At 41.6% G+C, this 477,869-nt stretch overlaps 3 protein-coding genes across 3 annotated transcripts; 1 reads left to right on the plus strand and 2 right to left on the minus strand.

The window, feature by feature from the left end:
• The first annotated feature begins 23,725 nt into the window (after positions 1-23,725).
• CBR4 (carbonyl reductase 4) lies at positions 23,726-39,241 on the plus strand. Its single transcript, XM_036240410.1, has 5 exons — positions 23,726-24,023; positions 26,267-26,387; positions 27,079-27,215; positions 29,404-29,538; positions 38,914-39,241. Exons 1-5 carry the CDS (start codon positions 23,882-23,884, stop codon positions 39,090-39,092), a joined length of 714 nt encoding a protein of 237 aa, XP_036096303.1. The 5' UTR covers positions 23,726-23,881; the 3' UTR covers positions 39,093-39,241.
• Positions 39,242-58,219: 18,978 nt separating this feature from the next.
• Positions 58,220-435,486, minus strand: PALLD (palladin, cytoskeletal associated protein). The gene is made up of 20 exons (XM_036241570.1): positions 434,597-435,486; positions 282,580-282,758; positions 270,759-270,825; positions 269,199-269,304; positions 266,844-266,918; positions 262,409-262,550; positions 261,844-261,867; positions 248,246-248,365; positions 245,747-246,089; positions 95,499-96,173; positions 86,166-86,301; positions 83,011-83,109; positions 80,888-81,109; positions 77,193-77,342; positions 67,241-67,335; positions 65,357-65,489; positions 62,757-62,964; positions 60,271-60,436; positions 59,624-59,757; positions 58,220-58,499 (listed from the first exon to the last, which is right to left on the minus strand). Exons 1-20 carry the CDS (start codon positions 435,484-435,486, stop codon positions 58,327-58,329), a joined length of 4,137 nt encoding a protein of 1,378 aa, XP_036097463.1. The 3' UTR covers positions 58,220-58,326.
• LOC118616156 (zinc finger protein 706-like) lies at positions 198,996-199,211 on the minus strand. The gene has a single exon (XM_036241571.1). It carries the CDS (start codon positions 199,209-199,211, stop codon positions 198,996-198,998), a length of 216 nt encoding a protein of 71 aa, XP_036097464.1.
• Positions 435,487-477,869: the final 42,383 nt, after the last annotated feature.

Below are 477,869 nucleotides of genomic sequence, written 5' to 3' on the forward strand. Positions count from 1 at the left end.
CGACATGAGACGATGACACTTCTTAATAAACTCCAGGGACAGTGATGTGACTTGTCACTGGTTCAGCCGGAAGCAGCAGGAAAATGTCACGGTTGCTACAGTGACCACTCAGAAGTTGTGTTCCATAGATCTGGACGATCAGCTTCTGGAAATTCTACCCTGGGATGAAGACACACTGTGTGTCAGCTGTGTGTTCGTGAAAACCTCATTATTGTGGGCTGTGATTCAGGTGTCAGCCGTTGTTCTCGTGCACGAAACAAGCGCGATGACCCGCATTTCCTGCCTCCCTGGAGCGGAGAGACCTCCTGGGTCCTTCAGAAAACTTCAGCGTCAGCTCTCGTAACACTTCACACCGACTCAAAGACTACCTTTGCATTTCTGCTCCATCTCTGTCTACTTCTTTCCTTTTTACATCTTGAGTTTTGTTCTTCCCGAGACAGGAAATGTTCTGAGGAAAAAACTCACTTCTTATGTTTTGCTTTCCCCATGACAGCTAATGCATTTCCTGACCCACACATGACATCTTGACTGATTTTTGTGTTTTGCTTTGCTTAATACCATGGTTATTGCACATGGTCTTGGAGTCACAGTTGCACTTATCACCATTTGGAGACTGTGTGCCATTCGATTGCTCTTAATTAGGAATACAAAAGTATTTGGAACACAACAGGATGGAGGATAAGAAATCTGGATTTTGTGTGGTTATGAGATATTTTAAATAGGGACGTAAGTGTACATGTACACATGAACATAACATGCAGAATTGTATTTTGTCATATCTGCTGACATCTCGCAAAGACCGTCTACAGCAGAATGTGTCAGAAAGGTAGAGCTGGTGGCAACCAAGGGCGGCTTCTTCGCACCTTGTTCCTTTGCGAGGTGGAAGGAGCAGAGTCCAGCACCCAAGACAACGACCGAAGCCCCTGGTCACGCTTCACCACTTATGAGCTGTGTGTCTGGAGCAAGTGACACGAACTCAAGGAGCCTCACTTTCCCTGTGCATAAAATGGGGATGTGACATTGTCCTTTCCAAGGCTGTTGTGCATATTAAATCAAAGGAATGCGCACACAAAGGACCTGGCACCCAGTTTAAGATAAAGGAAATAAGTATCAGAAGAAGAAGAAAAACAATAAAAACTTTTTATTTTTAGAATGCTTTAAAAAAATTTTTTTTTCCTTTATTGATTTTAGAGAGAGAGGAAGTGAGAGGAAGAGAGAGATAGAAACATCGATGAGAGAGAACATCAATTGGTCGCCTCCTGCATGCCCTCCACTGGGGATCGGGCCCACCACCTGAGCATGTGTCCTGATTGGAACTGGCGACCTCTTGGTGCATGGGTCAACTCTCAACCCTGAGCCAAACCACCGGACTAGAATGCTTTTTAAATGGGAAATGGGAAGAATGATATAACATCAGGCTCTAAATAGTGATCATTACACCACGGTTCTCAGTGCGTATGCCCAGAGTTCCCATTGAAATACATAAAGATTAATAATTCTGAGTGGTGGAATTGTGCTAAGTGCTTTGTACAGGATCAACTCATCTTCTGCTTGCAAATAATCTGATATGAATATTATTTGCCCCATTTTGCTTATAAAGAAATTTTAACCCACAGAATTAATAACTTATTCAAGAGCTTATGGTATAGCCAGGATCAAACACAGATCATCTAACTCTAGTTCAACAGCTTGCTGTATTGCCCATCACATATTTGTTTATAGAGTCTTGCCTAGAATAGCAAACTAAGTCTTTGTTTTGACTGAAAAGTATTCATGTTTTAGTGTGTCACTAATTTTTTTACTATGTTTAAAAAAATTTTTACACCAATTTTAGAAAGAGGAATGGGGGCGGGGGAGAGAAACATTGATGAGAGAGAAACATTGATCAGCTGCCTCCTGCACGCCCTCTACTGGAGATAGAGCCTGCAACCCAGGCATGTACCCTGACTGGGAATCAAACCAATGACCTCTTGGTGCATGGGCCACCGCTCAATTCACTGAGCCACAGGGGCCTGGCTAGTTTGTCACTTTCTAAACAAATTGTTTTCAACTGACTTATCTGTGCCTGTTCAGCAAAAGGGAAAACGGATACTTTTCATAATTTTTATTAAGGATCATTAACTTTATAATAATTTCTTTTCAATTACTATAGTTTAGGGATTAGCCTTATAAATTAGCCACACAAGTTAATATGTCATTTCTTTAAAATAAGAAAATGAATTCCCCGTTTTTTCTACCTATAAGATATGCAGGGATCCATAAATATTTGCTTCCTAACTTCCTAACTTAAGCAAGTTTTGATACTACTTTCCAGAGGGAACCGATTCTTACTGCTTATATTATTGGCACCTGTTCAGTTAAAAAAAATTCATATACCACAGCGTTTTTATCCACTCATCTATTACTATGCAGCTGTAAGAAAGAAAGATCTCTCATCCTTTGAGATGACATAGAGGGACCTGGAGAGTATTATCCTAAGTGAAACAAGCCAAGCAGAGAAAGACAAATATCACATGAGCTCACTTATTTGTGGAATATAATGAACTAAACAAACTGATGAACAAAACTGATCCTGAGACAAAGAAGGAGGGTACAGACTGACAAACCTCAGAAGAGGGGGTCTTGGGGGGGAATAGATAAACCACAGAACTTATATGCATAACCAATAGACATAGACAACAAAGCTTGGGATGGGGTGGGGGGATGGGGAGGAGGGTGTCAATGGGGGAAAAAGGAGAAACATCTGTAACAAAAACAAATTAATAAAAATAATTTTAAAAAAATTCATATACCTCTCCTCAGATATCTCCACTCTTTCTCCATTTCTTTACATGTTACATGTGTTCTGGGGCCCACTATTACATACTTGAAACAAAACATTGACAGATTTCATGGGGCATTGAGCTCAGCTAGTTTTTAAAAATAAAATTCAGGACAGTATTCTGTTAAGGACAGTAAATGTACATTTTGCATTTAATACAAGTACTTGTCTTTGCAAAGCTCACCGAGGAGTATGACCTTGTATAGGTATATCTGACCTAGCCCATGTCTCCAGTAATAGCAGCCGCTCTGAACCCCTGTGGCAGGGATGTTTGGCTATGGTTGCACCTTAAATCCTTGAGCTGCTGACTCACAGCATCCCTCTTAATTCATCATCTGGTAATGACCAATCAAATCCCCTGTTTTGAACAGAGTTTAGCTACTTGAGCTGAAGAGTCTTATGGGGGTAGAGGGGCAATTGTCAATGACATGCATGTTGATGAGTAAATAGAGAAAGTGACTCTGCAGGAAGAAGTAGGACTTTGGAACAGAGGAGAGCAGAGAAGGGGAGGTCTTGTGGCCTCAGAACAAGGGCACAGAGAGATGTGTTGCTGTGGCTTCCCAATGACCACTTCCAATTTTCTTGGGGCCCCAGCTTCCTGTTGATACCAAGTTCTATACAGCAGTTCCTGGGGACTGGAATTCCTTCAGTGGGCCTCTCTTCTTTGCAACTGGAAAAATCTCAGCTATAGTTACAACTACCGTAAGACTGTTTCCAGATCTGGCTTCCTGTGTGTGGTACCCTTTCAGGGCTCCTGCAGGCTCAGAGGGAGACGCTGTAGTGCACTGGCTAAGACGCCAGCTCTGTAGCTAGACGGCCAGGGTAGAAGCCCCAGGTCTGCCCTTCCAGGCTGTGTGATCTTGGACAGCTTAACTTCTCTGTGCTTTTGTTGCCTTGTTTGCAAACTCAAGAATACTAACATTTTTCTACATTATAGTTTGTTGTGAGGATTAAACACATGTAAATGGTGTACTTGGTATGTAGTACTCAAGTATCCAATGAGCAATAGCTGTTATCTCAGTAAAGCCTTGCTTTTACACATACACTCACACAAATACACATATGTGTACATATATACACATAATGTACACATGCCCATAATATAATAAACATACCTATAACATGAGTATATATTTTGTTTGTATGTATGTGTATTCACGTACATAGATGTAGGTATGCACACACCCCTCACTACCTGGCCCGAGTCCGAAGCTCTGTGCTCTCATAGCATTTTGTCCACATTTATATTCCAGCCTTCATCACACTGCATTATAAATTACTCATGTACTGTTTCTTTCACTACATGTGTGTTCCTGGGATGTGTCTGGTATTGGGGATGTTCCTGAACTCACAGTAGATTTATGTTCATAAATAGATGGATGCTAGGTGATGCTTCACTAGTAGCGTGTCATCTCCTTAACACTTGGCTCTCTGTTCAATTCATTTGTCCCTAGGCGACGTAATGCTTCATACTGTTCTATATTTTACCACTCAGGGGGAATGAATTTCAAAGTCCTCCCTGAAAGTAAGCTTCGGCAAGAGAATAGGAGAGAGACCTCAGGAGTCTGGGTGTCTGTGCGCTGTGGACAAGTGCAGAGGGGGCGATTCATGATCTTCACACTTTGTCCTGAAATGGTTCTCACGGCATTTCTGTTCCCGACTCACCGCACACGATCGGCAGTGCGTGATGTTATCCAGCGGTGCTTGCGGCTTGTTGTCGTGGAGAAGAAAGCAAACAGTCACAATTATTAGTCTGTGGGGCTGCTGTAACAAAATCCTACAGTCTGGGTTAGTTAAATAACACTTATTTTCTCATAGTTGTGGAGGCCCGAAAGTCCAAGATCAAGATGGCCTGTACCTGGGGAGCTCTTTCCCCCGGCTGACAGGCGACTGCCTTCTCGCTGGGCCCTCACAGCCTTTCTGCTGTGAGCTCACGAAGGAAGAGAAAAAGAGAGACAGCTCTCTGGTAGCTCTTCCTCTTATAAGGACACCAGTCCTAGGGGATTCAGGGCCTCACCCTACTGTATGTAGACTGAATGCTTGTGGTGCCCAATTCATGTGCTGAAATCCTAACCCCTAGTGTGATGGTATTAGACAGTGGGCTGGGGGAGGTAGGAGGGCACAGGGCAGAGCACGTGTGAATGGGATTGGTGTTCACATCAGAGGCTCAGAGAGCTCCTGTGCCCTTCTGCAGGGAGGGGCTATGGCGAGAAGACGCTGCCTGTGAACCAGGAGGAGCATCCTCACCAGCCACCCACTCTGCCGTGACTTGGTCTTGGCTTCCCAGTCTCCAGGGCTGTGGGGAATACATTTGTTGTTAATAAGCCATCCAACCTCTGGCATGTTGTTCTAGAAACCAAAATGGACCAAGGCAGCTCTTATGACCTCATTGAACCAGAATTACCTCTGAAAGGCTCTATTCCAAATGCCGTCACATTGAGGGTTAGGGCTCCAATATATGAATCTGGGAGGACACAGTTCAGTCCATACACATGAATCCCAACTGGAGAACTACCTTAAGTAAAAGTGTTGGTGTGTCTGATAGGCCCAAGTTTTCCACTGTGCATAAATATATAATAAAAACCCAAGCTGAGGGATCGGTCTCTGTAGCCTGTAGATAAGGAACCGAAAGCAGTGATCATTAAGAGATCCCCACAGTCACATATGTTTGATCTAGAAATGCAGACGCCCTTACATTTCAGTTCAGTTTCCAATATTAAAACCACACAGTGTAGATTCTGGCTTTCCCAGGGGAACTTGAAAAGTCAGGATGTGCAGAGCCCTAGTGCAGTCAAGGGTGCCCGTCGGGGTCTGTGGAGGAGGTGAGATGTCTCAGAGCAACACCAGGGCCTCTCATGCAGATCTGTCTGTGTGGGGAGGGCCAGGGCCAGGATGGGAAAGGTTCCCTTTTGTCTGGGAAGCACAGCAGGTGAACTGAGAGCCAGGGGAGCCAGTACAGCCAGAAAGCAGAGCAGGGAAGGTGCTGAAGAAACAAAGAGGTGAAAATAGAATGGTGGGAGGATGGGGTCAGAGGACCGAGGCCAGCGTCAGGACTAATCTTGGAAACATCGAGTTCTCGTATGTGGGGCTTGGCAGACATATTACACAGAGGGCTTGATCTTAAATATCCAGAGCTCGACTTACACCACTAGAAAAATCTTGGCAGATGAAAAAAGGAGTTTCATGAAATTTCAGGAATTATACTCTTTCACGACACTTCTGATGAAATGTCCAAGCTAGGAGATCTCATTTAGGAGTAATACTAACCCTACTTTGACTGATGATCTTTTTTTTTAATTTTTATTATTTCTTTATTTTTTATTTTTTATTTTTTTTATCCTCACCCGAGGACATTTTTCCATTTTTTGTTCAGATAGAGTGGGTGGAAGAGAGAGAGAGAGAGAAACATCGAAGTGAAAGGGACACATCGAGTGACTGCCACCCACACAACCCAACGAGGGCCGGGGACAAACTGCAACCAAGGTACATGCCCTTAGCAGGAACTGAACCTGGGTCTCTCTGGACCACACGCCAACACTCTAACCACTGAGCCAAACCAGCCAGGGCGACTGATGATCTTCTTCATCATTAAGAGTAAATTTTTAAATTAGGATTTTTATTCTTTATGTATAAATTATGCTATCTTCCAGCTAACCTTGTACCATATTAATAGGTAGTATCTGGAGTTATTCTTTGTAATATTTCTCAGTTATTATTCATTTAATTTATGAATGTTACATCCTCAAGCCTTCTCTGACCTCAGACTTCACACAGGATCAAAGTCCCCCGTCAAGCCCTGTCCCTGCAGCCTGTACCTCTCCTTTATAGGCCTTCTCACTATTGCAATTAAATAGGAATTGCATGATTAATTGTTTAATGTCTTTCTTCCTTGCCAAATTATTTCCCCAATGAAAACAGGAACCAGATCTATTTTAATAATAGCCATATCCAACACTGTTTCTTGCCCATAGCACTACATTTTTTGTAGATGAGTTATTTCATTCACTCATTGATTCATCCATTAGCTAATGTTTTTAGTATTCACAAGCCCTAGGAACTGAGCTATAAACAAGGAAGCAAAATGTGCCTGCATTCAGAGAGATCATAATTTAGTACAGAAAGTTCTTAACCATTATAGGTGCAAGATCTCCTTGGGAACGCGATGAAAGAAGTGGTCCCTCTCCCCAGAAACTACTCATTTAAATGAATGTGAGCCCTGGCCAGTTTGGTTCAGTGGTTAGAGTATTGGCCAAAAGACCAATGAGTTGTGGGTTCGATTCCTGTCAAGTGCACGTACCTTGGTCGCAGTTCATTCTGGACCTTGGTTCGGGTTGTGCAGGAGGCAACTAGTCGATGCGTCTCTCTCACGTCGATGTTTCTCTCTCTCTCCCTCCCTTACTCTATCTCGGGTAAGGATTAAAAAAAAAATAAAAATGAATGTGAGGAATTTGTGTTTAGCTTGCCGTTCACAGATCCCTGGAGGTCTATTCACTATCCTCCTACAATTCCTTGAATTCTGAGGTCAGGATCCCTTCATGAAAGGCAGACCTGAAAACACACAAGGTAAGGGGAGGGCAGAGGAGGGCTTCAGCAGGGCCTGCTGGGGGTCAGAAAGGGCTTCCACGGGAAGAAGTGTGACTTCACCAGGAGAAGGGAGAGCACTAGAGGTTAAGAAGACAGGGTTTGTTGGAAAAGCATGGAGGCGTAAAAGAACATGTCACTTCAGGGGACTGCAAGCACCTTGCATAGACGAGAAGGTGTGATTGGGAAGAAATTCGGTGGGAGGGGGTAGGGACAAGTTGTAGGGAAAGGATACTGGAGAGGTAAGTAGATCAGGAAGGACTTTGCTTTATCATGGGCTTGATGGTTTTTAATTTATTAGTGTAGGGTGACATTCAGGGAGTGAAGGGATCAGCTCTGTGTTTTAGAAGGAGCCCTCTGGTGGTGGTGTTGAGGACTGACTGGAGTCTGCAGACCAGCTGTACTAGGCATTTCGGCCCCAAGGCCTGAACAAAGGTTGGACCGTGGGATTTAAGGAGAGGGATATCAGGAAGGAGAACCAGCAGAGCTCTCTGGGTGGATGTGGAGTGTGTGAGAGAGGGCAGGAATAAATTGCATGTTTGTGCCTTAGGCAAAAGAGTGCACGACGGTGGTAGGTTCAGAGGGTCTCCTTGGGCAGCCTCTTTGGCGTGAGTCCCAATTCAACAAAACGGAAGTGCCCACGGACACTTTCTTTCAAAATGCAATGAGCTTTGGTAAATGCTGAAACCTACATTCCTTACAACTTAGATTACGCAGTCGATTGGAATGAGGAATGTCAAGAAAATCAACACAGCTTTGGAATCACAGAAGGTGTTTTGGTGCAGTCACACGGAGGCAGCGTTCTGGTCGTTTTTCTTGCAGTGAGAGCAGGGGCTGTATTGAGCAGCAAGGTGGCCACATGTGGTCTGGGTACTGCGGGTACTCATTTCTGACAAGTTAGCTTTCCTCTAGATTAGGATTCTTGGGGATTATACAACTTAATTTATGACAAAAATATCTGTGAAAGGTATGACCAATTTACCGTTAGCTGCACTTTCAAACTTCATGTACTGGAATAGTGGCTTTCAATTAATTTTAAATAGGCACTTTATTGAGATATAATACAGATGCCCTAAAATTAACCCTTTTAAAGTGTACAATGTTTTCAATTCAAGTAATTAAAAAGTTTTTTTTTTTAATTTATTGATTTGAGAGGGGAAGTGGGGGTGGGGGGTGGGAGAGAGAGAGACAGAGACAGAGAGACAGAGAGACATCAATTTGTTGTTCCAGTTATTTATGCATGCATTGGTTGATCTTTGTATGTGCCCTGACTGGGAATCTTACCTACAACCTAGGCCTATTGGGATGACGATCTAACTCACTAAGATACCCGGCCAGGGCCCCAATTAATTTTTTGTATTTTAAACTATTGTTTTCTCCAAAATTCCTTTTGCAATTAAATGGAATTCCTTTTGTAAAAAGAGAAAAAAAAATACTACAGAGTATATGTATATTGAAAAATGTGGCTAATTGTTCTTATACATAAAGAATACTCTCAGGTGTCTCTGATAATTGGAGTTAAGACAGAATAGTCTTACGTGGATTTAAATGAAAGAAAGTAGAAAATGTTATCACAGGAGTGACCTGTGCAGTGGACAGGGAAGCCTGAAGGTGGCCGTCCTGATGCTCTCGGTGGCCACGGGGCAGCGCAGACCCGGTGTAATTTGCAGCCTGTCAGCTCACCGTCAAGGGGTCAGGGTGACCCTCTCCCGCCGGAACACCTGGCTGATGGTGATCATGTTATGACAAGGCAGCAGTGGTGTTGTATTGAGGGGAATCATACATTAATAGCCTTGGGGTCTACACCGAAGTAAGTGTTGAAAAAAGAACGCCCAACGCAACCATTACTGTAGATACACAGTGCGGAAAAGGGGAAGGTTTTGAGAGGTCTGAATGTCACCTCACATTGTGTGTTAATGATCTTTGAGGTCATTGGGATATATCTAACAAACCAGGCCTTTGCTGAAATAACAAGTGTAGGTAAAATACAATCCTTTTCCTTGATCGACAGAACTGTCCACAAAGATTGACCCTCTCTGGTTTGCCCAGCGATACTGGTGCCAGGACTACAACTGGCCTTTAGGCTGACGCACATATTGCTCATTTGTCTAAAACAGATTTTTCTTTCCAAGGTTGCATATGAGTGGATAGCGAGAGAGAGGGGCTTAGAGAAGTTTGGTCCAACCCACCCTGATAGCACTGCTAGACTATTAGTTCTTAAATGCAGCTTTTATCTTGTAACTTTTGGGGTTAAAGTGCTTCCCTATTTAATGCCTGCATCTGCCTTTAAAGTCTGCTATAACCCAGCACCATCCCCACCTTCCCATAATCAGGTTTATTTGCTCAATGTTTCAGATATACAGAGACATTCTTATATCTGAATGTTTGCTTATATTGTTTAACTCTCTATTGTATTCATTTTTAATTAGGTCTGTTTGATGTGTTGTCCTCTGCTTTCAGAAATAGATGCTATAAAATATTCTTATATAATACTGATTTTCATGACAGCAAAGTCCACTATAATGCTTAATGAGTCCTTTGTGAGGATCTATGAGAAGGAAATTTCTTTCAGATTTCTCCCTGCAGAAGTGTATTTGTTTGTTATAGATACAATTACTTGTAACTATTCCTGTTTCTTTAGTTGGTTTGACCACTAGGAAACTTGGAATCACATATTCATCTGTTCTTTAGTACTAACTATATTCTTATGGCTTACGCTGTATAATTTTTCCACTGACTTCGTGTTACTGTTCTGGCCTTGGGGTAGGGTTGTCCCTACCTTTTAAAGTCCTTTACTCATGAAATTTTTAGAGACAACACACACATTTATTAATCTAACACCTTCCATGGCTCAGGAGTCTGGGCACTGTGTAGCTGAATCCTCTACATATGTCTCATAGCCTTGAAGTTGAGGTGTTGGCTAATGCTGCCATTTTTTATCTGAGGCTCAGGGTTTTCTTCCCTGCTTGCTGGTTATTGGTAGAATTTACCTCCTTGCCCTTGTAGGACTGAGGTCCTTATTTTCTTGCAGGTTTTTAGCTGGGGCTTGTTCTCAGACTCAGCGGTCGCGCTCAGTTAGCAGTGCACAGCATACACCACAGGAACACATCTTGTGCCCGAGTCCCTGAGTCCAGTCATCCCTCAGATGTCTTTGGCTTCTTCCTTCATCTGCCCCCAGCCAGAGGAAACACTCTGCTGTTAATGGTTTTGCCAGATTAGATTAGGTCTACCCAGGTAATCTACATATTTTAAAGTTAATTGAATTGGGATTTAATTATATCTTTCAGTTCTTTTCACAGTTGTTTCTAGTAAGTGTTTGATTGCCTAGCTGGTGTGGGAAGGGAAAACCTTGGGCTGTGCAGTCGTGACAGACCAGGAGGGTCTCAGTGCACAGCCGTGGGGCAATCTCCAAGACACGTTATCCCAAAACAAAGTATTGAGCCCTGGCTGGTTAGGCTGAGCGGTTAGAGCATCGGCTTGCAGTCCAGAGAGACCTGGGTTTGGTTCCCGCTAAGGGCACGTACCTCAGTTGCAGTTTGTCCCCGGCCCTCGTTGGATTGAGCGGGTGACAGCCACCCAATGTGTCCCTTTCACATCGATGTTTCTCTCTCTCTCTCCCTCCCACTCTATCTGAACAAAATATGGAAAAATGTCCTCGGAGGGGATTAAAAAATAAAATAAAATAAAATAAAATAAAATAAAACAAAGTATTAAACAATATTTAAAGCGTACAACAGTTTGTATAAGAAAGAGGATTCCAAAATGGCAGCGGAGTGAATGGAAGCTACACAGACCATCTCCCAGGACCAAACTGGAATTACCACTAAAATAAAGACAAATAGTCAGGAAAAAGCAACAGAAAAGCAGCTTGCGATGACCCTATAACCAGAAACACTGACTCGATCCTGGTAGGACTGCAGAGGCCTGAGGGAGGGCTGGGAGCCCATGGTTGGCAGTGCCCTTGGCTTTGAGTGGCACCCTCGGGTTAAACTCCCAAGCGGCTCCACAGCGCAGAGCCAGGACAGACGCTGAAATAGCCACAGCCACTCACCATGGGCTCCAGCAGAGGGAGGGCAGATTGGACTGAAGCTGTGTGGGGACACTCGGGATTTGGAGGGCGCTCAGAGCTTTTGCTGAGTTTTGGCCACACAGGACAGTGGTCATATTGCTCCTTCCCAGGACTCTGGGGAGAGGTGGTGGCCCCACCCTCGGAGATTCAACCCCAAAATGGACCATTAAAATGCAAATTGAGGCCCATTAACAACCAGCGTCTGCCCCACCCTCAGTAAATCCCCTTATGCTGAGCACCTGAGGGAGTTTTTCATTCAATTGAGAAGCCAAGGCTCTTCAAGTAACTGCTACTGATAGCCTCCAGGCAAAAAGCTAGAGGATAACTGAACCATTCCTGGGCTATCAACTCTAACCAGGAAAGTAAGACTTGACAGTGGTGTTTAACATGGGCCCTCCCTCGCTCATCCAAACCCAGGAGAGGGAGCCACAAACAGCAGAACACCAACACCCACAGAGAAAATTTGGCAGGCTCCAAAGCCCACTGTGATAGCCAAAATGGTGAAACACAGAAACAAATGCCAAATGAAAGAACAAGAGACCTCTACCAGAGATGAGATAAATGAGGAGCAATTAAGCAAGTTAACAGAACTAGAATTCAGAGCCATGATCTTGAGGAAGCTCAACAGCATGAGTAAGGACAGCAACACCATGAGTAAAAACATACAAATGTTGAAAGTCAACCAATTGGAAATTAAAAACCACCAAGAAAAAATGAAGAATGACATATCAAAAATAAAGAACACATTAGAAAGTCTAAAAGCAGAGTAGAGGAAGCTGAGGACTGGATCAGTGATTAGAAGACAGGGTAGAAAAAAATCAACCAATCAGAAAACCAAAAGGAAAAAAACAATTAAAAAACAGGAAGACAGCTTAAGAGAACTGTGGGACAATTGGAAACGTAATAACATTCGCATCATAGGAGTCCCTGAAGAAGAAGAAATGAGCAAGGGTTAGAGAATATATTTAAAGAAATAGTGACAGAAAACTTTCCTAATTTGGTGAAGGAAGAAGGCATTCAAGTTCAAGAAGCACAGAGAGCCCCAAGTAAGAAGAACACAAACAGGCCCACACCAAGACACATAGTAATTAAAATGCCAATAATTAAAGACAAAGAGAGAATTCTAAAAGCAGCAAGAGATAAGCAACAGGTTACCTACAAAGGAACCCCATAAGATTCTCAGCTGACTTCTCAACAGAAACCCTACAAGCCAGAAGGGAATGGCACAAAGTAATCAACATCATGAAAAATAAGGATCTGAATCCAAAACTACTCTACTCAGCAAGGCTATCATTCAAAATAGAAGGTCAAATAAAGAGCTTCCCAGACAGAAAAAGGCTAAGGGAATACATTAGCACCAAACCAGCACTGCAAGAAATGTTCAAAGGACTGCTATAATTAGTAGAAGAAAGGAAGAAAAATATAACCACACTATACAAAAATGGCAATAAATAAGTGCATATCAATAATCACCTTAAATGTAAATGGATTGAATGCTCCCATAAAAAGACACAGAGTAGCTGATTGGATAAGAAAGCATGACTCATCTATATGTTGTTTACAAGAGACCCACCTCACAACAAAAGACTCACATAGGTTGAAAGTGAAGGAATGGAAACAAATCTTCCAAGAAAACAGAAAACAAAAAAAAAAGCTGGGGTAGCAATACTCATATCTTATAAAATAGATTTCAAAATGAAGGTCATAACTAGAGACAAAGAAGGCCACTACATAATATTGAAAGGATCTATCCAACAGGAAGATACAACCTTGATAAACATATATGCACCCAATATAGGAGCACCAACAGATATTAAAAATCTTCTAGAGGACTTCCAAGGAGAAATCGATAGCAATACAATCAAAGCAGGGAACTTCAACACCCTGCTGACATCACTAGATAGATACTAGACAAAAAATTAGCAAGGAAACAGAGACTCTAAAGGAAGCACTAGACCAAATGGATTTAATAGATATCTACAGAGAATTACACCCCAAAACTACAGAATTCACATTCTTCTCAAGTGCACATGGGACATTCTCAAAGATAGACCACATGATAGGACACTAAGTCTCTACAAGTTCAAGAAGATTGAAATCATATCAAGCATCATCTCACATCACAATGACGTGAAACTAGAAATCAGTTGCAACAAGAACATGCAAAGACATTTCAACACATGGAGGCTAAATAGCATGTTATTAAACAATGAATGGGTTACCGAGGAGATCAAGGAAGAAATTAAAAACTTTCTGGAAACCAATGAAAATGAAGACACAACAACACAAAATCTATGGGATGTAGCGAAAGCAGTTCTGAGAGGGAAATTCATAGCACTACAGGCCTACCTCAAGAAACAAGAAAAATCTCTAATAGACTATCTAACCTCACAACTTAAAGAACTAGAAAGCAAACAAAAAGAAAACCCCAGAGCAAGTAGAAGAAAGGAAATAGTAAAGATCAGAACAGAAATAAATGACATAGAGACCAAAAAAACAATTCAAAGGATCAATGAAACAAAGAACTGGTTCTTTCAAAAGATAAACAAGATTATGGACCCTTAGCTAGACTCACCAAGAAACAAAGAGAGAGAACCCAAATACACAAAATCATAAATGAAAGAGGAGAAGTAACAACTGACACCACAGAAATACAAAAGATCATCAACAACTACTCTGAACAATTATATGGCAACAAATTCGACAATCTAAGTGAAATGGACAAATTTCTAGAAACACACAGTTTCCCAAAACTGGACTGGGAAGAGACAGAAAACTTGAACAGACCAATAGCAACTAAGGAAATTGAATCAAGACTCTCCCAGCAAACAAAAGCCCAGGTCTGGATGGCTTCATGGGGGAGTTTTACCAAATATTCAAAAATGAACTAACACCCATTCTCCTCAAACTATTTCAAAAAATTCAACTAGAAGGAAGACTTCCAAACACGTTCTATGAGGCCAGCATAATTCTAATTCCAAAACCAGAAAAAGACACTACGAAGAAAGAAAACTACAGGCCAATATCCCTGGTGAACATAGACGCCAAAATCCTGAACAAAATACTTGCAAATTGAATCCAGCAATACATCAAACAAATTATTCACCATGACCAAGTGGGATTCATCCCAGGGATGCAAGGCTGGTACAATATTCGCATATCAATAAATGTGATACACCACATAAATAAAATGAAGAACAAAAACCACATGATCATATCAATAGATGCTGAAAAAGCATTGGACAAAATCCAGCATCCATTTCTGATAAAAACGCTCAGCAATGTGGGAATAGAGGGATCGTATCTCGACATAATAAAGACCATATATGAAAGACCTACAGCCAACATCATACTCAATGGGCAGAAACTAAAACATTTCCTTAAGAAAAGGAATAAGAGAGGGACACCCACTTTTGTCACTCTTATTTAACACAGTACGGGAAGTCTTAGCCACAGCAATCAGACATGAAGTAAAAATAATAGGGATCCAAATTGGAAAGGAGGAAGTGAAACTGTCATTATTTGCAGATGAAATGATATTATACATAGAAAATCCTAAAGACTCCATCAAAAATCTACTAGACTTAATAAATGAATTTGGCAAAGTAGCAGGATACAAAATTAATGTCAAGAAATCAACGGCATTCTTATACACCAAGGATGAACTCACAGAAAGAGAAAGTGAAAAAATAATCCCATTCACATCCTGGCAAAAAAAATTAAGATACCTAGGAATAAACTTAACCAAAGAAGTAAAGGACCTATTTGCAGAAAACTACAGAACATTGAAAAAAAAATAGAGGAAGATATAAAAAAGTGGAAGCATATACCTTGTTCATGGATTGGAAGAATTATCATCATTAAAATGTCCATATTACCCAAAGCAATCTATAGATTCAATGCAATCTCCATCAAAATACCAAAGACATATTTCACAGAACTAGAACTGCTGTGTCCTCTTCCAACCATATTGTCCGACAACGTCCGGATATGGAGAGGAAAGGTTCAAGGAATGCATCTTCTAGGAAGAGGATGTAGCATGGGGGTGGGATTAATTGGTATTACAGGAATTATAATACTGAATTGTTATTTCAATTTACTATATGACTAACCTGGGAATAGCAAACAAGAGATCTGAAATCATGCCTCTTTAATTAAATTCTGAAGAAACTCCAGCTTCCCCTGAAACAGTCACCACTGCATGTCCAGACTGTCTTAATAATATACTAATTCAATTAGGTAAAAATTCGCCTCTGAAAGTCCCTAATAAATAATTCATGGATGAATTATGACAGGTTGGACTAATGAAGGCACCTTATACTCTGTGGCTCCTCCCCAGATAGAAAGAGTATTTCTAGAAAATAAAAGAAAATTGTATCAACCCCTACCCACTGCTCAAGGGTTTCCTTATATAGCTTATTGGATAAAAGGAAAAACTATGGTACCCACCTAGAGGGGCTAGAAGTATGCAAAGGATTCCTGACCCTCCCTTGCCCTTTACAGGAGTATATAATGAAGATAGAATAAGAATAGTTAACAAAGACGGACTACATGTTCCTTATGCAAGCTTACCTTCATGGAACGTTTGGCATGCCAAGGTCCCCCTTGGTGCTTACGCATGAAGGAACAATAGAAATCTCAATTATTGCAATTGAATAGGTTTTATAAGAAATGCTGTCCTGAGTTACTTAGGAAAGTAAATAAAAAACTAGCTGATCTAAAAACCCAGAAGTAGATCTTAAATAAAGGTCAACTATTCACCTCAGACAAAGGGCCTATAGAGAACTCTGTCTCACCTTATAGGTTACTCTATTCCCTTCTTTGATAGTATCTATAAACACAGAAAGTTATAAATTAATTCTGATGAAAATGAAACTAATATTCTGGTACTATGGAATGAAACTTCCTGCGTCTATAACCAAAAATGTTAATCTCATGCCAAAAAAGAAAGTATATAAACACATAGAAACTTGCAATAAATCGGAACAGTGTCACACTGCCTGAGTCGTGTAGTCATCTGTCTCCCAGCGCCGACGCCTGACTCACCTTTGGGACCCCCTGGATCCTGCTGCAGCTGAACTGCGGCATAGAACAAACACTTCAAAAGTTCATATGGACCCAAAAAAGACCCCGAATAGCCACAGCAATCTTGAAAAAGAAGAACAAATAGGTGGGATCACAATACCAGATATCAGGTTATACTACAAAGCTATTGTAATCAAAACAGCACAAGAACAGAGATATTGACCAGTGGAACAGAACATAGAACCCAGAAATGGACCCAAGACATTATGCTCAATTAATATTTGACAAAGGTGGCAAGGTCATACAGTGGAGTAAAGACAGTCTTTAATAAATGGTGTTGAGAAAATTGGACAGCTACATGCAAAAAAATGGAACTAGACGATCAACTTACACCATACACAAAAATAAACTCAAAATGGATAAAAGACTTAAATGTGACCTGTGAATTCATAAAAACCCCAGAAGAAAATGTAGGCCACAAAATTTTGGACATCATACGCAGCAGAATTTTCACTGATACATCACATAAGGCAACAGAAACAAAGGAAAACATGAACACAGGGACTACATCAAACTCAAAAGCTTCTGTACAGCAAAAGAAATAACCATCAAAATGTAAAGGCAACCCACTGTATGGGAGAACATCATTGCCAATGATACATCAGATAAGGGGTTAATTTCCAAAATATATAGAGTGCTCATACAACTCAACAAAAGGAAGACAAGGAACCCAATTAAAAAATGGGCAGAGGAGCTGAATAGACACCTCTCCAAATAGGACATACAAATGGCCAAGAGACATATGAAGAAATGCTCAACATCACTAATCATCAGAGAGATGCAAATTAAAACAACAATGAGGTATCACCTCACACATGTCAGAATGACCGCCATCAACAAATCATCAAACAACAAGTGTTGGTGAGGGTGTGGAGAAAAGGGGACTCTAGTGCACTGCTGGAGGGAATGCAGACTGGTGCAGCCACTATGGAAAACACTATGGTGTTACCTCAAAAAATTAAAAATTGAACTTCCATTTGACCCAGTGATCCCACTTCTAGGAATATAGCCTAAGAAGCCTGAAACACCAATCAGAAAGAATATATGTACCCCCATGTTCATAGCAGCACTATTTACAATAGCTAAGATCTGGAAACAGCCCAAGTGTCCATCAGTAGATGAATGGATAAAAAAGCTGTGGTACATATACACAATGGAGTACTATGCAGCTGTAAGAAAGAAAGATCTCTTATCCTTTGAGACTACATGGAGGGACCTGGAAAATATTATCCTAAGCGAAACAAGTGAAGCAGAAAAAGGCAAATATCACATGATCTTACTTATTTGTAGAATATAATGATCATAACAGTCTGAGGAATAGAATAGACCCAGAGACGTGGAAGTAGGGTACAGACTGACAACCCTCAGAAAAGGGGGTAGTGGGGGAGGGAAGAGATAAACCATAGAACTTATATGCATCTACACATAACCAATGGACATGGACATCAAAGCTGGGGACGGGGTGGAGGGGATGGAGAGGAGGGTGTCAATGGGGTAAAAAAGGAGAAACATCTGCAGCAAAAATAAAAAATAAAATATGTGTATATATATATAAAAGAAGAGTGTGAAACAGGAAAGAACTATGTATTTTCTAATTTTAAAAAAAATTTTCACCCCAGGATATTTTTCCATTGATTTTTTTAGAAAGAGTGAGAGAGAGGGAGGGAGAGCAAGAGAGAAACATCAGTGTGAGCGAGAGAGACATCTTTTGGTTGCCTCCCGCACAACCCTGATTAAGGCCAGAGATCGAACCTGCAGCTGAGGTCCATGGCCTTGAATGGGAATCGAATCAGAAAGTCTTTAGTCCTTTGGCTGATGCTCTAACCATCCAGTCAAACTGGCCAGGGCACATTTTCTCATAATGGAAGGATTAATACAAAATAAACAAAATTGGCAATTTATAGGGGTAGGTAGAAAAGAGGAAACAAGGGCAAGGATGAAAGCTATACTTTCTGAATGTACCTGTTTAGTGGTTTATACTTAAGAACCTTGTAAATGTTTTATATACAGTGATACCTCGGTTCTCGAACATAATTCGTTCCAGGAGGACGGTCCAGAATCAAATTGTTCGAGAACCGAAGCAATGAAATAGGAAATAATGGAAACTGGATTAATTCGTTCCAAGCCCCAGAAAATGCCTATTTACTGGCCTAATTTGTATATAATATGTAGAAAAACATAAGTCTCAACAAGAAATAAAAGTGTACAGTATGTCTAAGGGTTAAATTCAGTGTAAAGCGTGACTCTCTCCACAAAGCGTGACTCTCTGCACTCACACTGATGACGCGAGCAAGGCGCGCTGGGCCGAATGAACGCCATTCGGCATAACTCGGCTCATCTCGGAAGTTCGAGTTCCAAATATTTGTTCGGATTCCAAGACAAAAGTTTCTCGAATCTCCTGGTCGAATACCGATTTGGTCGAAATCCGAGGCGTTCGAGAACCGAGGTATCACTGTAATTCAAAGACAAAATTGAATAAATGATAAAAATAAGGCAATGTTCAAAATTTGAAAAGAAGCTGGTATCAAGTTTGTGGTGTAACTCCTTAGAGGAGAAACATTTAAAGTGCTTTTAAGCCCTGGCTCGTTTTCTCAGCGGTTAGAGAGTTAGCCTGCGGTCCAGAGAGACCCAGGTTCGGTTCCCGTTAGGAGCACGTACCTCGGTTGCAGTTTGTCCCTGGCCCTGGTTGGGTCGTGCGGGTGGCAGCATTTTGATGTGTCCCTTTCACATTGATGTTTCTCTCTCTCCCTCTCTCTTCCTCTCTCTCCCTCCCACTCTATCGAACAAAAAAAAATTTCTATCCTCAGGTGAGGATAAAAAAAATAATAATAAAGTGCTTTTAAATCACAGTATTTAAATGACAGTATTAGTATAGATACTTTAGGGATAAAACCCAATCCCATTAAAGAAACCTTCAACTGCCTTCAGTATTCTTGTTGTCAATGTTAATATTTATATTTCTGGGTTTTTCTCCACCTCCCAATTTTTAAAATTGTGGTAAAATACACATAACATAAAAATTACTGTCCCACCCTTTTTAAAGTGTACAACTCAATAGTATTAAGTACATTGATATTGTTAGCAATCATCACCACCATCCCTCTGCAGAACTCTTTTCATCTTGCAAAACTGAAACATCATACCCATTAAACAATAACTCTCCATTTCTCTTTCCCCATCCTCTCCTTTCTCTGTGATTTTGACTAGTCTAAGTATCTCATATAAGTGGAATTGTAGAGTATTTATCCTTCTTGTGACTGGTTTATTTCATTTAGCATGGTGTCCTCAAGGTTCATTCATGTTGTCGCATATTTCAGAAGTCCCTTTCTTCTTAAGACTGAATAATATCTGTGTGTGTGTGTATGTGTGTGTGTGTGTGTGTGTGACATTTTCATTTTGCTCATCCATCATCCCTGGATGGTTATGTGGGTTACTTCTGTTGATGGCATGGGGAAAGGCATCAGGTGTTAGCCCTGTGGGGTCTGACTAGACCTGGGTTCAGCAACCTCCGTATTTGAGTTCTGGCTAGGAAAGAATTCAAAGCCAAGACTCAAACTATAAGAGAACATTTATTTAGAAAATTACAGAGGTAGAAGAAGTAATTTGTAGAATAAATGGGCTTAGGAAATAAGTTATAAAGGCAAAGGAAAGGTCCTTGGAGCTTAGAAGTGAGGAATGTGAAGGTGACTTCTCTTGAGGAAGGGGAAGGTGTGGGTGCACTCTTGGGAGAGAGCAAGCTGGGTCCTTTGTCAATGCCAAGGAGCTGGGTTTTATCGCTGCTCACTTTTTTTTTTTTTTTTATCTTCACCTGAGGACATTTTTCCATTTTTTGTTCAGATAGAGTGGGAGGGAGAGAGAGGAAGAGAAAGAGAGAAACGTCAACGTGAAAGAGACACATTGAGTGGCTGCCACCCACACGACCAACCAGGGCCCTGGACAAACTGCAACTGAAGTACGTGCCCTTAGGGGGAACCGAATCTGGGTCTCTCTGGACAGCAGGCTGACGCTCTAACTGCTGAGCCAAACTGGCCAGGGCTGGAGCTGGGTTTTAAGGGTGGAGATTTTAGGGGAGGTCCCAGGGGAAGATCTTAATATAATATTAATCAGCTTTCTAGGTGAGTCCCTTTAGGGTTGTACTCTCCACAGATTGATTGGTCAGGGTCAGTGCAGGGGGGTCATTATTTAATGCAGCTGGTACTGAGGTCAGCTTAGCATTGCTTCTCTGGGTTTGCTGCTTTTTTGGGCCTGGAGCTGAATACAACTGAGGCCTAAATGTTATCTCTGTGGAGGAAAGGTCACCCTGGGGATGAGGTCCCACCCTATAATTGTCCATTGGTAGGCATCCAGGACTTTTCACTCTGGTGACCTTCTGTACCTGGCCCATTGTCCTCACTCTGCTCATGTCTAACTGCCTACCACACACACTTCCAGGATTTAGCTAATGTGAATAATGCTGCTATGAACATGGGTCTACAAATGTCACTTTGAGACCTTGCTTTAAATTCTTTTTTATTTATTTATTTTTGTTAAAACTTCTTTTGAGTATATAACCCAAAATGGAATTGCTGGATTATATGATAGCTCTATTTTTATTATTTTGAGGAACCACCATACTGTTTTCCAAAGCAACAGTTTACAGTCCCAACAACAGTGCTCAAGAGTTCCAATTTCTCCACATCCTCACCAACACTTCTTTTCTTTCTTTCTTTTTTTTTTTATCCTCACCTGAGGACATTTCTCCATTTTTGTTCAGATAGACTGGGGGGAGAGAGAGAGAGAGAGAAACATTAGCGCGAAAGGGACACATGAGTGGCTGCCTCCTGCACAACCTGACCAGGGCCAGGGTGAATCGCAACTGAGGTATGTGCCTTTGACTGGAATCGAACCCATGACTCATTGGTCCGAGGGCCGAAGCTCCAACTGCTGAACCATACCGGCCCAGGGCTATTTTCTTTTTTTTTTTTTTTTTTTTTTTAGTCCTCACCCGAGGACATTTTTTTTTTTTGATATTTTGTTCAGATAGAGTGGGAGGGAGAGAGAGAGAGAGAAACATCGATGTGAAAGGGACACATCGAGTGGCTGCCACCCACACGACCCAACCAGGGCCGCGGACAAACTGCAACCAAGGTACATGCCCTTAGCGGGAACCGAACCCGGGTCTCTCCGGACCGCAGGCCGACGCTCTAACCGCTGAGCCAAACTGGCCAGGGCCTATTTTCTTTTTAATAGTAGCCATCCAATTGGCATGGGGTTTTGCAAGTCATTTCTAATACCTTTTAGATCCAGGTGGAATAAAAATAATATTTAAAAAGAATTCTTACTTTGCTCAGTTTTTTCCTCTTCCCCTCCTTTTATTCTGCACCCAGCCCTCAATCCTCTTCTTTTTCTCTGATTTTTTGTGTTAATAAATTTTTTATGATTTTGGACTACTTACTAGTGTTTCATGTGTATTTAGTCCCGTTGTCCCAGTTTTTTTTTTTTTTTTTTTTTTTTTTAGTAATAGGGACTATGGTTTACCCTTTCCTTAATATCATCTCTAATGAAATTATATCAAGAAACGCTTCTCCTTTACAGTCTAATGGTAACAAACACTCAATTTTTAGCTTATTAATTCTGGGAGCAGTCATCACTTATCTTTAGAATTGCAGGAACCTATTTTTGTTTGGATCCTGCAAGAGCATTCAATCATTCAGACATTTCTTGAGCTCCTATTATATGGTATTCTTTTTTTTTTTTTTTATTTTTATTTTTTTATCCTCACCTGAGGATATTTTTCCATTTTTTGTACAGATAGAGAGGGAGGGAGAGAGAGGAAGGGAGAGAGAGCGAAACATCGACGTGAAGGGACACATCGAGTGGCTGTCACCCGCACGACCAACCAGGGCCGGGGACAAACTGCAACCGAAGTACGTGCCCTTAGCGGGAACCGAACCTGGGTCTCTCCGGACCGCAGGCGGACGCTCTAACCGCTGAGCCAAACCGGCCAGGGCTATATGGTATTCTTAACAGGGCCTGTCTCTGCAACACACTTTAAGATGAATGGTAATGCCCAGCTGGGGTGAGGCCCATTTCTGTGGCAACTTGGGGGACAGGACAGGTAGAACAGGTTTTAGTATGAGTTTAATACTCATGTCTTCTGTACTGGCCTGCTCCTATCACTTTGTCCTGATTAAATAAACCAAAGGCCAACTATGAAGCTTTCAGAGGCAAACTGAGGAAGTACCAGTTGGCCTAGTACTCCTCTAAATGAATTTGTCCTCTAAACGAATTTGTTAGTTTTTAGAACTTAGAAAATAAAATGAATAGCAGGATAGATAGGTGCTGACCCAGTTCACTCAGTTCACCCAGTTCCCTTTCGCCTCAGCTCCCTCCCACCTCCGTTCCCTCCCACTTATCCCTAACTGCCTCCGCTTCTGTACTTGCTTGCTCTTCCCCAAGGCCAACAAGAAGTGCCCGCTGCAGAAGTTTGTAAGGAACCTCCTATAAAATAAAAAATCAGCTGACAGTCGGGGCTGATCTTAGAGAACTGGGGATCAGTCCCTGGCCGGCTTAGCTCTCTATTTGGCTTTAATATGGCTCTGGTGGTCTCTCGGTTCTCTCCGCCACAACACTTCAACAGGTAAGGAGTCTAGTCCCCAGCCAAAGACCAACCCTGGTTGAAAGGAAGACACTGGAACCCTGAGTAGTGTACAGTTGACCCTTGAACAACACTGGGGTAAGGGGTTAGGGGCATCCATAGCCTCTACCCCAATTGAAGAACCACTTATAACTGTGTATTTTCTGGGTTCTATGGCGATCAATTTGTCTTGGTTTGATGGGGCTGTCCTGATTTTATATCGAAAAGTCCAGTGTCTTAATAACCCCGTTACTTCCAGGCAAACCGGAGTGGTTGGTCAGCAGAGTGCTAACTTTGACCCTCCCAGGTCTCCAGGTGTATGGAGTAATCTCTCGCTGAGCAGCACGCCGGCCTCTTCCCCTCCTGCATCGAGACTACAATCCCCAGCATGCAGTGCGGCCCCTTCGCGGCCTGTCCTTGGCCTCGCCGTCTCGCAGGGCGTCCTCTTTGGACGCGGCCCTGGGAGGCCCTGCGCGCTGACGTAGGCGCGCTGACGCCGACGGGCTGACGCCTCCTTCTTAGAGCCTCTGCCCTGCCTCCCGTGTGGCCGGAGTGCGGCGGCGGGCGGAGGCGCAGGGCGTGCATTCTCACGCGGCGCTTGGACTTTTTCTTTTCTTTTTTTTTTGAGCGGCGGTGGTCTAAAAACTGTAAATCTGGAAAGGGGCCGGTACTCCTCGCCTTCCTTCCTCCTGTGACTACCTAGTCTAAGATGGACAAAGTCTGTGCTGTTTTTGGAGGCTCCCGGGGCATTGGCAGGGCAGTAGCACAGTTGATGGCCCAGAAAGGCTACCGACTGGCCATCATCGCCAGAAATCTGGAAGTGGCCAAAGCCGCCGCCGCTGACCTCGGCGGTAGGTATCCAGCTGAAGTTCAGTTGTGTGGCCGCGGTCCCAGCGCCTTGAAGCTCCTTGTTTGTAAAAGGAGCAGGTCTGGCCCGTGAGGCAGGGCCGAGGTTGAGCGAGTTCAGCTGCCCACGTGCAGGAGCCCTCGTCCCGAGCTGTGACAGCGGCGTGTGCAGGGACCGCCCCGCGGCCTCCTGGTTCCCGCGCGGCGCCCCCTGCCGCCGGCCGCCGGCCGCCGGCCGCCGCGGGCTGAACGCCTGGGCTGTTCTTGGAGACTCAGCAGCCTTGTGGGGCCTGTGATTGAGCACCCACCTCGCCCGTGCCAGCCTGGAGGAGCTGCCTGTGGCGTCGGGAAGGAGCGAGCCACACAACAGTTCACTTTGTGTGTAGGGCAAAGGGCAGGGTTAGGCAGAAAGGGGTTGAGGCAGGAAAGGCTGGCTTCAGTTTTGCTGAGGGCTGTTCCCGCCTGTGTGTGGATGCGCAAAACTGTTTCATAGAGACTTGAGTACCAGCCAGTTTTGAGATGTGCCTGGCTTACTTTAATATCTCCGTAAGCACTTAATTCGTTATTAAATTCTTTTGGTGACTTTCAGAGGTTGGCAGTTGAAATTTGTACTGTCAAATTCCTTTTAACTGCATATAAACCTCTTTTTTTTTTTTTTTTCTGTAATGGTTAGTAACTTGTTTTGCAAATTTAAACTGCTTGATTGTAGGGAGAAATAGGATGTTTGGAAGATATTAAGATGATGTGTACTTAATTGCTAGGCTGGACAGATGCACCTCATTTATAATCAGAGAGGCACTGGGGGAAAATAGAGGCCTGGTGGTTGTAACCTTTAAAATAACATTACTTATTGGTTCATCCTGATTGGTTGCATGGGTTAGGAGAATATTCGGCTTTCTAAGAGAACAAAGACAAAGTTATAGATCAGAGAGAATTTCAGTGAATGCTTTTTGCTGCTCATATTCCTGGCCATTATGTTACTTTGACAAAGGGGCGAAACGTGGTGGTCCTTGTGGAGTCACCCCAAGTTTCAGTGTTTGCTGCACCAGATGAAAAGTGTTGGGCTTTCAAGGGTTGTTGTGGACCCAACAGCTCTTCAGATGAGAGACTAGAGTGGGAAACAAGATGCTTTTGGGCGTTTCATTTCTTTGAATTGTGTTCCATGAGTGGTTTACACTTAAAGTGTGACTTCCCAATGATTAACTGATTTTAAAGGCTTGAGGGAGTACTTTTAGTGTTAACTGGTAGGCAAGGTCAGAAAATAAGCAATTAAAAAAAATCTACATTTTACAGTGTTAAATGGTATATTCTTAAATAGAGAAAGCTCTTTGAAGTGTTTTTTTTTTTTTTTCATTCAATCTAAACATTTAAAAAAAGAACATTAAAAAGATAACAGTTGCTTTTAGTACAGAGTTTTTTTTCATGGTTTATAGATATAGCGTTTTTTACAGCTACCTGTTTTGTTTTATCACTCCTAATGGTCAGGCTTGAATGATAGGCATAATGATAATAATAATATTTGTGCCATAGTGAAAAAGAAAAAAGAAATCCAAGGGTTTATTCTCAGGGAAGGACCAGGAAAACATGGACAAACAAATCTAACAGAACTAGACACAGATTTCAAAAAAGAAATATGGAACCCAGAAGACTGGTGGATTGAGTAGACGGGGTCAGTGTCAAAGCTGTAAGCATCGCTACAGAATTTTCCAAAGCATTATGAACACAAAAAATGCCTTGATTAAAACAAGTTTTAAGATTTACATTCTATATATCACTTTATTTCTCCTTGTTTTCCACCTGCCTTCATCCCAGTTTCATTAGACTGGACTCTATGAGAGCAGGAACCTATGACATCTTTTATCTCTAGGTTCTAGATTAGCACTGGCCTGCCTCATAGTAGATGCTTAACAAATGTATACTAAATAATTTTTTTGTTTTATCCTCACCCGAGGACATTTTTCCATTTTTTGTTCAGATAGAGTGGGAGGGAGAGGAGGGAGGAGAGAGAGAGAGAGAGAGAGAGAAACATCGACGTGAAGGACAAATCGAGTGGCTGCTACCTGCACGACCAACCAGGGCCGGGGACAAACTGCAACCGAGGCACACGCCCTTAGTGGGAACCGAACCCGGGTCTCTCTGGACCGCAGGCCGACACTCTAACCGCTGAGCCAAACCGGTCAGGGCGTATACTAAATAATTTTAAGTCCCAATTACAATTTTGTAAGTAATTATAATATTTGTTGTGTAGGTGGTCATCTGGCATTTAGCTGTGACGTTGCCAAAGAACATGATGTTCAAAAAACATTTGAAGAGCTGGAGAAAAATTTAGGTCCTGTGAACTTCTTGGTAAATGCAGCTGGGATTAGCAGGTTGGTCCCCAATTTAAGTAAATTTCTAATGTGTCATTTTTCCCTTACTATGTCTTTGATTAGTATGAGTTAATATAATAATTAACTTATTTTATTTTTAATTGGAATAAAAACTGTATTTTAAAATTTGGTCTCTCAATCCATATACTGTTTTCTTTTGAGATAATACAATAAGGATACAATTTGGTCAGTTTTAAAATTGTGATCAACGTTCATGTTGAGTTCTAGAGCTTTTCCAGCACTTCAGAAGGCTCCCAGTTTCTTCCCAGTTAATAATTCCTTACAGGTCACCGCTCTTCGGACTTCTGTCAAAATATACAAATTTTGTCAGTTCATGCACTTAACATTAATGGAATCACAGAGGGTTATTATTATTTTTTTCTTTATGATGGGTTTAGGAAAGAATATTTAGAAAAATATATTAATTACTTTGCCAAACAAGGAAGGCTTAGCATGGCAGTTGCTCAGTTACTCCAAGCTATTTTGGCGACATGGCACCACTTTTCACAGTTAGGAATATTTGCCACTCTGCCTGAGAGGGTATCAAACCAGGTTTAAAATGGGACTTTCTAGGTATTCTAGCTCAGCTACGAAGACCTTATTATACTCTGCTTTCAGTAAAAATGTTATTTATTGCTTGGCACTTTTTTTTTTATACCGTTTTAAATTACATCTTTTTATTTTATTTTAGGGATAGCCTTTTAGTAAGAACAAAAACTGAAGATATGATATCTCAGCTTCATACTAACCTTTTGGGTTCCATGCTGACCTGCAAAGCTGCCATGAAAACTATGATTCAACAACAGAGAGGGTCTATTGTTAATGTAGGTGAGTCTTCACCTTTGTGAATTTATAATTATCTTTTAGTACCATAAAAATATTTAATCGACTAGATTGGAATTTGTTCAGGGGTGAAACTTGGATGAAATGTGTCATTATCTGGAAAAAGGATTTGATTAACTGATTAATGGGTAAAACAGGAATCAAAAATTCACATCCTTTGCTGGTCAAGTAGGTGTTAAATGAATTGACACCACCAAGTATTAGAAAAATGACATCACAAGCCGTGTGATAAGTGACAAAGATGCCCAACTTTGGTGTCCAGAGGCCATTGGAATGGCAGGAGCAACCCCTGCTCGGATCCAGTGGAATGTTGCTGTGCCCAGATGTGGGCCCAGCTTTGCCAGCCATTTTGATTTTTAAGAGAAATTGGACATCTTGATTTTTTAATGTGAAACCTAGTTTTTAAAATATGGGGAAGGAATTGAAAAAATCTAAATATTAGGGACTAAAAATGATGTCTAGAGCAGCTGCCTGGGTCACTGATAAATCTAGTACAGAGGTTAAGAGGAAGCTTTCTTAAGAGAGTGACTTTTCCAGTTTTTTAGCATAGATATAAGCAACCTGTTGCCTTCAGTTCATCTGACTCATGGGCCAGTAGACCTTAAAATGCAAAATGACTTAAACTTGTATTTCAATTGGTAATTTGAAAATAGCAGCATACCATCTGCCTTTTAATTTTAGGTGGTAATACCTTAAAAAGCCACCAAAGGAGGGGGGGTGCTTCTTCACTGAGGTAAATAAATGAGCCTATTCTTAATATATGAAATGGGTTTCCAAGCCACAATGTAGGGTTTTTCTGTTTTGAAAATGAGAAGAGAGGAGAATAATGTGCTATTCAGCATTAGAACATTTTCGATATTTACCCTTAAAAATAAGAGATCAGTTTTCTTATAAAATATTTACTAGTAAATGAGTCGATCTTTGCTTTCTAGTGCAGCCAGGTAATGATATTAGGTTCCCATAAGCTGCTGGTATACTGGCCTGTATATATCACCTGATAAGAAGGCGGGTGTTTGTTTAACTCTAAAATAGCTCCTTTTCAGATATATTTACAAAATCCCTCCTCATTCCCTTGTATACATGCGAAACTTTAGAATTGTGCTAAACGTAAATAAAATAGATAATAAAAAATAAATTAAGAGAATCTTATTATAGAAAGGACTATTTTAAACTTCTAGAAATTTTACAGTGTTTCAGAAGTTACCACTTTTGACCAGAAGAACAGTAGTATGTGACTTGAAGCAAAGATTCCTTTGGCCTTTCTTCCATGCCTATATTTTTCTCTCCTTTTTGTGTTTCTCCATACTCCTCTGTCTGTCTTCATTTCCTCTGTTTGATATCTCTTTTTCTCTCTTCACCGTTCTCGTCCTTTGTCATTACTATATAATGTAGATAAAATATTTTAATATTGAACTTGTTGGTTATAATATAAAAAGTATTTGGAATAGTTTCTAAAATAAAATTACTCTTTCAAAAATTTTATGACATTGTTAATTTTATGTCATAAGTACAGATCACCGGTGTAGAAAATTACTTGTTTGCATGAATTTATTTGAATACAGTTAATATTTGAATTATAAGTTATTCTTTCATATTTATGTAAATGAGGCCACCTAGGAATCTTTAGTAGGCAGTGCAAGTTATACTACATCACGGAATGTCACTGAATTGCAGTTTTACAAAAGTTTGTAATTGAAGCTTTTAGATGGACAGTAATTCCAATTCCAATTTAGTGAGATTTAACTTCAGATGAACTATTTCTTAGGTGGAAATGAATGCTTTTTTATGTCTGTGTTGTAGAATCATAAAATTAATGTGGCATTATCTGAGTTTTTCTGGTTTTCACCTCTTCCTACCGGAAGCCTTTATAACACTATAGAATTTTGATCATGTGACCAGTTCAGAGATGAGAGTGGGGTTCCTTCACTTAATGGATCAATTCTCAAACCCCATTTGGCATTTGAGGTTTCAAATAATCATCTTTCAAATCCTGTTTTCTGTGTATCTGGAGCAGATTCAGACTCTCACCACTAAAATGACCGTGGTTAGAATTCCTAATTTTAGCAAAGGAGAAGGTAAAAAGATTTGTACGTTTTTGTTGAGTATAAGTTATCTGCATGTTCAATAACTCCATGAAACTGGTGTGAATTTGCTTTCATTTGTTTTTTTCTAGGAAGTATTATTGGTTTAAAAGGCAACGCTGGCCAGTCCGTGTACAGTGCCAGTAAAGGAGGATTGGTTGGATTTTCACGTGCTCTTGCTAAGGAAGTAGCAAGGAGGAAAATTAGAGTAAACGTAGTTGCACCAGGTCAGTGAAAACTTCTTTTTTCTTTAAACATGATTCATGTGTGTTGATGGCTTTATGCAATCATTGCAAGGCTTGTTCTTGTGTCTACATTGTTAGGCACACACTTCTCAGAGTCCTGGCATGGGAACGTGGAGTCTGCACTGTCACTAAACTCTTGACTAGCGAATTGCAGGAGGTCTGACTGTGTCCTGACAGGACACACATGGCCACACTGCCAGGCAGTGCACCATCCTCGAGGAGGAGGCCAAGAGGAATGGCAGGCTGTTTTGTTTGCATAAAGCACGTTGTGTTTTTCACTGAAGGATTACTCCCAAACTAAAATACAAGGGAAACTGCTCATTTAAAAATCAGTTATAAATATAAAATATAAGAATTTTAAGTATGTGTGTTTGTGTGTGTGTGAACACAGTACATCTTTATTTTTTACATATCTGAATAGCTGTATAATACAGTATGCTTTTAATAATGTACAATCCAGAAGATATAACACCCAACTGCCTAGGTGATACTGGCTTATTTCACAAGCATCCATGTGCACAAACTGACATACTAATTACTCCAGAAAGTCAGTATTTGTACAGAAAAAGAATTGCCAGAGGTCATATAATGTTTCTTTTCCAAATAGTCAAGATGCCTTTCCCTGGACTTCACTGTACCCCAGAGAGCTATCCAGGGTTTGTGTTAGAAATTCAACACAAAGAGAAATTTGAAGGAAAAAAAGATATTTACACAGACTCAGGAGGAAGAAAGATCTTTTCAAAAGTCACTACAAAGTAGTAAGATGTTGTTAGTGGTTTTAGCAGTAGGTGTCCAGTAATGATGAGTGGAAGCTCACTGGTGATGTTATGGGGGAGGAAGGTGGTTGTGCGTCGTAACAGAGAGGAGCACACTTCTACTCTGGCACCAACAAGTTCCGTGACATGTGCAGCAGGCACTGCTTAGAGGAACTGAGGCTTCTAAAATCAGACACATGGGTGTGGCCATCAGTGAAGGTGGCTGAACAGGTGGCTGTTGAATGAGTTTTCAAACTAGTAGAAGTCAGAGTGGGAAACTTATAATGGAGCTGCCTTTCTGTAGGGAATCTATTGGGAACACTTGTGTTCTTGTGAACATGTAGGAAAAATGAAGCCAACAGAGAGGCATTTCACTTGTAAGACGAAGCAAGTGTGATTTGAGCTAAGTACACAGAAGTCGGAGAGCCTTTGACAAGTCAAGAGGAACCTTTTTGTGCACCTGTTCCTGTTTCTATGCTGACTTTGGGTATTCTGCATTACGTGAAAATACTGATGGATTAAATGGGACATAAAGCCAATTATCTTGGTCTGTTAATAACTGGCCATTGGAAAATATTAAAACATAATGACCAGAATTATAGTTTATTTTGCTACAGGCTAAAAAAAGTCTTCAATGTTTTCATTTATAGAGAAGGGAGCCTAATTGACCTCTGAATTGGTACTAATGGATTGACATCTGGGTAGAATAATTACAAAATGATTGTGAAAAGAATCAAGTAATGAACTGGTGGCTACAAAAACAATTCCCTGTACCTTATATTTTCTTTAAAATCTTTACTTTAAACTTTGAATTATAACAAAAATATGAGGTGGAAAGGACCTTGTAGACAATTTATTCCAGTCCTTTTTGCAGTTTAGAAGACTGGGACTGGAGACAGTGACCCCCAGAGGGGTATGTCAGGACTCTTCCTGAACGCTTTGTCTTCGCATTTCCAGCTGGGGTGAGCCTGACAGTGATGGCCACTCCGCTTTCCTGTGTATCGTTAGGAGCTTTCTAGGTCTTTTTGTCCTTTTGTTAATATGGCCTGTCTTAAATATCTGGAATTACCCAATTTTGTAACTTTTACATCTGTATTATTTGCCTTTTACCAAGTTCTTTAGCTAATAAAATTGCCTGGGGTAGTTAAGAGGGTAAGAAAAGTGCTAAAACTTAAATCTACCATTGTCACGCATTAGACGGAGAGATAGAAATTTTGATTAGGTCTTTACTCACCTTTTGAATAAAATGAGTGTTTTCATATACCTCTGCTGGTTGGCCATGGAATTTTGTGGTGTTTTACTATAGGTATTTAAGACTTGATTATCTATATTAAGGAAAGACATTTGTTTAGTTTATTGGTTGTTTGTAAGAAAGAGTAGGCGAAGTAGGCTTTTGCCACCTTTTCATTGGAAGTCACTGATGGCTGCCGCTTGCACACTAGAGTTGGCGTTTTATTTGGCACTGCTGTGGAGCCAGCAGGGATGAGGGGATGGTGAAATGTACTGATAGTCCTTCTGCTGTATAAGGTGCCTTCATCCCAATTCCTTGTTTCGTCACAGAGCCTAGCTAAATTCAAGCATTCCTAACCCATGAACATTTGATAGACTTGTTTAGACACAGTACTTCCTTCTAAAAAATTAAAGAAAAGGGTAATCCAAAAGCTGCACTGTCATGGAAGTGTTGTTAACTCATAATAAATCATTCAGTAGACTGACGTACTGGAGTGTCTCCTATATGCAAAGACTGTGTTAGGTTCCCAAATTATAAAAATGAATAAGATACTTCTGCCACAAGTAGCTAAGTACAGAGGGAAAAACAGACATATAAACAAATAATTACAATGGCATGTGATGAATATAAAGATACATATGTGATGCTATGGGAACACTGAAGAATGAATGCTTAATTTTGTTAGAGTGAATTAGTTGTCAAGGCAACAGGCTGAATCGTGTGAATCCAGTTTATATACAAAGGGAAGTTTTATGAGTGTTATGGAAGTGTGTTTGTATGTATAACTTTTTCTATAGATGTTTCCAGTGCAAATTATACTACCCATAAAAACCTGTCACTAAAAATGTGGTTGTTTAATAAGGTGACCTTGATTACATTTTGTTGGCTATACATATTTAGTAGGTTTCATAGTATGAATAGGTTGTATTGGGCAGAAGTGAAGTGTAAGTTGAAATAGTGGAATTAATTGATTCTATGTTTTATTTATTCACTTTGTTTTCTATAGTAATTATAATAAGATTCTTTACCAGATCTTTTTTTAATTATTATTTTTTATTAATTTTAGAGAGAGAGGAAGGGAGAGAGAGAGAGAAACATCAATGAGAGGGAATGTCGATTGGCCTCCTCCTGCATGCCCCTGACTCAGATCTTTTAATAGACATGACAAATATCAGAATTAACAAATATGTTTCTTTTTAAGTCAGTTTTCCTGGTCACCTTCAAATGGAGTTTCCAGGAAAGATAATAATTAAAAAGTAAGTCATAGCAGGAAAAGCAAGGGACAGTATCACTGCCTGATATCATCATCATTATTATTGTTATATTAAATTCTCACATGAGGTTATGTATGTATTGATTTTATTTATTTTTAAATTTGTTTTGATTGATTTTAGAGAGAGAGGAAGGTCGAGGGAGAAATAGAAACAGCGATGATACACATTGATTGACTGCTCCCGCACGCCCCCTCCCAGGGATCCAACCTGAAACCAGGGCATGTGCCCTGACCAGGAATCGAGTAGCGACCTCTTGGTGCATGGGATGACACTCAACCAGCTGAGCCACACTGGCCGTGGCTGTATGTATTGATTATGGCTAGAGTAAGCTGGGGTTAGGGGGAGAGAGAAAGAAACATCAATGTGAGAGAAAATCATCTCGGTTGCCTCTTGCATGCTCCTGACCAGCGATTGAACTTGCAACCTAGGTATGTGCCCTGACTGGGAATCAAACATGTTCGGGTCGATGCTCCAAGAAACGAGTCACAGCAACCAGAGCCACTGCCAAATGTTATTGGTTTTTAAAATATTCCTAACCTAAGGGTATATTTTTATTGATTTTTAGAGAGCAAAGGAGATTGAGAAGGAGAAAAAGAGATACAGGAAGAGATACATTCATGTGAAAGAGAAACACTGATCTGCTGTATGTGCCCTGACTGAGAATTGATCCCACAACTCTTGGGTGTACAGGACCACACTCCAACCAGCTGATTCACCGGGCCAGGGCTATTGATTTTTTGAAAGATCAGTTAGTTGTTAAGCTTTGATATATAAACTTTAAATATAAAATAAATTACTCATTATAGTTAAATCTTACTGATTGGAAAATATTGAATTTGAGAAACAGTAGTTGATAAATTGAAACTATAATGGGTACATTGCTTAAAAGTGTGTTTTAAATAGATAATACAAATGTACAAAATTCAGAATTACCAAAAGACCTAGAGGGAGAGGTGAGTCTTCTCTCTTCTGGTTGTCTAGTTCCTTTCCTCAAAGCAACACACTATTAACTGGTATCTTCTTTTTTTCATATACAAGCCAATAAATTGTGTGTTTTTCTTTTTTTTGTAAGAAAACACAAATTGAGTCATGCTGTTCACAAGTTCTGTCCCTTGCTATATTTACAGACCCATATATCTTGGAGTTGATTCCATATAGCACTGCTTCACTTTTTAAATAACAGCTTTGTGGAAATATAATTCACATAACATACAATCCACCCCTTTAACGTGTACAATTCAGTGGTATCAGGGTAGTCACATATTTGTTCTGTTATCACCAGAATACATTTTGGAACATTTTCATCATCCCAGAAGAAACCCTGAGCCCTTAGCATTTACTCCCCATTTCTCTCCAATGTCCCCAGCTTCTAGCAACCAGTAATCTTTCTGTTTCTATAGATTTCCCTCTTCTGGACAGTTCATATAAATGAAATAATATAAATTGTGGTCTTGTGACTGCTGTGTCATTTTTTTTTCTTCATTGATTTTAGAGAGCTAGAGGAAGGGAGAGAGAGAGAGACAGAAACATCGATGAGAGAGAACATTGATTGGCCACCTCCTTTCTGCCCCCCCACTGGGGATTTGATTTTTTTGTTTGTTTGTTTTTTGTATCTAATGTTTGGAGATGCACATCTTTTCTTTTCTTTTTATTATTTATTTATTTTTAAAATATGGTCTAATTGATTTTATTATTTTTTATCCTCACCCCAAGGACATTTTTTTTTTTTTTGCATTTATCTTCAGACAGAGTGGGAGGGAGAGAGGGAGGAAGAGAGAGAGAAACATCAATGTGAGAGAGAGACATTGAGTGGTTGCCACCCACACGACCCTAACCAGGGCTGGGGACAAACCACAACCAAGGTATGTGCCCTTAGCGGGAACTGAACCTGGGACTCTCTGGTCTGTGGGCCGACGCGCCAACTGCAGAGGCAAACTGGCCAGGGCTATTTACTTATTTTTATTTTACTTTATTTTTTCCCCCCAATTTTTATTAATTTATTTTTGTTACAAATGTTTCTCCTTTTCCCCTCCTAGACCCCCTCCTCACCATCCTGCCCCCCCCCCCCCCCGCATTGTTGTCTATGTCATTTGGTTATACATACATGCATATAAGTTCTTTGGTTCATCTCATCCATTCCCCCCGCCCCCCTACTCTGAGTTTTGTCAGTCTGAACCATACTCCTTTCTATGTCTCTTGGTCTATTTCGTTCATCAGCCTACCTTGTTCATTATTTTCCACAAATACGTGAGATCATGTGGTATTTGTCTTTCTCTGATTGGTTTATTTTGCTTCGCATAATACTCTGGAGGTCTCTCCATGTTGTCTCAAAAGATAAGAGATCTTTCTTTCTTATAGCTGCACAGTATTCCACTCACTGGGGAGTTGGCCCACAACCTGGGCATGTACCTTGACCGGGTATTGAACCAGTGACCTCTTGGTGCACCGGTTGATGCTCAACCACCGAGCCACACCAGCCGAGCTGCTTTGTCATTTTTCATAGCTAGTTAACAGATAGACTGACTAACCTCAGGGGGTTGGGGTAGGAGGAGTGGGAAGAGATAAACCAAAGAACTTACATGCATGTATACACAACCAGTGGACACAGACATTAGGTCGGGGAAAGTCGGAGTGTTGTGGGAGCAGGAAGGAGGGGGTCAGTGGGGGAAAAAAAGGAGCACATTTGTAATACTTTCAACAATAAAAAAAAATAGTTTTTGTTTTATGTGTGTACCGTGATTTATTTAACCCGTTGCCTCTTGATGGGCACTTGGGTTGTGTCTGATCTTTTGCGATTACCACTAATAATGCCGTGACAGTACTTGTATATACTTTATTTTGCACATGTGCAAGTACATGAGTGTGATCCTGGGGATAACAAGGCTCAGAGGGTATATGCATTTTACATTTTGACAAGTAATATAGCATTGCATATATTTGTTAGGGTGCCTTAAGTGTTTTGCCCCCTCTCTGCTTTTTTTAAGTTAAAGAGCTTTTATGTTAACTACTTGGAGAAAATCTTATTGACAAATGCTTGCATAAACTTGGCAGCTACTCAAGACAGGTATTGTTCTAAGTGCTCTTATGGGCTTTTTGTTATGGAGTTGATTTTTGCACACTGCTTCCTTCGACATTTTTGCAAACATAATATTAAGACAGTTCTAGTTAAAATCTTGGTCTAGTTTTTGTGTCAACAGTCTTGTTTCTTCTGCCTTAAAAAAGTGTCTGGGATTATTTTAATTCTTTCTAGGTCCTAGAGACTTATATCAGAGAGTGGACTTCTGAACTATTAGATATATCAAGTAGTGCACATCCCACAATTGTTAATACTGTTGACAGGCTAATATCCTGTTGTCTTATTAAAACATACAGTCTCTGCTATATACCAAAATGTTCAGCACTAAAGCAGTGATCAAACAATATAGAATGAGATGCTATTCATTCATATTATAGCTAGCAGAAATGGATAAAAGAAATAAATTTCCTTTAGACTGTCAAAAATAAATTCTCATTGGACAGGAATCACACATTTGCTTTTATGAGCAGGAGTATCCCTGTTTCGAAAGTGTTCTTATTTTATAAAAAGCAGTAATGTGGGTGTCATTGTATACTGAATGAAAGTAGAAGTATCCTTGTTCCAAGTTGGTTGGAGTGCATGTCATTTCAGCGATCTGTTTACTGGTTTAAGGAGTGATAGCTTTGTAGGCAGCTGGAAACCTACCTGGGCAACAGGTGATCAGTAAGAACACCATTGTTGGAGAGTGGCACCTACTGGTAGTTTGTAATTTTCATAGCCCAGGCGTTTTAAATATACATGTGGTAAAATGAGGAGGGGAGCCTGTTTCTGGGACGTTACACGTAAAGTGAAAAAATGACGTGGAAGAGAGTCTTGTGGGGCTCAGGAGTGGGAGCTCCAACTCAGAAGCGATATGAACATGGAAATGGGTGTGTGGAATGTTTAAGAACAACTGACATCTCTGCTCAGGTCTTCTATAGAATCCAAAGGACTGTTGATATGCAGTGCCCTGTGAATATGTTTACAGTTGAGGATTATGTGGTTCATGTGCTATAGCATAAAATGACATTAGAGACTAGCTTCACATTTTTATTTGATTTGTGATAAATTAGGGGAAGATAATATGAGTTGTATAAAGCTCCAGATAGATTTTTAGGGCAGTAAAACCATTCTTTATTACACTGTAACAGTGGATACATGACATTATGATTTGTCAAAACATAGAATGTACAACCCAAAGGATGACTCCTAATGTGAACTATGGACTTGACTTGATAATAATGTATCCATATTGATTCATCATAAGTACATACTAAGGCAAGATGTCAGGGAAAACCAGGGATGGGGAGAGGTGCAGTGTGATAAGGGTTTATAAAGGAACACTCTACTTTCTGCTTTATTTTTCTATAAACCTAAAGCTGGTTTAAAAAATGTTAAGTCTTAAAAAAAAGTTGCAAATAACTGGGTCTTTGGACATGTTCTTGCTGTCCATATCAAACATAATCAAAGAGAAAATACCAGTATTCGTGACTTCATCCCTTTCCTTTCAACTTGGCCTCTGCCGACTACTTTGTTTTCAGCTTTAGTGTAGTTTAGCGATGGCTAGCTGCTGTCCCATAAGGTTTGTCATTCCAACTACAGGTTTGGATAGAGGCTGTGGCTTGGTAACCCTAGTGAAACAATACCCTTATTTTCCAAGCTTGAGCAGTGGAGGAGAATCTTCATGCGAGGCATGTGCCTGAACACCGTGACCCTAGTTCTGGTCTTGTAATCATTGCTGAACTCAGAGGGCACCTTTCTCCCTTGTTTACGAGCCAGTTTGGAAACTATTCCTTTTTTTTTTTTTTTAATTTTTTTATCCTCACCCCAGGACATTTTTGCATTTATCTTCAGATAGAACAGGAGGGAGAGAAGGGGGAAGAGAGAGAAATATCGATGTGAGAGAGACACATCGACTGGTTGCCACCCACACAACCCCAACTGGGGCTGGGGACAAACTGCAACAGAGGTGCGTGCCTGGGAACCGAACCTGGGACGCTCTGGTCCGCGGGCCGACACGCTAATCGCCGAGCCAAACCGGCCAGGGCTGGAAACTGTATTCTTGAGATTGCACATTAAATCTTTACTTCTCATATCATGTCTAACTCATAATCCATTTATTGTCACCTATACTGTTGTAATTATTGTTCATTTTATGAGGAGTGCTTATTTCCTTTTTTTTTGAAGCTTAAATTATTGAATAGTGAATACTGATTATATAAAGTATATTACTGGTAATATGTATTTGTCTCAGACTAATCACAAGATTTTATGAATAAATCTATAGTCCCTCTGGCATATATCTATAATACGAATCATTCAAGATTAGTTGCTTAATGTATTACGTAGACTTTATACTACAGAACTTTGTACTTTAGAACATATTCTCTGCAAGCGTTACTGCATTCACTGGTGCCATGTTAAATTTTACATTTCTGTGTGTACTTGTATCAGCCTTGGATATAACCCTAAGATATTTTTGTTATATGAATATTGGAAATACTGATCTTTCTAATCAGCTGCCCTAGTTATAGCCAGTGGAACTAATTTTTGTCTAATGCCAGATTGGTTCATGTGACCACCTTTGTGATACCTTCCTTCTCTCTACCCTACCTTCTCCCCCTCTACCCCACTCAAGTGAAAATTAATCAGTTCTGTAGTACTTCGTGTCTACCTGTATAAGGATATTCACTAGACTTTCTTATGTTATAATTAGGGGTGCAAGCAGTTATTTCCTCCTTTAATTTTAGGTTCCCCAAGGAATAGAGTTTTTATTCATGTTTACATGTACCCACTTACATTGTGCTATGAGTTGGGCCAAATATTTGGGAATCACATATTTTAATGTTCAATAAATGTCCATTGAGTTAAATCAAATAAAAATGTAGACTGGTGCTTGAATGCTAGCAAAACTTCGTAGTATTTCCTAAACAGGGTTATTGGTAATCTCAAAATTTCTGGAGCAATATTTTTTATTTGAAATTGAGCCAATATTGTAGTGTCTACCCTTTTCTACTAAATAAACAAACATTTTTCTTTTAGGATTTGTTCATACAGATATGACGAAAGACTTGAAAGAAGAAAACTTAAAGAAAAATATTCCTCTTGGGAGATTTGGAGACCCTATTGATGTGGCACACGCGGTTGTGTTTCTCTTAGAATCACCGTATATTACAGGGCATGTTCTGGTGGTGGATGGGGGGTTACAGCTCACGATGTAGCTTACAGATCTCAGTTGTAGTGGTGATTGGAATCAAGGACACACTTTGTTGATTAGACAGTCATATCTACATGGGTGACATTTGCTCATCAAACCTATTCATGCTACTAATGTTGATTTCTGTCTTTATATGTATGTATCCGAAAAGAACAATGTTTGACTAATTGTATTTTCTAAATGGAATGTACCTTATAGACTAGTGATTTTAGTATCTAGACATTTTTCAAGTACTATAAATAGGTATTACCAAAATTTATGTATTTGTCTCAAAAGTGGAAAAAATTATAAAGTTTAATTTTCATGTTATTATATGAGGCTGAATTCTCTAGGAGTTAACCTTGTGGACCATTGCCAGAATAAGATTGTTACCTGGCGTTGGTTAGTTGTCAACACTTTGGCAACCCTGCTAAAGGTAAACACTATTTTTTTTCATATGCCTCGGATAATCAGTTTTTATACAGGTTGAAGAAAACAGTATCAGTTTGATACAGACATGAATTTAGAATCATTTTATTATTTTTTCAGTGGCATTACCCCTGACTGAGTTGCTGGGCAAAATAGCCAACAAACATAAGTGTGGTACAGTTGATCCATTCTATAGAAATTTTCATTGATGGGGAGCATTAACCCTTATCTTAAGGTTTAATATCTGCTAAATTGGTCTCATCAATTTAGGAAATGAAAATGTTTCATTTTTAATAAAACAGAACACTCAGTAGTATCACAAGCTACTTAAAAATAGTATAAACATAATGACACGTTAAAAATTAAGAGTTTTGAATATTACTCTTACCTAAAATTAATTAGTAGTAAAATCTTATTTACTTATTTACATCATTATCATAAATGATAAATATACAGTAACAAGAGATTAGATGTCTTTACAAGGAAAAATACCATTAGTCTTAAAATATTTGCCTGAGAATAGAGGTAAAGATAAAAACTGACTGTAAAATATCAGGCAACATTTTGCATTGAACTATTTTGTGGGGAATAGTGTGATATTTTAATGTCACTGGATTCATGTTGATTTTTATTAAAAGTGTTTTAAATATTTACTACATCTTAAAAAGTAATCTTTTTACAGTTTTATTGGAGCTGAACATTATATAAAAACAGATTTGATTTTACATTGAAAGTGCAAAAGCATGAATAGGATATGCTACATAAATGCAAAGTAAAAAAAAGAAACAAAATATAATAATAAAGGCAAATCTATGTTTTAAATTAAGATTGCTGATTTCTTTCTTTTCCAATTTTTATTAATTTATTTTTGTTACAGGTGTTTCTCCCTCCCCCCCCCCCCGACACCCTCCTCTCCATCCTGTTCCCCCATGCCTCCAGTATTGTTGTCTATGTCCATTGGTTATGTATACATGCATATAAATTCTTTGGTTCATCTCATCCATCCCCTCCACCCCCCTACTCTGAGGTTTGTCAGTCTGAACCGTACTCCTTTCTATGTCTCTGGGTCTATTTCGTTCATCAGTCCACCTTATTCATTATATTCCACAAGAGATCATGTGGTATTTGTCTTTCTCTGATTGGCTTATTTCGCTTAAAGATTGCTGATTTTTTAAAATTACTTTAGAATTTATTTTGAAATAGCCTTCTCTACATACAGGAGTCTAGTTAAGATGTGAGAAGTCAGTTAGTTATGAATAAAATTAATGCAGGCATGGTGATTTACAGAATTTCCCAGGCGTTAACAATTCCAGGCATATTGGAGGAAATACAACATTAAAGATGGTTTCAAGTGTAGTAGCTGAGGCTTCTAAGCTAGGAGAGTTTATGCAGACCGAGAGGCCATTTTTCTAATGCTGTCTCACCTGCAGGCCTTTGGCTACCTGCACTTCTTCATTTTGACATCCTCTCAGGCTTGAGTGCCCTTCTCTGGACACCTTGTGTTCTGAAATGATCAGTGAGGCTGCTTTGACTGGTGATTAGGAAGAGCACAATGTATTTCATGGAACTGATGACACTAAGATGTAGGTTACAGATAAGTTCACACTTTATATATGTACACTTTAAGAAACATAACGCTTTTAAATATTCCACCCTGTCCCCAGCCCATATCAAGCTGCTGGTGTAATATGGGGAGAAATCTTGAAAATGGTCAAATAAGCTTTCACTGTTCCATTCCAGGTGACTTTTGCACTCACTTCCACTAACCTGGTAGAATTTGCAATTTAATACTTGCTGAAATAAGTTGCAGTTGCTTATGTTCAGAGGTTCAAGAACTTCAATGAATTCTTAACAATAAGAAGTTAAGTGAATTCTTTTTTTTTATCCTCACCCGAGGACATTTTTTTCTATTTATTTTTTTTGTTCAGATAGAGTGGGAGGGAGAGAGAGGAAGAGAGAGAGAGAAACATCGACGTGGCTGCCACATTGAGTGGCTGCCACCTGCACAACCCAACCAGGGCTGGGGGCAAACTGTATTTGAGGTACGTGCCCTTAGCGGGAACCAAACCTGGGTCTTTCTGGACCGCAGGAAAAGTCTCTAATTGCTGAGCCAAACTAGCCAGGGCTGAGTGTTTTTTGTTTTTTATTTTAGAGAGAGGAAGGGAGAGGGAGAGGGAGGGACAGAAACATTGATGAGAGAGAACATCGATTGGCTGGCACCTGCATACCCCGCACTGGGGATTGGGCCCACAACCTGGGCATGTGCCCTGACCGGGAATCGAACCAGTGAGCTCTTGGTGCATGGGTTGATGCTCAACCACTGAGACATACCAGCTGGGCCCTTAGACGTGTGCTTAATAAGAAACTTGCCCCTTAGTCCATAGCTATGAAGATGAGCAATAGTCCTCTTTCACAGAAAGATTTGGAACTTGATCTATTGCTTCTTGCTGTGTCCTGCCAGTTTTATTTGTTAAGAAATTTTTCTTCGTTAGTTACCATGGGACCCATGAGCTTCAGCTGTGCTGGCCACTAGAGCCAGAGATCTAGAGCCATTTGTTGTTTGGTAGCCGCAAAAATTAGGGATGCATATTGGGGTACAAGCTCCTTTTTGAGATACTTGGGAGCTTGGGTGAGGCAGAGGAAGATAACTCCTGCATGTTATAGCACTACGTTGCTGAGACTTCATTTGTGATGGATTAGAATGGTGTATTGATAGAAGGGAATGTATTGGTTAGCACAGGATCTCAAAATTTCATGACATGTGGGGCAAATAAGAATATGGGGGCTGTGGAATGGTTGTTTGTTACTGAGTGCCACTGATAGTTTGAAAAAAAGAAGTTCAGGTCAGCCAGTTAGCAACTTAGGATACAGTGTTACAGTCAGTGCATGCTTTAAAAACATCATCATCTTTTTGTATTAGGCAGTAGACAGGATGGAAGATGAGGCCTAGGACTTGATAGTGAGAGTATAAGAGCTACAATGAAAGCTGAGTTCTCAGCCTTGGCAAGTCTTCTGTGGTAAAGGACCCTGATAGGGAAGGAGTGGAACCTGAGACCTGGGATGGAGCCTTTGGGCAGATGCACTCAAGAATGCTGAGCTTTAGAATTCCCCTTAATCCTCTGGGTCAGTAGGAATGGCCTCTTTGCCCTTGCAGAAACTTCAACTACAACAGACTCCTTGCAAGACAGTACTTGCTTCCTCAGGCTCTACTTCTATCTTCTATTCTGGATGTAAGACCAAACCCTAGGGTCAAGTCTCATCATAAGCTGAACCTGGGGAAGTAATGATTCTGTTAAGGAAGGAGAGGGTTCATTGAAGGTGCAACAGGATCTGGCGAATATGAACTGACAGGAGTATGTTTTATGAATAGATCTTGAAGATGCTGGATGGTGGAGGGAGAGTTGGGGGAATAGAATATAAGGCTATATAAAGGAGATTTGTTGATGTGGGAGCTCTTCTATAATTCAGGATTTAGCATCCTGATAAGGCCCCTGGAATGAGTCCTGATCTACATTATGGATCCTGGAAGCTTGAAAGCAATGAAGGCCTGCGTTAAGTGAGGTGTAGATGCCAGCACAGTCTTGGCAAAGTGTTAACAAAGTGATCGGAAGGCTGAGATAGACATGTAAAACTAGATCTGTACCTGAGTGTATTGTATAAGATCTACAACTCCTCCAAATGAATATTTCCCTGGGAAGGAACAGAATTCTGTTGTCATGAGACAATAAAGGAATGCACTAGTGAGAGGGGCACAGACATCGCTGAGAAGTTGGCTGGTGGCTGTCCTCTGAAGGTTAAGGTAGAGGATGTTTTTGTGGAAATGAGTTCCCAGGGATCAGTGGAGATGGTAAAATTCTGGCCATTTGCTTAACTGTCAGTAGGCGGTAGGACAGAAAGACCATAATGGACAGCAAGGTCAGAGAGACTTGAAAGGATCTGTAGTAATGGTTGATAGACTTTGGTTTTCCCAGAGGTAATACAGATGGACAGAGAGCAAGGGTCTGGCTTCATATATACAGTTGACATTTGAACAACATGGGGTTGAACATGTGAGTATAACTTTTGACTCCCTGAAACTTAGCTACAGTCTTTTGATATCTATAGGGGATTGGTTTCAGGACCTTCTGCAGAAACCAAAATCTACGGATGCCCAAGTCTCTTACATGAAATGATGTAGAACAATGTGTATGATCGGCCCTCTGCATCTGCGGATTCCCATCCACGAATCAAAAATACTCTTTTCCATCTGTGGTTGGTTAAATCTGTAAATGCAAAACCCAGGGATATGGAGGGCTGACCGTGTATGCATTTATTGAAAAAATATGTGTATAAGTTCATCTGTGCAGTTCAGGCCCTTGTAGTTCAAAGGTCATCTGTATAATCAAAAAGGTCAAGAGCAGATGAGCAGAAGACAGTGTCACTTAGCTCCATGAATGTATTTTCTATGGCTTAGCAAACTTAGCATATTAAAACAACACCTATTTATTATCTTACAGTCCTGTAGGTCAACGACTGGGTGTAGCATGGCCCAGTTGTTTCCACTGAGTCTCACAAAATCAGATTCCATGTGTTGGCAGAGCCGTGTCTGTTTCTGGAGGTCCTGGGAATAAATTCATTTCCAAGCTCATTTAAGTTGTTGGCTAAATTCAGTTAATTGTGGTTATAGGACTGACTTCTTCTTTCCCTTGGTAGATGTCAGATGTGGCCCAGTCTTTGCTTCTAGAAGCTGCCTGTATTCTTTTTCATTTGTCCATGCGCAACATGGAAGCTGAGTCCTCATGCTTTGAACCTCTCCAATTTCCCTTTCTGTTGTTTCTCTCTGACTGCAGCCAAAAAATAATTTATCTGCTTCTAAGGGCTCCTGTGGTTAGATTTGCTCAACCCAGATAACCTAGGATAATTTCCCTATTTTAAGGTTATAACTTAATTATGTCTGTACAATCCCATGAGCTGTGTTAAGCACCATTTATGAGATCCAAGGATTAAGGCACAGACATCGTTGGTGGGTGGGCATTCTGTCTACCACAATGGAAAATCAACCCTCCACTTAGTTCCCAGATCTGGACTAGTTCTCAGGCACAGAATTCATCAGTGATAGGAGAAGTTGTGTCCCCTTCATGAAGAACTCAGCAATAATATAGCACATATACAGAGAGCAATTTCTTGTTCTTTCTGAAAGGAATCTCATGACTTGCTCAACTAATAGTATACCGGAGAGAGGGATCTAACCATATTATTTAAGGACTAGTGGGAACAGAGTTAAGCTAACATTGTTACGAGGGGACCCAAGAAACCATGATGGCTCCCGTGTGAAAATGGGACACATTGTGGCCAGGTGATAAGTGGTGTCTTGGCCCAAGTCTTTTTCACAGCTGGAACCACTCACTCTGGTAATTTTCCCAGTTCCTGAATGCATAATCAGCATGGATATGCTTAGTGATTAGCAGAAGTATCACACTGGTTCATTGACCTACAGAGAAAGAGCCATTGTGGTAGAAAAGGACAAGAGAAAATTACCGAAAGTTCCATACAGATCAGAAGCAATACTATATCCTAGTAGAATGGTAGAGATTAATGTCAGTGTCAAAGGACTAATGGTTGAGTGGTAGTGATTCTTACCATATCCCAATTTAATTGAGATTGCCCCTGAAAAGAACTGATATTCTACGGTAGTTGATGGTGAACTGTTCCACGCATTTAACCATGAAATTTCCTGACCACACCTGCTGTTTCAGACATCTTTACTAGATCAGATCAGCACAGCCTGTGGTACTTCATATGCAGCTGTTGACATGGAGAATGACTTCTTTCAGTGACAATCATAAAGGAGGATCAGAAACAGTTTATATTTACTTGAGATGGACAAAAGGACACATTTATGTTCATGCCCTAGGGCCGTGTCAACTTTACTGCCCTCTGCCACTATGTGTATCGTTCAAAGGGACCTTGATTGTCTGGACAGTCAGCAAAACGTGATTCATTATATTAATGATACCTTTGGAAATACCCTACACTTTCTTACCTCTTTGTATTTTGATCACATCTGTCTGGTGCAAAACCATAAATCTACATGATTTGAGTTTTGGCTTTCTCTGTGCTTGTACCAGAACAGGTAAAGGCTGTGTTAGTCATATAGAGGGGCAGATTGGTTTTATGCTAAATTCATGACTGCCAGCCTCAAATAGTGACTTATTTTCTCTGTAGAGTTTGAGGAATTTTAGGGAGAGGGACTTTGGGATTTGAGGAGAGTGGAGGAGTTTTGAGTTTGTCTTTATGGACAGTGAGAACAGTGAGTCCCTGGAGGGAGGTGGCATAATCAGCAGATAGTGTTGAGGGCCATCCTTGAAGATTAGCTACAACAGTCGAGGCATATGTATTCAATGATTATGCTTTTGCCCATTCTCATTTTTAGAGATTTTCTGGAGTTAATAATTGTTTTGTTTTATAGTTTAAAATGTTTAATTTAAAAAATGTATCCATCAAGATTCTATTCCCCCCTTTTCTTCAACAGAACCGTAAAACTCTCAATACCATGATGGCCTGTCAGTTTTTGTTTGTTTGAGATACCTTTCCTGATAGCCACTCCCCGCCCTCACGCATTCCAGCTGCTTCAATCTAGATGGAATATTTGTTAGTGTTCAGCACATATTTCAAAGTAGGTCTTTCTTTTACCACCATCCTAGAAATTTCTTTTGGCTTATTTTTGTCTTGGATGACATATTTCCTAGGTAGCAGAAATGGCTGGTTTTTCACCAAAGTTCATTTCCTTCTCTCATAATAATAGAATCCTCTATTTTTAGTTTGACACAGGGACTTCTACCATAAAAATGACATTTCCCAGACTGCCTTGCAGCGAGGTGTGGGCATGTGATTAAGTTCTGAACAATGAAATATAAGTTTAAGTGTCTGATTCACTCTTACTGTAGTGCTTAACACAGTGCTTGACCCAGGTGCACCATAAATAGTGTTTGACTTACTAAATCAGTGTGCTTCCTCAGTCTTGGAGCCCCTGCATCTCTTGATGGAGAGTTTTTCCTGCTTATAGCTGATGTCCATTTTCTTGATAATAGTGGACTCTGTGTGATTGCTATGGTGGCTGGGTTGTTTTGATATATGAAAAGTATTAGGTACTATTCTGTGACATTTTTAGCACTGTGTACACCAAAAAGGTCATGTAAGAGAGAAGGTCCTCTGGCTTGCTATGGGAAAAAGATCTTGTATTGGCTTAGTCTTTACCTGTCTCCATTGGCTTGTGTGTTTAAATTAGGGTCTCTGTTTTTTTTTTTTTTTTTTTTAAATATCTCTTTGCCTTGTCCTGTGCCTGGCACCATGACATAAGGAAATTGATTGATTTGGACAAAACTGAATTGTTTGGGTAACGATTATATTAGATGGAAATTGGGAATTTTACCAATGTTTAAGGTAAATTATTTCCTGGAAGAAAAGGCAAATTAAAGATTAATAAAAACTCCACAAATATTAATATCGATGAATGTTTTTCTGGAGAGTGAAATAAAGTGTTCAAATCAACTACTTTAAAAATCATGAATGACAACAAAAAACTTTAGAAAAGGGCTACAATAAAGTTGAGGTTAAAAGAGTTTGAGAGAATGTACATACACTCAGACCCTTGATTGCTTCAGCAGCCTAAATCCAATAGCCTAAATGGACTGATGATGGAACAAGCCAGGGGAATGCGCTGAAAGGCGCTGATGGCCAGAAGAGTGTGCTGTGACGCCCGAGACGCTGTCTCCACCAAAGTGTGCACGTCTGCTTGCGTAGGCCTGTCCTTGTTTTGCATCTTGGCAACGCAGTGGACTCTGGAGAAATTTTTACCGAATTAAAACAAAAACTAAAGCAGTTGGACTTTGATATAATATACTGTAATGTCTTTATGACATTTTAGAAATTCCCTTCTTCCACCAAATACATTGTTCAAAGAAGAAAGGGAAAGTTCTGGTATGCAGTAAACAATAGAAAAAAAGGGAAAATTTTATTTACAACAATGTCAAAAGACACAGGCTATTTAGGAATAAATTTAACAAAATATAAGATCTTTATGTTGAAAACTACAGAATATTGATGGCTGAGAGAAATTAAAGCTCTAAATGAATACAGAAGTTTATTGTGTTTGTGCATTGAAAGACTCAGTATTAAGATGTTAGTCTTCTTAAATTGAGCCATATATAGATTCTGTACAATCCCAATAAAAATTTCAGCAGATTTTTCCTTTTTAAAATTTATTTTTATTGTCCTGGCCAGTTTGGCTCAGGGGTTAGCACGTCGGCCCATGTACCAAAGAGTTGTGGGTTTGATTCCATTCAAGGGCACGTACCTTGGTTGTGGTTCGGTCCATGGCCTTGGTCAGGGTTGTGTGGGAGGCAACCAGTCGATGTGTTCCTCTCACATCAATGTTTCTCTCACTCTCTCACTCTCTCTCTCTTTCTCTCCCTCCCTCCTTCTCTCTCCTTCTCCTCCCTTCCTCTCCCTCCCTCCCACTCTATCTGAAGATAAATGGAAAAAAATATCCTTGGATGGGGATTAAAAAAAATTAAATAAACTTATCTTTATAGTTGAAAGTACTGCAGATGTTCCTCCTTTTTTCCCCACCATTGACACCTTCCTCCCCCCTCCTGCCACCCTCCTGACTTCACCGCACTGTTTTCTGTGTCCACTGGTTATGCATATAAGTTCTTTGGTTTATCTCTTCCTGTCCCCATCCCCCTTGCCTCGGAGGTTTGTCATTCTGTTTTCTACTTCCATGTCTCTGGATATAATTTGTTCATTATATTCTACAAATAAGTGACATCATGTGATAATTGTCTTTCTCTGACTGGCTTATTTCACTTAGCATAATAAATACTTTCCAGGTCCCTCCATGTCATCCCAAAGGGTAAGAGGTCTTTCTTTCTTACAGCTGCACAGTATTCCATTGTGTAAATGTACCACAGCTTTTTTTTTTTTTTTTTTTATCCATTTTTGAACTTGTAGAGACTTAGTTTGTGTCCTGTGTCCTGACATGTGGTCTATCTTTGAAAATGTTCCATATGCACTTGAGAAAAATGTATATACTGTAGCTTTGGGGTGAAGTGTTCTGTAAATAATAATTAAATCCATCTGATCTAGTGCATACTTTAGGGTCTCTGTTAATTTTTGTCTAGAAGATCTATCCACTGGTGTCAGTAGGGTGTTAAAGTCCCCTACTATGATTGTATTAAAATCTCTCTCTCCCTTAAACTCCTCCAGAAGTTTTAAAATATATTTTGGTGCTCCTATGTTGGGTGCATATATATTTACCAGGGTTATAGCCTCTTGTGGATTGAGCTCTTTAATATTATGTAGTAGCCCTTCTTTGTCTCCTTGTATGGCCTTCCTTTGGAAGTCTTTTATATCAACTATGAGTATTGCTACCCTAGCTTTTCTGTTGCTGCTGTTTCCATTTGCATGGAAAAAAAATTTTTTTCATCCCTTTGCTTTTATTTTATCTTTTTTTTAAAAAAAAATTTTTTTCTTTATTGATTTTTGAGAGAGAAGAATGGAAAGGGAGAGAGAGATAGAAACATCGATGAGAGAATATCAATTGGATGCCTCCTGCATGCCCCCCACTGGGGATTGGGCCCACAGCCTGGGCATGTGTCCTGACTGGGAATGGAACTGGTGACCTCTTGGTGCATGGGTTGATGCTCAACCACTGAACCACACTAGCTGAACTTGTGTGAGTCTTTTGTTCTGAGATGGGTCTTTTGTAGATAGCAGATGGGTCTTTTGTAGACAGCATATATATGGGTCATGGTTTCTTAGCCATTAAGCTACCTTATGTCTTTTGATTGGATCATTTAAGCCATTTATATTTAAGGTTATTATTGGTAAGTACTTATTTGTTGCCATTTATATTCTTTATACCTGTCTCTCTCTCTGTCTCTCTCTGTCTTTCTCTCTCTGTCTCTCTGTCTCTCTCTCTCTTCCTCTTCCTCTTACAGCAGTTCTTTTAGCATTTATTGTAGTGCTGGTTTGGTGGCAGTCAACTCCTTTAACCATTTTTTTTTTTTTTCCGTCTGTGAAGCTCTTTATTTCACCTTTAATTTTGATTGATAGCCTTGCTGGATAGAGTATTCTTGGATTCATTCTCTTGCCTTTCATTACTTTGTATACTTCATACCACTTTCTTCTGGCCTGCAGTGTTTCTATTGAGAAATCAGCTGACAGTCTAATGGGAGCTCCCTTGTAGGTAACTTTCTGTCTCTTTCTTGATGCCTTTAATGTTTGCCATTTTAATTATGATGTGTCTAGGTGTGGGTCTTTTGGGGTTCATCTTAATTTGGACTCTGTCTTTCCTGAACTTGAGTGACTTTTTACTTCACCAGGTTAGGGAAGTTTTCTGTCATTATTTCTTCAAACAGGTTCTGTATTCCTTACTCTGATTTTTCTCCTTCTGATACTCCTATGATGTGGATGTCATTACATTTTAGATTGTCCCAAAGCTCCCTTAAACTATCCTCCTGCTTTTTAATATTTTTTGTTTTGTTAATCCTCACCTGAGGATATTTTTCCATTGATTTTTTTTTTAGAGAGAGTGGAAGGGAGAGAGAGAGGGAGTAACATCAATGTGAGAGAGACACATTGATGGTTGCCCCCCATATGACCCCAACTGTGGCTGGAAATCAAACCTACAACCCAGGCATATGCCCTTGACTGGAATTTAACTCACGACTCATTGGTCCTCAGGCCGACACTCTAACCACTGAGCCAAACTAGCCAGGGCGGGTTGTCTTCTCTTTATGGCTAAAGAGTATTCGACATACATACCTACACACACACAGTCACACACCACATTTTCTTGATCCATTCATCAGTGAACACTTAGGTGGCTTCCATGTCTTGTCTATTGTAAATAATGCACCAAAGAACATGAGGTTGCATTTATCTTTCCAAGGTAGTGTTTTCTTTTTGTTTGGATAAATATCCAGAAGTGCAATTGCTGGATCATATGTTCTATTTTTTTATTATTTGAGGAACCTCCATACTGTTCAGATGACATTCCCACCAATAGTAAACCAGGGTTTCTTTTCTCCATATCCTGTCCAACACTAGTTATCTCATCTTTTTGATAATAGTCATTCTAACAGGTATGAGATACTTCATTGTGGTTTGATTTGCATTCACCTGATGATTAATGAAAATGAGCACATTTTCATGTACCTGTTGGCCATCTGTATGACTTTTTTGGGAAAAGGTCTGTTCAGATTCTCTGCCAATTTTTTAATTGGATTTTTCCTATTGAAGTAAAGGAAATTTTTATGTATTTTGGATATTAATCCTTATTGCCTTTTCATTTTGTTGATGGTTTTCTTTGCTGTGCAAAAGCTTTTTAGTTTTATGTAGCGATAGTTGTTATTTTTGTTTGTGTTGCTTTTAGTGTCAGATCCAAAAAAGCATTGCTAAAATTTATGTCAAGGGGCTTACTTTTTATATTTTTTTGTAAAAGTGTTATGGATTCAGATCTTATGTTTATGTCTTTAATGTAATTTGAGTTAATTTTTGTGTATGGTAGTTTCATTTCTTTGTATGTGGCTGTCCAGTTTTTCCAGCACCATTAAAGAAACTGTCCATTCCCTATCGCATATTTTTGGCTTCATTTCTTAAATGGAGCACATATGCACGGGTTTATGTCTGGGCTCTCTGTTGTGTTCTATTGATCTATGTGTCTATTTTTATGCTGTATTACAGTTTTGATTACTGTAGCTTTGTTATATAGGTTGAAATCAGAAAGTATGATGCTTTTTGCTTTGTTCTTCTTTTGCAGGATTGCTTTGGCTATCTGGGTCTTGTGATTGCATTCACATTTTACGATTGTTTGCTCTATTTTTGTGAGAAATGCCACTGGAATTAGATTGCTTTGGGTAGTACGGAAATTTTAACAGTGTTAATTCTTCCAATCTATTAGAAAAATGAAATATCTTTCTGTTTACTTGTGTCATCTTCAATTTTTTTCACTGGTGTCTGACAGTTTTCTTTTACCTTTTCCCTTAAATTTACTTTTAGGTATTTTATTCTTTGGTGCAATTGTAAATGGGATTGTTTTCTTAATTTCTCTTTCCAATATTTTGTTATTAGTGTATAGAAAATCAACCAATTTTTGTATATTGATTTTGTATCTTGACACTTCACTAATTCTAATAGTTTTGTGGTGGAGCCTTTAGGGTTTTATACATATAATATCACATCATCTGCAAATACTGACAGTTTTACTTCATCCTTTGTAAAGTGGGTGCATTTTATGTTTTTTCTTGTTTAATTGTTCTGAGAAGAAAAGTGGTGGGAGTGGGCATGTTTTTGTGTTCCTGATCTTAAAGGAAAAGCTTATTAGCATTTTGCTGTTGAGTATGATGTTAGCTGTGGACTTGTAGTATATTGGTCTTCATTATGTTGAGATATGTTCCCTCTATATTCACTTTGTTGAGAGTTTTCTTATCGTAAATGGATGTTGAATTTTGTCAAAAGCTTTATCCACATCTGTTGATAGGATTTTTATCTTTCATTTTGTTAACATGCTATAGTCCATTGATATGTGGATATTGAATCATCCTTGCATTCCTGAAATAAATTTCACTGGATTGTGGTATACGATCCTTTTAATGTATTATTAAATTTGATTTGCTAATATTTTGTTGATGATTTTTGCATCTGTGTTCATCAAGGATATTGGCTTGTAATTTTCTTGTGGTGTTCTTGTCTGGTTTGAGTATCAGGATAATGTTGGCTTTGTGAAGTGGGTTTGGAAGTGTTCCTCATCTTTTATTTTTTGAAAAAGATTGAAAAGGATTGGTATTAATTTTTTTTTTAAGTGTTTGATAGACTTCACTGTGAAGTCTTCTGGTTCTGAACTTTTTTTTTGTTGGGAAGTATTTGATGACTGATTTAATCTCATTACTAGTAATTGGTCTGTTCAGATTTTCTGTTTCATGATTCAATCTTGGTAGATTGTATGTTTCTAAGAATTTATCCATTTCTTTAAGTTATTCAGTTTGTTGACATATAATTGTTCATAGTAGTGTTATGATCCTCTGTATTTTTGTTATCAGTTTTAATATCTCTTTTATTTCTGATCTCATTTCCCTCTTGGTTTAGCTAAAGTTTTCTTTATTTTGTTTATCTTTTTAAAAAACATTTCTTCATTTTATTGATTCTTTCCATGGTCTTTTATTTTAATTTTTTTATTCTCACCCGAGGACATTTTTTCATTTTTTTGTTCAGGTAGAGTGGGAGGGAGAGAGAGGAACAGAGGGAGAGAGAGAGAGAGAGAAACATCGGCGTAAAAGGGACACATCGAGTGGCTGCCACCCACACGACCAACTAGGGCTGGGGACAAACTGCAACCAAGGCACGCGCCCTTGGTGGGAACCGAACCCTGGTCTCTCGGGACTGCAGGCTGATGCTCTAACTGCTGAGCCAAACCGGCCAGGGCTTTCCATGGTCTTTTAAATCTCTATTTCATTTATTTCTGCTCTGATCTTTGTTATTTCCTTCTTTTAACTAATTTTGGTCTTTGTTCTTCTTTATCTAGTTCCTTGAGGTATAAGGTGAAGTATTGGAAATTTTGTTTGTTTCTTGATGCAAATTGCCTCTTAGAACTGCCTTTGTTGCCTCTAGTAAGTTTTGGTATGTTGTATTTCCATTTTCATTTGTCTGAAGGTATTCTTTTCCTTTTTGGTTCCTTCTTTGACACATTGGTTGTTCAGTAGCATGTTGTTGAATCTCCACATATTTGGCTTTCTCCAGTTTTCTTGTAATTGATTTGTATTTTCATGTTATTGTGATCAGAAAGATGCTTGATATGACTTTACTGTTCTTACATTTATTATGACTTGTTTAGTGGCCTAACATATGAGCCACCCTGGAGAATGTTTTCTGTGTGCTTGAGAAGAATGTATATTTTGTTGCTTTTGGATGGAATGTTCACTGAATGTCTGTTAAGTCCATCTGATCTAACCTGTAGTTTAAGGCAATTGTTTATTTATTAATTTTTTGTGTGGATGATCTAGTCATTGCTGAAAGTAGGGTATTAAAGTTCCCTATTATTGTATTGCTGTATATTTCTGCCTTTAGGTTTATTACTATTTGCTTTCATAGTCGCGAACATAAATATTTTAAAATGTTACATTTGTTGTTGGAGTGACTCCTTTATAATCATATAATGACGTTCTTTGTCTTATTACAGTCTCTGTATTAAAGTTTATTTTGTCTGATATAAGTATAGCTATCCTAGTCTTTTTTGGTTTCTATTTGCATGAAATATATCTGTATTTTATCCTTTCATGTTCAGTTTTTGTGTCCTTACATCTAAGTGAGTCTCAGAGACAGCATTTTCTTTTTATTTTAATATTAAAAAAATTTTTTTTTCCTTTATTGATTTTAGAGAGGAAGGAAGAGGGAGAGAGAGAGACAGAAACATCGATGAGAGAGAACATGTGCCCTGACCAGGAATCGAACCAGCGACCTCTTGGTGCATGGGTTGATGCTCAGTGAGCCACACTGAGTTTTCCTTGAAACTCAGATGTTTCTATTAGGTAAATACCTCTCTTAGTCTTGAAAGAGTGGTCTCATGTAGGAGATGAACCTTATTGTTTAACCCTGTCCAGGCTGTTGATCGTCTCTCAAACCGTTGTAATTGCCCAAAGAGCCTACTTTATTCTTAGTGGCTCCTAGTAGTTGTGGGTATGCCAAGACCTGCCAGTGTCCCAATGGATAGGACCTCAGTCAGCACCTAGATTCAGGCTGATTGGAAGCAGAGTCTCAGGCAGCAGTTTTTTAAAGTATGGGAATATGCCTCTTTCCCAGGAATACTGGGAGGAGAGTGTTTGTCCCTTCCTTCCATCCTGAGCTTTGGGGTTATAGCCAGTTAAGTTGTTGTTTATGGTCGTCTAGTTGAACCTGTGAACACAAGCCCACTGGCCAATAGGGCTAGACTATCAAGGGATGTGTCCTCTGGGCAGCAGCCACAAAAACTGGGGTGCCAGGTGTGTACATAAGCTTCTTTAAAGGAGACACAGGTACCCTTGGGCTGGGCAGGGTGAGAGTACCGAGATGGCACCTGCTGGCCTCCCCATTCTGAAGAGGATGTGTCAGCCCCTGGATGTGTGTGAATTAGAAACCTGTCCCTTAGGCCACAGCTAGGACGACCAGCTAATTGTACTCTTTCACAGAAGGATTGGGATGCTTCAGTCTGCTGAGTGTATGCTGTGCCCTGGGGTGGGGGCTAGTTTGTCAAGAACTGTTTCTCACCTGACTGAAGTGTCTTAGTTGGTGCTATGCCGTCCCATTCACCAAGAGGTCGCCGGTTTGATTCCCAGTCAGGGCACATGCCTGGGTTGCAGGCTTGATCCCCAGTGGGGGTGTGCAGGAGGCAGCTGATTGATGTTTCACTCCCGTTCCAGTCCCACACTTAAGCCCTGCTGGACACCAGAGCCAGGCAATCAAGACTGGGGGGTCTTCTGGGCGGCTGCCTCAGACGTGTGCACGAACTCCTTTTCTGGAGATGCCAGTGGCCCTGGCATAAGGCAGCAGAGGGTGAAGAGAGCACCTGCCCCCTGAGGTCTCTGGAGGTGATGCTAGCTGGCCTTTAGGTGTTCACTAGATGCCCAGCCTTCAGGCTGGCCCTTTAAGATATGCCAGGCCTCTTTCCTAGAACGACTGGCACTTTTCAATCAGCTGTCTCTGCTGGGCCCCAGGGTGGGTGAGTCTGTGGGTGCGAGCCCTTTAACTGTTTCTCAGATTGCTGTAGCCTTGTGGGTCTCATGCATGCAAGCCCCTTGGAATTTGAAGTGAGATGTTTGGGGGGGCACCTCTTTCATTTGCAGGTCTTAACAGTTGGGGTGCTTGATGTGGGGTTTAAACCTTTTCACTCCTCAGGGAGAAGCTTCGGGTTGAGTCCCCTCCCAATTGTGAGTGGCTCTGCCAAGGGGGAGAGGGGCAAGATTGTGTCTCTGCCTCTCCTTTCTGTTTCAGTGCATTTCTTTCTCATTCGCCCAGTGTATAGGAGCCGCTCAGCTAGATTTGGGTGCCTTTCAGAAAATTGTTCTGTAGGTAGTTGTAGATTTGGTATGTCATCCTCCTCCTATGTTGCCGTCTCGAACCTAGAATGCTGTGTATTGAATCTCTAAGGAGGGGATAATGGTATATGGTCAGAGAATACTTGCACCTGGGCCTTCACATGAACTGATATTTCCACGCATACCGACGTAAACTGATATGGTTTTCAGACTCTAAGAGGGCCCACTATCCCCACTTCCTGGTGTACACACACCTCTCAGCTGTGCACTCACACACATTGCTTTGAAGTGATTTTGCCGACATAATTACATCCCAGATCCAGTGATTTGTAAGAGGGATTGTCTGAGTGGGCTTGACCTGATCAGGTGACCCCTTAAAAGGGATTGGGCCCCTGTTGCCAAGAGACTCAGAGAGTGAGAGGGGCCTGTCTCAAGGGAGATCCTCATTGCTGATTTAGGAGATGACAGGGAGTACAGGTGGCCTGGAGGGTTGGGTGGGCCCTAGCTGACAGACTAACTGAGACTGTCCCACAGCTACAGGGAACTGCATTCTGTCATAACGGCTGCAGCTTGGAAGAGGATCTTGAGCTCTAGATGAGCACGCAGTTTAGTGGACACATAGATTTTAGCCTGTAAGAACCCGAGCAGAGAATCCAGCCCTGTCGTGCCTGAACTTCTGACCTACAGATCGGTGAGCTAAGACGTGAGTACTGTTTTAAGCCTCTGTTTGTACTAATTTATTACAGCAGCAATAAAAAATGAAAACTGAATATTTTGCTTCACAAAATTGCAACTGTTATTTGTTAAATATTTATTGATGTTAAATCCACATTACACCAGCACAACAATCCAAAGTAGTAGGATAGTACTATTTTTTTTTTTTTTATAAATACAACATAAAAAGGTGGCAGAATAATGCTACTTAATCCCAAGCCCAGCAAATTAGCAAGAAGTCACATTCAGAAAAATTTGGCAAGGAAGATATGACATAAGTCATAATACTACAATATCGGTAGGTCCATGAGGGACTTTGCATGGTATCTTCAGTTCTATATTAGTAATGCACGTGAGTGTGGTCAAAGAAACCTGTACCACTGCATAGAACATTCTCCACCCAGTGCTCAAGCCGGTTAATCATTTAAAACCTGGTTGGTGTTCTCACAGAGAAGTAGAAAGCTGTACATGTGAAGCAGTAATATGAAATACATGGGGTGGTACACAGATATAAAATTACTTTAAAAATACTATGTATTGAATTGAGTAACTGAGCTAAGAGAGTTCAACATCTTAATTATAAATAATGAAAAGATATACGTGATTTGCATAAGGAATACAGTGTTTTCTTTTCATGGCAAAGTACCATAAGCCTCAGTTTTATATTAGGCCAAATTGTTTTTTCTTCTTTTTAACGTTTATTGGCTCCGACTTAAAACCATCAAGTCTGGTCAGAATCAACTCAGTCTAGCTGATGCAGAATCATATGCATTTAAAAATTAGTCTTTGCTGAGATGCCTTCACAAACTACTCAGAACCCCGCACCTTCTTAAAGCACGGTTTTATGGGAGCGGGGTTGTGACCTGATTTTCTATTCGCTTTTTGGTGCCACTGAAAAAAATACATTATGGCCCAAACCTGTTTTTGTCTCTCCTACGTCTCCATTTCCCTCAAGTAGACAAGACGCTACAGGCAGTGTCTCCTTTACGCCAGTCTTGCAGTCTCAGTCCATTTTCAACTTGCTCCAAACAGCCCAAGTCTTTAGCTGCCACACTCACGTCAGACGCACGGAAATTTCACAGCACATGTGCCCCGACTTCCAGCTGACCCTAGCTCCCCTGCCTTGTGATGGCAGTGTCTCTCACCTACATGTTAGAATAATTGTCAAGAAAACCAAAGAAAAGCCTGGCCTTTAACATGTCTCCCGCCCCTTCTACTTCCATAACTGAATACACTGTAGTAGGTATGGTAGCCTTTTCCTCCGTTCTTCTCCCTACTTCTTTCAAGCCTGTGATTCCTCAAATTCTATGTGCCTTGGTCATTTGGGTGCTCGGATGCTTTCCCTGGAATGGACTGTAATAGATTTCTGCTCTATTCAGAATACTTTATATTATTTATATTTAAATTAGCCTTTTAATATGGTTTGTAAATAAGCTTTCTACCTAGGTAGCATGAAAAGAAAATAAAACACATAAAGAAAAAAAGGTCAAGAACTAAGGTATTACTCTTATTAGAAAACACTTGATAGTATTAAAATTTAAGGCAAGTAATTCCTTCCTTATGACTTAGTATAAAACAATTTGCAAAGACAAGGCGTTAACTTGGATTTCTTTCCTCTTCCTTTCCGTCCCTACATATTGCACGTGGTTCACCGGAGCTGTGTGAGCACACTGCCGCTTCAGCATCGTGTAGTCCTACTCAGGGCGCAGTCGCCTCCTGTGAAGCTGTCCACACCATCACGCTGCGCAGCACCTAACGCTCGTGTTCAAAGACTTTTGATAATACGAATTGTGGTTACCTTTGGACAGTTGGTTTCCTTTAGCATTTTGGCATTTCAGACCACTTTAATCACAGCAATTCAAAAGGTTTTTCTGTGCAATGTGTACATTTCTATCAGTATCACCTATTTCAACTCTAAGTTTGGTATATCAAGTAAGAAAAATATTATTATTATTTTTTTATTTCTTATAGTCAAAGGTACGTTTTTGCCTGTTACATAGTGTGACAAAGGCACATGCTGGTCAAGGCAAGGCTGTTTCAGTGTTTCAGCTTTAACAAGAATGTTGGTTACAGGTCCTCACTCTCCACTAAGCCGGCATTCAGTGTCAGGTGAGATGGGTTGGCTTCAGGTTGGAAGGCTGCTTTGATGTCTAGTCCCTGGTCCGAAAGTGCTGCATAGCGACTGGCTGAGGGGCGTACTTTTTTTGGCTTGGTGCTCTGTGGCTGCTGATGCCACTGGGCTAGAAAAAAAAAAAAAAAAAAAAAGATCTGTTAACCAAGATTACTGGAAAGCCCTTAGATGTTTCAAGTAAACACTTAATGTCTTTGACATATACCAGGCATGTGTTCTTTATGAAACACTGAACACATCCATGGTAGAAATCCTAAAATCTAAGGATAGTTTTACGTTTTACTGAGATGTTGCAGATTTATTGTCTATACAGGGTATTGAGATTATAAGAGCTAGATAATAAAGACAGAGGTTGTTTATCTTTATTTCAAAGTCAGTATTTGCTACAGCACAGAGAAATCCTTTGAAATAGTCTGAGTTTCCTAATTCACCTCTCCTTTTAAAAAAATTTTTCAGAGTTCATACTGTATAAATGCCACAATAATTAGAGTAGTTTGGTATTCTGGATGGGTCTTTTAACACTAAATAGAAAGGAGCTGGGCAGTAGGGAAGGTTGAGGTCACTCATTGTTTGAAAAACCTCATGAAGTTATTTCTTACTCAAGAAGAGATAAATTCCTAATTTTTTCTAGTGTTTTTCTCTACATCAATAGATCACATAATGCTACTGTACTAGTTTGTAAATTCAATAAAAATGATTTTCTTTAAATTTAGGATGCATGTACACAAATACACAAACAATCACAAACCTATTGTTCAGCTGCTTAAGCTATATTAATGAGAAAAGCACTAAGCCACAAAAGTATGCATTCCAGGATCAATGGTACACACATTTAGAGTGCAGTAAGACACTGTGATAGGATTATACTACAAAGAAATGTTTGAAAAGGGAGTCATTTGCAAAACACCGTAACAAGAATAATGTGAAAACCGTGGTTATGCCTTTGCCTACTGTTAACGCCTAAGGAAGCCACACTGACTAGCCAACATGCATATTTTGCTAATGATGCAAAGATCCTGCATGATACTTGGGTATTTGTTCTCCTGGTGTAGTTCACTATTAATGCTGAGAAACTACAAATAGAAAGAGAAAGAGCAATATGAATTTTTTTTTTGCAGAACAAAAGCACTACAGTTGTTTATAAGATTAAATAACAGTAATGTGATTTGCTGTCCAGATGTCTGATTTTTCCTAATGTAATGAATAAATGCAATAAGATGAAGTGGCACTCACTGTAAACGTCCAGCCTGGCAGTACAGGACACAATCCCTGCTTCATTCTTGGCTGACACTGTGTACCACCCGGCGTCTTCTTTTGTGGCTCCCTGAATGAGCAGGCAGATGTAGCCATGATTATCCTGGTGCATGCTGGAGAGAAAGATAAAGCCATTAGGGTTCTAAATTTTTAAAAAGTGGCTTTGGACACGAAGCATCATTTTTAATTAGATCATTAGAAACAGAATAGTGCGAGTAGGTGATAATAGGGTCATACTTATTCTGGAGAGGCTGCTAGCCCCATTAAAGTTAATGGGGGAGAAGCGTAGACGTCAAGGGGTCGAATAAATCTGTGCACTTAATTTGTAGTTAAGGCTCTGCCTTTACCAAACCACTGAATAGTTTCTCTATCACTATTGCAGCAAATGAATTCATCTTTTCTTTTAGATACAAAGATAAACACACAAAATCACCGTAAGATTAAGTTAAAAATGTGCTTCATCACATGCTATTATAATGTCTTTTCTAAAAGCTTAATCACACATTGGGTGAAGAGTGATTTGTCTTTGATGTCATCAGTAGCATGACTCTTAACACAGATTTATGTGCTATATAAACCGTGTTTTCTGTGTGTCACTAGGATTCAGTTACGTCGTGTACTCCCACCTCACTCGGTCAGTGCTGTGAGTGAGTGATTCATTTTCTTTCTTCCAAAATATCTGAGGCGGCGGCACTCCCGAAACACGGCATTCCAGTCGCACGGGGTACCCATCAGCAACACCGGTGTTTTGCAGCTTCTCGATAAACACGGGGGGTTTGTGTGCTTCTTTAGCTAAGAGAGTAAGACAAGAATTATCGCTCTATCAGTGATAGACAAAAGGAGCACTACAAAGAATTCAGAAGCTTTTTGAAACATTGCTTAAACAGATTTTATTTTCTGATACTATTTGTCACGTCAGGTGGTACGATGCTAGTCCTCTCTCCAAATTATTCTTTCACCAAGAAAGGTTACTATGCTTCATTCCACTCGTTTGTTTCCTCAATTAATTCAAGTCTGACAGGCCCACAGAGTCCACTAGCCATCTGCTCCACAGAATGCTTGTCTGACAGACTGTGTGAGTCTCCCAAGTCATTGCTGGCATCTGGGACAGCCTCACTACTAATTATGTTACCCTGCAGGCACAGCCTTTACCAACCACTGCCCCCTAGTGACGCCGAGGAGGACGTGTTCCTGGGAACTGATCTACTTCGATTTCTCTCCCTGCTATCGGAAATGTTTGCTGCAATCAGCGAGAAAGACCATACGATTCAAAAGAGGAAAAAATAAGGAGAAGGCAGCTTGATCTAAATTTGGCAGATTTAAATAGTTACCTATAAATTACAGATTCCGGTTTACATTCTTTGAAATGCTATGAAAAGACAACTTTATTATCTTGAAGGAAGGAAGCCATAGAAAAGGATAATGTCATCAGTCTGAAAAAGTCAGAGCTGATGGTTAATGACACTCTAATACATCACCATACAATGGGATATTGTTTTCTTGGATCTGAGGTGGAAACAATCTCAGGGAATAAGGTTTAGTTATTTTCTTCTGCGCTACCAATAAAGAAATTTGAGGAAGCGTGTCTTTCTCCACCCCTCCCTGTCCTCTGGAGTGAGACATAGCGGAGCAAAGCAGGCGGCGCGGAGACCTGAAGGCGGTAACTGTTCTACCTGAAACTGTCAACTGCCCAAGAGTGTCTAAGGCTTCGAATTATGTAGAGGGTTGTGTTTCTATTGGACTTTACATGGTTACTTGACCTAGGCTATTTTGGGGAAAGTAGTAGTAGTATTTTTTTCCTGGATCTTAATTTTGAAAAGAAAAAGTGTCTGTGTCACAGCACCTCTCCAGGAAGAGCGGCAGCGGCCACCGTGATGCCCTGCTATGCAGAGCCTCACGGATTTAATCCTTGTAAAACACGAGGCACCACGGTCCCCATTTCTCACGTGGGGAAACGAAGTTCCGGAAATGTTATTTGCCGAAGGACACAGCCAGTAAACGAGAGCTGGGACTGGAACTGAGATCTGACATCAAAGACTTTGCTTCTAACGGAGACGTCTCTTAGACCTCAAGTGTCAGTCCTGAGGACAGATGGCACATTCAGGAGAAAACCAAGGGGTTTTAGTCTGATGAGGAACAGTTAGAGGAAAGAATGCAGTCAGTCCTAGTGTTGTAGTAAGACTGAATACTGTACACAGAATGGTAAAGCAGAGCATGGCTACACAGCACCACGGTCCACGTGTGCAGTGCTGCCCCCTTCTTCAAGGAGCTCAGAGGCCTGCGTGTTTGGAAGAGCACTGGGCGTCAACAGACTGGCCCTCAGCTGACTGATGGGACCCTGGGCAAGTCACTCAATCTCTCTAGTTTCCACATCTCTGAAATCAGGAAGAAAATTTGCTCTAGTTATCTCATAGGGCTGTTCCGAGGACTAACTGAGATCGTGGGTATGAGGCGCTTTGCAAATAGAGGTAGTATGAGAAATAAACATTTCATTTCTTTTTTTAAGAGAACAGATATCAGAATCTGTACTTATGTTCAACTCCTAAGGATACTGTAATCCTTTCCATGAATATACTGTCCTTATCTAACTGTAAGACTTCACATAACAATGCTTTTACAAAGTTCACCTAACAGTATAATCAATTAAAAAGCAAATCTGAGTTTAATTTCATTGTGACATGGGGGTAATGGAAGGGTAAAATTTTGTATTCCGAAATCTGTGTACATTACATTGCTTTAGAAGCTAGGTATGTCTGCAGGACTCCATGCATAAGCAGATTCTTATACATCGAGTTTCCTTGGAGCCCATGCTGCTCCTGCCCTTCCCTATGGAGCACCGAGGACAAACACAGGCAGGATGACCCAGAAAAGCCAGACCCTTTTCTGTCTCGGCCAGGCTAGTGGGAGAAAGGGAAGGTACATAATGGCTACGCTGAAGAGAAATTAAAGTTTCTGATTTGCTAAGCCTTATAACATGTCCTAATTGGCTATTCTGATGATACAATCTATTTTTTCAGCAGTTTATTTTCCACATTGGTTACTGATGGAGGATTAGTTCACATTTCTAAATCTGACGGTCCTTCCTGGAGACAGGGTTCGTGGCTGAGCCCACCTGCAACCACCAGCTCCAGGCTGAAGGAGTTCTGCCCCGCGCGGTTGGTGGCGGTGCACGTGTAGATGCCGGCGTCCCGTGACGTGACTGGCTCTATGATCAGAGAGTGCACCCCGTTCTCACGCACCAGCATCTTGTGAGCACTGTCGGGGCGGACTGGCTTTCCATCTAGTTGCCAGCTAAGATCTGGGGTTGGCAACCCACTGACCTAAACCGGAAAGAAAATACATTTAAATTTCTCTAATATTAATGAAATCAGTAGCTAAGAAACCAGCATAAATTCATCCTTTGGTTGCACAAAAGATAGCTTTTAGTATCAATTCAGGTTACTCTTTTGCTTAAAACTTTTCAGTGGCTTCCTAAGCACTCTAGGGCTCACTTTTAAATATTTCTTACAGAGCAGCCTAGAGAAAAATGAAATGAGGATTAAGAAAACTTCTGTCATCATCTTACCTCACCAAGGCTTATAAAGATTACTGGGATGATGTCAGCACAGGGCCCTGAGCTCTTTGAAAAAAAGGTGTCCAACCATAATAACCATAACAAATACTCAGCTGGCATGTGCACACTGTGAAGCTTCTCATCAGAGAGTTGCCATAGCTATGGAGGCTTTAGTTAATGCATCCATCAGTAAGTAGGGCCATTACTGTTATTTGATAATCCTTGAAACTAACAAGAACAATATGAAATTACCCAGAAAGCCATATCAAAAATTAGCATCACAATGGAAACATCATACAGTCTTTAGACCATGACGGTTGTGGTGACCAGGGATCAGACAAAAGCACATTTAATTGCTAATAACAAGTTGTGCAGCGAAGGGTGGGGATGGCTGCCATCTGTCAGCTCTCTAGAGCTTCGCCTCTGATTCTGAATGGGGGGAAGCATCAATAAGGAAGGCCTTTGCACCCACCCCCCCTTTACTAGTGGGAAATTACATACAGAAAGATGTCACTTGGACTGCAAAACAATTTTTTTGAAGACTCAGCTCTGCCAAAATCAGCCAGAGAACTCATAAATTCCATTCCTGCTGCGTGATACTCATTCATACTACCTAAAATATGCCTCCCCCTCACGTGCCACAAAGGTCTGGAGAAGCTAAAGGAAATATATTGAGGAAATTTAAATTACTGGTTAAAAGGATGAAGAGATTTGGGAAGCAAACAGCAGTAGTTAGGCAGCATGGCTTCTGAGAGGGTCAAGCTCTGTGTTCTCCCATCTGTCCACATGCCCTGCTTTAGGTCACTGGAAGGAGAATGCAGAAGGAGGACTGGATACTTCTGCCAGGTTCCAGGCCTTCCCCAAGTTTAGAAATAGAGTGGCACTGCTCGTTCCCACTGGACTGGGCTACGGCCCAGACAAGCAGGACCACGTACCGCTGAGGCCACGGGATGTTTAGTAGGAGAGATGCCTGAAGCACCGTGCACCTCGCCCACCTAATTCACAGTGCACCTGTGCAGTGGACAGCCTTCTTCACTTGAAGGCAAAGGGAAATGTCTGATTCTACTACCCCTTTTCTTACCCCAGCCTTCCTGGTTGCATAAGTAAAGAAAGGCTGATCTCAGGGATGTATGGTCATTATAGTCAGGTCATAATTTAAATAGATCTTTCTATACTTTTTGTAAAAACAAATAATGCCTGAATCCCTTAAACCTTACAGGGTGGGGCAAAAGTAGATTTACAGTTGTGAGTGCATGAAAAGATTTATTCTTGTATTATTATTATTTTCCACACGAGTAACTAAAACCTACTTTTGTCTCACCCTGTATATTTGTGTTTTGCAATCCCAAAGACAACCAGCAGAGGGAGCCCAAATTTTTAAAAACCTTACACATATTTAAGAGCTAACTTTTAAATTTAAGATCAGTAAGTAATGGGGCAAGCAAACAATCAAAAAGGTTTTCAGAGCAGTGGTGTTTAAACATTTTTAGACTTAAGCTCTTTTGAGAAATTAATGAAAGCTGTATCACACACAGACTTTATATGAATTTCAGTATTCACACATGCAATGAAACCTGACCTCCCCGAGTTGAGACGCCCTACTGTAAAATGGGTGAAAGAAAGCTGTCACTCTCGCTTCTTAGAAATAGAAAATGGGAGGAACAGAAGTCAGTAGATACATGCATATAAAATTTGTACGCATAAACAGTGAGGCTCAAGTAATTAATGATTAGGACATATGACTGATTAATACATTTATTACTTCAACAAAATGAAAAAAGGGGGGGGGGATCAAACTTCCCAGTGACTTTCTGGAGTGTGGTACATAAGGTTCTAAGTAACGAACATATTTATTTTTATTTTTATTTATTTTTATTTTTGGTACGTGCCCCTAGTGGTAACCGAACCCGGGACTCTCTGGTCCACAGGTCGATGCTCCAACCGCTGAGCCAAACCGGCCAGGGCATAACGAACATATTTAATAAACATTTATAAGTAAAGGAAAAAAACAGTGTATAAACATCTCATATATTTCACTTGAGTTTTTTCCCTTCTCTGAAGCTGGAACACATGCTAAAGGTGTCTACTTTATATCATTTCCCCAAAAGAAGCTAAAGAGAATTGGCAACGAGGGAGAAGGGAGACAACGATACTCTTACTTTGCAATCCATTCTGCAGAGTTTTCCTTCTTGAACAGTCAGATTTCCAGGAGCCTGCAAAAAGTGAGGTCTGAAGAACCGCTCCTGAATTGGTTCATTTTCATCGGCACTGTCCCTTGATCTAGAACGAGGCCTTAGAACAGGAGAGACGACAGACAGTAGTTATTTCTAGGCTCTTAGTCACCTTTTTTTTTAAGTAATACATGGGGTAATAATATAATACCCTGGCTTCTCTTTTCTACCCCCAAGGTTTACATATAAAAAAGTTAGCAAAGCAAAATCTTGTTTCCTTTGGAAGTTTATTAATTTAGCAGTTTGCTAATAGCACATCTTAAGTAATTCTGCTCCCCTAATCTTTAAAGGTAGTATAAATCATAAAAGGGGAGATGGGAGAAAATAGGGTACTCTATATTCATGGTTTTTTTTCCTAAATAAATATTTTTAAAGCTGTATGATAAATAGCAGTGGTTGCTCATTTATTTATTACCAAGTCTTTTTGAACAGAAATTACTATTAATGTAGTAATGGAAAAATTATTATTTTATAAAAATTTAATATCTTTCTAATCAAAATTCCTTTCCATACTAACCAGGGAAACAAATGGCATTTTAAGGCAGATTTTCTTTTACATTGGATATCCATGTACCTACAGATACACTTTCAAAGCACGAGCAGGGAAGACTTAAGGAAAGAGCAAGACGTTGAATGCACGTCCTGCCTGTGATCATTAGAAAAGTTAGAGTGGAACAAACGGAAGATTGGTACAGTAGGCTAATGACCATCAGCTTTTTAATATACTGTACTTTCTACAAGTACAGATCTAATTTTTGAACAAAATGCTTTTGTAGGAGACGTGGCAAAGTTTAAAATATTGAAGTCCATATGAAAAGAAGAAGAAAACAACACCAGAGAATGGATGTGCTACTAAATGTGTGTGTTTACAGCCACAGATGTGGGCCTAGAATCCTATGAACAGATGTTGCCACAAAGAAGTCGGAATTACATTTGCACATGCTTAGGTGCCAGAACCGTCTTCCAGATGCGGAGCAAAGTGCTCTGCGGGTCCGATCCCAGGGGCAGTACAGTCACACCAGTTTTTGGGTGCATACCCTGTTCTTCCTAGTGTCTTCTGTGAGCCGAACATAGTACTTGTTCTCTTCACCAAAGGTGTTTGCACCTGTGGCCTCTATTTTACTGTCAGGACTATTTGCTCTGTCTGTAAAATATCTAAATAGTAACCCAAGATGACAGGCTGGCTGACATACCATTTTCTTTTCTAAGTGCAGATGTGTTACTAAGAATATCCTTTTCCCATCCCTGCCCATCATTATTCCATCGGTATCCTTGCATAAACTCAGGGCGACTAGGAATGGGAAGCATACTCCATTGTTAGCAGATCATTGGTTGAGCATATAAAATATGAAAAATCTTACCTATAAGATGATGGTCTAAAATAAACTGTTTTGAACTAAGTAACTGAAAAATCAAGCTAGCTGATTTTAAGAAACCTAGTGGCAGTAGTTTATAATGGTCAATCCATACAGCTCTTGCTTTTGAACATTGGTGTAGCATTTACTAGTATTTTCGTTAATGTGCCTGCCATTTATTTAAAGGTGCTGAGTTTTGATTTCTTCACGTATAAAGTGGGCCCTATTTAACAAGTTAGTGATGGTGTGTCTGAGCAGGCTTAGCACACTTCAGTAAACGTTTGCTCCCTTCCCCTTTCTGAACTGCAAAGGAGCCAGGCGCTGTATATACTTTAAGGTTGTGTTCACATTCTCTCTTCGGACTGTGCTGACACTTCTGGTCACCATGACTCTAAGAGTGTTGAACTTACAGTAATAAAATAATAGTAGCACTTATGGAAAGGAACGTCTGTAGTACCTTCTGGCATGCGGAAGGCCTGAGGGGGAGCGGGGACTGCGACCTCTTTGGTTGACAGCCTGTACCATTAGCCGTCCAGTACAACTGATGCGGCCCTGTCAGAGACATGGGAAAGGAAATCATTGGTTCTGCAAAATAACTAACCGTTAAACACTTGATCCTCCTATTCTCCGTAAGACATTATCATCAAATCAATGTGCCAGCTTAGCAGTGACATCAACCCCTCTCGGAAATGTACTCTCCCTGAGTTAAATAAACTTTACTGTTTTATCTGGGATGGAATTTAAAATGACAGCCTCCCTGAATTAATTGTAATCTGCTAAGGTCTCCCTAACACACGAAGCTGAGTTGTAAAATACAGCAGCAGGACATTACTTTTCCGATGATTCCATTTTCATGGTCAAATAGCTACTGGTTATAGCTCATTTTGAAATCAAACTAGATGATTTTAGTTTTCCGTTAGATCTTTTCAGTAATATATTTATTCAGTGTTAGTAGTGACACTTCCCAAAACCATTTGTTACAAGAGATGCCGGCATGACAAAGTGAGCACTACGAGGTAAGTGCACACAGGGTGCCAAGGACACAGAGCGAGCACACGACACCGTGTGCACGAACCAGACATCTTGGAGATGTCATGACCCGAAGCAGTCAAGTACCTGCAATACGTGAATTATATGTAGGGGCCTATCTACTGAAAGCTACATTTTACCTCTGAAATTTGACAACTGAAAATTTGGTAAGTGCTGCATGTGGACAGACCAGAGCAATATTTACAAGACCCAGATGACACGAACAAATCACCCCTTGTTACTTTGGCTTTTTGTCGGAGCCCCTTTCTGAATTTCCCCTGCACTATACAAGCAGAGTGGCAAAATAGATGGTTTTCTCCTCCACTTTCTCCTCTCATCTCCCCGGAGAATGAACAGATGTACCTCTAAATTCTGACAATGGCTGAAAGGGAACAGCAAGGAAGGAAAAATGAGAAGCAGATTCATTATCTATCAGACTTAGGGGATTCTAGCTCAAGATTGAAGAGCGGCCCCCATGTGCCTTTATAGTCAAAATAAAATTTACCACTGACTCGCATTTTCATTCCACGTTGCCAGTATAGACAGATAGCAGAAGCAAGAGGTGTTCTGTATGGTCTGATGAACTGCTTTCTGAGCTCCACCTGTGAGTGGGCCGGGATGGGGGAAGGGCATGATGGAGGGAACAGGAGAAAACCCCACTGCAGGACTCAGTGGGGGCAGGGATCCAGCTAGTGGGGCTCGCCAGATCTCCCCAGGGCCTGGCCTTCCCGAGGGCCGTGACCGTTCAGAAAAAGCAAGGACACAGGAATGTAATGCAGACAGGAGAAGAATTAGGAATTACCAACGAGAAAGAAGTGGTCATAAGAAACTCTTAAGTAGTTTTTGTACCATTAGATATGTAAGTTCCTCTAGCATTCACAGTAGGTGCTGTCGAGGTCACAGTTCAAACACTGTCATTCCTGAAAATTTCCAAAAAGTCATGCAGTGTAACATTATGAAGGGGAATTATTTCTAACTTAGATTAACTGTAGCTCAAGTTCAGGCCACATCATATAGATTCTTGTATGCTGAGTTCTTGGCAGACAGTTGTGATTCCCTAAGCTAGCTTGAAATCTGAAATTAACTTCATCTAACTCTTCCAAATGTATACCGCTACAGAAAACCTGGTGACTTGCTTAGAAGACACCCATTATAAATCACCTGTCTGACACATCCTGATAGATACTTTAACAAGTGAACACGTAAGAGCCATGATTCTTTTTTTTATTTAATCCTCACCCAAGGACATTTTTGCATTTATCTTCAGATAGAGCAGGAGGAAGAGAGAGAGAGAGAGAGAGAAAGAGAGAGAGAAACATTGATGTGAGAGAGACACATCAACTGGTTGCCACCCACATGACCCCAACTGGGGCCGGGTCCAAGCTGCAACCAAGGTGCGTGCCCTTAGCAGGAACTGAACCCAGGTCTCTCTGGGCCAAGGGCCATTGCTATAACTGCTGAGCCAAACTGGCCAGGGCGCCATGATTCTTTTTGGAGCTTGAGGACAAGACAGTGTATGTTTTTTTTGTTGTTGTTTTTTTGTTTTTTTTTATCCTCACCCAAGGACATTTTTCCATTTTTTGTACAGATAGAGTGGGAGGGAGAGAGAGGAAGAGACAGAGAGAGAGAAACATCGACGTGAAGGGACACATCGAGCGGCTGCCACCGCACAACCAACCAGGGCCGGGGACAAACTGCAACCGAAGTACGTGCCCTTAGCGGGAACCGAACCCGGGTCTCTCCGGACCACAGGCCGATGCTCTAACCGCTGAGCCAAACCGGCCAGGGCTATGTTTTGTTTTTTTATCAAATACCTTAAACTGTACTGACATATGGGATGTGGCTTCCTTATTATTTTTTGTTTCAACAAATAATTTTAATTTGGATAGGTTAAAATAGATTTCTATAATCTGGATAGACTTTTTTCCCTTGTGGTTTAAAATCCAGAGGATCCACAAGGGAAGTTAATATTAACTAATATTTATGTAGTTAGAAAAAAAATCCTCTAATCTGGATTTGAGTCTAGTCTTGACTTTCCTAAAATTGTGGACAGATCCCTGAATTTATTCAAGCTTTGTTTCTTCTTCTGTAAAAACTGGGGTCTGGCTCATAAGAATCGTGTAAAAATTAATGATATAACCTAAGATGATACTGTAAATATGAAATGGTACAGTAGTCCCTCCCTTGTCCATGGGGCATACATTCCAAGACCCCCAATGGATCCCTGAAACCTTGGATAGTATTAAACTCTGTACGTTATGTTTTTCATATATGTGTGTGTGTGTGTGTGTGTATATATATTTATACATATATACACACATACACACACACCTATGATAAAGTTTAATTTATAAATTAGGACTAGTAAGAGATGAACAATAATAACTAGTAACAAAATAACAGTTATAACAATATACTGTAATAAAGTTATATGAATGTGGTTTCTCAAAATGTGCTGTCTGTACAGTGTGAATACGCTGGACAGGGACGATTCATGTCCCAGCGGGACAAGTGGGACATCACACTACTCAGTGCACGATTTAAAGCTTATGAATTGTTTCTTTCTAGAATTTTCCATTTAATATTTTTTGGACCACAGTTAACTGCAATTATTCAAAGTAAAACTGTGGATAAGGGGGACTAGAGTATCCGATGTCATTAAATTCACCATTGTTGGTACTGTGTCATTGGGTCTGAGACAGACATTATTTGTTCACCGACAAGGTGATTTTTAGGGGCCCCAGCAGCCTGGCTGACTCCAGTCTAATTTTCCAAGTGGATATACTTGGCTTAAGGTATGTTTACCTCCTTTTTAAAAATCCTTTCAAATACCTCTTTTAAGCAATGGCTCCCCTGCCCCTCAGTGCTCCTAATGCTGGGGTGAGCCCCAGGCACTTTTGTGTGACACGCCCGAGCTCTGTTTTCAGGCTGGGTTTGTAAACCAGTTCCGTCCTTTACAGCTGAGGGACTTCAGGCAGGTCGCTCGACTAAACTGCCTAAGTTTCCTTATCTGTGAAACAGAACCGTAGTTAAATCCCTCGTGTGTTCTTATGAAGATTAAATGAGTTAATAGTTGTACAATACTTGGTACTGTGTTTTGCATATACTCAGTGCTCAAAATGTTAAATTATTACAGCACTGAATATAGATGTAATAACAACAACCAGATGGATATGAAGCATCCTTCAGAAGTGGTTTGTTAAAAACAATTTTTTCTCCATGTAATGGAGTTCTTTCCCTCCCTCCCTCCCTCCTCTCCTCTTTCTTATTAGGATGTAATTTACTCCAAAGGGAAAACAAAAATACAAAATACTCTAGCACAGGAGGCAGAATATGTAGAGCGCATATGAAGCTTTTTAACTTTAGCTGGTGCTTGAAAGGTGTCAAGCACACAGGTGTACTCAAGGTGTGTGTTTGTGTGAGGGCTGCATGTGAGGTGTAAGATGAAAGGTAGCCTACCCCACTCTAACCTTCTGAGGATGCTTAGGATAAGCTCTGCCTCCTCTCCTGTCTTCAAAAAAAAGGGTAAACAGGTTGGCATACTACTATAAACATTACACATTTCTACAATGTTTTCAAGATTTTCACTGCTACTTCTTAGAACCGTATGCACAAATACTGCCAAAGATATTTCCTTAACTTCCCAAATTTAAGAAAAAGGAATGTTACCATTTGTCACCTTTTTTTTTTTTTAATCCTCACCCAAGGCCATTTTTTCCATTTTTTGTTCAGATAGAGTGGGAGGGGGGGAGAGAGAGAGAGAGAGAGAGAGAGAGAGAGAGAGAGGGGAACATCGACATGAAAGGGACACATCGAGTGGTTGCCACCTGCACGACCCAACCAGGGCTGGGGACAAACTGTAACCGAGGTACATGCCCTTAGCGGGAACCGAACCCGGGTCTCTCTGGACCTCAGGCCGATGCTCTAACCGCTGAGCCAAACCGGCCAGGGCCATTTGTCACCTTATAATTCCTACATCATTCTTCACTTCTGAACACAAAGGGGGAAAGGTAGAGTCTTTGGGGTCAGAATTATTAATTTGATAATAACAGCATTGGTTAACTTTAGGGTGGTCCCAAAGTAGGTTTATAGTTGTGAGCATGAGAAACATACACAGAGATTATTCTTGTGTTATTATTTATTAATCACTGAATTATTTCCATATGAACAACTGTAAACCTACTTCTGTCCCTGTATATTACCAATGAGTAAATGACCAGGAACATGTAAAAAGCATTTTAATTTGAAAAGAAAACCCAGAATTCAGTGAAAAGATGTCTCCAGTGTGCAGGTTTTTAAGTCTGAACGTCATACGAGGGAGAGCATGCAATATTAGCATTAAACAATTTTAATCAAACTCATGTGCCAGTTAACGCTAGTAATCATCATAATTATCAGGCTCTGGTGCACATTAATGCTGTTGGATTTGCTGTTAACGTTCTCATTTCTTTCTGCATCATTATTAACACATGAAGTAATAATGGAAGTGAATGTTTAAAGTGAAGCTTGAAATGAGTAAAGCAACCCTGTAATGCTAAACAAAACACAATCAACAAGCTATCTTTTTAAATTTAACTCAGCTGTGTTACTTTTCTATTCCAAACAAATCCAGAGTTTAAAGCTATAGTACAATAAGTTTGAATTCTTAAAGTGACTCTGTATTAAACTTCCCCTTGTAAAGATGATTTGATGCCCCAGGCAAGGCCAATTATTTATATAATATGGAAATAACATTTATATTCCCTAGATTATGAAATGTAACTTGTGGCACACAGATCTTCATAAAAGCTTGCCACTTGTATACATAATGCAATTTGAGGAAACATCAAACTGCAAAACAGCCATTCCCAAATCCAAGTGCAATACAGAGTAACTTAGCAACGCAACAAAACAAAGTAAAACATTCGTGTTTTGATTTAGTTGTATCCTAAAGGCAGGATTAGAGTCTGAAGTCAGTTGTGTCTGTGACCCTCATTTTGGCATCATGTTCGCTGCAACGCTATGCAGTCGCCTTATTTCACTCAACCGTGTGACTGCCTCGCTTTTTCAGGAATTGCCTGCGCAGCACACTGAGCCCCGCGGCCCCCACTGTGTGCTCTGTCCCAAGGAGAACTGGATGTAGTCAGCACTACCTAATGTATGTCCTATTCCCCAGAAGATTAACCCAGGTGGAAAAGTATTCCGAACTCGAGTGTTTTCCTCTTTCTTTGGTTCTCACCCTTTCTCTCTTGGCTGCTTTCTGTAATTATTTCCCACTGCTCAGGGAAGCGCTGCTGTCTGTGTCTCATTACTGAGCCAGTTTGCACAGCCTTTCCTCTCCCCTGTGGTCACATCATGTAGACTACAGTGCACCAGAAAAAAGAGGTGTCCTTGTCTCCCTTTCAAACCCAAATACTTTAAAAATGTGAACACTTAAGTACAGGGCGTCAAGGAAGTAGGGAGTCAACTTCAGGTTTTTGTTGACTATGTATCTTGAAAATGTTCGTTTTTACTTTTGAAATTTTTTTCAGTGCCTACTATGTCATGCTTCTTTTAAATCATGTTTTAGTTCACGAATTTTAAGAATGGCAAAATAGTATACAATAACAGGTGTTAAAAAGTTGAGACTATGACACTGTTACACATTTCTATTATGGTATTCCTGAGGCAACAAATGATAACTCGTGCCAAGGGTTAGTAGAAAATGGTCTGCCACAGGTCATGGTTTAAATGCCACTTTTCTGATGGGCAGTGAAGTCCAACCCTGTTTCTAGGTGACGACGCACAAAAGCTTCAGCTGGTATAATGGACATACATACCTGCTACGGGAGACCCTGAGATACGAAAGGAGTTTTACTCTTGAAATTAAAGTCAACCAGGCAACATGCTCAGAGACTTGAAACAGTGACTGACTACAACCAAGTGCTATAATTATAAAATTCTCTCAATTTTAGGCCTAAATGCCCACTTTTAAGATTCCTAGTTTCCCCTCCTATGCCTGCCTTTGGTCCTGTGGGTGGAGGAGATGTTAGCTCCGCCCCCTTCATTACAGTAATGGGCGGATCCACTAACCTGGAGGCATGGGAGTTCTAGGCACTAGGAACTGCTCTGGTTACTGTGACCCTGCGTCCTCGGAGTCCCTAGCTCCCTCAGAGCAGTCCTGTCACTATTCGCTTAATCACAGGTGAAATGGAGTCTCCTGTGAGAAGGGGGCTTGAGGCACCTGATGGAAACAGGCCCACTTCTTATCTTTCTGTCTTCTCCTGAGAGGGGAGTAGAGTCCAAGAACCAGAGAGGGTTAACGTGGGGCTTCTCCCCGGATTTGGCAAAGAGGTCACTGGGCCGGTGGGGAACGAGGGCAGTGACACGCTCTGGGGCCTCCTCTTGGCCTGAGCGTGCGGGGCGCAGAGCAGCTGCCCAGCTTCATGTGTGGCTGTCAGCTGCGCGGTGGGCGGGGCCTGCGCGCCCGCCCCGCCCCGCCCCCCAAGGCCCACAGCTGTGGCACAGCCGCGTCACCCTTTCCCACCCGGGTGTGAAAAGGAAAAGCCAGGAGCTCGGAAGACCACACACCAGCAACATTTTGGGTAGACATTCCATCCCAAACTGACTTGCTTACTGTGTCTCAGTCCTGTGGGAGCCGGGAACGGAACTGCCCCTTTCCATCCCAGTTCCACAGGCGTCTGCCGACTCCTTGGGCTGCTATTCTAAGACGGGGTCATTAGGGTCTTTGAATTAAAATAATGACAATAACTAGCATTTGCTGAAAGCACAGTATGTGCCAGGTACATGGAGTATTTTACATGTATTATTTAAACCCATAGCATCATTAGCATTTCACAGAAGAGGAGCAGCACAGAGAGGCTAAGTGGCCTGCTACAGACCAGTGGGTCAGGAGTGGCACTTGCAGCTGAGGTCTGCCGGCACCGGAGCCCACGCTCTTACCCCGAACGACGCTGTCCAGTGCTGTCAGCACCGCGCGGCGTTCTGGTCGTATCCCTTCCTCTTTTTCTGTTTACAAGGGGGATCTTCAGCGCCCCCTCTGATCTAATTGAATAGTTTCAATGCTCAGAGACCTCCAACCCTGCACACTGCAACCTGTGCGGTGAGACCTTCCCCTTCAGAACTCTTCTACATGTAAAAATTCATTAGTACAATCTGAAGACTAGAAGCAGACTCACAATCATAGTTTTACATTTTTGTTCTATAAAACGGCTTACTCCAGTAACAGCTTCAAACAGTTCCCAGGGAAAAATGCCTCAAAGTCAATAGCAGGATCCTGGTACTGCGTTTAAGGGACCCAGTTAATTATGTTTCCCTAACATATCCCCGCCTTTCTAGGGGAAAGAGGAATAAGGAACCCAACAGGAAGAAAAATTCACATTTTGTTGAGTTCTTCACTTTTAAAGAGGCAGAGAACCGAAAACACAGTAAGAAAAAGCAAGTTGAATGTTTGCTCCCTCACACACACAAATAAACATTAAAATGTAACTTTTTAGTAAAAGTTGTGATTTTGACTGTTTTTCAAGGTGATGGTCATGTATTCTTTGATTAAAAAACTAGAATCTCAAGAAAATGTGTTAATGTGGAAACTATCCGTTGACATGGAAGAGTTTGAGGTTCATTCTAATCTTAACATTACTGCAGAAATATCTTTATATAAAAATGTAATGGTAGGATAGGAAGAAATCTGAACAAACAAAAGTTTTAAATTTTGCTAAAATTATTTGTATCACCTTCTTACACTAAATATTTCCTTCAAAAGAAAAATGAAATGATATAAGTAGATCAGAGATTTTAAAAAAATGACTTCAGGACAACTTTCATTAGCTACATAATTAAAATTGTTCATTTAACTTCCTTTAAAAAAAAAAAAGAAAGCATGTTATTTATATGACTTCCGCAGACTTTGTGAAATTATCCTGACACATCGAGCTCTGAAGGTACAAAATCACTTCTTGCTCTTTTTTGTGTCCCCTGTACTGAGCATAGCAACTAAAATATATAAGATATGTGATAAAAAAGAATTTGCAGTTTGGAATGGTAACATGAACCAGGTAGCTGCCTATTAAATTCTAAGTAGTCAATTGATTTGTTAACTCTATCTAAGGGCAAAAACAAGAGAAAACATTTGGATGGAAACAAACAAAAAATCCTGAATACTACATAGTAGTCCCCTCCTTATCTGCAGGGGATCCATCCCAAGACCCCCAGTGGATGCCAGAAGCTATGGTTAATACTGAGTGCTATGTATACTGTTTTCCCTCATGCACACCTGTGATAAAGTTCAATTTATAAATTAGGCACAATAAGCAGTTAGCAACAATAACTAATAATAAAATAGAACAATGATAACAATAGTATAATAAAAGTTATGTGAATGTGATCTCTCTCTCAAAATACCTTCCTGTACTGTATGTATGAACAGCTTGGCTATGCTGGATAAGGGAAGATTCAGGACCGGGCAGGACAGCGCAAGATGTCAGCATGCTACTCAGAATGGCGTGAAATTTAAAACTTATGAATTGTTTATTTCTGGAATTTTCCATTTAATATTTTTGGACTGTAGTTGGCCACTTGTAACAGAAACCATGGAAAGCAAACCTGCAGATCAGAGGGGACTACTGTATATAGGCAATATCAGAATTAGAATGGACACTTACACACAACTCATCCTTTTCTCTTTGTTTACTTCATAACTTAATTTTATCTGAAATGATATTTTAAAAATTTATTTATTTTGTTTACTGACTTATTTTCTGTCTCAGACGTTGTCTTTTCCACCACTTTAACCCCATTACCTATGACGTAGGTGCACATATTAGGCTCTCAATAATATTGGTGGAAAGAATGCATGCCTGGACCAGAATTGCTCATATAGGAAAACTCTAGTGGAATAAATAAATGCACATAAAAAATTTTTTTCTATCCCCCAAAGCTGAGATAGATGTAGAAATTGAAAAAATAGTTTCAAGACAAAGAGGTACGACTCCAGCTTTTAATTACACAGTTCCTTTGTTCAAATATATGCTGTAAGCACCAGACAGATGACCTCTGAACCGCATGGTGGTTGGGGATGCTGAGCCCTGCAGTTAAAAAACCTGCATACAACCTTTGACTCCCCCAAAACTAATAGCCTCCTGTTGACTGGAAGTCTTAGGGATAACATAGTCAATTAACACATATTTTGTATGTTATCTGTATTGTATACTGCATTCTTACAATATAGTTAAGCTAGAGAAAAGAAAATGATAAGGAAGAGAAAATACATTTACAGTATTTACTGAAAAAAAAAAAAAAAGCAAAATAAAACACATCCATGTATAAGTGGACCTGTGCAGTCCACACCTGTGTTAAGGGTCGGCTGTACACAGAACTGAATCAAGACCTATACCCTTCTTTACCTGAGGGTTTGCAGCCATAATCGTGTAATTCCCATCATCGTCTAGTGTGGAGGCCGCGGTGTGGAGAGAGCATGTCCCGTCAAGATCTCTTTGAATGATGTAGTGATCATTCTTGGGAGAGATCTGCTTTCCATCTTTAAACCAATAGATCTGTGAAAGGAAACAAGATTAAAAATTGAGGATGTGTGTCGTACTACCCTGTTTGGGGGAAGTGATAAATAATAACTGTAGTCTGCAGAGCTGAAATGTTAACCAGAACATCTGAATAGGCAGCTGAGTTTTGAGTGAAAAAGGTAGATAACAAGCAAATTTAATTCTGTTTTAGTTTTTAAAAATTATGTATCTTTTACTTTCTCAATACCTACTTACATACTTATTTTTAGTCATATGTTATTTATATAGAGAGATCTATACTGAATGTTGACAGTGATTATTTTTCTTTTGACTTCTTTCTAATGTCAAATGTACTCAATTAAAATATATTACTTGTAAAGTGAAGGTAAAAAGGTTAGAGAACAAAAAACAGACCCAAATTTGAATCATTCCACTGCACCATTAGACAAATACAACGGGGGGTGAGGCCACAGTGAGGGGTGGTGGCTGGATATCTACTGCTTTAATTCTGGGTCAGGAGCATATGACCAGAGGTTGAAAGTTTGCCAGCTCTTCCCATCACGTTAAAGAAAACACACTCGTATTTAAATGTAATCATTCTCAAATAATATTTTAACTTGGGTTGATAGTAAAAAAATAATAATAATAATCCTGGTGAAATTAAAGTTTTCAAATGATCAAATGATCTCTTCTATAGATCCACCTTCTCTCACCTTTAGATAAAATCACTGGTCAATGGATCGCTCATAATTCAGTTATTATTTTTTAGTTAGTTTCTGAACTACACAGGGGAAAGTTAGGGCCATCATCATGAATCACAGTGCCAGCAGCCCTGGAGTGATTGAGATGCTGAATTAATGTCCACACCTACGCACCTCCAGACTTACCGTTAGAGAAGACAGTAAATCACCCCATTTTTAAGCCACAAGTTCTTGGTTGTCTGTTTTATTCCTTGCAACTAAAAGCATTCCTGACTGAGTCCCAAGAGAAGAAACCTCCTTTAAACCTCAGTTTTTAAAATGAACTTTTTCCTTAATATGAGTCAACATGCTAGTTGAGACCAACCACACTGGCATTCAAATTCAACTCCCTGTCAAAGACTTTGAATCTGAAAAACCTTTTTGAAACATCCATTTCCCAGGTAGGAAAAGGCCGGAAACATATGGAATTAAATAAGTGCATGAATAATTAGGGTCTGACTGCTGTAACTTTCCCAACCTCTATTTTTCAATTAGCTCCAAATCTATAGAAATTATGTTTTTTAGTTTCCAGAACCTAAAAATGAATCAACTAGATGAATAACTCTTAGTTCTAAAAAATCAAATTATATAAAGCATGATACTTCATAATTACACTCTCCTTAGTGGTTTCATGATTGCTGATGGAACAGAGAAGCTGTGATTAGTCTCCAATTACTTCCTTTTGCACTTTGCTGCTATGCCAGTTTTTCAGAATCACTTCTCTCCTTCAAGCATATATTTTTTTACCTCCATTATACTTGGAATACAACTTTCAAATGAAATTTAAGAAATAGTTCCAAAATTTTACCAAGACTGCTAATGGGAAAGGGGAGGAGAAGGTACAAGAAATGGAAACAGAGTGAATTAGAAATTTGTTTCAGTTTTCTCATGTCTCAGAACAAGCATGTCAAGGGCATAACAACTTTTTTTAAACATGAGCTTAAAAAGGATGTATTTTTAAAAACATAATGAATGTTCAATACTTTAATAATCTTAATGTAATTTATATATCGTGCAGAAAAAACAATTCTTCAATAAATCAGGGACGGAAGAAAAAGAATGGCAACGAGGGAAGGAGGGAAGACAAGGAAGGAAGGATGAGGGAGAACATCTCTAATGAAAAGTTCTAAAAAAAAATTAAGCCTCTTAAAGCTGTGAAACATTTAAATTTGTATCAGAAAACATATAGTGATGTTACAGACAACAACCCATCTTCAAGTTGAAGATAATATCCTTTAAGAATAGGAATCAATCTTAGAACTACCATCAGTGATCTTAAGAATTGAATAAAGTTTTAAAATAATATGGAATCCTTTTGTAAATATTTTGGAAATTCAAGATACAATTTCTTGTTTAATGTCATTCATAAGCTGCAAATTTTTGTTTTAATTCATGTATTTGGTGTTATGTTTGTGAATACACAGCAATTATCGAAATTATGCCAAGAATATAGTAAAGTTTTCTCTAATAACAGTTTTTTTTTTTAAGTCTCATTTAAATAGGGGATGGATTTGGGTTTGACAATTTAAGGTGTTTTTTTCCCCCATGTTTCTCTGACTGTGGGGTTGGGATTTGGTTTTAGGGGAAACTGTGGTGGTAAAATTTACCTTATTGAGAAAACAAAACAAGATGTACAGACACTGACACACAGAAGTTTCAGGTATTGTCCTATCACTTTCCTCCTCCCATCCGACTGATTCTCATTTCAGCTCGTGTGTTCTTCATTTCTGTGTGCTTATTTTGCAACTGTGCCTTGTCTTTGGTACTGTCCTGTTCTTTCTTAAACTTTCCGTTCCTTTAAAAATTGCTTCAGTCATTTTGAAGTTATTTTATAGTCTCAAGATTGTTCCACACTGTGTAATTGACTTCTGTTTCCCTATTTCTTATTTATTTCCTCATATGGGTTTGTAAGTTTTCACTGGGAACTCATTTTTCCTCCCTCCTACCCTGTAGAAATCTGATAGCCCCCAAATTGTGACAGTGTCCTATGGGTCAAAATAATTTTTGCTTGCTTCTACCCCAAACCTAAAGATTTGAATCCTCCTGGACTCCGTTTCCTGTTAATTTCTCAGCCTTATCATGTGATAGTGTGAATTTGAAGTTTTTCTTTTTTTTAATTCTTTTCTCTCAAGCTAGGGGGAAATGTAATCCTGTTATCCTTTGATGGGCTACTAAGCAGTTATTCTAGTCTCCTTTTAGAGAGGGCAACTTTGTATCTGCATTTCTATGTATCTGTAGGGAGAGGTCCCAGCTAGGTCAGCCCAGTCCTCCTGAGCACCAGATGTTCCTTTGATTCTCCTTTTGCAACAGTGTTCCCATCTCCCCCTTTTGTAAATATAGGATGTTTTGGTTTTGGAGATGAAAGATCTGAAGTTTTTATAATTAGCAGTAAGCTTACTTTTCCATATACTTTTGCATATGGAACAGTGCATGGGGTTCATGTGCAAGCCACTCACCAGCTCTCTACCTTGGGAAAGTTAATTAGCCTCGATGAGCTCAGGTCAGTTGTTTGCAGTTTGGGAGTAACAGTGATGACATCACATGAGTAAATGATGGAGGTGTATGAAAAGCTCCTTGTCAATTATCCAGTTATTTCTGTTCTACTCTACTCTACTCTACTCTACTCTATTCTATTCCTATTCTTCAAACCCAGACTACACCCTTATTTATTTCCAATGCCTCCTGAAGTCAGCCCTCAACTTACAGTACTTCAGATATTTTACATCAAGGGTATTGAGTAGGGTGGTCTGTATCTCTTTTCCCTACCACACATGCTGTATTTTGGAAGCTAAACTCTCCCTCAGGATATATGGCTCTTAAAAAGCCGTGTTTTCAACTCACCTTTGGCTTTGGATTCCCACTCACTCTGCACGTGAAAGTTACAGGCATTCCCTCAAAGATCTTGTAGTGTTTCAGCTTCATCTCAAAGAATGGTGCCGCTCCGTTTTCCCCAGGCACGTCCCCGTACTGAATGTCATCACCCGACTCATCCACGGGAGACCTTTCCAGCCTGTACTCGATTTCACTGATGAGTCTCTGTTCACAGCTGGAGACTTTGTATTCCTGTATCAAACAGAGCAACAGCCTGTTATCCACCCCAGCCCCTCGTGGTACAGTGTGTCATGAGTCTCGTCCCCTCTCGCATAGGCACGCAGGCCCTCAGAAGACAATGATACTGTTACCACAAGGCCTACAATCAAGTCTGAGCCCACCTCAGTTCCACATGAAATGGAAAACATCTGGAGGTAAGTATGTATGATATTTCAAATTATCTTCATCCAAAAAACTATGAAGATTAATTTCTCTTTTCTTTTGGTGGGCAGGGAGAAAGGCAATGGCTGTGTTTCCCTAAACTGTTCATAAAAATAAAGCATGCCAGAACACTGATTTCTCCCCAGGTGGAAGCTGATGTGGGGGTACACTTCCCCAGAGGGGCAGCGGCAGTGCTTGGCCAGCGCCGGCTTCTGCAGAGCACCTGCTCAAACATCATGGAAGAGATGGCACCACGATTTTCTTTCACCTAGAACAGTCCTTAGCCACATAGCCTATGGACTCCTCCTCAGCTCTGCAGCTACTGGGAACTAGTTTCCACCTTCTTTAAAAGAAAAATAGGAGTGACAGTCCAATCAAAATGTTGGTTAAAAAAGCCAAAGCAAAGCAGAGCCCCCGTCATCAGGCCATGGTGACCGAGGTGGACTCTACAGGCGCTGGCTTACCAAGTAAATGAAGACAAGGCAGCCCAGGAGAAGATATTTTTACTCAATATTAAATAAAAGAATTGTCTTAACTGGTTGTCTCTGAAAGAAGTCACTCAGCCTTTAAAAAAACAGTTTGTTGGCTTGAGAGAGAAAAGTGCAAAAAATACAGGTTGTTTTGTTCTAATTCCTATCAAATGAATCAGTTTAATAATTAGCACTTTTTTCCTAGAGAGAGATAACAATGAGAAACTTTTCACAATTTAAAGTTCAGAGTATCTACTAATGACAATCGAATTCAAGTTTGTAATAAATGACAAGAAAAATCACACTGCAGTAATTTTGTTCATCTGATGTTAAATGAAAACAGACACTGTATTAAGACATAGCATTTAGAGTTCATACATGGCAGTAGACGAGAAAGAGCATCAGAAAGTAGATACAGTGAAAGACTGGAAAGAGAAGAAAGGTGAAAAGCTTAACCTTTTGACCATCCAGAGGACTCCCTACAGAAGCATGAGGAGACCCAATTTCCTGTAATGGCAGAAAAAAAGAAGTGAAGACTAATAATAGAAGTAAGAATCTAGCAAGATTTCTACTTTAGTGAGATTTTTGCAGAAGTTGTATTTAACATAAAAACTTTCAGATCTTTTTCTCAATAGAACAAGAGTTTATTTGACCCTTTACATTCATTTCCTTTAATATGGAGACTACATCTGGAAACAGAAGCAGCGTGGATTAAAAAAGGCTTCCATCAAATCCACAAAGTGACTTTTTTGATGGTAGCAGGAGAACAAGAATAGCATTTTAGGCATTCTGTTGACTAGTGATTTATAGCTATATAAGTGAAGGAAAATAAAGACAGTTTCTCTGTACATAAATATTTTACTTTGACTCGATATTAAAAATGTAATTAGAAATAGTCACTAGTTACTTTCAACAATTTCAGGGAAAATAGTTACTCCACACAAAACTATTTTATATGAAAGCACAGGACAGGAAAAACAGAGTTATTGAAAGGAGAATAAACTGATCAATACGAAGGTAAAAAGAACAGATTTCACTGACTGACTGAAATAATTCTATCCATCATTTAACACAATGTCTGACACACAGTAAGTGCTCAATAAATATAAATCAAATAATGCTTTTCCTTGACCTGCCCCGTACTTGCCACAGAATTGATCCCAAGACTAGTGTCCCTAAAGCGTATGGGGAGAGGAGACATATAGCTGTTATTTTTCTAAGAAGTCCAGAGGAACAGGGTACCTGGTTAGCCGTTTCCTCCTCTGGCTCCTGAATGTTAAAGACAGTTGCACTGTCAGCACCGAGTAGTCGGCGAGCCATTCTTTCTTCATACGTTAACCTCTAAACAGAGTAAATCACACAAAAAAACACAAAATTAGGAAAATCACAGTTGTATACTGCTTCATGAAAAAGAATGAAAACCCCCAAACAAACGAGTTTTGCCGTTTCTGTGACCCTCTCTCCACCTTTAGACACCGGCACGTAAAAGGCGTCTGTTTCTCGCCTTTGCTTCAGTGCCCTGCCTTTCTCCTCCCCTCCTGGTCCTAACACCCGAGTCAGGGAGATGGGGTAACCAATCTCGAGAGCCACCAACTGATAGAACACTAATTCAGGACGAGTACAATAAGCAACAAGGCAGAAACCACACAGAAAATGTGTGTCGTGAACTTGTCCTTAACAATAAACTTTTAGACTAGCTGGCAGTGATGGTCTCCTTTGCTTTGGCGGGGTGGGCGGAGGGGCGGTCTCACCTCCAAGAGCATTTTTCTAGGTTGCTGTGTAACATCAGTGACTGCAGGCGGCTAGAATAATCCACAAGAATGACTGCACAGGGCTGTTAGCAAAAGGACTGTGAAGGACACTTTCTGATGCTAATGCCCACAATTCATGATTCTCCTGAGGAAAACTGCTTGCCTAGCAAGCAAAGAAAGCGGTCATGTTTTTGCATCTAGCAACCAGTGCTTCTGCATTTGGCCAAAACCATTTCTGCTGGGCCGTCCTGGTACAAAAGCAATGCCAGCATTTTCTGCCTACTGGGCTGATCCTGCTCTTGAGTGTTGGCCCTAAAGTGCCTCAGAAGTAGAGGTCTGGGATGAAATCTGAGAGAGCCAGGGGCATTTCACAAACAGCTATTAGACTGAAAATAGAGAATAATTACTAAGGATCTCAAAAAAGAGAACAGAAATTATTTTAGATAAACTTCCAAACTTCTGAATATGGATACAAATTCTATTGGAAACTCTCTAATCAAAAAAATATGTTGGGTAAATTTATAATTTCCAGTAATTGCTGGTTCCAGTCCCAGCTGAAACCGGGAATAGAAGTCAGTCAAGTGCCAAATGACAAAAAGCCCTGAAGTTCAGATGATTTCATTTAGTAAAGAAGGGGAAGAGGACAAGAGGTGGAAGTAGGCGTTTGGTGCATGGGATGTCTCGGTCTAGTATGCTATTATTTAAATTAATTTTTATCATGTTTCTTTAAAAAAAAATCAATGAATTTAATTTTCCAAGAGAGTTTTTAAGGCTCCCTTAAAAGCCTTCCTAATGTTTTCACGGAGAACTGTATCCACATTAGAGGGGAAACTGGAGTAATTTCCACTCTGTTTCTCATAAGCAGAATATCAATTTGATATCGAGTCCTTCAGCAGAACACGCCTGCACCATTAGAAGCCGAATTTACTTCACAGTTTTGTTCCTAAGCACTATGCCATGTGCATATACACAAGCCCTGTCTTTGGAAGCCAAAAAGAAATAACAGAATAACATGTAACATGAGGAAAAAGTTGTCTGAGGGTCCCAGTTTCTAAAAGGGGAAACCTTACTTTTCTTGTCCTTTCAAACTCTCCAATGTGGAAATTTATGGAACTTACTGTGAATGTCATTCACTGTGAATTATATATATAAATACACACACACATGTATACTTACAAAAAACATATAACAAATAAATGAAAATACTACATACATAATATATATATATAGTATTCTATAATAGCATATAGAAGTCTTACTTTAACCAAAAGAATTTTAGTCCATAAGGAATATTTAAGCAAACAATCAAAGAGGAAAAAAGAAGCAAAAAACTGGAGAGATGCCATTCCTTACCTGGCCTGAAAAAAGTTCCTGTAAGTACTTGTTTTAATCTTTCAAAGGCTTCAGTTGACAGAGCCAGAGAAAACACCCAGAGCATGTACATGTACACACGCAATCACTTACTTCAGGGAGGAAACATGTCCCCTTTGTGGAAACCTGCTGTTCTCGGTGAGAGGAACAGCTAACACATGGTCTCGTTAGAATGTCAGTCTTCTGGAACTCAGATGGAGGATGCCCGAATAGTTAAAATCAGCATCCCGTACCCCCCGTCTATTCCCCACCTTTCCAATCAAACGTGGACTGTTCTCACATTTTTATTTTATCAATACTTGATAATTAAAATTCCTAGAAAATGTAATTAGCATAGAGAGCTTCTGCTCTGAAAAAGGTGTCCGAGAGGGAGGTTTATACAGAGGCCCTTTCCTCTTGTACCTAAGAGCCAAGCAGATTTCCCTGGTGCGAACTCCATAATAAAGCCACACAACGGCTCCTTTCCTTTGCCCGGGAAACCTTATTTGCTAGACTTGCTCTTCCTGTCCCCATAAAACATTCTGATGTGATAAGTGATAAGAAAAGGGTCAGTAAAAAACAAAAGAGCCCAAACAACTGATGAGGAAATATGTAAGTCCAGTGGAGAAAACACCATAAATCTATCTATCTATCTATCTATCTATCTATCTATCTATCTATCTATCTATATTTATTTTTTTAACCAGACCTCTGTATCTACTGTACAATCCCATGGCCTTCAAACATCATTATTTTTCCCCTGAGTTGAGCTGTCTTGCTCTACAAACCAGAGGGAGATTGTCAGACCAGCCTTACCCCTCGGGTTGCTGAATCAGTGTCTAGTGACCGTCCAGGAGGAGAGGGCTGGTCACTCCCTCAGCCAGGATGCCCGGGTGCGAGCAGCACACTCTCCCTGTGGTGCTTGAGCTCCCCCTCACTGCTTTGGGGGAACGCAAACCGCTCCAGAGCACACCTCCCTCCCTCCCCACCCCCACCCCCCAGCAATGTGTTCCTTTTTCTTTTAACCTTACAGCTCTGCATTTGTTCTACCCCAGACCTTCAAACCAGCCCTTCCTTTATCTCCAACTTGCTATCTTGACTCCAAGAGTAGTTTCTGGATTAACAGAAGGAAGCCATTTCACTCTCTCCCTTTTCCCCAGATTCAAGTCATACTACTAAGAGAGCCGTTGAGGTTCAACGGTAATCCAGGGAAATCTGTGGCCAGATCAGCCCCGGGGCGCAGGGGAGAGCCGCGTGGGGCTGACAGGGCAGCGGAGGCCCCAGACCTCGCAGTACCGGCTGGCCGTTGTTCAGGAGGTCCTCCTTGAAGCGCAGCTTCCTCTCCAGGTCTTGGATGACAGCATCCTTGGTGCCCTGGATCTCCTCGTCAGAGGCTATCCTAGCGGTTCGGTTGGCCTTCTTTGGAAAACCCCTGAGGACAGAAGCACAGGAGGGGCAGTGTTGTCAGGCAGATGCATCCAGGTCCATGTTCAGGTCCAACAAAGAGCGCACAGTCTGCCTGTCTCTCCCCTCTCTTTTTCTTTTTTTATGCTACATCTATTCCAACTAATTATGGAAAGAACCCCGAAAGCTGGATTCACTGTTCAGGGAACACTAACTGGGACCAGTCCTCAGAGGAGGTTCAGAGACCTTAGGGGCACGCGCCTCAGGGCTGAGACAAAAGCCACGGACAGGGAGGGCCTGCGTTTCAGCTCCCGGAAGGCGGAAGCATGATGTGATTTGTAATCAGACCTCGGCTTACAATCGGGCTCTGCCTTGTGTTCGTTTTGTGACTGAGACAGTTTCTTAACGTTTCTGATGAACGGGAGTAAAAACATATACCACATCTGACTGCTGAGAGGATTTGAAAGAGAACATATTTCTTTTATCCTTTTATAAATCCAATCGTCCTGATCCTCCTTAGGGAATTGACTCAACAACAGCACTGAGCCCACCCTAAGTGAGTGTTTTGTTACCATCCCTCTGGCCTACCTAGATTGGGAGGGGGAGGGGCCTGTTACAGGGCGGGGCCTGTTGCACACTGGAGGACCTGGAAGGTCTGCAGGTCCTGCAGTGCTGGGTGCCTCCCGAGGCCCCTAGAGAGCCTGGGGTCCGAAGGCAGGTGACCTTCCCAAGGTCGGAGCAGAGCCCGGAGCCACGCGGGCCAGGCCCCTGGTACTAGGTGCTGCAGTAGCAGAATCCACTTTTGTTGGTTCCGTAAGCAATTTGTTTCCTATTTCTCTTCCTTTTTGCTCACAAGCAGTGGGTAAAGATTAGGGAGAAATGGAATGAATACCTGTCCCATCGCCTCCTGGGGTCCTGCTCCTAGTCTTCCCAACGGCCACCTTTTCTCCTGTCTACTCCCCCTTGTTTCCTGCTGAACTACCTCTGATTTTGGGGGGTGTTTATCCTTCAGTGTGCTTGGAAAAGAGGATCCCCGTCTCTCTCCAAACCCAGGGGGTGAAGCTAAGTCAGTCTGAGTGGTCTCCACCCCTTGGACATGATGAGCCAGAGGCTGTGACTGAGCCCTGGCCCATGAGACTGGGGAGGGAGGTAGGAGGGTGCGGGGGCGGGGCTCCGCTCAACATCGGTTTCCACCCACAGGAAGGCTGTCTCCTTTCAGGGCTCCCACCGTGTCCAAGTGTCGCGCCCCACCTGCTGCAGCGCCATGGCCGTGAGGGGAGCCTGCGGCGTGCCAGTGATGGCAGCTCGGGAGGAGCCTGGGCCCCTGGCTGTTTGGGGGACACTGTGTTAACCTACCATGGAGCTGCCACTCCCGCTTGTCACGTAAAATGAACCTTATGCATTTAATCTGGTGCCTGAGTCTTCTGTTACCTATAATGGAAAAACCCTAACTGATAGCTTTTCCAGGTCCTTCTTTTGTAGTCATTTGCCCCTGAAGTTCAAACAGGATGATGTTAGACATTGGCTTAAAAAAAAAAAACTACAATAAAATATGGTAATATCCTGTTAGTAATGTCAAAGTGGTTAGTCAAACTTTAAATTGTATCCGGGGAATGGATCTTGATTTTTAAGGAGATGGAACATATTAATAGCAAAGGCCATAGGAATTATGATTTATAACTTCAATTTTTAGTACCATGCAAACCTTTAACAAAAAATGCACACAGTTTGCCAACTTTCCTAAGCCTGGAGCCTCTCTCCCTCACTCTTTCTCAGGACAACTCACCAGCCCTCAGGCTTCGGATTAATGTCTCCCTGGAAAGGAGGACCCTGACTAAGTCGGCCTCATTAGCTGTTGTACCATGTTTTCTTCATAACCCTTATCACACGTTAGCATTCCATGTTCTGTTTAATTGTCTCCCTCTCTCCGAGCCTCGTGTTAATCACGGGGCTTGTCAAATAGCATTCCTAAAGTGAGTGAGTGGATGTTCCTGTCCACCTCCACGTCTGACCTCTCTCTACGTTCCCTCCTCAGGCAAGAAAACCTGTGCCAGAGCCATGGGAAATCAAACCACATGTAACCAGGCAGGCTCAGAACAAGTAAAGAAATCACCCAGCTTTGGAAATAAAGTTCTTCGTTGCTCTTGACTGCAGCCCTGCATCTGAGACCTGGAAGAGCTGGGCTGAAGTCACCGAGAGGTAGCATTAGAGACAGCTAGCTCATCGCACGTCCCCGTTATTACTCTGCACCTGACAGCGTAAACCAGACACACAGCTATGTGATGGTGAGCGGCCTCGGACGGCAGGAGGCCTTCCTGTCTGCAGGCGGATGCCCAGAGCTGTCTCTGCACAGGTGAGAGTGAGAAGGGCAAGCAGGCAACTGCCAAGGGCAGGACAGACCATCCGAATGAGAGAGGCAGGGAACTGTGTTTTTAAGAAAACAGCCGCAAGTTCTCTCAAACAAGCAGACACCTGTCTATTTACTACTGAATAAGTCCTGTTGCTTAAAAAGCATTTCTCAGTACACTTGCCTCTTTCAGGGGACCCAAGGACAACTGCTCTGGGACACGACACGCAGAGGACACTCACTTCGGTATGGGCTCCCGCCACCCAGGCATAATTTCAGAGTAAGATCGAAACTGCTCCCTGATCCAAATAAAAATCCCCATCATTCTGTTTCTTTTAACAAGCAATTCCCTAAACGTGTGATGAGCACCAGCTCCAGAAGGCCATCTACTCCATCCGTTTCCCCCTATTTTTTAAGACATTATTGCCCTTGACTTACAGAAATTTAAGATACACGTATTCTCTCGATTCTGAACAATTAACACTGAAATGAAAAACAATCAATTGAGAGATTTTTAAATGTCTAATAACCACTGCACAAATATTTCCTGAGCATGTAGCTTGAGTACGGTCTCAACACTATTCTAAGTGATGTGGAGAAGACAGCCAAGTCCTAAAGGACGGTCCTTGATCACAAGAGGTTAATAGTCAAGGTGGAGACTAAATGAAGGAGCAAACTCTGCGGTGGCAATTCTAGGTGCAGCGAGTAAGGAAGCAGCAGGAAGAACGCTGGCCACAGAGGAAGTGCCCGAGATCCTGAAGGATGAGGAGGATGGAGACACGCGGGGGTGGGGTGGGTTCAGGGTCAGCATGACTAAAGGCACACAGGCCAGGATCTCTGTTTGCCACTTAAACGCTGTGTGGCTTGGCCTAGTTACCTAACGGCTGTGCGCCTCAGTTTCCTTCTCCGTGAACTGTGAAATGCAGGTACGAGTAGCATGTGTCTCACAGCATTGGTGGGAAACTGCAGGAGGTGATGTACAGCTGACTTAGGCTAACAGACCCTCCAGCCGGGAAGCGAGTGCCGGAGACCAGACTGCCCAGGGAAACGGAACAAAGGGGGGAAGGATGTCAAGAGATGCCAAGAACTCTGGACCAGAGTTTCCAAAAATGTGGAAATGACCTTTTCTGTTGGACTTTTTAGTGCTCAACTCTGTTCTGGGAATACAATGTTGAACAAAACTAAGTTACTATGCTTAAAAGTATATTCTATGGGAGGGAGGGAGGGAGGGAAGGGCAGGCACGTCAGGAGGTGGGCAGTGTGGACGACGGGAGTGTGAGGAGATGACCACCTGGACAGTGCAGCTGGCACAGGTCTGAGAGCTGCCACAGCCACCGAGGCCCCGCAGGCAGGAGGGCAGCAGTGCGAGGCCTGTGGGGAGAACTGGGCAGTGCAAAGGCCCTGCGGCCAGGAGGAGCCTGGCGCGGCCAACAGGGCCTTGCGAGCCTTGAGGAAAGAGGTACAGGAGGTGCAGGTTCCAGTATTTCTCACTTGTTTTAATATGGAGACTTTTCTTTTTTTTAGAGAGTATTGCATCTGGACTAACGTAATTCACAAAATGCTTTACGAAATTGTGCTAAAAAACTGAGTATAGAGTTAGGAGGTTAGTATATATGGTCTAGGTTAGACACCAAAATGGAGTATTTGGAAGGGGGGGGGGGGCAGGAAAGAAAACTAGTCCTAAGTTTTTGAGGCAAAGTTTTGGTAAATGGGTTTTTCTATCAAACTAATTCTGTGTTAGAGTTTAATATAAAACAGCTGTGGTTTGTTCCCCCAAATGGCACAAAACAACTCCTTAAGAAATCAAGAGTGGCGACTAAGAGATGATTTGTACAATTAAAAAAAAAAAAAAAAAAAGCGCCCTGGCCAGTTTGGCTCAGCGGTTAGAGGGTCCGCCTGCGGTCCGGAGAGACCCGGGTTCGGTTCCCGCTAAGGGCATGTACCTCGGTTGCAGTTTGTCCCCGGCCCTAGTTGGTCGTGCGGGTGGCAGCCACTCGATGTGTCCCTTTCACATCGATGTTTCCCTCTCTCTCTCTTCCTCTCTCTCCCTCCCACTCTGTACAAAAAATGGAAAAATGTCCTCGGGTGAGGATAAAAAAAAAAAAAAAAAAAAGCGTATTCAGAGTCAACTGTTACCCAGACCAGCACCCTTCACAAAACCCGCACTCAGACGCAGCCCGCAGCCAGCAAGCACTCCGGCCAAGCCCCGCACCAGCCCAGCTGTGCAGAGAGCAGCTGTTGTGCTCTGCGTCAGCAGTGCGTCCCTTACGGCTAAAATAGCACTCACGTGGCGGCAGGGCGGGGCTCTCGAGCATCTGGGAGGTAAAATCTTCCAGATTCAACCATCACCAAATCCCAGCAGGGCCCCCCCACCCTCATTTCTTCCCTTGGCTACTGAATAATCTTAAGAGCTTCTTCCCCTTGATGTACTATTTTAGGTCAAGTCAGTCAGTATATTTCAGAAACTTAAATCTCCAGAGTATAACACTGATTTAAGAGGTCATGAGCCTGTCTAGCAACTAGAGAAAAATTTTAACTACTAATAGTCCTCTCATAGTCAGTGATATCTCATGGTAGCAAAATTCCACAAAAGTCCAGAGTGAGCAAAATCATCAACATGTTTGCATTTCGTTATTCCTCATATTCAAAATGTAATATGTGAATCAGTATATAAAAGAGCCCAGGATACACAAACTGAGTTTTGTATATCAAAAGCCAACGCTGTTCGAGTACAGTGAGTACCTGACGTTCAGACTTAAGGAAAACAGATCACTTTATATTAATGTTAACTTCTCTTCACATTACCTTTTGGGTTCTCTGCAGAGTAAGCAAAGAGCCGTCGGGGACTGAACAGGTCTCATTCTGGGCTGCTCCTGGGCAGACGTCTCAACAGAGTTGTCACTGGTCACAGTCACAGCAGACCACAGACCCCGAGACCTCTCTACTGATCTGCAGGGAAATATTTGCCCAGGATTGGATGCCACTTTGTGTAGAATCTTCTAAGACGCAGGACCCCAAGCCCTTCAGGCCTCTGCCTCTAACAGGGAAGACAAGGCCCCCGCCCGCCTGTTTCCTGCAGGAACCACGAGATAACGTTTGCAAAGTCCAGTGCAGCTTTTGTCTCTTCTGTTAGTTACTGTCTAACCGCTGTCTCGACTTGAAAGCTGTCTGAAGTACCTCTGAATTTCTGTAAAAACTTTCCCCAAGCCACAGGCCATTTGTTTCGTTGGTCTGCGGCAGTTTTCTTCAATTAGGAAATACCACACATCGGATTTATTAGAGATAAACCAGGGCAAGTGATTAGAGCTAATGAATACCCTCGCTGCATAAACTTATTCCAGAATCTGGGAAATCCCTTCACCACTTGTGCTTCCCACCTTGAATGATGACAGTGTCCCCACCTACCTGTTTCTTATCAGTCAGGGAGAGAGTGGCACAATGAGATACTATCTATAAACCGCTGAGTGCCTACAGAACAAAAGGGCTCATTAACACATCTGCATAAAGGCTCTAACTGAGACATGCTTTCACTTTGACAAACATGGGGTAACATTGCACACCAAAGCCCTACTTCTATGAGAGAGGCAATGAAGGGTAGACAACACTGTAGCACTTTGACTGATTCCAAGAATGTCAAGGTGGGTGAAAAAACACAGTGCCTCAGGTTCTCGGGGAAGGATCCATGCGCTTCACCCAGAGCTTGGTGCCGCTGCTCAGACACTGGCAGACAGGACTGCAGCACCGTCTTCAGGTGGCATCCCCACACCCTCTGGATCCCACCATCTCAGGGCTGATACACCGGGCGGTGGAGAGGGTGGGGTTACGGCAGTGGACGCTGTAAACCTATCAGCAGTTGTGAGGGGAGCAGAACACATTCATTTTATACACGTGCAAACAGATTTCTTTCTAAGGCACGTTCTCCTTGTGGCCTCCATTTGAAAGATTTAGTCACCTTAACATTTGCGTCTGTCAGCAGCTTTGAGAAGGGCGGTATTTTCTCTGCTAGTGACCCCAGTAACCTTGGGGAAGAATGCAGAAGTCTGAAGAAAGAAAGGCTCAAGAGGAAGGCCACGTGCCGAGGTCGTCAGACTGCAATCAACCAGCAACTGGGTTCTGCTGCTTCCAGGCTGCCGACGCCATCTGTCTTTCGACCGTGGTTTATCACGGGATCCACGGCCCTCACTCCCTGCCTTGACCTCTGCTACCCAGACGTTTGAGAAACAGAACCTTATCTCCACAGACTATTTAGAAAGTTAGTAAATAGCCACCCTATTCTTTAACAGGAACAATGCAGAACACGCAGACAGACTAAAACGGCTAGTATGCAACTGATGATTAAGAAAACAGATATCTGAAATTTGTACTTAAGATTTTGGTAAAACAAGGCAGGCAAAAAAAAAAAAATCAAATGTAATTCTATTTCATGGAGTCCTGTGTAATCAGCCTGTTTCCTGGAGCTTGACACATGGCAGAACCGTCCAATTAGAGAAATAACACACATGAAATTGAATTTGCTGTCATAATGAGCGCAAGTAAAAAAATGAAATATAAAGGAAAGTAATTGAAAAGATTCCTTTGGCAGGTCCTCCAAGTTCTCAGATGCCAATTCGTCACAGCAGCCCTGAAAGGGACACTCAGTCTTCGGCAGATTATGTGGATTGTTATGGATAAATAGCTACCTTTTTTTGTTTTTAATTCAGAATGCAAGCGAGGGATCCCACCATTATGCCAGAGGAAAAAATGTTCTAAAAGTCCCATGTATCAAACCCAAAGAAAGGATTCAAGAATGTGATTTAGCAATGAAAACTTCTTGAAGACAAAGGACAACCATATCGCGATGGCTGGTTAAGCTCGCACAGAGCCACAGATCCGCTGGCTGGGTCGCCACGTATCTTTGGTGTCACAGCAACTAACCGTCTTTGGGGAGAGTTTTGTATAGCCACAAAATCAGCATGACTTCTCCATTAACTTTAAAGAAATGGCAAGGGCTACTGGATTCTTGTGGTAACAACTGTAAAATATTTTGACTCCATGAAATGAGTAATTGTGATACATGCCGATAAGAAGCAAGTGCTGCCATTACTTGAAGTAAACTCTTAAAATTGTTTATCTTCTTAAGAGAATTTCAAAGTCTGAGAACAGACTAATCCACTGTTTCTACTTAGGATGATAAAAGGCATGACCACCCAATGACTTGGACAGACTAATCTTTGATCAAGTCCTATATGAGGAACAGTAAGTTATTTACACAGTACTTATCTTCTTAGGAAGCAAGATTTGGTACCATTTCCTAGGAAGAGAAGATAAAGTGTCATGTAACAAACTCCCACTTTTTGAAACTAACAGTTAGTGTCTTTGTATCAAGATAATACTTCATTTCCTAGCAGCCAAATAAAACCTCAGAGAAGCAGGGGAGAGAGAGAGAAAGGTTTTCTCGGGCTATCTGACTGACTCCACTGTCAACAGAAGCCCATTACCACATCATTACTATACAGACCCCTCCTTTATTCCCCTCGTGTGTATTCATCTGACTGAACTTTTTCCAGTAACGACTTGAGAAGAAGCCAGATTTCAAACTTAGAATTTATGTAATCACATGTAGAAGGTCCCTAACCAAACAAGACATTGCCGACCTGAAGCTCCTTGACATACACGTCGAAGTTAAACACAGCAATGCTCCTCATTCTCAGGCAGCGTCAGCGCGCCCCAGAATGGACAACTCTGTATCGAGGAAGAGAACCTGCATTCTCAGGTCTTCTCATTTGTATTCTTCAGTAGGGTTTCCTTCTTTTCTCTCTGAACAATATTGGGATTCTGGCAAACCCTGAAGTAGGATTTCGACAGGAAGAGGTGAGATAGGGGAACTGGCTTCACCTCTGCTAGCACGTCCCGATCGCTGAGCTCATTAGTAACATAAGCGTGAGCGAGCTTTTACACAACCTACTCTTCAACCAGACATGCCGACCACCTGCACGATGTTTCTCTGGAAGGCTTTACTGTATTTTTGTGGGTGTCACCATATTTATCCTCATAGATTTTCTATTTAAAGATTTCAGAGGGCCTCACATCATCACTATGATACAAGGAAAGACAGGTATTAGATAATATGCAAATAAAGAGACAGAGGATCCCTGTCAGCTCCCAAGAGATCACTGTTGACTGGGGACAGACTGGCTCCACCCTTTCCACTAGATTGCTTGATCCCTCACCTATCGCACAGACAGCATAAAGATATTTACATGTCCCGCCCCCTCCCAGTCAATCACTACATAAGTGCAAAGGCTTCTTAATTCTGTTAATTTAGATAGTTCAAAAAATATTAAGTGTATACTTCATAACCAAGCTTCTACACCTCTGCTGTAATATTGATCTGAAATATTCATGTGCATAGTTTAGTGGTGTGAACATGGATTTGGAGTCAGAGAGGCATGGGTGGCTTCACATCTCAGGTTGGTGGCTAAGTGACCCTGGGCAAACTGACACTGGAATCCTCGGTTGAAGGTGAGGAAATCCTCTCTTAGAGGTGTCAAAGGAGAGAACGTAAGTGAATTGCACGGTGCTCCAGTAAATGGTAGCTGATGCCACATCATCAGATTTCAGAGCATGGCTTAGACTTTAGCTAGTTCCCCAGAGGACCTCTTACTTAAGGCAGAGGAGAGTGTTGATCTCAGCAACAGGAAGGTGGCTATGCAAGAACACCTTGGTAAAGTTGCTGGTGAAATTTTAAATAATTTAAAAATTGGATGAAGGTAGTATGTGAACACGTTACCATGGTTCCCCTGGAGCTGCAGGTCAATGAGCGCACTTTGATGGGTCATGGGGAAGGGGCAAGACCCCTTGGGGGGAGCGGGTGTGGGAGGGCGTGCGGAGTCACTTACACCGGGGTGACGCCCTTGGGCAGGCCCAGGGCGTTGACAGCGACAGGCGGCGGCTGCGAGGGCAGCAGGGCGCTGAGGAAGGCTGCCGGCGTCTGGCTGTGGCCGAAGCGGGCAGCGGGGGAGGCGCAGTGGGAAGCCGGGGCTGAGCTCGGGAGCGGCGGTGGCGGCGGCGGCAGCGGGAACACGTCGGGCACCGGAAAGGCCGTGGTGGGGCTGAAGACCGGGGGCGGTGGCGGCGGGGGCGACGGCGAAGACGGACACCACGGGGCCTCGGCCTCGGGGCCAAAGGGCTGCCCGAAGGGGGGCGCGGGCGCGCGGCCGAAATGCTTCGGGGTTGGGGACATGGGAGAGGGGAGGCTGGAGGAGCTGGGGCTGGAGGCCGGCGTGCCATGGCTGGACGTGGGGCCCAGGTTCTGCGCGGCGATGAACTGCTTGGGGCGCGCGTAGTTGAAGGAGCCGGAGGACTGCATGGCGGGGGCGGCGCGGGAGGCGAGCGCGCTCATGGGCTCCAGGGCCGCGGGCGCGCAGGCCGCGAGCTCGGGGAAGGCGGGCGGCGGCGGCGGGAAGGGCGGCGAGGGCGGCGCGCTGCACGGGGCGCTGGTCGAGGGGTGCCGCACGCTGGCCTCCTGCTCCAGCCGGATTTGGTTCTGCAGCTGCTGGATTTTCAGAGGGTCCCTGGGAAGACAGAAAAGTGACACTTTCAGAGAGGGAACTTCTTGGAAGGAACGTTCATTTGGTGCAGTGAGGTGCGGTGCCTGCCAACTGCACCCGGTACCCAGTGAGTGAGGCACAAGTCCTAGCCTGGCGTGCGCTGCCCGTAGTTAATTCTGGACGAAGAGCTAGATCAAGCCAGTGTGATCTCTGAGCTCCATGTCTATCGAAGTTCTACCTGACGACTCAAACCGGTTCACAAATCGCCATGGAAATTGTCTGGCTTCCAGGAGCCACGTTTCCTTTTCAGAGAACCAGAAGTATTAGAAAAACTTTTGACGTGCGTCTCAGTCTTCTCATTTGTAGCCAATTTTTGGTCAAAGAATTCTATCAGAATGAGAACATTAAACGAGAAAAAACACGGGATCTAAGTTGTTTTTGGCAGATATGGGTTAGTCCAGTTCGCCTACTCACTGCTGTCAACTCTGCCTTACAGCAACACCACAGGCTGCTTTTGGGGGTGGGGTCTACTCTTATGTCTGAAACTGTTCCCGAAAAACATGCAACAGTTACTACACCTGAAATTTTAGTAGTAGTCTGAAATGCCATTTTTTAAAATACAGACTTTAATAAATATTGACACTGGTAAGAAATACCTAAAACACATGCAAACAATATTGATCGTTAACATGTAGGTGTTCAATAAGCAATGACAAATGATTGATTTTACAATAATGCAGTTTTAATTCCCCAAGTACTTTCCACCGAGAAGAGATTGAATTTTAATTTTTGAATTAAAATTTTAAATTAAATTGCTTTTTGAACTTTTAATGTTAACGATTAGCTAAAATCTTACTCTATTATCCTCTGAAGATTTCCCTCTTAACTAAATTTTACATCCAAGATGCTTTCCATTATTCACTGCGATAGTGACCAACAGCTGTCAAAACAAACTTCAGCAGAAGGTGGCACTATAACAAGCAGATAAAACAGGACAGAGTCCATGAACAGGCAAAGCTATGCTCCCAACTGCAAACCTTTCACAAATTTCTTATTTTATGGATTTATTTTTTAGAGAGAGAGGGAGAGAGAGAGAGAAGAAGGGAGAAGGAGAGAGAAACAGTGATGTGAGAGCGAAACATCAAGATAGGCTGCCTCCTGCACACCCCATACCAGGGATGGAGCGCACAACCCAGGCATGTGCCCTGAGTGGGACTTGAACCCACAGCCTTTCAGTGCACAGGACCCACTGAACCACACTGGCCAGGGCCCAACTTTAAACCTTTTAAAACTAAAAAACAAACAAACAAACAAAAAAACACAACCACCGCAAAATCTTTATCCATGAGTATTTAATCTTCAAAATAAAGTTTTTAGCAATTCAAAGCAATAACAGGAATGGAAGCTGCTGGTAAAGGTAAAAACAAGATTTGGATCTGTCATCAAGTATCATTAGCTGTGGGAACATCAGCAAACAAGTTTTATATTCCTCCCTGTGTCTTCGCTTTGCTTCTGCAATTATCCAGTCAAGTAATACACTTAAATCCATGAAAAGACAGAGCAAGGAACACTTTTTGGGGAACTGAAAAGTATAAAGAGAAGATGGTTCCAAACGAATGCTTAATCTGTGCAGAGCATCCAAGGTTCCAGCACCAAAGAACTCTGTGGGTCCCATGGAACTTGCTCTTAGCATTTTAAAAGCATCCATGGCACTGCTGGAATTCACCAGGACACCGAAGTCCAGATGTCTGTGTGGTTGGGGTAGACTGTCCAGCACATGTGCTTCTGTGCTTAGAACTGACCCAGGAATAGAACTCATAAAAACCACCCACCCGCTCTGAAACCCATCATCCAGCGCTCTTGTTCCGATTCCCCAAATGCTCCTTTCTCATCTCCCTGCCTTCACCATCTCCTTCCTATTTCCTAGCTAAAGCAATATGCATTCTATTCCTGGAATGTTCATCATCAGCATTCACCTCTGTGTGCACCTGGGCTGGGAGTGGACTGTGTGGTCCCCCCACCAAAGCCACCGCACCCCTACTCTGGGCCAGCCTGGGTTTACAACAGCCAGCGTCTCAGCTGCATTTTAAAGTATTTTAAGCTTGGTCTGGCATTAGCAAATAGTTGTGTAATGGCTCTGGTGGGGCTGCTACACACATCATATCATACCTTGTATGTGGGGTAAGGAGTCCTCTACCCAGGGACTAGGGAGTGGCTCCTGCGAAGCCAGTCTTCAAAGAAGCCAGAGCGGGAAAGCCCAGACCACCACTACACTGGTTCTAACTTTATGGGGTTCAGCCCACTCATTCGGGCATTAAAATGAACCACTGAGTCTGCTAACCCAAGTGGGCTCAAAGCTGCTGAGATGCTACTTTTAGTCATAAGTGACAATTCAAGAAGGGATTAACGTAGCATTTCACAAGAAAGGACAGGCATTCCAGTGTTTTGGCTACTAGCGTGCACTGCAATGGGCATCCACGCTCTCCCCTTTTGCACTGGGTTAGGGACACGATACTAGGGAATCGAAGGGGTGGGGGAAGAGAGAATCAAACAGTTATTTTGAATCTTCAAGTGTCTGACTTGGTTCCTGTGCAAATCATCATTTAAAAAATCCTCGAATCCAATGGGTCTGACACCTGGATTCTGAGATGATGAGATGCACAATTCTAAGCCGTTTTCTCAGTCCTCATGTTTTCGGTCAAGTTGATTTTACTGAGCCAAAAAGGCAAAGGGAATGAAAGGTACCAGAAAGTGAAGGTTTCCTATGGCCTTGGGAAATTACTGAAAAGTTATTTATTATAAAAATTCATCACTTTTATGGTTTCCCCATTTTTTTCTGCTGCCCTTTTCTCTGAAAATGAAATAAAATGAAACGGAACTGCACCTCTTGGAAATACTGGGAAAAGGTGGAAATTTTAGTTTAAGAGTTCTAGACAACTCTGGTTGCGACTATACTTTGAGTGTCATAGTTTCAAGCCTTCAGTTTCGCATACCTACTCCATCAAAACCCACCCAGCTGTTTTTTTTTTTTTTAAAAAACCTCACCTGAGGAGATTTGCCCATTTATTTTCAGACATTGCGGGAGGAAGGAAAGGAGGGAGGGAGGGGGGGAGAGAGAGAGAGAGAAAGACAGGGGAAAACATTGATGTGAGAAAGACACATGGATTGGTTGCCTCCAGCACAACCCTATGCAGGGCCCAGACTGAACTGCAACCAAGGTACATGCTCTTGACTGGAATCGAACCCGTGACTCTGGTTTGCAGGCCTATGTTCCAACTGCTGAGCCAAAGTGGCCAGGGTTCCCACCCAGCTTTTCTTCCCTCTCCTACCACACCCCAAATTCAAAAAGGACTAAGAAATTCCCCATTCTTACCCCTCCTTCCATTGTAAAGGTTTCAATACTTAAGGAAATGAGATGCCTCCTTTTTTTTTGGTCATGTACCTGTCACAGTCCCTTGACAAATGGGAAAGGAATTTAAGTAACTTGCTTAAGGTCACAGAGCAAGTTACCTGCCTGAGCCAGGAGACCAGTCCGTCCCTGGCTCCTTTCCCTACACACCAAACGTGTCCACATAAAAGAACCTTGACCTAGTACTAGACTGTGGTGGGGAGCGGTCGCTTCATAAGTTATATAAATGTCTAACCACTGTGCTGAACACCTGAAATGATATAATATTGAATGTCAACTGTAATTGGAAAGACAAGTTTTACAGAGAAGTAAAAAAAAACCCTGAGCTTCAAGATGATTTTTAAAAAAATCTATGGTCGTCTTTCCTTCCTAAGGATTTAACTCTTAGGCCTCCTTGTAGCCATAGCAACCAGGGCCTTTAGGTCTGAGTCACCAGTCGAGGTTTTAAATATTTACATATTTAAGAATATCTGACTTCAAAGTTGAGTCTTTTTAGGGTGAAGTGGGGCAACTGTAAGAGGATCTTGGCAGCTCAGGAAGGGAATAGGTCAATACGAACTCAATGGATTCTCCTCCTACATTACAGAAACTCAAGATGCCCTTTCCCCCCCAACAACGGTGTAGACACAGATTTTAACAAGAACAGTTTATGGACAGTCAGATGGGGCAAAGACTCATGTTTGACAGAGAGACCTAGACCTGACTCACTTTCCATCACTCATCTCTCCTGCCCCCAGACTAAAGCAGCCTCGGAGAAAGGAGCAGCCAAGCGGCCGTGCGATACAGGAGAAAAAGGCTGGACTCGCCCTTGGAAGGCACTGGCTGGGAACAGGACTCCGCCAGCTCCTACCTGTGCGGTGGTCGTCTGGGGCCCTGGGGCATAGTAGGAGCTCAATAAACGTTCCACAGCAAAAGAGAACAACCCATCCATCCTGGTTATTTCACAAAAAGGAGGTTTAAACAATGGAGATCATGTTCTACTTACTGCAGGGAATTTTCCTCTTCGTCCGTCTAGCTGCAAGGCACTGGCAAGGGCAACACCAGTGGCCCACGGGGCGTGGGGAACCAGAGGTGAGGGCGAGGTGGCCGGCCTGCCTCCGCTCCTCATCCTCTGCTCCCTCGGCCACAGCGGGGGTGGGAGTCAAGGGACAGCACTGATCATGCTCCTGACACTGGACTGACTCATTTACAGTCAGTGGGGGAGGGGGTGTAAAGATCCCCATTTTTAAATTCCCCATAGGTTAGTGAGGTCAAGTAACCTGTCTAAGGGCAGAGCTGGTCAGCTCCAAAGCCTCATGCCGCAGCGTTCTCTCCAAAGTGCTCAGGAAAGAAAAAAGGTTTATAAGAATGTTAGTCATGGTGACTACATATCATTTTTCCCCCCTTTGGGGAACTGCTACCCACGCTCAAAATAAAGGATGTGAAAGTCAACTTCTGGAAAACCACTTTTATGTAAATTGGGAATTCCCAGGGTGTCTCTGGAGCAATGTCTGGATGGCAAGAAGTAATTTATCCCCTGCTCATACAAAGAAGATGGAGTATGCATAATAGTCTGGAGAAGCTCTTGGGGTCACAAAGTTGAAACACATTCGTGCGTTCGGAGTAAATATGCTGTTGGCTTATCTGTCCTCTCACTTGTTAACCGTGAGAGCCGGAGGCCATTCATGACGGAGAGCTGCCATGCCGCAGGGCCTGCCCGTGGGCTCCTGGGCCCTGCCCTGTGAGCGCCCTGAAGGCAGCGCCCCCCCCCCCCCCCAGCACCCTCGCGGCAGGAAATACGCAGACACGTCCCTGGCAACCACAACCCCGTCCCTGGCAACCACAACCGCATGCTGATTTCTGGCTGCAGTTTCTACACCCTGCTGCGCGCACCAGGCAGGGCCCGCGGGGCAGTCCTGCAGCAGAGGGAATTTTAAGAATTTTCAAATGAAGGTAATTAAGTGAATGAGGGGATACATTGCTGTGGGTTCCTGTGACATATTCCTCTCTGACGGGTTAGCGGAGGATCTTATTAGTATGAGAGAGTTCAGTATTAATTCTGAGAACTTATAAAATAGAATATGAAACTCCCATAAGGGCCTCAGTTCAGGGTGTACTCACTGAAGTTCCATCTACGACCTGATTATATTCGTACTTCAACTGTCTCGTTCTATTACTCGTGCTTCCGTTTATGCCTTGGTCATAGAAACGAGGTCCACTCGGGGAGCGTCAATGCCTAACGACTGTGTTGGTTTAGCACTAAGTTATTATTGCCCCTCAGGAAAATGTATAGAAACCACAATCTTGAGAACAATTATTTACGCAATAAAAATAGGTGATATAAGCCAAATGAGAATGTATTACATTGGGTTTAGTGGAGGTTGTAAGTGTAAAAATATGCATTTAAATACATTCCCCATAGGGTTGGTGGCAAGGGCCGCAGCAGACTTGGATTTTCTACAAAGTACCACAAACACGAGAAGGTTCAAATCAAATGAAAATCGACCACTCCGGGAATGTGTGCTTAACATGTATTGCAAAATGATGTAGGTTTCTATATTAAAGACCATTTCTTTGATCTTGAGTTCCTCCTGAGCCTCTTGTACATCACGCTGACTCTAGACAGAGCCAGGACTGAGCGTGGTTAATTACACAGGAGGGTTCAAGGAAGAAGGGACTGAGCACACAACTTGAATCTCTCTTCGAAAAGCTCGTCTCTTCCACTTAGAGTAAGAACTGCGCTTGGCTCTGCTACAGAGGAACAGTAGCTCTTTATGTCTTGATACATAAAGTTAATCTCTATTTGAAGCCATTCTATGTACCATGAGAAACCGAGGGAGCTGCTGACCAGTTCATAATCCTCCTGGGAAAGTCCCCGGAGTATCAAAAGATGGCCGTGTCCCACGGAGCACATGGAATAAGGACGGAGAGTTTGGGAGATGGTGTTCTGACAGAGGTCAGTACCAGCCCGAGTGGTTCGGCGGGACTTGAACCCTGCGGCCCGCTTGCCCGATGCAGAGTCTTGTGGAGGCTGCAGAGGTCCAGTTCTCCACGGCTCAGTGGTCACCGGCTCTGTGAGGGAGGCAGGACGTCGTCCAAAGCATGCACAGCCCCCCCCCCCCAAGAAAGGGATGTGTATCCCAACATAAATCATAAGTGATAAGGGACAGGCCTTGCTGGTGTTTACAGTCTTGATAAGCCCGATGGAGCCCAACGATGTGGAGCTTGAGCATTTATTTCAACCGTGGCCTTTTCTGGGGGAGGAATGTGAGGTCAGGTTCGAAAAGCATCCACTCCACATCATAGTTAAATGCCTTAAATAACTGTCATTTCTGTTGCCACATAGGCCAGGGAAAGCAGCAGGAAGCTATTAGCTGCTGATTCTTACATAAACTATGCTAATTTAATGGACACGAAAAGGAGTTACAATGGACTATTCCCAACTGATACTGTTTGGTATTAATTCTTAACATAGAGTATATTTTTAAAGAAAAGTCTGTTCTCCAACCTTTTCTGTCAATGCTTGAAGCCAAATCAGTGACCTCATCTCTAAGTGGGACACAAAAGGAAAACCACCTGAGAGAGATGTTAAGGTCTTTTTTTTTAAACATTTTAAAAAATATGTTTTTATTAATTTTTTTAGAGAGAGAGGAAGAGAGAGAGAGATGGAAACATTGATGTGAAAAACACTGATCGCCTGCCCCCTCCCTGCATGACCCCTACTGGGGATTGAGCCCATAACCGGGCATGTGCCTGACCGGGAATTGAACAGGGACCTCTCAGTCCATGGGACACCCTTAGTCCACTGAGCCACACTGGCCGAGCCAAAAGCTGTTTTTCTTAATTTTTGGACAGAATTGACCTACAAGTATATCTGTTTTAAGAAAAGGAAAAAAATGCAACTAATGTTAACCAATTAGGTAATAATTATTCATAGTATAAAATTATTCTCCCCAACCCCCACCCCGTCAACAGGTATCCTTTTTATAAGATTTACTGTGGGGTTATTTTAGTTTGCCTCTAATGCCTTTAAAATCTATTTTTGTTAACCAAAAAAAACCCGATGTATTTATTTCTCAAAAACGGCTGGAACAGATGTGCAAACAGCATTAGCCTGAAGTCGGAACATGCATATGAACACACAGCACACTTGGACGGGGCTAGTGGTTTACAGGCTCCTTTGCCATCAGTTTCTTTATGCGGTTGAAAAGTTACTGGGCGAAAGAATAAGGGTCATAATATCTAAACGTTTATTAGGACCTTACAGACACGACATTATAAATTCTTACTTTAACGTGGAGAGACTGGACCCCAGGGAGGAGAGCGAATTACCCAAAGTCATAAATAGTTAGTGGCAAAGCGAAGCTCAGCAATGAGAACGTTTCTCCAGTCTGGTTGACTCTGGGTTCTCACTTGTAAATAACTGTGGCTTCATCTGTGCAAGATATCTGTGTTCCCTTAGGAAAACGCGCTGTGTGACCCAGAGTGTCACCTGGCTGAGGGCACAGCGATTGCTTTACTTTACCGGAATCTGGGGATCTTAATAAAATTCAGCAGTATTTATGGATCATCTCACAGGTGAACAGAGAGGGAGATACTGAAGATGAAATGTTTGAAAGGGGTAGAGAAGTGAAAGAATTGCTATTTTATTCTTTCGGTAAAATAAAGCCATTTGGTGAAAAGGTATAGAATTCAGCCATCAGGTGAGTAGGTTGTTTTGAAATATATGACACTTTGCTCTTAGTAATAATTCATTCTTACAAATACAAAGTATGCACCCTTGTTTCAGAGATATTCAATCCAGCAAACATAAACTAAAATGGAAATGACACATAGGACAGGACAAGACTCTCAATGATAAAGTGGAAATGTGGTGAAACATTAACCAAATGAATCTCTAAACTATGCAAATTATGTATTTCATTATAAGACTGAAAGTTGAGTATTTGTCAACTTTCATCCCCCCCCCCCCCCATAATTCTTTAAAATCTCAGAGAAACGTTATGCTTAAGACCTTAGGTTCCTCGCCTGGCTGGTGTGGCTCAGTGGGTTCAGCATCGTCCCATGGACTGAGGTCCCAGTTTGATTCCTGGTCAGGACACAAGCCTGGGTTGTGGGCTCGATCTCCAGTAGGGGGCGTGCAGGAGGCAGAACGATCGATTTTTCTCTCACATTAATATTTCTATCTCTCCCTTCCTCTCTCTCTCTAAAAAAAAATCAATAAAAACATAGTTTTAAAAAAATTAAAAAGTAAAACAGCTTTTGGGCTCCGTGTGTCTCAGAACAGTTCCCATGGGAATTGGGTTGGATGTGGTTCTGCTTAATGTCCCCCCTTAAAGAAACACGCAAACTATTTCAGGGGCCCAGCTGCCCCTGTTCGGTTAATAGGCCGTTCCCCTCTTCCCACCACAAAACTTTTTTTGTCCTTTGGCCTGATTTTATGAACCTTCTAAAAATCAGTTGAAGGTATTTTGTTCAACACAAAGATAGGGTTAGCTGTGCTCCGGGCCTGTGATGCGGGGTCCCCGCCCTCTGTCCTCATTCCCGCTGTCTGGCAGTGTGAGCTCCCAGCCCTCTTCCCTGAAGGCTTCTCCCTCCACCACGAACACTACCACTCATGGCCTCCCTCTTGGACATTGTGCCTCGTTTCCCTCACAGTCCTCGGCCAGCTCCCTCTAGACATCCCACCAAGATCTAAACTTTCTCCACCTTCTCTTGGTACAAGGAGTCCAAGCATCACTCTGACTCCCTGACCTCTATCTCTAACCCAGACCTCAGCCTTGACTTCTATTAGGTAAATTCTTTTACCTATTCCCATGGAGCACAGACACGCGACTCCAGCTGAAACAGCCTGTCTAGAACAGAGTCCCTCTCATCCAATGCCTCCCCCAAAAATGTCTGGTATGTGACGATTCCCAGTATTTGCCAAGACAGCCCTAACCTTCTCATCTCCAACGACGACTCTATCTCCCCTTTTCCGTTCCTCCAAGTGAGTCTCATTGTGCCCCAAACTCAGCGGGTTTTCCTTCCTCCTGGTCTCTTTTCATCCGCTCCCCTCTTTTGGAATCCCCACCCCCACCGATCTCTCTCCATCCACTGAGGCGTCTTGATCCTACAGCGTCCCTTTCCAACGTTCATCTCTTCTCAAAGCCCTTCCCAACGACACCTAGCAACTCCTTCTCCCTCCAGACCGCTCCAGCCCACAGGCTGATCTGGCCTGTCAGGGGTTGGCAGGGACTTTAGCACACTCCCGGCCAGGTCCCCCGAGCCAGGCTTGTGTTCTGTGTGGCCTCCTGATGACTCCCAGTGCGCTTCGCACACAGATGTCACTACACACCTGTGAAGAGATTGCCAGGCGTCCTTCTGTATGGAACGTGGGAAACAATCAGCTCTGTTAGAATAACGAGTCCTTGTATTTCTGACTTTTCAGTATCCAAAATACGACACTCCCACCCCCCCGCGAGCTGTCTGTGAACCTGGTAGCACAGTTCCTAATTTGGCAGCCACGGGGCCCTCCATCATGTTCCAGGCAGCTTGTCCTGTACCGGAGCCCATTTTCCGTTTTATCTGGTTATCAGTCAAAAATGCCCCAAGTTTATGTTTACCTTGAGGAAAAGAGCCCCGGGATATTTTCAGTACTAGCTGAGAACGTTAGTCACCCCCAGGCGATTCTCTGCTTTTGGGGGGGGCCCTTCTTCCCACACTGCCCTGTGCCACAGCCTGGCTCCTGCGGTGACAAGGCGGGTCCCTGTGTGTCCATTGTGTGGCAGGTCAGAGACACCCACAGCGTGTTACTAACGAGGCGGCACTGGACGCTGGGGCCGGGCTGGGACCGGAGGCATTGATGTCTGCCTGGACCTTGACATTGAAGCCTGGACTGGTTCCAGTTGTGAAAATACTGCCAAGGGGTCTCAACTGCTGGTGGGAGGTTACAGAAGGTGGAGGTGGAGGTCACCCTTTACTGCGGGAGGGGAATGAGGGCCCTGGTGGGCATAAAGGTAGTGACTCACTCAGTGGTAATGGAGCACTGAATGAGTTCCTTCTTGAAATCACTGTTGCCTGAAACTCCGAGAGGAGCAGACAACTGTTTTTATTATCTATTTAATTCTTCCCTTCACCTGGGAAAAGGATTCCTCCCTTTGTATAATATCTACGTCTACCTGACTCCTTGTGGGTCTGCCAATCACCACTCCCCAACCCTCGGTCACAGGGTGAGAAGAGACCCGAGGACCAGCTGACCCAGGACCGGGGCTTCGGCAAACCCTGCGAGGATACATACGGGGGGGGGGGGGGGGTGCGAAAGCTGGTTTACAGTTGTTCTTAGCGAAAAAGGCTGCCAGGTATGGCCATTCCAGTAGCGTTATTAACCGAGTTTCTCCACCTCACAACTGCAAAGCGACTGTTGCCCCGCTCTGCACGCAGGCCCGGCCCGGCCAGTCAGGGTTTGTCACAGCAAAGACAACAGGGAAACGTGTCTCTCTGTCCTCTGACGGCCAAGTGCAAGGATGAAACCCCCAGAGCTGCTGGCTGCCACGCAAGGAAGAGCGTACAGAAAGGAAACCAACACGTAAAAACTGAAGCCACGTGGAGAGAGAGCAGAGAAGACCTGAGAGGCACCCGAAGCGGAGGCACTGTCTCAGCACCTGATCCGGGTTCAACCCTCAGACCCGCTGGTCTCTGAATTCCCGGCACAGAACAGCTGCTTTCTCCCTCCCCGCCACATCTTCTCTTCTCTTTCTTCAGTTAGTTCCAGTGCTCTCCAACACTTGTAAAAAAGTGGCCTTGGAGACAACCCAGCCGATTTCCTTATTTTATAGACACAGAAGGAAAAAAAGAAACAAACAAAACAGAGAGAGATTAAGTCACTGGACAAAATTATCATCTTGTCAGTACAAAGGCCTGCAAGAACATCTTGCTGGTAAGAATAACATTAAAAATGAACAGCACTATCTGAACTTGAGGGCTCACTGAATGGGTGAATACACAGACTGTTCACAAAGTTGTGAAAGAAGCCATCGGAAAGACTACGCACAGTTAAGAGTATTTCTCTCTGCAGAGTGAGACTACATGAGGTAGAGGAAGTCTTACTTTTGTAGTTTACAGTCGCCTGCACTTGCAGTTTGAGTATTTTTTAACCTTGTGCATAGGAAAAAAAAAAAAGGTTAAAATAGATAAAATTCTTAAAACATATGCAATTCCAGAAGCTTACATTTTAAAGAAAGTCACAACATCAAGGAAGATATGGCCCCTCTGTCTTAGACAGCAGCTCAGTGTCCCGGACCCAAGCACAACCACTCCCCGTGTTGAAGTGGTCAGGGGAGGTTCTCTTCCAAAGAATGGGATCAGCCGTGACTATTCCCACTGCCACTACCAGCACCAACTGCATCCTTGGTGCTGCTGCTAATGGGAATAGCCAGCTAGCTGTTCCTGAGCACGTGCTATGTATCAAACCCCCTTACACATGCTTCATCTACAGTAACTCATTTAATCTTTACGAAAGCACTAAGAGATAGGCCTCTTTTATTATCTCCATTTTACAGATGAGGAAACAGAGGCACAAAGAGATACTGTTTCACAAGGTGACACAGCTGGAAGCAGCGTGGGTGGGATTTACACCGAGGAGGTCTGGCTCATGACTGTCGTATGTTATGGGACCTCTACCTGGGGCTGCCCGGCCTGTCTAGTACTTCCATGGGCACTGTCCTGTCTTCAGCCACAGAGGACCTTTCTTTTCTTTTTTATTTTCTATTCTTTTTTCTTCATTGATTTTAGAGAGAGAGGAAGGGAGAGGGAGAGGGAGAGAGAGAGACATCGATGAGAGAGAACATCGATTGGTTACCTCCTGCATGCCCCCCACTGGGAACGTGGCCCACAAGCTGGGCATGTGCCCTGACCGGGAATCCAACCGGTGACCATTTGGGGCATGGGTCGACATTCAACCACTGGGCCACACCGGCCGGGCCACAGAGGACCTGTCTAATGCTGCTCCCACCCAAGACTAGCCGCAGCTCTGCCACTCCTGTCCCCAGTGTTTTTTTGCTCCTGTTACGTGGACACTGCAGGGAGCTCAACACAGCTACATACAGAAGCAACCGGCCATGTCCTGACGGTATTTCCTGACGGTCTAGTTTTAGGTAGGTCACATTTATGATCCATATACATAAGGTTCACAAACTTATATTTACTAGAGAAACTATAAGAATATACAAAGTAACTTGAAGGGGTTTGTTTTGAAACTAAGAAATTAAATCTTCCCCCAGAATTTCTGATTTCAGTATTTGCATCATCAACCAGCATACATGATATTGAGAGACTGTGACACGCTTGGTCTCTGCTAAGTAAACATTATCTTGTTACGGCCACGGAGGGCCAAAAATGCAGTGTAGGGACAGGAAGATGAGACTAACTGGTAGAGACTCGCAGTGCATATCCTGCAAGTTAAAAGTGAATCCAAATTTCTGAGAAGATTCAAGGGGCATGTCACATAACAGCAGTAAGTACCACCACGGAGCTCCTTGGCACAGAATTCCCACATGCTTATTGTTCTGCCCTTCACTCTCCTCTTTGACCAAGATGCTCATTATAGAAAAAAACAACAACAAAGAAATAAGAGAAGAACAATGTCCTGAGCAATTGGAACCAAACTCTTAAAAATGGTTCTGTTTCCAGAATCACAGAACAGCCCTTTTTAGCATCTTTTGCTCTTTTGCCAATGGGTTTCTAAGTGCTGTCCCTGGCATGAGGGACTATGCCACCAATTATTTGTGTGGCTTGGACTAAGAGAAGCCCAAGTCTCTTCATATCTGTGAAACAGAAAGTTGGACTCTTTTTAAATAGTCCCTTTAAATGTTCTCAAGTTCTGCCAAGCTATAAAATCCACTATCCAGTCTTCCAGTATCGGACAGCTGAACATCATTCATTTATGTCACTCCATCTCTTGAGAGGCTTCATCACCTAAATATACTGGAATTAAAAAAAAAAAATGCATCTTCCACATGCTGATGAACAACACTGATTTATAAAGGTGACTATTTAGACTTCTAAACAACATTTCTGAATAAATAAAAAGCTGCCAATAACAGTTTCTACATATTTCATTCTTGCGAGGGTAAATGATGAAAGGAATGCACACTGGGACCTGGGCACTCAGAGTAATTTATTTTCTCTTCAAGGTCGACCAGTGCTGGTTTAATGTGCACGGCCAAGATATACAGCCAAGGGTTCCACAGTGCGGAGGTGGGCCTCTCCTCGCCCGATCACAGGGCTACAATTCTAACCTCCCGTCCAAAGAGGGAAAAAGTTCTTGAAAAAAACTCAAAAATGCATTTTGGCAAGCTCAAGAGACGTAGCTTAGCAGCATGAATTAGGAGACTTGTGAGCATGAAAAAAGAACTGTACATTTTAAATGGCTTTGACCCTTCTTAGCTTTTGACCAACTGACTCGGACATTCCTTGGAGGCCAGAGGATGAGACGGGCGCAGGAACGAGAGTGCTGACCTTTCCTCCCAGGAGGCAGACTTGACCCTCGCAGCACTAGATGAAGTCCATCCAAATGTGTCTTGGGAAGAACTGTAATAAATGAGGTTCCCTCCCCGAGAAATGACTAAAACCACTAAAATAATTCTTAGATAAAACCACCCCGTTATTTAAAGGTAATTACTCTTAAGAAAAAACAAATTGAGAGAAATTTATCACAGCTACATGAAGTTTCCAACGTGGTTATATATGACTGCGTATTGTCAACTCATTTATCTGGCACTTGGTCAAAGGCAGTCTTTCATAATATGGTATTTATGACCATCTCCAATATGATAAAAACTGTGTAACATCTTGAAATGTCTTTTGAACGAACAATGTACAGATGTCATAGGGCTTATTTTACTGTATTTTATTAAGCTTTTCCAAACTATGTAAATATTGAAGTTCGTTCATTCTGGGTTTTATGATTATACTGTCAGATTTGTATACATGAGGAGGTCCTTCATTTAGGGAGGATCTGGTTGTTCTTTTAAAAATACAAAACAAGTAACAGTATCGACACCTGGATAAGACTTTTAAAAATACAAACACATCATGGAAAAAGCCACTGGCGTGGGTCTCGTCTCTGTGACGATGTGACAGGTTCGTGAAACGCACAGGCGGAAGCACCTGGGTCACACCGTCCAGCAGAGTAATAGGAAGGTTTGCCAAGAGCCACACAGGAGACCGGCCACAGAGCTTCAGTTAGTAACCAGGTGTCTGCGCTCTTAGCCCTCCAATGAAGACGTCAAGGTACGAACTTCTTGTACTGAAAGGCTTTCACTAACAGCTAAACCAAACAGTCATTGCTAAGAGGACAGATAAACATTCCAAAGCCCCCAGGGAAGACACACCAGTCAGTCCCAACAGGGTGCTTCTCGCTGCAGAGTGAGAGTCTCTGCTCAGGAATGATGTAGCGCTGACTGTCCAACAGGGACTTGTCCCCAGAACAGCCACGTCATTCGTGTGCGTGGACGTGTGCGTCCATCCATATGAACGACTCAGCATAATGCATATTTCAAGTTTAAATATGATGAAATTATTGTCTAAGGATATTAGCACTGAGTAAAAATAACAGAGTGTATTTAACTACACTTGGATTCCTAACTTGACCTTTGAGGTGTGCTGTATCTTGATTGTGTCCACCGGTAAAGAAGCGTGTCAGTAATCCCAGAGGCACAAGCAAGTCACACCGTGGAACCAATATTAATAAGTATCATTGTTCTTAATGCCTTCTGAATAAGAAAGGATTGCTATAAGAGTTGCAAGTATAGAGACACCAAAGTTATGAATATACTACTGACTTTCTTTTTCTTGCTGTGGGACATTTGTCGATCTCTAAAATACATCATCAGGGTAAATTAAAGATTCACAGAATTTTAAAAACATGTCAGAAGGCATTAAAATCATTTGTGGTATATGTTAATGACTTAATAAACTTTTTTTTTTTTCAAGAGCATCATGCTATCAGCTTTAAAGATTATTTCTATGCCATATGGGTAGGACATTAGGACACGGAAGGAGAGGGGCACTGTATCCTTCACTGTGTTTCCACACGGAGGGAGTTGTAGGAGAGGAGCCCTCCTGGCCTGCACCCTCCCTCCCCGCTTGGTGGATCTGGGCATGCTCAGATCAGCCCTTCCCTTCTGCTTGCTATGGTCTGTGGCTTGCATCTTTGGGGGTGGGGTCTGTACAGTACTGCCTGTGGCTGCTGAACTCAAAAGTGAAGTATTAGCAAACTTATTTGGCTCAGCAACACATCTTCTTTCTCCTCCATTTCTCCCCAGTAGATATCTGAGGCTTAAATCTCTCTCTCTCCTCTGTTTATCACTCAAATGGTCCTAAACTTGAGTAGGACGAATGGACAGCTCTCCTCAAATATACAATATTCATGCATTTTAATGGTCTGAAAGAACCTCACATAGTAGTGCATCTTCAAGCCAACAGTCACTCACTCATGATGTATCTGGAGAAGCTAGCCTCAACTCTGGTGGAGGGCAGAGAAGGTGGGGGTGGCCTTAGGTTGACTCAATGCAACAAAACCAAAGCATTTAATAGACCCACTTCCTCTGGGAAGGCAATTTGTGGACCATCTATTGTAGCTCAACTTGTGCCTTTGGAGGCAGGGTCTCATTCCTTACCCAGGGATACAGAAGAGTTCCTCCCTATCATCTCCCCCTAAGGAGTTCTGGTAAATGCAGAGTTATCTCTACCCTTTCATTTCCAGTATCCCTACCCTCTCCTGTGGATAGGAGATTTACCTTCATACTCCTTTCACTCAGCTGACCTAAATACTTAGTTCAAATTTATACTGTCAAATGGCATAGAACATTTTTAGTTTCTTACCCTGTAATACTATCATAGTTTTGATTATGAAAAGGGTTGAAAAAACAAGGCATCAACGTAACCTTTTGACAAACAGAATTTAACTTGTTTGGCTTAGAGAATTAAAGAACATGATAGTTCTTCAAAATCATTGTAGGAGTCATAACAAACCTTTTAATAAAAAAACTGAACTCATAATTATAATCAGTATAAATAGTGAATAAGTATAAATCAGTATAAATCAATATAAATAGTGAATAGAAATGTCTACTATTCACTATTTCTTTTTATCTCTTCTGAAATTAAATTCTATTTCTAAAAGTGCACATAATAAAAAATGCAAAACAAAAATACTATCAGATTTCCATAAGCCAAAAATTGTACCTCAACCCACAATTCACATTTTATTTACTCGTAGGAACCTTCGACAAAAATAGGAACCTGAAACTATAAAATTTCAAGGAGAAAACATAGGAAAATCTTCGTGACTATAAGTTAGGCAAAGATTTCTTAGCTAAGACACCAAATGTGTGATCCATAAAAGAAAAAATTGATAAATTGAACTTCATTAAAATTACAAACATCTGCCCTTTAAAAGGAAAAAGACACAAAAAGGATACCTTGAAAAGTATGTTTTCATCTCCTACTTTCTTCCTCCCAATCCAATTTCCCTCCCCAGCATCACTCAGTACTATTACCATTTCTGGGGTTTCCTACCAAGCTAACCCATACATGGTAAACCGAGACATACTACATGGGTTGGCAAAAATAGGTTTACAGTTGTGAATACAGAAGAGTTTATTCTTGTATTATTATTATATTGTCTATATGAACTGTAAACCCACTTTTGCCAACCCCATATATGACAGTTCTATTGCTCTTTATACCAAAGCTTTAAACACAAAGCTTTCGCCCTGGCCGGTTTGGCTCAGCGGTTAGAGCGTCGGCCTGCGGTCCAGAGAGACCCGGGTTCGGTTCCCGCTATGGGCATGTACCTCGGTTGCAGTTTGTCCCCGGCCCTGGTCGGTTGTGCGGGTGGCAGCCACTCGATGTGTTCCTTTCACATCGATGTTTCTCTCTCTCTCTCTCTGTTCCTCTCCCTCCCACTCTACCTGAACAAAAAATGGAAAAATGTCCTCGGGTGAGGATAAATAAATAAACACAAAGCTTTCCTATTCAATACGTTTATGAGATAATTCAGTATAGTCCTACACTGCTGACAGCATTCACTGGTCACAGACATCATCGAGACCAAATTCTTTGGAAGCAATTAGCTTTTTAATTTACTTAAGCAAATATGAAAAAAAAAAAAAAAAGGAAAATATTTTAATTTGTTAGCCTCAGTTAAAACAAACAAAAATCTTTCCTAAGTTATCAGTCTCACTGTGCATTTTTTAGGCCATGCTTCATATTTTAGCTATGATGGCTGTTGCACCCTGGGGAAGAGATGTCATCCGGATCTCGGCACCAAAATATTATTTGAAGTACATAGAAACCAGGTTCTCCAGTTGCTTCTATGTCATTGGGTATTGGTGTATTTAAATAATGAAATTCTCTTCTAAAGAAAAACAAGAATCTCTTTTGTCATTTTGATAATGAGAGGAAGTATTTGCCTGAGGCTGAAATGGAAACATTTTTCACACTCCACAGCCCCCATTCACTTCCTAAATGACTCATTTGATACGTAAGTGAGCAAGAAGAATACTCCTGTTTCGCTCCACCTCATTATCCTGCTTTATTTCCTCACGGCATTTATCATTGAAATTATTACATTTCTGTATCTGCTTTTATACTTGCTGCCTGAATGCCCAGCCCTCGGCCCCACCCCACCCCACCCCGCCCCGCCCAGCTTTGGGGGGTGAGCTCCCTAAGGGAGGGGCTTTCCTCTGCCGTGGCCAGTGGCTGTGGCTGAAGACCCAGAGTGGCCCAGCGCAGCAGAACTTCACAGACCCTTCTCCGCTGGATGAACGATGTTTCTACTACTGGGATTGGCTCTCTTTCCTGCTAGGTGGTTTATCAACGCAGCAGCAGTTTCCAGATGTGACAAGATGGAGCTGACATTTAGAATAGTTTGCGTGGTTTCTGCTACACTGGTTTGGAGCATGAAGGTTGGTATACACCTAACTTGATATCCTGTAGACCTGTGCCACGCACACTTGGCGGCCGCCACCCACCAGTGGCTGCTGAGTCCCCGAAAGGAGGCTGCCCCCAACTCAGGTGCGCTCTGAGCCTGAAACACACACCAGTTTTTGAAGGTTTAGTTCAAAAGGAGGGTATAAAATGATGTCATTCATTACGTTTCATTACTTGCATGTTAAAACTATTTTTAAAATACTGGGTTAAATAAAATCTATTAATTAAAATTAATTTCAATTATTTCCTTTTCCTTTTTAAAAATCCTCAGCCAAGGATATTTTTTCCACTTATCTTCACATGGGGTGGGGGGGGGGCGGAGAGAGAGAGAAACATTGATGTGAGAGCGATACATTGATTGGCTGCCCCCCTCCCCCTCCCACAATCCCGACCAGGGCCAGGGATCAAGCTGAGGTACATGCCTTTGACTGGAACTGAACCCAGACTCTTTGGTCTGTGGACTGACAGTCTAACCGCTGAGCCAAACCAGCCAGGGCTCATTTTCTTTTTTAATGTGACTGTTGGGAAATTAAAATTGCACACTGTGGCCGGCATTTTTGAGTCGCATTATATTTCCACTAGACAGAGCTCCCAGAGGCCTGGTTGATTCAAAGAGTCCCCTCACTTCTCACAGGGTCCCTGTCTTCTCTGTTAGCCACCCCCAGGGCCTCGTGAACTGGATCACATCACACAGAGCCGGAGGATCTTGGGACTTGGCGTCTGGACAGTGGTGATGGATTGTCCAGGATGGTGGCGAAAAGTTCTCCTCCATTTTCTTCCTTATTTGCTGACTTCCAGCAGGTAGTGTCAGAAACTACTCTATGATTGTGTTTCTCAAACTGCTTCACTCTCCTGAGACAGTCACACATGGTAGGCCTGCTGGGACACCCTCAGCGTGCTCAGGGCGGCGGACTAGAGCACCCCATCACCCGGCACAGCCCTCCCCTGCTGGCCATACAAGGAGACTCCATCTCCTTAGAGAGCCTTCACCTGTTAAGATCACACTACAGCCCGGCCGGTGTGGCTCAGGGGGTGAGTGTTGACTCATGCACCAAGAGTTCACTAGTTTGATTCCCGGTCAGGGCACATGCCCAGGTTGTGGGCCCGATCCCCAGTGGGGGACATGCAGGAGGCGGCTGATCGATGTTCTTGCTCATCGATGTTTCTCTCTCTCTCCCTTTCCCTTCCTCTCTCTCTCAAATCAATAAAGAAAAAAAAGTTTTTTTTTAACTCACACTACAAGGCCAAGGTTACATAGGAAAGTTGGTCCAACTGCAGTGAGCATGGATGCCAGTCAGTCACGGGGAGAAGCTGGGAGGTGAAAGGCGTCAAGGAGCAGGCTCTGGGTCGCGGGGAGTGTGGACTCTCTCCCTGGAAACCTCAGGAGCTTTGGATCATGGGTCAGAGCAACACAAAACGGATGCAACATGTCAACAAAAGAGGGACGGACCAAGTCACAGAGCTGAGGTTCTCCATTTCAACAAGCATACAAACTTGATTTTTCTCTCCAGTTCCTACAAGTGCTTGAATGAAAGTCTTGATGAAAAGAACAAAAACGACAGTCTACTTGATCTTAAGGTGCACAGGCTGTTACTGTATTTAGCGTGCGTTGAGGGGATGGGAGAGCATCTAGGATGAAAATGCCAGAGGGCGGGTAGAGCAGGGCTCTCCAGCCGTACACGGACGAGTGTATAACTTAAAAAAATGCCTCCTGGTGTTCCTAACTCAGTCTGGCTAAATGCTGTTGGCAGTCCTCGTGCTCTGTGGCACACGTCCCCCTGGAATTCAGCGAATATAAATTAAGCAAACAGAAGGAAACGGGCCCCCTCCATGGACATTACATCATTCTTCCTTATTAGGAAAACTTCTTCAAATGTTGACATTCTGCTCTAAATAATTGGAGTTTAATTCTCAATGAGCAACTCTAGACAGGGAGCTGCTGTAATCAGAAGGGCTGAGGTACGTCGGGAGAGATGGGGGTGGCATATAGGCTCCTTTAAAAAAAAAATTTTTTCTGTATTGATTTTAGAGAGAGAGGAAGGGAGGGGGAGAGAGATAGATAGAAACATTGATGAGAGAGAACATCAATTGGCCGCCTTCTGCATGCCCCTCAATGGGGATCAGGCCCACAACCTGGACATGTGTCCTGACCAGGAATCGAACCAGCGAACCCTTGGTGCATGGGATGACGATCAACCACTGAGCTATACCGGCTGGGCATTAGGCTCCTTTTAACAATGATATTTTAATTCCCTAAACAGTAGTAGCATTATGGAAAGATGAAGAAGATACATTTAAGCCCAGCTGGTGTGGCTCAGTGGACTGAGAGTGGTCCCATGGTCTGAGAGTCCTGGTTTGATTCCTGGTCAGGGCACATGCCTGGGGAGCTTGCAGGAGGCACCTGATAGATTTTTTTTTCTTACATCAATGTTTCTATCTCTCTAAAAAAAATAAATAAAAACATATTTATTTAAAAAAAAGAAGATACATTCAGTGTTTCCTGTTGATGGTACCTTTAAGAAAGCACATTTAATGTTCCTCAAATTCTTGCTTTCTGTATATGTTTTCATATATGCCCGTGTTACAGTGAACAGACACAGGAGAAATAAGCACTTCTTAGATTCTTGATTTGTCACAGTTGCAATCAATGTTGGTTCTAACCAATGACTTTTGCATCTGATTGATCTTAAGATGATGTAGAAGTTAATAAGCTAAAAAAGACTTCCTCGCTCTCCCCTAAACATTCCTCAATGTGATGTTTAATTTGTTAGACAACTTTGGGCCATCGTTTTTGCTCTGGGGTATTACCATATTAACATGTCAATCTGGCGGCAAAAGCCAAAAGAAGCTGAACTACACAACTAAAAGCTTTTGCACAGCAAAGGAAACCATCGACGAAAGGAGAAGGCACCCTACCAAATGGGAGGAAATCTTTTCAAATCATATGTCAGATAAGGGGTTAATAACCCAAATATATTTAAAATGCATACAACTCAATTACAAAAGAAAAAAACAATCTGATTTTTAAAATGGGCAGAAGAATAGACATTTTCCAAGAAAGACATACAGATGGCCAACAGGTAAATTGAAAATGTGCTCAGCATCACTAATCATCAGGGAAATGTACATCAAGACCACAATGAGATATCCCCTCATGCCTGTCAGAAAGGCTGTCATCAAGAAGACAAGAAATAAGTGTCAATGAAGACGGGGAGGAGGAAAGGGAACCCTTGTGCACTGTTGGTGGTGCAGGCACTATGGAAAACAGTATGGAAGTTTCTCAAAAAATTAAAAACAGAACTACCTTATGATTCAGCAATTCTACCTCTGAGTATTTATCTGAAGAAAATGAAAAGATACATGCACCCACATGTTCATTGCAGCATTATTTACAATCACCAAGACATGGACACCTGTGGACGAATGCAGAGAGAAAATGTGGTGTGTGTCTACACACATACACGATGGAATATTGTTCAGCAACAAAAACGAATGAAATATGGCCATTGGTACAACATGGATGACCTTTGAAGGCATCATGCTAAGAGAAATAAGTCAGAAAGAGAAAGATAAATACATACGATCTCACTTATATATGGGATCTAAAAAAAAACCCAAACTCATAAAAAACAAAGAACTGATTGGTGGTGGTCAGAGGTGGGAGTAGGAAGAAGGGGAAATGGGGGAAGAGGGTCAAAAGGTATAAACTTCCAGTTACGAGATAAGTAAGACCTAGGGATATAGTGTACAGCATGATGGCTATAGTTAACAATACTGTACTGTATATTTGAAAGTTGCTAAGAGAGTAAATCTTAAAAGTTGTCATCACAATAAGAAAACTGTGACTATGTGAGGTGATGGATGTCGATGAAACTTACTGTGGTAATCACTTTGATATACATTATATACACATATACACAATCATTATATTGTACACCTTAAACTAATACAAAGTTGTGTCAATTATATCTCAATAACATTGGAAAAAATAAAGTCATTCTTAAAGTGTTTCGGAATACACTTGTTTGAAAAAACAAAACAACACATTAATCCAGACTTCTTGAGAGGAAAGGTAAGATTTATGAAGTAAACATGTATGTGTAAAATAAAAATCAATCACAGCAAACCTCTTCATTAAACAATTACTTTTCCACGAATATAAATAGGGTTATTCATCAGTGTGCTGATTCTACCTAGTATTCTACCCCTTTTTCATCTTGACATAGGACTGTTTTCATGTGAAATAAGAGTTGCAAAACATGTTCTAAGTCTAGAACCCACAAGGGTGCAAGTATTGGCGAGGCTAATACTACCTTCTGGTTTATAAACAAACAATCATGGGACGCAATGAGTTGTGTGGGTAACGAGCTAATGCAAAGATGCAGCCTTCATACACAGTGGGCTACTTTGGACAGGCAGTAAATAAGAAACCGATCACTTATTCCTCATTTTCTGCTTTGGTTCACTAACAAAATCGGAATAATCACATGTTCATGGAAATGTGGAGGGTGAGGACTGGCTATCGGGGGAGGCCGTGGAGAGAAGGAAGCCTGGCCTGGAAAATAAGGGAGAACGGTCCTGACAGTTCCAAGTTTATACTTCTAAATCTCGCCTACTACCGAACCCTTTTCTTCCAACTTTTTTTTTTTCTTTCAGAGAGAAGAAAACCAACCACACAGGACTCTCTTGTACTCAGGACAATTTAAATTGGATGTCAGCTGGTGTGGCTCGGTGGTTGAGTGTCGACCCATGCACCAAGAGGTCGCTGGTTCGATTCCTGGGCAGGGCACATGCCCAGGTTGTGGGCCGGATCCCCAGTGGGGGGCATGCAGGAGGTGGCCAATCGATGTTCTTTCTCATCATTATTTTTATCTCTCTCCCTCTCCCTTTTTTTCTCTCTAAAAATCAACAAAGATAGATAGATAGATAGATAGATAGATAGATAGATAGATAGATAGGATGGTCCTCATTATTTCCATAACGGGCCCAGCACCAGCACATGGAGAAAGACCATTTAAGAACTCAAATTGCTTTCCAGTCTAATAGGCCCTTCAATTTTCGGGGAATTTTACCCACATTCTGAGTCTGGATTCAAGGTCACAGTGTACCTCACAGGAGTGCACACTCTGAAGGCAGACAGCTGTGTAAACTACTGGGTGAGGATCCTTGAGTCTTGAGCTTCCTGAGCCTGTTCCTCATCCTTAAATGGGGTTGTGACCGCAGCTACCTCACTGGCTGTGAAGATGAATTGAGTTCTTACGTCTGATGTGTGAAGTCAGCAAAGCCTGAGCAAACCTTCAATGTGAGCAACTATATTCGGGATGACCGCGATATAGTGTCCAAATGTGGACCCTTTTGTCTGGAACATATAGTCATCCATTCATATTACATAACATCATGGTCACATAATGTAGAGACAAACTGATTTACAAAATTAACAAGATCTGTGCCTCAGTGGGCACTACAGAGAATGGGATTAGATGGTATAAGGCCTTAATTAAAAAAAAAAATCGCTAACTGCAACTTGAAGTGTTCATCTTAAAATAGACCTAACAGTTATGCTAATCACCCATTTGTTGAACTTAGAACATTCCTTTTCAACATGATCCCAAATATACTATAAAGTTTAGTTTAAATCATTTCGGCAGTGTTTTCCTTCTTCCTCGCAGCCTCTTTTCCACAGACCTCAGGGAATCTGGAGGCAGGTCAGGAGAGCATCACTGAACGGAGAGGTAACCAACAGTGCAGCTGGTCCACCCGGGCAGGAGAGCATCACTGAATGGAGAGGTAACCAACAGTGCAGCTGGTCCACCCGGGCAGGAGAGCATCACTGAATGGAGAGGTAACCAACAGTGCAGCTGGTCCACCAGGTAGGAGAGCATCACTGAATGGAGAGGTAACCAACAGTGCAGCTGGTCCACCCGGGCAGGAGAGCATCACTGAATGGAGAGGTAACCAACAGTGCAGCTGGTCCACCCGGGCAGGAGAGCATCACTGAGCGGAGAGGTAACCAACAGTGCAGCTGGTCCACCCGGGCAGGAGAGCATCACTGAACGGAGAGGTAACCAACACTGCAGCTGGTCCACCCGGGCAGGAGAGCATCACTGAATGGAGAGGTAACCAACAGTACAGCTGGTCCACCCGGGCAGGAGAGCATCACTGAATGGAGAGGTAACCAACCGTGCAGCTGGTCCACCCGGGCAGGAGAGCATCACCTAATGGAGAGGTAACCAACAGTGCAGCTGGTCCACCGGGAACCCAGCTGTGCTCAGCACAGACGGACACAACCACGTCTCCACAAGCAGCTACCTGGCTGCTTCCCTCTGAGCCGGGAGCTGTCCCTCTGTACACTGTCATTATAGAAACGGAGAAAACACATCTGTGAAAAATGAGCTTTAGTGGAAAAAATTCAGCTGGCATTCTCTTTTCCTCTCTGTCGTCCTCTTAAATAGCATCTTATGTAAGTTCTTTACTATATATAGTCGAGAATGGGGTGCTCCTTCGACCTGTGCAGAGGCTGCCGGACTTGGGCCATTTCCTACCACCTCACGCCGAAGGCAGCCGTCCCTGAGGGACGGCAGGAGCAGCGGGGTCCAGGGATCCCGGCTCCCTCAGACTCTGACGCTGCTGGGCTGCTGTCCCCTCTTTTTGGATCTTCAGCCTCTCCACCTACAAAACTGGCACAGAGCCTATTTCTGACCTAACTCATTGGGGGTGCCTGTGGAACCTCAGAGAACATCTGGGAAACATTTTTTTGGCTTAGTCAACACTGTGTATTGTCCATCCAAAATTTATGCAAGAGCTACGATGCTAACATTGAACAGGCTAAAGGTCCTAGACGATCCTCCCGTCCCTGCCCAGCAAGATGGCTGAGCATTCACTGTCTGTTTTCCCCACTAGCAGCAATCTCTAAGGGCAGGGCCCGTATCTGCTCTATTCCCCAACATATTACCTATGTTTAGCACACAGTCCATGAGTGGATGGATGAATCAATGAATCAGAAGAGGCCGTAGTAGCTAACATTTATTGAATACCAGTGCCAGACACCGTCCTGTTTTACATATATTCTCTCTCCCTCTTGTATATGTGTATATAAGTTCTCTCCAGTGCCTACCAGCTGCGTGATCTCTGATCATCTTTCTGTACCTCAGTTTTGTCATCTGTGTAATGGAATAATAACAGAACCTATGTAAGAGGTCTGTTATAAAGATGAAATGAGAACAGTGCTTGGCACAGAGGTGTGCTCTGCTATTTGCTGTTACATCCCTCTCTTCCTCCTTAGTGAATGGCAGCTTCACTGATACAGTTTCATGAGTCAGAGACACAGGTGTCGTCCCTGCATGTCCCTCACCTGTCCCCACATGGTGTTTTATTCATGCAGCCCAGAGATTTTTTCCAAACTGCACATCTAATCTTGTGACTCTCACTTATCAGCCAACAGCTTCCGTTTGCCCTTGGAATACATTCCAAATTCCTTCCCTTGCCCCACCACGACTGGCCCTCGGCCCCTGTCACTACCTCCCCGCCTGGGTCTCTGTCAGCCCTACTCTCAGTGTGATGGATGCCTCCTGCCTTAACACCTACCCCACCCCCATTCAGCCTTCAGATGTCACTTTAAGCATCACTTCCTGGGGACGGACACCTTTTTCATGCCTCCAAAGTGGCTAAGGTCCTTCAGTTTCCTGTCCTCAGAGGTCTGGGCACATTTTGTTCATGCATTTGCCATACGAGCACTCTCTTTAAGTCGTTTATCTAGTCTGAGGTCTCACCTACCCAGACCCGTGGGGGCTCCTTCCAGCCTCGGAGAACGAGAGCCTGGAGGCAGAGTGACACCAGGAAGAAACGAGCACAGGCCGTCGGGGGTACACGTCTCCTGGGGTGGCTTTTTCTGTCTTCGTCCATATTGTAAATTAACCTGTACACTTCTAAGGTCTATATTGCTATTGAAAAAATTATCTCTGCACAGGTATGGGAAACGCTGGCGATTATGCAGCATAAAACAAAAAGTTACTGCCCTGGCCGGTTTGGCTCAGCAGTTAGAGCGTCAGCCTGCGGTCCACAGAGACCTGGGTTCGGTTCCCGCTAAGGGCATGTACCTTGGCTGCAGTTTGTCCCTGGCCCTGGTTGGGTCGTGTGGGTGGCGGCCACTCGATGTGTCCCTTTCACATCGATGCTTCTCTCTCTTCCTCTCTCTCCTTCCCTCTCTATCTGAGTGAAAAATGGAAAAATGTCCTCGGGTGAGGATAAACAAACAAACAAAAAAAGTTACTATGTGAGATGCTCATATCATAAGTTCTCTTAGATGCTGTTATCTCATCTCTCGTTTCCCGGCCACCAACCGCCGTGGCTCTTCGAGCAACATGGTCTATTCTTTTTCCCCCCAAAGACTAGATTTATGAAAATTGATTTTATTAATCCCCAAAAGTAAATTTGGCCTTTTTTTTTTTTTTGGTAAAGTTAACAGTGAATGAACAATTACTATCACCAACAATAATCAAGGCAGGAAAAAAAGGCAATGCCACCTCCGAGTCTTATTTTCCACTTAACTGTCTACTCACGAGTCAAACACAACTGTTCTAAATACAGTTTGTAGATTTCTTGATATCTACAGCCAGAAAACATGACAGGGAATGAGAAGGAGGGGCCACTTCATTCATTCATCAATCCACAAAACGGAATTCATCAAATTGTCATGGCTCAAGGACAAATTGCATGCCCTTGCAAAATAACCAAAATTCAAGCTTAAAGAGCAAGTACACATGCTTGTATCTACTACTGACTTTGGGGATGCTCTTTTTTTTTTTTTCCTTTCTCATTCTGCCTCTTGCCCAGAGAGCTCACTGCTAGGAATCTAGTAATGAACAGACAGACACGGCGCTTGCTTTCACGGAGCCCCAGGAAGCCAGCCAGTGCTATGTGGCCGAAAACACAAAGAACTAAGAGAGTTTCGTTGCAGTAAAGCAATGGAATTCATATCTCTGGGTCTAGTCTGTATTGCTTCACGCTACAATGTAACATGTTTAGCGCTAACTTGGTGCAGCACTGCATGTCAGATGCACAGAGCATTGGGGCGCCCAGTCAGAGGGCATTGGGGCGGTGGTGGGGGTTGGGGGGCACTCTGTCCTTGGCCTCTCCATTTCTCCAGACTTGCCAGGCAGCTTCTATATGTCAAACTCCCTCAGGAGGGCAGGTGATTTCCAAATCAACCCCACTGTTGGCAAGAGCTAAACTCTGGTGAAAAAGCTGGCTTGCATGTCAGCAGAGCTTAATGGACCTCCCATTCTCTGTCCTTGACAGCAAGTGGTTGCCTCCGCTTTCCAGAGACCTGACCCATTTCCAGGGGATGTGACACGTGGTGGGTCGGCTCAACATGAGTATTTTGCTGGAAGTCGCCTACTACTTAGGGTTTCCATGAATATCACTTATGTGTTTATCCAGTGGGGGTGTAAGAGTCATCAGAGTTGTTGTTGTTTAACTTCTATCATTAATAGTTTTTTTTTTTTTAATCAATTACTCACTAGAGTGCTAAGGTAGAAGTCTTTCAACACAAAAAGATTTGAAATGAACTAAAAAACATTCCTGAAAGATTGGATGGCTCTCCTATTAACTTGCCAAATAAAGTGTTGTCCTGCCTCTTCCTTCTGTCTTACATATGTAGGTCACTTCTAATGCATTGGGAGTATGAGGGAAAGACATGTTCCGGAGATGGAGAAAGGCTTGCGGTCTCCCAAGGAGAGCAGGGAGGGAGGTGTGACTGGGACAAAGGGAGGAGAGGGTGTGGGAACTGAGACCAAGACCAGAGACTGTAGGAAATGGTGCACAGGCTGGCCTGGCAACGTGGCCCCACCGGCCTCTGCCTCAGTGATGCTCGGGCCAGATTCGTTCCTTCAGCAAATTCTTCTTGCCTGCCCACAGTCTATACCAGGTACTGTGATAGGATCTGGGGACAGTCATGCTAAGCCAGAGTTGGAAGTGCATGTTTTGTCCAACAGTTGGCTACTTCTGAGCTGGACCCAGGAGAGCACGTTACTACTGACAGAATTAGAAAGTATATCATTAGAAATCAGTAAGTGGAAAAGGACTAGATTTTCTGCGCTTTACAAGCAGGTTTGGAATGTGAAGAACTGTCATCTTTTGAAGGACTTTTAGGAGGGAGTTTAATACTGTACACCTAGATACATCATATTAAAACAAACCATCTTATAGCCAGAGCAATATTTTCCTCTTCTCTTTTGAATTCTGGGTGGGAGTGGGGGCTGGGAGGGGGTGGGGGTGGACACTTGTTCCCTCCGGAGGCAGGTTTCCTCAGGGAGGCTTCTCACTCAGGAGGCAGGACAGGCTACCCCCCACGCAGGTTCTGGCCCATCACTTACATTTCAGGAACGAGGCAAATTAAGTTTCCTGGCTCTATACGCAGACAAAACGTGTTCTCTGCGGTCAGATCCTTTAAGGTCTTAGTATTTTTCAAGTCTGAGGGAGGATTAAGGGAGCTGATTGCAATTTACAATTAAACAAATACATCCAACAACTGGTCAGGAGTTTTATTCGTTATATTTTATGACACCAAATTTTATCTAATTCATGCATATGTGTACATAATAAAGGAGAATATACTTCTGGATCTCCTTTTTGGTGGGGGTGTGGGGTGAGCAGAGGGAGTGGAGCTGGGGTTGGATTAGCACTATTCTCTTACTCCGCACAGTGCGGTGAGGTCAGCCACACGTGGTCTGAATCTCCACACTGCCGGCTACTTCATCTCTCCAGGCTTCAGTGTTTTCTTCTTCAAAAATGGGCAAATGGTACCTACCAATGAGATTTCTAAAGCTGAAGTGAGGTCCTGCACGTAGAAGCACAATGTCGAACCTGGCTTTCGAGAAATTGCGGTTTCCTTTCCCTTTGACATTGATGAACTAGGAACACTCAATGTGGTGTGTGCTGAAATCCTTCCTCAGGTCTCAGAATCTAGTAAAGAATTCAATTCCGACTCTTAAAAGCAGCCACCAAGTTCGCTCCAGGTTTGCCAACGAATTCATTGTTCCTACAAAAATTGCCACATGCCAAAATATACAGTCTCTTCCTTTCTCCTTCCCCTCCACAAGGAAAGTCCGCCAGAGCATGAGAGAGATCACCTGAAAAATGTACACCTCTTCCCCTCTGGAGTTCACACAATGAAGAAAATCTGATCTGGCTTCTTGAAAAGCAAACAACAGCAAAACATCCCAAGCACTTAACATAACCCGGAGTCTTCAAAAGAAACGCTTGCACAATGAGCATGTAGAGGTCTGGGACCCATTACAGCTCTGTTCTCCAGGGGTGGCTTATCTCATCTTCAGATGCTATCAGTTTCCAAGGAGAGATAAAGACGAAAGTCAACTGGTGTACCCGGTCGGAATGCGAACCGCTCAAGAATGTTGCAATACATGAGGACTAATTTATGTCTAGATGTGAGTGGCTCTCCTGCTGAGGATTAAATCAATATATTCTGCCTTAAGGAAAAATGCTCATACCCTTCAGGGAGTGTTGCGAAATAACCTCTCCCACCCTATTGAGTGTGATGAGTACTCTTATTATGTTGCATTTTAGGGGGGAGCTCACTTTTGTCTGCAGTGAACTCAGAAGCAATCACCCTACCAAACAGGGTGGACAGTGAAGGTCTTGAAATTCTTTCTTTCTTTCCTGAAATCACAGCTCCAAGGAGCTTCTGACATTGATCAAGTCCAAAAATGAAATACACAGATTCCTAAAGCTGAATCTTCTCATTACTTGGCAACTGGACTAGGATGTGGACTAATTATTCAGGGTGAGTGACTCTTTCAACTATTTATAGCACAGAGTGCAAGTACATTCTGCATCCGAGGCTTGCATTCTACCAGTTTTTATCTCTCAGAACCCAGAATAGTTTTAAGTTTGACCGCTGTCCTGACTTTCTGTTTTCAGTCTTGTTCCCTTTCCTATACTGAGCGTATTTACAGTTTCTTCAAATTATTCTACAGTCAGTGATGGTGTGAGAAGCCTTCTTTTAAGGCGGGGGGTAAAAAAAAAAAAAAGAGAGAATAAGAAAAAAAAGCACAAGAAAATAATTCCAAGTAGAACCGTGCCCAAATTGCATGGCCTCCTTGAGGGGTTGAAAGGCAGTGAAGAATGGTTCTTGCTCAATAGCTCTGGTTTCCAGTCCCAGACCACAAAGATGAGGAATACAGTCAATCTCTAGCTTACACAAATTTTCACTTTAATTTTTAGTCTTAGAACCCATCAAGGATAAGCCCGAAGACAAAACAAGGTGGCGGGCTCCTGTTGGCATGAGTGACCCCGAAAGTGGGAAGCCCCCTTTGGGCTCCATCCACTTTCACTTTGCCAGGAGGGGGCAGAGGCCTCTACTTTGTTTTCTCTGTCACAGGCCGAGGGGCCCCTCTCCAGTCCCTGGGCCCCTCTCCAGTCCCTGGGCCCCTCTGGGCTCCTTCTCCTCACATCTCAAACGAGTAGCTGAGGTTAAGCCCTAACTCTATAAAATTCTGAGTAGCTGTTATCGGGAAACAAAAACAATCCCGAAGAACACTGATTGGGGAACAGGAGAGCAGAGTTCACAGTCAGCTCTCCTGCTGTTCACCGGCTGGTAATATTCCCGGGACTTGGTCTCTTCCTAATCTTTTTTTTTTCTCTAAAGGAGTAAGTATTCACTGTGGGCAACTGAAGTATAAGAAAGTTAAAGTTCTAAGATAGTAAAGGAAAAGTGAACGTTGTTCCCCATAACCACCCATCTTCATGTATTCCCCACTATCCAGGAAAACCACTGTTGAGGTTTTAGAGCTATCTTTCTAGAACCTTTACTGTGCAAATATAAACATTGACAACACACATAGGTTTGGGTTTTGGTTCACACAAACTCGATCGACTATATGCATTTCCCCTCTGTGGTGTTTAAAAATCTTCCCCCACACGTCATGATATTCTTCCGTGTTGGCACAGTTCTATTCTGTGCCTTTTGATGGCCTCGTGATATTCCATAGTACAGATATACCATTCTTTTTTTTTTCCTCACCCGAGGACGTTTTTCCATTTTTTGTACAGATAGAGCAGGAGGGAGAGAGAGGAAGAGAGAGAGAGAGAGCGAGACATCGATGTGAAAGGGACACATCGAGTGGTTGCCACCCGCACGACCAACCAGGGCCGGGGACAAACCGCAACCGAGGTACATGCCCTTAGCGGTAACCGAACCCGGGTCTCTTCGGACCGCAGGCCAACGCTCCAACCGCTGAGCCGAACTGGCCAGGGCCAGATATACCATTCTTTTCTTTTTTAAATATGTTTTTGTTTTTTAGAGAGAGAGGGGAAGGGAGAGATAGTAGAAACATCAATCAGCTGCCTCCTGCATGCCCCCCACTAGGGATCGAGCCTGCAACCTAGACACGTGCCTTAACCGGTAATCGAACCAGGACCTCTCAGTCCATAGGACGATGCTCATTCCACTGAGCCACACCGGCCAGGCAGATATACCTTTCTTTTTTTTCTTTTTTTTATTGACTTTTAGAGGGAGAGGAAGAGAGAGGGAGAGACAGAAACATTGATGATAGAGAACATCAATTGGCCGCCTCCCGCATACCCTCACTGGACTCAGGCCCACAACCCGGGCATGTGTCCTGACCAGGAATCGAACCGGCGACCTCCTGATGCATGGGTCGACACTCAACCACTGAGCCACACCAGCTGGGCAACATACCATTCTTTGTTAATGAGAGTCATGAAGTACAAATAGTGTAGCAAAGAAGATCCTTTATACAACTTGCATCCTTGTTTTGAATTTTCTGTGGGAAAAATTTCTAGACATTGTTGGGTCAAACTGCTGTCAAAAAGATGTTATGACTATCTGGAAAAGGAGGACAGAATGGGCAATCCATTTCCAATCTTTTTGCAACTGACCTTTCAGTTCAATTCAATTAAGCAGCTTTTGAAACCAGGATGGAAGATGGGGCATCTTTCAAATCCAGTTTCCTTTTGGCTAGTCCAGTAATTTCAAGCTTGTTCTTCATTGATGTGATAAAACTATGTTTTGCTTTGGTCTCAGTAGTCAAATTAACATTTTTTCTTGGAAATATTGCTAGCCATAATGACACTACAGTGAACCCTCAAACAACATGGGTTTGAAGTGTGCGGGTCCACTTATATACAAGCGAACTCTAATATATGCAATAAATGTATTTTCCTTAAGAGTTTCTTAATAACATTTCTTTCTCTTGCTTTATTGTAAGAATACAGTATATGATATATATAACATATAAAATACGTTAACTGGCTGTTTATGTTATTGGTAAGGCCTCCAGTCAACAGCGGGCTATCAGTAAATTCTTAGGGAATCAAAAGTTATATATATATAGATTTTTGACTGTGTAGGGGGGCAGCACCCCTAACTCCTACACTGTTCAATAGTCGACTGTACCGCTTATTTCTAGAAGTAGGTAAGAAATGAATGTCTTGGAATTGATGTATCATTACTTTAAACATTTTCTTTATTTATTGATTTGAGAGTGGGAGAGAAACAATGATTTGCCACTCCATCCACTCATGTATTCAGGGGTTGATTCTTGTATATGCCCTGACTGGGGATCAAATCCACAACTTTGGCGTAGCTGGATGATGCTCCAACCAACTGAGCTACCCAGCCATGGTAGTATATCATTACTTTCAAATCTCACTTATTTAAGGGACAACAGATTCTTTTACAGCAGTGGTCCTCAACCTTTACTGAACCTCAGAATTATCTGGAGAGCTTCAAAGAGCACAGATTGCTGAGTCCCCCCTCAGAGTTTCGAACTCAGTAGGTCTGGGATGGGGCCCAAGAATTTTAATTTCTAATATCCCAGGTGATGTTGATAGTACTGATATGAGGACCATGCTTTTTTAGAAGCACTGCTTTCCAGAGTGCTCTTTAGTTATTGGGCACAAACTTGCAATTAGAGAACCACCATCTTACTCTGGTTAGACTGTAATTTACATGAGTTTGAATGATAATCAGTCACCTTAATTACTGTAATATATCTTTGCTCTGTTATACTCTGTATACCATGGCATACAGGCTCTTTATTTTATTTTTATTCCTCACCTGAGGATATTTTTCTATTTATTATTAGATAAAGTGGGAGGGAGGGAGAGAGAAAGAGACAGAGAAACATCGATGTGATAGAGCCACATTGACTGGTTGCTCCCCGCACGACCTGACCAAGGCCGGGGATGAACTGAAACTGAGGTATGTGCCCTTGACTGGAATCAAACTCTCGACTCATTGGTCTGCGGGCTGACATTCTAACCGCTGAGCCAAACCGGCCAGGGCATACAGGTTCTTTAAAAGGTCACTTGTAAGCAGCAAGCTGCAAAATTCCACGTGGATTATTCCTGGTGACCTCTTATGCACCATACCTACTCTCCCCCACATAGGTGTTTAAAATTCGTGTAAGACAATTGCAAAATAATTCCACCTTTTTCTCACCTTGCAAAGGAAACTCTTTGTTGATCAGGTGTTACTGGTATTGAAACTGATGTCTTATATGTTATTTATGGCCTTACGTGTATGATAATCACCAGGTGCCCATAGCTGCTCCAATTACACATATCAGACAAATTTAGCTCTCAGTTACCCAAGTTATAAAAGCAGACGTGAAAATGAATGACACGCAAACTGGACCCTGCACCTTGACTGTGTGTGCTGGACCTACAGAGCACTTCCAACACATTTTCTATTCTAGATCTCGAAGAATGAAACCAGGAAAATGTGGTGGATGTAAACTGAACAAGTGTACAAGACAACATTTACAGAAACGTGACAGGAGAGTGCATTCTGTTGGCAAGGAGGAGGAAGGTAGGTTACAGAGCACGAGACAGCCAGATCTGTCAGGATACATTGCCTAACTAGAGACTTTTTTTTACCAATCAGTTGTGACACCTGGTTCATGGAGCGTGTGAAGAGTTGAAGTCATAGTGTTGTGAATTAGTCATTGAATTCATGTTAGAAGAGAGAATTGAGTAATGAAATGACCACAGGTGATCACTAAGACAAATAAAGGAAGAGGAGCAAAAACAGTGATTCTGGAACAACTATTTGCTCTCAGACCAGAGGAAGAGGGAGCCTCGTGTGCTCAGATCACATGAATTTGAAATGTGTGATACCGCTGAGGGTTTTTCACTAACAATCAAGAAGGGGGCTTGTTAAACAAATCCGTGGTATAAAGATCAGCAGGACTGCTTAATTAATACAGGGTCTCTCAAGTCCTCTGGGAGCACACGTGACATTAATGTTTATTTCCTTCCCACCAACACTTTCTTCGTCTTTACTATTCGAGTTCTCTGTATGAATACATCTTTTTAAACAAATTTTATGAGTTTGGAGTTTAATGGGTAATCAAAATCAGATGATGTTATGGAAAGAACAAAGGTGTCAATAAGAAGTCATAAATAGGTCCTAAGATGCCTTGTTAAAGCATCTGGAAAGATTCCTCTCAACAGAGATTGAATCTATGAACAAGGCATAGGCATATCAATCACACAGAGATTGATTTTAAAATACAGAATCTTATATGGACAGATACAAAATATTCTGATCAATTTATGAATGTATCCCTTCACAGAAAAAGCTATCTGCATGTTTTCCATGACTCTTAGGGTGTGACAACCAGCAAGGCCTGTCACAGTCTGGTAACGCCCTCCTCACCTCCCTCCATGCGAGCTCAGTCACGCAAGCTGCCCACCATCCTCTAGACACACAACCCCTTCACCTCTGGGCCTTTGGACACGCAGCCGAACTGCCTTCTCCACCCAGCTTCAACCTTTATTAAACTTCTCCACTGTCAGGCCTTGGCTCTCTCCTGAAGCTTCCTGGACACCCCCACTGCCCACCCAGCAGAGCTGGTCACCCCATCCTCTGAGGTCTTTGTGTCCACCTCACCTGCAGCCTCAATCCATCCATTCTGCTGTGGGGCTCTCTCCTTCCCCAGCCCATATGAGGGCCTGGCCAACCTCTTACTCACTCAGGGAAACCCGGAGCCTAGCACACACTGCATAAGCATTTGCAGAGTAAATGAATGATAGTTGATTTGTTTGCTAGCTTCTTTTAAAAAAAATATTTTTATTGATTTTTTTGAGAGAGAGAGAAACATGGATGTGAGAGAGAAATATTGATCTGCTGCCTCCTGCACGCCCTCTACTGGGGATCGAGCCCCCAACCTGGGCATGTGCCCTGACCAGGAATCAAACTGGGACCTCTCAGTCCATGGGATGATGCTCAATCCACTGGGCCACGCCAGTCAGGCTTTTTGCTAGCTTCTTAAAGCATATGGAAAGGTTTTCAAGTGTGTCCTATTCCAACAGTAACTTTTTAATATTTGGACTCTGTCCTCTATTTATGAGGAAGTTGGCAAGAAGACATGTTGTGGGATACTGTAGTTCAATTTCCTGTTGCACAACTTTTTTTCACCTCATATATTTTAATACATCTTAGATAAAATTAGATTTCCATGGGTTAAAGAATACCACGGAGATCACAAAGTCTTGTGCACGGAGGGTGTATGGGTTTGAGCAGAGGCTGGAACTTAGAAAAGCTTGGCCTGAGCTCCGTGTGGCCTGACCTCTCTCAGAAATGCCTGAACTTCTCAACGTTCATTTTTTCTTTCTGGAAAACAGATACGCATATAATTTTTAAAAGGCTAAACAATGATCTCACGGGACTGTTGCAAGAATTAACAAAGAATGTATATAAAAACACTGAAAATGAACAGTACTGAAGAAACAACGCAATTCATTTGGACTTGAGTGTAAAGAAAGATCAATCACTAGCCACCTTTCTGTCCAGACAGAGTCAATCACGATTGTTAATTTTTAAAGGTGATCTAGTCATTGTTTGCTGGAGGAATTGTGGCCTAAGACAAACAAAACGGAAGCACAGCTCTTTGTCCAAGTTCTTAGATTTGCACAATCAGATACATTTCTTTCCTCCTGGAGAAAAATTCACAGTGAATCCACTCATAAACCCCGCTTTGATGGGTGGGAGAGCACACCTACATTGCCCTTCTCTAGTCTGCTAAAACACAAGCATTGCTGATCCCTTCTTCACTTTCACAGAAGATCTTGGGAAAGAAAGGAAGCTGTAGTTATTCTTGAGGCAATATGAGAGGTGCCCATATTTTGGCAAGGTGTGGTCAATTTGGCAGGTAAGTTCAATTTCCGTAACATTGCTTCCAGCCCAGGAAATGTCTCAGGTGGCCTGGCGAGGATAGGCTGCTGCCAGTTTTTCGGGTATGGGCTTGCTACCCGTGGATGACATCATTTGATTGAATTCTTTCCTCTGCTTGCCCCACAGAAGCCTCTGCATTCAATTAGTCTCCATTTTTCTGAAATACCTCATGTGAGTCCAAAAGCCTAATATGGAAGGCGTCGAATACACGGGATGAACCTCCTTGGCTATAAAAATAGCAAAAGCATTTACTAATGCGCACTACAAAACCACTCTACAATGGGAAGACTTTCTGATTACAGCATGACTGTTATCTGCACTAATGGGCTATAACTATGACCAGAGCATTATGTCAACAGAACCCTCATGGCACATAAATATGATATTCAATGTGTTTATGCCGAGGTCTAAGAACTGAGATCACTGAAAATCAAATGTAAACTGAAAATATTCTTTTCAAACTGTGTAAACTTTCCCTCTCACTAGAGCTAAACAGAGAAGATAAACTCCTGACCAGGTGGAACCTGTGGTTTTTGCAAGCTGAACTTTTTCCTGTTACCCTAGCCTTGGGGATCACACCAATTCATTCATTATCCCACGTTTCCCAAATTAGAGTATGTCCAAAAGGTACTGTCTCCTGAATGACAAACTAGCATAAAGCATTCCAAACGGTTTGCAGGGAAGTTGTTCACTTTTGCGACACGGCCCACTCATGGTGCACCTTACTGCACTTGGAATTCCTCCTGCCAAAGCCGCGGGAGTCATGCTTAGAAGCTAGAGCTAATTACACGCCACTGTGTATTTCCCTGGTCTATGTATACTCTGATACATGCACAACTACACATTTGTTTAACCACCCTATCAGCATTTCGGGGGGGGGGGGTGGTTAACAGGTACTTGAGACTTTTGTGAAACTTTATTTCTCATATAGTTTTACCGATTATGCACAGACTTATAATGTGAACAAGAATGTGGCACTTAGACTAGATGTCTGAGATACATCTTTCTATTTCTCCGAGACTAGGGAATCATATCCCATAAGGCCATCAACTTAAGTGTTTCAACCGAACACTCCACGCGAGCGTGAGAAGAGGAACAGCAAAGTAGGTGGGAACAGAGGGGCTGCCTTTTATTTCCCTTCCCACAGGGCGCGGCCTCTTCATTTCAGAAACCAACAGAGACCTGGGGGTAAGATGGGTCGTGGGAGAGCCTGAGCGCTCACTAGCAGCCCATCCAGGAGACAGACCTAGGGTGGCAGCCATTTCTTCAGCTAGTTCAGAAAATAAAAGGCAGCAGAAAGCACGCCTGGAAGTCACGGATGCATCTCTAAACTCAAGGTGTCTACACCATTAACTCAAGAGATCTACATCAACATGCAAATGTCTGGGTTGCCAAGGAAAACACCAGGTATATGTTAACCTGCCAGAAGATGACCCATAGGTTCAGTCAGATCCTGTGATTTCATAATACCTCAACCTTTAATCTGACTGCGAAGAGCGAGGATGCTGCCAGTCTTCCCCTGATTCATAATTTTAGTTGAATGACTGTTGCCAATAAAACAGATTTTATTTATTTATGTAATTAATTTAGGTTTAGCCTCACCAGAGGACATTTTCTAATTGATTTTTTTTTTTTTTTTTAGATAGAGTGTAAGGCAAGGAGGGCAAGGAGGGAGAGGGAGCGAGAGAGAAACACTGATATGACAGAAACACATTGATTGGCCGCCTCCTGCATGACCCCAACCGGGGATCAAATCTGAAACCCAGAAATGTGCCCTTGACTGGGAATCAAACCTGAGACCCTTCGGTCTACAGGCCGATGCTCTAACTGCTGAGCCAGACCAGCCAGGGCTAAAATGGATTTTTTAATGGAAGTTGCAGAGGAGATACTGTATTTGAAACCAGACCTAAAGCACAATGATGAAGGATGGACTGATTATCTCAAAGTCAGAAGAGAATCCCAAAGCCATTATGTAAAAGAACCATACCCAAGATTCAGTTTGCTTTAAGATATTCAGTCTTCACCATATTCTTTGCTAATTGTTCAAATGACTTAATATTAATAGCGTAGCTGGATTACTCTGAATGCTACAGAGTTATTTTGTTTATGTAAACCAATAATTGTTTTACTACATAGGCTGTGAGATCATGTACTATCAATGTGATTTTGAAATATATCCTAATTATAGATGTAAGAACAATACAGTAAAATGAAACAACTATAAAAGCCACAGTAACATGGAGCAAATATTTAAGAGTCCAATTTGATTACCCTTCTCTTTCATTTTCAGATTTTTTTTTGGCTTAATAAGTAGACAATCAAAATGACAGGGTTAGAAAGAAAATAAACACACAGCAAGACTGAGCTCCAAGCCGACTGTAGAAGCCACATGGCTTGCCCAGGAGCTACTGACATTACAGATACACACACACCCACTCACACACTCACATACACACAAGGAATAGACCCAGAGCAGCCCAAGCCCCTGCAACACAGCGACAGTCCCTCAGCTGCTAGCCCAGGGCCAGCGTAGCTCCCTAGGTAATCTAACCAGAATCTTTCATGGGGATTACTTTCTCAAGTGAACTGGAATTTGGGATTTTAAACATTTAGCATTTACCCTTAAAAACTTCCCTCCTGAACTTGTAATCAGTGTGCTCAGTCTGACTGCCAGATTTGCCATCTGTGCTCGGGCCTTCAGAAAACTCTGCAGGGCCCTCGTTGCACATTTTCAAGTGGTAATCTCACCCTGCAGCTCAGAGAGGGTGCTGTAGGGGCTGAAAAGAAAAACACAGTTGGAATCAGGAGATCCAAGTCGTACAATAACTGCCCTTTTGGAAAGTCACAACTGCTCTCCACTAGGTTTTTAAAATCTGTGTAGCAGAGTTAAGGACCCCTGCCTGACCCACCTCCCCTATGGGGATGCAGCCAGGGTCCTGGTAATTTTAAATAAGTAAGACTCGGCCTTCATAAATAGCATCAGATCTCACATGTCTCAACTTTGATATACCTGTGATGGGCCTAGATTTAGACTTTTCTCAATCTCTAAATATAAAATAATTCCAAGTAACTTTTCAGATGCTATCATTTCTTTGTGCCCCGAAGCAAGGAAGTTGACCCCTGTGGGGAAAGAATCTGGCAGCTTCACACATCTGGTGGCTTCCCTGAGCATCTATCACTCTGCTGAGCGGTTCTGGGAAAGCAGAAGACAAACTGATATTAAATGGAATAATTCTGTATGTTTGCAAACTGACAACTCCTGCTGGTTGTGTATGAAGAAGGGCCAAGGAATGCTCGGGCTTGGCCAGCTGCCGTCCTATCCCTAGATGATGTTTCTGCCTTTGAGAGAGATTTGTAAATTGTTTTGTACCACTCTCTCTTGCTAATAAAAGCTTTGGAGAGGCGAGGTCCAACTCCTTATCTACTGTCCCTGGGTATCTTGCAGTCACTTGCCTGGACAGATTTATGATTGCTGGTGTGGACAGTATGTGCTTGAACATTCGGTTACATAACACATGGTGTGACATGTGAGAAAAATATGGAATACATTTGGACGTATTTTGTCTCTTAATAAGAGCCTAAAATAGATGTTTTTAAAAAGCCATGTCACCTTTCATATAAATACAGCCATTTATAGTTATGAAGACACATAAAAAATGAGGCTCTACCAAGAAAATCCACCAATTTTTCCAACTCCAGTCTGAATTAGTTCAGTTGTGGTTTTACTGGGATATGCTTTACTTCCATATTGTCATTGGGTAGGTTTTGCAAGACTGTAGCTTAGTCAAATGAGAAGGTCTTTACTCCACTGAACATCACCTTTTGTCACTTTCTGCTCTCTCTGGGGGCAAAGTGATCTTCTCCCAAGGCTTTAACTACCAGCGATGTTGATAATTCCAAAATCACTGTCTTTCACTTTGATCTCCTCCCAGAATACCAGACTTAGACTTCCAATTGCCTCCTGGACACCTCCACTTGGTATGTTAAAACCAATCACGCTTTGCCTTCAGGGCACCTCCACCTCCTGTCTGGACCTCCACAAATGACAGCACTATCCGCCCAGCCTGGCAGAATCCGGAGAGTAATACTCGATGCGTCCCCTACCCTCCTCACCCTTCACACGCCATCAACCCCAAGTGCAGTTAGTTCTGTCTTCTAACCAGCCACGAAATCCAACCACTTCCTTTGGTCCCTTTGCCACTAACTTAGTTGATACCATTAAATATCTGTTTCCTGCATTATTCTAACCACCCCAATTGGTTTCCCACCAGGAGTGACAAAGTAGAAACAAAAGATATCTAAATCGTCTTCAACAAAGGCATAATCTGGTAGGAATGAGGTTTGATTTAGGTAGTCTTTGGAGAGTAACACAAAAGAGCATACAATTAAGAGTTGTTTCACTGTCTAAAATTCAATCTTAATATTAGAGAGATGAGATTAACTCTGAAATGACAAGCAATAGAATAAATTGGTATTCAGGTGCTGTTTTAGAGAGTGTTAAGTGTCAGAACATTTCAGAGTAGGGAGGGATTAATGTCATGATTAGGAGAAAAAATTTTAAATGACATTTCTGCACAAATGTGTACAACGTTTATTATAGTGGTCACGCAGCAAACACTAATCATATCTCTAAGTGCTGGGCTTTGCTCCATATAAGTGACAAAAAAAGACAGTAAGACAGTCCCTTTCTCAAGAGGTAAACGAGATTATAGAATTCTGAGGTCCAATACACTGTGGATTTTGAGTCAGAGTTCAACCTTAGGCAGACGCGGAGTGTACATAACACGAGCTAAATTCACGTGTCTCCTCTTCCAGGTGATTATTTCACACCTTCTCTCTCCTCAAAGGTCCTTCACACACTCACTCTCAGCGGATGACCCCCTCCTCTTCCGATTTCACCGAGAACATAGAAACAAGCGGTGGAGAACTTCCACGAGCTCCCGCTGCCCCTCCCTCCGCTCCCTGCATGCGGGCACCAGGCGCTGCCCTTTCCAGGACTCGGGCACTGCCTACCTCTGTGCTCCTTGCAAAGGCTGAGCACCCAGCCCTCTCAGGGGTGTTTCTCCCCATCTTTCCTGACCTCCGGTAGACAAGATCAAGCCCTCCCTCTGTTGTAAGTAGCTCCCCAGTCCTTGGTCGAGTACTGACAGGGACTGATGAACATGCCGTCGAGTACGTGGTGTAACAAAATACAATGGTTTGCTGCGGGAAACAACGGTGTCCGCATGCACGCACGTGCTCCTTCTGTCCACGCATAGCCACTCTTAGCCTGGTTTTCTACCTCACCGAATCGCAGCTTTCACCTCTAACCTGGCCTGTTCCTAATCCTCCTCTCTGGCTCTTTTTCCCCATAGTACATAATTCCATCTGAAGCACTGGATGTCAAGACTTTTATTTCCAGGTTGTCTCCTACCACTGGACTAGAAGCTCCATGAAGGCAAGGAGTTGTGCAGATTTGTCTGTCTAGGTCACTGCTTTATTCCTGAGTCCTAGCCATACCCAGGACAGAGGACTTGCCCGACATTTGCTGTATGAATGAAGCCCCAGCCTGGCCATGTCTGATCTGTGTGACTGACTCTGGGCTGATCACTCACCATCTCAGAATCTCACTTGCCTCCTTGTTAAGATGGGGGCGCTGACAGGACTTACTACGTGGGATTGTGGAGAGGGTTCACTGACAAAGGGTGTAAAACACTAGGTACATTTTCTGGTATAAAGTAAGTGTTCAACAAGTGGTGTTTATTAGATGGTTATGTATAATGTAATAATTATACACATGCACCCAAGTTTCCCTGAAGTCTGTCCACTCCCCAATAGGTACTTGTTCGGGCATTTTGTGGACTGGCATCAGAAAGGAAGATAAAATGCCTGTAAATTTGCTTTCCTTCTATTAGTAAAGATACCATTTTTTTTTTTATCCTCACCTGAGGACATTTTTTTCCATTTTTTGTTCAGATAGAGTGAGAGGGAGAGAGAGAGAGAGAGAGAGAGAGAGAAACATCAACGTGAAAGAGACACATCGAGTGGTTGCCACCCACACGACCCAATCAGGGCCGGGGACAAACTGCAACCGAGGTACGTGCCCTTAGCGGGTACTGAACCCGGGTCTCTCCGGACCGCAGGCCAACGCTCTAACTGCTGAGAAAAACTGGCCAGGGCTAAAGATGCCATTTAAAACCTAATCCTGACTTGAAAAAAAAGAACATACAACTAAGTAGTGCTGATGTCTAAGTCCAGGTTCTATAGCAAAAATTACGTTTATAAGAAAATGACAACCGACATTATAGCCCCATCGACAGGCTTCCCAAACAGGTCCCACGGCTGACGGACAACGGGGTCAAACACTGTCCTATTTCCCGTGTCCTTTTCCCTCTCTTCTCTGTAGCACCTGGGTGGGGTCTCTGTTAGCATAAGGGGAGTATGAGAGGAAATGTATCTCTGTGTACCTTTATTTTCCCTTCAGGGTTTAAATGGAAAAAGAGAAGGTGGGGTCCTTTTTGCCATTGTTGCTGGGATTAAAAACCATTAAAAAAAAAATCAAGTTGGAGCTCTGAGTGCATTTTCCCACAAAAAAACATGTTATATATAGAGGCTCAATTTTAAGGTACTATTAATAAAACAGAAGACTCAGCTTCGATTTCTGGGCTGAGCTGGGAAACTGACCATGAAGCGTGCCACAGTTTCAAGGAGAAAGTGTGTTCAGAGTTCCCAGCAACCAATTTACAAGTCCACATTCAGAATGCAACCCACCTGACAGCTAAGGGCTGCTTTCTAATTCTCAGTAAGTTTGACAATTTCTCAAAGGCGTCGCAAATGTCTCACAAAGGGGGATCAAGCTTCAGACTTACAGATGGTAGGCCAGTGGTGTGTCCTTTCTGTGTGATCAGAGTCCCTGATCCCAGTTCTATGACACCAGAAATGTGAGGAGCCTACCTCAGAGTATTTGGTGAGAACTCGGGGTGGTCAAGACTGCAACACACCCAGCAGAGTCCGGTCAGTGACAGCTATTTAACAAAGGTGAGTGAGACGTCTCTTCCTCTATTGGTAAAACTTCAGTGTCTATTCTTTTTACTTGGTTTTGTGTGTCTTCCTATGAATCTATTTTTAACACTTCTATATGGAAAAAACATTGCAAAGTTTTGCCAATAGAAACCAGAAAACGGTCATTTGCTTATTTCTTCTGGCTGACACACCTTGTCTGCAAATGGCAGCTTCTCCCTCAGGAGGAAATCTTTTCCATCAAATAAGCCTTTCCGCCTTCCAGAAAGAAGTCCATGCCAAACTGTGCAAATCACCCTCTTAGCTTACCATAGTGGTGGAGCTTTGGCAGTGGGGCCAGTGGGACACTCAGAATGGACATTAACTAACCACCCCACATCTTCGGTTTGTTTCCTTGTAGTCATTATCCAAAATACACAAGAGAGGCTCACCTAACTGGAATGGCTTATGTTAGCAATCACGGTTAACCCTAAAGCACTTAACCAATAAAGCAATTAAGATTTACTGCTCAGGAAGAGATCTGTGCCTTTAATAGTCAGTGGGGTTGGGCAGAAAGCTGTACATACCACTGGTTTCAGAATGGTGTTTCTCCTCCCCCGCCATCTCAGCCTTTCCTTACTTCCACTTTATCTCCATGCCTTTCTTACAAGAATGGGATACTGTGTTCCACTCATAAGTCTCCTTGAATGAAACCTTTCTCACCTACCATCTCTAATTCTGTATTTGTTGACAAAATCTTATACAGAGCATCCCTGTTAAAAAAAAAAATCTCTTGTATTAGTGTAAACTCTCAGAGATTTCCTAGGGCCAAAAACCTGGGACACAGAACTGGGCAGAACCCAGTGCCTTCGTTTTATTATGATTCTGGACAAAATTCTTATTTTCCCTACACCTTTCTTTAAAATCTGATAGAGTTCCATTTCTTGTTCTGTGTCTCAATATTATTAGAATGAACTAATAAGTATAATGTAGTGGGAACACTTTCAAAGAAGAGTTTAGGGCTCTTTTAACATATTCCTAATTTTTAAAGTGTATACAGTATTTAGCATCTACCCCCCTCTCCCCATTTAATTGAAGGAGAGAATTATTTTGTAAGATAATAAATACTAGGTAATTTCAGAACTATAGCAAACTTGGATTACCCAATATTTATCTGGATCTTCTGAAATAAATGCTGAAAGAGTACAATACATTTCAAAATGAAATTGTTTATGTGGAAATATACACAAAAAGAAAGACAACACCTTACATACATTTTTACAGTTCTCAATAATTGTGAAAGTAATCTGGAAAGCAGGGGGTGGGGTGGAACCAACAGTTGTTTTGACAAGTAATAACTGAATGAATGAATAACTTCCTCTTGAAATAATGACTTTAGCACCTTGAGCAGTGTAGACTTCTTGATAATTTCCAGGAAATGCAGTATAATTCAGTACTATTCAGTTGTTTCAAATATAGTAGAATATAAGATTTACTATAGTCTAGGGAAAGTATATTTTCGGGGGGAAAAAGCAACAATTCTCAAAAATAGTACATGTACTATAACTGTTCTACAGTAAAGTTTTAAACATCAACCGTAACGCCACGTGGTAAGCTGTAGTTACTTTTTATTCTATCTTAAAAAGCTTGAGAAATCAACTAAAAACTAGAGCCCACAGGATATACTGAAGCATACCAGGGCTACTCTAACTAGGACAGCTATGTGTTGTTTACAAAGTCAATGCCCTCACCTGGTTCAGCCTGAGCATTCAGCGATTACACCAGTTAAAGCAGGTGTATCACACCAGCTATCAAAATTCTATGATTCATAGATTTCAACACTCATAAAAAAATAAAGCTACATTATTTTCAGCCACCTGCCCATGACCTTCTTTCAGAGCATCAAGTTTTCACATAGCCAAAGAGATGGTTAGGATGTTGGTATATTTTGTTATTCACTGCAAACGTCTAGTTTCCTATTAATAGTGTAGGCACTGGGAAACCCATCCCAGTGCTTACTCTAAAGACAAAAAAAAGTAGAATATGTATTAAATATACTTTATCTTATATAGAATAAATGGAATAAGTAAAAAATAAAGCTTAGGAATTAGTTGAAAAATCTGTTGATTACATTGCTCTTGCCTATTCATCAAACATTGTTCAAGGATGTACTAACCACTTAACTTCCTCTCTTCAGGTATAATTCTTCCAATCACTCTAAGCCACAGGAGTTATACTTCAAACTATCTTGGGTATCAATCCATATAAACAGATTAGGAGCAAAAATTCCCTCAAACCACTTTTCACTGAATCAAAGTCTGCCAGGTCTTGAGAAAAAGAACATCCTCTTTCCTTGGTGTGAAAAAGCTGAGGCCTTTGTACCGAGGGCGAAGCAACCAAGCCAAACTCCCTGGACAGTTGACTGACCAGTTTTTCCTTAGTGGCAGTTATTGGGACAGTTCTGACAGGAGTCTTCATCACACAAAACAAGAAAATCTCATTAAAGACAAAACTTAGCAGTTTCTAGAGTTGGTAAGATCGTTGCTGAGCCTGCAGGATTGGAGTTGGGTAGGACTGGTGGTGAGGGTAGCCTTTCAAAGGCTGGTTACCCAGCAATGTACTATTCCACGCATCAGAAACGTGGGCCCGTCTGTTTCTGCCTTTCTCATGCTAGTTCTCTGTGGCTGCAAATCAAAATTTAGATCCAGCTAGCGCGGGACTCCTAAAGATTCTTGGGTCTGACGAATGCACAGCGGACCTGGTGTTTCGCCTGCTGCCTGCAGACCAGCAACAGGGCTTGACTAGTCCAGGCCTGCTAAAGCAAGACGAGGCTCTGTAGGGTGGGGAAGTGGGGAGGATGCCTGCCCAGGGAGACCTGCTGTGCTGCCCCTTCCCCTCCTGGGCTCCCCTCCTGGGCGTCCGCCCTCACTCCGGGCTCAAGTGACTTAACCCTCGGTTCTGGGGTCTTGGACCACTCACTATTAGAAACAGATACGCCCCCAAATGTTAAATAAGGCAAATGAGAGAAGCCTCCCAGCCTGCGAGGTGGAGGGGTTGGGGGTGGCGCTTCCTTCAGGGGCTGGGTCAGCGCCCCCCACCACCACCCCTGCGCTCCAGGTTTGAGAACACACAGCATCCTAGCGAGGGAGGGCCTGCCCAACTGTTCAGTTGGCCACTACCGCTGCAGCCACAGCCACGTCCCTGCCCTACCCGCCCGGAGCCGGAGCCGCAGCTAACAAAGCTGCACACCCCGGCAGAGGCGGGGCTGCGGGCTCACAGCACCAGCAAGCCTGGAACACGCACCTACTGTGCGCAGGCCGCTGCCCCCGGCCTGGAAGAGTCCAAGTTACACACACACTTTCTGTGAATGGCACCAAAGTGGGTGAACTCTTCCTAAAGAAAGGAGGATGGGGTTGGAGAGGGGCGAGTGTGCAGCTCCAGAAGGATGGATGGATCCCTCCTCTCCCACCAGCCGCCAGGGAATGATATCATCCCCCCCCCCCCCAGTCTCTGCCAGCCTCCCGTTCTCTGCCCTCCCAAACTAGGTCTGACTCCTCTATGAGAGGGGCCACGATTAAGGGAGGAACGGCTCAGGAAAGTTAGAAGAGCGGGAAGGGTCACTCGGGAAGCAAAGCATCCCAGTCCCGACGCTGTTATAATGCAAACTTCCCATCTGGAGCTCAGCTTTCGGTGGTGCCAGCACAGATCAGACGGGAGGAGGGAGGGAGCTCTGCGAGGGGACCATCAGCGGGTGGAAACTCTGCTTTTACAAGTTTCTCGGCCTCCCGCTCCCACACCCCCCCTTCCCCTTTGGAGCCCTACCACCCCCAACTCTCTGACCACCCACACCCTCCACTCCCTTTAATTCATCCTTTCTACCAGCCAAGGGGCCGACTCCCCAAGCCTACCTCCGGTCTCAGGGCCTCGCCCCGTAGCTCTCTAATCCCGGTCCAGTGCAGCCTCTGAGGGCTGAGGCACCGGGCAGGTACCGGGCTATATACCGCCGTGACTCAGTGAGTCTCTGAAAAGCCTTTGCCTGCGGTCTTTCAAAATAAGAGTCTCAGTCCCGGCCTCAGAGGCCAGCAGGAGCTGGAGAAAAGGAGGCGTGGCTCAGCCTGGGGAAGCGGCCCCCAGCTTAGCGCAGGCTTCCCCGCCCCCTCCTTCCAACCACGGCCCTCCCTTTGCATCTTTCTGGTCTCAAGCCCCTTCCTGGGCAGCCAAGTGATGAATTAAGCTTTCCCGCAACTTGGAAAAATTGGTAACAGGAAAGCATTTAACTTTTAACTTCTTTTTCTAGACCAATAGAGATGTTGGCTGCATGTTAGGATGAGTTGTGATTGTTTTTTTTCCCTCTACAGACTAAAAAGTAGTGTGCAATAAATCTGACTCCAGGGCAGCATGGAGGGCAAAATGAAAGCTTCCAAAGGAATGGAAGCAGTTCTGAAGGAATGACAGGCGGGCGGGGCGGGGCGGGGCGGGTGGGGCAGTGGGGTGGGGAGGGGCAGAGTGAAGTGGGGAGGGTCAGCTCCTGGGCGCTGCTCACCTGGGTGCTGAGGATTTGCTGGTATCATGTAGAATGACTGTGCAGCATTTAAATGGAAAAGCACCAATAATCATTTGGTACACTTTTGTTTTCTAAAGAAAGAGAAAAGATAATTTCTAGATTTCCATTAATTAGTTTAATCTGTGTATCAATGAGTAACTGCATTCAGGAGCCCTTAGGGTAAGAAGTGTAGCATTCTGATTTAGCAACTTCTTAGGAACGCTGTCCTTGTCCCCATTCTGCTGTCATAAACTACTAGAGGCTCTGAGTCACTTGTTTTGACTTACTATTGTGGGGATTTCTATACAAGTGTTTTAAAGGAAGAAATGGACTCATTGATTCCAAAATTAGATTCCTATGTAAAATTTGTAAATTATGTGGGTTTAACTCTAAATCTAGATCAGCAACCTTTTCCTTTCACACACTCAGTGAAGGACACTCCTCGCTTTGTGTATAATCCTCCAGGGGTTGGCTTAGTGCACTATCAGTTACTCCTTGACAACGGGGACCAAATCTCTTTTACACACGATAAACTGTCAATAAAATGAATGAATGAATGAATGAATGCTAATACCTAACATTTATTGAACACCCATTTTTGTGCCATGCCCTTTCTGCACAATTGTCACCAAGTAAATGCCAATAAATGCCAACTAGATTTGAATAGCTAGTGGACTATGTTTAAATGGTCTAGTAATTTTATCCCTACCATCATCGTTAATGTCAGACAGTAGAGTTTCTAGGTTCACAGCCTGACCCTCTCTTTCTGAAACAGATTTTTAGCTTAAAATAATGTCTGTAAAATATTCAAACAATAACTCAAAAGTTGCCTTCCCTCTGTAATTCTATACTGAGAGATAAACATTGTTAACACTAACAGTACATTCTTCCAGACTTTTGTATATGTATTTAAACACATATTTAAAACATAGATGAGATCATTATTTACCTATGATTCTGTAACCTACTTTTTAAAATTTAACCTACAATATATAATAGCCAGGCATAATACAAGGCATTATCATCTTTTCAATTTTTGAGATGGTGACAGGTAAAAAACTCAGTACTTCACTGTTTAACTTTGCTGACCTTTGCATTTTTAGTTGTCTCATTCCTGTAAATGACCGTTAGGGCCACAGAAAGGCAGCTCTTGGTGCATCACAGGCTTTTCTCACAGACCGCAGTGTAACACTGAAGAAAGAGTCCTAAAAACAGAGATACCATACAGCCCGGCAATTCCATGTCGGGTATTTATCCAAAGGAAACGAGAACACTAACTTGAAAAGATCTACGCACCTCTATGTTCACTCAGTATTATGTACAATAGTCAAGATATGAAGCAACTTAGGTGTCCATCAACAGATGAATGCATAAAGAAGATGGGATACACATACACAATGGAATATTATGCAACAATAAAAATGAATGAAATCTTGCCATTTGTGACAACATAGATGGATCGAGAGGGTATTATACTAAGTGAAATGAGTCAGGCGGAAAAAGACAAATACCATGTGGTTTCATTTATATGTGGAATCTAAAAATAAAATGAATGAAGAAAACAAAAACAGACTCATAGAAACAGACACCAAAGGGATGGTTACCAGAAGGGAGGGGTTGGGAGAGGGGTGAAAAGGTGAAGAGGAATACAGTCAACAATATTGTGATAAGTGTATATGGTGACAGATGGCCACTAGAATTAGTGGGGTGATCACATTTTAAGGTATAAAAATGTTGAATCACTATATTGTACACCTGAAACAAATATAACCAATATAATATTGTATACCAACAATATTTACATAAAAATAAATTTTAATAAAATAAAATGAGTTAGGACTTAGTGGTCGGTGCCATTAACTGTGGAACTCTGGAGTTTTCTTATTTCCACAACAATGAAATTAATTTAAAAAATAATCTAACAAATTTTAAGATTACAGCTCTTAAATTGTGTGGTTTGATCCTTTAGAAGTCCATTGTCAACATAAGCACAGAAGAAATAAACAGATACGCATGAGTTACAACCACACCAAGTATTCACATACCATGGGGGTGTGTCTAGGATGGAAGAGACTGGGAGAGTTATTGAACTGCCAGAAAACATATCCCATTCTTTTACTCTCAAGAGACAGCAAAGAGAGCATGATGACTCATTAGATCTGCCATCTCTGCCTTATTCCTACCATAGCAGCCCATAAAGAAACATTCATGTGGACCAGTTTTCATTTCTCAGAGCTCAAATCCAGGAGGACTTACGGAACTGGTGCAAAACACTAATATTATAATGCTTTAAACTTTTAAAGATGTATGCATGAAACATGGGAGGCATGGATTCCTCTTAGCTACCACTTTGGCAAGTCCAGAATTGTGAAGATTCTTATCAGTAGAAGCACTGATAGGAATTTCTGCCAAGCTTAAAAAAGAACACTCCATCCTTCTGTGCACATTGCAGGCTCTGATCAAGAACCTTCTCTGCAGACCGCTCTTTCTTCCTTCTCCCTCAGCTCAGAGTTCTGAGGCTTTGAGGTAGACGAGAGGGGTAGTGAACACACATGCCAGGGGCTGTGCTCATGGGGTCTCTCTGGCCTCATGTAACGTGTCTGACAGAGGAAGTTCTGTTTCAGAATTTCCTCCTCTAGCTTCACCATTACATGCTTAATCTTTAGTTTCATATGTACCGATTTAATTTGAGATGAAGCCATTTGCTCAATTTTCTAGTTTAGGGAGGACTGTGTAATGGGTGAAAGTAATCCTTCAAATCATTCCTTTATTTTTTCTTTTCATATTCTCTCACAAATGAAAAGAGTGAAACACAGGTGGTTAAAAATGAAAACAACAGCCCTGGCCAGTTTGGCTCAGCAGTTGAGTGTCAGCCTGCAGGCCAGAGAGTCCCAGGTTTGGTTCCTGCTAGGGGCACGTACCACCAAAAAAAAAAAAAAAGACAACTAAAAACAAATGGTATTCATTGAACAGACATAGATACACAGCACCTATCTCACCACAGGTGATACTGTTTTATAAAGGGCACAGTGTTAGCAAATCAAATCAATGTCTTCTCACCAGATGTCCATTAGAAAAGCTAACATCACAAGTACACATCGCTGAATTACGCTTTTCTAATGTATAAACTAAATCCAAAATCTATTTAGTTCACTCTTTTTATTTACACGTAGTAGTAAGAGGCATCTTCCTTAAAATAATATTTTAATGAAAATTACCAAAAACGTGTGATTTTCTTAGAAGATTCTTGGCTTCTGGGTTTGCACATTCTCTGTTAGGGGCCATTGTTATATATTTTCTCAGAGTGATCTGTGGTGCATACAACAGATGTTCTAATCTCAATTCAGTATAAGAGTCTACTTCTACTCACTTCTGGTGCTCTGATATTTCTTTTAAAAAACTTGTTGATTGCCCTGGGTGGTTTGACTCAGCGGTTAGAGTGTCGGCCTGGGGTCCAGAGAGATCCAGGTTCGGTTCCTGCTAAGGAGGACACGTAACTTGGTTGCAGTTTGTCCTCGACGCTGGTTGGGTCGTGTGGGTGGCAGCCACTCGATGTGTCCCTTTCACATTGATGTTTCTCTCTCTCCCTCCCACTCTATATGAACAAAAAATGAAAAAAATGTCCTCGGGTGAGGATAAAAAAACAAAACAAAAACCTGTTGATTTACTTCTTGTTATATTTTTAACAGGTATGAAATCTTGGTTGAATGGCTGCGATATTACATTTGCAAGGGCACTCAACCATATTCAACAAATAAGAACGAGACTTGAAAAATAGTAATTATAGATTCTACCTGAAAAGGGATCCAACTAAAATTATTTTGGGCAAAATGTTTCTGAGAATACAATGTTTAAAATCAGATTTTCCTCATTGTATTTAATGAGCACTTAAAAAAAAAAAATCTTGAACCACTTTGAATTGGACTCTTTGTAATTAATTGCAGCATTTTATATGGGACATTTGTTTCTATAGCAACAACTACCAAATTATTATAACAAAAGAGAGACATCTTTGAAAGTAAAAATGTGGGTTTCTCATGAGACTAAGCCTGTACATTATTTGATCATGAATACAGACTATTCAGGGAGGAGGGACAGGGCAAATCTCCAAGGACAATTTATACTTTCAACACAAAAACAAATTAATGTATTCCACTGGCCAAGGTAACTTTCTGGCTCTGGTCTGTACATAACTTTTTATTACGAAAAAGATAAGGGGAAAAGAAAATGGAACTGTTTGTATTTGTGTAAATGTGACAAAAACCCAGATGACATAAAATACTATACAGATGGGAACATGACAAGCAGAAGGTCCGCAGTTGTGGGATGTAAAGAACAATCATGAAAATGTAAACAAAAGAATAGACTGAGTTCATGAGAGCAAGTAAGCCCTGAACCTCTGTGATAAGTCCACAGGAACCAGAGAGTCAGCTAGCAGGGGCCTGGAGAGAGAATGTAGGAGAGTATCCTGCAAGGGGCCGGGGCTCTGGAGCAAGACAGACGGGGGTCCATCGAAGGCTGTTTCTGTGACCTTACACGCACAGAGTTTTTGTTTTCTTATCTGTGAAATGGAGGTTTACCTTGGACTGCTGCTGAGAAGATAAAGCCAGAGGCTGCCTGCGCTGTGCCTAACACACTGGTATGTAGCAGGCGGGGGTTAGTTTTCCTCCCCCTTTAATGTGTCCATTTATATACTTATAGTATCATAGGATTTTTTTTTTTTTTTAATAACACACAGTATTTAGTTAGGAATAGAGTAAAAACTAATCATCTGAACTTTACTCTGTGCTGACACTGCCGATCGCCCCACTTGCTTTCTCCCATCTTATCTGACTCTACAAGCCATTGGGAAGTATGGCTGTTACCATCATGCCCCCTTCACGGAGGAAGACAGTGGGCACAGAGAGGTTTGGTAACTTGCCCAAGGATACAGAGCTGTTAAATGGAGGGGCAATAACATTAATGGTTAACTCCAGAACCCAAACTTCAGGGGTTATAAATTTGGAGTAAAAAGTATATATATACAATGGAATACTACTCAGCCATGAGAAAAGATGAAATACTGCTATTTGTGACAACACAGATGGATGTTGAGAATATCATGCTAAGCAAAATGAGTTAGTTGGTCAGAAAAGGTTAAGAACCATATGATTTCATACATATGTGGGCTATAAAACAAAGTAACAAATGAACAAAGAAGAAAAACAATCAAAAGCACATAGACACAGACAACAGTATGGTGGTAACCAAAGAGGAGGGGGGGGGAGGTACTAAAGGGCAAAGGGGGTCAAATATATGGTGACAGAAGATTTGACTTTGGGTGATGGGCACACAATGCAATACACAGATGATGTATCATAGAAAAGTACACTTAAAACCTATATAATTTTATTAACTAATGTCACCCCAATGAATTTAATTGAAAAAATACAAATTTATGGAAAGTCCATTAACAATCTCAGGATACTAACATCTCTATCAGTAAATCGGTAACTTATAATTGCAAAGTTTTAGTGTGCACAAAAATGTCTGCCTGACCTGAAACAGTTAAGGTAGCTTCTAAACATGCCCTGCTTCACCCACAGAAGAATCTGACTCATTGTTAAGTATTCTTTTCCAAATCAAATGAGTTATGCTGGCTCTGATGGAATCATCCACAGATTCCATGTGGATTACTGAAAAGTCATAGCTACGAGTAGAAATTTGCCTTTTTATGTGACTCTCCATAGTAAATGGTGAAATACTGTTATGAGCTGACTGGTTAGTTAAACCTTGCCCTGCATAAGAAAAACCTTAAGCAGTGGCTTAGAGTGACTGCTAATGGACTAATATGACATAATCAGTTTAGGATCACACATCTTTACATTTATATTAATTCTAATGGCAACTTACGAAGTTATGGGTGAGATGATACAGAACTTCCTTGGCTGATTCTCTTAATACTACTACCTTTGGGGATACCATAACAAGGAATGTTGAATACTTCATATAGGTTCATTTGGACGCTTCCAAAGCACACAGATCAGCTATCATTTCATTGTTGCTCCCAGAAAAACAGGAAGTAAAACTACCTCAGTAATAATGCTGCTATGGCTGTTGTAATACCTTTCTCAGAAGGATGATATACATGCCAGGAAATCATGGACTCCCAACAGCATATAGATAGGAAACTATGTTGGTGGGAAGGAGGGACTCAGGCCTATTTTCCCTAAATCTGAAACCTCCCTCTACCAAATCCTTCACATCCTAAACTTGAGCATTCATTCCTTGGAATTAATAAATGAAGCCTCTGGTTCAAATTAATGAGATTATGTTATCTGAAGTACTTGGTTTTTCGCATCAGGGAACTACATAGAGGTTTGCTGGGGTGCTGCGGTTAAAGGTTTTCTACCAAAGATATCCAACTACAAAGAGAACTGTTGAGATTATTTTACAGTATATGCCTTTGACACAATAAAATATGCAAGCTTAGACTCTGGTATGGAGAAGGAAGAAAAGAGAGAGAATATGAGGAAGTCTTATATTCCAATTAAATTTTCTTTAAAAACAGAAATTTAATGATGCATTTTACATTGCAAAATTCCCTGGATATAGATCTTAAGACTCATAAGCTGAAATATTTGGTAACAGTAGTTAAAGGGATTAATTTATGTGATATATAGTTTATATGATTGACAGTTAAAACAACTGACTTAATAATATTGATACTGCCTGTTATAGGCCCATTAAAGAGTTTATTATGTCGCTACTGATACAATGAAGTACTAGATTTCAAGAGAAAAAAATTAGGATGTTTACCTAAGAGTCCATTAGATGTAAAAAATATTCCCATTTTCCAAATAATTGAGATTATTCTGATATCAGTATAATATAATTATCTCTTTGTTTTTAGTTATCTTAGAAAGAGGTAACTAATCTTGAGGTAATTTGATCACTTTATGGGAAATCAAGAGACTGTTCAAATTAAACTTTGGTTCAATCTGTTACATTCAAAGAAACTAGTAGCCTATACATGTTTTCAAATGACCATATCCTTTATAATATGCAATGAACTGTGGCACATGAACAGAGTTCAAAGAGAGAAGACTACACTGAGGGAAACCAGGTTTAAGCACTAATTTTAAACGTGTAATTTTTGGGCAAAGTTGACAGAAAGATTCAGAAAGTAAAGTTTTCAATGGAAGGAAAAAAAGAAAGGCAACAATCATAAATAAAGACTGCCTCCTTAAAACCAAGCCCTCTGCAAATCACCATCCCGATTTTTACAAACGCCCCATTACAGATTGATTTACTAGCAACGGGTGCATACACGCTTCAGCCCATTGCTGCATTGAGTTCATTAGCGTATAGGCGGTAACACCATTGTTCCATCATCACTGTAGGTGGAACAAGTTAAGCTTGACATAACTTTGGTGTCATTGTTCCCGTTTGTTTGCCCACTGTATGACACGTCACAGAACCTGGTGTCCCAGCGATGGATAAACTGGTCTGACCAAAACTATCCTCTCCAGCTGACTCCATTTTCCAGAACAAAGGCACAGTCTTTCAGCATCACCGAGAAATTCATTTTGGATTTGGTCACCTGCCACGTGGTCGTCATGCTATGGCCAAAAGACCTTACATGAGCAGCCCTACAGAGCGCCAGCTTTTACAATGTAATTTCTGTGCAAAGTGGAAGAAGTAAGATTTAGAAAGTCAAGTTTTCAACCCTGCTGGGCTTGCTGGCTGAGGGGCACCCCTGGCTTTTCTAGGCCAAGTTGTGTTGCTTCAGGAGAAAGGGATCCTTGAGCCACCTGTTGCTCAGAGAGACGCATCAAGGAAAATAGAAACAAGAAGTTAAAGGGGGCTCGCAATGTGCAGTGTAACAACAAGGGTAAAGGGATGAGGCCAGTGTCATGGTAGGCAGGGCCATCCACCAGACAGAGGGACAGAGCTGCCACCCACAACACTCTCGAAAGCCCAGGGAAATTCTACATTTTAAATGTTTTTATGCTCAGAAAGAAGAAAAATGAATATAATCGAATATTATAATGATAACTCTATAATAATAAATATAGTTTGGGTTTTATTCATATTCATTCCAACACAGTTGTAAAATAAAATTGTTTTTGTTGTTGCTGTTGTTAATCGTCACCCAGGGGTATTTTTCCATCAATTTTTAGACAGAGTGCAAGGAAGGGAAGGAGGGAGAGAGAGAGAGAGAGAGAGAGAAACATTCATGTGAAAGATACAATCGATCTCCCAAATAACCCCAACCAGGGCCTGGGATCAAACCTGCAAGCCAGGTACATGCCCTTGACTGAGAGTTGAACCTGTGACCCTTCTGTCCACAGGCCACCACTCTAACTGCTGAGCCAAACTGACCAGGGCTAATTTTGTGTGTGTGTGAAGAAAGGGACCCAGGAAGACAAAAGTGCCTGGCACCCAGGGCAGTCATAACAGCCCTAAGCTTAGGTAGCTGACGCCTGCCTGAACTCCTGACACCGTCCTCTCATTAGATACAAAGACAAGCTTTACCATGTAGCCTGTATTCACAGTTGTTTACGGTGTGAACCCAAATCTGTAGGTGTCACCAGCTTTTTAAATGAAGAAAACCCAGTCTCCTATCCTCAAGCTCTTTATCATTTAAGCGAGGAGTCAACATCAGCTGTTAACAACAGGTGCTTTGCAGTTGTTCATTCATTTGGACCTTTCTTTTACGAGTTAATTACTCATAACTCCCCTGTGAACTAACTGCACATCTGGGAAAATAAAACTGCCCACTGAAAGTGAATTACTGGGGCGTAGGTGAAGCACAATGGTTAATTCATTTAGATACCCTTAAAAGGCTTAACAAAAATCCCTGAAGCACTCAGAAGTTGGGCTTCTTCGTGTCTGAAGAATGAGTTAGCGCCAGGGTGAAGGCTGCAATGTGGGAATACGGGATTCCAATGCAGAACGCAGCTCCCGAAACTTCCCTGGTCACCCACTCTCATTCAGACACCACCTCTCCCTGGGCGTCTGCTGATCCTGGAGTCCTTCAGCCTCAGCTGTCAAATGCTCTACCTTGCCCTTTTAAAATTCCTAAAGAGTTCTTTTTCAATTTCAACTTGTTCACGGGGAGGAGAACACTTTTGCTATGTGGTAAAACAATTCCTAAGCTTGGTTCATTGTTATCACATACCTATTGCATACTGACTTTTCTAGCTTTTTAAAAGTATGATGGACAAATAAAAATTGTCTATATTTAAGGTGTACACTGAGTATTGATATAAGCACAACTTGTGTAATTATTACCACAACCAAGTTAATTAACATATCCATAACTTGATACAGTTACCATTTGTGTGTGAGTGTGTGTGTGTGTGTGTGTGTGGTGTGAGAACACTGAAGATATACTCTCTTAGTTGAAGTATACCAGACTTGAAATATATAAAAGATCTTATCAGGTTCGGAGTCCTCTTGGAAATGACGTCTTTTGGCAAAAGTCCCTTAATCTCATGGTCTCCTCATCTGTTCAGTGGAGGGGGTTACACGGCATGATCACTAAGGTTCTCTTCAGCTAGATGGTCTGGAACCAGACCGAAGGTTACCCACCCTGACCTGGGTGGAGGACTTGAATAGCAACTCTTCAGATAGGTGTTGGGCTATTGCACAGAACAATAGTCTTCAGTGATAATCCACTGAAATGTGAGAAAGAACACTAAAACCTCTCTTTATCTTATCCTTTAGATTGTTCTATCTTTGGGTATATTTTATAATACATGCAATAATACATATGTATTTTACACATACATACATGGGTATATATACATATATATACACACTCACATACGTCCATACACATATATACACAGAATATTTTACCAAAGGGGATACATGACCAAGAAAACTTAGTATCCCTTTGTTTTAAGATACAAACACATACATAATCAGCTCAATTCACCAGATGTTGTCTGGCCAAGGGTTTGCCGCAGGATTTTTATTTCTAGTTTCCCTTTTAGCACTATTTGGCTCATGGACATATAGCTGCAAATACCCAAATTTAATTTAAGATGAAGCAATCTGATCCATTTTCCACTAGTTTGGGAAAAGGGATGAAATGACGAAAGGTAATTCCTTCCAATTATTCTTTTATATGGAGATTCCACTTAATACCCTAGATAGTTGAAGACTTGAAAGCCACAGCAGACAGAGGCTGCCCGCCTGGACCTCCACCCCCATCCCGTGAGTTAGAGTCGATCACGGTGGGTCTAGCTTTATGTCTGCTATGTCTGGAGCTTGGATGCCATGGACCAGCACAGCATTTGACCTGCCAAATCTTTTTTCCTATTGATGTGGCAGAACCCATAATCCAAGGAAACAGAGATATTCATTACTCAAGAATTTTAACTGAGATCTACACAATACAAAAGAATGGTATCATCAGAGTCCTTCACTGATATCATATATATTTCAAAGTGTTTATGTCTGCCTCCAATTTTTATTTGTGCAACTCATTTTGGAGCCATGTCTGTGTGATCATTCTCATATTCGAACCGACAAAACTGTCACTTGGATACTTGGCTCAGATACGTTGAAGCCTATTATTTTTTCCTCAAAAAAGAAAAGGAAGTTCTTTCTCCTACCTGTCAATACTTTCAAGAGCATTGTCATCTACCTGTGATACTTTAGGTGCCTCCCCACCAGCTTTCACTACACATCTATGAATAGTACGGTTTCATATTTAAGAGCTCCTGCTTCGGGTCCGAACTCCAATGTTGTCACTTGCTGGGTGTGTGTTTTTAGGCAATGTATTTAACTTCTCTGAGCCTCAGTTTCCTCCTGTGTAAAATGGAAACAATTATAGTCCACACCTCACAGGGCTGCTGTGAAGATTAAGTGAGATGTAAGTGATCCGGCTCAGTGCACATGGTATTGCTGCCAATAAGAACAGCAATCTCCATTGTTATCACTGACAAACGTGGCCACGAGGCGCCACTGAAGAGTCTGTATTCTAAATAAATAACCAGATGAAGCAAACTGGTAAGGTATCACCTGGACTAAGTCAATAATATGGTACGGCTCTTTAAACTCTTTGTGTCTTTGTTTCTCCGCTTTTTGACACCTAGGTATGTAAATAATTTGTGCACTAAGTTTCGAATAACTTTAATGGAATAATTCAAATGAGCTGATTTATGCAATGTGCTTTCTAAGTCCTCGGAAGGCTTTATAACTGCTTTCGGCAGCAGAGGGATCATCAGAACGGAATCACGGAAAGATTGAACGGACGGTTCTCGCTGAGGGCTGAGGTTAGGACTCGGCTCTGGACAGCGAGGCTTGTGACCAGGTGCTGGTGGCGCTCGGAGGAGGAGTCCCGGGGTGGTGCTCGCTGTCTTCTCCTCTTGCAGGTGGGGCGGTGCTGCTGAACCTTCCTCACATGAATCAGAGCTGGAAAGACCACGCAGAAAGAGTCTGGAAGTCTCTTCGCTTGCAGCTTGTCTTTCTCTGAGAACGACAGCTAGCTTTGCCATTACGCAGACAACTGACGGATCAGTTCAGGAAAGCAGTTCTCTAACTCATGAAGTCGGCCACAGTACCGTTAACCATCAAACGCTACATTTGCTGTAGAAACTCAGAAGCCTCGATTCTTTCTTACTCCAGACACTGCCTCTTAGTTTTCTCATGTCTTTCAAAAAGGTGTTTCTTATGAAAACATAAAATAACAATGGCACCAAAAATGTATCCATGTTCATAATACAGGAACACTATTAATTTCTCCGTGTTCTTTTCCAGTCTTCAAAGTGTAATGTGTGTAATTTTGCAAGCTAACTCTCAGAATCATGGTATTATTTATCATTTATGGTTTTGCCTGCATAGTCTTAATCATCCCTAGTTTTTTTTTTTCCTTCCATTTTTTTGTTCAGATAGAGTGGGAGGGAGAGAGAGGAAGGAGAGAGAGAAACATGGACGTGAAAGGGACACATCGAGTGGCTGCCACCCGCACACCCAACCAGGGCCGGGGACAAACTGCAACCGAGGTACATGCCCTTAGCGGTAACCGAACCCGGGTCTCTCGGGACCACAGGCCGATGCTCTAACTGCTGAGCCAATCTGGATCAGGCTCACTCCTAGTTTTAATGGCTGCATAATATTCTATTAATTGAGACAAGAGAATTAACAGTCTGTGTTCTTTGGCTTTTAGGTGTCTTTCTTTCTTTTGAAATTGTACAAAATGCTACAGGCTTAAACATCTTCAGGCTTAAACACCCGCCCCCCTCTTTTGAATTATTTCCTCAGGGCAAACAAATACTGTAAAGTATGACTTCAGGATCAAATACTATTTATATAACTTTTGATATTTATTGCGAAATTGCTTTCTCTAAAAAAACTCAAGTTTTTGTTAGTGATGATAAACATTTTCTCATAAGGTTAACAGCTTCCTGAAGAGGGTGGTACCATTGGCTTATTAAATAGGGCTTAGATCTAAAATTAAGGGGGCTACTGTTTTTATTGATTTTAGAGAGTGAAGGGGGGAGGGAGAGAGAGAGAAAGAAATACTGATTTGTTGTTCTACTTGTTTATGCATTCATTGGTTGATTCTTGTATGTGACCTGACCAGGGATCCAATCCATAATCTTAGCATATCGGGACAATGCTTTAACCAACTGAGTTACCAGACTAGGGCCAAGGGGGCAATTATTTTTGAAACAAGAAGATACTGCATTCTGAGATCCCCTCAATGCAATGGTCCATCTTTGCACTGTGACGTTCCCTTTTCATGCTCTCCAGTGCGCTCTGTGTTCAAACTCCATTTACATTAACGTTCTCGCAGTTTCTGCTTCGAGTATGGGCTATCCAATCGTGTACATGGGGTAGGAACAGAAGAGGAGGCCCATTCACTTGCCTGCCTTAATGTTGCCAGCAATTTAAAGTTACTGAGGGTTTAAAAAATTCTGACCCAGGATAAATGCCTATCTGTCAACATAAATAAAATGATTTCTTGGTTAATAGCAATAATTTCTGTATGAAGGTTTTGTGGCTGACAAAAAGCTGTATCTAACCATGTTTAGGAGTATCCAGAAATTCTTTTTTCCAAACCTTGTCCTCCTCCACCCATACTACAAAAAGTATCAAAATAAAATCAAGGTTAATGAATAGTATTGCTAACCAATGTTATTGACCACTTCAGAGAGTTTGGGAGATGAGATTGAGAAGAATAAAGTAGGCACTGTGAGTTTCTTTGTGTAATTTGCCTCCTTTGACATCTTTTTTAGGAACTACCAACATATTTAATTAGACAATATGTCTAGTGGACATTTAACTAATTTGTTAAGACTAAGCTTTTCCTTATAGGATACAATTATAATTCAAAGTTCAAGGCATGTCTGAAAACGCGATTTAAGATATTTTTGTGGCTCCTTGGAAACTTTCATCATCTTTGGCTAAAAGTTTCATAAATTATACATAAAAGGAATGCTGCGGTTCTTCTAATGTACAACTTGCATTTTTCCATGTTTAACAAGAGAATGCTTATTATTTCAGCTGTTCAAAGAGTTTCTAAACATCTCTTCAGACACATGTCTACAGAAAGCCAACAGAAAGGGAGAGAGACAGTTTGTATTTCTCACCCCTGCTCAAAGCCCAGAGAAACTCTTTTCCCTATATATTTGGTGTTAGCAAGTGAAACAAAAATCCTTTGACATTTTTCTTTGCTTATTTTTACTCTCCCAGATGGGCTCGGATCTCGGACACACTTCTATTCTGAAATCCTTCAACGCTGACTTCCTTATTTGGTTGCTGGAAGTGTTCTTTGTCTTGTTCAAACATTCTGCTAAGCTTGCAGCCTCTTTTCCCCCCCACCCCTTGCCCAGTGCTCCTCCTTCCACACACACACACACACACACACACACACACACACGCTGGCTCCAGCAGGTCACTCTGACTCAGCCTTCTCTGTTGTTCACTTGCCAATCACCCATTAGTTATGCCCATTTAAGGAGTACCTTTTGGAAATCAGAAGGAGCAGAGAGCTTACAGCCCTTTGGAAAGACTGCTCTGTTGCATACACTCGAAGCCACTGCAAAGCAAGCATCTCACACAAGGGCCCTCCTCATGTGGCAGGCTATGTATTTAAAAACAAACAAACAAAAACCCTCAAAAACAAAAACACGCCAGGCTGCCTCATTTGTGGTCACCTCGCTCCTCAGTGTTCTGGCACCTCAATTTGGCTGACAGAGTGGCTTCATGTTGTTTCCGATGTCCCCCTATCTGTGGTACATGCCAGAATTCTCCCATCTAATATGTTAAGAAAAATGTAACATAGGTCCAAATGGATCCGCCAATCACACAAAGAGCGCTGGGTCACTAAGTGAAGAACACACTCCTTGCAGTGATGTTCACTTGCTCTCTGGAGCCGAGAACTGCCAGGCACTCGAGTGCAGAAGGGTATTTTCTGGCTCCTCTGCTCAGAAGTGTGTGGAGAAAGCCAGCTCTCTGCATTCCCTATTTAAGAAAGAAGCAGCGAGGCCCCATCCAATAAAACAGCAGTTTCCTTACATATAAACAACTGAGAAATTCCTCGGGCACGCACATCGCCTTTGGGTTCCTGGAACAAAGCGGATGGTGGTATTTATTATGTCAAATAAACACATCATCCACACTCCAGAGGGAACCCTGAAACAATAAGCTGAACAAAGCAGTTTTCAAGGTTTTAATCCTTTTGCAATTAGCTCTTGTCTAACTCGACTGAGAAATTAGGAACGACCTCTTTTCCCAGACGTGCCCTTCCTCGCGCAATAGCCACAGTGTGTTCCCAACACTTGCTCTGCAACTGAACCAGGGCTCGTTTCCAAAGGTAAGTAATGTACACATACAGGATATCCTCTCACTTCACATTATTTCTCATTGTCCACTGAAAATACTCTGGACGCTCCTTGGTTCATGGTGCTGACTGTGGAAGCCCTGTGACGGGTCAGTCGTTGGACTGGATGCTGCAACCAACCCTTCTAGTTGTTGCTCTGATGATTACAAGGAGCACATCAACTTCTACAGAAGGCACATTTTCTCCCCTCCTTGTTGCCATTTCAGTCAGTTTTGCTTATTTGTGTTCACCATGGTGACCAATGTGAAAAATAGCATTCGGCTTACTGAATTCCCAAAGTGTATTGCCCTCTTCCATTTAGTATGGTTTTAGGCTGGCTTGGATGAATTCTTTTTTTTTTTTTTCCCATTGATTTTAGAGAGAGAGGAAGGGAGAGGGAAAATGAGATAGAAACATCGATGAGAGAGAACACTGATTGGCTTCCTCCCACATGCCCCGCACTGGGGATCAGCCCCACAACCTGGGCATGTGCCCTGACCGGGAATTGAACCAGTGACATCTTGGTACATGGGTTGACGCTCAACCACTGAGCCACACCAGCTGGGTAGCTTGGATGAATTCTTGTTGGTAAAAGTCCTAAATCCACCCTGGCTGGTTTTGCTTAGTGGTTAGAACATTGGCTTGCGGACCAGAGAGTCCCAGGTTCTGTTCCCTCTAAGGGCGTATACCTTGGTTGCAGTTTGTCCCCGGCCTCGGTTGGGGTTGTGTGGGTGGCAACCAGTGGATGTGTCTCTCTCACATCGATGTTTCTCTCTCTCCCCCTCCCTCTCTCCCTCATGCTCTATCTGAAGATGAATGCAAAAATGTTCTCAGGTGAGGACAAAAAAAAAAAAAAAAATTAAGAAGTCCTAAATCTTTCTTGGATATAGGTAGGGTATAAATGACAAACATTTTGATCATTTTGTCATATAAATGTCAAATACTTTTGATCATTTCCATTGGTGGACCCCTTAAGGAATCTAGATGCCTTATAACACAGCTTGTGAGTTCAAACTTGTTCAGCTTTTAGAGCCCGTGGGAGTTGTGGCACCACTGTATTTAATTCTGTCACAGGAATACCAAGCAATGCTGCTAGAAACAAAGGGATGTGGTGTGCCTGCAGGTACTGAAGTGCAGTCACAAGCACATGCCCAGGAAATAGAAACCTGTGAAAGTCTGCTCCTGAGTTTTTCACAGAGATGTTTGCATTTGCACATTCATCTTGTGAGCGAGAAGTGCTGACGGTCACTAAAAGACCTAAAAATTCACTGTTTTATGGGAGAAAAAATTAAAATTGAGAAAATTCTACCATGATTTGGGAAAGTCATGCCTGTCCACGTTCAGCCCAGGGTTCTGGGAAGCATCATGGGGGACCACTGGCATTAAGAGACCAGCCCAAGACGGGGCTTGGAGACCTGCTTTCTCCTTGTTTTGTTGCCAAGCAGAGGAGTCAGTTTGGAGGATGTCATTGCATTCCTATGAACCTTCCTTTCCACATCTCTGAAATGCAGACATCACTTCAAATCAGAATTCCCAATGTGGACAGCATTCAATATTCCCAAAAAACCTAGCAGAAATTGTGTATTTGCTTGAGAGAGACCATATAGGCTATTATTATTATTATTATTATTTTTTCATCCTCACCTGAGGACATTTCTTCATTTTTTGCACAGATAGAGTGGGAGGGAGAGAGAGAAAAAGAGAGAGAGAGAGAGAGAGAAACATCGATGTGAAAGGGACACATTGAGTGGCTGCCACCCGCACGACCAACCAGGGCCGGGGACAAACTGCAACCGAGGTACATGCCCTTAGCGGGAACCGAACCTGGGTCTCTCCGGACCGCAGGCAGACGCTCTAACCGCTGAGCCAAACTGGCCAGGGCTGGCTATTATTTTTTTTAATGTTGACCCCCATTGCTCCTGCTATGCTGGTAGACAAATTTGGTGCATGAGTTGAGAGGATTTGAAATTTTAGTGAAAAAAAATCAGGAACTACTTCATAAAAATAATTTCACCACTAAACTCCTAAGCTCTTAGAAGGAGAAACATTATTGGTTCTTATATTTTTGGTTTGTGGCCTTCATGCCGGTGATTCCCAAATCCGGCTAGAAATTTAGGCTAAGAGACCCAACCTTTTTCTTAGTGTTCTTGGGATCATGTACTTCCTGAGACTGGTTTGAAACTTCTCAAAAATGCTGACAACACCTCTTATTGACAGACTCGAAATGCCTTTCTTTGTTATTGCTTCATCCCACACTCTCCCTACAGAAATCAGAGTTGACTTTAGCTGGGTACATCCAAGGCCTCTCATCTCAACCCCAGGCTCAGGGACACCACAAGGGATGCTGGGGGCTCCCCAGTGGTGTGGAGCTCAGGGATGGGGGAGAAGGTTTCTGATGCACGCACACATTCTTTGATCGTAACAATAGCTTTTAAAAGCTGAAAGAATGACTTATTTTATATTTAGGGAAGTCAAAATACTATACACATCAAGTCTACTGTTTAAAATATATCTGATTATATTGTTATTATTATTTTTTTTTCATTTTAAATAGACTGCAACCACTTTGCTCTGAAGCAGGGAAGGATTCTCAGAACAAGTCCTTCTTTTACCTCCCCTGTGTACCTAGGAAAGTGTTGGTTGCCTGATGTAGTAGGGACAGCTCTCCCTGGAAGTGAGAAGACAAACTAAGTTCTACGAGTCCCATGAAATTAATAATATTCCCATCGCATCAGTCTTTCCTAGCTCCCCAGGCTTGACTCCGTACTTGGAGCTATAATTATTTGAAGAAGAAAATGCATCATTTGGACCTTCAAACATGAAGCAGGAGATTCCAACTTATTTTCAAAATAATTACCTTTTTTAAAAGAAAGAGAACACACTAAAGAGCTCCAGGGACGATGACCATCTCAGCACTAGCGTTCCAACCATCTCTCTGCCTTTGAGGCGGTCCGTCCCCACTAGCCCAGGATCCCTTCCGAGAGCCTGGCATTCCCGCTGGTCAGGGCGTGTGTGTGTGTGTGTGTGTGTGTGTGTGTGAGGGTTGGGAATCAGCGCAGTTTGCAGGCCTTGGTCTAATTTCCACACCCATATTTATATTCCAGGTTTTGATGGGGAAAGAGGAAAATGGTTGCCATATGCTTTCCCACATTTGTTTCAAATGCAAAAAGAAACACCCACATCCTCTTCATTATATAACTGTAAGCCAATGAGCATAAATTGAATGCTGACCACTCAGATTTGACTCTGAACCTAAATACTCATTGTGAATTGAACATGCGCATAACATAATGTCTTCTCATTACTACTAGAAAGAGCTGCAGAACTCTCCCCTGAAATGGAAAATCTTTGCAAACCAGCAGGCAGGAGACAGGCTGCACCTGAAATTATTCCCAGCAGTGTGATGGAAATGTATTTTCCTTGACATCTGCCATGACTCAGATTGCCATCCTGGACACTTCCTTGCTGGAATGTCTGTCCAACTCTGTTCCATAGGCGCAGCCCTCCTGGTCTGTCTAGGCAGGTCAGATTCTGTGATTAACCAGAAGAGACCCAAGGGAGACATTTTTATGCACTTCAGTGCCCTGAAAGACGAAGTTAAGTGAACCACCTTTGTGAAATGGCAAACCAAGGGCAGGGATTCTTAGCAAGTCCTGGATGCCCTTTACTAATGGTCTGTGCTGACATTTCTAAGCAGGTGAGGTTTGGACAGAGTCAGGAGGAATTTTTGCTTGGCTCTTTAATTGGCTTCAGGCTACAGTTTGAGGTTAGTTTTGTTCTCTGACCCCAAGTCTAGCCTTTGTCTTACTAATCTAATAGAACAAGAGGAGTTTTATAGAGTAATTTATTGACATCTTTCTCGTCTGTCATCATAACCACTCTTGTGCTCTTCCCTCTCTATTATTAAAATACACTTTCCCACTCTTTGATGTCTGCTTGTCTCATAAACTTCCCGAGACAGCTCTACAGCAACTACCGTTCTTCTCCCATTCAACAGACCTTCAGCAAGCAGAGTCAGGAAGGACTCTTCCCTCCATCCGATATTTCTGAGTGGTTTTTATACTTTCATTACACACCTCTAACACTCAAGGCTGTACATATCCTTTTCTCCTTGAAGCCTTAACAGTGCAAATTTCCTGTTTCTCCTCAATTCAATAAACATTTTTGGAATACCTACTGGTTAAAAAATTCTTCCCTGTTTACTGATGACAAAGGTAGATCAAGATATGTATCTTCCCGTCCAAGTTGAGGCAATTCCACTGCCAAACAGATCATTGCTACTCCAGGAGAGAAGGAAAAGGGAATGTGTTGAACACAACATGGGTGCTAGGGAAGTACTGGGAGAAGATCAAGAAGACACGAACGGCAAACTCAGAAAATATGATTGGGATGTCACATTACTTTTCATATTAGCTGAATCACAAATCCAGGCAATTCTATCTTTTGCAGTGTAGGGGTACAAAATTGCCTCTTTAAAAGTCACTGTGCTCTGGCCAGTGTGGCTCAGTTGTTTGGAGCATCACCTTGTACACCCACAGGTCGAAGGTTCAATTCCAGGTCAGGGCACATGCCCAGGGTGTAGGTTCTATCCCTGGTCAGGGTGCATATGTCTCTCTCTATAGCTCCCTTCCTCTCTCCCTAAAATCAATAAAAACATGTCCTCAGATGAGGATTAAAAAAAAAAAAAGATTCACTGTAATAAATGTTGCTCTCTCCCATTATCCTCAAGCCACTCAATTTCTTCCTATCTCTCAACACCTATTTTATCTAAGATAGCTCCGTCATCTGACCTGTGATCACTCAAGTTTCCTGTCCTCAACTTCTGACTTTGGAGGAAAAATACTAACCAAGCCTCATGTGTGTTCAGGACCCCAGGCCTCCCAGCATCCTCCAGGGCCCACATCCAACTATCACACTTCTGCTTTCTTAAATTTTCAATCCTCAAATCTCTTCCTCTTGTCAGTGGGCTCCTCACAAATTTCTCTTATCCTAAGACCATCCTCCAGGGACCTTTCTTGGTCACTGAGGCACCATTTTTTTCTCTTTCATCACCACGTGTTTTAAAAGCTTTTTTTCTCTTTCATCACCACATGTTTTAATACATCATCTCTTGATGCATTCCTTTTCTGTTTCCCTCTCAACCTCTTCTAGTCTTGCTTCTTCCCCTGGCATTGAACTCAGACTGGCCTCAGGCGGTCCTCGGTGGTCACTGAAGCACTAAATCCAGTAGCCTCTTCCTCCAGCCTCCCTGTTTCATCTTCAGCCACCTGAAGAGCAAACCCTGCCTTCCTCAGAGGCTGACCTCCCTTGTATGCCTTATCTTACAGTGTTCCTCCTCTCCTTTTGTCTACTTCTTCCACCACTCCTACTCAGGATTGTTTACTGGTTTCACTTTCTGCTGTGTCTGACCCTTAAATGTAGGCATTTCTCATGTCTGCCTTCAGCCCTCCTCTCTTCTACAAACTCTCATGGGGGTATTTCTCCCAGTCCATGGCTTACATCATTCTGTCTAGGTGGATGACTAAAATGTGCGGTTAGTCTCAACTTCTCTTCTGAGTTCCAGAAACATCTTTCCAACCACATATTAGATATGTCCACCAGGATGCCCACCAGCACCTTGAACATAGATCCAAAATTGAATTTATCATCCCCTTGTTTGGACTCCAAGTGTCTTGGTTCAGATCCCCAATATCTGTCATCTGCACTATTATAATCCTCTCTGAACTCATCTCTCCGATACGTCCTCTACAGAGCTAGGTTCCTAAAATACAGACCTTATTTTTGAACATCTGTTTCATATAATAGGGCTGCCTAGGTTTCTTGATCTTTCACTGAAATTAATAAAGAAATGCATGATAAATGACAAAAATCATTTTCTTCAGACACTGAAACACTGTCAAGAAGGTTTTTATTTTTAATCCTCACCTAAGGATATTTTTCTATTTCAGATAGAGTAAGAGAGAGAGAGGGAGAGAAACATCACCGTGAGAGGGACACATCGACTGGTTGCCTCCCGAGCAACCCCGACCAGGGCCAGGGACCAAACCACAACCGAGGTGTGTGTACTTTTCTTTGAAACTTATTTTTATTGTTGAATGTATTACAGATGTCCCTCTTTTTTCCTCTATCGACTCCCTGCTCCCTGCTCCCACCCCACTCCTCCCTTTCCCCACTATTGTCTGTGTCCATTGGTAATGCAGATAAGTACTTTATTTATCTCTTTCTGCTCTCCGCCCCACCCCTTCCCTTTGAGGTTTGTCAGTCTAACAACCAATTTGTACTTCTTAATCCCTTCACCTTTTTCACCCATTCCCCTGCCTGGCAACCAGCAAAATGTTCTCTGTATCTATGAGTCTGTTTCTGTTCTGCTTGTTCATTTTTATAGAGCCAATTATTGATAGATATGTATTTATTGCCATTTTATGGTTCATATATATTTTTTTATCCTCACCCGAGGACATTTTTCCATTTTTTGTTCAGATAGAGTGGGAGGGAGAGAGAGAGAGAGAAACATTGACGTGAAAGGGACACAGCGAGTGGTTGCCACCTGCACGACCCGTCCAGGGCAGGGGACAAACTGCATCCGAGGTACGTGCCCCTAGTGGGATTATTGTTCATATTTTTAATCTTCTTTTTCTTCAAGAAGACCCATCAACATTTCATATAATACTGGTTTGGTGGTAATGAACGCCTTTAGCTTTTTCCTGTCTGGGAAACTCTTTATATGTCCATCGATTCTAAATGATAGCTTTGCAGAATAGAGTAATCTTGGTTGTAGGTTCTTCTTTTCACCACTCTGAATATTTCTTGCCACTCCCTTCTGGCCTGCAAAGTTTCTGTTGAGAAATCAGCTGCCAGTCATATGGGAGCTTCCTTGTAGGTAAAGAGCTGCTTTTCTATTTTATTTATTTATTTTTATCCTCACTTGAGGACATCTTTCCATTTTTTTGTTCAGATAGAGTGGGAGGGAGAGAGAGGAAGAGAGAAAGAGGGAGAGAAACATCAATGTGAAAGGGACACATTGAGTGGTTGCCATTCGCATGACCCAACCAGGGGCCGGGGACAAACCGCAACCGAGGTCCGTGCCCTTAGCAGTAACCGAACCCGGGTCTACTCTGGACCGCAGGCCAACGCTCTAACCGCTGAGCCAAACTGGCCAGGGCAAGAGCTGCTTTTCTTTGCTGTTCTTAAGATTCTCTCTTTGTCTTTAACCTTTTGCATTTTGATTATGATGTGTCTTGGTGTGGGCTTCATGGGGTTTCATCTTGTTTGGGACTCTCTGTGCTTCCTAGACTTGTATGGCTCTTTCCTTCACCAAGTTAGGGAAGTTCTCTGTCATTATTTTTTCAAATAGGTTTTCAATTTCTTGCTCTCTCTCTTCTCCTTCTGGCACGCCCATGATGCAAATGTTTGTATGCTTGGAAGTTGTCCAAGAGGCTCCTTACACTATCCTCATTTTTTTAATTCCTTTTTCTTTTTGCTGTTTTGATTGGGTATATTTTGCTTCCTTATATTCCAAATCGATGGTTTGCTTCTTGACTTTATCTACTCTACTATTGATTCTCTGTAAATTATTCATTTTAGTTAGTGCTTCCTTTATTTCTAACTGGTCCTTTTTTATGCTTTTGAGGCCTTCACTAAGTTCAATGAGCATCCTTATAAGTAGTATTTTGAACTCTGCATCTGTTAGATTGCATATCTCCATTTCATGTAGTTCTTTTCCTGGAGTTTTGTTCTGTTCTTTCATTTGGGACACATTTCTTTGTCTCCTCATTTTGGCTGCCTCCCTGTTTATTTCTATGTATTAGGTAGAGTTGCTAAGTCTCCTAGGCTTCGTAGGGTGGCCTATTGTTGTAGGTGTCCTGCAGCGTCCAGTGGCACAGCCTCCCTGATCACTCCAGCTGTGCCCTCGAGGTGTACCCCTTGTGTGGACTGTCCATCCTTCTGTTGTAATTAAGTCTTGACCGCTGTTGGCACATCAGTGGGAGGGATTTACTTAGGCTGATCAACTGCAAGGACTGGCTGTGCCCACTAGCCACTGGCCTCTGACTACCTTGGATGATCAGTAGTGTAGGGGCCCACCACACAGAGCAAGATTTACTTCAGCAGGGTTCTGGTACCCACTCACTCCACTCATTGAGTGTGTCACTTGTGGAGGTGGTTGGGTGGTGAGGTTTCGATATGTTCTGAAGCTGTCCACCGGGTGTGCTGGCTCTGGGGTCAGATCAGTCACTGCCTGTGTTCTACCCGGGGCCACCAGGCATAAGCTACAAAGTGATCTGCTGATGGCTGCTTCTTGTGCTGGGCTTGGAGGTGCCCAGGAAAAGCCAAGTTGTGAACCACTTAGTGAGAGGCATGGAGCTCACTGAGGCCAGATGCTGTCTTTTTTGAGAGAATTTAGGAAAATCTGAAACAGGAGCCAAGACAGGCCATTCCTATGGTAAAGCCACTGGAACAACTTGGGTGGGCCTGAAAGTTGGGTGGGGCGGGGCCTCAGGGAATCAACAGAGCAGGGCAAACAGTGTGAGCCCGGATTCTGGAGTCCCAGATATGGTGGCCATCTGCCTCCCTGTGGGGGAAGGGCTCACCAAAGGAACGCGGCCTCTGCCAGCAGGTATGTCTGGGAGAAAGCTGCCCCTCCAGCCCTCATCCTGATCCCAAACAATTCAGTTCTTCTCCCTGTGTCTCTGGTGCTTTCAAGCTGCCTCCCCAGTGACGAAGCCTGGAGGGAGCAAGTCCGAGTTAAGCACATGTGCGGGCCCTTTAAGAGGAACTGCTGGGGCTCCCGCAGCCTCCCTCAGCCTCAGTTCCCGCTGGTTTTTCCAGCCAGAGTGATGGGGACTTTTCTTCCTGGCACTGGAACCCTGAACTGGGGGCCTGGTGTGGGATGGGGACCCCTCACTCCTCAGGGAGGACCTCCCCAGTCAAGGTGTTCCTCTTTATTCTTATCCGCCACACGTGGGTGTGGGACCGGCCGTCCGCCTCTGCCCCTCCCACCAGTCTCGATGTAGCGGCTTCTTTAATTCCGTAGTTGTGCTGTAGTTTAGTTGTAATTTTGATGTGGTTGTGGGAGGAGGCGATACCGTGTTACCTACGCCGCCATCCTGACTGGAAGTTGCCTTGCCCTTGCCTGGAATCGAACTCACGACTCTTTGGTCCTCGAGCCGATGCTCCAGACGCTGAGCCAGACCAGCGAGGGCATCTTACTTTTTTGAATTCCTCCAATCTAACTGCTGCTTGATAAAAATTATCCATGTTAAATGACCAGTTCTCTCAGTTAGGGAAGAGACCATCTACATCAAACTTTTACTCAACCAGGAGCACACAATGAGTGAACAGCAGCCTGATTTTGTATTTAAAAATGACAGGCAACTGGATCTCAAAGGACTTCACCATTACTATTTATTGAGGATTTATTATGTAGTGTTGGACAAACACAACGAAACAAACAAATATGATAAATGAGATAAAGTCCCTGCCTTCAACGTCTCACATTCCGATAGGAAAACAGACAAACTATGACCTGGAATTCTAAGGTGCCAAATGCTGTAACTTAACCAGGAGGTGAAATAGATAGGCCAAAGCGACCTCTGTAAAAGGGGGAGCAGAGGGAGGCTTCCCAGTTCACAAAGGTCTCCATTGAGCTACCCTAAAAAGGAAGAGTAAGCTGGTGTTTAGGGGGTGTGGGCAAGGTCATTTCAACTTTGGGAAAAACTATGTACAGTGGCATGGATTTCTGCAACAGTCTTGCATGCTTAGAACAGTGAAAACCAGTTGGGACATAACCCTAAAGGAAATTCAGGCAAGTTTAAACATTGGACTGGTCTAAGAGAAGGAGAGAGGGCACCAGTCCTAAAATGGGAGAAAAGAAATTCCCTAAATATTTTTATTTTTCCTACTCTCACTTGGATGTTTCCTTCCAAATGGTACCCAAGCTTAGCCTTTCTCTCCCTTAACACAAAGCTTTCCCCAAATCTCACACTCCTTAGGAGAAAAGTTACTTACTACACACCCTATTAGAGAGAGCGTAGGGACCAGGCAAGGCTTGTGGACCTACAACCCTAACCTAAATGCACAGCAGAGGGGATCTGGCCTCCCACCTCAAATGGTTGGTTCATGTTCTCACTCTGGAAACTCTTAAGCTAAAATGAAAAAACTCCTAGCCTTTTTCCTTCACAGAGAAAAATCTACATCTACTCACATGTATTCTGAATACATAACCCTTGTGATGAAAAGAACAATTTCTTTTAAAACACTGACAAAGATTTGATGTTGTGGAACGTACATTCATATTTACCTAAAAGCAAAACTGATTTATATGCGTATTTAATAGGAGGGCAGGTGTGTGGGCATATGCCCCTGAAAGGAGATTTGTGACTGCGGAGCTGTTGCTGCCCAGGACCTACACCAGTAAATTAAAGTGGGGACACTTGGTCCTATGGCTCTGCCCCCGCACCTCGTTGTCCCCATAAACCAGGAGCGTCACATGTGACCAGGGCCGTGAAGTCTCACAATGAGAGGGGACTCCGATCACTCCTGCAGAATTTGTTTAAGCTGCTACACAGTAAAAGATAACAGTCTTGAAAATCTGAAGATTGCCCTGGAAAACCTCTATTTGTAGACCTCAGGCTAGAAGCTGGATATTACCAGGTAGGTGATAAACCAACTGGTTTTTGGTTCTACCAACTTTTGGACAAATATGCGGGGAAACATCCAGGGTTTCATTACTGAGTTGTAGTGTCCATGTTAGTTTCTGAGTGAATACATTTCCGGTTTGCTTCACAAAGAAAGAACACGCTTTTTTTTTTTTTTTTTTTACTTTTATAAAATAAATTTGCGAGGATACATTTTCTAGCTGGTGGTATTTTGGGCAATCCTTTGAAGAGCAATGTGTATGCGATGAACAGACACCGTTGCCACACAGTGAGTGATCAGCGAACAATCCGACTCACAACTGGGAAAGTGATCTACTGTAAATGCAAAGGAAAAAAGATGACAGCGCGTGACCAGCACAGACCTGCCTGAGCAGCATTCCTGAGTCCTTCAGCCACAGGAAAAACAACTCTAAACAAGCAGCCCTAAGTCCCACGCAGGGTGAAAACCGGTGTCCGCAGACAGCAGAGGCTGGGCCAGGCCTCTCACCAAGCCAAGGTTAGTGGGGTGCTCTAACATCTCGGGCCCAGAAGCTGTTCTTTAACATCCAACACACCCCCCCCCCCCAAGTCATGGCCACAGTGAGAGATCCAAAAAGAAAATTGAAAAAATTCCTGGAACATTTTTCAAGTGGCGTGAAGTTCGTATTTCCGGGTGGGCTAGAAAGCAGTCTCATAGGGTAGGTAGATTCTTTTTATAGACCCTTACTGTTGGGCAGTTCTTGTTGCTTTGTGTCCCTGGAGCAATTAACTCTTGCATGTGAGACCTTGTGGTATTTATGGCACAGATAGGGGAAGCAGCAGCTTCCCCACTGTTAGAGAACCCCTCCCTGGTAGATAAACCCTACTGTTGTAGGCTATCCACACATCCTAGATGGTGAAGGGACAGAGGAATAAAGGCATTGCGCTGAGGCCGCCAGCTGCTAGTCAGAAAAATCCACGCCTTCTTCTTCATGGGCAGAGACCTCGATTTCTCTCCCCAATTCCTTTACAAACAGAACTCAACAAGCCAACAAGAAGAAGGCAGGCAACCAGGCTGCCCCTGCCCTCACTTGAGGGACCAGGCTTCGTTTGCTCGGATGGGCCTGTTCGCTGGTGGTGTTCACGTGGGGCGGCAGGAGCGGGTTTGTCAGGACAGCCAGCAGCGCCTGGGCACTGGGCGCTGAGAAGAAGAAGAAAGGAGAGGTTTTCGAGCCCTTTATTCCTCTCCTGGGGGTGCAAATGCTTAGTGTGGCCTTCTTCATCTGGGATACTTGGAGGCAGCTCTCTCTCTCCTTCTTTTAAGTAATTCTTTTTTTGTTGTTGTTCAGATAGAGTGGGAGGGAGGGAGAGTGGGAGGGAGGGAGGGAGGGAGAGAGAGAGAAACATCGACGTGAAAGGGACACATCGAGTGGCTGCCGCCCACACGACCATCCAGGGCCAGGGACAAACTGCAACTGAGGTACATGCCCTTAGTGGGAACTGAACCCGGATCTCTCTGGACCGCAGGCCGATGCTCTAACCGCTGAGCCAAACTGGCCAGGGCTAATTCTTTAAAAAATATTCCTATCTGCATGTCTTTTTTTAAAAAAAAACATTTACAGCTTAACACAGGTATAAAGCAAACGTTCGTGTAACCCCTGCCCAGGTGAAAACAGGACAGGACAGGCACCGCACAAGGACCCAGTGTGCGCCTACCCTGTTAGCCCTCGGCCCCCACGGACACAATCCTGACTGTGCGACCCTCTTCACACTGGATTTTCTTCATAGCTGCTCCATGTGCGCATCTCTGTACACTACACTTTGTCCTTCTCATGTTCAGCTCTATTGATGTGGAATATAATGTATACGTTCTTTGTCTTGCTTCTCTTGACCCTCATTATGACCTTTATTATGTAAGATTTAGCCACGTTGTTTTTGTCTAGCTATAGTTCATTTATTTTACTTGCTAAATACTATTTAATTGAATGACTCTACCACAATTTCCTTATGTGTTTTACTGTTGATGAACTTTGGGGGATGTTTCTAGTGTTCGGCTATTATGAACAGGGCTGGCATGTGCATCCTGGTACATGCCCCTCGGGGCACTGAGGAATATACTTAAGGACGGAATTGCCAGGTCACAGGGTTTGTGTAACATTGAGTTTATTAAATGATGCCAAACTCTTTTCCAGTTTGGTTTTTACCAATTTACATTCCCACCGGCAGTATATGAAACAGCCTTGCCAGAACTTGGTATTGTCAGACTTTTAAATTTTTTTGCCAGTCGGGTGGGAGTATGATGTCTTTTTGTTGTTTTAATTCATAGTTTCTTTATTACTAATGAGGCTAAAGATCGTTTCATGTTTATTGCCAATGTGAATTCCCCTCTTTGTTGAAGTGGCTGTTCAAATATTTCAACTGTTTTTAAATTGCCTGACTGCCTTTTTCTTACTGATTTGTAGGAGTTCTTTATTTTGCAGTCTATATATTCTGGTAGAGGCCCAGTGTTCTTTATATGAGTTGAAAATATTTTCCACTCCATGGTTTGTCCTTTTATACTCTTTATAGTGTCTTTTGATGATCAAGAGTTTTTATTTTAATATATCTGAAATTTATCAAACTTTTCCTTTCATGTCTTGTTAGATCCATCTGAAATGAAGTTTTGTATATGGTGCAAAGAAGAAATTCATTTCAAATATAGAAGCATTGGAGTTAGCAGGTATTATTTATAAAAGGAGGAACTTTTAAAGCAAATGTCTTCTATTTCCCTCCTTTACTGCAGATATGTAGCCTGCCTCTGATAAGGACAACTCAAGGTCAATCTATTAATTCTCTTGAAAAGCTAGAATCTGTCCGTGTCATGGGCCTCCTGTAAGGAACGTCCCCACAGGTCCTCTCTCTGAGTGCATGAACGCACACTCATGCACGTCCTATAAAAATGCTTGTAAATTCATGGACACTTTTTTGGAAAGATGCAAGTGCCCTGGGGAAAAATAACAATGTTTAAGATAAATTAACAATGTTACCAGAGTAATTTAGGGGGACAATAGTATCAGATATACCAAAATTTATTTACATATATTCTTTCAGGAATCCATCTATCAAACAGAGGTGCTGATTTTCAATGATTTCACATGTGCTTTTTCCACAGACACAAAATATTAATTACTTCAGTACGGGACTGCATTGCATTAAAATATGTGCAATACTCTTTTAAGCAACAGGATGCGAATTCCAAACACTATTTTCAAATTCATCATCTAAATAAAAGACAGGGTAGCACAAGTGATAAGGAATTTGAGTGCAAGTTCAAGGTGAGCAGGAATTGTATGAGTTAAAGGATTTGTGTCACAGAAATTATTTTGAACAGGCTTTGGTTATCTTTCAATCCATTGACTACCATGGATTAAGTCAAGGACAAGAGTTTTCTCTTCTTCCTTCTACATTTTCTGCTGAACAATTGAGCTATATAAGGAACTATGGGTTCTCTCACCCTTTAACAAATGAGCCAGCTTATTTCAAGTCTGATGAGCACGGGATAGCAGTGAGTTACTTGAAGTATGATAGTTGTAGCAAATAAGTCAGAATTATATGTTTTTTAGAAGTTTAAAACATTTTAGGAGATATTTGCTATGTGTAATTTAGTAGCATAAAATCTATCTATCTATCTATCTATCTATCTATCCTACCTACTTACTATGGTCCCATTTAAAAATATGCATATTTATGCACTTACAAAGTTAATAGTGAATACCTCTATAGAGGTTGGTTGCAGGACATTTATAATTTCCTCTTTGTACTTTTCAGTTTCTGCAAATCTACATATATATTCTATGTATCGGTAGATAATATAGTAGGAGCAACATGAACACTTCAACAAATTTCCTAGTTCTAGTCAGAAGAAGCTTTTGTTTTAAGAATTAATGAAGTGAATGAATTTTACTGTAGTTTGGCAATTCAGAAAATAGCACTGCACACTTGTAAGTTCTAAACCAACTTAAAAAAAGAAAGAAAGAAAACCTTGATTTTTAAGCTTTTATTCCTTTAACTATAATTTAAATTTCTTCTAATGGCATTTCTATTCACAGCAGTTTACTGTATAGTAGTAGCCTTACCTTTTACATGGGGTGAAGGTGACGCTAGGGGACCACTTAACTAAGTAAAAGGATCCCTGTCTAGGGAAGCACACATTTGGAAGTTTACTACAAAAAATCTATTCATAATAGGAAATATTCTGGAGCACACCCCACATTGCCTTAAATTACAAATGCCTGACTTTTGACTCTAATAGGGTAGTGATGAAGTAGGTGATTGGCAACCTTTCCATCAAGATACTGTGGGCTTGTTTGTGTACAACTCTTATTTTGACACCCTTAACAAAGTGTCATTGCCACTGATTTAATGACATTGAGCTCAAAAACAGCCAGATTGGGATCAGAAGGAAGTTGCCTGTCTACCTCACTATGTTGAAAATTCCACAAGAGATCTACTGAATGTGTGATTACTGTATAGAGAAAATGGGCTCCTTAGTTAAGAGAGGGTGTGAAGGTCAGGGGAGAGGGGCTTAAAGACAGCTCCCAGGAAGACAACAAAACAATCTGATTACGACTAAATCTGGAATTTGACTGTGTGTTCAGCTGTTCATTTGGTGTCCAATTTTTTAAATTAACTTTTTCCCCCCTTGGGAGTTAACTCGAGTAGTTTTGCCTCGCTATGGAAACTAGAAATTCTACCTGTATCACGACCTCTTCTCCCAAGCTGCTCTTCAAAGCAAAGCTGGAAGTACAAATTTGAAATACCAATCCAATTCTCACAAATCTAGTTTCTTTTCCTTAAAGTGCCCGCTCTTTTCCAAAGTGCTGAAAATGTTCTTGGTAATGAAGTTATCCCAAAGTAACATTAATTCAGGATGATCTGATAAACCCCTTTATTAGGAATTCAACAACTTCCTGGAAAGGATGATGATGAATAGACAGATGAGGAGCTCTGTTTATCCTGTTAGAATGTTTGCGTGGCCTAAATATACAAAAAGTTTGGGTGAGTCACAAAACTATTGCTACAAAGTATTTGTAAAGAAGGTTAGAAGTCAAAGACAGGATTAGTGTGGACAAGCATTTTAAAACAAGCATATATACTCATTCAGAAATATCTGAAAGTCATTTGATTTCTTTTTTCTTTCCCCATCTGACTTTGTCTTTTTCAAGTTATGTAATTTTTCAGAGAGATAAAAATGTTCATAATCTGCCCGGCCAGTGTTGCTCAGTGGTTAATCATTGACCCATGCACCAAGAGGTCGCTGGTTCAGTTCCCAGTCAGGGCATGTGCCCAGGTTGTGGGCCCGATCCCCAGTATGGGGCATGCAGGAGGCAGCCAACTGATGTTCTCTCTCATTGATGTTTCTATCTCTCTCTCCTTCTCCCTTCCTCTCTAAAATCAATAAAGAAAAAAAATTTTTTAAAAAATGTTTATAATCTTCAGATTTGAATAGGTCAAAAATCACAAGCAAACTGACATCTCTACTACAGTTAGTTACATTTTTGTAAGGTCAGTGAAGACAATTGAAACTTATTTTACTGAGTTTCCTGGAAAGTAAAGTTTGTTTCTTGAGCAATGGCCTGTAACTTTGCAGAATAGGCCAGGTATTTATCATTAAGTCCAGGTTAACGGTGTTCACTAGAGAAGGCTCATGCAGAACAAAATGTACTTTGCTCTCTGGTGCCCAGCTTCACATGACCTTGAATTATGAGACAGGGAAAGTAAGGTGTGTTTTCTATCACACATTCACTAGGACTATCCAAAGGGGAGTGGGCGTCACCTCGCCTCAACTTGGTCAAAATGCAATTTTATGGGAAATTCTGTGATCTCATTCCCGGCATATGAATATTTTGAAACTTCTTTTCAAGTAGCAAATAGTATTGAATTAAAAAACATATACAGGAGATCTGCCATTTACAAACTTATCAGCCACCAGTGGTTTTCATCTTGCAGATGAAATCTCCTCATTCCAGAAATATTTGCTGAGCAGAGCCTACAGTTCAGGCCCTGGGCCTGATGAGTCCTTGATAAGTTGATAACTCTTTTTTTTTTTAAATTTTTTAAAATGTGTTTTTATCGATTTTTCAGAGAAAGAGATAAAAACATCGATGTGAGCAACATCGATCGGCTGCCTCCTGCACAGCCCCCACTGGGGATTGAGCCTGAAACCCTGGCATGTGCCATGATGAGAAATTGAATGGGGACCTCTTAGTCCAGGGGACAACACTCAATCCACTGAGCCACAATGATAACTTGATAACTCTTAATAGTGCAAATCGTGTATGCAAAAGCAGCAGATCCAATTAACACTTTAAAAAATTACCACAGGACAAGTAAAACAGCCAAACTGAATGTAGGGCATTAGTCGACATTGACTGATGTTCTCTTTTGCTGGGCCCTGCTAAAATTCCATCAGGAATCTCATCGATATGAGAGAGACACATCAGGTGGCTGCCACCCATACAACCCCAACCGAGGTCGGGGACAAACTGCAACCGAGGTACACGCCCTTAGTAGGAACCGAACCCAGGCCTCTCTGGTCCGCGGGCTGATGTCCTAACCGCTGAGTCAAACTGGCCAGGGCCACACTTTTTTTTTTTTTTTAACTGTAACCAATAATTAATGCATATTTAATCATTATATATAAATGCATATTTAATCACTATATATATATATATACTATGTATATATACACATATACGTATGTATAAAACATTTATTCATTTAAAAACAACCATTTCACAAAACAACTGTTTTGAGAAATGCATTCTCAAATTTATATCCTTTACTCTTTGCTTTCCCTTAAACACGGCCACTTGAGAACATTCCATTGACTTCACAGCAGTAGTTATAAAAGCAATGCCACAGACCATACTTCTCAAACTGTGGTAAACCTACAGCGACTACAGGAGACCAGAAGAAACTACTACTGCTAATAATAATGGCAGCGCACATTTGTTGAGCTAATAATAATGGCAGCGCACATTTGTTGTACTATATGCCGAACACTGGGTTAAGTGCCTTCACATTTATTACGGGATGTTAAATGGTACACCTTTCAGCCGCAGTCAGAACTCACAGGCCCTGGACAATAAAACGTGCCAAATAGATGCCCCACACCCTGAAAAAAAGTACTTAGCCACCATGCCAAGAGACCAAAAGACAGTCATCGAGGACATATCCAGAGACTGCAAAATCGTCTGCCGCAGGGAGGGTCAGGAACCTATGAGTGCCCCTCAGGCCAAGTGGGCCCTGGGAGGGAGCCTGCCTGGGTCACTGTGAAAGGAACTCCCCTCCAGAGGACGGTCTGAGTGAAGGAACCGAACTGGGAAGGCAGCTGGGTGGAGTGCACCTCTGGAAGCCCAGGCTGAGACTTGGAGAAGAGGGGACACCCACATCTAGAGGAGCCACAGCAGCGAGACAGTTGGGAAGGAGGTGAGGGAGGAGAGTTGGAGAGAGGAGGTCCACCCTGCTGTGGCTCCCTGCAGACCCCACGCAGGCCCAGGCCCTCCCTGGGATGGTGTAAGGGTTGGTGTAGCACTGAGCCTGAGTGCGAGCCAGGCAGGATTTTAATGACTACAGTGAGAATGCTTTAGTTTCTGATGAGAAAACTTCTGTCTTAAGCTGCTAAAAAGCTAGGGGATCTTCTGGGATTCCATCCAGTGCCGGGAAAGAACAGAACACCAGAGCCAGAGTTTACAGATGAGGGAGGGCAAGGTTGGCTCTGTCCGGGCTGCACGGAACCTCATTGCGTTCTTGAACACATTATATCTTAATCCTCCCAACTCCATGACATAAGTACTCTGCTACCCACTTTTATGAATGGACGAGCTTATGCTCAGAGAGAGATGAAGCCATCGCTAGCCACACTAGTGAGTGGCAGAGCCAGGATTCAAATTGCGGCATCTTATTTCAATACTGCAGACTCTTCCGACACCTTGATGGGGGTGGGTGGGAAGGAGTGGGAGGGAAAGTTAAGTAATTTAGTATATGGTTAGAGCACTGTTCTCCATTCCACGTATTCATTAAAAAATTTTTTTGTTCTTTATTGATTTTAGAGAGAGAAGGGAGAGATGGAAACATCGATAAGAGAGAACATCAATTGGCCGCCTCTTGCATGCCCCCTACTGGGGATTTGGCCCACAATCTGGGCATGTGCCCTGACCAGGAATCAAACTGGTGACCTCTTGGTACATGGGTCGGGTCGATGCTCAACCACTGAGCCACATTGGCCGGGCTGTATTCCTTCTTTTGACTTATAAATTATATATATTTCTGCACTAATATGTACTTTTAAAAGTATGCCTTCAGTATACATTTTAAAATAGTACATTAAATATATATGTTTTTCTGCTGGATACACACACTTGACACACTCAAACACAGATATATTTCGGAGAATTCTTTGATTGTGGTAGAGCACTTTGGACTCTGTCCCGAGAGTTTCTGGGCTATGAGGTCTCACCCCCTCTTCTGTTTGGGTTACTTTTGTGGCACAAGTTGATGATGGGAAGATTTGAGCTGAAGGACAAGGAAGGCTTCTTGGAGTGGAGAGGACGGGGTGGCCTTTGAGGGTACCAGAATGCTGGATGGTGAGGGGAAGCAGCAGAACCATGAGCGCATTTCCGAAGTGCGGGAGGGGCTGTTGGCTCCAGACACATTTCTTTCACTTAGCAACATTCCTTGGTTAGTCCTAATAGTTTTCCTCAACTCATTACGTATCATGTAAAATTACTCTGATGATTTTTATTAAGCAACCTGTTCTGAAGAAACGTTAATTCTATTTTTTGTTATTGTTAATATCCTCACCTGAGTATATATTTTTTCCATTGATTTTTAGAGAGAGTGGAAGGCGAGGGGGGAGAGAGAGGAACAGCAATGTGAGAGCGACACATCGACTGGTTGCCGCCCGCCACACGTGCCCCAAATGGGGCCTGGGATTGAACCTGTAGCCAAGGTACGTGCCCTTGACCAGGAATCGAACCTGTGATCCTTTGGTGCACGGGCTGATGCTGTAACCACTGTGCAACACTGGCCAGGGTGAAACTTTTATTCTAAAACAGTAGTGTGGTAACTTTGGGGAGTCAGGTCCTAAGTGGGTGTCTCTGTTCTGTGATGTGATATGAGGTGTGACAAGGAAGCCAAGAGCATGAAAACCTCCGCAGGTATCCTAACCCACTCCCATTTACCTTAATAGACACCAGTCATGCCCAGACCCGAATCTCTGCTGGAGTACAGTGGCCTCATATTCTGTGAAAGTGTATACAAAATTGTATCTATATGCAAATGTGCATTTGTAGATGTAAAAGTCCATGGTTTTCATCAAATATCTGAAGGTTTCTTGATCCTCAAAAATAAGAATTACTGCACTTGAATAGTTCCACCTTTAAAACAGAACTCATCTTGGAAAGCAAAGGACAAATTCTGTTTTTACGCTTAGCCAGGAGCTACCCATCAATAAGATACTTAAATATAATTTAAATTTACATATTTAAAAAATCAGGCCTCCGCCCTGGCCAGTTTGGCTCAGCAGTAAGAGCATCGGCCTGTGGTCCCGAGAGACCTGGGTTCGGTTCCTGCTAAGGGCGTGTACCTTGGTTGCAGTTTGTCCCCAGCCCTGGTTAGTTGTACGGGTGGCAGCCACTCGATGTGTTCCTTTCACGTCGATGTTTCTCTCTCTTTCTCTCTTTTTCTCTCTCTCTCCCTCCCGCCCTCCCTCTTCCTCCCTCCCTCCCTCCCTCCCACTCTGCCTGAACAAAAAAATGGAAAAATGTCCTCTGGTGAGGATTAAAAAAAAAAAAATCAGGCCTCCTCAGGAAAGATAGTATTTTCACTTCATGGAAACTAATGCATGTTACATAACAATTTAAAAATTATACAAGTTGAATTTTAAAACCCCCAAAAGGAAAATAAAGAAACAGGGTTCCTATTGCTCTGCATCCTTGCCAACATTTGGTGTTGTCAGTGTTTCAGATTTTGGCCATTCTAATAGGTCTGTAGTGGTATTTTGTTGTTTAACTTTTGCAAACAATGACCTATGATGTTAAGCATCTTTTCATATGTTTATCTGCCACCTGTATATCTTGTTTGGTGAAGTAATCAAGCCTTTTTATTTTCTGTGTTTCTGACATCGAGGGCCTTGCTGACCCTGGAGAGACCGCCCCTCCCAGAGTTAGCCAGGTAACTCCTACAGTCAGTAAATGAGCATGACTTTTTAATTTTATTTTTTTTAGACAGAGAGGAAGGGAGAGGGAGAGAGAGATAGAAACACTGATGAGAGAGAACACAGATTGGCCTCCTCCTGCATGCCCCCCACTGGGGATTTGGCCCACAACCTGGGCATGTGCCCTGACCAGGAATCGAACCAGTGACCTCTTGGTACATGGGTCAACACTCAACCACTGAGCCACACCAGCTGGGCAATGAGCGTGACTTTTACATGAAAACTAACCAATCCAGAGCCACATCACCACCACCTCCTCTATGGGGCTCTCACATTTAGGCTGTCAGTCCCCTGTCCTGATTACCCCAGAGCCAGGCAGCAGAAAACGGGAGCAGACCCTGGGCCCAGGGCCTGATGGGATTATTCAGACTAGCCAATACCAAGCCTGCTTACCTTGCCTTGCCTGATCCTTCTCATGGGAACCACAGTCAAGACCCTGACCCCCGTTTCCCCCTCGCTCCCTCTGCCTCCTGGCCAGCCCCGTGCTTTCCCTGGGGGCCCTGTATGCATGTCCCTCCTCCTGGGATCTGTGCGTAACAAACTCTTTTCAGTAGTAGCCGTCTCCTCATCTGTTGGCTTCACCACACCTCAATGATAATGACACCCACGTTTTAAAAAAGAAGGTGGATCTTTACTTCGTAATTCTTTTTTTTTTTTTTTTTCATCCTCACCTGAGGACATTTTTTTGCATTTATCTTCAGATAGAGTGGGAGGGAGAGAGGGGGGAAGAGAGAGACAGAAACATTCATGTGAGAAAAACACATTGAGTGGCTGCCACCCACACGACCCCAACCGGGGCCGGGGACAAACTGCAACCGAGGTACGTGCCCTTAGCGGGAACCAAACCTGGGTCTCTCTGGTCCACAGGCCGACACTCTAACTGCTGAGCCAAACCGGCCGGGGCCATAATTATTTCTTAAACTGAATATATATATTCACTATACATTTTTTGCGGACATCATTTTTTTCACGTTAAAAAAAAAAATAAGACAAATTTTCTACTTAAAAAAGTAATGTTGCATTTGAGCACAAAGAAGGTAGAATAGTAATTGTTATAGTTCAATGTCATTGTAAGGAAAATTCCTTGCAATTTAGGAATTTGGAAAATTCCTGGGTTGTGATTTCTTCTTTGGGTTGCTACTTAAACAAAGAGGAGGAATTAGGTGATTTCACTATCTATCTATAGGAATGAGCAATAGTGGCTTTTGAAAGTCACTGAGATTTTTGGGATTGTTTGCCACACAGCAAAACCCAGTGAAAGCTAGCTACCTAAGCCAGGGCAGTTACAGTTTAACATTACCGAACATAGTTTAAATAAAGTTATACACCTTTCTGTTGTTCCTGCAAATCTCAAATCTCATTTACAATCATTTAAAATTAATATTTAACCAAATGTATACACATACATAAATGTGGGAATAGATTGATTTGGCCCTTTGATGCCTGCTTTTTGGACCAAGTGCAAAGAAATACTGAAATTCTCAAAAGCTTATTAGAAAGCTTAGAACAATAAAAAGTAGTTAACTATCAATAAACATCTGAATTCTTAATAAATGAAGAGAAAAATTGTGAGAAATGCCTCCTTATACACCAGCGTTCTCATCAATTAAGTTAGACCAGCTCTGTCCAAGAGAACTTTCGGCGATGTTGTAAATGTCCCATAGCTGCACCACCTGATATGGTTGCCATTAGCCACGTGGGACTATTTGGTACTTGACATGTGGTTAAGAGTGATTGAGGAATTGAATTTTTTTTTTTTTTTTTATCCTCACCCGAGGACATTTTTCCATTTTTTGTACAGATAGAGTGGGAGGGAGAGAGAGGAAGAGAGAGAGAGAGAAACATCGATGCGAAAGGGACACATCGAGTGGCTGCCACCCACATGACCAACCAGGGCCGGGGACAAACTGCAACCGAGGTACATGCCCTTAGCGGAAACCGAACCCGGGTCTCTCTGGACCGCAGGCGAACGCTCTAACTGCTGAGCCAAACCGGCCAGGGCGGAATTGAATTTTTAATTCAATTTAAATTTAAATAGTCGCATGTGGTTATTGGCTCCTGTATTAGCACAAGTTTTGACAGTTTCACCAATTTACTTACATTACCCGGTCCCTCTTGAAAAAATTCTAAATTTTAAGGTAACTTCTATAGGACTTCTGGAGAAACTGCAAGTATTATAAATCAAGGCTGCAGCTAGTCTCTCTTGACTTCTTGGACTCAAGAGGAACACATAAAAGATGATCCAACAGAAAAGCTGAACCATGAAAAATATTCTAGCCATTTAAAGTCCTGGAATTCCTACCATGCAGCACAATATCTAGCTCATCGTAGGCTCTTAATAAATATTTGTGAAAAAATTGAATGAATAAGTTCATGAATGAACTGGCAGGCAATTTATTTTACTCTCTGACTGGAGAAAAGAAAACCATGTGGTTTTTTAATTTAGAAACATTATATTTCATTATCTTAAAAAATGAGTTTAATGGGATACACATTTGGATGGATGGATGGAAATAAAGCTAGCTAGCTAGATAGCCTGATAGATAATTAGTTTAATGTATGAGCTTTGGGACCCTATTAAAGGTTGCAACACAATGCTTTCCATGTTCTCAACCGGTACGTTGTTTTTTCCTGCTTCAGGAGAAGATAGCAGATTTCATATTATAATTCTAAAGCTACACAAGTTCTTTATTAAAGCCTTCAAAGGCAAATGAAAACCACGTCAATATCACTACTCAGAGATAAGCGATTATAATTTTGTTGTCTAGCCATGTAGTCTTTTTACCTTTTTTGCTGACTATGCATATGTGCATGCAATAGTCAAAAATTAAAACTGGACTGTACTTTATAGTATAATCTGTTTTTCAAATGTTCCAATATTGGTGAATATATTGCTGTGCCAATCAGTATGCTCCTACCGTACTATTTTAATGGCTACACAGTATTCCATTGTCCAAAATATTCATGTGAATCACGATCCAGTCTCTCCCACTCCAGGCAGTTTTCTGTGTGGCTTTCTGAAACTACTTCAAAACTCTGTCTAGTCAAACTGGTTTTAAAATTAGACATAAATCTTTACAATGTATTAGAATTGACTCCACCCCTCTCCCTAAATCTTTCAGTCAGGGTCCCTCTCCCTTTGAGATGAAAGGACTTCATATTTGAGACTGAAATTGTTCCCAGAGTCTCCTCCCTACCAGTAAGGGGAGGGAGAATGTTCTCAGACCCACAGCTGTCAGATCTCCCCAGCTACAGGTGGGATTCGGGAACGAGGAGGGAAACGGGCTCATCCCTAAAGTAAATACGGGAATTTTCCAGAAGACTCCTGCAGAATTTCCAAGGAGTTACTGCTTCCCAGAGTATGGGAGCCTCCAGATCAAAGAGTAAATGTTCAAATTCCTCACTAGAGTTCAGGGCTCATTGTTTTGGCCCAACACTGAAAGTCTTTGAGTGCATCAGCATAAAAAATAAATTTGCACTGGATTTACTCGGTGTGTAATCCAAACATATTTGCAGAGAAGATAAGGGTCTGGTGATGCACAGTCTGTTCTAGCCAAGTCACCAACTTGGAACCAGAGGCAGAAGTGAGAACCGTGGTTCGCTTTCATCTCTTGGACGAGGTTCCTTGCACGGCACATTCGCACGCAGAGTTAGCATCTGAAAGCGGACAGTACTCCCCTTGTTAAAACGGAATCCCACTGGCTGGCTAATTGACTCACAAGTAAGCTAACTAATGCCATACTAACAGCTTAAATGAAAATTAATGAAACACAGCCAGGGCTCCATTATGTGTCACTTTGTGACAACCTTTCTTTAATATATTAAAAAAAAAAAAAAAAGAAGGGAGAAAAGAGCTGGGGCTTTATAAAAAGGAAAATGTCTGGGCCATCATCCTGGGCTGGAACGCGCCCACAGCCAGAAGCATTTGTCAGCCCAGCCTCCCTGCCAAGTCCCAGGGAAGCCGCTGCTGCAAGGCAGGCAGGAAATCCCACAGGTATCCCATGACCGGACTGCCCAGGGCTCAGAAGGCAGCATTGTTTGCAGCTCTGCAGGGTCTGCTCAAGATGGGAAAAATCTGTTCACCCAGACTACTGTGCATTCACAACTTCACACTTGACGCGCCCTCACGGCCACGGGAGGCAGGGAATCCCTGCAGCCTCGGCCCCCTCCCCCAGTTTGGGTTGATAGCAGCATTTTATTTCTTCCGAATAGACTGAGGCGTGTGTCAAGTTCAAGACTCAATGCCCTGATGTTTCCCTTGACCCAGTTCCTGCCTCTCAACACTTAGGTGGTGTCCGTGGCCGCCGTCCAGATGGTTCCCCAGCCTCCACCTTCAGCCCCAGCTGGAGCAGCCCTCTGCCTTCAGGCTGTCACCACTTGTGTGTTTTCATGAGTACCTTTTTTTTTTTTATCCTTTCCCAAGAACATTTTTCCATTCCTCTTCAGATAGAGAGGAAGAGAGAAAGAGAGAGAAACATTGACGTGAAAGGGACACATCGAGTGGCTGCCTCCTGCAAGACCCCAACCAGGGCCAGGACAAACTGCAACCAAAGTACGTGCCTTAGTGGGAATCAAACCCAAGACTCATTGGTCCGCGGGCTGATGCTCTAACCGCTGAGCCAAACCGGCCAGGGCTCATGAGTAGCTTTTAATGACCTGTGCAAAGTCATGCCTCATTTTGTGCCATGAAATAATTCTCCTGCTTGGCTGCCTAACATCTTCAGGGACGCTGGACGCCGGAACCTGTGAGTTAGCGTTTATATCCATTCCTCATTTACTTAAAGCTCACGAAGGCTCAAGGGACAACCACGGATGCCCCTGGAGGAGTCTGGCCATTGACCTCCCAGTAGCGGACACCGCCGATTCCTGACTATGCAACGTGATCAAACGCTTCTGGAAAATTGCTGTCCTCAGTCTTACATCATCTTATCACATCTTCTCAGTCAGTCTACCTCCACCTCCAGCATGTCTTCACCTCACAGGTAGTTACATAACATTTACGCATGTCAGAGCTGTTATAGGTATTTTACAAATAGTAACTTTTTAAGTCTTCATGACAGTCCTATAAGGAAACTGCTGTTACTGTCCTGGTCTTATGGAGGAAGGATAATAGAGGCAACACGGACACCTTGCCCTGACTAGACTGATCACGTTGCTTTACTTTAAATATTAGTTTTTTTTTTCTTGAACATATAGTCTTTGTTCATGCTCCTCCTGGTCTCATCACTTCTCGCCCAAACTGTTCTTCTCCCTCTCTCCCCACTTTACCAATACGTGCTGGTCTCCAGGGCTCATGAGAGCCACACCTGCCTATGAAGACCTAGTTGTCCAGTTCACCTCAGTCCTTTTCTTCTTTGAAAGTCTCCCCTGCTTACTCTCTGTGCGATGTCTGAGCTGCTTGCAAAACCTCTGAACTGTCCTATTTCCGAGCTATACTAGAAGCCCCTGGAGGTCAGTGGTCAGCAAGATATTATTTTATCGTCCTCTAAGGCTAAGTAAAAATATAGCTGGTACTCAGGAATTATTATTTAAGTAAACAAAAATGAGAAGTATTGCTATTATTCAAGAATATAGAAGAATAAAAATTACCTAAAGGTGTCTTTTGCTTTTTGCAGCTACAATGACAATACACTCTTCTCTGTTCAATGAGAACAGCATGTTATATATATATTTTGAGTAGAAATGCTGTTTTCATTAGACCGGGGTCAATAAACTATGACTTGTGGTCCAAACCTGTCCCAGTACCAGTTTTTGTAGATAAAGATTTATAGAACAAAATCATGCACACTTGTTTATGTACTGTCTATTGCTGCTTTCAATCACAAGGACAGAGTTTAGTATTTGCCATGGATTGATTTTCTTGACAGTACCTCTACACTTCTCAAGTTAAGTGCCTACCTATAGCTTGGGATCAAAATCAGAGTAAACTTAACTTGTTCTGTATCACAACACAGTTGTGCGTGCACACAACACGAGTGGCCAAGGTAGTGTGCATTGACAAGTTTTTTAATAAACATTCTCTTGAACCTCAATGTCCTACTGAAACTCACACCTTTGCATGTTTTATACAGTTGTACAAAAACACTGAGTCTCAGGGACTGTTAGTCTGCTTGTTGTTACCCAGATTTTCCATGCCGATGGAGGCAAGACGAGACCTGGGTAATAAAATTAGACCATCCCCAAGCATTTACACCTGGTTTTGGAAGGCAGGCAGAGACAGTATTTAGCTCTAATGGGTGGTTTAGTTTGTTTGTTTTGTTTTTTTAATCAAAGCAATGTCAGGGAGAGCAGGCCTTCTCGTTAATCATAAACCATAATGCAGTCAGTTGCTGAATTAAAATCACACATTTTCAATATAGTGATGGAACAACTTTAAGTCTGTACTTGAACTTGTTTAGGTTCAGCTTCACGCTTGGCTTCTGGGAACCACAGTTGGAGCCCGAATTGTCTGCCCCCATGCGCCTCATTTCTGACTCCCTCTCCTAGGAACCTGCCTAGTAACCAGCCCAGTCCTCCTCCGACGGGGTGATCCTCATAGTCCTCAGCGGTCTGTCTGAGGACAGCCTGGTGTCTGGGACTCCACCCTGCTGACAGGTCTCCTCCATGTTGACAGCGGCTCACCGCCCTCAAAGCTCCAAACAGCATTTGCTCCCAGACTTCCTGTCATCATGTCGCCACAGCGTGCTGTGCGGGGCCTTTGCCTTTGCCCCCACACCATGTGGTGATTACCCCAGCGACTGCACAGCCATGCCGACCACCTGCCATAGTAACAGCCCCGGGTGGGCGGGTTCTCCACCGGCCGTTCCCGTCCACCCTGCCCCTGCACTTAACTGGGCTGTGCCAAGGGTTGCCTGGTTCTGGAAATGAAGGAAGGATGACAATTCTAAACACTCACGAAGTCAAGTATCACATTGCCCAGCAATCACAAACCTGCCCTGTGTAAAGCCAAGTGCTTTTCCTAATCTGACTTCACACCAAGGTTACGAAAGGCCCGAGGACAAGCTGCCTGTCTGCTCAGAATCACACTGACCGACTTTGTCCTCACAAGACTGAAACCAGTCAGCCAGGATCAGGGGCTCTTTCTCCCAGTTAAGTGAGTATCAGCATGTTAGCATTTAAAAAAAAAATATTTTTATTGATTTTTTAGAGAGAGGGGGAAAGAGAGAGAAGCATCCATTGGCTGCCTACTGGGGATTGAGCCCGAAATCCAAAATATGAGCATGTGTCCTGACTGGGAATTGAACCAGGACCTCTCAGTCCATGGGATGATGCTCAATCCACTGAACCACACTGGCTGGCCCAGTATATTAGCATTTTATTATTTTAATTTTAATTTTTTTTATCTTCAGTAGAGTGGGAGGGAGAGAGAGAAACATCGACATGAGAGAGACACATTAATTGCTTGCCTCCCACACGATCCCGACCAGGGCTGGGGATGAACCGCAACCGAGGTACGTGTCCTTGACTGGAATCGAACCCGCGACTCTTTGGTGTGTGGTCCGACGCTCTTAACTGCTGAGCAAAACCAGCCAGGGCCAGTATGTTAGCATTTTAAAGATGTTCATTTAATGTTGTCAAATGCAGACTCTTGTCTGTGGCTCTTTTTAAATAATATATACATATAGTGTACACACATATGCATGTATATGTGTGCATGTTACGTATGTCATCTTTGACACTAGCCTGTGGCCCCTTCTCACAGCTAACCACTAGGTTTGCCCATGGACAATACTTTTAGAATAACTGGCTACAGAAAGGGAGGAGGAAGAGGGAGGAAATATTTTGTGTGAAGGGAAAACTCCCAGAGCTATAAAACAGAATAATTATATTATGAGTAATACAAATCTCAAGAAATAGAAAAATATTTATTTAGTCTCTTATATTCTATAAAGGTAAGTGAAGAGCAGGAAAGGTGGACAAACTACAGTCGTCAGAGAGCAGGACTGTATCTGTCAGGGACTTCGGGCCAGTGGACCTCAGTGTGCCGGGGGAGCATGAACAGGTCCTGCGCTGTGCAGAGGGTGGGGGGATATTCTGACAGATCGACTAACAAAAGTATATTAAGAACTTACAGTATACTAGAAATGAAGAAAAGAAGGAATAGCAAAATCTATACCAAAATAAGGAATTATAGAAGAGCCCTGGCCGGGTTGGCTCAGCAGTTAGAGCATCAGCCTGCAGACCAAAGAGTCATGGGTTCGATTCTTGATCAAGGGCACGTACCTTGGTTACAGATTTGATCCCTGGCCCCTGTCGGGGTTCATGTGGGAGGCAACCAATCGATGTATCTCTCTCTCCCCCATCATTCTCCCTAAAATCAATGGAAAAATATCCTCAGGTGAAGAGGAACAAAAGTAAATGAATGAATGAATGAATGAATGAATGAATGAATTCAATTCAATTCTGGGGCACACCAAAAAATACAGTAATAATGTTTTTCTTTTATTGATTTTTTTTTAGAGAGAAGAAGGGACATAGAAATGTCGGTGAGAGAGAACATCGATGGGCTGCCTCCTGCATGCCCCCCACTGGGGATCGGGCCCACAACCTGGGCATGTGTCCTGACCGAGAATCGAACCGGCGATCTCTTGGTGCATGAGTCGATGCTCAACCACTAAGCCACACCGGCTGGGCTATAGTAATAATTTTTTAAAAAAGAATTGTAGAAGAAATTTGAAGAGGACGTGATGATAAAGGTGTTAGGAGAGATAACAAATCTACGCAGAACCAAGCCATTACATACACTTAGAATATTCTGGGGAACTGGCTGGAGTCAGGCACTCGACTAAGGAAGCTGCAGCAGCTGTCACACAATTGCGGGCTCTACTAAGTGGGTAGGAAGTAGAAACATATCACAGAGTAGAGAGAGTTTTACTATGTGGTGCATTAAAGCCAAATAAATCACAAAAATGAAAAGAGAATTAAATCCAGTAGTATGTGTGCGTGGTTATTCCAGAATCTATTAGCGAGGTGAAAGGGAGTATATATCCGATGTGCGAGACAACATTCCACTATCCATGGAAAAAAATGTTTTCTCCCCAACATACTTTATATCAGAGTCTGAAATTAACAGTTCCTTTCAGGAGACACTTCAAATTCGTAATGCAGGATACAAAAAGTGAAAAACAATAGCTATAGGATTCTTTTATTTCCATTCAATAAAAAAAGGTAATTTGGCGATAAGGACTACACTTCAATAAATGTACTGCCCCACCCAAACGAATAACCAGCAGGTAATTTAGGGAGGGAAGCTATATTCTGACGCCTGGGGCTTAAATCTTTTAGATCAATGAGAATCTCACATGATCCTCCTTTTTCATGTTGAATCCTATTGCAATCTCACTAGCATTGATCACATGAATGATTAACAATTCAATATCGACATATTCTTAGAAAGAGTTAAAAGCCAGTCTGCTTGGGTTCAAATGCTGGCTTCTTTTTTACTAGCTGTGTGACCTTAGACAAGTTGTTCAGTCTCTCTGGGCTCAGTTTTCTCACCCGAAAGATGAAGCTAATAATGGTATCATTGTTACAGTGAGTGAGAAGTAATGAGTGAGGAGCAAATGAGCTGATCTTTTTCAGGTATGGAGAACAATGTCTGAAACATAATCAATACCATGTAAAGGTTTAATGTGTAAATATTCATTGAGCCCAGACTGCCCTAAAAGGATTCAGCAATAGCTAAATAAATCATAGTTATGAGCTACATAAGCAAAGATTCGAGCTTACGCCTCTACTGATTTTTAAAATTTATATTCCAGGTCCCATAAATGGGCCAAATACATTGAATGCAGTGATAATATAAGGCACTTCATCTGTCTTAAACCATGAACATATGAACAGCTTGGACCACTTACGTAGAGATTAGGGTGTTCTTTTGCAGATGGCTGGGGGAGGTATGTCTGCCCAAGTGTTCAGCCTCCCACTGTCTTCCGGTACTAAGACTCTGAGTTAGAAACAAAAAGATCCTACTAATCATTCTTTTAAAAAGCAGCAATTGGAACATTAGAAGACTTCTCTACAGGAAAAACAAAAAAAACCCACACACGCACAAAAAAAAACACAGGAAAGATAAGAGGAAGGAAGAGTTCTCTTGACTTTGGCTTCCATCCTCACTTCCTTTTCCTTGTTGCTCCTTCACTGTGTCCTCCCCCAGACACATGAAATTCATCATGAGGAAGGAGAGTGGACACCAAAGGACGGTCTGAGGTGGCGGGGAGTCCGGTACCCACTCCTCTGAGTTCTTTGGGGCTGATTAGAAAATAATCTGAGATTATAATAAACAGTTGGCAGGGGTGTTTTCTTCTCCCCAGGCCAGCGGGCTCCCTGAATTACTGCAGGACTGGTGATTCAAAGAGCAGGCTGGGCCCCTAGAAGTGAGCGCTAAGCAGACCGTGTGAGTGGGCCAGGGGCTGAGAGGCCCAGGCAGTGCCAAGTGCCCTGTGTACTAACCTAAGGCCTGAGCCTGTGTGATGAGACACTGTTCTCCAAGGAAATAAATGACTGCTCACCTTGGATAGGAGGAGGTGTTTTCCGAATACACCAAGAGGAGAAAAGAGCATGTTCTTGGATTAATAACCTCAACTGTCTTGCTTTTCTTATCTGTGAACTGGGGTTGGGGTGGCCTTGAGGATCCCCCCCCCCCCCCGGTCTCTGTGACCACTGACATTCTCTGTATCTATGCATAAAACCCACTGGAACCCAGTGGGTCTGTCTCCTTGGTTTCACTTTCCAACGTCTATTGTCACACAGGCGTCTTGTCATCACTCACCCCTTCCTTCTTAAATCTACAAGCCTTGAGTTCGGTTCTCTTACCATCAGAATGGAAGAGATGCTGAAATACACTGATCTCTGTTGATATGCTAATGAAGGAGGCCAGAGATTATCCCTCTGGTCCAAGATAGCAGTTCTGTTTTTCCTGAACCCTGAGTTGGGGCAGCGACTCTACTTCAGTCCACGGCAGCAGGAAGGCTGTGCGGAGGCTGGTATCTGGAGCGATACTGTCATGGAGCAGCGCTGCGGTGCTCTCCCCACACTGCGACAGTCCTACTCCTGCCCGAGTGTCCACCCTCCCTGGCCCCTGGGCCTGTCTCTTCCCCTGCCTACTATTTTCCTAGTAAATGTTGTGAGATGCAGAGATTGTGCGTGTGTGTGCATGTGTGTGTGTGTGTCCCTCCTTGATTTTCAATGCTCCTCAGCCACAGGCATATAAATATTTAAAATGGAGGAAAAGCCTGGCCGGTGTGGCTCAGTGGTTGAGCATCAACCCATGCACCAAGAGGTCGCCGGTTCAATTCCTGGTCTGGGCACATGCCCAGGTTGTGGGCCAGATCCCCAGTGTGGGGCATGTAGGAGGCAGCCAATCGATATTCTCTCTTGCCGATGTTTCTGTCTCTCTCTCTCTTCCTTCCTCACTGTCTAAAAGTCAATGAATAAAAAATAAAATAAAATGGTGGAAAAGTGATTACTTATGGTCATTAAGTAGGCTGTGGCTGGCTTAGCGGAAGTTTAGTGCACAAAGAGAAATCAAAGATGCCAGAATGGGAGCCCAAATTATCAGTGTAACTGGAATATTTAAAACAAAGAAACTGAGCAAAATTTTAGCTAATCAAATACAATCATATAGATAGAAAGGAAAATACATCATTTTGAAGTGGGTGGTTCAACATTTGAAAAATCAATGTAACTCACCATATTTTAGAAAACTGTATGATCATCACAATAGAGACCCAAAAAAGCATTTTACAAAATTCAACATCCTAATAAAAATTCTCAGTCAGCTAGAGATAAGAGGAAACTTCCTCAACCTGGTAAAGGGTTTCTCTGACAAAACCGCAGCTCACATCACACGGAACAGTGAAAGACTGAATGCCTTCCCTTCAACATCAGGACCAGAGAGAGAAAATCTGCTCTCTCACCTCTATTCACCGTTCTGCTGAAGGCTCCGCCATTGCAATGTGGTAATAAAAGAAACAGCAGGCACCTAGCTCAGAAAGGAGAAATAAAACTGTGTGTATTTGCAAACAACGCTGTAGGTAGTAAATTAGACGGAATTTACAAAAAGAGCTGCTGGAATATAATAAGTAAGTTTCGCAAGGTCGCGGATGACAGGATCAATATACAAAAATCAACGGCATTTCTATACACCAGGAATGAACAATCAGAAACTGAAATTTCAAAACTCATTTACAAGGGCATAAAAGCACAAACCACTTAGGAATAAACCTAACAAAAGATGTGCAGGACCCGTACACAGAAAACTACCAGCAAAGCTCTGGGAAATTAAAGACCAAGTGAGTGAAGAGATACTCTGTTCATGAGTCAGAAGATGAAATACTTTGAAGACGTCAGTTCTCAAACTGACCTATAGATTCAACACAATCTCAATTTAAATCCCACCAGGATTTTTGATAGAAATTGACAATCTGATTCTAAAATTCAGATAATGCAAAGGATCTAAAATAGCCAAAACAACTGTGAAACAGAATAAAAGTGAATGGCCAATAAGGTCTGATTTCAGATGTAATATAAAGCTACAGTAGTCAAAACATTTTAGTACTGGTGTAAAGACAGACAAATAGACTAACAGGATAAAGTGTCCAAAAACAGACCCACATACTTATGGACAGCCAGTTTTTGACAAAGTTACAAAGGCAACTTAGTGGACAAAGAATAACTTTTAAAAAACTAATGCTGGAACCCCTGGATATTCGTACACAACACAAACACTTCAATCTGTATATCTCACAGCATACACAGAAATTAATTCAAAATAGATCATCAGTCTAAAGCCATAACATAAAACTATAATATATATGCCTGCAAGAAAACATAGGGGGAAAAAAATCTTTCCGGGCTTAGATTAGGCAAGAATTTCTTAAGTATAATATCAAAGGCGTGATCCATAAAAGATCATTTTGACTTTGTCAAAATTAAAAATGTCAGTCGTCACTGTTGAGAGAATTAAAAGACAATCCACAGGCAAGGAGAAAATATTTGCAAAGCACATATCTGAAAAAGGCCTTGTATCCAGAATGTATAAATAATGTAACAAACTCAGTAATAAGAAATATGAAGACAATACAATTAAAAATAGGCAAAAGATTTGCGCAGCTACTTTACTATGGAAGACATACAAATGGCAAGTAAGCACATGAAAATGCTCTAATCACTGGTCATCGGGGAAATGCAAAGTAAAACCACAATGAAATACCAGTACACACCTATTAAAACAGTTAAAATGAAGAAAACTGACAATACTAAATACAGGCTAGGATGTGAAAGAACTGAACTCTCATATACTGACAGTGGGAAAGTAAAATGATATACTATTTTGGAAAACAATTTGGTAGTTTTTTAAAAAGTTGAACATGCACCTAGCATATAGGCTAGGGGTTCTACTCCTAGGTTTTTATCCGAGAGGAAAGCATAAGTCTTCCAAATACTTGTACAGAAGAAGCTTTAACAATAAAAATTAGAAACAATTTAAATATCTATCAACAATTGAATGCATAAACAAACTGTGATGTATATCACATCTATAGCTATACATATATAGTATATTATGTATAGGTATATTATACACATCACATATGTGCGTGTGTGTGTGTATGGAATGGAATCTTATTTATCAACTGAGAGAAATGAACTATATACATGCAAAGCAACATGGATGAATTTTAAAATAATTATGCTGACTGAAAGCAGACAGACAAGAAAAAGAGTACATACTGTATGACTCCACGTAAATAAATCTCTAGAAAACGCAGATGAATGTACAGTGACAGGAAGAAGATCAGGGGTTACACAGTCGGATCAGGTGGCAGGAGGAGGGGATTACCAAGAGGTAGGAAGAAACTTCTTTGAAGAATGATAGACACATCTGCTCTCTTGATTGTAGTCATGATCCCAAGGGTATATACATATGTCGAAACTTATCAAATTGTACCCATTAAATATGTGCTACTTACTCTATGTCAATTAAACCTAAAAAATGTTTTAAAATTACCAAAATAAAAAAAAAAAATCTGCCAGGATGTCAATACTATAAGTTAAAATAAGGCAACAACTTTGCGGAATGGCAGGGAATCAGGGTGATCATGTGGAAGGAGCTCCTTGGGCAGGTGGCAAAGCTCTATCTGTTCACTTGGGTGGTGATACCTGGTGCTTGCTTTACATTCTTTCATTAGACCCGAATCCATTATGTAGACAAATTATATAATAAACTCTATTTTATAATTATTAAGCCATATGTTGGTTTTGTGTGGTTTCCTATGTCTGTGTTTTATTTTACAGTAAAAAGATTTTTTGAATAGTTAAAAAAAAAAAAAAAGGTAAGAAAATAGTAGCCTGAGAGGAAGAGACACACAAAATGTGACTCAGCTTATGATAGGCACATTTCCAACTCTATTCCCAGGGCTGTACAATACGGAGGAAAAGGAAATTGAAATGATACGTACTTAAATTGAAAATGAAGTTAACTAGACTTGTTACAGGGCTGGAGCATTTAATGGACATTTCCTAAATGTGAGAGGGGAAGCTAACTAAATGCTATCTGAAGTTGGGTGTGTACCTGTGACCTTTAGGACCTGAGTGGGAGACAGGCAGTGGGTGGGTGGGGAGCAGGGTGGGGCTCAGCAGATGCCATTGAAAGGAAGAAACGGGCATTAATAAGAAAGAAAGGCAAGGGGCACAAGATCAGCAGGTCGTGGCTTGTCCTCGATGAAATTCGTTCTGGGGCAGTCTCTGGCGGTGGTTTCCAGCCCCAGCTCTAGGATCAGCCTACGTGGTTTCATACGTTATTCTGCAGACACGTAGACATGTACTTGTCTGTCGTCTGCCTCAGTTTCCTCATTTTAAGGTAGTGACTGACAATGGTGTGAAACGCTGTGGGAATTAAATGAGACAATGGCTGACATGCAGTAAGCATGTTACCTATTATTATGATCTCGTTTTAAATTTTAGAAACTACTAAGATTTTAGTAGTTAACTAAAGGAGCATGATTTTAAAAAGACAAAATCGAATCTGCTTGTATGCCAGCCTATTTCTGGGGCTTGGCGTGATAAGAACTTGCTGGAAGCTCCTGCCAGGACACCTATTCAGGGTATGTTTGCATCTGGGGCTTCTTCAGACACTGGCACTTTGACCACAGTGGACAGGGCCAGGTTTTCGCACCACGTGTGGTTTTAGAAACAGTTCTTCACTTCAAGGCAACAGTTTCCGGTCCTTGGATCGTAAACAAAACTAATTTTATTTGTTACTGTTATTTTCAAATGATCCTCTTGTACTCGAATTCTTAGGAGAATGTCAGAGAGAGAGAGAGACAGACAGACAGCACGGAGCCCTCTGAGATGGGATGCCTTATTTTAAACAACAACTGTTAAGGAATAGGAAACGAATATAATACTGTATAAACACTGTAATTGAAATAAAAAGATTACTTAAAAAAATAAAAATAACAGCAGAGATAAGAGGAAAACTGGAAGAGGGAGAAGATGGCAAACGTCCTTCTGTGGAATCACTGGGGCGCTAGCCCGGCCGCGCCGCGCCGCGCTGTGCTAGGGGCCTGGGTTCTGCAGCCCGACGGCCTCGACGGCCTCACTGTCAGTCACTGGCTCAGTCTGGAACCCTGAGTGAGCTATTGCTCCTCTGCATTTCTGTTTCCCTATCAGTGAAGTGGGGATAAAAATAGGGCTGCCTCACAGGGCTTTGGGGAGGGTGGCAGGTTCCGCACACATTAAGTACCATTAATAATATTGTCCCAGTCCGGCCCGTGTGGCTCAGCGGTTGGGCGTTGACCCATGCACCAAGAGGTCGCCAGTTCAATTCCCGGTCAGGGCACATGCCCAGGTTGTGGGCCCAACCCCCAGTGGAGGGGATGCAGGAGGTGACCAGTCGATGTTCTCTCTCATCGATGATTCTGTTTCTCTCTCCCTCTCCCTTCCTCTCTAAGTCAATAAAGAAAAATAAATAAATAATATCGTCCCAAAGAAGAGAATCTGTGTGTCAACCAACCCAAACTGATAGACTATGCCTGTGTTAATATGTCTACTATCAGCACAATGACTTGATTATCAATGGGAAATGTTTATTTTACACAAATATATACTGCTCTCCTTCCCCCCCCCCCCAGTGGACACTAGGAACTGGCTGACAAGTCACAGCCAAGGATCGCCTTCTCTACCGGCAGAAGCCACCCAAGCCACAACCAAGGGCAGTTGGTAGAGGGAAGGAGGGTAGCCCTGACGGAACCAGATGGTAGAGGAACCAGATGGTAGAGAAACCAGCTGGGTGTGTTTGGAGGATGGTGACTGAGAACTAGTGTGTGCAGAGGAAGGAACTATGCCAGTGGAAAGGACTGGATTGCGCCGTACCCATTCACTGTTTACAGGAGGCTCAGAGCTGGGCTGGCGATCTTTGGAGAAGGAAGCGATATTTGTCGCGTGTGAATGTCCAGTGCATGCCTTCTATTTCTCCCAGGGGGAGACAGCATTGAGCAACGACCAGGCAAGCAGGACCACACAGTAGCACGACTTGTTGTTTCTTTCAGGCTATGAGCAAATGTAAGTGTTTGATGTTCAGGAAAAGAGAGTCTAGTGCATTATGTTCTAATGAGGCCTATAAAATGTCATAAGTGCCATGCTTTGAATATTGGGCTTGAATACCTCTGCAGTAAGGGGTAGTTACCAATTTTGTTTTTATAGTATTTAATGTACTTACGTCTAGGGAATCATACAAATGCATGCCAAAGGGATATGCTTATCACGCATTTCAAATGCAACAAAATGAGCATGTTTGAGGTAAGAATTCTGAGACCTTTGCAGGAATATCTATTTGCATTATTTGTTTCAGAGACCCAGTGTTGATTTGTAGGAACTTGTTAATTGGTTCCTGAAGCTATGGTTATATCTGAGTTTGTAGAGAATGGGGTTTCCATAGAACTTTGGAAATGTTCACGAAAAGTCAGGGAGAACCACTTGATTTGGGAAATAGCAGAAAGATCCGCTTCAATGGAAACAGAAGGCAGACAAGTTGAGAAAAAACACAGTGTTCTGTGAGAACCAGAGATGCTTCCTTGTCACAGGAAGATGAGAAGCCCAGCTGAGCACTCTGGCTCTCCGAGTCAGCCAGGAGGCACTGTCTCCGAACTTGTCACATCAGCAGGCTGCGTGGAGAGCTGCTGGGGTGCACAGCTCAATGATGACTGATTGTGAACCTCCTACAGCCCAGCACTGGTTTCAGAGCTGGGGAGGGCACGTAAAAAGCATAGGACAAGGCCCCTGCCTGAAGGGATACAGACTTCTTTGTTCTAACTGGCCACTGCACCTTTGAAATTGTACCAAATCCTTGCACTAAGCTTGTGGGTAATGTGAATCTGAATATTACCAGAATGGGCTTCATTTAAAATACCCAGTGCAGGAGTATATGTTGAATACACACAGTGTTAGAAAGAACCAAGGTGATCTGTTTGCCAGTGTGTTCATTTTTCTCTTTCCCTGGTCATCCTTGCCCTTCACCTGTGACCCCTCTTCCCTGACCCCCCCCCCTTTGCCTCCCACAGAGACAGTGCCTTTTAACTTCAAATAAAGCCAGAGCCCAGTGCAGATGCCTGCCTGTGCCTCCCATGGACGCTGCCGAAAGCTTTGCACAAAGAAGGGGATTTGTGCAGGGCCTCATTGGGGAGAGATGAAACATTTTAATAGCAGCGTTTATGTTCTCAGCCTGTAGATAACTAAAAACCAGCAAGAATTTACATGAAGCCTCGAAATGAAGAATATCGCCCGCCCGACGGGAACACAAGTCTCATCCCCTTGGCCCTCTGGCCTGCTCAACATTGTTGCCTTTCTCCAGTTTGCCTTGCTCTCCTGGAGATTTCTGTCACCACAGAAGGAGACCCGACGCGACGTCTGGCCAAGTTCTGCAGGTTTAGTATTCTCGGGAAAAGCAGACTTAAAAGGCTTCCTCTCTGAGTTCCCCAGGCTCCTCAGACAGTCTGGAGCAGAGGCGGCCCGGGACGGTGACAGAGGAGGACTGGAGCAGGCAGGGGGAGTTCAACAGGGCAGCGGCGACTGGAGCAGGCAGGGGGAGTTCAACAGGGCAGCGGCGACCACTGGATGGTGGGCGGCGCCTTTGAAACAGCCAGGCCCTGGCGCGCCCAGACCGGGGGAGGGTCCCCAGACTCCAGGCTCAATCTTGCCTTCTGGGTCTTGGCCTTGGAGGGATTCAAGCCTTCTACTCCCAATCCGTTCTCTCCAGAAAGGTGGGAGCTTACACAAACAGAGCAGATCTTCCAACGCCCGCCCGGGTAAGGGCAGTTTTAAGCCACGTCTCTGGATGCGTGCTCGCGGGCACAGGCGCAGGCACACTCCTCCGAGATGAAGTATGCTTGAAAATCGGATTTATGTGAGCGAGGAGAACAGCTCATTTTACATAACTGACTGGGTTAAAATAGACGTTCTTCACTGGAAAAGTCACCAATACTCACTCAAACAAAACACAGACCCTTCAAATTAGCTGCCTTGGCTGCACTCATTTTTATATTAATTTACCCTGTGCTCTCCAAGAACTGAGTAAATGTTACGCTTTCCTAATAAGAACAATTTTAATAAACGGACTGTACCTATGTCAATTATGAACACACAACAGTGTCACATTTTAAGAAACATGTTTGAAATCTGGTGTCTTCGGTCTATTAAATAGATGTCTTTTTCTCCTACTCTTTTTTTTCAAAATCTAACTACTACTTTATTAAATGAGTTATTTTACACAATATGAACATCAATATAATTACAATTGTAAAAATATTTTTTATAACAAGGATGGACTGATTTTCAGATTTCCAAATTAGAGTCAACTGTACATTTATACGGAATTGTCTTTGCATGAGGCCCAAACGGGAATAGCATGAAAATGAGTGTTTTTCTAGCCCCTTTATTTTTGCTGATCAACAGTGTGTTAGAAAAGCAGCTGCAGGCTTGTTACCTAGGGTCTGAGACAGTAGAAGAGTCAAAAGTGTCATGAATTCGCCTGTAAACAATTTTACGCCTGAACATCAGCCAATTCTGGAGGAAGTGGAGTCAGGATGCTTGCTCTCCAAGTGCTGCTTGAAGGTCTCGGGGTCTGGCATTTGCGTCCTACAGACAGTGCAGGAATATATTAAGGCAGCTTTGGCAGCAGCCTTTTGGTCATGGCCTTGTTTCTTCTTTTGTCCAGCTTGCTTTTTGGCATTTTTCTGCCGAGACTGAATCTTCTGCTGTCCGCGAGCCATATCCTGGCTGCGCAGCGCGAAGCGGTTGAGGGAGGTGTCCCGAGGCAGTCGAGATGGGAGCGCACACAGCAGCGCGTCGGTCTCCTCCACCCACCCTCATTCTCCTACTCTTGACCTTGACCTTTATTCTAATATCCAATCTGCCACATCTTTGAGCAAAGTGTCCCTGGAGCTATCACAGATTGAAGAGTTTTCTTAGTTTTTTCTTCTTTTGACGCAGTTTCAGATGCTACAGTTTGGACAAAGTAAGTTTGTCTACTGATATTTTTTGCCAGGACAGGGCGTGATCACAGCCAGGAACATCCAACAAGAATCACCCCCCCTTATCCACAGGGGATATGTTCCGAGACCCTCAGTAAATGCCTGATACCACAGATAGTACCAAACTCTATATATGTTTTTTCCTAGACATACATACCTATGATAAAAGTTAATTAAAAATCAGGCACAGTAAGATTAAACAATAGCCAACAACTAAGAAGAATTGTAATAATATGCTGTAATGAAGTTATAAAATGTGGTCTTTGTCTGCTCATGTCTCCACCCACAGGCTGAAGGCCTTTTCCATCTTAACTAAGCTCTTATCATGCACCGCGGACGTAACTTTTGCAGTTTGAGATGCAACAGCAGAACTATCACACATTTATTTTTCCTTTTTCACAATTTCAAGGACAGAAGATTCATTTTTACCATAGATTTGGCAACCTCAGAACATGATTTTTTTCTTTCCTGATTAAGCTGAGGACTTGCGCCTTTTCACCCAAAGGGAGCACTACGACTTCTCGCTGGCGTATCTGTATGCCAGCATCACTACTCTGGCACTCTGGGGCCATCATGAAGTAAAATAAGGGTGACTTGAACACAAGCACTGCACACAAAACCACGCCAGTGGGTCTGATAACTGAGATGGCCACTAAGTGACTAACAGGCGGGGAGATGATACAGGGTAAACCCTGGACAATGGTTTGATCCACATCAGGGGTAGGACGGAGTAGGGCAGTGTGAGATTTCATCACGCTGTTCAGAAGGACGTGCAATTTAAAACCTGTCAATTCTTTTTTTTTTTTTTTAATCCTCACCCAAGGATATTTTTCCTTTTATCTTCAGATAGAGTGTGAGGGAAGGAGGGGGAGAGAGAGAGAGAAACATCCATGTGAGAGAGACACATCGACTGGCTGCTTCCTGCACGACCCTGACCAGGGCCAGGGACCAAACCACAACCGAGGCATGTGCCCTTGACCATAATCAAACCTGCGACTCTTTGGTGGATGGGCCGATGCTCTAACCGCTAAGTCAAACCGGCCAGGGCAAAACTTGTAAATTCTTTATATCTGGACTTTTCCATTTAATATTTTCGGACTGGAGTTTCCCATGGGTAACTGAAACTGCAGTCAGTGAACCATGGATACGGTGCGGGGTAGGGGCTACTGGATGTGCTCTCATGTGGTGCAAAGAGCTACGTCAAAGATCAACGGAGATACATATAAGGGGACGGTGAGTCCTCATGGAATGGAGGTGGGACAGGAAATCAGGCAAACTTCATGGAGGAGGTAATATTTGAGCTGTGTCTTGGAGGATGCATAGGAGTTTTCCAAAAGGAGAAATAGGGAAGATGGAAGATTCTAGGAGATTACAACATGTGTGAAAGTCTGAACCACATTGGGTATGGTAACTGCTGGGCAATAGTGGAAGATCAGCCTGGAAAGATGGGTTGTTGAAGGGTGAAAATCGGTCTTGGACTAAGGTCTTCTGCTGCGGGTATGGGGATATTCAGAAGCAGAGTGATACGATCAAATCAGGACGAGGGGTGATACAAACGTCAGCACACGAGGAGAACCATAAACACTGATACTTTTGTAGAAAATAATTTATATGAATTAACGTAAGAAAAGTTAAAAATCTTATCTCCAGGTACTGCCATTTTGAGGCTTTTTTAAAAAAACATTACTGGGAGTATATATTACTTGTATAATAAAAAGGGGAAGACCATTAAATGTGTATGTAAAGAATTGGGGAGGATGCCCTGCCCGGTTTGGCTCAGCGGTTGAGCGTCAGCCCGCGGACCAGAGAGTCCCAGGTTCGGTTCCCCCTAAGGGCACGTACCTTGGTTGCAGTTTGCCTCGGCCCCGGTTGGGTCGTGTGGGTGGCAACCACTCGATGTGTCTCTCTCACATCGATGTTTCTCTCTCTCTCTTCCTCCAGTTCTATCTGAAGATAAATGAAAAAATGTCCTCAGGTGAGAATAAAAAACAAACAAAGAAACAAAAAAAGAGAAAAGACTGAAGAGCAATTCAAGTGGAAAGAACCCAGTGGCTCTGTCTGATCAGAAGCACAGTCTGTGCTAAGGGACAGCTGTGGTGGCAGAAACACCGGAAGCAAATGCAAACTGAACTAAAAGCAGCACAGGACCTCGACGAAGCACACATGAGAGGGTTGTTACAGTCCCAATACTGCCCATGTCCAAAGTATAACATCCAGTTCTGGGGGCCACGGTGTGAAGCGCTGAGTTGCGTTAGTCACAAAGAGGATTGTCAGAGTGAGGAGCGTGTCTGAAAGCCAAGCCCACAGAGAAGATTCATGGTATCTTAAGATGTTTGCCCTGCAGAAGGGATGACTTAGGGGGTCATTGTATCCACCTTCAAATACCTGATGATCTGCCACATCAATGAGAGCTAAGATTTATCCTCTATAGTTCTCAAAGTAAGAACTAATACCAACGGCTGCAAGTTACGGGTAGGGCAGTTTTGGCTGGACACGGGAAAAACACGTTTAAATCATAATGTCATGCTAGAAGTGAAGATATATCCAACTGAGATCATATCCAACAACCTCGTAGTTGACAAAAGGGACTCATTTTCAGGCACAGTGACTTATCCCCAAAACCCTTCCGTTGGTTGGTGGGAGAACAGGACCAAACCAATTCTCATGCCTCCTGGTCCAAGGCTCTCTTCCCCCAGCCCCCTCCCAGCATGCAGCTCCCAGCCACTACCAGTGCCCAGCAACGACCCGGCTTGCTCAAGGAGTGGGTCCCGGTCTCTGGATGTGTCGAAGCACAGGCTGGATGACCACCTGTCAAGGGTGCCTTGGGGGAATGTCTGTGATGGGCAGGACATTGGAATGGATCATCTCTCAGACTGCTTTCAAGTCTATGCTGCTACCATTTGAATTCTGGAAATAACCTGAGGATTAGGCTGTGTTAAATAGAGCTCTAATACCAGTAAAGAGAAGACTAGGAATATAGGAATAGTGGCTGGGATATAAAGAAGGTGGAGGAAACGTCTTAGTAGTTTCCCAGTTTCTTAACAGAACCCATCATGGTTACTATCAATATTATTACAGTGATACATCACTCCCACACCTTACATTGGGCAGGAGCCAGGGGTGTGCTGGGTGGGGAGAAAATTGCCTTTTTGCTTTAGTCCCTACCCTGCCAACTAGACACTGTGATATTCCTACAGAAAGGGGTTGAGTCCACACGGGTGTGCCCTGAGAGGTGGCAGAATGCCACCTGGAAATCATCACAGAGCAGATTATAAAAACACTCAAAGCATTTTCATTCATTTTGGCCTGTGCCAAGAAAAGACTCACCCTCGTCTCCTCCTCACCCTCACCCACCACACTTAAAAAAAAAAAAAAATCCACACACCCATTAGTAATTCAGCCATTTACTTGGCTCACAATCATAGGAAAAAGGGCTGAATTGCTTACCTCACTAGGTGCCTATCCAGATCCTGAATCTACATTTAAAAGAATGTACTGCACAGGATTTCCCTCATTACCAGTGAACTGTAGACGACACATTCATTAATTAAAAGCTATTTTCTGGCTCCTGGTATGTCTGTTCTTTGGGAAAGAGATTAAGATCTGTGGTGCAGGGTCAATTGACCTACAAAACCGGAACCCACTTTTGCAATGTAAACTAGCTCTAAACTTAATGTCCACAGACATGTGACCGGATAATTCTGAGATAAAATTGTTAAACTGGCGCTACTGTGATATGGTATCTTCACTGGGAGGTCATCTATGCCCTTGAGTAACTATTCTTACTTGCTTTACCTTGAGCTCTACCTGGATGAAATTCCGGATACAGGCCTATCCTTGCGCCCCTTTTCCCTGTTTAAACGTCCTAATCTCATGTCCTCCGGGCTATGGCCTAAAGTCTCTGAAGTGCCTCGGGGCTATTTAAATCCACTATCCCCTCTATCGTGATCATCATCATCATTTAAAAAAGTTATTTTATTTTTCAATTACAGGTGACATCCAATAGTATCATATAATGTCAGGTGGATATCACCAGTGGTTAGACAACCATATACTTTATGAAGTGATCCTCCTGATAATTCTAGCACCCGCCTGGTACCATACGTAGTTAGTACAATATTATTATGCTCCCTATGCAGTTCTTTTTTTTTTTTTTTTTTTAATTTTTTTTTTTTTTATCCTCATCCGAGGACATTTTTCCATTTTTTGTACAGACAGAGTGGGAGGGAGAAAGAGGAAGAGAGAGAGAGGGAAACATCGATGTGAAAGGGACATATCGAGTGGCTGCCACCCGCACGACCAACCAGGGCCGGGGACAAACTGCAACCGAGGTACATGCTCTTAGCGGGAACGAACCCGGGTCTCTCCGGACTGCAGGCGGACGCTCTAACCACTGGGCCAAACCGGCCAGGGCTCCCTATGCAGTTCTTTATATCCATGTGACTATTCTGTAGCTGCCACTGACGATTTTCTTTTTAATTTTTTTCCTTTATTGATTTTAGAGAGAGAGGAAGTGAGAAGGAGAGAGAGATAGAAACATCGATGAGAGAAAACATTGGTTGGCCGCCTCCTGCATGCTCTCCACTGGGGATTGGGCCCACAACCTGGGCATGTGCCTTGACCAGGAGTCAAACTGGCGACCTCTTGGTGCATGGGTCGATGCTCAACCACTGAGCCACACCGGCCGGACACCACTGACTATTTTCAGTCAAACACTGTGCTGTGTGTTTTACATACAACATCTCATTTACCCATCACTCTTTTCATTCTCATTTTTTCAGATGATTAAAATTATTTACCCAAGTCCAAGCTATTAAGTGCTGGAGGTGGAGCTCAAACAAGCTCTTTCTGACTCCCAAGCCTGTTCACCACCACCCTCCAATGGAGGACCAGGAGGGAGGCCTGCCTGCTGTGAAGAAAGGCCTTCTCTCCCATCACATCGGAAATGGCATATTGGACAGTGTAGGAACCCCTGTTCCACGTGAGAAAACGTTACCAGGGGCGACAGTGAGGCTTGATATGAAGTAAACGCTGAGCCTGCTCCGACCGAGAGGGAGGCAAAGAGAAGACGCGGCAGGGGTGGGATACATAGACGCTGGAGGACAGGAGAAATGTGGGGACCCAAAAGGCAAGTCAGACAGAAGGAAAATTTGGTTAGAGATGGTGGAGCTTGATTCAGGCCACATGGGATAGTCTGAGAAGCCTGGGAGGAATCTTTTTGCCTGATACATGGAGGTCAGTTAGAAAGGGCTGGGGTGGGGGTGTAGCGGGGTAAACGTTCTGAGGGGGATATTTTGATCCAGAGAAAGAAATTATACAACGTTCCTAAGGGCTGAGGTACAGAGAGGGGTTTCTAGCCTAGAGAACATGTATTTATAAAATACATTTTATACTAAATATCATGTGTAATACAGAAATACATTACCTACAGGAAAACAATTGAAATAACTGGTCTGATATTAAATCATGTTTTCTAGGTCAAAAACAAGAGTCAGTCACTCACTCTATTAATTCATTCATAGACTCAGGGTGGGGCAAACGTAGGTTTACAGTTGTTCATATGGAAAATAATACAATAATTCATAATAATACAAGAAAGAACTCTGTTTTGGTACTCACAACTGTAAATTGACGTTTGCCCCACCCTGTATTTATTGAGCACTCATTATTTACAAAGTGTTATATTTATAAGATGATACATAGTAAATATAGTCCTTAAAGGAAAACTTTGTGGTATCTCTTTCTTTAGCCCAATAGGACTGCGCTCACTAACGTCTGTGAGAATATGAAAGAATGCCTTGAATGTGGATTTGGGACAGAGCTCTGCGGCCCTGGTCATTCTTCAGGGAGAGGGAGAGACAAAGATCTGTGAGAGGCCTGATCACCCCTGACCTGAAGGAGGCTCAGTTGAGTTCATTTCTCTTCTGCTCTGGATTTCGGTATCTGGCGCTGACTGTAAATCCTCGCCCGGGCTATAACAGCTCCGTGCACCAGCGTGCAGCCCATTCTCTGTCCCAGAGCAGTCCTGGTGGTCTTGACTCAGAGAACAGGGCCTGTCCCCGCTGCCACCCGTGTGGCCCCAGGGGAGGACCTCGCTTCCCTCCAGGGAAACAAGGCCTTCAGCTCATCTCCTGGTCTGTTCTCTGTCAGCATGTGACTGGACTTCAAAAAAAAAAAAAAGCCTATCATCTATTTCACACTCAAAGCTTCAGATGCAGTGCGGCCTGAATGAGTGAGATGCACTTCAGATCTTACTTTGCCCCTCCCTCCATGTGTGACCTGAAGCTGCGCAATGACTATCAACCTGTTCCCTCCAAAGTGAGAAGGGTCCTTGAGAGACTCAAATAACAAAAAAATAGAGGAAACCAATTAGTGTACCAGGCACGTAAAGGGTACTCTGTAACGTCTGAAGAGTGGGTCTAAATTCCAAGAATATACATTGAAATAATTAATTTTACCTATGAAAACAATGTAATAGTGGATTTCAAGTTCTGCGATTAAATATATATCTACGTTTTTGTGTCAAGAGTGACATTTTTATATTTTAAGTTCAATAATGTGTAAGTGCTTAATAAATATTAGTGATGTTGTGATACTATTTTATTTTGTTAATCCTCACCTGAGGATATTTTTTCCATTGAGTTTTTCAGAGAGAGTAGAAAGGAGGGAGGGAGGGGGTGCTGGGGAGAGAGACAAAGGTCAATGTGAGAGAGACACACCAATTGGTTGCCTCCCACATGCACCCTGACTGGGACTGATGATTGAACTCGCAACCCAGATACATGCCCTTGACTGGGAATTGAACCCAAGACCTTTCAGTGTGGTTCAGTAGTTAAAGCAGTATCTGACTCTCTAACTGCTAAGCCACACTGGCTAGCGTGGGAAGCAATTTTAAATAATTTGTATGTACATTTATTAATTCTCAAGTTATGTCACAATGTTTATAATTATTATGAAATGAATTTTTCTTTTTTAATCCTCACCCAAGGACATTTTTCGATATTCTGTTCAGATAGAGTGGGAGGGAGAGAGAGAGAGAAACATCGACATGAAAGGGACATATCGAGTGGTTGCCACCTGCACAACCCAACCAGGGCTGGGGACAAACTGCAACCGAGGTACATGCCCTTAGCAGGAACCGAACCCGGGTCTCTCTGGACTGCAGGCCGTCGCTCTAACTGCTGAGCCAAACTAGGCAGGCTGAAATGAATTTTTAATGAGTCTTTAAAATGAAACTCAACTTTTCTGTCCCAAGAAACAAAAATCGTAGCGAAATAATGTGTTTAAGGACTGGAACAGAAGAAGAGCATTACAAAGGAATAACACCTATGCGTGGTTCATTAAGCAAGAACACCTGGAACTTGAACCCTTTGCAGGTCCAGGGTGATGGGAGAAACATGAAGAACCTCTGCTGACACCAGGACGGCTTCCAACTACCTCACGTGAAAGGTGCGGCCTCTCAGGCTATTTTTCATGTACGTCAAGTGGATACGATTTTAACTAGATAAGCAATCTCCACGTTTTATATGAGGATAAAGCAGAGACTCAGGAGTGTCCCTACAGAGGAGCCCAGGAACCCAGGGGGACTCATTGATGAAATTTCCAGTTGGACAAATGCTGTTGCCTGAACGCCAAAGACAAAGTCTTTGGAAAGTGTTGTGGGAAAAACATGCTATGAAAATATGTGTCCTAAAATTTTTCCACATGAAAAAGCAAAAGCATGTCTTCCTACCCAGCAGTGTTCTGATGTAGAAGTGCCTCAGGAATGAGAGGGAAGAACCTCGGGGAGGTAGGTCTAGGTGCAAGCTTAGCTTCTGTGAACCCTTGGACTTCCAATTCGCTCTTTGGATAAAAGAAGGACCCAAAATAAAAATGCATCAGATAGTATTCTAAACATTTCGTGGCACATTTTTCCTCCTTGGTATTTCCCACTAAGCTTAAGCCACACTTCTCAGGAAGGACAAAACTCAATGGATTCAACAAACCCAAAATAATCATTACTCAATTCTGACTTTCGAAATAGATCTTTAAAATTAAAGAAAAAACAACAGGTGTGAGTGCTCAGGATTTCAATGTTAAGAACCAGGGCATCCGAAGGAGAAAACATCAGTCTTTTCTTGGTCTCCCACAGCTGAGCATGAATATTCAGATCTAATCTTGGGACACTGAGGCCAAAGAATTTTCCAACATGCTCCTGAGTAAGGCAGACGTTAGACCTGGTGTAAGGGGCCGAGTTTCTCCACAGTGGGAAGTAGTAAAAATCCCTCCTGGCTGGGGGAATAGTTTTCTGAAGAAATTTAGAGGGGATGAGACTATGTTTAATTGGCTGTTTATGTCCATTTTCAGGTGCTCAGTACCCACTACTCCCCAGGATTCATGAAGGTAGCGAAGAGGAGGGGATGAAAGAGGTGGGAACCTCAGATAGGTGGAGGGGGAATCCGAAATCAGAAAGGCCCCATGCAGCAATTTCATACTTGGATGTAGGTTGCAGATCTTGAAGCCAAAAGGAGGAAGTCGCAGTAGAGCAGCAAAGGGCATTGGCGAGTGCAGCCCTCCGCGGGGTCCCCAGTGCCCAGAGCCGGAGCACAGCCGAGGGAGAGGCAGGTGTCCAGCTGCTCTGGTGGACATGAGATGAGGAGACCACAGATTGGGAAGATCCTGGAGTCAGGATGAGGAAGGCGAAGTATGTGCAGAGTTTGGGGCTAGAAGGCAGAGGAGGTTTGCGACAGGGACAGAGGCTGACTACCAGAGAGAACAGGCAGAGGGAAACGTCATCTCCATGGAAACCAGGTTAGACCAGAAGCCTGTTACCCTGCAGCTACAACGGCACATGGCCCTCCTCTGGTTAGTTTCCCACTGCCACGCAGGAGGAAGGAAAGGGTGGATGGGTGGGGTCCTTCGGGACTGAGTACCCTAGAGAGGCTGAGTTCGTCTGGAAAAGCCTACTGTTTAAAACAGGAAGTGACTCAGTACCTTGAATAGGTCGACCTCCCTTTCCAGCAACTACAGCAAGTTTAGTTGATTCCTTATAAATAAAGGTGCTTTTATGCACATAAAAGGTTGTGAATTTTAAAATCCTACTCTCTATGAGTACCTAGTGGATTACTGAACTGGAGAACTGGAGAAAGGATAAGATTGGTGGGGTCAATAACACAACATACATTGTTTTTTATACTTTTAATCTAAGAAATGCATTTGCACAGCCCTAGCCTGCTGAACTGCAGTCTAGCATTTATTTATTTATTTTTTGGTGAGAGAAACTAGGGATTTAAACTATGCACAAGGAGGGCATGTGGGAGGAAAAAAAAAACCCATTTAAAACCTTTTAAATTTACTGTTCGTGGTTACAAGTTTCCTTAGGAGACATAATATTTTTTTTTCTCTCGTCTAAAAAAATAATTTGGACTAACCTCAAAAAGGCTAGGTTTAATGTTTCTCAGACTGTTTCCAAGCAGACTAAAATACCAACAACTTCATATCCACAGGGAGAGGTTTCTGGTTCACCAAGTTTGCATGATTCATGCTGAAGAGCTTACATGCCTGAGATGCATGATGTGACTTCTGAATGCAATGTATGCAACACACAGACGTGAGCGGGGGCTCTTTACAAAGCCTGCCTGACCCAGGGTCACTGCTGAGAAAGTGGGGTCACTGAAAGGAAGACAAGACCAAGAGAACAGGTAATATTTCACATTCATTTTTGATCTGCATGGGAAAAGCATTCTGGTAGCAGCTTCAGAAATTCGAGTTAGATCCACGTCTGAGCCAACAACAGTTTCAGATGCTTATTCAAACCCTCTCCCAAGCAACAGTTCTGAAGCCTAAAAATATGAGTTGAAAGAATGTTTTAAATGGTCCACATGACTAAGTTAAGTGAAAAGGCTTTATGGATTCTAAAGGCGATGGTAAGATCAGGTACTATTGGTATTGTTCTTATTTCCACATTTAATCATCACTGCCATCAGCAGCTACAACAGGCCAGAAGTCACACACCTAATGTTGGGGTCCACCTGCCATAGGAAAATGAGGTCTAATTACGCTTAGATATAGATCTGTCTTGAGACTTCCTCCTATCAAAGAAAGATCACAATACTTATCTGAATAGCAATAATGGCTGCAAGTAAAATAATGACTGTAACTTGTTCTCATAACAAAAGTTTCAAATGATGTCTTAAAGTTTCTATTATTATTCCACATCATCAAATGGGCATGTGATGCAAATGATGCTAACAGGACCCCCAGCCAATGATGACACCATCATATCTAGACCATGAGCAACACAGTCGATGATTCTTCTGACAGATTGGTCTTTCTGTTTCTACCCCAAGATAGTTCTTGGACTTGGAAAAAATACACTGGAGTTCAAAAGTCATCCAAAACCTGTCTCCTTGCAGATAAGAAATCAGAGGAAATCGACATTGCCTGCTAGGCATTACATTATTTGTATGACTTCACCGGGTCTACTTTCTTACCTCAACACAGCTCACTCAAGTTTTTGCTTCCACCAGTCCATGGACACTTCTCTTGCTGAAGTCAGCCAGGACCTCCATCTTGCCAAACCCAGAAGATAATTCTCAGTCCTCATTGTTTTTTTAAGACCACTCAGCAGCATGGACAGAACTGAGCTCTCATTTCTTCTTGAAACACTTTCCTCATCTGACACCCCATTCTCCTGGGTGTCCTCTACCTGGCTGGTGTTTCCTCTCATCCCCTTCCAGACCTCTCAGTGTTGGAGTGCTTCAAGGTCCAATCCCTGGACCTCCTTTCCATTTCCATTCACTTGCTCAAGAGACAACCGAATGTCTCATGGCCTTAATACTATCGCTTTGGTGGTATCTCTCAAGTTTACAGATCTAGTTCAACACCTTTGTGATTTGTATCCCCAACTGCCTACTTGACATGACCAAGAAGAAATCTATAATAAACCTCACACTTAATGTGGCCAAAACAGAAATCTTAATTGCCTTCTATTTTCCACAATGTTCCTCTCTTTCTGTTCACCATCCACAAATACCGCCTTTCACCCAGTTCTCAGACCCAAACCCAGGACTCATCCTTGATTTTCTTTGTTTTCCATCCCAAATATTATCCATCAGAAAGTCCTATCATGTATATCCTCAATCTCTATCACTTCTTATGCCCTCTACAAATCACCATCACCCTCACAAACCACCATACTTTTTTGCCCAAACTACAATCTACCGAGTGGTCTTGCTCTTCTTCCTTCCTACGTCCAGCCTACTCTCCATGCAGCTGCTGGAGAGATATTTTAAAAATTAAATTTGATCATGCAACTCCTTGCTTAAAATTTTGCTGTCATTTCCCATCATACTTTGAATGAACACCAAGTTCCTTATCCTGGCCTATAAGTTTTCTGTTTATTTCTCCAATTTCGTCTTTCATCTCTCTCCCTTTCCCATCATGCAGGACCCACTCAGATCACCTTTCCCTAATCTCTCTTACTCTAAGCTCCCACACATCAAGGTTCTTTGCATGCCAGGGCTTTTAAACTTGATCTTTCTTTGCTGCAAATGTTTTTCCTCCAGATCTTTGCATGGTTTACTCTTTTCATACCACTCAAGTCTTTGCTCGAATTTCACTCCCTGACCCTCTATCTAAAATAAATTTTTCTTTCTCAATGTCATTCTCTCTCTATGCCTTTATCCTGTTTTGTTTTTGTTTTTCTCTTCATTTTCTTTTATTATAGACAATGGTTCCAAAATGATTGTAAAATTCTGAGATTTAAATTTTTAAAAATTTATTGGAATGACGTTGGTTAATAAAATTATATAGGACTGAATGGGAGATGATATTTGCACACAACACCTCCAATAAGGGGTTATATCCAAAACATAAAGAACTCATACAACTCAACAACAATAACAACAAAAAACAACCCAAAACATATAAAGAACTCATACAACTCAACAACAACAACAAAAAACAACCCAAAACATATAAGAACTCATACAACTCAACAATAACAACTAAAAACAACCCAAAACATATAAAGAACTCATACAAATCAACAACCCAAAACAACCCAATTAAAACATGGGCAGAGGATCTGAACAGACACTTCTTCCAAGAAGACATACAAATGGCCAACAGATATATGAAAAGACGCTAAACTTCACTAGCTATTAGCGAAATGCACATCAAAACTATAACGATATACCACCTCATATGTTAGAATTTTTTTTCCATAATACACATCAATATTAAAAACTATAGTGTTTGGTATTTGTTTATCTATCGACTGTCTCTCAGATTAAAATGTAAGCTTCGTGAGGGCAGAGTGTTTGTCTTGTTCACTGTTCTATCTTTTCCTAGAGGAGTGCTTAGCACCTTTGAGCAAGGAGTCCTGCACAAGAGACACCCGACGAGCATTTGTACAGTGTATGCTCAATGAAGGTCGAATGACTGACAGCAAACCTTAAATAGAATGATGGGAATGAGACAGGGAGGTGAGAATAAAACATTTTACTCTGAGATACTCTGTGATATTTTGATTGAATCCTTATTTTTTTTATTCCATCTAAAGTCATACAATTGATTTTCTTCAGACTGTTCCCATATAAAAATCATCACCGTGTAATAAGCTGAAGAAGCACCAGAATGGAAAATAATAGTCAGCATAATTTAACAGTTAGCAATATTTGTAAAACCACAATTATGATCTTATCTCAGATTTGTTCTGGAAGTCAGCAATAGTAATGTTACTTCATAGCACTGAAGAATTTGCATTCAGATCAACCCATTTGAATGACCATAAATACCATCATTACCTTAGGCTTATGAAATAAACCATATGACCAAAAAAGGTAAACTAAAAGGTATACTCATATGTAATAACTTTAACTAAATAAGGATGACTAAAACTTGAAAAACACAGACTGGAACAGCACTGATAATTTGCCAAAAAAAACCCAAAAATGTTAGTAGTGGACAAGGCTCCTCAAATATCGATTAGCAGTGATTTCTTACAGGTCTTAGCATGCATCTCAGTTTCCTCTAAACAACAAAGGAAGACACTGGTGCGTGCTTCTTACATTTCTACAAGGACAATTACTGTAGGCTCCAAACATTCACGAGGGACAGAATTCTCTTAAAAAACAACAAAAAGCTTTGGACTTTTTAATCCTAAAGTTTCTGACCTTTTCTCTCTTTTAAAGTATTTGTATGCGGGGGGAGAGGGGAGGCTCGGGAAGAGATAAACCAAAGAACTTATATGCATATATGCATAACCGATGGACACAGACAACAATACTGTGAAGGGAACGGGGGGGGGGGAGTGGGGAGGAGGGTGTCCATGGGGGGAAAAAAGAAACATCTGTTCATCTGTTAACAAAAATAAATTAATAAATATGTAAAATTTTTTAAAAATAAAATAAAATTTAGATTATAAAAAATAAAATTTGTGTATTCTTTACTAGTGTATATATTATATAATATGTATTTGTTGTATAACATATTGCCCCAAAACTTATTGGCTTAAAACAACAATAAGTGGTGGTTAAATGTCTTCCAAGGATAAGTGATGAGATATTTTTCATTTCAACTGAGAATTTTCAAAACTTTCTCTTATTTGCGCAGTTTTCCCATAGTTGCCTAAATATACTATTAATATATTTTAGGGGTTTTATCCCCCAATGAAAGTTTTAATCACAAATCTAGGCTGCTTCCTCTTTCTCCTTCTCCACTTCCTTTTCTTCTCACTCTAACTTTTTGTAACTATTTACACTTTAAGTCTTAAAAAGACATTAGATACTGGAAGCAATAGCAACCAGTATACACTGGGAATTTAAGTAAATTTGGTGGTCACTAAAAACTACTTATGGAGGTCACCAGTAGATATAAAGGGCAAAAAAATTATCATCATATTTTCAAAGCATATAAATGCTTATGCTAACATATTTATGGAATACTTTTCAGGGATCATTTGAAAATGTCTAAAGAGGTCTATCATGTGAATACAGAAAATAAAAACACAGAGAAGGACTATCTCACCTCATCTCAGCACAGAACTGTGTCACAGAATCCCGAAAGGTCTACACTCAGAATCATCTCAGTACTCATACCCTCGCATGTGCACTTGGCCACAAAACCCTCCTCATTCTGGGGAAAGGCACAGTAACATCTGCCTTTTTATTAAGGAAGTTATGAGAACTGATTAGATTATTGCAAGAAATTGAAATAACTCCAGCATGGTACTCAAGCAATCGACTTCTGAGTTTGGACCTGACCTTGTGACCTCCCACACTGGGCAAGGCTGCAGGACAAGGCAGGGGGACTTAGTGCTGAACAGCGTGCTGATCCCTCCAACATTCCAGCCTGACTCACCGGAAGCGGCTGGTAATGTTCTGTGTAATCCTCGGAACACTGTTTGGGAAAATTTGCTTATTTCATCTCTGCCAGTTCTGTGAACATGACCAGACTTCCCATGCTACCGATGAACAGAGTTCCCATGTCCTGTCACTCCACCCTCCCCTTTCTCTACTGTTATAACCACTAAAATCAACAGCAAAGATGGAGACTATTTATCAATAACAGTAGGAATGAAACAGTGTCTATTCAGTCTACGTTTGACAGCAGATGACCAGCTGCTTGAATGCACACGATACGTGGTGCAGGCTCTCCGTCCAGAGTGAGCTGCGATTCCAGAGCCCTTGTCCCTGTGGGGACTGTGGGGATTGTCAAGAAATTCTAGTGCTTCCACCCTGACATTAATAATGGCTCGATATTTATTTATGCAATGGGTAAATTAAGAGAAGCGAGGTTTAGAGACGAGAAGTATCGTGCCCAAAGCCACACACAGTCATCAGCTGAAGAAGCCAGGGATGGAGCTCAGGGGATTTCAAAGTGGCTACTACATGATATTATTCCCCTACTGTGATCATTTACCCAGAATCAATTTCAGTAAGTCAAAACACCTAAAATTAATGAATTGATTTTATAATCCAACACACCTTAATACTTGCATATATTATGCTGCCTGAGTGGCTCCAAAGACATAAAATATGATCTCATTACTGTAACATCTATTTGTTGAGTTTCCCTTACATCCAGTTACTGACTAAGGCTTTAAGGATATAGGAAAGAATGACGCAGGTCTGTATGCGAGAGAGATAAATCGCCTACCCAAATAACTGTACAGTGCAGTAATACCATAGGGATTAAAAGGTGAGAGAGCTCCAGGCAGGAGCATCGGGAGGGGCTTTGTGGAGAGAAGATGCGTGATAGGTACAGGAGGCTGGGGAACAGAGTGCTTACCTCAAAGCCAGCTAAGTTGGATAATTTTTCTAACCTATGAATTTTTCTTCTTGTTAGAAAGTAAATGGATCTTTGACTCAACTTGCTAAGATTACAGTGAGTTACTAGATTCTTTTTCTTGAAAAACATACCTTTTCAACTGTGCTTCATTTTAAATGAAAAAGTACACGAAATAAGTTGTGGTCGCCCTGGCTGGTTTGGCTCAGTGGTTAGAGCGTTGGACCATGTACCAATGAGTCCTGGGTTCGATTTCGGTCAAGGGCACGTACCTCGGTTGTGGTTCGCCCTGGCCCTGGTTGGGGTCGTGCAGGAGGCAGCTAATCGATGTGTCTTTCTCACATCGATGTTTCTCTCCCTCCCTCCCTTCCTCCCTCCCTCTCTCTCTCTTTCCTCTATCAAGATAAACAGAAAAATGTCCTCGGGTGAGGATTAAAAAAAAAGAGTTGTGGTCAATTTTGTTAAAAAAAAAAAAGATAATTTAAAAAATAGATAGATAGATAGATAATTTCAACATGTGCTGGACGGTATATACCCTAAGGTAAACTGCATGTCACGCACCCCTGACCTTGACTGCAGGCAGAACCTATTGTCTGTAACCAACAGAATATGGAAAAATGAGAGAAAGTCACTTGCTTGATTAATGTCCTCCCTCAATGTCTAGGCCTTTGCTGAGAGTTAAACATGCTTTTAGACAGAGATAAAAAAGGACCTTCAAACCAAAGTAAAACATCCTTCCCCAAAGCCTCACTCACCCTTAGGGTAGTGTCCGGCCACGTCCTTGCCCAGGGGCCTCTGTAGCAACAACTTCTCTGCCCATGTGCCTGGCAGGTTAGAGTGGAACCCCAAGGCTACCATGCAGTCAGGCAGGAGAAAGCTCAGGATCCAAAAGATAAACACAGAGCAATAACAGCTCTCTGGTGGTAAGTACCCGTTGTGTGCCTTTATCTATACTCTGAGGCAACTTGATCCAAAATCTGTTTCACTTCTGGTCTTTCCTCCAGTCTCTATCAGATGACTCTGCTAGCCCGGGCTCTTTATGGGCGGTCCCAGCTGTAAACTGCTCTCTCTGGAGGCACCCCTAACCTGAGCATGTTGACCTGGTCATGCCGATTTCTCAGGGACATGTCCAATGCCTCTCTTTAGATGCCACTCCGACACCCTCCTCCCGAACGGCCTCTCGGCCACTGAACGAGTCTCTCAACCTCTTACGACCGTTTTCCTCTTCTCGGCAGGAACTTTAAAATCCTTAATATGTTCATACTGTTTGATCTCTTTATATACCGACTTACTTCTTCCTTATGTTTTCCACAGACTATTTTTTGAGAGTAGTTTTAGGTTCACAGCAAAATTGAGCAGAAGGTACTGGGATTTCCCTGCCTCCACACATGCAAAGCCTCCCCATCATCAAACATCCCCCACCAAAGTGCTACTTTTTTTTTTTTTTTTAAATGATGAAGCTGCATTAACACATTCTTATCACCCAGAGGCCACAGTTCACATTAGAACATTCTATGGCTTTGGTGAAATGTATAATGACATGTATCCAACATTAGTATGATATCAAACACCGTAGCTTCTCTGTCCGAAAAATCCTGTTTATTCACTGTTCCCTTCTCCAACACGCCCTGGCCACCACTAATCTGCCTTTTCCAGAATGTCCCCGAGTTGGAACCATGCATATGCAGCCTTTTCAGACTGGCTTTTTTCACACAGTAATATACACGTATGTCTCCTCCACATCATTTCATGACTTGATCGTTCATTTCTTTTTAGCCTTGAATAATACTGCATTATCTGGATATATTACAGTTTACTCATTGTGGGAGTTAATCTCTAAGCCACTGAAAATAGTAACTTTCACAAGAGCCATAGGTTCATAATATTTTTCTGCCTTGGGAAAAGAGCTGCTAGACTACTCATAAACTGACTGGAAATGGAGAAAGGTTTGTTATTTGTTCACGCAAATATTTATGGCGTGCTAAGCATGGTGCTAACGCTAGAGAAAGGTGAATGAACAGAGAGCTGCCTTTGCCCCCAAAGCTTCCTATTTTGTGTCACAGGGGTTTTCTTTCTCAGGTTTTATGGTCAATGCTAGAGTTCCAAATCCTGACGCAGGAAAGAGTTTGATTAGGGTAATCTGATAATCCTGGCAGGCTTTTTAGCCTTCACATATGCATACTTTATACTTAAAGGGTGAAGAAAGAAAAAAAAAGGAAATGCTGTCAGAGTAGGAAACTTGATCCAAGCTGGTGAAAGAGGAGAGAAAAGCGATGAAAACTGGGACCTTTTATGGGCCAGAATGAGGTCGGCGCACAAATCGGATTTTCTTTTGGATTTTTCCTAAATTTATGTATTTATGATAGGGCAAAACTTAATGAAGCCATCTGTGGAATCAGACTCAACGTTCCTGAGCACATACAGCAGCAAAGAGAAGTTACTTTGGAAAAGTTTCATTCCACCCTCCGCTTCGCGCCTGTACCCAGAACTTAGCAGTTCCCCAAAGGTAACCAGTTTCTTGGGATCGCTCAGATCATCTGTAAAACACCAGCAGTTCTCCCTTGGATAATGCCTTTACTACCCAAATAATCACTTGGAATTGTGTAAGTACGATGTATTCAATGATAAAAGTTCACTGTGAAAGTGTCAGGACGAGAAAGGAATGAAAATAGTTAAGTGGAAAAGAACTCTTTAATACACACTTCTTAACACATTAGAAAATGTGTTTCTAAAAGAACATTATTCAAATATAAATACAGAAACATCATCTAAAAAAACATTTAGGTTATTATATTGTCCCAAGTCTCTAAGTGTTATATCTTTTTAATTTTATTTTCTAATTTTTATTTTTTATCCTCACCCTGCACTTATCTTCAGATAGAGCAGGAGGGAGAGAGGGATAAAGAGAGAGAGAAACATCGACGTGAGAGAGACACATCAACTGGCTGCCAATCACACGACCGGAACTGGGACGGGGACAACTGCAACCAAGGTACGTGCCCTTAGTGGGAACTGAACCCGGGTCTCTCTGGTCTGCGGGCTGATGCTCTAACCACTGAGATAACTGGCCAGGGCTCTTTTTTTTTTTTTTTTTTAAAGAATGCATCATTATTTGCCCATTGTCTCTAGTCTCTAAATTAATGATATTGTCGCTGTTTGCACATTAACTAATGAGGTACCAAATGTGGTATTGACAATATATTCGATACCAATTCAAAACAAATTCAAAATATTCAAAAGAAATGTTGCACCAGACAACTTGGGTTCTGGGCCCTGGCTCTGATGGTGATGATAGATGATAAAATAGTTGCTATCACTTTTTGGTCACTTACTGAGTACCAGACATTATGCTAAGTACTTTCCATGAGTTTTCTATAATGTGATCATCTCAACAGTCCCAATAAGTGCTATTACTGTATCGTTTTATAGATGATAAGACTAAAGCTTAAAGAGGGTGAATGTCTTATTGAAGGTCATGGACAGAATAATGAAGCAGAATCAGGATTCATGCTGAGGCCTGACCCCGAAGTATCTGTTGTTCTCCTTACCACCACTAGATCACATCTGCCAAGTCACTTACGTTCTGTGGTGTCAACTTGTCTCCTACAGAAATGGAGGGGCTGGAACAAGTGATGTCTGAGGTTCCCCTTGGCTTTAAAATTTTATGAGTCTGCCTGGCTGGTGTGGCTCAGTGGATTGAACGTCATCCCATGGACTGAGAGGTCCCAGTTCAATTCCCAGTCAGGGCACATGCCGGGGCTGCAGGCTGGATCCCCAGTAGGGGGCGTGCAGGAGGCAGCCGATGGATGCTTCTCTCTCACATCAATGTTTCTATCTCTCTCTCCCTCCCCCCTCTCTAAAACAATCAATAAAAACATATTTAAAATTAAAAATAAATAAAATTTTATGAGTCCTTTGCTCCATGATTGGAAAGACCATGAGATTGGAGTTCTGTTTTTCCCAACACCTTCTCTTGGCTCTGCTGTGTTCTGTTCGACACCCTGGAGAAATCAGGGGAGTCCGTCTGTAACCTTAAGACTGCGACAGGCTGCTGTGCTGGTGCCCTGCAGACTGACCAAGGTACAGAGGAAAGCGAACTGACTGTAACAGGGGTGCTTGCATCTCACTGGTCCATGTTCCCAAACAAGCTGACCCAATGCAGTAAACGAAAGGACCAGAAGGAGGGCCTCCAGGAGTCATTCCTCAGCAGCATCCCCTTCCTGGACGTGCGGGATGCTGGAGACACTGCTCTTACCTGTGAGGTTAGTCTTTCTCTTCGGTTTCCTGGCAAGGGAGCTGCGGGTCGTCAGGAAACAGTCTACGACTGAAGTGACTGCCTCGGAGTGTGGTCCTCTGAGTTGAGAGCTTTCGCGGCGGAGAGGCCTTCCCTGGCTCTGATATCGGGATGCTCTCCCCTCCCCCAGGCCCCCGCACCAGGGAGAGCAAAGGCTGAGAACCCCACGGAGCTTCCAGAGTTATTTTTTCCTCTGGGATTCCCCTCTATCTGGAGCAAAGACTTCTCAGACAAAGGAAGCAAGTTCCCATATGTTACAATTTGGAAATTTCCAAATTTCCCCCAATTTATGCTATGTTTATTTTGGATGATCCAGGAGATGTGTCCACAGATAAATGAAAGTCTCCTGAAGGGTGTTTTGAAAAAATTGCAAAACTCAATCACAGTGAAAGTCAAACTGCCAGCAAGCTTTTATTTTTAGGCTCCGTGCCAGACCTGAACAAACAAAACAAGCAGAGAATAAACAAGAACAGCAAGTTAAAAGGTCCAGTCAGCAACCTCATTCAGACTCTATCTACAACAGAGATTGGGGTGACCAGCTCCAAAGTTCTAAGTTGATCTTTAAGGTACTTACAGACCTAAAATCATGGCACTGCTCATTACAAACAGAACCAATGCTCTATCATTACAAGTTGAGTGTAATTCTAAGTGAAAGAATGCCTTTTCATAGGACTGCCCAATGATAGGATAAGAAACATCATCATCAAAGCCTTTACCTAACAAAGGAGACAAGAGCATACACTGGAGTGAACACAGTCTTGTCAATAAATGGTGGTGGGAAAATAGGACAGGCACATGCCAAAAAAATGAAACTAGACCACCGACTTACATCATCCACAAGAATAAACACAAAATGGGTAACAGCCTTAAATGTAAGTCCCGATACCATTAAAATCCTAGAAGAAAGCAAAGGCAGTAAAATTTCAGACATCTCTTCCGGCAATATTTTTGCTGAGGTGTCTCCCAGGACAAGGGAAACAAAGGGAAAAAAAAACAAAAACAAAAACAAAACAAATGGGACTACACAAGCTAAAAAGTTTCTGCACAGCAAAAGAAACCAGCAACAAAATGAAAAGAGAACCCACAGTATGGGAGAACATATTTGCCAATGATACATCCAATAATATATAAAGAACATTCCATAATATATAAAGAACTTATATGACTTGACACCAGGAAGATAAACGATCCAATTGAAAAATGGGCAAAGGACCTGAATAGACAATTCTCCAGAGGTCAGGACATACAGCCAGCCAATAGACACATGAAAAAATGCTCAAGGTCACTAATCATCAGAGAGATGCAAATTAAAATACAACAAAGTATCACTTCACACTTGCCAGACTGGCTACCATGAATAAATCAACAAACACCAAGTGCTGGTCAGGATGTGGAGAAAAGGGAACCCTTGTGCACTGTTGGTGGGAATGCAGACTGGTGCAGCCACTGTGGAAAACACTATGGAATTTCCTCCAAAAATAAGAAACAGAACTGCCTTTTGATCCAGTGATCCCACTTTTGAGAACATATCCTAAGAATCCCAAAACACCAATCAGAAAGAATATATGCACCCCTATGTCCATGGCAGTGTTATTTACAATAGCAAAGATCTGGAAACAGCCAAAGCACCCATCAGTAGATGAGTGGATAAAAGCTCTGGGACATTTACACGATGGAATACTACATGGCTATAAAAAAAGAGAAGGCACTCTTACCCTTTGCAATAGCATGGATGGACCTGGAGAGTATTATGCTAAAGTGAAATAAGTCAGTCAGAGAAAGACAAATACCATATGATCTCACTAATATGTGGAATCTAATGAACAAAATAAACTGATGAGCAGAATGTAACCATAAGCATTGATACAGGAAACAGACTGGAGGGTGGCAAAAGGGAGGGGGGTAGGGTGACTGGATAAAGAAGGTGAAGGGATTAGCTAAAGAACATATATGCATATTTAATGCACACAGACAATAGTGTGGTGAAGTCCCAAGGGTGGGGGTGAGTGGATGTGGACAAAGTGGGTGGGGTGGGGGGCATCTGAAATAATGTCAGCATTAAAAATTTTTAATAAAAATAAAGTCTGTACCCCAAATCTATAATGTCCCCATTTAAATTTTTTAAAAATGCATTTGAACTAAATTCAGTATCTTTCCTAGAACTGTGCTTGTTGCTAGGGATTTTTTAAAAAAAAGATCAATACCTCCAAAGATATGGTGTCCCCCAGAACACGATAGCCTAGTGATGTAATCAAGCATCCAAATGGATAAACTCCACTCAGTCTGACAATGAATGCAATCCATCTATTCAACCCACAGATATTTACTGGGTGGTTATGACATGTCAGACACTGCGGGTAGGGGTCTGGGCAAGGTGAATCACAAGACAGGCACAGCCTGGTGTCAGAGAACCCATAATCTGTGGGGAGACAACCCTTACAGGGTAATTATAGGAGGGTTATCCCAGGGAAAGTCCTCAGGGGAAGACCCGGAGGGCAGCCTAATCTAGCCTGCGTCTGCTGGAAGGCGGAGCGCGGGGTTCTCATGGAAGGGCTGGCCGGGCAGACGGAGAGAGCAGGTGAGCAGGCTGGAGTCCAGAGAGGGAACGTGAGTCACTGAACACAGAAAGAAGCTCATGAATCGTCAAGGCAATTTTTATAGTTTAACCGAACTCCAACTACATGCAATAAATTACTTAAATTGTTTTCTCATATGTAGTGCTAAACAGGGGCAGTATAACCACAAATCACAGCTTATGACTAACATATGCTGGGTTATCATAATGAATTAATATGACTACACTAAAAGCAAATAAACCAGCCATTTCGGTTTTCCTGTGCACCCTACTAGATCTTTTGAAATAATGAAAAATTCAAAAACTCCAATTATCGGTTTTCTTAAACCATAGTTAGGAAACACTGTCCTGCCTTGGACCTTCTAGGCAAATGAATTATTTATCAGATACGAAGAGAACATCTTGCCTGGCTGGTGTGGCTCAGTGGCTGAGCACTGACCCATGCACCAAGAGGTTGCTGGATTAATTCCTGGGCAGGACACATGCCCAGGTTGTGGGCCGGATCCCCAGTGGGGGGCATGCAGGAGGCAGCCAATCAATGTTCTCTCTCATTGATGCTTCTATCTCTCTCTCCCTCTCCCTTACGTTCTCTCTAAAATCAGTAAAGAAAAATATTAAAAAAAGAAAACATCTTAATACCACCTTGATACTCTAAACAAACCTGGCTTTCATACAGTCTTCTCCTCCCAGTGACTTCTTTTGAATATATCTTTTCCTTCTCCAGGACAGATTTGGCCTCAATATTGAGCCAGCAGTCAGACAGCTGGTCAGACAGGTAAGGTTACCTTCTATGAGGGTTAAGCAAAAGCAGGAGCTGGGAGACTGGAACCAGCCTGGGTCAGATAAGGAAGACAGATGTGTTCAAGAGAAATTGGGTGGAGAACCCCAGAAGGATGGAGAACCAGCAATGATCGCCACGCTGAAGCAGAGAAGCCACGATCTCCACGTTTATAAAGCAGTTAACTAAGCCCATTAATTCCCCTGAGTAGAGAGATCAGCTCTAGCACCATCCCCATTGCTTTCTTAGAAACCACATGGAGCAGCTGATCACGTCAGCCCGCTGGGCAACAGAGCAAAGGCAGCTGATTGCCAGCGTATGTCCACTTGGGAGAGCCAGAAATCCAGCAGGCTTTCTCTAGTGAAGCCAGGACACGTTGAATCGCAGCCACTCGCCTTCATGTCCTGATCTTGGGGCACTGGGCTTTTGTGCGCTCTGCCAAACAGAAACAAAGTCAGCTGTTCATTCAGTCTGGCTCTCTCCACTGCCTCCGCTCCACAACGTTCCTGTTTGCCCTCCAACACTTGCCCAATGGGAGCTTCCTAGGACCACTGAACCTCAGCAAAAGAGGCACGCACATTCCAGGTTTTTATAGGCTCTATGGCTTTTTTTCTCTTTCTCAAGAAAATTATTCTTATCAAAAACATCACACACACACACACACACACACGAAGGGATCTGTCTCAGAACTTGACTTCCTCACTAGCTCAGAAGGCAGAAACCTCAAATCATAGAGATGAAGACAAACAAGAATAGTTTTCTGAACTGTCACTATTCTCTTTCAAATCTCTTCCATTTTTGGTATCTTAGAACTACGAGAGCGCACCAGCTGGACGCGAGCGCTCCACCACCCAGAGTTTGAGCTGGTTGTACAGAAATGAGCCGTACAGAGGAGGGGATCTCGAAGCCAATGGAAAAATTTTTAACTTGGGATGAAGTTAATCAAGCCCATATTACACTTAACATTCTTCTCTATTAAATAAAGGTCACTTCCTTCAAGATACTATTTTGAGCAAATATGATTTTTGCAATTCTGCAAGACTGAAGTTAATTAAACAGAATAGCAAAATGGAAAACAGATGTCACAGAAAGTTTTGAAAAGATTTTAATGACATTCAGCCTGTTTTCTTAAACTCATTTATAGTTGCTATCATTGTCTGTGCTGAAGTTCATGAATCGTTGGAATGGGAGGATTTATATCCATTTCATATAACTGGCAGTTGAAAGCTATTCAAAGAGCAGTACAGTTGGGGGAGTTTTGCAGAATTTTTTTTTTCCCTTCCCCTCCACAACTTGACCAGCTCTTTTGGCTTAAACTCTTGAACTCTTTTAAATGAACATTTTCCATCTTTCAAAAGAACTTCCCCCACCACTAGTTCTGACTCCGGCTCCGCATGGTAGTCTCACGCTCAATTATCCTAAAAGCACCTGCCAGGTTGACTACAAAACTTAATACCTGTCAATTCCAGCTCAGAAAAGAAAGGTCATAGTATGAAATTTGGGGAGATAAAAGTCACCATTAACTCAAGTATAGACATTCACAATTAGACTTTGAGTGTATTTTTTATAAAAAATATGCTTTCCAAAAGTCAAAATTATAAAATTAGACTGAAGAGGTGACATAGGTTTACTTTTTAAAAAGTGCATTCACAAAGGGAAAATGTAGAGCTGTAAGAGTGACCAAATAAAGGTTATAGAGAGTCTTGTCACGATTCTTCTAATTTTTCAATAAAATAGCTTTTAGAATGTTTCCCAGAGTTTGAGACCATCTGATGATTACTGAGATATGTCCCCAGCAGCATTACAGAATTTACAAGTAGTTTTTATACAGTAAGCTCAACCAACTTTTGAAAATGTCACGTACCATTTTTTTTTTTCTGGTAATTAAGAGGAAGCAATGAATTATTATGCTGTCTGTTGTTTATATAAGCATCCTCATGCAACCTCCTCATTAAGAGTTGTTTTAAACTGAAACAATGATTTCAGCTAAATCAGGGAAGTGATGACATAAATAAATGCCACAAGTCTGAAGCCAAGGGACAAGGAAAGAATTCTAACGACAGCAGCAATGCAGTAGCTCTGAAACAGAAATGCACACCGTAGGAGGTGCACTTGTCATGGCAACGGCTTGCTTCTGGTGATGCCTTTAATGTGTACCGTGGGGAGACCATACTGGTGCTTCTCTATTGATTAGCATCAAAATGGGCCATTTTCCCTGCCTGGACTTTGTGCTTGAACATCTTCTACTTGTTTTCTAAGACAGTTTTAAAATTTAAACTCTTTGTTCAGAAACTATTATAATTATTAATGTTGTCATTTGCAATCTGTAATAGTCTAAGTATTATACATGCACATATGAAAGTAAAATGATGAAACCTGAAGGATTTGATTTGCTATTTGCCGGAGTAGGTGTGAACATGAGGTTAAGAAGGATTAACATGGGGAGAAACTGGAGGCAGAGAGATCAGTTTAGATGTTGTGGGACCTCTTGGAAATCAGATGTCCGGGCCTACAACAGAGCGGGGGCAGCAGGAATGGCAAGGTAGGAAGAACTCATATCAAAAAAAATTTTTTTCAATGTTTTTTGATTTTTTTTAGAGAGAGAGAGAGAAACATAGATGACAGAGAACATCGATTGGCTGTTTCCTGCATGCCGCCCACTGGGGATTGGGCCCACAACCTTGGCATGTGCCCTGACCGGGAATTGAACTAGTGACCTCTTGGTGCATGGGTCGATGCTCAACCACTGAGCCACACCGGCTGGGTGGGAGAACTCATATTAAAGAAACAAAATTAAAATGACCAAACATGTGGACTGTTCCTGATACTTCCACATACAAGTTTCATGTCCATACGCTGTCTCCCACAGAGGCCCCCTCCGTCCTCTTGCATTCTTGAAGTGTCCAACGCCCCCACCCATGGTCATGTCATTGTTCTAAGTGGGTGTCTTTTGAGAATGAGATCTTAGTTACAGAAAATGGTTCTGGAAGCATAATTGATTCCAAACCCTGACTAATAACAAATTTTAAGTTCTCCTTTTTTTTCCAAATCAGTTTTCTGGCCCCCAATCAATGAAAACTACAAGGTGAAATGACCTTGAAAGTTGAGGCACAGGACAAAGGTAATGCGGTTTAAAAGCAGAAAAGAGTGGTCAGATTCCTTCCGGGCTTGGAATTCACTAACGCTACCCTCCAAGTCGACTTACAGTCCAGGAAATGCATTGGGCAACAGATGAGCCGCACAGCTGCTGCTGCCTCCAGCTGGCGTGCGGTGCGTGTCCTGCTCGGCCTGAAAAACGCTGCCACAGCATCTCAGGAAGCCCTGCTGTCCTTCCTCTCTGAAGCGAGACTGCCCAGCTCCCAAAGGGCTGTGCTCCTGGGAAGGCTCAGGAGGATGCACTGAATTATCCCTTCTTTCTCTGACATGGTCTTGGTCTGTTTCATGACCACAAGGTCCCTGCCCACACAGGGAACAAAGAGGATCTTTGCAAAGCTGGGTATAAACCTCGGGATTGACGAAACTGTCCACGTGAGTGGGAAGAACCAGAATCCCACTAATGTAGAAAAGAGTTCAGGGAAAACAAAGCAGTGGGCTTTCGTTTTACTGCAGGGCACCTTGTTAACAAAAAACAGTGTCTCAGGAGACAAACGGGCATCTGCCATTTACGTGTGGGATCCATTAAGTAAAGTGAATGCGCCGCCCACGGAGAATGTCTTTTCCAAACTCCATGCTGCTCGCACAGCCAACGATTTTCTCCTAATTTGCCTTAATCTTGCCAGAGTGTTCTCTTTAGTTTCTCACCCTACAGATGTCTCCTCCATCTGGCACTCGAAAATATTGTGACTTGCGTACAAATTTTAAAAAAGGAGGACCCCCAAGTATGTTTCTTTTTTTCCTTTTTAAAATTTGTTTTCTTTATTGATTTTAGAAAGAGAGGAAGGGAGAGATAGAAACGTCGACAAGAGAGAACATCAATTGGAAGTCCCACTGGGGATCAGGCCCACAACCTGGGCATGTGCTGTGACCAGGAATCGAACCAGCAACCTCTTGGTGCATGGGTCGATGCTCAACCATTGAACTAACTGGCCAGGTGTATTTTTTTTTAAATTTTTTTTAGAGAAAGGGGGAGGGAGAGAGAGACAGAAACACTGATGTGAGAGAGACAGATCAATCAGCTGCCTCCTGCACGCCCCCTACTGGGGATGGAGCTGGCAACCCAGGCATGTGCCCTGACCAGGAATTGAACCGGGACCTCTCAGTCCATGGGACAACGTTCAATCCACTAAGTCACACCACCCAGGCAACCCCCAAGTATGTTTTATATCAACAATTTTTGAGTTCTCTTGGAGGTTTGAGCATCTTGTTAATTAGCCTCCATTCCACTATTGTGAGGACTATTGATAAGCACACCAATATTTTAGCCCCACTCATTTTACAGGTCAGATGAAGTCTGGGTGTTTACAAGAGAAAGAAACAAAAACTGACTGGCATTCTATTTCACATGAATAAAATCTCATACAGCCACAACTACAAACATGGGCATCATTTTTCACATTCTAGTTGTGCACTAAAAGGTACCTAAAGTTGTCCTTTTTTTTTTCAAATCTTCACCCAAGGATATGTTTTTGTGGATTTTTTTTTGAGAGAGAGAGAGGAAGGGAGAGTGTGAGAGAGAGAAACATCAGTTGGTTGACTTCCTTATGCGCCTTGACCAGGGATGGAACCCAAAATCTACATATGTGCCTTGACTGGGAATTGAACCTGCAACCTTTTGGTATACAGGAGGACACTTCAACCAACTCAGTCACCTGGCCGGGGTCTAGAGTTGCCTTTTGAAAACATTAAGTTTTAGAAGAATGAACACAAATCCTCTTCACTCTGTGGTACACAATCAGATAAAGAGCCTCCTTTTCAGTCTTTGAACATTTCCCACTTCATGTTAGTCTCCATTCACCTCCCCCCACTGCTATTTCTTCCAATGGTCTGCTGTTCTCTCCCTGTCTCTTCATCACAACTGTCAGCACATTTTTGACACTGAGGTCACTAGTAATTGAAAGAATGAACTTGAAGGCCAACCTTTGTGAATGTTTTTAAACATGCTGGGGCAGATGATATTCTACTGTTTTTTAACTTCCTAACACCCATCCTGTTCTATCTAAGTTGAATTCTAATTTTTTTTTTCTTTTCCTTTTTCAGATAATGGATGGAGATGCTTTAAATATGGGGCTCTCTGCAAGCCCCAGGAATGTTACGACTGGTTTCAGACAGTCATGTGACCCCACTCCCTCCTGCCAGATACTCACTTTTCCATCCTTTCTTGGAACTAAAAATGGACCCAAGACACAGTTGTGGTCAGTGATACTTAAGGCGAAGTCTGCTGGAAAGGATTTTCTTCAGAATAAAGTAAACAGAGCCTCACCAAACATTGCCTCTGCCCTATCCTTCCTGTTCTGGAGACTGGGGTGAAGACTTGGTATTTGAGTGGCTAAAGTCCTCTTATAACCATGGAGGAAAGGTCAAGAGACTATAAATGCACCCTGACATCTCTGAGCTCCTGAAACAGGCCTGGGCTGCCAATACACATATACGTGTGTGTGTGTGTGTGCGCGCGCGCGTGTGGACTAAGTATGTATATATATCAAAACTAAGGGGTGTATTTATTAAGGTAAATAATTTGTACTCACAAAATGATGCCATTTTTAAGAAAGGAAAAAAAAAAAAATTGAGACCATGAATGGAGTCAAAATAAAATGTGATTAGAGGCAGACTAATCTGTTCATAGCAGAGCTCATTCCATGGATACCACATCATTAGAGAGATTCTGGGTCTTTCTCTATCTTCCTTGGTAAAGTTTGGGTTAATCCATGGAATATCAATAAAATGTCTAGCTATTAGTAACTTTACTTTGCACATAGTGGTGACAAAAGTGATTTGCGGATGTGGGAGGGAGAGGAACAGGGAAGAAGAGTCAGAGTCAAAACTGATGCACCGACTTCCCTCTTTTCCAGAGACACTTTCAGAAACCAGCAAGGACAGACCTAAAGCTAAAATCTACTGTTCCCATCCAAAAAACAAAAACCGAAACAGAACAAACAAACAAAGAACACCCTTCACATGGTTTTCACTGACATGATTCTTGATGGGATACACAACGAAGCAGCTACTCGAAGAACACAGCAACAGCATGCAATTAAAATTAAAGGAAGAGAGAGAGAGAGTTCTTCAGTTAGAGAAAAGGAATTTTACAGTAAGAATGGGTTTTTGGCCTCCACCCCTAATCTCTTTCTGACACCCCGATTCTGCTCACAATATAATAGAAATAAAAGCATGAGATGAAGAAAAGAGACAGACATGGTTAACCTAACAATGCATTTTAATTGGACTCTAATAGGTAGTTAATATGAGTAAGAGTGAGGTCTTCTTTCTTACAGCTGTTCTCACAGGAAAGTGAAGCACCTCTTCTAAATACCCCCCTTTCTTCTCATCCGCAGCCTGGGGGGTAACCTGTCTGGGGGGAGTACCAAATGAAGGGACAGAATGACCACCAGAACCCTGGAGAGAGCAGGGAGCATGGACAGGAGGGAGGGGAGGGGAGGAGGGCGTCCCGGAAGCCTTTAGGGAATGGATGGTTTGTCTATTAATGAGAAGGGTACACAATTGCTTTGACCCATCTTTTGAACTCAGTGGGGTATGCTCATTGTGTAGGAGTAGGATAGTGTTTTCCCTGGCCTCAATGTTCCCTGACTTAAACAACAGTTCCCAGAGGCCCTGCGTTGTTCTGCACTCCCATGATGTTGACTGGTCCCCCGGCAAACAGGAGTGGAGGAATGATTCGCTTTCTCCAAGAAAAGGCGACTAGATTTGTCCATTCGGGTTGTTCTCAGCTTATCCCAAACAATACATATTCAATTTATGCTGAATATAATGCTTTCCACCTTCTCTAGATCGTCTCTAGATTTGTTTTTTAAATGATTTACCACTTGGCACTGACTCTAAGTCCATCAATAACATGATCCTGGGAGAGGAAAAGAGAAAGTGGAAACGTCAGGAGAATTGCCCAGAAAAGTGTCAGCAGTTCTTTGGAAACTCTGTGTACACATGACCTTATGGAACAGAGAATTCTCCAATGCCAGAGACTTGGATGGAAGGCCTAAGCATGTTTTCACTTTGCACCTTTCCTTGTCACAGGAAGAGATGTCTCTAAGCCCTGGGGAATTTAAAAACATATCCCTAGTGATATCTCAGTTGGTTATTAAAACAAAATACTTTGTCAGTTTTCTTTTTTTTTTAAGCATAAAATGAGACAAGCAAGTATGAATTTTCAGCCTTTAGCGTCAGTGTGTAATATGTCTCCAAAATGCTCCTTCCATGCGTCTGTTAACAGGTTTCTGCATGACCACACATAGAAGCTTGCACAAAAGAACAGTTTGTCTAACAACGTTTTGTAACCTGATGTCTTTAGCCCACCATCAGCACTACCCCCATTTCTGACACTCAGCTCACTCAAGTTCACACGTGTAATTTTCAGGGACAACAGGGCCATTTGAATGAAAACAAAACCTTCTTCCAGTTGGTCAGTGATTTTCTATGAATATGTATATTTTCCTTACCACCTGTGTTAAGGTAAGAGTAAGGGGAAAGGAGAATAACATGGGACAAATTTGCTTGTAGTGTTGTTTGGCAAGTTGCTTATTTCAGAGCCTTTCTCTAGCGGGTAGTCGAACCCCGAAGGGCGCATTGTTAAGTTCTCTTAATAATAACAAAAGCAATGACAGGCAGTATCAGTGGAGTACTTCTGAGGTTTGCTCTGCACTAGCACATTATTTCATGTGACCTCATCCTGTGACATAGGGACTGCCATAATTCCCTTTTAGTGAAGCAGCAGCGGAGACTAGGGGCACCGAGAAGCTCATCCAAGCGCACATAGCTTGGGGTGGTAGCGACGGTATCTTTGTCCTACCCTGCTCTCTGGGCCTGGAGAGAATCTTCCTTTCGAAACAAGCTCCAAAGTCACAAATTGGTATTTACTTAAACATGATGGATTGAAAGGATGCATTTAGTTGTTCCCTTAAATCCTTAAAAAAGAAATAGAGACTGAACGAGTGAAAAACTGTACATTCGTTAGAATGAAAGGTGAATGGGTGAGTTTCACTGACAGCAGGGGAGGAGGGTGGGAACCCAGGTGCCTACAGAAGGTGCAGCCAACAAGAAGAAAGTTAATCTGAGCAACTGAAAACTTGACCCCTAGAATCCTCTGAACTTGGGGGAGAGGGATGAGGCCGACTAGGAGAGGACTGGTTGAAAAGGCTGTAGGTCAGCCAGCTCCACTCCCTAACCCCTTGAGAGCGAGTCCACCATCCCTCCCTCACCTCAAAGACGCAGGAAGCTTCTACTGTGCAGATGTACAGCCAGTGCAGTTTCAGATTCAGGAACACGTGGAAGGTGCAAGATGAAAGGCTGAAAGTGGGGATAAGAAACTCAGTGAATGTATCTACTAAAGGATGAAAGCCAGCCTCTTCCTCCTGATCAGCTCCCAGATGCTGTCTGCCAAGCATGGGTCAGCCCATCCACCCTTCCTCAAGAAAGGAGATTGGTTATCTTTCCCTGTGGAGAAACCGATTCATCGGAATAAAGGCCTGAGATACTGGCACTTGGAGGTCCTTGTTTATCACAGGGAGACCCACTAGCTGACATATCCCAATCAGTCACACAGTTTTCAGGCAACTTGTCAGTGCCAGGGGTCATGAGACTTTTAAGAAAATCTTCAAACATGAATTTGAGCCCAAATAAATACACAGCAAAAAAGGAACTTGAAAGAATAGGGAAAATGCAGAGAGAGGGGAAACAAAGCTCAATTAGAACAATAAGAACCCCCCTCAAAAAAAAAACAACAAAAAAACTCAACACCCTCCAATGATTAATATCTGTAAAGAGATAAAAGATGGGATTGCATTCATGATACAGACTAGAACGCCATAACAATTGTAGGGAATGAGAAAGAAGCCTTGGGGGGAAAATATGGTAACAGAAATAAACTCAGCAGAATGTTTGGAAGACAAAGGTGAAGGGGTCTGCAGAAAGCTCAACAAAAATTGGCAAGGAAAAGAAATCAGAACGTCAGGGAGGAGTGGTAACATCACAAATTTCAGAAACTGAGAAAATGGAGAAGAAATAAAAAAATAATGTAAGACATTTTCCAGAATGTACACTCAAGAGTTTTTTTTTAAATTTTTTTTCCTTTATTGATTTTAGAGAGAGAGGAAGGAAGAGGAAGAGAGGGATAGAAACATCGATGAGAGAGAACATCAATTGGCTGCCTCCTGCATGCTCCCCACTGGGGATTGGGCCCACAACCTGGGCATGTGCCTTGGCTGGGAATCGAATCGGTGACCTGATGGTGCATGGGTAGACGCTCAACCACTGAGCCACACCGGCCGGACTGCCCAAGAGTTTTTAAATAGAAAGAGGCCACGAACTATCCATCCTATCCAATGTCTGGAAATATTACATATCATGAAATCTCAGAACACTGGGGATGAAGAAAATATTCTACATATTTTCAGAATGAAAAGAAAACTAGGTCCTATGTGAAGGACCAGAAAGCAGATAGGCATTGGCGTCCTCTACAATAACACTAGAAACTAGAAGAATCTGAAGCAATTCCTTCAACATTCTTACAGGTCTGTAATTCCGAATACAGCCAACTGTCGCTTCGGTGTGCGGACAGAATACAGACGTTTGTCAGTCCAGCAGGGTCTGAAACAGTCTGTCCTGCACTCTGTCTGAAAGCTGCTAGAGGGCACGCTTCTGGCAAATGAGAGGATCAAACAAAAAAGCAAACACACGGCATTTCAAAATCAGGAGGACCAGACTAGGAAAAGGATGCAAAGCACATCCAGGAGGATGGAGAAGGCCCAGGGAAACATCTGTGCGTCAGGCCGGGCCAGCAGCTAGCTGAGGATGGAGCCGAGGACGGGGACCCAGGGAGGGAGGTCTCCTGCAAGGCGGGGGTGCGGCTTTCCCAGCAGGGAAATGTCATGAGAAGAACAATGTCTAAAAAAATGATGAAGATGCTGACCAGCTGCACTGATGGCCCCAGTGAGACCCGACGAGGGTACATATACAGAGTTCAGTGGAGCAAAAACCCATGACTGGATACATAGGGGTCAATGCACCATAGCATCATTTTCTAACTAGCCCATTAATTAATACTTGTACAAAGTCTCTGAAATAATTTTTTGTGTTACTTAAGTAATTCCTTATATTCTTTTTTTTTTTTTTTTTTTTTTAATCCTCACCCAACGATACTTTTATATTTATCTTCAGACAGAGTTGGGAGGGGAGAAACATCGATGAGAGAGAGACACATTAATTGCTGCCTCCCACACGACCCCAACTAGGGCCAGGGACAAACCGCAACTGAGGTATGTGCCCTTGGCCAGAATCGAACCCGGGACTCCTTGGTCTGTGGGCCGATGCTCTAACTATTGAGTCAAACTGGCCAGGCCTCTTTATCTTTTCTGAAATGTATTTTTATTGTTGAAAGTATTACAGTTGTCTCCCTTTTTTCTCCTATCGAACCCTCCTCCCCACTCTGACCCCCTCCAGCCTTCTCCGCACTACTGTGTGTCTGTTGGTTATGCATATACATACATATGCATATATGTTCTTTGGTTTATCTCTTCCCACAATTCCTTATTTTAAAATGCCATGTGAATGTGAAACACATCTAGGTTACATAAACAGCAATAAAACTTTCTGGAGGAGAAAATGTCCATTATGTCTACTTACTCTAAGTGCAGGGTGACAAGGACTATTTCTATTTGAATAAACACTCAACCCATTACTTGCCTTGGTCAGGTGTGGAGTGCCCAGCGCAGAGTGGAGGCTCTTGGCTTATGATCGTATAAAGTGGTTTTTCAGTTTCTGCAAATTCCATAATAATCCTGTTTCACTTTTCAACACTATAATGAAGTACATGCTAAATTCAACATGAACCCAGAAGTAGTCTGTTTCCAAGAATAAGAATTGTTGATACTTACAAACTGTATGTGAAAACAGACCAAGGGGAAAATTTGACATCAGGAGGGAAAAAAATGACCTATTGATCTGGGATTTATGTCTAAAAGATTGCTCATAATCAAGTGGAATGCATGTAGCAAGAAAAGTATGATTCTTTCTCATAGCCTGTGAAAAGAACTTACTCTACACTGCTCAGTGTGTTCAATTCAGACTGATAAGGATATGGGGGAGAGAGATGAATTAGGAATTTTAATGTACCCCTCTCTAGACATCCACAAAGTTGGTATAACTTGTCACTTTTCAGAGGTCAAGAGCTTACGAAAATGGTAATATGAAGGGCCAACCTCCTTCCCCGCCCCACGGCCCACAGGCAGCCTTGTGGGATGGCTCCCAATAGCACACCACGCTGACAGGTGTCTTCGATCCCTCCTGGCTGGCATGCCCCTAGCATCCTCCTCTTTCTGCCCAAATCCAGGTTTATATGCTTGGGCCTGAGATGGATCCAGGCCGAGGTCTGCCCTGCCTTTCATCTACTCCAAGATACTTGCGTAGGAGGAGGGAGCTGATTAGATGAAGCGGCAGAGTCAAGCCCAAGTGTGGTGCAGCTGGTGTCCCCCTCTGTCCTGACCACAAGGACCAAGGGCACAGACAACATTCAAAACACGCCTCTTCCTCATTCCATTTCACTTCTAATTTTAGTAAGAATTCCTGTTTCTCTTGATTGCTTGCTTCTCACACCAAGAGCAAACAACAGAACTTCACTTCACAAAGGCAGTTTTTGGTTCCTCGCCGTAAAGCAGAATCACGAAATGCACAAGGGGATAAGCGCTCCTCTGCGCAAATCAGCTTTGCAAGGACGTCCAGGAGCCATCTAACAGCTTTGAGAAACCTCTCTCTGCCGATTTTTAGTAAAAATAAAAAAGTCTTTATTATATTTCTTTCCCGTAAGGCAGCTGTTTAGTATCAGAGCGTCTGAGTAATGACAAAACCAAATATAATTCTGCTTTTCAAGGTAGAGCGACTAGAGCCAACACGAAGTGAAGTTTGCTGCGATCCTGGAGAGCTTCCTCCCGGACGATCCGCTCCTGGATGTGTCAGACTGCGTCGGGCTGGGACATAAACAAACGTGGACATTTCCCCTCGGATGCAGAGCATGTCCTCTGCAAAAAGCAAATGCTCTGAAGAAAAGGAGGGCAGCAGACATGAAAACAACCAGCTGGAGCAAGAAATTTAACCCCCTGGCTAAACCTCCTTGGAGGTCCAAGCTACAAAGTCTATTTTAGAAACTACAGTGAACAAGAGACATTTTTACTTTGCTCTGTATTGCACTGCGGCCGTCTTTTATATGGCTGGTTTTTTTTGCTACAGAAGACATTGTGGCACATAATGATACATCCTTGAAACCAGATGGCATATGAATTACTTCAACAATAACAACAACAACAACAAACAAGGACGAGGAAATATTTGTGATCTTTCCAGAAATCTTTCACAACCTTCAACCTTCACATTTAATGGCAGAAACTAGAAAAGCAGCAAGTTGGAAATTATAGCTGAGGCATGTAATTACCTATATGTGACCTATTTAGAAACTCCTTTGAGGAAAAAGAACACCAGATAGCTGCACCTCCCCCTTTTGGTTCCTGACATACAGAGTGAAGTGAAAATATTTGGATAGTATTTTAGTGCTTCATTGGTTTCACTAGCTTCATTTCAGGAGGCTCACAGCCGGAGTCCCTCACATGCTACCTATGGTGGACACATACATCATTACATTTAAATTTAAAAAAAAAAAAAGAGAGAGAGAAACACCTAAGGAAATGGAACAGGGCACAGAGCAAATGCATTTTCAAGGTTTCTGAATAGAGATGGGCACAGTGGCGAATTCTAGCAAACACAGAGAGAATGCAGATATAGAAGTTAAGTAATTGTACATATTTTCTAAGGCACTGTCTCTGAGCATCATCAGAAAACCTTAACAATCAATGTGTATTTTCACAACAGCCTCGATAAACAGAGGAGCCAGTATTATCCTAGAACGAACCAGAGGCCAGAAGACATGACACTGGTGTACAGCAAAGTTTGAGGTTCTGATTGCAATGAATTTATAATTTCCTTTTGAATGAGGAGCCAAGTTTGTGTGCTCAAATTTACACGTGAATTTATCTGGCCATGGAAATGAAAATCTACATAGTTTCATAAAACCTGCATATTTTACTGAATTAACATGCACATTATTCTTTTTTTTTAATCCTCACCTGAGGACATTTTTGCATTTATCTTCAGATAGAGTGAGAGGGACAGAGGGAGGAAGAGAGAGAGAGAAACATCGATGTGAAAGAGACACATCAAGTGGCCACCACCCACACGACCCCAGCCAGGGCCGGGGACAAAATGCAACCAAGGTATGTGCCCTTAGCAGGAACTAAACCTGGGACTCTCCAGTCTGCGGAACAATGCTCTAACCGCTGAGCAAACCCAGCCAGGGCATGTGCATTATTCTTAAAACAAAATGATAGAATATCTAATTCCTTACCACATATGGAAAAGATTTTCAAAAAAATGAAAAAATGACATCGACTCCAGCGTAATCCACAAGGTTTCTAATGACAACTTCAGTCAAGTAAGGAAACTGTCATTCTTAGGTTTGTTGAGGAAATGAACAGTCTTCTCTTTGCACATGTAATAGAAACCAACTAAAATAAACCTCCGTGTTACAAATGTTCTCACCATTAGGTGATTTATTAGTTTGAATGGAAAACTTACACATCCACAGAAGAAAACAAATCAATGGTAGAAAATTGGCAACCTAATGCATTGCCACCTGCAGTAGACAGAAATATACTCTCTAGTAGGAAAAGTTGTAGACATGAAACAAAAGTCAATATATATAGACTACAGAGTCATTAGTTGTGAAGAATTGTTTCAAAATATACAAGTAGAGAAATAGCCTTGTTCAGTAAAAACCCAACTCAAGGTCTTACTTCAATAAAGGAGGTTAGTAACTACAAAATGGATCACTGTGCTGAAATATAACTAAACTAAAGAGGGAGCTAAAAAAAAGTATGAGTTATACTGGAAATGGCTCTATCGGCTTCCAACCATGAATAATCTTAGTGGCTCTTCATGAAATGACAGCAAATGGTCCCCAGGATGGTATTGTTGTTCTCTCATCTTATCTCCTCAGATGCAAACCTCTCCCCTACACCTTTCCTCCTGGTCTTCCTTCACCAGTTGTCCTGTAGAGTCCCTTTTCTAGACCCCTTTGATTGTGCCCCTTTTCTAGACCCCTTTGATTGTGCCCCTTTTCTAGACCCCTTTGATTGTGCCCCTTTTCTAGACCCCTTTGATTGTGCCCCTTTTCTAGACCCCTTTGATTGTGCCCTTTTCTAGACCCCTTTGATTGTGTCCCCTTTCTAGATCCCTTTCATTGTCCGTGGGATTCCTTAACCGTTTCTAATCAGTATTCCCGCTTCCCCAAATTATTTCATTGGAAGTGCTTTTGTCCTTAACTGAATTATGATTTTCCTTGATGAAGTTACTAGCCCATCATGATCTTCTCTGAGCAAGGATGGTTCTGCATGGTCTTTGCTTCCCAAAGCTGCTCTTAGAGCACTTTTGCCATCATCACTCAATGCCTGCTTCTGTTTGAAGGCTGTGTGCTTCACCTATAATCACCCTCTCTTCCCTGCCCGTCACCAATAACCTTGGTATTTCCTCATGTTTCTCAGTGACTTTATAGCATTTTGTTTCCTCCCTTCAACCTTGGCCATCATCCATGTTAATGTTCTACATTTTGACTTCATGGTTCCATGACCAATTCCTCTATGCCTGTGACCTTAGCTTCCACTTTGTCCGATCAAACAGACATCTCAAATTCCTTGATTACTTGGAGAGAGTTCTTTTTCTTTCTTTATTGATGTTAGAGAGGAAGGGAGAGGAAGAGAAAGCTAGAAACATTGATGAGAGAGAACATGGATTGGCCGCCTCCTGCACGCTCCTCACGAGGGATTTGGCCCACCGCCTGGGCATGTGCCCTGACCAGGAATCAAACTGGTGACCTCTTGGTGCAGGGGTCAACTCTCAACCACTGAGCCATGCTGGCTGGACGGAGTTCTTTCTTTAGAACCTTCAGAGTCCTCACTTTGATCACCTACTGTTTCCTGTTGGTATTTTTCTATCTCACACTCCTTTTGAGTCATTCACATTGTGTAATTTCCATTTTCTTCATCCCTTCCATTTCTAGAGTCCTATCTCTTTTGCCTTCAGACCTGATTCTGGCTTAATCTGCTTCCCTCTCTGACCCTGCACACGGCTTGTTGATTCCAGTGATACTTCTCATGATCAACAAACTGAATATTACAGAAACCTCATCTTACCAGTACCACCCACTATATGTGCCCTTTGTTTCTCTCTCTGGAGTGTGATTGTGGCTGAAATCAAGTCATGAAACCGAGCTCATTCACTGAATCGGAGAGGAGTTTTTACTAATTTCAAATGGGTTCTCACCATTGCTAGGAAATACACAATTCCTTTCTTGGTATTTCTTATACGTTCTCGTCAGCCCTTTCCACTCTTAACCAATCTCAGTTACCACAACTCTCCTTCCTCCCAAGGTGGACGCTTTCCTCACATAAGTCACAGGTAATAATGTTCATTAAATCAGATTTGATTTTCCTTCACCATATATTTTCTCCTTCACCACTGTTTCTGAGGGAAAATCTTCATCCTTTGTGTGGAAGGCCTTGTATGGATTACACATTAAATATTGGTCTTATAAATATCTAGCTTATGTTTGGCTTTACAATAAAAAAATTACCTTACCTATATCACTTTTATCCTAACACTTGAGATGTGAAAGTGAAGGAATGAGAGTTTTGGTTGGTGGGGATGGTGGGGTGTTAAAAGAGAGAATTTGTGGAGAAACAAAGTCATTTTGGAGTAGAGAGCCTTTTTCTGGGGAGGGCTTTCTAGCATGGGTTCTAGAAACCCAGATGGATCCTGAAGCCACTGGCTTCCAGGATAAGCAAGAGCTCCGAGAGAGGAGAGAGCATTCAGTACCAGAACATTCTGCTTCCAACTGTGTTCAAACTGAGCTTGGTCACTTATTCTTAGCAAGGAGCACCCATCATGAAGAGTAAAATGGGCTGAGCTTCTAAGGAGGAAGGTGGATGAAAGAGAGACGATACAAAGTAGTTATTTATTTTAAAACAATACCTTGTGATTATAAAAGTGAGAAGCATTATTGTTGAAAGTTAAAAAATGAGGACTAGAGAGCAAGAAAATATAACCTGTTCAAAATTCTACCACTCAGAGAACCACAGGTAACATTTTGGTATATATTTTCTTCTAAATGTATAATAGTCATTTTAGTTGGTTCAGGTCTTTTATTGATTTTTTTTCAAAATTATTAAGCTGCATATATCATTTGGTATCTAGTATTTTTTGCTTAATGCTACATTGTTAATATTTTGACATTATCTTCGTAGCATTACCTTGGAGCCTATTGTTCAAATGTGGCTCCATCTTATCTGAGCTGAGCCCCTCCTCCCTTCACAATAAAAGGTTCCACTCAGCAGAGACTACTTTTTCCAACTTACTTTATAATCACCAAAGGAACTCTCATGCTTATTTAGGCCAAATGAGATGGAAATGTCGAAGAAATACTTAGTCATCCATGTATACTTCCATAGAAAGCACTAAATATTTGAGATGCACCTTAGGGATGGTTGAGTGTTGCTTTGAATGTGCACAGGTATCTGAAGTATTTCCAACTATACTTGAGACACCAAAGAAGTCTATTAACTATAAAGATAAGAGTTTGACTTTCTTCTGGAAATGTAAAGAAAACATTATATGCACCAAGAGACTAGCCTAGTGAAGCACTATTGTCCTTATAACCCAGAATGTGACACCATGACAGAGCCAATATCTACATGAAAAAAAAAAAAATCATGACATCAACATGCTACTACTCCTTAATTAACAGTTTCATACTTCAGGAAGTTCCTTGATTGGACTTTCCATTTCAGGGAGGGGTTGTTTTCAAAGTGATCCAAAACCTACACTGTTATTGCAAAATCACCATCGTATTATGGTTACGAAGAGTCCACATCCACACAGCAGGTGCTTCAGAATGAAGATCACAATTGTGCCCACATTCCTTACCATTCCCCGACGTGTTTAGTGAGTGAGTTTCTGTGTGTCATTTTATAATAACAGGTTTTTAAAAATGACTTTTTGTCCTAATATTATTTTGAAGGCCCCCTCTGGTTCCACGGTTTGCACTTTCCCTGCTGCTAAATTGCTCCGTTATTTGACTAGGGGCAGCAGATAACAAAAGTCATTCAACCAGGAATGGGAGCTGGTGCCTCTGTTTTCTGAATCAAAAGCAAGAATGGCTTATCTGGCAAATATTAAGTTGGGAAGACAAGGGAATTGGATTGTGCTGAATCTAGTTTAGGAAATGGTCATTCTTCTACAAAATCTGTGTGATGCTAAAAGATGTGTAGAATTTTTTGTGTCTATTCTTGCCAAAATGATCTAGAGGTCACTGGACTATAAATTACTCAAAGAGAATGCTTTTGTCTTTTTCATCTTCGTGGCTTCAGTACCCAGCATTACCCAACACTTTGTAGATGCTCTACTTAATAGTGAGGGAATAAAAAGTGTGCTAGCTTTTTAAATACAGTTATGTACATTTAAGGACCTCTTCATGTTTGCTTAATGATGGCATCTCTTTGACCTTTGTTGTTTATTTTGCCCCAATTTGTTTTGCTTATCATCTTTTTGCCTTGTGTGTTGTGTATATGTGTGTTTAAATCTACAAGGTAAGGTTTACACTAGAACAGAACCCAGGAAACCATTTGTATTCTAATGTCAAACAGCAATACAGTGAAATCACGAACCCCAACTAGTAGAGGTTAAAGGACGGAAAAATGTTCAGCTCTCTAAGTTACACTGACCAAGCCGCACAGTGGAGCTGGCGCAGCCGTCCAACATAAACAGGACAGGAAGGGAGTTGCACAGAAGCTCTCAGCCCTTCATCAAAAGTCTGGCATCTGAGGGGGGTGTTAACATGTCAAGTACACACACCTTGAAATCGTTTGATTGTACTGTGGCCAACTGACACTGCAAGTACGTACTAGAGAGTGAAAACATCCTCCTAGACTTCCAAATGTCTCATTTTCTCCGTAATGTTTGAAAGCAAGATGTTAATCAAACGAGAACAGAGGAGAAATGAGGAAGGAGTTGAAAGAGTTCCCAAATTAACTTGGTTGGACAAACTTCTCTACTGTAATTCTATCCCATGGGATTCTTTCCTTTTCCCCCCCGTTTTTTTTTAAGTTAAATGTATTGGGGTGACATTGGTTAATGGGATCATGTAAGTTTCAGGTGTAGATTTCTATCCTATCAGATCTGTGCATAGCACTGTGTGCCCACCACCCAAAGTCAAATCTTCTTCCATTACCATATGTTAGGCCCCCTTCACCCCACCATGGATTCTTATTTAATTCTTTCATATTCCTTTTGTTGACAAGATAAACAGTGTCCGTCTTAAAGGTGTTGCAACATGGGAAAACCCTGGGATTGGTGGGGGACATCGAGGTTCGAAGTTGAGCAGAACAAATGGGGCTGCTCTACATGTGGGAGACCTTTCGCTTCCTCCTCCTCCATCTGTTCTTGCTTCCCTCATTCAAACTTGCTTTGCGCATTACTTTTGTCAGCTCCTGACCTCGGTCCTGGTGAAAGAACAGTGAAAAAACCAGTCAAGGTTCCTGCTCTCAAAACCTTGTATTATAACTGTGGGGAGAAAACAAGACGCAACAGATAAGCAGGGAGGTAAGAAACTGGGGAATGATGACGTGCTGTGCGGTAATTGAAGAGGCTGACTTATCGGAGAACAGCTGGGTGGCTGCTCCAGATTGGGTGGTCAGGGAAGGTGGTGGCGTTAAGCTGAGAGATGAAAGCAAGGAGGAGGCAGCCATTCATAGCAGAACATTCCAGGGAGTAGAACATTCCAGGCAAAGGGACAACTTGTGTTTAAATGTGTCCAGGGGCGTGGAGGAAACCATCAAGAACTTCCAAATACAGCAAGCCTGGCCCAGCCAAGTCACTGATAAAGAGAGGGACACGGGCTGCTGCTTCCTTCTCTTCTGTCTCTTAAACACATCAGCTCTCACTCCTGCACGTGCAGGGCAAGGACATTTCCCTGATTGCACACAAAGAATCACTAGTGTGTGTACTCTTGTTTATTATTAGATGTAGTTTTACTTTGTCAGTCCAGGGCTGGACTGAGGTGATACGTAAAATCCCTAATACCTTAGTTTAGAGGAATTTTAAAAAGCAGGGGTTTTGTTTCCTATTCACACACCAAGCCCTAAGTGAACCATCAGGCATGCTTTGTAGAGTGGGAGGCAAGCAGACTTACTTGGCGCACTCCGGACAGGAAAACAATGTAACAAATAGTTTATAAGTGAGGTGTATGTTTGTTCCTTTATATTTTTCTTTGATAAGAAATCTGAGTTAGGTACCTGTTGCTTCTCTTCTCTGTACTGTGCTAGAAGAGACCGTCAGTCACATAAAGAACTCTTCCAGCTCAGGGGTGTGGCTCAGTGGTTGAGCATCGACCCATTAACCAAGAGGTCACCGGTTCAATTCCTGGTCAGGGCGCATGCCCAGGTTATGGATCCAATCGCCAGTGGGGGGCATGCAGGAGGTGGCCAATCGATGTTCTCTCTCACTGATGTGTTTTTTTCTCTCTCTCTCTCCCTCTCCCTTCCTCTCTCTCTAAAATCAATAAAGAAAAAATATTTTTCTTAAAGAACTCTTCCGTATGCAGTTTTCCCCGTGTCCTATCTAAGTGCACTTCTGGTCCCACAGCAAGCGGTAGGCTTTCCACAAACCCACCGCACAGGGCACTGGCACTTGTCAAATGGCCCACGAGTCATGTTTAACTGACACTCGAGGGACAGTGTCAGGGAAAAGACACCTGGAGATGCACTAACTGGAGCAGATGCTTCCATGTCACTGAGCTGGGAACACCCTCAGGACAGGTACGTCAGACCCAGCTGGAGTCTGGGAGGGTCACCAGGGTAGGTGAGGCTTCTGCTGGATAATGAGGTCAGGGCTGGGCCTTGTTAGAGAAAAGAATTCATGACATTACTATCTTTCCATCTCAGTCGTCTTTTTTTTTTTTTTTCTTCCCATGATTAGTATTGGAGCTATTGGAGAGAAAAAACTCAAATAGATTATATTTCTGAAAATGATCTTTTTTTTTAAATAGAAACCTGACAAATCAAACACCATTTTCAGGTTAACTTATTGCGAGAGTAATTATTTTAATTTCTATTATTTGCCCCCTCATAACTGTTTTCTATTTGTTTGATTACAAATGATTCAGATGAATAAAATGTCATAAACTCCTAAGATATAAACCTCTCCATTTATGAAGGAAAATAAAATCATAGGCTAATGAGAAAAGATTAGAGCAATCATAGTTTTTCACTGCTAACTATCAGAGGCAAAATCTCATTCCCCCCCAATGTATGAAAAGAAATAAAAAGACACGTGAAAAAATTTTACTTGGCAGTTACCTGTAGTCATTAATTACCAAAAACTCAGATGCCACTTTAAGTGATTGGCAGATGTCACTAAACAACATTCCTCTATCAATGGATACACCTTTTTAAAATTTTTAATCCTCATCCAAGGATACTTTTCAATTTATCTTCAGATAGAGTGGCAGGGAGGGAGGAAGGGAGAGAGAGAGGGAGGGAGGCAGGGAGGGAGGGAGGGGGAGGGGGAGAAAGAGAGAGAGAGAGAGAGAGAGAGAGAGAGAGAGAGAGACATCGATGTGAGAGAGACACACCAACTGGCTGCCTCCTGCAGGACCCCGACCAGGGCCAGGGATGAACTGCAACCAAACTACGTGCCCTTGACTGGAATTGAACCTGCAACTTACTGGTCCATTGGGCTGATGCTCTAACCGCTGAGCCAAACTGGCCAGGACTCAATAGATACAATTTTTAAAACCATGAGCAAATCTTTTCAGAGAAGACCTTGATAATAGAGAAAGGAGCGGAAGACCTCAGACCAAAGCAATCAAGTCAGCTACCCCAAGGGGTGGCTTGGAAGAGGAGAAGCAGCGAGAGTGTTAACCTTTTCTTTAATTACTTCGGTATTGTTTCAATTGTCCCATCAAGATGCATTTACTTTGTAATGAAAACAAAAGCCAATACAGTATTACACTTCATAAGAAAATTTAAAAAGTAGTATATATTTTAAAGTGTCATTACGCAGGATTTTCTACCTAGTAAATGCCAGACATAAAACATGAAAATTGCTAAGTGATACTCTAGGGATATACATAAACCTTTAAAGAATGGAGAAAAGAAAGTGGTAAAACCGGCACAAGTAAATGCTGTTTCTACCAGGTTTTGTGTTTAGGTGCTTGCCTCTCCCTAAATTCCATCACGAAGGGAAGAGTAAGTAACCCCTTTATACGCACCTTAAACTCGGACATCTGCTTTTCCTGTATCTTATTTTATATTGAAATGATGACTAATAAGCAAATCATGATGTCACTCTACAAACTTGTGCTTCAGCCTCAACTCCTCCTCTGAATAACCACAGCATTGTTTTGTCTGTTTCGCAGACATGCCCCCCGCCCCCATCACGCACGCTAACCTCGCCATAAAGCTGAGCTAAGAGCTGAGGAGTTGTTGAAACTCCTGAGATAAGGGCTGAAATGCCTGTTAACAGCTCCTGGATTGCTCTCCTGTGATTTACATCTAATTTATGACAGCCATTACGGTGGATACAGGTCACTTCATCAAGAGCTCAGTCAAGTCCTGGTCATTAAACAACATTCACCCTTCTTCCCCAGGAGAGCAGGTCCCTGATTTCATTAAAAGCCCTGCAAATACATATTCAACATGCAAAGATATCAGGCATCCGCCGTGGCAATTAATTTTATGGGCTGAACCTACAAGAGTGTAAATCTCTTCTAAAGCTGGCACTTTGGACCTCATTTGACCCGTTCAGCGTCTGTCTCAGTGGAGTCAGAGCATAGGTATTAGATGCTCACCTGGCATCTTGCACACGGCTGTATCCAAACCTAGTAGCCGCTCTGCCTCAAAACCGAACCTGGACAGCGTACAGAACTAAGTGTAGAGCCGTCATAGATAGTTTTTTGAAACTGCAACACAAGACTGTCTAGAAGTTTATTTTTATAAACTTTATAAACCCATGTGTTAGCTTAAGGTGTTCATTTGGCTGATGTAGTTCATTAGTCGAATGACGTTCATGAAATCACTTGGTAAGTAGTAAAGTGACGCACGAATATATAAGCGATCCTAACAAACGAGCTGCTGACAGAGGAAAGAGTCAACTGTTCGGTACCAGAGAAACAAATGACTCCTATCCCAAAGTCATCCTTCCTGCCGCAAATCAAACACATCAGACATCATGGGGAAAGCAAAGGGGCTTTCCTAGACCCCAGCGCACTCGTTCTCAAGGAAACGCGACCTCGTAGAGTATGTATACATGTCATACGACTCTGACATTTCCACTGACCTCCATCAGGGCAGTAATTCAAGGTCTGTTATGCTACGATAGAACCTTTTTGAGTTAATTGATTTCTGCCTCTCTCTGACACTGTAATGGCTCCATTCATAACAACTCTCTGCTGCACAGTGCCAATGGAAACAGCTCAGGCAAGGTTTATCATCCTAAGAAAATAGTGGGAATCAAATATGAGGCGGGTATTCATGGAAATAGGCAGCTCCATGGAATTCCAAAGCCAAGAGGGTCATGTTGTGAAGGGCGCGCGTCTTCCTGACCAGCCTGGTTACCTCTGGTTTCTTCCCCTCCCCAGGTTCTGGCCAATGAATTCCCATCCTCAGCTCTCGGTCTTCCCGTGCTTCTCTAGATCAGATTTCCTGACCGATTCCTACATTGAAAACATTTGGAAATGCTTTCACTCGAGAGCTCCGAGCGGGCCCCCTTGCCCATCACTTCTGGGGAGCGGCTGTACCCTCGCTGACGCCACACCGAGCACAGATATTTTCACAGCTGAAACCAGTTATAGCTTTTAGCAAACGGCAGAGGTAACCAAGTTTCTCATTTACCTTCTTTTATTTTGAGGTAGCTTTCATATTTTTAAAGGTCCCCCCCACCCCAGTCGACGGCAAAGTCACACCGGCCAGGGACAGCTTGCTTGCAGAAGGGGCAGTGTGCCACCCAGCTGAGTCCAGGCACAAAGCTCTCACTGACCAGAGGGTCAACCTAGCCGGGGTATGGAAAGTATTGTAGAACCATGCAGAAATACTCACAGTTTCGGTTTGGCAAGCAGAGGCGGAGGCTCCTTGGTGGGTGAAAGCAAGACAGCTGGTGCTGGAGGAGATTTACTGCCGTTAGCTTTGCCGTTAATCAGCCCGTTTACTCCGTGGCTGGGGTGCACCCCGTTCGTCTCCCTCTCAGCGGAACTGAACTGCACTGGAAGGGCTGCCATGCCACGTCCTAGCTCTGGGCTCTTCACCTGCTGGATCTCAGCTGATTTCTTTGAAGCCAACTCACAGGGACTTGTCTCCAGGATCGGAGGGGGAGGTGGGAAGTGCTGGAAGTGATCATTGTTGGATTCACCCATGGAGTCGTAGCTACAGTTTTCGGTGTTGGCTGAAAGGGGAAGGGGAAAGAGAGAGAAAAAAGAATCAGATGCTACCAATTCAACAGCCGTTTTCGCACTGTCCCGGATCGCCCACCTTGTACCCTGTAGTTACAGAAGAGGTTGTCACATCTGACGCAGGAGCAGAGCCAGCTGGAGGGCTCGGTTCTTCCAAGCGTGTTTGGGTGACTGCTACGTGTTTCATTTCCTGAATGGGCCCACAAGTGGGGAAACCAGCTACCTATTCATTAACAAACTTCAAGCTCGAGCTAAAGATAGAACCTAGTTTAAAAATGACAACACAAGCAGCATCAGCTCATAATGCTTTGTCCTCTCACGTTTCAGCCACGATCCGACTGGACATCCTATCTGAGCTCTACTGATAGTAGCTCATGCCCTAAAGGATTTATGGGATAAGCAATATTCATTCTATTTAAAGCTAAGTGAAGCTTTGAGTCTAAGGGAGATGTCTTATGATCTCATAGAATATTTTTCCTAATTCAGATGATTGTCACAGCTGTAACTCAGCACAACTTTTTATTTTTTCTTTCTCTGAATAAAATGAATGCATCCTGAGGTAAGATCATGTCTTCTTTGGATTCCTCACTTTGCCCAGAGCCCAGCAGAGCTCCTGGAATGTACTCAATGTACTGAGTTGAACGGATAGCTTAAAAGTATTTGTTTATTATGTTTGGCGCGTAGATTTACCCCAGGAAAAAAAAATGCCAATTTCTTGTCTTGAGGACAGTCCTCAAGCCGACTCAGAAGAGAAGTCCTGGGCCCCTCCCCACTCTGCACCTCCATTATGCACATTTACATCTTTCATGCAATCAACTGTTTTCCAGTAAGGTGAACCTTTACATTTCTTTCTTTTCTTTCTTTTTACCTCTCTCCCTCTTGGATGCTTTACTGCATCTTTTAAATTTTTATTTATTGATTTTAGAGAGAGAGAGAGAGAGAGCAAGAGGAAGGGAGAGAGAGAAACATCGGTTTGTTGTTCCACTAATTATTGTATTCACTGGTTGCTTCTTGTATATGCCCTGACTGGGGTTCAAACCCACAACCCTGGCATATCAGGGTGACACTCCAACCAACTGAGGTACCACCCGTCCAGGGCATCAAGTGCCTTTATTTTAAAGATGATGCTCAACTGTAATGGACAGACTTGGGTGCCAAAACTCAGGGCAGAAGAGGAATTTCAGGCACTTTAGGGAAGTGGTCTGGAGGCACATCAGCTCTGCTGAGCATCCAGTTTTTTCTGAAGATGAAAACAGCACCAGTTCCCACGCTAAGCTCCCTAACCCAGCCTTGGTTGTGCCTCTGCTGCCCCCTAGCACCAAGTTCACGCTCTTCCAAAGAAACCCAAGTGCAATGGGATGATGGCTCGCTGCAGGTCCATCTCACCCAGCCAACAACCCCACTTACTGATTCCCTATTATGTGGACTGTGTGTCAGGCATGGTCAAAGAGATAGTCAACTGCTGGAAAACAAGTAGCAGAGATGGGGTAATAAAAATAAACTACGGTATAGTGAATCTATATAGCAGAAAAGAGAAACCTAAAATTAAAAGGAAAAGCTGTCTCATGTTGCCTTTGCTAGTGGTAAATTCCTGAGTTTAATCAATATCCAGATATTCTGAATACTGGTGCTAATGGTATATTGCTTTCGTTTTTCATATCGCAGTTATATTTCACTATCAGTGAAATACCATTTCTCCGAATTCTGTTAGGTTTATCTTGTACTACTTTTTCAGAAGTTTCAGTCATGGTTGAACACTGATTTGTTTACATGAGTATCTCCTCTCCTGTGTTGGTGCTGCTGAAAATCCCTGGTCAACTTCGGATGTGAGCGTGATTCTGGGTGAGCGTGAGGCTGGCAAGAAGCCAGCTCCATCATTTCCAAGATTGAGACTGCAGGATTTACTAAACTAGCCCCCTCCTGTGAGTTCAGTTGCTACATTAACATTATCTTTTCGTTTTTCCTGTCTACTTTCTCTCCCCCGCCTCCAAAGCCTTTCATTTGCTGATGACACACAGACCGTGAGGATAAATCCTGGAGTGGCATCCCGTATTCCTAATGGCTGAGCTCTCCTCCTGGGACAGTTCTTTCCACTGTGGCCGACCAAGAGTGCCGGGGAGCAGGCCCACCTTTCTAACTCCCCACATACCTGAGGTGACGACCAGCTGCGCAGTGCTGGCTACTGATCCGTAACTATTCCTTGCCGAGCAGGTAAAGATCCCTGCATCTTCGGGGAAAGTCTCAGCAATGACGAGGGTACAGATCTCCTCTGGAAGGGAAGAAGAGGACAGAATACACGTCATCAGAGCGACACCAAGAAGTCACTCTGCAGACAGACCCCCTGCCTCTCTTAAACAAGCAAATTAGATAATGATCACCGAAGAATTGCTTTACAATGAACTCTCTTTACAATTAATTTAGCAGTTTAGCCTGGAGGCAAAAGCTTCGGGAGTCCGACCCATTCTTTGTGACTTGGGACCAGATCAGCTTTGGTTTCCTCATCTATAAAATGGGGGGAATGTATACCCGATGGGATAGTTGCTAAGATGGAATGAGATCTTTGCAAAGTGTGTGCGTCTGCATGTCACGTGCGAAGTGCTCAGGAGAAGCTCCATTGTCTCCCTGCGCAGTCGGCTGTACGTAGAAGCTCCTACTACAGTGCAGCTGACTCTTCCCTCTGCTCAACCGCAAAGCAATTAATGGGGGAAATCAAGCTTCTCTGACGTGATGACAAAGGAGGGAGAAAAAAGAACATACCGTGTGAATGTCTGACCTGCAGACAACTATTCTGGAAGCTACTGTTATGCAGCATGAAAAGCCCAGACTCTGGGATCCGCTGCCACGGCTGGAATGAGAGTCCTGCCACACATCTTGGCTTTGTGACTTTGGTCAACTTCCTCAACGGCCAATGTTCTTATGTGTAAAATGGAGACAATAATAGAACCTACCTTGTAGGGTTTGCACTAGTCATGACTCCTAATGTGAACCATCCCAGGGTCACTGTGAGGGATGATGACGATGACAGTGATAACAGCTAACAGCTATGTGGCCCTTATTAGGCACTAGGTCCTGTTAGCAACTCTAAATGTAGATGAATTTGGCTTTAATTCCCATGTCAACCTTATGAGTTACGTTTACTATTAGCCCATGTTATAGATTGGAAACTAAAGCACAATTAGGATAATTGATTTGCCCAACGTCACACAGCTAACGAGTGGTAAAATCAGAGTTTGAACCAAGTGAACCTCCAGACTCCACACTCCTAAGAGCTCCATCTATCTGTTCCTGCGATATGACCTGTGCACTGTGCTTACAACACTGCCTGGACATAGAAGATGCTCTGTGGCCAGTAAATGTGAGCTGTTACCATTAAAAAGCTAGACCTAGATTTTATTAACTATTTTTAAATTGAATAATTGTCTATATTGTACCAGCAAAATAAAGATGATTATGTCGGTACATGTCCTCACTTACTATCATCTCTAGGGGGAGACTTGAAGTGAAAAAAAAATAACAAAACCGATTTTATCAGAAGCTAATTGATATAAACAACAGTTAGGTTCCTCTAGCATGTTTCTAGTGACAAGAATATCACCAAACTTCTGAATAAAGACCCAAAACACTTCTAATATTAATATGTGAGCTATACATGCATTTAAGAAAGATAAGAAAGATTAAAAAAACAACTAAGATCATTATTTTCCAATCTGCTTATTCCAATTTGGGGTCATGGGTGGCCAGAGCCTCTCCCAGCAACTCAGGGACCCAGACAGCATCCCACCCTGGACAGGACGCCCTTCATCACATGGACACGCATGCACACACTCACCCAGACTGAGACAATATAGACCTGCCAATTCATGTCCCATGTACATCTTTGGGATGTGGGAGAAAGCCAGAGACCCCGGGAAAAACCCACAAGACAATAACATTGTTATATGAAGTATACTCTACTATTTTGTATTATACTTTAATTTTAAAATAATGGTGGTTACCATCCACTTTCATGGTTCATGATCAGCAGTTAAACAACTGCCCTATAGGACCTAGCATAGTCCCTGGTTCAATAAATATCAGTGAATCTAGGTATTTGGCATATTAAGAAAAGGGTTTTTCCAAAACGTTTGAAAACACTAATTCATAAAGAGATCTGTATCCCTATGTTCACTCTGACACTGTATAGCTGAGATACAGAAACAACTTAAGTGTCCACTGACGAATGGATAAAGAAGATGTGGTACATATATAAAATGGAATACTACTCAGCCATAAGAAACATAAAATACTACCATTTGCAACATCATAAATCTTGAGAATATTATACTAAGTGAAATAAATAAGACAGAAAAAACAAAAACCATATGATTTCACTCATATGTGGAACATAAAACAAAAAGTAACAAGTGAACTAATAAAACAAACAAGAAGAAACAGATACAGAAAACAGAATGGTGGTTACGAGAGAGGAAGAGGAGGGAGGGAGGGAGGGGAGTGGTGGGAAGGGGGATGGGATTGGTTAAGGGGGTCAAACATATGGTAACAGAAGGAATCTAGACTTTGGGTGTTGAGCCTGCAATAGATATACAGATTTTGAGTTAAAATACTGTACCCCTGAAATTTTTATAATGTTATTAACCAATGTTACCTTAATACATTTAATTTTTAACAGAGAAAGAAAAGGGTTTTCAGGTGAAGGTTTGACAGGTACTGATACATTTAAAATACACAATTTTTATTTGATTTAAAGGTCACTAAATAGAAGGAAAACAATAGAATGAGGTAACCTTGTGTGTGTGCGTGTTTTTGTTTGTTTGTGTACTGTACACAGTTCTTGGTTTTCCAATTAAAGAAAAAGATAAAAAGTGTGAAAATAGCCCTGGCCAGTTTGGCTCAGCGGCTAGAGCATTGGCCTGTGGCCTGGAGAGACCCGGGTTCAGTTCCCGCTAAGGGCATGTACCTCGGTTGCAGTTTGTCCCAGGCCCTGGTTGGGTCGTGCAGGTGGCAGCCACTCGATGTGTCCCTTTCATGTCGATGTTTCTCTTTCTCGCTCTCTATTCCTCTCTCTCCCTCCCACTCTATCTGAACAAAGAGCAAAAAAAAAAAAAATGTCCTCGGGTGAGGATTAAAAAAAAAAGTGTGGAGATAATTCAAGTTGGAGTTTAACATAAGATTCAGCATTTGGAAAGTGAGATGAATCTGAAAAGTTACAAGGGAGTGGGAATTTTTAAGTGGAATATGCAGGGTTACAGAATGAGTTAAAAGTGCATTAGCCAGAGAAGGGTACATAAAACGTAGACCAGTGCTGTAAGGGATTTGAGAGACTGACTAGCCCAAATCCCTCATTTCTACAGGGGAGGGCCAACGGACCCTTGCAAGGTCTTGGCTAATTAACCTCAAAGCCAAAATGCTGAACCCGGCACCCTGCTCCCACAGTACGCTCTGTTTCCTAGTCTAGAACACAAGAAAGCCAGTGTCAAATGAGGTGACGAAAGATTTAGGGTGGAAAACAAGGAATTTCCTGAATCTGAACATTTTATCCTCACTATCCACCAAGTTCAGTAGAAATGCATCTGTGCAAGGAGGTGACGGGCTGTGTGTCGTCTAAGATATTAGACACGTCGGGATAGGATATAGGGCGTGATGATATCAGAAGAAATGAACAGCCCAATGTTATTAGATTTGGGGGTGGAACCCTCCCCTACTCCCCGGTCTCTGAAGATGGGCCTCAGGCAGATGTGGGTCACCTTGGTTTCCTCTTAGCAGATGCTGCCAGGAGCCAGGAAGCCTTCCCAGCTCTCAGCAGCCACAGCCTCCAGCCCACACCACCCGCCTGCCCAGGGCTTGGTGCCCTCAGGGAAGGTCTTTCCTCAACTATTTACATCTCAAAAGGCAGAGTTTCTAGAGACTTGTAGCAAAATGTCCACTGCCATTTCAGTGCCTGGAAATGCTTTAATTGTGAAGACAGACAGATTTCTGCATCTGGAAACCTGCGTTTAAACACAAGATGAAATCCTCAGGGATAATATAAAGCGGGTTTGGAGTGATGATCTTGACAGCTCCTTACGTTTTCTACGATTTCGCAATTTTTTTTTTAAGTTACGCTGTTTTAAGAAAACCTAAGATTGTATATATAATTCCCCTTCTCATCCGGAGGACCCCGTTGAGATTGAAATTTTATCATTGTCTCCATTTGTCTGGGACTTTGAAGATACATTAAAAACCCTTAATGCAGCCATAAAGCGCTCAGTGAGCAGGCCTGTTACCTGCTAGGTTCCATCTGTGCCTCTCGCCTTGTGTTGTTCTGAGCTCTGGCCACCCCCCCACGAAGCCTCCTCCCAAAGTACCTAGGGCTCACCTCCTCAGCCTCACCTTTCCACCTAACCACTACTTTCTCCGAGATTCCTTTTTTGGTTAGACCTGGCCAGATCCACCCAAGGTGGCCAAGCGTCCTTGGAGACATCTATCACAGAACCACGAAGTCATTTACTGTGGAATGGTTGACTCCTTGACTAGACAGCCTCTGTGAGAGCAGGAAGCATCTGTTTTGTTCCTGGCTGTCCCCTCTGCGTCTCTGGGACAGCAGGCTCTCCGTAAATGTTTTTGAATAATGTATGGATGAAGTTTAGATTGAGGGAGGAAACAAATCGGAGTAAACACTTGCTTTACAAGAATGTGTTTTCGAAAGAAATCCTCAACTGATTTTCCTGAAAGCTTCGTGATTCAGGTGTGACTGAACAAAATTCACTTCGCACGCGTTTTGCATGAAATAAGGTACATGCAAGTGTGGCGTTAATGACCAACTGAATAGCTAGAGAAGGCTCCCAGCTTACAGGACAAAATAAGAAAAAGTAAAAGAGCTTTGGGACGCTCTTTTTGTGATCTTCACGCATTGTTATGTCTCAGTGATTTTTTTTTTTTAATCCTCACCCAAGGACATTTTTGCATTCATCTTCAGATAGAGAGAGAAGGAGAGAGGGAGGAAGAGAGAGAAACATCGAAACATTGAGGTGAGAGAGACACATCAACAGGCTGCCACCCACATGACCCCAACAGGGGCTGAGGACAAACTGCATCCGAGGTATGTGTCCTTAACAGGAACCGAACCCGGGTCTCTCTGGACCGTAGGCCGATGCTCTAACCGTTGGGCCAAACCAGCCAGAGCTATCTTAGTGATTTTTACCAGGTAACATTTTAATCCAACTTCTCAAAGCTTGTTTAGCTTTTCTTCTCTTGGAAAATGTCTTCAAAACGTGACAATAGGCTCACATTTTGTTGATAGAAAGAAGCATCATAGCTTGTATGGTTCTGACATTATGGACATGAAGAAAGCCAGGAGGAAATGAGATGAGCCAGGTTGTAATATTGAATTTTCATCTGGTAGCATCTTACTTAGACAAAGACGTTTAACACATCTGTGAAATACATTTTGGGGAGGAATGGAAATCAGGAAATGACTGCTTATGTCAAATAAAGGGAGAGAGAGGCTTACTTATTTGTACTATAAATAAACTGCTTCCAATTTAAATTTAAAATTATTAATGATGATAATTATGATCCATTTTAATTCAATTTTCCTAAGTGAAAGACTTTTATTTGAGGCCATATAATAAATTACTAAATTGGAAATGATTGTTGCTGGTGATAAACTGTTTAATAGTTACTTAAAAATTACTTAATCACATCAATATCTCCCAGAAGTCAACCCTGAATTTCATTTAAGTCCTTGGACATACTGAACACTTGGTTAAATGCAAACAAAACCATTTTGCTTGCAGAAAACTCATAAAAAATGAGGCAGCAAGAATATTGCTAGTTCCCTTGGATAATAAAGGGACATTTTCATAAATCCCTTCCTTCACAGTTTTACTTTTTTGGGAGTGGGGGCTGGCAGATTCGGGTCCTGCCTAACTAAAGAGAAAGCCAGCTTTTACCTTCAAATGAAGTGGTTTGGCTAACACAACCAACATCAAAGAACTCTGAGATAAAACCAACAAGATGAAATTCAGTGTGATTAAATGTAAGGCTTATATAAATATAAAGGATTTTTAAAAAACTGTGAACTGTATCATATATAGAGAAGTACATTTAAAACGTACTGTTTAAGCCCTGGCCGATTTGGCAGAGCAGTTAGAGCGTCGGCCCGCGGACCAGAGTCCCGGGTTCGGTTCCCACTAAGGGCACGTATCTCGGTTGCAGTTTGTCCCCGGCCCCAGTTGGGGTAGTGTGGGTGGCAACCACTTGATATGTCTCCCTTATGTCGATGTTTCTCTCTCTCTTCCTCCCGCTAAAAAAACAAAAAAGAAAAGAAAGAAATTTTAAAAAAATGTACTGTTTAAGGAATAGCCACAAAATGAACCCTTGTGGACTCATCAGGTCTAAGAAATAAAATATTACCAATACTTTAGAAATTTCCTGTGTGCCTCCTTGAGTGCATTTTCCTTCTCTCTCTCTCTTTTAATCCTCACTCAGGGGGAGAGAGAGAGAGAGAGGGAGGGAGGGAGAAAGGAGGGAGGGAGGGGGAGAGAAAGAGGGAGAGAGGGAGGGAGAGAGAGAGACATCAGTGTGAGAAAATCAATCAGTTGCACCCCAACTGGGGGGGGGGGCAAACCCACAACCTAGGTTTGTGCCTTGACCAGGAATCAAACCTGCAACCTTTAGGCTTATGGGACAATGCTCCAACCAACTCAGCCACCCTGGCCAGGGCCCTTCTTCCTTTGAGATCATCACTCTTTTGATTTTCTTCATGTGCTAACCACATATGTATATATCCTTCAAGAATGTGTTAGTTTTTAAAAAATTGAGTAATAAGCACAAATCTTGTTGTATAAAGAAAATGCAAACTTCTCCTGTTAGAAAAAAGCACTCAGTAACAATCTGGGGGCATAAACTAGCTTCAGCTTCCCTGTGAGTTTACAGAAGCCCCCACAGAGGTGCTCCCTGGGCAAGGTCATGAGTGAGTCCTGGGACATCTGGTGGGGCTAAGTGTGGGCAGGATTTGGAGTTGGTGTCTCCATGTTTTGTTTTTAAGTTCAACATGGCCAACTTCCAGATCTCAGCACCAGATCAAATCAGAACACTTGTGTTGCTGGGTGGAATGAGTGTTCGCAGCTGGTCCGGGAGGCAGCGCTTGGAGAGGAAGGTGGGCCAAGCAGAGGCAAGAATTTGGGTCAGGCTTACCACCTGACCCTTCTGTCACCAGGGCAAAACATGGAGCAGTGGCAAAGAGCTCTGAGTAGTGGAAGCCTCCGTGTATCTGTCTCTTTTTTTGTTTTGTTTTTAATTTTTTTCCTTTATTGATTTTAGAGAGAGGAAGTAAGAGAGAGAGAGAGAGAAACATTGATGAGAGAAAACATCGATTAGCTGCCTTCTATATGCCCCCCACTGGGGATTGGGCCCACAACCTGGGCATGTGCCCTGACCGGGAATCGAATTGGTGACCTCTTGGTGCATGGGTCGATGCTCAACCACTAAGCCTCACCAGCCAGCCCATGTCTCTATCTCTTGAGTCATACTGATCCAATCTGGACTTGTCCCCCAACCCTGACATATAGTTATCGTCTTCTTGGGGGTTCCCTTAGTCTCTCACCTGTACTTGAGTTCTTCCTATACCCACACCTTGCTCTTTCTGGATGAATTCTATTGTTGTTGTGAAGCACATCATGGTGGACAAAAATATTTGAAACGTTGCAAGATTGAAAAACCTTGAGTACATCTTCATACTGAATTAATGATTTGGCTGGGTATAGAATTCTTAGAGATTATTTTACTTTGAAATTTTGAAGGCTTAATTGTCTCTGTGTGACAAGTATTACTGCTGAGAAGTCCTAAGTCATTTTGACCTTAAGTTTTTTACATGACTTGATGTTTATCCCTGGACACTGGTACAATCGTCTCCTTGTCCTAGGTAATCTGAATTTCACAACAATGCACACTGCTGTGTATTGATTTTCATACATCCTGCACTCAGTGGGTCCTTTCAATCTGGAAGCTGGTATCCTTTAGTTTGGGGAATTTAAAATTCAAAACATTATTTCTTTGACAATCTCTCCCCCTGCTTTGTTCTCTCCTCCTGGAATCTCAATTATGTATGTCTGGTCTACCTGGCAGTTTCTCTAGTGTCTCTACCGTTCTCACCTCTCTTGTATCGCTTCTCTTGGTCTTTTTGGTTTACTTTGTGGGACATGTCCCTCATGTTTTATTTCTGCTACCAACTTTTTCATTCCAGGAACTTTTTGTTTTCCAAACGTTCTTCTCTCCCTCCTCCCTCTTTATAGCTTTTTATTTTTACTTCTTGGATGCACAGGTTTTCTTGTCTCTCTGAGGAAAGTGTTAGTTTGTTTTTACATTTTCTTCTCTTTGTGAATCTGTATTCTCCAAGTTACTTTTTTTTTTTTTATCCTCATTCGAGGACATTTTTCCATTTTTTGTACAGACAGAGTGGGAGGGAGAGAAAGGAAGAGAAAGAGAGGGAAACATCGATGTGAAAGGGACACATCGAGTGGCTGCCACCCGCACGACCAACCAGGGCCGGGGACAAACTGCAACCGAGGTACATGCCCTTAGCAGGAACCGAACCTGGGTCTCTCCGGACCGCAGGTGGATGCTCTAACCGCTGAGCCAAACCGGCCAGGGCTCCAAGTTGCTTTTTAGGGAAGTGGCTTATTTTCTTCTGTATCATCTACAATAGAGATTTCTCAGGATGTCTTTCATCTTTTCTGATCTGAGATGGTTGTGAGTTGCTTAGAAGCTCTGAGTACGAGAGAGAGAGAGAGAGAGAGAGCAAGAGAGAGAGAGAGAGAGAGAGAGGTGTGGATGTGCTTTGGTCTCCCATTAGCATAATCTAGATGGCCTCTTTGCTGGAGAAACTCCCATACCATTATGTATATATTTTTTTCCTCTTGGGGTGTTCAGATTGCCCAGCAAAGAGTCCCCAGTCTCTGCCAGGAGAGGAGAGCTCACAGGCCAGCCAGCATCCTTGAGGGGCATACAGGAAGAAGACTAGAAAGAGCATTCGGCATTTAAAATTCTAAGAGTCTCTCAATTTTCTTTTTGGTACACACACAAATGGCCCTTTCTTGTCTCTTCCCAGAGATCTAACAAGATTTCTCGGTTCATGGAATGCTAAATGTCTCGGTAATTGTCTTAGGTGCTCCCAAGCAAAAGATATACCTAATCGCTGCATTTATTAAGTAGTTATCTCCAAAGAAGTTAAGTACTTAGGTCTTAAAACGTTACTATTTGAAAAAAAAGTACACATAAATGGAGAAAAACGGATTATAATTTTATTCCTAAATAACCACAATTACGTTCTAACGTATGCACGCATCTGTTGGATTCTACACAACCCTCCTCGGAGTCAGAACGAGCACAGCCAGCCTCATTTCATGATCCACACTGATTTCCACGTGGTACTTCCTCTTTACCACATACACACACAAAAACTCAGTTTCACAAAGATGTGATGTCACAGAAAAGAATGTAGAGTGATCTCATGTCGAAACTCTGAACTACTTCAAGCTAGTAGTTATTGTCTATCAGGTGTTGAGTATCACGGGCTCGCATGAGATATTTCAAACATTACAGCACCTCCATGCTTCAGCGAGGCGTCCCAGGGCACTGTGCCACAGTTTGGGAACCAGGGTTTCTATACAGCCCACTTCTGTCTAACTCACCATCTTCACCTGGGTGTGAATTATGCTTTTCCATTATGTACAATCTACTGGAATCTCCACAGACATCCTCACCACTGCCCTCCTGCAACTCAGAACCTTAGTACGTTTAACAAAGTGTAATTTACTTCACATCCTGAATCACAGACTCAAAACATGGACTTCGCTCAAGAGCCAGGATGATGGGGGGCATTGGTGAGCGGAGATTCATACTGAAAATAAGAGACACCATGCTTTCAGATGTATAATTCCCCAACCAGTAAGACACTTTTTTGTATTTTCAATTTGCATGCTATTAGACATTGCTATAAAAGTAACTCAGTATAGTCTGTGGTTGTTTTCAGACAGCTGAGTAAGGGCCTGAGTATTAACAGCTGTCAAATGAGACGTCTGTTCTCTCAGCTCACCCCGTCTCCCCAGACTAGTCTTTGAAGGATCCAATCAGTGAAAAGTCAGAATGTCAGAGAAGCCCAGAGCAGGTAATACGACAAACGGATGTTGGTCTTCAGTAAGGTGACTAGCCATTAATTCACAAAACAGTCTGAAAAGACTGTGGTGCAAGCTGACTTCTGTCTAGACAGAGAAGGGGGGTGTAAAACATATCAGACAGATGCAGCACAGTAGTGACAAGAAAAACCTGTTTCAGTTGCACAAATGCATCGGGAGGGAATTTTCTAGTTCCTTCTTTATCTAAATAGCGAATCCCTAGTGGGGCTCCAACTAGGTACTAGTGAATTTCAATTTTATTTCTAGAGCTTTTAAACATCTTACACATAAATAAGACATGGGAGGAGAATGAAGAGAAGAAAAAAGATAAAGAGAAAGGGAGGGAAACGTAGAAAGAGAGGGAGGGGAGGAGGGGGGAGAGGGCACGAGAGGGGGAAGGAGACGGGGAAAGAGAGAGAGAGGTTGACTGAACACCGGCCAGTGAGCAGAGAGCAAGCGTGAATATGTCAGAAGAAGGGAAGAGAGGGTAATAAAATCCAAATGCTTAAATATGTTCCTGAATTTCAAAGGCTATTCATGTTTTAGCATTTGGAAAACATCACTGAGCTAGTCCTATAAAATTTATCTCTTGCCTCAGATGTATTGTAGTCATGTCTGTTTTTCTCCTTTCCACGTAACAGTGGCTAAAAAAACAACTATCAGGGAAGCCAGTTCCTACATATATTTTATGTAGTTGAACAGTTCACTGGTCTACTGGATATAACAGTCAATTAGGTCATGTAAGGAAAGCCAACACTGCCATATATATTTTGTTTTTCCCCTGACAATGCCAATGGTCAACTTCAAGGTCAATGTAAGGAACACATCTGGCTCCTAGTAAAAGGGTCAGAATCATACCTAGGTTTGTCAGGCATGCCAAAACACTGTTTAAATACAAATACGCTTCCACGGTTGCTTGACCTGAAGTTCTTCCTCATGACAAGTCACATCAAGAGCTGCTGGAACAGTTGATCACGTGCTTAACGTTTTTGTTGTTGTTTAAAAAATATGATCATGGATTTAACGCTACATGGCAGTCCAGGTTTTGTGAAACAAGCATTTTCATGCTTGATGAAAGAGAGAAAGGAGTAGTTCTAACCGTGTGTGGTAAATGCAGCTGTGGCGGAATTATCTAAGATCAGGGGGAAGGAATTGACTTTTGTTTTTAATAGCTCAGATATATATATAAATTTCTTGTATTGATAGATTTGCTTAAAACATTTCTCTACCAAGAAGCATTTGTTTTCAGCAAATGCTATTATTGTGGTTGGACTGGAGGAGTCTGTTTTCTTAAATGCTTTCATGTCTAACAAAAGGCAAAAGAAAAATAAGAGAACTCCATGGACATGGGGAGGAGAAACTGTTTTGTACATTCCTAGGATAGGCGGTTTATTTATTTTTTAAAAATATGTTTTTATTGATTTTACAGAGAGAGGAAGGGAGAGAGAGAGAAAGACATTGATGACAGAGGAACATTGATCCGCTGCCGCCTGCACGCCCCCGCTGGGAATCAAGCCTGCAACCCAGGCATGTGCCCTGACCAGGAATTGAACGGGTGACCTCTTGGTGCATGGGAGGATGCTCAACCACCGAGCCACACCGGCCAGGTACGGTATGTGGTTAAAAGGAAGGTCTTCCATAGCTTTTTTCACGATTTTGCCACGTTTAACCAGATGGCATTTCAGTAAGTTCTAGAGGTCATATTATTCCAGAAAGCTACTGAGGCCTGATTTTATTAAATAATTAATGATCAAAACTATATTCTAGAAGCAAAACAGCAAACCCTAAATGAAACGGGAGGGAAGGAGGCATGAGGATGGGACAACAGGGTGGAGGAGGGGATGGCAGGAGACGCCTCTGCTCTCCCTTCTCACCCAAACGTAACCCTTCCTAGCCCGCATATTGAGTGCTTTCTACCTGCAAACATGTACACACTCAAAAACAAAACTATGCAGTTTCCAACAAGTGTTCTGAATTTTTGGATAATGGTTTGCTTATGATTCTGAATACAGATCATGGGAGACTTTTCATAAATCGTCACCATCTCTGCAAGTGAGGACACTGGGTAACAACATGATGAAAAAGTCGCATGAATTCATTCAGAATCCAAAATTGCAACATCAAAAGCAGTCTTAATCTGTTCCAGTAGTCAAGTTTTTATAAGTTTGGGCCCAAGATTTTAGTTTTATTTGTACATAAAGCATCAGAAGACATAAATTGCTCCACAGACTTGCTTAAACTTTCTTGCAGATAAATAAGATATTTGGTGCCTACTTATCTATCTATCTTATCTTATCTATCTATCTATCTATCTATCTATCTATCTATCTATCTATCTATCTGGTCTCTCTCAAATAGTAAGTGCAAAAGATATGCCCTAACTCGCTATAGGATTTCTGTGTTAGCTCATGCAGTAGATTGAGTCTCAGAAGTTCTATGTATCAGGGAACCAGCTTTATGCCATCTTATACAAAGATTCACTGCAGACAAAACAAAGCTGTGTATATCCATGGTTTGGAAAGTGACTACAGTATTTGATGTGGTGACTGACACATTAAGCAGGGAGACATGCTCTAGTTGACAAGAAGGCACCAGATCAATTCCAGCTGTTCCCTAAGGATGTACTCAGCATCCCTTAAACTCTGGATCCTACCAGGATCATGCTCGGCTTCCAATAACCCAATGCTCAGAAGTGAGAGGTTCAGGACTGAGCACAGTAATCTGAGCTGCTGTAACCCACCGAAAACCTTCACGTCCTCAAAGAAGGGACAGAGTCAGGCCAAGGCCCCAGAGGGACACACGGCTGGAAGGATCTGCTTGAGGCCAAAGTAGAGGCACAGATTTGATTGCCTACCCTTTGGCAAGACGTAAAAGCAGTGACTGTGCTGGTGAGAAAAATACCAGAGAAAGTGGTCCCAAGGAAGATATACCTAGACAAACACTTTGGTTCCCTTTACAAACATCACTTTAGTCCATGAGGAGTCAAAATATGTGTAACAAGTCTGAGGCAAGAGAGAAGTTGAACCCAATGCTTCTGGGTAACCTAACCCTCGAAGGAGGTCAAACGACCCGGTAATTAAGGGCAAGATGACTTTCTTCATGCTTGTAGGACAATAAAATTTTATGGCTCAGGGCACATCAATGAGAAATGCCTGGCAGTCAGCATTGCTTCTATCTTGGGTCTGCTCTCCTGTGAGACACATTTTGACGCTGGGGAGTCTGGCTGTTAGTGGGTTTTGGTCAGCAGAAATATGCGGCAGACGGTTCTCGTCTACTGGAATTTTAGGAGGATGTTTTTTCATCATTAGCTCAGTTGGCTTTCAGAGTATAAAAGACTATATTTTCAAAAGCTTAAGTCCCTGAGCTTGACCTTCTTGTCTGAATGGAACTTAATGTTTTACTAATAAAGAAGTTGATGTAAAATGCAGTGTACAGACCCCAGTTTTGATAAAGAAGAGATTGTCTTTAAGGGGGTTTCACATTTCCAGGGAACTGCAAAAACATTGTTCTGCTTATGGCTTTGAAACAGAAACAAAGAGCTATTGAAACTCCAAAGATACATTACCAAAGGAAAAAAGCAAAAGCTTCTTACCAGGTTCAGCTGTAGACCTAGGTTCTGTTCGCCACATGAGGAGAAAAGCAAATAAGAACGTGGTATTAGAATAGGGTTCCATTAACGATAAGCCTCCCTATCTTTCCCTATTACCTTGTCTAGGGCACGTCTGCCAAAATGTCATAGACTAACTCCATAGCACCAAAGCAATCAAGTGACAGGTTGACTTACATTTCTGCAAACACAAAAACCCAAATTCCAGTAACAGCTTATGGTAGGGAGTTATTCAAACTGCAGTTCATAGAAGGTCTTATAAAAGGTTGTAAGCCTCTTAAAATCATTTGCACAACTTTGAGTTCAAATGTACATATCTTTTTTTTTTTTTCCTGAAGAAATAACATATAACATTCATTGGAATTTCAAAGGGGTCTGCCAGCGAGCACCCCACTGTAATCTACTGGGCCCCTCCCACGTGCAGAGTATCCTGTCTCTCTCTCTTTGAAAACAGAAATTGGTCCATCCAAATGACTGCACCCTTGTTGCTTTTTCTGACGCCTGAGAGAAGACAAGGGTTGGATTTGGGAGAGTGGGCACCTCTCCTTACTTTTCTGGAGAATCCGGAAGTCGGGCGAGTCCTGGATTTCGCTCCCTTGTCGGAACCACTTGACCTGCAGTGGGGGTGCCCCTCGCACCCGGCACTCCAGCACCACCACCTGGCCTTCAGACGCCGCTATGTTTTGCAGTTCCTGAAATTCGAGAAAAACACTGCCCATCAGACTCGGGTGTCTTCTTATACAATCTCACAACAGAGAATAAACTTTCTAAATTTCAGAGAGGAAAAAAATGCAAAACTTGCATCATAAAAGAATGATCACTGACTCAGATGAGGATAAACACCTTTAGACCCATTCATCATCCACTTTTCATAATCTCCACACACCGAATGAGCATGGTTTACCACGGGGCCTGCAGAAATGTCGGGCGCGTTTGCACATTTATGGACTCTGGTACTTACAGAATTTTACGGTAACAACTGTTACCTTCCTTTATCTACATTCAAGAGTAAGCTGGTAGAATGCATACTTCTTAAAACAATCATATACCATATGAATGTATTTTCCTATGAAAACCAGACATATGTTTTTGTTTCCCCATGCTCCATCACCTCTGCCCAACTATTTCCCTCTGTTGGATTTATTAAGATGAGGGGTTTTGGTATTTTTCTCATTTTGACATTCAGAGTAAAATTTTTTAAAATGCAGCTGTTTTCTCCTCTTGACCTTCATTTCCTCCTGGTTTGTTTTTACCCTTGCTACCCCCCCACCCACTCCAACTCCAGACCAATAAACTTTTACAGTCCAACAGATCAGAAATTAATTTGGCCTCATAGATACAAAGAGGTACAGCTTTTATATACTCGTTATTAAATATCAAAAGATTACTATTTTCCTTACATATGTCCCTTCTCTACCTTCCTTCTCCAGGATTACTTAGCAACGGGGCTTACATTTTTGACCATTTAAACTTCTGACTATGGAACATGGCTCTGATAGGGTCTGTAGAACCCTTAAAACAATATAAATATGATAAAGTAATTCACCTATACATAAACCAAAAGCGAACAAATTCACATTAAGAAGTATTTTTTTCCCTCTGTTTTGGTTCTGTTTTGTTTTTAAATTATCTGAAAACACAACCAATCATGTTCTGGGAAAAACATATCCTGTAGCAAATGACCTTCGGTGCTAACGCGCTATGGAAATTCTAGAAGTCATGCTGTTGGCAAAAGAACGGAAAAAGTCTAATGTGGAGTCTGCGAAGGCATTTGATAAGAATTCTGGTGGTTAAGAATGTCTTCAAGTGAAAATATTAAGATTATTAACGATTTCTGATTGCATTCTTTCTCCCCCCCTGCTTTTTAATTGTAGAAAATTCCTGGTTTTAAATAGACTGTTTCTGTCTGATTGAGTCCAGAAAGAGCTGAGTGGGTCATAGCAGGAAAGTGTCGCTCATGGGGCTCAGCTTGTGTGGATTAATTATTACACGCCTCCGGGCTTGTCCAGGAAGCCATTCACGGTAGATTACAAGCGGTACACAAATATTTTTCATGTGTGAGCTTACGGACACCAGAGGAGACTGATTTATTCCTAGGGCTGTGTGTTTTGCTCGAACACTAGAAAGCCGGAGACGTAGGAAACAGTAGACGCCAAGGACCTTAAGCAGTCAAAACTCCATCGTTATTCCAAGATTACAATTTGGCTCCTCCTGGAGCAAACGTTTTTATCTTGGCAAAAGCCCCAGCTAAACACAGTTAGCCATTAGAACTAGCAGGAACACAAGGAGGAGCCCCGAAGGAGACAGAGCCAACCTTTAGAAGTTGCGCTTGGCAATCTGGGCCATCCATGCAGGGTAGCATTTGGGTCCTGAGTGTTTCAGGGTCCATAGAGGGCATCTCCGGACATACATCCAGTCCATATGAAACCGATTCCTTAGAAAGGTCTAACTATTTGGATGGATGGCCTCATGTGTGTTCCTACTACTCAGTCCCACAGACCACACATGTCCTGCGGCTCCAGCTGAGCCTGGTGACCGGCAGGCAGAGGTGCTGGCTGGGAAACCGGGCAGCTTCTCAGAGCCATAGGAGAAAAGAGACGGAGGCACACCTGGGACTGGCAAAGCCCACCTGCATCCACTGTCAACCATCATGCCCAAGAGAAAGGCCAAAGAGACGCTAAGGTCAACAAAGCAAAGGCTCGCTTGAGTTAGAGAGATGGGCAGATTTATGTGCTAAACCTGTGTCTCCAGCAACCACAGCCCAGGCCCACAGGGACCCTGCAAAGCAGGGAGATGAACGGAACAACGGGGAAGGGAAAAGGAGTAAGAGGAAAGGGAAGAAAAACAGATACCAACAAGGAGGGAAGCAGCAGCCCGGGAGCAGATGCCGCAGTCCAGACACAGGAAGCGGACTCCCTGGACATGCCCGGTGAGGTGCGCTGAGCTTCTCTGTATATCACTCTACAGTTCTAGATTTTTAAAAAATCAATCTTGATACGAATGTAGAATTTTGTTCTTTTCTTTTCATTAAGCTAACGTAGAATGCTGCACAGTTCTCCTTTGGGAGAGAGGGAAACGCCACTAATTCAATGTCTGTGTCTAGCGGCTGGACGGCACAAAACGTGAGTTTGTGTCTAGTGTCTGAGGATTTCTCCCAGTGTCCAGGAGGGATGCTGTGACAGAAGCCCTGTGGGGGAGGAAAGCTAAATCTTTTTTGTTTTAATCCCCAACCCAGGATATTTTTCTATTTATCTTTAGAGAGAGACAGAGAGAGAGAGATGTGAGACAGACACATCCACTGGCTGCCTCCCACATGACCCCAACCAGGGCCAGGGACAGAACCACAACCGAGGTACTTGCCCTTGACCGGAATCGAACCCGCGACCCCCCGGTCCACGGGCCAACGCTCCCTCCGCTGAGCCAACCCGGCCAGGGCAGGAAAACGAAATCTTACCATCTCTTTTCTTCTCCTGAGGACAACCAGCATGAACTTTATTTGCTTAAACCAAAAAGTGCATTGGGCCCTGACACCCCCACAATCCACCGTGTCCCAGGCAATAATACATCAGGGAACACGGACTTTCTGGTGAAGGTCTCGTAAAGCTGCTTGTGAAAAGCTCTTAAAACTACATATAAACGTGAATGTCCACCCCTCTGCAAACGTCTCCTGTTCTGAGGATCAAAGGATGCCTTCCCTGGCTGTTTACAGCGACACTGGTTAAAATCTTTAATAAAACTGGATACAGTCTGGCTTTAAAGAAAAAAATCATTCCCTACGCAAAGAAAAGTGAAATGCCCTTCTCTACTGCCTCGCAGAAGTTTTATAGATTTGCTTGTCCCATTTGTCTTTAGTTGACTTGGAATTGAGCTTTGTGAAAAGCATGAGGTAGAAATCGAATTTAATAGTGTTCGCCTCTGCTGAAGAATTCATTCTTTACCCAGTGGTCTGCCCGTTTCTGGAGGAGCCGGAGTGGGCTCTATTCTGACTACTGGTCAATTCATCTAGCCTCGGGCCAGCTCCATCCTTCCTAATACTACACATTAGGAGATCTCGATGTCCCAGGACAAATCCCACCCCTTCCCTAACACCACCTTATTGCTCTTCTTCAGGAGTGCCTTGGCTATTCTTAGCCATTTTTTCTTCCACCGAACTTTTTTTTTTTTTTTTTTTTTTTTTATCCTCACCCGAACAGAGAGAGAGGAGAGAAACATCGATGTGAAGGGACACATCGAGTGGCTGCCACCCGCACGACCAACCAGGGCCGGGGACAAACTGCAACCGAGGTACGTGCCCTTAGCGGGAACCGAACCCGGGTCTCTCCAGACCGCAGGCCGACGCTCTAACCGCTGAGCCAAACCGGCCAGGGCTCTTCCACCGAACTTTTACAATCAAATTGCCAAATTCAGTATTAAACAAACATATATAAGAAACCCACTGGAATTTTAGCTAGATTTACATGAAATGTATAGATTAACCTGAGAGCCATGAATTCTTTACAGTCTACCAGTCCATAGGCATGGTATTCCTCTCCACTTAAGGTGGGGGGAGAGGGAGAAGAAATGCCACATGGAACCATTTCTGAGTTGAACAGGTGTCCAACGAAATGAATGTCACTGAGCTCGGCAGTACAAAACACCAACTTAGAACAACTTGAAAATCTGTTTTTTTAATTTCTATAAAGCTTGCTGGTTGTCCCAAGAAATATCCTAGACAGAATTTTGTCTTATTTTTTCGGCCTTGGTTTTCCCACTCTACTCTGACCTCTGTCAGGCCACTGACCATGCCCACATTTCTTGACCCCTTCACGAGAATGTAGTCACGCAGCCCTTGTTCAATAAATATCTGCTGAGTCCCAAAGGTGACCATGACCATCAGTCTACTGATCTGTTCCTTTTCCTTTTCCAAGATGGCTCCACGAAGCCACATGTGAGTGGAATCGAAGCCCCAAAGCGAATGCAGGGAACGAGACTTGCAGATGTCAGACCTTTGTGAACACAGGAGGAAAGGAGGCAGAAGTGGTTCCATCGGGTCTGCAGAGATACGAGGTTGGACTGTGAACCTGCGAAAGCAGAGACACACGGATGAAATCCTCACCATATAAATTGCTGAGACGACGGGCTAAAGAAACGGCTCGTTATTGAGGCCGCTCCACATGAATGAAACGAGTGAACGAAAGTCTCTCCATATATCATTTTGCTGATCTACTGTCCCAGCACAGACACTGCCTGCTTCCTCACTGCACATCTGTTCCTCTCCTCTATTCGAGAGGATATTCAAGGCAGAAGTCCCCTGCTTCCTCGGGGATCCATGAACCTTTAAATGCTACGGCCAAAAGGATTTGTGTGTGTGGGACTTCCACAGGGGTCTTTTTAAAAGCTCTCACAGACATTCTGTTTCATTTTTTAAAATATAGTCTGGATTCATTGACTAAAAAGCACAGGTTACTGGCCGTGGAAGGTAAATGATTAAACAGCTACCTATCTTACGTTTAACTCGTATTCTTTTTGATACTGATAGAGATGGCAGGAAATAAAGAAAATGAAATATGTTCTTTTTCTTGATGTGCAGAAGACCAAGGTGCATACACCCTTACTGAATGGTACTCATCTATGGAAAAACAAAAGGATTTCAGAGTAGTGAATAAAAAATATTTCTTTGTGTACAGTCATGTATTTTCAAACACTCTGGATTTATTCACTTCACTGTAAGAGATTACTTAGTTTTTTTAACCTGAGATGATGGTGATCTGATATTATATGTCCAAATATGCCACAGGACATCACTGAGAATGTTGGCAGAGATGCCAGGATGGTGGTAATGAGCCTATTCATTATCCTTGTAAGACTTTACATTCAGGAGACCTGGGCCTCACTTCTCACTGTCTTTTTATGTCCAAAGAATCTATGAACACTTATATAGTATTTAGTCTGTGCCAGGCACTGTTCTAAGTGTTACAGAAAGGTTATATTACTTGTTCAAGTACGACTCCAGGGCGTTAACCTTTATGTCACCTTGCCTACAATAAAGCAATGGAGTTCCTTTGAGCACTTCCTTCTCCCAACTGTACGGTGAGATCTATTGCCTTCCATTCAGTGTTCCTGTAAAATTTAAACCATTTTAAAACAACGCTTACATTACTAGGATATTTACATATTTAGATGCATGTGTGCCTTTCTGCTTTTAGGCTTCTGTGTTACACCTTAATACAGTTTATGCCATTCGAGAAGTGTTTCATGTGTACATTTCCTGTTTCCCATGCGCAGTTTATAAACTGTGTGGGAATGGAGCTGGTGATATGTATTTTCTTTCAGTGTGAAATTCCTAGCACAGTGGTAAGCATTGATTAAATACTCATCAATACTTAAATATTAAACATAAAAAAATAATCCACTGATTTAATCAGAAATAATTCTATACATTCCACCCTAGTTTAGGGGTTCAAAGGAAATACCTATTTATATGCCACCTCCAAGGAACTTACACTGACCGGTTCTTTTCAAGTTTATGAACTCAAATGTCTTTTCTCTACTGTCTGCATATTCTTCATATCACAGAGTATATGTAATTACTAAAATATCTGTGAGTGCTCAACAGATCGAGGGCACGGTATGCTCACAAAACAACCTTAACATACGAGTAAGGAAGGAGTTTGCAGCTCCAGGATGTGGGAGAAGCCTTTTGTGAGCATTGTAAAGATACTCATCACAGCACAAAGGCAAAGTAACATATATTTGATTTAGAGGCATTTAGATTTTAATATGACTTTAAAAAAGTGCACGTTGTTTGTGTTTGCAAAGTAAACGCACTACAAATTGTTTCCAGTGGTTAGTATCATAGATCTTTCTTGAATAAAGCAGTCTTACAATGAAATAAAAGCAAGGTAAAAATGCATGAAGTCAAGGAATTTGAATTTTTTTCTTATTACTTGTTTAGGGCTTAGAGGGTGAGGCTACTTTTGTTGGTATGTAGATCTCTCTTGTATCTCATTTGTTTAAATGAGATAATAAATTTACCTAATGGAAGACAGCACATCTGTGGGGGAACAATCAAACAGTCTCGATAAAACAGATACCATTCCATCAGATTATTGGCAGTTAAAGAGGAAAGGTCCCAATGAAAATGCAGATGTTGACTGACCGGCGCTGTGGCTTTGAATCAAGATTATTTTTAGTAGATTAAAAGGAAGAACTTTACCTACCATTATTCTTTTCTCCCAGTTGTATTTCCACTCAGAAACAATTTCGAGGTGTAGACTAGTAAAATTCAAGCTATATTAAATACACCAAGAAGTTTGCGAATGACTGCCACTGCTTGTGCATCTGGTCCGGGGCACACTTACCTGTTGAACAGGGACAGATAGTGGCTGAATCACAGCTGTGGTCACTCCTGTCTTTGGAGATGATGATCCTATTGTCAGGGAAACGGAAGTTGTTTTCTTCTGAGCTCTGCAAAATAGGGAGGCAAGTGTTCAATCTGAATTGTTTTTAAAGCAGGAATTATTCTTTAAAACACTTGCACAGAATAGCCCCGTTCCTTTTGTGTACATAATCCACTGTACGTGTTAAGGGCTTCAGAAACGGGAACAGTTAGAGTAGCTGCATCCAGTGTAAGCACGGACTGAACCTTATAGACATTACCAACATAAACACACGGAGAAAAGGAAAGTAGCCATTATCAGCAAACCTGAGGCACCGAACATGAGAATCCTAAGAGAAAGGAAAACACTTAGAGAAAGTCGAATCTTTAGCAGTTAGAAAGATATTTAAAATCTTTAGGGTTAGGCTCCTATATTTAATTCAAAGTTTGGGTTGTCTATTTTAAGTCTAGCAGCTGTTCTCTGTTCATGTTCTAATTTTGTGAAGTTGAGAGTGTATTGAAATTTTTGTCTTTTCTTAGTGCATAAAATTTAGTGAGGTGTAGACAAAAGTTAAGAAGAACTGATTTTGCCTGGCCGGTGTGGCTCAGTGCTTGAATGTCAACCCCACGCACTGAGGTCGCTGGTTCCATTCCTGGTCAGGGCACATGCCCAGGTTGTGGTCCCAATTCCCAGTGGGGGGCATGCAGGAGGCGGCCAATCAATGTTCTCTCTCATCAATGTTTCTATCTCTCCCTCTCCCTAAAAAAATCAATAAAGAAAAAATATTTTAAAAAAAGAGAACTGATTTCTAGACCCAGTTTTGTTAGGTCACTGGCAGTGGAATCCCAAGAGAGTCATGTAGCTTCACTGAACTCGATGTCCTTGTCTAAACGAGAGGTGGTCGAATACATACATGATCTTATTAAGGTCCCTTTAGCATTAACATTTGATGACTATTTGATGCTGAATGGATATAACTGTTATGTATATACTAGCAGATCAAAAGGATTTGTTAACACAATCTTGATATTCATAGAGTGCTCTACAAAATTCTGGCATATTTTGATTTTTTGCAAAATAATTAAGATATTAACACTTTACTAATAATCAATATGTCTTTGTAGGAAGAACTGAATTTTGAGATTTTCATGATAAGATCTAACTAGAAACGGCCTTGATCCAAATGGAAACACATTGCTGGCCTAATAAGATATTTCCCCATTTATATAAATACATGGATCCCCGATTATTTTTAGTAGTGACTTAATACATTTTCTCTCAACATGACTGTTTTTTTCATAAATTTATAAAACTGGTCAGTTGTCTTTGAACCTAACATGATGTATTTTGGCATTTCGACGATGAAATGCAGACTTTGAAGTTCAAATTCACAAGTCAAAAATGATGCTCAAAGTTCAAATATTTGATCTTTGATTGACATCAGTGGACCTTTTCCATGAAAACACAACACGGAGGGCTTCCTAACCCAACACTTCTGCCAACACTCGACGCTATAACCCCGAGGAGGGTGAGGGCACTTACTGCGGCATAGCTCCAGGTTTCGATACGAAAGCTAGACTTTCACTGTCAGAATCGGTTGAACTGGCACCTAAGGGTGAAAAATAATAAAGTTAAGATGCAAGCAGTACCTATAATTGCTTCAAAGAGTAATGTTCTTTATTTTAAATAATAACACAGAGAGTCTAATTTTGAAATAGAGAATGTTTCAGACCATTTTTACTTGCACTGTGTCTTTAGAAAATCATTACAAAAAAGAACTGCCCTGGCAGTCTTGGCTCGGTGGTTAGAACATTGGGCTTTGGACAGAAGGGTCACAAATTTGATTCTGGTCAAGGGACTTGATTCATATCTGGGTTGCAGGTTCAATCCATGGCCCTGGTGTTGGGCGGGAGGCAACCAATCAATGTGTCTCTCTCATATCGATGTTTCTTTCTCTCCCTCCCTCCCTTCCATTCTATCTAAAAATCAATGAAAAAAATACCCTCAGTTGAGGATAAAAAATAAATAAAATCATTAAAAAAAAAAAAAAAAAAACTACTATGAAAAGCTTTCTTCAAATCACATATTTGTAATGTCAAATTTATTATTAATTTCATTTTTATCACTTTGGCCATCACAAACCATGCTTGTAAATGGCTTATGAACCATAAAATAAATTTGAATGTGTCTGTGGGCAAAAAATTCATGGTTTTGAACTTGAACCCTTTCCCAGGAGATTTCATGGGGTGGGGTATCACCGTCTTCAGTCCTCATTAATCAGGAAATGCTGACTCCAGGATAAACTAGAGCATGGCGGTGGCTTCATTCTCCAATAAAAAGGTCTCTGATTTGGGGTCATGCTTTCCCAAATTCATTTGTTTCATTACTGTTTTTGAATTAAGAATCAGACTTTTAGTCAAAATGCATACTGTACTTACATTTAATGTGCATGTTGTTTGTGAAGAGAGATTTTAGGTGACATTTAAAATCAGTGTGACGGTTAGAAGTATATTCTTGATATTTCCTTTATATAACTTGAGTTATTTAAATGATCTATTTTTAAATGTTTAATATAAAAGCATACTTATAAAAAAGTAACCAAATAGAACAAAATTGTGCGACATTGTAATAAAGACCAGTCTGGTGTGTGTTTTTCAGCTAAATTTAATGTATCAACATACATATATTTAAGTACCTATTTATACAAATGGAATCACACTAGACGTACTCCTTGCACTTAGTTGTTTTGCCTATCAATACATTTAAAATAGATACATTTACTTAATTCTCTTGGATGGCTGCCTAAGTGTTCCTTTCCAGGACTATAATACGTTTTTACAGCCTTTTATGGATGTTGAAACAATCATGTTTAGGTAACTCTGCTGGAATGTTTGCTGTCCCTTTCTATTTATTTCTATAGCCACCACCTGGAGGAGGCTTTCTTCACTAGTTCCTGGACTACCACAGTAGGATCTTAAATCATCTTCCCATCTCTCTCTTTCCCAAATTTGCCTTCAACCCACGTCAGATTAATGTTCCTGTCTTCCGGAACCTCCTGGACTTCCACATCACATAACCCCAATCCAGAGTGAACATTCTCCCTGCTGTCTATCTCGACGGGTAAGGAAAACACAATGGTGAAGAAAACACACACACACCCCTACCTCTTCAGAGATTATATTCTCTTCATGATAGACAAGGAAAGTAAACACATGGCGTGGTGGTGAGTGAAATGAAACGGCAAAGAGCAGGGTGGGGCATTGGGGGCAGTGGGAATGCAGTGGGGTGCACCGTGAAGTAGGGTGGCGAGGAAGAATCCCCAAGATCCTTTATTTATTTAAATTTATTTATTTATTTAAAAAAAACATTTTTTTAAGTCCTCACCTGAGGATATTTTTCTATTTATCTTCAGATAGAGTGGGAGGGACAGAGAAACATCGATGTGTGAGGGACACATTGACTGGCTGCCTCTAGCCTGACCCTGACCAGGCCGGGGTCGAACCACAACTGAGGTACGTGCCCTTGACTGGAATCAAACTCATGATTCTCTGGTCTGCAGGCCGACACTCTAACTGCTGAGCCAAACCGGCCAGGGCCAAGATGAGGACTTGAAATAAATGAACATCCAACGTTGGTAAGGGCTTTTCCTTCTTGGTCTTTTCCTGTGACTGTACCTTTATCTATATTATTCATTCTTATAGGAAACTCCTACCCAGTCTGTACTTTTAAGATCGGCCCCTTCGTTTTTCTGTGCTCTGTCTTCTCTGAACTTCCAGTGTTCTTGTTTATATTACATCACTTACAACATCACATCGGCTGGAAAATTTTAAGTTCGTTGAGAACTGAAGTGGTTTTAGGAAGGGAACTACCAATTTTTTGGGTACTAACTATTTGCCTGGCAGTCTGCTAGAAACCTTATAGCATTTAATTACGACCTCACTACGAGGTAAGTTATATCCAATTACAGATCAGAGAACTGAGGAACCAAGAGGTTAGGTCATTTGCATACGACCTCATCCCTAGGAAACAGCCTTGCCTGTTCCATCTGACCCCCTGTGCTGTGTGCGTCCATCTTCCTCCGACGCCCAGCTTCATGCCTTGGACTTCTGATGGGATGAATGAATGGGACCAAGGAACTGCAGCCTTGTTTGGGGACAGGCAGTAGACTATGCAACTAGAGAGGAGCAGCATCTTGTGGGGGTGGCCATGGGGGGAGGCACGTCTAGAAACATGGGGTGGAACACCAGGGCTAAAGTGTCCGGACTTTACATCTAGGCACTGGGTGGTGACTGGGAAAATTAACTGTGTGGGGTGAACTGAGAAAGGATGGGGGCAAAGCAGAGAAAAACAAACAACCACCCATCTAAAATAGGTGACAGACGAGGAGAAAGTTTGAACTGTGATGAGGAGGTCGAAGCAGCTGAACAGGGAAACAGAAAAACCCGTAGACTCAGGTATCAGAAAGTCACGGGAACCTGAGAGAGATCAGTTTCGCTGGAATCATGAGTGTTATGCAGAGAGCCAGCAAAACCCCCGTGGGAGTCGTCACAGACATTCTCAACGTGGCTTGAAACTGGGGAGAGAAATAGCTCCTTTTCAGACAATTCCAAACATTCAAATCATTTCTTAAAATCCCCTCTGATTACCTCTACTTAGAAAGACCTTCTTATTTTCCTCCTTCGGCTGATTCTCAGAGGAAAGGAAAGGACCGAAAGGTTGGTGTCCCCAGAGAATACCTTCTCTCATTTTCGCACACCTGTCCAACCTTTGTGAAATCTCAATGTCACCTTCTGTCTCAGGTGTCGGAGCAGCTCTCGCAGATGGGAGCAGATCAAATCTCCTCATCTGTGCCAAAGAGTTCCCTTCCTTCCCCGAGGGCAACCCTCTCCTTTTTTGTCTCCTCCCTTGAGCCATCTGCTCTGCACCTGCTGATCAGGAAACCCCACTCCTGATTCAGGTTAACGTTTGCCTCTGTATTGACCAAACCATCACATTCCGTGTTTCATGTAGGCTCCGACCTGAAGGAAGCCCACGTCCCAGCCCTTTCAGTTACTATGTATCTGTGCTCCAATGTGAGGTGTTTCCGTTCTGCCTCCCACACAGAGTGAAGGAGTCAAATGCCCACGGTCTCCGCTCTCCCCTAGGGGTCAAGAGTGGGTGAGTGTCACAGAACACGAGCCTCCTGTCTTGACTTTAAAAGGTGCTCCCTTTCCATTTTTAAAACTTACCCATTTTAGTACTTCCTTGAAGAAAAAAACAAACAAAAAACATAAAATGCACCATAGCAAAAATTAAAGAGAAATATCATTTGAAATACCACCACCCAGGTACTTTGGAGCACATCCGTCTAAAGTGTATGCCTCTGTACACATAAAAATAATAAAATGTATTTTTAAAAGATGACAATGCTATCATACTGCTCAATTTATCCCCCCTACTTAATAAATATGTCAATAAATAAATATGTACTTTTATAATTTTCTAGTGGCTGCTTCAAACTCATTTGTGTGGATTTACCATAATTTTATTTTCTACTATTAATGAATATGAGAACATTTTTAAATGTCTCACCAGAAAGGTGTATAAAATAGCAATATATCAAAATGCTCATTTCCTGATACTCATGAAATCACTGTTTTAATAATCTTTATTTTTGTCAATCTGATATCATCTATGATTTTTTTAAAAGCTGTCATTTCTGAGGAAAAGCAAATTAGATGTAAATCATACAGCTTCAACTTCAGGAAATAAGAAGTCTTCATAAAAGCAGATATCAACCATTAAAAAGTTATATATATATACACGTGTATGTGTGCATATTTCAACCCTGAGTGACTTTAGTAAATCTTGTCATGAAGTTCACCCTTTTGTGCTTTGGTTTCAAAATTTAAGGACTAAATATACTCCGTCCCCACTACTCACTTTTTGCCCCCCTTCTTTTTCAGGTGCTATAATTACAAGCACAGCAATAATCATTCAGATCACATTAGTGCAAATTCTGTGGCCACTGCTCTCCAGCCACATGACCTCATGCAAGTTACTTAGCCACTTAGTTCCTCAATAATTTTTTTTAACAAAAATAGGCTAAATTTTAAAAACAAGGCACAAAAGAGTATACAGAGTAAAAGGCACACACATAGAACACTGGATAGTGGAACTACACATGATTTTTATATTTTCTTTCTATGTTTTAGGTATTTAAAAATAAAAATGTACTTCTGTTTGTTTGGTATTAGTAATGATAGCTCCCGCTATGTGCCAGGCATGGCTCTAGGCAATTAACTCATTCAGTCCTCACAACAATCTAATTGTGTCCACGCACAGATGGAGAAACTGAGTTCAGAGCCGCTGAATGACAGTTCAAGTGCTGGAACTAAGCTGTGGAGAAAATATTGTGAAAAAACGACCAAAACTGGGCTTAGACTCCTTCAGCTCCTCTTAACATTGTCAAAAGCCAGCAGGAGAAACCTGATATTCAGAGAGGCTTTTTCTCACTGGGATCAACAGAAACAGCTATTATAACATGTTAGCATGAGTCAAAATGTCACGTAAAAGGGGCACGTTTTATTTGATTATTCGAAGTGAATTTATAAGTAAATATCAAACACAATCTGCCAACATGCATCAAGCTTGTGTATTCCTGCCCCCTCCCTATCTTTTCAATGCCCTGCCCTCCTCTCTGGCAGACTCGGAGGGTACCTCCCTCATCATCTTGCACCCGTGTGGGCCAGGTTCTGTTCCCTTTCTCCTTTGCAAAGACTTTGTTCTCTATCTTATTCTCCCTCCATTTTGCAAGATTCATGTTTTCTTTCTGTGGAATTCTTTTTATTAGCCTATAAACATACTCTATTAATTCTGGTATGAAAACAAACAAACCAACTGCAAAAAAAAAAAAAAAAAAAAATTCTTTCTTATCCAACAATTCCACATCTGGGTATTTATCCAAAGGAAACAAAAACACTAACTCAAAAAGATATCTGCATCTCTATGTTCATTGCAGCCTTATTTACAATAGCCAAGATAGGGAAACAACCTAAGTGTTTATCGATGGATGGATGGATGGATAAGAAAACACACAAACGCGCGCGCGCACACACACACACACACACACACACACACACAGAGGAGTCTTATTCAGCCATAAAAAGAAGAAAATTCTGAAATTTGCCACCAAATGGATAAAACTGGAGAGCATTATGCTAAGTGAAATAAGACAGAGAAATGTAAACACCATAGGATGTCACTTATATGTGGAATCCTAAAAAAAAACAAAAACACAAACCCAAACCCAAACTCATAGAGAGAACAGATTGGTGGTTGCCAGAGGTGGGGGTTTAGAGAGGTAGGGAAATGGTTAAAAGGGGTCAGAATGTACAAACTTCCAGTTATAAGTAAGTTTTGGATATGTAATGTAGAGCATGACAACTATAGTTAATAATGCTGTACACTATGTATTTGAAAGTTGCTAGTAGAGTAGATCTCAAAAGCTCTCAACACAAGAAGAAACATTTAGAACTAAGTATGATAATGAATGTTAACTAGACTTACTGTGGTGATCACTTTGCAATATACACATATAACAAATCATTAGACTGCAAACCTGAAACTATTATTATTTGTCAATTATATCTCTATTTTAAAAATCTTTTGACCACATACTTTTTTGCAAATAAAGGCCCATATGTCTGTTGGTGTTTGGACAAAATGTCCCCAATACAATTTATTAAATATTGTTTTTTAAAATGATTTTTAGAGAGAGAGGGAAAGTGAGAGGGAGAGAGAGAAACATCGATGAGAGATACATCAACTGGCCTCCTCCTGCCTGCCCCCACACTGGGGATCAGGCCCACAATTTGGTCATGTGCCCTGACCAGGAATCATACCAGCGACCTCTTGATGCATGGGTTGATGCTCAACCACTGAGCCACACCAGCTGGGCACAATCTATTACCTATTATAATCTTCTCCTTCCATATTTTGCTAACTTTTTGCAACTCATTGAACCAATCCTTGGTCCTCTCCAGGTTGCCTAAATCCTGCTTGTTAAACACACAGTTGCTAAACCCAACGGTTTCCTTTTGTCCTCAACTGACTGGACCTTCAGCAGGAGTGGACAAAGCTGGCAACACTCTCCTTCCTAAAATACCATCTCACACCTCCCCACACTCTGCCTGGTTTCTCCCCCACCCCCGGGCTCTTCCTGCTTACTCTCCTTCCCCAGCATCTTCCCCTCTCAGAACTTCCACAGGTAGGAAGGGCTCTCCAGGTTCAGACCTGGTTCCCTTTCTCTCCCCTAGCTCCTGATCGGTCTGTCCAATAACCTGTCCAGTCCGATAACTAGAGTCACCATTCACATCCTGATGCTCCCAAATGTTTTACTCACCCTGTGCGCTAAACTAGACTCGTAAGTTTAATTCCTGACGGAGCATATCCGCTTGGCGACCTAAATAGGAGTTTCAAACTTAGCATGTTCAAAGCAGAACACTTCCTCCCCTCTGCCCCAGCCCCACTCCTCCCATTTGCCCCAGTTCAGAGATGGGCGACATGGTCCGCACAGATGGTGAAGCTGAAATCCCTGGAGGTACCCACTGCCTTGCATCCCCTCACCCAGCCCACCGCATGGCTTCCGGAGTCTGCCTCCGATTTCGTAACTCAAATCTGACATCCCCAACTTCCTTTACACCATCTCCTCCCCAGGCAGCATCATTTCTCCTTGGTGCTGCTGTCAGAGGCTTCTAACTGGTCTCCCATTATAAGCCAAAGCGATAGTTTAAAAATACAGGGTGGGGCAAAAGTAGGTTTACAGTTGTTTGTATGGCAAAAATTACAATAATTAATAAATGATACAAGAATAAACTGTCTCATGCTCCCACAACTGTACACCTACTTTTGTCCCACCCTGTATAAATCAGCTAACATGACTTTTCAGTTTAAACCCTCCATGATTTGTGATGTTGTTCAGAATAAGGCCCATACTGCTAACAGTGACCAGAAGGCCTCGTGTCCCACATGGATTGGCCACTGCCCAACCCTCCCAGCTGCCTCTTCTCGCTCATGCTCCAGCTGCCCTGGACCTTCTTCTGCTCCTTGCACACATCTGGTCTCCCCCCTTGCACACATCTGGTCTCCCCCCTTGCACACATCTGGTCTCCCCCCTCCCCAGGTCCCGTGCCCTCTGTGTGGAGCCCTCTGTCTTCCTACTGGTTTCTTCTCGGGGTTCTGGTCTTAGATCAAATGTCATCTCTTCAGATTCTTTATGAGTTTACTGCATTATTCTCACTTCTATTCTGGAGTGTCAGTGAGGTGGGAACACAGGCCTCTCCTATTCGCCGGTCTGCCTGCGGTTTCTGCATCACGGCCTGCCTCACAGTAATTCCTCAGGCAACAGCCTAGACCAGCGGTTCTCAACCTGGGGGTCGCCACCCCTTTGGAGGTCGAACAACCCTTTCACAGGGGTCGCCTAAGACCATCGGAAAACACATATTTCCGATGGCGATTCATAACAGTAGCAAAATTACAGTTATGAAGTAGCAACGAAAATAATTTTATGGTTGGGGATCCCCACAACATGAGGAGCTGTATTAAAAGGTTGTGGCATGAGGAAGGTCGAGAACCATTGCTCTAGACAGTGCTCAGCGTGCCCTGAAAACATGCTTTGCTCAGGTCCCAAGCCCTGTGACTAGTGTGAGGTGGCAGCTGCTCAGTAATGAGTTCATCGGCATTTTATTCTGCAGTGGTTAAGGCTGATTCAGGAGTCAGACAGCCCGGTTTTGAATTCTTCAAAAAATTTTTTGTTAATCCTCACCTGAGGATATTTTTCCATTAATTTAGATAGAGCGGAAGGGAAGGAGGTAAGGGATTGAGGGAGAAACATCGATGTGAGAGAGACACATGGACTGGTTGCCTCCTGCACACTCCCAACGGGGGCAGCTGCTCTAACTGCTGACCAAACCAGCCAGAGCAGGTTCTGAATTCTTTTTTTTTCTTTTTTTATCCTCACCCGAGGATATTTTTCCATTTTTTGTACAGATAGAGTGGGAGGGAGAGAGAGGAAGGGAGAGAGAGAGAGAAACATCGACGTGAAGGGACACATCAAGTGGCTGCTACCCACACGACCAACCAGGGCCGGGGACAAACTGCAACCGAAGTACGTGCCCTTAGCGGGAACCGAACCCGGGTCTCTCCGGACCGCAGGCCGACACTCTAACCGCTGAGCCAAACTGGCCAGGGCGGTTCTGAATTCTTGAACCCCACATGTGTGGTGTGTTCAAGTGTGTGTGTGTGTGTGTGTGTGTGTGTGTGTGTGTGTGAGAGAGAGATATCTTGGGCACTACTTGGCTTCTATAAGCTTTGATTTCCTCAACCATAAAATGGGGATAACTTTTGTAAAGATTAGATTAGATCATTTATATAAAAAGGAAGGGCTTGGTTCCTAGTTAACACAAAATAAACGTTAGCTACTGTTCTGAAGCTGTAATGTCTTTTGTATCTAAACCTTGATGCGCGAGACTGAAACAGACAGTTTCCAACTAGTAGGCTGTTGGACTGTTAGGGAAGGCTTTGTTTGGATGTTTCAAATTCTTCAGGAAACTTGCTCCTCTCTGACAGGCCCGCAGTGACTACAGGCTGAGGATTAACAACATGCTGCAGCAAACCAGTCAACAGCGGTATGGCTGAGTCTCATTTCACGTTGGGTAATATACAAAAATGACTCACTTTCAGTCATAATAGCCTAAGAATGTATCTAAAGTTCTTGTTTTCAGGTATAAAAATATACTGAAATCTCACAGGCTCTCTCTTTTTTAAAAAAATTATTATTCATATTTCACAAGACCTGTGAGCTAGTTTTTTGTATTAGGCATTGGACACTCAATCATAATGGCTTTTTATTCTAACTCTGTCCAGCTTCCTCATTCATCCTCCTCTTCACACACAGCCTGTCTGAAGGCACAGATACAGTGGCGGGTTGGCTGAGTCAGTCTGCTGTTCTCATGTGGAAAACTGTGCATCGGGAAAAACCCACTGTCTTTGTCAAAGTCCAGGGCATGAGATATACAGGGCACAGCCCTCCAGGTGCATTTTGCCCACGCTGGGCTGTTCATCCTGAAGATTTCAAAGGCAGAAGAGGGCTGGTGGTTCAGAAGCTTCTGTGCGGAAGAACTACATTTAATTAAATAACGTTAAAAACCATGTTGTGAATGTTTTGGGTCTACCAGCATTAGATACTGAAACTGGTTTCCGAGGTAGAGACATTTTCCTTTTTTCGTATGAAAAGTAAGTATATCATCTATCTATCTATCTATCTATCTATCTATCTATCTATCTATCTAGATATATTGCAGTTATATTGCAGTTAATCTTTTAAGTTCATTTGTAACCATATAGCACTTTATATATTTTTAGTATATCACTTATTATAATAACACATCATTTTATATTGTTGTTTTTAAAATTTTAATGTGTCCATCTCTGCTGTTCGATATCAGGAACTGTGTCTTAGTCATATTTGTACCTACACTGTCTTGCACATAGTAGGGCCTTAAAAAATGCCAGCTGAATTGAGTTGATAGGCCATGACCTAAACGAATGTGGCTTCATTTGTCATCTGTAGCAAAGGAGCAATACACACTAACGTTCACCCCATTTCTAGCAGCACTGAAAGCAAATAGAGCACCTAAGTTTAAGGTGCTCTATCTGAACTTGGATTTGGGAGACACATCTGATCATCATTAACAAACAGGTTTTTAATGGAAGTTTCAGTATTCTTTATTATATTCTAAAATACTTCAAGAAGTTTGCTCCACAGCCTGCCATGACTAATACTTACCGCTAACTTATGAAATGTTAAAAACTTTTGTCATTCTTTCTCTATTACTTAAGCACTTTGATATGTGTATGGCACAGTGGTTAAGAATATGGGCCCTGGGGAGAGACTGCGTGGGTTTAAATCTTTGTGTAACTTTGAATGAGCCCCTCTAACTCTCTGGGTCTCAGTTTACTCATTTGTAAGAAGGGAATACCAGTAATACCCCATAGGCTTAGAGTGAAGTTTAAGGGGTTAGGTATATATATTGTGTGTGCATTTATAAGTCTCATGTAAGTATTAGTTGCTGCTATACACAGAACGTTTGCTTTTATTGACAGGACAAGGTCCCTCAAGGAGCTCACAGGTGTCTGCTTTCAAAGATGATGCAAAGAAACCTTTTATCAGAAGAAAAGAAACACTTTTAGTGAGGGGTAACAGTTACTTCTAAAATTACACGGCCAGATCTTGAAGGAGCTAAAAATGATGGCTCACATCCTGCTGCCTTCTCCTTTAAATAATGGAGAAATATGGCGGTATTAAACAGTTAAAAGTAGTAAAAAGATAAAGAATAAGGTAGTGGAGACCGCAGGAATTTTAATTTTCTTTCTATATTTTAACTACTATTTTGAAAAGCAACCAATTAATAAGGTGCATATTGATATATGGATATAGGGACAATATAAAACTGCAGTGCTTAAAACATTTCCAACTTAAATTATTGGCATCGATCAAAATGCAACAATAATGTAAAACAATATACTTTGATATCAAGTTTTCTAATTCTCCACAAGCTGAGTCTTGTCAAAGAAGAACTGATAGAAACAGAAATACACTACTCTCTGCCTACCCCTCTTTAATCCTTAGCAGGAATAACAGGGTCTTAAAAGAGGAAATATTCTAGAATTTAATCAAAACGAGAATACTTAAAAATATTCACTTATGCCCTGGCCGGTTTGGCTCAGTGGTTAGAACATTGGCCTGCGGTCCAGAGAGACCCGGGTTTGGTTCCCGCTAAGGGCATGTACCTCCGTTGTGGTTTGTCCCCGGCCCTGGTTGGTCATGTGGGTGGCAGCCACTCGATGTGTCCCTTTCAGGTCGATGTTTCTCTCTTTCTCTCTCTCTTCCACTCCCTCCCACTCTGTCTGAACAAAAAAATGGAAAAATGTCCTCGGGTGAGGATAAAAAAAAAAATTCACTTATTTTCATGATTTCCTGAATAATTTAGAGTTTAACTATGGTTGATAGATACAGTATTTCAATAGATTTCCATTCTTTTTTTTCACTGGAGAAACCAAAAATAAATTGGGTCCATTACATTTTAAATAAATTTAAGTTACTGTAGCTGAAATGTTTCAAATGAAAAGAAACAAATGTTGACATCAGACACGGGTTGAAGCATGCCTAAGTGTCAGAACTGTTGGATGTATTTACAAGGTTTTCAGGAGAAGTAAGTTTTGAACACCAATGTGCTGTTTGTATTGGAAAAGCATCTTCACAACAAAAGCCTACTGAAGCTGTTAGAGCATTCACATGCCTGGACCACTCATCTCCCCTTACCTTCAATGAACACCTCGGCGGACGTTGTTTCGGAGCCGCTGCAGTTCGTAGCCAGGCAGGTATAGCGACCTGTGTCGTCCTCAAAGGCTTCTGCTATGACCAGGGTGTGGAGGTCCCCACCCTCACAGTGGATCTGAATATCGGGAGTGTTGCGTAGCTCCTTCCCCTCACAGAACCATCTGCAGGCCAAATGGAGGTCAAAGGAGAGAAAGAAAGGAAATGGTGACGCTTAAAATAATAAAGCAAAAGTGAAAGACTGGATGCTCTGTAATCATCAGATGCTTATTTGATCAGAAAAGATCTGTGTCAATATCACTGACCAAAAATGTTAGACCATGAAATTAATGACTAGACAATTCCCACAGGTTTTGTTTGCAAAGCATCTTGTCCATTTTATCAACCTGGACAAGAGTGACATCGTCCAACTTGGAAAGACCATTCCCATTACAAAAGCAAAGGAACAGAAATTCAAAGTCTTATAAAATGTTTTATAATAAATGACTTACATTTATTACAGTTTTATCTATTATTCTTATCTAAAGAAAAATATGAAAGTCATATAAACGTTATGCTCAAAATATCCAATGTATCAAGGGAAACTAATCATCGCGTTAAAAAAAATCAGAGGCAGCAATATTTTTGTTGACCCTAAGACTTCTGATCAGCTGAGCAATAACAGAATTAATGCCTTCCACATTTCCGATATTTACAAAACTTGCTAGCAGACCACTTGGCTTCCACAACCAGAGACATGGAGCAGTTGTAATTCATTCTTGCTGGTCAGCATTTTCCTTTCCCAAACAACCAGGACCTTGGTGTGGGAGGCTGCAAGCTGCCAGACTATTTTAACACCGGCTCTCCCTCACACTCTTTCCTTTATTCCCTCAGCACCTCAAACTCTCAACAGCAGTTTTACAAAAACGATGAAGCTCCCCCAACCTTCTCCCCGCCCCCACCCCTGCCCAAACGTGATTTATTTTTAGAGAAATATGCAGGAATGTGCCACTTCCAACGAAAAGGATAGAAGTCTGTGGGACTGCCTTGTCCGTTGAGCTCTTAATTAGCACTTGGAGATTTTCTCTGAGTCTAATCTTCTGGAAAATTCTTTGGACCTGATACCCTTTTGCGAAAATATGGCTCTGAAGACTCACTCTTTCTGTATTTAGATAGCGTAATATAGGTATCTGTCTGCATTTACTCTGAAAATAATGTTAAAAAAACAAATCTGTTTGCTAATACTCAGGAGCATTACTCCAGAAACGGTATTTAAAAATAAATAGGGGATACTCACAAAAGAACAGATATGACTTGGGGAATTAAAATACCTTTCCAAAACACACACACACTCACACACACACACACACACACACACACACACACACCCTAACCGATAGAGCACCCTATACAATGCAATGCATGTTACTTTTGAGGCAACTAAGAAGAGCAGTATTTCTTGCTTCTGGAGTATTTTGTGGCTTCCTTTGTTTTCATGAAGTCTTGGAGAACATTCCAGCCTGGAGACATGTTTCCTTCTCTTCTGTTCTCTTTCCAGGTCATAGTCCACATCCTCACCCATGAGAACTATGGCTTAAATTTTAAGTGACCTCAAATCTTTTCATTGATCTCTTCATCTCCAGTAAGTTATAGATCCTTTGAATATCCTTATCAGATTAAAGTACTTCCAACTCTTCCCCACAGACATCATTACCTAAACTCCAGATCTGTATTGAGACATTCCATATAACTTGGCCCTGATTTCATGTCCATTCGTTTTCCTATACTAATCCTCTGTTTCTGTCAAATATTTGCACAGACTTATTGTTCCTGACACAGCCCTCATGTACTACTCGCTTATTTCCTCCTCCTCGGAATTCTCTCCTTACATCCTACACTAATCCCATCCAAGGGCTACTCCTCCTTGCAGCCTGTGAAAGGCTCCTCAGCAGATTAAATGCAACCCAACACCTGCTTGCTGGGCATCTTCTGTGTGGAAGGCATTGCATTACATCCTACAGGTGATGGAAGGAGGCCTGGTAAACTCGGAAACTAGTGGAGGAGTTTGTCTCTATTGTCAATTAGCAATATTTTAATCTCTCGTAAAAAAGATAAAAACTGCCCTGGCCAGTTTGGCTCAATGGTTGGAGTGTTGGTCTGCAGAGAGTCACAGGTTCAATTCTGGTCAAGGGCACAAACCTCGGTTGCAGTTCGATCCCTGGCCCTGGTCGGGGTCGTTTGGGAGGCAACCAGTTAATGTCTCTCTCTTACATTGATGTTTCTTTTTCTCTCTCCCACTCCCCACCCTCCACTCTATCTGAAGATGGATGGAAAAATATCCTTGGATGAGAATTTAAAAAAAGAGAGAGATACAAACTATTAGAGGAAAAAGGAAGCATGGAAAAATGTAATAAAGGTTTTGAAAAGAGAAAGATCAGTTGCTTTGGTTACACGAGCTTCATAGGGAAACCTCAGCCGACTCCCCACGAGAGTGCATAGCTTGACCTCTAACTCACAGCTCAGCAAACTTACAGCCGCAGGCCCACTGCCTGTTTCTGTATGGCCCATGAGCTAATACGTGTCTTTTATATTTTTAATTGTTTGAAAAAATTTCAAAAAGAATAATATTCTGTGACATGGCAAGTTTGAATTTCATGATCTATAAATTTTTTTGAAACACAGCCACACTCATTCATTTACGTATCGTGCATCACGGTGACAAAGCCGAGGAGTTGCAGAAGACGGCATGGCCCATGCATCCTCAAATATTCATCCTATGGACTTTATAGAAAATGTTGGCCCACTCTGCCCTAACTTCTTACTTCTGAAAGTATGATCCTTGGACCAGCATCGTCAGCATCATTTGGGAGCTTGTTAGAAATGCGGAATCTTGACCCTCACCCCAAATCTACTGGATCAGTGCAGAGCCCCTGGTAATAAATGTGCACATACAAGTTAAAAAGTTCTGGTCTATTATGTTTGCATCACATGAACTTGCTTCACAGAGACCTGGCTATCCACGTAAGTTATTCACTTCTGTAACACAGTGACCGTATTTTATGTGTTTTGTACCTCCAGTCCCTTGCACATAAGTGCACGGAAACCTGAGTTCTGTTTGTTTGTTTATCCCACCTCTCTACTTAAAAAAACAAACAAAAACAAATGTAGAATTATTCATTTGACCACTGATGATATATTACTTCAGGATATCTTCTGTGTTGTTTCTCTACACCATTACCTGAGGTCTACTGCATTTATGCCTTATTTTTCCATCTAAAAAATTGACTCCTGCATTGCAGAAAAATGCATTTTTAAACTTTTTAAAAAATTGATCCATAGTGTATTGCATGTAGTTGATGCTTTATAAATACTGTCTGCTACTCATTACTTTAGAATATGCTTTCCATGAATAAACAAATGGTGAAGGATTTGTATGCCACTAGATTAGGAAGATGCAACATATATCAGTCCTTAATGCTCACAATTCATATTTTCTTATCAAAGGTCCTGAGAAGTCCTGCAGAAAATAATTTAACATGGTCTAATCTAGCACTTACCTATTTGACCATGATATTCTTACGCAGTTAACATCTACTAACATCCCATGAGTAGTTGTAGAATGCTTTTCTAGCATATTTATCCCATGGAAACTGTAGTTTTTAAAGAATAAGTTAAGATCAATTATAACCTAAGCACTGATGAGAGTGTAACGCTGAAGAAAATAATCAGTAAGCACAATAAAATACTTGAAATATATTTTAATACTGGCAGAAAGATTAAGGAACAAATGCATTTTTGCAACAGTCCAACACATCTGTTTAGTCTCCTGAAATGGGTCATTGTGTCTTCAGCCTCGCACAGGGTGAAATGGTTAGTGCTTACACACTTCCAGGCTGACAGTTTTTTGCCTTTTAAACACTCATGCCTTTTGTTCTCCAACTTGGTGAATAAAATTTAAAAAGCATCTCAGATTGTAACACATAGAAATCACGCATAGAGAAGACTAAATTTGTCCACATCAGGCGGTAAGTATAATAATTAACATGACTGATTATACTGCTTTGACACTGCAGGGAAAGTCAGGTTGTCACTGATGTAAGTACCTGTCAAGTGACCAGTTTTATGTTGTTCAACTCTGGTAAGACAGGGTGTAACTCAAGAGGAGGATGAAAAAAAAAATCCCTGCAAATATTTAGATGGTAGACTCCCTTTTGCAACAAAAAGGGCAGCATGGTTCCTGGCTAACATTCAGATAAATGTGTGTTTAATTTATGATTGGAGCTATTTGTACATTGGAGCTAGTAATGACCTAGCGAAGGGGCCCTTCCCAGGAACGGCCGATTCTTAGCTACAGTAAATGACTCTCCCTCAAGCACTCCTTTCATTTGAAAACTAAGCAAACCAGAGCCACATCACCACCCCCTCCTCTATGGGGCTGTCACACGCAGGGCCATCAATCCCCTGTCCTATCCCCCCAGAGCCAGGTAGCAATGGGAGATGGCCCTGTGCCCCAGAGGCTGCTGAAGTCATTCAGACTAGCCAATCCTGAATCTGCTTGCGCTGCTTCATCCATTCCTTCCCATGGAAACCACAACAAAGGCTCCTTTTTGCCCATGTTTCAGTCTGCTCCCTCTGCCTCCGGACCAGCTCTGAAGCCTCCGTGTGAGCCCCCACCCTTACCCCCACCTCTATCAGTGTAGCAAGCTCCCTACTCTTGGGAACTGCGAGCAACAATCTTTCAATGCAGTTATCTCCTGATCTGCTGGCCTCATCATACCTGAACAGCAATTAAAACCTACATTAAACATTTTTAATTCAATGTACTGAGGTGACAATGGTTAAATGATGTAGGTTTCAAGTGTGCAATTCTATACTACATCATCTGCATACCGCATTACGTTCCTACCCAAAGTCAAATTTCTGTCACCATATATCCGACCCCCTTAACCTTCACAACCTCTCCCCCTCCCCCTCCCCTCTGGTAACCACCATACTGTGTCTGGGCTGTTTGTGTGTCTTTGTTCATTTGCTGCCTTCAGTTTCATACCCCACATACTAGTGAAATTCATGGTTCTTGTCTTTGCCCATATGATTTCTTTTGCTTAGCATGCTATTCTCAAGATCTGTCACCCTGCACAAAAATGAACTCAAAACTACTTTTAAAACATTGAACTAATCAGAGGAGAGGAAGCTTACAAACAAAGAAAGGACTGACCAGATAAATAACTAAAACCATAACTATCAGAGTTGTCTGCCTTTAGATGTTTTTGGAAAGAAGTTTATCTGCTCTCACCTACTCAAACTAAAGTGCACTTAAAAAGCGTGAGATGAAACTCTAAATCTATTTAATGCACATATCAAAGAGAAAATCAGCCTTGTGCCCTGTTTATGTAGCAAATCAAAAACAAAGCACCTTCTTATCTAATCTAAGAGAATCCTAGAATTTTGAAGTTTTGGTACCAAAAGGTAGAAGGATGAGATGTGCTACAATCCTATTTGTTTTGTTAAGTTTCTTAAAGGTCATCATTCTGTTCGTTTCCTGGCAGAGGACTCAAAATACTTAATATTCTTGAAAGACGACTTCAAACTCAGACCTGCTGATTAAATTCTGACCTATTTTTTCCTCAATTCGTGTTGCTAGTGCACCTTTAGGAAAAGCAGTACTGATGTGACAAGCTATAATGTAAAGCCCACAAAACAGGACCAAGTACAGGTGTGGTAAACGCGCTGCACAGGTAGTGGCCCCTTTCCTACCTTGGTGGTGGACATCACTACCTGATCTGAATGTTTTTCCTGGCGAGACAGGAGGTCTCAGAATCCCCAGCATGGCTGTTTAAGCAGGCTACAAAGTAAGTGAAGTTGAAGTCTGCAATGAAACACATTTGCCATTCCCGACTTTGTCATTTTCTAGAAAACACCTTTTATCTTTCCTCCATATCCTGAAAGTTGTTTCTACTAATTATGAGATTATGAGGTAAGAGTGGAAGAGAGGGTTTGGTTGGGCAGCGTGTGGAAGCATGTCATGTGGCTAAGTGAGTCTCCTTAGGTAAAATTCCACTTGAAGACACACCTGGACTGGTTTTTTTTTTTTCATTCCATTTGTAATACCTGGAAGCCATTGATTTAGTGGATAGGACACTGGGTGGCATTTTGGAAAGTCAAAATCCATTTTATTAAATGTCCATTCTGTACCTCTGATACATTTCAACTTCAAACATACTTCTCTTTTGCTACTATAAAATGATTAAAATTTATAAGTATAATCTCACAGAATGAGGAGATGACACAAAATCTGGGAACAATTATAGTTCTTAAGGACTGATATAAATTCAAATGAAGGGAAAGAGAATTAATATTTATCAGATGCCTATCATATGCTACACACCTTGTAAATATGGCCTTATTTTATTTCTCAACAGCCTTGTAGTTTTCATTATATTTTTAGATAGAGGCAGCTTGCATTTATCTATAGAAATGAAAAAGAAGAATGTGGACAATTCAATCCAGATAATCTTCAAAAATGTCACCTCACTTTAAATATCACTTCACTTGCTGCTTCACTTTTCATCAGACTTTTTACTATGGAGATGAACAAGTTTTAACAAAGTTGAATGATTCTTCCTCTCTACTCTCTGGTGGAGCTACTGAGCAGCTACGTAATGGCAACACGGCAAGGAGCTGAGAGAAAAACCTTAAAAATTAGTGTGTGTGGTAAACCCCTATTCTAAAGTATTAAGAGTTAGACTGGTTGTCAGACTTCAAGGCTATAAACAGGGTATGAACATAATCCTGCATTAATTGAGAAATAAAAAGTAAAAGTGTTAGGAGATGTAGTTATACTCATTCATTTAAGCAATTTAACATTTATTTATCCATCCAGGGGCTATTGTACTTCAATTCCAATCCAAAGAACTGACTGGAGGTACAGATGTCAGCTAGACCGGGTTTCTTACTTCATGAGACTACTGGTAGGGGGTAGACAGAGATGAAAACTGAATTACAGACATGAAGAAATGCTGAATGAACTTCACCTACAGAACTTAGGTTCTTCCATCACACAGAAGTATATACTGCTCAAAAAACTTTTTAAAAATTGGTTACTGCTTTATACTTACAGGTTAAGTTTGCTTTGGATAAAATACTTAGGTTAAAATAAATTTATGAGATAGGGAATAATGTAGATGGACTTCATGAGTCTTGAATTTTTGTTTCCAATTTACAAAGGGTTCTAACACACAGAGAGAAACATTATAGTATTTAAAGTTCTGTAAGATGGCACATTTTGTTTTATTATTCTATGCTGGGATATTAAAATCAGCATTGTTTTAATATACATTTCCACTTAAGGCATAATGCCTTGTTTTCCTCTCAGGATTTTTCAAACATTCCGGTCTAAAAATGAGATGGTGGCAAAAATTCAAGGATCCTATTATGGCACCAAGAGGATGTGGTAGGACTGAAATTCAAGACGGTGTTTTACATAGAAAAGGTCAATTCAGGGTGTGGTAAAAGGAGTCTTACAGTTATCCATAGGAAAAACAATACAATGATTAATCAATAATAATACTGCAAAAACAAACTCTGAGTTTTGCATACTCACCAATCTACTTTTGCCCCACCTTGTATTTAATTGTTTGTATTCTCCATTTCAAGGGGAGGTTCAACGTAACCTCTGACTGTCGGAGGAGAGTGGCTATATTGACGTCTGAGATCAAGAGGGCAGAAGGAGCACTAAAATCAGGGGGATCCCAGCTGCTTCTGAGCAGGTGGCTGCCTTTGAAAGTCACCAATCGGGAAAACAACATGGAGTCTCCTCAATAAATTAAAAATGGAATTGCCATTTGACCCAGTGAGCCCACTTCTAGGAATATACCATAAGAAGTCGGAAACATCAATTAGAAAGAATATACGCATCTGTGTTTATAGCAACACTATTTACAATAGCTAAGATCTGGAAACAGCCCAAGTGTCCATCAGTAAATGAGTGGATAAAAAAGCTGTGGTATATTTACACAATGGAATACTATGCAGCTGTAATAAAGAAAGCTCTCTTACTCTTTGAGATGACATGGAGGGACCTGGAGAGTATTATGCTAAGTGAAATAAGCCAGTCAGGGAAAGACAAGTACCACGTGATCTCACTTATTTGGGGAACCTGATGAACAAAACAGATACAGAGACATGGAAGTAGGGAACAGATTGACAAACCTCAGAGGGAAGGGAGGTGCGGGGGGCAGGAAGAGATAAACCAAAGAACTTATATGTACATATGAATAACCAATGGACACAGACAACAATACTATAAGGATAGGAGGTGGGAGCAGGGAGGAGGGTATCAATGGGGGAAAGAGGAGAGACATCTGTAACAAAAATAATTACTTAATTTAAAAAAAAGGCAGGAAAAAAATCACCCATTGTCTCCATTCTTGGGTTCTGTAAGAAAAATTTCCTTCTTGACGTGGCCTTCCTTTTTTCTTCTCTCCTGATTCTGGCCACCAGCAGCAGGGCTCAGAACTGTGTACAGGAATTGGGATATACATCTGGGAGAGCTCAGAACACTGCGGTTCTCTGAGATAGGGCAATGTTGTTTATTTTTATGACAACACACTCACGGCTTAAACGAGAGGAACTAACTAATCCACCGGCAAAGTATAATATATACCATCCAGTGTACTATGCTAATAGTTTATGTTTTAAAAAATCACATATGGCATCACTTGGCTTACTAGTTGACTACTAATATCTATTCTGATTCTACCACTTAAAAGGAAATACAGATTTTATGACTGACAGTTTCTTTTGGTATCTTTATTTTTTGGAACCGCAACTATGCATCACGGAAATTCTCTGTGCCCTGCATTTTAAACATGTGGCTTTTACAATGAACAAATCTGACTTAGAGACGTTATAAAAGCTTCATCAATGAATCTTGGCTGATCGTCTCCAACTCTGCTAAGAAAACGGTAAATCTTAGGAGTCACTTCATAGAAACAATGAGGTGCTTTAAAATAAAAACCTTTAGAAACAGTTGAGTTTTTATTTTCTCCTATAAGTCAGTTTCCTTATGCTCAGGGGCAAACAAAATGAAGCTGAAAGAGGTCTGTCTATTTTTGCTCCACAACTCCACTGATTTGTACTTCCTATGAAAAATTCATCTTCAAAAGGATGTCAATGATTGCAGGATGGCAAATTTAGCCTGCAGCTGCCCCTTCTCCCAAAGTACAAGCAGCCACATGGTCTCGCGGACGTGCACGCTTGATGAAAACGAAAGGAACCAGTTTCTTTAATGTTATTATAACAAAAATAAAGGGTGTGTGCGTGGGGGGAACCCCAGAGACATCAATGGTTCCGCTGCGGTTATATTTTCCAGGTGTTCCTTTCTCCCAAAGGAATGGCAGTGCTCTGCCGTGAACGAAGAACCACCAAAACAAAACTGGCAACTTAAGCCCAAGATGAATTTTGTTTATACCTAACTCAAAGTCAGGCCATCTGTAAGGATCGCATTTCATACATCCGCAATTAAACACCAATTAATTTTCACGGGGCGTTTTTTGTCTTGTCACCAAAGATTTCTTAATTTTTTACATATGTTCCTATTAACCACGAGACACACCATGTTTATTCTGTCATGTGGATTAATAGGCAGACCAGAGTGAAATTAGTCCTTGTCTAAATTTACTATGGCTATAATTTCATGACTGCTTAGCCCAAAGACCAAGAGCTAAATTCGTGTGGGCGACAGATGTACTTTAACCTTGTGGTCCAAAAGAGACCAATAAATAGATGGACTTCCTGAAATTCAAAGCCCAGGAAATGATAAAATAGATTTTAATCCCAAACAAGACTCATGTCTAGCAATTCTTTCCTCTAAGAATCAGTTTATCTCCTAAGAAAGAATAATAAAACAGAAGGGAAGATTGAGATAAAACTAAACATCAAAAATGATTTTATCTTGTTTTATTGAGAGCATGAGAAGTAGCTTTATGTCTGGACCCTATGCGCATGAGGTATTTACTCATGATCCCTAAAAAACAACTATAAAAACAGACAACAGAAATCTACATTATTGGGGCTGCCAGACGCCGTTAAACCCTTGGATTGCTCCTAATATTTTCCGTATTAGTGATGCAGGAAGGAGGATCTATAGCCGAGAGTCAGCAGTCCAGGGTCCTGGTTTTGCCTGATCCATAGACCAGCTAAGCTGAATGGGATCCCGTCATTCTGTCTTCTGAGGCTTGTGTTTCCCTCTTTGAGTAGTTTGAGGAATGAACCAGACAAACCAGTGTCATTTCATATGTGTCACAAGAAAGGAGTTCTACAGCAAGTTGACACATACCAACGAAAAAGGGTTCTGTGGCCAGTTAGGTTTATAGGCACTGGGTTAGACAAAATTAAACATCTGTCTTTACTGTACAACTTTTTAGAAGTTTGTGAACTTCCAAGAGAGAACAACAGTAGGCAGCCTTCTCCATCTTACCTGACCACGGATGTTTTGAGAATCATGTTGAAGGATTAGTGTTCTGTGGAATCTCGTTTGGAAAACACTGGGTTGAATTATATCACTGATATCCCATCTGATTCGACAATAGTAACATTTCATACATTTTACAACTACCTCTTCCAGTGTTCACAACTGGCATCAGTGATAGGACAAAGCCCTGGTGCCCACTTGCCCCAAATTGGGTTTCAGAGTCCTTCCCAGATGATGCTCTGGGCAGCCAATGTCAGCTGGTTAGAGCTGGCTCCTGGGCTGAGACATATTCACCATGCTTATGTTTAAATGTCATTTTCTTAGACAGGAATCAATGAGAAATGCTAATTGCTATTATCTCGTCTATCCTTCACTGTTGACTGAAGAATTTTTTGGGTGGGGGGGAAGCTACAGTTTTGCCATGGCACATGAATTTACTGATTTTTAAAAAAACACATGTTTTTATTGATTTTTTTGTTTTGAGAGAGAGAGAGAGAGAAACATTGATGTGAGAGAGAAACACAGATCTGCTACCTCCTGCACGCCCCCTACTGGGGATCGGGTCCACAACCGGGGAATTGAACTGGGACCTTTCAGTCCATGGGGTGACATTCAATCCACTGTGCCACACTGACCAGGTAAATTTACTGGTTTTTAAAAATTTCTTTTAAATGTAAAATTTTAAATTCCTTTAATATCTTAAAAATGTCTTTTGGAAAATGCTCTGGATGACCATATATTATATGGCCCATATATTCTGTGTCCAAGTCAGGACATTTCTGAGAGTGAAACAGGCTACCACTAAGAATTCTGGGAATTAACGGGGACTGCTCCAGGCACACCAGGAGGTGTAGTCGTCCTACGTATACTTCACCGCAGAGAGCAACTTGAAATCATGATTTTGGTTTTACTGGACATTTTCTGCAAATGTAATTCATTCCCATGAGTAGGCAAAAGTAAATTTCACAGTATAGGAGGAGAAAAAAGGGTTCCCAACCCTCCTGTCACTCATTCACAAATTCTCAAGTTACACCTGTTAGTTAAAAAAAAGACATTCAGCCTCACCAATCGTCTAGGCAAACACATAAACAAGTCAGCATGACCTGACAAGTCACACTTCAAAGTTACCTGCACTGTGAAAACGTGTGCCGAGTGTTTCCAAGCCTTCAAAGCGTCGAGGGGAAAGAACGGATTATACAGAGAGCCTGGGAGTGAGAACCCGCGGACATAAAACAGCTAGAGGTGCGCATTCAGCTGTTTCGTTGCTACATTTAGGGCAGGTAATTATTAGCCACTGTTGTAACTTGGATTACATTCCAAAGGGGATAAAATGGGAGATGTTTTATTAGACGATGTTGTCAGTCTTCTATGCTTTTGGAACTTGTCCACTGAAATACCATAATTACCTCAGAATTATGAAACCCAAAACAACCACAACCCAAGTAGGGCATGGGGCAACAGGTCCTCTTGGTATCGTCAAGTCTACAGAGTTAGACGTGAAACAGGTCGCGTGTGGACTCCTAGAAAGTCCAGTAGTTATTTCCTTGCATTGGACAAGCAACTACACGGAATACAACTTTTTGCTCCGCGGAACATCCTTCCCCAAAATCAATGAAAAGGAGATTTCATCTGTATTTTTCCCCAGTTTATTAGTCAGTCCCTCAATTTCTCACCTTCATCGAGGAGATGCAATAGAATGAGGATAGAGAAGGAGGAAGAATACCTCTTAGTGGAAAAGGTGAAACTTTAGAAATCAGAGGGCTTTGCATTTCTACCTCTCATCTCATCTCCAAAGGCACCTTCAGCTAGCACTGGGCTGGTTGCAGCCCCTGCAGTGGAGATGAACTCAGCTGCTCCAGGCAAGGAGGGCAGCATCGCTTCTTTTAATTTTTATTCCTTACCCGAGTATATTTTTCTATTTACCATCAGATTGAGTGGGAGAGAAAGACAGGGAGAGAGAAACATCGATGTGATAGCCTCCCGCATGACCCTGGGGACGGACCGCAATTGAGGTATGTACCCTTGACCAGAATCGAACCTGTGACTCACTGGTCCGCAGGCCGACGCTCTAACCACTGAGCAAAACCAGCCAGGGCAGCATCTGCCTCTCAAAGCTGGTAGATTCTCTGACCCAGGCTTAGGGAGGGCTCAGTGGCCTCCTCGTACCGTGTTCTGGCTCTTGTCTTGTATAATGATGAGCGCCATTAGATCAAATGTGGTCACTGTGATCTCTGAGCAACTCCAAGACAAAAATAAAAAACAGAGCGTGAATGGAAGCAAAGTTAAACTGTAAACCCAGCTAACTCATGTCAAAGCCACCCCCTTCCTCGAATGCATTTCCCTTGTTTTTATTTTGTGTTCCTTCTAGAAGTCTACCTTTAGAGGTCAGCTTCCCAAGGAGAGCTATAATAAAAGAAGTAGCCACTAAGGTGGGGGGCAGACTCCTTTCACTAGACAATGAAAAGTGAGGTGCAGAAGGAATTATATTGTTAGTAAGTAGCTCTCAGGGGCCCTGCACCAACTATCCTATCAACTTAATAGCGGATGCCTTTGTCAAGAATGTTGAGCAATATTTTATACACACACACACACACACACCCCAGCACAACACGTACCTACATACACACAGACCTGGATTTACCATCTGACATGCTCCTTGAATCAAGTTCCTGAAAGAGTCTCAAACATTCTGCAAGTGCTACTTTGCAAATACCTTTCTGATTCCAGCCACAAAAGGTAAGTCTCTAAATAGTACCTGTCCTCTTCCTCCCAACAATTTGGATCAAATACATACTTTTGAACTGTAGAAAAGTGAGCCATTTCCCAAGAAAGCTGCCTCTACTGCTTCCCTTCAGATCTTGGGTGTGTGAAGTGCTGCGGCTGGAGTGGGGAGGGGCCTCAGGTGTGTGAGCAAGAGCAGGAAGTCAGGGCTAATTATACCTTGTCATATTTGGCAATCTGAATAACAAATAAAATGGCATGTCTCATTTCAGTTGGTTTTTCAGAGCAAATTACCTCAGGCTGATATTTCAGTGCAATGGACTGGATTTTTTTCTTTAACTGTTACAATTAATGGTACGATTAGATACAGACTTAAATCTTTTTCTTGGCAAAGTAGGGATTTTCATGATGAAAAAGTTCTCCTTTTTGATGACAATCATGGCACCTACCACCTGGCTACATGCCATCATTCCATATAGCCTGTATGCTCCATGATCACACAAGACCCACTTTAAAAATTTGGCTTCAGAGGCTCATACAAACTTTGCAAAAGTCAAAACAAAACAAAAAATCCTCTAGAACTATTATATGGTGCAGGTCCTAGGGGCAAAGGCTCTAGTATATGCAATTTACTAGATTCAGGAAGTTATAAGTTCCTTTTTTGCATAAATAGAAATATGTGGGTGTTTTTTTGTTGTTGTTGTTGTTTGTTTGTTTTTTGTTTTTTGGTTTAGGTATGTGCCCCTAGCTGGAACCAAACCCAGGACTCTCTGGTCCGCAGGCCAATGCTCCAACTGCTGAGCCAAACTAGCTAGGGTAGTGGGTATTTTTATATCTAAAAATGTCACTGAGGTTAATGGCTACATATGTCTCCTGAGCAGGAAAAGGAAATATAGTCAAAGTGTGTCTTGTGCAGCAGGATTCGAATTCTGAGCCCAGTATGTGTATATCAGGACATCTAGTACACATCAGCTCTGCCTCAGCCACATCTCTCTGGAGCTCCTAAGATTTGCTTGTGACAAGGAAGAGTGCCACAGTTCACCCGATCCTCTCAAATCTGTGTACCCTGTGAGAAAGCCTTCCACCACCCCCTTATCATTCTGGCAATTCATGGATGTTGAAGAAATAAAAAATTACCCAGTGCTAGAAAAAGGTGAAGGGATCCATGCCATCTGTAAATGCTATCTCACACTCATCAAACTCTCTCAATTGGGGGGGGGGGGCAAGAATGATCATAGTCTCCCTCCATATTTAATGTTCCATTGGCCCACAGTTTTTCCAGGTTATAACCTGGGCTTAAAACTATTTGTCTGGGTACTATGTCAGGTCAATTCTGAAGGATCTTCTCTGAGGTTTCTTATGGCTAAAATTAGTCCATATGCCCAAAGATGAAATAGACTGGGATGAGGTACTGAGTTCCTTGTCACTAGATATACTGAAGATGGAGGAACACTGGCAGAGATTTGGCAGACAGAATTCAAGAACTAGATGGTTGAGAGACGGCAGGTCTGGTGCTATAATCTTTGTTTTAGTAAACAACTGACACCGAATGCCTGGTGTTCTGAACACTAAAGAATGGCATAACCCTCTTAATTATGACTCATTCACTAGATTAGCCTAATTCAATCAAGACAACTCTTGAGATTTCCAGGGGCTTTGTAATCAGGATAGTTTATTGGGGATGCATTCGTTGTTAAATGAAGCTTATATTCAGCACACAAAAAAGGCTATAAAGTTTCTATGTTTGCAAACAGTTCGCACTACAAAATATACCTTTGAAAATATTTCATAGTGTATTCAAAAACTTGGGTCAATATGGGATAGAGTATTTCCTCTAGAAGAAAAGCACTCTAAATTTACTATTAACTTGCTTTGTACTAAAATTTCCAATTTTTCTTTGCTGAGGTTCATGTTTTTGTCTTATTCAGGAAGGCAGCACCTCTCTGGCTGTGAACATGCTTGTGTGATGACGCTACCGGCTGAAATTCAAATCTAATGAGGTGTAATTTGATTTTTTCAAAAGCACATTTCAGAGCTCTGAAAAGATTTTTTAAGTTTGTATCATTTAACTAAAGAATATTTTTATGAAAATGACTTTACACATGTATTTTGACCGTTTTCTGAATTCCCTACCCTTTCCCTAATTTTTTATTTCCCTCCTTATTTTTCAATATTTTTTCTTGGAGGAGAATTACATACCACCTAAAGAGTAAAAGGAAAGTCACGACTCTTGCTTGGGATGGGCTTACCAATAAAAGCACCTGTTGGGACAAAGATGCCCTTGTCTCCCCAGAGGGAGCTCCCTGCCACCGCCAGGCAGTGTCAGTGTCCACAGACTACCTCGGCTCCTTCGACTTTTCAGCCCTCAGAGCCAAGCCTCGGGAGAAGGTTCTGGCCTTCCACCTTCTGTGCGTGTTTCATCTGCTTCTACCCCACCTGGTATTGTGTAACCCAGTGTTGAGGGGGGGAAAAACAACTAATGGATGCTTGGCTGGGTGGCTCAGTTGTTAGGGTGTCACCCAAGTTTCAGACTTGATTCTGGGTCAGGGCACATACCCAGGTTTTGGGTTCGATCCCCTGTCGTGGTGTATATGGAAGGCAACTGATCGATGATTCTCTCTCTTCCTTCTCCTCTCTCTAAAAATCAATCAATCAATCAATCAATCAACCAACCAATCAACAGATCCTTGGGTGAGGATAAAAAAAATAAAAAAATAAAAAGAAAGTTTTTCTCAGTGGTTAGAGCATCAGCCCAAGGACCAATGAGTCGCGGGTTCGATTCTGGTCAAGGGCACGTGCCTCAGTTGCGGTTCAGTCCCCGGCCCTGGTGGGGTCAGGCAGGAGGCAACCAGTCGATGTGGCTCTATCACATTAATGTTTCTCTCTGTTTCTGTCTCTCTCTGCCCCTCCCTCCCACTCTATCTGATGATAAATAGAAAAATATCCTTGAGTGAGGAATAAAAAAAAAAAAAAGAAACTAATGGAAAACCAGCCCTTTAGCTAATTGTAAAGAATCACTATTTTTAGCTATTCATTTTTGTTCAAAAGTAACTCTCCTGAATAAGATGCAAAATGGATATATAGATATCTATCCATATATATTATATACATATATACACATATACATATATGTGTGTGTGTGTGTGTGTGTGTGTGTGTGTATAATGCAGACATTATAATCTTTTTTTTTAATCCTCACCCAAGGATATTTTTACATTTATCTTCAGACAGAATGGGAGGGAGGGAGGAGGCGAGGAGGGAGGGAGGGGAGGGGAGGGAGAGAGAGAGAGAGAAACATTGATGTGAGAGAGACACAGCCCCAGTTGGGGCTGGGGACTAACTGCAACCAAGGTACATGCCCTTGACCAGAATCGAACTCCTGACTCATTGGTCCTCAGGCCCATGCTCTAACCGCTGAGCCAAACTGGCCAGGGCAGATATCATAATCTTGACCTCACATTTTAAAGATTTGTCCTCATGTCACTGGGAGAAAGAGTACACATTTCTCCCTCTTTCCCCACCTCTTCTTCTGTAAAATATCGTTATGATTTCTAAGTGACTAAAAATTAAAGTACTTAATAGCTCTAAAATGCTGGTAAGGTCAAAACGAGGCTTCCTGGCCAGTGGATAAGGAGTTAACCTTCGACATTACAAAGAAAATGTTAAATCTGTTGCCAGGTCATTTACTGCGATGTTAAAAGCTGTAAGAGTGAGTTTACTCAACACTCTGAGGCCTAATAATGTAATTGTAACTAGTATACGGAGGAGATGGAACAGTCTTCTAACACTATTTTAGAAGTGATTTACTGATCCCTGCACAATCATTTTTCAGCGATTCATATAACTAGAATTTATAGATTTATTCCTAACTTCAGGAAAAATTGACTTCACTCCTGTACCCTTTGCCTCCTCACATTAATCCTGAAATTGCAATTACCCAAGTTAAATCAGGATCTTGAAAAGGCATTCCCGCCACCCTCTTGGGGGACAGGTTCTGACTTTGCAAAGTTTGGATTGTATCGCTTCATCTTTAGAAAACCATTTGTTTAAGCATACTTTCATTATTAGCAAATACTATCATTAGAATGTACGTACTTTCCATGAAGGAGGAAAGAGATTCAGAGTGCACTGTGTACTCTGCAGTATTAGTACACACATTTGACATGCCTGAGGTATACAGGCTTTTTAGCTGGGTGGCTGCGGGGTAGGTGCAGGACTCTCCCAACTGGGAGCTGTATAAACATCTAAAAGGACAACAAAAACACTTAAAATATAAGCCAACAGTCCCACCCACATATTGAACCTTGTTGTAACTAAGTTGGAAATACGAATCAGTGTAACCTCTTCAGAAAAGAGTTTGGCAACACTAACGTGTAGCATACACATGCATTTGACCCAGCGGTTTCATTTCTAGGAAGTTACACTTCCATGTGTCCACCTAGGGCACAGAGACACATGACACCTATGTACGAGGACGCTGGTGTTAGCAGTTTTTAAAAAAAGTAATAGGAAAACACTCATCTTGCCCTAACTGTCCATCAAGGAGGAAATGGTAATTTAATCATGGTATCCAATAATTACGGAAATACTATGCAGCCTTTAAAAATAAAGTTAAGTAAAGCTGTCAAAAGTATATTATCCAGTAAAACCACAACAGTATAGAATGGAACAGTAGACTTCTGGAGGGTTATACGAGAAACCTGTCACTTTTAAGTTACTGGAGAGGAGGGGCTGGCGTTGGGGAAAAGATAGAGAATTTTCACGTTGGAGCATGCTGTATAATTTTTTTTTTTTTAACCACAAGCCAATGTTACTTCATACGTGTTAAACTTCTTAAAATGTACAAAGATGAACCCTAAAGAAAAACATGATAATAATAGCAAACCCATTCTATGTAGCATTTTAAAAGATGAAAAGAAACATGGTTTTTAGGGCAATAATGTTCTATGAAAAGACGCTTGAATTATTATTTCATTATTCATTAACTACTTTCAACCCACATTTGATTCGTAACTCATAAGGTCATTAGAAGGATTACAAAAGCCAAGGGAGGAGTCCATTGTAGGGGCACACGAACCAACTCAGAAAAGTATGCGACTTTGGATGTATGCAACTAAGTATCAGTCTTCTACTATCCCCACCGAGAGCCCCTCACTAGACCTGTTGTCAATGAATGGGTCTGTAATGTCTGTCTTCCTTCTTGCACCTATCTATGAAGCTTCCCACTGCCGGGAGGGCCCCTGTATACTTTCCAAAGTCATGGTCACAATAAGAATGAATTGGACTCGATTAAAGAAAACAAATATCAGCATAGTGTCTTATACACTTAAGTATTTCATCCTAAAACTAGATCTACTGATGCAAAGAGATGCTTAAAAAAAAAAAAAAAAAAATCACACCAGCCAGGGATGATCTCATTTTGCTTCAGGTAGTGGGTGAAAAATATCACAGTGTACCATAAATGAGGACCTGCAGAATGTGACGTGTTAGGGTTGGATTCTGTTGTGCTTCCTTAACAACTGAGCAACAGCTTACAGAAAATTACTGGCTCCGCTGAGTCCACGTCCCAAGAACAGAATGGCTTTTAACCATGAAGGGATTCCTGCACAGTTCAGAGGGATCTGAGCTCTATCCTCCGAACATCCTTTGGGTTGGATCTTGAAAATCTTGCTGAGAGAAGAGAGAAGCTAATTAAGAAGCCAAATGATCCCCGCTGGTGTGGCTCAGTGGATTGAGTGTCATCCCATGGACAGAGAGGTCCCAGTTTGATTTCTGGTCAGGGCACATGCCCGGGTTGTGGGCTCGATCCCCAGTAGGGGGTGTGCAGGAGGCAGCTGATCAATGTTTCTCTTTCACATAGATGTTTCTACCTCTCTCTCTCTCAAAAAAAAAAAAAAAAAAAATCAATTAAAAAAATTAAAAAATAAAAGCAGCAGCCAAATGACGACTTCGCTATGTAGGAGAAGACGACAATGTACCCACTCACATAGCTTTTACACCAGTGGGGGTGAGAGCGGGGAGGGAAATAATGAGCAGTTTCACTACCACGTAAATAAAACCACTTCAGATAGGGCAACACCATAAAGGACTGAAACACAGTATGAACGGTCGGAGTTCCATCAAACAGGACCCTCGTGGAAGAGGAGGTCATTTCATGCTATGAGAATACCGTGTGTGTGTGTGTGTGTGTGTGTGTGTGTGTTTAACCAAGATAGTGTAAGAATAAAGATAGCGGCAAGTAAAAAGAGCCTGAAAACAGATGCTTGATGCAAAAGTATTCATGCCCAGAATTTCTAAAAATGAGCATCCTATCACCTACCCCCAAAGAGGCTCCTTTTTCTTCCTAGATTTATTATGACTAACTAGCAAATGTCTCACCTTCCAGGCAAATAGAATGTACACTTTTTTTCCCCCTGAGAACATGCTCTCCTATTAATTTATACCCACAAGGACCGAAACATTTTTCATTTATGACTTAATACAGAATTCAAGTCTATCTCTACAGTGAAATGGCCCATTTTCTCCCTCCATTATGTCATAGATTTCTAATTCTTCTCTCCCGAGCTATAAAACAGCTGTTGCTAATACATATGGACAGATTTCAATATTGGGGCTACTATTTATTACATTATAAGCATTTCTCTACTAGCTATTGTAAACTGTTCAGCATTCTCCTTTGTCGAATCATTGAAACTGTTCGGCACTCTCCTTTGAAACATTGAAACTGTTCGGCATTCTCCTTTGAAACATTGAAACTGTTCGGCATTCTCCTTTGTCTGAAATGCTGGGAGGATTCTGGTCACTATGGGGAGCAGAAGAAAAGCAGCCTGTGGGGTGCTGGGTAAGCCTGCCTGTGGTACTCCCTGGAGCATGTCTGTTTTTCATAGCCAGCAGACAAACCAAAATGCAGGAGAGAGTTCATGTCAAATCCCCTTCAGAAGCTGTCAACAACCCCAAGGGAATGAATGACCTTAGGGGACTAGAAAAGGGGCAGGAAAAATAAAAGAGAAAAAAAAAATGTAGCCTTGTTCTAAGTATGCGATTCGGACAAATGAGGAAAACAAGAAATTCCTTTCTTATAAAATATGGATTAAATACATGGGCGTTCTTGAAGTTGAGGGGTGGCCACATGGAGAGGGCTCTGACAACCTGCCTAGGCTCTTTCCCAACTACATTTGAGGGCCACCCCTGCTCAAGGCGTCGTCTCGCACACAGGCTCAGTCCTCCTGGGATCGACTGTTACGATTTGTCTTCCTAGCAGCCTTCGAAACATCACTTTTATTTCTGTAAATGTTTTAGTAACTAATCCTGAACTCTGAAGGGGAAAAAAAGCAAAAATGAGAAAAATATATTCCATTGTAATAAATGTTCCAGAGACTCGATTTCTCATGGCAGTGAACACCGTCAGCCAAGCTTCCTGAAGAACCTCGCAGAGTTCACCAGACCCTTCCGACATCTTCTGTGTCAGAGAAAATATTTTCGTTCTGACCTCGGCCTTTCTCAGGACTTCCAGGTTGAAAGGGCTACTGATGTCTTCAATTCTTTTCATATTTGATGATTAGAGTAGCACTCTGGAAGCTGGTTGAAGAAAGAAAGGCAAGACAGGGAGAGAGATCGTGCTTTTTCTTTCGAGTGGTGAACTTTTCACTTCTGTTTTTTTTCCCCCAAATTAGTTTTGCTATGCAAATTGAGAGCACAGACTATGTTTTCAGAATGGCTTATGCATAAGTATTATGTGCTATGAGCATAAATACCTTAATGTTTTTAGAATGAAATCCTCTCAGATTTATACCAATCTGTGTTGAAATTATCTGTATTTTTACATTGTATTGTTACCAGAAAAGTATAAATAAGGGCTCCATGTCATAAAGTGCTATGTTTTTAATGATGAGAGTTACACAGCTATTATCTTTACCTCTGAGGCTTTATAATGTAAGACATTGCAGCGAACGTACTACTTATTTTGCGACAAAGAGAAGTAGACCGTTGCCATAATCATTGCTTGGAGCCGTGGAAATTCATCTTATGCCACTGATATCAAGGGGGAACCAGAGGCCTTCAGCTACATGGTGGCGGTGGGCCAGACCTTGATTCATTCTTGGAAGCCTCATATACACCGTTTCACAAGTGATACCTGGAGACCACTTTACGTATATTTCATTTTGGTGTTAGGATTGTTCTGGAGAGAAGAATGTTTCAGGGGTGGGTGGTAAAGTTGTAAACAGGGACTGATGGACTGCTATCTTCAAAATTACACAGCCGTGCGCTCTCCACACACTTGTCGAAACTTGGCAGCAGAGCCCTGGGTTGGCTGGAGCAGGGTCCTTGCTGTGGAAGCAGGTGGCCCTGCGTCTGGTACCAAAGAGAATTCACCGCCAGAGTTCTGCTGGGTGGGCTCTAACTTAGAGTACCACCTCCCAGTCTCCTGAAGGGAGCCCCTGGCACTGCCACCCAGGAGGAAGAGGGGCAGGCACAGCACGTGGCTTGGGACCCCGGCCCTTCTTCTCCTGAAGTCTGTGTGGGGAAGGGGAGCTGCCTGCAGTGGGGAAGAGGTGGCCACGGCCCAGGATCTGCTTAGGTGGATCTGCATGTTGCCGTCCTGTGAACAGCAGCCAGCAGACCACTTTGCCACCTGGTGATGAAGTTGGCTTCCTGCCCCTATTTCTTTTAGAATAGCAAACAGCATCCAAGGCTTAGCATCCCTGTGAGGTCGTCTCCTAGTTTTTAATAATTCCTTGTATTTATTTAGTGCCTTTTTCCTCTCCCAAGAGCTAACTATAAGAGTTTTCCATATGTTACTTCAATAATCCTCATTACAGCCCCGTGCCTGGGCTGGTTCGCGAACCGGGCTAACGAAGCCAAGGTCAGCACTCCGGCTCTCACGAGCCCCCTGTGAGCAGCCCCACTTGCACCGAGAAAATCTGCTTCAAGGTCTCACTCTGCACAGCTCACCCTAACCAGTTATGTCAAAAAGCTTACAAGAGGCCACCGTGATAACAGGTGGTCATAATCATCATAATGGCAGCTCGCATTTAATGAGCGCTCACTCTGTGCAGGTATTTTCTAAGTGCTGAGCATATAGATTAACTGATTCGGCTCTCCCCAAACTCCGAGAGAGAACAGTGTCAGAGCCATGGTCAAGAGGAGGAAACTGAGGCCCAAGGAGGTTAGGGTCACACAGGAAAAGGCGGAGCTGGGATTTCAATCCCATCGATTCACTTCAAGGAATCAAACTCTTTTTTTTCTCTCTCTCTCTCTTTTTTTTTTTATCCTCATCCGAGGACATTTTTCCATTTTTTGTACAGACAGAGTGGGAGGGAGAGAGAGGAAGAGAGGGAAACATCGACGTGAAAGGGACACATCGAGTGGCTGCCACCCGCACAACCGACCAGGGCCGGGGACAAACTGCAACCGAGGTACGTGCCCTTAGCGGGAACCGAACCCGGGTCTCTCTGGACCACAGGCGGACGCTCTAACCGCTGAGCCAAACCGGCCAGGGCAGGAATCAAACTCTTAACTACTATTCAACACTGCCCCCCACCCCCACCCCCTCGAAGCTGCACTGTGAATGGCAGACCTCAGGAACAAATTCTGTATCACATCTGGGTATCGAGCGCAACGTACTAATATGGAGTAAGGTGTGCAGAGTTGACCAGGGGGCGCAGTTAACATGTAAAGGGCGCTGCTCACAACGCAGGTCAGGCGCTGTGCTCCACCCGCATCAGCTTCGCCTCATCTCATCCTCACGGCAGCATCTGGAGGCAGGTGCCATTGCCTCCATGTCACCGCTCAGGATGCCGCGGGTCAGGGGGGTGGTAAATGGAATACTGGGATTTAGCCTGAGAGCCAGAATGAGGAAAGAAATCTGTTTCTAGTGGATATGCTCTTTCCATGAAATTCCGGAGACACTCCCAACTTAGTTAAGGGAAATATAATATACGTGAAAAAGAAACAGAGGTTTCCAAGGAGGTGAAGAGCCGTCGTACTATGATCGAGCGTGTCCAGGATTAGAAGCACATTTTTGGACTTCCATTGCTGTGTCCTCTTTCCTACAACCATCACATGGCTATTTCTCTTCGCCCTAGTCACATTTCATAGTCCAAGAGAAAATAAACACCTGTGTCCACAGGGACACTGATGGGTGATGGGAGAGAACAGGAGGTTCCTCATGGTGAAAATGGGGCTACTGGAATCCACACGATTTGTTCACTGGGAGAATTCAGTGATACAGCCTATCTAAACCATTCGGACAAAGTAGATGCTCAAGAAATGTAGAAAAGACATTAACATCCAAAGAGCTCCTGTCTGTCATTTGAAACAAATGGGAGTAATTACTTAACCACCCCCCTCTCTGAATGCACCAAATGGTTTTGAAAGAATGGCCTCCAGAAAGCATGGTCTCTGGCATCAGACACATTTAGGGTAGAGCCCTGTCTCTGTCATTCCCTTCACGAACTTGGGCCTCTCCGAGTATCAGTTTCCCAATCTGGAAAATGGGTATACTAATGGTCCCTAGGTCATGAGATTACCTAGATTAAAGGAGAAAATGAATATACAGCAGCTCTCAGTCAGAGTTAATTGTTATTATCCAATTGAAGATCTTCATGGGAAACCAAAATGTAGAATTCTGCTTATATTTCCCAGTTTTTATGACATCACCCATGATCCATAAATGAAGTTCACTTGTGTGTCACTCTGTGGCTTCAGACATTCTTAACCACAGTCTGCTTTCCTAACAGCATTCATTTGTGAGGGGAAACTTTGCTTCTGCAGCAGGTAGGGTTTCACCGTGCGCTGGCAGGGTGTGTTGGGTGCCTTGATTAATGGCCCAGCAGATATTCCTATTGGTAGTAATAACTAGCACATGTATATTGGGGATCATACACAGCATACTGTGCACTCATATTTGATAAACAGCAGCAAGACGTTAAGCAGGGATGGTTTGGCTAGCTGGCTGTGATAACTGTTAACACTACAGATGCCAGCTTCTGCATTGCAAATGCACTGCCGCTTAAGCATCAAAACCCAAAGGAAGGAAAGAAAGCCCCAAACTGTTTCCTGCGTATGATCCTCAAGTCAGACTACACGCAACTTGGATATGCATTCCACCCGAAAGCAATACTTCCACTGTGGTTAGCAAACCAGACTGCTTTTCTTGTTCAGTTTAACTTGACCTAATTAAAGATAGGGCGTAGAATCTTGACATAATGCTCTGAGATCCTTTAACAAGTCATTTAACATTAGTATTATTCCATAACTTGCCAAGTTATAACATAAAAGATAAGTGCTTATTTCAGCCAAACCTAAGCTTTCTTGTATGGACAATATTTTAAGGCTTGCACCAACAGGGCTCCAAACATCCCTTTCCCTCCAGCCCCAAATACTCTGCTGTCTTCTCAAAAAGCTCTCACATCTGCTAAAGATAAGGCAAGGTATACATCTGACAATCACTCAGGAGGCTTACGCTGGGAAATTTCTCTTCAGGGTGTCACAAGATAGCAGAAGCCAAAGTAGGGGGGTGGGGGGGGGACCATGCTGTCTTCACATTGTGTTATTTGCTGTCAAAGTATGTTATTGTTTTCTGTCCCTACTATCACAATCTGGATATGCTTCTTAAGAAGCAATCTGGATATGCTTCTCAAGCCTGTTGTAGAATATGCCTACACTTGAAAAAAACGTATAAAAGAGGCAGTGAGTGGAACAGGTCTACTCAGACTGGGAGTCCAATTGGGAACCATGTAAATTTTCAGCCACTCAATTAGTCTGCTTTGACTCCAGAAACTATTTTCTTCAGGACTCGATAAAACATGCATAAAGAAACCTAGCCAGAGACCTCTCGCATATCTGATGAACCTGGGGACATAAGTGACTTCCATGTGGAAGGGCTGTGTTTTTAATTCTGTGAACACAATCTCTAAGGGCCCCGAGACTAGGCAATCGGCACCATGCAGTAACTCTCCCGGGTGAGCTTCTTATCCATGAAAGTCTAACACGACTCACGGGAAGGAGCCTGCAAGGTGCCTGTACATTGTGGGCGCCCACTCTATGTTGATGGCACTGCGCATTCTCTGGTCACTTCTAGGTCTACTGGAGTGGACAGGTCTTCCCGTTTCAGCCGTGAGCTTTGTTGAGTGGTTCACGTTGTGATTCACAATGTGTCTCTTTGAGGGGCTGGCTGTGAACCTTTCCCTCGGAGAAGCTGATGTGCGATACCCAGCTGCAGTGCATGTGGTTCGAGGGTTTCCCAGATAAAGACCTCCTGGAGAGGCACCAGATTCCCTCTCCTTCATGGTGCAGGTCCATTATATGATCACATCTGGAAAGGCCGGAGGGAGACGGGCCTTTGATCTGGAGCTAGAGCGATCAAATCAGGGTCCCGAGCTTATCCAAGAGCTGAGGGGGGAGCCGAGAGAGAGTCCTCGAGAGAAGGGAGTCACACAGGTTGGCGAGATGAAGAGGCCCACGGCAGGACTGAGCCAGGGCTGGGTGGCGGGTTCTGGGAGCCACGGCGATGGGCCCAGGATAAGTGGGGAGCCTTCTTGAACAACTGTGTGGATTAGGGGTCTGTGGGTGGTTTTTGTGTGCCAGCCTGGTCATGGGGAAAGGCAGACCTGCTGCATCGAGAGAGTCTGTTCTAGAATGGACAGTGTACGAGAGGGTTTCTTCGAGTAAAATCTGCCGACACCTCAGAACCCTCTGAGGTGCTTGTTAAAATTCAGGTTCCAGGGCTCCACTCAGGCTTCATGAATCGATACAACTTGGAGCCAAGGCCCTGGCATCTATGTTTTGATAAGCACCACTCCTATCACCCGCCCCCCATGGATTTTTAGAAATTCTATGGTTTTAAAACCACTGAAATAGGATCAAGCACAAGGAATTTAAAGACAGAAAACTTCAGTTCTCTTCTTGGCTATGTAATCTTGGCAGTCACTTGACCTCACTGAACCTCCGTTTCTTCATCTGTAAAATGGGAATAACGTATTTTTTCATAAGAGTTGGTTAAGTTGATGAAGACCAAAATGGTGTGTAAATACATCTGTTTTGTAATTATCACATTTCTGAGCAAAAGTGAAATCTTGGAGATTACTGCCATTAGACCTATGACAGATCTGGGCTTGGTTAGTTATCTCAGAACTGCTCAGTGTTATAGCTCTTAGCGACGTGCCTCCTGGAAGGTTCCCCAAGGGTCTCTTGCTTTATCCAGCACTTACAACCCAGCCTGCTGGTCAGTTTGAGTGCCAGCACTGGGAGCTGGGCTGCTTGCTCTTCAGATCCTGGAGGCACGAGGCAGAAGGAATTTGAGAGGCCAAAAGTCTCAGAGGTCTGCTCCTCTACAGGTGAATTCCAGGGACTTTTAATGTGCTAAGCTACTTGGGACAGAAGCCGGGTTAAGAATTAAGAAGAGGAAGAATGGGATTAGAGTCCCAAGTGAGTGGATGAATTGGAGAAGTAGTCAAGAACAAAAAACAGCTCAATAGAAAACGTGCTGGATGATACATGGAGGAAATGATCACTATCACAAACATGGGCTAAGCAATGTCTAGCCAAATGAGGATAATAAGCTGAACGCAATCCAGTGAGGTCCGGCGGTCACTGACAACATGACTGTGAAAGCTGGCTGCCCGGACTGAATGAAGCACACGCCGCCTGAAGAACTGTGAGCTAATTGTCACTTTATCATACCTTTATGAGACGTCTTTGTCCAGCTCTGGACTTCACAGTTTGAGAGGCACGGAGTCCTTGGACATAGCTCAACGACAGAAATAAAGATGATGAAATTGTTGGAGAACAAAAAGTATGAGAAAAAGCAAAAAAATCTGGCATTATTTAACCTAGAGAGAGGGAGCACGCGTACTAAGGGGAGACTTAACTCTTCCAGTCCGTGAATTCGAGTTGAGCGTGGCCAATTTCTGTTTGTATTTTGTTGAGGGGTAAATAGGCTTAAGTTCAGTAACAGGGATGTATGTTACAGAAAGAAAAATATTTTTGGGGGGTGATGAATATTAAGAGCTTAAACAGGTGCTGGTGACAAGAGAAAGACTCCTTTCCAAACACTGGCTAAGGGGCCACACCAGACTGAGGGATGTGAATGTGACAAAATGCTGATTTAAACTATTTTGAAAGTTGGAAGGAAAGACAACACTGACTGAATTTGGCATCAGCCCCAGTTCTGGCCCAGAGCTGTGATTTGGGGCAGGCAATTAACTTCTCTGGTCCTTTGTTTCTGCATCTTTATTTATTTTTTTTCTTAATCCTCACCCAAGGATATTTTCCCATTGAGTTTTTTTTTTTTTTTATCCTCACCCGAGGATATTTTTCCATTTTTTGTACAGACAGAGTGGGAGGGAGAGAGAGGAAGGGAGAGAGAGTGAGAAACATCGACGTGAAGGGACACATCGAGTGGCTGCCACCCGCACGACCAACCAGGGCCGGGGACAAACTGCAACCGAAGTACGTGCCCTTAGCGGGAACCGAACCCGGATCTCTCCGGACCGCAGGCCGACGCTCTAACCGCTGAGCCAAACTGGCCAGGGCTCCCATTGAGTTTTAGAGAGGGAGGGACGGAGAGGAAGGGAGAGGGAAAGAGGAGGAGGAGGGAAAGAGAGAAATATCAATGTGAGTGAGAGAGAGACACACATCGACTGGTTGCCTCCTGCACCACCCTGACCAAGTCTATGCCCTTGACCAGAATCGAACCCACAACCCAAACTGTTCAGGGCAGTTTCTGCATCTTTAAAATATCAGGCCAGAAGAACTCCAAGGTCTTTCTCAGCTCTAAAAAGCGACCTTCTGTAAAGTTCAAGAGTAATAAGGTTTTGGTATTTAACATGTTCCAGTTTTCCTTCCAATAAAGCATCAACAGTAAATGTGCTGGTGGGGGGAGGCAGCATTTGATCTGGGCTTCATGGGCTGACGCCACGGGGTCGGCTGGAACAAACTGCCGAGGGCTCTTCCCCTTGTGGGGCGTTAACCTGGTTCTGAGAAGTGGAGGAAAATGCAGGACCTTCCCAAGAAAGGAGGTGCCCGGAGAGAAGGGGAGGGTGAGGGGCGCTCAACCAGGAATGAGGACAGCAAAAGGAGAGAAGACTGTGGGGTGTGAAGCAGTACAAAGTGACGAAGATGGAGCCTTAGCTAAAGACCCAGCCAGCCTAGGACCTGGTCTAGACTCAGCGGCCCAGGAGGCCACTCAAGGGACCGCCAGGTGATTACTGCAACAGCAAACCAAGAGGATGGATCTGTATTCAGGTCGGAGAGGCCCCAATTCTCAGAGACCTAAAGATCCGGAAGCACACGGGCTTTGAAGGGAGACAGACTTGGTTTCCACTCTGCCTCAGCTACGCATCACCCACATGATTCTGGGCAAGATGCTTATCTGTGGTAGACACAGTCCCAGATAGTAAAATGGGGACAACTGATCTACCTCATAATATTTTTATGAGGATTAAACGTGATTATGTGCCCGACAATAATAAGTACATACATAAATACTGTTGCAATTCTGATTTGGTCCTGGGAATGGAATTAAGGCAGAATAAAAAGAAACTTCCACGACCTCGTGGTTTACAGAAATGGCCCCAAACTGGACAATGATGACTACTAATGATCCAAACTAAGTTTTCAAAACATGTTCACCTACGTCCCTCCGTCTGATCCACAGGAATATTGAACTTTGACGTCGGTATTATTATTGCCCCATTTCAAAGATGAGAAACTGAGGATTAGAGGGGAAAGTGCCTTGTCTAACATCAGTCAGTAAGCTGCAGAGCTGCAGTAGTGACTTAAGTGTTCTGGTGTCAGTCATTGCTTTTCCCCTAACGTCTATGTCATGGGAGAGAAGCAGGAAGAACTTGGGAGGTGGACTGGCATTTTAAGATCAGAACCAAGTTATCTGAATAACATGAAGCTGAACCTGTACTTTGGTCTGGCTGCTGGTAACTGTCCACAAACAGTCCCTTGACCTTGAAAGGTTGCTAGACCCTAAGCCTCTCCCCTCAACCCTAGGGTGCCGCCAGCCCCAATACAAGTGAAGGCAGAACGAGATTGGCAAGGCTGTCTGTTTGTCACACTTACTGAAGGAAGAGGATTCTTCTGTTTGTGTCTTTAAATAGAACCATTACCACTGATGTGCAGTCGTCACTCTCTCCAGGAGCCCTTAATAGACATTAAGATTGTTACTGAGTCACTTAGCTCTTTCTTCTCACAGCCAAGTAACCATCTCTCTGATCTCACAGAATTCCTTTCCAACCAGCAAAGCACGCCAGTGACTCTCCTCTCCTACTTGAGATATCGATCCCAGGACCAGACCCTCACTTCTGGGGAGGCAAGGTTCACGGCTTCTGAGCCTAGAGAATGGATCTCGCTGCCAAACACTGACACCCTAGCGTCGCTTTCCTTTCTTACCCCAGCATGCGCTCAGACACTCTCCGGGACCCTTTCCTGCTCTGGAATTATTTAAAAATTTTAAAGGGCTGACATTTTCTTTTCAAAATAGTTTACACAGAGTCCTGCTAGAAGCAAGGAATATGACTAAGTAATTTCTTAAAGACCCTTCCAGCCAGTGATTCATCAGACACAGACTTTTAAACTGGAATGGACAGATATATTTTAGGCCAAATGTCTCATTTTTGCAAAGAAGGAGAGTGAAGTCCATAGAGGCGAAGAGTCATGGAGACTGCTTGCTACAGTGGAAAGAACATGGGATATGAAGTTAGAAGTTCTGGGCCAAACTCAACCAGCCACATGCTGAGTGACCTTGCGCAAGTCATTAACCTCCAGAGCTTCGGTTTTCATACGTAAAATGCAAATAATACCACGGACTCTACCTGCTTCCTAGTGTGTTTCTGGGGCTGATATGACATTCTATTTATGAAAGACAAGGCAAAATGTAACAGTTTATCAACATGGACTATTAAGTAGCTTGTTCAAAGTCACCCTGTGGCAAAACCAGAATCTCCAATTCCAGTGTAATTCAATTTCCATCCTACAATGCTGCCTTCTTGACCTGTTTCCAATTCTATAGTTATAAGATTTTTCTCATGAGCCACCACACTAATTTGATCTCCACATGCTTTCTTGTAAAGCCCTGGATATACACAGACTCACACTGTGGGACTCCAGATGGACTCAGATGGATTAGAGAACAGCGACTTTGAGGACTTGCGAGGGATCTCTCAAGCAGCCTTCCATTACATCACGGTTATGGCCCTCAGACTCTGGATTGATAGCTTCCGAGGGACTGGGTACACTCATGAGCTAGCTCTCCCTGTAGCTTCTCTAGCCAGTTTCATAATGCCAACTGGATACTGGAGGTGGCTATTTGATAGCTTGTAACGGAATATTAGTCTACAGCATATACGCTGAAGATTGAAATAGGATGACAGTGAGCCACAGACTAAAGTGATAATAGGTAGTTGAAGTTCATGCTGGACAGAGATGCGGGAACATATTTAGTGGTAATAGGTGGTTTACTGTGCCAATTTGTGGTAGTCCACATAGGAGAGGCAGGAGATGGCAGCTTAGTCTCACAGATGTAGTGTGGGCCCGAGGGACCACTCATGGAAGGGGTCGTTGGGCTCTGAGCCCCACCATCAGCATATATATATTTTTAATCCTCACCCGAGGATGTTTTTATGTTTATCTTCAGACGGAGTGGGTGGTGGGGGGTGGGAGAGACAGAGGAGTCATCAATGTGAGAGAGACACATCGATTGGTTGCCACCCACACGACCCCAACCAGGGCTGGGGACGAACTGCAACAGAGGTACATGCCCTTGGCTGGAATTAAACCAGGGACTCCCTGGTTCACAGGACGACGCTCTAACTGCTGAGCCAAGCCAGCCAGGGCTCCATCAGTATTAATGCATTGGAAAAGATCGACCATGTTTCATCAGGCCTCATTGTTAATCATGGTATAACAGTCCTCAGGGGGTTGACCAAAATCATCGCTCCATTCATTACGAGACGTCATGCACTGCCATACTGATATTCTGTGACCCTCTGGTACAATGGGATATCTCTTTCATAACTGATGCCTCCCCAAGTTTGGCTTGGGGTAGCCTCCTTTCAGTTACTGGAGAGAGCTGTCTCTTCTCTGACCTTGTTCTTTGGCCCTTGAAGAGCACAACAGAGAAATCCTACTTTCCCCTGTTTTCTTAAGCATAAAAAATGTTTCAAATTTCAGAACTAATGGTGAGGTCAAGCCTACCATAAATAGAGAATATAGCTGTTCTCTCTGAGCAATAAAAAAGAAATAAAGGGGAGGGGGGAACACTGTGAGCCACTTCAGCCAACAATTTCCATGTTAAAAAAAAAAAAGTTCAAGTTGGAGCCATGTGGTCTCAATAAAGTAGTAAAATATATTTTCTTTACCCTACACTTCATGTGCCCATAACCTTCCTTTTAAATCATCGCTCACCAGCCCCAAATCACTGACCGCAAATCACTTGGTGGCTTTGGTCTCCGGGCAATGGAATGTGCTGGAGTAGACGGGGAGTCGCTACCAAGAGCGCTCGGAGGGAGCTTCCACAGGCGCACAGACCCCAGCAAAGCCCTGGAAGGGTTCCGCACCGAGATAGCACATGACATCATAGCTCAATCATTCAGGAAAAAACTGCAATGGCTGCAGAATAGCACAACATGCCACAAACCACAGTGGGCAGATAAAGCCGAAGAACAGCTTTTCTTATGAAAACATTCGTGAATACCACAGGCAGCTGGCAGAGACATGTTTAATTACATTTACAGAAACCCATTGTATCCGTCAGACCCACCATCTTTGGAGGTGACCGGCAAATGGCGAGGTCCGTGAAGCCCACCTTGGACACAGGAGAGCCAGGACAGCTCGAAGTTTATGTCATTGCATTTCATAATGTGGGCTAGGATGAGATTTGACCCAGCTGTAAAATCATTTGACAGGCTTTGAGAGGATTTCCAAGTGAACCAGACCTCCATGAGCAACCTATCTTTAAATTTATAGCTGGAGATTAAGTGCAGCTGAAGGTGTGAGAAGTCAATTATTCAATTCGTGATTAATTTAAGAGGCACCGAGCTTGTCCCGGACATAAACAAAGCTCATGCGACTGCCATCTGCCATCACATCAGAGGACCTGCTCTTGTATTTTGCAAGTGCCAAGTGAACTTGTGTTTATTTTGTTAAAAGAACTGTTCAAAGAGTTCAGTGTATACATTTAGAAGGGATGGTAAGTGTACAGGGGGTGCCTTCAGGCTCCTCAGAGAAACAAACTTCAACATGCATTGGTAAAGTATGATCCAAGCTCAAGGGGAAAAACTGTCCAAATCAAAATGCTATCTTAAAGAATACTTAAGCACCAGTTGACAATGCTTTCTACAGTGGAAGTGTGAAAGGAGAGTCTGTAGAATCTTCTTTGAGACAACAAGGATATGCCTGAAAAGCCCAGTGGACTCTTCTAATTTTAGCCCCAGCAAAAGATCATTGCTGCTAATTCCATTCTGTGGTTTTATCTGAGCGAAGGGAGATTTTCTATAGAAAAAAAACAAAAAACAGCAAAACCACACAACAAACAACAAATGAAAAACCTGTGGTGATCACAAGGAGGTCTCATCCCTAAAGGAACAATGAAAAATTACATAGTCGCTAGAGACACTAATGTCTAGTAGCTATAATCTTTTTCAGAAACATGTTATTTTATAGCCTGGTAATGTATCTGGCAATAATCTTTTTCATCAGACACCCCAGGATAACTTTCCATTTCAGTTGGGGTGAGGAGAAAGCTCAAATGCATGCTCACAATATCTTCATGTAACCTCTAAAGCAATGGTCAGAAGAAATGCAAGACTCTTGGGTTACTGGAAATAACCTGTTTGCCATTATGTGGGCAATTATAAGCTGGGACTTGCTTTTTTAAATTGCTGGGTTCAGCAGAGATTTCCCATGGATTTATCAGCAACAGAAATAAACAAGCATTCCTCTGGCTCCACTTGGAAGTGTGAGAAGGACTACTGAAAGTCTTTTTCATCAAGTGGACAGGAACTCAACTTAACCTACGGGGATGTCAAAGTACATTCCAGTACCCTGATGATTTTCTTCCTCATCAGAAAGTTGAAAACAAACTTCAGCTCCCTTCTCAGGCAGTCCTCCCCCTTGGCCCTTGCCACACACCATATAACCCCTCTGGCTTCAACAACAACCCATCTGCTGTCAAGAGAGAGGTGACCAGCATCCAGGAGGAGCTCAGGTATCAGGGTCTTTATGCTCGTTGTGCAGGTAATAGGGGAAACTCTCTCTTTAAAATTCCTGCTGGTCACCTCCGTATTGGTGAATTTCAAGAACTGAATCTTCATAAAAACAGTAACAGTATGCTTTCCACAAAAACTAATGGAGACTGTCAGTTCTTCAGTTTAGACTTCCCATGGTATAGGCGAGTCATCAGGAATGCATTTTCCCCCATTGTATTCTGCCTGCCACTTGTTCCCTGAGAACTGTAGCCAACTGAATGCGAACAAGACAGGGACCCCATCCAAAGGGTTTCAGGAGAACAAGAGAATAAGAAAGGAGCAATTGAATGTCAGACAAGGGACTGCAGTCAAGTAAAACCCCACAAAACAAACAAAACACACACACACACAAACAACTTTCAGGCGCTGAGGAGCAACAGGTGTGAAAACACCCTAAACCCTCATGGGGACAATCACCAAAGCCGGCCATTAAAGGGTTTCCAGCTAAAGTTCATTCAGCAACTGGGCAGCAATTAGGCTGTCAGAGGCGGCTTGCCCTCTGCAAGTTTCCTTGGACTGCAACGGGACGGAGCAGATGACAAAGACATTAGAAAGAGTACAGACCAACGTGGTGCAAACCGCTCCAGCATATAAACGCCCGAAAGAGAAGCTTCTCTCAAAGTGCCTTTTTTTTTAAATGGGGGGAAAAAAAAGGGGGGGGATTCAACCTCATGCCTCTCTCCCCTCCCCCACCCCAACTCTAACAACAGAGAAGTCGCGCGGAGCAGGACCCACCACCCCCGCCCGCGAAGAGCGGTCCGAGGAAGGATCAGGAAAATCGTGGCTGCAGACGGTCTTCTCAGCCCACAACCCGTAACACCCAGAACACATCGTTTCACAGGACTGCCTGCCTGCCACTGCCCAGGAACGCTGCAAAGCATTATTTCCTGCACCGCTATATACATCTAATGCTCTCACTCACCGGCTGAGCAGGAAGCACCCTCGGCCCCTAAAGCAGCTCTTCTCGGGGGTCTTTCAGATCTCAGCTAGTCCCAGCTTGCAACCTCCGAGCTCTGAATTCGGTCTAGTTTGCAGAATACCGCAGGAAAGATGACCCGGCAGCCGAGCGGCCGAAAGTCCACCCCTCGCGGGCTGCGATGGGGACTCCTCGCGTCCTGGGCTCCCGGGAACCTCCTGGCGGCCAGGCGGCGCTGGGCAGGCTCGGCGGAGGCGGCCCGACCGCGGCCGCTACGAGTGCGCCGCGTCTCGCCAGGGGCCGCGTGTGCACTGGGGTGTCCGCGAGGGAGCTGCTGGGGAGGGGGAGAGGGTGTGTCCTGGGGAGGAATGCTGCTAACTTCCAGAAATAACACTGAGAGGGGACGCGGGGAGCTCCACCTCCCCTCACTCTAAGCCCTTATCACACTTAGAAAGGCTTTTGCTTTGGGGAATTGCAGTCACCCGGGGAGCAGGTAATGAGCAAGTTCCACCCACACTTTCCAAAGCCCGGTCAGCTGTGATTTGAAGCCTTTCTTCAAGACCTCTGTTCACTTAGTCAGCCGTTGTGGCTAGTAGTGAATTTGTATGTTATAAAAGAAATAAAATTCCATCTTGATCTCCCTTATATACCCTTACAAGCAGGGGTATCTTTTCATTACACTCTCCATCTACATTACTTCTTGTGAATTAACTTGCGTCCCTGATGCTACCTTACCGCAAAGCTATAAATTAATTGCTGCCTTACACATGAAGCCCCAGGAAAAGGAATGCCAAGCATAAATCTGGTTTTTGTCCTTTTTTCTATTTTTTATTTTATTTTTATGTTGAACAAGTTTGCCATTAATCAAGTCTTTCCACCAACATCTAGGAACAGACCCAAGATTGCGACTCATTGAGAGATGAACATGTGCGTGTCTCTTGTCCTACAGTCTTTCTTCGCAGCATTATGTCATAGTGACTCAGTAACCACACAGAGATTATGGAGAAACAACATGAGAAACAAAACCACCATTTCACAAAGACTTACCTACTTGCTGACTATAACCAATTAGAAAACAGGAGCTAATTTTTAAGCATTTTAAAAGATTATTTCACACTTTCCATTGTTCTCTGTCTTTGAGTCACAGAATGGCTTGCTATTGGTCAGCCTGGGAAATAGAAACCTGGGATTGAATTTGGAAATTTAAGGAAGAGACTCATAAGGGACCCAGTGAGGCTGTTAATTTTAGTGTAGCGTGATGCATTCTTGAAGTACATCAGAAAACATATCAGAAAGTGTGTTCCAGAAACAGAATTATGTCGAGGGTCCAAAATAGAGAGTGTAAAAATTTTTCATGAAATGTTGAGTTTGCTATATATCTTTAGTTTTTTTAAAAAATTTTTATCCTGAAGTGGTTGATCATGAAATATTGAATATTTTTTTTGTTACCCCCCTTCTTTGGGGGGGAGTCAATGTAAAGTTAGTAAGGATTGGTTTGGTTTTTAAACGGAAAATATGTTGAGTTTGGCAGGTGCAGTCTCTTCTTGTATGCCATTAGGTCCTTTTATTTTGTAACTCGGCACTTCATTTGTACAGTTTTACTAAACTCACTGAATGAGAGTCAAGTACTTTTGTTCATCTGAAAGGCATCGCTGTAAAGCAGGGTGGTCTTGTTAGGTGGGCCTCTCTAAGGTACATTTCAGATGCTAACCACCTGTCTCATCTCCAGGAAGGTGTGTTACAATAGTCTTTCCTCTGAATTAACAGAAACATTATGTTGATGAAAATGCCCTGGCAAAAGCGGAAGGAAAAACTGGGGCCGGGGTTAAGTATGTGGGGGTCATTATGAGCACAGAAACCTGAGTAGCCCCTTCAATGGCCTTTGCTAAAACGGTGAACATTTTTGAAGTCTGAAATTTAGTTGAGACATTCAACATATCGAAGATGACACTCCCGTCGGTGGTCCTGTTTCTGTGCAGATGAGACTAAAGGGAAAAATGAAGTTTCTTCAGTCTTTCAACATTATCTCCACAGGAGGTGACCTTTTGTGTGGCAGCTATTAGGGTCTCCAAATGTTCCTAGAAACTCTGCCTTTTGTTTGTATGCCCTGCTCATTTGCTTGTGCTCCAGATGAGAACTATCCCCATGCTGAATGTTCCGTACAGTTTCTTGGGTCAGAGGGAGTGGTGACAATATGTGTGATGGATGGAGCACTTGGCTCAGAGGGTGGGGAGGGGAGCTTGTTGAATATGCAGATTTTCTGGGTCCTACTCAGAACTACTGAGTTAGGATCTTTTTGTCTGAGGATCCTAATGACAGCAGCTTGTGTGTGTGAGTGTATATAATTGAAATTGAATGTTGTTTTTTTTTTATCCTCACCCGAGGACATTTTCCCATTTTTTTGTTCAGGTAGAGTGGGAGGGAGAGAGGGGAACAGGGAGAGAGAGAAACATCGACGTGAAAGGGACACATCGAGTGGCTGCCACCCGCACAACCCACCAGGGCCGGGGACAAACTGCAACCAAGGTACATGCCCTTAGCAGGAACCGAACCCGGGTCTCTCAGGACCGCAGGCCGACGCTCTAACCGCTGAGCCAAACCGGCCAGGGTGAAATTGAATGTTTTGAGTAAGCAATACATTCACAGAGTTTAAATAGAGGTATATGTACACTAGAATCCCCTCCTACCGCTGCTTCCCATAGGGCTAGCCCACACATCTCCTCCCAGGTAACCGCTGATTAATATTCATATGTTTTCTATAGATTTCCAGGTTACTTTATATACATATGAATACAAATTCTCACTCTTCTCTCTCTTTCTTTCTTCTTTTTGTGAATTGTCACCTGAGTATATTTTTCCACTGATTTTTTTTTTTTAAATGGAGTTGAAGGGAGCAGGACAGGAGAGAGAGAGAGAGAGGGAGAGAGAGAGAGAGAGATGTGAGAGAGACACATGGATTGGTTGCCTCCCACATCTCCCACATGACCCTGACCAGGCAGGCTGGGGATCCAACCTGCAACCCAGGTATGTGCCCTTGACCAGGAATCAAATTCATGATCCTTGGGTCCATGGGCTGACACTCTAACTCAGTGGTTTTCAACCTTCCTAATGACACGACCCTTTAATACAGTTCCTCATGTTGTGGTGACCTCCAACCATAAAATAATTTTTGTTGCTACTTCATAACTGTAATTTTGCTACTGTTATGTCTTAGGTGATCCCTGTGAAAGGCTTGTTCGACCCCCAAATGGGTCATGACCCACAGGTTGAGAACCACTGCTATTGAGCCAAACCAACAAGGGCATCCTTCTTTATTTCGTAAAAATACTATACACAGAACTGTATACATTTCCTTGGATAAATGTACCACAATTTATTTAATCAGAATCCCACTGATAGATATTTGAGTTCTTTCCAATATTTTGCTATTCATGTTACAAAATTCCACATACAACATTTTACACTTATGTAAGTATATCTGTGGCATTAATTCCACAGTGAGATTCCTGGATTCTGCATTTCTAATTATGAGAGATATAGCCAAATTGCCCTTCAAAGGGCTAATCCCACTAACAATGTTGACTAATGGTTGCTTCCCTATCACCTTGCCAACAGTGTGCAATCAAGTTTTTGGGTGTTTGCCAATCTGATAGGTGAAAAATGATGTCTCAAGATAGTCTGACTTGCATTTCTCTGATATTGAGTGAGGTGGAGCAACGTTTTTATATGTTTAAGAGTCTATTTCCTTTGTTGTGGCTATTCTATTTATATACTTTCCCCATATTCTACTGGGTTCTTGGCCTTTTTTTTTTTTTCCCCAGTTTCTTGAAACCCTCTCTATGTATTAATAAAATTATCCCTTTGTGTCATGAGCTACAGGTTGTTTTTTCATTTTCTTATTTGGCTTTTAACTGAGCTTATGGTATTTTGTGGGTGTGCAAAAGTTTCTGACTTGTGTGTAGTCAGAAAAGGTATGTAGAAATGCCTTTCCTATACCATATGCTCTTGTGATTTTTTTTTCATTTAATTATTTGGTCCATTTGCATTTTGTCCTTATTTAATTTTTTAGGTATTAAGGTATGGATCCTGCTTTATTTTGTTCCAATTAATGATCCAGTTGCCCTAACACTTAAAAAACAAGTATTTTAAAAATAATTAAAAACTTTAAAAATCATGTAAAAAATACATAACAGCCCTGGCCGGTTTGACTCAGCGGTTAGAGCGTCGGCCTGTGGTCCAGAGAGACCCGGGTTCGGTTCCCGCTAAGGGCACGTACCTTGGTTGCAGTTTGTCCCCGGCCCTGGTCGGTCGTGCGGGTGGCAGCCACTCGATGTGTTCCTTTCACGTCGATGTTTCTCTCTCTCTCTCTGTTCCTCTCTCTCCCTCCCACTCTACCTGAACAAAAAAAAATGGAAAAATGTCCTCGGGTGAGGATAAAAAAAAAAAAAAATACATAACATACAATTTATCGTCAAGGTTCATCCATGTTATGGCACCTGACAGAATTTTCTTCTAATTCTCCATTGTATGTATATACCACATTTTCTCCATCCTTCCAACTGTGGATGGACATGTGAATCTCTTACACCTTTTGCCTATTGTGAATAATGCTGCTGTGAAAATGGATGAGCAAATATCTATTTGAGATCCTACTTTAAAGTCTTTTGGATATATACCCCAAAGTGGTGTTGATGCATTATATGATATCCATTTTTTATTTTTTGAGGAACCGCTGTACTGTTTTCTATAACAGCTGTACCATTTTACACCCCACCAATAGTATACATGGATTCTAATTTCTGCACATCCTTGCCAACACTTGTTATTTTCTGGGTTTTTGTTTGTTTGCTTTTTGTTTTTTTGTTAGTGGCTATCCCAATGGGTATGAGGTAATAGTCCACTGTAGTTTTAATTTGAATTTCTCTAATGATTAATGATGTTGAACATCTTTTCATATGCTCGTCATGAATATCATCTTTGGAGAAATGTCTGTTTAAGCCCTTTGCCCATTTTTTAATTGGGTTATTGTTGTTGAGTTGTAAGAATTATGTATATATTATGGAATTAACCCCTTAACAGATACATGATTTGCAAATACTTTTCCCAATTCCCTAGGCTGGTTTTTTACTCTGGATTTTGGTGCACAGATGTTTTTCAAGTTTTCTGTAGTCCCACTTGTCTATTTCTGCTTCTGCTGCCTGTACTTTGCCACACTACCACTGCATAATAGTCGCCTTTTTTTGTTGTTTTTGTTTTTGTTTTTTTTTATCCTCACCCGAGGATATTTTTCCATTTTTTGTACAGATAGAGTGGGAGGGAGAGAGAGGAAGGAGAGAGAGAGAGAAACATCGACGTGAAGGGACACATCGAGTGGCTGCCACCTGCACAACCAACCAGGGCCGGGGACAAACTGCAACCGAGGTACATGCCCTTAGCGGGAACCGAACCCGGGTCTCTCCAGACCGCAGGACGACGCTCTAACCGCTGAGCCAAACCGGCCAGGGCTAGTCGCCTTTTATCTACTATTTTGAGATGCCATTTTTAACATGTATTAAATTCCTGTATGTAGCTGGGTCTATTTCTGGACATTTACTTCTGTTTCCTTGGTTGATCTCTTAGTTCAAGTGCCACTAAACACTGTTCTAATTATTGAAGCTTTTAATTTTAATAACTTGTGGGCCTCATTCTCTCGTTGCTCTTCTCTGAATTTCCTGTTTTTCCTTATGAACATCAGAGTAAATGAACGATAATAACAATCGAAATCCCTATTACTATTTTTTAAAATTAGAATTAAATTTAGATAATTAGCATAGAGAAAATCAACATTTTTATGTTGCCAAGTTTTTCTAGCCAAGGAAAAGGTACATCTTTTCATTTGTTCACATCTTTTATGTGTTTTTCTTCATCAGTGTCTTGCACATTTATTGTTGTCTTTATTCTGAGCTAATTTATCTTTGTATTGCTGTTGTAAACAGGGTCTATTATCTCATCAGATCTTCTTACTGGATATAACCAACTAATTACAGTGCATTCATTTTGTACTATTTTATCTTTTTTTTTTTTAATCCTCATTCAAGGACATTTTTGCATTTATCTTCAGATAGAGTGGGAGGAAGAGTGGAAGGAAGAGAGAAAGAGAAACATCGAGGTGAGAGAGACACATCAAATGGTTGCCACCCACAGGACCCCAACTGGGGCTGGGAACAAACTGCAGTGGAGGTACGTGCCCTTAGCAGGAACCGAACTGGGATCTCTCTGGTCCTCGGGCTGACGCTCTAACTGCTGAGCCAAACCGGCCAGGACAGCACCATTTTATCTTATTAAATTATCTTATTGTTTATAGATATTTCTCAATTCTCTTTTTTTTCTAACCATATAATATCTGAAAATAAAGATTAACCTCCTGCTTTCTGATTTTTATACTTTTTTTTTTCTAATTTCATTGTCTGTGAGGTCTAGTACAATGTTAACCAACAGTAATGATAGTGGGTGTTCTTATGTTTGATTTTAGTGGAAAGGTCTCCAGTGTTTCCCCATTAGACATGGTATGCATGGACTTTGGCCTGGGAATGATGTAGTTTATTATGCAAAGAAAATATTAAGTTATTATTATTTTATTGAGGACATTTTGCAGGGGGTCAAGTATGACTATTGGCTCTTGGCCAAATGCTTTGTTTTTAGTATCTTTAGAAATGATTACATAATTTTTCTACTTAGATTTATTAATTTGATGGAATATGATAAATTCCTTAGCAATAAACTCTCCTTGCATTCCTGAAATAAGTTCTATTAAATGATGGCAATTTAAAAAAATGTAGCCTGTAATTCCCAAAATATAAAGAGTACGCATATAATTCAACAAAGGGAAGACAAAGAACCCAAATGAAAAACGAGGAGAGGACCTAAACAGACACCTCTCCAAACAGGACGTACAAATGGCCAGAGACATATGAAGAAATGCTCAACGTCACTAATCATCAGAGAGATGCAAAGTAAAACAACAATGAGGTATCACCTCACACCTGTCAGAATGGCCACCATCAACAAATCATCAAACTGAAAGTGCTGACGAGGGTGTGGAGAAAAGGGGACTCTAATACACTGCTGGTGGGAATGCAGACTGGTGCAGCCACTATGGAAAACAAGATGGTGTTTCTTTAAAAAATTAAAAATTGAACTGCCATTTGACCCAGTGATCCCACTTCTAAGAATATATCCTAAGAAGCCTGAAACACCAATCAGAAAGACTTTATGTACCCCTAAGTTCATAGCAGCACTATTTACAGTTGCTAAGATCTGGAAACAGCCCAAGTGTCCATCAGTAGACGAATGGATAAAAAAGCTGTGGTACATATACACAATGGGATACTATGCAGCTGTAAGAAAGAAAGATCTCTTATCCTTGAGGTGACAAGCCAATCAGAGAAAGACAAATATTACATGATCTCACTTATTTGTGGAATATAATGAACAAAACAAGCTGAGGAGCAAAACAGACCCGGAGACATGGAAGTGGGGAGCAGACTGGCAAACCTCAGAAGAGGTGGACGTGGGGGGAAGGAAGAGATAAACCACAGAACTTACATGCATGTATGTGTAGACAAGGACATAGACAATAAGGCTGGGTGGGGGCAGGATTGGGAGCAGGGTGTCAATGGGGGAGAAAAGGAGAAACATCTTTAACAAAAATAAATAAATAAAAATTATTTTTAAAAAAATGTAGCCTGGTTAGTGTGGCTCAGTGGATTGAGCCTTGTTCCATGGACTGAGAAGTCCTGGTTTGATTCCCGGTCAGGGCATATACTGGGGTTGAGGGCTCAATCCTCAGTGGGGGCGTGCAGGAGGCAGCCAATTGATTTATCTCTCACATCAACGTTTCCATCTCTCTCTGTCTAAAAAAGTCAATAAAAGACATATTTATAAAAAAATTATTTTTAATAAAATAAAAAAATGTGCTGCTAGATGATATTTGCTAATGTTTTATTTAGAATATTTGCATTGATATTCATAGTTGAGATTTTGATTTAAAATTTTGTTTTATTGCATTGTGATCAATATTTCTATCTTTTGGAATTGACTGACTTTTTCTTTGTGGCCTAATTTACAGTCAGTTTCCATGTATGTTTCTTGGTCACTTGAAAAAAGTGGGGGTGTCTATATTTTCAGGGCATAGAGTTGAATAACATGTATCTTTTTTTTTTTTTTATCCTCACCTGAGGACATTTTTCTATCTTTTGTTCAGATAGAGTAGAAGGGAGAGAGAGGAAGAGAGAGGGAGAAAAACATTGATGTAAAAGGGACACATCCACCCACACAACCCAACCAGGGCCGGGGACAAACTGCAACCGAAGTACGTGCCCTTAGCGGGAACCGAACCCAGGTCTCTCTGGACCGCAGGCCAACGCTCCAACCGCTGAGCCAAACAGGCCAGGGCACATATATCTTTTTATGTTATTTAAGTCTTCTTTATATTTCAGATATTTTATCTCGATTTGTCACGGACTGAGAGAGTTTTCGTTTCTGTTTATTTCTCCTTGCTTTATATTATTCTTCTGTAATTTCTGCTTTATAAGGTGGCTATGTGTTCTTTGGTGACTATATATTCATAATTGTTATAGCTTCATTTTGAGTTTTATCATTTAATATCACAAAAATGCCCTTTTACAAATTTATTTGTTGGCTTAAATTCCTCCTTATTTGATAACAAGTTCACAACCTTACTTTATTTTCAGTTCCCTTTGCCTGGTATGTCTTGTCTTCCTTTCACACTCACACCTTCTGAATCACTTTGATCTACGCGTGTCTCTGTGACCGGGCGTTCATTCTGCGGTGTGGTTCACGGCCTCCATCCTTGTTCACCTGGCTCCTGCACCAGGTGTGGTTGCAAAACAATGTCTATTGCTTTTGGCCACTGCTGGTCAAGTGAAAACACTTTTCTTGGTGCTTTGTGAAATCCCAACACCCAGTCTGCTCACATGCTATTTCATGAACAATATGTTGGTATCTGTCATTCAGGTTTATCCTTACAGGACTTTTGTTGTTGTTGTTCGGGGATCCCTGTTATTTCTATGATTGGATAAATTCAAACAACTGCTTCCAGATGTAGCTTTAAAAGGACTGTTTTGGTAGTGATACAATGACACTCTCCTTGGGCAGTGTGACACGCTCTGAGTAGCACCGACTTTGGCAGAGCGGGTACCCCCATGAGGCAACCGGGGGAGACGGGGGTAACACTCCTCAAAAAGTTATTTCCTTATGATTTCTTACACAAACAGACAACTCAGCTGTCAGGTACACTACAGGAAGACCTTGATGTGGGCAGAGATCTCTTCCAGGGCCCGAAGGACAGAGTTTCAAAATAATAAGTAAAATGATAGTAGGTTTCTTTCTCTTCTGAAAATGCTCACGTTGTTGAAAGCCTGGAGAGTTTACTGAGGGAAGTCACGGAATCTGCTTTTCTTGGGGAAAGTGAAAAATAAAAGAGATCTTCATCACTTTCAGACAGTTTGAGTGTGGTCCTGCCCTAAGGCACCGGTGACCAGATAAACCTCCAGTGTCAAAGAGAACATCTCAGGAATCCCGGTGATCCAACTTAGGCCATTGATTGTTATCAATGATATTCAGATTTAAAAGCATAAAGTGGTTATGTAACAAGATGCCGCCTAATGGGGAAATTCAGGTCAGGACCTAGTTACAGCCTAATAATGCTACTTCTCTTTGGCGGTGAGGGGCAGGGTGATTACAATCAACTTCAAATTGCCTCATGTTAAAGGACACATTAGAATGTCCACATTTTTGTTCCGGGCCGGGAGAAAAAACGGCAAAGGGGGGAAATACATGGAAATCTGTCCAACTGAGACACCTCAGGATTATGTTTCCTTCTAACCAGAAATTCCCCAGTTGTCCCAAGATTCGACATCTGAATCATGCCGACAAGCAAGACATTGTTTGAGCAAGACTGAAATTCTGAACATTCTTAGAGGGTTCATAAAAATCCCAAAATGATGGACAAATGCTTATGTTGTGGTCATGCAAAGAAAAGCCCCCTCGTGATTTGGGATTGAGTTTGTTCATTTTATATTTATAGTATCTACACCAAAGGAATGTGAATTTGGCATGGGGAGAGGACGGGGAAGTAAGGAGAAAGGAAGGAATGGAGACCAGCGTGTGTGTGTGTGTGTGTGTGTGTGTGTGTGTGTGTGTGTGTTAACCTGGAGCCTATGGCGTATGGGGAAAGAGAGTGTCTGATAGTTTTGTTTGTTTGCTTTTAAAGCAGAATCTCCTTAGGTCTCTAGTGTGAGAGAGTGACTGAGTGACTGGAAGAATTTTTAACTTTTTTTTTTTTTGTTAGCAGCACCATCTGTTTACAATGAAAGCTTGGCTTCCATTCTTTGGCCCAAATAAAAGCCCTAGGGTGCCCATATAAGTCAAATGGATGAAGCATGTGTTTGCAGACCTGAAGAATCACCCTCTTTTGCCTGCACAGGGCTTTCATGGAAGATTTACACCGCATCTTATCCCCACGAAAAATCAGGACGATAAGCTGCTGAGAGGCAAAGGTGGGTCACAGGTCACTGGGATTCACAGCCCAGGCAGCCCATCTGCCACTGGAGGAAATGATGGAGCCCTGGGGTCACACTTGCCAAGAGAGAGGCTGGCAAGTGGGAAGAGAGCCGTACCTCTCACCGCTTTGTCATGGGATCCTCACACCTTCGGGAGAGGGATTTACACACCAACACAGGGAACTATGGAAATAGAGTCTTTGCATAAATGCTAAAATTGGACTGAGTTCCGGGTAAAAGGGCACGTTTCCATAAACAGCAATGCATAAAGCGAGTAAACGAGAGAAACGTTTCTAGTACCCGAATATCAGGCCTGGGTGGAGGGTGGCAGAGAGAGGCTAAGGAGTCGAGCGCAGGAGCCAGCTGTGGTTTGTGTTGGGTCATTGTTCCAGGTGCAGTACCCAGCTCTAACCTAGAGGCTGGGGATTTCCTCCCTCCCCTCAGAAATAAACCTCAGATAAGGATTTCTAGGATGATGACAACAGTGAATAAACTATAAGTCTTGAAAGTTTTTATTAACGATGAGAGAAGTTTCATGCAACAATGTTCTCCACATGCCATTTCATCCATCACGTGTTTATTCATTGTTTATTGAACCCAGCCTCTGCTGGATTATGTGACGGAAGGCCCAGGCCTCAACTTTCAGAGGCTGATCAATGGCTGGGGAAGAGAAAACACCAAGCCAAACAAACCCCTATGCATTTGAAACAGCTGCTGGATGATTAAGTATGTATCTGTTTGTCTGCAGTGTGATTCTCAAGTTGTGTGTGTCAGAATCAAATGGGTCTTGATAAAATGCAGACTCCCGGGCCCCAACACTGGCATTCAGAAGGTCCAGGGAGGGACCAGGCATTTGTATGTGAAAGCAGTATCCTCAGTTGGTTTGATGGAAATGAACCTCAAAACCTACTTTGAGACCCACTAGTCTAGAATATTATATTACTTTATTTAAAAAGAGGTGGGAGGGAAATAATATTTATTGAGTTCTTACTACCTATAGTTTTTGCACACACCGTGTTGTTTAATTCTGACGAAAGCTCTGCATCCACAGCTTAGTCAGGGTCTGCCACTAGAGTCTGGCCTCCTCTCTTAACAACAGTGCTGCCTCTTCCTGAGAGGGGGACAGTCACGGGGTATAGGGAGGTTGCACAGCTTGGGTTCGTAACAGGCCATGTCCCCCAAGCCAGCTTCCACATGGCCCCAGCGTTATCTGGCAAATGCAAATCTGACCAGGGCATTACACTGTACTATCTTTATTTCTCTGTGATTTACTTTTTTTTTTCATCGAGAAGTACAATTTAGACATCTTTTTGGTTGGGTTCCCTGATTTTTTGCCCATTGGAGGACAATTTTTTTTGGCACAGCCATTAATGCACACACAAAAATTAAGTATCATTAATCAAGCCTGTTGACTGCATTGTTAGCTTGGAGCTAGGGTGGTTTGTGGCTTGGATTCAGTAATTTCTCTGTTCCATGGCAGCAGGCTGTGCATTTTATCCACTAGTCTTGAACAATTACACTATGAGTCAAGAAAATGTGTGGATGGATTTGCACAAACTCATCACTATCACTGGAAAAGCTTAAAGAGCACATTCTGCTGATCGTTGGTTAGGAGAACTATATTTTTCACCATGGAGCAACATGTTTTTGTTTAAGACTAAGTTTGGTTACAGTTACAGCTGATGTTTTTGAATGCTTACAGAATACTAGTCTTGGGGTGAACCCAGACTCCTGGATTCTGTTGTTTTAAGGAATCCATTAGCAATAAGATTCAGAAGGTGTCCATTCAGTCCTAATCAGACTTCTCAAACATTGCGTATGTGTGAGACAAGCCCATGCCTTGTTATAAGTTATACAGATTCCTTAGTCATTCTCAGCCCCCACTGTTGAGGCATCGTAGATCTGAGATGGTTTTATTGAGGATTCTCACCACAGTGTAAGAAATAGGAGAGCCCAAACTTCTCCAACTCCACCATTGCCAGCCCAGTCCAAGCCTCCATTCTTGCCAGCCCAGACAACAGAAGAACCTCCTGACTGGCTATCCTCAACAGCAGGTGCCATCATCTCAACAGGCAAATGGAATTAGGTCATTCCTCTGTTTGAAACAATAAAGTGGCTGCCCATCGAGATTAGATTAAAAACAAAAATCATTTAAATGCTCCATGGGACATGGAGACATGGCTGCTGCTTCCTTCTACAACTCCACCATCTTCCTCCTGCATTCTTATTCTTCTTTCTTTTTTAAAATTTTCTCTTTGCCTCTGGTTTTATGTTTGTTTGTGTTTTGAGAGAGAGAGAAACATTTATGCATCCATTGGTTGATTCTTGTATGTGCACTGACTGGAGATCAAACCCGCGACCTTGGAGTGTTGGGATGATGCTTGTTTTCTTTCAGCTCCTGGTCCATATCAACACCTTTCACATCCAAGGCCATTGTACCTGTTTATAACTAACTCTTAAGTCATCAATCTCCTCAGAAAGTCTTCTTTCATTATTACACTCTGCTTTCCCACCGCCTATCAAACACATCTTGTGTCTTTGTGTTCAGCAACTCTCATGCAGAAGGGTGGGCTCCATGAGCATGTTCATAGTTGTAGGTCAACATCCAATACAGACCTTGCACATAGCAGCTGCTCAAATGAAAAGGAGCAGTCAGGGTCTGGTTTTGGCTGTGCATCTACCTCATATAAAATTGTGTATAGTGTACAAGGCATCCAGACATGTTGGATGTTGTATTAAATGTATGATAGCCTTGGCTGGTTTGGCTTAGCAGTAGAGCGTCAGCCATGAACAAAAGAATCGCGGGTTCGATTCTGGCCAAGGGCATTTACCTCGGTTGTGGTTCATCCCCGGCCCTGGTCTGGGTCATGCAGGAGGCAGCCAGTCGATGTGTCTCTCTCACATCAATGTTTCTCTCTCTCTCCCTTCTTCTCCCTTTTTTCTCCCTCCCACTCTATCTGAAGATAAATAGAAAAATATCCTGGGGTGAGGATTAAAAAAAATGAGTATGATAAAAATTATTGTTGTCTTCTAGAAATCTGAAAATAAACCTGAAGCACACCCATGTGAAAAGAAACACGTTCAAGGATTTATAAAAAACAAAACTAACAGATGAGGCAGCTAAGGAATCAAGCAGGAGCAAAGCTCCTGAATAAATACACACACAGCAGTAGTAGCCAGTATTTACCTTGCAGGCAAGAACTCATTCTCATGGCTGGGCAGAGATGGCAGGTAGCATGTTTGATCACTGATGTTATCTCAGAGCTTCAAACCATAACAGAGTGACTATAGGCCCCCTGCCATGACATCCACAACACTTAGAAGGGATTTCTGCATCTCCTTCTAATATGTGAATATGGCTAGTCTTTCAAACTTCTTTCTTTTTGCACAATGAGAGGGATAAAATAATGACTAAGATGCAATTAAAACTGGAAGATCTTTGAGATGCATTGACATATTTGTTCTTGCAGATTACTTGTAAGAATACGGCATGTATAGTTTTGGTGACAATCATGAGTTGTCTTTCATTGAGAGAAATTATTATCGATATGCCAGACTTTATATGTATCATTTAATTCCCACAATAATCTTGCAAGGTTGGTTGTATAAATACCCTCATTTTATAATGCAGGACTCCAGAGTTTGAAGAAGTTAGGGAACTTGCTGAAAAGCACACAAAAAAATCGGTGTGAGGCCACTATCCAGACCCAGGGAGTCTGACTCTTCCTGTAGTCTTTGCTGTTAGTCTCTCCTGAACTCTCTCTAGAACTCTGACAGATTGCACAAGGTTGCAGATCCCCTCGACCCCTGGATCAGCCCCAGTTCCTGTGCTGGTGACTCAGGAGCTACTCAAGTTCTAAACTCTAAAGTGAAAGAACTCCATTCCCTTGCAGTGGACAGCTTGCGTAAGAAATCAGCTTATCTCCTGGTAGGTGATAACCAGGTTCCAGGATTATGAAAGGAAAAGCCAACAGTCTCTCGTGGTGGTGTCTATATCATTTAGGATTAGGTTCAGCTGCATATAACATCGACCCTACCCACCTCCCAACTAAAAATAAAACAAAAGTTAAAAATGAGTGACTTACAAATTAAACTAGACAGGCATTTCTTTATCGAAACCAGGAGGAGAGAATAGAGGGTATGATGAAATCTGTAAAAGTATATGCATCATCTAACCTGCTTCTCCAGCAGCCACAGTGGTTTCCCAGATGAAAGAAATGCAAGTAAATTCTCTTTTGTATGAAGAGGATAAAAATCAACAACATATATATATTTTTAAATTATTTTTTTCTTTATTGATTTAGAGAGAGAGGATGGGAGAGGAAGAAAGAGATAGAAACATCGATGAGAGAGAACATCAATTGGCCACCTCCTGCATGCCCCCCACTGAGGATCGGGCCCACAACCTGGGCATGTGCCCTGACTGGGAATCGAACATGTGACCTCTTGGTGCATGGGTTGATGCTCAACCACTGAACAACACCGCCAAGGCAACGAAATATTCTTTTAATTCTGTCAACCACCTTACTCTGAATTAATTTCGGATATTTTCAAAATTTAGAATTTATTCTTTAAAAATTATCTAACATGGATTTCTTTTTCGTCTTTAGTCCTGAAATAAAAATAGCCTTAACCATCTCAAAAGATGCATGCAGCCACTCAAATCCCTTCGCCATGTGATTTAAAATAAAACAAATTAGAAAGGAGTATATACAACGAAGGGAGGATATTCAGTTACATTCTTTGGTCACAAAATTAAGGTTGGCTCCTTGCAATACAACCCAGTTTAAACTCACAGTCAAAAGGAGTACGTGAAGACTAGGCAGAAAATACTACAGCCGTCATCAAAACCCAAGGACTGTTGAGAGAGAGAGAGAGATGGTAACGCTATCATTTCTTCTTTAACAATCACATCATAAATACTCTTCCCCAGCTAGCAACAAACTCTTTTCATCCATAACTTGAAAGCAGAGACCTCATAAATTGCCTGGGATATTCTTCCCCTGTTTGACCACAAGGCAGTGATTATTTAAAACTGTTGATATGTTTTTCAGAGTGAGTCACTGGTGGGATTCAGGACAACTGACATTCATTGCTTGGGTGACTGACACCTCAAAGGTAATGAGAGAGGAATCACGAGCACCCCCTTTGGCTGGGGGGTGCAGCCATTTGGTCTTTCAGATGTCATCTCAGACATCTCTGAGTTTCGTCCTGAGGATCACTAACATTGCTACATGTCCCATCTACCACTGGTGGAGCTGCTTTTGATTATCTAAGGAGAATGAATATACAAAACAAGACCTAATCCAAGCAGGAATGTAAATCCAGTTTCTTCGTGCCCTGTTGAAATGTAATGTCAGTACTCAAGAATTTCTTTTGCCACTAAATGGACTCAGGCCAGGTACTGACACTCAGACCCCAGGTTCTGTTATTTTCCTTGCGAAACGGTAAGGAGAATGTCTTCATGATTACGAAGAGTATGTGTGGATAGATGGTAATGAAGATAAATCATTTTTCCCTTTCCTGATATCTGAACCCTTTGTGGTAGAGGCCACGATGGAGCTTTAAAAAAAATAAAATAAAAAGTATATATTTACTTTCATGATGTTTGGATTAAAAGTGTATGAAACTGAAGCAGGAATACAATTTCAATTCTTAATGTCTTCTATATGAGTTTTAAAAGTAATGTTTCATGAAAGAAACATTTATTTTTTATTTTTTAACTTAGCATCTGAGGGCAAAAGTACTCAAAAGATGCATGCATTGCAAGAAATAAGAACCAAACCCTACAGAGAACAGTTCATTCCGTTCTCTTAGTCTATTTCTTTAACCACATTACCCTAATTAATCAACCTCTTCATATCCATGCACTAGTGATTATTGGCTCCAGCCATCCCTCGCAGTTGAAGAATCTTGCTGCCATCATGTTTAAATACCAACAGCCTACTGACAATATCACTGCTGTTGCTTTTTAGTCATGTATCCAGTTTTGGACAATTCCAACCGCTCATTGAAATGGCACAGTCCCACACTCCTGTGGTTTACCCTGCAGGGCTGTGGAGAAACACATGCTTTTGGAAAGAAGAGAGGCCTTTGTTATTAGGATTGATTTCATTTCATTGTATTTTTGGCTCCTTTTTCAGCATTAGGTTTTTTTCTTAGGATTTTTTTTTTTTTCTTTTTTTACAAAATCATAGTGATAGATATACCCAAGTTAGTGGACAGCCGAGGAACCCAACCACATCTGGAAGTGTGGATGAGCAGCGACAGTTCACGGTACGCAAGCAAAGGCAAAGGAGGCCATTTAATAAACGGTCGTGAAAGCATGCACGATACTTCTACAGGGGTTCCATGCATGTGTTTATTGCTGCTTTATAGTTTTCCAGTTGGAGAAAGCTATTTCAAACATGTATGATACACACATGAGCAATTTCCAGAGAAGAAGAAATCTGGCAAAACCCACGGAGCAGCCAGCCAGAGCAGCGACTCTCTCCCTTTCCTGGTCTGGGGGCTGTTGTGTGGGGCTCCAGGGCTCTTCCTGGGCAGTGCTGTCCCTGTCGTGGGCCTCCCCTTAATTTATGGCTATTGTTACTCTTTAAATATGAGCAGGAGAGTCCACAGTGTCTTTTTGAATAATCATAAAGTCCAGGACTTTTAAGAAAAAACGATTAAGACCAATGTAATGCTTACATGATAGAAAAAAAAGACAGCGAGAGGCAGAAACCCAGCCAAGAGGTAGAGAGACTTTCGTTTTCTTCATTCGCCTGGAGATTCTCTGCTAGAGTCAAGGCGCCATCCATACAGACAGATTTACATCTGATGGACATTACTTAAGCAGAGAAAGAACAGCCGAAACCAAATTCTCCAGCCTCTAAATAAATTCCCAGCTACAAACCAGAAGAGTAACACTATTAGGTCTTCGAGGGCAGCTGGATTGGAGCTGTACGAATCGAGTTTCTTTTCACAATGTTGGCATGACGTTTTTGGATCCACGTCTTATTTATGTGGCACCGGTACCATGTTTTCAAATGGTCTTTGGACATATGCCTGAGAATTAGTTTAATCTAATTCTCCCACTTTTATCCATAATGAGTTCTAGCCTTCATAGCCAGCATGACTTAGGGCATACCCTATATCTTCTGGAAGACTTGGGGGTAATCCCAGCGGCTCATTATTTCTAATTACTTTAAATCTGAATGTGTAGTACTGAGCTCACTCCGTACAAGCCAGCCAAAGGAGGTAGGATTCTTCTCTTTACCACTTTCCTCTAAAATATAAATATGTACGTTTCACAACCAGACCCTTGCAGCCAAAATCTAAAACCTGCATCGGTTTCTGGCAATGTTATCTGGAATACAGGATGTAGCACAATTAGCTGTAGAGAGTGCTGACACACATCCAAAAGATGAGCAAAAGACGATGTGGGTAGGTAAAGATTAGGGTTGGGGCAGGATATAGGGCTGGGGGAGTTCTGAAAAGAATTACGGTCTATGCTCTTTAATTCAGCACAACCATCAAAAACATATGGTGCCTCAGTCAAGACATTTCCTTAGCTATATTTTAGTATCTCTATTCACACTGGGCATGGAACGAGGGTGACTCACTCATCTGGGTTTGCCTTGCACTATCTCGCTTTCAGCATAGAGTGTCCTGTGTCCCCAGGAACCCCTCCATCCTAATCAAAACCAGGATAATTGGTCACCCGAGGACACAGACACAGATGGGTGTTTGAGAGATGCACAGGCAGGCAGTGCATTTCAAAGAGTGCCATTAGCAATGAGGTTGTCTCTCTTGCCGTCTCTCGGAATATTTTCATCGTTGTCCGCTTGTTACCAAAGGAAGCTGGCAAGAGAAAGGCATTCAAGAAGCGGGACTTTCAGCCATTACATTAGCAAGATGGATTTCTTTATGACATAAGCCTGGTCATTCTGAATACTATGTGGGAACAGTGTAGAGAGATTTTTGAATTCCATGGCTTCAGAGACACCAATCCCAAAGAACAAGCATTCATCTTTCTTTCACACCCTCTTCCTCTAAGGGAAATTCTGTGCTGTGCTGTTGGGCTCCGGGGCTGTAGGGGAAGACTTGCAGAAAGTTCAGCTCGGTTCTCGGAAGCACTGTATTTCTCTCCACTCTATTCCTTAAGTGCTTCTAATACATCAGAAAAATATTTTTTTCATGAAGATATTTGGGGGGCCACCATGTGGAGACAGACGTTGAAGCAGGTGCGAGGCAATCTGGTTTAACTGAGCTTACATTTGGGGGCATAGGCCTTGGATACGGGACCCAAAGAACAATGCACAGCAGCACCTTGGACAAAATCGTGACACCAGAATGCAGCCAGGAAATACTTCACCATCGTTCAGCTGTTGGAGGAAAGGAGTCGGGGGTCAACATGATATAGGCCATCTAGTTCTTAAAGTGTCATCCCCCAAATCAGATAAAACGGTGGAGATTTCTCTGGGATCAGAGTCACCACTGTGGGAGAAATGTGTCTGAGGCTGGATGGACCATGGGCACCACCACACGTAGACGGTGGTCTGTGAGTTCCCTTAATTAGAGATGACCTTAGAAATGGTAGATAGAGCTCTTCTTTACAAGCCAGATTTTTTTTTTTTTTTTTTATCCTCACCCGAGGATATTTTTCCATTTCTTGTACAGATAGAGTGGGAGGGAGAGAGAGGAAGGGAGAGAGAGAGAGAAACATCGACGTGAAGGGACACATCGAGTGGCTGCCACCCGCACGACCAACCAGGGCCGGGGACAAACTGCAACCGAAGTACGTGCCCTTAGTGGGAACCGAACCCGGGTCTCTCTGGACCGCAGGCCGACGCTCTAACCGCTGAGCCAAACCGGCCAGGGCTACAAGCCAGATTTTAAAGACACTGCTATGAAATGCTTGTGTCCCTCTAAAATTTGTGTGTTGAACCCCTAATCTCCAATGCGATGATATTTGAAGATGGGGCCTTTGGGAGGAAATTGGGTGCAACCTTCACTGTGGGATTCGTGTCCTTATAAGAAAAGAGAGAGCTTGCCTCCTCTTGTACGTTCTCTGCGCCTGTGAGGACACAGCAAAATGCAGCTGTCCACAAGCTAGGAAGAGGGTTCTTGCCAGGAAATGATCACACCTGCGTCCTGATCTTGACCTTCCAGCCTTTAAAATGGTGAGAAATAAATGTCTGTTTGTTATAAATCAGACACCATATTTCTTTACAAAACAGCCATTTCAGGAGGTGGAGAAGAAGCTGGTGGTGGACATGTTTGGCCTCGTGTATCTGATTTCATTAATGGGGGCTGCCTCCTCTGAACTCTTCTGGTAGGACAAAGAACCAACCAGCTTTTGAAACCACTGGTGAGGGCCACGTACTACGAGAAAGTAGAAAAATCTGTAGCATTTTAGATCATGTTCCAGGTAATTGTGCATTAAAATGGTGCTGGAAAGGCAAAACCTCAAAACAGATAAAAGCTAGAAGGTAAACGTAGCCTTAGTAAATGTAGAATTAGTCATTTCGACTGGGTCATAGAGTAAGACTTTAAAGGTCTCAGGTTTGGTTATAGATAGCCCGATAGTCCTGCAAAATATATATGTGAAGTTGAGAGTTGATGTGATTTTGATGATGAGGGATTTTTGTTTTTGTGCTTTGTGGTTTTGTCATACATTGGCAGGAAAGGGAGAGAAAGGTCCTACTTCTATGTTTGGGCTTCAGGGACTCTGGCAGCTGGCCTCCTGGCAAGGTGTGATGGAACACAATTTATAGGATCCAAGGTAACCAATTCAGGTCAGTGGGGAGTGATTTATAGCTGAGAGTTCTTGAACAAGCTTAGACTTCACCACAAACTGGTGGAATGACCTGAATTTTCATTGTTGGTGGAGCTCATTAGAGAAAAGAAAGAGAAAGCGCCCCGGCCAGTTTGGCTCAGCAGTTAGAGCATCAGCCCATGGACCAAAAGTCCTGGGTTTGATTCTGGTCAAGGGCACGTACCTTGGTTGTGGTTTGGTCCCCGACCCTGGTTGGGATCATGCGGGAGGCAACCTGTCAATGTGTCTCTCTCAATCAATGTTTCTCTCTTTCTCTCTCCCTCCCTCTCTATCTGAAGATAAATTAAAAAATATCCTAGGGTGAGGATTAAAAAAAAAAAGAAGGAGAATGAGGCAACTGTGTCAATTCTCAGGAAACAAGATCAAATGGCAGAGTTTGGCTAAGTCTCCTAGAGTAAACTTGAGCACTAGAAAATACTGTTTGATGTTATCAGATCCAGACCAGCAAGGACCTGGTCACTGATGACCAAGGGTCCAGCCAGAGCCATCTGGCACTTAGTCATAGACAGCTTCCAGGGTTTGCTTCCAGGATTGGTCACGAACTGGTCAAAGATTAAACCCCAGGTATTAGCAAGTGGGAGACAGATTTGACAATCCTGCTGCTGAATATTTAACTTCAGGATTATTCCAGATTCCCCAGCTTTACTCTCAAATGCCTTGGAGAGAATTATACTCAGCTCACTGGAAGACAGGAAGGAAGTAGATGTGGAGGCATGAACTGGCAGAAACCCTGGGTGCTTCACGGGGGTGGTTTCTTCTTTGTAGAAAACTGCAGTGATTTCAGTAAGCCAAAACTTGGCAAGGCAGGAAGTATTTTCCAACTTTTCCCTTCCTCATCTTCTACTATCCTATGACTATGGGCCAGAGTAATGGTTGGAGAAAAGTGAAAGATACCCCAATGTGCTAGTAATTCATTTAAGTTGGGGCACAGAGAAAAACCCAAATGAATGAAACCAAAATAACACCACCCCCACCAACAACAACCAAACAACTCTGGATATGGGAAAAAGGCTAAGGGAACAAAGGGACTGGGGTGGGAGTGGGGGAGAAGATAAATATCTAACACAGGTTTTTTTTTTTTTTATCCTCACCCGAGGACATTTTTCCATTTTTTTGTTCAGATAGAATGGGAGGGAGAGAGAGGAAGAGAGAGAGAGAGAGAGAGAGAGAGAGAGAGAGAGAGAGAGAGAAACATCGACGTGAAGGGAAACATCGAGCGGCTGCCACCCGCTCGACCAACCAGGGCTGGGGACAAACTGCAACCGAGGTACATGCCCTTAGTGGGAACCGAACCCGGGTCTCTCTGGACCGCAGGCCGACGCTCTAACCGCTGAGTCAAACCGGCCAGGGCTCTAATACAGGTTTTTAAAGAAGTTTCGATGTGTATTAAACAATGTAATTCCTCCTCTTAGCTACTTCAAGACACTTCAGGAAGCACTTAGATTCTATTTCAAGGATTTTAGATACGAATCTGTGTTTCTTTGGGAAGCGATATCATGCTGCTCTAAGTCATGAAATCTCAGTCTCATGAAAACCAGCACTGTAATACTGCATGAACATTACAGTATTTGAGAGATGAAACCATCGAGGGGTGCAGAGGTGGGTGCCTGAGGTGAGTGATAGGGCTTGTTATGAGCATGCTTCAAATTCATGCCTCTGAAAACATGTGCAATTTAAGTTATAACTTTAGTTGTACAGCATGCAGATACTCCTGACAGTGAAGCCCTATTTGTCTGCTCAAGAATCTCTCCTTCCAGACCACGTATTGATAGATGTAATGGGATCTTGATCTATGGCCACAGCTGGTTAGTTACCTTGAGGATGGGCGTGGGACTAGAGAGACCCCAGAGTCTCCTCTCTGGAATTGTGGAGAGGAGACCTATGGAGAAGGAGCCAATTCCTTAAGTGGTGGGATCTGTAACATGCAAATGTGGGAGGTCGTGTTTTCAGCCCCATGGACTGAGAGACAGAGGAAGATGTCAGCAGCACAAGGGAGACAGAGCAGCAGGACCCTGAGGGCGTAGGGCTCCTTGCTGTCATTTGTTTGTGAGGCCCAGTGACATCCCTGTCCTTGGGTTCTCTTACCCTAATAATAATGTTTTATTTTTGCTTGTGCTATCATAAGTTGATTCTCTGTTTCTTGAAACCAACGAATAGTCTGGAGGAATGGGTGACCGCTTGACCCATCCTCTAGACTGGATTACGTTAGCTCTGACACCCTGAACACCTTCCTCTCTGATTTCTCAGCTGGAACACAGAGATGATAATTTTATCAGCCTTACAGATCTGTCATAGCTTAAAGTGCCAGTAAGACACGTAGAGCACTCAGAACAGTGCCTGGCCCTCAGTCAATATTATTTATTATCACTTTTACTGATACTCTAATTATGAAAACTTTGGAATGTAAAGATATGCCATAGTCAATTATTTGATTTTTACAGGGAAAAAAAAGGCTCATATTGAGTGTGAGCAAACTTTAGAAAAATGTATAAAAACTTATATTTACACTTGCATAGAAAGAAGTCTGAAAACCAAAATACAAACACAGTAAATTCCTCTGGTGGAATTAAAAAAAAAAATCTTATTGACTTTTTTTGAGAGAGAGAGGAAGAGAAAATCACGTATGTACACACAGGGGGGAGGGGGAGAGACATCAGCTGCCTCCTGCATGTCCCCTACTGGGAGTCGAACCTGCAACATTTTGGTGCATGGGACAACATCCAACTAATTGAGCCACACTGGCCAGGGCAGGAATTGTTTTTCTATATTTTATGTTATTTAAATTTTTTTTCTGAGAAGAAAACAATTTTATTTTATTTTGGGGTTAATGGTGGTGCTGAGAGTGCAGGTGGTGACAGCTACAGAGACCAAGTAGAGCTACTAGGCTTACTTCCGGCCCCCAGACATAGATGTACAAGCCCATCTCCAGAAAGTTCTGCATTGCTCATTCTTGGTTCAGATTCTTTTGCCTAGTCTGTGGGTCATTTTCCTAGATTCCCCTCACGAACATGGATCATAGTCCTCAGGGTCCCTTGCCTCAAACACTGACCTGTCTTCTTGTGTCCCATGTGTGGTTCCCAAGCAACCAGCTGTTGGCCGGAAATACTTTCTTCATGCTTAATTCTTTGAATTTTTGGATCACTCATTAGAGACTAGACAGCCTACTCAGTCCCTAGTCATGAATGTAACAACAACGTTTGGAGGCTTTTGACTTCTATTTTGAATCACCTAGCAAACTTTTAAGAAACATGGATTCCATTCCCAGAGATTCTGTCTGACGAGTCCAGGATGGGGGTTGGGTGTGGGGATATGTCAAATCTCCCAAATGAATCGAATGGGCAGCCAGGCTAAGCATCTCTGGTCTCGGGGCTGAGAACACAGGGTCCAAGTCGGAGCAAAGGTGAGATTATTTTGAAAGCTCTGGAATGACCCCCTGGCACATCCCATTTAGACTAGCCGATCACCCACTTGATCATGCTCCTGAGCTGGAGGAGCACTCTTCAACACACACAAATTCCGTGTCAGAAGGCATGCAAATGCAAAGATTTTAATGAAAAATGAAACAAAGCAACAGAGCACTGAAGAACACTGTGTCAGTTGAGAACTTTCGGGTTTTATCCTGTGTTTGCAACACCGACTAACACTGAGTCTGCCAGGCATTTTCTCAGAGCCTCATCAGGCCTCTGTCTGAATTTCAGATGAATCATCGACGACACTGTTAGGTAGCAAGCACTTTCCCAGTAAGTTCTTTCCAGTCCTTCATGACAGGAATTCTCAGAGACAAGCATTTTATTTAACCTAGTCGCTATTAAATCACACGCCATTTCAATATTCCTATTGCGCCACAATAAACTTACACTTTATGCAAATAGGCTGTTTGTTCTTCCAATTTCTCTGTGCCTTAATCAAACATTGTTCATCTGCTAATGTAACTATTCTTTTTTGTTATGTTTAGAGATGTTCAAATTCAAACACTGTTATATCATTTTTTTTTTTTTTTTCAGATTGTTTGGCTTAATGTTACACTGGCCATGTTAACTTTTCCATTTATAAGATTGCATGCGATTTCTCTGGAAGTTGGTTATTCTTTTCCTAATTGATTTTTAGAGAGAGGGAATAGGAGAGAGAAAAACATTAATGCGAGAGTGAAACGTCGATTGGCTGCCTCCTGCATGCCCCCAGGGATTGAGCATTGAGCCGAAACCCAGGCATGTGCCCTGACTGGGAATCAAAGTAGCTTTCGGGGTATGAGTTGACACTCTACCAATTGAGCCACACCGGCCAAGGCAGGTTTGTTTTTTCTTAAGGTAAATTGAGACACCTCCTTTGACTGGTTTCCTACCTGGTTTGAATTAAATTAGGACGCAACAAAATAATAATCATGGATGGATGGTTTGCTCTCTGTTCCTATGACTATCCTTGATCAAGAGAGAAATTTGGCTTGTGATTTCAAGCGTCTTTTTGTCCGTCTTGGTTTATGTAATGCTCTTGAGGTTGTCGTCTAACTCTCAGTTTCTACAGCATCCGGGCTTATTCACTTTTCTTCTCCTTGTTCCTCATCACAACTCTCATAAACTGGATTCTTTTTTTTTCTTTTACTTTTATTGATTTTACAGAGAGAGGAAGCGAGAGGGAGAGAGAGATAGAAACATCGATGAGAAAGAACATGAGAACAACTGGCTGCCTCCAGCGTGCCCCCCCACTGAGGATCAGGCCCACAACCTGGGCATGTGCCCTGACTGGGAATTGAACTGGTGACCTTTTGGTGTGTGGGTCGATGCTCTACCACTAAGCCACACCAGCCAGACATAAACTAGATTCTTAAGGGAGGGTTCTCAGAGTTACTGTCTTAAATTACTATAAGAGAAGGAGTCAAATGTAGGGTAGAATTTATTAGATTATGTTTCAGAGTTAACCTCATAAGATACTTCTGGATATAAAAGATTTCATGTTCAAGTATGTTTAGGAAATGCTGCAGACTCTATCTCTTGTTGGAGATTTACAAAGCACATTAGCATATGCCCCTTCTCTGAAATGTCTGCAATGAAACAGAAAAAAACCTGTTTAGCTTCACTTAGTCCAACATTTCCCAAACTACTTTGACTATAGATGCCCCACCCTTTTTTTTTTTTACATTCTGTGGATGTTTTGAGGAGGGTTGAAATTATCAGTGGCACAACACTGGGCAAGTCACTTAACTTTTTAAAACTCACTTGCCTCATTTTTTAAAAGGGAATAATACCTATCCCTACACCTAGTGCAATCCTTTGTAAACCAAGGATTACTCTAAAAATAATAAGAAACATCCTGAGCAAATATAACAAACATATTTAGAGTTAAGAGGTAGATTTTTTTTGCACATTGAAAAACAGTTTTTTCCTGCCGTTATTGATATGATACAATAAAATGTTATTGATGAGTTATACATTCATATTTACTGGAAATATCTTCTTTTTTGTATTTTTAGTTCTTTCCTATAGTTATTAATAAGGTATAATACAATGTCATTGATAAAATTATACCTTCATAATTCACTAGACACATTTTCATCTGAAGATGGGACTACTTTTCTTCAAGACTGCGTAAGAACAAATCAATAGCCTTAAAAATACTTCAGGATATAAAGTTTTCTATATAAACATTTTTTAGATAAAGGAAAAAAACTCCTGTATTTTTTTTTTTTTATCAGGAAAATAAATCCCAAGACATTCTGAATTGTAACTTAGCCAGGTTAAGAATGTTTAATTGGGCTATTAAGATGTTGATAAACACTGGACGTTTCCAGATGGCACTGGGTTGTACGGGCTCTTTCAAAGATCCTCCACCGTCAGGCCAAAATTAGAAATAAATGTGGACTTGATGGGGATAGAATTTCTATTTAGAGTAGTTAATCCATGCCCGGGATATTACTACGTTTTAATACACTTGGGTACATGTCTCCCCAAAGCTGCCCTCCAGAAACCACATTTTCCTGCAGTTCCATAGATAATTTGTGTTTTTATTTCCCTTGCGGCATCTGAAGTGGCTGAACAGGAGTCTGGACACAGAGAACACTGAAGGCGGGCGAGGACGGGCCGAGCCGCATCTCTGGGATTCAGCTGGCACTGGGGTGAAACATCTGTGCCTGCACACTGGGGGTATTTCTATGTGGGTTCCCTTCCCACTTCGCCTGATGGATGGCACTCAGCTCAGTGTTCACATCCTACAGAAAGTCTTCCAGAGTCCCTGCTCCTCCGGGTTCCCACGGACCTGAACACATTCCTCTTACAGCAGCTGTCACACCGGGTGATACGTGTTTATTTGCCTGTTTATCACCCTCCCTAGACTCTAAATTCCTTGAGGTCAGAGGCTATGTGTTAGTAATGATTCAACAAATGACTGAAGGGCGGAGTGAATGAGTGGTCTATAAAGTGCTCCCTAGGCAAGTACCTTGCCCTTTTTGGACACATAGCTGTCCCTTCCAAAACCCATTTTGAAGGGCTTTCAATGCTCAGTCGTCATGCTTTGTAACTTACGACTCTGTCAGTGTTGCCCTAACTGGCTAGACCAACGGCTGACCCACACGTTGACCTCTGTAGGCTCTATTCTGGATTGTGGTTGTTCTACACCCTCATAGTAAAGAGGGAGGCACACGTTACCCAGTAATGAGGGCGGGGGGCACAGAAGTAGAGAGACTCTGAAGGATGGTCGATGGAAAGCAGAAGTCACGCCATGAAACACAAAGTAGAGAGCAACTGCTGGCTCTGGGGCCCCCGACGTATTCTTTTCCAGCAAGGGACGGATTCCCACTTCCCCAGACCAGGCTGCACAACGGCTGAGGCTTCGCTTTCTTTTATTGGCCTGCATGTGTGCATGTATTAAACTTGTATTACTTCAGCTAACCTACGAATGTTAGCTTACGAGACAATGAGATTTTATTTCTATTTTTACAGATCAGGAAGCAGAGGGTTAGACCTGGTCAAGGAGAGGAGATAGGAGATACGGGGTGGTGCCTGTGGCCTTTCTGCGGGGCAGACCTCAGCTCTCGGGCAGGTTGCTCAGCGTGGTCCTGCGTCCCATGGGGGTTGCTTCTTTCTAACGAGCTGTTTATGATTTTCTTATGCCTATGAAGTTTAAGAATCATTGCTCTTTAACGACATATGGATTGAGCTAATGCCCTAGAGATTTTCTGGACCAAAGTGACCAACAACTAGTCTTGTTCACTGGGGGCCATTCATGCCCAAAGAGAAACTATATGATTTCACTTATATGTGGACTTTGAAAGACTAAACAAATGAACAAACGCAACAGAACAGAAATAGACTTGTAGATATAGAGAATCAATTGATGGTTGCTAGAGGGGAGGGAGGTAGGGGAATGGGTGAGAGGGTAAATGGGAATAAAAGGCACAAACCTCCTGTTATAAGTTAAATAAGTCACAGGGGTGTAATGTACAGCACAGGAGATATAGTCAATACCATCGTAATAATTTTGTATGATGACAGATGTTTACTGTACTTATGGTGGCGATCACTTCATAAAGTATACAAATGTTGAATAACTAGATTGTACTCCTGACACTCATGTAAGATTGTATATTAACTGTACTTCAGTAATAAAAAAAAACACCAGTTTTGCTCTGAAACAAGCCATTTAGTCTCTTAGATTCTGTCAGACTATAGACACATTATTTTAAAATAAATAATTTGTCAAAAGCAGCTTTTTTGTACCCATGTTGTAACTAGCTAAGGTTATTTTATAAAAGGTCTATGGCAAATCCAAACTTGCAAAAGAGAAAACATTGAGACACAAGGAAATAGTAATAAATCACTGATTTCTTAATACCCTTGTATCGTTTTGTAAAGTATGCTAACAAGGGCTCACAAGCAAGCCAGCGCGTTCCTCTCTCCCCAGGCACAGTTGACATTGCATCACAGATATTGTATTCTTCATGCATTACCTGTTCCTTTCTAAGGCAGACACTCTTGCAAATGTCCTGGAACATACCCATCACTCTCTTCTGAGATGACTAGAAGTCTCTTGTACCCTATTAGTAACCACTTAAAGGCTAGAATATCTCTACATCCCCTTTGCCCACTCCTCAAATTAGTAACTCTTCTAGTTTCAGAACACAAGACCTCAAATAGGTCTAACCATCCAATCATTATATTTTATTCTACTAAGGCATTATGCAAGAAATCATGAAAAACTTGAGATTTACTTTTGTACTAAAGGTCTGGTCACAAGGATGAAATTAATATAGAGTAATCAGAAACAAAACTCCAAATAAAATAAGAATAGTTAAGAATGGTGTAGGCCAACTGCAAGCAAGCGTTCTCTAGGGAATACTCTTTAATTTAATATGTCAAAAAGATGACTCTAAAAAGAGAAAGTAGTAATTTATGCAGGAGAAGTCACAGAAATAGTTTTGACAGCAGTTTTAAATATTTTTTATTATAAAAATAAAACATTTTGTTTTATTTTTTATTTTATTATTAAAAAAATTTTTTTCTTTATTGATTTTAGAGAGAGAAAGTGAGAGGGAGAGATAGAAACATTGATGAGCATGAACATCGATTGGCTGCCTCCTGCATGCCCACTACTGGGGATTGAGCCCACAACCTGGGCATGTGTCCTGACTGGGAATCAAAGCAGCGACCTCTTGGTGCGTGGGTCAACACTCAACCACTGAGCCACACTGGCCGGACAAAACATTTTGTTTAAATAGGAGGCAACAGTATTAAAATATAAAAATATTATAAGGAGAAGTACAATCCCTAGAAGTAGCAACCATAAATAGTATGATTTTTACCTGCTCAGAAATTTTCTACATAAATATAATTATATATAAACTTAACTGTGGCTGGGCTTTATATACTGTTTTACAATTTACTTTTTTTTCATTTAAGATATAATTAGAATATCATATATATGTATATAACTTATTCTTAACTAATTTTTTAGTAGCCACATAGCATATCATAGTATGGATAACTAACTTCACTAGTCCTCTGTTACTAGAATGTTTCCATCTTTTCCTCTGTCACAAACAATGCTTCAAGGAACATTCTTGTACATAAAATTTTGTTCATTTGTGAGAGTCTATCTGAAGGGTGAATTACTAGGAGTGAAAAAGTGTTAGGTCAAACAGTAAGTGATTCTAAATTTTGTTAGATACGGCCAAATTGTCCTCCAAGTATAAGATTAGAATTTCTACTTTCACTATAGGGTGTGCTGAGGTGTATGTACCATGAGCTAATTAATCTTCAATAGGAGTTATTGTGAAATAAAGAGGGAATTGTTTAAAAAGTTCAAGTCACTCCAAAAGCAGGAATTCATGAAAAGAAAATAGTAAAAATTTTAAGTAGAAGTAGTGAATAGACTCTTTGCTTATTTGATAATAAAGTTGATAAAGAAGAGTGAATCATGTTAATACATTGAAAATGAGTCAATTTCCTGTTGATTTGACAGGAAATACTGGCATGGACAATAGCGTAAAGCTCACAGTACACCACCATAACCAGGACACCAGCTACCAAGGGGAGTGCCATCAATTCAAAGCGTCTTTAAGATTCATTAGTCACTATGTGACATTTGACAATCCTTGAAATATTACCAATCATGTGAAAGCAATTTTTTATGTTTTCCAAATTTGATAGCTATTTATATGTATAAAATATACATATTTCCTATAAGCTGTGAATCTGAAACTTTTCTGAACTATCAAATATTAAAAATTTTTGATCAACTGATCAAAATAGAGAATATTTCTATTCTCTGTATAAATTATTATAACATTTTCACCTTACATGATAATCAGAATGTGTGCAATAAAAAATACAAGTATAAAGGTATTATAGAGGAATGCAGGGCAGAAAATTAATACAAATATGTCATTTTTCTGGGTTTTGCAATGTTTGTGGTATTTGTTATTTTTAAAACATTTATAATTCATTAGAATTTTTCTCATTCTAAGTCAAAATCCAAGAATAAGCTATTTTAAATTTTGGTTGATACTGCCAAATTGTCCTCCAAATATATGATTAGAATGTCTACATTCAGACAAGTGCTGGTGAGGGTGTGGAGAAAAAGGTACTCTAGCACACTGCTGGTGGGAATGCAGGCTGATGCAGACACAGTGGAAAACAATACGGTGTTCCCACTATTATACTTAATAGTGTATTGTTTTTCTTAAAAGTCTTCCAAAATTGTATGAGCTTCAGGCACCAACAATGGATCCACCCCCGAGTTTATGAGACAGCCTATTTCTCCATTCTCCTGACAATACTAGGTAGTATTAAAATTTTTCATATCTGCCAATCTGATAAGTAATATATGGTGTATCATTGTTCTAATTTATATTGCTATAATTATGAGTTAAGTTGAGCATTTTTTGTATGATTCTTTTTTTTTATTTTTTCTTTATTGTTGAGAGTATTATAGATTCTTTTCTTTTTTCCCCATTGACACCTTCCTCGATGTTCCCCTCAGACCTTCACCACATTATTGTCTGTGTCCATTAATTATGCATATAAGTTCTTTGGTTTATCTCTTCCTGCCCTTGCCTCAATCCCCCTTCCCTTTGAGGTTTGTCAGTCTGTTCCCTATTTCCATGTTTCTGGATCTATTTTGTTCGTCAGCTTATTTTGTTCATTATATTCCAAAAAATAAGTGAGATCAGGTGATACTTGTCTTTCTCTGACTGGCTTATTTCACTTAGCATAATATTCTCTAGGACCCTCCATGTCATTGCAAAGGGTTAGAGGAAGATATTAAAAAATGTGGAAGCATATACCATGTTCATGAATTGGAAGAATCAACATCATTAAAATGACCATAGCAATCTATAGATTCAATGAAATCCCTATTAAAATACCGATGACATATTTTACAGATCTAGAACAAATACTCCAAAAGTTTAAATGGAACCAAAAAAGACCTCAAATAGCCACAGCAATCTTGAAAAAGAAGAACAAAGTTGGAGGGATTGCAATTTCAGGTATCAAGTTATACCACCAAGCCACTGTAATCAAAACAGCCTGGTACTGGTGCAAGAACAGGCACATAGATCGATGAAACAGAACAGAGAACCCAAAAATTCAACCCAAGACATCATGGTCAATTAATATTTGACAAAGGAGGCAAGAACACACAACAAAGTAAGATAGTTTCTTCAATAAATGGTATTGGGAAAGTTGGACAGGCATATGCAAAAAAAACCCGAAACCAGACAACCAACTTACACCATACACAAAAATAAACTCAAAATGAATAAAATACTTAAAAGTAAGTTGTGAAACCATAAACATTTTAGAAGAAAATCTAGGCAGCAGAATTTCAGACATCACGCATAGCAGAATTTTCACTGACACATTGCCTAGAGCAAGAGAAACAACAACAAAAAATAATAAATGGGACTACATCAAACTAAAATGCTTCTGCACAGCAAAAGAAACCAGTATCAAGATGAAAAGGGAACTCACTATATGGGAGAACATATTTTTCAACAATACGTTGGATAAGGGGTTAATTTCCAAAGTATATAGAGTATTCATACAACTCAACAAAAGGAAGACAAACAATCCAATTAAAAATGGGCAGAGGACCTGAACAGACACTTCTCCAAACAGGATTTACAAATGGCCAAGAGACATATAAAAAAATGCTCAACGTCACTAATCATCAGAAAGGTGCCAATAAAAATGACTATGAAGTATCGCCTCACACGTACCAGTATGGTTGCCATCAACAAATCATCAAACAACAAGTGCTGGCAAGGGTGTGGAGAAAAGTGAACTCTAGTACATTGCTGGTGGGAATGCAAACTGGTGCAGCCACTATGGAAAACAATATGGTGTTACCTCAAAAAATTAAAAATGAAACTACCATTTGACCCAGTGATCCCACTTCTGGGAATATATCCTAAGAAGCCTGAAACACTAATCAGGAAGAATTATGCTCCTCTATGTTCACAACAGCACTATTTACAATAGCTAAGATCTGGAAGTAGCCCAAGTGCCCACCACGAGGGGTTGAGTGGATAAAAATGCTGTGGTACATCTACACAATGGAATACTATGTAGCTGTAAGAAAGATCTCTTACCCTTTGATTATTTTCTATAGATTTCCTGTTTATTATCTTTGCTTATGAATTGCATTTCTTTCTTTATTTTTAAAAAAAATTTATCTGTGAGGATCCTGGGCATATATAGCACAGTTCTTCACTCTGTCAATCATGCTGCAAATCCTTTTCCCAGTTATTTTTGGTTCTTTAACTTTGCTTATAGTATAATTTTTTTTATCTCATTCAAAAACATTTAATTTTTATTACACTTACCAATTGACAGCAGCATTTTCAAAACAATAAAAATAATACATTCAATATATTGAGGCTCAGATATGGCTTGATTCAAATACCTTTAATGTTAAATAAGTATAATTGAAGAAACATCAGAAACCTGGATACTTTGGCTTACTTTCTGTAGGCAGAGAGATGGTTAAATGTTTTTTCTCAGAAATCAAGGATTCTAGGTAATTTCTCTTCTTTCCTTTCTCTACAAGGTAAGATACTCTGCACTTGGAATTGGAGAGAGAATAGGTCCAACCTGTAGAACTAGCATTTTCATTGTCGAGAGGTGACTCTGAAAGTACAACTCTAAGCTACCCACGCTGCTGTCCTCCAGAGGAAGTGCCTTTATTCTCCCTGGACTGAAATGTCCAAAGGTCACCTCCCCAGACTCTGAGCTCTGTCTGGATTTTGATGAGTGAACAAGGCCTGCCTCATACAAAATACAAGCATGCCCCACATGGAAACACATTCTGGTCACTCAAAAGCCTCCCCCGGGACGATAGCCTTCGTTGCTTAATTGACCAACAAGCTACCTCTGATCTTTCAGGCCCAGTTCAAATATCACCTCAATAAAACTTCTCTGGATTCCCAAAGAGTAACTAGTCATTCTCTCATTGATGCATCCATGGCATATTTTTCACAGTCTCCCTGCAGTACTTAAGATGTATTACAATGTAATGTGTATTGCGCATATTTCTACTCCATGGGGCCATGAGCTTTTTGTGTATAGGAGGGTATCTCATTCATCCTTAAATCCACAAATCCCAGCATAGGATTTGGCACATGAGAGGCACTCAAGACATTTTTATGGAATGTGCTTAAAAATCTATAAATATGATGTAAATGGAGTATGAAACAGTATACTCAAACCACCAAAAAATCTTATTACAGATATATTTATAACAACAGACGTGTGGTATGGGTTGTTCTGTTGATAATGTGAAGTAGAACAGTTCATGAGGAGGCAAAAAGAGGCGCTGCGGGCAGACTTTATCCTTAGGTTGCTCAGATCCTCCACTCTTGTGACAGAGAGCATGTCCACACTCCCTCTCATGCTCCAAAGACATCTCCACAGGAATCTGGGGACACTGTCTTGCCTCACTCTAAATGGATTATTACATTTACTGCAACACAACTGCACTTTACATTAAGTGAAAACGGCTAACATCTATAGAGAGGCATGATTTTGTCATTAAAGTGACAATATACTTACTTTAATAAATATGTATTTATATAATTATCCATAGTAAATGTCTTGGACAGAGGCTGCAAAGCCTCTTAAACATTTATAGTAAACGATGTGCTCGGGTGGAGGAGAGGACATCCCTGGAGGCCCGCCATACCACGTGCTTCTGACGCCAACCCATCTGCTTGTTATGCAGCACACATATTCTCCATTGATCATTGTGCTTTGGAATTGTGAGTTTCTCACTCATTCCTCCATACTTGTCAAAGTAGAGCAGAGTTGGGAACGTTAAAACAGCCTAATATTTACTTGGTTCTAGATATGCACGCTGACAGAGACAAGAAACCAAATGATTGATTCAATGAAGACAACAGATAACCTCTGGCCCCACCACCTTTTATCCTCATGGAGGTCAGGGACAGAAGAATAATCATTTGGGGTCTTTACTGACATCTAGTCAATTTAGGAACTGCCTGGCCTTTTGATGATTTATCATTCGCTTGGAAAAACGTGTCCCGCAACGACTAGTTCAAAGGCATGTGACCTTTAGCTGTAGAAGAGATCATTCATTTACTAGAAATAGATAACTCTTAAGAAGATTCTATTAATTGGGATTCCTTTCAGAAGTCATAAGCCCAGCAAAGTTTCTGTAGCAACTCTGACAATCCCACATAGAGTTAGTTATGTTTGTTCTGCTCTTGGTCTACTGTTTATTGGAATACACCGCTGGTTAAAAGTATCCACTGCATTTGGTACAGGTTTGAACACCGTGTGTATATCACTGAACACATAACCTGTAAGGCACCACTGGTGTATTTCAGAAGCCTAGTAGGTGTCAGTTATTGAATGTCTCGTCAACACCAGCTGTACCTAAAAGCCTCATGGTAACATACTGGATGCTCATCTGCAATACATCCCAGCGGAGGACCAGAGAAGTTAGACCACTTGTCTACGCTCACAAAACAGAGCCAGAAATCGAATTCAAGTTGGTTCGAATACACATGCATGCCCTTTCCATTATGTTGGTTTTTATTAATTTCTATACAGGCTTGTCAAAAATAGTCACGCCCTGTGTTACAAACATCTGATGTGTGAATGTTCCTGAGGACACTGCCTCTCCGTGCACGGCTCTGCTTTGAGCAACAAAACAGGAGTGATCGTGTCACTTGGGGACCGGGATAAGGAATTGCCTTTTTCTTTTTCTAAGGTTTCACATCCCTTGCCTGTACCCACATTTTTTTTTTCAGCCTTTCACTAGTAACTGGTGGGCGAAGTCCACCTCACAGTCCCTTTTACTTCTACTTACGTCATCGTTAAGCGTTTCCTTCCCTTCCCTCTCTTTTTTAAAGCTTGCCCAGTTTTTAAAAACAAACAACCCCTTCTCCTAGTACCTCTACTTCTTATTATTTAATTTGGTTACTCCAAGAGTTTCCCAATCGTGACTGACAAATGTTAAGAGATCCAATAATGATACACTTAAAAACCAAGGGGCCGTTGACGTCCGATGCTCGGAACCTACACGGAAGGCCCGATCCAACAAGCCTCCAAAAAGCTCACCTCCAAAAAGCTTCCTCAACATTTCTGGAAAATAATATTTTTTTGAAAACCCCCACTTTTATATTTCAAAAATGTTTAGTGACTCTCATCGCCAACAGTACTGTTTTCTTCTATTTTTTCATTTCAGTCGAAATGAAATGAGACGAAATGAGATGAACGTACAGCACACACACACCAGATGAGTGAGGATTCTGCGGTGTGCCTGCTCTGGACATTATTGCTAACGAAAACTGTATTCTGATTCCAAACAACTGACAAGTAAACTGCAATATGCTATTACTTTTAAACATCACTCCTTGTATTCTATTTCAGTAGAGATGCATATTTCCATTTTAATTTCTTGTGGGTAACCAACTGGCTTTGGGGATCCTCCTGCCTCTGGTCTCCTCCTCCTCCATTTTCTGGGTAGATGATAATTTGCCAAAAGAGACTCAGCCGGGAGAGGCTGCACATGGAGGAGGACATGCGCATTTTGTGTGGATTTCAAATCTAAACTTTTGAATCTCCATAGTTTCATCTGTACCACTTCCTTTCCTTTTGCCTGGTCACTGGTAATCTCTTCGCTAAACGAAGTACTTTTCTTGGCTGTATAGACATAAACGGAGTAGGACGAGTAACCCGAGGGGTTTCTCTTACTCCTTTTAATTAGACCCTGCAGAGGGATGGTGGTGCGAACAGCTCACTATGTTTGAAAGGATCCAACTTGCAGTTGAAAACAAGTTCAGTAAAAGAGATGAGAATTTTAAGAGTGAAGAAGGAAAACCTTATGAGGGCATTAGATTTAATGAAACATAAACATTTAACAAACGTATATTGTGATTTAAAAAAAAATCCAATGGAGCCCATAAAATAAAAATTTATAGACAAGACTAATTCAGGAATTGTAGCTTTACTGTGTGTCACAGTCCATTGTCTGTTGTAGTAATTTTTGCAGAGTTGACTGTTTTTGCCACTGTAAATCTCAGAAGTAAAACCTTCATTCACGTGACTATTTGGCGTGGTTCTAGACATGTAGGTGTCTTGTAAATTTTAAAGCTCAAGTCTGTCAGGACAGTGACCTAGTTTCTTCTTCAAGTTTGGTCCTGTAGGGCTCAGGGCTTCACATGGTACAATAGCACTATTCTTTACACCTTGGCGTCTACGCAGGCCAGGCTAACTGAGAAAAGGCGCATGATATAGAAAAAGATAAGCTTTTTAAAAAATACCTCAAATTGCTACCTCTACAATAGTGATTTAGAACCTAAGGACTAAGCCACGGTAGAAGAAGAGTTAGCGTCAAATGGTGAAATGCAGTAAAATACTTTAACTTGTCTTTTTGCTGCAAGGTGGTGCTCGTGCAGTGAAGTTCCTGAATTTTAGGAGCAGATCAGTTCATTCAGTTGTGTGCTCCTTTTCCAACAATGGGTGTCGGGGGCACATCTTCGCATGACGGAACCAGTTTTGGGGATCTACCAATATTCTATAGAAACGGAAGTAATCCTACGTAAATGTCAAGTTGATATCACTGAGTGAATTTCTCAGGTCATGCTCAGGGTTTGAGGTAAGGCTTTTGTGAAAGACTATATTGGTAATGGGAAAGAATCTACAGTAGTAAAAATTGTGACTACCTTTTACTGACTGTTTGCTATACCCCAGGCGATGCTATATACCTACATCCCTAATTCTCCCATCAACGTTTTAGGGAGATGTTGAGAAGATAAGGACTCCATTTGAATTCAGTGGTCAGTGTTTGGCGTGCTGGGATTTGAACCCGTCACCTATGCTATAGAACCCTATGCTTATCCTGATGCAGACTCGCAGTACTGTTAAATCTCTCCAGTGCCATTGTGCGGGAGGAGACATTGCAGTAACTCTGCTGGAAAGAATCTGGGATTGGCATAGAGAAAAGTATCAACTTTCTAGATTCCCTCTGAGCAAAGAGAAAATGCCCTTCATCACCTATTTCACCCCGCTCTTTGCTTCATGATGTCTGGCCTCCTGCGCTGATGTCAAGGTTTGCTGAGGTTTCAGACTACAGTGTGCCACCAACGTCTCTGAAACCCCAGCCAGTCCCCGGCACACCCTTCTCCCTGTGTTTTAGTCGTCAGGAATCATTCCTTACTCCTACCAGATAAATAAAACTCAAAACCACATGTTCTGAGCAAAGCAGTTCGTATTTGATTGTTAAATAGATGACATGCAGGGGCCTCATTGCGCCATCGGTGCCTAGAAGCCCAGTGTTTTCCGTGTTTTTCCTAATGTAGCAACAGCACGGTACTGACTGGTATCAGAATTTCTCTGAGAACTGTTTGTTGGAAAAAATTCAAGATACACACCAGAGGTCAACCAACATTAAAACTTGTTTGGAGGGGTTAAGAATTCTGGTCAGGCTGGGAAAAGAACGTGGAGCTAAGTCTGCCAATCCCAGAGGCTTCAGCAAATTCTATCACCGTGTGACATTCAGTGCAAATGGACTTCCTCGTGGGAACTGGTGAGGGGCTGGGTTTTACACTCAGGTTGATGTGGGGCCAAACAGAGGCAGGCCACGCGTACGAAGAGCACAAGGTAAAGGGGACCCTGAGAGGAAAAGCAGTCCGGCATGTTAAGAAATAGTCAAGGGTTTAAGTCTTTCTCGGGCACGACACCCTGCAAAGGAGCCCCTGCGGCTCTAGTCTCTCAGATGCAAGAAGGACCGGTGGATATCTGGACTACAATATAAATTAGCAACTCGGCTTCTTATCCTTAATAACTTCCTAAACTTCTTTTTCCTGTCTTTGATACAGAATGTCAATTCTGAAAAGAAATGTCAGCTTGGTACCCTCGCTCTTGCACTTTCAAATCATGCAGAGATTGGCTCAGCGGTATATTTTTGGTGACGGGGGTAGGGGGATGTTGGACTGGGTTATCCAGGAAAGATGATCTCACGGCCTGACGGCAGGAACGGCAGGGGTAGTCACTGGAGGAAATGAACAAGGAATCGCCTTAAAGAAAAAAAAAATGACTCAGAATTCTGACTCAGAGGGATTTGGGCCAACTTCTGATCTCATCCTGAAGCTTCCCAAAGCACCTGGGCTGTCCTTGGAGGTCTCTTACCTAGACTGGGCTGGGGCCACACCTGTTTGGCCCTGAGGGAAGAAGCTGACAAGAAACCTGCCTTCAGTAGAATGATGCAGCTGTTCCCATTAGATCAGACATGGATCAGAATAATAGCTTTCGGAGAAGCATGATTTAGCCTATTATTTCAATCATGAAGAACAAATCATGGTACATTCAAGCTCTTTAAGAGGAATACAAACTTCCCTGCCCCGGGAGCCAGCTTTGAGAACCAACACGTTTGTGTTTCCAGTAGCTGGTTTTACTCTAGAAATGTTGTCCTTTTATCTGGAGTTTCACAAAAACCCTTACTTCAAGTTTTGATCCAAATATGAAAAGTCACTGTTAAATTGAGGACTGAATTTCATGGAAGGTTGTGAATCGAGCGTTTCATAGAAGGAAGTATTTGAGAGAAGAAATTGGCTGAAGGAAAATTTTACTTGAAGGGGTTTTTGATAGAGATTGAACAAGGCTGTTTCTGAAAACATCATCTTCAGCTTACATTAAAAAAAAAAAAAATTAATTTAGGGAAGTAACCCGAGAAGAATTGTGAACCAGAGTCTGCTAAAACAAACAGACCAACAAAAACTACAGGGACTATTTTCTTTTCTCCATAAATATCTGCAGACAACCCATCTGGCGTTGCCGAGGTGGGCGAACAGGACTTTCGAAACTCCCCTCTTTCCCCATGACATCTTTCTTTGCCTTTGAAGATTTTTGGAGTAATGAGCCAGTGTTATAGCTTTAGGGGTTTGGCTCCAGGCATTTTCACAGATCCAAACTCCCAGGGCTACCAGGGATCCTGGTAGAAACTCCACATGGGATCACGGGGCAGAAAGCAGACCAGTCAGAGGGCACAAAGGCAGAGCTCACCCGTTGGAGGAATGTGGGTCCCCAGAGCAGTCTCCGGCCACACCGAGGCTGCCCGAATCCATCAGGGCCAGTTAGCACCAGGCTCCTCCGAATGACGCAGCCGAGTTTCCCACTCAGTGAATTTGGTTCTGGAGAAAGGCGGCAGGACACCACCCAGGACAATCATCGCACCCCACCCTCCTTCCCTCTGTCTCCCCCTTGTGGTCTCCCCTTGCCTTTTGGATCTCCCCTCACACACCTTTCATATGTTTTCCACCACCTTTTTTAAAAAAAGATTTTTAAAATCTGTATTGATTTTAGAGAGAGAGGAACGGACAGGGGGGAGAGAGAGAGAGAGAGAGAGAGAGAGAGAGAGAGAGAGAGAAACATCTATGTAAAAGGGACACATCGAGTGGTTATCACCCTCACAACCCAACCAGGGCCGGGGACAAACCACAACCGAGGTACATGCCCTTAGTGGGAACTGAACCCGGGTCTCTCTGGACCACAGGCCAACGCTCTAACCACTGAGCCAAACCGGCCAGGGCTCCACGACCTTTTTTTAAAAAAGATTTTTAAAATCTGTATTGATTTTAGAGAGAGAGGAATGGAGAGGGAGAGAGAGAGAGAGAGGAGATAGAAACATCCATGAGAGAGAACATGGATTGGCCACCTACCGCATGCCCCCCACTGGGGATTTGACCCACAGCCTGGGTATGTGCCCTGACCGGGAATCCAACCGATGACCTGTTGGTGCATGGGTCAAGGCTCAACCACTGAGCCACACCAGCCGGGCTCCACCACCTTTTACTGAGTCATCTGAGCTCGGCTGGGCCAGGGGTGACCTTGATCCTTTGGCGACTGAGAATGGAGGAGAGCTCCCGCACTCAGGAGCCATAGAGATGCGTGGGAGGTGGAGGGGACGGTGCCCTCGCCCCTCCTCAGTACTGCCCAATCGGACCAAGAGGAGGGCAGAGAGCAGCCGGCCACGCTTAGCCTCAGCCACGCACGAGGCCAGTCTGCGGTTTGAGGGAAAACGGAAAGGCCGGGAGCAATTGGCTCCGCTGCCCTGGTCATGGCCTTCACGCCCACGTTCCCGCACACCGAAGCCTCCTGCACGAAGGCCCCGGCAGAGCCCTGCTGGGCGGTCCTTCCTGGCGAATCTGTGGGCTTTCTGCTGCTGCAGCCGAGCCGAGCTGCTACTGAACGATGTCAGCGGTTCCTGTCCTTCAAGGGCAACAGAATGGGTTCTAGCAAGCTAAGTGAAAGGAAACCACGATTTCAAACTTGATGCAACGATTGGACCAGACGCCTCCTACACAGCCTTCAGACGCCTTCTCCTTCCTGCTGTGCCCACCACTCCAGAATTTCCCAGTGCCTAGACACTTGAAGACCTTCCCAGCGGCCTCATCGGAAAGACTAGCCAATTACTTCTTTATGTCTACACACCAGGGTTTCTCAAACTCTCGGCACTCGTCACATTTTGGGCTCGATGATTCTTTGTTGCTTGGGCTTTCCAGTGCATCACAGATCACAGGAGGTTTAAGCAGCATCTCTGGCGGCTGCCAGCAACCCCCCTCCCCCCCTAGACAACTAAAAATGTCTCCAGACATTGACAAATGTCTGCTAAGGGTAAAACCCCTCCTACTGAGAAGCCCTGCTCCACAGATACTGTCCCAGACGCTGCCCTTTCTCATTTCACGCACCCTCTTGTCACAAGCTGTTCCTGGTCATATCTCTTTGCCCTGAGGGAACATTTATATATATATTTTTTTTACAAGATAATCCAGAGGAAAATATCCTGAAAGGCTGCCAAAGCTTTAATGGAGAATGGAGAGATGGAACTGATGATCTGGTATATTAGGGTTTGAAAGATCCCTAGTGTTTAAATCAGGCCTGTTTCATGGATGCCAAAATTGCCCTCAAAAGCATGACCCCTTTGAACTCAGGAAGCAATAAACTCTGCTGTTAGGAGCCCTGGGCTGGCTGATGACCAGAAAGTGGGTTTATAATTAGAATCCAATGCTGGATTCTAATCTATACTTGGAAATTGATCCAACTTACATGTGAGCCTGACAAGTCTACACATGTCTGGCTACCTCAGTTTTACCAGTTCTGAAGTCAAGGTAGAGTCTTGTCCCCCTTCCTCCAATTCTTAAATTAACGCTCAGTTGGGGCAAAGGTAATTGGGGCCAGCATCTACGTAATGGTCAATTCTGGGCTGGGCTGGGTGATGAAATCTCGAGTTGAGGCTCAATTATGAGGTCTAACGAGGCATGTTAAAAATGTGCGCTGTATTCTTCAAAAGAGAGTTGCTATATCCATTTGGGATATTTGTAGTCTCCAGTGGTTTGCTATGAGTTTGGGGAACCCTAGAATAAAGGGGGAAGAAGCTCAGCTTTCTTTTTTGGTGGGGCTGGAAATAGAACCCTGATAGTTATTGCTTGGATAGAAAGCCATTCTTTCCCCCCACTCCTGGTCTCTTGAGGACTAGGGGAGATGTGGTTTACCATAGCACCATAGCTATCTCAACGCGCTCCTGCCTTGGGCTAAACCAAAGATGTTTCTTCCCAATTTCAAAGAAAATTACCAGGATATAAGCCAGTGAGTAACATGTAAACACAGTTTTAGTGTGGACAGACCTGCGATAGTTAACAGCACTACTCTGCTGGGTTTCAGGGAAAGGAGTTTATCCAGCCAGTGCTATTTTCCTGACATTCTGCTATGTCAGGGACCTTAGATCCAATATTTTAAAATCGTGTGTCAGTTGTGTGAAAACCACAAATCTGGTCTCCTAAGTGTGCTAAGAGGATTCTGCAAGTCAACTCTTGGATGGTTCTGAAAAGTTAGCGCAGATAAATAGTGGGTAGTAGGCTGCTTGGTTCTTACCCCTGCTGGGGAGACTTTCATTGGTTATTGCGCCCACTTGCTCCCTCAGCTGGTGCCTCAGAAAACAACAGGCTTCCTGTCCGTCTGGCCCTGAGCTCTCCAATGAAAATGCGCAGGCCAGGGGCACACAAGACGCCTGCCCACTGGGGACTGGCTTCCCAGCCCTGCCCCCTTCCCTCTTCTGTGGAAGAATGCTTTCATGTGTAGTCATTATTGTGTAGGTGACCGATGGGATGGCTCTAACTGTCACTTCATAAGGAATCTCAGAAGTGTTGGGTTAGAGAAGAGAAGTAGAAGTAAAAGCACAAGGCTGTTTTGAACTCTTTTTCTGGGACAAATCAGCACAGCCAAAGTGGGTTAGTCACACCTCGAATGTCCTCATCCATAAAATGGGCTCATAAAGTCTTGTTCCCCCTTACCTTTCTTACACTGACACACTCATGCACATAACACACTCTTACACTTGCACATACACTTACGTATTCTACTTGTATGCACACACTCTCACAAGGTTGTGGTGAGAACTGAACAAGATAATAGTTATGAAACCACTTGGAAAACTGCAATGTGCTATCAACTTGAAAGTGTTTTCTATTATGCATCCCAGACAGCATATCTTGTGAGCCTTACGTTTTTAAGAAGCTTCTCAGTACATTGGAGACACTGTTACCTCTGTTATCAAATAGGATGTTTTTTTAAAACAAACATGAATTCTTGTCAATTAGAAATTCGATTATATTAGCTAACTTGAATTTTCTTCTTTTTATTAAAAATTTTTTTTTCTTTATTGATTTTAGAGAGAGAGGAAGTGAGAGGGAGGGAGATAATAACATCGATGAGAGAGAACATCGATTGGCTGTCTCCTGCATATCCCCCACTGGGGATCAGGCCCACAACCTGGGCATGTGTCCTAACTGGGAATCAAACTGGCGACCTCTTGGTGCATTGGTCGACGCTCAACCACTGAGCCACACCAGTCAGATGCTAACTTGAATTATCACTATAAAAGTTTTTACAGCTGTTTTAAACTAGTACAAAATAGCTAATAGACGGGGAAAAAATGCCAGTGGAAAATGTGTACTTTCTGTGTGTGTGTGTGTGTGTGTGTGTGTGTTTCCTTGTTGAGGGAGTATTTTGCTCACCATCATACTCCTTGTACCTGGATGAGAATTAATGTTTGTTAAATGAATGAATGAAAATACACAATAACTTTCCATCAAACACTCCCTATCAAGTCTATCCATTTTCTTAGCCATTAGAGAATTTTCCATCACACATGGTTCACATTCGAATGTTCATATTCAGAAACACAGCTGGGTGTTCCTAAAGTTTACTCATTTTTGGATGGCAGAAACAAACCAAAGATTAAAATAGAAGACATTTAAACAATGTTTCTGACATGCTTAATGATTAAGATAGAAAACAATTTTTTAGATCCTTTAAAAGTGACATTTATTTTATATAGCCCACTTTTCATTAGGCAAATCATACAAATTAAGAGTGCTAACACACTGCTCAGCTGGTGTGGCTCAGTGGATTGAGTGTCGACTCACAGACTGAGAGGTCCTGGTTCGATTCCCAGTCAGGGCACATGCCCAAGTTGCAGGCTTGATCCCCAGTAGGGGGCATCAGGAGGCAGCTGACCAATGTTTCTATCTCTCTCCCTGCCTTGCTCTCTAAAATATCAATAAAACATATGTATTTTTAAAAAGAGTGTTAACATATATTATAATGAAGGCTTAAGTTAAACTCTAAATGAAAAGATAAAAAAATACAAAATTCTTTTTTGTTGAGATCCAAGAAAGTTCATTCATGAACATGTCTCTTTACCATTGTATTTGTTTGACGCAAAAGACCCAGGAAAGGAATCACCTTCATTATTTAGCATTTGTTTCATGTCTATAGGTGTTCCAAATCAACCTAGATAATAACGTTATAGCAGAGGGGTGCTTATGAGGTGTGGAAATCAGAATTTATTAATATTAATTGCTATAAATTAAACTTGAAGGAAAGAGGTAGAAAAACTTGAGCGTCTTAAGGCACCACATAATCTAGGGTTAATTTTTCCATAATGTCCATATGTAATGGTTTCAGATTATGCAAAATCACACTGGAATGGGACAAGATAAGTAGGCTAGAGCTGACATCTGATCTTACTTGGTACATCCTTTCTAGAGAACTATTAGTGAAACCTCCCTTTACACCTTCAGAGCAGATGCATAGCAAAATATCTCACTTGGTCTTTTCTCGTGTTCTATAGGCTATATGATAAATACATTAGGGCTGAAATATATAGGAGAGACTTCTAGTCCTCTCAGGAAAGAAAAATGAGAAACTTTCCTAATGAATATGCTGTTTTCTCTTTTATTATAAACTCTCATCATTTTTACTATATTTATTGTTATTTTGTTATCAACTCTAGTCATCTGTCCCCGACCTTCACGGCTTTCAGTGAAGGATAAAGTCCTGAAAACAAACAGTATGAACTCATTCAAATAAGAGTGGAACGTCTTCTGTGCATAGGCACTGGCTTAGGTTAGAGGCAAACATGAATGTAACATACAATTATGTTTTAAATATCAGGGAAGAAGTTATTTTGAAACATCTTTTGATGTAATAAAAAAAAAGCCTTCCTAAGCAACCAAGGTTCATTTTCACAACCGGGGCATCAACACGATGCTGGTGTTTTCTTTACCATTTTTCCTCTAAAGAATTATTTTAGGAACACTGACCTGGAGCATTTCCATTTTAAGCACCCAATGTTATATGCATGCTTACCTACCTCAGTATATGTGGATTCACATCTACTCGTGCTCATATATAAACTACTTTTAAAGAAATTCTGCAATATCTGAGTGTTCCCATATTTTTCAAGTTCAATTTGTCAAACATTCAAAGACTGGAACATAGACATTGGTTGCATTTGATAATGATGAGAGCTGGCAGTCATCGATTACTTACTGTGTACTTCAGATAGAATTTTGTTTAATAGTCACAATGATCCCCTGGGGGAGACATCACTCTCATTTGCATTATATGAAGGTATAAAATGACACTGAGGGAGGTTAAGTAACCTTCAAACAGTTGGACTCTGTATGATGTGACCAAAACCGCTGCTATGAACCATTTGGTGGATGACCTTGACTTCCCACTGTAGGAGAGAGAATGGGACTTCCTAAGCATCGAACAGCAAGGTCTGCCTCAAATGAAAGCACAGAGTAGACGTCTGCTTTTAGTTATTTTTCCTTTATCCCTCTCTCTGGTCTCCATATGCTTTGTTTCCCTATGAAAACCCTTTCCCTAGTTGAAAAATAGAAAACCGTTAGGAGTTAGTTAAAACTTGAAATTGAAATATCCAGAGGTCCCAACTGGAGTTCTCTGGAGCAGCGTTTCACCAAATGTGAATGGGTGTGCCTCAAATAGTTTTCTCTGTTCAAATGAATTTGGGAAATCCTGAGTTTAAAAATACAAACAACTTTTTAAATCATGTTTCCTCACCCCCATAACCTTAGGAATCTATCAATCCGTCTGTCAATCATCCGTCATCTGTGCGTATTCTTTTTCCCTCCGTATGCATAAACATGTTCCACACTCATTGTCTAGAACACTAATTTTGGAAATGCTTTCGGAAAGGCTATTTAGATTCAGAATTAAACTTGTTGAAGCCCTAACTTAATGCAGGATCTATGTCCAGGGAAACTACCTACTCTAGATGATAATTCTGCTGAGCAAACAAATGTTATTTTTCAATTTCAAATTAACAAGTTGTTTGTAATAGCCCAGACCACCTTGTCTCATTATGAGCTATATCCAAAGGAAACACACATTAAGTTCAAAGAACTTTACAAAGTAGTTGGGTCTTTATAAAAGTTTCTCCAGGAAGGAAGGGTGCTGCGCACACATTCCTCAGCTCCCTCCCTCATGGCTCCCTCTTCCTCAAGTCCCACCTTCTCAGGCAGCTGCTTAGCTCTTCGCTCTTCTCGTCTCCTGTCCATCTCCTTGTGTGGCTTTCTCCTTTGACTCCTTCTCCTCCTCTCTTGTCTAGTGCCCTCAAGGGTCCCTGGAGCTGCGTGTCTTTTACACAAGTCAACATTGCCTCTCTTTCTTTCTTTTTTTTTATCCTCACCTGAGGACATTGTTCTATTTTTTCTGTTCAGATAGAGCGGGAGGGAGAGAGAGAGAGAAACATCGACGTGAAAGGGACACATCGAGTGGCTGCCACTCGCACAACCCAACCAGGGCCCGGGACAAACTGCAACCGAGGTACGTGCCCTTAGCGGGAGCCGAACCCGGGTCTCTCCAGATCGCACGCTGACGCTCCAACTGCTGAGCCAAACTAGCCAGGGCACCTCTCTCTATTTGCACAACAATCACCCTTTTCTGTAGAACGGGAAGGAGACTTGTAAATACTTTTGATACAGTTTAAAACTTTCCCAGCCCTGACTGGTGTGAGCACCATCCTGTGCACTGAAAGTTGCCAGTTTGATTCCAGGTTCCATTCCTGGTCAGGGTACATACTCAGGTTGTGGGTTCGATCCATAAGGGGGGGTGCGTGCAGGAGGTAACCAATGGATGTTTCTCTTTCACATGGATGTTTCTCTCTCTCCCCCTCTCCCTTCGTCTCTCTCTAAACTTAATAAAAACATATTTAAAAGTTTTCCATTAAAGAAAAACCTAAATTAAAGTATGCTAAAAAGTACTGATGTATAAGGCCAGTTTATTTGTATTTCTTCAAATCATTTAAAATTAATATACTGAATTTCATAAAAAGTGAGACCCTCCATATTTTATATACCAATTATTTTACATACATGTACAAAGACAAATAAAATGCTGCCGATTACTGTTTCAAGCACATGTCCTCCAAATATGGACCACCGATCATGAGTAATAGAATCACCTGGGGTTACTCATTAAAAATACAGATTCTGCTTGAAAAAGAAGAACAAAGTAGGAGGGATCACAATTCCAGATATCAGATTATACTATGAAGCCACTGTAATCAAAACAGCCTGGTACTCGCACAAGAACAGGTATATAGATCAATGGAACAGAACAGAGAACCCAGAAATTGACCCAAGACAATACGCTCAATTAATATTTGATAAAGGTGGCAAGAGCATACAGTGGAGTCAAGACAGACACTTTAATAAATGGTCTTGAGAAAATTGGACAGCTACATGCAAAAAAATGAAGCTAAACCACCAATTTACACCATACACAAGAATACACTCAAAATGGATAAAGGACTTAAATGTGACTCATGAATCCACAAAAATCCTAGAAGAAAATGTAGGCAACAAAATTTCAGACATCACACAGCAGAATTTTCACTGATACAACACCTAAGGCAAGAGAAACAAAGAAAAAAATGAACACATGGGACTACATCAAACTCAAAAGCTTCTGCACAGTAAAATAAACAACCATCAAAATGGAAAGGGAACCCACTATATGGGAGAGCATAAATTGCCAATGATATATCAGATAAGGGGTTACTTTCCAAAATATATAAAGTACTCATACAACTCAACAAAAGGAAGACAAAGAACCCAATTAAAAAATGGGCAGAAGACCTAAAGAAACACCTCTCCAAACAGGACATACAAATGGCCAAGAGACATATGAAAAAATACTCAAGGTCACTAATCATCAGAGAGATGCAAATTAAAACAACAATGAGGTATCATCTCACACCTGTCAGAATGGCTACCATCAACAAATCATCAAACAAGTGCTGACGAGAGTGTGGAGAAAAGGGAACTCTAGTACCTGTTGGTGGGAATGCAGACTGGTGCAGCCACTATGGAAAACAGTATGGTGTTTCCTCAAAAAGTTAAAAATTGAATTACCATTTGACACAGTGATCCCACTTCCAGGTATATACCCTAAGAAGTTGAAACAGCAATCAGAAATAATATATGTACTCCTATATTCATAGCAACACTATTTACAATCACTAAGATCTGGAAACAACAGCCCATGTGTCCATCAACAGATGAGTGGATAAAAAAGCTGTGGTACATATACACAATGGAGTACTATGCAGTTGTAAGAAAGAAAGTTCTGTTGTCCTTTGAGACAACATGGAGGGACCTGGACAGTATTATCCTAAGTGAAACAAGCCAATCGGAGAAAGACAAGTATTACATGATTTCACTTATTGTGGAATATAATGAACAAAACAAACTGATGAACAAAAATAGACCCAATGACATAGAAGTAGGGTACAGACTGACAAATCTCAGAAGAGAGGGTGATGGTGGTGTGGTGGTGGTGGTGGGGAGTAAACCACAGAACTTATATGCATGTATGCATACCCAATGGACATAGACAACAATGCTGGGAATGAGGTGGGGGGTAGGGGGAATCGGGAGGAAGGTATCAATGGGGGAAAAAGGAGAAATGTCTGTAACAAAAATAAATTAATAAAAATAATTTTAAAAATACAGATTCTGGCCCTGGCAGGTTTTCTCAGTAGTTAGAGCATCAGCCCGAGGACCCAAGAGTCTCAGGTTCAATTCCTGGTCAAGGGTTCATATCTAGCCCAGGATGGGGTTGTGTGGGAGGTAACCAATTGATGTGTTTCTCTCACATGGATGTTTCTCTCTCTCTCTCTCTCTCTCTCTCTCTCTCTCTCTCTCTCTCTTTATCTCTATCTCTCTTCCTTTCCCCACTCAATCTAAAAAATTAGTGTAAAATTATCATTGGGTGAGGATTAAAAAACAAAACAGATTCTGGGCCCCAGTGTAGGTTTATTAGAAAAGAATCCTGAGGCAGAATCTGGGCAGCAATACTGTCTAAGCTTTTCAGATGATTCTAATTAGCAGCCAGAGAAGAGAACTTCTCAAAAGTGGTGGCAGACCAATAGCATCAGACACTTGGGTGTTTTGTAGAAATGCAGAATCTCAAACCCTACCTCAGACCCACTGAAGGAAAATCTGCATATGAACTAGATGCCCAGGAGGTTCATAGGTATGGAAGCACCGTACACCAGGATGGTTAAAGCGTGGTTTCTGGACCACCACCAGGAGCATCACTTAGGAACTTGTTAGAAATGCACATTCTTTTTTTTTTATCCTCACCCGAGGACATTTTTCCATTTTTTGTACAGACAGAGTGGGAGGGAGAGAGAGGAAGAGAGAGAGAGAGAAACATCGATGTGAAAGGGACACATCGAGTGGCTGCCACCCGCACGACCAACCAGGGCCGGGGACAAACTGCAATCAAGGTACATGCCCTTAGCGGGAACCGAACCCAGGTCTCTCCGGACCGCAGGTGGGCGCTCTAACCACTGAGCAATACCTGCCAGGGCTAGAAATGCACATTCTTAATCCTCCACCCACCTAGTCCATCAGAAACTTGAGAGATGGTTAGGGTGGAGCCCCAACAATCTGTGTTTTAATAAGCCTCCAGGTGATTTCTGATGCATGCTCAAGTGAGGTAACCTACTTTTCCTCAAACACACCTAATGACAAGTACTCCTTAGGTTAACTCAAGGCAGATAGTGAGCTGGGGCAGATACCTGTTTTGCAGTCATGTGATTAAGAGGCATTAACTAGCATCTCAAGGGCTAAGGAAGACTTTCATCTCAGATATGAAAATAATAGCAGACATAACAATTGGGAAAAGACAGGTAATAAAATACTGATGAATGTCGATCTCCATTTTTGAGTCAAAGAGTGATAAATAGATTCTACGCCTGAGGAATTTTTCTAGCTTTCATCTTCTACTTGAGCTTTTTCCCCCCACTGTGTCTTCGGAGCAACTGTTGACAAAGCCGTCATATTATGAGTTCTCTGTAGTATCTAATAAGTCCTGCTTTGAAACACTGCCAACCTCCAACTCAAATTCAGGACAAAAGAGTGGGTACTGAATATTTCTTTTCTCTGTTTACATAAAGGGGAGAGCTGATGATGTCAAGTGTTTGGGGAATGCTTCATCATTCGGCTGATTGTTGCGTGCCTACCATAATGATACTGCATAGTAAGAATTCAAAGATAAAAAGCCAGTTTCTTCCCTCAAAGAGTATGCAGTCCATTGGAGAGACAGACATAACAGCTAGATAATTTCACTACAACAGGATGCGTTGCACGATGGAGGCATGAAATGATTATTACAAGCACTGGCCTAAAAGCGGTTTGAAGAGGGCTTTGAGGAAGGTGAGAATAAAGAGGAGAAAGACCAGTAAGAAGCCACTGTAAGAGTTTAAGCAGGAGGCTGAGCAGCCGCAAAATGTAGACGGGACATCCATGTAAGCATCTTTTAAAACGGAATTATTTACAATCAGCTATTGATCCGCTGCCCTCACTAGGGGTAAAAAATGACTCAGGGGATTCAAAGTAATTTTTCAAAAAAAACAAAACAACCCAAACTCTCTGACTTCGGAAGTTTTTATAAAAATCATATTTTAAAAGATCCAATAAATGTCTGATGCTTCTCAACATACCCTTTTTATTATCTCCGGCATTCCATGACTGTATTGTTTATGCCAGTACTATGCTTAATTAAGCACCATGACAATACCAATAAAAGTCAGAAAGCAAGATGTGGTACAGAGCATTCGGAAACGCAGCACTCCCGGCAAGCTCAGGATAAACCTTGCAAAAGAAAAAAAAGAGAGAGGTTTCCCAGAAATTGTTTCTCTTTTAACTGAAAGATCCAAAAGTAGGAGGTTCTATTCCAAGGATAAATGAGCGTAGTGATCATGCGTATGTTAGTAATCTCAGCACTGGAGACGTAGTATCCGTGTTTGTGTTCCACACCAATGATGTGGTGCTGCTTCAGACACTTTAAGAAGGGTGCCCTTGCGCATTCTCACTACAAAGTGAACAGCGGTTAGGGAAGGGGGCCTCCTATGAGCAGGACTTTCTCCAGGGAGCCCGATCTAACATGGTTCTGCTCTAACTTCCCATGTTCTCTTAGAATTCTTAGCATTCTTCCATTATCGCACCCATCCTTCTATTGTTCTTTTGCCCATTGATAAGAGCCAGAAGGGTGTTTGGGTTATATTTACTTATGAGCCCATCAATCTTCTTAGCCATTCATTCATTCATTCATTCATTCATTCATTCATTCATTCATTCATACTCTACTTTAGGTGCTGTTTTAGGTACTGGGATATAGCAGACAGACTCCCGATTACTAAGGAGCTAAAGATCTGGTAGAGGGAGACAGATAAACATATACGCAGGGAACTCAAGAAATAATCTCAGATGGCAGTGAAGGATACGCAATTAATAAAACAAGGCAATAAGATGGGAAGAAATGGGGTGGGAGAGGGGATCTTTAGCTCGAGTGCTCAGAGCTGGCCTTCTGGAGATGGTGGCTTTTGAATTGAGACCTGTGACCATGAGAAGATATGGGGTTTCAAGAGTCTTCTAGGCAGAGGGAACTGCACATGCACAGGCCCTGCAATTTCCCGTGCTTGGAAATCTTAAGAAATAGAAACAAATGTATTCGGATCACAGCTGTAGGGGTCAGATGAGGAAAAGGGCGTTAGATGAGGTTGGAGAGGTGGGTCAGCTCTAGCTTTACTTGTAGACCACAGAAAGGATAATGGCTTTGGTTCTGAATGCAATAAAAAGGCTCTGGTGGGTTACCAGCAAGCGAATGTTATGATCAGATCTATGTTTTTAAAGGACTACTCTGATCATCACATGGAAGACTAAAGAAGAGCTGTTATTCAGAAGGTAGCTGCTGATGTCCAGGGAAGGAGATGACGGCATGGCCAGGAGGAGCAGCGGAGTGTTCAGGTTTGGAGGTTATGCCAATAGGTGATGGTGATGAAGTAGGGCGTAGAGGAATGAGAGCCTGCCTCCTAGGCTTGTGGTAGCATCTGGGAAGATGGTGGTACCACTTACTGAGAAAGCAGGAGGACGAGACTGGGAAGTAGACGTCAAATCAAGTATTCACTTTTGTACAAATTGAGTGTGAGATGACAATTAGACATCCATATGTGCCAGAAGCGTTCAAGAAACCATGGCAAATCAATGGTGGGGAGTCTTGTTAATATTTTTCTATCCCCAAAGAAAAGCAGTTAAGATCCTGGTCTTTGGAGGGAGACAAACCTGAATCTATACCCCAGTATTACTATATCATCAAACATGCCATCTTGGATAATTGCCCTCTTTGAGTCTTAGTGTTTTTTGTTTTTTTTGCTATGTACCCTTAGCGGGAATCAAACCCGGGACTCTCTGGTCCGCAGGCCAATGCTCCAACTGCTGAGCCAAACTGGCCAGGGCTGAGTTTCAGTTTTTAAAGCTGGCAAATATCTACCTCACTGGAAAGTCTGAAAGATTAATTTAGATTGTGTATGTGAAATTCTTTGTGGAGTGCTGGCTTGGATCATCATACAAGTTCCATAGTGATGCCCCAAAGTGATGATTCTAATGGTGGTGATGAACTGATTAAAGGGACAAATGCAGCGGGAGACCTCACACTGGCAAGTAGAGAGGGGCTGTGTCCACTGCATTGAGGACTGCGTCAAGAAGGGCAGGAAGGTCTGGCCGGTGTGGCTCAGTGGCTGAGTGTTGACCCACGCACCAAGAGGTCACCAGTTCAATTCCCAGTCAGGACACATGTCCAGGTTGTGGGCCTGATCCCCAGTGGGGGGCATACGGGAGGCAGCCAATCGATGTTCTCTTGCATCGATGTTTCTATCTCTTTCTCCCTCTCCCTTCCTCTCTCTCTAAAATCAATAAAAGAAAAAAAAAAAGGGCAGGAAGTCTACTTTCCAGTAAGCAGCATCTTTCTCCTCATGCTGCAGGTCTCTATTATTACAGGTCTTATGAGGGCCACGCCTATCCCCCAAGTTAATGTACTGTACATATAATTTATTCTCCTGAGATCATGAATAAAATATTTCTTTGGTAAATAAGGTTTTAAAAAATTGTTTCCTAAAATATACAGTTGACCCTTGACCAGCATGGGTTTGAGCTGCATGGGTCCACTTATATGTGCATTTATTTTTTAATAAATACTATAAATGTATTTTCTCCTCCCTCTGATTTTTTAATAACATTTTTCTTTTGCTTACTTTAAAAATACAGTATATAATATATATGTATATTACATAGAAAATGTGTGTTAATTGACTGGATTATCAGGCTATTGCTAGTTAAGTTTTGGGGGAATCAAAGTTATGTGTGGGGTTTCAGCTGTGCAGGGCAGGTGGGTTGGCACCCTTAAACCCCACCTTGTTCAAAGTTCAGTTGTACCTAACAAAAAATTGTACCATTTTAGCGATATTTAAGTGTAAAATTCAGTAGCATTAAAAGTACATTCATACTGTTATGCTACCGTCAGCACCATCTCCAGAACATTCCATCTTCTAAAACCAAAACTCTGTTGCCATATAACCATGCCTCCCCATTGTCCCCTTCCCCAGTTCAGCAGCCATTACTCTGTTTTCTGTGTGTGAAATGACTACTCCAGGGACCTCATAGATGTAGAGTTATACAGAATTTGTCCTTTTGTGAGAAATTCCTTCACTTAGCATAATATCTTCAAGGTCCATCCACGTTGTAGCATGTGTCAGAGTCTCCTTTCTACAGTTGAATAGTATTCCATTGTGTGTATACACACCACACTTTGTTTATCCATTCATTTGTCAGTGACTACTTGGGCTGCTTCGACCTTTTGGTTATTATGAGTACTGCTCTTATGCACATAGGTATACCATATAGGAGGTCTTATGGGCAGTATAAATAGTCAGTTGCTTATTCATTTATCTACTTATTTTCTCCCCCAGCAAATATTTCCCTGAGTAATTATTCAGGCTGGCATTGATGATACTCATATGCAAAAATTCTATAACTCAGCTTGCTGTTCGCAACATTTTCAAGAGCCAACAGAATTATTCAGAACATTAATTTCTGTCCAGGTTTAAAATAGGCAGAGGACACTTTAAGACCATTTGGTTTAGCAATTGACTCAGCAAGCAATTTTTGAAGGGTGAGGTTGTGCATGGCATGAAATTTGCCTCAAGGAATCTTCCATTCTGCCCCGCAAAACCAGACTTGTAAAGAATGCTAAAAATTGTCAATAGATAATAAGGAGAATAAAGAAAATGGAGTGGCAGGACCTGGATAGTTTTCAAAAGTCTGGGTCTATGAAAAGGAACTTACATTTTAGGAGTCAACTGGAATTCAGATGGAAATCAAGGATTGTGAAAAATCTTTTTCGTTAGATATACCTTAAAACTACTAATTGATTGGCTGGTAAGTTATATAAATTTTAACCTTATGTTTACTGTTGCAAGTCATCTCTTGAAGTGGATGAATTTGATGAACTTGGAGACTCTGCTCAAATTTAGAAAAAAGAAAAAAAGTTCTCTTAGTTATAAAATGGATCCAGTTAGAATCTTCCACTTAGAGAGTTCACAGATTCACACATAGAATAAACAGGCGAATTGGCTGGTAAGTACTTAGAACATGTGCTGCAGAGTTAATGAAGTAGAAGAAAAAGAGGCAGCCACAGTAATCCGTGGAAGGAAGAAAGGAGAACTGCACGGTGAGGAAGGCAAGGATGGATGGATGGATGCCAAGTAAAGTCACGATCCCAAAGGTTTTAAGATGTCTGTGCTTCTTTCTTCGAATGAAAACCCTGCCATCATTTTAAAAGAACAGAGCCAAAAAAATAAGATCCAGAAAGCAAAAATCAAGATTACAAAACTGAGTCAGGCATAAAGCCTAAATAGATGCTTCACAAGGCATGCATTTATATTCACCTCCTTGTTAACCCTAAAATGTGATTTGAGAAGAAATGCAGATGGGAGTAAACTTTTCCAATGTTAGGTGTGTTGGAGGGTAAGAACTGATCAATATTCAGAAATTCACCAGGAGTGTCAATCCAGAACAAAAATGAATGTGAACAGCTGTGTTCCACAATCTGACCTCAGGACATTGGATCTTTAGTATTTCCATAATATGACTGTAAAAAATATGTCCCTCTAGCCTTATTTGCTTCCCTTAATGGATAATGCTTCTGGCTTGGATCTTTGTGTGGAAAAAAAGGATCTTTTGTCTCATAAAATGTTACAGATGCTGCTATGGTAACACACTTTAATTTTATTCCTATCTCAGAAGATAAACATGGAAAAATGCAATTGGCAGTTTAATCTAATATTTAGCATTAGCTTCAGGTCCACAGAGCATTTTGGGTTTTGTTTTTAAGGAACACTGGCACTTTTGTTAACCTGCTGTACTCAATTAAGCAGAATCCTAAAGTCCTGTCTAAAAGGTATTACTCTGCCAACTTAAAAATACCACGTGGCCAAGTTTCAAAACCCACAGGGGAAGAACGCATGCTGCGTCTATGACACAATTCTTAGGTGGCCAGAATGAGTTTGCATTTATGGGAATTTTCTTTCGGGCTACAAACAAAAACCAAACATCTCAGCATTTATAAAGGCAGTATCAATTTGGTTTGAAATAAAACCCATCAGTGGAATGGAGATGATTATTGAACATGTTTTATTCTATTCGTAAACCCTGCGACACACTGCATTCAAACCTTCGACACTAAAGCAAGTTGTTTACTTTGCACTCAGTAAACAACCAAGGTTGTTGCACCCAGAGGAGGTAATTCGCAGTTCTAATTCTCTGTTGAATGGTAGCAACATATGTTTACACAGGAGGCAGAGGCATCATAAAACAAGACGAAAGCGCAAGTAGAAGGAAGACACAGGAAACATGGTCAATACGTGTATGGATCCACATCTCGTGACGTTTCCTTGAGAAGTGCCGAAAGAAACCAGCCTCCAACTGTGTTTTAAAAAAGCTCATCTCTGAGTTACTCTCACTTCAGGATTTTTATTAAAATTTCTCTTCTGTGATAGATCAGCTTGGCAGCAGATGTGTTAATGAAGGGCGTGGTCAATTTACACAAAGTTTCAAATACAGAGCAGTGGGGGTCTAGTCTGATTTTGATTCACCATATGCTTCCAGACTGTCCATTCTGCTAGTGCCTGCTTCATTCATTAAGGGACTAGAATGCACGCGGTCTGCTAAATTTTAGTTATTCCAGAACTTTCCACTACCATAAAAACCATCACTGTTATTGATTCACGCACTGACATTTAGAAATATCCACAGTGAATGCACGAACACTACAGTACTTTACAAATACCACAACATAGACAAATTGCTAATAATTAAACTGAAGTGCCTACCTAAGTTGTTCTCGAAGCAAAGTTCAGCACTTTGCAATATTTTCCCTTCATAAAAGTCCCCAAGTATTTATAGTCGGTGGATGAGATCATGCTCTTGAAAAGGTAAAGATTACATGAGAGGGGAAGGAGAGTGAAAGAGAGGTTGTTCACACTAACACTACTCGTATTGAAGAGATTCGACAGCACTAGCTGGGTTCTCATTGGTCACTCAGTGCGCTGAAACAATATTTGCCCAGTTGCTATGTAGAGAGGGGTGGCTGCCAATTCACTTCACTAATAAGCCTGAACCTGGCCTTTGCAGATAAGAGCGGTTATTGTTTGAGTTAATGTGCTTGCTGATAAGATGCTCACTAATGGAGGTAAAAGATATTTTTCTTTTGTGACAAACTGTAGGATGGCTATGGTCATTTCTCTGCCACTCTCCAAATTCTAACAGCTGTTGCAAAAAGCAAACTAAGAGATGATTTCTGTTTTCTTTTTTTTAAATGCAAAAAAAAAGGACTTTCCTCTTTCAGGAATCTACATCTAAAAAGACCACACTTAAATATATATATTTTTTAAAGGACACTATATCTGAAATATAAAATAATAATTCATCTACCCTAATGCTGAGAACCCATTAAAATATAATTAAAGCAGTACATGGCGACTTTTACACACACACACACACACACACACACACACATAATTAAAAAAAATTTATTAGTGGAGGTTTACATTAGGAAAATTTACTCAATTTCAAATGAAGCAGTTTGGTTTTATATATATGTATATATGATATATATATACACATACTCTATCACCAAATTGTGTGAGCATACATAATGCACACATATGTATGCAAGTTTGAACGATACAGGACTAATGTAAAGCACATGCCAATTTAGGCAGGATTTAAAAGAAATTCAAAGGCAGATGTTTCTCTTTTTGTGTTCAGAGAAACACCCTACTATTTTTTTTCAACATATACTGAGTGTGAGTGCATTTTTGTGGAATTGTGTGGAGTGAAGACTGTTTAGAGTCTGAATTTAACTTCATGTGATGAACAGAGGCACAAAAACAAGCACATTAGATATGCCTTCAACAGATAATTTTTAGTAATGGTCTTAGTATGCCAAATACTAAGAGAAAAATGGACTAAATTATTTATCTTGACAGTAGGATGCTTTTTAGTTTTCTATGTACCTCTGATTTGCTCTTTATCACCAAAGTAAAGCACAATAAATTTTTTGGTTATATATTTGCTTACTGGTTACTAATAAAAAAAAAACCTAATAAAATAATAGATTTATGATACTAGATTAACAACATTTCTCATAGAACCAGAAGGGACCATGGTGCTTTAGATTCTGCACTAGGACGGAGGAATTTCAACTTTCATCTTGAGTATTTTTCAAAATTAAAATAACATTTTTAAATGTTTGAAAAGAACCGTGGATAACCCAACAGGTGATGTTTCTGGCATCTAAAAAAAATATAATTTCTTGCCCTGCCAGTTTGGCTCAGCGGTTAGAGCGTCGGCCTGTGGTCCAGAGAGACCTGGGTTTGGTTCCCGCTAAGGGCACGTACCTCGGTTGCAGTTTGTCCCTGGCCCTGGTTGGTCGTGCGGGTGGCAGCCACTCGATGTGTCCCTTTCACATTGATATTTCTCTCTCTCTCTCTCCCTCCCACTGTATCTGGACAAAAAATGGAAAAATGTCCTTGGGTGAGGATTAAATATATATATAATTTCTTGAACCCAAACATGTGAAGACCATGTGATGCTACTAAACTTTGGCTATTTCGAAAATAGACAACTGAGCCTGGCCGGTGTGGCTCAGTGGACTGAGTGTTGTCCCATGGACTGAGAGGTCCTGGTTCAATTCCTGGTCAGAGCACATGCCCGGATTTCGGGCTCCATGCCCAATAGAGGGCGTGTGGGAGGCAGCTGATCAATGTAACTCTCTCACATCGATATGTCTCTCTCTTCCTTCCTTCCTCTATCTCTAAACATCAATAAAACATATTAAAAAGCAAAACAGAAACAGACAACTGACAGGGCAAGTGAGGGAATCATGGTCATCGCTCAAAAGAGTGCTGCAGAATGTGGTCCCAGCTTTCTTGCGCTGCCTTCCCCATTAAGACAAGATATTTCGAGGGAAAAATCTGGTGAATCCTCAGCCTCAGTGCTCTTGCTGATCTCTGCTGAGCCAGGCCATCTAAGCTGTGTAGAGACCCTTCATTTTGTGCCCATAAAGAACACATGCATAAATGATCCCACTGTTTATATCAATACACTGATTTCTGTTGCTTAGCACTTTAATACAGCATCTATCTTCGTTAAAGTGAGGACCAGGAGAAAAGAATGCGATTGGTATTCTTTATGTCACTCTGGGAAGACACATGCTAAGAACCAATATGCTTATTGCACAGACACATGGAATCAATACAATTTCCAAAATGTAAGTACTTAGAATTGGTAATTATAGGTAAGTGTTTCTCCATAAAAACTGGAAGAATTATATTTTTTATGACAAAGTCTAAACCTCGAAAAGAGTGTGAGCTGAAGTTGGTGTTTCTAAAAATATATTACTTTTTAGTAACCGATAACTCCAAACACTGCCAGAGAAAATTTTCTGTTGGATGATGGCCAAAGAGATTAGCTAAATGCTAAGAGGCCATATCCTTTCTCTTACGTTATCTCTGATCTATTTCACACTATTATAATCAAAATAGTCCCTTTGTGTCCAGAGTTTGGTCACAGGACAGGTCAAAAATTCTATGGGTATTTTAAGAAAGAATAAAAAAACAAAACAAAACAAAACACACAAAAAACACAACTCTATATAACACCATACACACTAATTCTTCAAAAGACACCAGCATTATTTGGTGAGATTTAGAAGGCAGGCTATAACATTTCATGGAGCATACAAGAATACAAAAAAGAATCAGTTTTCTTTTTTTTTTTTTATTATGACAGCTTTTTTCCCCCCTCAATTCAAAACAGATCCTCTTCTATGAGCTTCTCTCTTTTCCCATGAAGTGGGGTGACGATGACAAGGTAAAACACATTATTCAACGACAAACTAGAAATGCTGTAAAACAACAAACTCTTGCATCTAAGAATGAGTTGGCCTTGAATGTCCACTGCATGGCCTCAGAGCCCACTGCAATGTCTAGCTAGTACACGGTAAACAGCGAGTATTTGTTTCATGAACATGCGTTTGAGCTGGAAATAGACGCTTATGTTGGTGGCGGCACTGGTCAGAAAAAAAAAGGAAGGACTCAGGTTTTCTCAAGGGTCACGTAATATTGACTTTAGGAAAATATGTGGCTTCTTTTACGGAGCAAAAAATAATGAGGATGGTTCTGCTTTTGATCAACCTAGAGACCTATGACTTCATTTTAATCTGCAGGGATTTTCTCTAAGAACTTGAAGATGCAGACTTACAGTTAATAATTACATAAATCACCTTGGAATGTTGGAGAGATTAATTCTGAATGTGTAGAACATATCATTACCTAAGCTGTTGTTTTCACACTGGGATTTCTCTCTGTGCCTAACACAGTTTTATGGTATAGAAACTTCGCAGAATCTTCGATGAATATAGGCAAATGAAGAGAATGATAAACAGTTACATTTTTACCAACAGAACCATAAAGAGATCAATGTGAAAACTCACAGTAGCCCGAGGAGGAAGAGGTCACCTCACTTGCACCCCTGGTCATGTCGGAATCTACATGGCCTTATCTCACCTTAGTCAGAAACACCAGCTTTATTACCATTTACACAAGAGAGCTGGAAATGCTAATTCAGGTGTCTCCCTGGGAGTCCCATTTGAATAGTGTGCACTATGATAATGTCACAGTGAAAGGCCAGCGAGGCTCAGAAGGGAGCTCTCATCCTCCCCAGCCAGTGAAGCCCGGCGACTTTTCTTTCCTAACGCCTGTGGAATTGCTTCACTGTTCTTTTGCTTCTGCCGAACACAGACTGAACATCGGAACCTTGGGAAAGAGGGGCGATGCGCCAGAGCCTCGATCCTGGAATATCTCAGTGTGTGACGCACATCACAGAGGCAACATTTTATATAATCTATTAAACCTATAAACGGGGGACCCACCGCTGCCTCACATGCACCTGTAACAGGATGAATAGGTTTTCTTGCTGAAACCTCAGACCTCAAAGTCTACTTTCATGTAAAAGACACATGTATTGAAATGACCAACATAAAGAAAAGCCGAGGGTGGGAGGGAATGAATAGTTTCATAAGTGATATTTTAGGAGTTTCTCAGTGTGCTCTGTTGTATGGTGACTTGGCTTTAACCATTGAAATGGGTGGTGAAAGGTATCTGAGTGATAGCATGATGCCTTAGATTATAATCCCTGTGTCCTTTAATTAATAGAGACCATGGACAAAAAAAGATTCTGTAATAAATCATAAATTCCTAACTGGGCAGGTCATAGTGGGTAGTCATGCCCCAGGCATATAACTTCTTTAGTGAAAGGTTTTAAACAAGTCCTGTCCATTGTTCTCGTGCATCTAGGTGGCCAGAAGCAATAACTCTGAAGGTATAACCACCCCTAAGAAAGCACATAATCTTAACCATCCTGTACTCTGATCCCCACCTTGCTTTCTCCCACTCTCATGTCATCTTCCTTACATTCCCTCCTTCATTTCAAATAAATAAAAGAAGCTGCAAAACTGTTCCTCCCTGGAGCATTTGCCATCTTGCTCCCTGGCGTATGTTGTCAGTTTGGCTCAAATAAACTCATAAAAATTCTCTACAGGTTTGAATGTTTCTTACGTCAACAAGACCCTCGGGTGCTGTTTGGTTTCATTTTCTGGCAGATCAGACTCATATGGCTCCATGGCTGTAAATGTCTCTACATAAACCGCTTTCCAACATTTTACCTCTAGCTTGTCTTTTCCACCGAGCTCCAGATTATTTTTATTTATTTATTCTTTTAATACTCACCCGAGGACATTCTTCCATTGGGTTTCAGATAGAGTGGGAGAGAGGGAGGGAGGGAGGGAGAGAGAGAGAGAGAGAGAGCAAGCAAGAGAGAGAAACATCAATGTGAGAGAGACATGTCGGTTGGTTGCCTCCTGCATAACCCCAACCAGGGATTGAACTGCAACCCAGGTACGTGTCCTTGACCGGATGCGAATCTGCGACTTTCTGGTCTGACACTCCAGCTGCTGAGCCAAACCAGCCAGGGCGAGCTCCAGGTTCTTAGCTTCACACGCTTAAAACAGAAACCTTGATTCCACTCTCTTCTCAACCACCTGCCTGTGAAACCGGTCCATCCATCAGTTGCTCCCATTTCAGTGAATAGACCCACGATCCACTCAACTGAGCAGTCCTCAGATTATTTGTGATTCTTCAATCTCTCAATTCCCACAGCCAATCGGTCAGAACATTTTGCCAGTTTCACCTCTCAAAATAGAGAGTACATTTGACTTCTCTTCCCCATCTTCACGATCCCAACAATCCAGTCCTCTTTTCCTGTTGAATCCATCTCTCTCCCTCGATATGTTCTCCAAAGTTCATTCTATACAAAGACTATGGAACACAAACAGCTTCTGAAAACAAAACCCAGATCACTATTCTCTCTGACTATCATCTAATGGCTTCCCGCTGCGGTGAAAGCAAGAGGCGGCTCCTCTCCACGGCTCTGAGCTCCAGGTGGGCTGGTTCTCTCCATGCTCCAGCTATGCTGGCCTTTCTGCTCGTCACACCTGCCTCTCTCTCAAGCTCATCTCGGGACCTTTCTCCAGGGGTTTTCTCTTCCTGTAAAACTGTCCTTGCTGAACAGTTGTCCTCAAGGAGCTCTTCCCAGACCACACCATCTCGGTTCATCTTACCTCCTGGGTTCCGCTCCAGCCTGCATCCCTTATCTTCCTCAAGCACTGGGCAGCATTTGAAGTTATGTTACTTATTTGGTTATTTGTTCTCTTGTTCCTCTTGCCAGGACATAAACTCCTCAAAGGCAGAAACTTAACCCTTCTTGTTCATAGCTATGTCCATAATGCCCAGAACACTGATGTATCCCCAGCCCCCATTAATGATAATGGATAGTTAAATGAACGAATACGTCAACTCCTGGACTCTGTTTCCTACTATGAGTATTGTGAGGTTTGTAATATATATATATGAACCACCCAGTACAGTGTCAGAAACCTAAAGCACACTGAACAGATATTTAGTGACTGTAGGAAGGATGTTCTTAGAACATCCTGGGAGGTAATTTGTTAGAGTGAAAAAGACACTTGGAGTTAGAAGTACCGGGTTTGAGTTCTTGTTTATTTTATTATCTATGTGACCCTTGAGCCAATCTTTTAACTGCTCTAAGTCTTAGTTTTTTCATCTGTAAAACAATAAATCAGTTGTTAGGAGGAGAAGTGCTTAGGCAATATCTGTAGAAGTGGTATGTAAGGTCTAAAGTGCTGATCAAAGACATGGAATTTAAATATTATCATGATGTGGAAATGTCTGTTGCATAGTGGTGGGAAGGAGTTATGGTAACTTTTATTCTTTGCACTAACGTTTCTCCTGAAATAGTTAAGTGTATACGTGTTGAATCTTGACACTGATCCCATTTCAGATGGACGAGCACATCCAACAATCAGTGGATGGGGTCTCCTCTAGTTCAAGTAAAGCTGAACTTCGGCAATCCCTTCTAAGGAGTTGGAAAAATAATAAAAGTGTGAATACTCTGAATTGGAAGCATGAATGAAACTTTGCAATAAGTTAAGAAAGAAGTTTATGAGTATGTTTCGAATTTTCTTTTCCTAGTTAAAATAGAGTTTTGCTTATCAGCTCTTACCAGGTGGCCTGCTTATTTATGTGTAGCCTTTTCCAACCTCTGTCTGTGGCAAACTTTGGGTAAAAAGGTCCTCGAGGTGACTTGGGCGTCACTGGCTCATCTCAGACTGTACTCGAGGCCCCGGAGCACCGGCCCCTCCAGGAGCGGCCCTCAGCAGGGCCACATGGGTCTTGCTGCCATCTTCCTGGCTGCAGGGCAGCTTAATGGGCATCTGAAATGCCTCCTTCTCAACTGCAGTTGTGTTTTCTTGCCTTCCCACTGAGGGTGCTACCTCTGTTATTGCAGGTAACTCTGCTTGGCAAAGCAAACGAATCATAAATGTCTTAGTCAGGCCGGGCTGTTCTAACAAAATACCACGGACGGGTGGCTTCTAAATAACGGAAATGTGTTTCTCAAAGTTCCGAGGCTGGAAGCCGAAGATCAGGGCGCCAGCGTGGCCGGCTTCTGCTGAGAGCCTGCCTTCAGGTTGCAGACTGCAGAGTTCTCTGTGTCTTGACATGATGGACAGGTGAGAGATCTCTCTGGGGGTCTCTTTAATAGAGACACACATCCCATGATGAGGGCCAAGCCCTCATGCCCTAATCAAGTATTAAAAAACCCCTGAAATACCTTGGTCATTAAGTTTCAACATACGAATTTGGGGGGAACAACGTTCTGTAGATAGTAGGGTTGTCCAGAGAAAAAGAACTAATAGAATATGTATACGTATTAAGAGGAAATTTATTTTGGCCATTGGCTCATGTGACTATTGATGCTGAGATATGCCACAGTACGCCAATGTACTGTCTGCAGTGTGGAGGACAAGGGACGTTGGTGGTGGAATTCAGCCCAGGTCTGAAGGTCCGAGAGCCAGGAGAGGCTATGCTGTAGCTCCCTGTCTGAGGACGGAGGCCTAGGAATGGGTGGGGTGATAGGTTGTGCAATCCTGGAATCAAAGTCTTGAGAACCCAGAGCTCTCATGTCCTGGAACAGGAGAAGATGAATGTCTCAGCTCAAGAAAAGAGAGTGAGAGAATTCACCCTTCCTCCACATATTTGTTCTATTCAGGCCCTGAGCTGACTGGATCTTTTTTACTAGGTCTACAGATTCAAATGCTAAGCTCTCCTGGAAACAATCTCATAGACGTACCCAGAAATAAGGTTTTACCAGCTATCTGGGCTTCCCTTTGCCCAATTAAGTTGACACAAATAATTAACAAGCACAATAATCAAAAGCCTTTTTATGCTAGAATATTTTGGTGTGTGTTACCATTTTTCTTTTTTTTTTTTTTAATCCTCACCCGAGGATATTTTTCCATTTTTTGTACAGATAGAGTGGGAGGGAGAGAGAGGAAGGGAGAGAGAGAGAGAAACATCGACGTGAAGGGACACATCGAGTGGCTGCCACCCGCACGACCAACCAGGGCCGGGGACAAACTGCAACCGAGGTACGTGCCCTTAGCGGGAACCGAACCCGGGTCTCTCCGGACCGCAGGCCGACGCTCTAACCGCTGAGCCAAACTGGCCAGGGCACCATTTTTCAATAGAATAAAAACTTTGCCCATTTCTAGCACAGATATCCAAATGGCAAATTGGCTTTCTGTGCAAATGTATTTAAGGGAGGATAGGATTGGGTCTGCTTCCCATTTTAATATGCCTAGTTTTTAATAGAGTACCTGGCACTTGTTAGATGCTCAAGATATGGTGGTTAAATGAATGTCTGAATGGTTGAATGAGATTCTTCTCTGATCCCCTGAGGGTTCGAGAATAGAAACAGGTACGCTGGGAACAGATACTACCTGGGAAGGTCCTCGGAATCACTGAGGTTATTTTACTATCATTTAATTCACTTTGATTACTAAGAAAAGTTTCTTTCCTGATCATTGTACTCTTTGTCTTCCAGTTCGAGTGAAACTTTTGGAGAACGTTTCAAAGGAAATCTGTCTGTTTCAAATTATGTGTGAACCTGATGCTAGAAATTGCTGAGAAGTTTCAGATTACACTGTCAACACTGTGTACAGATCTAGTATTTTCTACTGTCTGCCTCCTTTCCAGCTGCAGTTTTACTGGGTGAGAAGGACTTCATTCTTAAAGGATTGTGTAAGGAGATGTGTGTCATTGTGGAGAGCAAGGGAATGGTTTTATAGAGGAGAGGGGGTTGTTTATTAGGTCATGAATTTAATTGAGGATGCCTTAACTACTTAGCTTCAAAGCAAGCTACAAGCCTCGTTTTTGGTCCTCAGAAAGAGTATTCTGTAACCCGTTTCAGCTCATGCCTGTTGTAAAGTTATTGTATTGATAATCACACCTCTCCATATGCCACCTGAAACTGTATTTCGAGGGCACCTTTTATAGATGGGCTATATGTTGAAATTTGTTTAAGTTGTAAAAGTGTGCAAAAATATTTATAAAAATATAATGCCATTTAAATTTCATATGGACTCGATTTTTTTTTTTTAAATAAGTAGGTAACCTTCACTGGTTTATATATCTCTTTATGTAAGAAACGCAAGGTTCTCTGAAAGTGGCTGTTATCATGACAATAATGTTCATTCATTGGAAACATGCCTATTTAAACACATTATCTTAAAATATGTCAACGATGTTTGAATTTTGATATAATTCTATTTTCCAGTGATCAAACCCCAGTGTCAAGTTTAGGCCATACTTTACCCAGTGCAAAAACAAAATAGTTTTCGAATCATTGATCAGAAAGTTTGGGTCAACGACCCATACTCTGGACTCTCAATGACCCCTCTTTTCAGGAAAACTGTTCTGAATTTCTTTTTTTTTTTTTTCTTTTTTCTTTTTTTGTAGTCTTGCTATGGTTTTGGCTGGCTATCTTGTTAAACTAATTTGAGCTTTTAGAGATTAAAGACTTCGTGTGAAAATAATCTTAAAGCAGATATTTTATGGGCAAATATAAAGTGTTGTGAAAAACTTGTTATGGCTAAAACTCCAGGGTTCCTTTTGCACTTTACTTCATTCTTCCGGAGGAAATATTTCTGCTTGTGTTGCTAAAGACATTTGCAATTCAGGGTGAGTTAAAGGGGGAATTTCTAGCATCATGTAGGAACTATAAGGAGCTATTTCAGAATAAATCAAATCATATGTATGGTCCAACCATTCTAACCTAGTCCCATAGTAACCTGAGCCTGTGATTTCAATTGCTGGGTGGAAAGTTACATTATAATGTTAACCTTGTCATTCTGTAAACACAGAAAGTAGACACACCTAGGTCATGCTTTACAATAAATGGCAGATCATTATTGCTTCCTTTGGTATTTCCTTTGTTAACACTGATTATGATGAACTCCTGGCATGCTGACAATAAATACCATTCCAAAGAAATTCCATGTTCACTGATGTAATAGGATGGAAGAATGGGGCTCTTCCGGCCTCTGCTTCAAATGCAGCATAAGTGTGGAAGAGACCAGGTCCCCACATGCGTAAGAGACAAATCCACACATAAGGGTTTTCAAAGAAAATGATTAGGAACTGGATACTAGACTGTTGGGCCCTTAAGGTTCTGAAGGATGTAAACAGTGGTCAGAGTTTGGAGAAAGAGGAAAAACTGGTCAAGAGATTCACTTGGAACAGCTGTTGCCGAGCATAGCTCTGCTTTATGAAAGGGTTGAGAGAGGGTGCAACCTCCAAACCAGGAGCCTAGTGACGAGGGAAGGGCCACCCCTGGAACCGAAATGTATTCCTTGCATTTAGGGTACACAGAGGATTGGTGCTTAACTGCGTCTGAGGAAGCCCAAGTGGACTGTGGACTGGGGTCTATCTATTCTGTCCTGGCGCATTTTAAGAGGAAAGAAGTTCTGAGTCCCAGGGAAGGGTTGGTACATTTTCACTCCCAGTTTGTGGAGCCAGGGACATGGGGCATGTGGAGAACGGAGCTGCAGGAAGTCCAGCAGGGCGACTCGGAGGCAGGAGAGGAGACCTCGTCTGCAAGGGGCTAGAGATGAAGCACTTTGCAGGGGACAAGGAATAAGTCGCTGATGACCACTGGGAATGAGAATGCATCTGGCAGGTCACTGGAAACAGAAGGGCTCTGCAGAAACACGCTGCGCAGCTCACACAAGTGCCCGAGGGAAAAAAGCTCACACGGGTCCAGAGAAAACACAGCCACCTCGCCACACAGGGGCTCTCCTGTCCCCTCCCCGTCCCGGGATGAGGCCTTCTGATTACTGATGGCAGCTGTACTTGTACATCCAAGCGAATGTAGGGTGTCTCATCTATGAGTGGACAGTTCGCATGCAGGGAAAAGGGGAGATGACTCAGAACCATGGAATGCATTTACAAGGACAGTCGAAGGAGAGAATACATTGAGATTTGTTTACTTTCTGTGTGGTGCTAATTCAACATATTGGTTGGGTCTAGAATGAATTCATGGATATGTTTAATGGCTATAGTGCTCATATAGAGTTACAGTGTTAGTTCTCATATAGAGAAACACAAAAAAAGAGAGAGTTTGATAGTGTATCTGTTTTGGAATGGACTCAGATCTATTGGAACATCCTTGATGCATGGAACGCCATAGGGCAACATATTGATAACAAGTAATAAGTGGAAATAGGCACCAAGAGCCCACTGAATATTGGTGCTCCCTGGGCAGGATGACTTCCAATCTGTGCACGGTGATAAAACAGGACTGGAACTACAGGCAGAAGTGACTCTTTTTGACTTTACACCTTAGTCACAAGAGTATGGAGCACCCTAGACTTTAGGGGCCAGAGAGCATCAAGGAAGGGCCCCAGACTGAAACTTTTCCGATCACACCTTTCTCTCCAGCACACAGTTCTGTGCTTTTCCAAATCTTTTTTGTTAAGCTACTTTCAATTAGGACGTGAGGTCTGATATTAACAATGATCTTCCCCTTCAATATGATTTACAGGACTAAAAGAATACCGGAGGGCAAGGGTTTCAAACTTGTGTGTGGGATGGATATTTTTGGCTTTTTAATCTCATGCTACCAAGAGATTAATTTGCTCACATTGGAAGTGTCCTGCTGTACTCTGCTTACTCTCATCCAGGAATTCTACACCCAGAAAGCTTGTTTTTAAGAAATGGAAAATATAGGTCAACAGAAGATGAAAAATACTTCACTTTCTTGGAAGTTTCCTATTTTAAGAAGTACTCACAATATTAACCACCACTTACAAGCACATAATATGTAATAGGAACTTTGTTAAGAGGTTTTCTAAGCATTTTCTCTTGAACCTGGAGCAGCGACCTTTAGGGTTGTTTTGGCTACATTTCACAGAAGAGAAAAATGGAGGTTTGAGAAGGTCAAATAATGTGTCTTAAGTCACACAAGCAGTTTGTACCTGAGACTGGTACTGAGTTTGTATTTTTGACTGGGTTCTTAGCTCTTAACAGCTATGCTATACAGAGCTAAGCTTTTGAACAAGTTATTAATAAGGTGTCAAGACAGGCCATGATGCTGAATACATCGACGGATAATGAGGGATTAAACCAACCGCCTTGGAATGAACTGCATTTGTTTGCAAAGCTGTTACACTCGGCAGGTCTGTTCAGAAATGGAACAGCTGGCCTACTTACTCTTCTGGTGATCTTCCTCGCCCCCTGACTTAATTGCATAACAGAAAGCAGAGAAAGGGATGATTGATCTGCTAATATTGAATCCTTCCTTCTAATAGTCAGATCCAGACTTCCAAAAACATGGAACATGGCCTGGTGGCTGCTCTGGGAGGACCAGGGAGCAGCAAGCTCTCCCAGCAAGTGGAGTCAGCGGAAGTCTGGCTGCAGTGCACAGGTCCGCGTCAAGTGCCTCCGCCCCAGCAGCACGGCCCCTCCTCCACGAGCAGATCCAAGCCATCTCCCTCCTTCCCAGTTACAGAGAGGCTGCAGCCTGCTGTGGGTTTTTCTCAGGCTTCAACCCTCTGGAGCAGCATTAGTGGTCTTCACAGTCTGTGTTCCCTTCTCTATGCTTTGCTCCTCACCAGCATCAACATACAGTCACTTAGCAAGTATTGCAAACATTTAGAATGTATCCAGCTCAATTCACTGAAAGGAAAAGAAATGGGGGAAACCCTAAATAATGGTAGAGCTGTAAATTTTTTTTTTTTGGCCTTATCTTTCATAACTCACTAGAAGAAGGCTGGACTCCAGAAAAATAAACTAAATATTTCTATTGTTTATGTTTTTTTTTTTTTTTTTTTTTTTAAAGATAAATGTATCTCATTGCATATAATTTTTAAAATACAGGAACATATGCAAAAAAATCACTCAAAATTGTGCTACTTAGAAGCAAGTGCTATTTTCACCTACACCAATGACTCTCACAAAGGAATTACCTTCTTTTATTTATTATTTTTTAATCCTCACCCAAGGATATTTTTCCATTGGTTTTTTAGAAATAGTGGAAGGGAGGGAGGGGGGCAGAGAGAGAGAGAGAGAGAGAGAGAGAGAGAGAGAGAAACATTGATGTGAGAGAAATTTGGCCCCCCCCACCCCCCCCGCATGACCCAGACCAGTGCTGGGGATCGAACCTGCAACCTTGATGAGGAGTCAAACCTGCAATCCTTTGGTCTGTGGGGGGGCCAATGTTCTCACTGCTGAGCTAAACCGGCCAGGGAAGAATTGCCTTCTTTCAGAGTTAGTACACTATATTTGCCTTTACTTTATCCACCTCCACTTTTTGTAGATTTTACAAGAGCCCTTATGTAACTTTCTCTTTCCAGACTGACTTGCCCTTCAAGACCCTCCATGGAGATGGTTCTTTCTCTTATCACATGTGGAGGCAGTAAGGATAGGCGTAGACTGGTTTCCTTTCATCATCCAAGCCCTTTTCCCTGAATCCGAGCCCACATTTATCCTGTGCATTTAATAGGACGTCTTGATACCGGAGAAATGACACTGTGCTTCGGGAGACCAGCCTGGGTTTTACCCTCAACGTTTTGGATTCTCTATGGTTAACAGATTTCTTTTTTAAAATCCTTACCCGAGGATATTTTTCCATGTATCTTCAGATAGAACAGGAGAAAGAAGAGAGAGCAACATCAATGTGAGAGAGACACATTGATTGGTTGGCTCCCGCACGACCCCGACCTGGGCCAGAGACTGAACTGCAACCGAGGTACGTGCCCTTGACCGGAATTGAACTCACGACTCTTTGGTCTGAGGGCTGATGCTCTAACTGCCCAGCCAAACCATCCAGGGCAACAGATAAGTTCTTTAATTGCTCAGATTTATATTCACTATTTATAAAATGATTATGCAAAGATATTGGGAGGAAAACACATATGCAAGTGTTTTGTGAATAATATCATTCTACACCAATGGATTATTATCAGCAGCATCATCGACTTCATTTTGGGGATAGAATTTCATTGTCTTTAGCCAACTATTACGAAAAAAATAAGACATTTAAAAATCTCTTGGTTTTCTGAGTGTTAGAAAGTTGTTTTTTAAATCCCAACTTGCATATTTTTCCTTGAATGAATGGCCACAAATGTCTAATAGTTACCTTCTCTAAAACTGAATAACCATTTGATGGATATCTTTGGTTTTGGATCTCTTACCAAAATATTGAAATAAATTGTGAAATATATCTTCCCTAGAAATGGAATACCACCCTCCTTTTTTTGGAAATAGTTGGGTGAAGTCTTTAAAAAGAAGGAGAGTTTGTGTTAGAAATGTCAAGATCCTGTGGTGCTAGATGTTTAAAAAGATCCATAGGAATAAAGGGTGGAAAAGAGCAATTAATCGAGTAGTTGAATTTACGTGTTGTTTACCTAATTAACATTATCATATCAAACAGGTGAGCATTTAACTCTGTAAACAGTTGGCTCGAGTCTGGGTTTTGAGACTGTACAAGCACTTACGCAGAGACATCTGATTTAAAAACATGGCTTTGAACACCCACCAGGATGCACATCTGTTTTCCATTGACTGTGCTTATGCTTTCAGTTTAGAGGCTGCAACACTGGCTTTTTATTTCAGAGCTGTGACATCACAATCACTCGACAATTTTAATAATTACAGCACAACTTTTGTAAAGGGAGAAAGTTCACCACTCAGAAGGGATACCACATGGCGGTCTAATTAAACACACAGAAGGTGACATTCACGTGGTTGAAATCTTCAGGTGGTTGTTTGTCTCTGAGCTGGTTATTCTCGCCTCAAGTGTTCCCAGAAACTTTCATTTATTTACCACCCTTCCCAGACTGTATTGAAAGTTAATTGCAAGAATAAAACATATTTAAGGCAATAATTTTAAAGAGCCTTTAAAACCGATCAGCGTGTAAGATAGTTTTAGAAGAAATTTCTTATATTTTTATGATCCTTTATTACATCATGGGACCCTCTTCCATAGAGCTTTGCACTTACACTTTTGCTGGGGTTTTATGTCTCAGACAGTGATTCCAGCTGGGACAACACATTCGATTTCCCTGATGACGCCCAGGCCTCGCCTCAGACTGTTTCACTAAGAATCTCTGGGGGCTGGAATCACTTACCAGCGTTTTATCGGCCATTTCTGAGACTCAATCTCAGGCAATCTCTTTAGATCAAAGTCATCATTGGAAAGAACTTAGTCTTAAAGCATCATCTCCAGCGATGGCTTCTATTCCGTGCACACCAAAGACAAAGAAGTGTAAAGATATATTAGAAGTAATAAGATCTGCTGAGGGATTTAGAGGGTTTTCATTTTCTCTTTTTCCCGAGTCAGAAAGACATGATCCCCTTTCTTTTCTTTTTTGGGGGCTGATAAGAGCAGAGATAAAGTCGAGCAATAATTGTACATATTAACTCTTGGTGGCTGAACCCTTTCCTCCCCTTTTGTCTTTGAGAATTTCTCATCAGTGACTTGAGAGAAGATAGTTGTTGTGTCTCATTAATTTTTGTATGTTAAGCACACCTGTGCATTTGGTCTGGCGTATAGTAGGTGCTCACGAAGCAAATGCTGGATAATTGTATGTATCAAGTGTCCACCGGGAAGGAGATATTCATGGGTACCCCAGAGGGCTCTACATTCCCCATGGCCTTATTGACAGGGTTATCTTGTCCTCACAGAATACAGAGATGCTAAGCATGTTAATAATACATACATTTACATAACCATTATTTTAGTTTAAAAAGCTGATTTTCAAGTGTGTGTACACACACACACACACACACACACACACCCCGCTTGATTTTCATAATAATCTGAGGCAAATTTGCCAGAGATTGTTTTATTTTTATTTTTAAGTGGGGAAATTGAGGTTCAGAAAGGTTAAGTAACTGGCTCAGTTCGTGGGACACCCAGCTAGTGGTAAGTACGGGCTTGAGATTCCTATTCCTTTTCTTTTCCCACAACACCTCACAACTCCTTGCAGGGTGAAGGCATATGGATCAAATCTGCAGCTGACTCAAAGGACAACAGAATTAGAACTCTAAAGTATTTCAGCAGGTGGGAATGCTGGCCAAGAAAACCTAAAAGATGAAATTTAATAGTGAAAAATATAAGGACTTAAATTTAGATTATAAAATAAAATTCTTTAGTGCAGACTTGGGAGAAGACGAGGGGACCTGCCTTGTTCAGTGAAATAGAATTTCTGACTCTGGGATAAGCATGGATGGGCTGACACATATGATGTAAGCTTGGGTTGCTTTTACAGCATCGATGGAAGTATGCATGTTCCAGGAAATGAGGAGTCCTATGTTCTTCTCTGTGCTGGAAGTAAACCATTTGGGATTCTGTTCTACATCTCAGCCACTACATTTTATTTTTATTTTTATTTTTTTGTGGTACGTGCCCCTAGTGGGAACTGAACCCGGGACTCTGGTCCGCAGGCCGACGCTCAACCGCTGAGCCAAACTGGCCAGGGCTCAGCCACTACATTTTAAACCGGACAATGACATTGCTGGTTTGGAGGAGAATGACTATCGTCGTGCCCATATGATCTGGCATCCTCAAACCCCAAATTACACGGGACCACCTCCTCCCATTCCAGGACCTATGGAAAGTTTAACGACCTTAATAAACCTCTGTAAGTTCACCAGGGCTTAAATTCTTCAGGCAACTTCTGGATCTAAGCTCCTGCTTCTTTAAATTTAAATTATAGTATTTTGCCTGAATTATACTATCCTATTGTTCTCTTTATGGACCCAGGTACCTAGGCTTCTTGTTCTGGCTTCCACAGAATTCCACTCACAGAAGGTTTTCGGGTGCTAAGACGTGTTACTGATAATTTGGGGAGACAAGGAAGGTTTATGGAACAGGAATAATAAAAATTTTAAATCGAAAAGCAGACATCCCCCTTCTTAAAACATTTTCTTTTTCTTTCTTTCTTTCTTTTCTTTTTTTTCCCGTTGGCCATCGTGCTCCTGGGAATTTCTTACTGTCTGCTGATATGTTCTCAGCACTCTGATCTTACTGGCTGCTCTACCCTCTCATTTTTGTTCTTTAATCACTTCCTCTCAGATTTCCTGCAGGAATTCCATATGTTTTTCAGATTAATACCTACAGCAATCCACCTTCCTCCATTCCTTGCTCTCAAACTCAGTTCCAGCCAACCTATGCATATACAACTGTTAAGGTGCTCAGTTTAACTAAAGAGCTACTTTACATTTTCTTCCTTAACAGAAACCACTATTCCTAAGATGGAATTGTGCATTTAAGTAGCATTCTATTCCTCTGTTAAATCAGGAAATGAAGGGTTTGAAATAAGTGCATCCTTCTAGTACTTATTTTAACTAATTTAAAATAATTAGCTTATTTAAAATTGTTATGTGAAGGATCATTCTACCTTCCGCACCATAATCATATATGAATAGAAACTATACTTGAATGTAGAAAATGCATATTATGCAAACTCAGTTGTTTTGTCATTGTAAATGAATACTGGTAGTTAACAACAATATCATCTTTGAGGCAAAGTATAGTGCAACATTGTATATATGGAATGGATCTAGGGCAGATGTGAAAACAGGATTAACAAAAGGCCCAGACAAAAACAGTGAGGAAAGTGAGCATTAGATTGTACACAATTTGCGACATATTAGCTGGAAGAAGCAAAAGAGAAAGAGAAATGAAATAATCTTGATTTCAGTTAAAAGAAAGTAAAGGAAACAGTCATTGATAACTGGGGACTCTGGCTTCAGAGAGAGACTAGGTAAGGCATATGCATTTTGGAAATCAGAGAGGATGGGGGCTGGGGGAGCTCACGGGGAAAATAGTTTCATTCTGAAGTTGGGTTGTTTCTTGAAACCATCATTTGCTTTTTTCTCATAGGCAGAGAGAATTAGCCTAGTTGTCCAAGGACTAGAGTAGCTGGATCTGATAAATCTAACTTGTATTTATTCAGATAATGCTGGCTTCTACCCAAGCTGAGTAACGGTCATTTAAAGGTACATGTATGGTGTTTGTGTCCTAACAGCCCCTAAAATGTGTAGTAGTTCATGCCCTCCAGCCTCTAGGAATGATTCAGAGAACAAGGTTAGCTGGATCAGCAAAGTTAGCAAAGCTAACAGTGACCTAGTATGAAATGAGAATCCCTTTTTATTTTAGGGTGGGCTGACTAATGAGATTACTTGCAAAATCAGTGAGCTTTTCCAGTGAATGCCCTTGGAATTTTCTGAATAAACTAGGAAATAGTAAGGAGTATAAAATTTTCCACAAGTGCTGATAATAGAAATAAGTCTAAAACTTATTCTTTTGATTTCACAATTCATTAAGAAATTTTACTACTTCTAGATGATTTTAAAAGTCATATGGTCATAATTTTATATTTTAAATTAGAATTAAATATTTACATAGATATTTGTTGTATTTTCTTTATAAAAAAACAGGCTCACTGCCCTGGCTAGTTTGAATCAGCAGTTAGAGCATCTGCCTGACGACCAAAGTGTCATGGGTTAGATTTCCGGCCCTGTTTGGGATCATGCAGGAGGAAACCAATCGACGTGTCTCTCTCATGTCAATGTTTCTCTCCTCTCTCTTCCCCTCTACCTTAAAAAAATATATCAGTGGAAAAAATATCCTTGGGTGAGGATAACAACAACAACAACAAAAAACGAAGCCCACTGTCACATCCTCAAACATCCTGTAAGTAGACCCAGGCAGTTTCTCATTAAAAGGTGCACTTACAAATGCGTGATTAACATTCACAGTGAGAAGGGAAAATGGAAATGGAGTAAATGGAAAGCCACACAGACCATCTCCCAGGACCAAACTGGAATTACAACTTAAATAAAGACAAATCATGGGGGAAAACCAATTGAAAAGCATCTGGAGAGAACCCGTATTACCAGGAACAGAAAGAGGATGCCAAATCAAGCCTGGGAGGAACTGCAGAGGCACATGAAGGTGGGATGGGAGCCCACAGACAGCAGCAGAGGGCTGCATTAGTTGTGAGTGCTTCCTGCTGAGAAGGGGGTGGGGGGATGCTTAAAAAGCAACAGATTAGCTACAGCCACTCACCTTGGGCTCCAACAGAGGGATGGTGGACTGATTGGAACTGTGTGGAGAGAGTCTGGAGCTCCTGGCTCAGGAGAGAGCTGGAGGGGAGGACACCAGGAGTTTTGTGTTGAATCACTCCCTCACAGGATAGTAGCCATATTACTCAAAGAGCCCCTTCCCAGGGCCTGGGAAGAAGCAACGACCCCTCCCTCAGGAATTCAACACCACCAGCCTAGACCAGAGATATGCAAATTGAGGGTAATTAACATCTACAGTCTAATAGCAAGCAAGTGCCCCACCTGCTAAAAATCCTCTTACACCTGAGGGACTTTTTATACAGCTGAGGGCTATAACCCAAGGCTCATCAAGTAACTGAGACTACTAGCCTCCAGGCAAAAAGCTAGAGGATAACTGAACCTTTCCTTGGCTTGCAAATCTACCTAGGAAAGTAAGACTTGACAGTGGTATTTAATGTGGGTCTTCCCACAACAATTCAAACCCAGTAGAGGAAGCCATGAACAGCAGAACACCAACACCCACAGGGAAAATTTGGCAGGCTCCAAAACCCACTGAGATAGCCAAAATGGTGAAACAAAAAATATCCCAAATGAAAGAACAAACAAGATAGTTTTACAGAAGAAGAAATAAATGAAATGGAATTAAGCAAGATATCAGAGGTAGAGTTCAGAGTAATAATTGTGAGGAAGCTTAACAACATGAGTAAAGAGCTCAATAGCATAAGTAAAGATATAGAAATATTGAAAACCAACCAATTGGAAATGAAGAATAACATAGCAGAAGTAAAGAACACATTGGAAGAAATAACCAGCAGAGTAGAGGAAGCCGAGGACCAGATCAGTGAATTAAAAGACAAAGAGAAAAAATCATCCAGAGAACCAAAAAGAGAAAACAATTAAAAAACAGGAAGACAGCCTAAGAGAACCATGGGAAAACATGAAACATAACAATATCCACATCACAGGAGTGCCAGAAGAAGAAAATAAGCAAGTGATAGAGAATATATTAGGAGAAATAGTGACAGAAAACTTCCCTAGCTTGGTGAAGGAAAAAGGCACTCAAGTTCAAGAAGCACAGAGAGCCCCAAGTAAGAAGAACCCAAAGAGGCCCACACCAAGACACATAATAATTAAAATGCCAGAAGTTAAAGGCAAAGAAAGAATCCTAAAGGCAGCAAGAGATAAGCAACAGGTTACCTACAAAGAAGCTCCAATAAGACTTCTAGTTGACTTCTTAACAGAAACACTACAGGCCAGAAGGGAATGGCATAAAGTAATCAAGGTAATGATAAACAACGATCTGAACCCAAGACTACTCTATCCATCAAGGCTATCATTCAAAATCGAAGGTGAAATAAAGAGCTCTCCAGACAATAAAAAAGGGCTGAGGGAATATATTAGCACCAAACCAGCACTCCAAGAAATGTTCAGAGGACTACTGTAATACGCAGAAGAATTAGAAAGAGAAACATAACCATAATGAACAAAAATGGCAATAAATAAGTACATATAAATAATAATCTTAAACATAAGTGGATTAAATGCTCTGATCAAAAGACACAGAGTAGCTGATTGGATAAGAAAGCATGACTCATATATATGTTGTTTACAAGAGACTTACCTCACAACAAAAGACTCACATAGATTGAAAGTGAAGGGATAGAAAAAATTTCCAAGCAAATGGAAAGAAAAAGAAGCTGGGGTATCAAAACGCATATCCAAGAAAATAGACTTCAAAATGAGGGCCATAACTAGAGACAAAGAAGGTCACTACACAATAATGAAAGGATCTATCCAACAGGAGGATATAACCTTGGTAAACATATATGCACCCAACATAGGAGCACCAATATACATAAAAAACTTCTGGAGGACTTAAAAGGAGAAATCAACAGCAATACAATCATAGCAGAGGACTTAAACACCCTGCTAACATCACTGGATAGATCCTCCAGACAAAAAATTAACAAGGAAACAGAGACTCTAAATGATGCACTAGATCAAATTATGCACTATATCTATTTAATAGATATCTACAGAGAATTACACTCCAAAACTGCAGAATTCACATTCTTCTCAAGTGCACATGGGGCATTCTCAAAGATAGACCACATGTTAGGACACATACTAAGTCTTTACAAGTTCAAGAAGGTTGAAATCATATCAAGCATCTTCTCAGATCACAATGGCATGAAACTAGAAATCAATTACAACACAAACATTCAAACACATGGATGCTAAATAGCACATTATTAAATAATGAATGGGTTACCAAGGAGATCACAGAAGAAATTAAAAACTTCCTGGAAACCGATGACAATAAACACAAAAAAACCCAAAATTTATGGGACCCAGCAACAGCAGTCCCGAGAGGGAAGTTCATAGCACTACAGGCCTACCTCAAGAAACAAGAAAAATTTTTAATTGACTTTCTAACCTTACAACCTAAAGAATTAGAAAATAAACAAAAAGAGAAATCAAGTGCAAGTAGAGGTAAAAAAATAGTAAAGATCAGAGCAGAAATAAACAACATAGAAACTAAAGAAACAATTCAAAAGTTCAATAAAACAAAGAGATGGTTCTTTGAAAAGATAAATAAGATTGATGGACCCTTAACCAGATTCACCAAAAAAAAAAAAGAGAGAGAACCAAAAATGAAAGAGAAGAAGTAACAACTGACACCACAGAAATAGAAAGGCTCATCAAAACATACTATGAACAATTACATGCCAACAAATTGGCCAATCTAGGTAAAATGAACAAATTTCTAGAAACATACAGTCTTTCAAAACTGAACCAGGCCCTGGCTGGTTTAGCTCAGCAGTAGAGTGTCGGCCCATGGACAAAAGAGTCATAGGTTCGATTCTGGTCAAGGGCATGTACCTCAGTTGCAGTTAGGTTCCTGGCCCTGGTTGGGATCGTGTGAGAGGCAGTCAGTTGATGTGTCTCTCTCACATCAATGTTTTTCTCTCTCTCCCTCCCACTCTGTCCAGAGATGAATAGAAAATTATCCTTGGGTGAGGATTAAAAAAACAAAACAAAACTGAACCAGGAAGAGATAGAAAACTTGAACAGACCAGTAACAATAAAGGAAATTGAAGATGTAAACAAGAAACTCCCAGCAAACAAAAGCCCAGGCCTGGACAGCTTTACAGGGGAGTTTTACTGAACATTCAAAGAACTAACACCCATTCTCCTCAAACTATTCCAAAAAACTCATGAAGAAGGAAGATTCCCAAACTCGTTTTATGAGGCCAGCATAATTCTAATTCCAAAACCAGATAAAGACACTACAAAGAAAGAAAACTACAGGCCAATATCCCTGATGAACATAGATGACAAAATCCTAAACAAAATATTAGCAAATCAGATCCAGCAATACATTAAAAAAATTATTCACCATGAAGAAGTGGGATTCATCCCAGGGATGCAAGGCTGGTACAATCTTCACAAATCAATAAGTGTGATATATCACGTAAACAAAATGAAAGATAAAAACCATATGATCATATCAATAGATGCTGAAAAAACAATTGACAAAATTCAGCACCCATTTTTGATAAAAACACTCAGAATAGGGGGATCATCTCTCGACATAATAAAGGCCATATATAAAAATCCTACAGCCAATATCATATACAATGGGCAAAATTTAAGCATTTCCCTTAAGAACAGGAACAAGACTGGAATACCCACTTTCACCACTCTCATTTAACATAGTTCTGGAAGTCTTAGCCACAGCAATCAGACTTGAAGAAAAAATAACTGGGATCCAAATTGGAAAGGAGGAAGTGAAACTGTCATTATTTGCAGATGACATAATATTATACATAGAAAACCCTAAAGACTCTATCAAAAATCTGCTAGATTTAATAAATAAATTTGATGAAGTAGCAGGATACAAAATTAATATTAAGAAATCGATGGCATTCTTATACACCAATAATGAACTTACAGAAAGAGAAACAAAAAACAATCCCATTTACCATTGCAGCAAAAACACTAAGATATCTAGAATGAACTTAACCCAAGAAGTAAAGAACCTGTTCTCAGAATACTATTGGACATTGAAAAAAGAAATAGAGGAAGATATAAAAAAGTGGAAACATATACCTTGTTCATGGATTGGGAAAATTAACATCATTAAAATATCCATACTATGCAAAACAATCTATAGATTCAATGCAATCCCCATTAAAATACTGACAACATATTTCACAAAACTAGAACAAATACTCCGAAAGTTTATATGGAACCATAAAAAACAAAAAACCTCGAGTAGAGACAGCAATCTTGAAAAAGAACAAATTAGGAAGGATGACAATATCAAACATCAGGTTATACTACAAAGCCACTGTAATCAAAACAGCCTGGTACTGGCACAAGACCAGGCATATAGATCAGTGGAATAGAACAGAGAACCTGGAAATTGACGCAAGACAATATGCTCAATTAATATTTGATAAAGGTGGCAAGAGCAAACAATGGAGTAAAGACAGCCACTTTAATAAATGGTGTTGAGAAAATGAGACAGCTACATGCAAAAAAATGAAGCTAGACCACCAACTTACACCATAAACAAGAATACACTCAAAATGGGTAAAAAACTTAAATGTGACTTGTGAATCCATAAAAACCCTAGAAGAAAATGTAGGCAACAAAATTTCAGACATCACATGCAGCAGGATTTTCACTGAAACCACACCTAAGGCAAGAGAAACAAAGGAAAAAAATGAACACATGGGACTACATCAAACTCAAAAGCTTCTGCACAGCGAAAGAACCAACCATCAAAATGGAAAGGGAACCCACTATATGGGAGAACATAATTGCCAATGAGACATCAGATAAGGGGTTAATCTCCAAAATATATAGAGTACCCATAAAACTTAACAAAAGAAAGACAGAAATCCAATTAAAAGTGAGTGGAGGATCTAAATAGATACCTCTCCAAACAGAACACACAAAGGGCCAAGAGACATGAAAAAATGCTCAACATCACCAACCATCAGAGAGATGCAAATTAAAACTACTATGTGGTAACACCTCACACCTATCATAATGGCTGCCATCAACAAATCATCATATAAGTGTTAGCGAGGGTGTGGAGAAAAGGGAACTCTAGTACACCGCTGGTGGGAATGCAGACTGGAGCAGCCACTATGGAAAACAATATGATGTTTCCTCAAAAAATTAAAAATTGATCTGCCATTTGACCCAGTGGTCCCACTTCTAGGAAAATATTCTAAGAAGCCTGAAACAATATATGTACCCCTATATTCATAGCAGCACTATTTACACTAACTAAGATCTGGAAACAGCCCAAGTGTCCATCAGTAGATGGGTGGATAGAAAAACTGTGGTATATTTACACAATGGAATATTATGCAGCTGTAAGAAAGAAAGATCTCTTGTTTTTTGAGGTGACATGGAGGGACCTGGAGAGTATTATACTAAGTGAAATAAGCCAATCAGAGAAAGACAAATATCACATGATCACTTATTTGTGGAATATAATGAACAAAATAGACCCAGAGACATAGTAGTATAATACAGACTGAAGCTCCAGAAGAGTGGGAAAGGGGAGAGGGAAGAGATAAACCAAAGAACTTATATGCATGTAAGCATAACCAATGGACAGAGACAACAATGCTGGGGGTGGGGCAGGATCAGGAGGAGGGTGTCAATGGGGAAAAAGGAGAAACATCTGTGACAAAAATAAATTAATATAATAAAACAAATAAATAAATTAAAACAAATTTATTTGTTTTAAATAAATAAATTAAAACAAAAAACATTCATACTAACCTCAACACTCATCAGTACCATGTGCTATTCTGCATATTATACTACTCAAGGCAGGACCTGTATTTATTTCTCGTGATATCCGCAGGATCTAGCATAATGCTGGCCATACAATAATAGTGAAAATGTTTGTTGAGATGAATGAATAAAGCATGTTCATAGACACAGAACTAAATTTCTTTCTTTCTTTTTTTTTTTTTACCCTCACCTGAGGACATTTTTGCATCTATCTTCAGATGGAGTGGGAGGGAGACAGGGAGGAAGAGAGAGAGAGAAACATCGATGTGAGAGAGACACATTGACGGGCTATCACCCACACAGCCCCAATCGGGGCCGGGGACAAACTGCAACCAAGGTATGTGCCCTTAGCGGGAAACGAACCCGGGACTCTCTGTTCTATGCTCTAACTGCTGAGCCAAACCAGCCAGGGCCATAAAACTAAATTTCAAATAATCAGTATATACCAATGAGAAAGACCATGCAGAAAATATCCTTCACTTTCTGATTTATACATAGATATACCTATACATGGATATATACATGGTGAATCAATGATATTTGGAATAGCATACTGTGTGATATTTTCCTTGTTATAGAAATAAATCAAGGGATTTGTTTCCAATATTCAGGCAGTAAAAGTAGAAAGGTTATAAATAAGGCAATTATTGTTGCTGTACATAGTCCCCACTTATCCATAGGGGATACATTCTAAGACCCCCAGTGGGTGTCTGAAGTCGCACATAGTACTGAACCTTATATATGCTGTTTTTTCCATTACACACATACCTATGATTAATTTTAATTTATAAATTAGGCACAGTAAGAGATTAGCAACAATATCTAATAATAAAATAGAACAAGTATAATATGCTTTAATAAAATTTAGTCACATAATAATGTGAAGAAGAAGAATAATGTGGTCTCTCTAAAAAAATCTTATTGTACTGGTACTCACCCTTCTTGTGATGATGTGAGATGATAACATGCCAAACTTATTCCTGATTCTGTGTAACCATCCCTGACTTGCAGTAAATGGCTTAGTGTCACTTGCCTCAGGAGATCCCTTGCTGAAGTCTTCGTCTAGGCTCAGTGTTTCCAACAGAACACGATGCCGTCAACCGAGTGTGCCACCCACAAATTTAATGCCTTTTCTATGTTAACTAAACATTTATCACACCTAACTTTTGCAAGTTGAGGTTCCGCTGCAAAACTAGCACATTTTTTGTTTCCTTCTTCACAAGTTCACAGACAGAAGATTTGTTCTCATCATAGATCTTAGCAACCTCAGCATACAACACTTTTTCTTTCCTTATCGAGAACTTTTACCTTTTCACGTAAAGGAAGCACTTAGGCGTATCTCAGCTGCCAGCATCACTCCTCTGGCACTTTGGGACCATCATTCGGTACAATATGGGTGACTTGGAGACTAGCACTGTGATACCAGGACAGTCGATTTGATAACGAAGATCACTGCGAAGTGACTAACAGTGGGAGCGTGGACAGCGTGGAGAAGCTGAACAGAGTCACGTCCCAGCCTGGACAAATGGGACTCATGAGATTCCATCACGCTGCTCAGAATGACATACAAGTTAAATGTGTGAATTGTTTATTTCTAACATTTTTCATTGAATATTTTCAGACTACAGTTGACAATGGGTAACTAAAACCATGGAAAGTAAAATTGCAGATGGGGGGATGATGACTGTAGATAACAGGGGGGGCTGCTGTGAATATATATATTCATTCATTCAGTCAAAACTTTTTTTTATCCTCACCCAGGACATTTTTCCATTTTTTTGTTCAGATAGAGTGGGAGGGAGAGAGAGAGAGAAAGAAACATCGATGTGAAAGAGACACATCGAGTGGCTGCCTCCTGCACGACCCAACCAGGGCCGGGGACAAACTGCAACTGAGGTACGTGCCCTTAGCGGTAGCCGAACCCGGGTCTTTCTGGACCACAGGCCATTGCTCTAACCGCTGAGCCAAACCGGCCAGGGCCATTCAATACATTTTTAATGACTAAACGAAACTGGAAAATTCTCTCCTTCATGGAGCTTGCCTTCTTTCTAAAGAAGGTGGAGTTTTCCTAAAGATACCCACGGTTGACTAGAACTCCAAGTTGGGAGACTGTAGCAATGAAATACAATCTACAGGTTTCCTATTGGGTAAAGCTGCTTGAAAGGCGGGAGGGGGCCAATGGTGTTTGTCTGGAAGGCAGGGCACCCTTTCCTGCTTCTGCTGGGTGTGGGAAGGCACCCTTCATATAACGACTCAGGCTTATGGGAGAGGGTGTAACAGGCTCCATAACAATGTTTCATAAATTACAGCTTTAGTTCACCTCATCGACCTCATTAAGGTTGCGGAAATGTCTATTCCTTGTAACAGCAGCAGAGGCAGAGTAAGAAAACTTCCTGAAATCAAGGTTTCTACATTAAATAGATGCTCCATTTAGTAGCACATCTTGCCTACTTAGTTCAATTAAAGTCAACTATAGTCCTTGGACAATGGAGACAAGACTATTGGATCTATTTCAGTAGAAGTGACACAAAATCTTGGGAGAACAAAAGACTGTTCAATCGTGTGATGTGGAATGGCAATGTAAGTGGTCCGGGGGCAGGTGAGTGAAGGGGCTGGTGGCAGCTTTCCGGACGTGGCCCTGGCGCCAGTCCCGAAGGTGGGAGGAGAGGGAAGGTGCGTGCTGCCCGTCTGACTTGGCGCATGTCTTCAGGATGCATGGAAGGCATTTACCCCCCTTGTGCAGAGCACAAAGTCCTTTTGCTTTACTATTTGATTAAAACCTATGAAATCTTATTTGAGACGCAAAAGAACCCCCAGAGGTATTATTATCTCTGGATTTTCCAGAGGAGAAAAAGAAAATGACCACTCTGTGTTGCTAATAAATTCCAAGGCTGCAGCCAGAGTCTCTCCATCAGACACGTCTGGGGCTGATGCAAGTTGGGAGATTGTTATAGAAGTCCAGACTTTTCTGCAAATGTGAACGTTTCTTACCCAAGGGTGGTTTCTGTCTAAGTTTCTCGTATATAAAATGAATAAAAAGAATTAGCTTTACACAGTCATGGGTCTATTTCCTTTATTTATAGAAACTGCTGGATTCTGTTAGATGTGAAGCGTTAGGTAAAGACTAGTCTCCCAGGTGACAGCCCTGAATAAACAGCTTCAGAATTCTACTCTGCTAAAAACCTGCCACCATGGTGCTGAACGGTTTATTCGGCAGAAAAGCTCAGACTCCAGAGCCAGACTGCTTGGGCTGGAATCCTGGCTTTTCCATGCACAACCTGTGTGATGTTGGACGTGACACTTACCCTCTCTGTGCCTCATTTTTCTCATTTGTAAAATATGGAGCATAACAGCATAATCTTAAAGGGGTGTGTGTGTGTATCTGTGTACACGCACTAGCGTGATGGTTTTATGAGTGTCAAGAATTTGAGCATATAGTATATTCACCACATTTCCCCCTTTCCCCGTAGCTAAAATGTCAGCTTCAGAGGACAGGCATTTTTGTGTTTCCTTCACTTCTGTATTTATTACAGGCACCCTGAATAGTGTCTACACGTCGTAGTTGCTCAATAAAATGTGTTGACTAAGAGGGTCACTTTTTAACATTTTGCAGCAAATGAATTAGGTACTCAAATAGCTTGTATTTCTTTAAAGACAATATCCACTATAAAACGTGTGTGAGAGAGAGTAAAATAAATAGAAGTTCAATTCTCAGATTTGTTTGTTTGTTTACAACAAAATTTGTATCACAACAAAATGAAGGGAGGACATTTTTCCAAGATAGGAGGCTAGTTTTTGTTGTCGGTAATGCTGTTGTCCAAACAATTCACGTATGAGAGGAGAGCAAAAATAAAGAAAAAAAATATAAAAACCTAAATAGCATCCAAGTGGATGAAGAAGGAATGCAGTGCCTCCCTGACTATTTATCTCTTTCTGAAGTTCTGCTGAATTAAGTAATGAACTGCTCAGTTTACGGAGTCCTAAGTAACAATGAGTCAACTTGTCTGCATAAACAGCCCAGTGTGTTCGTACCACATTTTCCATTGTTTTCTTCTAAGTATACATTTCATTGTAACGAACCATGCTTATTATCAGGGAGACTGTGCAAACAGCTTTGCCCCTAGAGAATTCTGAGACAAACTAGTTTCCAAGATAAGTCAACCAATTTAAAGTATATCTAGAGTCCTTTAAAAGATGTAATGGGAGATGAAGGCTGGGTGGGGTGAGAAGCAATGCCAAATAAAAACTCCTTGCAGTTAATTTAATGACATTATGGTGCAAAATGGCCCTTTGTTGCTCTAGCAACAAGTGATTTTTCTCATTCCACCTCCTGGAAACTCTTTCTGTTCAGGGAGAGGCTCAGAGAGGCGCTGGAGATATAGTAAATTGTGCAATGCTGCGAACCCAAAAGAAATATGTCTGTCAAAACGGACTTCTTGAGGTTAATTGGACCCAAACTCATAACTAGAGTCTAGTGGCCGGTGCTGACTGAGGCCTCTCACACACTCTGCAAGAAGGGGAAAGCCACGTACTAAGTGCTCAACTTCCTGTACAATGCTTCTGCAGCCTGAGTCAACCACTGTAAGGAAGTTCCTGGTTTTGTCTTTAGACCGATGGACTGAGACCTGTCCCATCCAATCAGAATTGCACAATTATATCTTCAATTATATCTATATAAACCAATCAGAATTGCAGGCTTTGGAAACCTCATTTGCATAAAGTGGACCAAATTGGGTGCATGGGTGGAAACTTTATAAAAGAGCCTCCCCCTTGTCTCAGTGGAACACACTTTGTTTGCAAACCAATGTTTCTTGGCTAGGGAGGAATTTGTTTATCATCTTTTAATGCTAGGAGTCCTTAAAATGTAAAACAAGAAGACAAAAAAAAGAAGGAAGAGTAAAAACAAACACAAACATACCTTCTGCTCTTTTGTCAAAAATGGATAAACGAAAGAAGGACTGAAACACACTTTCAATAGTTCTCGGTACTTCACCCAGAATTTGGCTTCCTGTCCAGCTGAAATAGAATTGTCACCATGCAGCATGGCCCCTTGACCCCGACAACCCTGTTCAGGACAAAAACGTCATTCGGGCAACCTCTAAGAGCACGAAGAGTGTGAGGTGCTTTTTGCGGGTTTGTGTTTCAGAAACAGAGAAGGAAGCCTGGAGAAAGGCAAAATTACTGTAACAGAAACAAACCAAACTTTGTCACCCACCCTTATAACGTGAAAGCCTTTCTGATCTTTTAAGCTTGCCTATAATTTATTTTTGGAGACTCGGTCTGTGAAAGTGAAAAGTTGAGAAGGAACTGGATAGTAACAGCCTATTACCATCAGTAATTGTGCAAAGGCTTCATGGAAACCAGCGAAAGTAGCTGCTAAGGAGAAAATCATAGGGGCTCATGTTCCAGCACCAAGATTGGAATGGCCTGGCCATGATACAGTGTCACAATTAATGTTCTTTTTCAGCTTCAGGTACTGTTAAGATTCCTGGAGCACAATGTGGTTTCTTTCATGAAAAGTATGACAAATCTGACTATTGCAGCTGTGTTTCAGTTCAGAAGAATCAACAAGGATGACAAAGGTAATTTCGAGCCATTGGGTGATGAGACTGAATGCTGCATTTCACGCAAATTAACTCTGGAAAGAAATTGTGAGAGGCCTTTGCAGAACCAATGAATCCTAATTGAAACAGTAACAGTGAAACAACTTGACTTGGGGTCTGAAAACTTGGATTTGAACTTTGATTTCATAATTTTCTAGCTGATAACCTGTGGAAAAGTTAGTTAATTTCTCTGAGCCTCAGTTTTCCTCATTTGTAAAATGGGATATCAAAGCAGCTGTTGTGAAGAGGAAGTAAAGTTAGGTAGGCCGTTAAAATGCTTAAAAAAATAAATCCCAAATTTTAATTCAGGAAGCTAGATCTATAACACGTTATAAACGTATCTAGATCTGTGAAAAATGTCTGGTTTTTATAGTCCATAAGATTAATCTTTTTATGGTGGGATGGAAGAAGTGCTAAATTCCGAACAATGTGAGCATGAAATCACAGCTTCCAAAAATTGGGAGATTGTTACGAAGACAGAGGAGACGCTTTTGAGTTGGGAAGATTGTTCCCCCCCTCCCCGCCCCCCGCAAAGACCTGGAATTATTCCAGAAGTCTTCCCAGTGTAATTTGCAATTTAATTGGAAAAGATTTATTTTTTTTTCAACTCTGTATGATCGCCTCTGTTCTGGAGAGTGAGAACAAGCTAAACAGAATGAGTACGGGTAGAACTGTAACGTACATTAATCTGGAAAAAAATTAGTGCCTAGGGCTAAGTACATTACATTAAATTAATTTTATTTAAATTTAAAACATATCTGGCCTGAAGTTGGAATGTCATGACTTTAGCAGTTTTTCCTTCTATTACATCTTCAGATTCTCTTTTTATGCTTATCTTTTCATTTTAAAAGCAAGGATTTTGAAATATTTTACTGTATTCCAGATAGCAAAAAAGGGAGTGGACTGTGAACTTACTCAGAATAATTGACTGGTTCTTACACTTTCAATCATGAGGCACATTGTATAATTACGTACATTAACCATAATAACTCCTATTTTGTTTCAACTCACATTTTTTTCTTTATCTTACTTAATGCCCTACTTGCTTAAGTAAAGACCTTACTAAGCGTTTACTTATAATGTCTATATATTAGAACAATTCAAATAAAAACACAGCTTGTTTTGGTATTGCCACTCTTGTGTGTTAAAATGGGGAAAGGATCCAAGAGTATAAAACATCTCGCAGAAAGTTTCTTGAATGGTTATTCTCACTTGAAGTGGGAGAGAGTCCAATTTATGACATTAGTAACAGGTTCAACGTGAATGTAGCAATAGGTATAAATTATGTTGAACTGGTTTTAAAGAAAATGAACTTTTCCTTCCCATGAATCTTCACCCATTTTGAAGCTTTCCAATATTTAGATAAAATTTTCTCTCTCATTTTCATCTGCTTTTGGAGTCTGACTCTGAGCCAGGAAACAGACATACTGGGCTTTTGTAAAAAAAAAAAAAAAAAAAAAGTCCGCTTGTTCCCACATGATTACCAGCCAAATTTTGCAGACTCAAGATGTTTGGAGAGTTTGGATAATCATCACAATTTTTGGACGCCTATCTGAGGTAAACATAAATGCCAAACCTTGAGGGTCTCATTATTACCGTAAGTATGATTCAATATGAGGTATTTCTGTCCTTGGCTGCTTGACCTGAGATAATTATGGGGTTTCTTAATTGAAATTTAATTAGAAATACCACAGATAAACAATTTCCTCCAGTGTACCAGTTGAGCAGAGAACAAATGAACGCACCCTTCGGATTGCTAAGTGACAATTACGCTAAGAATTGGTTTTATTATTGATTGATTGATTGAAACGTTTGTTTGTTGTCATAGTTAACACTCTAGTCAAGGACTGATTTTTTGCGTGTGCCTGAAATATTGCCTCAGTTTTATATTCTTCACCTAAGCAACATAACATCTATCACAAAGGGATAGAGTTTTCAGAAATGTGTCTCTAGTAAAGGCAATTGTAAATGCCAAAATCTAGGACATTTTTTTCAAAACTAAATATTTTCAAAGGTACTACAGGGGAGGTCATGGGAGAGGGAGTACGGTGAGTGGCTTGTTAATGTCTTAGATGCCAAGAGAGCTTTGTCCTCGCTACAGAGTTTCTTGCAGTCTGAGAAGACACAGCCTTCCGTAGCGTGTCATTTTCTTTCTCCTGGTCTTGCTGAAAGGTCAAAGGGAATCTATTGGGCTAAAGGAAGAACTGAAGAGATGCAGCAGAACCCTGGGTCTCTGGAGGAAGCCCCGAGAGGCAGGAGAGAGTCATAGCTCCGGGGTATTAAAGATACTTCTTGAAGGAAGAGGAGCAAAAAGCTTGTAACTTTAAGAAGAGATTCAGGACACTTCTACTTAGCTCTCCTTTTAATGAAGACAAGGACAGAGTGACTGAAAAATGACAGTTTATTAAGTCAAGTCTCTAACGGGCACCTTGGTGCTTGCAGTTCTTTAAATTCTGCTGTACATTACACACCACATTGCTTATGTGATTTTTTTTTTTATGCAATGATGTAATAGCTGTATTTTTATGTAGAAAGAACACGAGCCCGGATTTCTGCTTTTGCTCAGTTACCTCCTAAGACTAATTTTTGGACACTTGCCATTCATATGTTTTCTTTCTTTCGTTTTAAGAATAATGACTAAAAGTTTAAATTATTATTTTGTAGATTCTTGATATGGATATCATAAGGGAAGATTTTTATCCATTATTTGAAGAGGTGACTAGAATACCCTTAGTTTGCCTAAACTTGCTGAGTGTCCCAGTAGGTGGTCAATTGATAATCAGATGGGTTAATTCTCATGGTGCCGTCTCCAGTATTGCAAGATGTTTAACACTCAATGTCCTAGCATCATGTTCTATTCCTTGTGATACCCACAATGTGATAACCCTGCACATTTTCAGCCATTTCTTGGAGAATGGTACAGTATATGCATACACATGCCAACACTGCTCCCCTCCCCCTCTCCCGGCTACCACCACACGAGAACCTCTGGCCTGGGATATATACGTAGGTTTAGTTCTCTGAATCTCAATCATTACAGAAAATAAACAGCAGTTCTGAAAGTAGAAGGAGAATATGGTGCAGGAGGGCGGGTCAATGGGTATAAAAAAGAGGGATATCTGTAATACTTTCAACAATAAAGATAAATTTTAAAAAACTAAAAAATCAAGTCATAGAAGAAATTATTATGAATACATTAATTTTGAAAAAAAAAAAAAGAATCAAGAAATCTGGATTCTAGTTGTAATACTGAATCTTTTGGAAAATCACTGACTTTTTTGATCCTCAATTTACCCATCTATTAATTGGTAGTAAACTTTCCTATTTAAGAACAATTTTAAAAATCAAAAGATCTTATGTACATAAAATGCTTTTAAAAGAATAAAAATCTGTATAAGGATATGATACTATCTTTGGGTAATGTAATGAATAAAAATTGATTGGTATGAAAGAAACAACGTTTTAGACACTGTTCTAGGGCATGTAGAGAATTAAAAGGAGACTAAGTCACGAATGTTGCGAGTGGATCTTACATTACAGAGGGGAAGATAAAATGTATATGATTGAAAAGATGACAAAACAAAGGTAATAAATGATTAGAACCAGACATCTGAAGTTAGCAATATGTACTAGAGAAGTTTAGAAGAGAAAATGTGTTCAATGGAAGTTGTAAAGAGCTAAAAGTTGTGAGGGAACCACCTCCCCTATTACACCATTGAGATGTTGGTTCTCTTTCATCATAATACACATTAGAAAAGCATCAGTCTTCTCCATATGGATGTTTTTTCATAGGTCATAGATCTTGGGACTATAAATGATTAAAACTTTCTTCTTGGGAAATACTATCAGATGACAACCCATTTGCCTGTCGACTTTAATAAGACAGAAGGAGTGGTTAAAGAGAAAGGAAATTATTTTCAAACACATGTGGCAGCAGTTGAAATGTCCTCTGATTGACTCTCAGACTAACACCTTTGCTCCTGGTGTCCTCGTAGTCTCTGTCCTTTCTTGGGCTCTGGTCTTACTCATGTTGGCTTTGGTCGCTATCCCGGGCATCAGTCCCACTCCTCCTGGACTTGGCACTCCTGGATATGTAATTTGACCTCAGCTTGGAACCCTGGAAACCCACCCTGACCCTCTGACGTCAGGTTTCCTCCAGAAATCTAGTTAATGCGTTACCCGAAAAGAAATGTCTACCCTTGTCTTCCTGAAGATGTGAAAAGACCTTGGTATGAAGAGATGCCTATATTAGAACAACCTGATGAGCCATTTAATATATTCTGTAAAATTATTTGACCACTCACATATTTATGAACCTGAAATTTCTCCAAGAAAATGACTTTGTCAGTTGCCAAAATATGAATTTCTACTCTTCTTTCTTGCGGCGAACCCTTCTCTTTGTTGAAAGTGTCTTTCTTTAGCTATGACATTGAACTCTCCAGATTCTTCTTCCTCTCTGAACACTCCTTGTCAGGTGGCGCTGGCTCCTCACAGCTGCTGTAAATGCAGGGCTTCTCACAAGGCTCAGCCATCAGTCTGTGTCTCTCTCATCCACTCATCCCATGGTCCTGCTATGTCTGCACCTGACACCCTTCTCAGCCTCTATTTCAGATCACAGTCATGACCTTTCATGTGTATTCTCTACCTGAAGCTCAAAATAAAAATAAACATTTTATCTGTCACCTTTCCCCTAACATCCAAAATAAATCTATTGCCCTTTTGGTTTTTCCTATCTGAATGGCATAATCATTCACCTAGTCATTCAGACCAAGAGTTTTAGGAATCACCTTTATATCATTTCTTTCTCTCTCTCTTTTTTTTAAATTTCTTTTTTCTTTACTGATATATTAGAGACAGAGGAAGGGAGAGGGAGAGAGATAGAAACATCAATGAGCAAGACCATCGATTGGCCGCCTCCTGCACGCCCCGCACTGGGGATCAGGCCCACAGCCTGGGCACGTGCCCTGACCGGGAATCGAACCAGCAACCTCTTGGTGCATGGGCTGACGCTCAACCACTGAGCCACACTGGCTGGGCTCATTTCTTTCTCTTATAGTCTTAATTTCCGTAACTCACCAAATTATCAACAGTATCTTCAAAATGTTCCTTGAGTCTGGCCTCACATTTCTATTGCTGTAGCTTTTTTCTCCCTCAGTTTCTGGAAACTATTGTAATAACCTTCTAATTGAATTAACAACCTCTGGTCTCTTTCCTTGGCAATTTCTACTCACTGCTGCCAGAGCTAATGTTTTCTTTTTAAATAATTTAATTATAAGGATAATTTTAAAAATTAAAACGATAGCAGGGTAGAAAGGAAAAAGTGAGTCTTCCCTTCTACTTCCTCGAACTCCCAAAAGTTTGATGTATATTTTTCCAGACATTATTCTACAACATGTGCACACACATATGATTTGCATTACTGTCCTCAAGGGTTGCGCACTTCTACTGAAATGTCAGGTGTTCGTCTGATTCTATCTTTGGGTAACCTATTTTGATTCTTTTTTATTTATTTATTTTTTTATCCTCACCTGAGGACATTTTTTTTTCCATTTTTTTGTTCAGATAGAGTGGGAGCGAGAGAGAGGAAGAGAAAGAGAGAGAGAAACATCAATGTGAAAGGGACACATTGAGTGGCTGCTACCCGCACAACCAACCAGGGCCGGGGACAAACTGCAACCGAGGTACGTGCCCTTAGTGGGAACTGAACCTGGGTCTCTCAGGACCACAGGCTCTAACCGCTGAGCCAAACTGGCCAGGGCCCTATTTTGATTCTTATAAGCTTTTAGAATTTTCTCTTCATCTTGAGATTTAATGATGAGCTCTACAAGTCCTTTAACATTTATTCTGCCCAAATTCTGTCTGACTGAGGACGCCTGCATTTCTTCAGCAAAAACTAATGTTCTCTTATTATTTCTCTCAATGATTTCCTTCTCCTCCATTATCTTTGTTTTCCCCTTATGGAATTCTAGTGGGTGGAACTTGGCCCCATGAATCTCCCTCAAATCTTTATCCTTTTTCTCGTAGTTATCATCTCTTTTTCTTCGTAATCTACGTACTAAGACACTTCATAACTTTCCCTTCCACATGAGATAATTAGCCCTCTCCTTTGATTATTCAGACTATGCACAAAAAATTTTATTTTCCTAATTCTATTTTAAATTTCACTATGTTCTGTTCTTTTTTCCCCCATAACAACACATTTTGACTTTATCAATGCTATATCTTCCTGTTGTTAAGTAGCAATTAAAAGACAAATCTTCTGTTTTAAACTTTTTCTTAAGATACCTTGGCTTTCTCATGGGATCAGTTCTATTTGTTCATCTTGAAGAAGAGAGAGAAGCAAAGTTCTTTCATGCTATTTATTTTCCTATAAGACCCAGTGATTCTTGGTGGTTAGATCACATTTATGAATCAAGACCTAGGAGGGCTGGTATAAATAAAGTGCTATGTTTCCTCTGCTGTAGTAAAGATCTTATTTTCCTGTGGTCTTTGTAATAGGAGTAGGGCCTGTGGATGGGAAGATTTCCCCACCCCCATATTTTCAAGGCAGGCAAGGATTTACTCCAAGGACAGAGTGACTTTCTGCTCAACACGCCTTCAGTAGGGTAGCTGTTTCTGTTGACCTGATGGCCATCGACTTTATGAAGACAGCGTTTGTATCAGCCTGGCGTCTGCATTGCATTAGCATCAATCTGAGGGGACATTTTCCATCAGCATTCATAATTTTTTGGTGAGTATTCCTTAGGTGTGGCCTGGCCCCTTTGGTGCATTTATAAATTTTATAGCCTGAGTTTCTTAAGCCAAGTTTGTTAGAACGGAGACAGAAGATATGTGAGTGGCATCTCCCAGTCATTCACTGCTTCTGACTTTGCAGCTTTGCTCAGATCAAAACGCCGGTACTCTATCATTCTTCTGCTTTAAGATGAATTACATCCATGCCTAGGGTTGTCTCTCTAGGGATTTGGAGAAAGTTGTCGTTCCCTATAATTTGTTCAAGCAAAATTATCATAAGATTCTGGGCCTAACCATGGATTTGAGATTCATCATCATCTGCTTAAAAATTGTATTAGTGATTTTAAGCAATGTTGTTGGTTACTCTAAAATGGTTTTATTACCAAATAGTATTAAAACAATGCACCACAGCCCTGGCTGGTGTGGCTCAGTTGGTGGTCCATGTACCAAAAGGTTGGTGGTTCAATTCCCAGTCAAGGCACATGCCTGGATTTCAGGCTTAATCCTGGGCTCAGTAGGGGGAGTGCAGGAGGCAGCCAACTGATGTATCACTCTCTCACATCAATGTTTCTCTCTCTCTCTCCCTCTCCCTTCCTCTGTATCTAAGAATCAATAAAAAAACACCTTTAAAATTTCATGAGATATTCCACAATTATGCCTATTCATATAGTCACACACATTCATATACATATATAAATCAATAAATCTTGCTACTATAATCAATCAGTAATAAGAGAATATGTCATTTCCCTTTTTATTCATGCCTTGAATTGGGGTCTGTGATAAGGGAGAATATTTTTAAAAGATGATTTATAGTTTGCACAAGAATTTCTTCCAGGGAGAGAATTCTCTGTTGGAAATATCTAGGTATCAGATGATTCCAAGACTTCAGAGGAGGGAAACTTTGCCCTGTCTGTTAGAAGAAAAATAATTTGGAGCTTCTATTGTTATCCAAGAGAGAAGGGAAGGTTGAAGTGGAGGTGGGTGGGGAGAGACATGAGAGCAAGAAGAGAGAGGCGAGGACTGGACACATCCCACGAAATCCCACATGGCGTGGTGGTTCTTTTTTTAAAAAAATATTTTGTTCAGATAAGAGTGGGAGGGGAAGAGAGAGAGAGAGAGAGAGAGAGAGAGAGAGAGAGAGAGAGAAATCGAAGTGAAAGGGACACATTGAGTGGTTGCCACCCGCCTGACCCAACCAGGGCTGGGGATAAACTGCAATTGAGTCACATGCCCTTAGCGGGAACCGAACCCGGGTCTCTATGGACCGCAGGCCGACGCTCTAACCGCTGAGCCAAATGGGCCAGAGCAGTGTGGTGGTTCTTGATGGTTACTAGTGAATGCGTATCTCCCCAGATTATCTGCCCTTTTAGCTCACACGTATTATGGGCATTCCTGCTCTCTCATCTCTCATCTGTTTCTTTACACACAACTTTCTGTGAAGTTCCTTAGGCTCGTAAATGTGAACAGAAACTTTTAAATGTAAAACTTAAAGAGATGCTGCATTTACACATCCGAGTTCTCTCAGCACAGCACAGAAGCAGCAGATGCAGGAACGGGAGCCCAGAGGGTGAGGAAGGACGTGGAGGAAATCCTAGGGTATGTTTTGAACTTCCACGAGTAGAATTGGCAAGAGTAGGCGACAATTATAGCTCTATCTTGAGGGGCAGGAACTTACCATTACAAACAACTATGTTGCCTGTCTCCCTCCTGAAATTGCAGGTTTACCCAGGTGATGCATGCAATCGTTGTGCTCTCTGACACCTGACGGCTTTACCTTCGGACAGTAAATGTTCATTATGTGAATAACATATTCCAAATCCATGCAATAGATGTCCAGTGACATGAAAGAGGAAGGCAGAGGACCCACTTGCAGGGAAATACTTAGTTTAGTGAGAAGGTTGAGATTATCAGGTAAAATACTGTACTTCCAGTCTTTGAGATCTTACTGAACTATCTTTCTCTGTTGCCAGTTGTGGTGGATAAATTAGAATTAGCTATTGTTATTCCATTTCTGTCAATTATATATACTCACTATTCTGGAATGTAAATTGTCCGGAAGGATCTATTCCAACTATTTCAGTATGTAATCAATCATTTCTTCACAGGACCTGAGGAACACAGCAGGTTGATGAGATAAAATATTAAAAATGTGTGCCGTCTAGCCCTGGCCAGTTTCGCTCAGCAGTTAGAGTGTCAGCTCGAGGACCAAAGGATCTCAGGTTCGATTCCCAGTCAAGAGCACGTACCTGGGTTGTAGGTTCAATCCCTGGCCCCAGTCAAGGTCGTGCGGGAGGCAACCAATCTATGTGTCTCTCTCACATCAATGTTTCTCTCTCTCTCTCCCTCTCCCCCTCTTCCACTCTATCTTAAACAAACAAACAAACATCCATGGGAAAATATCCTCGGGTGAGGATTAACAAAAAAATAAATAAAAATTAAATTAAATTAAAATGTGTACCATCTAGAGTCGGGGAAAATCTGGTTGAGAAACATGAAACTAGTTCAAAATTTACACATAAATGAAAATGTAAAATGCAAATAAATGTTTGAACCAATATGTTAGGTAAAGAAAGTATATGTTTTGCTTTGATGTCTTAAAACATTTATTTTCATTAACTGAATCTGATGTTCACTTTGAAAAACAAAAATGTCAATACTAAACAATTTTGTGTGTAATTAGGTGGCTTAAACTCACATATGCTTTATGTGTGTCTATAATCGTTTCTACTATCCTTCAAGACCTCCACTATAGAAGCTGCTGTTGAATCAGATCTTATAGTTTTTGAAAACGAAATGTCTCAAAAAGTTTTTTCATATCAAATGGTCATTCTCTAGTTTTAATAAAACAGACACAAGTTGCATGTAACATTTTATCAGTGATGTTTTGGAGGGGAAAACTGTTTCTGGCTTTTCCATCAGCTTCTTGGACATGCCGCTCAGGGAGGGTCTGAGGAAGCCACAGCCTTCTCATGTGTGATGTCCTGCTCCCCTCCTCCTTCTGGCCCCCGCACTGTGCTCCTTCCGTGCTGTGGGTACATGACTGAGGAAGGGAGTCAAGTTTTGAAGGGCAGAGAACAATTCTTCTTTTTTTGTCTTTTCCTTTTTTAAAATTTTAATGATTTTTTATTTTTCGATTACATTGACATACACTATTATATTAGTTTCAGTACAACCCAGTGATGTGACAACCCAGTGATGTGACATTTATATAACTTATGAAGTGATCACCCCGATAAATCTAGTACCCCTTGACACCTTACATAGTTATTACAATATTATTGACTGTATTACTTCTGCTGTACTTTACATCCCCATGACTATTCTGTAACTACCAATTTGTACTTCTTAATCCCTTCACTTTTTTTTTTTAAATCCTCACCTGAGGATATATTTTACATTTATCTTCAGATGGAGCTGGAGGAAGAAAGGGTTGAAGAGAGAGAGAGAGAGAGAGAGAGAGAGAGAAAGAGAGAGAGAAACATTGATGTGAGAGAGACACATTGATTGGTTGCCACCCGCACAACCCCAACCAGGGCCAGGATGAACCGCAACTGAGGTATGTGCCCTTGGCTGGAATCAAACCCAGGACTCTTTGGTTCACGGGCCGACACTCTAACCACTTGGCCATATTGGCCAGGGCTCCCTTCATTTTTTTTTTAAATCCATCTCCCCAAGCCCCCTTTCATCTGACAACAGCCAAAATGTTCTCTGTATCTGTGGGTCTGTTTCTGCTCTGCTTGTTCATTTATTTTGTTTTTTTTTACATTCCACACATAAATGAAATCATATGGCATTTGTCTTTCCCTGTCTGACTTATTTCACTCAGCACAATACCCTCTAGGTCCACCCATGTTGTTGCAGATGGGGAATTTCTTTCTTTTTTTATGGCTGAGTCAAATTTTACTGTATATATGCACCACTTCTTCTTCATTCATCTATTGATGGACACTTAGGTTGCTTCTGTATCTTGGCTATTGTAAATAATGCTGCAATGAACACACTGATGCATATGTCTTGTTGACTTAGGGTTTTGGGTTTCTTCAGATAAATACCCAAAAGTTGAATTGCTGGGTTCTTTGTTGTTTCTTATTATATAGCCTTTGTTTTATTTTTTTTAAAATTTTTTTTAATTTTTATTTTTTTATCCTCACCTGAGGACGTTTTTCCATTTTTTGTACAGATAGAGTGGGAGGGAGGGAGAGGAAGCGAGAGAGAAAGAGAAACATCGACGTGAAAGGGACACATCGAGTGGCTGCCACCCGCACGACCAACCAGGGCCGGGGACAAACTGCAACCGAGGTACATGCCCTTAGCGGGAACCGAACCCGGGTCTCTCCGGACCGCAGGCCGACACTCTAACCGCTGAGCCAAACCGGCCAGGGCTATATAGCCTTTGTTTTAACGTCTATTTTGTCTGACATAACTATTGCTATCTCAGCTTTTTTTGGTTTCCAATGTCATGAAATATATTTTTTCCATCCCTTTACTTTCAGTCTGTATATAGAACATACTACTTAAAGGTACTCCTAATTCATATGCTAGGCATTTCCTTTCCCGTTAAGATAGACTCTTCTGCCCACCTCCATTTCGACTTCTGATTCAAACTACAACACTGTTGTACCACCCTCCGCACCCTCACCTTGTGGTATCCCGTGTCCTGGATTCTCATTACAGCCTACTCAGTCCAACATAACAGACATGAGAAAAAGTCTGAGAGTACACCCATGGTAGCCAGTCTTCAAATAGACTACTAGGTGGAAGAAGATAATAAGAAAAATTGTTGTTTTAAGTTACTAAGTTTTAGACTGTTTTTATTGATTTTTTTTTAGAGAGCGAGAAAGGGAGAGATAAAAACATTGATTGATGTGAGAGAGAAACATTGATCAGCTAGCTGCCTCTTGCAGGCCCCCTACTGGGGATTGAGCCCACAACCCAAGGCATGTGCCCTGACTGGGAATCGAACTGGGAGCTCTCAGTTCATGGGACGACGCTCAATCTGCTGAGCCACATTGGCTGGGCTAGACTGTTTTTTTGTTTGTTTTTTAATGCATCACTTTTTTTTTTTTTTAATGCAAACCACCACTTCAAATACATAAGGCACCAATAATCCCCAATACACCACTAACCAAGGGTGTGTCTTTGAGTAATTTACACACCTCTTGAGCTTCAATTTCCTCCTGTATAAAATGGTGATCCTGTACAGTAATAACAGAGCCTACACTATAGGGCTCTTGTGAGGATTAGATGAGAGAATGGATATAAAGTCCTTAGAATAGTGCCAGGCAGATATCATGTCAATGAAGTGTTATTCATTATTTTTCTCACTAACAAAGAATGTATAAATAAGGAAATTCTACTAATGACATAAAATGTATTTTCCACCTTCACATCAATGTGATTCTTTTACCAAACATCAGAATTGAAGTTGAAGTTTACTTAAAAAGCCTAGAAGCAAATAATGAGAAGTAAAAGGGAAGATAGAGCTGGAAAAAATAATTTCCAAACTGGATAAAATGCCCGTGAGTAATCCAGAATTCATTTTAGCAATTATAGGGTAAAGTACTTCAGGAATGGGTCATGATGCCACAAGTGGATTATAATGATTTCGGGTCATCTTTCCATATAGATATGGGCAATCAGAAGAAGGACGTGGTGGTCTCAGCTAGGAAGAGAGGATGTAGTACATATCAGATAACATACGGAAGGTTCCACGATAGGAGTAGATCCAAGGTGGTGTCAGGGTTAAAGGAAACCACAGGGATAATGTGTTGCCTGTGGCTATAAAGCAGATTGTTACCACCCCTAAGCCTGTGGGACAAAGGGAGAAAGCAGCTTCCTGAACACAGAAGAGAGTATCATGTTGAGAGAAGAACTTCACTTAATGGGTAGAAACAGTACAACCCCATTGGGATGAAGGTAGGGGACTAAGTATCTTTTTTTTTTTAAATCCTCACCCGAGGACATCCTTCCATTTTTTTGTTCAGGTAGAGTGGGAGGGAGAGAGAGAACCAGATAGAGAGAGAGAGAGAAACATCGATGTGAAAGGAACACATCAAGTGGCTGCCACCCGCACGACTGACCAGAGCCGTGGACAAACTGCAACCGAGGTACATGCCCCTAGCGGGAACCGAACCCGGGTCTCTCCGGACCGCAGGCCGATGCTTTAACCGCTGAGCCAAACTGGCCAGGGCGGGGACTAAGTATCTTGAATTCCTCTCCATCTTTCTTCTACCCTACCAGGGCTCCTTGGGGGCTGAACCCAACCAGAGCCTGAAGAAATCTGTTGTGGTCCACCAAGGTCAGCTTCCATGGGCAAGTGATATGAGTGGAGAAGTGTGGAGAGAGGATCCACTGGGACCCGTGAAAGATAACAAATCAGAGGATATGCGGGGGCAAAAGTTGCAAGAGCAGACTCATTTAAATACTTGTGCTTTTATAACCTTAAAACAGTTTTATGTCAGCTTGGTCCAAAGGAATATTTGCATGTTTATTTTTTGATCTATTAATAAAGACTTTGTGAAGGCATAGGGAACCCACAGGAGGTACTGTCTTCATTTTCTTCCATGCCTGTACTGTTAAGTCATAAGGAAGCAACCCATGAACATTACTCTTTTCAGCAATGACTCATGTCACTTTAGGATTGTTGTCACATAAATGTGGTGAGCAAACAACTATTTCTTCACAAACAGCTGAGACAAATTCCACAACTGGTCAGCAAAGCAGGGGAGTCTTGCATGTTAACTTATTTCCCCTGGAGGTCTAATCTGGAAATATTTGGTGTATGGCTATGGTGATGGTCTCTAGCACTCAACTATCTCCAGCTCTGCCTTTTCTCATTTCTTCTTGGAACGGTTTCTGAGGCCATCTGCTTCTAATCCTTCACCTGGCTTCTTTCTGATTCTCTGTTTTGAGCCTTCATTTGCCTCTCTGTAATTTTTTAACCCCCAACTTCAAGCTTGCTTACTGCTTTGATAATCTAAGATCTGTTGACCGCATTTGGTTAACTAAACATAGCCATGCAGGCAAGGGTTTGAGAAAATACTCTACATGCCAAGAGCCTCAGGTAATATCTAACACTCGCGAGCCACCATCTCGTGGGCATTAAGCAGAGGTGATCAGTGCCGGTACGGCATTATGTTGGAATGTTGAAAGGCAAACTAAGTTGTGTTTCTATAAATCCACCTGAGGGGTACGCAGGCCTCCTAGATGAAAGGGAGGCAGGAGGGCGAAAGATTGCACTCAGTGCGGCGAGTGAAAAAGAGCTGAGCTGCAATGTGGATATGAGTGAGAGAGATGAACCCAACGCCTCTTTCAGTTTGGACGGTAATTTACTCCTAATCCATGGATGTGAGAAAATTTAACATTTGAATGAGAGCAAACTGTAATGAAAGACAGGTTTTGTCTGGGTTTGATCTTTTCCTGATTTGTCAAAATCTGAAAGCCAGACAACCATCAAAAGGAGTAGAGAAGAAACACATGTGTGACAGTTGAGAACTTGAGGAAGACCCCGTGGAGTCAAGAAACTGCTGAGACCACAAGTGCATTCTGAGTCGCAGGTAGCGAAGAACTAGTTCTGTGTTCCGAGGAAAACATGGCTTTGAGAGCCTTTGAGTTGTGTGGGGGAAACGGAACTCTGCTGGTTTTTTCCTAATTCTTGTTAGAAGACACATCTTTACATTCCGAAGAGCTAAAGCCGTTTTACAGAGTATACTGGGTGAATACATGTTAAGATTTGAAGATTTATACATGAAAGGGACTAGGTAAATATGAAATTCTAAATTACTCAAAGCAATAGAGATTTATGTAATCCCCATCAAAATCCTGTCATTTTTTTTTTTAAAGAAATGGATCAAAAAAATCATCAGATTTGTATGGAACCATGAAAGACCATGAAGAGCGAAAGCAATCCTGAGAAAAAGGAATGAAGCCCGAGGTATCGCACTACCTGATTTCAAATTATACTGCAGAGCTATGACAATTAAAACAGCATGATATTGGCAGAACACAGACACACAGACCAATGAAACAGAATTAAGAGCCCAGAAATAAAACCACAAGTATATGGACAAATAATTTTTGACAAAGGAGCCAAAAACACAGAGTGGAGAAAAGAAAGCCTCTTCAATAAATGGTGCTCAGAGAACTGGAAGACCACATGCAAAAGAATAAAACTAGATTACAGTTTGTCCCCTTGTACAAGAATTAATTTAAAATGGATCAAAGACCTAAATATAAGATCTGAAACAATAAATTACATAGGAGAAAACATAAGTACTAAACATATGGACCTTAGTCTTACAGAACATTTTAAATTCAAGAATTTGACTGCAAAGGCATAGAAAGTAAAGACAAAAATAAACGAATGGGACTATATCAAACTAAAAAGCTTCTGCACAGCAACAGAAACCATCAACAAAACAAAAAGGCAACCAACTGAGTAGAAGATGTTATCTGCAAACAACAGCTCCGACAAGGCATTAATGTCCAAAATATATAATTATCTCATACAATGCAACGCCTAACAAATAAACAATCCAATTAAAAAATGAGCAGAGGACCTGAACAGACACCTCTCCCAAGAAGGCATACAAATGGCCATCAGATACAAGAAAAAATGCTCATCTTCACTAGCTACTAGGGAAATACACATCAAAACTACAATGAGATACCACCTCACACATGTTAGAATGGCTGTTATCAACAAGACAAGTAATAACAAGTGTTGGAGAGGTTGTGGAGAAAAAGGAACCCTCATTCACTGCTGGTGGGAATGTAAACTGGTACAGCCACTATGGAAAACAGTATGTTGGTTCCTCCAAACATTAAGAGTTGAGTTACCACATGACCCAGCAATCCCTCTTCTGGGTATCTACCTGAAAAACTCAAAAACATTTATTTGCAAAGATATATACACTCCTGTTCATTGCAGCATTAGTCACAGTGGGCAAGACATGGAAACAACCAAAGTATCCTTTGATAGCTGACTGTGTAAAGAAGATGTAGTACATATATACAATGCAATGCTATTCAGCTGTAAGAAAAGATGAATTACTGACATTTGCAAAAACATAGATGGACCTTGAGAATAGTATGCTAAGCGAAATAAGTCCATCAGAAAAAGCTAAGAACTGTATGATTTCACTCATATGTGGGATATAAAACCGAAACTCATAGACACAGACAATGCTATGGTGGTTACCAGAGGGAAGGGGGTTGGAGGGGGAGGTGGTAAAGGTTAAAGGGGCCAAATATATGGTGATGGAAGATGATCTGACCTCGGGTGGCAGGCACCACAATGCAATATATAGATCATGTATCATAGAAATGTACACTTGAGACCTATACTATCTTATTAATCAATGTCGCCCAATACGTTTCATTAAAAATAATACAAAATACATAAATTGGCAATGTAAGTATTACAGGTATATATGTTATGCAGTGGTAACACAGTCCCTTTAGTTTGGAGTAGGATAGGCACACCTTATTAATAGATTCATCATTCTACCTGTATTGGCCTGTTAGAAATTGAAAAGAAAAAAAAAAAATCCAAACACATAACAGTCCTTGTACTAAAGTGATTCTACTGGTTGCTTTTCTGTGAAATTTCAGTTGTTTAAATTACAAACGATGGCATCTGTAATTTGAGGTAGCACACTGGCATGTTGCATCAACAAACAGTCAAAGCAAATGGGGCCTTTAAATCGTATGCACCAGAAACCTCCAATTAACATTCTTTCTCAAATATTAAAACCTGGGATAGAAATGAGTTGCTCAAGATATTTGCGGCATTGAGCACGTACTATTGGGTAGCCCCTGTGTCCTCCAAATGGAACTGACCCAAACCTGAGGTTAAGGTGGCATTTTCCTTGAGCACTCCACCACTCCCAGACTAACATGTAACACCTGCTCCCCATTTTCAACACAGGGCATGGCCCCTGATGAGGCTTAGTTATGCTGGGCTGAGGAACATCTGTCAGTATGAAGTGCACGTGGGTTTTTAATACAATAATGACACTCATCCTATGTATCGTCCAAAAGTCATTTTGATTTCTTCAATAATAGTCACCTGTTCAAAGTTAAACTGATTTAATCTCCAAAAACCAACCTTACTGTTTGCATTTTATAATGGCCTTTTGTAGAAAAGGTCTATCAGGAATTCATTGAACTAACATGTTGTTGGTGTTGCGGGGGCCGTTCCCCCTTTATTTCAGGCAGTGCTGATCTGTCCTGTTCTTGGAGTGTGGAATGGTTCCAGTCTCAGGATTCTGGCCAACGTATGACAACACATTCTTAATTAAAATGCTGGCCACTAAACGTAAGAATTAAATGGTACCATACTAGATCACAAATCATATCTATTATGTTCTGCTTGGGATTACTGCTCTGTTTACGAGAGAAAGAGAGAGACCTGGCTAAATGGCTTTGATAGTGGAAGTTACAGCCCATGCCCTCACAAGCAACATCAAAGGAGAACGTTCCTACTAATAAAGACGCTGGCTCTCCCTCCCGTCAACACCGCACAGGGGGCTGGGAGTGTGCGCAGTGGAAGGCTTCTCGCGAGGGCCAGTAAGTCACTGAGCGTGGCTCTTTCCTCCTCCAAGTTCCCCTAACATTGTGTGGGGCAGTGGAAGGAAGCCATTCATAGGCACTTTGCTTTTAGAGAAATACAACTGCCATGGTAGGTGTTTTTAAGGGTAACCTGGGGATCACCCTAATTTTCTGTGGGGGCACCATTCTGTAAGAAAGGCTGAGCACCCCGCTTGATTTTGTTTGGCAGTATGGTGTAGTGGACAGTGGGGCAATTTGCCTAAACAATTCATACCTTAGTTCCTTTTTCAGAAAATAGAGATAATAATGCTACATTCATTGACTCTAACATGCCACTCACTATATGACGCCTTTTTTTTAAATCCTCATCCGAGGACATTTTTTTTTTTTTTTTTTTTTATCTTCAGATAGGGAGGGAGAGAGAGAGGAAGAGAGAGAGAGAAACATCGATGTGAGAGAGACACATTGACTGGTTGCCACCCACATGACCCCAACTGGGGCGGGGACAAGCTGCAACCAAGGTACGTGTCCTTAGCAGCAACTGAACCCAGGACTCTCTGGTCCATGGGCCGATGTTCTCACCGAGTCAAACCGGCCAGGGCTATATGACACTTTTTTTTTTAAAAGAGATGGCTTTTATTTATTTATTTATTTATTTATTTATTTATTTATTTTATTAATTTATTTTTGTTACAGATGTTTCTCCTTTTTTCCCCATTGACACCTTCCTTCCCATCCTCCACCCCATCCCCAGCTTTGTTGTCCATGTCCATTGGTTATGGGTACATTCATATAAGTTCTGTGGTTTATCTCTTCCTTCTCCCCACCCCCTCTTCTGGGGATTGTCAGTCTGTACCCTACTTCCACGTCTCTGGGTCTACCCTGTTCCTCAGACTGTTATGTTCATTATATTCCACAAACAAGTGAGATCATGTGACACAATTTTTTAAATGAACAGTTAAGAAAAAAAATCATTTAGTACCAATAATACAAGTAACTCAACTAAAATGACAAAGTAAACAGTTCTAACCCAATCTGTATGTGCACAGACAATGACAACTCATCACGACTACTGTGGGACAGTGACTGCAAAGTGCTCTTTACCTCAGGGTGAATTCTTAGAATCCAAGGAACATGGTAGGATCTACCTGTAGGAATAAGTGAGTTCATAAATGGAAAGCTCTTAGAAGAATGTCTGGTACATGCTAAGTACTCAAGAAATGATGGCTATTGATATTATATTGATTATTATTACTAGGAGAATGACAATAACTTTCCCTAGGTTTTAACTTTAGTAGCTCTGTAAGAAAATAAAGAGAATTTTTTTTTTTAAAAAACTCATGACTTTAGAATAATCAGCAAAGGGTGGAGAAGAAAGAAAATGACATTTTAGCATAAACTTCCTACAGATTAGTTATATGTATAATTCTGCGCAATGACTGCACACACATACTGCTACAGTTAAGTTTCTGGCGTTAGCTGTCAAGACAGGTGTGACTAGGACTAGCCAAGCTCTTATACTTGATCAAATCCTCTTATTTGTGACTAGTATTTCCTCACTAGCAGTATTACTCTAGAAAGTTTGCTGGTCCACAGCGGCGCCTTCATCAAAACCAAGTTCATATAATAATGTGGAGAATTCTTATTCTGTCTGTGGTGATTAAAAATCCGGAACTGAAACTGTGACATTTCTACCTCATCTCCCTAGACCAGCGGTTCTCAACCTGTGGGTTGTGACCCCTTTGGGGGTCGAACGGCCCTTTCACAGGGGTCGCCTAAGACATAAGAGTAGCAAAATTACAGTCATGGAGTAGCAACAAAAATAATTTTATGGTTGGGGGTCACCACAACATAAGGGACTGTATTAAGGGTCGTGGCATTAGGAAGGCTGAGAGCCACTGCCCTAGACCTCATCAACTACGCATCTATTGCCCTCCCTATTTGTAAGCACAATTGGAACATCCTTTGCTAATGCAATTGGTCTGTGATACCGTCTATGACAGTAAAAATTATTTTGAAGATCTCGCTGGCTTTTAAAGGAAGAACCAGTTATTTTTAAATGTGAATTTTCTCCTCCTTCCCTCTTTACTTCTCCTTCCCTTTCTCATCTACCTCCTCCTCCTCCTTCTTCTTTGAAGATTCTCCTCCACTATTTGAAAACCCTTTTCCCCAGACGTGTTTTCTAGTTTTCCATTAAAAAATACTTCTCCAATTCCAGCAACAAAGACTAAAAGCTGTCACCTTAGGAAAAAAATCCTTATTCCTTTGGGTATTTTTATTTAAGTTTCCTGGCCCACATGTGGATTGTATAACCAGTGATTGGAAACTGTTTCTGTGGCCTAATTTACCATATGCTGTTATACAGAACCAGACTTCACTGTTAGAACTCATAACCAAGAGAACAAAGTTTCCACTTGCAATTAGTCATCGTTCTTCCAGGAAAGACTTTTGATTGGGTTTCCTCTATCAGTGCTCAGGTGACCAGCTGCTGACTCTTATTCCAGCAGATATTAAATACGACATGATTCCTTGCCTCAAATTAAAATTAAATAGGAAAAAATAATTTCTATTGCTACACATCATTTGAATATATCAACTCAGGAAATTTTTGCATCTTGGTCAGCATGGTAAACTATTAAATTTCAGACTTATAATTGTATTTGCTACAGAGGTATTATAAAGCAACTCCTTGTAGCCATCGAAAGAATGCACTAAGTGGAGTTCTTAAATTACTGTAATTATGCCCAGATTCAGTGATCCGTGATGCGGCACTGCCCCGAGGCAAATGAAGAAACAAGTTGAGAAGTACTTAAAGTTACTAACTCCACAGAAAAGACTTAAGGTATTGTGTAGTTTTGACTAGGAAAGTATCTGAAACTTCAAATTCTTTCAAAACAACGTTTTTTTTTCACAGTAGTTTGCATAACAATAAATTAAACTTCCAAAAAGCACATTCCTTTCCTTCTGAGAGTTTAGCTGTATGGTATAATACTTAGTAGGAAGAAAATACAAAATTAAAGCCAGTTTAATCTAGCTGGGTGGGGGTTGGGGGGAAGTGGAGAGACTGTATTTGTTACTTAAATTATTTTTCGTTGTCTTCCTGTTGAAATTATTGGAATAGAAAAACAGGGAGTGTTGGGGAACCACTTTCAATGGGCTTTAACAAATATTTGACAAGGAAGCTTGAAGTAAACTCAGGAACCTTGCTAAACCATTTAAAAAGCAGCAAGAAAACAATAGTGAATGAGATTTGATTTTTTGGAAGGCTTTTTAAATTGAGTGTGATCCACAATAAGGATGACCTTTACAGCTTTGAGATTTAGAAAGAGAGGATGGGGAGATAATTAGTTGTAGGAGGGAGGGGCAGAGATGGAAAGAAATGACTTTTCCTTGGCTTTGATCCCATCCTCTGCAGCAATGAAGGAACAGAGGGCCAAGTGAGGTAAAAGTTGCTAGAAAATGACAATAGAAACTAGGGGAAAGTATCCCACTGTATCCCATGGCAGCCTGATTCTGACCTTGAGACACAAATCTAGGACTCACGGTCCAAACAGGGTCAGAAACACCTTTCAAGATTCATTGTATTCCTTATACATTTTTTCTTTAGCCTATAATGTTGAAGTGTGCCCTTTCCATAAGCTCTATACCATTGTAAATAGTTAACAATACAAATGAGATCTGTAGGATGAAGAGTTTTAAAGAAAGGAAAGAGCCTGGCTGGTGTGACTGAGAGGTCACAGTTCAATTCCTGGTCAGGGCACATGCCCAGGTTGTGGGCTCGATCCCCAGTAGGGGGCGTGCAGGAGGCAGCTGATCGAGGTATCTCTCTCACATTGATGTTTCTCTCTCTCTCTCTCTCTCTCTCTCTCCTGTCTTCTCTCTCTAAAAAATCAATAAAAACATTTTTTAAAAACTTAAAAGAAAGGAAACAGATTCCAAGGTTTTGGGGAAGGTAGGATATAGGGAGTTTATACCAAATTGATGACAATAAACAATAAAGTGAACACTTTATAATAATAATAACAATAATAATAAACTTTATACTTATTACTTAATACTTATTAAGATACAGTTCTAAACCCTTTCCCTGTGTTAACTGACTTAACACTCATAGTAACACTAGAGGTTGGTACCCTTATTATTCCCATTTTCCCAACAAGTAAACAGAGGCCCAGAAAGGTTAAATAAGTTGCAAAGGTGACCCAAGTGCTACTAGATAGAGCCAGGATTTATACTCTTGCTCCAGAATCTGTGTTGTAAGTTACTAAGTTCTTCTGCTGTTTGTTCCATGAGCTGTTTGTATATTTTTATATACAAACACACTTTTCATTCTAAAGGGATTTTCTGTGGCTACCTCTCTTTCTTAGGAAAATTTATGTTGGTGTTTGTTTATTGATTGATTTTCTTGTTAAATCCAGAAACTTAGCTACTGAGATGCAAAATGAAATGATAGAATCTTTTTTTTTTTTTTTTAGAACAGATGCTACTGTTTGGCTACTGCCGCTTCACAGCTAGATAACCAATGACTGCTACAATCAATTCCAATTTCTGACCATAGGAATACTCCACATTTGCCTTGAATATCAAGCTCACTTCTTGATTCACTGAGATATCGGTATTAGCAGCACTATAATGTACAATGCCATGGACCTGTCATAGCATCGTGGTGTTCTGGGTTGACCAAAAAGAGGTGATAAGACATTTGCTGTCACTCTGTAAAGTTCAAATCATTAAAAAACAACCCAGGAGCAATATTTCCTGGGTTCTGTGATACTGAGTTAGTCCATTTCACTCACTGGTCTATAAAAGCAGATTCAATATTTGCATTAATGATGGTCTTTGGGCAGTTAAAGTATTGCAGTCAGTAATTTTTCAAGTGAGAATTACACATGGGTCAATATGGGATGAAAACGGGGATTGAGGAAAAAATGGAAAGAAGAGGAAAGAGCACAAAACAGCACAATAGGTTATATCCCTTTAATTTATTAATTCACAGAAATCATCTGTGTGGAGGAATTGGACATAAAGCTGTATCTCGTTTCAGTGTAAACAAAGGTCTTAATCGCCTTTGGTTTCTGGTTCAGTGACAACTAACTGTCCTAGAGAACATTTATTGTCCTTTGTAAAATAGAAAAGACTGTTTTTCAATTCAATAAAATGTACAGAGAAGAAAACAAGACTTTAAATGAATTAAATGAAATTTAAAAGAATGAGAAATAGGAAACTATAAAACTAAGTGTTGTTTCCTTTGGGAGCTGCCCCATTTTGTTGGCTCCCACCACTCAAATACAACGATGGAGGGGAGCCAGTGGGTCGGTGAGACAGGGACATACAACTCTTGCTCATCTTCAGACTTTTGCTGGTTCTAAAATTTACCTCGTGTGTACATGTACGTGTGTGTCTACGTGTAGAGTTTTTCTCTTAAGAACAAGAGACTCAAATACGAATTTGTGTACCCTCTATAGCCAATAAACTGAAAGAACTCACCGTAAGAGATTTTTGGGACAAGACAATACATATAATACATATTCTATTAATAACACCATGAATTCAAAATAAGAACATTCTCTCTCCCTTTTTAAAAATTGATTTTAGAGAGAGGAAGGAAGAGAGAGAGAAACATTGATGTGAGAGAGAAGCATAATTGGTTGCTTCCCACACGTGGCTCGACCAGGGATGAAACCTGTAACCTGGGTATGTGCCCCAACTAGGAATCAAACCCACCATCTTTTAATGTATGGGATGGGGTTCCAACCAACTGAGCCACACCAGCCAGGGTGAAACAAGATCATTTTTAAAAGCTCTAAAATACAACTAAAACAACCCATAAAACTGATTAACTTATAACTCACAAGGCAAACGGCTAACAGCCAACCTATCCAATTTGCATTGCTTAACACCAAGACATTTTTGGGATGGTGTTTAAGGAGTAAGTCATGCCATTAATTAGGAATAATGCTGATGAACATACCAAATACAGAGATGGGTTGGCAGAGAAAAATAAAAGTCAATATTTTTCAATAAATATAAAAATAAAATAATTTACACTTGTGTCTCTACTACCCATCTTAAGATATAAATCACTGCAAACATAGTTGAAGCTTCTGTGTACCACTTACCAATCATGCCCTTCTTCATTTAGATGGTTAGTTACCACTATACAAAATTTAGTATTCATCATTCCTATGGATTTTTCTGTAGAGTACTCTTATTATATGCCTAAGCCTGAAATAGTCCTGCTTTGCAATTTTAACTCCATATGGAGAATTTTTGCAACTTTTTAATATTGCTATGATGCTTGTGTGTTTCAGACATCCTGAGTCATGAAATTCTAGTCCATTCATTGTATTAATTACATCACAATTTATCCATTTTTCTTTTCTTTCTAGCTTTATTGAGATATAATTGACATATAACACTGTGTAAGTTAAAGATGTACAGTGTGATGATTTTCCTATTACTACAATAAAGTTTGTTAACACATCTATCACCTCACATAATTACAGGGTTCTTTTGTGTGCATGTTTGTATAGTGAGAACATTTAAGATCTACTCTCTTAGCAATTTTTAAGTATATAATACAGTATTGTTAACTATAATCACCATGCTGTACATTAGCTCCCCAGACTTATTCATCTTATAATTGGAAGTTTGTACCCCTTGACCAACATCTCCCCATTTCTCCCACTCGCCAATCCCTAGCAACCACCATTCCACTCTCTGTTTCTATGAGTTTGGCTTTTTAAAGGTTCCACATATGAATCAGATTATAAAGTATTTGTCTTTCTCTGACTGGCTTATTTTGCTAAGGAGAATGCCCTCAAGGTCCACCCATGTTGTCGCAGATGGCAGGATTTCTTTCTTTTTTATGGTTAAATATTATTCCATTGTGTGTGTGTGCGTGCGCGCGCACACACACACACACACACCACATTTTTGTTGTCCATTCATCCAACAACAGACACGATAGAATGGCTATTATCAAAAAGACAAGACATAACAAGCACTGGTGAGAATGTGGAGAAAAGGGAACCCATGGGGTGCACGGTTGATAAAAATGTAAATTGGTGCAGCCACTATGGAAAACAGTATGACGGTTCCTCAAAAAATTAAAAACAGAACTACCATATGATCCATCAATCCCACTTCTGGGTGTATATCCACAGAATATGAAATCAGTATCTCAAAGAGATATCCAATTTTTTTTATGAATATTTAGGTTCTTCCCAATTATATTGAAACAATGCTACTATGAACATTCTTATACATGCATCCTTGTACACATGAACTAAAGTTTATTCCAAGTATATAGCTACAAGTGAAATTCATTCATTTATTTCTTCAATACATATTTATTGAGCACCTATTACATTCCAGGCACCATTCTAGGCCTAGGGGACACAACGGTAAGAATCACATGTAAGTCCCTATACTCAAGGAATTTATATTCTACCAAGAGAGACAGATACTGAAAGAAAATTAAGTAAAATGTAGCAGGTAAGTTCTACGGAGAAACACAAAATTGGAGAGTGGATTAGTGAGTGTGGTGGGCAGGACCTGTTCTTTCACATAAGGTAGTTATGGAAGGCTATACTCGGAAGGAGAGAAAGAGTCCAACCCTGCATGTATCTGGGGGAAGAGCATTCCCAGTAGAGGAAAAAGCAAGTGCAAAGGCCCTGAGATAGGAGCATGATGGGCATGCTGGAGCACAGCAAGGACTCCATTGTAGCTGCAGGGACTAACGGGGTGAGTGAGTAGGAGGGGATGAAGTCAGAGAGATGGGGCCTTACGAATGTTTCTAAGGACTTTAGATTTTACTGAGTGAGATGGGAAGGCACTGGAGAGCTTTGCACTGTGTTGTGACCACAATTTCATTAAAAAGAACCATGCCAGGTGCTGGGTAGACTGCGATGAACAAGGATGAAAACAAGGAGACAGGTTAGGAAGGAAGGCAAATATCCAAAAGAAAGATGATGGTGGCTTGGACCAGAGTGTCATTCGTGGAGGTGGTGTGAAGTGGCAGATTCTGCACACATCAGGGGTAGAGCCACCTGGACTTGCTGGATGGACTGAATGATGTGAGGTGTGAAAAAAGGAGTCGTTGAAGATGACTCCAACGTTTTTGCCTTGAACAGCTGGAAGCTGGAAGGAGGACTGTCATTTGTTGACATGGAGAAGATTTAGGAAGAGAAGGTTTTTGTAGGAGAGGAGAATCAGAAGTTCAGTTTTAGATATATCAATTTTGACATCTCTCTTAGGTATCCAAGTACAGATGTCAAGCAGGCAATTGGTCATTACATGAAAGTCCATGGTATGTGGATCTTGAACATTAGTGTGTATCACAAAATTGTTCCCCAAATTGTTTTTACCTATTTACATTTCATGTGCGGTAACAACACTGCCAGTTTTTGTACTGATGCCCTAATAGTACTATCTGGATCTCATTGTGGACAATATTTTTTAACCAAACAATACTCCTGGGCTAAGCCACCTGGCTTTAAATTGTGCAGCATTGCATACATATTCATAACCCAGTAGCTGGTGGTGCAGTTACCACGTTTCCCCAAACCAAAGTGGACAATAAATGGCCTATACCACATATCCTTAGTAAGAAAAGTGAACCAGCGGCCTGTTTATATTTCTATTTTCTTTTGGGGAGATGAAAATTTCTAGAGACAGCATTGCAGTTTTGATATGGCTAATCCTCTTGCGTTAGCTTTTGATGATGATCAAAGTCTCGCTAATGTAAACTAATTGAAGGCTTTGGAGATGCTGGGTTTTGATTATATAAAGAAAGAATTTAATTGCTTTTAATTATATACATTAATTGAAACTTTCCTAGGCTAATAATGATGACCTAATAGGCATGTTGCGATTAGATATGAGTAATAATACTTAGAATATTAAACATGCTTGGACTATTGCTGAATTCCATTTTTACTGCAAAGAGTGGGTGGTGTTTAAAATGTTTTTTTATTCTTATGAGTATGTTCATATTTACCTTACAATGTAATTTGAATATAAGGATGGTTTGGATTACTGATCATGAATTGAGAATGATGTTTTCTTTGTAGTTGATGGAGAATATCTGCCAACCTCTTACATAAAAAGATTTCTTTCTGGTTTACATTGGTTGAATTATTTTAGAGTATTAATTTATTGCACACAGAGAATGACTAAAATGGCTATAGTTTTTAAATACAGAACAATGTTGTAGAAATTATCAGGATGCCAATTTCTTTAAAGATATTCAGAATATGAATTCCAATCCTAGAAGATTTTTAGACATATCGCTTCCACTTAATCTCCCTTTGTGGAACTTGTCAGTAAGCCCTGTGCAAACAGCAAAACAGCGATGGCTAAATCCTCTTAGGAATCCATATAGTACAGGATCAGGGATCATAAAACCTGAGTTCTATTCCAGTTTCTTTGACTAATTAATTATTTTCTGTTACTAGGCAACCAATTTCCTGTTTTCTACCTTGGTTTCCTTATATGTACATGCTTTTTTAATTTTTTTTATTTTTTATCCTCACCCGAGGACATTTTTCCATTTTTTGCACAGACAGAGTGGGAGGGAGAGAGAGGAAGAGAGAGAGAGAGGGAAACATCGGTGTGAAAGGGACACATCAAGTGGCTGCCACCCGCACGACCAACCAGGGCCGGGGACAAACTGCAACCGAGGTACATGCCCTTAGCGGGAACCGAACCCGGGTCTCTCCGGACCGCAGGCGGACGCTCTAACCGCTGAGCCAAACCGGCCAGGGCATATGTACATGCTTTAATATATATGGTTGCCAGAATAAAATAGTTTTATTTATTTTATTGTATTTTTTCTATTAAAATTTTTTAATGTTGACATAATTGCCCAACTTCACCCACACTTCACATTGGCTTCATTTTTATAATACTATAGGTAATTTTAAACTAAAGTCCTTTATGAATTTTTCACCAACTGACAACAGTTGAGAATGGAGAGGACAGGAAAGGTGAGTGATGTAAGGAAATTATGACTTTTAAAATTTTAATGTAATAATTTAAATTGTCAACAAATAAGTTGCCTATCATTTGAGTAGTCTCTAAATTGTATACAACTGAATATTATCTAAACTGTATATAATTTTGGTTACTAGATATAAGCTTTTCTTCCATCAGCTTTTTTTCTCTTTTGTTGAAACTATGCAAGAATAGAGGAGAAAAATAGAATTTTTTTCAGTCCCATTTATTGTGATAACTGGTGTATTGTGCCAGGTATGTTTGGGATTGGGTGAAGTGATTGTATATAAAGTACAAATGTCTTGAAAGGACTGGCCTGGCTTTGCTCCTACTGTTTCCATCAATCCGTCCTTCAGCTGGGGCGACTTCATCTCCATCTGTAAATTTCACTAGGTCCCGGTTCCCAGACCAAATGCTTTGTATTTAGGCCAAATTTAAGAAGCTCCAATGACCAGCCTAGCAGCCCAGCCGTGTCAGTCTAGCAATTTGTCTCCCTGTTCTGGAATCAGCACGTTTAGTCACTGAAGTCCTGCCTCATCTAATGGTGTCTGAGTCTCTTACTTCCTGCTCTGTCCTCTTGCCCTTTTGAAGCAGTAAGTAGCCTTGCCTTTTCCTTAATGGGTAGAATTTTCTCCCAGGGCTCCAGTTCCCCATGTCGCGAACCTGATACCTGCTTCTATGTCTTCCTGGGCTGCATTACTTTTAAGTAAGTTTGAATCTTACCATTGGCAACTGCGTCATACCTCACCCACCTCCTGTGCAGGGGCCAACTTCTCAGCACTGGACGGCTCTGCACTTACCAGCCAGTGTCTGTAGGGCCTCTGCTTCTAGTGTCCTCGCCCCACAAGTTCTGTCATCTGCTTCCAGGACCTGAGGAGGTGGCCTACCAATCAATAGGTCCACCTGATCTCTGGTTCTGAGTTCCTTGGACTAGTCAGTATGCGTCAGGTTCTAAAGTGCTCCAGTGCAGGGAACTCTGTCTTAAAGGTCTTCCTTACACAAAATTTCCCTCAAAGACATTTTTTTTCTCTTTAGACTGTCATATGTCTCATGTGGCAGAGGAGCTAGTGACTGTTCTTGGGCATTTGGTGGACTTACAGATCCATGGCAGAGAGGACTGGGATCTTTAGAACAGAAATGAAGAGAATCCAATGCACATTTACTTTGCCCCTCAAAAAACCAAAAACCAAACAAAAAATAACCCAACACCCCAAAAACTCCCAAAACTCAAAAAGATGCAAAAATGACCAGCTCATGATGATCATTTAAATGACGGAGCCTTCTCACCAAAGACTTAAGTACTCAAGACAGGCACAACTTGTAATGACTAATGAACATTGGTCATAGATTTTGGTGGATAGAGAGATGACCAGAGAAAACTAGTAAATAATTCTGTAGCTCTTAATTAAATTAATGCCTTATTCTCTCCATAAAAAAAAAAAAAGAGAGAGGCAGAAGCATAAATTTAATAGCTCCCCCGCCCCCAAATTACCAAATTAAGTGAATTTTGGTGCAGTTGAATTAGTCCTTTGATGTTAAGTGGATTGATTTTTGTCATTTTTGAAAGGGTATGGTACACTTACTTGCCATGGTAATACATTTGGAAGGGGCCTATTTTGGAGGTAAATGTAAGTGGACCCATATGTAGTTTTAAAACCCGTGGAACTGTTTGAGTGACATGTGACCATATTTCTAATGAAGAATGACTTGTTTCCAAGATTAGTGGGCCTAAAAACATTTAAATAGAATCCAAAAGAAATACTCAATTTTATTTCTATTATGGGCAAAACTATAAGAAAAAAATGTTTACAGAAAAGAGATGTATTAAGATGACAGAGTTTAGGATGACATTTAATTGAATGAGCACATTAAGAAGTTTATTACTGCCCCCTGCTGTCAGTTTCTAAAAGAAATATAGTAAAATTACTGTAAAAACTGACTTAAGGTGAATTAATTGAACACACTGTTTAGGAAAAAAGATCCCTGCCTCTAATTTTACCATATTTTAGCAGCTAAGGCTTACTCCGTGTTTGTGAGCAATGATTGGTCAAACTGGAAAAACAGACTCTAGTACAGTAAGTATTAGTGGATATAGGGTGAGAGGTAAAGTTTGAGATTTTTTTTAGCCAACGATGTCCTTTATTATTTCTCCAAATTTCATAATTTTGCATTTACTTTTTAATATTTACATAATTTAGGTAAAACACGTTTCATTCATAAAAGCCAAACTCTGAAAATAAATAAATGAATGGTTTATTTTTTAGAGTATAATCCTAACTTGAAATATTTTCATTTTGGCATATGAAATGAAGAAATGAGAAATAATACAAATAGTAGGTGCCACCAACGTAGCTGTCTCTAGGTGTAAGGCCTTGTCCCCCTCTTTCACATGTTTCTTATATAGGCATCATAAAACAGAATGAGGGAGGTATTATTGTGATTTCTGTTTCACAGATGAAGAAATGGGGTCACAAAGTAACTTGCCTTCTTGGTAAAAGGTGGAGCCATGATTGGAAACCCTGTAGTCTGACTCCAGTGTTCCTCCTCCCAACATTCTGCATAGAAGATATACACTCCGTAATTAAGGAGAGAGAATTTATAGACACTATAGTGGACATGGTAATGTGCATTGACTCCAACGAACGGCACACTCATGTAATTGTGACTCTTTCGTGGTCCCTGTGCCCTAGTGGCTACAGTCTGTGAGTGAACAACAGACCAGTAGCGCTCTCACTCCGGTTTGATTTTGTTAGGCAAGGTCTGCCCTCCTCGGTTGCACCCCGTGGAAGGCATGCGGGTGTGCTTACCTTAGTGTGCCGACTGAGCCCAGGCTTGGCCCAGTCACATATCAGGGGCTAGTCTTGTGGATGCCTCTGCGCACGTGTGCCAGACAACTTCTGTGTTAGCCGCACTCTCCAGCAACTCCCGTTCCAGACGGGCGCCCCTGCCCCAGTACTACTTGGAATAAATCGGGTGCACATTTTAAGTGTCCCTGGCTGTCATGCCTTCCGGAGTCTAACAGAACAACCGGTGTGTGCTCCTCTGTGCGCATCTGGTCCTTTGCCTTCCCCACCCCCGGTATTCGGTGGCTCATGACAACAAATACAGTCCAGCAGGCACCAGGAGGTCGACTAGTCTTTGCAATTCGGGGACGCCTTCGCCTTGCAGGGACTTGGAAACACTATTCAGGCTCCAGAGGGCTGACTGTACAGGAAATCCCTTCTCTCCCCCCACGAAAGCAAAACTACAACTCAACATAAATCCATAATCACAGTAAAAAAAAAAAAATCCTTACCTGACTCGAGGAGTTGGGTTTCCAGTGACTCGACACTCCAAGTAAACTCGGCTCCCTTCTGCCACCTCTTGGCTGCGCAGCTTCTGGATGAACCGAGGGGCGCACGGGAAGAGGAGAGCGCTCTGCGGCTGTGGGTGCGAGGTGCTGGCGCCTGGCCCTGCCTCGCCCTGCTCTGCCCCGAAGCGATGCCTGGCCTCGGGGAACCTCACCTCCGCTTCCATTTCCTGCTGCTCCGCCGTGGGGCTGTGGCTGGCGCAGGCGCCCCTCAGGGCCGACGGCTGATTTTTAGGAGACAGGTACCCACTGTCGGGCGAGGAGGACTCCCCATTCGGGCTTCTGTTTCGTGGCTTCGCCGCTTCTCTGAAGATGGACGTCAGCTCGTCGATGAAATTAGCCGCCTTGTCGCACAGCTGGCCCTGGGCGCCAGCCTGCCCTTGATGGGCCGCTTTGGGCTTTCCACCCGAGCTGGGCGTTTTGGGACCCCGTTTGTCCGCCTTCCGCAGGCTGCGGATGTAGCTGGGTCTGGCAAGCAGGGGTGAGAGGGCAGGATTCCTCCGGGAACCAGGCGAGGAGATGCGCGGCCCCTGCTCGGGCCTGGCATCCCGAGGTCTTCCCGGGGAGGCCGGCTGGCCCACCCGGGTCTCCTCCCGGGAAGGGTTTTCACGGAGGCTCCCCGGAGCGGTGTGGAAGATCTGGGAGATCTCCTTTTCCGAGTCAAAATCTTCGGTCTCGGAGTTGGCTATGGCTCTCCGGGCCAGGTCAAGGCTCTTGTTGATCTCTTCCTGGCTGAGAAAAGCAGATAGGCCTGGGAAGAAGTCAGCATTCTTGCTTTCTTCCTGCACGTCTGATAGGGAGTCATAGAAGGAGTCATGGGAGGAAGTCTCTGACATGTTTGGATAGTCTTCATACACTCTCTGTCTGCGGGGGACAGGAAGGCCAGCGGCACTGGAAATCAGTCTACTTCTGTCCTGAAAGACAACACAGACAGGCTTGCCATGAGCAGTCATGGTGTGTGTGTGAGATCCTGATACTGCTAATTGACAAATTGGGAGAAACGTTAAGGTGAACAAATATCCAGTTGCCCCTGAACAACACGGGTTTGCCCTGCCTTTTTATTTTTATTTTAGTAAATACGGCCTGCCCTACCTAGCCTCAGTTTCGCACCTGTGGATTGAGCAAGCTGTGGTGGAAACAGCATTTTCTTATCCCCCCTGCAGATTTGCAACTGGAGATTAGAAAAGACTCATTTCTAGCTGTGGTTGGTTGATCCCCAGCTGCAAAGGGCCAACTGTAGCTAAGTTTTGGGGAAGCCAAAGGTCATGCACAAATCTCTGACTCCAAAGGAGGAGGGGTGTTGGTTCTCGTAACCCCTATGTTGTTCAAGGGTCAACTGTACTTTTTTAAAAAATGATTCCTATCTATTCTGTAAATTGGAAGAAACATTAAGTGTGCTTGTATCTGTCATGATAAGATTTGCTCTGTGAGTGAATCTGAATGATGTTCCTGAGACAGGCCAGTGAGCCAGGACCAGTGGAATAGGGAAACTGAGACAGACAGCTGAACAAACTGACAGCAATTTATAGCAGATACAGGTCTAGAAATAACATCTCCCTAGAAACAACATCTAGGCCTCAGTTGTATTTCAGCTCCAGACCCAGAAAATCAGCAAAACCAGGTGGGGGCTTCTAGGAATATACCCTAAGAAGCCTGAAACACCAATCAGAAAAAATATATGTACCCCCATGTTCATAGCAGCACTATTTACAATAGCTAAGATCTGGACACAGCCCAAGTGTCCATCAGTAGGTGAATGGATAAAAAAGCTGTGGTACATATACACAATGGAGTACTATGCAGCTGTAAGAAAGAAAAATCTCTTATCCTTTGAGACGACATGGAGGGACTTGGAAAGTATTATCCTAAGCGAAACAAGCCAAACAGAGAAAGACAAGTATCATATGATCTCATTTATTTGTGGACTACAATGAACATAACAGTCTGGGGAACGGGGTAGTCCCAGAGACGTGGAAGTGGGGTACAGACTGACAATCCCCAGAAGAGGAGGTGGGGGAGAGATAAACCACAGAACTTATATGCATGTATGCATGAACAATGGACACGGACAACAAAGCTGGGGACAGGGCAGGGGGAGAGGGTGGGGGCTGAATCAGTGGGGGGAAAAAGAGAAACATCTGTAACAAAAATAAATTAATTAGTTAAAAAAAAACACAAAACAGGTGGGGGACAGAAGGACCAACTGCAATGACTAGCGAGCCCCTGCTCTGACACTGACCAGTCGGTGAGGACCACAGCCTTGAAGGAGCACACCTAGAAAATGGATGAATATTCTGTTAACATCTTCCCAAGACCTCCCCTGAATTCTCGCCTGCAAGAGAAACTAAAAGCCTCAAGACAAGGACACAGCACACGCTCTCCTTCCCAGGAGCATGCCCACGTGGCCCCTCATTTCTTCCCCCACAAGCATGCATCTCCTAGACTCGAAGGGACCCCATGAGACTTGCAACCAGGGCAGCAATGGGCAGTGGCAGTTCAAGGCCCCCTTTTCTCTGACTTCTGAGTGAGCGAGCCAAAGCAGAGCAGCCTAGGCTCCCTTCCCCAGCCCTTTCTTATTTCACTGTCCCCAGCTTTAATAAACGTCCTCTGACATTCACCTGGACTCGTGTTGTGGAACTTGTCCTGCACGGAGTCAAGAACCCACCCAGGACTGGCCCGGCCCTGGGCAGACCTGCCCAGGACCAGGTCCCCTTTCTGGGAACATTACTAACCAGCGTTGAGGAAGTCAAGGGGACAGCTGCAGGAGGCACTGTAAGTGACTATGAGTGGAGTAGGGCCTCCTTCCCTCCCCACCCCCACACACCTTACGGAAGCTCTAATCTCATCAATGTGATGAGATTCGTCACTTATTGATATTTTCAGTAAAGCTGACCCTGCTTAGAAAATAACCACAAAATACATTTTTATTCCAATCTTCACTCGTTTTAAGCCTTCGGTGAACTATTTGACACCTTATTGTCTCATCCTTTCCTGTGTCCAGCCATGAGCATTCATGTTCATTCATTCCACAGTTAGTTTAACACAGAGTTAACAATCACTTAGAAAGTTTCAGGTGCTAGAGGTGTAGTCTTGCTCTAGACCAGAAGTGGCAAACGATTTCGTAAAGGGCCAGGTAGTTCATGCTTTTGACTGGAGGCTGTACCGTCTCTACGGGAATTACTCAGATTTGCCATCGGAACATCGAACCAGCCATAGAAACACGTACGTGAATAAGCAATAAAACATTATTTACGGACAGCAATATTTGAATTCCAGGTGTTTTTCATGTCAAAAATATTATTTTTCTTTTGCATTTGATGTTATACAACAGTTTAACAATGTAAAAATATTTTTAGTTTTCGGGTCATGCAAAAGCCGACGGTGGGCTGGCTTTGGCAGGGAGGCTGCAGACTGCTGACTCGGTCCAGACTGTTGACACAGTCCTTAAGTCATGTGGTGTGATAGCGGGGGGCAGTGGAGATGACACTAAACAAATCATATACAAATATTATAAAATTTGGATAGGGTGTTAAAGGAAAGGACAAAGCACTTGGTTGCCATGAAAGCCTTATCTAACCTTCAAAGACAGGTGAGAGAACTATGTGCCCTGAATAGGACATTTATATGGGAATAGTACCAGATTAAATAAAAGGTGTTTTGTTATCTGCCAAATAATTGCACATCAATTTAAATTCCACTGCATTTTGAACTAAGTATTATGAGGAAATGACTCATCGCTCTAAGAATGCTGCTGCTCATTTTCTACACATTGTTCATAGAATGATAGAGGGAAGATAAAGAAAACGTCAGTAGTGATCTTTGCCTCGTGACTGAGTCTGGAAGTCAACAAAGGAAGCTTGCTGGGTGTGGTGAAGCTCAACTTTGTAAGAAGGGTTGGGAGTAAGCTTGGAAGACATTCCTTCTCTGGAAGGCGAGTATGCCTTCTGAGGGTAGAACTGAGCTTCTTGTTTAGAAACAGTTTCCCATCTAGGAATTCTGCCTAGAGTGATGAGATTTTCTTTAATTAAGTGTAATGTTATTTTCTCTCATATAACCCAAAAGAGCCAGCTTGCATTTTTTGACCCCTGAAAGTCTAATCTCAAAAAGCATTATGTAGAGGCTTCCAGAAATGCACCTCAAGGATCCGCTGCCACAAAGGATGTGACGATTCACAGAATCTGCTAATTCAACAGAAGATTTGTACCCAGAGATCCTAAAGCTCATTAGCAACCCACCGTATCTTCTAGTTGAATATTATACCTGTGTCTTAGATGTCCTCTTAGAAAGATTACTCAATTTGTTGAGCCTGAGTTATGAGATTTTCTACATTCTAGTCCTATTCTACCTACTGAACCCTATTTCCTACTGTTGTCCAAGTAAATCTTACAGACCCGTTAGAGTGGTCTCGTCATTGTCCCACTCATTATCAACCCAAACAGTACTTCCTTTTTCAATCTGTGCTCCAGGATGGAACCATTCTGATTGATTCTTTAAATATAGCTCATGTATGGAGAAGAGCTAGATTCAGTGTATTTTCAATATTTGAATATATTTAGTTTTAATTCACTTTTTGTATTGAACTCAGTGCTGATAGAGATTGGGGAACATTTTATTACTGAACTCAAGTAGTTCACCACTTGGGGTGCTCTATTAAAAATCAAGATGCAGTTGCCACAAGGTAATTTTATTTGATTGCAGCAAGTAAAGGAGACAGGGGATACATATCCGAACTCTGCCTCTGGGAAGGGAGGCTTATATACAATGTGTGGTCAACTCCATGTTGATGTCTTCTTTTTGCAGTTGGCCACACAGTATCACATTGTGTTTCTGTCAAACTTATCCTGTTTGCAGCTGGTCTGCAAAACACCGTGCTACATTTTAACATTTGGCAAGAATAACAGTTAGTAAGAATGGCCCAGACCTTGAGATTCTTGTCCTATCTAACAATTTTGGGTCAACCACACCTGGAACAGGCTAAGCTGGAAGTCCAGATAGATATTGGAAACAAGCCTTTGATTCTGAAGTGACTAACTTTGAAACAGACACTGGGCTAGAGATACCATCTAGAAGAGAATTCCCCTTTCAAAATGTATTTATGGGGTATTTAGGACATGTCAAGCCATATGCTAGGCACTGAGATATCATTGGGAAAAGACAAGGTTTCTGCCCTCTGAACTTAATAGTCTACAAAGGATACATATAGGTAGTGTACATATATAGTTTAATGTGTCAAGTGCTGTGATGAGAGAGAACAAAGTGCTATGTTAGCATCTAGAAGGGACAACGGGGTGCAGAGTACACTCTTGGCAGGACATCACATGTTCATTCCCCTGTATGACCATGGACAGGTACCCCAAGTGCTGGAGGTTCTGACACTTCCAGTCCAAGGTCTCCAACTACAGCTTTTGCCTTTCGAGGCTTTTCCTTCCCACCCGCCACAGTGCTGTGGTCGGGTGGCTGCCAGAGGCGTGGAGGCTGGTCTCCAACAGCTGCCTCCCTGCCGAAGTTCTGTATCCCTGAGCTCATCCAGAAGGGCCCAAATGGTATTAAGGGTGGGGCCGTTTCCCTGTCTTGCTTCTGCGTGTGCGAGCTGGTGGAGTAATTTCTCCATGGAAAATGGCTTAGCTCTAAGGCAAAGCTTCATTTCCTTAGCCATCTGGAAGTGCATAGTTGTCCACTGGGTGGTGGCAAAGTGCGCGGTCTCAGAGACCTGTGGCTACAGCACACTTTGGACACAAAGGATCCCGGGAAGCAGACGATGAGCTGGTTTCTCTGCCACAGAGTCCTGTGTACCTTGATCCCTTCTCTGCACAGCACGTCTGGGAAGATCATGACTTTGCTTTCCAGCATCTGCAGCTCTGGGGCCCCGCTGGCTTGCAGCAGGGAGTGGACCATATCCTGGAGCTTTTCTCTTCCTCAGCAGGGATACAAGACCAAATGCAGTCAGCATCGGTGTGGAAGTAGTAATCGTAGGGGAGGTGGTTTTGGTCTTGAGCCAGGGATAATCACTCCAGGCACAGCACTGAGGTGACTCTGTGTTACTGGAGCGGGGAGGGGGACAGTGAAATTCCATCCACGCCTTGGAAATGGTCCTGATTTTTCCCACCGAGAATCTGCCGCCCTGAGTGTTGGTGTCCACCGTGACGCACTCCACCCCAGGCAGTCCTTCTCCTCCACCCATCTCCAGTACTCGGTTCAGTTTCAGCTAGTGCGGCGGCTCCCTGATGAAGCCCGTTCGTGGTGTTTCTTGCTGATCCGCTAAAAGTTGTTAAAGAAATAGACCTTCCCTGATATACGCACTTGTGGAAGTCACCGAGGACACCTTTGTCCTCAGAGAGGCATCCTTTTCAGAGAGGCATCTGCTTTAACAAAGGCTCTCTGGAATAAACACCAGCCACGGGGCTAGAGAAAGAGCCAGCTGTCTCCTGTGACAGGGAGACTCCTTAGTTTCAGATGCTGGTTGTTTTTGACAACTATTTGGATTGTTTTTTTCTTCTTCCCACATATCAAAATCTTGCTCTTACGTTTTAAAGTCACCAATAAAGAGTGAACCCTCCAAATCCTGAACCCCCACCCTCAAAGCATGCTCCCCCTGTGGCCCCCTACTTAAAAACTGGCTGTGTGCCCCAGTAAGTCATAAACTTTTTTTTTTTTCTTCTTCTTCCAAGTTTCCTAACAGTTATTACAGAAAGGTGTCTTGCAATTGTAATAAGAACCACAGGGCTGGACCAGTTGTAACATGGGCTTGGAAAGAAGAGGTGTCCGTGGGAAGCTCATGGGGCCCGGGTGCAGGCCCCAGGCATTTCCAGCCGTGGGAGAACAGTAATGCCTTACGCTCCAACACTGCAACTTTATGTCAGCTCGGCCGCCACTAGGCGATGGGAAGTTTTCAGCTAAATTATAACCCCATGGACTACCATCGCGTATGCAGTCTGTCCTTGACCAAAATGCCCACCTACGGCGCATGACTGTACAAAGTCTTGCATTCCAGAGAAAGTGTGGCAGACCCAGGTAACTCGAGAGAGTTTCAGTTAAACAGAAATCCATCTGGAGACGGGGAAAGAGCCAGAGATAAGGTTAGAAAGCAGGAGTGGGGTCACAGCGGGCCTGAAACCATGTCAGGAGCTTGGGTTTTATCTTATACACAGTTGGGAGACAAAAGAGGGCTGTTAAGTGTTTGAGAAACATCCCAGAGTCGCAACTGAGAGATATTTCTGACTGCAGCCTGAGTCAGGGGAAGAGAAGGCAAGAAGCAAGAAAGTGAGAAGGCTTTTGTAGTAGTTAGGGGTTGTGTATGTTTGTCTTTGCTTTATTTTTGGTGGCCCATAACCTGAATGTTCTTGTTAGTTTTGGATAATACCTCATATTATGAGCCACAGTGAGAAACCGAGTGACGTATTGGAACGGGATGTAAAAGTCTCCAAATATTTGCTTCCCCAGCACCTTGGAGCCCGGGCACAAGTCTTGGCACATGGACTGGACTTGGCAGTTAGATGTGTCCATCTTGGGCTTGGAAGCAGGGTCCACGGTGAAACCATTCTGACAGCTGGACACGGAGAGGGACAGCACCATGGAGTGTTCAGAGTGGCAGTGGCGGTGGCACAGGGGGTGCCCGGGTGGGAGATGGGAGCCCCGGTGTGAGCTGTTTGGCTGCGGCATCAGTAGCCACATGGGAGCCTGTTCTGGCACAGTTCTGACTGGGGTCTTGCCTCCAGCAGAGACTCCTGGCTTCATTCTATGAGTTGTCACAACTCCTGTCAATAAATGTCTTTGCACTCAAGTAGACCAAAGAATATTTCTGTTGCTTACTATTAAGGAACACGATTGATCGTGGATGGAAAAGACGATGGAAGTGTGAACAAGTGACATGGAGGTGGAAAACAGGAGGCTGGACCAATAGGCAGATGATAGAAAAGACAGAAATTGATGGTTGATTAAATGCGGAGAGGATGCAGAGGCAGGATAATAGATTTCTTCCTCAAACAATGGGATGGACGGTGCCATTAACTCACTTAACACAAGTTGGGGAGCAAGTTTTGAGAAAAAATAAACTTAATTTTGTTTTGCACCTTTTTTTTAATCTTCACCTGAGGATATATATATTTTTCTATTTATCTTTAGATAGAGTTGGGGGTCTGGCCAGGGCGTGTTTTGCACTTTTTGCATCTGAGGGAACTCCGGGACCTCCTGTGCTGATGGTGTCTGAGAGGCAATTTGAGACAGTGGTCCAGAGCCCAGAGAAGGGACAGCAGAGCTGGGTTGGGAATTATTAACCCATAGGTGGCACCATAAACTGTGGGAGTGGATAAGGTCATCAAGAGAGAAAAATAAAAGAATTCTCCAGGGAGTTGGGGGGAAACCAGGAGAGTGGGGTGTCATGGAAATGTTCCATGAAGGAGGGTATGCCCTTTTGATTTAGGAACTGGGAAATTCAGCACAATTGCAATAGCGGTTTTAGTGTATGTGACAGAGATATAAACCAGATTCCAGGTATGTTGAGAAATTATGGAAGGAAAGAAAGTATAGACTGCAAGTGTGGTTGACTCTTTGGAGAAGTTCATGGAAAGCATGAGAGACAGTGTAGTGGGACAAAAGTGTGGAACCTAGTGAAGTGATTTATTAGTGAAGTGATTTATTGGGATGGAGCCCAGGAACACGTTTCAGTGCTAACGGCATTAGTCGGTAGAGAGGGCGAGGCAGAAGGTCCATGTAAGAAAGTGGGGATGAGATAGAGAACAGGTCTCCCAGGACAGGAGTGCAATGGGTTATTATAGTACACAGGGCTTCAGGAAGGAGAGAAACAATAAAGCATGGTGTGTGTGTGTGTGTTTGTGTGTGTGTGTGAGAGAGAGAGAGAGAGAGAGAGAGAGAGAGAGAGTTGGAGAGGGAGAGGGAGAGAGAATGAGAAGAATCTGGATAAAATTGTAATTCAAAGAAAAAGGAGCCCCTATCTTGTGGCTTCTGTGTATTTGGAAGTTTATAAGGACAGGAGACAATTTGAAATCATTGAGAAGGGAGAAATCTCCTTAAGGATTTATGGGCAGAGGTGAGGGCTTAATTGAAATTAAATGTGATGTGTGTATAGTGTCATTAATCTGTGTGATCGGGCACTTCTCTCCACCAGAGCTCGACTGTCCAGGTGAAGATGTGGGGGTTGATGACCCAGGTGTTGACGCACAGGTAAGGTGGAAAGGAAATGGGCAAGGTTGTTGAGAATATTGCAAAGACAGGGGTGGATTCTAAAATCTATGCTGGATTGGAATTCAGAGGTAGGAGTTTGAATATAAAGAGACTAAAGGACTAAAGACATAATGGAAACAAAGAAAAAGTGTAGTAAGAACGACCGAGTGAGAGGTCTGGAAGGATGTGTGAAGATCGGGGATTGTCTGAACGGGTCATTTTAGAGGCAGAGGCTTTGGATTTCAACTGCATTTAGAATGTGGCCATGGGACTCTCTTCGACTGTTTCTGTGAACAGTGTCCGAGTTGAGTAGTTGTAACAGAGACTGTGTGATTGACAAAGCCTAAACTATTTATCCAGACTTACAAAAAAGCTTGCCAACCCCTGCTAAGGAACATCAGCTTTTTAATGAGTTCATATAACATACATAAGCACTAATAGTGATGACCATGATACTGGTAATGGCTAACAATAGACAGCTCACCATGGGGTAGGCACTGTGTCAAGAGCCATTATGTAGATTATTTCATTTTAAATTCTCACAATTGAGGTAGAAAATGTAAGAGAGCATGATTCAAACCCAGACAGTGACTCCAGAACTCATGATCTTAACCACCGACTTTACTACCAGCATATTATAGTTATACCAACTGAGCATCCTAAGGAATATATCAGACCAATAAAACCATGGATCAGAAATCAGAGTTCTGCTATTAATTTAATTACATGTAATGTAAAGTGAACATAATGTGATACATTTAATTTTTTTTCTTTTCTTATTTTAGAGAGAGTGGAAGGAATGGAGGAGGGAGGGAGGGAGAGAGGGGGAGAGAGAGAGAGAGAGAGAGAGAGAGAGAGAGAGAGAAAGAGAAATTTTGATGTATGAGAGACACATCAGTTGGGTTGCCTCCCACATGACCCTGAACAGGGCCTGGGATCACACCTGCAATCCAGGTACATGCCCTTGACTGGAATCGGACCTGTGACCTTCAGTCTGCAGGTTAATGCTCTAACCACTGAGTCAAACTGGCCAGGGCTATGATACATTTTAAAACTTCATGAGAAACATTATATGAGGAAGCCTAAAGCAAACTTCTGAATGATGAAACAATATCCAGTTCTTTTTTCTTTCTTTCTTTTTTTTTAAAATAGGAAGTGTTTGCCTAAGGCAGATTAAATCACCTGCTTATTAACTTATATTTTGGTTTTAAAGAGGCGCCACCTGACAGGATCCAGTTGTCAGGATTAGGTGTAGCTTAAAAACTGCATGCACAGTGAAAAGGAAAATAATAGCTCTATGGCATACAGGGTTCGGGTTTAATTTGCCACCCAGTGATTGCTGCTAGAACATGCATGTTGTCTGGAGAAAATGCTCATTCAATGTGGATGAACAAGGGAAGTTTCCAGGTGGCCCAAACTCCCTGGAAAATTATGCTTCAGACATTTCCGTGTCAGTCAACACCCCCAAATAAAAGAGGTCGTAATCAAAAGAAATACAACTGCAAACATCATCATTACTTCCCTGAGATTTCATGTTTTCTCTCAAACAGTGCTTTTGGCAATTCTCTGCTGGTGTGATAGATGCAGAAAGGAAATACTTGAAAAAGAACTAATTATACAGCGTTTAATGAGTACTCAAGAGGAAGTGAGGTAAATGCCAAAAACTTCAAAGTGTGCCTTTTTAAGCTAGTGGAATCCTAGGATTTTGAAATTTTGAGGAATATTCTTCTACATCTTCAAATCTTCTCTGCCCCAGGCTTCTTTTCTCTTCTCTTAAAGAATTGCCTAGAAACCCCTTTCCTGGTCTTTTTCTCCTTTGTGTTTCCCTCGTGGTCACTTCTCCTAAAACTCTCTTAAACCACAACTATTTTCTAGTTTCTTGGAATTTGTGTAGTTCTAGCTTCTTCACCAGGGGAGAAGTGGCCCTTATTTGGCCCTGCTGCTTTTATAGTCATTCCTTCTTCCTCCCACTTGAACACGAACAACTGTTTTATCACTTACTACATGCAAGGGAAGCTTCAAAGTAGGCAAAGATGAGCCGGGCATAGTTTGTCTCCTTTAATGATCTTATAATGCAACAGGAGAGATTGGAGGGATTAGCGAAGAACAAAAATGACAAACACAAGAAGGGATATGATAATTGCTATTAAAATAGTTTAAACCAATAGCTATAGGAAATCTAAGATGGTAGGAAATTCGATCATGTTTACAAATCTGATTTTTTTTTGTTTTTGTTTTTTTCCCCCAATGGTACCTCTGGGGTGATGAGAGAAGGTCTAAAGCACCATCTGCAGGTGATCTACGTGCCTTTGGACAGTCTGTTCTGGTGTAGACCCTCCAGCCTCATGCTCCATGGGTCACTCTGACTCATGCTGCGGTCGTGCCTCAGTGACCTGGTCACCATTCTTCGGGCATGTCACGTTCTTTCACGTCTCCACGCTCTGTGCATGCTGTTTGTCTTGTCCTTCCTTTCTGTGTCTGTGTTTCAAATCCCGGTTCATCCTTGAAAACTTTGCTTAATTTCACTTCTTTTGGCTCTTTCTACGATTCCCAAGTCAGTATTAATGTGCTCCGAACATGACACTTCACACGGGCTTTATGATAACATTCATCTTACTGAATTATAAATATGAGTTTAGAGAACCCTTTCTCCACTAGACTGTGAAGACCTTGAAAACAGAAGCTGCAGCCGACAGTCTCTGTACGTCCAGTTCTGGGCACAGTGTCTGAATCATGGCAGATGACGGAGAAAAAGAAAACTGGTCTTTGATATTTGATATTGAGAATTATACCTGCTTTAGGCTGTCTCAAACGGTACTATGGAGGCAGATGCAGGTGTCCTCGTGGGGTTCTGAAGGCAAATTATTGCAGGTGAATTTTGACAGTTATGCATGATGCCAAGCTCAATCTCTTTTTAAAGCTTCAAGTATAGTTGACATACAATATTGCATTAGTTTCAGGTGTATAATGTAGTGATTCCACTTTTCTATACCTTCCATGGGATCACCACAAGTCTAGTAACCATCTGTTGCTATATAAAGTTATTATGCTATTATTGACTATATTCTCCGTGAACATGTGGCTCAGCAAAGGTTTGGGAGGGTTGGCAGACGCTGTGAGGCAGTTCAGATTCCCTTCCACCTTGAACTTCAACAGGCAGCTTATTAACATCTTGGCTTCTCTCAAGCAAATATTGGTTTCAAATGTAAACTTTCGTGGTCACCTCTTATGCTAAATCTGTGCATATTTTATTAATTCTTAAGGAATGTGATGCCACTTGCCTTATAGATAATTTCTAACTGTAACTTTATGGTTCACAACTTCTCCCTAAGTTAAAATCATCTGAAATTTGTTGGATTCATGTTCTACTATGAAATGCAGAACGTGCAAGTTTTCACTGACTATATTTGATATGTGTATCGCGCATTGTGACATAAAATTTTTATCAAACCTTGTCTTGGCACCATGATGCTAGTATTCGGGAAAACATTTATTTTTGAGTTCCTGAATATGTAATATATCATATGAACATATAAAATCCACATACATATGTGAATCTACAAATAATAGAAAAGACCGAGAGACAAATTTACGAATGATGAATAACATTTGTTTTCAGAGTTGCTGACTTTTGAGGATAATTATAAAAACCAGATCTGTGACATCTAGGATAATCCTCTCTTGTCAGTAAAAACATACTGTGGGTCATGCCCTCCGGAGGCAAGACACTACAGGCTTGTGAAATGTACACTCTTTCCCTGACTTGGGGGAACCTGGGGCAGACCCGGCGCAGGCCTGTGGAAAGGCAGTTCAGGAGAAGAACTCAGCAGCCGCCAACCAAAGGCAGCCTCCTGAGGACACCATAGAGCAGCTTCCGAACTATGAATCGCCTGCTTTCTTATAGTGAATCGTTTGATTCTCAGAATAACTGACACGGTAGACATTTAAAAAATTTTTTGTTATTTTTTATTACCCAAACGGTAGCCTAAAAATGTTCAGTTATTTGGCCAAAGGTGAACTGTCAGGGAACTGTAGGCTCAGGGTTGAAACCTGCATTTACTCACAAAGTTTTCTTTTCCCATTGGGAATATTAAGGATATTTATTTAAGAATTTAGATGATGGGGGAATTTTTTTGCAATCTGTTTATAGAATACTTTGTAGAGATCTTGACAATTTGGGGGAAAAAAAAAGTGTTTGATGTTACAAAAAGGCTGATTGACACCAAGGATCACATGACGTCCCGTAACACACGGGCCAGGGAATTCAGAGACTCCAGACAGTAACGTGCCAATAGGCATTTAAAAATGTATATCTGGTTAGGAATAAATACATGAAAAAGACTGGAAGAACGTGCACCAAACAATTAAAGCTTATTACCTCCGTGGCAGGGCTTAGGCACAGGTTGAGGGGGCGGGGCATTCAGGGGAATCTTTTGTTGCTTATTTCACATTCTTTGGGGGAAAAAACAGCTAAAGTTGTGAGTGATTTTACAGTTTAAATTTAGTATCTTTATTTATTTTCATATTCCAACAATTACTAAAATGGTAGTAAAAAAACTGTTGGTACAATGATCCAATACTAAAAACATTTAAACTATGAAAACCAGCGTCACAAGGCTTTAAAACGCATTTTCCTCTTGTTTTGGAATCACAGGCAGTCTCTAGACTGAATTTCCTCCTTCTTTTGAGACAACCTTCAAGGCCTAAGATGGAGCTACTCTTGCCATGGTGCCACTTCAGCACAGCGAAGCCTAGGGAATTCTCGCGTCCTTGCCAATGCTCTGCTGGGCCAGAAGCAGTCTCCAGCCAGCCAACCCCCAACGCCAAGCCAGCCCTGCACTGACCCTGTGCTCCTTCTCACCCAACGGGCGGCCCACGCCAATCAGATATTTTCTAATGTTCTCTTTCTTGTTCTTTGTTCTTCATCTTATAAAAGCTTCCTGCCTTTTGCCCTATTTGACAGTTCTCCAAAAAGTAAGAAGTTTGTTTGTATCACGTAAATTGTCTTTATTCTTCCTTCCTTCCTTCCTTCCTTCCTTCCTTCCTTCCTTCCTTCCTTCCTTCCTTCCTTCCTTCCTTCCTTCCTCTTTTCTTTTATTTCTCATGTTCTTTTCACCAAGAGCAAAAGTCAAACATGAAAAATTCCTAAAATCTTATTTGATGCAAAAATGTACAATTTTAACATCTATTTCTTAATAGCACATGTGAATTTCTTTTTATATTACTCTTTAAGTAATATTGTCATTGTAAGAAGATATGTCATATTTATTCTACAGTTTTAAATACCCCCCAACATACATGATCTCAGTTTTAAGGGTATACTGTAACAGCGCATTTAATGCCCATGACAGGCGTATAAAGTAGTTTACAGAGAGAGCATTAGGACTTCTTCCTGGAAGCCTCTTCCTATTATCATCTTTATCCACCATGCTGAATCAGTGGCAAATATCTAGATATTACTTCTAAATCATTCACTTCCACTGTCATTGTCTTCAGGGCTTCATTCCTCACCTCAATTCAAAACCTATTTACTAAATTTGTTCCCTTATTCTCTCATATGATCTAACCATTACAAATTATAATCAGAGCTGTTATACTCCACCTTTGTTTTCTTTGCTGGAATGTATCAGGACACAACCATGAACTTTAGATGACCTAAATTCCTGACTAGAACTTCATTATCACGATACCCTTTGATATCCTCCACACACATATTATTAATGAAGTGAAGGCCCTTTGTCTTGGAGCAGAGTTCAGTTGGTATATCTTTAAGAATGTACCAGATTTATTTTGAAACCTGACTAATGTTTCCTCTCTAAATTAAAAAACAACAACAACGAGGTAAAGAAACCTGATGGATTGTAATTGTCCAGGGTAATCTAGATCTTACTCTACTGTGAAGTATGCTATCCTCAGTGTGATACTCAGTTTTAGCAATAAAATCGAGAAGCTCAGAGAGAGAACTGACAGAGTCGCCAGGATACAGACCCTAATCCATATCGGATGTTAGAATGCAAGAGGACTAATTTGTCTTCTAGGAATATGGAATCACGCATTTACGGGGCAGTTGTTGGCTTATCTCTTAGGTCTTATCTACTGTTAGTGATGATTGATCAAATAGACTCAGATTTTAAAAATCTGAATAATTGAGGTGAAAATTCAAGTTATTTCTTTGAGAAAAAATTTGGAAAGATATTTATGAAGTAATAAGAATTGAATTTATGCACATACATGACTGAATAGATTTTGAATAATATTATACTGTCAGGCAAAAGCCTCTATATGTGGCATATTATTCATGCTAAAAGTCAGTTAGTATTTTCAGCAAATCTGAAAAAGTAATACAAGCCTGAAATCATTTTGTATTAACCTCATGTATTGGGTTCAAGACAATTCCATGTGTAACTTAAAACACCGTGATATAAATTTATACTGCAATGTTTAAATTTGACTAGACTGGAGTTTCCCTTAATAAGCTTTATCTTTTTAGAAAAGTATGTGAACTTTATGCATAGTTTAATTTAAAATATCTGCTATTACTCTGTCAACTGATTTCAAAAAATCATTTGAAAGTGTAATTAACAACTTAAAATGTTACTATAACCCAAAGTATATCGTTTAAGCCATCAGTATTCAGCTTAAGTATGGGTGAGGTTCAAATGAACTGCATTCTTATTTTCTGTAGAACAAAACACATGCACAATTTTGACAAATGTTGGTTCCACAACTACACTGAATCCTTTTGGAACTGAGAGCAGCAATCTCGCATGCTTAAAGTTATAATAGAAAATGCAATTGTTTGAACGCACAGGTACAAATACAACATTCAAATAAATCTTGTATACATTGTTTTTGAAAAGATGACAAAATTCCCATTACTTCCCCCCTCCAAATAAAAGAAAAATCAATGCGTCTTCTAAGTAGTATTATATCTTCAGGCACACTATTATATTTTTAGTTTAAAAAAAAAATGAACAAACGTTGCCGTACTAGTTAGCATATGAAGACACAACTTACAGACCTTTTCAATCCTGGGTTACTTTGAAGACTCCAGAAAGGTGATGGAGTTCAGATGAGCATTTCTTCTTTACTGGGGAAGCAGAGGTTGGCCTTGCCTATTCATCACAGACTGCTTGGTCCGTGGTCACTTTGAGGCAACTGTGGCCTGAGGATCGCATCTGTCCTCTTACTCCACTCAACTATATTTGGTAACTGAACTCATGTGTCCTCAGACTGCCACCATCAGGAATTCCAGCAGTGAGCCGGGAGGCAATCCCAGGTCTGAGCTGGGTTCTTCGAAATTGAAGGCGCTTAGTGTAGAAATACTTTTTTCATGGATCTAATAAACACAGGAATTTACACCTATTCCTCTACACCCTGACCTTGCAGCTGAAAATCACCACCTTTTTTTTTTTTCCATATTCTTAATGAATTAGAAGTATGGTAAGTGATGAGAAGGAGAAGGAATGACACTCCTAAGGAAGCACTTCTTACTATAATCTTCCGCTCAGTGCATTTAACTTTTAGTCATATGGTAGATTATTCTAACAGCAAATCCGGTCACTAGTTAAAAACTTGTCAGGTTGAGTGATGAGTCCACTGTTCTTTTACTTAAAGTTGTTAATGAAAAATTATAATATGACTATGATATATATTAAAGACATAGTTCATAGTAGGATTAAATAGGCAGACATACAGGGAGTGAATTTTAGGCACATCGCACCACTGAGTTCTTAGCTTCACAGTCTATCACATCACAGGAATCCAAAAAATATTTGTTGAAGAAATAAATAAATGTGGAATAAACATTATTCAGGACAAATATGAACCCTCTTATAGTTGTATAAAAATGTTTCACATCCATTTTATTATTCCCTAGACTCTCATTGTAACATACTCTAACATTTTTGAACTTCCAAATAACAAGTAGCTGTGACAGGAACAGAAAGGTTTTCTGTTCCAAGGTCAGGTAGCAGAGCTGAATCTAAGGGGCAGAAAATAATCACGCAAAGTCCCCTGCTAACTTCACTTGGAAATGAGGCGGTGCATCTTCCTCTGTCCACATAATACTATTCTAGTCGACCCAGTTTCTAATCTAAAGAACACAGAAGATGAAAAAGAGGAGGCACTGGAAAAAATTTCTAAGACCTGGGATCAAGGAAGGGGACCAGAGGCTTCAAATGTATCTAGTGCTATATTTCTAAAAAATGGTAGTGATGGACCCTGGCTGGTTTGGCTCAGCAGTTAGAGCGTTGGCCTGCGGTCTAGAGAGACCCAGGTTTGGTTCCCACTAAGGGCACGTACCTCGGTTCAGTTTGTCCCCGGCCCTGGTTGGTCGTGCAGGTGGCAGCCACTTGATGTGTCCCTTTCACGTCGATGTTTCCCTCTCTCTCTTCCTCTCTCTCTCCCTCCCACTCTATCTGTACAAAAAATGGAAAAATGTCCTCGGGTGAGGATAAAAAAAAAAAAATGGTAATGATGGGAATATGGAAATATAGTAACATTTTATACAACTTGGTATTGTTGTGAATATCTGTTATGTGAATATCTGTACTCTTTGTGTTTAAAATGTCATAATCAAAAATTTAAAAAAAAACCACACCTCTGTTTTATCCTAAGACAAAATGAATGTGGAAGAGATTATAGGAATAAATATGTTGTAACCTCTCCATGATATTACCTTAGTTATGGAAAGAACTGCTAACATTAACAGGGCATTGCTAAAATAGCCTTGGTCAGTTTGACTCAGTGGTTAGAGCGTCAGCCTGCAGAGTTGTGGATTCGATTCTGGTCAAGGGCACGTACCTTGGTTGTGATTCGATCCCCAGATCTGGTTGGGGTTGTGTGGGAGGCAACCAAGCAATGTGTCTCTCTCACATTGATGTTTCTTTCTCCCTCCTTCCTTCTCTCCCTCCCACTCTATCTGAAAATCAATGGAAAATTATCCTCAGACAAGGATTAAAAAAATAAATGCCATATATACAATGAATACATTAGTGTTAATTATTATATTTAAGATGAATGGATGCTAACCATATGACTCAACCTTTATCTCAATGTCCTCGCAGATTTTATTGTTGTAATTGTTGTATTAATGGTAAGTTATGAAGCAGCCACCAGGTGTTTTACCCTCTGGACCAGATGGCATCCAGGCAGTAAATCATAAATCCCAGGTTCCGTTTACAACCCCACCTAAATTGTGGGCTGAGGACACCCACACTCACGCTGATATTTTCTCTTACTAAAACATTCGCAGGAAGATAAATATTCTTGAAATTAGTAACTCATCTTAAAAAAATTTTTTTTTTCTTATTGATTTAAGGAAGAGAGAGAGATAAACATTGATGAGAAAGAACATTGATTGGCTGCCTCCTGCATGCCCCCCACTGGGGATCAAGCCTACAACCTGGGCATATGCCCTGACAAGGAATTGAACCGACGACCTCTTGGGTCTTCACTCAACCACTGAACCACAGTATCTGGGCATAACTTATCTTTTTTTATTGTTGTGTCATTCACAAATGAATGAAAATCCATTTCTTCTTTCTCTTTCCAGGCAGTATTGCCAAGTTTTATTATGTTAAGCGTTCCGTTGTTGCAGGAGAAAATTCACACCTTCTGTAGAAATGGAAAGTTGGAAGTAGCATGTGACATTGATTTGTCAAAGTGACATTAATTTGTGTGTATGCTTGAAATCATATTATTGGATTACCTGCAGGAGATGGGGGCTGGTGTTTCTCTAGGAAGATGCTGGCTCCAGTCAGGGAGAGAATAGGGTTCTTGGAACCGGGAAGAGAGAGACGTGGTGGGGTTTGTAATTGGCCATGACACTGAACAGGGGCTGGGCATAGATGCCTGGTGCTCAGCATTAAGCATCATGGCCTTGGGAGCTACAGTGAAAGAGGTGGACGCTCTGGTTTCTAGAGGGCCATGAGGGCTACAACAAGAAACCTCACAATAAATCTTATGCTGATCATGTTGGGCTGACCAGAGAAGGAGGCTTCTCCCACATTTCTCTAGAATGCCTGGTTCCTAAATCTTGCTAAAGTGCCAGGAAAGTGATAAAGTTGTAAGAAGAAAAAATAAAATAAAAGATAGCTTGTGGTCCTGAGAAAGTCTTCAAAGCTAGATACAATTTTGTTCAAAAAGATAAAGAAATGTGACTTTTCTTTATATTGTGAGCAGTGCAGCAAACCATGCTTGTTTTAAAAGTATTATAAGAATCTGAAAAACAAAAGTTCTTTTCCGTAGAAACGTTTCTTGGCCAACATTTTTAAGTTATTATAACAAAGTTCAATTGATATTCAAGATGAGAGGTAACCCTGGCCAGATGACTCAGTTGGTTGGAGTGTTGTCTTGTACAGCAAAGGGTTGTGGGTTCAATTCCCAATCAGGACACATACCTAGGTTGCTGGCTTGATACCCAGTCGGGGCATGTATGAGAGGCAACTGATCGATGTTTCTCTCTCTCTCTCTCTCAAATCAATAAAAACATATCTTTGGGTGAGGATTAAAAAAGATGAGATCAGTGCAGTATGACAGTTTGCAATGCAGTAATTAGTACAGTATTACAGTTTGCTATGCACTTCCACACTTACCCCTACTGCTCATTTCTGTGCATCCAAAATTAGGAAGAAAGGTCAGTAGCCCCTTTACTGGGTCTCAGTTCATCATCTTCCAAATAGTTATTTCTTCTTAAAAAATTTCTACTCCTTTAAAGTGCTTACATTTCAGCCACCCACCCTCCATTTTTTTCCAGTTAAGACTTTGGATCTAGTTGGGCTCTTGATTCTCTTCACTCCAAATGCTTTCGTGATCCCGGGCGATGTCAGAATCTATTTGTCTACTGACTCCACACCCTGGAATGTGAATACTTTGAGCTGCTTATTTCTAGTGATCTTCATCACCACTCTTCTTCTTACAGATGGCATAAATAGACCTGCTTCACCTCTCAAAACATTTATTAGTTACCTAGTGTTTTATAAAAAATTATTTTAAAAATTAGTGTCTTAAAGCAATAAATATGTATTATTTCCCACAGTTTCTGTGTGTCAGAAATCCAGTGGGATCTTAGCTGGGTTATCACGAGACTGTAGTCAAGATGTTGCCCACAGCTTCTTTCATCTGAAAGCATGACTGGGGCCAGAGGACCTGCTTTCAAGGTGGCTCGCTCACGTGCCTGGAAATGCAGTGCTGTCGTTGGCAGGAGCTCTGTGGATTTCTCACATCACTGCTTGAATCTCCTCTCATCATGGCAACTGGATTTTCCCAGAGTGAGTGCCTCAAAAGAGCAAGGCACAAGCCACAATGTGCTTTACGACCCAGCCTCGAAGGTCACATTCCATTTTTCTGCAATCTCCCTTGGTTACACAGGTCAGCACTACTCAGTGGGAGAGGGGACTCCACAGGAGCATGAGTTTCAGTTGGCAAGATCATTGGTGGTCATCTCGGAGGCTGCCTACCACACATTTATTCCATCAGCCACTTGGATATGCTCCAACAGCCACACTTTATTTTCAAAATTACAACCTCAGATATCTCATTACTTAATTGCAAACTTTATCCTCCAGATCTCTAACTCTGTGACCACACTGGTTTTACTTTTTCACTGAGACTTCCAGGCTGTAGATCACTCTGTTTTCTTTTTTAATTGGTTTTTATTGATTTTTTTTTTAAAGACAGAAGAAGGGAGAGAGAGATAGAAACATTGATGTGAGAGAAACATCAATCAGCTGCCTCCTGCAAGCTCTCTACTGGGGATCAAGCCCGCAACCCAGGCATGTGCCCTGACCGGTAACTGAACCAGGAACTCTAAGTCCATGGGACGATGTTCAATTCACTGAGCTACACCAGCTGGGCAGATCTCTTTATTTTCATAGTATCTATTAGTCTGCCTTACAGTATATTTTATTAAAAACATAGTATATTTTGGTGCACTGGTTTACAAACCTCCTTTTAGATGATGAGGATTCTGGTTGTTCAGAAATATGATAAAGTAAAGGTAATCAAAGCTTCTTTGATAAAAAGAGGTGTAAAAAGGAGTGTGCCAACTTGCTTGTTTATCCTTCCTTGATCTTTTCTCCCTCTGGTAGCCCAGGAAGCCCTGAAAATACCTGACTCTCAAGGTCTGGCCCACCCACTCCCTTTTGGAACAAGTTTGCTTTCCTCTGTGTTCCTGGCATGGTCTACCCGCAAATGAGGATCCCAGGGCAGGAAATAACATAGTAACTGAAAAATCTAATCAAGAAACAAAATAAAAATGGAGGCATAAAATGCTTGCAGAATTGTCCTAATGAGCCACTTATTGGCCCATCTGGGAATAAGTGTCCTTGAAATCATGGCCAGTCTTCATACTTTTTCCTCTTACTTTGTGTCTGGCTTGAAGGCACGTCACAGAATCAGGCAAGCCGCAAAGATGTGTTTGATTAAACTGGTTATATCCATCTGTATGTAGCAATAAACTTCAGATTTGCCCCCATGAGCTATATTTTATGAACTGTGGTTAAATCTGCTGCATCTGCATAGCCCGAGCTTGTGGGTGGCCTTTGGGTTACATGCTTCGGCTGCTTCAGATGTTTGCCAGTTTGCGTATGTGCACAAAAGTGAAAAAAGAAAAAGAATGTTAGCACAATAGTAATAAAAGTAGAGTTGAAGTTAACTGAGAATAGATTCCATAATCCATGGTTACATGTGAGCACAGTTAGATATTATGACCCTTAATCTGAAATTATCTCATTTTCAGTTTGGCCGATAGGGCCCAATTGTTGAAAAGCTTTATTCTTCTGAGTTTAAGGGCCAGTAACATTAATTTCAGAAGCAGGTTTTATAGAATTTAAGTAAAATAAGTTTAACCTTTCTTTACAAAGACACAATAACATGGATATCAAATTGAATAAAGGGAGAAAGTACTGATTGCTGTTTTGAATGGTAGTATAAAATCTGGAAAAATGATTAGTAAATAGAAGTCAACAGTATATTAAAAGAAGAATACATCATGAACAGTTGGGTTGTATCTAAGTAATAAAGTTTGGCTTAACTAAGATCCAAAGATCTAATACTAATTTGCCATATTAATAAGTCAAAAGAGAAAAGCTATATGGCTTTCTCGATAGATTATTAATGAGTTGTTGGACAAAATTATTTATTTACTTTAAAATTTTAATTTAATTTAATTTTTGGGCAAAAGTTAACATCTACTCTTGATTTCCGTCTTTGTGGGATGGGAAGAGAATGGTTCCACCTTAATATGATATTAACATATATTAAAGTATATGTGTTTGTGTGTGCATGTGTATATATACACACATTTATTCACACATTTATTACTGGAGGAGAAGTAGACCTTTAGACTGCTGAAGTGCTAACAAATTCTTTATGGAGGAAAAACAAGAAATAGAATAATGAATTAAATGAAATTACTTCTTATGCTTGTAAAAGAAGAACATTACATTGAAATGACAGCATATGTTAAATAAACTACACATATTTTGGTCTGTTTCTTGGCCTTGATTCCACTGACCTTAAAAAACTGGATCCCTATTTCCCTTCATTCAGCAAAATAAAAGTTCTTTAGGCTCACACAATTTGGGAAAAAACAGGATGTGGAATGAGTAAATAAGTATGCAGTTGTGAAACTATATTTAAAATAAAATTAGGATAAAAGTATAAATAACAGTGCGTGTATCATCATCATCATCATATATGTATGTATAATGATATCTATATATCATTATCTATGTCTGTAATTTCTCTCTTTTTTTCTTGGAATATAAATAAAATAGTTCAGTTTTCCTGGAAGGTAACTGGCTAATCTGGGAAAACAAATTCACTCTGACTGGGGTTGTGAGTAGGGTTGGGTGGAGGGCTTTACTCCAATATGAATGTTGTATTGCTGCTTTGAAAAATGGCAGCAGAGGGGGAAAATGGCATCAGAGATTATCTTGACTATTATTTTTTTCACTCCTTATACTTGTTCTTATTAATAATAATAAGTTTTAGCCCTGGCTGGTTTGGCTCAGCAGTTAGAGCGTTCGCCTGCGGTCCAGAGAGACCTGAGTTCGGTTCCTGCTAAGGGCACGTACCTCGGTTGCAGTTTGTCCCCGGCCCTGGTTGGGTCGAACGGGTGGCAGCCACTCGATGTGTCCCTTTCACGTCGATGTTTCTCTCTCTCTCTCTCTTCCTCTCTCTTCGTCCCACTCTATCTAAACAAAAAATGAAAAAATGTCCTCGGGTAAGGATTAAAAAGATAATAATAATAATAAAATAATAATAATAACAATTTTTAGCCCTGGCCAGTTTGGCTCAGCAGTTGGAGCATCGGCCTGTGGACCAGAGTCCCGGGTTTGGTTCCCGCTAGGGGCACATACCAAAATAATAATAATAATGATAATGATAATTTTTAAAATGTGCTTTCTAATAGAGTATAACAAGAAGTGATAGGAAAAAAGTATTGCCAGTATACTATTAAGTGAAATAGGCACTTTGTATACTAGTTATTATATCTGTAAGATTAAAGAAAACTTTTATTTACTATTATTTTTCAATATGTTTTTATTTTTAGAGAGAAAGATAGGGAGAGAGAGATAGAAACATTGATGTGAGAGAGAAACATTAGTCAGCTGCCTCCTGCATGTCCCCTACTAGGGATACAGCCCACAACCCAGGCATGTGCTCTGACCAGGAATTGAACTGGGACCTCTTAGTTCATGGGATGATGCTCAATCCACTGAGCCAAATCAGCCAGGCTCAATTATTCTTTTTTCCTTTTTGTATTTGAAATATGTTGTGCTTGCATTATCCTTACCATAAAAATATGAAGCTGCCCTCAAATTACTACACAATGAGCCTATAGTCATTTTAATCTTTTAAAATCCTCTCTTGACTGACAAACTTACTAGAGACAAACATTTTTTGAAGTCCTTTGGGTATAAAATAGAGAAAAATGTAGTAAAGAAAATTTTAATTCAGTATGTTTTAATTCAGAGAATTGAAATAAACTTCAATCATTTTAATATACTAAACAGGTTTTCTACTATTGTGGGTCAGCTGTTGCCTGCTAATTTGCAAATCATAAGATCCATTTACAGGTGGACATGCATTTGAGTATTCATCTTCATCTGGCTAACTTTAAAATGTCATATCCTTTGACCTACTCTATCCTAGATCTGCTATGAGGACACAGTCCTTGCTACAGGAAGAACTTTGTGTAAGAACATGTTTAATTCCACATTATTTATAATAGCAAAAAATTGAAGCATCTTAAATGCAAGTTATGGAATGACTTAGTACATGCATGGAATTTTGAAGTAGTCATAAAAAGTGTTTTCTGTGTTTATATTAGCATAGAAAAAAGCTCATTATATGTAAAAGCTAAGGTAAATAACTTACAGTTCAAATACAACTTAATAAACATAATCTTTGCATGGCTGAAAGCTTTAATGGTTTACATGGAGTTGGTTTGATATTTTTAAAAAGTATGAAGACGTCACTAAACTGTATGAGGCCATTTGGTAGTTTTTTTGTTTTGTTTTGGTTTTTAAATTCTTCTCTCTATTAGAAGGGAAAGGCAACTCTTCCAAAATAATTGGATATTTAAAAATGACTCTGAGACTTATTTGACCTAAATCAAAACTCATAGCTTTTTGTTTCTCTTAAAGTGTGCATGTTACATGCCTCATGGAGATACTCAGTGAGGGAAGATCAAACCTGGGAGTGGAGTGGTCACTGCCAGACAACTAGGGACAACTGTATAGCAATTTCAGAAGCTGCTGACCAAAGAAAGCTGAATGTGGAAGGGTGTGGCTGTCCCTCCCTGGGAAAACAGAAATGAAAGAAGAATATGGTAAAGGAGGAAATCAGCTGTTAGACCAACGAAGGATTTAAACATTGAAATAATGCCAACCGTTGAGGACAGTTGCCAGGCCACACAAAATCCCGAGGTCGGTCCATCATCTACTTCTGTTGGCCTAGCAATTTGCTCAGCTATTGCTATTTTGGGAAGGAATTTCCACAGACCTGGCAGATCTTCAGCCCCGGAGGTTTCCTCTGATTGACTGATCAACAGGTGTTGAAAAAGCCTGTGACAGAAATATTGCAGACCTAGTGTTCTCATCTGCCTTCTGGAGCCGTGACTGGTTTCATTGGAGTGCATCGTTCCTGAGTCAAGGCGTCTCTCTGCAGGAGAAAGGCTAAACAGATTACTTACAACATTTATAGGTAATTGCTTTTCCACAGATACAGCATATGTATTTGTTAATACTATGCTTATTTTTTATTTAAAAATTGAATATTGTACAAATGATTACACAACTGAAACCTAAATGGATATGACATAGTATGAACTTTTCAAAGAAATGTTGACAATATGTAAAGCCAGCTTGACTTAATTTTGTTTCAAATGCAAAATGTCACAAAAGCTATTAGAACATAGCAAAAAGCACATATAAACTGTTAGGTTGTCAAACACAAGGGATACAATTTGTTATATTCTTTTCATACTAAATTTTATTTCTTGATTCAAAAACAAACCATTCAAAGCAAAAGAAACATGTGTGTATGAGTTGTTCAAATTTTCATTAAAAATTTAAACAAGGCCAAAATTATCAACATATCATCATGCCATACATTCCTGTTATATTCAGAGTAAAAGCTAAAGTCCTTATTGGGTCTCTGGCACACATAAACTGCCTCCTCACTTTATCTTTGTGATCTAATGCTCTCCCAGTCTCTCCCTGGTCTTTTGCTTAGCCAAGCAGAGCTTTCTGCTGTTCTTCGAGCCATAGGGCTCCCTCTACCTTAGGGCTTTGCTGCCTCTCAGTCATGCCTGAGATCTCCCAGAGAACAGAAAGGCAGGACCCATTGCCTCCCGCAGATCGTTAGTCCAAAAGTCGCCTTGTTGGTGGGCCTTTCCCTATTTAGCCTATCTAAAATTTAACTTTCTTTCTCCTGCAATATTGTATTTTATAGCTCTTCTTCCTTGTGTATTTTTTCTTATGGCTTATCTTTAACACAATGTGTTTTTTGTTTGTTTGTTTGTTTTACTTTTATTATTGTCTACTTTCTCCAGTACAATGCAAGCTCTGAAAGAGGAATTTTGTATTTTGTTTACTTTTCCATCATCAATGTATAAAAAGTATCTGGGACATAGTAGATCCTTGTTTAGTGAAGGACTAGAAAGGAATGACTAGAAAATATGGTGTTTGATTACAATTGGGTTTGATACTACTGTTATCACTCAACATACAGCCTTTAAGACTTGTATCTACCTTGTAACTCAGGAAAGGACATGTTTTCTAGTGTTCCATTCAGGGTTCCCAGCATTTCCTGATGATGATGATGATGATGATGATGATAACAATAATAACAATAATATACTTACTACTACTACTACTACTACTGATACCTGCATCCTCTTGCTTTGTACTTGGCCTCTTTATAAAAACTAATTCATTTAATCCTTTAATAATACTGAGAGTTAGGTCATATTATTTGCATTTCATAGATAAAAAGTTGAGGCTGGTTAACTAACTTATCCTCTGTATTGAAGCTACTATGTGGTAGGATTGTTATTAGATAGATCATTTGAGTTAAAATGCTCATTTGTCATCATGAAGCTATGGTGTTTGGAAGATCTGAAAAGAGATGAAATATGAATAGGCAGATCTAATTTGAAAGCCATAAAGAAATGTTAATGGATTTTAAACCAGGGAATGACGTGATTAGGTTTACATATTAGAGAAGTTACTCTGGCAGTAGAGTGGAAAATGGAGCAGAAAGAACAGGCTGGAGCCAGGAAGTAAATAGGTTGTTGCAATAAACCAGATGGCAAAATGTGAAGCTCATTCTAGTAAGTGGAAGAGGTAATACAAAAAAATTTTAGGTATGTCATGAGCTAGAATTTACTGAGGGTTGAGGGAAGTGAGAAATCAACAGTGACTTCCAGGTTTCTAACTTGGGCACTTAGAAATATATGACGTTGCTATTAATCCTGGTTAGGGATGTAAGAAGAAAAGTAGATTTGGAAGAGAATAGTGTAGCTGAAATCAAGGGAGAAGAGGCCCTTTCAAAAGGAAAGACTGGTATAAAATCTCAAATATTGTCAAGAGGTCAATAAGTCAAGGACTAAATAGTGTTGTTTAGGCAATGAATAGATCATCATTGGTGATATTTGGCAGATGAGCTACAGGGCTGATTCTGATCTAAAGGAAGACCAGATCAATTATTTTTAGAAGTTTGAAGGGTAAGAAGTGGAGGTGATGAATGTATACATCTACAAGATACCATATTGAAAAGGAAGAGATGAAATAGGGCAGAGGCTCACTCTTTTTGTTTTAAAGATGGAAGTGACTTGAATATTTTAATGGAATGTGGGAGACTTTTTGCATGGCATCCATTTTGTTAAAATCTGCTCTGCCATCTCCTGCCCCAAGGCAGGATATCTCTGCATTTTGCATTTCTTTAAGTCATTCTGCATTCCTTTAAGTAACCATTCTTTGCTGATCTCTGCATTTTGCATTTCTTTAAGTAACCATTTACTCAACAAGCCAGTCTTTGCTGACCTTTTGTTCCTTTTGTGGTCGGGCAAGCCGTGGTGCTTGACAAAAGGTGCTTCCTGTGTTTCTTGCCCTATATATTGTGTGAATTTCCCCTGAATAAAGGAGACTTGATCAGATCCCTGTCTTGTCTCCATTTCTCGTGTCTCTTGTCCCTTCTCATCCTCACTCCCCCTCTAGAGTCCTCGTTGCTCAACCTGCGGGATGGGTCAATGGAATGGATGTTAAATACCAATTATATTGGATTTCTGTTGCTTTTGTAATAAATTACCACAAACTTAGTGGCTCAAAACCACAAATTTGTTCTCTTACAATTTTGGAAGTCAAAACTCTAAAATTAAGGTGTCAGCAGGGCTGTGCTACTTCTGGGGACTTTAAGAGGGGAGATATGTTTTCTTGTCATTTTCAGATTCTAGAGGATGCCTGTATTACTTGGCTTGCAGCACCCTGTTCCATCTCTAAGCCGGAAGCATAGCATCCTCTCTCTTTTCTGACCTCATGCCTCTCTCGTAAGAATTTTTGAGATGACATTGGAGAATCAAGAAAAATCTCTGATCCCAAAAATCTTTAAATTAATCACATATGAAAATTTTTTTGCCATGTAAGAAAGTATTGACAGGTTCTGGGGATTAAAATACGAACATAATTGGGAGCCATTTATTTGTCTACCACAGTTCACTCTAAATCCCCAAAGATACACATCTATTTCATATGCAAAATATATTTACCCCATACCCAAGTCTTCCTGATACCCATTACAGTATCAACTCAAGTCTAAACTTCCATCTAAATCTTATCAGAGTAAAAGACCCAAATAATTTATTTAGATCAGGTATGGTTGAGACTTTGGATATGAATCATTCTGAAGCAAAATTCCTCCCCATCTCTGTGTATCTTTAAAGGTAGAAAACAAATCATTTGCTCCTAAAATACAATGGTGGGACATACAGTTATCGACATTCCTGTTCAAAAAGGAAGATTAAAAAAAAGTTGTTATTGGTCCCAAGAAATTTTGAAATCTAACAAAGCAAACTCCATTAGATTTCAAAGCCTGGGAGTACTCATTTGTGGCTCTGGGGAAAGGTAGCACACATTTGCAGCTGAGGAGTTTAAAAGACTATTTCTTGCCTATAGAATTTTGGGAGTCCTACAACCTTCTTTTATTCATCTCTGTCCATTTCAGTTTAAGCTGGAAGAGTTTCTGCTAATATAACATCCTTAGGTACCTTATGGATCTCCTATGTAGCCACAGGGAGCCACTCCATTGGACAAGAATCTTTTTTTTAGAATCCCATTTATAGTCCTGACTTTTGCTGAGAAGTCTCAAGGGATCCATGAGCCACATTACCAATGTCTTCATGAGCACTCGGTGTAATTAATTACTCTAACCTTTTGAATTTTTTGAGGAACCAGCAAAAGATGTCCAATATACTTTTGGCTTTCTTGCCAGAATGATTTTCTGATAGTGAATCTTCTAATTTTAGTATCTTTTGCAATCTGGATAGGCTGAGAATTTCCTTTATTATCAAGTCCTGGTTTCTTTTGCTTAATCTTCTCTCTTATAAGGACACTTGAGATAAAAGAGTTCTACACAGATGATCCAAGGAATCCCCACATCTCATGATTCTCACCTTAATCACACTTGTAAAGTTCTTTTTGCTGTGTAAGGTGACATATTCACAAGTCTGAGGATTAAGACATGGACATTTTTGGGAGACCATTATTTAGCCTACCACATCAGTAAACAGGAAGAGGTTAATGGTATAGGAAATTAAAGAAATAATGGGTCATGATTATTCAGGAAGCAGGAGGTAATCAAATCCAAATCAAAGGGGGTTAGTTGTGTTGCTTATGGAGCACCATATAGTCTTTGTAGGCTATACATAAGGATTTGGATGGCGTCAGACAGTTGAGATGGTTCTCTTTGAAACAGCAGATATACATGCTGAAGGGACTTGAAGAGAACAGTAAAATGCTGTAGAATTTTCAGGGCCACTATAAAATAAATAGGGAAAGGTGGTCATGAGCAACACATTTGAGGTCATAAATATTAGACACTTTCTCTTAATGTTCCTGCACAGGAGAAGAATGGTTTAATTGATCCAGGTTACAAAACTTCAGGGTGGATACAGAGGAAAGTCAGTGGGTGAAGTGTTTGAGGGTGTTCATGAAAGAAAGGCCGAAGGACTGTTCATGAAGATGGACGTAGGGAGGCAAAAGCAGGCGGCTGCTGAGGAGGCCGAGAGACTGGGAGAAAGGCGAGAGCTCTGAGAAGTGGAAACGGAGTTTAGGATTCTCAAGTTTCTGAATGAAGTCCAGGGTGGAGCTGAGGGAATAGACTGTTAAAGTGAAAGAGAACCAGATATCAATTTGTAGTAGTTTGCTAATGTGCCTTGTACATGTACTTTGGGGTGAAAAGTAAGAAGAGTGATGTTAACATCTAGGGAATCCCCACCTGATAAATCTGTATCATTGAAAGACAGAACAAGAGTCTCTCTTTACATTAAGAACATGTTGGACCCATTTCAGTAACAAAAGAAGAAATCAAAAGGAAATCCTATGTACTTTGGGGTAGAACACTAACACTGTAGCATTTAAAGCATGTATATGAGATAATTTAATAGATACAGAGAATATTGTGCTTAGGCAAAGCTATGTAGAATTAGAGACCATTTATTAGCTGTAGGATCAAATAAATTAAGCTATTATAGCTAGCTCATGGGGCCTTAGATCTGAAAGCTGCTCAATAAATATTTGTGGAATGACAACGACCAACATATGTTGAGCATTTAACTATGTAGAAGGCAGTTGCTAAGCTTTTACATGTATTTCTCTTTATACCTTTACAACATCTTTATAATAAATACACTGTAATTATCCCCAATATAATGATGAGGAAAGTAAAAGAGGGAGAGAGAGGTTAAGTAGCCCAAGGGCTCACAGCTAGTAATTGTTGGGCTTGGATATAAATTCAGATGGTCTGACCCTAAGGCCTAATGCTCTTAATTATGTGTTACACTGAATGATTTGTGGATTGAATGCCCTAGTGACTGACTGAAAGGAAGTGATTTCATCCACTCTGAGCTATGATGATCAAGAGTGTATAAAACCCAGCTAAAGTTATTCTGTGTCATGGAAGTTTTCAAACAGAATATTATTTGCCTTTGACAGCCTTTTCATTTGCTTGGTACTGACCCAAACCCAATGCTATAGAACATATTCCTGCCCTTTATGCCCCTCTACTCACCAACTCTAAGCCTCGAGAATAGATATACAATAAAGATGCATCGTTTGCAAATGATTTTTTTGGCATTCCGTTATAGAATTCCCAGTCATTTTCTAATTGCATAGTATTTTATAATTTTGTTAATGGTTTGCTCTGCTTAGGAAGGTTCAAGAAAGGTTGTCTTGAATCAGCTGTGAGTATAGTGGCTGGGAGTACTTGGTGAGATGATAGGTTTGGGCCGTGTACCTTCCTCTGTTTTCAGTGGCTATTAATGGAGTATCTGGAAAGCAACATAACCACTACAGTGTGCTCTGACCCCATATGACTTCTGCATGGCTATGCTGTTGTATGAGTCTTCTTAAATTTGGGCTTTTTTACATCATGCCTGGGGATAGATACAGAGACTTACACTTAAAAAAAATTTTTTTTAGACTACTGTGATTCAAGTTTCTGAGATGTGCATTTATTTACAAAGATTTTCATAAGATTAAACTGAAATTGCACAATCATGAGGGAAAGCAGGTTAACTTGAGGCAACAAGAGAGGCGTAGAAAGGAATAGCCAGCTGTGGTCCTCTCCTCTGTTGTTCTCTCATGGAAACCGATCCAGAAAGGAAGGGTTGGAGCAGGACGAGTGAGATGTCCTCAATGCAGCTGAGGTACGACTACAATCCACGTGTGGCTTGGTCCTGGGCAAAGAGGAGAGCTGGACAGTCGTCATCAGGGACTGCTCTGCTGTGGAAGAACCCCGAGAGGCTGTCCGCACCAGGCAGGTCTGGAGAGAACTGTTCTGTTTCTTTCCACTCAGTTCAGATAAAGGCTCACCAGCACCTATGGCTTTCGACTCATTATCACATTTCATTTCATTTTCATTTTTGCAAAATTAAGTAAGAGTAGTGTGGAATTATGATTGTGTTTGTGGATGAAAATGTAGTAGAAACATTTTCACATATCCTTTATATCACCCAGGTCAGCAATGTTCAACCTTTTTTATCTCACGACTCAACATAAACTAAAATTCTGTGGTACACCAAAAAAAAATTTTTTTTTTCTGATCTGACAAAAGATTGGCATGCTTTTGATTCATTCACACTGGGTGGCTATTGTTCTGAGGACTGTTGTCATTTTTTTAATTTGACAATCTAAGGGAAAAGAGGTCAGTGCCCCTGACAAAATAGCCAGGTATTGCATGTTTTAAACATTCTTGCAGCACACCAGTTGAAAATCGCTGACCTAGGTCATTTTAAGGTATATCAACTAAGTACATGTGTAGAGGAGAACAAGTGATATAGCCTTTTAGTGATACATAGAGTTGACACACTGAGAAAGAATATCTGTAAGTTGTTAACATTACAGGGAGATACTAAAAAAAGCATCAGTCATTTTAATAGTGAATTATATACATTATATTATTTAATCTTCACAACAAACCTGTGACATAGGGATCGTTATTTCCACTTCAGAGATGAAGAAACTGGAGCATTTTTAAAAGAATAAGAGACACTTTGGAAATTGCAGCACTGTTATTCTATAAACCAAAATAGAAGCATAACGTCAGTAAGAACCTGGTAATTCTTAGAAAACAAACTCCTTAAGTAAGGGATACTCTCACTCATAGAAGGACAATGTGGTCATCTGTAATAAATAAGTTATGAGACACAAATCTCTCACCTTCCAAGACAATATATACATTTACTGGTCTGTTCCAATATGGTGTTTACTATCTAGCTAGCTTCACAGATCCAAGCTGAGAGTTGTTAAATGATTCTTTATATTTACATTGCATAACATAGTATAAAAAAAATCCCAATATATTTCTTTGAATCTCACCTCAGTTCTGAAAGAAAAGAGTGCACATACTGTCATTCTCATATTCTAGTTGAACAGAACCCAGACCTAGGGAGTTAGTCTTTGGAGCTGTGATTAGAACTCCAACTATGTACACTTCCTGCTGCACCACACATCAATTCTTCCCAACTGTGTTATCTTTGGCTCAGTATTTCTAATGTCCTATGAACCTGTAATAGGTGTTTTTTGTTTTTTTTTATCCTCACCCGAGGATATTTTTCCATTTTTTGTACAGATAGAGTGGGAAGGAGAGAGAGGAAGGGAGAGAGAGAGAAACATCGATGTGAAGGGACACATCAAGTGGCTGCCACCTGCACGACCAACCAGGGCCAGGGACAAACTGCAACCGAAGTATGTGCCCTTAGCGGGAACCGAACCCGGGTCTCTCCGGACCGCAGGCCGACGCTCTAACCGCTGAGCCAAACTGGCCAGGGCTGTAACAGGTGTTTTGTAAAACAAGAGTTCCTTCAAATAAGTTGGGGAGAATTATAATCTGTATTCTTAGAGATTCACAGTGCACATTAATATAATACAAGTTTTGAAGTAAAGATACATGGTTAATTATGTTTAATAGGGTATTTACCATACATTATTTACCCTTAAAATTTTTTCAAAGGCATAGATTGCAAAATGTTATTCTAGCCCCTTTATACACCATAGATAGGAATATTGGTGTTTGAAATCAAAGGAGTCTAAAATGTAAACTTTATGACAGTAAGGTTTTTTGTTTTTTGTTTTTCCAGTGCCTGAAATAGTACCTGGCACATAAGTAAGACTAAAAGCATTTGTGAGAGGAGTAATTAATGCACATGTTCTATACGCTTAAGATGGGACCTAGTCAGTAACCTGGGAGGCCATTGGAGACATTTCTCAATCTGCAGATTGAGAGCCTTGGTCTTCATGAAGTGGACCCAACTTTTATATCAGCTCTCCAGCTGACAAAGCTTTATTCCTTTGTGCACGATCATGGAATCATCTTCATCTCTACACACATTTCAATTCCAGTTTCAAAGGGCTATTTCTAAAAGCAAGGTGTATGTCTTGGCTGCACCGAGGCCACTCTCAGAGTTGTGTTCCAACAGCCCAGGACCCTCCGTGGCATTCTGAAGATGTTTCTTCGAAGTGTCAGTTTGTTGTCTGGTACAAATAGTCAGAAAATTAAAACTTGTTAGTGGACTTTGGGGTTTTTCTGCTTTAGTGCATCAGGAATGCTTCTTGGATAAGGTTTTGTTAACAGATACTCGCAGGGGTGGAATATTTCAATTAATGCCTTTTACTGTCTCTGGATTCACAGATAGAGAGACTTGAGGCATAGGGTATAACATAAGATAAAATAAAAAGTAACTATTTCCATGTATGTATTCATTCATTTATCTACCTATTAATTTATTTATTCACAGATGGAAACATGTGGATTCCTTCTTATCTCACCCTATCCCCTCAATATAGCATCCAACTTTATGATAGAGTGGTTTAAGGCTGGGTTTGAGTGCAGGTAAATGTATAAATATATATTCGTGGAAACTACATAAATTAATGCTATTAAAGAATATGGAAATGTTACTCTTCAGTTAAGCACACTTTTTCTCTTAATTAGTTGAAGCTGATATTTTACATCAGCTATTTTATGTTATGAGGGAAAAAAAGATGTTCAATAGTTTCTATTTTCAACAAGTTTGAAATTTGGTTAAGGAGATATGTAAATTTAAATACATCATTGAATTTTTAATGTATATTGAACAAATTAATTTTGTAGTAATTTTATCCCAAGAAATTGTATCCAGAAAAATTCACTCTTTTTAAGAACAAAATTGCCCTGGCCAGTGTGGCTCAGCTGATTGGAACATCATCCCATGCACCGAAGGGTCATGGGTTGGTGAATTCAATTCCTGGTCAGGGCACATACCCTGGTTGCAGGTTTGATCCCCAGTCAGGGCACATATGGGAGGCAACCAATTGATATTTCTCTCTCATGTTGAAGTTTTTTTTTTCTCTCTCTCTCAAATCAATAAAAACATGTCCTTGGGTGAGGATTAAAAAAAGGAATATTGTAATCATTAAAAGTTACATGCTAAATTAAAACAACTATGAGGTATCACCTCACACCTGCCAGAATGGCCCCCATCAACAAATCATCAAACAAGTGCTGATGAGAATGTGGAGAAAAGGGGACCCCTGTACACTGCTGGTGGGAATGCAGACTGGTGCAGCCACTATGGAAAACATGGTGTTTCCTCAAAAATTAAAAATTGAACTGCTATTTGACCCAGTGATCCCACTTCTAGGAATATATCCAAAGAAGCCTGAAACACCAATCAGAAAGAAGGTATATACCCCTATGTTCATAGCAGCACTATTTACAATTGCTAAGATTTGGAAATAGCCCAAGTGTCCATCAATAGATGAGTGAATAAAAAAGCTGTGGTACATATACACAATGGACTACTATGCAGCTGTCAAAAGAAAGATCTGTTGTCCTTTGAGACAACATGGAGGGACCGCAAGAGTATCATGCTAAGCAAAATGAGCCAGTCAGAGGAAGACAAATACCACATGATCTCACTTATTTGTGGAATATGAAGAACAAGGTGGGCTGATGCATGAAATAGACCCAGAGACATAGAAAGGAGTATGGTTCAGACGGACAAACCTCTGAGGAGGGGTGCGGGGGGTGGGGGTGGGGATTGATGAAATGAACCAAAGAACGTATATGCATGTATGCATAACCAATGGACATAGACAACGATGCTGGTGGGGGGGGTGTAGTGGGGCAGAATGGGGAGCAGGGTGTCTAGGGGGGGAAAAGGACAAAAATCTGTAACAAAAATAAATTAATAAAAATTGAAAAAGAAAAAAGTTACATGCTAGAAAATATAAGAAAAATTCAAAGATAGAACTAACAAATTATATTAAAATGGCAAAGTAAAGAAGGTAATTTTCATACACTGAGGGCAAAGTTTTTCTTTCTTTTTTTTTTAATTGAATTTATTGGTGACATGGTTAATAAAATTATATAGTGTTCAGGTGTACAATTCTATAATACATAATCTGTATATTGTATTGTGTGTTCACCACCCCAAGTCAAGACTCCTTTCATTATCATTTATCCCTCCTTTACCCTCTTTTTGTCCCCCCCCTCACACCCCACCTTCTCTCTGGTAATCACCATACTGATGTCTGTGTCTATGAGTGATTTTTTAAAAAAATCTTTATTGTTGAATGTAGAATGTGTTACAGATGTTCCTCATTTTTCCCCCATTGATCCCCTCCTCCCCACTCCCGCCCCCCTCTCGCCTTTTCCCACACTATTGTCTGTGTCCATTGGTTATGCATACAAGTTCTTTGGTTTATTTCTTCCCACCACCCCCAACCCCTTTCCCTTTGAGGTTTGTCAGTCTAGCCATGAATTTGTACTTCTTAATCCCTTCACCTTTTTCACCCATTCCCCAACCCACCTCCCATCTGGCAAGTAACAAAATGTTCTCTGTGTCTATGAGAATGTTTCTGTTCTGCCTGTTCATTTTGTTTGCAGATTCCATTGTTGATAGATATGTATTCATTGCCATTTCATTTGTTCATATATTTTATCTTTTTCTTCAAAAAGACCCTTCATCATTTCATATAATAACGGTTTGGTGGTCATGAACTTTAACTTGTTCTTGTCTGGGAAAGTCTTTATATGGCCATCGATTCTAAGTGACAGCTTTGAAGGACAGAATAATCTTGGTTGTAGGTTCTTGCTTTTCATCACTCTGAATATTTCTTGCCACTCCCTTCTGGCCTGCAGTTTCTTTTGAGAAATCAGCTGACAGCCTTATGGGAACTCCCTTGTAAGTAAATAGCTGCCTTTCTCTTGCTGCTTTTAGATTCTCTCTTTGTCTTGAACCTTTTGCATTTTGATGATGATGTGTCTTGGTGCGGGCCTCTTGGGGTTCATCTTACTTGGGACTGTCTGTGCTTCCTGGACTTGTATGTCTGTTTCCTTCACCAAGTTAGGAAAGTTTTCTACCATTATTGTTTCAAACAGGTTTTCAATTTCTTGTTCTCTCTCTTCTCCTTCTGGCCCCCCAAGATACGAATGTTGGCACGCTTGAAGTTGTCCCAGAGGCTCCTTACACTATCCTAATTTTTTTGGATTCTTTTTTCTTTTTGCTGTTCTGATTGGGCGTATTTTGCTTCCTTATATTCCAAATCGATGGTTTGCTTCTTGGATTTATGTACTCTACTATTGAATCTGTGTAAATTATTCTTTATTTCAGTTAATGCCTCCTTCATTTCTGACTGTGCATCCATCATTTCTGACTGGTCCATTTTGATGCTCTTGAGGCCCTCACTATGTTCACTGAGGTTCTCACTAAGTTCACTGAGCATCCTTATAAGCAGTATTTTGAACTCAGCATCTGTTAGGTTGCTTATCTCCATTTCACTTAGTTCTTTTCTTGGGGTTTTGTTCTGTTCTTTCATTTGGGATCCGTTTCTTTGTCTCCTCATTTTGGCTGCCTTTCTGTGTTTGTTTCTGTGTATTACTTAATGAGCGGTATGGAGCTAGCTGAGACCAGATGCTGCTTGTTTGAAAAAATTTACGAAAAACCTGAAGCAGGATCCAGGACAGGCCAATCCTGTGGTTAAGCAACTGGCAACAGCTTGGGTGGGCCTGAAAGTTGGGTGGGCAGGGCCTCGGGGAGTCACCAGGGCGGGGCTACCAGTGTGAGCCAGGTTGCTGGAGTCCCAGGTATGGTGACTGTCTGCCGCCCCCGGGAAGGGCTCACCAAAGGAACAAAGTCTCTGACAGCGTGTTTGTCCCAGAGAAAGTCCCCTCTCCAGCCCTCGCTCCAGTGCCAAACAGCTCAGTTCTTCCCTGTGTGTCTCTGGCGCCCCTCCAGCTGCCTTCCCTCCAAGCTTAGAGGGAGAGAGTTCGATAAGTCCGTGCGCGGGCCCTTTAAGGAGCTGCCTGGGGCTCCAGCCGTGTCAGCCTCCCTGAGCCTCAGTTTCCGCTGGTTTTTCCAGCCAGAAGTTATGGGGATTCTCTTCCTGGCACTGGAACCCTGAGCGGGGCACCTGGTGTGGGACGGGGACCCCTCAGTCCTCAGGAAGGACCTTCCCAGCTGCACGAGCCTCCTGATTTTTATCCGCCACACGTGGGTGTGGGGCCCGCCCCTCGTGCCGCCGCCCCTCCTACCAGTCTGGATGTGGCTGCTGCTTTAATTCCGTAGTTGTAGGACTTCCATTCAGCTTGATTTCAGGCGGTTTTGAATGATGGTTGTTCTGTAGTTTAGTTGTAACTTTGATGTGGTTGTGAGAGGACGCGATACCGCGTTTACCTACGCCACCATCTTGACCGGAAGCCCTCGATTTTTTTCAAAGTTTTTCTTGTTGACTGTTTGGAGTTAATAACTTAGCCAATACCATTTTCTATTCCACTTTTCATTTTAAAAATTTCATTTAAACATGTTATTCAGTGAGTCTGAAGTAGAAAAAAAAAAGGAGGGAATTCTTAGCCCTGCACCCACTAAAACGTGTGCCCACAGCCTTTAGGTTTTTTCAGATTGTTAGAATACCTAAAAACAAAGAACCTGTTAGTAGGAGAATCGATACTGCTGATCTTGCTTTTATAAAAAAAAGAACTGGCTCCAGAGTAATGAGAACTGAAAAGACTGGGAGTTAGCAGAGCAGCTCCCCTAAGTAGGTTTTGGACCTCCTCCCCCCCAAAATATGATAACAGAGGAGGAAATAAAAATATATTTGAGAGGGACTGAGGCAAATTTTCAGTGATAGATACTTAGCTACTCTGAGAATCAGAGATATCCTTGAGCATTGAGATTGGGGGACTTTTGCTTCTATTCTGTATGATGTCAAGAAATATTACCTCGGATAGTATAGCCTACCTTTTTGGCACGGTCCAAATGCTAGGTTCCATTAAGTGTTGACCAAGAAAAAACTGGACACCAGAGAACTGCCTACCCTCCATCCCCTCAAAGCTTGTCTAACAAGTAACATTGACTTCATCGAGAAAATGCATTCCTGATAGCACATTATTATTTATTTCACCAAAGATTTTCCATTGTTTGCTATGTAAAGGAATTTAGTATTGATTTGCTTTATATAAAATAATGTTTATTTCTTTTCCAATTAAAAGTAGTAGTAGATGCTCTTTATAGAAAATTATAAATCATGTAAGAGTCGAATAAAAATTGTCACCCACAATTTTATTAGTTTGAGGTAAGCAAGTTGTTGTACTGTTATTCAATCTGTTTTGCAACTCATCTCTTGAATTTTCAGTTAAGCATATCTGTATTATTGTAAATTATTGGTAAATGTGTTTTAAATATTTTTTTTATTCTGAGTTTTTTATGCTGCTTGTTGAAAAATTACCAAACAGAAAATTATAACGAACAAAATTTCAGTCATGGGTGATTTATGAAAGTCCATTTTTCTGCACCATTGTGAATGATGATATCAATAAACTCTTCCTTCTTTTCTTAAATAAAGTGTTTGCTAATTTGATAGTGAAAAGAAAGTTTTATTGCAGTTTTGCTTCACTTTTTTTTTTTTAATCCTTACCCAAGCACATGATTAGAGAAAGGAAGGGAGGGAGAGAGAGAGAGAGAGAGAGAGAGAGAGAGAGAGAGAGAAGAGAGAAATATCAATTAGAATTGGTTGTCCTTCATACATTCTCCAACTGGGATTCAACCTACAACCCAGGTATGTGCTCTGACCAGGAATCGAACCAGCAACCCTTCAATGCACAGGATGATGCTCAACTAATTGAGCCACTCTGGCCAGGCTGCTTTACTTTTTATTTTGAAATACTGGAAGGTCTAAAAATGTTTCTATATTTTTGTAACTTGAACTTTTTGTGCTAATTTTCTATCCTATTGTGGTGATTAAAATTTTTTTAATGTGACCTGGCCAGTGTGGCTCAGTGGATTGAGCGTTGTCCCATGGACTGAGAGGTCCTGGTTTGATTTCTGGTCGGGGCACATGCCCGGGTTGTGGGCTTGATCCCTTGTGGGGCTTGCATGAGGCAACCAATCAATATATCTTTCTCACGTAGATGTTTCTCTCTCTCTCAAAAAAAATCAATAAAAAATATATTAAAAATAAATTTTAAAAATATTTTTCTTTATTGATTTATAGAGAGTGAGGAAAGGAGACAGAGAGTTAGAAACATCGATGAGAGAGAACATCAATTGGCTGCCTCCTGCATGACCCCACTGGGGATTGGGTCCACAACCTGGGCATGTGCCCTGACTGGGAATAGAACTGGTGACCTCTTAGTGCGTGGGTTGATGCTCAACCACTGAGCAACACCGACTGGGCTAAAAAATTTTTTAATGTGTATAAAAATGATCAGCCTTGTGTCATATTTCATAAAAATTATTTTCCTACCTCCTGGCTGGTTTAGCCCAGCAGTTAGAGCATTGGCCTGTGGACCAAAGGGTTAGGGGTTTGATTCCCTATCAAGGGCACATACCTGGGTTACAGGTTCTATCCCTAGTTGGGCAGGAGGCAACCACACCATGTGTCTCTCACATCTATGCTTCTCTCTCTCTTCCTCCCTCCCTCCCTTTCACTCTATCTAAAAATCAATAGAAAAATATCCCTGGGTGAGGATTAACAAAAAAAATTATGTTCCTATACATTATTTTTTTTACAACAAAAGATGTTTTTAATTTTTATACAATACAATATATTAAACTTTTCTCAGGATACTTTTGTATTACTTTAAGTTTGAAAAACCTACCTCCATCTAGATAAGTGATAACTATTCTATTATCTTATCTTCTGGCTATTTTATCATCAATATTATATACTCTAGTTTTTTATTATTGGTATAACTTTATTCCCCCCCCCCTTTATTATTGAAAGTACTACAAATGTCCCTCCTTTATTCCCCCATTGACATCATCTTTCCAGCTCCCCACACTCCACCTTCACCGCACTGTTGTGTCCATTGGTTATACATATGTGCATATCAGTTCTCTGGTTTATCTCTTCCTGCTTCTCCCCCTCTCCCCCCTGAGGTTTGTCAGTCTGTTCCCTACTTCTATGTTTCTGGATCTATTTTGTTCCTCAGCTTATTTTGTTTGTTAGATTCCACAAGTAAGTGTGATCATGTGATACTTTTCTTTCTCTGATTGGCTAATTTTGCTTAGCATGATACTCTCTAGGTCCCTCCATGTCATTTCAAGGGTAAGAGATCTTTCTTCCTTATAGCTACATAGTATTGCATTGTGTAGATATACCACAGCTTTTCATCCACTCATCTATTGATGGACACTTGGGCTGTTTCCAGATCTCAGTGGTTGTAAATAGCACTGCTATGAATATAGGGGTACATATATTCTTCCTGATTGGTGTTTCAAGCTTCTTGGGATATATTCCTAGAAGTGGGATCACTGGGTCAAATGGCAGTTCAATTTTTAATTTTTTGAGGAAACACTATATTGTTTTCCATAGTGGCTGCACCGGTCTGCATTCCCACCAGCAGTGTACTAGAGTACCCCTTTCTCCACATCCTCACCAGCACTTGTTTGATGGTTTTATATACTCTTTAATATATTTGGAAACTATTTTACTATCTAATGAAAGGAGAGACCCTGAATCACCCTCTCCAACACTTGAAATTGCAACATCTGAACAATCTTTATCCTCCTGACTCATTTGTAGTGCTTTCAAAACACCAAATATTATATCTATTACTGTCTATATTTTGATAACTTTCTTTCATACTGAGTTGCCTATTACTCTGTTTTTTTTTTTTTTTTTTAAACCATAACTTAATAACATATTTTGGAAGGAATATTTTTAACAACCCACAAAAACTAACTTTGCAAAATAGTTTAGCCAATTAAATAATTCTTTGCTTTGTCCTAGTTATGCATGTTTAAATTTTTTTTTTTCTTTATAGATTTAGGGAGAGAGGAAGGGAGAGGGAGAGAGAGAGATAGAAACATTGATGAGAGAGAACATTGATTGGCCACCTCCTGCATGCCCTACTTTGGGGATCAGGATCACAACCTGGGTATGTGCCCTGACCAGGAATCGAACCTGTGACCTCTTGGTACATGGTCAACACTCAACCACTGAACCACACCAGTCTGGCAATGCATGTTATTTTTTAAAAATTATTTTTTAAAGTCTAGGCAAAAGCATACTGAAGAATCTTAGTCTGGATTTGTCAAGTTTAGAAGATACGTTAAAAATATTTCCCCTTCTCATTGAAAATTTATGACAAATGGATAAATTGCCTGAGCTATCTTTTTTTTTTGTAAGTTATTGAAGCTTAATTTTTTTTGTTAGAATTTTTGTTTTGTTTTTAATTTGTCTTATTCATATAACATGGATAGAAGTAAAGAAACATTTACTATTTTGGTGTTTATTTCAAAATACAGCTGATTTTAATTGTAAAGACGTAGATACATGTTTCTAGTTCAACCCTTGTCAAATTATTTGTGCTTTTAATTCCTTGATTTCTGATTTCTTGATTTTTTTAGCCTTGTTAATTTCTTATGGATAACCATCATTACTTGAATATGCACCTTAGAAATGATCCTTTAGCAAGCAAATTGTATATTCATGCACAAATGTAAAAGCACATAAAATGCTCACAATTTATTGATATGTTGGTTTTACATTTGTAGATAGGAGAACTAAAACTCAGAGGTATTCCTGAATACTATGTGCTGTGATAGCAAAAGCTTGAGTAGATTTTTAAACATCTAGCTTTAACAAAGAAAACTAAAGTGGAATGCATTAAGTAGGTAACACTTTGTACGCTGAATTAGCTCTGGTAATAACTTTGACACCAGAGCAGAAAAAATAATTGTAGCCAAGATAACTTTTAATTATGGAAGCTTTATATAAAATAAATTCCCAGCACCTTGATCTAATGGTAATGTTAAATTATATACATAGACAAATACACAAACACATATGCACATAGATATGTTAAATGATAGTATTAAAGCCAAATACGTGTTGTTACACATTCAAACATCCACGTTGGTGGGAGGTAACTAAAACCAAACGATGATAGACATAAAATGGTAGTATGACCGAGAACACAGATTTTGGGAAGTGCAAGAACATTTCTCCTTCCTCTATTGTGATTGGGCCAAAGTAAATAAATGAGGTATTCTGCCAACATGTGACAATATTTATCTAGACTACTTTCTAGTATGGCCCTCAGTTTTAGTTAGAAGCAAATGTACTCCTATAACTCTGGCTTGGCTGAAAGTATACCTTTGAGATAGGATTCTAAAGAGGAACTGGGTTCATTATTCATAATTTCGTACAAATTAAAAATTTTATATAATTGTTTTGTAAAATTGCTGAATATCTTGGGAATGAGATCCTGGCAAAGGACAATGGAACTTTCAGTTTTCTTTAAAATACACCACAGGAATCCTAGG

The sequence above is a fragment of the Molossus molossus genome, unplaced genomic scaffold, assembly GCF_014108415.1.
Source record: "Molossus molossus isolate mMolMol1 unplaced genomic scaffold, mMolMol1.p scaffold_m16_p_4, whole genome shotgun sequence".
Classification (NCBI taxonomy): Eukaryota; Metazoa; Chordata; class Mammalia; order Chiroptera; family Molossidae; genus Molossus; species Molossus molossus.

Coding starts and splice junctions, on each gene's coding strand:
- CBR4 (XM_036240410.1), top strand. CDS start 23,882: ATGGACAAAGTCTGTGCTGTTTTTGGAGGCTCCCGGGGCATTGGCAGG. Junction 26,388..27,078: donor AATGCAGCTGGGATTAGCAG/GTTGGTCCCCAA, acceptor ATTTTATTTTAG/GGATAGCCTTTTAGTAAGAA. Junction 29,539..38,913: donor AGTAAACGTAGTTGCACCAG/GTCAGTGAAAAC, acceptor TTTTTCTTTTAG/GATTTGTTCATACAGATATG.
- LOC118616156 (XM_036241571.1), bottom strand. CDS start 199,211: ATGGCTCGCGGACAGCAGAAGATTCAGTCTCGGCAGAAAAATGCCAAA.
- PALLD (XM_036241570.1), bottom strand. CDS start 435,486: ATGTCAGAGACTTCCTCCCATGACTCCTTCTATGACTCCCTATCAGAC. Junction 262,551..266,843: donor TTCCTCCTGTGTTCACAAAG/GTCTGACATCTG, acceptor CTCGAATTTCAG/GAACTGCAAAACATAGCGGC. Junction 81,110..83,010: donor AGGAGGAAACGGCTAACCAG/GTACCCTGTTCC, acceptor TGTTTGATACAG/GAATACAAAGTCTCCAGCTG.